This window comes from Hippoglossus hippoglossus, chromosome 24 (genome assembly GCF_009819705.1).
Source record: "Hippoglossus hippoglossus isolate fHipHip1 chromosome 24, fHipHip1.pri, whole genome shotgun sequence".
Taxonomy (NCBI): domain Eukaryota; kingdom Metazoa; phylum Chordata; class Actinopteri; order Pleuronectiformes; family Pleuronectidae; genus Hippoglossus; species Hippoglossus hippoglossus.
In genome coordinates this window covers 8247058-8808271 of record NC_047174.1, presented here as the reverse complement: position 1 = coordinate 8808271, position 561214 = coordinate 8247058, and the positions used below count along the sequence as shown (strand labels likewise).

At 42.9% G+C, this 561214-nt stretch overlaps 18 protein-coding genes and 2 long non-coding RNA genes across 39 annotated transcripts; 8 read left to right on the top strand and 12 right to left on the bottom strand.

Moving 5' to 3' along the window:
* Positions 1-7089: 7089 nt before the first annotated feature.
* acp1 (acid phosphatase 1) lies at positions 7090-17473 on the top strand. Of its 3 annotated transcripts, XM_034580156.1 has the most exons (7): positions 7090-7242; positions 8147-8220; positions 9037-9150; positions 9211-9324; positions 13422-13483; positions 14269-14374; positions 17214-17473. In XM_034580156.1, exons 1-7 carry the CDS (start codon positions 7200-7202, stop codon positions 17289-17291), a joined length of 591 nt encoding a protein of 196 aa, XP_034436047.1. In that variant the 5' UTR covers positions 7090-7199; the 3' UTR covers positions 17292-17473. The 3 variants fall into 3 exon arrangements, with proteins under 3 accessions (XP_034436047.1, XP_034436049.1, XP_034436048.1); XM_034580158.1 differs by lacking the exon at positions 9037-9150 and having other exon boundaries at positions 7091-7242; XM_034580157.1 differs by lacking the exon at positions 9211-9324 and having other exon boundaries at positions 7091-7242.
* Positions 17474-19220: 1747 nt separating this feature from the next.
* Positions 19221-25748, bottom strand: LOC117758251 (ALK and LTK ligand 2-like). The gene is made up of 6 exons (XM_034579779.1): positions 24945-25748; positions 23988-24368; positions 23495-23548; positions 23295-23375; positions 21289-21363; positions 19221-20194 (listed from the first exon to the last, which is right to left on the bottom strand). Exons 2-5 carry the CDS (start codon positions 24277-24279, stop codon positions 21299-21301), a joined length of 492 nt encoding a protein of 163 aa, XP_034435670.1. The 5' UTR covers positions 24280-24368; positions 24945-25748; the 3' UTR covers positions 19221-20194; positions 21289-21298.
* Positions 25749-63420: 37672 nt separating this feature from the next.
* On the bottom strand, positions 63421-67152 carry tmem18 (transmembrane protein 18). Its single transcript, XM_034579964.1, has 5 exons — positions 66974-67152; positions 66714-66831; positions 65488-65542; positions 65265-65358; positions 63421-65161 (listed from the first exon to the last, which is right to left on the bottom strand). The coding sequence occupies exons 1-5, from the start codon at positions 67067-67069 to the stop codon at positions 65063-65065; spliced, it is 462 nt and encodes a 153-aa protein (XP_034435855.1). The 5' UTR covers positions 67070-67152; the 3' UTR covers positions 63421-65062.
* Positions 67153-68456: 1304 nt separating this feature from the next.
* LOC117758357 (uncharacterized protein C1orf115-like) lies at positions 68457-71639 on the bottom strand. 5 transcript variants are annotated; one of them, XM_034579967.1, is made up of 5 exons: positions 71142-71629; positions 70996-71006; positions 70163-70223; positions 69955-69965; positions 68457-68887 (listed from the first exon to the last, which is right to left on the bottom strand). In XM_034579967.1, exons 1-5 carry the CDS (start codon positions 71430-71432, stop codon positions 68848-68850), a joined length of 414 nt encoding a protein of 137 aa, XP_034435858.1. In that variant the 5' UTR covers positions 71433-71629; the 3' UTR covers positions 68457-68847. The 5 variants fall into 5 exon arrangements, with proteins under 5 accessions (XP_034435858.1, XP_034435856.1, XP_034435857.1 ...); XM_034579966.1 differs by lacking the exon at positions 70163-70223 and having other exon boundaries at positions 68755-68887; positions 71142-71639; XM_034579968.1 differs by lacking the exons at positions 70163-70223; positions 70996-71006 and having other exon boundaries at positions 68755-68887; positions 71142-71604.
* A 265-nt stretch (positions 71640-71904) lies between these two features.
* si:dkey-119f1.1 (uncharacterized protein LOC557127 homolog) lies at positions 71905-81458 on the bottom strand. Its single transcript, XM_034579963.1, has 26 exons — positions 81297-81458; positions 80963-81098; positions 80240-80345; positions 79874-80010; positions 79561-79622; positions 79356-79436; positions 79026-79127; positions 78728-78847; positions 78473-78571; positions 78094-78240; positions 77821-77909; positions 77549-77713; positions 77165-77343; positions 76822-77023; positions 76469-76583; positions 75956-76116; positions 75232-75367; positions 75061-75141; positions 74804-74974; positions 74342-74479; positions 74018-74163; positions 73747-73872; positions 73511-73616; positions 72878-73030; positions 72617-72714; positions 71905-72358 (listed from the first exon to the last, which is right to left on the bottom strand). Exons 1-26 carry the CDS (start codon positions 81450-81452, stop codon positions 72262-72264), a joined length of 3309 nt encoding a protein of 1102 aa, XP_034435854.1. The 5' UTR covers positions 81453-81458; the 3' UTR covers positions 71905-72261.
* Positions 81459-83187: 1729 nt separating this feature from the next.
* On the bottom strand, positions 83188-93620 carry LOC117758823 (adenylate kinase 9-like). The gene is made up of 32 exons (XM_034580789.1): positions 93531-93620; positions 92755-92818; positions 92611-92663; positions 92404-92500; positions 92202-92314; positions 91923-92075; positions 91640-91762; positions 91275-91349; positions 91078-91176; positions 90799-90938; positions 90363-90718; positions 90202-90270; positions 90003-90038; positions 89524-89718; positions 89142-89278; positions 88826-89029; positions 88425-88709; positions 88182-88300; positions 87261-87480; positions 87107-87169; positions 86798-87010; positions 86410-86628; positions 86098-86314; positions 85801-86002; positions 85439-85585; positions 85118-85335; positions 84687-84883; positions 84405-84574; positions 84113-84211; positions 83825-83927; positions 83623-83737; positions 83188-83469 (listed from the first exon to the last, which is right to left on the bottom strand). Exons 1-32 carry the CDS (start codon positions 93618-93620, stop codon positions 83285-83287), a joined length of 4776 nt encoding a protein of 1591 aa, XP_034436680.1. The 3' UTR covers positions 83188-83284.
* A 671-nt stretch (positions 93621-94291) lies between these two features.
* LOC117758557 (adenylate kinase 9-like) lies at positions 94292-104979 on the bottom strand. The gene is made up of 37 exons (XM_034580331.1): positions 104773-104979; positions 104550-104644; positions 104040-104103; positions 103899-103951; positions 103695-103791; positions 103493-103605; positions 103191-103343; positions 102951-103073; positions 102665-102739; positions 102468-102566; positions 102193-102332; positions 101792-102111; positions 101557-101577; positions 101277-101395; positions 101028-101175; positions 100858-100954; positions 100684-100748; positions 100525-100584; positions 100199-100393; positions 99798-99928; positions 99493-99696; positions 99133-99405; positions 98879-98997; positions 98285-98504; positions 98087-98149; positions 97802-97993; positions 97462-97680; positions 97133-97349; positions 96836-97037; positions 96578-96724; positions 96263-96480; positions 95788-95984; positions 95512-95681; positions 95193-95291; positions 94878-94980; positions 94646-94760; positions 94292-94555 (listed from the first exon to the last, which is right to left on the bottom strand). The coding sequence occupies exons 1-37, from the start codon at positions 104825-104827 to the stop codon at positions 94371-94373; spliced, it is 5166 nt and encodes a 1721-aa protein (XP_034436222.1). The 5' UTR covers positions 104828-104979; the 3' UTR covers positions 94292-94370.
* A 173-nt stretch (positions 104980-105152) lies between these two features.
* Positions 105153-141743, top strand: fig4a (FIG4 phosphoinositide 5-phosphatase a). 3 transcript variants are annotated; one of them, XM_034580138.1, is made up of 25 exons: positions 105153-105379; positions 105525-105648; positions 107697-107795; positions 108795-108918; positions 110936-111092; positions 111539-111589; positions 111826-111989; positions 112342-112470; positions 114108-114208; positions 115628-115790; positions 117717-117814; positions 120299-120432; positions 120982-121098; positions 123346-123391; positions 123851-123999; positions 124152-124318; positions 126379-126517; positions 127539-127597; positions 127707-127854; positions 128082-128165; positions 129289-129487; positions 134176-134258; positions 136564-136638; positions 140764-140981; positions 141024-141743. In XM_034580138.1, exons 2-24 carry the CDS (start codon positions 105586-105588, stop codon positions 140939-140941), a joined length of 2727 nt encoding a protein of 908 aa, XP_034436029.1. In that variant the 5' UTR covers positions 105153-105379; positions 105525-105585; the 3' UTR covers positions 140942-140981; positions 141024-141743. The 3 variants fall into 3 exon arrangements, with proteins under 3 accessions (XP_034436029.1, XP_034436027.1, XP_034436028.1); XM_034580136.1 differs by having other exon boundaries at positions 140764-141743; XM_034580137.1 differs by having other exon boundaries at positions 105517-105648; positions 140764-141743.
* A 3449-nt stretch (positions 141744-145192) lies between these two features.
* Positions 145193-147558, top strand: LOC117758286 (G-protein coupled receptor 6). Its single transcript, XM_034579838.1, has 2 exons — positions 145193-145519; positions 146107-147558. Exon 2 carries the CDS (start codon positions 146132-146134, stop codon positions 147137-147139), a length of 1008 nt encoding a protein of 335 aa, XP_034435729.1. The 5' UTR covers positions 145193-145519; positions 146107-146131; the 3' UTR covers positions 147140-147558.
* Positions 147559-157509: 9951 nt separating this feature from the next.
* Positions 157510-159339, bottom strand: ccdc167 (coiled-coil domain containing 167). Its single transcript, XM_034579839.1, has 4 exons — positions 159195-159339; positions 158912-159006; positions 158413-158465; positions 157510-158066 (listed from the first exon to the last, which is right to left on the bottom strand). The coding sequence occupies exons 1-4, from the start codon at positions 159243-159245 to the stop codon at positions 157948-157950; spliced, it is 318 nt and encodes a 105-aa protein (XP_034435730.1). The 5' UTR covers positions 159246-159339; the 3' UTR covers positions 157510-157947.
* Positions 159340-159432: 93 nt separating this feature from the next.
* kif25 (kinesin family member 25) lies at positions 159433-167734 on the top strand. Of its 2 annotated transcripts, XM_034579833.1 has the most exons (16): positions 159433-159588; positions 159740-159821; positions 159922-159987; positions 160945-161070; positions 161177-161318; positions 163250-163353; positions 163455-163540; positions 163618-163657; positions 163749-163816; positions 164179-164253; positions 164404-164550; positions 164741-164917; positions 165319-165473; positions 165583-165828; positions 166225-166380; positions 166580-167734. In XM_034579833.1, the coding sequence occupies exons 2-16, from the start codon at positions 159753-159755 to the stop codon at positions 166729-166731; spliced, it is 1809 nt and encodes a 602-aa protein (XP_034435724.1). In that variant the 5' UTR covers positions 159433-159588; positions 159740-159752; the 3' UTR covers positions 166732-167734. The 2 variants fall into 2 exon arrangements, with proteins under 2 accessions (XP_034435724.1, XP_034435725.1); XM_034579834.1 differs by having other exon boundaries at positions 159433-159821.
* Positions 167735-170461: 2727 nt separating this feature from the next.
* On the bottom strand, positions 170462-220267 carry wasf1 (WASP family member 1). Of its 3 annotated transcripts, XM_034579837.1 has the most exons (11): positions 219840-220267; positions 199048-199202; positions 197792-197926; positions 189306-189459; positions 184842-184959; positions 179563-179646; positions 175873-175929; positions 175097-175260; positions 173375-173551; positions 171569-172131; positions 170462-171192 (listed from the first exon to the last, which is right to left on the bottom strand). In XM_034579837.1, exons 2-11 carry the CDS (start codon positions 199178-199180, stop codon positions 171035-171037), a joined length of 1743 nt encoding a protein of 580 aa, XP_034435728.1. In that variant the 5' UTR covers positions 199181-199202; positions 219840-220267; the 3' UTR covers positions 170462-171034. The 3 variants fall into 3 exon arrangements, with proteins under 3 accessions (XP_034435728.1, XP_034435726.1, XP_034435727.1); XM_034579835.1 differs by lacking the exon at positions 179563-179646 and having other exon boundaries at positions 219840-220265; XM_034579836.1 differs by lacking the exons at positions 173375-173551; positions 179563-179646.
* A 1035-nt stretch (positions 220268-221302) lies between these two features.
* Positions 221303-235405, top strand: cdc40 (cell division cycle 40 homolog (S. cerevisiae)). The gene is made up of 15 exons (XM_034580369.1): positions 221303-221534; positions 221914-222000; positions 222541-222670; positions 222775-222861; positions 222973-223112; positions 223296-223392; positions 223516-223655; positions 224881-224955; positions 225279-225324; positions 227100-227201; positions 228427-228542; positions 228892-229025; positions 232112-232188; positions 234199-234343; positions 234825-235405. Exons 1-15 carry the CDS (start codon positions 221343-221345, stop codon positions 235000-235002), a joined length of 1746 nt encoding a protein of 581 aa, XP_034436260.1. The 5' UTR covers positions 221303-221342; the 3' UTR covers positions 235003-235405.
* mettl24 (methyltransferase like 24) lies at positions 229836-266987 on the bottom strand. 2 transcript variants are annotated; one of them, XR_004613312.1, is made up of 7 exons: positions 266333-266987; positions 250708-250806; positions 246909-247042; positions 240747-240972; positions 235959-236898; positions 233907-233913; positions 229836-229848 (listed from the first exon to the last, which is right to left on the bottom strand). XR_004613312.1 is itself a non-coding variant. In XM_034580371.1 (5 exons), the coding sequence occupies exons 1-5, from the start codon at positions 266669-266671 to the stop codon at positions 236581-236583; spliced, it is 1116 nt and encodes a 371-aa protein (XP_034436262.1). In that variant the 5' UTR covers positions 266672-266987; the 3' UTR covers positions 235265-236580. The 2 variants fall into 2 exon arrangements, 1 of the variants encoding a protein (XP_034436262.1); XM_034580371.1 differs by lacking the exons at positions 229836-229848; positions 233907-233913 and having other exon boundaries at positions 235265-236898.
* LOC117758576 (E3 ubiquitin/ISG15 ligase TRIM25-like) lies at positions 263276-264423 on the top strand. Its single transcript, XM_034580370.1, has one exon. The coding sequence runs from the start codon at positions 263296-263298 to the stop codon at positions 264421-264423; it is 1128 nt and encodes a 375-aa protein (XP_034436261.1). The 5' UTR covers positions 263276-263295.
* A 6418-nt stretch (positions 266988-273405) lies between the features above and the next one.
* On the top strand, positions 273406-273772 carry LOC117758578. The gene is made up of 2 exons (XR_004613314.1): positions 273406-273437; positions 273631-273772. It is a non-coding gene; the product is annotated as an uncharacterized LOC117758578 (long non-coding RNA).
* Positions 273773-277657: 3885 nt separating this feature from the next.
* On the top strand, positions 277658-285189 carry slc22a16 (solute carrier family 22 member 16). 2 transcript variants are annotated; one of them, XM_034580367.1, is made up of 9 exons: positions 277658-277790; positions 278680-279156; positions 279868-279985; positions 281513-282074; positions 282706-282833; positions 283738-283847; positions 283950-284049; positions 284201-284367; positions 284407-285189. In XM_034580367.1, the coding sequence occupies exons 1-8, from the start codon at positions 277747-277749 to the stop codon at positions 284357-284359; spliced, it is 1698 nt and encodes a 565-aa protein (XP_034436258.1). In that variant the 5' UTR covers positions 277658-277746; the 3' UTR covers positions 284360-284367; positions 284407-285189. The 2 variants fall into 2 exon arrangements, with proteins under 2 accessions (XP_034436258.1, XP_034436257.1); XM_034580366.1 differs by having other exon boundaries at positions 284201-285189.
* Positions 285190-289119: 3930 nt separating this feature from the next.
* On the bottom strand, positions 289120-341900 carry usta (uronyl 2-sulfotransferase a). Its single transcript, XM_034580368.1, has 8 exons — positions 341323-341900; positions 310598-310641; positions 304147-304302; positions 298428-298507; positions 298178-298331; positions 291352-291449; positions 291037-291194; positions 289120-290912 (listed from the first exon to the last, which is right to left on the bottom strand). Exons 1-8 carry the CDS (start codon positions 341555-341557, stop codon positions 290620-290622), a joined length of 1218 nt encoding a protein of 405 aa, XP_034436259.1. The 5' UTR covers positions 341558-341900; the 3' UTR covers positions 289120-290619.
* Positions 341901-346784: 4884 nt separating this feature from the next.
* Positions 346785-503565, bottom strand: sash1a (SAM and SH3 domain containing 1a). 7 transcript variants are annotated; one of them, XM_034580358.1, is made up of 20 exons: positions 502069-503565; positions 385154-385282; positions 375470-375520; positions 375333-375382; positions 369367-369407; positions 368997-369086; positions 368795-368907; positions 367399-367497; positions 363175-363310; positions 361777-362753; positions 359673-359747; positions 359324-359467; positions 357330-357462; positions 356303-356472; positions 355892-356101; positions 353886-354036; positions 353352-353480; positions 349755-350788; positions 348304-348435; positions 346785-347892 (listed from the first exon to the last, which is right to left on the bottom strand). In XM_034580358.1, exons 1-20 carry the CDS (start codon positions 502570-502572, stop codon positions 347632-347634), a joined length of 4629 nt encoding a protein of 1542 aa, XP_034436249.1. In that variant the 5' UTR covers positions 502573-503565; the 3' UTR covers positions 346785-347631. The 7 variants fall into 7 exon arrangements, with proteins under 7 accessions (XP_034436249.1, XP_034436253.1, XP_034436256.1 ...); XM_034580362.1 differs by having other exon boundaries at positions 362332-362753; positions 502069-503559; XM_034580365.1 differs by lacking the exon at positions 502069-503565 and adding an exon at positions 405778-405845.
* On the bottom strand, positions 365766-367384 carry LOC117758573. Its single transcript, XR_004613311.1, has 2 exons — positions 366873-367384; positions 365766-366813 (listed from the first exon to the last, which is right to left on the bottom strand). It is a non-coding gene; the product is annotated as an uncharacterized LOC117758573 (long non-coding RNA).
* Positions 503566-561214: the final 57649 nt, after the last annotated feature.

Here is a 561214-nt window from a genome sequence, read left to right as displayed (position 1 = left end):
TAATAATTGGTAATTATGCATTCAGCGCTAAATTCCAGGAATATAAGGTCACTATCACCTCCCACTTAGTTAGTCGGGGGCTATTTATCAGAGGCTCATCTTACTGTATTTTTCAACACAACTGTTTCATTTCATTAAACATGAAATATTTTAATTTCACTTTTCTTTTTATTTCATTTCGTTGTTGTTTTTTTGTCTCAGGACAGAAACCAACATGAAGAGAATATGTTAACACGGTGCAGACATTCAAAGCTACTTAGATCACCATTTTCATTCTCGCAACGGATCAAACAATAATGTTGAGCCAAATGTGAAGACGTCATCCATGGTGATAAACCAACGGAGAATTATCACCTGATTCTGCAGTGTTCTTTAGCTCCACTAAGCTTTGTCTCGCAGCTCATTTTTTCATTATTACACACATTAGCTTAACTGTTTTGTTTTCCTCTCCCTGCTATCATCATCGTTTGTTTTCAACCACAGCAGGCAGCTGGTTTTGGTTTAGAAGCTCTTAATAACCCATTGTGCGCTACCAGGCCAGCACCAAACAGCAGACAAAGTCAGTGACTACATGGTGAAGATACAGATATTTGCCTCATGAGTTCAAGGTAATTTAAAACAGAGCTACGATGGAGAACCATAGACTATGTATAAAGATCGACAACTCGTCTCCACTTGCTCCCACTATCTAGAAATCTTGCACATTTGGAGCCAGAGATTGTGCAGTGGCGATTGGGGGATAAGCTGCAATTGCAGGGTCCTGTCAAAACACGTGCTCGACCAACCACAGCTGTCAATCATGTCGCTTGACCACGTTTTATAGCATCAAATAAATATTTACAACCAATTTGACTGGATAATTAGATTTGTATTTATACATTATTTTCCCCACAATGACCAAGGCCTAGATCTAATGTTAAAAAAGTTTTGGGATATTCTGTAAATTATTACATATTTTACACCAGAGAATGTGTTTATATGCACTCTATAAACCTGCTTATTGTAAATCTGCATTAACGCACTTTGTTTTTCTCAAAGTTTGTAACCTCACTAAACAGTGATGTCATAGGGAAATGAAACACTTGTGCATCACTGCTGCATAAAACGAACTGTTATAGCAGTTTAATTCAATATAAAATCTTGCTAATGAAGCACAACACAAGCTGACATTTGTTTGAATGGAGTTGGATAGTCTCGTGTAAACAATAGTTAAACTAATTAAAACAGGCCCATTATTTACATCTCAGTTTATTTTGTATATAAATACGACAATCCCAATTTAATAGATGGATAAATTCTGCAGCTTAATGAGCATAAAAACAAGTGCAGTTTCTTTGAAAATACAGCTGCTCTGCTTATTTTTCCCTGATCATATTGAAGTGATTCAAATCTTTCACTGTGCTGAGGAATTGCAACACACCGGGATACAATCAATTATTACTTTAGCAGAAATTAACTTTGAAAGTAATTAGAGTCATACTTGAAGGAACAAAGAAGTATCTGAAGTCTTGAGTTATTATACATCCTAATGAAATCCTACTTGTTAAACCATAGTAGGCCTGGATTTCATAACAGTTAGTGCTACATTTGTACTTGTCTTAGCTAATATATATCTATGTCCCGGACAAATATCTTGTTGCTTGTTGCTCTTGTTGTTGCTAACAACCTCCTCTATTCACATCCGTAACTATGAGCACACTCAAAACATCCTATTTTCTTTGCATCTATGAACTAATATTGCCCAGATTGTAGTAACGTTTACGTTTAAAACAAATCCAAATAAAAGGCTTAGAGTGAAATCTAAAGCCAATGTAATTAAATGGAAGCATACCCTGTAGTCAATTGGATTTTCTGTAGAAGGAACATCTGTAACATCCATCGCTCAAATGCCTCATAATGTGGGGAAGATGAAAAGCAAACTGTGGGACGTCAGAAAAGGGGAATGGTTGTAATTTACTACATATCAAAGCAGCAAACAAGGGGCCAAAAGTCATGAGCTGATGTGGTTTTCACTAATCAAGACAAGTAAAGATTTTCTGCAAACTCTTAATGCTTGATTTATTAGGATCTCCATCCATTCATCCATCCATTATCCATACAGCTTATCCTTTGAGGGTCACGACGGGGGGGCAGTTCAGCACAGTTTTGGTTGCCAGTTCAGCACAGTTTTGGTTGCCAGTTCAGCACATGTGTCCACTTTATTGCATGAGACCCTCTTCTGGCAACCGTTGGTCCTCCCAATTTTATTAAAGCAGTGATGTAAACATAACACCTGAGAAGGTGTCTTTTGCCCCCGGACACCAAAGCTACACCTATGGGCTACCCACACAGCTATGCTAACGATGGTTGGCAGCTACTCGCCAGCCACCATGCAAGCCCGCTGAGAGTGTGCTGTAATTCCTACAATACGTTTCAAAAAAACACATTTAGTGATTAAAGCTCAGACACTGACAAGAGCAGCCGCCAAATGAAATACGACAGATCCATTTTCTTTAGGGGGCACTGGTCTTTGCAACACCTGTGGACTGTACACTGTAAAATCTGATAATTGTATCATTCTTTATAAAATCGAAGAAACTTATTGCATTAAAAAACGTGAGTAGATATAACTATTAATCTTAAGTTATGTTTACTTTGTATCTGTGCCAAGTTGTTCCAACTTCAAATAGCAAGTGCAGGCGCAAGTGAGAGTACGAAAAATACATTGTTGATGTCTCTGAGGGTTGTGTTCACTTATTCCATGTAGTTTTATTTTGAGGAAACATTTTCACTGTTTGGGCCAGATGATGGTGCTGAGCTCAGTGCATAAAAGGCTTAGAGAACATAAACTTAGTAATGGGTGTAGGTTATGACGGGGATGAAAACTCTCTCATTCACTGGCTGTCTCACTTGATTTGTAAGATTTTTCCAAGATTAAGTAAATGCCCTCAGAACAGTTAAGACAGCCATTAAAAACATGGAACCATTCCCCCCAAAGCAGCCCAGCTTCCTTGATTTTAATGAAACTCAAATTTATTTTTAGACAAGTTCATAGAAAACCAAAGACAGGTTTTTACAGTTTTGAGACGCAAGGGGTAATATTTTTTTTCTTTCCTGTGTTAATTTTTCGCCAAAAAGCATTTTACAAGTATGATGCAACATGCAGGATGTTTGGTTAACATAATACCGCATATATCCTCAACACTGTCTGGCCAAGTTGGGACAAATCCATCTGTTTTAAGAAATATGCAGACAGATGGAGGTAAATACAAACCTTGAAAGAGATACTACAAATCGTAAAGCTGTCTTTCAGGATCCAAGGGGGAAATAAAATTCAGCACTTTCTAAATGTACACCTTAATCCTAAATCATAAAATATTCAATATCTCCCATGCCCATCAGACGCAGCCATGTCTGGCCTTTCTGTCGGGGTTCAGCTATTTCTTGTCGTTCATCCAGTAGAATTACTCATTCAAATCTGTTTGTTTTATTAGTATGAACTGAGAAAGATGTTTCCATTCACGTCAGTCTGTGCCGACTGTGCCGAATATCGTTACTTTCTCTGTATCTTCTGCATCTGTATCTCATTGTCAAATGTAAGATATTTTCCCTCTCTCAGCCCCCCTCCACATAATTAAACAGAAACCAACATCCTCAGACATTCCTCAGAGGCACATCACAGGCCTCTCTCAATGAAACAGTGATGCTAATTTCAAAAACTAATATTTTCTTACAAACACACACTCAAACTTTTTTAAACTTTAGAGTTTACTGGTGGTTTACTGGTTAAACCCTTTTTCTGCTCTCGAGAGATGCCCTTCATGCACCATCACTTTACGATCCTTCTTTTTAAATGATCTGTATTCATGTGCCACCCTTTTTCTATCACTCACACACTGCCGGCAAAGTCGACAATTTGTGGTTTAGTATCTTGCCCAAGGACATTTAGTCACGCCAAACGAGGGAGACTGGGATTGTACGGCCCACGCTCTGGTTAGGGGGCGACCAGCTCTACCACTTGGGCACACAAGTTGCAAATTTTGTGCATTTTGAGCATCTTTGCACAGTCTTCTAGTTTCTTCCAGTGAAACAGAGGACCCAGAACCATGACCCTGTTCAGATTAAGATCTGGTTTGATCTTCTCTCAGTGCATTGCACCTGGTGATTGACTGTTTTTCCAAATTCAGGAGGTGTATTTCTTTGGCCTGTTCTTCTCTGGTGCTTCTCTTCAGTCTTTCTGTGCTGTGTGTCTTTCTTTAAGGTTTGAGGGCTGCAGTTAAGGACATCTGGAATAATAATCCTCTTGAATTTTATTCAGTCGCCAGAACTTGTACTTGGTCATTACAGGTCTAACTATTTCCGTTATGGCTCCCAGTAACCTCCAGATGTGTGGCTGTGCAGGATGCTGTGGTTGCGTATCCCTCTGATGGACCTCAAGGGTGGTGACACTAAAGCTACACTTCATTGCTATTCACATTTCCTTTTTATATTTATTTATTTATTTATTTAGGCATTGTAAACACTAACCTATACTTAAAAGGTGAGAACATGGAAGACTGAAAGTAAACAACGCACTTGTGTAAACAGCTGAGTCGTGTAAGGCGTTTGTTTAGGCCACACTTTCTTCCCACACTCGTGTTTCGTAAAAATAACATCACAGTTTCTCCCAGTCTGTCCTTCTGACACTGCCACAGATTCAGAGTTGTAGACGTCAAAACAACATAACTGTGAAAAAAAAGCCTGATCGAGGCCATGAGCCAACATGCCTTGGCCTCACAACTGTGCTGTTACCTTCGCCAAGAAGGTTATGTTTTCATCTGTGTTTGCCTTTTATGAGGTATTCCTTCGGAGGATCTCCAGAGAATGCCGACTTCTTTGTCTGCACCCAACACTTCTTTCACATCAACACCGGCATTGGCTCATATCACCACAAACTCTCTTGACACCTTCGTCGGTGACCTCTACGTGAGTGTCGTCGCTTTTTCACCTTGTTCCCGCAGATAATCCAGAGGCCCTCACTCGGACCTGTGCGCTCACACAAACGCCTCCGCCAGAGAACCTGTGGAGGATCTCCAGAGTTCAGTGCATGTCTGAAAGCAGCTTTAGTTAGCAGGATTACACAAAAGGTTACTGGACAAATTTCCATAAAAATTGGTGGAAGGATGAGGTATGGGTCATGGAGCAGATTTTTTTTTTTCACTTTGTGTAATACTGCGAGATAAAAGGTTCTTCAGCTATTTCATTTCATTTCTCAGTGAATAATTCATGGATCCTGAGAAAAAAATGAAAAATGTTATGAATTTGTGCATTTGGTGCAGATCCAAATAAAAATGTGGATCTAGTTAGTTTAAATTTGGTTTCATAAGAAGACTTTTGGGCCTTGGCGTAAGTATGTGCTTCCATTCTACTTCTTTAAATCACTGACATAAGTCTGACTCTATGGACCGGCTAAACACATGAATTTAAAATTCATTAAACCTATTTTTCAGTTGGCAATTGGGATTTTTCCATGTCACAGTAAAAGAAAAATCTATGTCTTACAACACCTTGTAATCTGTTGTTAAAAATATCTCCCTCTCTCCGGGTCCAGTGTTTTTTCTCATGACCTGTGAATTTCACACCAGGAATTAGCGAAGCATTATAAGGAATCTATACGTCTGGAACATTGCGTCTTAACGTCCATTGGGCTCTTACAGTCTCAAGCACGTACTTGCCAGTGTTGCACTATGACATCATAAAAAGTGTGGAGTTGGTTAGCCCTGACGGTTGATTTACACTTGTTAATGGTTCGACTGTAGCCAGGTTGTGTCTCTAATTTACATTGCGGAGGGATCAGAGATGCTCTTTCATGAGAGGATAAAGGTTTATTTTTCTCCCTCTAACTTTAACATTTATTATCAACGCTTCAAAGCAGGGGTTGACTAATCTAGCAATAAAATAAAAGTGATTGTTTCAGGCTGGTGAGCCAGATTTGCATATGTTTCTAATCATCACAAATTTGTTCTTTCCTGTCTTGCGAACACATGACTTTTTTTATTGACTAGATACCGATGGACTGGTTTGTAAGAGCAAGTCATTGTAACAACAACAATGAACCTGTGCTGTCTACAAATTCATACTTTATTAAGCCGAATAGGTTCACTCTAAATGCTTCTTTTTATTACTACATTTATCACTACATTACTATTACTGATTAAGTTATTTGTACTGCTTTCTTGCTTTATTTAATGTTGTTAAAATGTAATTTCTTGCTCCTTTGATCTCTTATCCTTGTAAAGCACTTTGAGTAGTTATCAAGACTAGAAAAGCACTTTACAAATACAGACTATTTACCATAAATTTTAATAACAAATATTTTAAATAACATCTCATAATCACACTTTAAAATAAAAAAATATGAATTAATGTAATACACACAATCCTGAAGAGGTGGGGTTTAAGTAATGATTTGAAGGTGGACAGTTGCAGGTGGTAAATCTTTGTAACATTTGTCTCAACAATACCATTTTGCTGGTGAATGAGCGCAGGATCATTTTAAGGAACATTGCATTTTTGAAATTTCAGTGCCAGTTTAAACAGTGAGCAAAAACTAAATCTTGGTTTATTTCGTTTGTTTTATTATTTTATTATTGTTTTATTATGTGTCTATGCATTGGTTGGACGTCACTCTCGGTGGGGGTAAAAGGGACTGATGTAGCTGAGGCGAGTGCTATATTCTCCAAACAGAGAAATAGATGAGACTGGTAACATGGGGCACACAGTCTGAGTACAGATCCATTATCAAGAGAACGTGTGGCAGAAAGAATGGGTGTCACTAATCCACTAAACAAAACAGTATAGTACAAACAAAAGAAGCATATGTGCTGCATACAGTTATTTGAGGGAGGAGAGAGGGACATAAGTGTTATGACGAGACTGGGGCACTGTGGAGACTTGCAGACAAAACATCAACAACTGTGAAACATCATGGAGAGCACATGTCTGGTAGACCACAGAGAGGGTCAACATGCTGCTGCATCACTTCTGATCACAATGAAGTCTCTGCTGAGTCCATTTACTCAACAACTGCGAAAGAACTCCCATGGATTACACGAGTCACTGCGAACTGTAATTCAATCCCAACCTGACGGGGGCAGCAACGTGCCGCAGGGCAGTCGGTCTGTCAGAAATTTACAAGAAGGCGGCGAAGAAGAAAAAGGAGGAAGAGGAACATCAGGAAAATGGCAGAATCTAGCACGAAGTCGGTTTTATTCGTTTGCCTCGGTAAGAGACGTCTTTTCAATATAACAGAAGCTCGTGTTTAAACTGTAAACACATACTTCCCTATTCACAAATGAATAATGTCGTAGTAATGTGTTAGCGCGCTAACAGCGCTAGCGCAAGTGTTTCAGCTAGCTACATCGCTCTGCTATTAATTAGCGTCAACACGGAAGTAATAAAGTTTATTACTGTAACTGATTAAAGTTATTTTGAAACGGCTGCTGTTTGTCTGCGTGCGGCAGGGACATTACACAGCTCGTTGAGCAGAAACGCTGAGTAACGCAAAAAAAAGTTTTGGTCACGTTTTCCCGTAAATTGCGTCATTTTACGGCAGGTCAGAGTCCAACCAGGGAGCTGCTCGGAGGTTTTAATTCTCTCTGATCCCGGAAGTGGCTTGTTACTTTAAGGAAACGTGCAAAAATACGTACGAAATTAAAGCTTCCGTCCGTATCAGTAATGTGTATTTAACGTAGAGTATAAATGAGTCACTGTTGCAGGGAGTCTGTGTTTATCAAGTGACCAGGCTGCTGAAGCAAGTGTAAACAAGGCTGCAGAGATTTCCCGGATGTAAGCTTCTATAAGACACATTGAGATTTGTGAATGAGCTTTACAAATATATTGTGAATGATTGACATGGAATGACATCACTTTAAATGACCACTGACTGCCAGCTCTTCTACGTTTTTTTTATGTTGCATGAATAATGTGTCTCATGCTGTTTTTAAATGTGACCTGCTCACTGATCTCTGGAGTTAAATATGTCTATATCACTGAAACCTGTATGATGGAAGTGACTAATAAACGTGAATCTGGATGGACAAAAAAAGTTTCTGAGGTTAATATCCAATGGGACTCATTTAAATTTATACAAACATAACATTTTGGTTTTGGTTTTGGTTTTGAACAGGCAATATTTGCAGATCCCCCATGGCTGAAGGAGTCTTCAGAAAGATGGCAACAGATGCTGGTGTTGTTGATAAGGTAATGTCATCATTACTTTGTTATTGCATAGTCGAATCCTTGCATGCATATTTTCTAGACGTTAGCAACAGGAATAATATAAAGTGTTAGGAATGCACAACCAAAAAAGTTGCTTCATTTATCATAAAACGCCAGAGGTAGAGACAAACACAATGTGCTGAAGCTAATACTTTAAAAGTTATAGCTCTAACTTAAACCTTCAATCTTGCTTTATTGATTGACTTTGAGATTGGTTAACTCCGTACTCCAATTAGCTTTTCTTGATGTCATTAGCTGATGGGTTTCACATACTTTTTAAAATCTCCACTGTGAAAGTTTGAATTATATATTCAATATAGACATGGCCAATAAAAGGATTTGTTATTAGTTAGAAAACTTAGTTCACTATTGTAACTTGAAGATGAATAGCTGACCATACTCTAGACAAATGCATTACTCAAATGTTGATAAGCTTATTTGGCTCTCATTCTTTCTTTTTCCACTGTATTACATTTACAGCTAAATTATTAATACATCACTGCCAACCAGCAGCTTCACTGTTAACTGATATTGATGTGAATTCAGTGGTTATTGGTGGCATATTTAAAAGAACCATATCTAAAGTGTTGGGTGATAATATTTATACAATGAAATTTAAAGAGTTTTATTCAGCACCTGGTTCTTTAAAATATACTCTGTATTTATCATTGAAATTATGGTGAAGTTGTGATCTAAGTGGTTAATACAGTACATTGACACAGTATGTTTTAAACTATAGTTAAATAGTTCATCATCATCAGACTTGTGTTATTGTTCCCCATGCTCTGTGCTGCCTAGTGGAGGATAGACAGTGCTGCCACCTCCACCTATGAGATAGGAAACCCACCAGACCAGCAAGGCCAAGCCTGCATGAAGAGGCATAGTGTGCCAATGGGGCATGTGGCCAGGCAGGTATGAATACCCTTTCCTATACATGTTTTAGCAGTAGTCTTTTGCTTTCTATTGTTGCAGTGGGTCATAGACAGTGGTGCCACATCCGACTGGAATGTAGGCAGCTCACCGGATCCCCGTGGTCTGGCCTGCCTCAGGAATCACGGCACTGAGACAAGCCACAGGGCCCGACAGGTACAAACAGAAGTCCCGTGGCTCTTCTCACCTCATTGACGCTTGTGTGTATGAGTGAAGTTGGTAGGATAATGGCTTCTAGACATTTAGCTGCTGTTGACACTTAGCACATAACTAGCACCCTTTCAATTTCCTTTAAAACAGGATCCCTTAGATTGTGGTTTTACTGAGTTTAACAAGTTGGTGATTGCTCTATTAAAACAAGTTAGGCTGAACTGCGGGTAAACTGAATAGAATGAAGTTACCTGAAGTCCAGACACGGGAGATTCAATGTCACGAGCCGGCCTTTGTTTTGAACTTGAGCTTAGACTCTGTGTTTCCCATTATATTTTAAAAGGACTCCTTATGTGTTTGAGATAGTTTTTCCTTTTTGGAACCCTTCCAAAACAGTGTCACCTTTATTTACACTCCTCACAATGATAAAAAAATGACCACTAACTTAGTGTTGTCTGCTGTCACCCTCAGAATAATTCTCACAACTTTTGTGGCCTGGTCAGCCATCAAAAACAGTGTTAAACTGTTTAACTGATTATATTAATCATTCAAAATTGTGTCGGTTAACGGTGAAATGGTTAATGTCGAACATCCTAAGCCATAACAGTTTATTTGCTGCAAGCTTCTGTTTTGTGATTTCTGTGTTTTGCCTTCTTTCCCTGTCCTTCAAGATTTTGACAGTTTTATTTGGATCTTGGATTTATGCCTGCTCTCCTCTATATTTGTTTGCCTGTTTCGACTGCTCTTTGTTTTTTCAGTATTTTCTGCCTCATTTCTCCGCAGGCCTTGTCCCTTTTTTGTTTTCTATTAAATCAATAAGCTCTGTCTGGATGTCTGAATTAGGCCCCTTCCCTGTTTCGGAGAAAAAACAAATACCATCGATACATTGTTGATTTGTGCACCAGAGAGAATGTGCTGACATGAGCCTTTCTCAGATTTCTCCTTGTTTTTGCTGATATGAATCAATACTCTACAAAATAAACGATGCAAAAAATGTATTTTTTCATTTCTAGTTATTTATGATAAAGTTCATGGTCAAACTGAAATATCAAGCCTCTGTTACATTTACAAGGGTTTGATAACGACGGCTTGGGAATGTTTGCATATTTAATGTTTAATATATCGGTCGATACATTAAATCCATATTGGTCAAGCTCTAGTAAAAACAATACCCTGCTTACACAGTTATGCTGGTATGCAGGGTGATTAGAGAGGCAACCTTCATTATTAAATGTTTGCTTTGGTAAAGTAGTTGGTGTTTACATGCAACTTTAACTGCCAAGACCAAAAAAAATGTGTGAATATTGGTGGGAACTGTGATGTTGTTTTTTTCCGTACTAGCTTCCAGGTTAATCTGGTCTTCACGTCTGTACCCCAGCTTGAGACGTGTGATGTTGACTTTTTTCCCCTCTGATTTGTCACCCATCTGTATCTGGTGTTGTTCGTGTGTTTGATTGTCTGTGAAAATGATTAAGAGCCTCTTGCTCAGGCTTGTTTTTTATACTGCTGTGCAAAATGATGGCACCCGTGGCGTGTATGAATTACTGATGAAGCCAATCAATCACTGTATCACATTGCAGCATGTGTTTTAAATCGTGGAAAAAGGCCTGAAATTACACCAAGATGTTTGTCCATGTAGGGCCTTCAGCCCGTATGGTGTGCTGGTTTATCCTCAGTGCAACTCCTACTCCCTTTGCACTTAAAACACTCTTTTTATGTTTCCCTGAGAGAACTTGGAGGTTTCGCCCTATGCTTGAGATCTCATCTAATCTCCTCAAAGCAAGGGAGAGGCTCAACCCTTGGCTTAAACCCAGCCAAATCCACACAATGAGCTTTGACAAGCCTTTTCTCTTTTCCCTTTTCCTCTATCAACCTTTTTCATTTCTATCACTGGCTTTTGCTCCCACCCTCCATTTCCCCCCCGTTTCTGTCCCCCAATTTTTTACTTGGTGAACTTAATTTAACTTCTGCCCCTGCCAGTATCCGAGCAAACTTGACAAACGGGAGATCACTTATTTATAACTTATTTATTTAATATACCAGTGGTATTCAGAAATAAACAAACTTGTTTGTTTATCAAAGCAAACATGCCTTATTAAAGAACAGTTAATGTTGATTGTTTAGTGCATCTCAGAAAGTCTCAACCATTAGATTGGGACATTAGATTTAAGAGAGTTGACATTTTTATTGCATACTTCAACATGTTATTGTTGAGTCAACATTTGAGGAATGAGCATCACCTTTAGCCAAAATGTAATTATACTGTTGTAACCACATTCATTTCACCTTTCGTCATTGTGGTTTGGATGTTAGAAGTGAAAATTCACCGACTTCGAAAGCGTCTTTTAATCTATAAAAATGAGGTCCTCTCTTAGCGCAATGATGTAGGTGCAAGATACAAGTATTTAATAATGTAGATGTTGTAAGTTACAATACAATATGGCTGGTGGATGAACAGATAATGAATGATAGTATAAGAATATGATAACACTACATTATATTATAAACCATTAATTTAATGTTAAATGTCCAACGGATATAGATTTTTCGTGGCCGATGTTGATACCGATATATCGGCTGATAGGTTTATATTAAATAAAAATTGGCAATTATTCCAAAGATGTTTTTATCAACCCCTTATGGCAAAGAAATGTAATTGAGGCTTAAATATATATTTTCTACATTCCAAACGTCTGTCCACATTATATTGATAATTGTAAACAGCAAATGATAATAACAAACTTCCAACAGCCAAAGTGTTTTTCTGCATCGTTTATTCTGTAAAATAAAAGGTTTCTTTATCGGTCAACCGGGTTGTGATTAAAAAGGATCTTCTTTAAAATCATTCTTATTGAAAGACTTGTTTGGTTTTGTTATTGTTGTAGTTGTCAGCCTTGTGAGGGAGGTCTGGTTGGGGGGCTCGCATTAGGCTTCTTCAACAGCCTTATACAGTTCGTGTGAGAGCGTGATGTAGACAGAAGCTCAGAGATTAGCACCGTCTGTAATTATACATGCCAGAGATTACCACTGTGTGTGAGAGAAAGGGTGTGAGAGTGTTCAAATGGAAAATACAATGATCAGACTCGATTGGCTACAGTCAGATGTTGTAGACCTTGTACGACTTCACAGACTCACCAAACATCTGTTTATTCCTCTGCTGTTAAATGAATGTCAATCTTTGTGATTCAATATGTCTATAACTCAACATCTGGAATATTGCAGGAGGTCTATTCATGTCTTTTTTTCTTTTGTTCCCCTCTTCTCTCAGTTGTCCCTTGTTTGTCCCCATCCTCTTTGAAGCATTCCTATAAATTGACTCTCAAAACCCCCTTAAAACAGTTCCGGGTACTGTGTGTTGTTCTTATTCATTTCTTTTCAATTGCTGCTTGTTCCATTAAATCATCCACCGAGCACAGTGAGGACTTTGCACAGCTCCCCTCCACATGTTTACAGATGTGCAGCTTAGATCCCTTTCATAAGCAGTTTGCTGGCGAATCCGCAATCGTATCAAAGCTGTTATCGTTGAGATTTCAGCCCTGGTTGAATTGGCCACACCCGTTGGTTACTGCGGTAACAGCGAATATGGGTTTTTTTTCTCCCAGAAAACAAAAACAAAGCAATCACTGCTGTGTCTGTTCACTACACAGCCCAACAAGATTTTTTTAACAAGTAGTTCAGACGGCATTAATTGCAACCGCGATCTGATTTCCTGCTGTGCACAGCTCGAGTAGTTTTTCCTCACAACAGCAGAGCAAAGTTTAAGTTTGCTACCTTGCTGAGAAGGATCAACTATGCATGTTCTGCAGCTCACTGTGGCTGCTTCTCATTGTTTTAAAGCTTGAAAGCTTCAATGTGAAGCAGCTGCAGGAAATCATCGGTTCGCATTGGCGGCCACTTTAAAGCTACCTTGTGTAATATTTTTGTAAACAAATTATATTTACTATCCAAACTCTATTGCGTGTATCCTAGAGGTCTAACAAAAATTGTTGAATACATTTGCACCTGCAGATCTTCCCGTGGGAGTGATTGGTTTTCACTGAGTAAGACTGAATGCGTTTCCTCTGAGCCAAAAGTAATATTTGCCTTGTCCTCCCCGCTTCCAGGTGACCAAGGAAGATTTCATGAGCTTCGACTACCTTCTCTGCATGGACGAGAGCAACTTGAGGTACGATATTTCAGCCTGCTGCAGAAAGTGTTTGTTTTCTCTGCGTGTGTGCATCGCTGGTGGACGCGCAGTCGCCGGAAACACTGGTGTCATGTGTTAAGTGTCCCGTCCTACTAATAAATGGTTCCCTTGGTTTAAAAAAACACATTTGTCCCGAAAAGAGGTCAGAGCAGGTTGGCCCGCTAACGCTGTTGACAGTGGTGTGTGTGTGCTACTTCACACACTCGTGAAAGTGTTGGTAACATTGAACTAGAGCTAACTCGTAGGTGAATGCCTCCTTTTAATGAGCAATATCCTTTCTTAAGCTCTTTCCAAAGGTCAAGGGGGAGGGATATTTTTTGCTACTTTGAACGTTTAGGGATCATTTTGAGATCACATGCCTATGGCAGATCTGATCTGTAAGCAGCTTACTGAGTTCCTTGGGTGCCTCGTCTTTGCTCCTTGGGCAGTTTTTTCCCCTTTCTCTCCCACATATTTCTTTCCTCCACAAATGCTAAGCTGACCAGACTGAGAAAATTAGACTTTGTCCAAGACAAAAGGCTGATCAGTCTGTGTTTAGTTTGCTTTACCAGAACTGTTGTTTTGAGTGACTGTGTTTTACTGCTGTGGGAGGAAGTCTATCCTACATGCTTAGATATTGTATATTTAATAATATTATTTATCTATTATTTAAAGTCTTTTGATATATATTTGTTCTCTAGTCCTGACATCACATGTTAGATCCCTATGTGTTTCCCTTGCTCCCTTGTCTTGTGGAGTTAACATGCTTTCTCTTGTCTTCACAGTGAGTTGAATAGGAAAGCAAAGTCTGTGAAGAACTACAGTGCAAAGATCGAGCTTCTTGGTTCATACGATCCTCAGAATCAGCTGATCATCAAGGACCCTTATTATGTAAGTATTCAAGTAAAATTGGAGACTCAAGTTTCAAGCTTCTTTTTTTTTTTTTTTCTCCATACAGTGTTTATGACAATGCTGATGTGAAGCAGTTAATCTCAGAACACGCTGACATGTTCTTTTATTACCATGAACCACTGTCAGTCCCTCAATCACGGTCCCACCGCTGTAAAAACTGACAAGTTCACCAAATGTGAAAAATGTGTGTGGCTGTAAATGTTCCCCGACGATGCACGACTTCTAAAGAGTATGGAGCGAGACTGTATTCTAAGAAAATGTGTTTTTTTTCTTTTATTTCTCTTTGGAGAAGAAGTGGTATTTTCAGTATGAACCCATGGACATGTTGGTTTTAGAGTTTTTTTTTAAAGATTTGTTGACAATAAGTATAAGACAAATAAATACTTAATTAACCAACCTGATAACACACGTTCAAATGGTTGCTACTTAAAATCGATGCTTACAGTTATGACTCAGAGCTTCCTGTACTCTTTTTCTTTTTTGCTTCAAAGAAATGTTTTGAAATCGAATGCATTTCTTTAAAAATATTAAATACTCTTGACTGCACAACAAACCAGAGTGGAACTTTATCATGAAGTATTTTTAATTAAGTGGACGAGTAACAGAGTTTAAAGTCAAAGTTTAAACACTCCTAAACGTTGTTGTTCTACTTCATCAGGACTGGAAAAATGGGGTTTGATCTGATGTTTTGATTGATAGTGAACTGGCAACCAGAGCAAACAACAACCCCTCAAGTGTGTCATCACATTTCATTTAAATGTTGTCAAATTCTTATTGGAGCATGGAGGTATTTACCATGTTGTCTGAGTGTTGCCCACCTCAAAACAGTGACATCAGAGCACAGGAAATAAATGGGATGGCGCTCCCCTCTACCATTACATACCTCTACCAAACAGTCCCCTTAAATTCAGTCAAGCTGCACCAGATTACACACACTCATAGATATCAGTCCCTTAAACATGCCTGATTTCTTTTGTCAACATACATGAAATATTTACAGAGAGATTGGTAAAGATGTCAAAAAGGCATCAAATGTTCAAGAAAGTGGGGGAAAAACAGTTTGATGGTGAATGTGAATCGTCATGTTATCCTTCAGCACCTGTTTACATATCAGGTTTAAAGGAAGAGGAAAAGAGCAGGATATGTTTTTACAGTGGACGATGGAGTCAGTTGCAGTTGATTTAAAGATCTGCACAGATTCAGTGTTCGGGTGCATGTGGTCGCTGCATGGAGACACATACACAGGGAGCGATTGGATCACGTCCACTGGCCTTTTATGAAATAAACCACACCACAACAAAACAGTAGAGTGGACTGCAGTAGTAAAAATGGCAGCAGGCGGTTCCTTGCTCACTTGATCCAGAATAAATGCCAAAATTTAAACCATGAAAGATGTGTTCTGCAGCCCTCCGAGCCCACTAAACACTACAATAAATCAATTAACTATTATTTTATTTGTGTGGACATGATTGCACAAAGTGTTTTTAACTATTATTTTATTTGTGTGGACATGATTGCACAAAGTGTTTTTTGGTTTCAGATCGGTTTTCCTTTTCACTCTTCATGGCTCAGTCAGGCCTTTTTGGTCCTTGCGTGCTGTCTCTGCAGTGACAGTCGTGCCAAATGATTTGGACGTGGCTCCATGGCTGAGACTTATCATCTCAGTTTATGACTGAGAAGAGGCGACATGGGGAAAAGTAGACGGAGTAAATGTTGGACGATTTTAATGTTTGATTTGTAATGATAAGTTTTCAATACACACTTCATTTGAAAAAATGGTGTAACTTCCTAGGGGCATGCAAACTTTTTCTATTTTAGTAGTTTATATAAATAAATGGTAATGATGCTTGAAAAGTTAATTTCCTGTGTGGTCTTGAAGGAGAATGTGTGTGACTCGAGCTCTGTTTATAATACTGTTATTTGTGGCTCTGTTGTGGAACCAGAATCCCAAGATGAAACAGTCATCAGATTAGTGATGTGGTTTGGAGATCGGCCGTGGTCGACCACAATGTGTGACTGTAGTCAGTTGTATTAATTTGTATCATATTTGAAAAGCACGTTTCTCTCTGTTGAGATCAGCAGACGTTTGTCTATGTGTCGCTCTTTCTGCCAACGGTCAGTGCGGTTCGGACACTTGGAAGATTATTGGTTTGTGGTCTCCTGCCAGCAACCACATGCCATGACAGAAGAGTGTACGGCCAACGGAGTGCGAGTGAAACCTCTCAATTAGTTTTGAATGGATCGCGTGAAAAGAAAACATTGGAAATAACAGAAAATGACTCAACTTCTGATAATCGATTCATCATTGGAGTCATTTTTCAAGCAGAAAAGCAAAATAAATCACTGACCACAGCGTTTTGAATATGAATGTTTGCTGCATTTTGTTGTCTTAACTGAGTATCATTGATTCCTGGACTGCTGGTCGGTCAAAACAAGTGAAAATGTCATTTATGTCACTCTGGACAATTGCGATGGGCTTTTTGACTATTTCCTGAGATTTTATAGTATCAACAATAACTATATTGAAAGAAATAGGAAATGGAAATAATATTTAGCTGCAGACTTAGTTGTGGTGCTGTTTTGAGTGGAAGAATATTTTTCAAGTTTGTGAAGATGACTCCTCAATATGCCAAAGAAAACAGGTAGAATCACAAATCTATGAGTTTGGCAAATAATCTAAGAACCGTCATCGACTCATCTTGTCCGAGCATCAAATCCCCCAAATATGATATTTCTGACAACACTAATGATTCATCTATAACATTTTATCCTGAAATCTGTCTTGATTTCCCTCTTTCCTTTTTGTTTTGTCTCTTAGGGAAGTGACGACGACTTTGAGAAGGTGTATGAACAGTGTGTACGCTGCTGCAAAGCGTTTCTGGCGGCAAACTCCTAACGTCTGAGGAACCATCATCCAAATAATGTTAAGGTTGTCACTCACGCACTTAGGAAGACGCTTAAAGGCCTTTATCTCATTGTTGTATGTGTTACACAAACCACACGTTGTGTATGTAGCAATTCTGCGTGGACGAGAGTGTAGACTCGTCTATTAAAAAAATAAAATAAGTTTAATCTTTATCCTTTTGAACGAGTCTTTTTTTTTTTCACATTATTTCCTGCAGATCCTGGATATTCTGTTGGATGCCCGATCGATATTTAAAAAAAAACACGAGTCATCGGCATCGTTGTTCTTCCTCCTCAGACACAAACGTCGTTCTTCTGTGCCCCAAGCACCACTTACTATCTAAATGGCGGTAATTACACGAAGGAGGACTCATCAGTGGCAACACAAATTGCCATTCTTTGTGATTCCTTTCACAGTAGTTAGTCACAGAGTTGTAGTTCCACCATAGGGCTGTAAAACATTAAAGAAGGGTGAAATTAAAGGGGAGATGAATCAAATGATGACTGGAGGGTTTGCTGAAGAATTTAGTTTTAGGGGGGGGGGGGGGGGGGGGGGGGGGTTCCATGTCTGTGTATCCGTGCCAGAATTAAAGCCATAACTGGAAAGGATGTGTGAGACGGAGCTTAACTTTCCTTTTAAAAACCTGAGATATACGAGTATTTTGGAAACATTGTGGTCATGAGGCTTTGTAGTTTCCTAATACCAGGCAGCAGCAACCTGTATTTCATCCAGATATACTGTTTAATTAAGTGTCCATTAAAAACAGTGGCGTCTAACTGAAAGAAATCAATTTAACACAGTTGTGAAAATGCCAAACTAGCCTGTAAAGTTCACCCAGCACTTTGTATGTTTTCTTGTTCTTTAACCCAAACAAATGAGTGTTTCTAACGAAATACCCGCTCCGTAAAATATTCATTTTGCAGCTGTTGGCATCCTGGGGTCTGAAGCTGGAACAGAATTTAGTTTGATGAACTTACAGACTAAAAACAGAAGAGACATATCAAGAAAAATATATTTAATAAGGAATTGTGTCTGAATCAGGCTGCTGAGTTTGCTAACTTTTTTGAAGGAAGTGCATAGAAAAAAGTAGTCTCTACGTTTGAGTGGAGAAAAAGAATGAAGCAGTTCACTTAATTTTCATAAGTACATGTTAAGTAAATGTCCGAGTCCCTTTTTACATCTGTTGTTGTGGTTCGAACTAAACAAACTGAAAGGTCTGAAGGTCCGGACCAAACAAAGTCGGTGTAAAAGCGCTCTAACTGGATTTGATGGAGTTTTTGACTTCACAAAGTAGAATTTCCAGGTTATTTCAGTCATTTCAATGTCATTTTCAAAATGTAAAAGGAAAATCTTGCTGTGAATAAGTTCAACTTTACTCTCAACATTTAGACTTTATGCCTGGACCTAGGAAGAGCCACAGATTGAATCCAACTCAAGACCTTTCTTACATCTCATCCCTTTTCTTCGTCCTCTCATCTCTGCTGTCTCTATCACATGAAGATAAAAGCATCCTCCTCAAATGGAAGATATATTAATGATCCTCACTCAAACTCATTTAAACCCAAATCTTTCCATTTTTCAGTTCTGGGTGAATCCACTGTGCTGTCAACAGTGTCTGCTGAGCGGATCCTTTTTAAAACAAACTTCTTTCCCAGTGTGAAGATTTATGTGCCTGAAATATGCTGACTGACATTCTTGTGAGTTTTCACATAAAAAAAATGGTTTCGCAACTGCCTCTATTTTGAAGAAAGCACACTCCACTCTCTCTCTTGACCTTTTTTTTTTTTTTACTGTGCATCTATGAAAGCAGAGGGAAGTTCAATAAATCTGCCGTCTCCAGTCATGTGGTCACTTGGAATTCCTCATTTTGAGACTGGATTGTGGAAGAAAGCGCTGCACAAGACAACAAAGACCATTCACTGTTGTACCAATCTTATAATTTATTTAAATATATTTAATTCTTAAATATACAGTGTACACTGTATATACGTATTCAACACCCATTCGATAAATGCCAGTCACTTTAATTTATGGTAGACAGGTGGAGTCCTCTTATGATTTGTTTTATACAGTATGTACATGTATCTGTGGTCGTGGCCTACGTGATGTGCAGTGCAACCTTGTGACGCTCTTATAAATATACACCGTACCACGATTCTTCCGAGATCCACGGGAGGGCTGTGGCTTACAACCGCCACATCGTCGCAAAACATGTCTCACAAAGATGCGGAGAAATGTTCATGCAATTAATAATTTAATCACAGCTCTTTCTCAGTGTGAGCACAAGTGGGTGAAACTAAGGCGTGAGTGCCAGCGCGGGGGTCTGTGAGAACGTTTAGTCAGTGTAATAGGTAGTACAGTAGTACGTCTGGGCTCAACCCGAAACACTCACACAGAGCAAACCAATCGCAGAAGGCGAATCATACTGAAAATAGTACATTTGGAATTTGCTCTTTCCGTCAAAGAAACGAACAAAATAAAAAAATATGCAATCCCTTTTTTTTTTTTTTTTTTTTGATTTGACATCTTTTTGTTTTTTGGGATGGCAGCAGGAAAAAAAGTCCCCACGATTGTTTCCGGCTCCTCCAGTTGTTCTTTTTTTCCTTCAGTTTCACCGTCTTTGTCTTTAAATCTTCATCTGGTTTAGTTGCTTGGTCGCTCCCTCGTGGAGGCAGCGAACCATCGAGGCCCAGTCCGAGCGGTGGGTGGCAGTAATCCACGCGTCAACAGAACAGACCTCACTGAATGTCAATACTGTGCATAATATCAGTCGGGGATGGTCAAGGGTATTTTAAGCTTCCCTCTTAGTGTCCAAGGCACTTTTTTTTTCTCCTTCGCTTTTTTTTTTTCTTCCTTCTTCTTCTTCTTCTGGAGAACACATGTTTGGCTTCAACCTGCAACGACAAGCAAGAGAAATTCAGCGCTGTCTCCAACTTGGCAACACCTGACAAAATCTTTCCTCCAAGAGCAATTGTGAACAACAAACCACTGATCTGCTACTCTCACTGTGCGGCGGCTTGGGGCTCTGTGTATTGATACATGACGCAAATCTCCCCTGTGAGCGGTTGTCTAACTGTCTCAGGAAAAAACTTGATATTTACTCTGTGAGCTTATCCAATTATTTGCACGGGATTCTGCCTCAATCTTGGAAACAGTATTTGGATCCAGTGCTTCAGAAACAACTGCAACACAACACTGTAAAACTACAGAATTACAAGTTTGAATCTCAAAAGATTGAATGTAGATAATGTCCAAGTGAGAACCTGACTGATGAATCAGTTGGCCGATCAATACTGTAATACTATATGCATATTTTTCTTCACTGTGTACTCGGTAAGATAAACATTTTTATATCAGCGCATATCAGCAAACATAAACACAGATACCAATATGAGCCTATCACAGACATATCTGCGTTTATGTTTGCGGATACAAAAACTTTAATTAAACTTTGGGTTAGAGTTTATATTTGTATTTGTTTTATTTTTAATAGTTATTTATAATAAGGTTTAAAGTTAAACTGTAAAATATCAAAACTCAATTATATTTCTTTGTCATAATGACACCCCAGATATCTGTATCGGTCAAGCTTACTAATTGTGTAGAATGGCCTCTTTTGGAGTATTTTGTTATCATATATAAAAATGTATTATCATTAGTGCATTACAATTAATTCGTAAGCAGCATTTTTGTGCAATAGCTGGTCCAACTATTTTTTAATATCGATTTCAAAACCCCTGAGAACCTTAAGCATGTCTTCTTATTAAGTCATCTATTTGTCACTGTTCAGTATCTCCATCAGTATTTATACAACCTGAAATTGTTACTTTTATTTAAGTTATAATCTGAATCCTTCTTCTGTTGCTGCTGCTTCATCACCTGAACTTGAATCACTTGACAGTTTATCATGTATCACACACAACCCGGCACTTTGACATCCACAACAGCGTAAACAGCATAAATGTTTGAGGGGAACATATCGTGGTACCTTGTGTGTGCTACCCCTCCGTGCACCGCAGGCTGCCAGCTAGCCGTGTGAGAAGCCGCGCACATCTTTTCAAGTCTGAGAAGAGAAGAGGACACGGAGAGTTTAGCGAGCGGCCCCTCATTTCACACAGTGGTTTGACCCTATATAAACAAAGTCAATTTTTATAGTCTGAGGGTGATTTGTTACTTCTTTAATAGGGCGGGTGTGAGAACCCCCCCTGCTGCCGTACCACCCACACATCCACGTACACCTCCCAGAGGAGGCAGACTAGACTCACATTTTCAACTTATGTTGCACACAGGGTTTGGAAGGACCAGAAGTATCGGGGTCCCACAAGGAACCCCACCACACACACACACACACACACACACACACACACACACACACACACACACTTTTGAGCACATACATTGGCCAATACTAGCTTAAAATCCATGTCAGCCATAACCCATCAAGCAGGAATGTCAATGTTATATCGGCTAAATGTTGCTATTAAATCAAACACATGGGTTTTACAGTGATAACAATTAATTAGCAATTAGTTGTACGTTGTGTGAATGTGATCAGGGATCACATGACGTCTTTCCAGCCAATCATGCTTGAGGATGTAGGAGACGCAGACAGCCAATCAGAGGTGAAGCTTGAACTTTCCCACGGAGGTAAGACCAGCTTATGTCAACATATTCTTTTCATGTGACTTGTTTTGTACTCGTTCGTCTAAACGTTGGCGATGTGTTTTACGAAAATATGACAATTTGAAGCCTCTGGTACGAGATTTCTACATTTCCCATGTGGCAACGCTGCTCAGTTGTGTGTCTGATGGTGTGTTTAATTGCGGCTTTCACTGGATTCGACGGGCAACACCTTGCTGAGAACGTGACGGGAGGAGGGAGCTGTGGCTGTCCTAGCATTTGTCTTTTGGTCCGAGATGCTGTTGCTATAGTGCGCCAGCTAGTGGCAGTAGATATTGAAGAAGAGACAATTTTTACCTGCCAAGATTCCCCTTTTTGCATTTTACCTTCTTTCTCTCTCTCGTGTCTCTTTCTTTTTCTCTCTGCCTCCTCATCTCTTGCTTTCCGACTGCTGAGCTCTGCTTGAGGCAGTCTTTTAATTTGTGTCAGTAAAGAAAGTTAACAAAACGTCAACTGATATTTATATTAAATGTTAATAGCTTCCTCTGGGATAATCATGCAATGAAAATGAAAATATCTGTACTTAATTTTGATGTGCATTTGAACCCTCCATCCGTTATGAAGATTTAAGACTCTGATGGATGGAATTAACGTTGGCCAACTAGCTCTGTAATTCACTTAGGCCTAAGTGAAGCTGGCTGGATCGCATCATGATTGACGGGCGCTGTTTGGTGTGGTGCGACTGCACAGGAGCCATTTGTCAGACGTGTGGGAGTGAATCGTATTGAACAAGCAGCCTGCTTGTAAAAATGTCTCTTTCAAATCAGAAGTTTTGACATGTCACAGCAGGAATCGCACAGGTGTAAATCACAAAATGACACATGGCTGAATTCCATTAGTACAGTTTCAGGGGTCCTGGTGTCGTGCACGCCGGCTCACAGTCACGTGTCTCACTGGGACACTTGATGGGAAACACGGCCGGTGCTAATGTTTTCTGCAACACCTGTGGTTTCCCCACTGCGACATGTCAAAATGTGTGCCGCGGGAAAAGGCCTGTTCTCCAGTTACCTGGTCGCGGATTCAGCTGCCTGATGTTTGGTTTGTTGACAAAACATTTTGTACGATTATTCACTCGACAAACACGCAATGACGCTAGTGATCAGATATGAGAACGTACGTTATCTTGTCGTTGAGCAACATCTTTGCATCAACGTTTACTGAGTAGACGTTGGAGAAAAAACAACCAAGAAGCAGACTTTGGTGACCTTTGGTGATGGGCATGGCCATGAAGAGGCAGGTTAACATTTGGCTAACATCCTTCCTCACATTCATTACTGCTCATAGTGTAAGAGGACCAGTGTAATTGCAGCTTACATGCAGGCGTCGTGCATTCTCTGGTGTGGTGGTAGACTCTGTACACTTGCTGCCTGCACTTAGGATGGAAGTAGAGAGGACCTGAAACGAGAACAGGCTTTTTTAGGACATTTCCAGCTCTGCATGTGGCCACCTGCATTAACATGTGTTTTATAGACTTCCTCACATTTGACACACAGTCGTTTTCAGTGACGTCTTACCTGTTATATGTTTTAGGAATTTCTCCTTCTTTCTGACATCCCTAGGGAACACAACTGTGGAAAGAGAACAGACGAGGAAGCAGTGTCAGGTTTGCAACAATGCAGCACCACTGTTTGAATCTCATGCATTTTAAAGTTTAGAAGACATGCATTTCATTAGAAGGCTTATAAGCATTGACTTTCTCATAAAACAGCCACCGCATCAACCTCAACTTCCGATGAAGAGGAATTCTGCCAGAAAATCATTAAAGGGTCATTCCACCTAAATTACAAAAGAAAATCTCAACTCCAATCACATATAATCATAGGGATACCACCGGAGGCAAGTGAGGAGATGGTATTGGTTATTCTGGGTGCACCAACCCTTTAACTCTATCCCCTGTGACTTCCAGTGTCTTTGCAACATGACCATGACACATATTCTCATCCATCATTACGCAGCATCCTCCTGAGATCCAACATAAGGGTCCCACCCAGACGACGAGCCACTCACCGACAGCCTGAGCGCCTCTGTCTGTTTTCAAGTTGCGTAAATCCTTTGGCCCCACCGGGGACGTGTGCGCCCGCGACGTTAGCGGGGATTCCGTTTTGGCGCTGTGTCGACTCCGGCTATCCTCCACGTGTTTCATGATCTCCACCATCCGCCTCAAGTCCACATGCGCCGCGCCGCCGCCGGCTGCGGCCGACCCCGCGGCCACCGAGGGCGCGCTCCGGCCGCAGTGGCCGGTAAGCGTGCACATAACTAGCACCAGTCCCATAGTGAAGTGCTTGCGCAGTCCGTTCATAGCTCCCGTGGAGTTGAGAAAACGAGAAGAGGAAAAAATAAAGTCCTTATCCAGCGCCTCTGGGGAGAATACAAAGTCAAACCGGACACCTGCGGGAGAGATGGAGGAGACCTGTCAAACCTCATATAAAGTTTCTCATATAATGTACATTTATATGACCCATTAAACCCACTGAGACCACTGCGAGGAGGGAGTTTAATTGCCCACTCATATTGTTTGACATCATAAAAACTAAGATCCGACTTTGACTGTGGACCACCACGATTTACAAACACATTTCTTAGTTTAACTTCATGTTGGCAACATACAAAACACTCAATTGGACCAGTTTGTGCACTTTTACGCAACAACTCTGAAGTTAACGATTCCCTGAAGGAGCCTCTATTCACACATCAAACATCCCACATCATGTTCTTGGTAATGCAAAAGTTTGGCACGTTGTGGTTAAGCCATGGCTACTCCAAGGTTTTGGCCACAACATCATGTTTGGTAGTTGTTGTGGTGCCTTGTAAACCTAAATTTCTTTTGCGAGACACATGAAGATAATTTACTCTAGATCCTCTCTCAGAGAATCAGCAGCAAGATATTTGTAAAAGCAAATTGTTTAAAAAAAAAAATGATATAAGTGAAATAGATGAAAGCTTCATAAAAGTGTAGACTATTACCTTCACAACTATAGAACCTCCTCAAATGCGGCTCCAAAGTCCCGTGCGTCCAGCAAGGATGAAAATGGAGATAAAGAACTGTGCGTAACTTTCGCGTGTAGGTTCCTGCTTCTGTCCGGTCCGAAATACGTCCTCTTGAATTCTGCTCTTATGTTGGAAATAAATATATCAAAGCATCTGAAGTCGTACGAGCAGTCGCTGAGCATCCGTGGCCATCCTCTAAACACCGGTGGACTGTGGAGGGGAAGAGCGAGGAAGAACAAGAGGAACGATCCACTGGAGCCCGTGCGTCCCGTGTGCGTCCTCGCCGGAGCTGTAGATCGGTTCTCCCTGAAGGAACGCTCACTTTTTATTCTGTCTCGCAGCCGCGGTGACCTTTCCCTCGCGGGTTACTCCGCCGTATCTGCAAAAAGAATATGACGCACCACTGGCACTCCACAAAGTCCACTGGAGTTGACTGACCATCACTTGAGCGCTGCGCGTACTTCTCTGCGTCCCCCTCCTTTTCGCGTCTCCATTTATCTGTGCGATACGCGGTTACAGGAAGCCTCCCTTTCCAACTAATACTTCCACTGAAATTTCCAACGAGCCAAGCAGATACAGACATCTTAGCGGAAGTACTGCCCGAACCCGTTTGTGATTCTCTTTACCCCATTTAGAGCCATTGCGCGTTTTACGGCCCTCGGGGGAGTTGAAACCCAACTCCGCAGCGTTTAATGAAGATTCTTTGAAAAATGTTAAAGAATCAGCAGTATAATTATTGCTCCACAGTTTTCTGGTCAGAGCCTCCGACTGCACAACATAGTTGAGGTTTTTTCTTCTCACTGGAGATTAGTCCTGCACTAGTCGACTGTGGTTGGTACAGCTTTCTTTAAGTCAGGTCGTGCAATTGGATCCCCTGCCCCCTGGCCCCCTCCCTCAAATGATGCAGACTTGTGGGGCTTGAGTTGACTATACTGCGAAACTAGAAGCAACCCTGTGTTTCAGATTTCTGAGCGTTAAAAACTAAGGCAGCCTAACAACTCCAAAATCACCAACTTATAACTGAATTGCAGCAAAGACCCCCCCAAAAAGTTTCGTTTCTTTATCATAGATTTTCTTCTCACATTTTTTTTTTCACCTTCATCTGATCATTTCAGATTATTTCTTACAATGACTTGGATTTTCACTTCATGGCTGAACTTCCTGACTCTTGTGACCGAGCATGAATTGAGAACCTTGGTGCTGAAAGGACAGCGCGCACTGTCACCCCCCCCCCCCCCCCCCCCCCCCCCCCCCCTCACGCGCCAGATCACTGATGCGCTCGAGGGAATTTCAGCCTGTACAACGTCTTCCAGTACATTGGTGGACAGATTGACTTTACTGATGAATTCTATCGATCACCATGATGACAAACAAAAAGTAACGGATAATTTGGTTTTTCTGGTGATTCACAGCAGGATGAGTTATTTCTCTGTGTCTAACTTTTATTTGTTGTTCCGGTGACACTGTAAAAAACGTGTTTAGAAAAACTAATTTTATAGGTTTGGAATATATATATATATTTTTTGAGGTTGCACGGGTTTTTACGCACGGCCAAACGGATTGGTCAGTTTGCAGAGCAGGTATGTGGAGAGAGAGAGAGAGAGAGAGAGAGATAGAGAGAGAGGAGGGGTGGGATGGGAAGAGGGGAGACAAGCCCTTGACAATCAATTTTTACGACAGTTGTCCACACTAATAAAGTTGTTAACAGGGTGAGACATCTGGAGCATGAACTTTGACGCGCCTGTGGCAGAAGTAAGTGAATTAAATTTTTCCAAAATGAAACGACTAAGGTCATCATCATCAACAATATTGGAGCTGTACGCATGAACCCTAATATCATTTAACAGTTGTAAAACATTTTAATGCATAATTAGAAATGCATGTAACCCTTATAGACTTTGGTATACAAAATTTCCCTCTGAAAAGAGACTTTTTTTGTATTTTTTGCTGAATCCAAACATGCATTCACTATAATATAAGAGTGAATAGACACTACTTTGACTCTGTATTTAAAAGCAGTTTCAGCAGGGGGCGTCATTCTGCAGTGGCTGCACATTTAAAAGCATGTTAAAATGATGCTCTTTGCGGTCGTAAAACAGGGCTCCTGTCTGTCCACAAAGTTTGAAAATACAATAAAAAGACTTCACCCTGTCATGCCCGCTTTCTCTGGAACAACCTCTCTGCTCACATCAGCCTGTCTCACTTCATTAATTCAAACGTAAAACTCCTCTTTATGCCTTAACTTCTCAGTAACTTTCTTTGTTCCCTCAAGCACATAAGTGTCCTCCTCGTCTCTCCCCCTCTCTCATCTTTGTATTTGTTTCCTTCTCCTCGACATGTGAATGATGGTTTTACTTCTTCTTTGTTGGCGTTTGTCTGTCCTCCGTCACGGGGCCCACAGTGGAGAGGTGGCCATGTGGCTCAGGTCCTCTCTGTTGGCGGCACGTTGAAGCTGCTCGCCGTACGCCCAGACTGAATTCTTCTTTCCTGTTTCCTGAATTCTTCTTTCCTGTAAGCTATAATGTTTTATCCCGATTTTGCATACCGTAAATCTACTTCAGCATCGATTGCATGTCTGCCTGCTCTGGAAGAGGGACCCCTCCTCTGGTTTCTCTTCCATTTAAGTGTTTCTTTGAAGGAGCTTTGCATCGACCGATTCAGGGGTCAAGGACAAGAGGAGGTCACAATGTCTCACAGATTTTTAATCACCCTGAGGCTTATTTGTGACGGCCTATATAAATAAAATTGGACTTGACTGGATTTTGGTCCAAAATGATAAATACCATTTTGATTTGATTTCACTCTTGAAATGTTTCCATATAGATAGAAAAAGAAAGTTCCAAAAGGAACCAACATCGATTTGGATCACAAAATGTAGTGAAGGGGTCACGTCGGGTCTTTGAACTCATTCTATAGCAGAGGTTGAATGTTAAAGGTGAAAGAAAAATGGATGATTATGCAGCATTGTTTTTGTTAAATAGCTATTATGGCAGAAATTATGACATTACGAGCATATAACCCTGTTTAACCCAGCTCCTATTCTCATGTAGTTGTATTACCTAAGTCAATGAGTCATGTTCATATGATTTCAAACGAACCACATGTGGTAAACCTCAGATGCGGTGCGGTGGCCTCTTCTTTCGACACACCGATTGTCTCATTCTTCCTTTCCTCCTGAAATCTTGCTGATAATTTCCTTCTTAGGGACACTTTGATTAATTAATAAGAGGATGTTGTGGTCGCCTACCAGTGAACGTGCCTCTCTTTCCTGAGCTTCTTGTCTAAAGTGGAAAATGTCACTTCCCCAAGGTCTTACACAAGTGTGTGTGGTCATCTGATTTTGGCCAGAGAGAAAAAAAACCCAATTTCACATCTTTAATCGTTGATATTGAAAATAACTTAATTTGTGACGTCAGATAAACTGACCCCACTGTTGAAAATAGAACTGATAAAACCCTGGAGTGTACAAAGCACTGAGAGGACCTGGGTCTGATTTAAAGGGATAGTTCACAGAAAAATTAAATCTCACTCATAATCTACTCAAAGCAAAGCTTAGAAAGTATTCTCTTCCTTTTCTTTCTATTTTTTAACAGACGGGCATAAAATGTATTCCCAACCACCTTTACTGTAACTCCTACACAAAACATCAGTGTCCTGCTGCCGATATCTAAGCAAGACTTTGCATCCATGTGTTTCTGGTTAAAGAAAATCCGAGCAGGGGTTGTAGCCAATTCAAAGGTCTGTCCACGGACCTGTGTTTGACTTGTGTTTTGGGAAATGTCCTCATAGCACTTGAAATGTTGCTTTCTATGCAATATTATTGTGCTTTGTCAAACTAGTACTAAAGTTGTCCACCTGTTCCAAATGCGCCTTTTGCTGTTTGCCATTGTTACAAAAAGAAAATGGGGGTATTGGGTTCACAGCAGCTTATCCATATATCTTCTCAGTCGACACAATTCCCACGGTCCTCAGAAACACACCCGCCAAGTTTGAAGTCAATCAGATGAGCGGTTCCTGGTAATCGAAGACCTTGATTTATTAGGAAGATGTTGAGTTTTGTGAAATGCCGTCTTATGAAACGCGGCCGTGTTTTGTCCCTCAGTGCCGTATAAAATACATCGTGACTTATTAGATTCCTATTCCCTTCATCTCTCTCTCTCTCTCTCTCTCTCACTCTCTCTCTCTCACGCGCTCTCGCTCTCCTCTCAGCCGGTCAGTGGTTGGACGGCTGTTACCTCACTATATCTTGAACACAGTGCGGCCTGTACATTGCCCCGCAGTTGTTGAGTAAGTTAGAACATCTGGACGTTTTTAGCCACACGTCAAAACGCTCAGCTTATAGCTGGATACAGCTGTGTTGGAGGGCTACGATGTGTTAGCACGCTGCTGCAGCAGTAAAAGAGTTTGACAGCTTAATAAATCCCCCTTGTTGTTGAGATTACGCATTGCCGTCACCAATTAGGTGGTGCGATGGTTTTCTCTCCCACAGTGATAATTAGAGGAGCAACACATGTCCAGCATCACCAGGTTCTCTCTGACAGAGCTATGTGTTGTATATGTGGTAGGATTGTGGCCAAGTCAAATCTGCAGGTCAGGTCAATGTAGTAATGCACTTCTGTAACACTTTGGACTCATCGTGGATGATTTAACAAGTGTTATAACTGATGCAACAAAACCAAATGTGTCCCATTTTGTTAAATTCCTCACATATACCGTATATGAAGATGGCAAACGTGTCGCCACTTCCTCCCATTATTCAGAAATGAAGCCAAAATGCATCAACGCTACAATTTTGCGCATTTGGGGCCAGAGTCTGCCAAGTAGCGATCAGGGATGGAGCCACGGCAAGGTCCCGCCAATAAAGACGTTTGACCAATTGGCCGTCTCGGCAGACAGTCTTGATGTTTGATCGCAAATAACTAATTAAAACCAAACTTACTTAAACATATATTGGTATGATGAGCACTACCTCAAATGACAGAAACCATCTTTGAGGGAAACGTATTTGACATGCACTTTGACTTTTGTTTTTCGTCCATGTCCCATCCACAAACATAGAGGAGGCGAGGACCTATACTGTAGCCAGCCACCAGGGGGTGCCATACACATACAAGACGCCAACGTAGATGTCAAATTAGAAAGACAAGTTTCGAGAAGTTTTGGTGATAAGGGCCAACACTGGTGTCAACAAAACCATGTGAGCGGAATTTGTACCTCATGTCCTGCCTCCAGTGACTCTACACGCATAGCTCTGACCTTTAATGTGTCTGGTCGCAGAAATCGTGTTTAATTTAATGAGATTTAATGCAACATGGAACAAATTATTAAAAGGCTCATTCTTCCAAACAAGTGTTTTCAGTTACTTGTGGCTGATCAGCCCTTTATCCCTGTCTGTGCTGGAATGTACATGCTGTGCTTGACTGACAGCTCCCAGAGAGATGTGTGGGATGGAAATACGAGCTCCACTACTTTTGACAATCTTTAAAGTTGACCTCTTTTCCTTATCATCTGCCATGTTACAATGGCTGATGCCCACATTAAACCAAAGTTTTCAAATAATAGGGCAAATGAGTGTAAAAGCTCAGGTGTCAGACTGCTTGAAACATGAGTTTATGTGGTTGGGTTTCTTACCTCCTTCTGTGCTGAGCTGATGGATTTCCTTATACAGGCGTCTCCCAGCACAACTCATTCTACCAAAACAGTTTACTTCAGTATTACTGTCCTCCAGAATACTAAAAGAGAACGTGTGTAACCTTTTTCCGGCATAAACACCGACATTATCAGGACCAGACCTCACAAAGAGCAAAGCCCGGTCCAACTGAGGAAAAACATCATTATTGAGGTCCTGGTTAAGGTTAGGGATGTGACTTGTGGTGAGGTTAAGCATGAATTGGTCATGGTTAAGTGTAAGGTTTTGGTTAGGCAGTCCACAATGAATGGTACTAAAACTCGTAATGAGGGTAGTTGCACAAACGTGTGTTTGTGTGTGTGTGTGTGCGCCTGTGTGTGTGTGTACAAAATATCTCACCAAACTTGGCAGTAATAATACTTACTTTGATAGATCAAAGTTGAAGTCCAAGGGCAACAAAATAAAACACATTTCCCACGGTACCTCCACAAATATTTGGACTAGAGGGATTCTAAAGCTAATATTAGTAAATCATTCTCTATCATATGATATCATATATGTAATGAAACGAAGAAGTCATGAATAAGTAAGAAAATAATGTTATGTTCAAGTTATCTCTGCATCCTATTGAACTACAAACAACATTTTCTATAGATAAAAAATAAGTCATAAACATATGAATGAAATCATCATGACTCTGATATGAAGTAACACAATGACATCATATTGTGTGGTAAAACATTAACTTCTGCAGCCAATAGAAAGAGACACAATGTACACAATGTATTTAGATTAACCAGTCATTTGTCATTATATGGTACAAATGATGTCATGATGATGTCCTCACGAAATGGCATTATTACAATATATAAATGTTAGTGTTGCCCGACTGGAATTTATCCTGCGTGCACAGGATATCGCCGCTCTGATACTTTTCATTTTTAAATGCAAACAGGTTTTTATGAGCAAAACTTTTTCCAGTTTTCATGTGAGACAACAATAGAATCAAGCCTCACATACTTGAGGGAGAACAAGTGGAACGCTGCTTGCTAACATGGTGGGGAACCCCTGGTCATGGTCTTGTCACGCGACTGTATATTGTTTACAGGGAATCTGAAAGTACCCATACAAATAATGTGAACCCAAAAAATGGAACATGCCTACATTTTCTGATTGCATTGTAATAGGAAATCAATATAGCATACTCCTCCTCATTCCCTCCTGATTGGAAAAAATGCATGGATGAAGAGGAATTTCCTCTTTGTGAGATACACATGTTTGTTATTAGAGTCTAGGAAGCTGAAATGAGAGTAAACTGTTCCCTGACACTCGTGTCGGGAGATCAGGCTTCTCTGTTGTGTTTCTGGGGTCGATTGTTGACGGTGACTGATCAGCACCACCGGTGAAATCTCTGTCTGCCTGCCAACCTTGCACTCCTTACTTTCTGCAAGTATGAGAACACGCTCCATGCTGTCTGCAGGGTATTTTAGGTCAAGTCCTACATAATCACGGATGGAGACATGCAAGTCATGTTAAAGCACACACAGTAGGATCCACAGGGTTGACCGTAACATGGGCCGAGCATGGCCGATGGATTTCTAAGTGCATCGCGGGAACTATTACTCCCTCTGCATCATAATGAACTAGCTCAGGAAGGACACATTAGCAGTGAGTGTAACACAGACATGTGCACGGTGCAGAAGCTGCAGAGACCTTTGACTTGTCACTAGTTGTTTGAAGACCACCCTTTTGATTCAACATTTTTATTGGCTGTTGACAAGGAGGGGGAGGGCGGGGGTGCTCCTGCTGGCGGCGGTGGTCAGTGCAACCTGCTGTGAGGACAATACAGTTCTGTTGCAGCCATGCGTCATGGTACAGAAACAGGGCCGATGGTCGTGTTCGTCAATGTGATTCATATTTGAAGTAATATCACCGGTTGACTTCTGTACAATTTCAGCATTTCATTGTTACAAACTAAAGGAAAAGAACCTGAATAAATGAGTTACGAGACATAAACGAAAATGACGAAACGTTACGTTGCGAAGCGCAAAAGATTCAAGTGGCTTCATGCGCCTTTTTCGCAGCAGACATTTTGACTTGTGAGGCCAGGAGAAGAACAGGTGTGAATAATAACATTGATGACGGTTTCATTCCATTGCAGTGGCTCATTAAATGCCATTAAGCCCTGCCGCCCCTTGAGTTCAGTTAAATGCAGCTTAATACCACTAATGTTATTAAGTACGCCGGTGGTCTTCCGGAGACTGCAGGCTTATTAATGGGGCATTGATAGCAGGGGTTTCCGTCGCAGTCGGCTCATCTGGTCAGCGTTAGAAGAAGTCACGCTAATATTACAAATATAACAACATTCTCAAATGGATATGGGTCATGTTCACTCATTCATACAGGTAAGGTCATTTAATGCTAGCTCGCTTTTTAAGAAAGGTCTGATTACAATACAAATATACAAATATAGAATAAATATAAAAGTATCTAGATTTGAGATAATGGTTGGACTCTAATTGCAGAACACAGGAGCGGAGACCAAAGTAGGTTGCATGTAAAAAGAAAGATTCTTTTAAAAGCTTTTTATAAGAATCTGATGGTTGACATTTGGTTGGCATCACAGCTGTGTGCCTAGTTATAGCACAGCTCCCAGGACACGTTTTGTATGAGAAGGGGAACAGGGACAATGAGGGCCTACTCCACCGACCAGGAGTGGTCAGTTGTAGCAAGCCAGAAACTGGGTAATCACACATTGTCACCACCCCCCTAAGACCAGACATGGCACTCTGGTCCAACACCCAGCACATCGTCTACTTCATAGAATTAACAGTACCCTGGGAGGATGCTGCTGATAAAGCGAATGAGAGGAAGAGGCTGCGGTACGCTGAGGTGGCATTTGAGGCAGAACAACATGGCTGAGGAGGCAATAGTTTCCCCCACGTTGAGTTTGCTGCCGGGGTTTTATTTCAACATTCACCATCGGGTTGCACAGAGATCTGGGAATCCACGGACAAGTCGTGCGTCAGAGCATAAAGAAAACATGCCGGACTGCAAATTGCTGCAGCCAATGTCTCTAGATAAAGAGAAAAACATCCCAACTGGGATGTTAGGGACATACACCCAGGTCTGATCAGCCTCTGGTGGGCCTACCCGAGATAAACAAGAACATTCCTTGTTTGAATCCTGGCTTTTCCAGGGTCTTTCTTTGTGGAGTTTGCATGGTGACCGCATGGTTTTTCTCCAGGTACTCCGGCTTCCTCACACAGTCCAAAGACATTTATAGGTTGGGTTGATTGAGACTCTGAATTGCCCAATGTCAACTGAGATGGGCTCCAATCAAACCCCCATGACAGATAATGGATGAAATACTTTACCTCAATAATTCTGTAACTCATTGGACCCTCCCCTTATTTGTAAAGATAGGACGTGAGATTTCCTCCAAATGTATGAGCTGCTTCCTGTTACCAAAGTCAGATTAGAAATAGGAATTAATATTTCAACTTAAAAGGAAGTTGCAAATAATAAAAGTCTAACTGATCATCCCCTGTGGACTCTTTGGGTCAACGGAACAGAGAGAGATCATTAAGCGCCTCGTGTTTTTTATTCAGTGAAAAGTGTTTCCAATTTGTTTGTCCTATGATTAATAGCAGAAGGAGGAAATCCAGCATTTAATCAGACAGTCTTGTTGAGACTTATTTTTCGAACCAAGATACTGGGAGAACCTTGGATTATGTCACTGGGTGGCTGCAGTGAATCATGTGATAATGATATAACTGCTGAACTGATTTCATTTACTTTCAGATAGTTCAGAGACATAAAATGATGATTGAATTGTGTCAAATCCCTCATTTGAATCCCAAAACATGTTCATTTGATGTGAAGCAAACAGTCTGAATCAAGATGTTAGAATTGACATTCTTTCGAATAGTGCAGTGGTTGTCAGACCAACAATCGTTAGAGTATCGTTAAAATAAATTGAACTGCGCACCCCTGGGCAGCAGAGGGAGCTAGTGATAAAAAACAGGAGGCACAGAGGTCACGGGAGGCCAACAGGAGTCATCGCTGACTGGTGTGTGGTCCAGAGCGGAAAAAGGTCAGTAAGTAGCAGGAGGCTGTAGAAAGGGCATGGAAACTGTTTGTGGATGCCAGGGTGGATTAATATTGTCAATAAGAGCCAAACGGTGTGATGGATAGACTGCCTGTGGACATATGTGTAAAGCGATCAGCCGACTAAAATGTCTGATGACCCAGCCTAATGAGGAAGAATTGGGTTTTAGGGTTAGTGCTCTGAGATAAAGATAAACTTTCCATAGTTTTTGAGTTAGCTTTGAAACCAACCAGACTGCTGCTTGTTCGGGTTATTGGTGGCCACATGGATAATACGATTGTGGACATGTGGGTAGAGATGGGACCTTTTCATTATTTCCACAACCTTTAGTATGACTGAAGACAATTAGCAATGGATTTGGACTGTGCAATGGAGGCTTGCAGCGAGCAGACGGGGCCACTGCCCGAGGAGGTATCACTCCCAATGACTTGATTTGGCTACTGCTAGGAGAAGGGTGCCGGTATATTCTGCAGTCAGAAAAGGGAAGTCCTGCAGGAGTAGGATGTCATACCTGCTGTCCAGCTGAGCGGGGGTGCCCAAGGAGCGTCAATGAACTTCTCGTCTTCGTGGATCTGGTAGAGAATATAGAGAACAGGAAAGCAGCTGACATGTATGGGACGATGAGAGCAGCCATGAATTGTAGATTGGGTTGCGAACTGGGTCCAACAAGTGCGAAGATTGGACTTCCATTTATTGACAACCCGCTATCTGCAGTCAGTGTTACTAGGTTAACGCTAGTTTGAAAAGCTAAATATGCTACAAACAACCTGGACTGTTTAAACAGGCAAACTTTAAATCTGCACCTTATAGCTTAAACCTTTTTGCTTTACCAAAACGTGTACAGTAGATAAACACAGCTGACTGAACTGAATATTATCATGTGGATATTCTGAGCTTTGGAATATGTTTCTCAATTTTTTATGAGTTTGTGACACATGGCATCTTTCCTGTTTATGTCAGCTGTACAGTAGTGCTGAGTTTGAATTAGTGGAATGCCACTTGTGATTCAGAATCATATGCTGATCCCGTCAGCCAACAGTTGGCAAGGGTAGAAATGCATGCCTGGAATAAAAGCCCTACATTTATACAATATGAAACACGTGGATATCAACGTTTGATATGCACAAATATCAATATGTGCAGTTAAAAAGGCTGTTGCCATAGCACGCACGTCATGGGGTATTTTATATTAATAGGAGTATGCAGAGCTGCATATAAATGGAAACATTAGTGAGAATATTCATTTTCATTAGCCATGGAAACAGCTCAGTAAGAATATTGTCATTTTGGAATGAGGGCAAAATCCAGAAGTGCATGAAAACATAGGGAGTTATATCATCGGCCTTTAGATAAAAATGACAAGTGGATATAGGGTTTGACGATTCAGTCGTGCACTGAGATCAATGAGATCAGAAAAAAAAATGATGTCAAATGTGGTCTGGTGAATTTAAATGTGAATCCAGATCAAGCTCAGACTATTGACTTGATGTAACTCCAAGCAAGAAAATTACCCCCATTTGAAATACACCTATGTGACAAATTGTTTTAGGAAGTATCATGAACAGGGAACTGAAAAGTGTCAACTTTCCTCTAGTGCGCTCTCTCTCTCTCTCTCTCTCTCTCTCTCTCTCTCTCTCTCTCTCTCTCTCTCTCAAATCTGAAATCTCAAATCCAAATAAGCTTTATTGGTATGAGTGTTCAGGTTACGGTATTACCAAAGCTACATTACATATCAATTAGTTTTACACACACACACACACACACACACACACACACACACACACACACACACACACACACACACACACACACACACACACACACACACACACACCCTTTCAGTTTCCCCACACTAATAGTATTAAAGGATGTTGAGTCATTTGGGTCCGGTCATGTGTGTGAGCTTAATGACTCACTAGAATTCAAAGCTCGCTCTTCTGCATTAGTTACATGGAGGCGATGATTCTGCTCTTCCCACATAAAAGGATGAATGCTGGCGATGTCTTCAGATCTGCTGCATTAAGGATGAATGACAAATGTAAATATACAGTACGTGCCCAATTACATCTATCTTCCTACCTAACTACCCACCCGCCCACCCATCCATTACATTACAGAATTGTTTGTGCATATATATAGCTATGCAAGAACTATCATATTTATCATGACACTTAAATACACCATGTCATTCTATTATTGTTTTATTCATTTCGTTCATTTATTTGTATTCATATCATTTATATTATACTCATCACACTTCAATACTATCAATCTACATCAGTCATTTTAAACTGCTATGCTCTTTGCACCCTTGTTACCTCAACTTGTGTTTACTTGTTTTTTATGAAGAAGTTTACTCTATGCTTCTTCTTCTTATTATTTTTTAATATGTTATTATATAGCTATTTATTTTTTATATATTTTCCCTATTACATTTTTACGACTGGCATGATCTGCTTCTATATGAGATTGCTTCAGATTTTGTTTCTCCTTTTTGTCTGCAACAACTTTAAGCTCAGCTGAACATGTGTTTTTCTGGAAGTTGATGTCTTTTTGTCACAGTCTTTCATCCCTGTGTCTTTGTTCTAGTCAGTGTCCTGTTCGCTTGCAGATTGAAGTTTTCTCAACAGTTGTCTGCAGATGCTTTCTGTTTCTCCTATACAGCCTCCCATCTGGTGTGTGAACCACACGAGATTGAAATTGCTCATGTTTGTGGAGGACCATGGTTGGCTGCCATGTCTCCTCTTTGTTTCTGAACACGACTTCAGACGACGTCCTTGTTTGCAGTTGTCCCCAACTGGAAAATCGAATGTCCTATGCTGCCAGTAGGGAATTGCCATACTCAGTGAATTGTGGGGGGTCATATTATTGCACTCTGCTGTCTGTAATGTTCTTTCTGCTTGACCCTTCCATTAGGATTTATCAGGACTAAGGAATTCCCGGCTTTCCGTCTTTGAACTCAGCACTCGCATACTGTGGACCATTATTCGAGATGACAACATCAGGAATGCTATGCCGTGGAAGCATTCATCTGAACTGTGACAATGCTGCTTGTGGTGTCTCTTAACTCTCTTGGAACCTTGAGAAAGCTCCACACATTGTAAAAACAGATTACTCCCCACTTTCTCCCACGATCTATCTAGTATTGGGTGTGAGAGTAATGTCTCTCTTGGATTGCTCTCCCAGTTTGACAAATGCCATGCGAGATACCATTTTGTTATGGTGTGAAGACATGTGTGGCCTCTTCAGAATGTCTCTAGTTTTTCTTTGCACTAAACATTTCCTGAGTGGGACTCATGGATTTTGTTAAGCATGTCTTGTCTCCGCTGATGTGGAACAATGAGATTTGCTACTTTGAACATCAGCCCAGAAGTGTCCGTGTTTTTATCCCTAAATGTTCAATAGGGCTGAATATCCTTTGGCACTACATTTCTTTCATTCGGCCATCCCCTTAATGTAATGTCTTTCAGTAGCTGCATTTGAGGATCCCTATCTGCTGTTGCTTTCCTGAACATGTGCAGTCCCCCCCCCCCCCCCCCCCCCCCCGGAATGGGAAGCTGAGGTGTAATCATGCAGCTGATCTTCCTCCTGCTCTTTGAAGAATGCTTGACTTAAAGCATCTGCAGTCCGTAGGGCCTTGCTTGGCCAATAGGGGACTTAAAGGCTGTATGTTTGCAGCCTAAGCAGCATCCTCTGGAGGCTTAAATGAGCTTGACGTAAAAGCTTTTTAAAGATGCCCTCCAGTGGCCTATGGTCACTCTCCCTGTGCTGTGTAACAACAGTAGGGAAAGCTGTAGTTTTTTACTATTTAGTAGCACTACCCTCACAATATTTGTCATACACATAGTACTGTCTGTGGACTTGTTACTACGACGTTGGTACGCGTGAATTGCAGCAAAATGCGTTGTTGTGAACTGATTTAGCTAACAATGGCTTGCGGGACAAGGTAAACGTTGTTCCTGCACAACTGGAATGCTTTCAACTCGGGTTATTTGGGTGTGATGTCATTCGTGTGTCCAATGCATTGGTCTCTCCAACAACAATCTTCAGCTAACAATCGTGCCAGTATCCTTCCCAGCAGCATGCACGGCAGGTGTAAGCATGTGTTCATCTGTATCTGGTGCTGACCAGATAAGCAACCGAGTCCAATGTAGAGATCCTCATCCTTCAAGGATGTCGATCTCCTTCCAAACATCAGGCATTCGCTTGATTAAGTGTTGTTTCAAACATGTGTCTCCAGTCAGTATAGCCTGGACATTTTGTTCTAAGATTCAAACCTCAATGTTTTTGGCTCTTATACTCATATATTAGGCTATGATGCCGGATTTTAAGGCCAAAGAAAGCAACAAGTTTGCTTGTACTTGCCCTGAGTCTGCTTCTTAACAGCAAGCGCCTGAGATGTTTAACTGACATTGCTCTGCAGTCTGCAACTGTGTCCAGTTTAGAAGTCACATCTTTCTTTCTCAGATTCTGGTTCTGCAGATTCCGTCACCATGATGTGTTCTTCATGCTCCACTTTGACTATGGTGATCATCAGGTCCTCCTCCTTTTTGCTCAATTGCATGTTTGTGCATATTGGTGTTGCTGGTCCTGACATTTTCGACATCTTGACAATTGGATTTTTGTGGCATGATTTGGAAAAGATATGTTTGGCCAAGCAAATGAAATTAGTATTAAATGTTTTTGTTCAAGATTTCTGGTTTTGGCTTTGACTTAATTGTTTCTTGGCCCAGACGTTCTAATTCTTTCTCCACCTGTTCTTTCTCTGTCAGTGCTTTGACTTGATTGGTCGTAATCTCACCAGCACTGAAGATATCAACTTCTTTTTTCTAATGTCTGATCTCCTTCTTTTAACAGTGTGCCTTTCACTTGGTCAATAGTTAGACCACTGGCTATTCTGTCACGTACCAGGGAGTCGTGCAACTTTCCAGATTCACAGTATTTAGCTTCATCTTTTAAATTTGTTTTCATATGCATCAGTGGACTGTTCCAACTATTTCTGGACTGGTGTGAAAAATGTGCCGGATGTATGGTTAGATTTTCTTTCGTTCTCCCACAGAAACAAGAGAACAATTTCCTTTTCGGCGATTGATGGGTCAGATCTGAAATAAGTGATAGAATAAGTTTTGCACGTATAACCATAATGAGTGAGGTCTGTGTTGAAGCACTCATTGTTCCTGAAGGTTTAATCTGTATTTCATCATGTGACCTGACTGTGTGGCTTGAACCTATTGGACCAATGAAGCTGAAATGAATGGTTTGCACACATGAAGCTGAAAATAACCTTGGTCAAATTATATATATCACACAGATTATAGATATATGGAGGATGTAATAGAACTATTCATGTTCTGGTTTGCTCCTAAGGTCTGTTTCTCTTGGCAACAGCGGAGAAGCTCTTGATTATAATTTACATCAGACTCCAGATCATCCAATCATGTCTTTTAGTCCAAATTTTATGACTAAGACATTATCTAGTGCCAACAATTTGAAGTTCATTGAAAAGCTCTCTATTGCTTGGTCCAACAAATGTCAAACAGGTGTCTTGATGTCTTCAGTCCAAGCAAAATGTTTGTGATTGATTTCCATTCTTGTTGCTAACATGAACAGGATATGTCAGCAGAGTTGCAGTGATGGTGACGAGAGGTCCCATTAGCGCGGCTTGAATAACACAAGACAACACAAAAATGCTACATTTGAAGACTTCCCGGTCCAACCTATCCCAGAATTGATTGCACAACAGTTTTTAAAGGGGTAACTCATATCGATCATGGAAATTCTGATCAAAAACACAGCTTCTATTCTCACATTGGACACATGGGGTGACACATTAGAGCAAGTGCAGACAATCACAGGAGCAGAAAACCGGACAAAGACAGGAAGTAAATCATGCAGAGACACACAAGTAAATCATTTCAAAGTAAAACATGAACTAATAAACTTGATCCAAACAACTGGAAAAAAAAAAACAAGTCCAAAGGCTATAAATTCAATACAAGGTTTCACAATGCAAATAAAAAATCCATAACTGATGAATCCCAAAAGTCCACAGAGATAGATTACAAGTCAGGTGCAGAATCATGAGACACACTGGCTTGGAAAAATGACTTGCAAGCGTAATTATGATAAATTCTGTATATATGGAAAAACACATTCCAAAAAACCTATTGTTTGCGCCCTTGAAAATGATTTGTGGCCATTGGGCTGTCCTCCTGTCGAGCCAGCAATGCAATAAAATAAAACCACACAAACCCCATCTGAGAGTATCAAATATTTATTCTGGCAACTGCAGATTGGCCTGTTTTTGTATCTCACAAGAAGCTCTGTTATTAATTCTTTTGACAAAGCCAAGTTGCATATACAGTTGTTTCCTTTAAAGCAGCTGCCTTCAGACATGGGCTGACAATCGGATTGTCATTGTGTAGAGGGAATATTATAAAGAAGATAAGAATAATCCAATAACAAAAATAAAATAAAGTAAAGTGCATTCAAATAAACCATAACTGAAATTAGATGTATATAATTTGGGCACTTTTACACAGCAATTGCACTTCATTTCATTTATTTTGGTTCAGGATGCGGCTGTAAATGCTGGTTTGGCCACATCTCAATGTCAAACCAAACAACAAGTGCTGCACTATGTTATCAATCACCCTTGTTGTTCTAGCTTGTTTGTTTTATATGACTGAAGTATTGCATTCATTCTTTTCCTTTTAAACATCAAGTGAATGCGTCGATTCGAACCCACATTGTTATTTTTTTGCACACAGGCCTAGTTGACCCAATAATTACAGCAATAATTCTGTGAAGTTCCTTTTGTAAACCGCTTTACGCGTAAAGGCCTGAATCTCATGTTCTCTCATCAGGATCGAAAACAAAAACATGACGAAAAAGGAAATAATATCTTCCTGGGCCAGTTCTGTTCTGTCTCTCCACTCCGCCGGCTGCCTTTTTCTCTTTTGATCATCCAGCACTTTTTTTTTCTTGTGTGTGCCTGTCTATGCATAATAATTCCTAATGTGTGTTTGCTATTATCAGATTATTATCCCGCTTAGTGGCTGTGTGCGATGCTTGGGCTGAACATCAGGCACCGGAGCTCTCCCCGAGCCTGCAGACATGACTGGTACGCTGCGGTTGGCTGACACACAGAGAGAGAGAGAGAATATTTTGCGGCATGCTATTAACACGATTGGCTGATTACTTTTTGCGCCCTGTATTCAGCAAACATTGAAGGGCCTCCACTCCAAAGACAGTGAGCGAGCGATGAGTGGGAGCTGCGGTGGATTGTTCGTTTTGGGTTTGTTGCGGAGTCTCACAAAACAAATGAGGCAACACTTTGGAATTTGTTTGTTTAGGCAGGATGCACCGGGGTCTCCCGATTTCTAATTTCCGGGGAGTGCAGACTTACCATGTTTACTTGTTTTAGAGAGTTGAGGAGATGACAGAAGTACAATAAAACCGTGCTGAGGTAATACCCAGTACTCTAGAAGTGAAATTGATCCAGAGCACCCTGACAGTAGCTCCTGATCCATCCCTCTCTTCTTTGGTATACACTCATGATTAGTCATGCTGCATCCGATCCAATACGTCCCGAAGGTCATAATAACTAACTGCTGCTGCAACTTGCCTGAAAAAGCTACACTGCTGCACGTCGGCCTTGCGTCCAGGATCCGGTTGCTGTTGTTGCCTCAGGGAGCAGTTGATACTAACACACTTCTTTTTTTTATCAACAACGCTGACAGGGGGATCTGAGAGCTGGAGAGCAAAAGACACCAAGAGGACAATGAGGAAAGAGAGAGAGAGAGCAAGGGAGAGAGAGAGATGAGGTTGTGTCAGCTCAGTGTTTGTAAATGTTTGAGAGATTGAGAGCCTTGTAAATGGAATTTCCCGGCGGGGGATAAATGGTATGGTTTTGTATTGGATTACAAAGTGTGCTTTCCAGAGTCAGCATGTGTCCATATGTGGAGCACGGAAAATGACAATGCATACAGAACAGCAATCCAGAAAAAAATGAAAAATTACCCTCTGAGGAATACACTTACATTTGGTTTTGTATCTCCCATAATAATTAATTCCTAAAGGACCTTGACAGCGATGTTTTCTCAAGAAAAGGCCTCACCATGGCTGTGCGGTAAATGCACTCAGGGGCGGATCGGTTACTGTAGCTGCAGCTGTCAACAAGGAGCCAGTTCCTTGGAAGAACTGTGCTGATAATATCATTACCTTTGACAGCCCGATTCCTAGTTAAAAAATATTCCACACAAGTCCAGATTTACGTTTTATCTACAAATTCAATCATGAAAGCTAAAACTCAACTCATGATGTGAAGATGGTGTCAGTGCTGAAATTAACTTTGCAGTAATTACCTAAGAAATACACCAACAGACTTTATTTACCACATCACAGTGATGTAATAATCCTCTGACACTCTATACTGCGGGCCCCCATGTGATGCTGACGCAACGATTACAGAAAGCAGCCAGTTTGTTCCAGCCAAGCACTTACAGAGAGAGAAAAGAACATAAACATGGTCAGCCTACTTTCATTTGACCACTTCATTAACTATTTTTTTTATGCATCCAGATCAATACCGTTCTTTGTTACACATAGCTGTGAAAATCTTAAAGCGGAATAAGGTTCTCAACTGATATTGGAAGTTGTTCACCTCAAACTTGTGTTAACCTGTATGTGATTTTGTTTTTCACTTGTGGTCACCAGGAACAAACGGAAACAAAACACAGACCTATTAGCACATTTTTAAATTGGTATGGTGAACTTGTTATTATTCACACATCGAGCATATCTGCAGCAACATTAGTAATCAGTTGGTCACCATGATGGTCGACTGTTTGATAGCATATAGTTGGTTTTATGGACTTTTGATCGAAAACCTCAACCTGTGGCATCTGGAAACAACATTGATGAGAGACTGAACCAGAGCAGTAAAGTTGTAAGGCCGCAAAAAGCAACAAATTAAAGGTATTTTTCATCCTGGGCCCTATGTTTATAAATGTGGGTGTGTAAATGAATGGTTCTTTCAAACATTTTTGGAATTGGTTCAGTAGAAAGCCTCTGCCAGCAACTGTGACACCGCAGCAGTGGCTATAATGTAATCTTATGGGGCAACTGCGACAGGCCACAAAATATCCAATAAAAGTTGTTTTTTTTCACCAATAAAATGGTTTAATTGTTTTTCTGGGTCTTTGTTAAGAGTCTGGCCACAGATTAACACATATTTGATTTATTTGAAATGCGTGTGAAACAACTACCATGATTCTTGTAGGTTTAAATTAGAATTTTGGAGGAAAAAATACATTTTAATAAGAAGCTGATCAAGTTGAATACCGGACAAATTAACACTTGGACATGAATCAGTGTGATAAGAACGACCTAAAATGACAGAAACCATCTTTTAACAAGTTTGATATGTGGCGTCACTTTTCAGTTTGGCCCTTGTTCCATTTACTCACATGGAGGAGGAGGTTTGTGACTTTTATTGCAACCAGTCATCTCGGGGGCGATCAAGTTATTTGGCTCAACTTTTGGGGAGCATTCATGGCGTCCATCTTTATATACAGTCATTGCACATGCATCACTCTCTACATTCCTCTATCATACACACCCTTCCATTTTTGCTGCCTGTTTGAGCTGCAAACATTTCCCATCCCTCCCTTCACTTGTTGGCCTGTATCAGTATTGCTGCCTGCTGCTTAAGCATCATTACATTAAGATATTTGCTCATCACTCCCCGTGATCTATATGTAATATTATCTGGTGAGGTTGGTGCCGAGACGAAAATCTCTGACATGGTGTTGTAATAAACATTTAATACACAAGTTATCTCACTGAACTGACTTTACAGTGAGCCCTCATTCCATAGAAGTAACCATTCCTCATTTCAAAGTCCTGTGGTGTACCGGTTACACTCTAAATACACTAAGTATATTATCTTGTTATGGTATGTGTCATGGAAAGACCCACAAGATTCCCACCATCCTCCTTTTTCATGGGTACCATCCTCCCTAGTCACATGGCCGGGGTGTGTTGAGCTCCCGTTACGTCTGCTCGCCCTGAGCGAGAGCTGAGCAGAGAGAACCTGATCCGACATGAAACAGGAGATCATCTGTGGCATAATAGATACTCACATATACAGTATCTCCACAGAAATACACAAAGCCATCACTCTCCCCTTTGCAGTAACAGCATCCTGCCAACAAGTTTGAACATAAGTGCAACATGTTTCAACATATTTCTCATATTCCCCTGTTTTTCACCGAGGTCCTCTTGCTGCTGAGCCTGCCTCTGACTCCATTTAATGAATCCAGGGGAAAACAGAGAGACAGAGAAATGGCCAAGTTAAATGAACACAAATCTGAAGAGAGACCATAAAACAACAAATGGGAGAAGGGGAAAATGCTGAGAGAGAAAGCAAAAATAAGGAGCATTTGATAGAAAACAAGATAAGGGAAGAGAGAATTGAGGGCATGTGGTTAAAGTGCATCAGTGTCCAAATTGTGTGTGTTTACAGGAGCCAGGAACGTCTATCTGGAGACTCATCAGTGGGAAAAGATCCTGGCTGAGGGGAAAAGCTAATATGAACCAGAAAATAGAATAATTTAGAAAATGTTACCTTGTTTAGCGATATTGGTGGGAAAAACATTTTTGACAGAGTTACACAATTAATGTACTATATTTACTATGTTTCACTACTACTAGTTTAGACATCCACTTATTCAACGTTACTGCTAAACCTCACAACTCTGCAGTCACTGTAGCTAGACTCACGCTTTCCACCCAAACACCTCACATCCGTCCAAAAACCACTGTGCACTCAATTATATTTGATCTCATCTTTATCTGATTAATAATTTCTATGATGAAATTTGTTGTCCAGTGCCAACTATCGTCCTTTATTTGAGTTTATCCTCTCGCGTAATAAGAGCAGATGGATACTTAACTGTGATTCTTTTATCTCTGGTGCTGCTACAATAACAGTAAAAAAAGTTGACGTGGTTTTTAGGTAAAAAAAAAAGAGCTGATGTTATTCAGGGATCAGATCTCCTCGTGTGAACCGTGAGGCCATGAGCTTTTCTGTCATGATCTTTTTCAAACATGTTATACGAGGCGTTTTATGAGGTGTGAGCAACATGTACTTTCAAACACAGCGTAACAGAGAGGAACAGAAACAGTCGTAAAGGAGGCAGGAGGTGGAGGCTGGAGAGAATCTACACAACTGATGTGTAAAATAGAAGTGTGGTGGGTCACACATATTGTACAACCACATGAAACTGACCAGGGAAGAAATGATTACAAACCACAAAGGCATGCCAAAACAAACACATTATTTTCTGAGAAAGCTTTCGCGCATGTTTGTTTTTTGCATAGTCTGCTGTCATTGTACTGACAGCTTCTCTTTCAATTCAGGGCTCATAGCCATCACAGCAACTCCTTATCCATTCCTCTTAGATTACACACTCCAGCATATTTTCCTGTTGAATAAAGTGTTCACAGTTTTTAATAAGGTCAGGTATGATAAGCTTTGATACTTTGGTACGATACATTGACTTTTGAGCGTACTTTCTTAATATCAGTGATTTCCTCCAGCTGGTCTCCATTTAATTATCAGGATTAGTGCTCTGATTTTAGGGCAGGTAATTCTGGAAGACATTCATAGTGTTGCAGTTGTTTTTGCACAATAAAAGTGACAGAAATAAGATGGAAAAAAGAAGTGAAACGAAAGAAAATCAATCCTCTACCGAAAAGACCCTGTCTCCTAACACCTGACACGTCTAACTTCCTTTCTGTGCGGGTTCGCTGCACTTATTTCTCTTCTTCACTTTGCCTAATTGAATAGATTTACCCCTCAGTCCTTACTTCACGGTCTCCTGCTGCCCTGACGCTTCAGTATTGTTCCTTGCAGAGTAAATCCCGGCCTCTCATGATTGTTTTAGTCTTTTTCATTTTATTTTTTATCCAAGTCAAAGAAAAAAAGATTTTATTCTAGCTTTAGTTGATGAAAACATGAGATATTTTTTGTCAAACTTGAGTAAATAGCTTTTCAATAAGATTTCCTCCAACTAAAGATAAATCTGGAAAGATGAATCTAGTCTTATTGAACACTTGCAATAGGAGTCAATCCGAAAGTACCCAGAAAAAATATAACCTTTCACAATCTAAAAGAACCTTGTACAATTTCCCTGCAGTAAATCCTCCACTTGTAATGTTCAGTTTTGTCTGTGCCAGAAAAGTGTGTTATTCTTTAGTTTTGTTGACCTTAGTGTTAGATTGTGTTGTACAATAATAATCTATAATAGTTAATACCATCTAAATAGATTTGTAAGGAAAACATTTGAACATCGATGGACACAAAGTTCCCATGTTATGCTTTTTAGATTTTGCCCTTTCATATTTGTTCTGCGTATAAAGGTCCAGCTGAGTTCCAAAGGCCAAAGTCCAGATTAGAGAGGGGAGTCCTCTCCCACAGAAAACTCTGCTCCTGAAATGCTTGAAATTCCTTGATAGCATTCCTGGGTGTTTTTTTTTCATTAAAGCATTTATGTCCCCAAGAAACATGTAAAAAGTCTGTCAACAGGCTCGTTGGGCTCAAACTGGTGCAGCGGAACCAAACGCATTTTGACTGTAGCTATATCAGGAGGCCTCTGGGTAACGGGTAGGATATTTCCCACAGCACAGTCTTATCGGTTGACCAATCACAAAGAAGTGGGACAGCTGACCAATCAGAGGAGAGGGCATTTTGGGAGAATCTCAGACAGGTGGGGAAAAGAGTCTGTTCTGGTAGATCCATCTATCCATCCATCCACTCATCCATCCATCCATCTATCCATCCACTCACTCACCTATCCATCGATTTATCCATCCACTCATCCACTCATCCATCCATTCATCCACTCATCCATCCATTCATCCACTCACCCATCCATCCTCCTCCCAGCTGGGCCGTTCCCAGTCTATGGCCGTTCCCCATTAACCTCAAACAGAAGGCATCTGGGAGGCATCCTGGTGTTGATTGGTGATAGGTTGATTGGAGACTCTAAATTGCCAACAGGTATGAATTTGAGTGTGAATGGTTGTGTGTCTCTGTGTGTTGTCCCTGTGATACGCTGTCCAGGGTGTATCCCAGCTCTCGCCCTCTCTCAGCTGGGATTGGCTCAAGCTCTCCTGGCGGCCCTCAAAGGATAAGCGGTATAAATGATGGATGGATGGATGGATAAGTGAGCCTAAATGTCAACCTAATTTGTTGCCATCAGGTTCACGGTATGTTTACCAATGACTACAGCCATTGCCTTCCAGTGGATATACAGGTCCAGTCCTTCGAGCACACAAGAGGAAAAAGAACAATTAGATAATGTAACTATTAGAAATATTGCTCTGTCCTATTCCGTCTAGACACAACTTTGTATCTACAACACACTGAAAGAAGCTGCTATGAGGGCTGTGAGCAAGTAAATGTGATTTACGATTCCACCTATTAGGAGATACATGCATATCTATAATTCACTGTGGCTGGTGGAAACCTTATAAAGGGTTGTGATTACAATCTGGACAAATTTTGACCTCAACTCAAAGAAATATGGTTGAAATCGTACGCATCTACAGTAAATGTATAAACACAGTGTTTCTTTCTTTCTGTAAAGACAAAGATAAAAGCAATACAAAAAAAGTCATAAGTCATTTTAGACATACAGTATATTCAAATTAGAGTTAACATTCAACTATTCAACTTGCAAAACATTGTATTCCAACATATAACTTCCTTTTATGATCAAGAGCCTTTTATCCTTTGCACTTCACATTTTGAGAAAGATATAAATTACAATAAAAGCTTTGAACTGAAGGATGAACGTGAAAAAAACCCGGTAGATACGTTTAAAATCTGTTCTGCGTTGTTCTTGCCAAGTTAATGACCATTCTCTTAACATTTTACTCCAGTTCATGAGCCCTGCAGGTGGGAATTTAAATGTCTTCTGTTCTCCAGGAAAGGGGGAAGGGGGGCATGGAGAATGGTAGATCATTATCAGGCACTAAAATGCACAGCCTCCTCTGATCTATCCTATTCCACTTCATTCAAAAGCTACAAAGTGCACACACGCACGGACACACACACACAAACACACAGTTAAGTGGAAATAAATGTTGTCTCAGAGGGTGCACATGGGTGTAGCATGTGGGAGGTTTCCCCCCCTCCCTTTCAAGAAGATTCATAGGTACAGATACAAGTTATCTCATAAATTTCCACTGTCTCCCAAACCCTGACTCCCCTGTATCACAGGACAGCGATGTGGCGTAGGTGTTCCGCATTGTATTCGATAGGCTGATTCGAGACAAACAATCATATGAGGGAGTCGACCGAAGACGTGGAAGGACTTGCAGGAATTTTAGGGAGTAACAAGAATCTTTGTCTTGATTTACTTAAAATGCAGAGGAAGTGATTTGAACTTGCGTTGAAATTGAGTATTATTATATTACCAGAAACTAGAATGGCACTCAGAAGAGCAAATACCTCCACTTTCTGATACCACAGTTAAATTCAACCGAAAATGTTGAAAATAATCCTGCTGACTAACAGACAAACCAACACCACATAAGCTCCTTCACAAAGGTAATCATTTAGACTTACATAACGGTTAAGCTGTTTTCAAACACGCACAGAACCGGAGGGGCCATATGTGAGAATGCTAATGTTTGAGTTAGTTGCTCAAGACATTTTCCTGCCAGTAAAATGTCCAAGTGAGCCCATGTGACAATACAGCAGAAAAATGCAATGCACAGCGAGCGAGTGGGGGTTATTAGGGGATATACAAATGTAGCATCAAAAATGATAAATTGATCAAGCCTGTCATCACATTCTAATGAAATCTAAGAGACAGGAAGTGGAACAGCTACAGACTACCTGGTCCTTGTAGATGGTCGTCGCCACTCATCGCCATTATGGGATACAGATGTTACACATGAATTCACATGTGTTCGGGGGGATCTCTATAAATAATCCAAATCTATTCAGCCTAGAAATTACATTTATGTGCCACTGTCTTGTTGTTTCTTGATAAACTATGAAACCTTTGGAATTGATATATTTTAAATTTTTCATATATTTGAGAAACTTGTACTAAAGTATAAGTTAACAAGATTCTCCACATTCCTCGTTATAATGACAGGTTGATATCTGATATTCCCCCTCTGCAGTGTAATATTACGACTTAATTCTTGTAATAATCCATTTTTCCCCCTAATACTCCATCATGAATTAAACTTTTTACCAACATGACGAAGAAATATTTTTAAATAACTTATCTGTTGAGTCACAATATGCTGATAACTAATCTTTGATTTCCAGTTTATCAACACAATACCCTTATAACAGTAACAACTAAAGCCTAGTCAATGATTTTTAATGATTTTGATCATAGTAAATTATAGTTTTGTTTTATTTAATGCACTAAAAGTGTTTTGTTTATCTTGTGGAAGGATTATGTTCTTGGTGGAATAAAACATTTTTGTGTTTATTTGTCTGAAACCACAATCTTTCCCTAATCTTAACCATAGGGTTTTTATTGTCTGAACATAACCACAAACAGGACGGAGCTGTTTCCCTACACTAATTGGAGGTATGTACATTTTTTACAGACAGGTTTGTTTTGAGGCTTTTACCCTTTCAGACATTTTACTGCAATTAAATCTACCTGCTGGGGCTTTAAGGTGTCATTAAATTAACGACCTGGACCATGTTAGATCCCTGAATCATATCCAAATGTCTCTTTATGGCTCATGCACGGTGTGGGGGGGGGGGATCTGAGACCGTTTTCCAATTCCGGACCCGACCGTAGCTGGTTTGAAATATGTCTTAGTAACACAATTGGGCATTTATGTGAAGAATTTAAACAGTTAATTACCCAACATTACTGTGTCATGCACATTCATTATGAGCAGTTAACAGCCTTGTAACTTTTTATGTCAGGTCAATTGACTCCTCTCTTGATGCTAAGATGACAGGGGGAGGATAAAGGGAGTATTACTATCAGAGTCTTGAGCTCCTCTGACACCGACCAACCACTATCACTCTCTGTCCGAACTAAAGTAACCTTTGAGCAACTCTTAGGGTATTAACCTCCAGCTAAACTAAGCCATGGGAACCACCAGGGAACTGGAAAGACAGCAAAAACAGTCTGGGGTTTTTCTTACCTGGAAGTCCCAACTTTTGGTTTTGGTTTTACGTTGCAATTTAGGTATAGGGCACTAAAGTCTTTTGTATGACATACATACGTCCTGTTGTCATCACCTACGTAGACGGGTGTCGTATAGTACAGTAGGTAGTAGTCTTTCTGTATGAACAGATTTCTTTGCCCCTGCATGATCATTATGGTATAAGTACTCAAAGCTAGTTTGAATGCACCAAATCAATGATATTAATATTATAATATAATATTGTTGCAGACCAAGCAATCCTGCCTGCCTGAGCAACTCTGTTTCTGGAGAAGACCAGTAAGGCTTCCTCTTTCTTTTTCTTCTTTTGTTGTTTAATGTTGTCTCATCTTCCTGCAATTGTCTGGAAGTCTGGATTATCAAAAGTAATGTCTTCTCACACTGAACCAAACCACTGTTTAGTTTGATCCAGACTGAGACCACCTACTTTCGGAGGTATATATTTTGGTCTGTTGGTCCAGGCCGTGGTCCGAGGCACCTTCCACACCTGATTTTTGGATTTGGACCAAACTGATAAGTTAGAAGATCTGGAACAAACTAGTTAGATGTGAAAATGTACTTAAACTGGCACTGTTTTGATAAACAAAGCAAAAGTAGATCTCTTTGAAACCTTTTCGATGCTGACAGATTTCATTTCAACATTGGCCGACGAAACAAACAACAGTGACACAGAGACACACAATGACTCAAAATATCTTCAGCACTTCTGCTCGTCAAACTTTGTAAGGCATCAATTTAAAAGAACTGAAGGCCGTTGACACACGGAGACAAAACATTCATGCCCTCCCCACAAACAAACAAGACAAAATGGTCAAAATCCTTTCGCAATAAAACTTTTTCTTACCCTTAACTTGCCATATACTGTCTAATCCATGTGGAGTTTCCCTGTGTTATTACATTTACAGCAAACTGAGTCCGACAATTGATCTGCCCTGGCATCATAAATCAGTGCGTAATGAAGGAGCACACATGCATTAATGTTTTCTCTCAGATGGAGCTGCAGTGAGCTCTGAAGCATCTGCAAATAAAACGACTTTCAGGACAGGTGAAGATCCACAGAGGTGAAATAACCGAAGCCTCCCAATGGTCAGTTAGAACTGAAGAAGCCTCTTGGATGAGAACTGTCTCCAGTTGCCTATGTGCACATGTACAACTCCCGAAGATACCATGACCTGGATCACTCAGAATCGTCACAGATACATTGCACTTTATTGTTTTGGCTGTTTTTAGTGAGATTCTGGAGAAAACCCAGACAGACATGTAAAGCCAGACAGAAAGAAAAATCCTGACCACAGCCCCACCATGCCGCCCTTGTCATTTTAGGTTGTCTCTCTGTCGTTATCTGTGGTTTTACTGGTCGACATTAGAGAAGTTATAAAAAAACACTGCACTGTGCGATGGAATCCCCACCAGTGTACGCACAATGAAAAGCCTCATTGTTTATTGATGGACAGGTCGAGAGGGAGGGAGGACATAAACAGCTGACTTCAGGAAGTCAGGTAAATGGCGGCTGTTGTGAGGAGATGAATAATGGAATGCAACAAGAACGGACTAAAACCTGCAGTTTGTGAAGCACAAATATAAACCTGAGTGTCATTTATACAGTTGTCTATGCAAGTTGTGTTTGGGTGTAATTGCTGCGCTACAAAGTTGTAATACTTGACAAAAGTGAATAGTTTGTATTGTATTTCCTGGTTTCTAGAGGTGCTGGGAGGTCAACTTTGCTATCAAAGCTGCCAGGCCTCCCCGTTTCAAGATGCGCTCAGTTCTGTGTTTTTGAGAATCCGTTTAGTGCAAATCTATGGCAAAGATATATAACATTAGACTTTCAAGACAGGACAATTTAGATACGATCAAAGATCTCCCTCATCCTGTCTGTCATGTTTCTGTGTATGTTCCACTACACAAATACCCGTCATCCTCCACAGTGCTGCCTCAGTTCTCCTACAGAAAAAAAAAAAACACACCCTCTGGTTTGTTTACATTTCTTTAAAACAATCACAATCATTCTCGGGCAGCAATAAGATAAGCAAGACCAGGCTCCCTATCTAAATGAATAGGGGCAAAGCCATAACTGCTTTATCAATGGGCGCTATCAATGAAACTACACGTACAGAATCACCAGCCAAATCTGATTAAAAAGTTACTTTAAAAGTTTTTTCTCTGCGGGTTATAGTCTGAATGTACAAGGTTTCGTGACACCAGCCTGTTTTATACATCAGTCCAGAGAGACGTGACCTGATGAAGTTTATGTATGAAACATACGTTTATGTGTTGATATCCTCCTCTACATTCAAAGTCCATCTGCACTTGCTGCCACTACCATTTTGAAACCGTTAGGAACCTTCTCTGTGCTCTTGGCTTGCAATGATTCTCAGTTCGGCAGACAATTGATATTTCAGGGAAACAAATTTCAACAACAAATGTTTCATACAACTGCCATCTTGGACGTTTAGTCCTTCACCCGGGTTGCAGCAGCGATGCCTCTGCAGCATCAGGGAAGGACCTAGAGAGGCAAGCCCTGTCGTTAAAATGGATAATGCCATCAAAGAAAAGGCCATAAAAACAACTTACAATTTATGATACAACTTTTAACTGATAAAAACAGATTGAATAATTGAATAATCAGTGCCCTGGAGGTGGAGCCTGCTTTGCTTTAGCTCACGAGGAGATTACTGGACTTTTCTAAAGATGCAGTATGTGGCTCTTGCAGAAATGTATTAAAATCGACTTCACAGACAGTTTGGGTGAAGTGGAACGAATCGGTACATCGGCCAAGTCAGTGTTGGTGGTTCCCTCTGTAAAGGATTTGGTAAATCAACTATAACAATGGTTACGTACTTTGCTTGATTGGAGGTTGTTGTTTGTTATTCCATTTTGCACCAAAAACAGTGAGTGGCCAAAGGTTTTGTGATTTCGGCTTGTCCGTCCATCTGTCTCATTCTTCAAAAGCTGTGAAAACCAATGAAAACAAATTGTTGCAAAACTCTTGTTTGGGCTTCGTGGTTCAATGTGACCCAGCTTTAGCTTTTTCCTGTGGATGGTTTCACTCAGGCCGAGGCTCCTCTGAGATATGGAGAGGAAAGTCGTAATATTACAAAAATGAAGTTGTAATTGAGAAGAAAGTCACAATATTATGAGAAGAAAGTTGTAATTTAATGAGAAAAATTATATAATAATATTTTGAGACTAAAGTCATAATATATGACTATGTGTCACTTTAGAGGGGGAGAGAAGATCAGCCTGTTGCCTGACAGATTTTAGACTTTCTTTTGTAAGATTACAACTTTATTTTCGTAACATTACAACTGGATAACTGCATATTGTTCTATTTCAGGGGGTTTACGTCACTATGGACATATTTGAAGTTTAATCTGCATTAGTTTAGCAAGCTGATGTATGCCTCATTTTCTTTTCCCCTTTAAATTATGTTTTGTTCAGGTAGATGACAGCACACTTTACACCTTCTTACTGTTTAATAGAACATGTGGTCATGTGAACTGTGACCAGCACAATGTTGAGTCCTCTGTGACTTGAACCCAACACAAGAGAGAATATATACTGTTTGTCAATATCAATAAATCATAGAGGTTTAAGTGAAGGTTAACAAATTGCACATATACTGTGAAGGCTGTGGTTTGGAGAACTGTCAAATGAAACTTAACGTGTTGTGAGATCTTAAATCTTGTTTACTCACGAACTAGAAGAGAGCTCGGAGAACGTATAACTCCAACATTTTGTGGGTTCTTCTATAGGTCATGCTCCATCCATCCGCAAAAGTTAATGGGAATCAATACAGTAGTTTATGCGTAATCCTGTTTAACATCAATCCAACACAGATGAAAACTTAACCTCCATGACATTCAAAATCTAAGCCAGCAGGTAAATCACCAGCAGTGCCACTGCTTACGCACAATTTGACGTATTTGAGACATTCATCACATCTTTTTGTTGTAGTCACTCTGAGTCATCATGTGCCGTCACAGGTTTCGCGGCATCAAGACAGACGCTTTGGCTTATCATATTATCGATGACATCATTCCTGCTGCATTCATTCGTTTGAATTTTGGGCGAAAGTTAAGGTCTCCGTTTTCCCCAGAAATTGCATTATCTCGGAAAATTCTATTATAGTGTCAGGGTGGGTAAGAACACACACACTTATTGTTTTTCTTTGACTCTATGACAAAGAACAGAAGGGTGCAACGCATGAAGCCCCGGGCTGGGGGCAGCTTACGTGCCATTCACCCGCCTTGCATGTGTTTTCTATGTGTGTGCACGGCTGATAAATGGATCAGTACATCTTTTTGGGGGAGGCAGATAAAATCTCGCAGTTACTCATACGCTGAGGGTAAACTTTGCAAGTAAAAAGGTTGCTGTGTTTTTTCTATCTGGCCTTTGAGGTCTTATTGCTATCTCATCACTTCTTTCATCTCTGTCTCCAGTGGGTGCAAACCCTCCGTGCTTTCAGGAGGTGCTGGAGGTTTTGGGTGTTTGCAGTGAGGCTTGTAATGGGAAATTACCCCCGGAGACAGAAATGTCTTTTCAGGAGAGGCATCAAGAAGAGAAATCCCCTGACGGAAACCTCAGCAAACACGACTGGTGGCACAGAGGGGACATCAGCTGAGGGAACGGCAGGATATCACGACTATTTTTAAACGTTGTCTGAGCATGTGATGCTGCTTTATTTGGTATCTGAGGTTCAAACTGAGGAGATTGGAACGATTACAAATTCATGACGAAGAGGGAAACACTAGGTCCCCGGTTGCTGTCACCTCTCAAAGGCCTAAATTGAATCTCTTATTGGTGGTCCCCTCTCTGCCCAGACATCCCACAGACGTGTGGGTGTAGTTGTTTCCATAAGTGAGCAACATTCATCTCCGCGTCGGTGATGGACCGGCAAACTGGCCAAAGTGTAAAGCCAATGTAATCTTGAGGGGTATTACCAGGGTTAACCTGCAGAGCAAAGATAATAAACAGAAGAAGTGATGGAGAGAGACGGAGAGGAAGAACAACAATCAAAGATGGGAAACTGAGTTTTATTGATTTTAGTCCAGCTACTTGGAAAAACTACTTTAAGATATAGTTTGACGTTTTGGGAAATTCAATTATTTGGGTTTTTGCAGAGTTTAGGAGATTGATATCACTCTCAACCAGATTTTACATGTCATTAAGATGCTTCCAGACGTGCACTGAAGCCTGGACATTTTCCTGAAATCTTCCAGTGGGACTGTGAGAACGGAAATGACAAAGATTGTATCTCTATGGGCATTTTTTTGGAACATGAAAACTGAAAAAAACTGAAAAAACAAAAAGGATGCAAATTTCTCAGGATGAAGAAGAGGTGTCATACATGCACAACATGCCGACGAAGATGTCAATTCAGAAAGACAACAAGATTCGAGAGGTTTTGCTGATAAGGGCCCGCGCAGATTTAAAGGTGCTAGCAGGCGGATTTGGTTACAGAGCCAGGCTTGCTGTTCCCTCCCATTTCCTTTATTTATGCTAAGCTAAGCTAATTAGCTGCAGGCTACAGCTTCATATTTTCTGTAATCTCAAACATCGTTGAATAAATCTTCTAATCAAACTTCGCTGTGAAGCAAATATAAGTTCCAGGGTAAATCTGGTGATTGCTTCTGTTCTTAACGGACAATATTTATTTGGATTTTATGTTTCATTTTGCTTTTCATGAGGTTTTCTGTTTTGGTCAGTATTTGCTTGTATATTTATTCATTTATTAAGGATGTTTTAATTGCATTATTATCATTCAAGGAAGAATCCACACAATTTTGGAGCTGATCTGGATAAAGTGAGGATCCAGGTCCAGATCTATCTTTTCCCACTCTCTTTAACATTGTGAGATAAGGGCACAGCGTTGGGTAAATCTCTCTGAGTGACCTTCTACCTCTATTTGAAATTACTCTGTACAATATATTCTTTCTTATATTGCATATCCTGGACTGAAAGCAAACTTCAATGACTAAGGTTGGTAGAGACAAGTAGAGACAGACTCAATTATCGCTGCCCTGAAACCCAGCTTTAGAGTGTTTTACTCAGTGGAACACGGTAGATCAGGAAACAGCAGATTTCCATTCATGCTTGAAACGTGCTGCCTCTGCCTGCTCTGAGTGGGTCGTCCTCATCTGTGTGTGAAGATCAAACATTGAGACAAGTTCCTGTCGACCGTCCCCAGTGATCAGCGGGACGCGTTCAGCTTTAATTCAGCTGATTCCGGACAACAGTGACAGGACTCAATGGAAAAGCACTGTGCATTACTCTTTTATAGGGATAAGAGCAGGCATCCAGCAGTCCACCTGTGGTGAGGAAGAGAGGCCCTGCCGAGAGAGAGCATCCGGCCATGTTTTCTCAAATCAGCCAATCGCAGTGAGGGTACACAATGTGAAATAAGGAAGTCAAACAGAAACAGTGATAACATGCTGGTCGACACAGAGCAGGGCAGAGTTGCAGGCAACTGTCCTACGCTCACATGTGCGTAGAATGAGTGCGTCACACATTTTCCATCTTTATTTCATCACGGCACTGTGTCTGTTTTCAGACCCTTTAATTGTTGTGCGTTTGGAGACATCCTGTCTGCCCCAAAGTGGCCTGAGCATGACTGAAAATCCCCTCTACTGCGTAGATTTTCCATGTGCACAGAGATACTAGATTTAATATGATACAGACAATTAACTTATTGTTTTTTTTAATGCAAAATAAAACATAAAGCATATTGCTACTGCTCAACTAAATGAAGTGGCTGCAGGCACCGGCCCTATTGCGCAGCTGGATTAACCACTCTGGGGGCCCCGGGAGCAAGAACTTGATGCAGGGCCCGCTTTGCTTTCAAGTTCCCCACAAGTGGAGTTGACAGATTCAAGATAAACGAACATGATGGAGGTCACAGGGCGCCTCTGCAAGACAGGGTGGTATGATTATGTTAAGATAAGGCGCAAGGAAAAACAAAGTGACACAATTAGGGAAGCAACTGTTTTCTCTAAGTGTGTCACAAAGTTAACTCTTTTATTTCATCATGCCACCACTGTGTATGTTGTATGGGATTAAATAAGTGGTAAGATCAATCTGTCAACATTTTTAAAACCCTTTGATTCTTGCGCCTTTGTAGATTTCCTGTCAAAATCCATTTTTTAAAGCTGTTTTCCTCACAGTAGTCAGGACATTTTTCTGAAATTTTCCAGAGGGGCCAGAATACAGAATACAGTGGGAGGATGAAGAAAACACAAAGAAAACAAATATCTCATACACTTAGAAGATGCCGAAAAGATGCCGAAAAAGATGTTAAGATGTCGAAACAACGAGATCCGAGAGCTTTTTGCCACTGGCCCCGCCCCTCACCTGAATGCTCCGGACATTTTCCTGTTGTTGTAATTGCGTCTCACTTCGGAATGCATCCCACCGATCCCACCCTGTATATAGATCAGGTCTGTCAAGTCTTAAACGTTGCCTCTGTCTCCGAGGTCCAGGAAGGTTGGATTCAGTAAATGATGAATATGGCCTGAAAAGCATCAGTCAAATTCGGGGGGGCTGCTTTGGGACATTTGGTTGACATTTGTTTGATTGCTGTTAAAAGTGGTTCTCTGTGCAGTGGAAGGACCAGATTCGTCTCTGACTCGGCCCTTTGCTTCATGTCTTTCCTGCTCTCTCTCCTTATTTCACATTTGCTGTCCTGTCAATAAAGAAAAGAAATCCCCCAAAAATATCTTCATATTCATATTACCCGTCACTGTGTCATTACAGTCATCTAGAATGATTTCATTAGAAAGAATTTTTAATCCATAAGTGTTTACTTCACCTTTTAAACCTGGGTTCTTCCCTCCAAGAGAAGGTTCTAGCATATAAAAGTTTACAAGTTAAGTTGCCAAAGTCCCTGTATCTGTCCCTGTATCTCTACAGTGGGGTAGAGAGTCCATGCATCAATGTGACGTGATGGTTGGATTCGCAGAGATTAATTTGATGCTGATCACACTGATGTGACACACTGGGATCCTGGACATGCGATAGAGACGCAGATGATGACTCATGGGTCTGGACAGACCAGTGGGATATTTTACAGCGATGACGACAAAGAACAAAGGCCCTGAGATGATAAAAAATCTACTTTTCAATAGAAAAGCAGACGCGTTATCACCCGCCATCATCCTCCACACCACCCTCACTCTCTTCATCTCCCATCTTCCTCAGCCAGATGTTCTTCTTTACAGAATGATCGGCAGCACTGAGTGTTTCTTTTCATCTCGCACAGGCTTCAATATGTCAGGGAGAGCTGGTGTGTTCTTTGGCGTGTGCTTTAGATAATTTGTAATTTAAAGTTTGGAGAACACTTGGTGGTACACACAAACACACACACAGTGGCAATTTAAAATAAACAATGACATGACTATCTATCTATCTATCTATCTATCTATCTATCTATCTATCTATCTATCTATCTATCTAAAGAAGATATTTATTTAAGATAAAACAGAGTGCAGAAAATACCAGAAACTTCATGGTGACAAGAAAAGTTTCCTTTGCCGAGTCAAGCAATAACCAATTTGAAACTTTAACAATTTTTGATTGTCATCTTCGGTTGTAAAGTGATTGATTCAACTTGTTTTTCGACCTGAAGCCTCTCGCAGGAAGTCGTCTGCCTCTGAATGAAAAAGTTCTATAATTCATCATAATAATGGGCTATGATTCATGCATTTCAGATAGGAGCACCAAATTGGCATAAGTGACAATGGAGACACTGTCCCTGGGGTGTACACGTTGTCCAGACAGACGGGTGTGTGTGAGAATGGACATTAATAAGCTTATTTCATTCAGCAGATCCTCCATCCGTGGCTCCATTTTCATGCATTCGGCTTATTAATCCTCCTTGGAGACCTGGGGGGACTGCGTGTAAAGTTGACTGTCTTCAATTTCCCTTTGATAAATACTGTACAGTCAATGACCTCAGATATAGCCTGTTTATAAATCCACCCTTGGATTTTTGACATCACATCGGGAGTCGAATGCACTTGGCAGAATCTCATCGGAAAGGCATTCATCTTAACTGCAATCTGCTCTGGTACAAAACCGACCTGTGTTATCAAAATAGAGATTAACATGTTCTCTGAATTTCAACATGTCAAACATCGCGTTTCTTCCTCCAGTTCTCTGCATCACTCCATCTCCATCACCTCAGCTCCTCTGGTTCTTTTCCTGTCCGGGTCATACTTCCCTCCCCGGTGCCTCTTCCACTTGGGCCTGTTTTGGCACAGCGTCGGGTGCACAGGCCATTAAAGTCTTCAAGTCAAGCATGTGCAGCCCTGCTCGATAACTTTAATGTAAGACAGAGAGAGAAAGAGATCACATAACACCCAGACTGTAGACAACGTCTTTATTTTGTGGCTCCATAACTGCAGACAAATCTACTAATCAATTTCAGGAAATTGCAGGAAAATTGGAAACTTTGTTGAATTACATGCCTATTCCAATTAAATTGCTCACACAACCAAACGGGTATTTCTGTCACGGCACAGCAGGGTAGCTAAACATGCGAAACATTTTAATTTATATATATCTTTGTAACCACATGGAGGGGAGTTCCCGATAAATCTCCATTTTCCTGTTCATTGATTACCCAGAAAGATAAAACACTATGCGGCAGCTTCTCAAACGGACTTTTACATACTTTATTTGGACTGTTGAAAACACTGAATGGTTAAAACAAAGCTCACGCATGTGGCTGAGACTGCACGCAGTATGTTTCTGTACAATCGGTGTAAGAATTTCAAGAATTAGTCTATCGCTGATCTTTTTATCCCCGTATGACCCTGCAATGCTCCGGCCTTCTATCTGTTCCAGACTCTCAGCTGAGGACTCAAACGGGACAGAGCTTTTTTTGATGTAACAGCCGCGAGACTGTGGAACACCCTGCTCGGGGCGAAGTTGAAATCTAAACTGAAAACATATTTTTATCTCACCACCTTACCCAACTTTATCTGATTCTAAAAAAAAATTCCGGTTCATTCTGGGTTTTGCCATTTTGAGCTTTTCATGTGGTTTGTTAAAAAAAAGTGCTGCTTTATTCGTTTCTGTGTCCAAATCAGTTCAAGTCAATTTTTATTTGTATAACGTCAAATCACAGCACACGTGCCACCCAATCGCTGCAAATCTTCGTGCTGTATTCTCACATGTGCTCTCTGACATTTTCCAGACATTTTACTGGGGGGCTGGCAGGGAAAGTTGTGAAAATGTCCAGAGCAACTGACTCGGACATTTGTGTTTTAATTTACAGCCACTCTGTCAAGTTTCAGGAAAATATCCGCAGTTCAGTTCACATCTAAAATCAGCCCATTGTACTTTTTTGGGGGGGGAAAACCTTAAAAATGTATGGAGGACCAAAACTGCAAAATAAAACTAAATACATAAACAACTCAATAGTAGGTAAATAAATGAAATGCCAAAATAGATTCAGTGTCTTCATGAAATAGGTGATTTATCTATTTATGTATTTACTTATTTGGCAATGGAAATCTCTTATCTTTATTATATCACAGATCATGCATTTCTACATCTACACATACGTCTGTGTGTTAACTCGATGGGCGGGGGTTAATTCTGTCAACTTCAGTCAACTGATCTTTATACTGAAACTCATCTTTGAGTCTGTATCCTGCAGACATGTTCTATTTGATAAAGCATAAACTGCATTAATAAAAGTTACATTGATATCATTTGTTTATTATATATGTCACATAAAATTTTTTCATGAATGAAACTGGAAATTCCTGGAAGTTTTACTGCCGTCTTTATCAGACAGTTGCAGGATTTATACCTCACAAATATGCAGAATGTGTCTAATAATATATATCTTTATAATCATGTATATCACTGTGACTCATTCATAAGGACACACTGAGTGAGTCATATATCACTCTATTACTCCACTTTCCCTCTCTCTCTCTCTCTCTCTCTCTCTGTCTCTGTCTCTCTCTCTCTCTCTCTGTCTCTCTCTCTCTCTCTCTCTCTCTCTCTCTCTCTCTCTCTCTCTCTCTCCCTCTCTCTCTCTCTCTCTCTCTGCACGTCTCTTCTCTTTATTACATTAGAGAGCGTGCCCTGTCACAGTGTGGCTCAACCAGCTGCTTCTACAGGACTCTAAGATCCCAGTGAGCCGCCCTCAGTCTCCACAGGTACCGAGAGTTATTTCATCTCCTCCGCCACTTTAGCATTGAGCAAATAATCTGTCAGGAGTGACTCACAGAGAGACAAATGAACAAGAGGAAAATAGAATGAAATTAGATTTATTGTGACTTTGGCAGGGAGCAGTCCGATGAATTAAGTGGTTCAGCTGTGAAGGAGACTGGTGATGATGAGGAATGGAGCACGAAGATGTGACATCTGATAAACGGCTTCTGATTGGATGGTCGAAGGGAGATGAGAGTTGAGCTGGTGCGGGGGGTGGAGGTGGTTACTCATTAATTGCGGTACTGAAAGCCATATAAATATAGCTTTCTATTATAAGTAGTAGTATTAGTAGTAGAAGTAGTAGTACTATGAGTCATATTTTATTATTATCATAGGAACATCTGGGATTTGTTACAAATCAGAAAGTCATTTGATATTTGATATTTAGATATATCAATAGCAATTACTGGTGTCATCCTAAAAGTGTTTAGAGGGGAAATGAATGAATGATTGAATCTGGGAACCATGAATGTCTCCCTTAACTTTTATGGCGATCCATCCAATCGTTATTTCAGTTTGACTGTGTGAACATTACAACTCTGTAACATTTCCAACCATCCATTGTTTGTTATTGTGCCAGTTCTGGAGGCTTCATATGAGCAGTTGTTTACATATAAACTACATCACAGCGTGCTGCAGTGTATAACCGATCATTTATTTAAGTCCATACACCCGCTGATGTCACATTCCTACTGTTAGAAAATGTTTGGAATATTTTCTCCCTCAACAGCCTCTTTGTCTTTATCAATTAAGTTTTATTGATTAAAAACCCATCTTGAGTTTTCAATGACTCGATTTAACGTTCTGCGTGGTTCTAGAAGTGTTTAACAAAGGTCAAAGGGTCGTTAACATGAGTCACTGCCTCCGACACAAGACAAGATGATCAACAGAAATCAGGGATATTTATTAGGATTTGGAATATGAGGAAAAATCATTTCATTCTTCATTTGGCCGATTTGGTGATGAAATACCCACTGAAACTTGAAAAATCGACTTCATGTGCTGTGTGTTCCAGGATGAGCTTGTCCGAGTTGTCTCATTATCTTTGTCACGCACGCTGTTCCCCTGAAAACAACATGGACCTCTGTCTTACAGGTGGTGTTTCTTATATCTAAAGTGTTTTCACCCACAGCAGTGCAGCTGACTGGGTGTTGTGCAATGCATGACAAACCCGAGGAAATCAGCCATAACTGAGATACACACGAGGAGGAGAATTTGGCTGCAGCGTTTTTGCACCAATCAGACCCGAAGATTTAAACTGCGGATAGTGTCCACTCAAATCTTTATTTGAATTTGAAGAGAACCAAGACCGTCTTAAACTTTGATACAAGACATGACTCATGTTTCTGGAGACGGGGAGCTGGTTGCAATCGATGGGGATGTGTGTGTGTGTGTGTGCGTGTGTGTGTGCGCACCAGAGAGAGGTCAGAGTGCAACCTCTAATGTTATTGCCCTTTCAGAGATGATCAGTTCCTCTAGCTGTCACAGACAAGCCTCCAACCCCAGAGAGGGAGCTCTGTCCAATCACACCCCCCCACCCCCTCACTCGCCGACATGCACGTACGTTCACTTCACCACCTCCATCCCTAAAACACACCCATTTCTCTTCCCCCCCATATTCTGAGATAACTTCCAGTCGATCACTCACGTCCGCACTTAATGGATCGTGACAGATGAAAGCAGGCAAAGCATACCAACATGAAATTAGATGCATCTGGGAAAACAAATGAGTGAAAAAAAGAAAAATAATGGTAATTTTTAGGTAAAACATCTTGTCAACCTTCTACAGAGATAAAAAAAAAGTTTTAAAATGGAGTGTGAAATGAGGGATAAGTCTCCAAAGACACACGTCCTGTGGTGGGCAGCACCTGTCTCGTGTCATTTAGTTCGGACTGCCCCCTAGTGGTACATTAACATTTATGATGTGAACCAAAGAGAAATGTCATGAATAAACATCTCAGGGTGACGACCTGTGTGTTTCACCTCAGCATTCTTACTTTGAAAAGGACACTTTAATGTGTATACTCCCAGAGCAGCGTCTGCATGTTTTCACTCTTCTCAGTGTGTAAAAAGCCTCCTGGGAGACGTGAAGGGGTCAAACTGCACAAAGAGTCGCACCCAGTATCACAGGCCCTGTAAACCCCCACCACACCCCCTGGGAAGCTGTTAAACCAGTTCAGCTGATCCCGGCATTCAAATCCAGTTAGGCTCGCATGACGCTGTTTTACTGTGGAGTGGGTTCCAGTCCTCAGACGCCTGCTTATTCAAATAAACACATCATTTCCATATTATTTTGTGGCTGTGACTTGATGTAGTTGCTGCAGGATTGAAGATCAAACTACTTTATGCTCTCTCACTCTCTCCAAGCCTTATAAATACCATACTACACACTAGGGGGCCAAGCCTTTGCTCCGATCACACATCCTTTCTCAAAAATACTCTTAAATGTGTTATGTTATGTGTGCGTGACTTCATTTCTGTTTTATGAACTAATTCGTTCTCTGGTTTTGATTTTCGCTTCAGATTTTTTTCTGTTTGCGAAGCACTTTTAAACTTAAAGAAAAGTGCTTTATAAATAAAGTTGATCGTATCATAGAGAAAAACAATCTCATTTATCTCCCCACAAATCAAACAGTCACGTAAAAGTAATTCAAGTAAAGTTTAAACACACTTTAAAACAACATTACATACAAAACAGTTAGTGTCCTTTGGTCCTGGTGTATCTCATTATGTACAACATATTCAGCAGCACTGGTATCAGACACAGGCATCCAGTCCGGTTGTCAGCGAACAATCCTTTTTATAGTCACGATGAAGGAATCTGCCAACCGCCTCCAAATTTCAGGATTAGAGGAGAGCTTGTAAGCTCCTCTCGGTGAAGCCCATTTACAGACATAGGGAGAGAGATCAGTCAGTCTTGTCTCTCTTCTCTCTGCGCGCCTTTCGCTTCAGCTGGAGTATCTTGAGTTCAGTCATAGTGGAAAAGGTCCTGTACACCCACAGCATCTGAAGTTAGGAAACACACACACACACACACACATGTTGTCTGTGGCATACCTGATGCTCATCTGTGCTCTCAGCCTTTGATCTGATGTGACAGGTTACTTACCACAATGAGGACTGTGTTGAGCAGCAGAGGAATCGAGTAAACCAACGATATGAACATGCCCTTTGAATCGAAGTACTGGAAATTAGAAAAAGACCTGCAAACAGAAATAAAGCAGAATGAGCATGTGTTGCTGGTTACGGTTAGTTTCCCCATTTGTGATCAAAGCCAACAGAGCTTCTAGACACACTGTTTCACTCAATGTACATTGAAATACTGCTCGTACCTCCAGTTCATAGCTGCCAGCTCATTCAGTTGTTCAGCGCTGTACACCAGGCCCACTGTGGAGAGAAGTCAGGTCAGTCTGGGAACACTGATAAGTCACCTCTCTCACTCTCACACTCACACACACACACACACACACACACACACACACACACACACACACACAATAACAACACAGTGTGTTTACAAGCCTCTTCACACTGGGTCTCATTTAGCTTTAATTATGATTTGCTGTTGTGGAGACAAATCCAAACAAGATTTATGGGATCTACCGATACTCGGCTGCTGATTGAAGTATATTATTACGTATTGCTTGCTGGTGCTGTGGAATTGAATGAATTTCTGGATGTTGAATATAATGTGAATATTAAAAAACATGTCAATACTATTTGAATGCTGTAAAAAAAATCTACATTGAGTTTAACAACAGGGTTTTCACCTTGTTTCACACACACAGAGAGAGAGAGAGAGAGAGAGAGAGAGAGAGAGAGAGCGAGAGAGAGAGAGAGAGAGAGAGAGAGACAGAACCATAAAAAAGTTGCTCATCACCTGCTGTTTTCACGTCTTTGTGACATAATCTACAGATGTAAACATTGCAAATCTCTTGGAAGACGCTGGTATAATGTCCAAATGATACTTTTCACTGTATCGCTGTGAGCCACGTGTGGCTTGTGGAGAAAATAGACCCCAAATCGAGGAGCAGCATTTTACGTGCCTGAGACCCTTTGCTGTTTACATCGTAATAATTGTCTCTTTGGCTTTTCCACTTCTCACAACCTCACACTCTTATACTATGGTTGATTCATTATTTGTAATCGGGGGGCAGTCATAGTTCCTCAGTGTTTCGTTATCCAGCGTGCAGCAGGGTATTGTTTTCCACCTGAGTCTATATACAGTATCTCAACAATGAATGGATGATCGGATTTTAACCAAATGTTGTGTGAATATTACTCAACACAACAAAGTCCTGCAGCTGATCGGTCGGGGCAGGGGTCGAAACCCCTAAAGTAGAAAACTGTGTACTTGTTGCGTGACTTGCACACAAAATACTCCATCTGCACACAAAGCTCTCTCTGTCATAGAGCATGGGGGTGGGGGGGGCTGCATTTTTCTATTGTTGTTTAGATTTACATCGAGCCCTGTTCAGTTTTGGCACATGACAGACACAAGTTAAACTGGAACAGTGAGGATAAGAACTGACTGCGGGTCTGTTTGTTCTCCACGTACCCATGAGCAGAAAGTGACAGATCTGAGCTCTGTAGAATCTGCAGGTCACCACCGTCACACACAGACACACAGCGTGAAACAACAGGAGCCCGACGAGCCAGGGCTCCGACCACTGCACCTACAGACAGCCACAGAGAGAAGACAGACAACAGACAGTCAGTGGATGTTAAACTCTCATCTGTTTAGCAGCAGAGCTCTGTGTGCTAGCTGCGAGAGCTAACGCTAGCTGCCTCGACTCAAGTACGAAACTTCCGCCTTACAGACATGAGGAACGTCCATATCGATGTGATTCTTAAATGGCTGAAGCCGTCGATAGGGATGGAGCTGATGTTCTTCTCCGATTTCAGCTCCGCCATCTTCACAAAACCCCGGAGCAGCCGCTAAATGTCCCTCAGCTTGTGTAAACAGGACCCGAATGCGGAAGTAGCGTCTCTGTCGCGGTCGAAACACGTCATCAAGGAGCCGGATCTGTCACATCTTTTGTGTTTTCACTTTGTTCAGCAGGATTACACAAAAACCACAAAACAGATTCACTTGTAAATTTATGTATAGGTCGGACATGACCCAATGACGAAGACATTGAATTTTGGTGTTGATCTGAAATAAGGAGCGGATGCTTAGTTAGTATATTAGTTACCACAAAGTAACTACAGAGGTTTAGAATAGCATAGGTGCGTGAAGTGTTTAAAGCGATAGTTACAATAGATAGATACAATTGTGTTTTGGTAATACTCGAATAAATGACCTCACACCTTTTTTTTGTATTTGGTGTCTAAAATGATGTCACACAACAATATACCTTTGCCCAGTTGTTGTGTTTCTGGGATCCACACATGGCCAAAATATTTTATTACACATCCACAATCTTTAATATGTTATTTGTGACATTCAGATACATGAATGCAAATATGTTTTTACGAGTATATAAAAGGTGATATAACTGCAGGCTGTGAGATGATTTGTGAATATTATTTTAACTTAAAAGCTTCAGCTTGTGCATATGCTAGTAATACCAATGAAAAAAATTGTTTCCTCTTGTTAGTCTGTTGTTCATCTCACAGCAATTCACAGCAGTTTGAGAAATGAGATATTCCCTTTGGATCAGTGGTCCCTGTGTGAAGAAGTGGTCCCCAGTTACTTCAATTCTATTGGATTTGGCTGCAAAGCTGTTCACCCCTGAAACTTCAAAAGTGTTTTGTGGACTCAAACTTTTCAACCATCCCTTTTCTGTGAACCATCTCTTTAAGGGCACATTATCAAAATTCTAAATGCACTTACATGGGAAAGTGCAAAACGCATGTTACACAGATCAATTTAATGTCTCATCAATTTCTTTGACTGACTTGACTTGTTTCTTGTGCTTCATCATTGCAGATCACGGCTGCGGCCACATTGTGGATAATGGTGGCAGCTATCGTGGATTAGGATTAAAACTAGACTGCTTAGATATACAATATGTCTGCTCACATATATACTATTACTGACAATACCGCCATAATACAGTCGTTATTGCTACTCCTTCCATCTCTGTCAGACATTTTCTTTTGTGTAAATGATCTAACGATTGATAAATTTAATTTGTTGAGACACTGTTCTTCTTGAGATATCGCATTCACGGGAATTGGACAGACGGAAAACCCGAAAACACGTGCAATTTTTTTAATCGGGGTATATAAAGAGCATTAGGTCTATGCAGAGAGAAATTTACACCTTTGTCTCTAAAATGTATGATCTCAAAATGTCACAGATATGGTTAAAAAGTGTAGCTGTACTATACCAGATATCATGACAACACATTATGACCAACAACAGGTTTTTCAGTAAAAAAAATTAGCAAGATCACCCACGTTTTAATATATCACAAGAAATAACTTCAGAAAATTTATAATTCTTTGATTAAAACTTGTAAAAAAAAAATTATAATTTCAAATACACAAATATTATCAACATCAAAAGTCTTTGCTCGGTGACATTGCTGTTATATACACAATAGCTTGTAAAAATACAAAAAATAAAACTGGACGAGATTCAGGGGCATCAGCTCAGATTCTCCCTCGGTGAAAGTCAGGGACAAAAGTAGCAGCCACGGTGATCGGAGTGGAGTAACCCAGAGCAAAGTTGTAGAGACCAAGCATCATACATTTCCAGGTGGAGCGCAGAGCTTTGCCAACGTTCTGCAAAACAAAGACAGAAACAGCCTCAGATTAATGATTCATTCTGTGGATTCCCATCGTCATTGTTAGAAAATCTGTTCAGCCAATCAGAGGAGGAGGCCCAGGTGAACTGACACAGACGGAGGCTGAGTCACTAACCTGGGATTATGTCGCCATTCATTTTAATCACAGAATATTCAAATGACAACCAGTGATTTTCACACAACTAGGTCAAATCAACATTTTCATGATTTGTCAGGATCTGAAGTAGGATCAGTTCATATCAGTTCAGACTAATCGTGCACACGCGTTAGGTTAAGAACAATAGCACAGCAGGGAGAGTGTTTTTAGTCGTAACATATAAATAAGGCGTCCCATGAACACCATTGTCTCGTCAATGAGCAGGAAAGGGCTGTCCGGCTGGGGCGGATACAGGAAGTCAAATGTTTCAGGAAAATAAAGCAAAAACAATCCTAGTCCCTCAATGTGGTTTGTAAAAAGGACTCTGCTCCCTGTCTCAACTGAAAAACTAAATTAATAAGTCAATAAAAGGTGATAAAAAACTAATTCCCAAGGTTGAGAATAAACCTTCAGACTCAAGTATTAACAACAGCTCTTTTATTTATGATTTGTTTACCTGACGTTCATGTTTTCACAGATTTATATGAGCCAGGACTGATAAGATTCTGGTGAAGTTCAGCATAAACACAAAGTGCCAGGTCACTGATAAACCAACTGTAGTAGTTTGAAGTTACATTTTATGAACCATTTCCTTCTTCATATCTCACGTAAGTCGGGGGGTATAAAGTCATCTGTTGAGTAAACATGTTTTCAAGGGACGCATGGCAATAATTAACCAATGTTGATTATCAACTTGATCACGTTTATAAAAACAATTAATGAGATAAAAACTCATGATTTGATTCATAAGCCCAAAAACCTTTCCCAATAATCAACAGTTTATCTGAATAATTACAATGACAATTGTTGGCATATTAAAAAAAAAAATCACTAGAAAATATATATTAATTTATTATTATATTTATTAATATATATATATATTTTAAAAAAAACTGCTTTCAACTTACCGACAGTGAAACTGCAAGAGAGGACAACACATTTAATTAATTTAAGGTTTGTCTTTAAAAGTGTCTTAATTGCAGAAGCATATTATAAAAAGTGCATTTTAGTTATGTTTACTGACTAAACATAAAACTAAATGAATATTAAACAGTCACGAGGAATTTTAATTAAAAATGTCCTACTTCCTTAATCTCCTCTTTAAATCTGACTCACCAGGGGAATTGAATATGTTACTGCACACCCAAGTAGACAAGCATCGGGTTGGATGTCGACTCTAATAAAGGTGTGATATAAAATAGATTAAATATAGTTAAAGATTAACAGCAGACTACGATTATTTTATTGGTTTGTTTACTTGACATTTTACAGCTCTTATTCCCAGCAAAGCCGACTACTAAGATTTCCTCATCATTCACGTGTGTGATGGTTGTAAAGCAAACAAACAAAACAAGAATTTCCCTTTTCCTTTCAATCACAAGAAGAATCGATGCACCAGGAACACTGTCAAGTGATCCTGGCAGGAAAGAGTGAGGACAGACAGGAAACTGAACAACCCTGATTTGAACAAAGCATTTACCAGCATGAACATTGATTGTCAGTACTTTTTTCTGCCACGCAGCAGCAATCAGAAGCTTCAAGTCCTCTCTGGCTTAGTCTGGCTGCGTCCATGTGAGCCCAGAAGTTATAGGTCAATAGATGAATGAGAACAAAGCTGTAATGTGTATGTGATGATTCATATGGTCTGGGGGTAATTTCTGATCAAGCATGTATATTTTTTCAGATTATAACATTTATGTGATCTCTGTTTTAGGATATTCAGCAATTGCCTCAATAATCAGAAACCTCAGCCTTATTTGTATTTGGTCATTTGGGATGATGATGCAGTTGCAGCACAGGACACAAGGAACCCAAAGAGCCCACATGTTGAGCAAATTAAAGATTTCAGGTTAATTTACAGTAATTCACAATAATTCGGATTCTATTAGAACAAATTGAGGCTGATTGATGCCATATTGAGAAAATCTGTGATTCACATGTGGACTTACCCGCTCTGAGGCTACAGAGGAAAGACAAAAGAGCAAGAGGATAAGAATCTCTATAAAAGTGCCACCAAACCATCAGAACACACACACACTGCATTTGCAGTACATTATTCAACATTGTAAGAAAAATGTGAAATTAGAATACCAACCTTCTTTACTTTTTTGTACTTCTCCTTCTTTCTCTTCTTCTTCTCTTCCTTCGCCTCATCATCCGTCAGCGGCTCGTACCTCTCCGGCAGAAAAGCAAAGTGTATTTCTCTGTGGCACCGCTCATGTTGTCTGCTGTTGTCTGCCACCGACTCGCTGTCCGTGGAGGAAGAGTCCTCCGCGCAGTCCACATGTCGCTGGTACTTGCGTGCGGCTCCTACGCTCAGAGCCTCACCTGATGCTACAGCTGAGTTTCTGTTAAACAACCGTGATGGGAGAGATTTAGGCTTCATGCTATCTCCTCTTAGCCAGCTCTCAGGGATATAAAGGGAAGAAAGCACCACTGTTCCTGCAGGAGGTCAGGTATGTTGTCAACAGACGTTATGTGCATGAGTGGAAGTGCATTCCAGTGGACCGCCTTGTGTGGGAGATCTGGCACAGAGCCCTTAAAGGGGCAAATCCTTCCTCACATGACTGACCTCGATAGGTCTCAGGGTTTCTGCTTGAATGTTCAAATGCAGATCTAAAACAAAATGACTTTTATCCAGTGAATAGGAAGAGCTGAGGAGAAATATTAAGGATTGTGTGTTCACTCAGTCCTGAAACCTAATCGACAAAAAAAGGAAAATCGAGTCTGATCTATTGAACAATTCACAAACTGAAATCCAAATTATCTCACCAGTGGAAAAAGTCCACTACAATCTTGCCTGAATCCTGAAATATGTTTCCATGCATAAAAAAAAAAACACAGACGTTGAATTGGTCTATTAACATGTTTGCTTTAATCAATAACATGAAGAACACCTTAAAATGTTTCAAGCCATTTAAGTTATTCTGACAAAGGAGATTAAAATGCCCCCCCACCCCACCCCCCCTGCAAACCCCTGAACAGAAGTCGCCGTCTTTGTGCAAAACATTCAATACACTGATTCGAAAAGACAACTTGAGACAATTATTCTTGAATATTTACAGCAGGAGCTAAACCTAAAAACTGAAGCCAACTTTGATGAATAACGTGTGGCTGCACTTACTAACAACTGTTCCCTGAAAACTGGAATGCACAACTGTCAGGCTCATGGAGGATCTCGGAGCCTGATCTCATGTTAAACTGAGCCAGGAGCACTACTGGTCCGCGTCTTGATCTGCTGGTGCATTGTTTTGGCCACGGTCTGGGTCTTTCATTCGCAGGATGCGGATGATTTTGCTCACAGGAAGAGTACTGAAAAAACAAAAATAGGGGAAAAGCAAAGATGACTATTTGTTCGTACCTTTGGAGGTTTACGCTTCAGAGGCAAATTCCCTTTCCCAGGCAAACCCTCCAGTGCACTAAAAATCACATGACCTTTGTTCCTGAACGGATTAGTCTTATCATAGCTCATTTACTAAGTTAATATACAGTAACTAAGCCAATAAATTAGTATCTGGGTGGTCAGACTGCTTTGATATACAAATAGAAGGATGTTGTATCAGTGGTTACCCCATGCTCTGTGGAGTGAGGAATATGAACTGTCTGTATCGCTGACCACTCGCCACCTTCAGCATCATGTCCATTGATATCCTCCTGTTCACCATGTCCTAATTGATCAAAAAATAACAACAGAGATTCATGTTATTGTGTGATAAATGAGGCCAAACACCAGCAACTTCCCCTCTATTGTATTTGCTACTATACTTCACAGTTGAGAGATTTAAAATCCACACAGATGTAACAATGCCAGTAAAAACAGTCTCTCGTTACCATGTAAACATCAAACTCGTCGAGGCAGCGGAAAGGCGCCTCTGTGATGGCCCAAAGAGAGAGCACGAAGCAAACAGTGGAGAAGGAGCGCTCGCCTCCGGACAGAGAGCGCATGTCTCTCAGGTCCGCCTTGTTTCCCTGGCCGGGCTGCACCTACACAGCACGAGATGAGAAATCAGTTTTGAGTCCTTGAGTAAAATAGAATGGCTGCCTCAAACAGTCACAAGCTATTTTGAATTGAACTCTGGAATATGCATGTAGAGCTGTGTTCAGACGTGAACTCTGGCAAGTGTCTCGAAAATGGTGGAAAGCACAAGGTTTTTGTTTACAGCACACCGACACCGGCGTCTGTCCTCATCACCTTAAGCTCTCGAAACTCTGTCTTTCCAAGTGGACATCTTCGTTGGCATCTTCTCTGTGTTTGGCATCCTGACATAACTGTATTCTCTATTCCAGTTTTGGTTTGGTGAAGTGTTAGAACCTGGATCAACACGGCATCTCACTCGATGAGAATTTTTACCCTGTCTGAAAACAGCTTATGTAACCGACAGTTCACTGGTTTACATAATGCAAATCCAAGCTAAAAGAGGCACAAAGTGTTTCCCCCCCCGATGAATAAAATGTTCCTCTTACCGAGATGGAGAGGGTTTCGTTCTTGTGGTCAAAGCTCATGCTTCCAGTGTATCCTCTCTGGGACAGCATGCTGTCAAAGTAGTATTTACATCGGGCTGAGAGGAACCTGAGACAAGAGATGCAGAGAAAAGAGATCAGATGGATGAAGGGGGGAGGAAGAAAGCATGTCAATAAACAAGGGGGAAGTCCAGGGTCACAGTCGGGAGGTTTATTATCTTTTTGATTTGACAACTTGCCTCCTAAGCTCATTGTAAACCTGGAGTCTGTGGTTCATGACGCTGTCGAGGCTTTTGATGAAGCTGTTGAGGTTCTTCATTTGCTGTGTGAGGTTCTTGTAGTTCTCCAGAGCCTCATGGTACTGTCTGCATGTGGAATAAAGCCAAGAGAGAGGAAGCTTTACATGTTGACATGAATCAACTGATGTTTGGTGCGATGGCAGCACTGCAGTTTGCTGACAAGAAAGCCTGTTGCAGGATTTTGTTTACCACAGGGCCCGAGGTAACTTACCTCACAACCTCCTCGCGGTCTCCTTGTTGTTCCTGCTGGGTGGAGATCTTAACTTTAAGACGGTTGATCTCACTATCCAGACTCCTGGCTGTCCGACGCACTTCCAAGCGCTCTGGACAGATCTCTGAAGCCTTGGATACAGATCCCTGAACCACAGAGGGAAGTAATCACTCAAAATGCATGCTAAACTAGAAAGACACTCAGTAACGCTTCCCTCTACTCAAGCCACATAGGATATCTAAAAAACGATATAGTGCTTTTGCTTTAAGTCCTTTTATGAACTCATCTGTCTCTTATCACCCCTCAAATCTCTGTACGTCATACCTGAACTTCCTGCTCCTTGCTTTGCAGGTTGGCTTCGAGGGTCTGGATGTTGCGGAGGTGGGTGCTGCGCTTCTCGTCGTAATGTTTCTTGTGGTGCTTGCACTTCATCACCTCCTGATCAGCCTTACTCAGCTCCTCCTGTAGTAGAAAAAACATGCTTAACACCCATTTAAAAACTCAAGTAATCAAATGTGAGTTCAGAATAAAAAAACATGGAGGCGGACTGCTGGTGCGGTCGGTTGGCTGCGCTTGTTTGCACTGGAAAATGTAATAAAAGAGAAAAGCAATTCCACAAAATCGGTCTGTCTATCATCTCGTGTGCAGCGAGCGTTAAATATATTAAAAATATGTGACAGGTGATTTGGGAATTCACCAATAAGCATTACAATGTTTTTATCCAAGGATGCTAATCTAAATCTTTTTAGAGATCGAAGTGAACTGGTGCCTGCAGTATGACTGTACCTTGATCGGGTCGGCGTCCTCTGCGATGGTGTTGATCTTCTCTTTGTGCTGCTTGTACTCCCGCTCTGCCTTCTCGTAGGACGCCTTGAGGTCAGTCATCTGAGTTCGGGCCTGGTCGTACTCTGCACGCTTGCTCGAGATCTTAGTAACGATCTCCTGAAGTTCCTCCTCCTGGTGGGGACAGCGACATTTTAACAGCAGCACATGGTGTGAATCACATCTATGTATTGCACTGTATCGATGTGTTCTGAACAAACCAGAGGGTTTAGGTCCTCTGACTGAGGCTCCTCCATGTTCTGTAGGTCCGTCAGCTCCAGCTCTAGTTTTGTGGCCTTAGCCTAAGTGATTAAAATAAATTTCATGAACAAATCCATCATCTCAATATTCTTAATCAGGCATACTGATTTGTCAGAGGTAAAAATAGTTACTTTCGTCATCTTCTGGTCTGCTTGAGCTCTTCTCATCAGCCCTTCATTCTTTTTGATGTCATCATCTAAGTTTCTAATCTGTTGCTGGATGCGAGTCGCTAGAGCTGTTTGGTTCTCCATCTCTCTCTGCAAATGCCTGAGAGGAAAGATAACAGATAAGAGAGGTAAGATAGAACACAAGAGCACAGGTTTGTACAACCACTGTGTTGCGATATACACTATATGGACAAAAGTATTGGTTAGTTCCCGTGAAGGGAAATCTTAATGCTTCAGCTTACTAAGACATTTAGAAACAATCATATGCTTCCAACTGTGTGGGAACAGTTTGGGGAAGGACCTTTTCTGTTCCAGCAGGACTGTGCACACTATTGTAGAAAGAGTGGAAGCTGTTATAGCTGCAAAGGGGGGACCAACTCCATATTAATGTCTATGGATTTAGAATGGGATGTCATAAAAGCTCCTGTAAGTGTAATGTGACCTTTGTCCATATAGTGTATTTTCATCCTGTATCTTAATAACTGAAGCTCATTAATCCAGTTTCTATATGTAAATCCGGAGAATTAGCTACAGGTTAGAGTAGATCTCCTGCTGTGTTCACACATCAACTACCCCTGGATTTCTACGGATTTCATACTTGGAGGCCAGGCGGAAAAAGTCAGCAGAAACTACAGAGTGTCCCACTCAGACATATGCGTTCACACATGCGCCTCACACAGGCACACACCTGATCTCATCCTCAACATCTCCTGAGAGGCGGTTGGCTCTGGTCTGCTCTGCAGTGTAGCTACGGTTATTGTAGATCTGATCTCCTTCCTTAGAGAAGGCCATGTTACAGTTGCGCGGAGGGTTTTTGCCCTGCATCACTCGCCGAGCCTCTGTGCGATTCTACACAGGCAGACAGACAGACAGACAGACAGACACACATCAAAATCCATGATAATGCAATACACCTTTCAGAATACAAAAAATTCAAAATGAAGAGATGTTCCAATATCAATACCAGCATCTGAAATGACTCTAACACTGTCACAAATGCCGGGTCAGGCATTGGCGAGGATGCAAAACTGACCCCAAACCAAGCCTTTTAAGTATATTAGTTTCACCAACTGCAGTTTTCTTTTATCAGAATTCACGTCAGCTTCAAATACAAACAACAAAGGATGCAAACATGCAACAAAGGATTTTATTCATTATCTTATTAAACTGGGACTTTTCTTGTTAAGAAATAATTTGTTACCTTGATGAGTAGAATGCTTTCTATTCCTGATTGATCAATCAGGCAGTTGGCCACAACTGGGTCCTCGATCTCTAGAGCTTGGAGCACGGACGGGTATTCAGGGTGATTCACAGCCCTGAAAACAAAAGATACAAACAGAACAATTGAAGTGATAGTTTACACAAAATGTATAGCTCGATTATTATATACTCGATTGCACCAGTCTACAGCTTGAGTGAATGTGTTGAGAGGAAGATGTGTACATTTAAAAATAGTAGAGTACCATTCTGTGTGTGGGAGGAAAACCTCAAGGCTAACGCTTTCATTTCAGGCAACTAAAACTTAAGACACTTTAATGTGAACGATGTCCTCACCTGGTCCTTGTATCGTGGACATGTTGGAGGAATTGGCTGGTAACGATGGCAGGTCTGCGGCCTCTCTGGCATACTTTGGCCATGAGGTCCTGCAGCACCTTCTCGTCTGCATAATTGTCACAGGTGAAGGCCAGCATCTGCCCTTTAAGACACACTTCTACAGCCAGGGCCAGCTCTGGGTCTTTCAGGCTAATGAGGTAACCTGTAGAGGGAAAGAAAGTACAAATTGAAAAGGCAAGACAGACAAATCAGAAAGGTAGAGCGACCATTTATTTATACATCATAGCTGAGAATGAGTCAAAGCCTGACTGCTTATCACATAACATGACTTTTTACATCTTACCAAGAGGTCCTCTGGGTTTGTACTTGAACTGGCCCCTATTGTGGGCGTCCTGGATGCCATTAAGGAGTGCAGGCATCTGCTCTCCAAAACGCTGCAGCCGATTGGAGCGGCTGCTTTCCAGAGTGTGCGAGTTACGTCTGTTGGCTTCAATGGACCTCTGGAGCACGTCGTGTTCTCTCCTGAAGATGTTTAGATTCTGTTAGAGGCCAATTCTGTTTTAATGATTCTACTGCTGAGTGGAGTTTTGTAGACCAGTGAGAACAACGAGAATGTATCTGGAGAAATGGCACAATAAACGGACTGAAAGAGGGTTTCACAAAGTTATCTATGAATAACTATTTGCACATAATTCATATCTTTTGGTGAACGTATCTGTTTCCCTACTTTATCTTTGATTGTTCTTCCCTGGCACGGCTGCAGGCATTCTGATACTGGTCAATCTGCTGGCCCAAAGTGGAAATCTGGTGTCTATGGTTCTCCAGTTCTGACTGGATCTGCTCCATGTGCTCCATCCTGGCCTGACTCTCTGCTCCCGATGTTTGACTGATGCTAGAGACACAAAAAAAACGTGATAATGAAAATTAGATGCAAAGCAGAGGGGAGGAAAGAAAGGATGAAATAGTACAGATGGCAAAGAAAACAAAGTGATGTTGTACCTCAGCTTGAGATCATTTATCCTCGAGGACAACTGAACCTTGTCCCTTTCCAGGTCTCTCAGGTTAGTCTTGCATGTGTTGACAGGGACCTGCGCAACGAGTATCACAACGATAACAGGGACTTTAAACAGCTGTGCCCTGCATTATATCTGACAACCACTGACTTCTTCATGAGAAAAAAAACGTTAATTACATGTTAACGGTGACACACTCAAACTAAAAAACATGTTGGCAATAATATAAAATGTTATAGATAGGACATAAAAACCTGACCTCGCTGGACTTGAGAAGAGTGTTATGTTTCTGGGCCTCAGCCTTAAGGTCAGCACATTTGGGCTGAAGCTCCTGGACTTGCTGGGTGATTCCCTCCAACTGCTCCTGGATCTGCTTGTACTTCTTCTCTGCCTCCTCAATCTTGTGCTGCATGATTATATAAAAACAGATCAATAATATAGGGAGGTTAGAGGATAAAAGAGAGCTGTGTGCAAAAGTTGTAGTGTTAAGCATCAAACAGAGGTAGAAGTTATTTAATAAATAGTAATCATAGATTGTATAGACTTAATGATTTTGGTGAAGATGTGTTTCTGTTGATGAGAAACAGTTGCAATCAGTTTTAAGTCTTGGTTTTATTATTAATAATACACTATTGTACCTTCCATTCTTCAACCTTCTCATCATATTTCTCTGTAGATTGTCTGTCTGAGCGTAGCTTCTCCTTCATCGGGTCCAACTCCTTCTCCATCTCGGTCACCTGTTAGATTTAAGACATGCGTTGACGGCAATTAATATTCATATGAATCGTCTATTCAGTAACTAATGCCCTCATCCGGTGTCTCGGGGGCAGAGGAGTGGGTAAAGAAGGTTGAAAATCCATAAGTGAGGGGAAAAAAAGAGAAAATGATCTCACCAAGGCCCACGCCATCTGCTTCTGTAACTCCTCTAGTTTAGTGTGCATTTCGTCAAGAGATGCCAGACTCTTGTAACGATCCTCTTTCTCTCTGTATTTCTGCTTCAGGTCTTTTAAGCACTGCAATGGTCACATAACCAGACATGGTCTTATAAATCTGGCTCAGCTGTCTAGTTATCCCACTAAAGTAATAATTACAGGATGACAAATTCTATCCACAAGGAAGCCTAAAAACAGCAACCACATATTATAGTGCAGTATCAATACAATTAATAATGAACATGTGACTAATTCTTACTTCGTTTTGTTGATCCACCTTATCCTCTGTGACTTGCTTGGTGGTTTTGATGTAGACAAAGTCCTCTCTCATCTGCTCCAGCTGTGTAGCTTTCATAAAAAACTGAGCAATGGTCATGAAAATTAAAAGAAGAAGAAGAAAAGCTCTACGTCAAAACATGAAAAGCTGCAAAATTCACATCAACAACAGGGCTTCTGATTTTCCACATTTTGCCCCTTCCCAACACCAATTCTGATATCATATTTTGACAGCTGTATGTACTATCATCTCTATAGACATATATAGATTTTCATTAAAAAATATTTGTCTATATGTTTACTTGAGACTAACCTTATACTTGTCCCCCTCTCCTTTAGAGTGTAGGAAGTGTTTGCTCATCTCTTGGGTGAGGACGGACACAGGATTGTTGACCTTTGAAAGAAAACAAGTTAACAAGTTCACCAACACTGCAAAACTCATTTGTCGCTCAGGATTTGAATTTGTCAAATGAAAGTATAAGCAACATTGCACTGTGTAAGACTTGATTTGTTCATACCTGAATATTGAAATTATCCAGGACGGACATGAGCTCTTCCTTCTTGGTTGAGACAAGTTGACCTACAAGAGGAGGAGAAAAAAGATCACGAAATCCTTAACGTGTAATGAGAATTAGTCAGGCAGCTACAGGAAGTGTTACAGTTGGACACTAATATTACAAGACTTTGACAATTTGTACTCTTAATCTTCACCAGTGTTTAGTAATTGTGAATAAATGAAATAAATGAAAAATCTTATTGGTGAAACTATCTTGCTATACCTCGTCCCAAAATGCTGAAAATCTGAAATCCATGAGCATCCATGGTTTTTACCTGACTTGCTCCTCAGTTTATAGGTTCTCATCCCCTCTCGTGTTATTTTGAGGTCTACGGTGATGGCTGGACCATACACCTCAGGTTTGTAAGCGTCCCTTCCTTTGTTACGTAGGGTAATTGATACATCGGCTGAGCTGAGAAACAGAGAGTGACGTGATGCAACCTTTAAAAAGACAAGTGTGTCACACTACATGGAATTTCACAGGTATGATGGGCTATGACAGTCATATTTTCTCTCTAATAAAAGACAACAGAAAATTTATGAATTCCAAAATAACTGTTTTAACAAGAGGAGCTACAAGTTAACATTCATACAATGTTTCCCTTCACAGATAATCTATTACAGTGTGGGAAAAGATTTACCTTTCACCCTCTTTCACAAAACCTTTGAGGGATGATCCTCTGTTTGTGGCCTGTGCATTCCCACCTAAAGCAACTATGAGAGCAGTCAGGACGGCACTTTTTCCACCTGTCAGAGGCAAATTGTACACAGACAAAAATGTTAACACTGAAATCAACAGTTTATTGTAAAATGACTGGGTCAAGTTTAAATAATCTCACGATTAAGTTGATAATTTATGGGGATGCCACAATGTGGACATTTTCCTACAAAGTAATTATCTTGTGACAACACTGGTGTTACCTATTACACTGGACATTTAACAGGAAAAAACATGTGTTGGCTCAGTGTTTACTGAGTGAGATCTGTAACATTAGATTGTACTGTGAGCAGCATCAATCTTCTGCTGCGCTTGAAGTTGTGTGATGAAATTGACTGTGGGGGGTCGACTTTTTATAATAACATAAAAGATTCATAAGACGTTGCGGCTTCATTGTAGAGTACCCTACATCTACACTTTTGACCACTCCATATTTATATACTCATACTTAAAGTATGCAGTATGCTATTCAAACAAGATTTCAGCACACCAACGTTCTTTAAGCTGTGTGCCGGTGCTGTGTGATGATTTGAGATGGAATGACTCCAAAGTCACAGAAAGTCTTTGAGTAAACTATGTTTCTAGAGAGGGGAACACCTTCTTCCCCCCCCCCGGAATGCTGCACTAGTCAAACAGCTTTACTCACTTCCATTGTTGCCGACGACAAAGTTGACATTGGAACCGAATGTGAACGGGCCGAGGAGCGAGTGGCACATGAAGTTCTTCAGCGTGATGCTCTCCACGATCCCTGCATCACTCACCACCTCCGCGGCACCTGGCACCTAAACACAAGATTTAAATTTTCCTGTCACTTCAGTCTAAGTCAGGCCACATCTAGATATGCACACATGCTATACAGCTACCATGTGTAATCATTGATTCTCTCCAGAGCAACAGATTTGCAAAGAAATAGTAAAACAGAAAGGAATTATTTGCAGTAAGTAATAAATGTGTCCTAACAAGACAGTGAGTGTACATACGTGCTTCAGTAGAGGATCATCATGGTCATCTCCAACATTTTCATCAGTCTCTTCTTCTTCTTCTTCTTCCTCCTCCTCCTCCTCCTCTTCTCCGTGCACAGGTCGGACCCGTTTGTTGACATTTTCACTGACAGAGCTGCTCTTCCTCTTCGACATCTTCTTTAACCTACTCCAGAGAAGGGAAAGTGAAAGTGAAAGTAAACACACACACACACACAGTAATAGTTTTAGTCGCCTCTCTCATTTTCCGTGTCACGTTTCCTTGGTTTTCGCTGCGTCTTCCGCCACTAGATAAAAGCTAATGCCTCGCTTTCTGGACTAGCTTAGCTGGCTAGCTGACTGCCGCTACATGCTAAACAGGGAGTTACAGTCGCTGTGCCTGGCTTCTAATCTTTAGTAAGATATTGAGAAGACGGACATAGCTTGAGGAGGAGCTGCTCACCTTGTTGACACGACACGGATGAAAACATGGAGAAGACCCGCTCCTATTGATGGCTCATAGGGTTCGCGCTCACCGGTTCTTCTTCTTCTCCTCCTCTTGGTTTACTGGAGGATCGCATACAACTTAAGGTGCATACCGCCACCTACTGTACAAGGGTGTGTAACATCATGTCATTTAACACACTTGAGTACAGTGTTGGGCAGAGTTCAAAGTTCAGTTCATACAGATGAAAGTAAACTAGTTCATAGTTCATTTATTTTTTTATTTTTAACTAAGTTCACGGTTCCCCAACATTTACTAGATTACGTTCATTTGTTCCGTTTGTTATTTGGATGATGTAGGTGACAAACTAACGATGATGCATTTAGTTATTAATCGATGGTGTCGGATCATCACTTTAACACTGAGTCCTGACTGTGAGCGTCACGTCTCGTGTCTCTGTACTGGGCGCACCAAATGACCGGTGCTCGGTGCATTCTTCATCAGACTGTTCTGATAGTGTCAGAGTGAGACTCTCGGGAGACGAACTGTCATTACGAAGTGAAATAAGTCTGAGGAAACAAGGAGTATATTTTTAATATCAATCTGGATTTAGAAGAAAAACTGTGACAATATGATATTTCCCAGGGCTTTTACTTTGAACTTCTTCATCAGACTGTCATTATGAGGTGAAACAACGAAAACAGATGACATTTAAAAAAGTAAACTGCTGATGTAACAAAGAACCGGGATAGCAATGATTCTACGCTGGATTTGGACTTTGCATTGCACGAGTTAAAAAAGGCCTGAGAGGGAAGTGGGTGTACAGCTCCAGAACAAGATAAATTGTGTTATGCTGTTTAGGCAGCTACCATGAGGTCCTGGAAATTATATTAAACCCCTTTAATAAGATGAAGAGAAGGTGTCATGCTTGTCAGTTGGAAAAGTGCTCCAGAGCTCCCCTTTGCTGAGCCTGGTAAAGACCCTGCTAATGCAGTAAACTACAAACCTATAGTGTTAACATCTCACTTGTGTTAATGGATGGAAAAGATTATCGTTTGTAGATTGTCGTACTATTTAGAATAGAGACGACTGTTGAGTACATGTCAAAGTGGAGGTCCTCTGACCATTCACTGCTGGTCGTCCCTGAGGCTCGGCGGAAACTCAGGGACCACCTTTCACTGAGACATTCAAAACAAAGCTCAAGACCCACCTCTTCTCCTTGGCATTCGGCTGTTAATGGCTCCTACATATTAGCTACTACATTAGTTATTTTGAATTGTTTTCATATTCCTCACTGTTTTTGTCTTGATCTCTGCCTGTATATACAGTATTTGTGTGTGTGTGTGTTTTCGTAAACACACTGTGGCCAGCTTTTGTTGTTTTAAATGTGCTATCTAAATAAATTGACGGTGTCGGGTAAGAAGTATAATATTGTTTAGACTCTCTTAATAGTTTTAAATTATTTATTGCCACACACATCATTGCACAAAATGAATACAGTGAGCATCAAAAGTGAAAAAAAAACAACATAAAAACAGGCTCAGCTACGGTAAGCAGTTGGCTCTTAGTCTTTCAAAGCAAGGAACTCGTTCATTTTGGAGTCAAAGTCAATGGGACGTTCACTGGGCTGCTTGTAGCGCCCTCTCATAGTTGAGCTCAGGTAGGGGAGTAGGGCGCAGCTCTTTTCAAACACGGTCAGGGTGTCTTTGTGCAGCCGGCGAATGTATTCATCGCTCTTCTCGTTGGTAGCTGTATAAATATGAGAGTTATTAGCAACAGCAATTTGGCTTTATTTGCCCAGTGTTAATTCCAAAGAAGGGAAACAAAATATTATAGTAGAAGTATAAAAGTATCGTCTTTACTATTTTTCTAATTCAGTGACAACCCTTGAATCCTGTTTACCTTTGAGATAGAAGGCCACATAGAGGATTGCTGATCTTTGTGTGCTGACGAAGGGATACTTTGGTTTGAGGCACCCCGCAGCTGTCATGGCCTTAATGACTGCTACGGCCACAGCCTAAAAAACACAGACTTCATTCAAATCCACCTTGAACAAATTTTGACATAAATTCTCTGCATATTTTTAAGTATAAGTGTGTTTGACCTGTTCCAGGTAACCCAATGTTGGAAGGGCGGTGAGGGGTACAGGGTCACAAAGAGGAGGGACTTTAACGGGCAGCCTCTGGTTCCAGTATGTTTCAGGACTCCTTGATAGAAAATATGTGAATCAAGTTTTGGTTAATTTACCAAACTTTCCAAATGCAAAATTATGTTGCACTGTCATCTTTGTTTTAAAGGCAGGATAAGGAAAACTCATCTGAAGCACCATTGTAAGAATAAAACATAGGTGACTGACACGTTTCTGAAATCTGCAAAGAGAATAGTGCCACACCTCAAAAACATGTTCTGTTCCTGGTTCGACCTGAAAAAATAGAACCGTTCTCTGTATTCCACTGCGTACTCCATCTTTCCTTGAACCAGGGCTTCATATCTGAGAACACATAAGACTTCCATGAATAGAAAATATCAAACATACTAAAGACATAATGCACTGATTAAGTCTAGTGTGAATCTCTGTGGGCTGCAGACATTGTTGAATTGAATTGATTGTTAAAACAGTGAATAATCATGTGTACATATTAGAATTAACTTTTCTGAGACAGATTTGAACTTTAATACTGTACCTTTGCTTTCCACACAGGTAAGTGACAGGACAAAAGCCCATCATCTCAACTTGCTGTGGGAACTTGCTCTTCACCTGAATCTCAGTTAGTTTACTTGGCAGCATGTGGGGTTCTGGGAGAGGGTATGGGCACCTCGGAGTCACAAATTTTTCTGGAGTGGACAGGAATTTCTGTGGTCGAGAGATTATATTATATAAACCTCATATTTATATTTCGGTTACATTTTATATTTGATTTACTTCATATCTGTGTGTAGGTTTCCTAAAGCTCCACCACACTGACCTCTAAATGCTCTTTGCCACACATCTTGTAAAGCTTTCCTCTGTACTCAGCCGCATGAGTCAAAGTTACAGTTTCTGAGCAGTCCACCAGGTGATAATTTATAGCCAAGCAGTCTGGGCAGTAATGGCCAAACTCTTCAAGCCGATTCTGCAGCTCCTCTGGTGTGATGCACATCCTGTCGATGCTGGCAGCTTGACCTGCAAAATTTGTCAAATGCGATCAAGATTTACTTTTATTATTCATTCACTTTTTATTTATCTTTTTAAATTAATCTCTTTTTTTTTGCTTGTATTTTATTTATTAAATAAATAAAATAATATTAAAATAGAGTAAATGCATCCTCTTGCTTCGAAAGAAACAGTGTTTTAAATGTCATTTTACTTCAGGTGGAACAAAACCTCTGTAGATCTGGTTAAGCTAGTAGTACGTACCGCTGAGTGTCCTCTCCAGGAAGTTGTCGATGTATGCCATGCTGATACTGACTTCCTTTACAATCTTGCTCCAGATCCACCATTTGCTCTTAAAGCCATCAAGCACATTCCAGTTCCGATATTGATACTGGAAATATTTCTTCACCTGCTCCACATGTTGCTTGTAATGGGAGGTACGAATGTGAAGTAACTCAGAGCTGTCATGCATCAGGTGAGGCCTAAAATGAGAGGGAAGAGGGGAGATAGGATACATTTTATGATGTTCATTTAAAGCTTGTGATTTTTGCATATCATTCCTATTGTGTGTGTATGTTTTCATACTTGTTGGGTTTTATCTGGTCCACGTGGCCTCTTCTTAGCACCTCCACTGTGTCCATCTCAAGCTCAATTACTATCATGGGGATGATGCTCCGAGAAGCCATGAGCTCCGCCTGCTTAAGTGTCATCGGAAAGCCGTCCAAAACATACCTGGAGTTCCAAATAGGTAAATAATAAATAAATAAAAACAAATAAACATAAAAATAACAAAGTCTTCAAAAACATTAAAGCCTGTTCCAGTTTGTAGTCATAACTAAGATTCTAGTGTTCACCTTCAAACACAAAAATCACAAAGCAGTGATTTTATTAAGGCAAATGTTAAAATTTGAGTTTGAATAAATATATAAATGGAACCACCCTCTTACCCTCGGGTGCTGCACACTGAGCTCAGGAGAACCACCTCCAGACACTGAATGGCCAGTTCATCAGGCACAACAAGGCCCTGGGAGAGAAGCTGTTTCAACTGGACAGCCAGATCTGTGTGCTCCTGAGTTTCAAGCACCATACGCATAGTTCTGCCAATGGACAGCCGCGCCAGGCCATACTTCTGAGCAAAGCTCTGCGCCACTGGAGAGAAATAAGAGAGGAATGAAGACCAAAAATATAAGAGAAAAGGGAAAGATAAGCATTTTCGATTATTTTGCAGCTGTTGTGAGTCTTACCAGTGGTTTTTCCAGATTTGGGTGGTCCAACAACAGCCAGTTTAACAGGGAGGGATGGGGTGGGCTTGGGCTGCCTAAGGTACTTCAGAGGGTTGAGCATGAATGTGTTACGGTTCTCCTCAGATTCAAAGAAGTAGATATACTGATTGAAGATTACGGGATGTGTGGTATTCAGAGGCCACTGCAGAGGCTGGATCAAGTCCCTCTCTTTGTATTGCTGTAGAAGAGAAGAAAACAATGTTGGACACCTCCTAGAACTTTTATTAATGACAAAAATCAATGTCTCATCTCATAGATGTTAATGAAAATGACCTTTATGGGATCCAAGCAGCCAAAGGCACTGTGGAGCTTGTATGAAAAGAGCAGCAGCCTCTGTGCCAGGGTGAATGAGATGGATTGACATGTTTGGAAAAGTGACTGCCTGTTAGCCAGCAGAGGCTGTAACTTCTGCAGCAGCTGATTCCTCACAAAGCGCGGCTTGCGAGATGCACTGATAGAGATACTGGGAATGTTTTGCTCACTCAGCAGCTCCTGAGTATAGAAAAGCACAAAGCAGAATATATGAGAGCAATTGAAATGCATTTACAGTGAAGAGCTTGTCCTGAACATGAAATAACAGCAGAAAGTGTAAGGGTGTGGCAACAAAATTATTGTTTCGACAGCAAAGTGCCTTCATTGGTTTGTGTGTCTGTCATTGTACCATGACAGTTGCAAGGTCTTCTTCATCTATCGCAAAACGCTGCTTGATCTCCATCTCCAGCCGCTCGATAGCTGCCTCCTCATTCTCCTCGTTCTCTGAGTCTCCAGAGTCTTCCAAAGGAAACTCCACTTCCAGTATGGCCTCTATCTCATCCGCCAAGCTGTCTGCTGCTTCCTCCTTTTCATCGACTTCTTCATCCTCCTCGTCATCCTCCTGAAACATAAACTACAGGGTTATATGATGCAGAGTAAGAGGATATGGTTAACCAGTCATGGAGAGGAGATGACTGCGGTTGTGATGATTAAATACCTTGAATCTGGCAGTCAGTAACTCTGCGGTGAGTTCAGCCCGTCTCCAGACCATTTTCTCATCCTGTACCAAAAAGATAGAAGTTATTGTGTTAGATATTCACACATCTAAGTTGGCCGATTAAGTAATTGCAATATATTACCAACTTCCTTACCCTGATTTTCTTGCGCAGATCCTGAAGAATGTTCATCTGTGCTACGCGGTGGTCGCGGCGCTTACGCCACTTCTCCAGGTATGTCGGCAACAGACGTTTCTGAACATCTGTGACATTCACCTCCATGGTTACTACGACGTCAGGGAAAAGCTGTCCATCCAGCATGTACTGCACCTCTTCGGAATGATGTGGGAAGCCCTCCAAGATAAAACCTGTGGATCTGCAAGAGAGAACGTTATGGCCAGAAAATACCTCGTATTGTCAGTTGTGCACAAAAATAAAAAACACACAACAGAACAGCAATGCACATAAATACACAAAATGCATATGTAATGAATTTAGGCCAATAAATCCATCAGACAAACATTCATTGATTTGCTCAAGTAAAGGCAGAGAGAAAATGAATGTTGGTCAGTAAAGAGTACTGTATATTTGAAAGTGTTTGTGTCTATATGTGACGATGGGGTTTTTAGATAAAAGAAGCTGAAAGATATATAACATATACTATTTTTTGTAAAGGAAATGTTCAACATTTCAAGGAATATGCTACTGTGATTTGCTTTCTTGCCAAGTTAGAAGAGAATGTTGATGCCAAACTCTGTATGCTAAATATACCGCTATCCCTGGTAGAAACAGGGGGGATTGTTGTTTTTGCACCTTATTGTGTATATTAAATAAACACCTGAGGTGGTTACAGGTAAGTTTAGGTGGTTTTTGTTACTCTTAGAAGAGGCAAGCTTTGGTCATCTGTTTCCAGTCTGTATGCGAAGATAAGTAAGTTTTATGCTCAGCTAATTTAGCTTTTTTTAACTTCATTTGTAGTGTACAGATACTAGAGTAGTAGCAACCTTGTCATCTAGTTCAGTTTGGGAGGATCAATGGAGGGAAAGGATGCATGTGCGTGTGTTTGTGTGCAAGTACATGTATGGTTCTTGATCCCAGAATGGTGCAATAACCCTTTCCAGGATCTGTGGAGACAGTGAATCTCCATCAGACAGGTAGGCTTTGATGGCGTCTTCCTCATCAGTCAGTTTCACTTCCTGTTGTAGACGCACAAAAGCAAATGCAGAATAACTCAGTGACAGAAAATATCACTATTGCATCTAATCAGAAACTAGTTTGATGGTCGAAATCTTGCAATAGAAAATGTTTGTTGATGCTGACCTCTATCTCATCGTCAGTGGTATCCTCCACCTCCTTCTCCTCCTCCTCCTCTCCAGCCTCCTCCCTGGCTTCCTCTATCAGGTTTACCAGGTCCTCCAGAGACTCGTCAAAGGGCTCTACCTCATCTGCATAAGGCACCCGTATCTTTGTCTTGGCGATGAGGAGCATTTGGAGCTGCTCCCTGAACCGAACATGGAAGAGGCCAAGCTGCCGGGCGAGCCACTCACCATGAGAGGTCTTTCCTGACCCTCGGGTACCGAGGGAAAGGATCCGAAGGGCAGGAGGCTTGGATAGAAGACAGAAATATGTCATTATTAATTATAATAATCATAATAATAATATATAATAATAATATGTGTTTATTTTACACATTATCTTTCTTGTTTCATATTGGATTGTACCTTGAGAGGCTCAGTCTTTGCGACAAATCTTATTGGGTTTTGAAGGAAGGTGTCTCTTGCTTCTGTGTTGGAGAAGTAGAAGATCTTCTCCCGGTATTTGGCTGCAATCTCGTCCATACAGGGCCACAGGATGTTTTGGTTTTTAAAGGCCACAGGACAGAAATGAAGAGTATCACCTAATAATCTCTTAGGTGTTGTGTCCCCCTGGTTTCATTGAGAGGGATGAGATGCAGTTGAAGGTTTGTTTATATTATTAAAACAGCATTACAACACTTAACTGTGGGTTTAAAGATAGAAGCCTCCTCAGTTTACTGACCTTATCCTCATCATCTGGCGCTTTATTGTCACTGCTGTTTTCATCAGGTCTCTCCAACTCAGCTAAGGCCTCTGTATCCTCTTCCTCCTCAAACAGGTCCAGCTGTGACAGCTCCCAGGGAACATACTTGAAGGGCTCTGAAGACGAGGAAACCAGAGAAAAAAAATGTTGTGCTGAAAATTGTCTTGGAGATCAGTCGTTTTCTATTATCATTGAATTTCCCTTGGTATTTGTGCTTTTTAATGTCAAGGAGATTGTAGAAATATACAGGAAATATTAGTGTGGAATATATAACAGAAATCTTCAGTAGCTCTTAAAGGACAAACATTAAATACCCATTTTTACTGTATGTAATTGATGCGTTGAGAATGAACACACTTACTCTCCATGTGAAGGACTATCTCTTGAAGCAGGTCCTCTGGGCTTTTTCCATCAACCTCCAGTACTAAGATGGCAGTAGTTAGAGCCGTCTCCATTTCTTCCCATTCAGACACAAACTGCCGGAGTTGCAGTTTGTAGTCCTTCATCTCTGGGCAGTCTGGATAACCCAGCTCCCAGTGATCAGGTAGTGTCACAGCTTGAGCAACAGAGGGAGACGGAGTGGGGGGGAGTAGAAGTTTGTAAATACTGAGAGATAAGTCACATTTAGTTTCCCTCTCCTATGAGTGATCTAGAAAAACAAGAGCATTTCATAAAATGTCTCACCTTCCTGTTTGATCACGTTAAGGTGGGCAGGGCTGAGGGCGTCAGATTGCTCAGGATTCTCTGCAAAGAAAAGCAATTCAACAACAACAAAAATGATTTTACTTGACAGGCTTCATATAGAGTATTGAAATAGATTCATAGGCAGATTTTCCATACCATCATTTTCTTCAACGATTGTCTCTAGATTTGATTGCATCTCTGTGTCTTTTTCTTTTTTCTTTCTAAAATGGAGAGAATTGAAGCACAAAACACAGCAAATGCACAATTAGTCCTGCTCAGCTTATAACAAACCTCACAATGTCACAGCATCATTTTCTATATACTTACAAGGCCTGCTCCACTTTTGCAGACTGTTCGCCTCGCAGCCTCTTCCTCACTGCCTTGTCCACGCTCTCCTTGTTCTTCTTATACATTCTCTCCAAAACTGTTGAAGTGCAATGACGCATGAACCCTGACAGAAGTCTACATATTTAATGCAACTATTTGTTTGTGGTGCTTGGTTTCTGTGTGTCATACCTTTATGTCCACCACTGTCATTGAGACAAAAGATGATGTGTGGCAGGATTTCACCTTGATTTAAAAAATTCAACTGGGAGAGGTTGCTGGGAAAGTTGTCAAGCACCCATCCAGTGTGCGTCTCCTGTTCAATCTTGGCCAGAATTGGCTGCCCCAGGTCCTCCTTGTCAAGCACCAATGCATTGTAGTGCTGCGCTAGAAGCTTACATAAGGTGCTCTTTCCTGACTGAGGGGGTCCAACGATAGAAACCTTGCAAGGGGGCCTGGGCATTGGAGGGAGTAAGTAACGTCTGGGGTTTGTGACAAAGTTCTGGTAGGCCTCCGCAGATGAGAGGATGTACAGTTTGTCCTGGAAGCTAAACAGGGGTTAACATGAGAGTCAGTCGGCTGTTTTTCACAATCTCACTGTAAAATACTGGATATATTCTTGACTCACCTGACAGATAGCTCAGGTTGGCCAGGAACAACCCGGCCCTCCTTCAGAGCAACAGGGCAGGTTTGGCCCCAGCGGCTCCTTCTCCACCTGAAGCCAGGGGCCACCGGCTTGGAGGAGGACATATGTCTCAATAGGTCCCCCTGGAAAAGAGATGAACTCTGGTTTAAACTACTTCTAGTTGAATCAGAATTGGATTCAGAGGAAGAAAAACATCATTAAAAAAACTCAAGCCTAAGTATGACCTAAGTATCAACTAAAATAGGTTCATTAATGTCTGACCGTATCAGCCTCTTCTGGCAAGTCTTCATCAGCTTGGTGGAGGAGGATGGGAATGGAGACACGTTTAATACCCAATGATCCAAGACGGGACATTACATACTACAGACAAAACAATAAACAAACAAATGTCAGCCCACAGAACACAGGTGGTTTAACAGGTACAGTTATACTTATTTTTGCATAGAATATGTCTTTACAGAGTGAAGCTCTTCAGGTGTGTTGTTTCCATCCAGCTCCATCCGGTAGAGGGGGTTGTGGGCTGCCATGTAGTCCTGAAAGAATGTTTTTACTCTTGTAAGTAGTTTTAAAACCATCATCTAATTTGATTTAGAACACAACATCACAGTAAACTGGGTTTGAGGCTCCCGGGCTGTATTGTTTTGCTGCTCCATCTGTGCATTATTAGTGCAATCCACTAATTATCATATGACTTCCCAGAGAGTCCAAATACAAACGTCATACTTCATATTGTTCTAGAAATTGACATCGATGACTTCACTTCAAACAATTAGCTCAAATAGTAGTAGTAAATAATAGTTAACTTCAGCCCCTGGTAACTCACCTCCAGTGGTTTAAGCACTGTATCTTTGTACATGTTGATTCTTATTAAAGCGTTTCGGGTTAAATTCTCTGGCAACCACACCATCTGGTAAATAACATCCCTTTGGAGTCCCTTTCCAGCAGCCTGCAGACAAAATTAACCCTTTTAGATAGAGAAATAGAGACAATTTACTGGGTCCAAATAAATAAAAACGGGGGATTGCAGAAAATACCAATTGTAATGGTATACAATTACAGCTAAATTAGACCAACAGTGGTCAAGGTGTTTGGCCTTGGATCTATACCTGCTCCTTTTCATTCTCCATTGCCTCATCCATGCTGTCTTTCTTCTTGATGTACACATCTTCACGCTGCCACTGGTCCCTGGTGAATAGCTGCCCTGTCTCTGAGTACTGCTTCAGACCTGAGAGCCTCTGGGCCAGGTCCTTGTCTGCACACTGGTACAGGACGGGTGTAGCATTCATAATTAATCCAATGACACATACTGATACAGATACTTCTCACTTGAAGAAATTAATCAGTTGCTGTGTTAAGTCCGCATATGCAGAGGATGTGATGCTAACCTTGATATTAATGATGAAATCAGGTGTCAGCTTGAGGTTCTTGATCAGTGCAACCTGCTCAGGAATCGTCATACACTCCTCAGACATGAACGGCAGGCAGCTCAGCACATATCCTGCATCACAACACATTGAGCCGTATTCATATGCATGATCACTGTACTGTACTGGACCTGATTAAATAAACTCCAAATAAGTTATTTACCATAGTGCTCCACATCTGGTGAGTCGAGCCTGTTAAGAATCAGCTGCAGCACCTTGTCTTGTGGTAAAATCCCCCCCTCAGATAAGATATCTAAGAGCTAAAACAGCAGACAAGGCAACTTTAACCATTAATGGTGATGCAAACACATTTAACACAATTAAGGAAAGGTTAACTGTCCTGTGCGATGATGGATAATTTATTACTCACCTCTAAACCTTCCTTTGTTCTATTTTGTATGTGTGTGTTGAGCACATCTGTATCTGAAATATTGTACAAGCAGATGAGAAATGCCATTAATGATGTGCATAGACATTGTTGGTAAAAAATACATAAATAAATAAAAGTATTTACCATCGATCAAGATACACTTCCAAGAATCTGCAATGTTCTTGGCCAAAGTGGATTTGCCAATACCCTGCAACATAAAATGACAACATATTTATATACTTTCATATATATTTTTTTACATTTATATATTATTATTTTTATTATAAAGGATAGCCAGCATTTTTATATTGTTATGGAAATGTGTATAGTTTATGTAAATTTGATTAATTTTGTATGTATTGTCAAATTTTTGGCCTCTCTAACTCTGGATTACATCCAATAATAATACATGGTCCCCTTTCTCTATTGCAGTATTCGTAGGAGCCGAGGTTAAGTTAGGAAGCCAGATAGATAACACCTGGAGGAAGGTTAATAATATAGCTGAGGGCACTGACATTCTTGGAGGCAGAATAGACACAACAATGGTTTAGATACGTATTGTCCAATAGACTAGCTCCACGTCAAGATTAATGTCATGTTTCACTGTGACTTTGTGAGATTATAATACTCCTTCTTTTCCAATGACAGCTCCGATTTTGTGTTGGCAATACAACTGTTTAATTGTTAACTTTCTGTATGACTCATCTGCCTGGTCCCCTTTTTGCATCTGCTACTAAGAATAAATATCATTTGTCTCCAGGAGAGACTTCATTCCATCACCCTGCAAGATTTCCCTCACAGATTAGATTTAATTTATTACGAAGTCTCCGATATATATATTTTGATATGAAGTGTTTATGTGTGTACATCCTTTTGGAAACCATTTCTAATGTTGTATGTGTGCAAAAGAGAGAAATTACCGGTTTTCCAACTATGATGAAGCAGGTGGGTTTGGCAAGAAGCGTCTCTATCTCAATTTCATCTTCCATCAAGTTGTCAACGAAATCCATTTGTGCTGATTAAACAGGGGGGAAATTAAAGTCATAAACATTGAATTAAATGACCATATCAATGTCAGTTTTTATTTATATTTTAAAAGATGTTTATTTACCGTAGCTTTCAATCGTTCCTTTATCCATTTTTAGCTAGTTTAAACTTCTAGAATAATAGTTCTTCTTTTTTGTTCAGTTCATTAGCAGGTGGCAAATTGTCTTCTTCTGCTTCTTCTTATTAGTTCGGTTTATTGGCGGGTGCAAAAAACATGGTTGTGAAGTCCTTCACAAAACAATCAGACATAAAGATAAAAGGCACAATGAAATACAAAGGGACATAAAGGACACAAATCAAATCAATCAGATCAAACACAAAGATAAAAGGCAGTGAAGACAATTTAGTTTTTTTCCGCTGAGAATTTGAAGCCCCATGATTATGACCATTTTTCGACCACATTAATTGCCTTTTCCACAAGGCTCCATCATCAGCAAAGACCGACCACCAAATATCACCCTGATTTTGAGATAAAACATCATTAATCATAATGGAAAACAATATTGGACTAATGACACTGCCCTGAGGAGTACCATTTTCCAACATATACCTTCCTGATAAAGCTGTCCCAACTCTCACTTGAATTAACCAATCAAATAAAAAGTCTCTGATTGTTAAAACAAACTCCAAAAAATGTGTTTCAAATTATTTATTGCCACACACATCAAAAGGGAAAAAAACAAACAGGCACAGCTACAGTAAGCAGTGCCCTCTTAGTCTTCCAAAGCCAGGAACCTGTTCAGTTTGAACTCAAAGTCAATGGGACGTTCACTGGGTGGCCTGTAGTTCCCTCTCATTGTTGAGCTCAGGTAGGGGATGAGGGCGCAGCTCTCTTCAAACATCGCCAGCTTCTTTTTGTACTTCTGGCAAATGTAGTCTGCGTTCTTTTGGTTGAAAGCTGTATAAATATGAGAATTATTAGCAACAGCAGTTTCAATATCATCTTTACTAATTTTCTAATTCAGTGTCAACCTTGAATCTCGTTTACCTTTCAGATAGAAGGCCAGATAGAGTAGTGCTGATCTTTCTATACTGATGAAGGGATACTTTGGTTTGAGACAACCAACAGCTGTCATGGCCTTAATGACTGCTACTGCCACACCCTAAAAAATACAGATTTTAATCAAAACAATGCAGATATCTCTAAGAAACACTTCAGAAATGCATCTTTAACAAATTTGGACATTGAATCTCTGCATATTTATTTAAGTGTGTTTGACCTGTTCCAGGTAACCCAACGTTGGAATGGCAGTGAGGGGTACAGGCTCACAAAGAGGAGGGACTTTAACGGGCAGCCTCTGGTCCCAGTATGTTTCAGGACTCCTTGATAGAAAATATGTGAATCAAGTTTTGGTTAATTAACCAAACTTTCCAAATGCAAAATTATGTTTCACTGTCATCTTTGTTTTAAAGGCAGTAGAAGGAAGACCCATCGGAAGTCTTATGCATTGATTTGTACAGTTGAACAACATTGTAAGAAGAAAACATAGGTGACTGACACGTTTCTGAAATCTGCAAAGAGAATAGTGCCACACCTCAAAAACATGTCCTGTTCCTGGTTCGACCTGAAAACATAGAGCCGTTCTCTGTATTCCACTGCGTACTCCATCTTTCCTTGAACCAGGGCTTCATACCTGAGAACACATAAGACTTCCATGAATAGAAAATATCAAACATACTAAAGAGGGCAGAAAGAAGACACATGACATTGATTAAGTCTTCTTGAGATATTTGTTTAGTTCGTGTTGACATGTATTGTGAATCTCTGTAGGTTGCAGACACTGCTGACCCAACAGATTTCTGAATGTGTTCTCAGATAGACGGATTTGAACTTCATGAAAGTGAATACTGTACCTTTGCTTTCCACACAGGTAAGTGACAGGACAAAAGCCCCTCATCTCAACTTGCTGTGGGAACCTGTTCTTCACCTGAATCCCACTTAGTTTTCTTGGCAGCAGGCTGGGTTGTGGGAGAGCGTGTGGGCAGCTCGGAGTCACAAATTGATCTGGAGTGGACAGGAACTTCTGTGGTCGAGAGATTATATTACATAAACTTCATATTTATATTTCAGTTACATTTTATTTTTGATTTACTTCATATCTGTGTGTAGGTTTCCTAAACCACACTGACCTCTAAATGCTCTTTGCCACACATCCTGTAAAACTGTCCTCTGTACTCAGCCGCATGAGTCAAACATACAAATTCTGAGCAGTCCACCAGGTGTTTATATAGAGCCAAGCAGACGGGGCAGTAACGGCCAAACTCTCCAAGGCGATGTTGCAGCTCCTGGGGTGTGATGCACATCCTGTTGATGCAGGCAGCTTTACCTGCAAAATTTGTCATCGTATGTGTGATTTAGATTTAATTGAATCGTTTATTCACTTTTTATTCATATTTTTTAATCAATTCCTCTCTTTTTTAAAACATGTTTCCCCTTTATTTGCTTGTGTTTGTCATGAGTTGGTATTTGAAGCAACATTTTTTACAAGTTTTTATTTGCAAGAGTAAAATGCATCCCCTTGACAAACAATGTTTTCAATTTGAATTAACTTCAGGTGCAAACAATCCTGTAGGGCTGATGTCTGGTTAAGCTAGTAGTACGTACCGCTGAGTGTCCTCTCCAGGAAGCTGTGGATGTATGCCATGCTGATACAGACTTCCTTTACAATCCTGCACCAGATCCACCATTTGCTCTTAAAGCCATCAAGCACAATCCAGTTCTGATATTGTTGATGGAAATATTTCTTCACCTGCTCCACCTCTTGCTTGTAATGGGAGGTACGAATGTGAAGTATCTCAGAGCTGTCATGCATCAGGTGAGGCCTAAAATGAGAGGGAAGAGGGGAGATAGGATACATTTTATGACAACTTTGAAAGCTTATGATTTCTGCATATCATTCCTATGTTAAGGTTTTCTCACTTGTTGAGTTTTATCTTGTCCACGTGACCTCTTCTTAGCACCTCCACTGTGTCCAGCTTAAGCTCAATTACTATCATGGGGATGATGCTCCGAGAACCCATGAGCTCCGCCTGTTTAAGTGTCATCGGAAAGCCGTCCAAAACATACCTGGAGTTCCAAATAAGTAAATATAGTATTCAAACACATCCTCAAGCCTGTTCAGGGTAATTTTTATAACCAAGATTTTAGTGTTCACCTTCAAACACAAAAACCTCTTACCCTCGGGTGCTGCATACTGAGCTCAGGAGAACCACCTCCAGACACTGAATGGCCAGTTCATCAGGCACAACAAGGCCCTGGGAGAGAAGCTGTTTCAACTGGACAGCCAGATCTGTGTGCTCCTGAGTTTCAAGCACCATACGCATAGTTCTGCCAATGGACAGCCGCGCCAGGCCGTACTTCTGAGCAAAGCTCTGCGCTACTGGAAAGATATAAGAGAAGAATGAAGACCAAAAATATAAGAGAAAAGGGAAAGATAAGCATTTTCGATTATTTTGCAGTTGTTGTGAGTCTTACCAGTGGTTTTTCCAGATTTGGGTGGTCCAACAACAGCCAGTTTAACAGGGAGGGATGGGGTGTGCTTGGGCTGCCTAAGGTACTTCAGAGGGTTGAGCATGAATGTGTTACGGTTCTCCTTAGATTCAAAGAAGTAGATATACTGATTCAAGATTAGGGGATGTGTGGTATTCAGAGGCCACTGCAGAGGCTGGATCAAGTCTATCTCCTTGTATTTCTGTGGAAGAGGGAAGAGTGGATAGACAATATGTTACACAACTCCTACAACTTTTATCAATGAAAAGAAGGTCTCCTCTCACAAATGATGAGACTGTTTTAGGAAAAATGACCTTTATGGGATCCCAGCAGCCAAAGGCACTGTGGAGCTTGTATGAAAAGAGCAGCAGCCTCTGTGCCAGGGTGGATGAGATGGGTTGACATGTTTGGAAAAGTGACTCCCTGTTAGCCAGCAGAGGCTGTAACTTCTTGAGCAGCTGATTCCTCACTATGAATGGTTTGCGAGATGCACTGATAGAGATACTGGGAATGTTTTGCTCACTCAGTAGCTCCTGATTATAGAAAAGCACAAAGCAGAATATATGAGAGCAATTGAAATACATTTACAGTGAAGAGCTTGTCCTGAACGTGAAATAACAGCGACTTCATTGGTTTGTGTGTCTGTCTTTGTACCGTTACAGTTGCAAGGTCTCTTTCATCTGTCACAAAACGCTGCTCGATCTCCATCTCCAGCCGCACGGTAGCTGTCTCCTCATTCTCCTCGTTCTCTGAGTCTTCGTTGTCTTCTTCCAAAGGAAACTCCTCCTTTAGCATTGTCTCTATGTTGTCTGCTGCTTCCTCCTCTTCATCGTCTTCTTCATCCTCCTGAAACATAAACTACAGGGTTAAATGATGCAGAGTAAGGAGATATGGTTAACCAGTGATGGAGAGGAGATGACTGCGGCTATGATTAAATACCTTTGATTCGGCCGTCAGTGTCTCTGCCATGAGTTCAGCCCTTCTCCTGGCAATTTTCTCCTCCTGTACCAAAGAAATTCCCACAATCAACACTACCTCTTAGGGCAGATGACACTTCATAATAAAGTCAGCAGACTAAATTACTGCCATCTACTGCTGTGCTTGTCTTTTCCTTTTCTATATTACCAACTTGCTTACCCTGTTTTTCTTGCGCAGATCATGAAGAATGTTCAGCTGTGCTTCACGATGGTCGTGGCGCTCACGCCACTTCTCCAGGTATGTCGGCAACAGACGTTTCTGAACATCTGTGACATTCACCTCCATGGTTACTACGACGTCAGGGAAAAGCTGTCGATCCAGCATGTACTGCACCTCTTCGGAATGATGTGGGAAGCCCTCCAAGATAAAACCTGTGGACCTGCAAGAGAGAACGTTATGGTCACAAAATACTTTGCATGTTACTTTGCTTCTTGCCAAATTAGATGAGAAGATTGATGCTTGAACGCTATTCCTGGTAGAAACAGGGCGATTGTGTATATTAAATAAACACCTGAGGTGGTTACAGGTAAGTTTAGGTGAATTTTGTTACCTGAAGAGGCTAGCTTTAGTCATCTGTTTGCAGTCTGTATGCTAACATAAGTAAGTTTCATGTTAAGCTAATTGAGCTTTATGGTAAGTTGTTTGCTGAACTTCATTTTTAGTGTGCAGATATTACAGTGGTTCCAGTCTTCTCATCTAATTCAGTTAAAAAGGATACTCGGGTTAGAATTATGTGTGTCTCTGTCTGTGTACATGTATGGTTCTTGTTTCCAGAATGGTGCAATAACCATGTCCAGGATCTGTGGAGTCAGTGGATCGCCATCAGATAAGTAGGCTTTGACGGATATTTCCTCAGCAGTCAGTTCCACTTCCTGTTGTAGACGCACAAAAGCAAATGCAGAATAATTCTGTGGCAGAAAAGATTTGTATTCATCAACTGTTGCATCTAATCAGAAACTAGTTTGATGGTTGAAAGCTTGCAACAGAAAAGGTTTGTTGATGCTGACCTCCATGTCATCGTCAGTGGTATCCTCCACCTCCTGTTCTCCAGCCTCCCCCCTGGCTTCCTTTATCAGGGTGACCAGGTCCTCCAGAGACTCGTCAGAGGACTCTACTTCATCTGCATAAGGCACCCGCTTCTTTGTCTTGGCCATGATGAGCATTTGGAGCTGCTCCCTGAACTGAATATGGAAGAGGCCAAGCTGCCGGGCGAGCCACTCACCATGAGAGGTCTTTCCTGACCCTCGGGTACCGAGGGAAAGGATCCGAAGGGCAGGAGGCTTGGATAGAAATATGTCATTATTAATTATAATCATAATGTTTGTTTATTATACACATTATCTTTCTCGTTTCATATTGGATTGTACCTTGAGAGGCTCAGTTTTTGCAACAAATTGGGTTGGGTTTTGAAGGAAGGTGTCTCTCGCTTCTGTGTTGGAGAAGTAGAAGATCTTTTCCCGGTATTTGGCTGCAATCTCGTCCATACAGGGCCACAGGATGTTTTGGTTTTTAAAGGCCACAGGACAGAAATGAAGAGTATCACCTAATAATCTCTTAGGTGTTGTGTCCCCCTGGTTTCATTGAGAAGGATGAGATGCAGTTTAAGGTTTGTTTATATTGTAAATATTAAATCAGCATTAAAATAGCTGATTATGGGTTTAAAGTTAGAAACCTCATCATCTGCCACGCCATTGTCACTGCTGTCTAAATCAACTCTCTCCAGCTCAGCTAAGGCCTCGATATCATCTTCCTCCTCATCCAGGTCCAGCTGTGACAGCTCCCAGGGAACATACTTGAAGGGCTCTAAAGATGAGGAAAACACAGACTGAGGGTATTTTTTTACTTTCTTTTTTTGGGCTGAAAGTTGTCTTGGAGATCATTCTTTTTCTATTATCATTTTTAAAAAAAAATCTTTTGGTATTTGTGCTTTTGAATGTCATAGAGATTGTAGAAATAATCAGGAAATGTTAGTGTGGAATATATAACAGAAATCTTCAGTAGCTCTTAAAGGACAAACATTAAATACCCATTTTTACTGTATGTAATTGATGCGTTGAGAATGAACACACTTACTCTCCATGTGAAGGACTATCTCTTGAAGCAGGTCCTCTGGGCTTTTTCCATCAATCTCCAGTACGGAGTGGGCAGCAGTTAGAGCCGTCTCCATTTGCTCCCATTCAGACACAAACTGCCGGAGTTGCAGTTTGTAGTCCTTCATCTCTGGGCCGTCTGGATAACCCAGCTCCCAGTGATCAGGTAGTGTCACAGCTTGAGCAACAGAGGGAGAAGGAGGGGGGGGGGGGAGTAGAAGTTTGTAAATACTGAGAGATAAGTCACATTTAGTTTCCCTCTCCTATGAGTGATCTAGAAAAACAAGAGCATTTCATAAAATGTCTCACCTTCCTGTTTGATCACGTCAAGGTGTGCAGGGCTGAGGGCGTCAGATTGCTCAGGATTCTCTGCAAAGAAAAGCAATTCAACAACAACAATGCTATCATAACTTAACAGGCTTCTGAACAATATGTGAATTCAGTTATACACTGACAGATTTTACATACCATCCTTTTCTTCAATGACTGCCTCTAGATTTGAATGCATCTCTGAGTCGATTTCCTTTTTGTTCCTAAAATGGAGAAAATGAAAGCACCATAAACAGCATAATCAGTCCTGCGGCGATATATAACAAATGAAAAAGTGACGAAATGTCACAGCATCATTTTATATAAACTTACAAGAGCTGTTCATCCTTTGCAGACTGTTCGTCTTGCAGCCTCTTCCTCACTGCCTCGTCCACGCTCTCCTTGTTCCTCTCATACATTCTCTCCAAAACTGTTGAATTGCAACGATGCATGAACCCTGACAGAAGTCTACATATTTAATGCAACAATTTGTTTTTGTTTACCTTTGTGTCCAACGCTGTCTTTGAGACAAAAGATGATGTCTGGCAGGATTTCACCTTGATGTAACAAATCCATCTGGGAGAGGTTGCTGGGAAAGTTGTCAAGCACCCATCCGGTTTTGACCTCCGCATCTTCATCTGCCTCCTCAATCTGTAACATCAACCTCATTAGCATATAATTTCTGTAAAATACAGCCAATGTTCTCTAACAAATATAAAAAGAAAGTGTCATGTTTTAGATCTTAGACTTACCTCTTTTATACGCTTCTCCAATACCTCAGCTTGCAGAGCAACAGGGGATACGCTATGTTGTTTGGCTTCCTCCATTACACCAAGCACCATGGCTTTAACTTGTGGATGATCCTCTGTAACTAAGAATAACAGAAAACATAAGCACACAAATATTAAATAGTAAATACCTGTCATAGTATCAGCACAAGACTGAAAAAAGGACAATTTATCCACGTCTCTTTGTCTGTATGCATGTGTGTGTTTGTGTAAGAGAGAATACAGCAGTATATTAAAATCTTACCTTCTACAGAACTGCTGTCATCTGATGAAATAAAATATCATAAGATTAATTCAAATCTGACAGAACAATCCACATATCCACAGTATAAAATGCTAATATATGTAGTATATAAGTAGAAAAGTTACTCAGCTACAATTATTTACAAAAATCTATCAGGTTGCATCTGTTTTTGTTCCAGACAAAACAATATAACTAACCAGGTGAATATAATAATCATATACAAAGCTCAACTTGCCTGAGTTCTCTCTGCCATCCTCCTCCATCTTCTTGATTCGCTCTATAGCGAGCTGTGTAGTCTCCTCTTTGATTTTGTCAAGCCTCTCCTGTTCAATCTTGGCCAGAATTGGCTGCACCAGTTCCTCCTTGTCAAGCACCAATGCATTGTAGTGCTGCGCTAGAAGCTTACATAAGGTGCTCTTTCCTGACTGAGGGGGTCCAACGATAGAAACCTTGCAAGGGGGCCTGGGCATTGGAGGGAGTAAGTAACGTCTGGGGTTTGTGACAAACTTCTGGTAGGCCTCCTGAGATGAGAGGATGTACAGTTTGTCCTGGAAGCTGAACAGGGGTTTAACATTAGAGTCAGTCGGCTGTTTTTCACAATCTCACTGTAAAATACTGGATATATTCTTGACTCACCTGACAGATAGCTCAGGTTGGCCAGGAACAACCCGGCCCTCCTTCAGAGCGACAGGGCAGGTTTGGCCCCAGCGGCTCCTTCTCCACCTGAAGCCAGGGGCCACCGGCTTGGAGGAGGACATATGTCTCAGAAGTTCTTCCTGGAAAAGAGATGAACTCTGGTTTAAACTACTTCTAGTTGAATCAGAAGTGGATTCAGAAGAAGACATCATTTAAAAAACTCAAGCCTAAGTATGACCTAAGTATCAAGTAAAATAGGTTCATTAATGTCTGACCGTATCAGCCTCTTCTGGCAAGTCTTCATCAGCTTGGTGGAGGAGGATGGGAATGGAGACACGTTTTATTGCCAATGATCCAAGACGGGATATTACATACTACAGACAAAACAATAAACAAGCAAATGTCAGCCAACAGAACACAGGTGGTTTAACAGGTACAGTTATACTTATTTTTGCATAGAATATGTCTTTACAGAGTGAAGCTCTTCAGGTGTGTTGTTTCCATCCAGTTCCATCCGGTAGAGGGGGTTGTGGGCTGCCATGTAGTCCTGAAAGAATGTTTTTACTCTTGTAAGTAGTTTTAAACGATCATATAAATTGATTTAAAACACAACATCACAGTAAACTGGGTTTGAGGCTAATGGGCTGTATTGTTTTGCTGCTCCATCTGTGCATTATTAGTGCAATCCACTAATTATCATATGACTGCCCAAAGAGTCCAAATACAACTGTAGTTAGCTTCAGCCCCTGGTAACTCACCTCCAGTGGTTTAAGCACTGCATCCTTGTACATGTTGATTCTAATTAAAGCATTTCGGGTTAAATTCTCTGGCGCCCACACCATCTGGTCAATAACATCCCTTTGGAGTCTCTCTCCAGCAGCCTGCAGACAAAATTAACCCTTTTAGATAGAGAAATAGAGACAATTTACTGGGTCCAAATACATAAAAACGGGGGATTGCAGTAAAGGTGTTCAAGGTGTTTGGCCTTGGATCTATACCTGCTCCTCTTCATCCTCCATTTCCTCATCCATGCTCTCTCTCTTCTTGATGTACACATCTTCACGCTGCCACTGGTCCCTGGTGAATAGCTGCCCTGTCTCTGAGTACTGCTTCAGACCTGAGAGCCTCTGGGCCAGGTCCTTGTCTGCACACTGGTACAGGACGGGTGTAGCATTCATAATTAATCCAATGACACATACTGATACAGATACTTCTCACTTGAAGAAATTAATAAGTTGCTGTGTGAATTCATAAAAACTGAAAAAAGATGCAATGCATATGCAGAGGATGTGATGCTAACCTTGATATTAATGATGAAATCAGGTGTCAGCTTGAGGTTCTTGATCAGTGCAACCTGCTCAGGAATCGTCAGACACTCCTCAGACATGAACGGCAGGCAGCTCAGCACATATCCTGCATCACAACACATTGAGCCGTATTCACGTGCATTATCACTGTACTGTACTGGACCTGATTAAATAAACTCCAAATAAGTTATTTACCATAGTGCTCCACATCTGGTGAGTCGAGCCTGTTAAGAATCAGCTGCAGCACCTTGTCTTGTGGTAAAATCCTCCCCTCAGATAAGATATCTAAGAGCTAAAACAGCAGACAAGGCAACTTTAACCCTTAATGGTGATGCAAACATATGTGAAATTAAGGAAAGGTTAACTGTCCTGTACGATGATGGAGAATGTACTACTCACCTCTAAACCTTCCTTTGTTCTATTTTGTATGTGTGTGTTGAGCACATCTGTATCTGAAATATTGTACAAGCAGATGAGAAATGCCATTAATGACGTGCATAGACATTGTTGGTAAAAAAAAAAAAAAAAGAAGGTATTTACCATCAATCAAGATACACTTCCAGGACTCTGCAATGTTTTTGGCCAAAGTGGATTTGCCAATACCCTGCAACATAAAATGACATCAACATATGAGTAGAGAGAAAATATAACCAGCGCTTGGTTGATGTTGTAGAAAGCTTAATGGTTTATGTCTTTTTGTTAATTTAGTTAGATAATTATTTATCACTTGATTTGCATTATATTAGTGGACTCTCAAAGACATTACAATACTTGTAAAGACAGATAGAGAAGACACTACATGGTGAGATGATAGATTGTTGGATTTACTGATGTTATTGTTAATATCTGTAAATTAAAATAGCTCCACATGAAGAGTATATGTGGTCACTGTGACTTGGTGAGATTGTAATAAAGACTTTATTGATTATATTAAATCTCCTGTATCTTATTTCAAAAAACGACATCACCATGTTTGAGACTCTTTGAATGAAGCATGCATGTTGGAAAACAATGTCTAATGTTGAGAGTGTGTTAAAAATATCCAGTTACCGGTTTTCCAACTACGATGAAGCAGGCGGGCTTGGAACGAAGCGTCTCTCTCTCCGCTTCATCTTCTATCAAGTTGTCCACGAAATCCACGCGAGCTGATTAAACAGTGAGGAAATGAAAAGTCATAAACAGTGAAGTAAATATGGAGCAGGACAGCTCTGACACATCTAACTCTGCCAAGTACCTAGCTGCAGTTGATATATCTCAATGGGACATTATTCACCGTTGCTTTGAGTTGTTCCTTTATCCATTTTCTGCGAGTTTAAACTTTTTATCATCGTTTCTTTAGCCCGTGCTCACCACGCTAACCTTTCAGCTAGCTGTCACCGGATACGGTTTCCATAGCAACTGGCAAACTAAAGCGAGAGGGGGGGGGGGGGGGGGGGGCGTTCCAGGTTGTAGCCTGTGTCTGTGGCTAGTTCGAGCTAGCATCTCTATGGGTTAAGAGTAAGTTTACAAGTTTATTCTTAGCAGAACGAATGTTGTTGTTAACTTGTTGTTAACTCCGTGTGAAAGTTTTGACTGCGTCCGATTCCTCAATCGCATTTTACGTCCATCGTTTTGACTCTGCGAGGCACCGTATCAGCTGACGGGATTCATGACAGTCACCTGACAACAACAAGTTCCCACTGCATGCTCCCGTATGCTCGGTGAAGTCCCATAGAAGGCTTACTCACGTATATATAAATTCGGATATAGACATATATTACACATAAGTGAGTATTCAGTGCACGTTCAATGTTGGTGTTCGGACGGAGGAAATGATCACTGTCATCACTGGAGGCGATTTGTGGCTAACGCAGCTAGTCAGCTAGCTAGCTAAGTGTATGGTGAGTGCTGGGGGGAATGCTGAAAGTAAATAAAGTTTCATGCACAGTAGCTTCAAGTATCAGGGGTGAGCTGGTGTGTCTATTGTTTTCTGATGTGGTGATTAACACGTTGTGTCTTCATTCGCTCTGCAGCCCCCCCCCCCCCCCCCCCCCCCTGTTGTCTGTGCTGGATTCTCTGTGACTGTTTGGGGTAAACAGGAATAAAAATGCCTCCGTCGGCGGCGTTCATCAGTGGGATCCAGAGGATGGTCCTGTATGAAACCAGAGCTGTACGTGTCACACGATATTCATTCTGTTATTGTCACTGCATATCATCACGACTGCCTACAGCGGTGGTCAGTCTGTGCATGGGTTACACTGTCGTAATGTTATCATCATAACATCCGTTGATACCAATGATTATCAAAATAACTTTCAGATAATGATTTTCTTCAAGTTTATAGTTCAAGACACCATTTTGATTTAAACAGTGAAACATGTCTCAAATCCCAGAGTAGAACATTCAAAACAATTGCATGTGTAATACATCTTAAAGTGCTTATGCATAAGAATTACATCAACGTACTGTGTGGTGAACCTTTGTTATAGTACTATTGAAGATCATGAAGACCATCAATTGGATCACGTTTTCACCCTTGTCCGTTTCATTGTAGGTTTTTATGTTCGTTAAACAGATTACGCAAAAACTACTTTATGAATTTCCACGAAACTTGTGACGTGGTATGGGTCAGGGAAGAACCCATTCGATTTTGGTGCAATCGACACTTCACTGTTTTCCCAGGGAATGATTAATGGATGTTGATGAAAAGAATCTTGCACATTTTGGTAACTGATATCTATGACAGCTTGATCAAATTTATGAGAAGGTTGTCCTGATGCTTTTCCTAGTACACAAGTTAAAGTACTGATTAGGTTTAGATACAGTTGAAATTAGTCACTGGTTTTATTTTTCACACGTCTTTGAACTAAAGGAAAGCTAATTGAAGATGCTAACTGTTTTATATTCCTACAGTTCCCTATATTTGCAACCTGTATCTACAAACTAGGGCTGGAAACTGCACCTTATTAAGGACACTGTGGCAGAAAAATCTGCTCAGGACATACAACAATGAAAATAATATTCACAGCCAGCCTGGGTTTTCAAACTGTTGCAATTTATGAGCCCATCTCCCTGCGGGATAGTAATAAAATCTATGTGAGCATGAGGATGGAAAGCTCCTTTATGATTTCGTGTGCTTGTTAGCAAACACTAGATGGCAGCAAAAGCGTTTGTGATGACTTGCTGCTCCAAGTACAGTGTGCATTATTCTGCTTGGATTTACCATGACCACCTCAGTTATATGTATTTCCATCACAGCTCTCTAGACAGTCAGAATATTACTTCTCACTAGACATTACTTAAATATTTGTTTAGGTTTTATAAGGCTTGTTCTCTTTTGGTAAATTTCGCACTAGGAGGACAAGTTGCTATGAATCAAATATTTTTTTTTTTTGCCAATGTATTTATGTTTTTACTACTTACTTAAATAACTAATTTTATGGCCGTGTTGAATTGGGATTAATGGCTGACATCACAAGTAACAAACATAGAAAATATGAGCATTGAGCATCTGTCAGCCCATTAGACTGAACAGTGGATAAATACTCTCTATAACTATTGTGGACAAAGAGAGCTCCATTGGACACTGGGAACAGGACAAAATGGCTTTAACAGACTGTACTGATACACAATGTTCCAATTTAACACTCTTTTGGCCATCTTAAAAAATAATGACTTGAAAGGAACATATGAAAAGTGAAGACACAATCTTAACAGGGAACATTAGAATATAGCCTTGCGATCAATTCTGTGCTGTTCCCTCATGCACCCCAAACCGTATCTACTCTAATTCCACTTCTAATTCATATAATACTGCCTATATGATGTGAATCTGGCCTGAATTCCTTTTATGTATCATTTCACAGGTTTCTGATACATTCAGTTGGAGTTGGGCGACTTAGTATGAAGAGAACATGTTGCACATTATGAGAAAAAAAGGCCCATCGAAAGTGGGAGTGGGGGGGGGACTTTAAAATGGCTATAGACTTTTAGAATTTTTCTGTAAATTCTACAGTATTTTGTTTTGTCAAAGTTTGAGAATAAGACTGAGGTGTATGTACTATATGAGAAAGTATTAAGTAAAATATTATCACACATGTAATTTTTTAAAATCTTCATCCGCACTGCTGTGTAGTATTCATTGCAAATGCCCTCGTGATAATCTGTACCAAATGCATTACAGCCTTTAACCATTAATGACTTTATTTTTCTTTCCAGAGGTACTTTTTGGTGGGGAGCAATCAGGCACAGACCAAACACCGAGTCCTGAAGATCGACCGCACAGAACCCAAGGATCTGGCCATAATAGACGATAAGGTGAGCAGAGTCTCTGGTACAGTGCAAATATATATGCTTATGTAATACAGTACAGTACGCCCGCGGGGAAATTGTACAATCACTCAGCTTGTCCCAAGTGTATTGTGGATGACAGCTTAGCTGATGAGTGCTGAGTGTAACTCTTTTCCTTCACCGCTGCTCATTTCCAGGATCTATGAGCTGGAAGTTGATTTGTTTGTTTGTGTTGCTGGTGATTATGATTATGATGTGTTTATGTGTTATTAAGAAGCATCCATGAGTAAATATTCATCACCCCACGCTCCCATTCCTTCAGATATTGCACTGACCTCTGTAAACCATGTTAATCTGATTGGCGTCGCGTAGTAATTTATAAGATGACACAAGCTTAAAGAAATATAATGCCATTGAATCTCTTATTATTTCTGAGATGAGTGGGGATCTTTTACATTTATGTATTTTACAGTTGGAAGCATGTAATTCCACAAATAAATGGTAAATGTCCACACAAATACGTTGTTATATATTGCAGAGGACATGAAATCTATAATATGAATTCAGAAATTGCCCGTGCAGGTAACTAGTTTGCATTTGCATTGTTTTTTGTCTGTATGTATTTGCTCTTTCAAACGCAATGATAAAAACCACTGTCGGAGTTTTTTCATTCCAACATTGCTGAGCTAATGTGAACAGCAGCTAATCAATTTTTGGCTTAATCGCCTTATTGAGGATTAATCCAAACCCCTTTGCAGGAAACTTAGAGCAATCTATTAAACAATGCCTTTTAGCCATTTGTTTATGATTGCACAGTGTACAAGTCTCCCTGGCTTTGGGTAAAGTTATTAGTGGAAATTAGCTTTGACAGAAAAAAACATCATAACCACTGTTCTCCTGTTGCTCTGAAAGGTAAAATGAACAATGTGGAAACTGTGCACATAAATGAATAAGGCGACCCTGCTGACAGCTGTATGCATGCACAGTATAAATATACTAGATCTGTGTGTGTGTATTTGTTCGCAGCATGTGTACAACCAGCAAGAGCTTCGGGAACTGCTGGGCCGCCTGGACCTTGGAAACCGCACCAAAATTGGCCAAAAGGGTTCCTCGGGTCTGTCCAGGGCTGTTTCAGCTTTTGGGATTGTGGGTGAGTACAGGCCCTCCACTCTCTTCCTCATCGTCAAAAAATCATTAGTTTTAAAGTTTTCATTGTCTCTTTATTGGCCTTTTGTTAACATTAGTTATGGAACACAGGCCACTCTCATTTTCTATGATCAGTCTTGTCTTGTTGCCCCAGAAACAAAATACAAGGTTTCCATTACATGAGAATTGTGTAACTGATCACATTTGTACGTCTTACGATATGTAGACGATATATATAGTGTTTTCACCACAGTGACATTTACTCTAATATACAGAAGAAATAACGAGAAGGCTTTTGTTAAGTCCCGAGGAACCTGTGTTTGAATCAGGACCCATCATCATTAATCTTACATACTTCTTCTGTATTTTCTCTGGACATTTTATCAGTCAAATAATGACACTGACCTAGATCCCCCAGTAATGAGAGAAGCTTTTGCCAATATGCAGTTCTTCTAAAAAAATGGTGAAATCAGTCGGATGATTTCATATTTTTATTTATTCTCAAAAATAATTCAATCCAATGAGCCAGAACCAAATGAGACCAAACATTAAAGAATGACGGTGATTAAAATGCAGACTTGAAGGGCTTGTGCAAAGTGGTTTCTAAAGGTCTACTTCTACATTTCTACATGTCACAGTCCAACCACCGACATTCCATTTTCCAGTAAGAGGATATCAGCAACTCTTAACTAATACTGACGCATCTCTTTCAGAGCGAAAGAGTAACACAAATAATCAATGATCAATAATCAATCAAAGATGAAATTCAGCCCTGCCCCATAGTAAATAAGTGCTGGAATAGTATAGTTTTAAGATTAAATCTAGTGTCATTGTTGAGGCTGTCTATTGGTCGGTCACACTTGGAGACAAATTCCGACTTTGACATCTGCTTAAATAAATTAGATACTTTTCCTCCACAGTACCTAATGCCATCTTTGTTCACATGCTGCTTTTTGTCAAAGTCCCTGTCATATGGAATAAAAGAGTGACGGGGATAGTGTATCCTGAGAGCCCCCTTCAGCCAAGAACATTTCTTATTACAGTATGAAATGAAAAATCTTTATTGTCAGTATATCTTTATTCACTTTCATCTACCATTTTTGTCAGTCTGACCCATCTCTGACAGCAAGAGACACAATGTACTGATATGGGTCTTGTAAATCAGCAAAGCCTCAAGGGTCCTGTGGAAGCGCACATGCTTCATCAACCGTCATTACACTGGTAAACATACGTAAAAAGATGGTTAAGAGGGTAAAGTCAGTGCAGTGGAGATCAAGATATTCTCTGGGCAAAATCTGGATGATATTTTAGGACTTTACTCCTGACAACAAAATATTTCTGTCTTTTTTTCTCGTCTGACAAACCAAAATATCTCACAGATACTGCGACTTAAAGTTATTTTCTGCGATTTTAGACACAAGCTCCATAACACACTATACATCTCTTTTCAAAGGTCGAATATTACTTCAAGTGTCTTAATTCACCCTAACACTTTCTGTGGAGAGCATACAATCATACATACAGTAATTCATATTAGTATTTGAATATGAAATCAATGTGAATCTCATCATCCTCACTTGTCATCTTACAGCACAAAGGCTCTGGGGCTTCTTCGATTGTATACAGTCCAGTTGTATGCACAATTAAGTTGTCCACCAATCACTCATAATGGAAATATAATGAAGGTGCACCCCCACATTACCCACTGGCCTTGATGAGGCAAACATTACCAATAATATTTATACCAAATAATAAAAACACATAGACATCATTCACATCCATCTATTATCTGTTGAATGTCACAGACGACAAAATAGCTCATCAAGCTGAGAGCAAATAATTGACCATGTTGCACGATCTGGGTCAGACTGTCATTATGTAATACTAAATGGTCTGGATGGAGTGAATAGGTGATATAATGAAATATGAGACGCAAAAACTCATGGTGAACAACCAATTACTTGTAATTGAAAAAATAGTTTGTCCTGAAAGATTTCAACTTTTTTTTTGTTTCTTAACAGGGTTCGTTCGTTTCCTGGAGGGCTACTACATTGTGTTGATCACCAAGCTAAGAAAGATGGCCGACATCGGTGGCCACTCCATCTACAAGATCGAGGACACCAGCATGATCTACATCCCCAATGACTCGGTCAGGGTCGCACACCCCGATGAAGCGAGGTATGGTTCTTGTTCTCTGCCTTAGATTTGTAATGGTGCCATACACTAAACACACACACATACTGATGATGCCTTTTAAGGACGAGGGATTTGATGCTGAGGCTGACCTGAAACTGTGACTCCTTTTTCGCTGAACGTTGATTCTGCTGTCCGAAAATTAATAAATTAAATGTTTAAGAGTCTGTACAGAACAGGGAAAATTAAATGTGCATGGTCTTAAATTATGAAAGCTTGAAAAATATTGATTTATTCCTTGTACACATTATAATGAGATACTGATGTTGTCTATTGCGTTATCTAAGTGCGTTAATGACATTGACTCCTGTTTTTTGTTGGTGCAAGTAGCATCATGTGTCGGCATTTTGCTGACATTGAAATCATCCCCATATTTTTGTACCGCGTAGCTCATGACTTTAAGCTTGACTGACACAGTTTTGCTTTTATAGATATGTGCGGATCTTTCAGAATGTGGACCTGTCCAGTAACTTCTACTTCAGGTGAGACAAAGGCATCTTTGCTGGTTAATAAAGATTTTAATTGAATTATGGCAGACAATTAGGTGACATGCCAAGAAACAAATGACTCGACAACTCCCGATCTCGTCTCTCATTAAATTTGCTTCAATGTGGTAAAATGAATTGTACCTATGTCTGTAGTTTAGCCAAATTAAATTCATGAAGCAACTGTACAGACGCGACGTGTTTGAAATGACTTTGCTGTCGTACCCTTGCAGCTACAGCTACGACCTGAGCCACTCGCTGCAGTACAACCTGACTCTGCTGCAGAGGCCTTTTGAACAGTGGCTGTCGGCAGCTTCTTCCACTGAGGAAGAGGTTCACACCCAGAATAAGCAGGACAGCTTCGACATCTTTGAAGATGAAGGTTTGCCAACACAAGGTGAGCAGAAGTCTATCAACGGACCTTTATTTGAATACATTGACTCTAGAAGAGCTGGGTTCAAAGCTAACAGGCTGGCAAATTGTTTTTTGAAAAAAAGTTTTAAATATATATTTAACCTTCTTTAAGTTACCGAAATGTTTTGAAAGAATAACTCATGTTTTCTGTTCTTTTATGTATTTTAATAAATTATTATCACCTTAATCCTAGTTTTAAGCAATTTCCTAATGTTTCTAAATATCTTAGCTCTTGTTTCACGGCCTCCGTTACCTGAGCTGCTGTTATCTGAATGTGATCTTAGGTCAGTAACAATAATCCAGAGGATGTTTTTGCTTTCCTCTTTCGGCCACAGTTGTTTACGGCCTCCAGAACGAGCCGTACTACAAGTACGTGTGGAACGGGAAGCTGCTGGAACGAGTCAAGGACATAGTGCATCATGACTGGCTCATGTATATAATCCATGGCTTCTGTGGCCAGTCCAGTATCCTTTCAGCAGCCCTGTGGAGTCCATTTCATCTGTGACTTACAGAACTGTTTGGCTGTTTTCATGCGTATTTATGTGTGTATGTGTGCTTTGTTTTAAATTGTCATCAACTTGTAGCTTTGGGCTTCAAAACAAAATATATAAATGCAAAAAAATATAAATGCTACTACTTTAACAATATATTCGAACGATATAAAATGCCTGGAAAGCATCTGTCTGCGTTAATGTGCACACAACTCTAACAATGTGTCCTTTGGCCACACACCCCCTTCATCCCTCAGCATCACCTGTTGAACTGCATCTGAGCACGTGTGTGACACTGTGAGCGACAGCATGTGATTAACCACCAAACTGCACAATCAACTTGTGTTTGTTTTTAGGGCTTTAAGCAAACAAATGTGATGCCAATTAAGCAATGGTTATCAAGTATATAAACACTGGCGCTTGCATAATCTCTCCATCTGTCATCCGCGGGGGGAAAAGCAGAACCGAACACTGTGCATATCTAATCAGATGAGATTTTGAGATGGCTTCTGTTTTTGGATGGAAGACAAGATTTTGTTTTGTAACACACACACACACATTCATTTCAGTGCCACAGTAGCTTTTGCTCTGAAGTCCTACCAGACACAGGTTGTGTGTGTGTACCAGGGATTTGTATTAGTCTCTACATTAATAATTTCCTCTGCCTTTTAAAAAAAAAAGAAAAAAAAAAGCCTTTGTAGTATTGATGCATGAGTTACTGCTGCAGAGGAGCTTTGGGCAAGTATAGAGCTGAATAAACAGTCTGATTTATTATGGTAAAAGTCTGCCTTAGGGTTACTGATACTAACGTTTTAATTTCATCATTAATTCATGAATCAAGTTTTTAATGTTTTAATGCAGTATTTACTGCATATTCCCTGCCTGTGTGTTGTGGAGTAAAACGCAGCAGATACTACAGACAAGGTAAACTGCACTTTAAAGTCAGTGCTGCTGGTAGCTGTTTGGCCTTCAGTGCTGTTTCTCTCTGTCAGAATAAGAAGGCCAGTAGATGCAATAACAGACGACTGGGCGAAATGGGAAAATGCAGAAATTTATAGCCGATGAGGAGACATTTGATAAGATGCAACAAGGCAGTATGGGTGAACAAACGTGGGAAACATGGCCTCTCTAAAATATTCCTAAGAATGCTTGTAGAAATGGTTTAAGAACTCTTGTAAGATAAATTATTATTGTTATTTCCAAGATATTTGTATTGTGAATAAGAACAAAATGTATATGTTGTCATCTCATTATGAACACACCCTTTTCAGGTTTTAAGTTAATTTTACAGCTAATGACAAAACATACAGAGCTAAACTGATCAAAATGGAAAAAATAGCAATTTATTTATTTATTGTAGACATTCCCTGTTTTAAATACAACATTAAAGACTATTTAAATGTATCATATATAGTCCAATAATGCTCTATCTAACAAGTGTGTGTGTGTGTGTGTGTGTGTGTGTGTGTGTGTGTGTGTGTGTGTGTGTGTGTGTGTGTGTGTGTGTGTGTGTGTGTGTGTGTGTGTGTGTGTGTGTGTGTTCACCAGCAGGTCATTGTGTAATGCTGTCATTGTTGCATTATTATTCCTCCTTTACTCACCGACCACAGAGCTTCTTATCTACGGTCGACCGGTTCACATCACCCTCTTTGCCAGGCGATCCAGCAAGTTTGCCGGGACCCGCTTCCTCAAAAGAGGAGCCAACTGTGAGGTACAGCTGTTGCCGTGGCAACAGGGAAGAGTACATAGGGGAGGCAGGGCCGAGGGCCACCGGGAGGATTGAGATGACTCAGGATGATCACAGGGGGTTAATTTGACCTGCTGCCTCTTCCTTGAGTATATGCATGTGTGTCTGTGTGGGTGAGCGGCGGTGGGAGGGACAACTTTTAGAAAAAACACAGATTGTATGTGTGTATCTGACGGCTACACTGAGAGAAGGCTGAACTCAGTTTTCACAGTTTCCTACTCTTGAGTGCATTGCCAAATAAAGTAGTCTTTTAATATAAATCTGTAAGGGTTTTCTCATAGCACACAACTGACATTTTGAATCATTATTTTATATTATATTAGTGTCGGTAAGTCAAGTTGTGCCACTTAATGTAGTTCAGCCCTTATTATTATCAATCCAAAAGAAAGTCTGCCATGACAGTGGCCAGGGAGCCGAAAGCGTGGATTTACCCAGTGAGACACTTTGTTCATGCTGAAGTGTGACATTCCTTCTTGACCTTAGAAATGTCAACTGTGAAACCAGTTTCACTAAAAGGTTCATTTAGTCGATGCTTTCACCTGAACAGCGCAGAGACATAGAGCAGTTTCTATTATGCCTTCATGCTGGAGTGGCCGGGGGCATTGTTTTTGTGTTGTCCATCGCTCCATTCATCTCCATTCTGGTGAACGCAATATCTCAAGAACACCTTCAGAGAATCTTTTCAAATTTTGTAAATATGTTCACTTAGACTCAAGGATGAATTCAATAGATTTTGTTGGCCAAAGGTAAAAGGTTAATTCCACTCAAAGCACATTTTTTGCCTTGTGAAGACAATATCTCAAAAATGTTTTGAGGGAATTTTATCAAATTTGACACAAACATTCACTTGGACTCAGAGATGAACTGATTATATTTCAGTGGTCAAAAGTCAAGGTGCTTTGTTGGTGGAGGCATACAACTGTGGGGCTGTAATTTTGGTTGGATTGGAGATTTGGAATTTTATTGAGCTGGTTAAGAAATCCTTCTTGTGTTGATCTTGATAATGTCTATATCTCACCTAAGATAATGTGATGCATCAAAAGCTCCACAACAGTGACTAAACTCATTAATTTCCATTATCTATTTTTTATGATTCTTTTCCACGTTGGAAAAAAAATCTGAAGTTCAAAGTTCATTCTTGACCTTGGAAACAGCAGTTTAGCTGTTGTGGAGCTTTCAGTTGCATCACATGGTCATAATCTGCAGAGGTCCACGATCAATAATCAGATCACTGATTCAACATGGACCAGAAGTGCTCAAAACTAGGCAGATTTGCACGTATACATTTCTGTGATATGATGCAAAGCTCCAGACCAAGAAGCAATATTAATACCACAAGGTCAATTTAGTTAAGGTTTCTTTATGCTCTTATTTTGTTTCTAGGGGGATGTGGCTAACGAGGTGGAGACGGAGCAGATTGTCCATGACGCCTCGGTTATGTCTTTCACAGCAGGAAGTTACTCTTCATACGTCCAGGTGCGAGGTTCAGTCCCGCTCTACTGGTCTCAGGACATTTCCACCATGATGCCCAAACCCCCCATACGATGTAAGACCACTGTTTACACCTAATATATCTGTCCTGTTCATCAGCAGCCTCTATTTTGTTGAGTACCAGAGTAATATGCATCATGTTTTATATTACCATGGGAACAACTGGCTCTATAATGGAAATGAGTTATCAAAGCAGCTCAGGCTTTGATGCAGGGTTAGGGTTAGGACCAGAAATAACCCTGTAGGCTCAGAGGACTAATGCAATCAGGACAAATGCATTCAAATAATATAGTGTCTTTCTACCAGGGTCATTCTTCTCAAACTGACACTAAGATAAAAAAATAAATAATAATAAACAGGTGAATCCAGGACACCACTACTCTTTTGGTTCTCATCTTTGTATCCATTCTCCTGTCTCATTACGAGAGGGATAAAAACACAAAACCAGGGCCAGAGGGAAGGGATCAGGTCCTTGAGACAGACGACACTGGAGACAGCTGTTTGTCCTTCTATGTGTGTGTAGACTGGAAGACATCTGTGCTTGCATGTGTACAATATCAGTATTAAATCATAATCCCCCCCCCCCCCCCCAGTATGCCCTTTAATTCATCCTTAGATGACATTTACCTGCGTAAGATGCACCGAGCGTGTCCCTAAGACCCCTCTGTGTATCAACTTACCTCATCGTCCTGGTCCCACTGTGATGCTGAAAGACTGTCCTCATCTGACAAACGCTGCCCAATTCAAAATCTGTCAAACTGCAAATCTGCTTTCCTGGCAACACTCGTATGAGGAGATTAAAATCACTCTCACACCCTATTCCTGCCCTTTGTACTGAATTCTTAAGCCGGTTTGCTGATTTGTTTTCACTTACCTTCAGACAGGCAACACAATGAGGGGGGACTTGTGTCAAACTTACAAACATGTGTGCGCACATTTTGTTCGACTCGCAAACCAAATCAACATCCACACATGTACCACTATGAGTTTACAGGCTTGACAGCAGATTAGCTTCTCAGCTGCAGCACATAAAAAGCTTCAAGAGGTTGTTGCCATTCTACCACAACCGTGACTATGGTGAAACCTCAGCCATGCAGAACTAGGTGCAGCTCAGATCCGACTGATGATCAGCCCATGTTCATTCCAACTGTACTATTTATTTGATTTTGAAATGGGCTGTATAGAATGATATCAGACAAATCTAGGTCAGCGACGTGGCCAAGAGACAATTAGAGCTCTGTGTCTCTGCATGTTGAGTACATTGTGCCTATCCCAGGATGCATTGCTCATTGGCCGTGTTTGTGATAACTGGTGAGAGTAATTGTTACGTAACCAGTCTTTATGACTGACCTGGAGTGGGCAGATGACTTGGTTGTGATGAAGATGACCTTAATGGGCGACTCTTGTTCACCGTTGCCATCCTTATCAACACTCTCCTCCCAGGTGTAATAAGAATTTAAAGCTTGCGCTCTCTTTGTTTTCACAAATTCTTGTCTCCCTGGAGGACTAAGCAGCAAAATAAGGATGCTGAAAGAGTAGTGGAGTGAATCTGAAGAGCGTGTGCCAGAGCGTGTGCGTTATTGTCAGTTTTCAAATACCTGTGAGAGACTGCGTGGGATAAACTGTGGAGTGAGCTGACCTATTTCTTCTAATCTTTCTTTTGGCTGCTTCACTGGTCCAATCCGACAGCCCACTGCAGGTGTGGGACTCGGCGTGACTGGCAAATGGAGGCATTAAACATGATTAAAGAATAAATAGAAGAATGAAAATGGAAGTGAATGAATGAAACAGTGGAGCAAAGATTGACGTCACAAGTAACTTTTTCGCGCAGTATGCCACTTCACCAGTATCACACTTTTATTTGTCCATTTTTATTGGCTCAACAGACCACTATATTGTTATATTATTTTTAGCTTTGTGGTGACGTGTTGATCTTCGTACCTTGAATGTTAATCAACCGATTTTTTTCCCTCCCTTTCAGTGGACCAAGCTGATCCATACGCGCATGTAGCTGCCCTCCATTTTGACCAGATGCTGCAGCGGTTTGGCTCTCCCATTATCATCCTCAACCTGGTCAAGGTAGCGCGCGCACACACACGTTTTTAAGGTCCTCTCCTTGGCTGTGGGAAAAATCATAATTATGACTCCTGAACACTAGGAATACCAGGAACAAAACTGACGTCCCATCAAAATGAACAAAATAATTGACAGATGTTGAAAAAATGATGAACTGGCATTTTAAATACCTTCATCGAGGGCATCATTCATGGGCATCTTATTTTTAGAAAAAGTGTTCACATTTACCGGCGGTTTCTGTCATTTTAGGTAGTTCATTTTTCCGATCCAGTTTTTATTAGTTATTTGATGCTATAACAACAGGTAATCATAATTGACAGATTCATGAATAAGATTGACTCACAATTGATTGATCACGTGGGAAAATGGCATCGCAATCCCCCATTTGTTACTGCGCAGACTCTGGCTGCAAGATGGCGAAGATCAGGATAATTTAGCTTAATTTCTGGACAGTGTGAGGAAGTGGAGACGTGTTACATCCAATTTCCTGCATATATTGTTTAAACTACATCACAACATGTCAGTTGTCTTTACGACTACCATGACATGATTTTATTCTCCCAAAGATTATGGGGAGTATAACTTTTATTGATTTTATTTAGTATAATTATATATTTCATTTAATCTCCAGATGTGGATCCTTGTGAATTGTTGATGTGGATTTAAAGTGGAAATGTGTCTTTCAAACCTGTTGAATTACTCAACAGGTCCGTATCTTATAAGGACGTGATTGTGTAATTGCCCAAGCACTCGATGTGATGTTCAGGGGTTAGTTGCTGCTCGTGGCTGCTGATTAGCAGCAGTTGAAATGCTCCCTTGAATATTGATCTCTCTGTGCATTGCACTGAAAACACACAGACAGCACGGGTGAAAGGACACACACTATTACACAAACACAGCTTGCTGTCACCACCACACATTCGGGCATTCATCTCTGTGCCGTAGCTGGGGTTGCAAGCTCACGTTGTCGCACACAAGGGAAGCTGCGAGACAAGGGACCAATCACAAACCTCAGTTGTCCGCACAAGCCGCAGCCATGTGATATTTGCAGACTGTGGGGAGTAGGGGAGGGGACCCCCCGCTTTTGCTACACCCTCTCTCATACCCCAGTGTGATAGGGAAGGAAAGGAAGTGGGTTGGACAATAAGATCATGACTGTCCATCTCTATATGGTGGCGACTGGGGTCGGCGTAGCCATGTCAACTCTGGGATGGGTGCATAATTTTCCTCATGGGTTAGTGTGTGCTCCCCCCTGTGTGTATGTTAAGAAACACAGGGAGGCAGAGTGAGGGCGCACATGGCCAAGCATGTGAATCACTTTTTCAAGTGGATAACTTAAAGTCCATTTGCCCTGACTTCGGGAGACAGCTTTTACTCTCATCACATGGGCAATTTGAAAAATATATTTTAATCCGTTAACTTGAATTTAATTATCGCGAATATCAAAATCTCTCTTGTCTTTGAGAGTCCCATGCAAATATCCACCCTGAATTGTAGCAGGACACAAAGGAAGACAAATAAAGAAGAGGGAAGCATAAAACGAGCCATTTGATGCACCCTATTAATGTGTAAAACTGTACTTTGAAATAATTTGTGCTAATTTCCATCCATTAAGATTACCTTGATCAAGCCCCTCCACATGTGCAAGTGTGCATGTGTTGTGGTTTCTTTTGTGATCAAGGACCTTAGTACACCTACAGCCAGATTTAATAGTTCGATATGTGAACAATACACGTGTGCTTTTTGAAGTGTATGTACACGTGTGCTTTTTGAAGTGTATGTACGTGTGTATAATGTATTCTAATCTTGTGGGTGTGTTTGCATTGGTAATCCGGTCACTGTGTTCCTTTGCCAAGGCAGAGTGTGCACGAAGATCTGAGCTGCTAAATGATGCATCCAAGTCAATTATCACCCAGGGTGATTAGTCAAAAGACTCAATGAGGGGTGGAGGAGGACATTGAGAGAGAACTTTCATGGACAGTGTGCATTCATTTTCATTCACAAAAAAAGCATTAGTTTAATTTTATTAATGATTATTATTCCCTTCTGACTCTTAACTAAGAAGTGTTTGGACCTCGGATACAAGAGAGATTTAAGAAGTCTTTAATGACACTGTACAAGTTCAACAAAATATTGTGTGGAGCAAGCCTGTCATTAATTGGTGACACTCAGGAGTTAAGACTATAAAGTAGAGGAAACATACGGAATAACCAGTAAAAGCTTAGTCGTAGAAAACACAGTGAAATAGGATAGAAACAATAAATATGTACATACAATGAATTTGATGTAGGGAGACATGAATCCAAATAGAGAGATAGTAGACAGTACTAAAATACACAGGTCATCGTGACATGATATCTATCGGTGTACTCATGGGATCTCCGAGCAGTGTACGATGACCTATAACCACCTGTAAAGAGGTTTTATTTTTGGAGAAAGAAACAACGTCATACGTGTGACAAAGTTTATGTCTCTCTTGTGCTACAGAAACGGGAAAAGAGGAAACACGAGAAGATTCTGAGTGAGGAGCTTTATCCAGCTGTGACCAACCTAAACCAATTCCTCCCTCCAGAACACTGCATCGACTACATTGCCTGGGACATGGCCCGCTACACCAAGAGGTTGGAATGACAAATGTGCCTATGTTGACAGCTAGAATTTATTATGTAGTATTTTCATCATTCTCGTGTTTTGTATAGAAGCGATATTAGGTGTGATGAAAAGTTGAAAGAAAAACACAAAATTAACATTACGAAAGAAATGAACAATTCTTTTCTATATCTCTTCTCTGCTGGGAAACTGTTGCAGTCATAATATCCACCTTACAGGAATCGGATGTTTTTTCACGTATTTTTTTTTTCTTTTTTCATTTTAAAATGAAGTTTAAAGAACCTGGGGGGAAATTAGAGCAGTCTGCACAGCTGCGCTCTCCACTTGAAATAATGGCTTAGTTTCCTGAAATGACACGCATCTGCTTTTTGTGCAAAAGACCCTTTAGGGCAACTATTCCGAGAATTCGGCCTTGTTTGGCTTATGTTGAGAAATGAAATAAGCGTATTACAAAAGTCAGAGGTATTTTATATCAGCTGTGCAACTCGGGGACAGGAATTGGCTTGTTTTATTCAGCAAATAATAATTTGACCGCCCCTTTGCTCTCTCCGTTTTTTCAGTAAGCTGTGCAACGTCCTGGACCGTCTGAGTATGATAGCGGAGAATGTGGTCAAGAGAACAGGTTTCTTCATTAACCAATCCAGCTTCTACTGTCATACCCTTAGACCAGACGACAGGTGAGTCATTTCGAATTCCATGCTACCCCTGTTGTGTCTCTTATAAACGGGGGAAACACACACACACAATCAAACACACAAAGACTTTCAAAACCCCATTTCGATCTTTGTTCAAAGCTGTTGTACACAAATCTCAACACAAATTATTTCTCATATGAAGCTGTTCTAAAACTGACGTGAAAAACATCCGAGCACTTGATAGTTTTCAATTCCTTTTTAGCGAGAGAACTGTTTAAAGGCTTATTTTTGCTCAACGTTAGCTTAGCTTACGGAAACGGACGGAACCTTCTGTCTGCATCCTGAGTTTGTTTTCGTCTATACTATTGCCCGACTTCTTAAAGCTCACTGATAGAGACAGATCAGACGAAAAGGAGCAGTACCATCTGAAATCGTAGGGGGCAGTGTAGAATAGTTCAAACCAGATGTTTGTCGGACAAAATAAATTATTTTCAGAAATTCTCTACTCTAGTGCCCTCTCGTGGATTTATTGCTTAACGACCATGCCGAAGTAAAGGACACATGGAAGTATGTGTCTTTTTGTGCGTAAAGGCAGCATAAAGGAGCCCTGAGTAGTAAAAGGTTACATAGGGTCTCAGATTATGCATAATGGATTTGAATAAAATGTGAGAAAAACAACTATTTTACCAGAAACCATGTGCTCGACCACATCGCCATCATCTCTGCATTTGCATATCAGTCATACTTTTTATCCAACCTTGTGTGAATTCCTTTTTGTGCTCACACCAATCCGGATACATTCACCGACACTGGTTAATTTAGAAACTCTCCACATATGAATTCTTAATGGGAATTATGCCTGATGGCAGTTGTGTCGCAGATATTTCTTTTTCTGCTAATGAGCTGAATAGATTGCCGTCCATGTGCTTCGTGCATTGTCTGCATGTCTTAATCACTCCAACCCAACATTACCATTCTGTTACGTAATCCAACGACCACGCCGCGGTCAGTATTTATTACCCCTTCTTTTGCATTACCCAGCGTCGTCTCTGTTTCTCTGTTATACGCGCTCACTTCACACTCATGCACACAGTCCCCTGCTGCCATTTACACACAAAGAAAAGCCTCAAAGGCATTGAGATGCACTAATGATTATGGCACCTTTAGCCTTCACCACATTGTTAGTTAGCATGTGAATAATAAAGAGGATTTGTTAACGTTGTCTCGTCCTTATCAAGCTCTCTTTGACTTTTCTCTCCACCTTGTTACATTCACACGGACGTTTTCTCATGCTTTACATTACTGGAACTACATTTGCTAATTGCTCTCAGTTCATTAAGTTCATGCCCTGTTGAGACACACTTTGCCTTTAAAAACACACATCACCAGCTATCGAATTTTATCTTCAGAGATTCCCCTTTCAGCAGTTTTCAGAGAGGCAGCTTTTTCTCGCAGGTTGATTCTTCCTTCCCTATTGCTGTTTTTTGCAGGACACTTTAAAAAGAAAGTGATGAACAGTGAGTAGTGTATTGAATTGGGTGGAAAAGGGCTAATAAAGAGCCAGCAGTGGATCTTATTCAGTGTCCGACTTTAAAATCTAAAAGCTAAAATGCATCCCATTCTTATTTCTAAAACGTGGTTTGATCTTTTATACTTTTGTTTTTGCCAAGATAATAAGATTGATAACACTCATATCTGTCCATTAAATATGAAGCTGTAGTCAATTAGCTTACTGGAGGCAGAGGGAAACAGTTAACAAAGTCCATCTCCCAGCATCTCTAAATATCACAACTTAAAACACTTTACATCCTCATTCCTAAAAGTAAAAAGTTTAAACATTTTTGGTTTTCCAAGAAGTTATTTGATGGACAAACTTATCATTTAAAGTGAGCTTACTGGACAGCAGCTGTAGCTTTCTGTTAACAATACAGACACCGGAGTGGTATTTACAGCCATATTTAAATATATATTTCCACATCCTTGGATTTTTTATTATAAGAATTAATGTCGAAAAAGGAAGGAAACAAACAATTGTTCGATATTTACAAGTACAAGCAACAAAATAACTTTAAACTAAAAACTAGGACAACTGGGATGTAAACAAGATCCATTATATTTTCTCCTTGAAGCAAACCTGTCATACTGGTGGTATTTTGTCTAAAAATATATTTGCTCAAACCGCCAGCGGTAATGTCAACAACACATGTCTATAAATACTTCGCTATGTTCTGCATGAAAATGGTGATTATATAAATTATCTTTTGTCTGTTTCCACTGTCTGTTTTTCAGATGGGGAGATGTGGGTGGACACATCACAGCCAATGGACGAGTGCAGGTATGCCACAGAGAAAACTTGTTGAAAAAACCTAACCTATTTCTCAATCCTATTTGCACACCTAATAAGATTAAGAAATACACCTTTTACATTTATCAATTGAATTGTAGATGGTAACACTTATTAATTCATAGCGCTGAGATATCTGGGCCAAGGAAACAACTATTATCTATTATGTGTATTCAAGAAATGCCCAGTATTCATTACTACAGCTGCAAAATTGGGCCAATGCATCAACAGTTGGTGCACAATGAATGGTTTTATCAGTTTATATGGAAACGTTGGTCACATAAACAGTGACCTATAGAAGTAAAATACATGGAGATGTGTTTGCAGTTGATGCTATGATTCTACTTATTGTCTTTTCATGTAGTTTGTGTCTGACTCTCAGAAAATACATGAACATCTTGAAGTGAATGAAGTGGTGTCATTGGGCTTCATGAGTCTCTGTCATCGTAGACCGGTGTGTTGCGGACCAACTGTGTGGACTGTCTGGACCGGACCAACACTGCTCAGTTCATGGTGGGGAAGTGCGCATTGGCCTATCAGCTATACGCACTAGGAATGATTGACAAGCCCAAGCTGCAGTTTGATACAGACTGTGTCAGGTAAAGCTCTTGTTTTCACCCTGTGTTTTTTTATTTGTTTATGGGTTTCATGCTTTATTTTGCACAACTAGATCCCTCTGTGTTTGTCTATTGCTTGAGTATTTTCTGTTTGTGTGTATGCATACATGTGTGTGTGTGTGTGTGTACTTCAGGTTGTTTGAGGAGCTATACGAAGACCATGGAGACACACTGTCTCTGCAGTACGGCGGCTCCCAGTTGGTCCACAGAGTCAAGACCTACCGCAAGATCGCCCCCTGGACTCAACACTCCAAAGACATCATGCAGACTCTGTCGCGCTACTACAGCAACGCTTTCTCAGGTGTGTGAAACAGAGACACGTCAAATCTTTAATCTGCATAAAATCCTCTTATATACTTATACACAAATCATATTCAAGATACCATAGCAACTAATACTTTAATACTTTTCATACATATGAAAAGGAAACATATCGATGAATAAAAACACTGAAAACATCAGCTCCAGGAGCCTGGTGCATCCTCCAGCTCTTAATGGAGCTTGTTTCCTGCTGCGCATGAGTTCTCATTGAGAAACCCATGAAGAATAATTTCGGCTTGAAGATTTCGGAAGTAATATTTAGGTTACTGAAACTACGAAAAGTTAAGTAATGTAGATATCCAATTAGAAACTGTGTGTCTAAGAAAATGTGCGTGAATGTACACAAGTGGTCTGACCCACTAGTGACTGTTCCACATCAAAAGGTGGAAATTGTGTGCCCAGAAATGAAGAGGTGAGATTATCCTGTGTTTTGTATTAAGGCAGCACTGATGGAGCTGTACTACTTGACCTACTATGTCGACCTCAGCTATGTTTTTTTCAAAATGGGATGACTGGCTGGTTGCAGTGCAGAGCCTGTAAAGTAGCTAATTGTTTTATTTCTGGCTGAAATGTCAAGGCCGAGAGGCTCATATGATGCAGACCTCTTAGGTTGTATTTTCTTCTATTAATTGCGAATACGCTTTCTTTTCCCTTTACTCCCTGCATAGTTTTTCCCCCCGTTCATTTAATGTAGGTCCTTTGAAGTGTATTGCTCTCTACACTCTCTGACATTTTAGGTTATCATTTTCATAGTATACCACCCAAAAAATCACATCATACACCTTGGACAACTCAGCCCGTAAACATGAATGTAACCAAGCCTATTAATTTTATTGACTGTGTTTTATTTCATGCATCTGGAAACATAAATGTACAGTACACACAAAGGTATGTTTTGCTGGAATTGAACAAACCTGTCGACAGATTATTTTACTGCGTGCATTTCATTCAAAATACATTTAACGAGACAAGGTTTTCTTGACAATGTCTTCTGGTGCATGTGCATATTTTGTTCGCTTCTGTTACCTTGTGATTTATCGAATGCACCTATGGAGATTAAAATTACAAAGAGTAAAGGCTTTACAGCAGGCTTTAAAGGTTCAGTGTGTTGAATTTAGTGACATCTAGTGGTCAAGTTGCATGTTGCGGCTGAATACCCCTCACCTCACAATCCCTTCCAAACATGAAAGAGAACCTGTGGAAGCCTTCAGTTGTCATAAAAACTCAAAAGGTGTTTAGTTTGTCCAGTCTGGGCTACTGTAAAAAAAACATGGCGGCCTCCATATAGAGGACCTGCTCCCAATGTAAATTTGTATTAAAATAAAAAAGGGCACATTCTAGGGTAAAGAAAACAATAATTCGTACAATTTAGATGAAACACACTAGTGAAAACATCACTAGGATAGATCCCTTCCACCTGGATCTCACACACTGGACCTTTAATAGAACCCAATTTAGTTTCTATTCTTCTGACATGACTGTTGGAACAACCAGCACGTGGCATCACAGTTGGGGGATGTATTAAATGGCACCAAACTGGGCAACATGCAGAACACGCACCACATACTGAACACACAAACCCTTGCAGAGATTATCTCTGCACGCGCTCGTAGCCAAACATGATGTTAGGGAGGTGCTCAGCAGCAGAGTCTTTACTTTTCGATTCGGATGACTGAGTTCAGCTTTACCCTTTGTTTCCTTAATTGGCACCTTTGCAGTCTCCTTTCCCGTCGTCTTAAAATTTATTTCACCTCTTATAATTGGCAAACTGCTAAGCTGACAAAACCGGATAAAGCTCACATACTGCACGCTGAGAACATGCAGCAGAAAAACAGAACTGAGCCCGTGAGGTCATTTTTGACATTGAAAACGAATTCCCACAACTCCACTTGATTGATTTTTTTTAGGCTATAACAAAACCGAAGAACCAGAAACTTGACAAATTTGAGTCCGACCAAAACATGTGTGTTATATCAGCAGAGGACTGTGCACAGTGGCCGCTGTTTCTTTGTCGTTATCGTGTCCATCTTGCTCCTCCAGACGCCGACAGACAGGATGCCATCAACCTGTTTCTCCAAGTCTACCAGCCGTCGGAGACCAAACCGCACCTGTGGGAGCTGCCCACTGACTTCTACCTGCATCAGAAGAACACCATGGCCCTTCTCCAGGACAGACGCAGGTACACACACAAACACGTATACACACGTACATGTCTGCCATGAGTGTTGAAGATGTTCACAAGAGAGTGTGGCAGGTTTTCATGAGACTGCTTCTGTGATCAGTCCGACTGGTTGTTATCGAGCCTCCTCATTTGAGCTTTGAGGTCTAATTATGTGAGCAGCAGCCCTGAGGCTTCATGATTTACCAACTCGGCACATTGTAGACATTACACTGCAGCACAGCATCTAAGTCAATATGATAATTCATTTTACTCTTAGTCAAGGGTGTGAACTGGTTTAAACTTGTGATGTCTGCGATGGACAACAGTTGTGTTTTCTTTGTATTATATGTTTGTGCTTATGAGGTCCTTCAAGGAGGTTATGTTTTCACCCACGTCTGTTGTGCGTTCTTCAGCAGGATTATGCAAAAAGTACTGCAGGCTCCAGTATTGAGACACATCTCATATACTGTATATTGAACTTTTAGTTGATACATGAAGCAGTTTTCTCTTCAAACTGATGTTTTTGTGAACCTGTGAAGTGCAAATTGTTGGTCCGTCCTTATCACACTGACTTTTGTATTGCATTATAAGTTGTGACCCACAGCGATGCTCTTGTCATTGTGTGCGGCAGCGTACTAGTATGCATGTTGTTTGCTTCCCATGCTAGCATAAAGGCAGACCCACTTTTCTGATACAGGCCACTCGTTTATGGCGCCACAAAGGGCCAAGGTAGCACAACCATTATTTGTAGAAATTAGCATGGGCAGAACTGAAGTTTGGCAGCCACACACTTTGCTTCTGCTCTCAAACTCGCCTAAGTAGCACATCACACACTAAATCATAATCAGTGCATTCAGACAAATTGCTCATATTGAATAAAAGGATGATGTATTCAGCAGTTTTACAGTATTTGGCCCAGCCAAGTCAATTTCTATATCTAGGTTATGTGAGGTCCCAGAAGATTCAGATGCAGAATATACATTAGTCAGTGGAAAGTTCTCTGGAAGATTTTAATGATTTGTTTTTTTCTTATTTCCAGTTACACATTGTGGTGGTCAGAGGGAATCCTGGCCTATCTCCCTGTTCCCTATGATGAAGGTATCTCTTTATTATATAATATCTGCAATAACATCAACAATATGTATCCGTTAAATGAATGATGAGTGATTTTCTATAAAGCTTGTTTTCTTCCCCTGTGTGGATGCAGTCCCCTGTGAGAACAACATGAAGAAAGTCAAAGTGAAGAGAGTGAACCACTACGACGAGAGCACTGACATCTACACCGAGTTCTTCAAACCTTATGAGCTCACCTCCTTCGATGACACCTTCTGCATCGCCATGACAAACTCTGCAAGGTGAATACAGAGATTCTTGCAATCAAAGATTTCATGGGTTAAACTACAAGCTGAGACGTGTTTTTACAGCCTATTAAAAGGACGTTATTGCTTTAACATTGCTAAAATGTTTGTGTCAAGTTGCCCTTCATCTCATCTAAATAAGGCAGTTCACATTTCTTAGCTTTTATTGCAATGTATGACAAGATGGCAGCTAATGGGTTTCCCTGTATTTTGTTTTCTTAAAGGGAATTTATGCCCAAAACAGTTGGAGTGGATCCAAGCCCATTCACAGTTCGCAAGCCAGAGGAAACAGGGAAATCAGTGCTGGGGTGAGTAGATCTAAGCCCTGTCCACATTTGTGATGTTTTTTTTTGGGGTGTGTATGTTCTTTTTTTATGTAATAAATCCTGTGTCACTGTGCCCTCATGCACACGTCATCATTTGTGCTCCCAGGTAACCAAAAACCACTCCAGTCCATTTCCCTGTCTTTGTTTAGAACACAAAGTGCTGAGTTCACCATCATCAAGTGTGTGTGTGTGTGTGTGTGTGTGTGTGTGTGTGTGTGTGTGTGTGTGTGTGTGTGTGTGTGTGTGTGTGTGTGTGTGTGTGTGTGTGTGTGTGTGTGTGTGTGTGTGTGTGTGTGTGTGTGTGTGTGTGTGTGTGTGTGTTTTAAATACTTCCTCCTGCACACACATATTATAATATGAGCTATTGCTGAACTCGTGCCAGGTTATAACCCCCATGTGGCAGCTACTGCTCAACACCCGACCCACTCTGTGCTCTATGCTGCTTTGATGTTTCCCTTTAATGCATACATCTTTAGGGATCCTTCTGCTATTATACTGGTCTGTTTGCTTGTATGGAAATACAGTGCAGAGCATTTACCACTGATATGACTCACTGGCTTTGAACTTCACCTCATCACGTGTGCTTACACACAAAGAGCCATCTATTCATCCATTTTCTTAAAGCCAACTATCTCGGTCAAGTTACTGTGGCAACATGGTGAGGAGAGAAAACCAAAGTTCGGTTTCCCTTTTAACATTTTCAATCTCCTTCTGGACGATCACCAGGTCCCTTAAAGTTCGTTCTTATAGGTTTCCTTCTCACTGGTTATGCCTGGGCATTTACATTTGAAAAACTTCTTGGCCTGTGGTGATGCTGGTTTGAGCTTTCTTTCTGAAAAGTTTATGTTAATTCAAAGGTTTTTAATATTTAATGTAGCATGTGTCCAAAAACAGTTCTTGAGCTATGTGAGCCACACACAGACAGACAGAGATTTCTGATATATTCAGAGTTGTAGGAATACATTGTGCCATTGCTGCTATGGTGTATTATTTCTCTCAGGAGAAATGCAGTCATTCTCCAAATTTACATGTGAATTTGTGATACGAGCTCAATCAAGGAGCTAATTGTGTGTTTGATTATCTGTTCATCTCTGGATATTGGCAGCAACAAGAGCAGTAAAGAGGAGACGCTGCTCCAGAGGAAGACCGCAGCTAGCGCACCTCCGCCCCCGAGTGAGGAGGCCATCTCCAGCACATCGGAGGACGACTCCGAGGAGGACCGCGACGATGACGGATCCGTATCCCAGCGCTCGACCCCGATCAAACTGCTAACGGAGTCTGGAGAGAGCACACGCACGCAGGAGGTATGAAAATACAAACTGTCTAAATAAATACAAAAATACAGAAAAAGGATATAATAAAGAGAGAAGTAAAACAAAATGTGTATCCCTTAATAGCCTTATTGTTTAATGTGGATGGAAAATTGCAGGCTGTTAAATGAGATCCTCTAATTAGTCATGGATAGGCAATCTCTTCCAAGGACCTCAGGGAGATGTCATCAAAGTTCAGGCTGAGATTTTGCCACCTGGATGTATTTTTGGCCTCCAAAGCATTTTGCATTGTGATTGGAGCATGTCACCCTGATTGTATTATATCCACTTCCTCATCCCCCTGTGTCTTGCTCTAGAAATTAACTCTGTATTTCTACGTCAAATAGAGGAGAAGATGTCAATTTAATCAGCCACAGTAATGGGGGTTCAATAGCCGAGGTGGTATTGTTTATTATCCCTTCCTGTCTCTAGTTCCTCTCCTTCTACATACCTGTCGGTGCTCCAATCTTATTAGGTACCATCACAGCCTGTTCATAGGGCAGCGTGTGTGCAGAGGGATTGTGTCTACTTTTAGGACATCAGCGGATGTGCAGCCTGCATCTTTTTATTACTTATTTTGTCTCCTCTTTTGGTGCCAAGATTGATTTTGAGGTCAAAGTCTGTCTCTTAAGCACAAATACATATTGGATGGGATTTAAAACATTAGTTGTTTTTGCAGTTTATTGTTTCCTAAAGTTGCATCCTGACAATGAGGATTGCAGTTCTTGGACCAGCTTTAAACCATCTTTGCAGCTGGTGATCTATCCATTCTTGCATTCTTGCTAATTTCTGTCAGTGTTAACTCCCTTTCACGTGCTGGAAAGGTTAGGGTTAGATATTAAATGTATCGTCTCTTTAAAATGAATGCATGGCAGGCCAAAAGTGCTTCAAGGATCATTCCATACCTCATCACCAGGAGTGTTTCGGACCACATGGCCACTGGTGCATCATATAGAGCACAGCATACGTGTGAAAAATTCCCAGGCTCTATCTATCTGTTTCCCGCCCCAGGTGGACCGGTCACACATTTTTATTTCCTATTGACCCAGATTCGACGCAACCGCGAGGAGAAGTGGCACATTAATCAGCACAGGTAGTGGGTCAGTGTGTCAACGGGATGATTCAGAAGCCCCAGGAAACAGCCTCCAATTGGAATTTGTCGGGTTATAACAATGGTCTCGGAAGCTTGTATAAGGAAGCCCCCTGTGGAGTGTAAGCTGTTGATTGCAGCAGCCACACTGTTACAATGAGACAGCCATAATTATGACATAAGCAGGATTGAGGTGACTCCCTCTGGCTGTACTTTGCCCTTGTGTCCTAATTTACATGCAAAATGACTGTGATTCGCTCTCAGTCAGTGACATTTTCAAATGTGACTGTTCGAGGCCACAGCCCCAACTGCCTGATTGTTAGTCATCACAGGTTTAACCACCATCTACAAAAATATAGTGTTTTTATTCAAGAGTGCAGGTTTTCATTTTGTGAGCGTTATTTCTTTATTTCATATCCATAATCATCAAACCCCTCTCAGTTCTGTCGCTGCTGGACAGAGCTTCAGTAGGAACAGTGGCAAAAATGTCATCTGCTTTTGGACATGTTGGAAAGATAAATAAAAAAAAGAAATAGGTTCAGAAATGCTGGTCAACAGTGCTTGTGTAGTAGTGATTGATTTGTATACGGGGAAACAAAAGAGCAACTCTGCCTCAGATAACTGGGAATGCAATTCATAGACCATGAGCGGTGAAGGATTGGTTTGAAAATGATTTGAATCATATGCTGTCGCCTTCACCAGTCACCAGATCTCAACCTGACAAAAAAAAAAAGGGATTTCGGACCAACGTGTTGGCAAACGCTCTCGACCACCATCACCAAACCACTGAACGAGGAAATACGTTTTGGAAGTATTGCGCTCATGCCTCCGGTAGAGATCACAGACTTGTAGGATTTATTCAAAACTGCATTGAAGCTGTTGTAGATGCCCTAGTTTCCCCTTGGTACAATAACGTCTACCTCTTCTGACCTCACCTTATCTTACACCTTATGAAGACACTTGTTTGGAAAGAAGATAAAAACATGTTTATACGAGCAGGATTGTGTCCACGGTGTATTTCTTCAAAAGCCCACTTCAGCCAGACGTAAACTGAGAAAAGTGTCTGGACTGAATAAATTTCAATTGTTGATTCCTTCTGGCTCCATCCATCTCTCCCACCTGCTGATTTATGATGGATTTTCCCATATTTTTTTCTCTTTGTCTCTCCTTTCGGGGCCTTGAGCAATGAGCTGGTCATGAATATTGTGGGCTGAACAGTGAGCGCACGTGTCGCCTGCACACACTCGCTCTCATGTGTCTCGTGTTGCTGCCCCTGAGCCTGTCCCTGAGAATGAATTGCCTGGGTGCCAGCACAACACTAAACTGTTGAAATATTTAAACCTCGGACCATTACCGCGTTTGCCCATGTAATTACACATGCTCATATTATATTCCTACCCAGTTTGGACATGCGTGTGCATGAAGAGATTTGTGTGGGTGCATTTGTGTTTTTTCTCACTCTTCTGTGTCGGGTGCATGTGTGTTCACGCTCGCAGCTGCTGTTTCTTGGATAGAAAGAAATGCAGTCAGATCAATACAAATATATAGAAAATTGAATGCATTATGTTGAGCTTATTTCTGCCCTGTCAGAAAACAGCCAAGAGAAGAAAGGGCCGGCTGCTTTAAGACCAGACATCGTAGGTTTTTGGGCTTTTTTCATCAAATGTTTAAGGATATGTTCTGAGGTTGTTTTTTGTTTCCTTACATACAGTAAATACAATAAATTACCATAGATACCAAAAATGCAAAACATCACCATTGTTGTTAAGCAAATTGTTGATTTACTGCATGAGCCCAAAACAGACACAATTTTTGTCTCACATACATTTCGTTATGAAAATGTTCCTTCTTTAGGTCTGTAGATCTAAATGCATTGTGTCCATGGGTGGCTCACTGACAGCCGAGTTCACTGTCTGTAGCCGTCTGGTAGAATTCACAAACATTATCGTCATCATTATAGCCCCGAACCTACACACGTAGTAGAGCGTATCATAATCTAAGACAAATCTCAACAGCCCAAGTGTCTCAGGGTCAATAAGTTCCACAAGTCGAAATGAAAGTGCCGACCAGATCTGCTCCAAAACTTCTCGCTTCATGTCCCTACCCTCCACAAAACGTCATGGAAATTGGTTCAATATTTGATGGGTCTGTCAGGGTAACAGCAAAGAAGACATTGCCTCCTTGGCAGAGGTAATAACCTCATTTAGATGTGTAGTGATGAATGTGTATGAATGAGTGAAGGGTTAAATATGATCTGGATCTAGGAAAACTTCAGAATTGTGTTGTAATTCAAGCTCCTGTCCTGTTCTCGTGGACCGAGCTTGGATAAATGCCTTCGCCTCAGCCATCTGGGTCTGCCATCATTACTTCCATCCGGTCACGTCATTTCCACCGCATTATTACGACATCACAATCTGAAATGGCCGATGAACAATCGTAATGTAGATCTCATTTCATCAGATTTATTTATTTATTCAGAATAATGCCCGGCTGTCGTGAACGGGTCCCATGTCTGCCAAGAAAACACTTACAGCACCACCCCCACATGGATCTGAGCTGTTTGCAGGAGATTCCCGTCCTACCGTCAGCATCCGATTACAGAAACTCAGATTCAATATTTACCTGCGAATCCAGTCGCACTTGTTCCCCTGTGAAACCTCATTGTCGTGTAGTTCTCCATCAGCTGCCGTCGACCATCTGCTTCAAGGTTCAACATGTTGTTGAACCTTCTGAGAAGGCTTCCTATCGCACTGAGCTATTTTTATGGGCCATCATCAGCCGGAACAGAATATAAATAAGGACGTCGCAGTGGGCAAACATTTTAAATACGAATAAGCACTGATATTATCTTTATGGACTCGTCTTATTGCGGCTGTTTTTTTTTTAAAGGGAATAACTTAGATTTTTTGTTTTTCTTTTAATGTAATGTTGTACTTATAGTGTGACCTCATGACTATTTATACTCGATAATATTTTTGTTGATCGTTGTTAGGCGGCATTAGTCTAATCTGTTGATTGCATTTTCTTTGAAGGTTTCCCATATTGTGCATTTACTCTAATGAGAGAATGCTCTTGGTTACAATTTCATCAACCGGCTTGATTTACTTTTTTGTTATTTTAGACAGTTGATTAATTTATAATCAGATTTACAGATTTAAAGGTGCATATCCTTCAATAGCTGTTTTTTGGTCTTCATCCATATCAAATGGTTGTTTTCAGTTTTCAGCGTGACACTGAACCCTTCTCAGGTTAAGTCTTTTTTCGAATCTGTGAGGATGAACCGGTCTGACCTTTTTAATCTGATGTATTTATTATGACCATTATATCTCCCCAGTCCCCTGGACACTGTGTGCAGAAACCCCAGGAGGGCACTATCCCTGAGCATGAAACCACCTCATCAGACACCAATGATCCTAATTTGTGAATCAGTGGTGGGGAGGCGACTGAACCTGATGACTTCGTGTGACTTTTGAGATTCTCAGTAAAGGAGGAGCTGGCTGGGAACAAGAAGCTTTACCTGCTGAAGTCTGTCACTTTGTATTAATCGTGATCATCCTGTCTCGCTCTCATCTTTCCCCTCTGACCTCTGCAGGAGCAGCAGCAGACTGCTAAGGAGCCATATGGACTCAGCCTGGCCAAGTTTCCTACCGAAAAAGATGTCTTCATTTACGAAAGGTAAACACTTTCGAATGGTTGATTGGTGTTTATAGGGGTTGGTATGGTCCTTTTTAAGTTAGGACGAGTTTCAACAACCAATAATGAAGTAGTAATTGAATTTGACTCTAGAATACAGTTCTAAAGAATGTCAAGAGTTTCTGTGATAACATAAAGTACATCTGACATATTCAATGACATGTAATGAGTCGTTACGACCGGCCTTCACAATGTCAGACAGAGTAATAATAATAAACTTTATTTAAAGAGCAATTTTCAATGTTACAACACCAGACAGGTAATATAAAGTAAGAATAAAACAGTGGAACATGAGCATAGAGAATAAAATCCTTCAAATAATATGATAACATTATTTATTTTATTATTATTATTAATTATTGAAGCTTTCACTGAGAGAAAAGTTTTAAGAAGGGTTTTAAAAGAGACTTTGTCCGAGTTTATTGAGCAGTGAATTCCATAATGTGGCGGCTCTCATAGCAAAGGCTTGGTGGCCCTTTGTCGTGAGCTGAACCCTGAGAATAAACAGCAGGGCTCCATCTACTGATCTCAGCGGTCGACAGGGCACGTACCAGGTCGATAAATCTGAAAGACATTTTGGTGCAACGATTAAATGTCTTTGGATTTGGAGGTTTATCAAAAGCATTGGACAAATTTGGACTTTGGTGATGGAGCTCGATGAAAAGTTGATGAGTCACTGCCGTCGTTACAATTCATTCTTCAGGGAACTTGAATGCTGTCTAGGTGTCTCACACCTGTCGACTGGAGCTGGTTTGTTTGGCCTTCAGCTCTCAGGACTCAGGACACTGTTAGTCTGTTTTGATTGTGTCACGTGTGAAGCGAACGCCTCCAAACTGCAAGAGCTCCAGTCTCATTTTCAGGCTGCCTCTGCCGATTTAACTGGTCCCGAGGAAGTTCGTTCTTTTTTGATTGTTATTGACGATGCACCCGGAGCCCAGGACCGAAACGGGGAGGAACAAGCAGTCGGTGTCAACAGCCCCCTCAGGGGAGTATGACGGGGACATTGTCAACTCTACCCTGCTGTGTGCGTCGCACTTCTGACCTCACTGCTCTCCGTCCACTCCTTCCCTTCCCTCGACCCCTGAATTTCATTTTATCTCCATCTCTTCTGTTCCGACCTGTCCTTTCTCCCTGAACGCTCCCGACCATGATGATGAGCCGCAGTGAATGGCCCCCATCAGGCTCTGAAACCGAACACTACTGTCTGTTCTCTGAATGTGAACTGCACATTTGATACAGCATGATGCCTTTGATGATACTTTAATAGATGATAACTGTTCCACTCTGTTATTTCAGTCGTGTCTGTAAAGCAATTGTTTCCATTTGTAGAATAACGAGAACAAACATGTCATGATTCATTGTCTGGTCCATTTATTTGAAACTGCCACTACCACTGTATGTTCTGTGAAGGAAACGTTTTAGTTGATGAGTGTTTCCAAACCGTTTCCTGTCAAACAGTGAATTTTTGTTCTTGGATTCTTAATTTGAACGACTGTTGTCTGAAGAGTTGAAGATTGCAAGAAAAAATATTTAACTTAAGCAAAAAAGCCAGACAAAGTAAACATAATTATGTGATTTTCAAAATGTTCTTTTTCCTTTTTTTTATGCCTTTACATGATCTTGATAGCCCTCAGACCCGAGTCAGATTTTTACTTTCCAGAAATATCAATTTTTTTCTCCTTCTTAAGTGTCTTTAAAGTAAAATAGTGAGTAGAAGCTGTTTGGATAAAAACTTGCATTAATCTGAAATCCTGAATTATTTTTCCCAGCAACTTATATTTCTTATATCCGTGTCACATGTGCCTTTAATAACAGGCACGGCTTTGAGGTGTGATTGAAGCAGGGGGAGATGATGAAAAAAAACAAATCCAAATTGCAGTGAAGAATGTTGTTCACGTACTCATGCACATAATGGAAATGAAACGGCATTCATTATTGAGGCCGGACTCTGGAGCGGCTCCAGAGATGCTGGCTGCAGCCATAGCTCCTCTAATCAATGCATTAATATTAAAAATCATAAGCAAGAGCCAGAGGGGAACTCTTAACTCTCGCATGTTATTGTTTCATTGCAGAAAAAAAAAAACGACAGACGGGGAAGTTTGAGATTTGAAATGATGTGTTTTGGGTTCTCAGCGGACAGGTGAAGCTCACCTCCGAGTGTTAGAATCAAAGATGATGATCATATTTAAATGGTGCCTCCGAGAGAAGTGACACTGTTAATCCACCATTTACCTTTTGTTAATTTCTCGCAGTAATGTTTTCTTCTTCTTTTTTTTTTTTGTTGCAGTTTTGCACGTCTGGGCGAGAGCCAGCACAAAGTGGAGAGAGCTGAACAAATAAACCTGGCGAACATCGTCTGCTTGTGAGTAAAACACGTTCACCCAAACACACACTCAGAAGATAAAAAAACGAAAACATATGCACCCAAACTCTTGGTTGCGCTAATAATCCGACCCTTTTTAAATACCACTCAATGTTTCCAGCAGCCTTGGGACAAGTGAGCACAGTTGCTGGGACTAAGTGGTCTCCAGGGAGGCTTCTCGCTGTGCACAATTTAATCTTCATGCCTCACAAACAGCCACTCTTGTTATCCGTATTTCCTCGTCAGTCCACTCATCGCCCTGCTGCTCGCTGCAGCCGTGACCCAGCGATCACAGACTTTCTCCTCGGCCAAATCAAAAATCCAGCCACACGTTGGAAGGCAATGTGCAGCCATAACGACGCCCGAGCAGTTTCCCCTCCTTCTCTCCAGCTCCAACTTGCACTCGAGCAGAACATTTCAGTGACGAGATGCCTCACCGGGATTTCTATTAATGTGCGTTGTTTTGAATTCTTTATTTCTCCTCTGTGCACGTCCACAGCTCCGCGGGGACTCAAATTAATATCACATCAAACATATCAAAGAGAATAGATGATGGGTAATAAACGGCAATAAGACACTGACTAATATGGCAGTTTTTACACATTGTAGAAAAATATTTCTAAAGGCCAGAGCAGAGTCCTGCACGGATCCATTTTTGCAAACTTGCACCTGCTGCAAACCTTCGTACCTGTGAATAAACACATCTGCTACATACTCAGTCACTCACATCAAATGGGTTTTGGTTGTTGAGTTGTGTTTTTTGCAAAGTATCTGTCAAATTGTTACACAACTGTTTCTGCGGATCCCCGACGTTGTGCAGGACTCAAGGCCAAAGTGCGAACAAACGAAAGAAGTAAAATCAGTCTGAATTACTTGTGGTACACCTTGTGGTGTTTCCCTCTTTGTGGATCCTTCAACAAGGACATTCTGTTCCACAGTAGAGTACCAGTCACTCCGCACTTGCTCCTCCATAAAAATATAACCATCCCATTAAAGGAAATTTGCCAACTGAACATCACTCTGAACAGATGAAAGATTCTTCAGAGATGGCTTTTGATGCAGAAAGAGTCGAGAGGCTGCAGCAGCACAACGGGAAACAAAAAGTGGTTGTTTCATTGTTTTTCCCTCAAAATGGATCCAGGTCACTTGTCAGTGTTTTCAGTTCATCTGTGGTCAACAGAACTGGACGGTGATGGCAGGTGAATAAAAGAAATTCACTCTTAACCAGGATTGTTAGTGGACCGGGATCAAATTTTTTAGAAAGGTGCCAAAACTAAGTGTTCAGAGGACGAAGGTTTGAATGTTGAAATGAGTTGGTAAAAAGGTAGGAGAAGGTTCAAATCAATGAAAACATGATTGCAGTCAGGTAGAGTAAGAGTGTGTGTGTGTGGGGGGGCAGTTAAATAAGAACAGCTGAGATTAAGAACTTGGATGTAAAAGGTGGAAGAAAAATTATCGATTAGAAACACTTAAGAAACTGAGTGTACGAATATATATATTTCTCTTTTTAATCAAGAAATATGTTCAGGCCTTTAGTCTTTTATTGAGAGGACAGTGCAAGTGTGAAATTGGGAGAGAGACTAGGAGACATGCTGCAGAGGGGCCGGCTCGGAATCAAACCTGTGACCCCTGCAGGAGAACTCAAGCCTCTGTATGCGACATATAAAAATTGCACGAAAAAAGCACTTCTGATTCAAGATGGCTTTTCAAATGTCACAGAAAAGGTGACGGACAAATTGATATTGGCTTTTGTGTGCGAGTGAGCCCTCAGCCAGCCGGGAATCACAACATCCTTTTCATCCCTGCTCAGTTTGCATCTCCCCTCGTCCGCCTGTGTCTTCACCTCACATCACTCTGCGCTGGATGAATGGACTAATGAATGGCCAATCAGGGTGCAGGAGGGGCGACTGGTGTTGCGCAACAGTGCCATTGTGTGTGCGTGTGTGTGTTGGGGGGGGGGGGGGTTACAGAACCTCAAACACGTTTTCCCTATCAGGAGCTTCTTGGCTTCTCACCTCCCTCTGCCGTGTGGCAGTAATTCTCTTTGAATTATCATTAGCTTTAAAGTAGCAGATCCACATTTATGGTTTTAATTCGTTTTAAGTATTTCCCCTACTTTTTTTTAAATTGTGCATAAAATTATGAGCCATTTTATACATTCTAACCTCGTAATACCTTCAGAATAAATATAAGAGTTTTAAGTTATTGCATTTTAAAAAATGTCATTAGAATGTCTTAAAACAACAAGACCACTATTTTTTGGATACACATTATCCAAAATGTTTCCAACCATGTTAAAACCCAGAGGAATCCATCATTTTATTCAAGGTAACAGGACGTTTTATTTTGGTCGTCTTTTAGTAACGTCATATCAGCTTTACTCATAGCTTTGTCCATCGGTTACTCATAATGGATCACGATTATGTTTTTTGCTCGTAACATGAATACAACTTTAATACATCGCGTCAGGTAGATTTTCATCAGCAATATTAGTGAAGATCCAACACTGCTTCACGACGTCTTCTAACTCGCTCTTTTATTATTGTCTTGACTTTGAGACCCCTTTCGACCAAAGTCACACATTGTAAATTTCACGTTTTAACAAAATATTCTCCCTGGTACCCAGCTAATATGCACATGACGCCATTTTCTCCAAATCTGAAAAGCTTCACATCATATTTCTGTTATCGTGACGCTGTAGGAAAACATGTTGGGAGCTGTGGGATCTCCCCGCTCCACTCCAGCATGGCTCACATCACTTGACATGTCGACAGGGTGTAATGATACTCTGTGAGAGCTGCTGAGATCTCAGCTGTGTGTGAAGAGCCACCTCAAGTCTACACACAGACACACACACAGCGAGACTTGGGTGTTTAACAGACATCGTAGCATCACCCACTGAACGTTTGAAACACAGGAGATGATTATAAAGAGAGTTAATACTTTCAGTTAATATTCTTTCTTTAGTTTATTTAATTTACTTCTTTTTCAAGCATTTGAAACAAAATTTAGAATTGAACACATTCTAATTCCTCAACTATCTCTGATATATCTTCTTTTCAGGGTTTTGTTGAAACCATTTCATGAAAAAACACCATTTTTAAATTATCATAATGTTTATTTTATTTTCTATCATCTGAATGTCATGTTTTGTTTTTTCATTTTCGTTTCCATATAAATGTAATTACATTGAATATTTAGTTGAGCACTTCAATATGACTCAATGAAATAAACAACTATAGTTAAATGATTAACAGCAACCCTGTAGGTTTGAAATGTACTGCAGAGTTAAGTCCAGACTGTAAATCAACATAATTTGTTCCTGGGTGTGAGTGACGTGCAAATTGTGAAATGTTTTGGCACAGAAACGCGGCTCCTCTCTACTGCCCTGCTGCTGTAAGACTGGAGCAGAACTTGGAAGCGTCAAAGTTGGCTTCAATCCACTTGATTTTATTCACATTTTAAATTTGTGCTTAAAAAAACCTGAGTGGAAACATGGAAAATTCCCCCCAAATCCTCATCCTGCATCATATCTGAAGCTTTATTTGCTGCTGCTCTCAGCCTCTTGGTTGTCACTGCCCCTTGGGTTCACATCAGGTGCTTGGACCCCAATAAATACCGGCTTTAATACACATTCAAACCCTTATTCAAAGACTGCATGAGGACGCTTGCTGAGTTCATAACAATCCTAAAGGCTCCTTGGTCCAGCACAGCCTCCGTTGTGCCGATCATCAAGGGGGAGCATTTGTAATGCAGCCATGTGTGTGAGCAGCGTCTCACTGGGGCCTCAGCTGCTGTTGAACTGGTCGACTGATGCATTACCAGACAAGATGATGCACCCTGAAGATGATGAGACATTTACAGTGTAGCTCCGGCCAAAATATGAGTAATTCTGCTGTAAAAGCCTCGTCACTGCCGTCCTCGCATTGTTTCCATCACCAGCCCTCTTAGTGACCCGCCCTCTCCCGCTCAGGTTCACAAGATGTTGGTCAGATAAAAGGGTTATGGTGGAGTTTCTATGTGAAAATTAAACTTTCTCTACCACCGCCCGAGTTTTCTAAAATTAATTCACCACTTTATCCATCATTTGAAACGTGCCCGTCTCCCTCTCCCTTTTCTCACCAGAGAGCCGGTGTCCTGCTTCGCGGAGGACAGCATCTACGGCGTTTCCCCCCCGCAGGTCGACCGAGACAGCCGAGATGTGTTCGACAGCCACGTGCTGACGGGTCAGGGTCAGGTGAGGGCGCTGTGCAGGGACGACATGTTGATGTACAGGGAGTACGTCAAGAACAGATACATGTGAGACGTGGATCTCCGTCGCCAACACGTGGTTCTGGGCTGTTATCCCGCACAACGTTCAGACTTTAAGACGTTTTGGTTTCAAGATTTTTGTTTCAAGGAACAGCAATAGATGTTTTCTTTTTGCTTAATTTACCCATGTCTTTTTTTTTTCTTCTCCTGTTGAGAAAGGCTCAAATTCAGTCATGAACAAGCCATAACAAACCGCCTCTAAGGTGTTTTTTATTTGTTTATTTGTTCTTGTAAATGCATTTTTAATTCCAAATCTTTTATGAAACTTGATTCAACTATATGTGCCGTATATTTCAATAATGTTAATTGTTTTGTTTCAGTATTTTTGAATCCTACGTGGTTTTCTCCGACTAATAAGATGCTTCTTTAAAATCAATCCTTTTTCATTTTGTCACTTGAGCGTTTGAAATGTATTTTTAAAAAGTCCTGACAGGAATGTACCTTTCTTTGTTTAGTTTTTTTAAGTGGTCAGAAACTGTCTTAGAAGTCACACATGTACTGTAAATCTACAATCTGCTCATTTTACTTTGTAAGGTCACTCCCGTCTTATTTTGAACGTTTGATTCAACCTGACTTGTTTGTTCATCATCAGACAAAACTCTGCCTTACGAATATATATATATATATATATATATATATATATATATATATTCTGGGTTTTATTATAAAATACTCATTCACATACATTCTCGGTTTACAGAACTGCTCACTGATTTTTTTTTTTTGTGTCAATGCATTTCCAAGATGTCAGCCTCTTATTGTGTGTACATCTAAATTAAACATTTATTTATTAACATGGTGTGACGGATTTGAATGCTGTTGCCTCTACATGGTCATTCTTTCCTCTTTTCCTTATATCTGAGGACGTGTTGTTCTTTTGCTCTTTTGCACGTGCACACATTGAATATTGTTCGTCTCTCACACATTGAATATTGTTCGTCTCTCACACATTGAATATTGTTCCTGTCGTGCAGCGTCTGTGATCGTTGCTCGTCGCTCTGCAGTTCCTCTTTATTGCCTCTCTCTGTCACACGTTCTCTTCTCTCTCTCACACTCCTTCAATAAGCAGCTGGATGGAGACAGTCTTTCCTGCACGTTCCCTTTCACCCGGGCGCTCTCACTGACCCCTGCTCTCCTTCTTTGCCTCGTGAGCCTGTAGGGGGGGTGGGCGGTCGGGTCAGATGAGAGCTGCTTCAGCATGTGATGTTTTGGAGAGTGGCAGAAAGAAAACTACAAATATTTTTTCTTATTTCCTTATGCAGCACTTTCGTTGTACAGTTACAGATGTGAGGATGAGAGAGCGCTGCAGATACAGTGTCCAGTAGCGACACGTCACAGATGCTTGTGTGTGTATTGATGCCTGGTCAGGCCACAAGAGAGAAATATGGATCCACGCACGTGCTTTCCCTTATCATTCATCTCCGGATGCTTTCATTGGATTCTGTGGCTCAGGAGGGAGAGAGGGTCGTCCACCACGTAAGCAGAATGTTGATGGTTTGATCCCTGGCACCTTCAGTCTGCAAGTGTCCTTGGGCAAAATAGCAAGATTAAATTTCTTATGTATGATCCACAGTGATGTGAAGATTCTTCTTTATCCCAAACACGTAGTTTTTTCAAGCTTGTAAATTAATTCCAGTCATGATTAAGTCCTTTTCTTGGAGTTGGTTTCCTCAGGAGTGAATGATGAATCTCTAATGTATCGGGACCTCAAGGCCCATTAAGGATAAGCAGGTGATTCCCTGAAGAAACTTTGTTTTTTCTGGCAAAAAAAACAACTATTGTTTCCACTGGGTTCTATCACCATAACATATTGCCTATTCTTTTCCAACTCCTCACCGCGTCATATGTAATGAGTAAAATCAGGATTAAAAAACAATTTTACCAGGCTCATATTTTACGTAACTAAATGTATAGAAGGACGTCAGTTACACAAAGTTTTGGCTTGAAATGTCAGAAATACAAATTCCCCCAGGGCAGCCCCAACCTGCTGTACCAGTTGTCTCACTACAATATCTTCAAATTTAAAAGAGTTAAACCCACTGTTCTATTCACTCATAGTATCCAATGTAAATTTGATCTAAACACACGGTGACTTCTTGGTAGAGCGTGACCTGATTTTCTCGGTTGTTTCATCTCCAGATTCCCAGAAATGGCACCAAGGACCTAACCAGTGTTTTCACTAGAGTCTTTTAAATCCAGCTCCAGTGGGACGAGAGAATCCCCTTCAGAAAACAAGTCGCTGGGTTTTCCAAACAATGAGGGTTATTTTTAAAGAAATGTTTGAATCCATCACCTGTGGTTCATTACTTGACTCATTCGATTCAGGCCTTTTGACACTAGCAGGTTCTTGGCTGTTGTAATTATCATAAAATGGAGGTCATGCTGACAGTGAGGCGGTAGCAGGTACAGTGGGTCAGACACATTAATCAGATTATGTGACCGTTTCTTCTGTGACTCATGCTCAAGGGATCGTATCATTTTGTGTTCCAGGAGTGTGTGTAAAGTATCAAAGTGTAGCTGAGTGATTTCAACTACTTCTCTTATAAGAAGTAGGTGAACTTTGTGAGTAAACTGAGGCTGTACATCTTAGATCAGACGTTTCTCTCCTATACCACCACTTGATTCATCATTTTTTTGTAATTCATCATCTATCATCCCCCATACTAAGGTTGTCTGTGTCTCACCATTTCTTGGTTTAACTATTAGAGATTTTCATGCCTACATATCTTTATACGGGTATTTTCACATCCAGGGGTGAGTCACGCAGCTCGAGTGTTTGTGTACGAGCATTTGTGCACCTTAAAAAAAAAAAGAGAGCTGTTTTGAAGGGAAAGCAGGTCTTTTATATAAGGTTATGTTTTTCTCATGTTTTTATGTTCCTGGTGGCAGGTGTCTCATTACACCGAGCCTTCCCGGCACACATGGACAAAGATGAATAAATGCATCCAGTCACTGATATATTTTTGGCGGCATGTGTTCTCGTTATAGCCCTCGTATAAAGGAAACCAGTTCTGTGTGGTGCCAGCAGTGCAGCACTTCGGTTAAAATATAATGAGAAGAAGAAAAAAAAAATCAGTGTGTTTAGTTTATTCCATCGTAGAAAATTATGTATTTTTGGTCCTGTGTGTTGTCTCGTATCCGCCCAGGTCTTTGACATCGGCCACTCGGCACTTCATGTGACCACTTCGCTTATGTATGAAGACAATTCTCCGTCCAGCCCCCGGTCTGCTGACAATAGATGTTCAAGCAGCTGTTGCCAGGAAACCAAAACTGGTTACCATATTGCTATTGCTGCTTTGAATCTCCCACTGCATGTCAGCCGCTGTCGCATGACGTTCAAGTGTAACACATGAATACAACAGTTCATCACAAAGATTGAAAAGACAAAAGGATTTTGTGTTTCTTTTGTGTTTCTTTTGTGTTTCTTTTGTTAAACACTGAGCTTTTAAATATGTCTCAGTGATTTGTGCTCCAGCTTCATATTCACTGTGTTATTACACGTTAGTTATCACAGCTCAGTGTAAAAGTTTCAATAGACGACTGAAGCACGTTATATTAATTTATGTATCATTTTATCTGCTGTCTTTGATTTCAGATTTTTATTCTATATCATTTACAGTCTCTGATTTTAAATTACGATATATAAGTTTGCTTCTTGTCTTTGATGTTTCTTCGACAGCTGTTCGACACAAGGTGATGGACCCAGGTGGGTTCTCCACCATCCCACCTGTCGGATCAGGGGTTTTTTGCGTGATGCATTTGATTCGTTAGGCAAAAACGTCACTTTGTTTGTTAAAGCCCTTTGTTTTTTTTGTATTACACGTGAAGCCCTGTGTAATACAGTTCTATACAGGCCAATATTCCAAAGTTGGCCACAAAGAGAGACAGGGCTACAACAAAAACACACAAACTGAAATCTGTAAATAATGATATTAATGATTATGATGATAAAAATATGTAAATAATATATTGTGCCAACATCAACTTGTTCCTGAGTTTGACCACTGACACTGTATTTTATTTCCATTATTTCATAAAATAAATGTATTTACATTGTAATGTTTAATATGATTCTTCCATTGTTTTCAATATTGTATTTGTGCTGCACATGTAAATATGAGGGCAATAAAGCTTACTGAGAGAGAGAGAGAGAGGGTGGGGGGGAGGGAGAGAGAGGGAGGGAGAGAGGGAGGGAGAGAGAGAGAGGGAGGGAGGGAGAGAGACAGAGAGAGAAAGAGAGAGAGATAGAGAGAGAAAGAGAGAGAGACCCCCGTGACGTCACTCGGGTTTATAGCTCTCCTCTCGTGTCTTCGCCCGGTTCCCTCTCTTCTCCTTCATCATCCTCCACCTCCTCCTCACATTCACCCTCCTCATCGAGCTGAACACCGGCCAATGCTTCACACCAGCGCTGCCCTGGGTGTCTGTCCCATGCGTGGGGAGCACATGCACAGTGAGGGCTTCACCGCAGAGGAAGAGTGGAACCGTTGCTTCGTCTTTATTTGGTTCTTTCACACTTCGGCCGAGTGGCTCTGATTTCAGCTAAGATCCCAGCTCGCATCGTTTTGTCACGGAGGTAAGTTCATATATATAGAAAAAAATATATATATCTGAACTCAAAAGAAACTGTCTTCTACAGTCTTTTTGTATTCATATTTTATTTAAAAAGATGAATTCCTTCTTTTAACTTCGATTTAATTTCGAGGAATCCAATGCACTGTTGTTTTCCTTAGTTTTGTCGTTTTAAAATTATAAAATTATTTTTACAATATAAAGTTTGTGATTTCAGCACCACGGACAGCTCCTACGCTTTTCTCTGCTGCTAAACTGCTGTGATTACTTTGAACAGGAAGATCCACCCTAAGAATAAAATATATTTTTTTAATAATTCACTATAGAGCAGCAGTAGGAAATACAGATCTGTTTTATGGTGGATTTTCTTTCTAACTTTTGCATGACTTATGCAACAGATATAAAAAAAAAGATCCTGTTTATGCTTTGTTCTCACCTTATAATACAGAAAAGTGTAAATAATTCGCTTTTGATTCACTGGTCGACAATGACTATATATTACCAGCTCCCCCAGTGATGTCATGACTTCTGAGAAGAGACGTTATTATTATTAACAAACCAATCTATTTGTCCCTCTTCTTCCTACAGAACTAAGAGGCAACAGAGTGGAGATATGAACGAGTCGCTGGTGGTGAATGACTCCTCTGCGACTCCAGGGGCCGGGGAATCTCTCTCCTGGATGGAGGCTGACTCTCCAGAGCACAACGGCAGCCTGGAGTTCTCCACCGCCCCTTTTGATTTCCCCATCAACCCATGGGACATCATGCTCTGCTTGTCAGGCACCGTCATCGCCTGCGAGAACGCCATAGTTGTAGCCATCATCTTCTACACGCCGACGTTGAGGACTCCCATGTTTGTTCTGATCGGGAGCCTGGCCACAGCAGACCTCTTGGCTGGCATGGGATTAATCCTGAACTTTGTGTTTCAGTACGTGATCTCCTCTGAGACTATCAGCCTTATCACTGTAGGCTTCCTGGTGGCCTCCTTCACGGCCTCCATCAGCAGCCTATTGGCCATAACAGTGGACCGTTACTTCTCCCTCTACAACGCCCTGACATACTTCTCAGAAAAGACGCTACAGTACGTGCACCTGATGCTGCTGGGGACCTGGGGGGTGTCCCTGTTCCTGGGCCTGCTGCCGGTGCTCGGCTGGAACTGCCTGGATGAGCCGGACTCCTGCAGCATCGTCCGCCCTCTGACCCGGAGCAACCTCACCCTCCTGGCCACTTCCTTTTTCGTAATATTCGTACTCATGCTCACGCTCTACTTCAAGATCTGCAAGATCGTGTGCCACCACGCCCACCAGATCGCCCTTCAGCAGCACTTTTTCGCCACGTCACATTATGTCGCCACTAAGAAGGGAGTCTCCACTCTGGCTATCATCTTGGGGACTTTTGGCGCCAGCTGGCTTCCCTTCGCCATCTACTGCCTGGTGGGCGAGAAGGAGTATCCCTCAGTGTACACCTACGCTACACTGCTGCCGGCCACCTACAACTCCATGATCAACCCCATCATTTATGCTTACAGAAATGCAGAGATCCAGCGCTCCATCTATATGCTCCTCTGTGGCTGCTTTCAGGCCAAAGGATCCTACCGGTCCAGGTCACCTAGTGAGGTCTGAGTAGGTGTTAGGGCTCTGTGTGTGTGTGTGTGTGTGTGTGTGTGTGTGTGTGTGTGTGTGTGTGTGTGTGTGTGTGTGTGTGTGAGAGAGAGAGAGACAGAGAGAGCAAAAAGACAAACCACCCCTGCTTCAAGTTGACAGTGAATGCTTTACAAACACAAGGGGGGGGATTCTCGAAACGTGGCTCTGTGCATACTGTACTTTGCATCTGCACTTTACTATGTCTCAACACAAGTTAGAGTGAGATTTTTGGGGAAAACGCTGTGAACAAGAAACACCTGTGAAAAAAAAACAAAAACCTGTGAATGTAAATGAGAAAAAGGAATGAGAAATCTTGCACTTTATTCAATGTTTTTTTTTTTTGGAAATGCCAAAGCAGTATTGTATAGCCCATATTGTGTTTCAATGGTTGGACGTGTGAGTATTCTGTGCCATTTTTCTATTTTGTATTGTATTGTATCTGATGTACATTTTCTACAAGAGAAATAAAGAGATGAAAAAACAGCTGTGGCTGAATTGTGTCTTTACTCCAGCATGTTTCTGTGGTGAAGGATCTTTATGTCACACCTGACTTGTTTTTGTTTTACATCCTCTTCATCCTCTCTCTCTCTCTCTCTCTCTCTCTCTCTCTCTCTCTCTCTCTCTCTCTCTCTCTCTCTCTCTCTCTCACACACACACACACACACGTGTGCACACACGCACATGCACAACTGCTAAATTGCACATGTCACAATCCTGGTTGGAGCCAGGTTACTAACTAGCACGAACACAATAACCAACCACAGCACACAGTGGGGGGCTATTGTCCCCTCTCTCTCTCTCTCTCTCTCTCTCTCTCTCTCTCAAGTGTGTTTAGCCTTTGTTTTTAAACCACTTTGCAATTTTACTATCATAGTGCTAGTACATGGTTGCATTGATAAGATACGACGCACTCCACTGTGCGAGTGCAGGAAATGAAAAAGGTCTGTGTGGACCGCTGCCTTATCTCCCCTCATCTCATCAACATCGACGATTATGATTCAGGAGGAGAGCGGCCCACAGGCACGTGTATTCGTTTGTGAGCGAGACGTGCTGAGGTGATAATGAGTCCGCCTGCGCCCCGTCAGCTGGCAGCCACAAACACAGCAGTTTATCCGGCAGGCTGTTTAAACAGGTTCTGGTTGAGGGAGTCAGAGTTCCACACAGGACACAGGGGGCTGATGGGGAAAAAGTGACATAGTTCCATTGCCAGGATGTTACTGCTGCTACACAAGTGACATAAGTCAAGTGACAGAAGCACCACTCCACCTTTAGTGGTAAATAAATGTCGTACTTTGTTATCTGCACCAAGGAGGTCATGTTTTCATCTGCTCTTGATTGTTAGTTTGCAGGATTACGCACAAACCACTCAACGAATTGCATGGAGAGGTGGTGCATGTTCCGAAGGAGAATTTCGGTGCAGATCTTTAACTTTACGAGATTTTTCAACATTTTCGTGGATTTCTCTATGAATAATAAATGCGTGTGTGCAATTTGCTGCAGATTGAAATGGTGAATTTAACTGTGGTTTCGTAAGAGTAATGTTGGGCCTTGGTGGAGATATGTGCTCCACTGAGAGTCATAGTTCAAGAATAATGGCAATAAATGAAAATTGTAACATCTGGACATGTCATGTTGCCTAAAATGTGGCAACATTTGAATGGTAGATGTTCTTTTCTAGTCTTGATGACCACTCAAAGCAGCTTTTATAGTTTTGCCATTCACACACACACACACACAGATCCATATTGTGCTTTTGTGTGCAGCACTTTCTATATATCTCATGGGCTCTGTGTCTTGCCCATGGACACTTCGGCACAGGGAATGGGGAAGAGGGGGATCAAACCGCCAACCTTCTGGTTAGTGTACAGTCCTTTTTGTTTCGGTTTAAGAGTCGTCACGACTTTTAATTTGTTGCGATATGGAAAATATTCGCCACAGTCGTGCATGCAACAGCTTCAACTCCCTCGCAAACTGTTTTGCATCCAGCTTCCACGTAGGTTCCCACACAACACTTTATATTCCCTCTTACTCATAGTACAATTTAAATATGTGTATCAACCAGCTTTCACCTCCTGCATATATTAACTCGGTGATTCCCACTTTGAACATGGCCTGCGACACCCATGCCTCATGAGCACGGTTACGTAATTTCTGAACATTAAATTAAATATAAATGAGTTATTGGATTGAGTGCTCAAGATGAATTGTAGAAAAGTTTGTAAATGGAAAGACTTGATAAGATAAAATAAGATATTCACACGTCTGAAGCGGTAGGAAAAGAATAAGGAGCTATAGAGCTGTTTAAAATAACGGCAGAATAAGATCATTAAATCAAAGACATTCAAAAGCTTTATTAACAGTTTATGAAACTACTTGGTCATATGCAAAGATACTAGTAGACCTCTGCAGGTCTTGTTAAGGTAGAATTGAACAGACGAGGCTGCTTCGCTTTAGACTCAACATTCAGTTCTAGTCATGGATGAATTTCAGTGCAGATTCAAACCTTTATCTTTACTATAACCTCAGTCCAGATGTTGTGAGTTTGACATTTCTTGATAAAAAACGAATGTTGTTAAACAATCCACCTTCCACATACGGAGAATCAGCTTCTTTGCAATGACAGTTTCGAGCCAAATGGCCATTTTGTCATATTTACTGACAGAAGATGGAGAGTTGGTTTGTCCTGAAATCGTCATCAGCAGGTTTTGGGTTCCCAAAACGTCCCCATCAGCCCCAGCAAATTAATATAAGATACTTTCCCAGTATGTGTATAAATCAACATGTGACAAAAAAACATGTGCTAAGTTACTAATCCCACACAAGAAATAGATTTGTTCATGATAGGTACCTGAATATAGATCATGTTTTATTAATAAGAAACTGTTTCTTTTGGAGTCAAATTAAATTGCTTAACTAAAAATGTCTTTATTTCACCATGAACCTTTAGATTTGAGTCCATGAGACGCCGATGCTGTAGCCACCCTGTCATTTTCAGCCGGTGTGTCCTTACCTGGGCTCTTTTCACAACACACATTACCAAACAGGACTGCATCTCTTTTCCTGTTTGTTCCTTTGACCCTGTTATAAAGCTCAGCCCCACTCAACGTGTCCACCACAGCTCTCACACAACAACACTTCCTCTTCACGTGGCCTATCAGCCGTAATGATGTCCAGTTGGAGATCGGCGAAGCCTTCAGTCATTTTAAGGCCGACCACAAACTGGGGGAAAGGTGAAGGATGGCGAGGACCACTAATGGACCCGATCACCGTGAGAGCAGAACATGTTTGTTCACTCAGGGTTTGTTTTCTCCAGCTTAACAGATGTTGCTCTCGGCCGCTCTCTGTGGCAGCCAGCCACCTGTTTGTACACATGGCACAGGACGCCATATATAGTGCTTAACGATTCATTCTATTAGATGTCACGTAACTCATTCGTAGATATAAAAGTGACAATTAATTCAATACAACAATATTTATGAAAGTTATTGCTATTTTATATTTTTTTGTAAAGGTAGTAATATATATTATTCTTTTACATCAGCAATCCACTTAACCCAGTGAACAGAAACATACAAACTCAGCCACTATAGAAGAAAAAGGTTCTTACAGTTGTGAGTGTAGATTTGTCAAACACAGTTATAAAAGCCAGATGGGTAGAATTTACGTTTGGTTTCCATTCATCACTATGTATAATACACCAAGGACTGCAAATATAGATGGACGCTGCATCTCTACTTCCTGCCACTTTCCAGGAATGAAGCTAAAATAACCCTGGTTCGAAAGCTGCCATCTTACCCAAGCGGTGCCAGTCTGTGCTGTAGCGATCGGGGGGGTTGGAGCTTTTTTTTTAGCCTCTACACTTATACAGTAGGAATTTACTTATTCACATTTGACACTATAGACATTGATTTTAAAGGTATGATTTAAATTCTAGCAGTGCCAGTAACGCACGTGGGACTTTTGTTAATTCAAACAATGACAAGCTCTTATTTAATCGATGTCATGTCTTCTCAGCGGCGAGGTTAATATTAACAACTATGAAATTCACCTGTAGACCTTTATTTATATGACATCCATTAGACTAAACAGCGGCCAGTAGCAGTGTTTGAATTATGTAATGCTTAATCAGAGCAGACCTGAGCAGCTCTCCAGGCAATTACCAAAGTACACAGTCGAAAGATTCCCTCATTAATAACATTAATTACAGTTGTGTAGCAACATCACTATTACTGAGTTAGACATTAGCTCGATGGAAAAGGCTTTGGCGTTACCGATTGTGTAATCACACTAATTGATGTTTTATGCTTCTCTGCCGGGTCGTTGTCTTATATTCATATGGACGTGATGTCGCAGGAATGTTTGAGATACAGATGGCAGAAGAAGAGACAGACTAAAAAAATCAATAGAGGCGTTCGTCTCTGATCGGACTTCATGTGAAGAGCAAAGTGGAGTCCAGGAAAAATCATTGAAATCTCCTACATGGTGATTATTAGACACTGGGATTTACCACGATGAACACACACACACACACACACACACACACACACACACACACACACACACACATTTTATCTCTTGAAAAAGCACAGAAAAGCCGACATCAGCTGCATAAAATCTGCTTTGCAATAATAGCTATAATCATTTGCCTTTGTCCCTCTGCCTGTGGTCTGTTCAAACACTGGTGTGTGTGTGTGTGTGTGTGTGTGTGTGTGTGTGTGTGTGTGTGTGTGTGTGTGTGTGTGTGTGTGTGTGTGTGTGTGTATGTGTGTGTGTTTGTGTGTAGTCCAGATGTTACTCATGTTGTAGAGACCTAAATCTCATTATGCGGACTTGTCTTCCTTGTGTGAACAAAAAGAAAATCCCCATCATAAATCATAAAATTAGACTTGTAGTTAAAATAGTGTGTGTGTGTGTGTGTGTGTGTGTGTGTGTGTGTGTGTGTGTGTGTGTGTGTGTGTGTGTGTGTGCGCGTGCACGTGTTGACACAGGACTGTACTGTATGAGTGTGCTTGTTAGTAGCCTGGCTCCGACCAGGATTGTGTCATGTGCAATTTACCAGATTGTGGGTGGTTGTGCATGTGCTGCCTTTATGTCTGTATTGAGTGTGTGTGTGTGTGTCTGTGAGAGAGAGGGGGGGGGGGGACAATAACCCCCCACTGTGTGCTGTGGTGGGTTATTGTGTTGGTGGGGGACATTTCAAGGTACATTGAGTTTAATAAGCACTTGAATACATGACGTAAATATAGAAAATAGGAAAATTTTTTAAGGGCAGATACAAATTATACCTAATATTATTATTTACAGCAAGTTTGAATCCCAGTTTGGCTGTGGTGTTTCTGTGCGGAGTTTGCATGTCTGCATTTGTTTTCTCCGGTTACTCTGGCTTCCTCTCACAGTCCAAAGGTTACTTGGACACTAAGTTGACCAAATGTGTGATTTTGTTTGTCTCCTTACACTTTGACACACTGGGTGAACCCCCCCCCCCCCCCCCCCCCCCCCCCCCCCCCCCCCCCCTCATCCAATGTCAGCTAGGATAGGCTGCAGCCCCCCCCCCGCCAGCCTCAAAGGATAAGCGGTATAGATAATGGATGGATGTAATTCACGATGGTCTGGCATAGATACCGAAACAGCTTGCTAAAACCCCACAGACCAAATGATAATGTATTAAAACAGTAGAACACCTGGGTTATGTGGATTTGGAACTCCTCTGAAATATCTTTTAAATTAAAAAGACCTACCAGCTGCCACATTAGGTTATTACTTGGTGGGGAAGCAGTTTACATACACGAAAAAGAACCCGACCTCTGATTACGAGACAGGGTTTTATCACGTAACTGGCACCGCAATGAGGTCCGACAACCTACAACTGTCTCTGGATCCCACTGACACACTAATGACCCCCACCTTCTACACTCAGAACAGTGCAGAGGTGTGTAACGTTCGTAACCTGACAACCACCTTTGTGTCTATCTTCTCTACCTCTCTACACCCCTCACTTTCCTGTCTCACCCCTCTACTTGACTCTGGCCTCAGCTTCTCTTCTGGAGGAACTCCTCATTAAAAGATTCATCAGCGCTCTGACTGTAGCCATGATGACGAATATGGAAATTAGATAAATTCATGTGTGATCAGCCCAGAGCCTCAGGAATATGACTTGCATTAGTATCTGGGCATGAGGACTTAAAACTCTGTTCTATTATCTGATTTAAATGCCGGCTGTTACAGAGAAATGAGTCAAAGACACTTTTGAAATCATGATAAGTGCAGAAGGAACATGACAGCGAGGTTGATTTACATCCAATGTGAGTGAAAACGATGTGTCATGGTTTTAAATATTTATGGACTCTACTGCACATGGCAGACTTTGGGCAAAACTCAGACGTCATTAGAAACAATACAACTTTTCAAATTAAAAAAGTAAAAGAAATCCATCTCAGGCACGACCCAGAAAAGTTGGGAAAGGACTGTGAGACGACAAAAAGGTGCCAAAGGCTTACAAAGATGAAATCAACTACATGTACTTATCCAAACATTGTACCTAAGTGCAACTGTGGGGTTTCTTTACTATCTTTTTTCTATTTTACAGTATCTTACTTTATACCTCTACCCCTCTTCATATAGAAAATATTGCACTTTTACGTATTTATATGTTGTTGCGAATACTTTTCAAAGGTTTTATGCATAAATCAGCTTATAACACATCTGTTTTAAATCTAACCACCAAACTACCTCTGCCTTGAAAGAGTAAAATGCTGCTTACACATTAAATTATAAATTAAGGCAATAACATCATACAACTCTTACAAGGTGGATTCTAATTCAAGTACTTTTTTGGTGATGAATCTCAGTGTAAGTTCAATCAGGAAGACTTTCTCTTTCTCCCGTTCATTCTAATATACTTGAGGCCAAATAGACTCGGAATCACATCACTTTTATCTATTATTGTGCAGTTTAATAAATTTAGTTTTAGTTCGAAGTTACTTAATAATTACTGATTGCTGGTAATACTTTTGCTACACATTTTTATTGTGGTATTGCTATTTTTATATGCATTTAGGCCGGTACCACGTCTGTGATGACACTAAAATGAAATGTTACTGACATGTGAGCTGACGTCTGTTATAAACACTTCATCGTGTCATTTGCTTCAAGTGAACCGAACCACAAAGGGCAACAAGAAAGGTTCAGACCCTGCAGACGTCACCGAACAGCAGCAGAAGAGTTACGTCACGAAGTCTGACCCGAGTGCAGACCGCGAACCTCCACCTGCTGCGGCCGAGCTCAAACATCGCTCTGCTCAAGAACTAAAAGTATTCAAAGTGACATCTGGCATTTTGGTGCTCAGAAGAAGTGCTCTTCTTCTTTTCTTTTTATTTGAGTCATAGCAAAACCTGAGGCCGTGTGACAGTGTCATGAAAAGCAAAACAGCAAACACGGTCACCATCTGACTGTGCAGGAGTATATAGTCAAACAGAGGGACTTCTTACATGGAAGAATAATGAACACAGAAAACTTTAAAAGCCAAATCTATAATCAAAAATCACTGAACAACAGTGTAACCTGAAAATATTCAGACCTGACTGTGAATTTCCCCTTTGACTGGCTTATTTTTAAAACAGTTTTAACTGAGCAATAGTATCAAAGACCACATGAAAACAAATATTCAAACTAGTCTGAGGCACGTCCACAACAATCGGCCTTTAAATCCCACAGCGGCGTTGCATAATGGGCTTGTTTACACTCGCTTTATCTGGGGATGAGAGGATGAGTGTGTGTAGGCGTGACGTGGACTGTGCTGGTGATAATAGTGTGTGTGGGAGGGAGGGCACACAAACAACTATTTGCTGAGCTGTCCAGAGTTTTCCCACCACAACTAAAAGAACCTGCCAAAGAAAAGAAGGGATACGTGTTTTTTTAATTGGCAACAAATCCTGTAAATAGACAATTATCAATAACTGCAGTATTTCTGAATTGCTTAAACTCATTTTCTGAAACGTAGGGTTAAGTTAACCACCACATTCAAGCTACACTCACAAAACCTTTGTCTTGCAAAATCAAACAATTGATCCAAGAACTATTTTATCTTTAACCAACACCAAACACTAGCCACCAGATAACACCAGCTAAACACTCCTCAGCAATCATTCCACACTAGACACAGAACTGCAAAACACTGCACTCTGAGCAGTGCAGGAAAAAATATCTTTACTGAAGAATCACTGAAAATATTTATTTGCACATTCCTGCACGTGAATTGTTCATTCACATCACATGCTACATCCATTGAGATTATCCTGGGTTTGGGGGTTTTTGGTAAAACACTTTCCATCGCCGTGCTGGGAATAATTCTTCTTTCGGGTTTGGGCAGGGAGAGGCTGGTGGAAGACAAACATAAACGCTGGTTATTAAGAAACGACTCACGTATTCTCTCGCCACAGGGAGAGATCACGTTGTCCCAAACGACAACATAAACAGGATGATCTGCCTGATCATGACCTCTCTGCTCATCCTGTGGAGCAGATCATCCCGCGGAGCTTCAGAAATATGGATGACATTTACTGTTGCATGGTCCTCAAGTAAGATGACTGGACCCGTGCATGTTGAGTGGTGGTGTGTCATCGATGACAACAGGGTGGTAGTCGTGTTTAACCTTTGGTGCCTGTGTTTGTTTTGTTTAGAGAATGGAGTTTAACTTTATGCAATAGCACTTCAAAGACATCATTGTTGATCCAAAGTAGTTTTAAAAAATAAAAAAATAAAAATGTGATAACAAATAGGCAGTGATAATAAAAATAACGATAACAAGAGCAGTCATATTACTACACAGCACAAGACTTTAGGCACATTGAAAGGCTGAAGAATAAAAACGTGTTTTCAGATTACTTTAGGGACGATGAGAGGGAGAGAGTTCCAGAGTAATTGATTCCAATAACAAGTACTGTCTGACTTACTTATTCCTCTGTGGCATTGATGTTATTAATTTCAGTTAATTCTTCACCATCTTGCAACAGGATTGTTACACGCTGTTTTAATCCACAGCTAAGAATATGATGATGAGTGATTTAGCTTTCTTTTTTAACCCAGGTATGTATCTGTGATTGTTTTTTAAAGATTTGCAGTTGAAACCAAGAGGCTTGTCGCGGAGTATCACAGACAGTCTGTGGGAAAGTTGGAAAAATTATCAGGAGGCGGACTAACGCGGTGTTGTGATCGATTTTTGGGAATTTGATGATTTGCTGACTAAGGAAACTTTAATCGTGACAAATAAACCGAAGCCAGAATCAGTGGATGGGCAAATCCACGGAAATAAAACTACTGCGTTATAACATTTTTGCAACTTTTAAATGCAGGACTGAAAACTGTATAGGTTTTAAACTATAGGTAGAAAAGGTTAAACCTCAGAGTGGGGATATGAACGTCTGAAGAACTGAATATGTTCTTTTGTTTGAGTCTCAGAAAAGAAAACGGTTCTAAGGCTACAATAGTGACAGATGATGGGAGACAAGGCTGTAATTGTATGATACAGTTACAGTAGGGGAATTTGAATGCAACATAGCAATTATTTCACATATTTAGTCTATTTAGTCCATAAAATGGGAACATGGGTAATGAAGTGTCTTAAAAAGATTCTGTCTTGTCTCATCTTTTTGAAAGAGATGAGGATCAATATCAGGAATGCTGTTTGATATTCTTCTTCTCTCAGAATAGAGAGGAAGGCTGAAAGACTCACAAACAGCCTTGTCCTCAGACCATCCTCTGGTGCCACACTGATCCCAGCATGGGTGACAAAACCCTCCTCCTCTAAATCTGTCTCCAGCGTCAAACGTCCTCATGAGGACACATTTGTTGGACTAGTTTGAACCACAAGTTTCATTTCTAAATTTAAAGCTGATAGTTATCTAATAAGTGATCCAAATTTGATTTTCTAAATAATATCAAATGTGTTTTTTAAAAGCGCTGCAGATAATGAACACAATGTGCTTCCAAACTGAATGTAAAGCGTTTAATATGTATTCATGACCAAGTAACTGGTGAAACAACATTCACAAACATCTTTGGCATCTTTGAGTTCTTCTTATCTGTGAATGGTTTGCATTGGGGTGTCATGAAAACAATACATTCTTCAGGTCCTGTGTGAATCCCCTAACAACCTGATCACATTTACAAAGAAAAACAATTGCAGCATCTCCATCCATCGAACTGTCTGACATGTATCACTGCATCATGTGGCTCATACACTATTATCTATATATGTCATTAAAAGGCAGTTATAAACACATTTTATAAAATACAGCAAAAATGCTTATTTAGTTCCCCTCAAGTTTGGGTTGGGGATATCATCGGATGATGAACGGGCAAGTCTGATGTTGATTAACTATTCATTTTGTTACAAGATAAATAGAGAAATAGCCTCTTCATTATTTTCTGTTCACATAAACTGAGTAATACCAATAGCACCACCAGGTTCCAGCTTGCAATGAGATTTGAAAAATAGATGTAATTTCAAAAGTTTAAGAAAAGAAATAGTGAGATGTGAAACATATTCAGCTGCACTGACAGAGAAATCCACACAGATGAGTATTCAGTGTTTAAACATCCCCAGCGTCCCTGCTGAGAAAGCTGTGGCCTGACCATGAAACCAGTTTGATGTCCAGATGAAAAAAGGGACAATTAAATGATGCCACCTGCAGGCAGAACTGAGGTATTGCATCCATGCACTTTTTCCCTCTTTTTTCACATCATTGCTCTAGAAAGAGCAGTGGGTCCCTCGGAGAAGCTGTTTGATATCACGAGTCCTCTTCGTTGTAGAAAAACATATAGTAGAATAGAGCACTGATGGCGAGCAGAGCGACCGACAGCACCATGTTCTTCCGATTCTCTCCTCGTAATGTCTCCAGCTCCTTGTCTGGAAAAGAAACACAAGATGGGTGCGCAGGCGTTAATGTGTGGTACTGGCAGGCTTCCTCTTGGTATGGCAGAACACATTTAGACGTGGCAACAGATTTATTTCTGGTAAAATCTTAAATGTTCCTTATTTTAACAGTGTGAGTCACCACGTAGAACATAGTGCATGCCATCTGTAAAATGTATATTCTTATATATAGACACAACAGTTTGTGAAATCAAATAAGGATGTGGTGGGTGGGTGTAATCCTTCATGTGAACGAGTATTTAACAGATGTTTATCTAAAAAATAGTCTGGTTTGAGTAAACAGGTGAAATCGTGCTCTGAACAAAGCGTTCAGTCTCACCCAGTTTCTGCACCCTTTCATTCATGAGCCCCATTTCATCTTCCAGCTCCTGTCTGTGGAGGAGAAAAGACGAGACGGAGACAAACGCCTCAATCAGGAGCCTTCAACTCAAAGTCATTCATGAGGTTTCAGGAGGTATAGATTAAAAAAAACATTTTTCAAGTAAAACAGCACCAGACATCAGATTTTTAAAGTCAAATGCTGGTTTCAACAACTTCTTAATTTCAGACTTTTATGACCATAATGAATGAAATGTAAGACCCATGTCAAAGCATGAATGATTTACACGAATAAGGTCAGATAGTCCATTAGAGAATAACCCTGGAGCTGCCAGGTTATTGATTGATGATGATGTTTTCTTAATTCACAGCGCGTTGAGCTCACTCGGCCACCGTACACATGTATGTCTGGCATTGTTCTGTTCCTCACTTGAAAAATAAACAACACACCATCCTTGAGCACCATGTAATAACCACCTCCTCCTCCTCCTCCTCCTCACCTCTCCCTGTCAGAGAGCTGCTCCTTCCTGCTCTTGAACTCCGCCCTCTCCAGGTTGTCGTGGCAACGCGTTCGCCTCTCCTCCAATCGATCAATCTGCGATCAAGACATGAAGTTAATCGATTAAATACATTGATTAAATAAACACAATAATCACAAAAAAAAGGGCAGCGGATGAATGAGCGACATTTCCACAGGCTGAACGTGGGACACAGTTCTTAGCAAGCGTTGGCTAAAGAGCTGCTAGCTGGCTAGAGGCAAATAAACCACTTCCGACGTCTCACCTCAGTGGCGACGCTGGTTTTCTCTCGTCTTTTGTCTTTAAGTTTAGCCATTTTGTGTCAGGAAGCACCGCTGCTGAGCTACTTGAGGTAAACTGTGACAACGCGGAAGTGCTGCGTCTTCTTCTTCGCAATGTTTACCGCTTCCGCGAGGGCTCTGCTGCCCCCTGCCGGCCACCAGTCGCCTGCTGGTTCTGCTGGTGCTGCTGCAGCCGTTTCCTCCTGCTCTAAAGTTAAAAAAAGACCGTGAATCACGTGAATTATTGCGTCCTCAAGACCTAAACAATGTCGGTTTTCTGCAGCAGCAGCCGAAAATGAAACACACAGTGAATCCTGGGTAGTTTCAGGCTGTGGTTCGGCTGCAGTGCCTCTGCTGGAGGCCTCCTCACACAGACAGGTGAGCACAGTTGAGTTACTGTTGACCGGCTCTAATCGGATTACTTGACCTGAGAGGACACGACATGTTCAGATGAGAAGGAAAGAGGTGAGGAGGAAGATCTTTCTCACCTCCTCTACCTCCTTACCACCGTCTTCTTTTTTTATTGCAGGGAAGTAAAAAAAATGCCTCTCTTTATCAACCGGGACCAGATATTTGCCCACCAGGTTCATCTGCTGGAGCACAAACTGAGGGTAAGTGACTAATGTCAAGTGTGTGGCAGCTTCATCCAGCAACTGAGCACATACACACGAGTTGCGATGTGCATTTACTTTCATGTATTTGTGTTTTCAGAGTAAAGAAGAGCTGATACTGGAGCTGGAGACGGAGAATGCTATTCTTCATCTGAGACTTGCAGACGTAAGAAGATTTATTCTGTCCCTCATCACCCACAGCACAGGCTTAACCGTCTATTCTACTCTGCATTAGCTGTGTCTATCGTCATTAATTCTGTCTTCCTGAATGGCTCAAGGTTTTTTATGAATGACTCACATGCTTTGTTAATTGCATTTCATATGTGTAAGAGTGTATTTAATATCAATTAACAATGACTTGTTGGACCTGGGGCTTGAGGACAGTTTTCATATCGGTCCACACCGATAATAATCACGATAAGTGTCACATTATTTCTGTTATGGTGAGAAAAGTTATACTTCCACACTGTGCATGTTCCACCTGTACTTTTCACACTGTGGCCTGTCAAACTACCTGCTGGAAAGATCTTGTATGTAGTTTTAAAGATGTGTTTTATTTCATGCACCAAATATCCACATCAACATAGCCAGGCCAAGTCAGAGTTTTGTAAGAATTGACCAGGTTTCTTTTCGCTACATCGATAAGTAACAAGTATTTAATTGTTAGAATAATCAAACCCAGATGAAGAGACAAATACTGGAGTTACAATCAAGCAACAGCACTCTGATTTTTTAACGTCTTTGTCTCATGCATTAATCTAAGTTGCTGAAACCATGCAAATAAAATAATAGAGGTTCACACATCCAGTTAATCTTCTTAAGGCTTTGAAGATGCAATATCCAAGATATCTGTGGGTTTTTTGGGGGGGTTATGACAAAACAGGATTCTGTGATGCTGAATGACATTATTATCATTGCCTACTATCTTGTGTGTCTATAAGAGAAACCATCTATTTGTATTCTTCCATGTTCTTAACCACTCAGCAGTTGAGGATCAAACCAGACAATATTATTTCAGAAAATAAGAAGTTAAGAAAGAATGAAAAGTAAAAGTATCCAACCCAACTGCCTCACATACTGTACTTTGCTTAAATGATCATGTTGATGTTATATCCTTTTCCAGTGTCTGGGGAAACTACGTCACGACCATGAAGAGGAGACCAGAGCGCTGCACCATCATCATCAGCACCAGAGAGAGGCACAGAATGAAACCCGGGCCGGCCTCACCAAACTCCTGTCGGGAATCCAGGTACAGATTCACCGAGCAGGTCGTGTGGAAACAGAAACACACACCAAAGAGTACAGTCACACACCCCATCTCCACACTTCACTAGTCCTCTGTGTGTTTGTGGCAGGAGGTGAAGCAGGACCTGAGTGAGGTGTTTGGAGTGTATGTGAGTTTTGCCTCCGAGCTGGAGGAGCAGAGCAAGCAGCTGCTGGAGAAAGTGGAGCAAGCCAGCTCCTCCATGAAAGGTCACCGTGGAGACGAGGTGCAGGGTAAGTATCTGAGTGGGTGGAGCCATGAATGTAGCGTCTTTGACATCATGCACAAGTTTGGTTTCAGGGGGAATGTTTTCCTTGTGGCACAAGCTCTCTGGTTTGGGCTTCACAGGGCGGAGCCTGTGTGCAGTGAGTTGAGAGCGGCCATTAGAGTAAGTGCCCTTAATACTGACCTGTAGTTATTTCCAATTTAAAGGAGCCAAATACTGGATCAGTGCTTTAACAGGACACTGAGTTTGACTGTGGGCAGTCGACTGCACAGTGGAGTTCAACTGCACATAAGAGTTCAACTCTATGAACAATAATGTAGCAGACAATTGTATTTGAGTCTTTCACATCTATAGTACATGTTAAAGATTGATCAAAACAGAGTTATGTCATTTTGGATAATATTTAATAACACCCATGCCCACAAAATATGATGACCTACTAAAATCTATACAAAAATAAGTCACTTTAAACCTTACAACGAATCTGCATAGAGAATTTAAGGAGACAATATCTGAATTTATTTTATTCAGTCTGGAAAGAACCCATTCAATTTTGGTGTTGATCCACAAATTCATTTTTAACTTTCGAGATGAGGCATCGTTTTAACATTTTCATTGATTTCTCGGAGAATAATTCATGGATCTTGATGGGGGGGGGGGGGATGGTGTGCAATGTGATGCAGATCCAAATAGAAATCCCCATCTTGTGAATGTAAATGTGGTTTCCTAACAGACAGAGATATGAGCTCCACTGAGTTCCATTCTAGTGGTCTAGACATTTTTTAAATTCCCACCTCCTGGTCTTACACTTTCTACCTTTTACTACCTACAACACTTCCACTTGTCCCTGCTGAAGTGGGTTACAGGTTATGCACTGCCTGTGTGTGTGTGCCAGTAATCCTCTCTCACCTCTCACCCCCCCCCCCCCCCCCCCCCCCCCCCCCCCCTCCTCCTCCCCTCGAGCCAGTCCAAGGTTGACTGTTCTGTCGCGCACCGTCCCGCAAAGTCAGCTGGTCTCCACGGCTCTGTCGATAGGCTGATCTCGTCGGGCGCTGTGGCAGACATAAGCCTGAGCTCATGCTGTCCAGGCCATAATACTCCAAGCCGCTCCGAACAAAGTGGCTTTTCTTGACCTTTTTACTGTTGATGTCTGGTGAAGGAGGAATTTAGAGATTTACCCTCAGTAATCACAGCACAATGACACTATTATATTCTGTGCTGCTACAAACCCCACCGGGTTGTGACTTTAACTACTCGCTGGTTTTTCTCATATTACGTTGTTGTTGAACTATATTTGCCTCTTTGCTTTGAACATTTCGAAAATTTACTTTTCAAAATGTAAAGATTGGTCGACCCTCCGTTATAGGTTTAAGATCTTTGGGGGGCATCTCACCCAGTGGGACCCCTGGTAGCTCACCTAGTTTGCAATCTGTTCTAAATTGGATTCCACATGCACCATTCCAAAATGTTTGACACATCATTCAATTTTTGTTTGAATTGGCCATTTTGCTTTCTTTTTTTGATACATGGACAAGTAATATTCGATTGGTAGAATAATTCTGTCGAACCCAGATGAAGAGAAACATCCTGGAACTGTTTTTAATCACATGATTGCAAAACTATGGTCTAGCAACAGCGGATCATGTTTCTGACCTTGTCTCGCACATTTAATTCAATTTATTGAGAACATACCAAAATAAGGAATAATAAACAGACTGATTCACTCAGTCAGTTAATGCTCTGGAGAAGAAGATATTTAACCTGTTTATCTACTGTTATGTCATTTGTGTGTGTGTGAGAATGAGCATGTTTGGTGCCAGGTGTGTATTCACGTGTGATGGAGCCATGTCTAATGCATCTGAGAAGCCAGTGGAGGCTTTTTCAGTGTTGGTGTCTTCTTGTTTGTCTAAAAATAAACTTTCTACCTCCCCTACTCAGACCTGCAGGCCCGTGTTGCAGCTCTGGAGCGCTCTCTGGAGGAGGAGAAGGAGAGGTGCAGGGCAGAGAGGCAGAGGAGGAAAGAACTTCACAACACAGTGGTGGTGAGGAGAGAAGATTTACTGCCACATTGGCCAGAAGTAAAGGGTTGTGTGTACAAGAAGAACTGCAGCAGATCAACAGTTTCTTCTTTGTGTTGCTACAGGAGCTGAGAGGTAACATCAGAGTTCACTGCAGGGTGCGACCTGTTCTATCCTTTGACCACGTCCAGTCCTCGACCTCTGGATCAGGGTGGGTCAGCACCATAAAATACAGAATGATAAATGAAGGTAATCCAATGTTAACACTGTGCTTCTTTTCACTTTTAGTCCTGCCTCATCTGAGGAAGTGGTCTACGCGATCAGTGATGTGAGTTACAGACTTGAACATTTGATTTGGTTGCTGTTAACTCAAGTCAACGTTCCTAATTAGTTGTTTTTCCTTATTTTTGTGTTTTCAGGACACGGTGATGGTGAATTGCTTGAAGACCGGGATGCCAGTGCAAAACAAGATGTTTGAGTTTGAGAGGTAAAATAATCACACTTTATTTTTATGGCAATTTTCATACAAAAAATGTGTCAAAGTGCTTTAAAGAATAAAATAAATAGAAACAATATCCCCACCCATCAAAGCTAAGAGCTAAAATGATGAAGATAAAATAATAATACTCAAATAGATTAAAAGAGATATGAAAAGGATACAAACTGTAAAGCAGTCTAAGACGTCTAAAGGTTAATTAATAAAATTCGATTAAAAGCCTCAAAGTAAAAAGGTAGCTCTCGAGTTTTCTTTTAAAAACTTCCACGTTCTGCACAGTGCACATTACTGTAAGATGTTTTTTTTAATGATATGATATTTAGCGGTCACTGTGGTAACGTTGTTTCCTCCAGGGTTCATGGACCAGAGGATTCCCAGGACACGGTGTTTGAGGAAGTCAAGCCCCTGATTACATCCCTGCTGGACGGGTAAGTGTTAAACAATACAAATACCACCACCCTGTGTGAGCTGAGGGATTCCAGGTGAAGAACAAAGGGAACGAAATAAATGTCAAACAACATAATGTGATTTAATGGCTTCGGCATTAATCGAATGCCGCCTCTGTCCCGGCCCTGCAGCTATAATGTGTGTATCATGGCGTACGGACAGACAGGAAGTGGGAAGACTCACACCATGATGGGATCGCACTCGTCAGAAGTGTCCTCAACGGCGCAGCAGGAGGCACAGCAGGGTATCATCCCCCAGGCTGCTGCTGAGCTCTTTAGGTGAGAGACACTGGACTAATTTATTGTTCAATTTACAGAGTGAAATGAGTGAATTCAAGAGGCTTTTGTGGCTTTTGTTGTTTATTTCCAGAGTGTCTTATTTTTCTAATTTGCACAGAGAGCTGAGTAGACTGTACTTGTTTGACCTGTCCGATGTTTATCTGTGTATTTCTTCCTGTGTGTGACCCAGGTTGATCTCTGAGAAGCCTGCGGAGAGCCACACAGTGGAGGTGTCAGTGATGGAAGTGTACAACAACGACGTGTTTGACCTGCTGGCTAAAGACGGGCAGGGGAACGCCGGCAGCCAGCGCAGGGACGTCATCACCACCTCCTCTGGTACCAGCCAGGTGCCCTCCCTTACATACGAGTGAGTACTTCCTGTTTGTGATCATAGACTGTGTGTCGCACTAGTTCAGGAGGTGCAGTCATTTTATCATTTCGTTCCCATGTAAATTGCGTCACATCCGCTTTGCCCATCTCTGTTATAACTTATAAGACGTATGACGAAGAAAAAATATAAAATTTATAAAACACATTCACAATATGAATAAAACTTAGATACATCACCTCATCTGTGAACATGAGACATCGGCTCCCATCAACTCCCATGATCCCATGCGGATTCACACCGTCTTTTTTTTTCAAATTTTGATTGAGGGATGTCGAGCAGCCAATTCTACATACTGTATGTTTAAGGTCAGTGTGTGCTTCCTGCCCAAATGCCAGGTGATGGTGTGTGTGTGTTTCCTTTCTCTGCATGGTTTACAGACCTGTGTCCAGCGCCTCCGAGGTGATGCAGATCATCAGCAGCATTCTGAAACTCAGGGCTCACTGTCCCACACTGGTTCACACCGAATCTTCACGCTCTCACCTCATTGTTACTCTCACCATTTCCTCCAAGAGCCCCAATGCACTGGCCCTGGGTGAGACACACACACACACACACACACACAGACTCACCCATTTTAGCATATAAGTGACAGCTGATGGCCACGTATTCCTGTATTGTAACTTTCTATCTCTCCCATTCAGCCCGCAGGCTGCAGAGCGCCAAGAAGGACATGCAGCGCTCCACTCAGAAGGAGTGGTGGAGCCCGCGCTGTCGCCGTTCCGACCTCGCTGCCCGCTACCCATCTGACGAGCTCCTGGCAAGCCCCGCCTCCTCTCCCTGCCCCTCACCTTCCCTTTCGCCTTGTCCCTCCCCCAGACCCAGTATCTCGCAGGCTCCATTCAGGACCAAGCTGCAGCTGGTGGATCTGGCAGGGAGTGAATGTGTCGGTGAGTGTCGGGCCTCAGTGCTCGGGGATGTTCTCTGAATTCTTTCTCCAGGAAAATACAGATTCTTAAACAATACAGTGTGCTCCGTTTAAAGCCAGATGGACTAAGGTGTTTCATACAAGGCCTCATCAATCCAATAGGCAGTATTGACAAAAAAGGGATTGATGACAGGACATGTTTAAATGTGAACAGGTTTCAGTTATTGTGATCTCAATATGTTTTTAGTTGAGATTTTAAACACCAAAATCATTCACAGGTTCACTGTGCAAACAAATCTGAAGATGGAAAAGAGTCGATTGAAACTGGTACAACCGCTTCATGTTCCCTTAGCAGAAATATATATATATGTGTGTGTGTGTGTGTGTGTGTGTGTGTGTGTGTGTGTGTGTGTGTCAGGTATGTCTGGAGTGACGGGCGCTGCTCTGTGGGAGGTGTCCTGTATAAACCGCAGCCTCTCCGCTCTGTCTGACGTCCTGGGAGCTCTGGCCGAACAGAGACCACACATCCCTTACAGGAACAGCAAACTGACCCATCTACTTCAGGATGCCATAGGTGACACACACACACACACACACACACACACACACACACACACACACACACACACACACACACACACACACACACACACACCTTTTCCCACCCAACAGTGATGTCCCATCCATCTTAAAGATTCCGCACATCAGTATTTTATTCCTAAACACTATATACTGTATATTGACTTCATGTCACTCTCCATCTTGTCCTTTAGGTGGCGATGCCAAGCTGTTGGTGATGCTGTGCGTCTCTCCCACGCAGCGCTTCATCACCGAGTCGCTGCAGTCCCTGGGATTGGGCACGCGCGCACGCCAGGTCCAGAAGGAGCTGCCTCGACGGAAGAGTAACACCCTCAAAGTTAAGTGACGACAGCAGGAAATATTTCATCCTTTGCAACTGCCCCCCCGGCAACGTGAGTCCTGCAACATGTCGTATCAACAGGGCAGACTGGAGGGTTTTAAGATGCAAAATGAGTTTCATTGATTTTACAGAGTATTTAGTGCATAACTGTGCCTGTGGGGAAGAAATCAAAGTGCACAGCCTTAAACAATATGACTTAATGCAGTTATTAGAGATATTTCCTAATCACTGGGTTACACGGTGCTGCGTACTCATTGGTATTAACATCCTATACTGTACAACAATAAAACCAACATTAGTCTAATATACTTTTCCTTACTTCCTCTTACAGATTTGAATACATTGGTTGGTAGCGTAAATAGGAAATATGTTGTAAATGTGTGGGTTTTATTTCTGTTTTTAAATAGATCTGGGTGGAGCCACCTATGTTTTTAACAGACTTTCTCAAACAGAGGCGTCGCCACAAATAGATTAATTCAAATAGATCTTGGTTTTAAGCCTATTTCAGGAAGAATAGGCCTCATGAAACTGCTGGAACTTTATAATACACATGCTGAGCCTGGTTGAGCCCAGTTGCTGAGTCTGCTGGTTAGCGGTAAATGACAGTACAATTATACACAGGTAGGACTTTAATAACTTAATTGACCTTTAAACCTTTGTTTTTAGTACTATGTTTTCCATAGTATTACGATGTAGCTCATGCCAATAGTGAATAGTGCTGTATTGTAAAGCTTTTTGACTCGGGTAGTCTTATTTATTATTTATGCTGTAAATAATTGAAATACACGCGGCTCATGCTATGCCTTCTATTTTTTAGTATTTTGATGCATCTATGTTTATACAGTGTTTATATAACATTCTCATGTATTCTGTCTGTAACCATAAACCCTTTTTTGTAACACATCACAAATCCTTCAACCACATTGATTGAACAGTCTCAGTAGAAAATAGAATAATAGAATCATTGATACTTTATAATAAACAGCTGATGCGCAGATATGTTTTCCTGTTTGTATCCGTCTGTTTCATAAATGCAATGTGTAGATTACAGCAAAGAGGAACACGTGTTACATCATTGCTCTATATTATTAAGAAGGGAAATTCTGCACGAGCACAAGTCAAGTGAAAACCTGCAAAACTGGTCGTCCAGCGTGGCAGCGCCGATCAGATTGATGATTATTTAAGATAAGTTATTTCTGGTCTGTTGTTAGGGAGACATTCCTCCAAGGTGAAACCACTGGACACGTCCCAGCATGAGTAGAACAACACACCGTAGCTGGTAATTAAATCTTCTTCATCATCTCCCCTGAGACAAACACACACACTCACATTTTAATGAGCGTCCTCGCATCAGCATACTGTAAACTGCAATGAGAGCTCTGTACAGTGTATTCAAGTTCTATTTCACACAGTCCCAAAGCTGCCATGTGTCTGAAACACAGATGTCACGTGCCGTGTCAAGTGTCTTTTTAAAAATGCAGATTTAAGATAAAGAGTGAGGATGTGATTATAACAAGAATGACAACTCCTGGAGCATCTTCTGTTTTCGAGAGATGAGGAGCGGGAAGGTGAGAAGACGAGAAAAAGGGAGGGGAGGTGGAAAGAAAATGAGACGAGAGAGAAACGGGAAACAAAAGGAGGTGAGAATGAAGTGTGACAGCACATGACACTGAACATGCGATTGTCATTCTGCATCTGACAAGATAATGTCGAACAGGAGGATCCAGACGTGGATTATTTGTGGAAAATCCCACAGATAAACTGGATGAGCAGATTTAGCTGTTGATTGTCGATGATCAGACTCAAGTCAATTAATTAGAGATTTTGTTTAGGTAATAATCCTCATCTGTTGGTAAGATTATAACAGTTTAAGGAACAGTAGATAAATGTGTCTCCCTGATGGAATACATCAAACTGCTTGTAATGCAAAAACTCATCTTAGTGTTCAAATATTAAATCCACGTCATTTCAAATCATTTACTTTTGGTTTCATTCATCTAATAACAACAACTTTTATTTATTTATTATTATTCAACATAATAATGTGAATATTTCTAATCGTCACTGTAAGAACTGGAGTCATTAGGGTCAACAGAAGATTGTCAGGGTCCGATCAGAACAAGGAAACGTCTGGAACATTCAGAAATGGGCAAAGCATTATGGAGGTAGGACATGATGACCAACCATTTCACCAAAAGCTCTTAAAACTCACCGTCTCTCCCAGTTGACACCAACCTTTACACCCTCTTCCTGTATGGCTCCTCTTTTTCATCATCAGATATTTGTATCTTTGTATTTGTGTCCGATCGTGTGTTAGAATGTTAACACACCCACTCGCTCGCTGTGAATTTTTCCAGAAACATCCCTGCTTTATCATCACATGGGCTCACTCTGATATATTTAACTGGCAGGAAAGGTTTCCGTTAAAAAATCTGCAGCAGCTGACTCTGACATTTACGTTCTCACATGCAGCCCCTCTGGATCATTTCAGGACAATATGTGGACATCAGTGCATGTCTGACAGCAGCTTGTGTAAAATTCCGTCGAGTTTAACAAGTCAGGAGCCAGATAACTGTTTATGAAGCTGCACTCTTCCAGCTACAGACACATTTTAAGCTTTGAAGAGCAAAATCCAGGCTGGTGTCAAATCAAATCAAACTTATTTAGATGAACTCAGCTCCACGACAAACCCCAAACGTGTAGAGCTGAAACATAACATTAGATTTTTATTAATTCAAGCAAACTGTTACAGTCAACAGTTACATAAGTTACATGGTTTACAGTATTGATCTAATCTTTTTCTTTTTTTTAAACCAGGGTTACTGTCCACCCCCGTCCCTTTGCCCTCCCCCCATCCACCCTCCCCACTCCCAAACATAGAAACAGCAAATCCATACAAGCGCAGGCAAGTAAGTAGTAACAGCACAATACATTCATCAACTCAACGATACGTTTTGTACGAACAATAAGGCAAGTAGAAGAAAGAACGAACGAACGAACGGAAAAAGATGGCAGACATTTGCTTTGAAATGAGCCACAACAAGGCATGACGTGTCCTCCTCCTTTTAGGCCTGAAGGGGGAGCGATCGTGCCCTAATTTCTTCTTCTGAACAACAGTTGCTGCTGTGGGACTGAACGAGGTAAGGCTTCTCGATAGTGGGCGGGTCCACAGTAAAGGGGGGATCTGAGGAAAGAGCTGCCTTTGGTGGTATCGAGTGGTTGGTGGGTACCTTTCTCAAAGTGTTTCCTCTGCACACTGAATATTCACCTGGAACAATAAGAGAGGCAGGAACTCTGATGTACAACTACAGCGTCTCATCACTTCCAGTGTCCATATCTGTGGCTAATAACGCAAGAGAAGGATTTGAGGCTCCTTTTCCTACAAACTGATGGCTCAGTGTTTGTCATAGACATTGCTTTTTGTCAACATGAGCATACATGGCTCCTCAGAACCTGGACAGAAAAAAAAAAAAAGAAAAGCTCAATCTCTTGGCATTTATTTCCCTGGGGTAATGTTTTCGATGTAAGTGGATGGAAATGCACACACGTTGCCGAAGACGTCTATTTACTTCCCCTTCATTTTCAACCGTAAAACAATCCTTCTATGACCTTTGACATACCAGCACAATCTTTTGCTTGTTCTTTGTAGTAAAACCAGTCCTGATAACAAGAGAAAACGAAAGACAACCCAGCTTGTGTTCACACTGAGCGACCACTGGTGTAGCGGTCAGTGTCTGCAAACTACTGGCCTATTAAAACTGCAAACGTTTCAGCAGGAAAAGGTAAATAAAAGAAGCTAAAACAGAAGTCATTCAATGCCGTGTTCAGCCACCAGGCGACAAAACTGTACCGGAGAACTTGCCTTCATTTTTTTTTTTCATCTTTTTTTATGTCGATGTACAGATAAGAAATAAAAACAAGTGGTTCTTCAAAATAAAAGTCATTTTCATGTATAACAATAGTAAACATGGGGGATTTCATCAGGAGAAATCCAGCTGAAAAAAGGTCCTGTAGTGCAGAAAAGAATGAATGCAAAAGAATCTCTCTTGGAACACGAGAAGACGGACGAGGGCGATGTGGAGACTGTCCTCCAAACACAATCCACAACGAGACGAGAGATATGACGAGATAAAAAACTTCGACAGGGGATAAATGGGGCAACAACGACGTTCCTCTTCTTTCCGGAGTGGTAAGGACTCTGATGGCGAGGTGTGGGGTGCAGGGTTTTTGGAGGTGGGTGCACCTGAACAATTTTGTCCTCTCCTGCCACCGCTGCTTTTAATTTTTTCCCCCATCTCTCTGACGGCCATCACTCCATCCAGTCTCCTTCGTCAAACTCGGACTCGTCCTCGGAGTCGGAGTACTCCACAGCAATGCGCCGGGACAGGATGGTGGCCACGTCGTTGCCGACTCGCTCGTGTTTAGCCTCTTGCTCTCGCTGCTCCTCCACTTTTCGCAGCTGTATGCCTGCAGCAAAGATAATAAGAGAGATACTGGATGTTCTTATTTCGTGGATTACGTAAGTGTATAAACTTGTTCTGAAAGAGTCTCAATATGTAAAAACAGCCATTTTATCAGCGGAAAACCTTAAGTAGGACTAAACAAGTTCTGTCTTTCTCATTTCTCAAAGCTCTCGCAGCCACATGTGACATTTATTCAATTCACTATCGTACACGAAGTTAAGAAAATCAGTTGGCATTCAAATTTGAGTCGCTGAGCCATTTGAGATTTTTGACATTCTAAAAGATCTGTCAATCAATTGATGCTTTTAATACTTGTTTCAAGTGTAATTTTATAGATTTGATGCATTTCTCCAACTTATGAACTGCAGCTCGTGACCCACCTTTTCTGATGGCCTCCAACAGGACACTGCGAGCATCGCTGATGGGCGGTAGACTGGCTGAATGGTGCCTCTTGGACCCCAAATCGTGGAGGTTGTGGGGTGAGGCCATGGCTCCTGCTGAGGGGAAGGCCGGCACCGGTGGCGGGCCTGACAGACAGGGCGAGGAGCTCCGCGCTCCGGGGAGAGGCAGAGGAGGAGGCGGTGGGGGAGGAGGCAGGATGTTGCCATCCGCATGGGTACCAAAGCTCATGGGTGGGCCCTTGTCCAGGACCTGCTGGAGACGAGCCGGGGAGGAGGAGTGGAGTGGAGGCGCCACGGGCGGAGGTGCCGGGTGGAGCACCCCCGGAGCAATCTGGAGGGGAGCAGGGGCAGGTGGGATCGCCATGGGCTGCTGGACTGGTAGAGGAGGAATGGGAGGAGGAGGGGTGCCCCGCATGCCTGAGGAGGGTAAGGGCGGAGGCGGAGGGGGAAGAGGTGGAGGCGGAGGAGGAGGAGTGTTGGAGTTGAATCCTCCTGTTCGTGCCGGAGACTGAGGTCTGCTGTCGGAAAAACCCGAACTGGAGCTGGAGAGAGAGAGACGGACATAATGATAACAAGAGTCAAAAGGTTCAGGTCAGCGTATCTTAACTTCCTTAAGATAAGATGAGATAATCCCTCATTAGTCCCACAATGGGGAAATTTGCAACAACATTTTCTGCAACATCTTCATAACAATGAGAGCTGTTGCTTTATTTCCACAGATTCTAAACAGGTCCTCAGTGGGTGAGTGTTGTGTCTTTCAGCCCGATATCTCCTCTGTCGCCGCCAAGTGTGTCTTCCTCTTTACACTAAGGACCGAATGTTATCAGTTATGGCCGCTCACTGACGCTGAAGCTGTGTGGGTGGATCGAGCTACTAACCGAGGACACTGCAACACAAAGCACAGCGAGCGAAAGAGAAGAAGAGGAAAAAATACGCGTCGAGTATTTCCTCCGAGCACACTTGATGCTGCAGTGAGAAAACGAGATACAGGGCATGATGATGGTGAAATAAAGAAGAGACACTAGAATGTAACATCGGAAAAGGAGTGAAAACTAAGAACAGGGGATGAAGAGTTTTTAAGAAAAGGAGATGGCACGCTGCAAGGACTTCAGCAAGGAAAATCGATGATGTTTCTGTGGTGCCGTAGCCGCAGCCTTAATCATACCCTCTGATCTCTCCATTCCTTCAAACGGTGACATATGCAGCAGAAAAACAACCTTTAATACGCTCAGTGGCCTTAACACTTTATTGATCCTGCCCCTCTCTGAGCCTTTTCCCTTTTCTGTTGTCTTCAATCGACAAAACTCCCTCCATCTATCCATCCATCCATCCATCCATCCATCCATCCATCCATCCATCCATCCATCGTTCCCTTCTTCCCTTCTTCACTTCTTCCCTTCTTCACTGTGTTTTTCTGTTCAGTTCTAACAGCAAAAAATCCTCAAACAAAAACTTGGCAATAAGAAACGTGATAGAATGCCACTCAGTATTGATCCGTACGAGAAAGAAATAAATAGACCAGCTAAATTGATTATGAGCAGGATCGCAAGTGTGCGCCGGTGAGTCGGAGACGAGGTGAAATGGTATTTACAGATAATTCTTCACATTTGAATCTGCTTGGAAAACCACACGAGCAGGATTTTGTGTCGCAGCTGCAGCATCTTTCTGGTTTGTAGATGCGAGTGAACACATAGTGCATTTAACTAAGCTCCCTAAGATTACATTAGACTGATGTTACGCGTGTGTGTGTGTGTGTGTGTGTGTGTAGAGGGTTTCTAGTCCCACCTGATCACAGAGGGTGGCTTGATCTCTCCCAGTGGGTGCATGGGAGGAGGTGGTGGAGGGTCGTGGGGCCGCGAATACATTCTGTCCCCGGTGCGGTTCAGCAGCTCGTTCATCTGGGTGTAGGGCAGCGCCGCCAGCGAAAAGGGCCCGTCCATTTGCTCCATGTACAGAGGAGCCCTGAGCAGAGAAGTACGCTTTCATTTTCTCACTTGTCTTTGAGACCTATGAAGTTTTGTCCTTCTGAATCTTGTTGTCACTGTTTCCCAACTGTTTATAACTTATTAATACTTTTTGGGGCTTGTGCACACGATCGCATGTGCACGATTTATTTCAGTCCTCATCATTTTCAGATCAAATCTATCTATATCTTGGAAACAGCGTGCAGCAATTTTTGGTTCTTACAGAGCCAGAATTTCTAATTTCCCCAAAATGACTTTTCCTCTCATGTTTGCCTTGAATTGTTTCATTAGAATAATACTTAGAGGACTGAAGAGAAGGCCTCCAGTTAAAATCAGAGGAAAAGAGTCCCAATTAATAATTTTGCAGAGCAGAACTGCATTTTATCCTCTTATCTTTATCCTTTTATCTGAACTCTGTGATGTTTGAAATCACCTCACTGCCTCTTTGAGAGGTCCAGGTCCCAACAGTACTGACAATATATAAAGAATCTCATTGGTGTATTTGTTCCTAGCCAGTGAAACCTATTAAATCGAGAAAGACGTGTTTTTCTTAGATGTGTAGTCAACCTCTAATAAAGATATTTTATTTCAAAAGCTTCCAGCTTCTTTCTATTATTACCTTCGCCAAGGAGGTTATGTTTTCATCAGTGTTTGATTGTTTGTTTGCAAGATAAAAAACTAGGTGGAAGTTATGTGGTATGGGTTCAGGGAAGAACTCATTTCATTCTGGTGCAGATCCAGGAATTTTGAATCACGTTCTTTGACATTTTTTTTTACATTTTTGTTGATTTCTCCAAAGAATTATCTGTAAATATTGATGAAAAAGTCTGACATACTTGGGATGTTGGTATCGATGAGTGTGGAAATGAAAATCCGGACTTTTTAAATGAGTTTGATGTGGTGCTGTGTTTTGCACCAATTCTTCATACTTTTTTTATTTATGACAATGAATTCAAATGTGCTACAAAAAATCCCCGGGGTGATGCTGCTGGTATCGTCCGTCACGCACACCGTGGCTATTTGAACATCACATACTGGGGGATTCATTCTATATTGAGATCCGTCGTCGCCTATGCTCGGAGAAAAGATTTCAACTTTCACGACACTGAAACCGTTGCTCATTAATCACATTGACTGGCAGAGAAATGATTGCGAATGAGTGGCGTCCGAGCTTTGAGGCACAATAAACGCAATCACAGCTACGAGGGACCTTAATCATTAGTTTGCTGTGGCTGCATTTCCCCTGTGCCAGCCAAGTGTAAATTGGTGTAAGATGGAGTGGGCACAATTTATTATTTTTGCAGATCGAGTGATTGCGTCTTGCTGATAAATATGTGTTTCACCAATCAGTGCTGTTGAGGCTCATTGTTATTTTAGATGAAGTTATATCATGTATCTCTGTGGCTTCCATGTGCACATTACTCACATCCTTTGACGCCTGTATGTTTTGGACCTAAATGTATGTTTGAGTATTTCTGATGGTTCAGGGCTAAGTTCCTACTATGAGATATGCGATACATACTGGACATCCACCTCCACATACCTGTTGTTATGGTAACCTGCAGATCCGTTGGCCTCTCTGTGCTTGTCTTCAGGGATGTCCTGCGCCAGCTCCGCACCCAGAGCCAGTTTCTGCCACTCCTTTTTACGGTCGTGCGGCGCCCGCGGTATCTTCTCCGAATCCGGCGGACGCTCTATTGCCTTCATCTTTGGTGGAGGTGAGTTGACGGGGATTGGTGGAGGCAAGAATGAGACGATGGTGACGATGGAGAGGAAGAACAGAGTGACGGGGGAGAGGAGGAGAGAGAAAAGAACAGATTAGGTTACATACTATCAAAAGGAAAATGTGAGTCAGATCAGGTAAAAAAAAAAGCAAAAAACACAATTCAACTAAAATTTTAATGTCTCTGTTTTTTTTTTACACTCTTTTCTGATGCTGCTTCATCCATGTAAACACCAAACAGTTTCATTTTACATGGCAGCCATATCCATCTAAAACTAATTCATAAGTGTGCTGAACCAGCTCTGATGACACAGTTCACAAAATCTGTTATTTAAAAGCAAAAGCACTTCACAGAAAATAATATTATGTCATACAAGCTTGGGAACAGTATGACATAATAGTGCTCAGTGACTGGCCAAATCAAATCATTAATCGTGTGTATAAACGTCAATAATGTGACAATTTTTTAAAACAACAACAGCACTCTCCACCTCCCACACTTCATTATGACTGACTTTTAGCACACAGGCCTGTAAAAGACAGAAATCACACACATCAACAGTCTTTTTAAAAATAATCGCTGTATTGTCACATACCTGCCCTGGAAGGTCTAAGTACCTATAGACCTGATCATACATGCGGGGATCCTGCAACTACAAGAAAAAAAACAAAAACCACAAGAGAAGCACCGGGGGTGAGGGGAGGCGGGACTCCAACAAATCAACACAGCACAGGATTGAGTGCAACGCGGCTGCACACGTCAACAGGGACGAAATAACAGAGAGTGAGTGGGACAAAAGGGAAAGAGGGGAACAGAAAAGTGCTGTTAAACAGAAAATGACAGCGTGCACAGCTCCGGGGGACGTCACAATACAGGTGGGACACAGCTGTGCACACACACAAACACACGCACACAAACACACACACATCCAAAAACATACACACGGGGAAAGAACAGAGCTGAGCGCAAACAGAAGATGCAGGTAGAAAGAGAGAGATCTCACTGGAATGGAAGGACAAACTACAAAGGTGCGTATTTCTCTGTGTGCATCCAACAACAACAACAACATACTGAAGAGTGACATACAAAACAAACACACACATGAGCGAGTCAACTCAGAATAATAAAAAAGCAGATTTTAACTCAGGAAAGAGAATAAATCCTGAACCTCCTTTATTATGCATTCACATGAGAAAATAATCAGCAGTACCGACACAAACAGTTCAGTTGAAAACAACAAACATTATCTGCCTGTATTGGTGAATATTTTAGGAATAAGGATGGTGTTGTTCTGTTTTCCCTCATGTCAAGTTTGTCAACAAATCCACGATAAGACTCAAAAACAGCAACGAATTAGTGACGCTGCCGACCTGTGGTACTCAGCTTTCAGCCCACTGAAAAGTCAATAAATCACCAATTATGGAGGAAAAACTACTGAAACATTTCCTGAACCAGTTAGATTTCAAAAAGTAGTAAAAAACTACATTTTTGGGGCTATTTTGAGAGGTGGATTAACACATTTAGTGCTGAAGTGAGTCTGGTCTTCTCGTGGTATTTGTTGACATGAAGAAAAATGGAGAATATTGTCAGACATGTAGTTGAGAGAGAGACAGACTTGAGGCAGTCAAACAGTTATTATGGTTCTAGCAGTAGACACATCATGCAGATTGTGTGTTTGCGTGGAGACCACATTTGTTGTGTATCATTTCCCCCTAAAATGCGTCTAGGCAAGGAAAAGTTAAATAGAATTACCAACCTGACATCTATCTCTTTCATGTCACATAGACCCTGCAGGGTGGTCTACCCTTTACGTGTGTGTGTGTGTGTGTGTGTGTGTGTGTGTGTGTGTGTGTGTGTGTGTGTGTGTGTGTGTGTGTGTGTGTGTGTGTGTGTGTGTGTGTGTGTGTGTGTGTGTGTGTGTGTGTGTGTGTGTGTGTGCGCGCACCAGACTCTAAATTAAACAAGCTGGCTGACAGGTGGCTGATTCAACACAACATGGGTTGTGGACAGCATCTCATCTGGTTTGACTATATGATGTTGTGGCCGGGCAGCTGAGATTGAGTGGGGGAATAAATCCTAATGGTAATGTACATTGATTAGGTTCTTATTCATTATGGACCATTACCCCTGATGAGCATTGGCTGAGGGGAAGCCTCTGTGCTCACTCTCTCTCTCTCTCTCTCACACACACCCTCACAGATCCTGATGAATGACCTTATCCCCTGCTACCCCAACACATACATATATCTGAACTGACAAACCTGAGGCAGCTCTGCCTCCTGATGCCTGCTGAGGCTGAAGAAGCTGCGTCCCAATCTTTACTTATTGTCTTCTGCTATTTTCTAAACATTAGAGCCTCTAAGATCCAGCTACATGTCTGCTGTATCATTTGGAAGATTAGTTTCACTTCTATTAACCTCTGACTTCCTGAAAGGTTTGTGGGCATCGTGCCTCAGCAATATTTAATATTAGTATTAAAGAGGACAATCAGCAGTAAAATAAGTGAGCATGTGCTACTCAGAGAGATTTATAGCTTTTATTACCTCCGCCAACGAGGTAATGTTTTCATCTGTGTTTCTCTATTAGTTAGCAGGATTACACAAAAACTGCTCAATGTATTATTCAGAAACTTGATGGAGGGTTGATGTACGGGTCAAGGAAGAACCCATTACATTTTTATATGGATCAGGATCACAGGGGGGCGTCCCCAAATTAGATTTCTACTCTTTAACATTTTAAGAAAGAGCATTTTTCGTTGTTGAAGAGAATTATGTGTTAATTTAAATGAAAAAGTTCAGACATATTTAGGGGTTGGTATCGATGGGTGTGTGTAATTTCGTGCCGATCCAAATAAAATTCTGGATTATGTGGATTTTGGTCGAAAAAAGGGCAAAGAATCACAGGTAAAGAGCCTGACACATTCATGCGGCCAGCAGGCAAACATGTGTTTCAGAGTGAAGGCTTCACTGTAGCAATGTGAGGGTGAAAACTGTCCGCGTTGAAGGTAAATAGCAAAGTGTAAACAAGTGCGGGAGGTGCACTGTTTGTATATGAGAGAAAATGAGAGACGGTGCATCTGCGTGTGTGTTAGTGTGCATGTGTTTGTCACAGCCGTTATAAATGTAGTTAATTTTTCGAGGTTGTGCCTCTGCTAGGTCGTCATCCTTCATCTGAACGGCCAAGGCAAGAGGAGGAGTTGCTGTGTAAGCACTGTGTAATACAGCAGTTATAGATTTATGTTATATACAGAATGTATTCTCATGTGCAGGTCTGAGCCCATACTCGTACCCAGTTGTACAGTATGAGTGTACCTGTAAGTGTGTGCTCTTGTTAGCGTCTGTATTTTTTGAGTGCATGTTCAATGTGACACACTCAGCAGAACTGTTTCTGTGTGAGCGGGTAAATGACCCCCGCAGGGAGGCCCGCAGAGGCCAACGACCACTGGACCACCACACTGCTGACCACAACACTAACCCCTCACACCACACACACACCTCTACTGCTGCAGGTCCATTCTGTACGCACCTGTGCTGTACTTAACTTGAGCTCGAGATTAAATTTATTTAAAAAACAAATGAATTTAGAGAATGTTGCACAAGCTACTTGATTATAATATTGAAAGTAAACATTCCACTTTTTTAAAGCCAAAAGTGATTTGAAATCTTTGTTAGCAGAGAAGCAGATCTTCTTACGTCTTAAAGATGATATGTAACTTGTTTTTGTAATGACAATTCAGTTGACATATTAAGAAAACATCTATTCGCAAACATGTCAGAATGTGATGTTAGTTCAAAAATCCAAACCCAACCAATGCCAGTGAAGCAAACAGGGCATCCGAAGAGGGATCGCATTCCAAAGCAATGTGCACTTATCTCATAACCAATGCTCAAAACAGTTATTAGTTAAAATGTGACACGTTAGTTTTCTTGTTGTTAGTGAAGCATCTACTCCATGGCTGTGTCCCAAATTTATTATTCTACTGTATCCTGTAGTAACTGTTATTCACAGGTAGGAGGTTTTAAAAATGCAGACAGGTGCGGCTTAGACACCGTGACTGACCGAAATGAATGAAAATAGCAATTAGCAAAGTTTCCAGGGATGTAGCCAAGACACAGAGTGAAATACTGGAGGGTTTGTTAGTATCGGGAAGGAAGCTCACTCGTCCAGAGCAAACCAGAAGCGGTTAAGGGTGGAGGGTGGAGGGCTGCAGGCTGCCACGTTGGGAGCAGATGCTCCGACAGATGTGGTGGATTGGGGGTGGGTGGGGGCAGGGGGGGGGTCTTACCTCTGGGGTACCGAGGAGGGGAGGAGGGGTTTCAGAGAGGACTCTTATAAGGCCCTTGGGACACACAAGATAAGGCATTTCCAGCTGCATCGAGTTAGGCCAGGATCGAGAAAAGGTTGAGAGGAGCAAAGTCAGAGGAGGAGAGATACTGAGGGCAGTCTTTATTTATACAAACGTGAAACTCCATGACATTGGCAAGGCACTATTTACCACGGAAGCTATATGATAGAATATCACACATGATCACATTGTCTTAACATTGGTGACATTATATTTTATTTGTGTTTGATTGACATATAAATTGTGTCGAAGCTGTAAACGCGTGTACAGGGAGCTCTCTGTCGTTCTCATTTTTTCTTCTGTTGACAAGTTCATGTACTCGTGATAGAATATTCTTGTAAATGCACTGTTTTCAATTGGTTTCATATCAATTTGTAAATTTTAATCTAAATCAGTCATTAATTGTTATTTCCAAACCATGGTCCTCCATCGCGTTCATTCTTGAACGTGAACTAACGAGTTCTAACGAGCATTTGAACGTTATTCTACGTAAGTATATTCTTTTGAAAAGAGTCTAGTATCAGAATCAGTATCAGGAAGGGAAAATGGTACTGGAACATCTCTACTTCAAAAGAAACTATCTGACACACTGCACCATCTAAATCTGATGATCTGTTTCATACTCGTCTCTTTGAGAAAAGCATCCAGATCACTCAGGCCCTTTAGCACAGATGCCACAATGACTTCAAAGTCGTGGCACGGCACGTCCTCCCATTGTGTCCACGCACAATTCAGATTATCACACTCAGAATCTTTGCCTTTGTTGTGCAGCTGGTTTATGTTCGGCCCTTTCGCAAGACAAGCATAGAGCCCAGGAAGATCGTTTGTAAATGCTTTACTTTGCTAACATGCAAATTGCTGCTTTAATGAGGTGTTTGCATGTGTAATCTCAGTGGCATCCAGGATATTCCTCAGTCCTCGTGTGTAAAAATCTGCTGTTTAAGTAAAACAAAAATCTGCTGTTCCAGCCACAGTCATTAACAAGCTTCTCTTAGGTCAGAAACAGCCATTAAGGATTCTTGGTACATACTGTAGCTGTGCTGTGGACTAGGCTAATATGCCTGCATGCATATTCAGCTGCTGGATGATGGTAATCTTTGTAAACAAGATGTACTTAGTGTAATATTCAGCCAGAGCATCATGTCAGCATGTCGACATTTAACATGAAATCCATTTCTCTGTTTATTTGCATAGAGATATATTATGTATACTCTGAATGTCCACAAATACAAGTCATTCAAGTTGTTGCTACTGGAGTTCATGGATCCCTTACACTAATATATACAGTATATATATAAGAATAATATAATAATATTCTATTGATGAGCAGAAAGAACTCAAACAACATAATCAATCAACTAACTAACTTTAAACACGCAATCAATCTTTCTACAGATAATTTGCTACTATATAAAATCTAACTGCAATCATGACCATCATCACAGCTAAATTCAACAGTCTGAGGAAAGTCGGGAAAATTCTGTAATTATTTTCACAGGGTTTTTTAGGCTCAGGAGACATTTTGGCTTCCTTAATTCTAGGAACAAAACCTGAGCATGTTCACAAGAAGTTTCCCTCTCAGCAGTTTATAAATTAACAAAGAGGCTTTTTGTCTTTGTTGGTTTGTGAACTTTAATTATCTCGTCCTTTTATTATCATTTGGAATGAAGTCAGGAACGTTTCTTCACCTGTCACAATGCAGGATTGAGTTTTTAAACAGCCTTGTCACCTGAACAAGCTGTCCTATTATCCTTTCACGTTGGACGCCTGCAGATTTTAATGAGGACTGGCAGTGATGCGTACTAGCTAGGGACAAATTTACAAAGCTTTTATTCCTGCTTTGGTATATATATATAATAAACTGCCCGAGACTTTAATGTCAGTATTAAGATGCCTGTGAGCGCTGTAATGAGAGAGGAGGAGCCAAAGGGAATTCTCCACAGGGGACTCAAAACGCTGGAGACGAACCTTGATGTCGTGTTGACTGATCTCAAAGAGAGGCAGTGATGTTCTGTTCCTCTAAACGACTTCCTCGCTTTCGCTCTCTCTCCTTTTTTGTCCTTCATGTATCTCTGGGACTCTCACTCTCTCTCCGCCTGTCTCCCTCTGACCGGCTCAGCACATATAGTCTACTGCTAATCCACTGAGGCCGAAGCTAAAACAGGAGCTAATGAGATTAAGACGCTGCAGGTTTCTTTTCCCCGACTCTCTCTACCCTGGGCTGCTCTTCGTTTATCAGCTAACCGATGTGTGCCGCTTTGGAAACCTCCCACTTGTAAATGTGGCTTCTGACTAACTTTTGACTTTTGACTAATTGGATAAGATGACGCGAAGGCACGAGTGCTGAAATTCCTCCTCTTCAGACAAACAATGGTGATCTCACTAGTCTGAGCTTTTTTAATGTCGGGTGCCAATTTCCAGGTCTCTAATTTTGCAATGGAGAAATAAATTGCAGTGCGGTCTCTCTTCACTGCCAACATTTGAGTAGCTTCTTCGATACTTTTAAATTTTAACTTCCAACTCAGACCAGACTTTTAATCATGCAACTTTGATCACTTTGGGTTTTCTCCCCATCACAGCATATATTATACACAATTAAGAAATTTGATCTTAAACATAGATTTTTCTATTTGCTGTAAAATATATAGATGGACGTAAAGATACAAGACGAAATGTTAAGGTCGCTTAAAGGCTGGATTTATTTGAGGTGAATAAATCTGTTGAAAGAATTATTACCCATCCAACTATATGAGTAATAACTCGCTATAATAAATATCCTCATTGCCACTTAATTTATTGAGTCATTCAAGCTGCTCCTTCAACACCCAAAGCTTAAATATTTGATTTGCTGCAGTGTAAGAAGAAACTTGGACCTGAATTGCTGCCACAATGAATAGCATCTAAACCTCCTTTACTTTTTCAATAGCCTCAATGGGTGAAGTAATTTGAGAAACATTTAAAAGTCAGTTATGTGAAGCTTTTCTCTTTATTAAATATATTAAATATGTCAGACTCTTCATGAGCATGTTTACCAGTTGTTTGTGTACCTTTGTATTTATTTATTAATAACTTAAAATCTTCTAATTAGGATTAGGAATTAGGATGTTCACAGCCATAACTCTAATATAATATAAAGTTGCAAAAAAAGCAGGGAGTGACAGAGTTAGAGTGGAGACTGAACAACCGGCAATAGGGAGGAGAAAAAGTCAGAGATAGCTGGAAAATTGTCAGGCACAAAATGTTTTGGCAGCCAATCTCAGACAGCTTTACACTGACTGACTGGCCTGTCAGGTCCTCAACGCTGCAGCGGCATCTCAGATCATGGTGGATTTGGATCATTGTCAATGCGTATGTTGGAAAGGTTTAAGCTGAAAATATGATGTCTATAATCAACTGGTGAAATAATAAGGTGGAGCACAAAGGTAATTACAGCAACACACAGGCATGTACACACACACACACACAAACACACACACACACAGGTTTGCACAGCTATACTTTTAAGGACATTTATTTTCATTCATTGTGTACAGCCTAATCAAAACCGTATCCCTAACCTTAACCATGAGCAATTCATTCCTTACCTTAAACTTAACCAGGACCCCAGAAATTACATTTAGCATCATTAGGACTGAGCTTTTGTCCCCATGAGGCCCACTGGTCCTGACTAGGTCAGTGTTTACACTGGGAAAGGTCCCAAAGAGGTAACAAATACGAGTACAAACACACACACACACACACACACACACACACACACACAGACTGTGACTCTGGCACATAACGATGATGTGGTAGAAACAGACGATGAGCTGATTAAGTGAAAATCTATCAATGCTCGACACACTAAATTTCACCCATTTGAGTGTGTATGTGTAAGAATTCTTATTTTCCACCTCTCGCCCTGTTAGTGACTGATTCTGCATGCTCCCCACACACACACAAACAAACACACACAACGTCTCCACACTGTATTTACCCCAATCCTCATTCAGACCATTTATCCACCGTGATGGTTACACAAACCAAGAAATATGTGTGCGTAATCCCTCTAATCCATCCCACTCTCCCTGCGAATGTCTTCTAGGTCTGTCCATGGGGCCCGTCTGACTGCCAGTGTGGTGAGGAGGGAAATGAACAAGGCTTTACGAGCCGAGCCCACCCGGGGCTTTAATTAGAACGAAATGAGTGGACTGAGCTCGGGCTACAACCGGCCATATCAAGCTAACCCTCTGCTGCAAGTAAAGTCTGTCTATCGTTACAAATGAGCTTTGTGTTTCGTTTTACGTTTCTAAAAAAAATCCATATGTGTTTATTTTCCTGTTATGAAGCTGGCAAATACAAAAACCACAACATATAAACATCATTAGCTCCTCACCAACTAATTCATGGCTGAACTCGCCCTTTTGTTCTCTCTGCACCATTCCCACAATCATTAAAAACCTCATAACCAGCAAATTATATCCTCCTCATTTACATGAACCCTCCGCGGGAAAAAAATCACTCTCCTTATTCCTCATTGACATGACTGTAATAAGCTTTGATTGACTGCGCGGGAGCCGAGAGTGTGGAGCACGTCCTGCTTCCCACGCAAGGAAATGCAAGCTGGTGCTGATTAGAGCTCCTGGTACCGAGGGTGGGAAACCCCTCTCTTTTGAGTAAGAGGGGTGGCTCGGAGCTTTGCATCTGATGAGTTCGAGCAGCGGCGTATGGATGCAAAAGAGCTCTTTCATTTAATTGGAGTGTGTCTGCGTTAATCAAAATTAAACATACACAAGCTCATCAGACTACGCGCATGTGTACAGATCTTCCTCTCGAGGCTGTGTGTGTGCGTGTGTGTGTGTTTGTGTTTGTGCAGAGGCAGAGAGATGACGCACATTGAACAGCAGATGCTCCCATTAATTAGATGTAATGATCACACAAGTAATAACTAGGAGGGCTGACTCGAGGAAGACTTGATTAATCTGTGAGTGGTGGCTAATTAATGCATTAGTCAACATGGTGTGAAGCCAGGCCTGTAGATCTACCAGTGACTCAGTTTGTTCGAGCAGGATACACCAGTGGGTGTTTGGGTATCTGCCCACTACCCACCATAACCCACATAAACACCTCTTTTTATTTTTTTTCAGATAAAGGAGTCGACGACAGCCTGGACTGATGCCGATCAGAGAAAGTCAGATGTTCGCTGCCGGGTCCCTGTGCTCGTAATTTTCGAGACTTACCTTCTGTTTCCTCCTCTCCTTCCTCTTGTCCTCTGTGTCCTGCAGCATCTTTTCTCTCCACAGGTCGAAGAAGTAGGATGGATTGGTGTAGAACTTCAGGCCCTCCTTCCCATCGTCCCTGTGGATGAGAAAAAGGGAACACGTCACATTTTGGTTGATGTTCTATTACTCTTTGCTTGAACAACAGCTAAAAATAACATCAAGTTAGAATTATAGGGGTATAGGACTACAAATATGAATACGGTTATAAATATGAATATTTGCTGCATTTCTTTACATTGTAGTAAACTGACCAGCTAATTTGAACTATTGTGAACAGTCAATCTGTTAATTGACAAAGTTATTAATTGGTTATAGATAATAACCCATATGGAAAATAATTGCTAGCTACAGCTAAAGATAATACAAACTTTGATTTCAGTTTTATTTTATTACAGTTTTAGTAATACAGCATATTTTACTATTCAACTTAATGTTGCTGACTAACTAATGTATTAATCAACTAATTGTTTTAATCGCTCAAAAAGGACAATAGGAAACTTACAAATAGGCATTTCCTTCTTAACAAAAATAAATATTTTACTTTGTCTCTTAAAATGCACAAGGCAGATACTGCAGGTTCAACAGAAAAACAGAGGGCAAGAGACGTGTTTAAAAATCCTCACGTTTCTCCTGCCCTTGCTTTTCTTTCAACAAATCACATCTAGCTAATGTCCTGCATTATCGCTCATTCTCTCTCATTTGTCTTCCTCACTCTCATTACAGAGGTCTTTGTGGATGGTGATCAGTGGAGGGAGCGGCGCGGTGATGATAGGGAGGCAAACGATAAAAACAAGCAGGTAGTTATCACATCCAAAGGTCCCCCTCGACAAGGAAATGATCGTACACAAACGCCCATACACGCTGCCTGGAAATGTCATTTCCTATCAACAGGGGGATGAGCCTTGTAAATTGCCCTGCTGATGTTCTCGTCCTTCTCAGTATAAATGTCTTCATTTCCACATTATTACATTACATTACAACTCCCCCTTTAAGCTTCAAAACAACACAAAGGAGTATGTTGTGCGTCCTGACTAAGGATATAGCTAATGAAACTGAAACTGGGATTCAAACATTCACAATCTGGTCTTTGCTCATGTTCCAAAACTCATTTAGTGATAGGGAAAAGGAGATTTTGAGCATAAAATAGCGAGACTTAAGTCACAATATTATAAGAATAAAGTTGTGATATTATGAAAAATTTGTCATAACTTTAGGCTACGTGCCATTTTAGGGGGGGATATCATAAAATCAGCCAGTCAGCTATGTTAAAACCAGGTAAGTGGAGCATCTTGTTAAGTTTTACTTTTAGTGTAGGTTTCACAAATAATAAAATACAAAATGTTGGCTCATCAGGACCACATTATCATAAGTACCGGAAATATTGTGCAACAAACTGTATCTGATCCATAGAAAGAACCACACAGGCGTGGAGGAAATGTTTGGTAGTCATCGAGTGAGAGGTTATCATTGGTTACATCTGCATGATATTCAACAGGGATCGTAGTTCCTCACAAAACGATGAGATTGATAATTGAGGTTTTGGATCAAGGAGGAGTGGATCTCCGACGAGCAAGCTTATTTCCTAGCGAATGTTCCTTTATTCTTGTAATGTTACAACATTATTCACATTAAATTTCATTAATCTTGTAATATTATGACTTTATTCTCGCACACATGTTAGCTATTTTATTGTCTTCCATCTGCATGTGTTACGTGACTTTTTGGGTCCAATCATGATCAAGTGATCCCGGCTGCAGCAAAAGTTAGGCTACCTTAATTAGCCAAGGATGTTTAACAACCCCCGAGATAAACATGTTTAAACAAAAGTTATGCATTAACCAAAAACTGTCTTAAAAGCTGAGCTCTGAACCGAACCGAATTTCTAGCCTCCTAATCCTGGTCTAAATTTCACTGTGAGCCCAAACTTGAACTCATGGTGCAGCTGCCAAGCTACGGGAGGCAATTATTTGATGATGACAGCGATAGGAGCAAGAACACAAGAGCATGAAAAGGAAAAGCTTCAAACAGCAAGAGTGGAAAGTTTAATGATATGCCACACAACAAAGGGAAAGAAAACAGAATCAAACAATTGGATAAGGCAAGGGAGGAGATACAGTCGCTGTAGTGTGTGTATGTGCGCACACTGCGGGTAGTATTTGAGGGTTGGTGCATATAATTATGCATGGTAGTCGCTCTGTGTGTGTTTGAGGTGTGTGTTGGTGTGTGTGTGTGTGTGTGTGTGTGTGTGTGTGTGTGTGTGTGTGTGTGTGTGTGAGAGAGTGAGGGAGAGAACACAGAAGCTAAGTGTGGAAGTCGGAGCCTGAGGAGAGGAGAGAGACGAATGGGGAGAATAAAATGAGAAGAAAAGAATCATGAGGCTGCACGACAGGGAGAGAATGAATGGAGAAGCAACTGAAAAGATCAAAGAGCGGTATTTTATAAATTATGAATCATAAGGATGTAATGGTCGTCCGTGATAATCCTAATCAGCCATTCAGTGCAGAGGAACAAATCAGCTCTGCAGTCGGTACCGAATGAAGAGGAAACTGAAATTCATTACTTCCTCATAGAAACACCAAACGAGCAGAATATGTCACGTCACGACATTTTGTTTATCTGGTGATGATTTGCTGTGTATGAATGTTCTGCGTCTGGCAAATTACTAATTACAGCAGATATGTTAATCAATTAATTAGCCGACAGAAGATTTGCTGCAACAATTATGATCGATTCATTGTTTCTAAACTGTCAAAATTAGATTTGTCCATGTTCCATGTTACATGTTTAATATGCAAGTGACTGTTTTGGGGATGTGGATAGTTTGTCTGACAAATTAATTGTGACAGCCAACTATTGTGGAATTATATTATTATAGGTCATTAACCAAAGATAACTTAATAAAATATTGCCAGATTAACTAATTCAATTCATTATGTATTCATTATTATTTGGTTTCCTTACAACAAATGTATGAGATTTGCGATAGCATTTACCTCAGTTCTTGTTAATATTGTTTTAATCTGTGCATGGATGGGGGAGATGTTTTTATTGCTTTTATTATGTAAAGAACTTTGTGTTACATTGAATATAGTTCTAGTGCTTAATCCACGAGCAGCTGTGGTTCAGGAGGTAGAACGGGTCGTCTGCTAACAAGAAAATATCCTTGAACACCAGTGGTGTGGTGGAATGGTAGATGATCTGTATTGCTTTTATCATCTCTGTAGTTTGATCCCCAACTTCTCCTCTCCCCGTGATGAAGTGTCCTTGGGCAAGACACTGACCCCCAAATTGCCCCTGATGGCTGTGTGATGTGTGATAGACAAAGTGCTGCTAATATGATATATAAATGAGAAATTCAAGCCGGCTTAAGATGTACATTTTTTATATCTAATTCAAATTCAACAAGCATTGCACCAAACATTTAGAAGATGGTTGGGAGATACATTCAGTGAGAAAAACAACCCCACTTGCTTTTTGTTTGGTTGAGGCCGTGTCGAGGTTAAAAACACAACAGAATAAAACAGCCTACACCTGCACCTGTCTCCTTACAGTGCCTGTGTAACACACACAGAAAATAAAGAGACTGCTTTGGGCTGAAACCTTCTTTAACAGGCTTGGTCAGGGCGACAGTATTAAGGGTCACGTAAGACGCTTGGGGTGGAAAAAGAATAATTGAAGTGAGAGTGTAAAAAAGGAGTGAGGTGAGAAAACAGCAGGGTGAGAAAGCAGAGGGATAAAAAAGGGAGGGAGTGCTGGTCTCAGTGGGCAGCAGAGCTTTTTATGGATTATTCATCTTCACATGTATCACTCTGCCTGCCCGGCTCAACCTCAGGAGCCAAGAGAGAAAGTCGGCCTGTTCTATATCAAGTCAAATTTCCTCAAAGTAGAGTTTTAAAAACCTAACAGATTTTGAAATCTGGTTGCATCCTAAACATAAGAAGAATCTTCACAGTTGTTCTCTATCATCTTAAACACGCCCACGCTACTTCAGGTTATTATCAACATAATCGTTCCAGAGGCAGCGACCCAAGTTGGGTTAAATCGGCCCCAAATTCCTGTGGTCTGAGCCCATCTTAAGTTTGTCTTTATCATCCGTGTGTGGTCCATCATTGTCACCATCGAGGCTGTGCTTAATAAAAAGCTTTTAAAGTTGCTGTCAGAAATATAACACTAAAGCTCGGTTAAAAAATAATTCAAGGCCGTTTAGCTGAACACTGGGGAGTAATCATTCTGTCTTTGTGCCAATCCATTAAATACTAATTTAGTATTTCCATTTGAAAGACGGTGTGGAAACGTACTAATTCGCCTAACGATCAGTTACTATCATGCTGGGCTCCATCATCACCATCCACCATCTTCTATAATAAGTTAAATGTACGTTCTGATGTAATTTGAGCATATAGTAGAGAAGTGAATCCAGACCTGTAGGGCGAGAGGATGTTGAGGGGCGGCGGCTGCTCGCAGGTCTCGAAGGTCTCCTGCAGAGGGATGGGCAGCGACGTGCGGTCGAAAAGCTGCTGGTCCTGAATAGTGGAACTCCTGAACGCCTTTCTCATGGTGATGTCCTGGAGAGACACTGTGGGGAAAAGAGGGGAAGATGACAAGTTATTGCCGTTTTGTCAGGTTCCCTGTGGAACAGGTCGTAGATATACAATATGTTTACAAAGTGTGTGATGATAGAGAGAAAGACAATGAGCACATTATACATATTTTCCTGACCTGTTTAAAGTCAGTGCAAGATTTCACAAGCGATACATGACAAATCCATTTCGGTCATATGAGGTGAAAAGATATCAAAAGTAAAAGGACATTTCAAATAAATAACAATTAAAAATGTAAAAGTAATAAAGTAGAATTAAACAATAAGATAAAAAGACGATAAAAAGTAAAAACAAATAACACATGAAACACTTAAGTAAATAATGGAGAACAATACAAATATTATATAGCTATTTAATAGGAAAGTAACAATAATATAAATTCAGCAATAAATAAAATAAAATAAACAATGTTTCCTGGATACACACACACACACACGCACACGCACACGCACACAAATCCACATCCACCAACTTTGCGTTTCTCTCATGAACACAATAATTACCATGCGACACCAACTCATTATCTCAATCAAAATCGACGTTGAGACAATCAACCAGTTAACAGTACGCAGAACCAAACCTATTAGACACCACTAAGCACCATCCCACGGGCTAACTCTTCATTGTTGTCCTAATTAGATGATTTTAATTCCCCCTCAAAGCAAACCTACACACGACAGCTGAGCGAAGCAAAGCTAAACTAAGTCAGATGAGACTGAGGTCATCTGTCAGAGGCATTGGGAATAACTGCCCTTCTTTCATGCAGGAACAGCTGACATTTTGTGAGGGCAGGAGAATAACAGAGGGAAATCGATGCTGCGCGGCTGAAGCTTTTCAGAAAAAAACAGGTTGCAGAAATTGCTGAAGGCGAAGAGGAAAGAAAAAAAAACAACAGAGTAATGCTAACCCTCGATCGGGTCGGGCCGAGTAAAAAAAAAAAAACCCGACTTGGAAATAAATCTAGAGCGTTGCAACCAGATCTGAATTATACATGAAGGAGGGACAAATGGATACACTTTGCTGCTGCCCTGGGGAAGACTGAAAAAAGCCATGTGGCATTTAGAAAAAGCATTGTTATAGTTCGCTGTACCACATACAAAACTAAATCCAATACTTACCTTTAACCTACATAACACACTGTAGAGTTATTTAAAACTGAGCCAAGAAGACAACATTTGCCTTAATGGAAAAAGACAAACAAAGGTACTTTAGAAAAGGCAAAGAAAGGATCAGCTACAGAAATCTGATCCTCTTCAGTGCAGCGGTGCAGCTGGATAATGACTTCCACAGCCACCTGAGGCACTGAAGTATCACTTTTAACAAACACTATCAGGGAGCCAAGGTAAGTTACACTCCAGGACAGGGAAAAAAGGCCGGAGAATGCAAGAGGGAGATAATAACTGCATGGACACAGAAGGTAAAGTAATCGAAACAGGGGAGTGAAACACGGAGAAAACAGCGAGGGAGGAGTAATGTAAAATAGTGCAAGACAGTGAAAATGCATGAAAACACGCAGTATCTATGATAGACACATACGGTAACCTGAGCAGAGCCGGGGGGGGGGGGGGGGATTGGACTTCACAGAAAAACAGACACGGACCGAAAGCGCACAGACAAACACTGTAAACAGCATTCTGTGTTAAACAGACATGACCACAGGAGAAAACTAAGGGTGGTCGCTCCGTTCTCTTTTATCCTGCTGCCTCCATGATTCATGAAAATCTACAGGTCAAATTTCAAAAAGGTGCTATATAGGTTTTTTAAACATTGACATATTTGATTAATTACTCGGCCAAGGAGGTTGTGTTCTCACCCTTGTCTGTTTGTTTGGACATAAACACAATTACACAAAAACAACTGAATGGATTTCTAGGAAAGTTTGTGGAAGGACACAATATAGGTCGGTGAATAATTGATTGCTTTGATTGCATTATCAAAATTGACTCTTTGTGCATTTATCGGTTGTTAGAGATAAAATGGAAATAATAGCACATCTGAATTGTATGGTTGCACAGTAACAGTGTGTGTAACAATGGTAAGAATGGTAATTATTTGGACAAGTATGTTTCCTTATCCAAATAAGTTTGACTAATCCATCAGTTTGTTTAAAACTTGTCCAACCTGTTTAACTGCAGCTGTTTCTTCACCCATCTTATTTCTTATTGATGCTGCAGCATTCCCACACCCCAGCAGTTAATTTGTGAGTAACATAGCATAAACTAAAAAGATATCACTCAAGTGGTAATGAGGTGGAATTATCCTTTAATACCTACATCATGCTTCATTCTAGATCAGCAGCATAAGAGGTAGGTGACTAATGATGACAAGGGCAAAAATCAAAGCCACAGCCGCATGAGAATGAGACTGTCCACAGTAATCACAGAGGAGAGAAATAATAGGGGTAAGATGGTGAGATCAAAAAAGGTTTAGGTCAATTTAGCTCCCAAGCTGAGGAGGTGAGAAGGAAGATATGAACTTTGAAGTGATGCCTGTTTTGGATGGTTTAGTAATACTGTAGAGCATGTCACTTATTTTTGCCTATGCAAGGTCAGAGTCAAGGTCGGGATGAGCAACAGGAAATTACTTATAAACTGACAGAATACAGTATAGAGAACTATAACACCCCGTCGGAGGGCCAGAAGTACCCGGTGACCAAATGGTGCGTGTCTATCTGGTGTTACTCTGTGCTGAATGTCAAACAAGAGCACAGGATCCTGCCGCCCCGGTGCGTTTAGAGGGAGCGAAGGGCTGTCACATGGTGTGACAAGTAAGTGCAAAAGTGAGAAACAAGATTGGGCCACTGCAGAGGTGTGTGTGTCAGGATGTGTTTGATGCAGAGCGAGGCGACTGTAAAACCCTGCCAAGCAACACTCAGCGCCGAGAGAGGCACACTGCACTAATCAATGCAGGCAGAAACACACACACACACACACTCGCAGTGTATCAGTCAAACACAGATGGATATCTTAACATGATGTTCTACATGCTAATTACAAAATGTGTTTGCGACAGGATGAGTCAGTTAGTGTGTGTGGTTCTGTGTGTGTGTGTGTGTGTACTCGTTTGTTTTCAAGCATAAACACTGAACTTGTCAGGACCAGTTGACCTCATGGGGACCAAAATCCAAAGCATTAGTTCTGAGGTCCTGGTTAAGGGTTAGAGGTACGGTGTGAATTGTGGTTAGCGTCAGGTTAGAATTGGATATAAATTGGTCATGGTTGAAGTTAGGGTAAAGATTAGGTTTACACAAGTAATTACTATGGTTAAGGTTAAAGTAAGTCTCCAGGAAATCTGCGTAAGTCAGTGTCCTCTGAAGTGTGTGTGTGTGTGCGTGCATGTGTGTGTCGGGTGGAGCTGCACCAGGTTTGGCAGCAGCCTCTGATCTCAGCCTGTGAAACTCCTTATCGGGGAGCGAGGGCTGTATAGTTTATCTCTCTCTCTCGCTCATATCTTTCTCCTGGACAGATAGCATCTCGCTAAAAACACCCTCAATCAAAGCGAGGCGAGGAAGTTCTTGTGACACATGCACGCACACACTCCCATCTCCTCAAGCCTCGCTATGAGTTTCAGCGGAAATGTATCACGTCTTCCCTCTTTTCATCCCCTCGCTCATACAGATGCAGTCCTGCACAGAGCCAGTAGAGATAAGAAGAAGGCAAAGGCCAAGCTGTCTTTTAGCATGCAGGCACACCTCTCTCTCTCCTGTTGTACTTCAATGCAAATGTTGCCCTATATTTCCCCCCTCTGCGTACTTCTGCCTGCAGCGCTGAATCGCTGTTACCTCTCTGCAAGGTTGAAGAGCAGAGCAGGAGATAGGTAAATAGACGTGGAAACATGCAAATGAAGAGGAGGGAGAGGAGAGAGCACAACAGAGACTTTGCTCCAACTCAGTTTTTGCTCCTTTCTGAATCCTCCTTTCTTTTGCTTATTATTTGTCCTCTGTGCAAAATGAATAAGTTTATGCCGACCATCTGCTGTCAGCGCTGGGACATCGCATAAGGGCAAATGTGTTCTGAATTATTGTGTACAAAGTGTGCGGATGCCTTTGAGCCATCATGACCACAAATTATACTTTGAATCTCTGAGGCATGAATTTAGCTATTTTCCCAAGTCCCTTTGCCAAATGGTGAGGAAGAGACCAAAGAGACACATCTGATCGTGTGTGTGGATATGAGTGGAATAAAGTCCTCTGCAGCTGTATATGTAGATCTGTATTCTATAGTTTATAACTCTATTCTGTGGTATCAAAATCAAATGTTGTTAAATATTATGATCTTAAAATAAACCTAATTCTTGATTGGCTTGTAGATTGACGAGGTATTATCTGCAGTATTTTTGATTTCAGAGAATATTATTAAGCTATTAAAACTAGACAATCATGTGAAGGAATGTTTGGCCTTTGTGTAGGTATTTGCTCGCCTCAGTGCCATTGTAGTTTACAATTTATCTTTATATAAACTGTTTGCATATTCCTTTGTTAAGCCTTTTTAACAGTTGTGTAAGTAAAGTTTAATTGAATAGATTAGAGCGCGACAGAAAGACAAAGAGCCAGATGAAGAGGGTGGATAAAGAAAAGTGACGTGCCAGAGGTAATAAGACTCAAGGAGAGTTAACAAGCACCAAAAGAGAAAAAACTAAAGAGAAAAATAAACAGTTTGCCAATAGAAGAATAAGAAGGAACCTCTTACATCAGCAAGGACTTAAAGAAAAAGGATGCAGATGGAGAGACTATGAAGTACATAAAGAAGTGGTTAGAGCCCAGAGGGACTCATGGTGGCTTTGTGGCCTTCCATAATGGCCTGCAATGCAATGATATAACGGAGCCATTACATAGGGGATACAGGCCATTAGTTTGGCTGGCTGGAGTGATAGGGGGAAGACACGCTGACAGCACACAAATAGCATCCACACAAGATGGAGGGGGCACGGAGATCAATCAGAAAGATGAGAGAGAGCTGGGGAGGACAACACAGATAGGAGAGGTGTGTTCGGAGGGGGGGGCGAACAATACCCTTTAACGGCTTATGGGTCAGCGGGGTGTGGGCAAGGTGTGTGTGTGCGTTTATGTGCAGAAATCCACGTGATAAAGCACTTTTGACCTCGACCACTGCGCCACTGGTGACACCGCATACATCACTCCGGCCATCTCTCTATCCCACATCTCTCTGACCTTCAGCTAAGCATCCTTCACGTCGTCCGGCGTCTGTGCCCTTTTAGGCTTTAGACTACAGTAAAAGCACGATTCACTTCAGACGAACAGTGGTCACAAGTTGACATTCATTCAAAATGCATGAAAGACACTTCGATGTCTGTTAAAGCTTCAGTGAGACACTGCGGCTTTCATCATGAGTGCTGCAGGGAAGTTTTATATCATATAAGAGCCTGTCGCTGAGTCGGTCAATATGAGCCTTTCGCAGACATATTGGTCTTCACATTTTTGTTTGCCAATATGTAAACTTATATTTTACAGATTTTACCAAGAAAAGATGTGCATTTATATTCCCATTCTTTTAAATATTATTTTTTCTGGCCATTTCTTTTGCTTACTTACAGTACTAGATTTGCTCTTAATCATTCAGTAACAATGTCATTTAACTGCTCTCTTCCTGGTTCACATTTTTGTATGTCTGTTAGTTTGTAGAATTACACAAAAACTATTTGACGGATTACCATGAAACTTGGTGGAAGGATGCTGTAAGGGTCAGGGAAGAATCCATTAACCTGTGGTGCAGATCCAGATCAGGGGGCAGATCTTTACCTTCCTGTCTGCAATTTGGTGCAGATCCAAATAAAACTCCAGATTTACTAATTTAAATGTGGTTTCCTAAGACGACTGTTGGGAGGAATGTGTCACCTGGAAGACTGAGAATCTCCACAGAACTGTTGGGCCTCGATAGAGATACTCTCTCTGAGTGCTCTTCTAGTTTAATATCAAATCCAATAAATTGCAATACAACACATACTAAAATTTTAATGGATGCAACAGCATGAATAAATAACAAAATATCAGCAATTACATAAAAATAATGCTGTGATAATTACTGCAAGATTAAATTTACAAATTAAAAAGTTACCATTAGATAGAAACCAGCTGTGAATGCGAAACCATATGTACAGCAATTTGCTTCCAGGATGAAATGTTTTGTTCCAAATCTTCAGGGAAGTTCATAGCTGGTCTCCAAATTTTAAAGGCCCATTAAAGGTTTTAAAGGCCTACAAAGAAGCTTGTGAGGTGTTCTGAGGACAGTATCTTCAAACTTCTTATTGTGTCCTTGTCCTTTGTCCTCTCTCCCTGCCCCCATCCTCCAATCTTCATCCCTCCACAGCCCTGATTTATGGTCCCACTCCTGCCTGCACTCATTCCCCTCTCTTTCACTCCTCCTCTCGTGCAGACCACAGATGCACACAGACAATTACAAGGCAAGTTGGCCGCTTGTGCTAAAAGCATACACTTTGTACAACATGTGTGCAAAGTGATGTGTGTTTGAGAGTGTGAGGGTTTACAGAAAAGGCCTGGGCGGGGATGAAAGGGGGCATTTACAGGAATGGTTCTCGAACCCGTCCCCACAGCCGTCCGTCTTTCTGTCACGTCCATCTGACTTTTTCTCTCTTTAGCAGGCGACACGACACACTGCGCTGCAACACCGCCTCGCTATTATAGTCGCTTGATGTTTCGAATCTTTATGGATAATGGGCGAGAGAGGAAACTGGAGTGGAGTGCAGGTTTTTTCCCATTTACAAGACAACTTCATTTGGTTATAAATGAATGCAGAGGCGTTGAACTGAGTGGAAGATCTGTGTAACCTGCAGAGAAGGCCGTTTCCACCTGGCCCAGAAAATTCTGCGGTACAATCCTTTTACACTCCACTGCTTTTTTGCTGCAGTGCCCTTATGCACCCATCCCTCTTTCCTTCCATCTTTCTTACTGTCCTCCTCCCCTCCAACTCTCCCCCCTCAACCCCTTCCGCACTCTCAAACTGCAACTGAGCTGATCCTTATCCACCGCCTCTCTAGCCAATGATTCAGCTGCGAAAGTCAGGCTTATTTATGGAGGGAGATGAAGCTCACAATCTGTGTGCAAAGACATGAATATGCGAGGAAAGCATTTATGCCAAAAACAATACAAAGGTGCTGTTGATACCTGGGTGTTTCCAAAAGTCTGCTGATGTCTATCCAATGAAAGGAATGTTATCCTCTGCAGGGTTTAGGTGCATGAGTTATAAAACTAGATCACACGCAATTATTCAATCGGCACAGCGAGAGCACTGGGACAAGTTGTGGAGGGGAGGGTGGGGAGAGGAGGGGAGGGGAGGGTAGCGGAGAGGTGATGAGGAGGGAGAAGAAGCATGTAGGAGAATGACAGGCGGAGAAGATGAGAGGCAATATGAAAAAAAAGAAGGTGTAAACCAATTCAGAGGATGAATGTAGAGGAGATTATAATCACAGGCGGAGGTGAAAACAATGGAACACCGAGCGAAAAAGGAAGATTAGGATGAACCGACTGTGATTAAGAGTCTGTTTCAGACTATAAAACAAAAACGTATTATTCAGCAAAAAAACTAAACAATTCACTGCCGTGTAAAAAGTTACAAGCCTGTGCTTATGTACACAGAAATAAAATAAGCAGCGTCTCCAGCCCAGTGAGGATTTTACTGTCTGTGTGTCAGTGACAGGGAAGCAGTTAGAGTAGCGTTGTGCAAAACCGTAAACACATTGCTGCCCCACAGAAAAAATCGATTCTGCGCCTTGGAGCATGTTATTACATTGCTGTGATTCTCCCTCTTCTTACTTTACACCCACTGCACTCTCCTTTTGCTGCGCTATCCTGTCATCCCGCCTTCCCTCTCTCAGGATAACCTGGCTTACCCGACAGTCCCCGCCGTTTATCATCTTCCTTTAACTCGTTGCTCACCTGAGTCTGAGTGTAAACGAGTGTTAAAGCAAAATTATATTCTGAATGTCTATAATAGAGGATGTGGTTTGTGTTTTTGAGATTAAGAATGTCGACCATCTCTCTGCCTGTTTTTCCTGATAACAGACATTAACACTGAGGGGTGAGAGAGAGGTGAGCTCCAACACACACACACACACACACACACACACACACACACACACACACACACACACACACACACACACAGACACACACACACACACACACACACACACACACACACACACACACACACACACACACACACACAATGCACATATGAAACTGGTTCAGGTTAAAAGGAAAGAAAGGAAGTGGGGCTGGTTTGTGTGTGCTTGCGATTGTGTGTGTGTTTGTGTGTTTGCAGTACTCACATTCCTCCTCTTTGGGGTCAAGCTGTGTGACACTGATGGAAAGGCGGTCCACGCGCTCTTGCAGGGAGTTGACCCGGAAAGAGAAGGAGTGGGCCTCATTGAACAGCTCTCCGAACAGGTCTTCTGCATATTTACCTGCACACACACACATGCACACACATTTAAAAATATATTTTTTTAACAGTCATTAACAATTCTATATGCAGCAATAATGAGACAAATTGTTACTTGTTTAAAATATAAATCTAATGTTTACTCAAATATTCAAAGCTCTTAGTTCCACAGTTTTTACATCACGTGACTCTAGAGACTTTATAGTCCATAATACTTACATCCCTTTTGTTTTGAAGAGCTAGTGGCACAGCCGTTTTCCAGCCGTGTCAAGCATCATAGTTTATAAATGTGCAATTACTGATATTGAGAGATGGAGAAACGCTGCGTCAGTTGTGACTGTAAATCCCTCGGGAAGTGACTGTTGCAGGCTAACTGCTCTGAGGGAGATGGTGTTTGTGAGACCAGGATTAGAAGAAAAAGAAAGCGATATTTTGTGAGCATCCTAACTTCAGTCCTGCTGAATGATTTCAATTGTCAGCCACCATTTCCTCCAGGAACTGAATAAAACTTCTCATTCTCTAATGAACGATTCATGTCACAGCACATTCGTCATGACCATGTTTCTCCCAGCACAAAGCTTTACGTTACTATGGCAACCAAATATCCTTCAAAGCAAGTGATTGACTATGAAGCACATTTATAGATTTGCTTTGCAAATTGATAATATACTGCTTTCCATTTGAGTGCAGATTTAAGAAATCTGTAAACTGCAAATATGTCTAAATCCTTAATTTTCAGGATGTCTTCCTTTACCAAAATAAATATTACCATATGTTGTATCTTTGATTATTTTAGATTTCATATCTTTTCAATCCCAATATCCCAATATATGTAAACAATTATAGTTGCTATTAAACCACAATAATTTAAGTGTATTTCTAGCTCCTATTAATCAGTTCATGACTAAATAAACACAAGCTTTATTGTCCATTGGCAGGAGTAAAAACTGATCATGAGTACCAAGGACAACCGAGAGTGTCAACAAAAAAAGTTTTTTCTAATGTTCAGATGCCTGAAATGTACTTAACATTTCCAGATTTCCAGTTGTGTGGATGTGGAGTACATGTGCTCTATGTTTTTAAATGAATAATCACAGGATATGTGTGTGTCTGTGTGTGTGTCAGTGTCCTTGTGCTACTGACTCAGGCTGCTGAGCTGGCGGATGACATTGGCCAAGGAGATGTTAGTCACACACTCCAGCTCATTCTTGATGTTCCTTGGCAGCACCGTGTGGCACAGGTGCCTGGGCTCGATGGTGCGCTTCACCAGCGGCATCCTTCTGCTGCAACACCACTAACTACAGGAGTCAGAGGAAGAGGAAGGAGACAGAGGAAGGGATGGGAAGGAGAAGGAGAAGATAAAAGAAATAAAAGTAATTAGTGCACAGATTCTTATAACAGATCTTGTGATTCTGCTGCTTCAAACAACACCAAAACCAATAGAGAGACAGCTACTTTACTTACTGTTTTGCTAATAGCATGAGAATTATCAGAGCAGAGGGAGGCTGCAGGAGCCATTAGTATACAGGGGAGAGAGAAGACAGAACATGATGTGGGTTGAAGGGTAACAAAGCAAAGAGGGAATACAGTGAGAGGACGATGATTAAACAGGATCTCGGAGAAGTATAAATGCAAGTAAACCACCGGGAAGAAATGTTTTAACATTGCTAACAGCCATGTTGCCTCATCTGTTTCCCCGGCATACCTCAGCACTTGGCCTGCCCACTCAGCCATGCTAATGGCATTAAGGCTGCAGTGTTCTGAGGCCCAATTCTCTTACATCCAACCCCAACAGCAAAAACAAGAATGGCACCGGGGTGGGGTGGGGGGGTCAATGGACTATGGCATCATCCATCATCTAACCCTATCTAGTGTTGAGCATAAATGACCCTCAATGGGGGAAAAAGGTCAGAACTATGGGCACAGAAATCCTGAAGGGAAACTACCTCTCCCACCATGTTTCTCTGGTGTCAACTTTGGTTTTCGTTATGGGAAGGGATGTGCAGTGATGTGGAGATCAGCTGCTGGGATGGATCTGATTGACTGGGCATGACAATGATGAGGCCTCGTTAAAGCACTAATTAGGCTTTAATTGACATCTGCTTCTTTTAATATCTCCCTGTGTTCTTTGCAGCGTTGCCGTTACAGAAGAATAAAAATGATATTGACCGTATCCATAAAAAATGTAGGGCATGGAAGGCTATTCTCGGAAGTGGCCCAGCTATGGATGCATATAAGAGAGAGAGAGAGGAGAGTCCACTAGAAAGCTTTGTTCTGGTGATTCATCTTGAGGCGGCTTAAATCGGGGGCATCAATTGCCTTAAAAGGAAAGAATGAGAACACGCACCTCTTTCTAAGTCATACTTTAAGTGTTCTAAACGAGGTGTGGGTGTGATGCTAATGTGACACAAACCCAAACAGAGTGCCAAGTCTCTGCCTAGATTTTTGTATTTCCTCCCAGTCTCTCCATCACCCACACATGTGCATATCTTCTCCATTCCTTCCTGATTGGGATCATCTATTGACCCAGTGGGTGCTGATATTTTTCACATCGGACAGAGCCAAGCCATTTCCTCATTTCCTGTATATGTATTAAACTAAGTTAGCTGCAGCAACAAAGGAAATAATCATATTTTCCCAAAATGTCAAACTTTTCCTTTGACAATAATTATTCTAACTTAAACACAATCAACTCTTATTCGATTTGATCCTCATTAAAACATTCCCTCCTTTGGGATTAACATGGATTTTATATCAGAAATCCTAACGCACTTTATTTACCTGCATTCACCTCATGAGTTTACTTCATGAGAACAGTAAGTGTACCTTCAGTACGTCTCTGGGTTGCAGGTGTACAGAGAGAAAGAGAGAAGATAAACAGGGAGGCAAAGAAAAATTAAATCAGTCAATCATAGCTCTGTCTGTCTCCCTGCCAAGCATGTACACTAGCTTATTCAACACAAAGCACAGACACACTCGCGGATGATGACAAGTGTATCTACAAGGCGAGCTCACACTGTTTTCATTCCCCTCCCCCACTGTGCTCATCCAGCCCTTTTTCCAAGGATTTTTCAAGGCTTCTCTCCTCCCTAATCTTCTCAATAAAGGAATGTGTTTTCTTTAAAAAAAAAAAAAAAAAAAACTTTCATCCTACCTAGAGGGTCATGAGTTATTTCTATGGATGACGGAGAACAGATTTGTCTCAACAGTGGGTAAAAGAAACAATGTGTGAAACTAGGCTTCCAGGGGGTATTGGAAGAAAGATGACAGAGAGAGAGAGAGAAACAACCCGTTTTAACAGTAAAGGTCGAATATTTGAAAGAATTTTTATATGACTTTTCAGAAGACGAATGATTCATGGACAACAGAGAAACAGCCATAAGAGGGAAACATTATGGATTCAAATACAATCCAGCAGGAGATGAAAGAGAATGATCCGTCAACCCAACCCTCAAAGCAACACAACATAAAAGCACACAGAAATAGGTGTTAAGTGATGATATTGATTCTGCCAGCCTGGGTTCCTCTGGGTGGGCTTTCAAAATTCCAGGGATGCTCACAGTTTCCTCTATTAGTCTCAAATAGAGATTTATGAATCATGTAAAAATAGGATGCTCGGAGGTTAGGCTCAAAGTTAAGCAATTAGAGGTTCCATCAAAAGCTCCGGAATGATCGACTTTTATTCGCGTCTTATGAGCTTTAAACGTGACTTTGCCTGTCTCTGCTATAACTTCCGAGGTAAATGGCGTTAAAGGAAAAACAAACCGCTCGCCAGTTGGCCAGTAGTGTTTTTTCCTTGCACTGTTTGTATTGGTCACTGGATGGATCACGATTATTCACTGCTGTTTGCTCTGTAATGTGAATAAAACATAAATACATTCTCTCATCCATGAACAGGATTTTCCCTAGAGTCGCGTCGGGTTGATTTTCACCGGCAATGGTGGTGGAGACAACAACTCCCATGATCCAACGTTGCTTCATGGTGGCATCAATCTAGGTCAGTGAACGGCACGTATACAACATGGAGTGTGTTGCTTATCTTTTAGGCTCCCATGTTATCAGGTTAGAGCGTCCACACCTCCTGTGTGAGCAGCACATCTCAGGCACGTGAGCTGCACTGTTCTCCCAGGGTCGAGTTCTCACCTATTTTCTCAGCCTGCCACACACGGCTCACAGCAAAATAGACAGTGAAGGTTACCTTTCCCCACAGTTTGAATGTTTAACACTTCCTGTAAGTAGAAGCGCTCCAGCCTTTCTGTTGACTGAATCCATTCATTTGTTTGAACAAGGTTTTTATTGTTATTGCAGGACCAGAAGATGCACAGAATTCATACCAGAACCCTCCTCCACTGCAGACAAGCAACAGACTGTGAGCCACAGACAAGTGTGACCCAGGCGGTATGATGACATCTCTTTCCCTTACATTATATAACAAGCTCACTTAGATTCCCTAGATTAGTAAGTAAACAGTGTCAAAAATCCTCCGAGTGTCTCACTGTGATTAATGACTGCAGCAAACGTTTGCCTCTTTGCCAATTGGACATAGGTTGAAAGATTTTCTCTACACACAGGCAAACACATGCACCCACATAATGTATGCACACACACACTCACCCACACATACATACATACATATGCTGCATTTGTCAACTGGGACATGGTGACATATGACGTGTTCTCACGAGTTCCCGTGAGAAAACGCTTGCACGTCATCTTCGTTCTGACAGGGAGAGAAAATTTCAAAACAAAAGAGACCGAGAAAGAAAGAGAGAGCGAGAGGGATTAAACTAGAGAACAAGATGGAATCACCAGCAGTTTACTGCATGGGCGAACAGGCTTAATGAGCAACACTTGCACTTCTCTAGCAACACAAAACACATAATGAGAAATCACTTTAAAAAGGTTTACCCCACAAAGAGTGCGCCACCGCCAGACAAATGTGGGATGTTCATCACACCTAGTTAACGTCATGGCCTTTTTTTCTAAATGGAGGATAAAAGGGTTTTCACTAATGCTGGAGTTTAGATGTTCGCACAAATTCAAGCTCATCAGCTCTAGAGAAATATTTAATTTTTAAAGCCACAGACAAAGAAAATAAGTAAAAAAAAAAGGTTGTTGTGTCATGAGACAGGGAATGATAAAGAAATGTGTCAGGACTTTTCCCAGACTGTAGAAATGTAAGTGTAGCAGAGGGATAACGTTCCCGTAGCTAATCGAACTGACAGTCAATTACATATAAAAGCCATCCACTACACCTACCACTGTGATATTGATGCGGGTAACGTTGAGTAGCAGCCTATACTCAGAGCTAATAAAAGTAGCCATCTGGCAAGCTCATACCCTTTGACTTAAGCTATGTGAATTATCTTTTATGCGTCTGTCAAACCAAAGGCCTTTCACATTATCCCTGATTAAGAGCTTTGCTTATAAAGTGATCCACGCTTCAAACACAACATAGATTGCACCGTGCAAACTGGATCAGACGATGGAAGTCCAGACTGAACAATTAATCAAAACCCAGCACATGTGGGATATCAATCACTTTGTCTAACCACAGTTGAACAGCAATGTTTCCTCCCAATATCTCTGGATGAAAAAGACAGACGCCGGTGTTGATATGCTGTAAACAAAAACATGTGATTTCTGCCCCTTTATGCAGACATTTTCCTATGATTGTGAAAACGTCTGACTCACAAAATCCCCTGCTGCGTCCTTCATATGTGAAAGGCAAAATCTTAAAATGGCTTCAGAGGTCACTGACCTCTGCGTTCCTCTACTGATATTCCACAGTGGTTTATTGGGAAAGAAGCATAGAACTCGTAGTGCCTTGAATTATACAAGGCATAGATAGAATTGACAGAGCTAATGCCAAGAAAATTACACATTTCATTCTCAGGTTGATCCTGATTCAATCAGTGACTGTGCTTTACCAGTAAAAAAAGAAGAAGGCCTTCATTGCAGCCCAGAGCGGTATAGAATGATCGGGGATGGTCACTGCACAAGGAAATTAGTCACATACCTGCTACTTCCTTTCCTTTTCTTTCTTTTATTTATTCCATCCAGACTAGCCAGCCTCTTCCCCCCGCCACACCCTTTACCACTGTCCCTCTACTTTTACGGTCCATTCATCTTGGGTGGTGCATCCCGCTGTCGCCTATCACCATGGCAGCAGCTGCACTGGGATCTCATTGGTCACTTTATACAATCCCAAGAGAGGCAGGGGAAAAGAGGGTGGAGGGGGAAAAAAGAGACGAACGTGTAAAGGGAGGAATGAATGAGTTAAAGAAACCAGGGTGATGTGTGAAAACGGGGATGGCAACTGATGAATGACAGCAATAAGAGAGAGAGAGAATAAGACGGAGATAGGGGACTCCTCTTCAGTTGTGTAAGAGCACAGAGCAGGATATGGGATGGCACGTGCCAGAGGAACGCAAGGGGCCTCCACTGGTGCGGCTCATTGCACTTTGGACAATATGTCCAACGAGAGGCACTAATGAATCCTAATGGAGCATTTACACACTCATAGTGCCCCACAATATGGCTGCAGACCCCTCAATGTGGAGGAGGTCAAGAGCCCTTAATTTAGAGGGCTTGGAGGACACGCCCTTGATACACCATCAGCAGGGATTACACACACACACACACACACACACACACACACACACACACACACACACACACACACACACACACACACACACACACACACACACACACACACACACACATTTTACAGAGTAAAGGAAGGAATTATTACACTTGAGAGGTAAAAAAATTGCCGTCTGAGAGGCCTGAATAAGCACAACATGTCCAGAAAGCACTAACATCCAGCAGCGATGCAATTCTTTTTAGCCCCAGTTAGTCATCACAGAGACTGGTTCTGGAAAACTGGAAAATCACCAGTATGAGAGGGGCGATAGAGCAAGAAACTAGCAGTTAACCAGCAAGGGAGCCGACTGGAGCTGAAATAAAATGGCTTCTGCCTTCTCAAACAGATCTCATCATTAAGTGATGTCAAATTCATGGTCTGAACAGGAAGTCATGCTGATCCTCTCATTTCATCACTATGGAACAGAAGCCAACATAAAACACAGAGTAATAGTTACTGCAAGGTAGAAAAAGTTTAATTTAAGACTTTAATATTATTCAAAACCAGTTAGCACTCTATAGTAATAATTCCAAATAGTATAATTAAAAGCTAGCAGTAATGGCAGTGTTCACTTTAAGCCTGGGATGAAACTCTACAGTTTACAGGTGTATAATATCTCCCAACAGCTCACATTCATAAACAAAACTACAATTACATTTAACGTAAAGACAAGCCAAATATTTTGTTTACAATACACATTACAACTATTTTGTAGTCTTGCAACATCATGTGTCCAATCATGATTAAGTGATCATGCCTGCAGTAAGTTGTACGATGTATTAAAAGTCTGAGGCCGCACACCCCCTGGGCAGAATTCAAAGTCTGAGCTGAACCGTGGATTTGGAGAACCATTACACCCCTAAACAAAGAACATTTGCAAAAACATGCTGTTCTCTCTTTAAAAACTTCCCCCAGATCCAACTTACAGCTTGTGGTTTCATTCTCTTTGCCAAATTAGCCTGAACGTTTTGTCCTTTGTCCAGCGACTCTGGGAACGAGGGTTTTACGACCGCAGACTTTTCATTCTACACTTTGAGCAGCTGCAAACACAAAAACACAGACATCTAATCAAGGGAGCTGGCAGAGCCACGGCAGCCAATGGCAGAGAGAGCAGAGATCAAACTGGCAAAGCTTACCAGCAGCTGGTTTGAATCAGTCATGCAGATATGCAGAGCAATGGAAAAGAACCACTGCTCATTTTCCACAGAAAACAAAGACAGACGAGTAAAGAAATGTAGATTGTCAAACTCAAAAATGATCAAGCCGAGTGCTGTTCCCTTCAGCTGGATAAAATACTGTTGCTTTGTCACTGCAGAGGCTCAAAAGGAAAAATAATATGTCCAGCTCATCTTCATTGTAATGAGGCATCTATACATTTTAAATGCCATTTGTTCTTTCTCTCTCATTAGCACATAAGGCGAGGATTACATCTGTATTCATTTTAAAACGGCTCAAATACCCAGACACTTTTTTCGCAAGCTATTAAAATCCCAAATTTTCTGTCTCCCTGAGGTTATATGACTAAATCAGATGTTGGCAAGTAGGAGTTGTGGTACTTTTTGATTCGAGGACAGATTGAGGACATTTCAAGTGTGCAAGATAACAGCACCTGTAGGTTTTAGCTTGTCCATCTTATTTATATGCAGTCTAAGCCTATGGTCCAAATCTGTCCACTGTTCTCCACATTTGATTATTGTACCTCACATCTCTCTCGAGGACGGATGGATTTTTCCTCCCACCCCTGGTAGTGGCAAATCAGGACAGCTATAAACACTTGCTTTCAGACCTGGTTGTACAACCTAGTTAATGTCAAGCGTACCCTCGTCTTAATGCTGTGCTGGGGGTGGTGGGAAAAGAAGAGGAAAGCTGACACATCTGCATAGTCCCCGCTGCACATGTGCAAAACAAATCAAAATGCACAAATACACTGATAATGTTGCAGTTCCCAGGCAGTAGCCATCAAAGCAAATTGCAATTGTTGGTCGATATTGATTAAATAATCCGACACACACACATCAACCGTTTACGTCTGAGACTACAATCTCCCTCCTCCCTCCCCATCACATTGGGAGAACAAACTCCTGTTTTACTGCCAATTAAAATTCGGTAGCAGTCAGTGCCCCTTCAGCGGTGAGATGACACCTTGCAGCCCCTCACAGATGAGATGCTATAACATAACCATGCAGAGTCCGCTTGTTGTGCTAAAAATACACCTGCAGCAGCAGCCCTGTCAGGTTGGGTGCAGACAGCTATGCTAACTAGGTTTCCGGGTGGGAGGAAACTTTACATATTGCTGCCGGCAAGGGATACAGGTACATAATAAACTGGTTTCCTCGCCTCAATGACTCCGAATTTTTTTTACTGCATTGTGTCTCATGATATTTATTTTGACACATGCGTAAAAAAGGCTGTGTTGTGCTGCAAGCCTTTTTTCAAGCTGAACCTTTTTTTTTATGTTTCCCCACCTGAGCTTGAGCTGGTCCATGGCCATTTTTTATGCACGTGTTAAACAGTAAGCTGTCCCAGTCGGGCAGGGGTGTGAAGCAAGGCAGTCATTTCGCACTGCACCATGCCTACTGTCTTGACTCTGCCTGCAGTGATGAAAATGAGCATCCTGGCATGCTGGCACCGAGATGGTACTCAGGTAGTCAGATGGCACAGATCCTCTGGCTGGATATTATAATCTTGCCTAGCAGCTATAACCAAGTTCCAGGAGTCACTTCAGAAAACAAGAAAAACTGAAAATAATTACCAACTGCAGTGTTGACTGAAAATGCAAAATCAAGTTTATTCAAATTAACAATAAAACAAAAACTGTGCCCATATTACTTATCACATTTTATATTGCAATTGCATTACTCTTTATGTATGGACTTAAACAGCTATATAAATATTTGCCTTTGTGCAGCTGTAATAAACACACTGCTTTTGTCTACTTTTCCATCAAACATCACACAAAGAATCAAACTCTTCATCAGATATTTTTAGTGTATGAATAGAAATTACTGTGACTCAACTGTGGATTTCCATTCACCATGATTTACATTCAGGGCATGATCGATGGTGAACCTTGCACTGAATGAGTGGTTGTCAACAAGAGATTACATTTCTTTAAACCTTCATTAAGCCAACGTGTTTAATTCTGCAATTAAATGTTCATGGCCTGTGAATGTGTGCTAACATCAATGAGTGGAGTGTCTGAAGAACAAACAGGCTCAAAGAAGTTTATCTGCTGGGTGCACAGAAACCCACTGGTATGAATAATGAAAGGCGGCTGCTCAATAATAAATGTCTGCATGCTCGCGCTGTGCAGCTGCACTTGTTTGGCCTGTGAGGGAAATTTCATTGTACCAACTCCCTCACTGTTCATACAGACGTGAAGGACAAGCACACAAACTAACCACTGCAGCAACCCCTGTCAGTTCGAACTTAACATCACCAAACACAGGCACACAGGCGTGCTCACGAACCCCAGGCACCGGAGCGCTGCACGAGCCAGTCAACAAGCCTGTTGGAAAGCAAAACACCTAAACAAAGTGGGCACGCCTGCCAAATGAAACAGGAGCCGTTCCATTCATCGAATCCCTTCATTTGCTAGTCAATACATCTCGGAAGGGTGTTGTCCCTTACCAACACACAACTGCTTTGTCAAAGAAGATGGTTTCACCCCCTCGAGCTACATAGAGTGGTACCAAATGTGACTGAAGCACCTTTTCCAGTGGTCAAAAACCCCCAAAACACCCACTAACATCTGGCTTTTGTCTGCAATGGGAATGGATACAATCGGCATTCACTCGAATTACTCTGCAATAGACTCAGGTTTTTATCGGCTCTGATCAGTAGTGATGGAAACATGGCGCATGGGTAAAGGCTATGACGCACATTGAACTTCCAGGCGTTTCCGCATTAATAGCTATGAACTTTTGTGTACTTGTTTTTTTTTACATCTTGTGAACAATGAGTAAAAACTATTTTTTGTTTTTTGTGAAATCCAACACTGGGAAGACAGCAATGCTTTCTGATGCGTTGGTCCACATTTTTAAAAACCTGCTTATTTTTGGTGCAAAAGATGAGTGTATATCCATGAGAACTATTTAACCTGTTTTTCTGCATGACAAAGGAGAGTTTAAGTCTGAAGACCTTCAGGTTCTGTTGCAAGTTTTAAAAAATACTTCCAAAGCTCATGTGGAGAGATGGAAGTTGTCCAGAGCATTACTGAGGAGGGAGGGAGAGGGAGAGAGAGAAAGAGATCATCTTCTCTCAATGAAATCAATGCCCACAGCAGGGATCTGTGTTTCAGCGCAGAGAGGCAGTATAATGAATGGATGAGAGAGGCTTTCTGTTGGGGAGCAGCAGTTAATATCTCATTGATACGCCAATTTTTGTTCACTATATTGCAGGTATAGTATGATTCAATCATGTTCGATGTACTGTGCTGTACTGTTTCACATTCGTCTGACTGTAGTAAATTTCCCAGAGGGGGGAAGATGTCAAAAGAAATTACTCTCTGAGTGTAAAGAGACATGAATCACAAAGATATGGCACCCTGCTTTTTCACATCTGAAGTGCCCTTTAAACGCTCACCTTTGCATTTCCATCACTTCATCGTGCCTCGCTCTACCTATTGTTCTATCAATTTCCCTTTGATCTGCATCTCAGAATATGTCCTGACAAGAGAATTAATAGAGGAATGTGTTTAAAGCTTGGAGGCTAAATGTATTTCCGCCTCTCGTGCACCACTGCCTCTTGGATGGAGGGAATGTGTAAACATATGCAAAAAAAACAACTGTTAAATCGTTCACTTCAAAGGTGCTGACCAAGGCCTTGCCACTTTTAATGGTAGGGCTGCAGATACACTTGCTTTTAACAGCGTGTTGGCATCACAGAATGAATATAAAGATGGACGATATTCCTGCTCCCCAAAAGTGAAGCTGGCTGCAGAATAGGGTTATATATCCAGCCTCCGCTATGTTAAAGGCTGGGACATGGACCACGCTATTAAGTCAAAGTAGGGCAGGGTGGTGATGGTTGCTGTGGGGTGGTCTGAGGCGGTGCCAGTGGGTCCAGAACAGCAGTCCTGACCACTAAGACGCCAACGACCATGTCAACTTAGAGAGAAAACAAGATTTTTAAATGACTTCAGAAATATATTTGGCACCTTTTCACCATAACTCCTTGTTATTACTCCCCAACTATCCCTGTACCATACCTGTAATAAGCTGAAGCTAAAACACACAACCACAACGTTTCATCAAAACCATAATTATTACGTCAAATACAATATGAATTGAGAAGAAACTACTGCATTATTGACAAAAATCTGCTGACACACACACAGACCCACGTTGAAGGCGAGCAGGCGGCGGTTGGTCACTGTCCTCGGGACCTCTTTCCATCTATAGAACGAGCATGCTCATTAGGGGTCAAAAAGATCAGCTGCAGGCATCATGTGATCTGTGTCTTATGACATCCCGACATCCCAGCAGCCCCCCCCACCCCCCCCACCCCCCCCACCACCACCACCACCACCACCACCACCACCACCACGCATCCACACATATTCCTGACAGCTAAAAATGCCTATGCAAGGCCTAAATGGTGGGTGAACATTCTCTGTATGAAAAGGGAACTGCGGTGGGAGGAAAGAATGAATCTTCACGGAGTAAACCCTGGCTGCAGAAGACAAAATGTGGTCTAACAGGCTTGTATTAACAGCGCCGTAGAAGATTGACTCCATTAGGGCCTCGCTCATCCACTTACTCCGGCATTATATTGAACAGTGATAAAGACACTGATTCGCAGAGCCAGCCAGACGTTTTTTCCAAAGAGCGAGATGAGATTTTTAGATTGTGGCAGACTTTTACTTAAAGTGTCTGCATGATTCAGCCCGCTAAATTTAGAGAGTACTGTGCATGTGAATACAGAGGATCACGACAGAGACAGGAGACACAATACGGTCTTCAACACACAGATGTACTCTGCTCGTCCGTATAGATTTGATCTTTGGATCAAGCCCGTTGTCGTGTCCTGTCCCCAGCAAAGGCGGTGTGGACGACAATGGGACAGAGAGGAGGGACAAAAGCACCTCTCGTTCCCTTTTCTCCCTCCTGCTTTTGGCCCTCACCCGGCATTGTGTGGCTCTCTGCTCGTCTCCTAACGACATGTCTTGGAAGGGAGGCAAATCAAATTCTTTCCGCAGGTACAGAAGCCTCTCGCTCCCCTATTCCCTCATCTTGGTTTCCTTTTCTTCTCTGCTTATCAGTGGGTATATTTCAAGCCCCGAGCATTTCCTTAAGTATTTTTGTGAGGCTGGTATTTTGTGTGTGTGTTTACTGTCTTTGTTTGCTCGTCAATTAAAGTTGACGAGCAGGGAAGGTTTTGAGTCAATTTTTGACACAAAGACACAACACAAGGACGAACAGACTTAAAAGTGAAAATCATTTGTAGCTTTGTTACCTATCACCATTCTTTCAATAGCATTTTAAAATGTAATTACTTCCACCAAGGAGGTTATAGTTTCATCTGCATTTGTTTTTTCCACAAAAACTACTCAACCAATTTTCCAAGGCCTTTTTGTGGAGACATGACACAATGCAGCATTAAAACGGTGGATCCCGGAAAAAAATATGTTTTTAATTTCTGTAACATTGATATGTAGGGCATTTTTCAACATTTTCAATGATTTCCCAGAGAATAATTTATGGATTTTGAAAAGTCAGATCTTATCTCTCTTATCTTATAAGAAATATGTGCTTTACTGAGTGCCCTTTTAGTTCCACGTGTGGAATCCATTCAATTGAAATATTCTTGTTACTTTCTTTTTGCCAAATTACCTGTATTAGCCAGGACATCATACAGGCAGTTGGCAAACAGAGGAGAAAGAGAGGAGGTATTGCATGAAGGACGGGTCCCCGGATGGAATCAAAACGGGGACATTGCACTTATGATGACCTCAATTTCATGTGGACATCCAAGCCAAAGTTGGCTAACAACAGCATTATGATAAACCTGAAACAAAACAGGGTCTCCCATTAAGTCTGTGGCGACCCGCCAAAGTTTCATAACGAACCAAAAAACGTTTCCACATCTCCTAATAACAAAGACAAAGTTTTTCAGACTGTCACAGTCAGGCTGGCTGGGGGAAAAGGGGATGATTTACTGAAATGAACCTGCAAAGATTTCCTCTATTCTTATGCCTGATCCAAGCTGCATTTGGAAATTTTAATTTGAAGCTCAAGGCAACATCTGCTTCCTCTCATGTTACCTTTGTTTGAACTCCCAGTAGATCTGCATTACAAAGTCTGGTCAAGCCCCAGACGCTGCTGATGCCCAACTCAGACATAATACTGACGACAAAACTGGCAGTCAGCATTAGCCTCACGGGAAGCAGCTCTGGCTTATAGAAAGAGGGACGTAGGAAGGAGAGGAATATAACATATAGACACGTGAGAAACAGATGAAGGGAGACGGGAGAGGAGCGACACAGAGAAGAAAAGACACAGACAGAGAGTATAAACACACAGGGAGCTAGTAAAGAATAGCGGAGAGTGAGACAGATGAAAAAAGAGGAGCCTCGGCAGCCGCGGAGGCAGAAGCCCCAGCGGTGAGGCCAGGCCTGTCTGTCAGCACCTATCTGTCCTCCTGAGGCAAAGCAACACAGACCAGGCTCCTGCCTCGAGTCGCCTCTAACATTTATACAACCGCATATAAGAGTGAAATGACCTTTGACCTTATCCTCCACCGCAGGATGGACCTATGTGGGCCGCGACTTTACTGTTTAACTGGAGGAGGATAGTTTCACTCCAGGCCGCTCACGCCGAGCTCATTTATTTCTAAACACTGGGATGGCATTTAACCAAGTAGAGCTGACTAAGACACACACACACAAATGGGAGATAGAGTAGCTCAGAGCATACCCTCGATGACATTTTACTTTAAGTCTCATAAACGAACAGTGTCGGGATCAATCGAAACTGTTCACCTGAATTAAAGAGCAGACAAAGTCCCGTCATCCTGCCCTGTTTTCCTCTTGGCATCTTGGTTTAACATGTAAACAAGTCCCAAATAGCATTACCTGCCAAATAAGAGCCTTGTTATTACTGCAGTCCATCTGGTGCAGTTCACAGGATTCACAGCTCTCCATGGTGTGTTTGTGTTTCTGTGTTCCTTACACACTTCTAAATAATTGATCACTGTTTGTTTTTTTTAATATACAAAATATATATCCATAATAGATAACTAAGAAGGCTGGAAAACCTTTAGCATTTTTGTGGGTATAACTTCTGGTCGCAACAAAAACAACATCACAAACTACAAAGCGTCCTCTGTGAGATGTATGCTGGATGTATCTTATCAGATGTGTTCATTAGCCACTTCATCTGATGCACACCCTGCATGTTAGCTTGTGAAGTAAAGCTCCCTCCTTACGCAGCGATGGAGGGACTTTGCAAAAATACATGAAAGTCCATGTGATTAATTAGAAATTCTGCAGCTCCAGCTATGTAGAAAAAAAACATCAGCATGTAACAGCCCCTTGATTCTGAATACATCCTTGAATGGTAAATTCACACAAGTTCAACCTATAGTGAAGATGACACATGTTCTAGTTCCACACTTGTTTATTATACTCAGCGAGGGAGGTGTGTGTGTTTTCATCTGAGTTTGTTTGTGAGTTAGCAGGATTACACGATACTGGACGGATTACACTTGGTAGAAAGATGCGATATGGGTCATGGAAGAACCCATTAAACCCATTAAATTGGATCCAGGAATTTTCTTACACTTTCTTTAACATTATGAGATTGGGCGTTTTCCATAGCTGTGAATTTATAAAGAAGTAAAACAGAGATCTTCATTGACTTTAAGGGGACTGTAAGGCCAATGCAAAGGTATGTGCTGTACTGGGTACCATTCTAGTTTCATGTATGTCCTTGACAGATCGAGCAAATGTGAATGCAGATACATGGTCTATTGAAGGGATCGGGATAGAAAGCAATCAGTGTTACAATGTGGCACATAACAATCGTAATAATAACAACTTGGATGTATATAGCACCTTTCAAGGTACTACCCACAGCCACTTTACAAATGAAAAGAAAGGTAATAAAATTTACATTTCTAAGTAGCATAGAATATAGAACGATAATAAAGACTATTATTATTGAATTATTCGATTATATCACCAGAATAAAGGTTTCAGATACCTACTTAATTAATTGCTAACACTACATGCTCTCTGCCACTCTCTAACTTTGTGTTGAGCTGGTCACCAGCCCTTAGTTCACAAGAACAGCGCAGTGGCGAGTGGCGATGTCAAAAGGATGATGGTTCACGGTAACAGCTCACTGGCTGGCCGCATGGCTACACTCGGACCTCGGAGGCACTGAATCGCATTCAGACATCCGCCATCTTACCATCAACGAGCACTAGCACAAAAAAAAATGCAGAGGCCTACACATGTGATCTAATGCATACACACACACACACAAGCACATACTGCTACACCATTACTCCAGAGCAAGGACAAAGAGATGACACCTGTGGACCCTGGCAACATCAAGACAGATTATTGTTATCTATAGGTTGTCAGCATCACCGATGTAAAGGAGAGCAAAAACACAAGATGCTTTCACTCTTACATAATAGTAGCGCTGACACACACCGAGCTGTGGGCATGTGTCTATAAATGAAAGAGTTATGTAAGGGTCTGCTGTTCATTGCTCGACGTGGTGAGACTGGCTCTGATTTCAATGTCATGTAGTTGAAATTATACTAAAGCGTAGATAAGCACAAACAACTACCACCTCCGTGTCTTTACATTTTCTCTGGCACGGCACTGAATGGAGGAGGAAGACTTTATTATGTAGTCATCCTATGAAGCAGAACATCCATCCACTGACTGTCTATCTTTAGCAGATGTGTCCTTCACCGGTAAGACTTCCCTAACCTCTATCTGACCCCTACTCTGCAGCAATTATCTGTCCGAGTGAACTGACAGCTTTGCAGTAAGATAAGCAAACAAAGATGAAATGGTTTCTGAGTAAGACTATAAAGAGCGGGCTTTTATTTCTTGCAGAGGGTTTAAGCGAATTTGGCGTTTCCTGCTAATCATCAAAGACAAAAAAAAGGAGAGGCGGGCTTGCCTCCGCTTCCGAGAGGAGAGGCGGACACTCACGGTCCCTGCTGGGCATCTTTCCAGCACAAATCAGGCGAGCCTTGTTTTCGGGCCTCGTTGAAATCCAAAGCGGAGCTGGATCCTTGCTGTGAGCCGTAAATGAACAACCAAATATTGGCTCCTAATTGAGAGCAGCAGTTGTCTGTGTGCACAGGCACCCCCGCTGTGAAATTGTGGACAAACACACAGGGACACTAAGAGGCTACTTCCCCTGCTCTCCCTCTCTTTTCTTAGTGCTTTCTGTTGTTCCCTCCAGCATCCTTTTATATCACAAGCCAAGGCCTTGCTCTTTTACTCTTTTTATTTCTAGCATTTTAGACAGTTTATAGTAAATAAACATGAAGGAGAAGATAGGAGTGAGTTTGTTAACTGCAACATGCCTAGATATGAATTATGTGCTCGGAGCAAAAGCATTCTGTAGCTCATATTTATTTCTATCCCTTCACAATCTTTCCACGTCCTTCTTGCAATTCCTTGTGCTGCTACCTAGAAGGACTGAGAAGAAAAAACGGGTGCTTATGAAAATCCTAATGAAAATTCACCGTGTCGGTAATTGAATACTAACACCCGAGTCCTGACGAGAGGGATTCAAGCTGCGGCCGGGATAAACGTGCCTCGCCTCCCATTTCTCCGGCTTCCATCAATCATCACAAATCGCCTCGACAACCAGGGCATCGGCCGTTCCAGCTCAATAAGAACCCATCACAGCACACAGATACTCAAAGAGAGAGAGAGACAGGGAAAAACATAAAGAGAATATACTATATGTCATGTCACCAATTACGCTGTAGTTTTGCGTAACTTTGCATATTCAAGTCTATTCCAATACACAAATTCTCTGAGGTTGAGTTCTGTTGGCAGCATATAGAGCCTGAACAGAAAAAAAGCGACCTGAGAGGGCATCAACATTGCTTTTGCTAAAATAAACAATAAAAATACCCTACCATGTATACACACACAAATATACCTGTAGTGACCTGTTCAGGGTGTAAAGCGCCTCACGCCCAATATCAGCCGGAATTAGCTCTGGCTCCCCCATGTCCCTCAAAGGACAAGTGGTAAAGATAATGGTCAGATGGTTGAGTTCTTCATTCAGTTTGTAGTAAACAGTCAAGATTCAAGGAAATTAGTAAGCTGTTACACCAATTTCTCTGGTTTCATTTTGTTTTGGCAGTGTATTATTGGTTCTGTGCCACATTTATTTACAGCCAAAACAAGTAAAATTATTTTTACACCTGGCTGACACTGGGCATATATGAAATAAAGCTAGCAAGACAAATCTTGTCTAAAGCTCATTAGAGCCTAAAGTGACAGAACATTTGTATGTACTCAAACACAGCAGCTGTGGTCTAAAAGGTTGGCAGACGAGGGGTTGCGTCACAGATAAACTACAAATAAGGAGACTGGAGAGAACTGCAGGTGGTACGTTCGACTTGAGAAAGACTGAGGAGACAGAGATGAGGCTCAGTTCCTACAGTTGAGTCAGAGCAGCTCCTAGCTCAGACAGACTATTGAGGTTTTGCCCTGTTTGCATTGGCAGCGAACACAGTCAGACAAGTCGATATCAGAGATATCCTGTCAACTCATTGAGAGACCCCGACATCGCCCTCTGCTCCCCTGAGTGAAAGTGAGACAATGAAAGACTCAGAATGGCAACAAAAAAAACAAAGGAAAAAGAATGAAAAGATAAAAGGTGATGAGGCACTGCAAGAAAAAGTGCAATACAAAGCTTTTATAAATCGGATTGTGGGGTTATACAGACGAGCTGGTAAATGTTGACTTTTTAAGTGAAAGCTCAAATTACGATGTGTTGTGTTTATCATAGGAAAATAAAGGGAATTTCAAATGTGCTTTGTATAATAATATATATATTATATATATTATTATATAATATATATAATATATAATAACCGACGAAACAGGTTTTAACAAATAATATCTGCTGTCCCATCCCTGGAATTGTAAAGCAGAATTAGCAATGTATCTCGGATTGAAAAATTAGTTTAGAGAAACAAACAAGGATGGATAGATATATGGACAAAGAGGGGGAAGGGGGCGGGGAGGCAGTGGCAGAAAGAAACAAGGAACACTGTTGTCAAACCCAGTAACTAAGCCCTGGTGTCCCTCTGTCAGGCCAGTTCAGACCTCGGACAGAAGCCGTATTATAGAGCAGTGGCTCTGGCCAAGTGGAAGAACAATAGTTTCTGTGTGCTGGAGCCTCTGGAGCATCTTAACAGCTGGGAGATAGGAGGTCTGTCTGCGGCTGCACTTAATGGCATGTAAAGGGGCGTTGCAATTTTACACACATAAATTTCAGCTCCCTGCCTTTCCCAAAATCCCTGACCCATCTCCTTGCCACCACCTCCTCCCGCCAAGCAGCCATCACTCTCTATCTTACTCTCATCCCTTATTTTCTTCCTGTGCTCATTATTGACTGTTATTCTGTTTCCTGCTATCATCCCTCGCCACCTCTGTGGAGAAAGGCAAAAGAGAGCTACTGACAGGGAGATATTCTTCTTGTTAGCATGAGAAAGCCAGAGACTGGCAGAAGATCAGAGCAATGTCAACAAATAAGAGAGGTCCAAAAGCCTCCGCAGGAGGCATGCCAAAGCTCTTCTGTCACGAGGGCCTCTGAAACACAGGGAAAAAAAAGGAACTGAAAAACTGTGCAGGAATGTCATCCCTCGCAGCAAAGAGTTCACAAACAGCAACACATAAAACCATGGGGATACGGTTTGTTCTATTCTGGCACTACACCTGTAGATGAGACCCTTCAGTGAGAACTGAAATCCATGCATCAAAGAGCAGGTTATGTAGCTAGACCCTTCAACTTTCCTACTTTCCACCTGTGCTTTTATGTTTTTCTGCAAGCTCAAAGAAACACCACATATTCTAAGAAAAGCTCAGGAGCAAACACGCCTGCAAAAGAACTTGCCTGACACACAACAACAAGGACTGGAGGCCACAACAGACAAACTTCAGCACATGTACTCTCCGAACTGGAGCATGGCTTCAATCACTGGTTCAGTAAGTGTCATTTTAAGGGAAGAGACACAGCAGTACGTCTTGAAGCCATCTTTAAAATCTGTGCTGTTGTGAAACTTATCCTATAGCTCCCACTCAGTCATGTGATAGTGTGGATGCCTCTGCTGCAGAGTGATAATTTTAACAGCTGCAAGGGGTCAAAGCCGCTTTCACATGCAGTAAGTACCCTGAATGTATTTTCTGAGAGATGTTCCAATGCTATTTTCCCTTAATGAAACCTGGACTTTGCATATCTGCCGATACCAAGTACCAATCCGATACCAGTGCATTTAAGAAAGTAACAATTTGTATAATGTATTTTAACAGCTGTATGCTGCGAACCCTGTATGGAAGTGATGAGTGCTATCATTGTTGTATTGCCTGGCACACCTTGCTCTTTTACCGGTGGGACTTTCCGGTGTGGAATATTGCCAAATTGCAGACATTTTAGCTAGCTCTGGCTAATGCTACACTGCCGGATAGTGCAACAGCTGTCTTGGAGCGGAGAGGAAGACGAAGTAGTGATTTATGGGAGAAGAAAATTGCAGTTTTATCTGGGTTGAACTAATGTACTTTAAAGACGTGGTATTGGATTGGTGAATAGATTTGTAATTCAGATGCTAATCAAATCTATGGACATCTCCTCAATGTATTTCATTGTATATGGACAGTGTAGGTGCACAGAGCTGCTTTGCTGAGATTCAACACTTATTCTTTGTTGACACCAGCGTGGTATTTAGATTAAAGCGACCTCCTCTTCAGCAACAGCAAAGGTCTGATCTGAGCTGACCTGAGGAAGGGGAACTTTAAATGTCTTTAAATACCAGAATAAATATGTAATAACTAGGAGATGTAAATCCTACTCAGCCCATTTTTACGTCTGTTGTGCACTATCACTACATTTGAAAGTAATTTTAATACATCACAAGGAAAAACTGGCCCCACTAATCTGCTGTCAAACGCAGCGTACGCAGACTTTTATCAATGGCTCTGCAGCTGCTGTTTCCAAAGGTAATTCATTCATCACCGACCACTGATGGGAACACACGTCTTCAGCACAGACTGCTGCTTAGCCGCCGCTGTATTTCAAACAGAGCAGCATCCCGTGACTCCCTCTGATTTCTTTTAAATGGACAGGACGCAGGAAATATGGCTTGTCTAATGTGAGCCACACAGCACCACATGAGTGGGCATCATGTAAGGACATCTTGAAGCTGTCCCCCACTATAAAAGCATGATCCCGGCCACTGAAGGACACCGCTCCTCGTGCCCACTTCTTCCTTTGCTGCTGCACTGGAAGTAGTACAAAGAAGGTTTCAAATTTCGCAAAGCATGATTTTGACTGGGCTGAGAGGGCTACCATCCCCCCATGACTGCAAACCCAGGCTGGCTGAAATAGACCCCAGCCCCTATATCCTCCTCTCTCTCTCTCTCTCTTCTGAAGCAAGTCAATGCATCCTTAGTGGGTGGAAAAATAAAACCATGCATTGCCTATGTCAGCACAACTACGACCTCAAACTCTTCAATTCACTTACGAATTAATGCATTATAGGTAATATACGACATGTGGCTTTATTTTAATGCAATTTCAGGGGGCATTGCAAATATTTGCTCTACGGTTTCTCACCAACACGATGCCCCCCCTCCTCTCAGTCTGCATATGTCAAGACGCTGCTGCAGCTGCAGCTCATGCAGATGTGCAGCTCTGCAGTTCATCGACACTTCAAAGCAGCCACATTACACATGTACACATTTCATCCACTCGTTAATGAACCTATTAGTGGTGCTCACATGGTTTGGGCTACTTCAGGCTCCTGTAACAACAACGCTGCCACATTAGTCACCTGTGCACTGGGTTAGTCACAGTCAGGCAGCGATGGCCAGGCAGGGTTGAATTACCAGCGGCGTTTATATCGGTCGAGTCAAAGGCTACAAACATGGTGACTCCGGTTGAATGAGGCTGTTCTAGCTGATGCTGTGGTGAGATGCGGTGAGGTTAAGAGCTAACGTTGCCAAAGTCACATTTCAAGTTGATATCAAATGTGACCCAGGAACAAAATGTCCCTTTTCATTTCTTTGGTTTTTTACCTGATATGTTTGTTAAAAAAATTATTCCTCTTTACTGTCCGTCCATCCTCACTGAGCCGCAGCGCATGCCCCCGTATCCAAGGCTTTAAATCCCCGGCTCGGCTCCATGTTTGTTCGGGTCTCTGACATCAAATGTAGTCCTGCTGCTGGAAGAGGAGAGCGACCCGGGGACTCTGTGTTTCCGAGGGGACGCGCCGGAGGAACGCGGGTGGAATCCGGCGTTAAATCCGCTCCGAGGAAGCAAAGAGCGGGCTCGGAAGGAAAAAAGACACCGCGTGAAATTCACACACGGGCGACGTGCACGCTCTTTACGACGTGAAGAACGCGAAGCGATGTAAATTCGTGGGGAAATGTCCCCATTGTGCGCTGTGATAATGGTACGTACCACTCTATTGTTGGGGGCGCGAGAGGAGAGGAGCGTCCCGTGCAACTGACACGCGCTCGTGGGTTCCTCGTGGGGACGTGCGCGCTCGCTGTATTGGCTCGTTATCTGAAACCGATGTCCAATCGATCCCAGGGAAGGACCTTCGATTCGATCATGTCGATCAAGAGGAATCGATCTGGTTACAGCGCATTTACTACACAACACATCCCTGTATCCCTGCCACAAACAAGGGGAAATAATAAAAAAAAACATGACATAATGCAGTGCTGTTTGGTAAAATCATTAAAGTACGATATTTTACTTTTCTCTATTACGTTATATATTTCTTATTTTATTTTATTATGTATGTCTGCAAATCATAATGATCAAACTACTACTGGAACCTTGTCCATAGTTTGTCATCTCTTGTCTTAAGTCTCTTATTTATAGGCTTTATTCTTTGTTGTATTATATGTAGTGCTTTACTCTGTATTCTAGTACTTTGTTTTTGTTGCTATTGTGTATCCTTTACTTAGGGAGTGTGTATAGTTTTTAGTACATTGTATGTTTATTACATAAAATTTTGAGTTATTTTAATTCTTGTTATCTGTTTCATTACTACTTCGCTCTATGTTCAATGCCCTTGACCTGCTGCTGTAACACAATAATCTATCTATCTATCTATCTATCTATCTATCTATCTATCTATCTATCTATCTATCTATCATATATCTATCTATCATCTATCTATCATATATCTATCATATATCTGTAACCCAAATGATGCTGTTTTAAGGTCAACAAAATACCAGTAAAATGTGTAAATAAAAAATAATCTTTAACGTATAATATATGTCTTTTCTTTATTATATTATATATGTCTAATTTTATTTTATTTTATTATGTACGTCTGCCAATCATAACACAATTATGCTGTTGTAAGGTTAACAAAAATACCACTAAATTGAAATAGAAACAAAAAAAATAGAACAAATATTTTTTAATATGTAATTTGGGAATAGTACGGTTCTGTTTGGCAACATCGTTTAAGTTCGGTATTTTTCTTTTCTTCATTTTATTTTTTTAACCTATAACGGAAGTCCCGCCCTCCCGCTTCCGTCGAATTCACAACATCCAACATGTCTGCCGCCATAAGTTCCCTCGTTTCGTACGGCAGCGATTCGGACTCGGACAATGAGTCGGAATCGAAAACCGCTGCGGGGAAAGTGGACCCAGTGGATCCGGACGCCATGGCCCATCTCAAGCCTCTTAAGTCTGAACCCACCATGACTCTGGCTCTTCTTAATTCCGCTCCCGAGGTCGCCGTGAAGGTAAGCTAACGTAGCTAGCTAGCTAGCGTTAGCTAACATTACAGTGAAATAGTTAACTGCTGGTCGCATTGTGCTTAAATATTGTTAACCTACTGTTTCAGCAAATAAGATAAACACTTGACGAGTATTTGTTTATTTGAGTTGCGATAACAGTTGTGAACCAAGTATAAGTTGTAGCGGGAAACTTTGAGGTTGGAGCTAGAGAGGATGTTGTGTGTTAGCCTGTGAATCTACATCAAACAATAACTTGCTTATCGTTTAGAAAGAATAACAGTGTATCATCAACATTGCCTCCGTGTTGAGTTTTTACTTTTACGTTCATCATCTGATCCTGCTTGTAAAACACAAAGTTATAACGGATTGTCTATCTTCTTGTCAGGAGGGTGTGGAGACTGGCATACATCTGGACCCTGCGCTGAAAGAAGTCACCTACAACCCGACATTTGAAACCCTGTTTGCACCAGAGGTAATCACTGAGCTCAACCCAATATCAAATATATTAGCTACTGTATTAAGATACTGGATGTAATGAGCACACAGCCTACATGTTGTATCTTACTGGATTTGGATGTGTTTACATGAATAGAGATGTTCAGGTGCAATTTCTTTCCTTCAAGATACTGATTCCGACATCGGACATTTCAATATCAGCTAATACTGAGTTCTGATCTGATACCTCTGTATTTAAAAGAGTAACAACTACCATCCCTGTATGGAAGTGATGATTCAGCATCATTGTTGTATAACTTGGCTCAGGTTAAACCATTTTAAAAGCAAATGCATCCAGACAATGAATTGCTAGTGTTGAGATTAGCAACACAAGAGCCAAGTCTCGACACTGAAGTCCTGCATATGGTATACGTTGTCGTTTTGCTCGTGGGACTTTACAGCGGGATCTATCTAAACAGTACATTTTAAATATGAATCAAACAGAAGGACCCTGTCAGTTATGGTTCCATAAAAGGTTACCATAATATTGATTTTGTTTTTCTATTATTCCCCATAGTTTGGGCCAATGAATCCGTTCAAAAGTCAGCAGATGTCTGCCCCAAGGAACATGTTGTCTGGCTTCGCAGAACCTGCTCACGTCAACGACTTCATGTTTGAGCAGCAAAGGAGGACATTCTCCACCTTTGGTAAGGAGCCCATTTCTGACCTCTGTCATTGGTTCGTCAGATGTGATTGATTTACTCTTTGAATTTGAATGACCTTTTTATAACTCTCTCCCCTTTGCTAATAGGTTATGCTCTAGATCCCTCTGTTGACACACACGATGTATCCACAAGTAGCTACATTGGTGCAGTAGAAGACGCTGAGAAAAATAAAGGTAATGATTAAAAGCAATTGGTCTACATCTGGCCACATACTTACAACTATATTTTGAATTAAGTATTTAATGGAAGATCGTAATTGTAATCTCTTGTTGCTCCTCCTGAAGGGTTAACTGTGTTTGAGAGTGGACATACAAAATCTGAGAAAAGGAAAAAGGTCAAAGGCGGAGAAGCAGGAGAGATTGACAACTTCCTTGGACCCTGGGCAAAATATGCCGATGAGAAGGATTTGGCCAAACCAACAGAGGTATTTTTTATTCCTATATATTGTTACTAAGACTGCTACTTTTCACTCAATCAAGTAATTCCCTTTAGCTGAAAGGCATGAACTTGCACTTTAAATTGCTCATCTTTTGCATTTGTGACTGTATCCAAGAACATAAATGATTGTTGTTTGTAACCTTGGTTGTGATACATTTTTATTTTACAGGAAGAGAAGAAAGAGCTGGATGAAATCTTGGCCAAGAGACAGAAGAGGGGAAAGAATGAGGAAGAATCTCCAGCAGAGGAGAAGACTATTCTCCATGGTACTGTTGCCCTCTCTAATTTAGACATTTGAACAGCTATGGCACTATGTGCTTTTAAAAACACATCCAGATGCTGCAGGATTTTTTTCACACATTTTGTCTTTTTTTTTGTTCTTCCTACAGTTAAAGACATGTATGATTACCAGGGCAGGTCCTACCTCCACGTTCCACAGGATGTGGGCATCAACCTGCGTTCTGCAGAAGTTCCAGACAAGTGTTATCTGCCTAAGAAACAGATTCATGTCTGGTCCGGACACACCAAGGTCAGGCACAATCATTTGTTTGTCTTTGTGAATGGTCCATTATCTATCAGTTATAAAACCTTGCAGCTGTAAATATTCTCTACCCAAACTTTGCTGATAAGTTCTAATACTGCAATGGTGGATACTAATGATTTTGACATGCAAAATATGAATTGTGTGTCTATGAGAGGAAATTGTATTATGCATTTGATTTTCCAAGACTAACAAGATAACAGCCTTATACGCACAGCCTTATACGCACAGATTGTCCCGGCCATATCAGATTGTATTCATTCATTCAAAACACCGTCTTTATAATTTAAATATTAAGGCAAACACTGGGTTATTCCAAGAAAGATCTGATTCATGCCTCAGATCTGCCAGTGTGCTTGAGGGAGAGAAAAATCACTCAAGTTTTAAATTGGCTCCTATCAGCTTTGTGCAGGAAGCTACACCCCTCAGAGTCTAATTTAAAATAAGAAGAGTTTGAAAAGCGTGTGGAAGCACTGATGTTGAGATACTATTGAGCCGGCCGATGCGTGGTCGCCTAAGTTTTTAGAAAGTTTTGAAGAGTCGTCATCATTTTTGAGACTGTTACAGAGGCAGAGTGGAAGGTGAACACACTTTATATACCCTTGTTTCATCATGACTCAATTGATGTCTCTTCTGAAAACTGCTTTAATACCAGTTGTCTGGGCCATGTCCAATTAAGGTCAATAGCGTTAACATGCACAGTATTTTGTGTGGACAATTGAGATCTAGTGCAGCTTTTCCATAACAGTAAGCAATGATTTTAACACTTTTAGCGTAGAACAATTATAACACTACCGCAAAAGAAAAGATAATGACTTAAGAAATGTCCCACAAATCCAAAAATGCACATAAACCATTTTATAAGCCTGGTCAGAATTTGTGTGATCTAAGCAGTCATGAATACCTTAAATGTCAAATGTCAAAATCATCAAGTACAGTGCCATTCTTTACTATAAGATTGAGAATATCTGTCTGAATATTATGGCAAGTGTTTGCCCAATAGTTTTGCTTGTAAATGTTTAGGGATTGAGCCTCATTTCTGCTCTGTGTGTAGTTCAAGTCATACCAAATATATTTTGTGCTAAATTCACGTCTGAAAATGTACAGAAATGTGGTTTCAGTGCTGTTGGGGCCAGTGGCTGCAGTTGTGACTAGCATACTCAAGATAAAGAGACTAATGTGATTAAATCTCTAAATATAATCTATTTCCCAGGGTGTCAGTGCGATCCGACTATTTCCTAGCTCTGGCCATCTACTGCTCTCCTCCTCCATGGACTGTAAGATCAAGGTAAATTCTCACAGAAGCTCATGAATGATTATGTAATACTTGTGTTTTGATATGGCTGATTACCATGTCACTATATGATCTGTAATGTTTTCTCATATTGTGCTTCTTTTGAAAAAGGTTAAAAGCTAATATCTACAATCACCATGATCTATTGTACTCTACAAACTGCATTGTAGAAAACAGCTTTTTCTTTTTATATTTAATGTGATGCTTTGTAGAGTCTACAAATGATCAAATTTAATATAAATTATGTAGTGTATTAATGTAGTGATGGGCTCAGTGATGTCAAATCTATTTTCAGTTTTACCTCCTTCTCTCCACAGCTGTGGGAAGTGTACGGCGAGAGGAGGTGCATACGGACGTTTATTGGTGAGTAAGCCTAGATCTGCGCTCATAATTCTATTTTTGGTGAATATTGACTATCCACTGTATAAAATGGTGACATAATATTGTATTATTATTATTTTATATAAAACAGCATATGATTAGCAAACATGAAATCTGCTGGAGGTCTTGAAGGCAAACTGCATTTTGGGAAATGCAAACCAGGAACAGACTGAGCTCAGCATTACTTTAACACTAATGACACGTCTGCTGACCGTTGACAGAAAGTGTAGGATTTTTTTTCTTGTTGGGGTCTGGGGTGTTTAGGCTAATGCATGCAGGTCACTCTTACACTCTTCCAGAGACAGCACGCTGTCAGAATAGAGATTGTTTGCAGCCCCGGTTCTGCTTGTCAGCTCCTTCACAGAATATGCATAATTCAGCAGCCCCGGGGCCGAGGGAAACGAGGGGCAGGGGAGAGCACTAGACACAGAGAGGAGCCGGTGCACGGGAAGAGAGAACACAATTTAGGCGTGAATAGCCTGAATTAAGGTGTGTGTGTGTGTGTGTGTGTGTGTGTGTGTGTGTGTGTGTGTGTGTGTGTGTGTGTGTGTGTGTGTGTGTGTGTGTGTGTGTGTGTGTGTGTGTGTGTGTGTGTGTGTGTGTGTGTGTGTGTGTGTGTGTAAAAAGCAGCAGAGATGCAGCTGATGATGTTCATTGTTTTTCCATCAGAGCGGCATTAGAAGTGCAAAGATACATTGTGGAGAATATACTACTTACTATGTTTATTGACTTCTCAGAGTATAATTCATGGATCTCGATGAAAAAAGATCTGACATGTTTAGGGGACTGATATTTTTGCGTGGGTGAAATTTGGTGTGGGTACAAATAGAAAATCCAGATCCAGTTAATTTAAACATGGTTTTTTTTAAGGGGACTGTTGGTCTTTGGCTGAGCTATTCACTCTGCTGGGTGCTGTTCTAGTTTTATTTCATGTATTTGGAGGATTTGGAGATTTTTTTCAGAAAGCATTCTAATAAATTTTCTTTATTTCATTTACTTCTACTAAATTTATTGCAATGCCCATTATCTTCGAATGCTTGTAAGTATCACCAAGCAGTGGAAACAGTCAATATATTCGGATGCAGGGCATTAATGAGTATGCATTTCATTATGTGTGTATTTTCATATAGTCAGAGACAAACCGTATATTTGGTAATGTCTGCCCTGCTTTCAGTACTTTGTGTATCTGTGTATTCCTGCATATACACACACGCCATCAAAGTTGTCTGTGGTGGCAGCGTTGGCTTTGGTCTGTCAGCGAGCAGGGTTTAGAGCCAGCTCACAGGCAGACACTTAGCCTCAGTGGGCCCTGTTATCGCTGGGGAAACGGCGCGATCCTGATAAAAAGCCAGCTTTAACAAGGGGGAGCATCTGTGAGCACCGAGCCCACTGGGACCTCACGTCTCCCTCCCTGAGAAAAAGCCAAAAGGCTACGTACGTATACTGGGATTAGGAAGAGAATAAAAGAAGGTGGAGAGCAGTTGAAAAGACTGAAGGAGGATGTGTTATTTTGTTCTCACTCTCTCCAAGCTCATTTAATGATTCTATTCCCCTCGTCTCCCACAGCCCTCTTCATCTGTCTCCCTCAACATCCTTTCTTTCCCATAACCAGATTTCACGTCCCCCTCAAATGAATTGTGTATCAAAGGAAGGCTCCTGGAGGAGACTTTGGAAATAAGACATATGAAGTGAATTTTCTCTGGAAAATGTGTATGTATTTGTTTGTAAAATGTGTGTGAATTTCCTCTGTGTGTTAGGCCACAGCAAAGCAGTACGAGACATTTGCTTCAACAACAGTGGGACCAAGTTCCTCAGCGCTGGCTATGACCGCTACCTGAAACTGTGGGACACTGAAACAGGTACGCTGATTTGCCCTTTATATGGACTGTTTAACCACACACGTACTTTTCAAATCAAAGCCACAGACTGTGTGTACCTGAATCCCGTCACTAGAGCTTCTCAGATTTGCTGGGTGTTTTTTATTTTAGTGATAATGAACAGATTTAATTTTTGGATTGGATTGTTGGTCAGATAAAAGAAGTAAATTGCAGATGGCTGAAGGAAATTGGGATGGCCGTTCATCATATTTCATGGAATAGCCAATTCATACTTCAAAGACAATCTGCAGATTAATTATTATTAATTATTAATATAAATATTCTGATGACATAGAGGTCAATGCAACATTAGCCCCAAAAGACATACTCTCATAAGAACATCTTATATTGTTTCACACATATCTTATAATCCCACAAATACCATAAACTATGTACTCCAAAATATAATAAACATATTAGACCTTTACAAAATTCTGAAAAAGACATTGAGAAGAAACACGAATAAATAAATAAAAGCATATTACGACTGTAACAGGCCAACATTTAATTTGAGTATTTGATGATTATGAATTTTTCAACTTTAAGTTCTATAAATGAAACCAAATTACATGTGATCTCGATGTGTGTGTATGTGAACCGTACAGGTCCCTGTCGTCCCCTCTGATCATCTGTCTCTATCCACCCCTCTCAACCCAAGACTGCCTGTCCAGCAGAGGGCAGAAAAGAGTTATATCCCCCATTTGTTAATAACAGGATCCCTTGTGTCGACATGTTTTCCAAGTACTTGAGTTAAGAGTTAATTATTTCCTGCAGCTACACATAAAAATAGATACAGAGGTGGATGAGCAGAGGGAAAAGTTAACAGGGGGACCTTTAGCATCGGGGAGAGCAGGAACCCCTGAAGTTCACATACACACGCAGGGATCTTTTCTTGTTCCAGATTTGTCCCAATTTCAGTTAAATCCCTGACGACACTATAGAACTGAAGTTGGTGAAAAGCTTTCATTCAAAATTGAAGGGTTTCCGAGTGTAGTCATTGTAATTTCCTGTTCTCTCAGCTCCAACAGTGGTGGTAGCATCAGCCCCATGGGGATTCATCTCTGCTGAATGAACACATTGTGTTACGCCTGAGCTGTTTCTGTCTGCGGGGACGGCCGCAGACTTTTAAACAACTTGAGTTTACGTTTCTGAAAAGCCACCGTGGATTATTCTGGAACTTTGACTTTCAATTTGCTTCCCTCCACAGGCCAGTGCATCTCCCCCTTCACCAACAAAAAGGTCCCGTACTGCGTTAAGTTCAACCCGGACGAGGAGAAGCAGAGCCTTTTTGTGGCCGGCATGTCGGACAAGAAAATTGTTCAGGTAGAGTTGGTATTTTCTGCAGCTATCACCATCTCCCCATGTATTCCCCAGTTGTACAAGTGTACACAGGAATTTCTGTGTATACCCCCAGTGCTCATAGTAGCATGTAATACACACCTTAACTTCCAGTGCTCATGTGCGTAGTTGTGTGTGTGCATGCTTCGCTAGAGGTTCACTGGCTGTGACTAGAGCAGGTCATCAGCATCTGGGTGGTCGAAAATATGTAATGCTCAAGAATGAGTGAACAGCGTTGCACAAAAAAAAAACAGCTGATCATCATCAAGTTGCAGTTTCTTCACTTGTCAGAGATGAATGTATTAACCTGTGCTCTGTCTCTGATCTTTGACAGTGGGACATCAGAACGAAGGAGGTGGTTCAGGAGTACGACCGTCACCTGGGAGCCGTCAACACCATCACCTTTGTTGATGAGAATCGTCGGTTTGTCAGCACATCAGACGATAAAAGTCTTAGAGTGTGGGAGTGGTAAGTACAGACTACTTTAAAAATATGATGTAGTATTTGGAATTTAACTCTGCTGTTTCATAGTGTTTGCTGCAATAATTCTAAGCAAGGCGTATAATCCCACTCCCCAAAACAGAGTGGTTAATAAGGGAAGACTGTGTTTTCATTATGAACAGGAAGGGAAAACATATCTTTTGCTTTATCATGCAACAAAAGTTAAATTGGTCTTTTCTGTGCAACAAGAAAACCAAGGACAAACTATTAACACACAAAACAGTATATTCTGTCCTGAACCTCTCATTAGACATTAATAAGAAGAGCAGACATCAACAAACCTCCAGACGACCCTGCACTGTACTGTTCACCCAGCTGTGCTGCTAATGTGCCCTGAGTCACAGCCTCTGCCGCAGTTTGCCTGCTTCACATGCATCTGTTACTTGTCTTCTTCCCCCCCTGGAGTTAAACATTGTCCAGTGACAATGCTCCAACAATAACCCCAGTTATTGGAATGAAAAGATGCGCTTGGATGACTGGCAGGTCAGATACATGGAATTCTCCTTCCTATCCTGAAATTACAGAAACAAGACACATACATGTTTTAAATGAGCTCATTTATTTATTGAAATTGTCCTTGCATGGAGCCAATCAGGAGAGACCACGAGGGCCGCCTGCGGATTGGTCCTGTGGTGATAAACAAATGTCTGTATTCTTTGCCCTGAGGTGATAAATATTTAAAGAGCAGCTGATAAAGGAAGCTTCCTGTGGATTTGGGAGGCATTGTATGGATAAGAAACTTCCTAGCTCTCTTATTTTTTTACTCCGTAATAAGAAAAATGGGGATTAGCTGCTAAAACGGTTTAGTTTCTCACACAAGCTTTAAGTCAGAAAGTTGAAGGGCATATTAAAATATCAACAAAAATGTGGAGCAATTTGAAACATATCCCATGACTCTACTTTCTATACTTGTCTGAGAGGGGGGGTGGTCCCATGGGCCTTTTGTTGTGCAGCGTGGGAGCGAGCATGCGAGTGGTATGTCGGGCTAAAGAGTGGCTTTACTGTGCTTCTTTCTCCCACGGATGCCACCTGGCTCTGAGCTCCTCCTTTGCCTCCTTCGCCTCCTTCCTCTTGGAGCCATTCCCCTCTTTTGAGAGCGGTTACATACCAGCATTAGACTGAATTGCCCCAGAACAGTCTCACATCAGGGGAGTCGAAGCCAAGGCTGGCAGAGACGGGCAGGGTGAGAGCAAAATGCCAGATGGTTAGAAAACCTTGTGAGGCAGCAAATTTACAAGTCATTGGAATCACAGTGCGAAATGCCCACATGTAATTCAAATTCTATCCTTGTTCTTACACACATATTCATGAGGATTCTGGGGAGGCTACTTTATCTGCAGCAGAGGTTTGTCACAAGGGAGCGAAGCGTCCGCAGTACCCACTGGAGGAGGATTAGATGTCATTTAGAGAACAATGAAACTGGGTTGGACACAGAATGAAGGACATTGTTGGAATTACATACGATGAAAAGTGAACTGCTGAGACAGCCAAGAAAATGGCATTTTCTGTCCCACACCATTCACACACTTGACAGAGCAATCAGGGACATTTAGGGATTCAGTATCTTGCCCAAGGACACTTCAGAGTGCTGAATGGAGGAGCGGGGCATCAAACCAACGGCCTTCTGGTTAGTGAACGCTCCAGATCCACAGCTGCCCGTAAGAGTACACAGAAGTTTAGTCAAACCAGATTATGAATATTTGACAATTTAACCCGAACCCTGACTATTGAGCTGCAAGATTTTGAGTTGGGTTCAGTGGGACATTTAGGGCAACAGTGACATTTACATGAAGTAATAACAAAGAAGTTCTCCCTCTGATGTGTGGTAACTACGCTGAGAACGTATTAAGTTGCTGCTAAATGTAAATCCACCATTTCTAACCGGAAGGCAGAATTAACATTTTCTCAGAGCCTGATCAGGCAGCTGCCTCCATCTCACTCAGCCTTACCCTGGGTCAGGGTCCGCAGCTGTTCTGCCTGACAAACTGGACTTTATAAGTTAAAAAGATACAAAAATCCTGTTTCTGTTTGCGCCGTTGTCCCTGAGCTTGATCGACGTGAAACAGCAAACAACAGTACCATCATCTATGATTCATGAATATCTCTTGTGTGTAGATTGTTTGTCATATGTTTCTTCCCTTTTATCCCCTCACGTTTTCCAGTTCAGAACAGGAGATCTGGTGGCTTTGTTATCTCGTCAGAGTTTAGCTTGTCTGCAGACATTAGCTCTGACAAACCCGAGGGGCCCCTTTTAATGTCTGACTGTGTACGCACACATGAATCCGGGTTTGTTTTATCTGTCTGAGGGACTGCATTTCTCATTTGTCTGTAGTCCTTGGGAGTCCATTTTTGGTCTTACTCCCATCACTTGACTCCAGCTGTTACTTCTCAGTGAAAGAAACAGACGTGGCTTTAGTTTAAGCGGGGAGCAAGATGTGTTGACGGCTGTTGCTCTTTAGCTCTTACTTGAAAGGATCCCACACACACTGAAGACAGAAAGACACATTTTGTTTGCAGCATGTTCTAGAAGGTCAGCAGAAAAGAAAACACAACTTGCCACGCTGTCATCCTGGCAAACACACACACACACACACACACACACACACACACACACACACACACACACACACACACACACACACACACACACACACACACACACACACACACACACACACACACACACACATGCTGAACTCTAAATTTGAATAATCTTCTGCAGACAATTTAAGATTAAATAGCCAAGTTCCCTCTCTCTCCCAAAGCAGGGAGACAAAACGGATTAATGAATAATTGGTTGCCGGCACAGTCGGTGGTGCAGCATCAAACACTTACTGACATGCAGTAGCTGTAAAAGCGACACCACCTGATCCTTCGCTTTAGCCGTCCTCTCTTCAGAAGCAAGCGTGTAAGCAGCTGCAGTGTGAAACAAGCTACAGCTCTTTGAATGTTGTTTTTTTTTTTTTCTTCTTCAGGGTCCTGCTCGGCGTGTTCTCTCATCCAGTGTTTAACCCGTTTTCTAAAGTAATCACTGTGCTTTGTGCCTTTTTCAGGGACATCCCTGTGGACTTCAAGTACATTGCTGAGCCCAGTATGCACTCCATGCCAGCTGTGACACTCTCTCCCAATGGTGAGTAGACAAACCGTGGCAAAACACACACATACACACACAGTGCCGATACCTCTAGGGAGAATAAACCTATATTGCCAGATTGAAGCTGCTGGCCATTGCTCAGCAGAACTAAAATAAGGGGCGGACTGAGTTCAGCTAATTAAAGGTATGAGAAGGAAACATTCAGAGCCTGTCACTGGATCAGGATTGGGCCCAATTAGGAACTATAGACAGACAGGCATACTCAAATACATGCATGCATACATACATACATACATACATACATACATACATACATACATACATACATACATACATACATACATACATACATACATACATGCATGCATATAGTTCATACATGACCTGATCTATCCAATCCTCTGTTTGCTCCGGGTGCACCAGCTGTCACAGAGCGCTGTTCAAACACTCAAACACTCCTGTGAACTGCAGAGCACACAGCAGCCTGCCGTTTCAATTAATGACATGTCGGTGTGCATCAAAGAGGGATGATTCCAGAAAGGTGGATTCCAGAAAGGTATGAAATCTGAAGGGGGGGGGGGGGCTCTGGAAATCCTGTTACCAGTTGATTCAGGTGAGCTGGCATGAAGGAGCTTTTACTGAAAGAAGTCTCTGATCCTTTTTAAATAATAACAGTTGCTTGACACAATGCTTTGAGGTTCGTTGGTTATATTCCTGAGAGTTAGTATTTTATTTTCACAATGCAGACGAGGAGAGGGACTACTGCCTTTACAGATATCACTTGTAGGTACAAGGAAAAATGTGAGGCAGCGGACAATAATTTGATAATGTAAGAGTTTGATGTTGGAATTACACTTGAATGAGAAAATCAATACAACTGTCATGAAGCCTGGATGCAGGGGGAAAAGGCAAGATGCATGAAATCCTGCATCCTGTAGAAACAAAGAAATGTGTCCACAAGTATCATCAAACTCAACCCTTGCTTATTTGTTCCTTCTCGCTCTACCTAATTTGATTCTTTCTTTCATGCACTCTCTCTCTCTCTCTTCCTTTGGGCAACGTTCTTATCTGTCCGTAAATGGTTTGCTCCTCTTCAGCATCTGAACAATCCATGTTTTTTCAGTGGGAAACCGTTGAGTTTTCTCTAATGCCTTAATGGCACCCGGCCCACAAAGCACCACATTCACAATCGCTCTCCTCTTGCCATCTTCATCATCAAACCGACGGAGCCTTAGTGCGCCGGTGACATTGGTGAAGTTGTTTTTGTTCTGCACTAATCGCAGCTGATGTTTTTGTGAGAGGGGATGTAAGAGGACAGACACACACACACACACTGCCCACCAACACCAGAGCGCTTTCTCATAACACATTAATAATTTCCAGCATGTTTCCTTTTAAGAAGTGCACTGAGTCATGTAATGCTTTGACACTGGAGCGCTGCCTCTTATCACTGTGTGGTGACTTGGAGACCGCAGCGTTGTCAGGAGCTGAAACGCTCTGTAAAGTAGATCTCAACTGAGCAGTCACTGATGGAAAACCTCTTTTCATTTTTCACTACAACGCCCTAAACTTCCCAATTTAACAATGGCAGAATGATGAGTTCATAACCCTTCTTCAGAGGGCCGTCCACTCAAAAGCAAATGTCCACATTTTGATGCCTTTGCCCCAGGGTACAGCCAGTGGCCGGAGGCATTTTAAGTTTGTGCTTCTGTTCCATTCTTGTGAGTTATATGTTCCAAGAACTTCAAATTTACAGTTGGACTCGTGGATGAACTGAATCGACTTTGGTTGTGAAAGGTCAAGGTCACCGTGACCTTTAAAAACATATTTTTCTCTTGTGAGCGCATCTCGGGAATCCCATGAGGAAATGGATTCAAACTTGGTTCAAACATTCACTCGGAATTAAAGACTGGAGGTGTTACCCTGCCAGGTTTAGCACATACTAACACATCATGCATCTTATTACCACATCAGTGCTTGTGCAACGTTAACAGGGGTTTTGTGTAGCAGTGTGATGACATGTTTTTTGTCTGTTTTTCTCCGCAGGTAAATGGCTAGCATGCCAGTCCATGGACAACCAGATTCTTATCTTCGGAGCCCAGAACCGCTTCAGACTGAACAAGAAAAAGGTCTTCAAGGGCCACATGGTGGCCGGCTATGCCTGCCAAGTCGACTTCTCCCCAGACATGAGGTAAACATTTTGTCCTTCAATATTTTTTAAATATCATTATGAGGAAATGAAAACAAACTGCAGGAAGCATTTTATTCCAGTTAATGAAAGGGAAAAAAAACAACATTACGGCTTCAAAAACAGCTTCATACAGATGCTTCTGCTCGCCTCTAAAAACCCTTCACATGTTGAAGAGCTGTGGAGAACAGTCTCTTCACGTTATCTAGTGTATAAGTTCCACAAGGAGAGATGAGTAGGACAGTTCAGCTCCCTAATTTTAGCCAAAATACCCATTAAGACCTGTTTTCTCCCCCGCCTCTCACCCACCACCACCCACATGTGTGAACTGGTGTCCTCACTTCCTCTCAGTAGCCATGGCAACACGGCAACTCTTGGCCAGACTAAATACCAAAAATTCAAAAACTCCCACCTTTTGGCAGGTGAAGTGGAGAGAGAAGTCCTTTTTTTAGAGAAGCACTCATGTTCCTTTCCTTTCTACCAGCTACGTGGTCTCGGGAGATGCGGACGGAAAGCTGAACATCTGGGATTGGAAGACCACCAAGCTTTACCACAGGATCAAGGCTCACGACAAGGTTTGCATCAGCGCCCTGTGGCATCCACACGAAACCTCCAAGGTCATCACCTGCGGCTGGGACGGACAAATCAAACTCTGGGACTAGAAACTGCTCTGGGTGGGATATGAGGGGCAAAACTGAACTGGTTTACTTAAGACACAGAACGGGTTTGTTTGTCCCATGGGGTTTGTTAACATTTTTCGAGGTGAATGCCACAGGACTGGTATCCAGTCTAATTGTCGCACTGTTTATTGTATCCCAAGAGCTCAAATTTGTAAACTCCTGTAATGTATCTGTACAAAGATGAACACAAACATACTTTTAAAGGTTGTTTCTGCTACAACAAACACATTTGAGGGCTACTTTGGCTTTTTTTTTTTTCTTCAGTAAATGTTTTCATTTTAATCGGCAGTGTTCTGTTTAGTATACATTTGTAATCCTTCATAAAATCATTTGTTTTTAATTGTCTGACCATCCCTTTGTGGAAATAAACATTCTGTGAAATATTCTTCTTAAAACTACATGTATTTTTTGTCATTGGATCATGGGAGGTGGAGTCCCCACCACCACCGCAGACCAATATCTAACTGACGCATCTCGGGTGCAAATCCAATTCACAGATGAGTTCATGTATTTAAGTTTTATTCACGTCGTAAAGCAGGTGGCAATAAATAATCAAGATCATATATGACACAGTAAAAAGGCAAAAAATGATACGTCCAGTTACCTTGATTAAATTGAGGATTTCTCTGGGTTTTGACATTGGAGCATTTTGGATAATGAATTGCACAAGTCATCTAAATATATAACGTAGGTCTCGTTGTTTTTAGACATTTTAATGAAGAATTCTTGCATATCAAAATTTTTTAAACACAATATAGGTTAACACAAAATCATGAAAAAGAAAAAAACAATTCTTTGTTTCCTTGTTTAATTAAGTTATATCAAAGTATTTGGCAAGTTGTGTAAGTTTATGATTTTTGTTTAGTGTTACATTTTTTTACTAAATTTGTTGATTTTGTGGTAAAGGCCAATTCAACTTCAGAAGAAGATATATACACCTGAATCTTTTCTCTGTCACACATCCTCATTCAAATATCCAATACACACACTGCGTACATGAGACTTTAATAATGCAGTTATTCATAAAATTGTCTTGTTCTGTGATCCAGACATAGTCTAACAAGTTCATCTGCAGGGAAGTGTCCAGACACTTATCTTCTGCCTCCAGAGCAGATCCCATCTTCCTTCCTCCTTTAACATAAAGTGTCTGAATTAATCCACTGTTCTGCCGGCTGCTGTCTCTTGGGTCTGTGAATCCAAAAAGGTTGTCTAATATCAGGCAGGACCGTCTGGCCATGAGCCATACCCACCCGGGTGGGTGTGACTCAGAGGCTGACCTGCAGCCAACAACACAGCCACTATGAGGTAGAACACAGAGACGCCTCTGCAGGCAATTACTCTGCCCCTCTACACGACTGAGGTCATTACAGGCCAGGAGCGGGAGGAGGGGGGGGGGTGTAAGTGGGAGCAGGGATTTTAGCTTTACGAAAAGGTCAAGCCAGATAAGAGCAGGTGTGCTGCAGCAGGAATTCGTGCTCACACTGAAAAATGTACACAAACTCGCGAATTTTAATCCAGTTGCCGTTCCTGCAGTTTATTTTATTTTTTTGTCAATCTGGCTCAAGGCTTCCACTGCGTGTTCACCCAGCTCAGTGTGTAAACACTGCTGGCATTGAGAATATTCTTGTGCAGGAAGAGGTGTGGCTTTGCCGGGTCACTGTGCACATGGAAGAGCCGGAAGTCGGCGCGTTCCAGCTCTTTGAGCAGGCTGAACCAGTACCGCACCACTGACGGGTCGTCGCCGCCCACCTCGAAACCAGCCCAGTGCAGGTGAACCTCCAGCAGCATCTGACCCACCGAGTCCAGAACTCCCTCCAGGATCAGGTTCTCCAAGATCTTCCACTCTGCGCTCTCCATGTCCGCCTTAAGCACGTCCACCTAGAACACGCAGAAATGGTAATAAATGAGCTTCTGTTATTGCTGTGGAATGACACTAAACTGTGGAGTTATCGAACACAAAAGCTATTAGAAGATGAACATGGACGAGTGAAGCTTGGCCTTTGTTCTTGCTGTAGCAGCGTTAGTGATGGATTGGGCGAGAGAGCAGCTTGCTGTGTTGGAGCCGAGTGGGAATGTTTCATAAGATGAATGTTAATAGCAGCCGTAGGTCACATTCATTAAACTGACTCATGCAGGCCCAAGGTTTAACCTCAGGATCCCGGGATTTATCTGAATTGCTAAAGATGTTCATTGTCTGACCTTTACATGTTTAAAAAAAAAAAAAGCACTGCTTTTATTCCATTATTTTCTCAGCTGGTTTATTATGTAGCCACTATATTAGTAGTGACACAACCTGGGGAGAGATTTAGATTACAGGATTTATTGGAAAACAAGGCCCACGGTATTGTCAAGTATTATCACGTTAATCCTTTGAGATACCAGCCAAAGGAAAAACTTGTAGTTCTGCCTTTGTGGGAAGCGCTCACATTTCCACAGCTCAACGGAGAACATCGTCTGGCACCGTGACAGCACAGATATTAAAGTAGCCAAGAAATTCCTCTCCTACTGATGCCTTTGGTGGGGCTCCAGAATTCCCAGGCCTCATTAGTGGAACAGAGCGAGTCTCAGAAACTCCGAAATGTCTTATCTGAGAAGGACCAGTCCAAATGTTGTCCTGTGTCCTCCCCACGGGCCCCCAGAACTCCCACAAGCAGAGATATGTTTCTTAATTGGACAGAACCCTTGTGATGGAAAAAATAATGTGGCATCATCAGGAGGTGATGTATCCGCTCGTCTCCGAGGGAAGTGTCTCCGCCTGTGAGTGAGTGCGTGTGCGGCGGGTTGCGTTTGAGTGCCTCTGCCAGGATTGGATGTCGTTTAGAGGCTGTTTTTCTGAGTAGGCAGTTCACGGAGCTTCTCTCTGTCTGATTGATGTGAACACACTTTTTTTTTCCCAATGTATTTGATATAAATTGCCTTCCTGTCTCTATGGTCCCTGATCCAACGCTGCCAATATCAGCTCTCTCTGCAGGGAACTTGCAAACTCTGGCAAGACTCCTGTCTGCGCTCAGCGAGGTCCGTATGGTGTCGGAGAGTCGGAAACATGACTCTCGCTGCGCCCCTGTGAAGAGTCAGCCATGCTCAGTCATTCTCAACTACTGTGATGAGCTGCTTTCCCTTTGGCTGGAGAGCAAAAGTACATCCATGGATATTTCATGTAACAAAAACTAAACTAATGTGCTTGAATTCATGCAGCGCTGTACAACTGATTTAGGCACTTGCACATGATTTTTCTCCCTTTGCAGTAGGTGAATTGATAAATACAAAAACTATAAATACTGTAGTTTATTTTGTAAGAATCCCGACTTAAGTTTTAGTCTCTTAAAGTTTTGAATGGTGCCAAGTGTCATTTTCAAGGAATTTGTTGAAACAGCAGCTGCTTATCTTAGTATAAATATTGGAAAACCTGTCTGCCGGCACCTCTGAAGCATCTCATTTGCTTAATCTGTACTAAAACTGTGTAGAACTCTTAGAAATGACAAGTTGTTGTTTTTCCTTTCCTTCCAGCAACTTTATGGTGATCATAAGTTCATCCACCCATCAATTATCTACACCGCTTATACTTAAAGGGTCGAAGGGGGAGCTGGAGCCTTCCCAGCTGGCTTTGGGATCTGAACCAAGAACCTTCCGCCCGTGTTTCTACTTGACAGGAGGTTGCGTGTCGGACCACCTCTTGGCCAGTAGCAGTTGTTATGTAACCAGAAATAGAGAAAACACTTTTTTACAGATTTAAACACACACGATTTAACGTTGTAATTGGAAAGACCCCTGCCAGGCTAGCTCTCTCCTCCTCTTTCAGTCTTTATGCTAAGCTAAGCTAAAGGGCGGCTGGAATGTCTAATTGCTGGGCAAAAAAAAACATGCATCAGTTTCCCAGTGCGTGGAACGTTTTCTTTAATTGCAGCAACAAACCCTTTCAACCTTTCTGAGCAACTTCCAGCACCTTTTCCATCATCCAAACTTTAACCGCCTTAATTGTCCGATTCAAATTCCAGAACATAACTTCACAAACCAAGCTGCACTCTACAATTAAGGAGTTGATCGACCTCATCGACCTAAAATGACGTCGTGCTCCACAGGAACTCCCGACCACCGCTGAGAAATTAATGTGAGACTGCAGCAAAACACTTTTCACACCCGGTGGACAAATATTTCCTCCCGGTGACTCATGCAGAAAGTGATCAAAATACACTCTGTAATTATTTCTGTACTGCAGTCCTGGGATTAGGCGGACGCTGCACATGGGGACACATTTTTAATTTAGAGAACAACTTTACATGGAAGTTTCCACTTTGGACTGTTGATTAGGCCACAATGGCACATTCAGCAAACAGATATCTAAGAGTGTGTTAAATTTGGTGCAGCTTAATTGTTTTCAAGGGAACTGTTGGACCTTGGCTAAGGCATAAGCTCGACTGTCATTCTAGTTTATTGCTGCAATGCACTTGCTCACCTATTCACATCAAACTGGCAACAGTCAGGCCAGACTGGGAAAAAGAAAATGTCGGATGACCACTGTGACATGTTATGTCCGACTGCAGGACCTCTACTGGAGAAAGGAAAGTTTGTTGTGCTTGTTTTTCTAATGATTTCTATTGGCTGAGCGGTGCTGATCCTGTTGCACGATCCAATTACTGACACGATCGATGGTCCAACGCTCCGTCCCTTTCAATAAATGAGATGTGACACGCTGCCGCTGACGTTTGTCCCTGTTGTGAGAGAGTCCGCCGTCTCAGCTGGTCACCACAGCTCCGCTCAGTCGGTGAGTCATCGGTCTGAGTTAATAAACCAAACCCAGATAAGAAAGGCTGTGCAAATGCATATTTCGACCTTTCCATCACTCCTGTTTCCTGCTTCTCCCGTCACAGAGGCTGCAGAGGCTTTAAGGTGAAGCTGTGTCTGCTGCTGCTGCTCGCTCCTCCAGCACAATATGTACTCACATTAAAACCTCACCATGGGGATGTATGTGTGGGGCTCTGCATTTAAAGCAGGTGAGTGCTGTCATCCATCAAACAACATTATGTAAAAGCCCACCACACAGTTTATTTGTCACACACTGAAAACTGCTTTTTATAAGACATTTAATAGGTAAATATATAGAAGTGGCTTAGACTAATATGTAATCTATAGGATACATTTTAAATCAGAAGGACAAAGGTCAACATGCAGCCTCACAGCTAAAAAGGGGCCATTTGAAAATACCGATACCAAACCGTAAATGATCTGTCATCAATCCATATGCATCTGTATCTAATAAAGCTGAGTTTCCTTCTCATAAGGAAGAGATAATCATTCGATTACCTGTGTAAGAGAAGCTGTGGCTTCTTTGACCTTGAATTATTATTCAGTCCGGTCCTCGACGGGGATGTTTACCGGATCTATAAGTGAGCGTGTGTTTATTAGTATGCATTCATTCAGGGCGCTGTGTGTATGATTGATCTTATATGCAGATTCTTATCTGATGAGCTAGACCCTGTGGGGGGAAGGGGGGGGGGGGGGGGGGGGGGGGTCTTTAAGGAGCATTGAGGAGGACAAACAAAATTATATATGTAGGTTTATTCACCTTGAGACGGACAACGGACAAGAGAGGAATAAAACACGATGAACTGGATTATGTTGGGATGCACAGGAGGGTGCTTGTGTTTGCATGCAGAGAATGAGTCAAGCTGACTCAGCAACAAACAGAAATCTGTTCTGTGGTTTTACAATCTGGGATTAACTCTTACCTGTCTGTGTCCGAAGTCATTCAGGATGGTGGCCAGTTTCTTCGTGTTGGCGTACTGACGTTGGGCCACGACGGCCGGGTTGGGATCCCTCCAGTCCACCGAGAGCCGATGGAGCCACATGTCGGCCTCCTGCAGGTGAGGCTGCTTCAGGCCGGGATCGAAGCAGTGGACCTCGCAGCCTGAGCTGGCGAGGGAGCGCTCCAGGGTCCGGTCATCCTCCCCCAACCTGCAGACGGCACAGGAGAGGAAAATCAAGCTGAGTGTCCAAGAGTCAGAGATTGAACTGCAACACTTTATTGGTACAAGCCAAAATGTGCTCTTGGTATGAGCGCTGAAAGCTGTGGAAAGCAATGAATGTCCACATTATTATTGTTTGATCACTTATGAGATCAGTCATTTAAATGATTATCATATTTTTACTGCTCAGTTGTCCGTTGGAAGGACGGGAAATGGGCCAAGAAAGAACCCATTCAATTTTGACATGGATCCGGACAAAGAGCAGGATCCAGGTTTTTTTCTAACATAGTGAGATGGGTCGTTTATTTTCTACATTTTCATGGATTTCCTAGAGAATAATGAATGGATCTTGATGAAAACAAATTGGTCGTTATTTGGGGAATCGTTTGGAACGAGTGGTCCAGATCTTCAGATATCGTACCGTCATGTATGTCTGTATATCTTTTCAAACAATACCCAGCCTTGGACAGTATGAAATGTGGCTTTGTATCTTTAACACATTACATTATTCACAAAGGAGAAAATGAGATCTGCTGCATTTTACTGAATAAAAGTGGATTCTCAACTCGAAATAAAATCATCCACATTCGCAGCACAGGCCAGAGCGCAAAACAAGATGAGGCTAAATGCATTTTAAAGCTGGAACGTTATTTACCAAAGAAAACATTTGATCAAAGACCCAAAAGATCTTCTCTGTGACGGGAAGCGACACAAGCTCCACTTGTCACAAAACCTTAAATGCACCAAAGTAAATTCTTAGAATATAATGTTCCTGACACGCTACATAACAAACTGTGTGATCTTGACATGACCGTCACACTTAAAAGCCACAAAAGATCAATCATCCAAAAAAGAAAGATCAGAAGCTTTTAGCTGAGGGGATGCGTCTTGTTTCTCTTTCTCCCTTATGTCTTTTTTCTTTGTTTGATGTTCCTCTCGTTTGTTCTGCTCCTCTACCTTTCCCTTATTCCAGTGGTCTGCTTCTCCATTTGGAAATATGACGTGTGTAGATGAAAGGAGACGGGCACATTACCACGTCTTTCTTTTTCGTCTCCCTCACTTTCCCCACTCCCTCTGCCACTGCTATGTTTTCTCTATCCTCCCTCCTCCAATTCTTTTTCTCCTTCTTCCTCCTTTCTCGGTCGCCGTCTTCGCATATTCCCCTGCGTCTTATTTGTGCTGCGGCAGTATTCTGTAATTGTGGCAGAGGGAGTACATTTCACAGTCTGTGTCTTTTACAGATGGGTCCCTGAATGCCTCCCCCCACTAGCTGTAACGGAGAGATGGAGATGCAGCTAGATGTCTCTTTTTTACCGTGCTAAATAGTTCTTCCATTCTCTGGTGAGGTGGGATTTAGATGACAGGGATCAGGGGATTACTCATGTATAGGGGGCTGAGGCGGGGGGGGGGGAGTCGGTGCATCAGAGGCTCTCCTGGATGACTATGCTGATAAAGGAGGGTCTCTACTTGCTGTAATATCCTCTCTCATGACACCACAGAGTGCACGAGCGGTGACGCTGGATGAATGGATATGAAGATGTGTGTGTGGTGGAGGAAAATCATCTTCAGACACAGGGGTCATAAGGGATATATGAAGAGATCTTGACTGGATGCCATGGCAACGAGGTCTATGTGTGTTTGCGTGTGTGTGATATGTAAATGTGATAAGCAGAGCCCCGAACCCGCCTGTCCTCGTACTGAACTGTTATGTCAACAGTCTGTCTGGATGTTGTGAACGTTAGAGACGAGTCTGGTTAACAAACGTTGGGTGGGCTGACAAGCTGTTCGCCGACTGTCCCGCCACATTTTCCTTTTTTCGCCCTCACTCCTCTGTCTTCTTATTTTTTATCCACCTTTGTTTCTGACACTGTGCTGTTGTAAAAATACTTCTGCCTCCACAGATACTTTCAGACGTGCAGTGAACATTTCCTGCAGTCTTCCACATGGGCTGTGTGTGAGAATGTCGAACTCAGTTGCTCCCTCCATTTCCCGGAAGTCTCTTGCCAGCTTCCTCGTAAAGTGTTTCGTAAAATTTCAGAGTGAGCCCATGTGAGAATCTTATCTTAATCCTCCTTGACCTTGTTTGCGTTCCCCATGTGGCGTCCATTCCTAGTACGATCTCTGGTTTGCTGTTCTGGTTCATTCTGAGGACATACCCCTCCCATTGTATCTGCCGACGCCTGATCTCTATTACCACACTCCAGTGTTCCAGGCCAGGAGATGTAGCATATTTTCCTGAGGCATACACCTGATGACAAAGTTGTTAACCTGGAAAGGCAACAACAATCGAGAGCTTTTGGTGATGAGGGCCGACGATGGTGTCGATGTTCCTGCAGGCTCTGCCCAGACGCCCCTTTAGCCTGAATGAGATTTTCCTTTTGTTGTGACAACACTGTCCTGAACAATGTCCTGAACAATGTCCTCCTGCGTTCTTCATATGTGAAAGACCAAAAAATGTTCTGGACATTCTCCTGAGTTCATGTCTAAAAATGGCTCACTCCTCTCTGTCCTTCTACTCTGCGCCTATTCCCCATCCGTCACCACACATTGCCTCACATTAGCATAGTGTGATCAGTGAGTGATGAGGTGCAGGTACTTTTTAATTCCCTGGCTGTGCTCTAGCCTACATTACTGCTCCACATTTTCACTACTGCCACACGGCTTTCAGTCTGCGAGGAAAGTCGTCGTGAATGGACCTTTTTCAAACTCAACGAACAAAACTCTTTTCAGCGCTTGTTGGGTTTAGTCCAGAGATGACGCACATAAGAAAAATGAAAAAGAGACAACTGACTTTGCGAGAGATCCGTCTGTTACCGTTTCCTTCAGGGCAAATAAAGAGACAGTGATTAGCTGAAGGAGTCTTACTTCATATCTGAGAGAATAGTAAAGCGGAGAAGATGCCAATTCGACCCCGACAGGCTTTTATCACGTCAGACGTTTTATCTTTTGAAACCGGAGAGGCATCAGGGTTGGTAATATTATTCATTACTCCTCACTTGCATGAAGTGTCTCAGTAAACCATCCCAATGAGCTACACTAGCATCAACAACATGGTAAATGGTAAATGGACTGTATTTACGTAGCGCTTTCCCAGTATCCTCGAGCACTCAAGTTTTACAGTACAAGTCAAATTAGCCCATTCACGCAGCACTTTTTCTATCACAACATTCATGCACTATCGCCACCACAGCCGTCAGGAGGAATTAGGGGGTTCAGCATCTTGCCCAAAGACACTTCAGAATGCAGACAGGAGGAGCAGGATCAAACCACCAGCCTCCTGGTTAGCAGACGACCCTCTCTACCACCTGAGCCGCAGCCTCCCATTTACGCCGCTCACATGATACTTGTTCAGGGTATTCTTATCATAAGTATTGTACAACTTTAAGGACACAGACTGAGGTAAAATCAGATGGAACTCCTGAATAACTGTTGATTTAAGCTAAACTTAACTACAAGACCGAGATAAAACTACACTTTTTCCTGATTGTTATCACTCTGGAGGTTATTTCAGGGGAATGGAAATCAGCCTTCCAAGTAATATGTTTTTTTTTTCTGTTCTTTTAAAAAGGATTGGGTTTTTCCTAATCTGACTCTTCCTGTGCTTCAGCATGTGGGCTGCTTGATGGCAATGGATGACTCATCCTCAACATCCTCATAAGGTCGAGTGAATGAAGAGAAAACAGCGACGATGATCAAAAAGACGCAGTGAAACAGTGCGAAGAGGAAGATGACAGAGGGACGTTGGAGAGGCAAACGGTGAATAATTGGGTTTTTTTTACGTGAAAAAAAAAATACTGAGGCACTCCACTCCCCCTCCAACCCTGCACCATGCGACAGACCAATCACAGAACAGCTGCTCCGCCTGCCCGGGTACATCCGTCCGCGGCTCATCTAACAGCATGCAAATGAGACGCATCTAACATACACACACTTATGAAAACGCACAAAACTAGGCACACAAATGTACACACTGCATTCGACAGTGGACACACATTCATACTTAATTGTATTTGGCATTTCTATAATTAAAGCCAGTCTTCTGTGAGGCAGTGGACTATATAGAGTTCAGGGTTTCGTAAGTCTCTTGTTCGGCAAAGCAGAATCCTCCTGAGAAAAAGATACTCTGCACACTGGAATAGATTCAATGGTGGGACAGAGAAGTGTGTGTGTGTGTGTTTGACTGTGTGTGTGTGTGTGTGTGTGTGTGTGTGTGTGTGCGTGCGTGTGTGTGTGTGTCTACCATGAATCTAGGTCAGACAGGGGACACGGGGAGGAGAGAATCACTTGCCGTATCTAGAGGAGTGGAAACTTCAGAGAGAAGTTTGACTTGATTAAACTGTTACGCTCGGCTCTCTGGGTGTTTCTTTTGTTACTGTTAAAGTTTTTCATCGGGCTTAGTTTTTTTCTTGTCAGTGCATAAGCCAGAGTTTAGGGGCGACAATAGAATTTGACTCCGGAGGTCTCAAGGGATCAGTTAGATAGGAGGGGAAATGGTACTGCAGCTTTCATTGACTGTGCACTTCATCACATTTTTACTCAGGTCAAAAGTTAAAACGTTTGCATAAATCACAGACAGGACTCACAATAGAGTTCCTTTTATTTTTCGGTGCGCTGCCATGTGTGCACGAGCGAGTTTCCATCCATCAGTCAGCCAGAGGATATCAGAAACCTTTTCCTCCGATCTCTCCGTTTGACCCCTGACACCTTCTCCTTATGGCGGCACAAAGCCAGAAGCAGCTGTAACCCTGTGCCCCCCCCTCACAATACATTCCCACATCAGTATCCGAGCCCTGCCTGCCCTGCTGCCAGTGCACCTGTCCCGTCTCTCAACAGCCAAATTAATAAGCTCCTCGCTCCTGCAGCTAAATCGCCCTCAGACCTTTGCAGCACTTCAGCACAGCGGAGGCCCAGCACGACGGGACGGAGCTGATCTGTGACACAAAGTTCTGTAAAACAACTCTTCGAGATTTCTTACCGCTCACTGAGAGGAAGCAGATTCTCTTTACTCTCATTACACAACAATTTAAAAAGACTTGTCGGCGACATGGCCCTGAAAGTTCAGCTCCATACCTGAACAAATAAAGGAGCAATTAGTCACTGAAAAGAAAAGACGAAGAGGGAATGAAGAGGCAGATACTCTTCCTCCTCTATTGTGTGGAAAATAGACAAAAGTTATCATCTGTGATGTGACTGCATCAGCAGTTGTGAGAAGATAAACTGTTTCACAGCCATCAACAAAAGCAGATGCTCCGAATAACTGTGGCATCTGCAGATAACTCACTGACGCACATCGCAGCCTGTCTCAAAGCTAAAGTACAGACTGTAGCATCAGATTCATATTCAAGATTAAATGGTGACCTTGTTCATGTAGTGGTTAAGAGGACTGTCAAGATATCGAGTGTTATGACCCTAACTCATTTTTTCAAATTGTCAAATCTCTCTTTCCTCCCCTGTCTGCGACGTGATTGGTTGCTTTGCAGAGATAGTTGCCTCCTGATTGGACCATTCCACGATAGAGGATTTATAAACTCAGACTGACAGCAGCCTCTCTCTTGTTTCTTCCCACATCCCAACAAAGAACGCAGATGTCAGACAGTTCTGTGAATAGAGATAATGGATTAGTTAGATCTGCCTGGTTGAGGTGATAGCTTTGAAGTAGCAGCAGAGGTAGGAGGGGAGGGTGAGCTGAGGGGTATTCGGCTGCAACGTGCAACTTCACCACTAGATGTCACTAAATTCTACACACTGAACCTTTAAGGGAATATTAGAGATTCCATTTGACAGAGTGCTGCTGCCTTTCTGGGGCTTAGGAAGACTGGAGAGCCGAATACTTATTATGTCCAGGTTTCCTCTAAGGGACACGGGCAACTCATAAATCCAGTAAAATAAGAACATGTGTGAGTGTTTGCCTGTGTCTGTACACACCCAAAAGAGTAGATCCTGCAGTGTTTGCTTTGTATCCTGTGGGTCAGGCTGTACTTCGGGTCCAGGCACACAGCCCACGCGTCCTTTGACCCATCTGGAGCAGCTTCTTCACGAGCCAGCGATGAACAAACCACCTGGACACATAAGAACATTCAGATTTGAACCTTTTCAGATAACAAGGAGCAAAACTTTTCTCTAGGTTTGCATGTGTGTATTTGCTTAAACTGTGCACATACACGCAGTAAACATGTCAGTGTGCTGCTTTTATGTTGCACATCTGCAGTTTCACCAGTGACTAAGCTTTAGCACTGCTCAGATGTTCGCTGTCTGGTTTCTTTAAGCTCCAGCTGCTGCTGAGGGAGGAATAATATTTGCTCAGACATGATGATATGCAACATAAATCTGTCTGTGTCTCTACTGCACACTATTCAAATGTAAACTAAATAATGTGTGTGCATGCCTGTGTGTGTGTTACAGCTATATAAATCTAAAATATAAACAATGCAGAACCGAGAAACGATTAGCTCTTTCCCAAAATATCCTGTTGTCAGGGAACAATGAGCTCGCTATCCCGGCCTCTTATATAATCACATCTATTATTCACTTGAAATTGACGTTTCTTCCCATTTAAACCTTCATTATGCGTGTTTACATTTTGAGGCAAACACAAGAGTTGTTTTTTAAAGGGAGTTTGAGTTTTACAGTTTCAAATCTTCTCTCTCAGAATCAGTATTCTTTGCTGCAGCCGTTAGAATAAATGTCTCCCTCGAATCGGAACTTCCAGAGACTGGTCAGACAGGAAGTGACCGGCCGAGTCAAGAGCAATGACACCGTCAAACTGAGCATAAAAGTTAGTCAATATGTTTTTTGTGTAATTTAAAAGTCTGAACAGATACTGGATGTTGAAGAAAAATGAGTGGATGTAGGTTTTGAAGTGAAGATGTGTCTGATAGGCTGGTCTGAGGGAGGGGCAAAAGGATGAAGGGATGTGAGTAGGGATGAGGGAAGAAGGGGAGAAAATGAAGGAATGTGGGTAGGGACAACTGGAAGGTGCCACATTCTTCGTTCTTTACGCTCGACTAGGATGAGGAGAGAAGAAAGGATGAAGGGATGTGGGTAAGGATGTGGGCAGAAAAGATGTGGGTAGGGACAAGCAGAGGTAAGAATGAAGAAGAAGGTGATTGAATGAAAGGAAGGAAGAGGAAAGGTCCACCATCTCAGAGCCCATCTGTTATTATCTGATGCCATTTCAGCACAAAACATAAACAGGAAGACTGTCTATAGGAGTGTTGGGTTCAGAAGACATTTTGGCTAATCCCTATTAACGGCTATCTGCATTCACTAAAGATAAATTAAAAGGCTGATAGCCGATTCATTTTGGTAAATGTAAAACTTATTTACACGATTGTTCAAATTAGAAACAGTAACCAGAAGGCTTCAAAATCTTCTCCCCCTCCTGCAGATCCTGTATATTCCCATGCAGGATCCGTTTAAAGAGTTTTAATGTTGGTTTGACAGACGAACAGAGGTGTGGTTGAGACGTGGCCCTGCTCCCTGTCGTCTGCTGTAAAGAGCACAACCACTGTACTCTGTGCATGAGCGTGCTGCAGTAATTTATTTAAATGAATCTGAAACACGCTTCGTTATGCTCATCATTGTTAATTTGTTCCAGTAGAAGGAATTCAGCAGCACAAGCACGCACACGCACACACACACACACACACACACACACACACACACACACACACACACACACACACACACACACACACACACACACACACACACACACACACACACACACACACACACACACAGAGTGCACGGTGTCCAGTGAAATGCAAAATCACTCTGGATTATTTTTGCCACTTCTCATCCGCAGACATATCGGTGGCACCGAACGTCTGCACAGTTGCCCTGAATACTGAGCTGAAATAATGTTTGCGTTGACAATACATCAGAATAAATGAACTGTCATTACTGTTGTGAAGCTAATCAGAGACAATCAGCTACACTTTTTGTGATGTAATCTACTTTACTGTATGTTATTGCAATAATACCATGGACTGAATGTGGTATTTTCTTGATAAGTACCTTTCAGGCTGTTGAAATACGTTTGATAACACTTTCTCTTATCTGTGTGTGTGTGTGCCAGTGCATGCATGTAAGATACACGATTGCTATCGATTGGACAGTCGCGTCGTAAACCATCTCTCTGAGTAACAGCTCCACCAGCCACCGTGTCACTCAGCATTACAGCCCAGGACGCTGCTATGCCCCCACTAACTCCCTCCACCCTCGCCTGTCACTGTCTATGATGGACAGTTCCCTTCAACAGCCTCCCACACACACACACACACACACACACACACACACACACACACACACACACACACACACACACACACACACACACACACACACACACACACACACACACACACACACACACACACACACACACACACACACACACACACACACACACACACACAAGCGTACGCACACACTCAAAGACAATCTCTGTCTCTCTGTTCCTGTCCTTGTCCCTTTCTTTCACACACAAATATGCACAAGTGGCTGCATGTACATCTACACACACACACACACACACACACACACACACACACACACACACACACACACACACACACACACACACGCACACACACGTCCTGAGGCTAATTCATTGCTTGCTGAATGTCTGCTTTGTGGAAGATACAAAATGAGTGCTTAGTCATTTGGAGTAGAATACAGTGCCCTGCTGTGTGAGGGGGAAGAAGATAAGTTGCTGATTTATCCCCAAGTCAATTTCATTACAATAAAAAACCAGAGCACATGTAATCCCCCCCCCCCAAAAAAAATCTGTCTGTGTTTTTGCATTACCGTCACAATGTGGCACAGAAAATTAGGACTTTCTCAATCCCTCTGCAACGATCAGATTATGATCTCGAACTTCTTGATCTATTTGCAGTGATTTAATTTACTGCCATAGTCCGACAAACAAACCATAACATCCCGCTGATTGAGTATGAATAGAGGGAATGTGAGTTCCATCTGTATGGTAATCAATGGAGTAATGAATTATGTGTGTGCTGCCGAGCAAGACCAATAATCTTTGGCTGAGCAGAATGCGAACGAGGTGCCGGTGCGTGACAGAAACAAGCTCACTCTGGTTTTCTACACAGTACGACAACAAAGACCTGTCAAAAAAAATGCACTTCCTGCCCCACAAAGACCAACAACTTACCCCTTTTCTATTCGTGCATCTGTTTAGAATATTTTGGTTTATTTGAACTTGAAGCAGTGAATGTCAAATGCTAATTAAAGCTGTTATGTTCCTTGATGGGACAGAACAAAAAAATGAACCACATCAACAGCGGCACACGGCAGAAAGTGAGCAACCAGGGGATTTAAAGCCAAGAAAACCGTACTTTTAGTTCCCTGTCACATAAAGTCAAAAGAGACAGTGTAATGCCATTATACATAATAGAATTGTACTTTTTTCCCCCAGACTCATATGAGGCTTTCAGGATTTTTGACACCTCGACCACCATAGTCAGTTCATCCTTCAGTCCAACTAAACATTTGTACCAAATTTTAAGAATTTCCCTCAAGGCGTTCTTGAGATATCGTGTTCACAATACTTTTGCATGGACGGACAGACAACCCAAAAAACACAATACTGTACCTGCAGCCTCTGGCTATCACTGGTGTGGGGGCATAAACAAACCTTGGATAAAGATACAGCAAGCACTTAATTTAAGTGGCTGTGAGTGGTCGATTGATTATGACTCACTTGTGGTGTTGTGATGTAGCTGAGGAACCTTTTGGCCTCTTCCTCCAGAGAATGACTCTCACTGGCCCATGGCTCCAGCTCTATGTGCCACCGAGGAGTCTGCACACGCACACACACACACACCCACACAAACACAGGAAACAAGAAAGAAAATTGACAATTAACTCAAATCAAAGTAGGCCACTGGTAAAAGAAAATCAGTGCAAGGACAACAACAAAGGGAGCTTTATTCTTTCAGGTATTAGAAACCGCTTGTGCAAAGCCACTGATGGAACTAGGTCACAATGTGCTCAGAGCAGGATTTTCTTCTCCACCTGCGTATTAGTGACAAATAAACTGCTAAAGTTCATTGGGCCATTGTTGTCTCAGTAAAACGGGGGGCTGCTGTTTATTCCTATGCGTCCTGTACTGTGAGGTACGGATTATAAATAAAGTTCAGCTGTGGCTGACAGTGGAAAAATGAGACTTCACCATCTGCTGGCTGGAGCGGAGCCTGGTGAAGTGCTGCTGTGTGATCGCATTCCTGAAACCTGGCGGAGCTCGGCCTTATGCAGTCGTTTCTGCAGGAATGTGTCTGTTTGTGATCAGAGGAGAAGCAACGAGAGGCAGAGCTGTGACGATGCATTTGTTGATTGCACAATCATTTCTTGTATCAGATGCTACAAACCGGCGTTGATCAGCAGCCGCGGTGTAAATTATCCTGTGTGATTTCATGGTCGACGGCTTCCCAGCCACCGGGGCCCTCCCGCCTGTGTGAGTTATGAGCACCGCAGTTTGTGGTTGTTCACAGATCATCTCTGGCCTATCTGGGTCGTGTTTGGGTTTGTTTGATGCTGCGGGCACTTGTGGAAAGTAATCTGTAAAAGGTGCTATGGTGACGTCAGGTTTGTTTAGGAAAATAACCTAATGTTAGGATTAATTCCCATCTTGTGTTGGAACTCATTCCCATGTTTCCATGTGTTTTTTTCCTCTCTGTCTCTCCTCACAGTTACACCCTCCACTTCAGCTTTGTGATGGCACGCACTATCCAGCAGGTTTCATACTTCACATGGTTTCATATATAGTCACTGACAAATTGAGGTTGAGGTTGATTTGCCCTGAAACTGGAGGTTGGAGTCTTCGATTATCTTCTAGATCGTGTGTAGATCAAATCTGTCATTCATTCATATTCATTTTTGTAACACGACAGTGGATAGAATAGAGTTGTTCAAGTTCACACAAACACACATTAACACACCAAACCAAATAACCACACTGAGGAGAGCTCACATCAAATAAACGTATCGATATTAGATTTTATAAAAGCAGCACAGACCTTGTGCTTATTCAAAACTGGTTACTGTGGGATGTTTTTTACCTCAGCCTCCACATGGTGTGTTTGTTTTTCAGTTCCTCCATATAAATTTCATTCAGACCACATCTCTCTGTCAAAACCCACAATCTGACAACCATCCCCAACAAAAACAAGGGAAGCAGAAACACCTTTCCAAACAAACGCTGCTTTAAAAATACCCCGGTGTCGGTGGGATTTTATAGAGAGAGAAAAAAACTGTATGTCAGTCTGTTGTTTACACCTAAACAAGTAATATCTGCCTTTCTGCATCAGGAGGACACTGAAAACTCCCAGAGCTCCCTGTCTCCTCGCTGCCCTTTTCATCTCCTCGCCGAGTCCTGGCTGCAAAGCTCAGCTGTCAGGCCCCCGTACGTCAGCCCGGTGCAGGTTGAGACAGGGCTGCTGATCACAGGCCAGATATCTGGGACAATAGACTCACTGGGAGGTTGCAGTGTGTATAAAGTGGAGGTGAACTGGAGCAGTGGGGGAAAAGTGGAGAAGCAAAGGGACAGAGCGAGGGTCGAAAATCACGCACACACACACACACACATATATATCTGACCTTTAGAGGAGAGTAGAAAAGGAATGATTGAGCACACCTCCTCCCTTACACCTCCTCCATTGACTTGGCCGAGGGAGGAGGTGTGCTCGCAAGGTTTCTAATTTAAAGACTTGACTGGAGAGAAATATTGCCCTGGAGTTGTCGGACACATTTGTTATTCTTGTGGCTTGCAATTGATTTTTTCATGTGAACAAAAAACAAAATCTAAAATAAGTTTGGTGCACTTAAAGTGTGACATTGGGAATGTGTGTGTGTGTGTGTGTGTGTGTGTGTGTGTGTGTGTGTGTGTGTGTGTGTGTGTCACACATGTGCACATTCTGCCTCTGAGCTCTCGCTAAACTGCTGAATCATCACTGAGCGTTGATGAGGTTGGTGTTAAGCCCCATGTTCAGTCAAGTTACAACAAGCCGTCAGCACCTCAGGGACAGAGGAGGAAAGCAGTGTTAATAACAAACACACAGGAAATCATTCAGACAGACGAGGCTGTTCAGACCATGACATTAGATATAAATACACACCCAGCCTGAGCCTCTCACGCCAGCTGCCCGGACATGAATGGAGAGATGAACATCAGGAATTAATGCTAATGTGACGACTTTGATGAAGAGTTTTCAAAGAAATATTTACATACGTGAGCTGCCAAGAAAGTTAAACATTGGAACTAGTATCTATTCATTTTATTATTGTATTATATGAGGAGTATTAGAGCCATATTGAAACAAACAAATGCAGAGATTTCAAGAATAAAATCGTAACTGAGAAGAAAGTCGTAATATTATGAGAGTAAAGTTGTAATATTGCGAGATTTAAGCTGTAATATTATGAGAATTAAGTCGTAATATTATGAGAATAAAGAAAAAACATAGTTTTAAGAAATAACAGCAAGGAGTCCCTGTGCACACAATATTATGACTTTATTTTTTTTTCTCGTAATACTATACCAGAATAACTTTTATCTCAAAATCTCTGTCTTTTTTCCCCCTGTAAGTGTCTCTACATGAATACTGGACAACAACTGAAGAGCCAGCTGAACGACCATGAGTGACACAGATGTGGACGTGGCGGTTCAAGTGGAAGCACTGGAAGAAGGTAAAAAACTAAAGCTAAAATGCCAATTGAGGTGAAAGTGCTGAAAAAGAACTTGGAGCTGAAAAGCTGGTTAAAGTGTGCGAGATAAACTCAGCTGCAGTTGAAGGTCTTGATGGAAATTGGCGCAAATTGAAGAAGAAGAAAAGAAAAACATTTCCAAAGAAACTGCCGGTGCACTGCTGGGGATTTGCTTTCGAAACACTTAGAACTGTACGGGAACTGAAATAAACTGAGGTGGCAGCTGAAGTGCATTTTTAGGAGAATTTGAAATGGCAGCAAATAAAGGAAATGTTGGACAAGATGTCAGGAGTTGGCGAGACAGGTCAGTTGAAGTGGAAGTCCTGTGGGTAATAAATAGAAATGTATAATCTGAAAGGTGAAATCTACTGAAGTGGAAGTTATTTCAAGAGAAAGTTGATAGATTTGACTTAATTATATTTTCATTTCAACACATTACTGCCTTTCCTGCTCATTCTATTTCTCGGGGATATAAAAGTGATGGCTGCTTTTTTGATCTCTCTGTTGTGGGGCCTCTCTGCAGGGTCTGCATGTCTTCATGGAGCTGGGCGTGTTAGTGGATCTGTGCCTCTCAGCCTGGGTGTGAGTGAGGTGTGAGCAGCCAGGCCAAGCGTGAACAATCCCTGGGGGAGGACAGGATGGATGGGTGAACAAGAGATGACAGGATAAAAACACGCAAAGACTGTCTGCCAGAGCGATGAAGGCGAGAAGTGAGAAGAAGTGGGAGGTAGAGGGGAAGAGGGGGAGTTGAAAATGAAGGACAAACCCAGACGGAGGAGGAGGTGGAGTTCCACACCTGTGTATGGATTTATGCCGAGAATAAACCAAGTCGATACGTAGCAGTCGATGGCAGCGTGGTCAGAGCATCAGAGGAGACACAGCACAATCAGCGCTCAAGTAAACAAACAGAAGCGTATCAAATGTCACGGAGCAGCCGGCCACATGAGCCGTGTCTGCCCGTCTGGGATCCGTACGGCGATGGGGGGAGCGCTGCCAAGTCAGGAACTGTCTGTTAGCAAAGAGCCGGAGCACCTGCTGCTCATTTTTGTTTTATTTGCATTCCTCTCACTACCCTCAAAGGCCGCCAAGCTCCATGTTAGTGGATGGGACATGGAACAAACTAAAAAGTCAAAGTACAAGCCAAATATTTTTTTGTCAGAGATGATTTCTGTCCTTTTAGAGTAAATGTTTGCAGATGAGTTATCTGATGTTATAATATATAAATGTCATGATCGGCAGCTGAGACTGACTCATGATTGGCCGAGCACCTGTATTGATCCGTCCCCAGAGCTCTATACTGTGCAGACTCTGTCTCCAAATGGCAGTGTTCATATCCGAGATATATTAGCTTCATCCATCTCTAAATTCAATCTATGGTATAGATTTAGGTTTCTATTAAAAACTCAGTCATGTGCCAAATGAAGGTCAAGACATGATGGACCAGTGAAGTGGTGGTTTAATGAAACAGCAGGCGGCCCGTTTACAATGATCTTCCTCTGATTTCTTGTGGATGGCGAAGAGACTTGTGCTCCAGTGGTCTGTGCTAATGGGATTTAGGGAAAAATAGCAAAAAGAGGTTTAATGTTACCTCGGTGCAATGCAGCAAACAAAACTCTGCTGTTCCATTAAATTCAAAACTAAATGCTAGTCGTTGTTTGACTGAAAAATTGAAATCTAACAGTTAATCTTTGAGTCAAAGTGAAAACTGGTCAAAATCTGAATACACTAAAACCAAAAATATGTTTTTCTTTTTTCTTTTTTAATAGATTTGCAGTGTACTATAGATCTGCAAACGAGTATCTGATAAGTTTTATTTCATGGTCAGATCAAACCTGTTGATTCCAATAATGCATACTGGGTATATTTAGAACAGCAAAAGCAAAGGGTTTCATATTACTGTCTGATATTAAAAGTATAAAAAAGAGAGTGTAAAATAAAAGGATTTGTAAGCTCCCGGTGTAGCTCGACATTATGATACACACATGATAAACACAACAAATCAGCCGCTCTAAGCTCCATCATTCTGTCTAATCTGGGAGATGCGTGGAGACTGGCAGTCGGGCCCGACCCAGCTGTCTCCGCTTCCTGCAGTCGTCTCTTCTCCCTCGGCTCATCGGCCGATCCCAGCTCACTGCCAGAGCACTCTGAGACACAGAGAGGGTATAACAGAATTAAAGCGGGGGATTACGCTGATCTTTTTAATAAAGGCAGTAATCTCTGAAGAAGTTGAGCCTCAGTCTCCGAGGCAGAGCCATGTGGGAGAAGCCTGTGAAGGAGTGGAGGGTGGAGGGAATACGTGAGCCGGGTGCGGGGGTGGTGGTGGTGGTGAAGGTGGGGGGGGAGCGCAGATGGAGGATGAAGAGATGGTGTGTGTGAGAATAACAGCCGGAAAAGGTGTTGGTTGTACAGTGGTGCAGATGAACGCAACACACACATTCCACACACACCATCCTGCAGACTTCTTGACGATTTCCGCCCCATGTGACGTAAATGAAGGTGGATCGATGGCCGGTGCAGGTCTGTTCCCCCTGACCAGTTTCTGTCATCGCCTCCGTGGCATCAGCATTTTATGTCCGTGTTGCTTAAATCAAATCTGACCTCCCTCCACCGTCTTGCGATTGCAAAGCTGCATTTTTACTGTTTTTGCAGGTGCATCACAAACATCCTGAATAGACTGTATTCAACCCAAAGAACCGAGACAAGGAGCTTATCGATTACGACCTACGGTTCCGTTCAAGTGTTAAACGACATCTAGCAGTTGTTGGAGCATCTGGCTTTTCAGCAAACGCCATCAAAAATGCTCATGGCTCTCTACATTTTCCGAAACTTCCTGCCAGTCCATGTGAAAATATGGAGCGGAAATTCGAGCAGGTGGTCACGTTGAAGACGTTTCAATCATGGGACAGATGCCAAACTGAAAACCCCCTGAAAATAAAACAAATATCTCAAGATGAAACAGATGAGCCACACACATAGAAGACACAGACAAAGGCGTAAATTTGGAAAGACGGGGTCATTGTACATGTGGTGTAAACGAAGGCAAGTGATTTCCGCAGCCAAATGTGCACGCTTTACGCAGGTAGTCACTCAAAACAGCTGGTACACGGTTGCTGAGAGTATACCTCATGCACATAGAGTATATATCTGTATTTCTTTGCCATAGAACCTGACCACGGTGGGAAATCAGGGATGTTACTGGTCTGGAGCGTGTGCTTTTCAAGCAGCTGTTTGTTGCTGGGTTTTATAGATTCCTATAAAAGTCGTTTGTGGTTTCCAACTAACTCTGAGCATAAGAAACTGCAGCTCTCATCAGAAAACAGATAATCACTCTCCCTCTTTCACATGCATGCACACTCAAGCGTACATATTTGAACACACACACACACACACTTTATAGTCAATCATTTTGACTTGTCCTAGCTTGTGCCATCAACTTGAATATCTGTAGAACTGCTCTGTTGCCTTGGAAACACCGTCATCGTGAGAGCATCAATGCATGGAGGCACGTACAGATGCTCCTGTTCAGCACAGCGTGGATTGACATGGTTGTGGAGGTTGGATTGAAAAAAAAAGATTGACACTGCTGAGGACACGTTGTCGTCTGATTCGATCCCACTGTGTTGGAGTCGGGCCGAGACAGATGGGGTCTCGTGGCGGGCCTTCGGTTAAATGTGTACGTGTGTGTTGGAGTTTTTCCACGCGAGTATCTTTACTGGACAACATCCCAGATATGAGATCTGTGTTTGCCATCTAGTTGGCAGGAGCGGAGGACACACGCTGTGCACAATATGATGCTTATACTTCCAGAGATGTAGCTGCAGAAACAGAGTTAAACAGACGGAGGCGGTTACTTTCATTCTCAACTTTTGTTTTACCCGTTTGTCCACTTGTGTCTTACACATAAATAATTACTCTGTTTTGAAATCAATAGAGGAGGCAGGAGAAATGCGTATTTCAAGCCACGTCACATCATGATCGGCGACGCTCCTGGTTGTTTTGAGCGATTAGCGGCCTGTCATCATTATGGAGCTGTCTGCACCAGCCCTCAGCTCAGTGTTAATGCTTCTAATTTTGCATCCCCCGCTCTGTGCCGTCCTCTCTGTACATTCTGCGTCCTCATTATCACTCGGCATCATCTATCAAATTAATATCGCAGATTTAGAGCAGGAGACGGAGGCAGAGAGACGGAGGCAGAGAAATGTCCTTTCCAAGAAGTGGTAGAGTGTTTCAGGCCCGAGAGAACAGCAGGCTCTTTAAATGGTTGTTCTTCAGGTTCACTGGGCTTCTCTGTTGCTGCTGGGGCTAAGTGGTGGCAGCTGAGTGTCTCTGTTGTCTTTGCAAGGTAAGGTGAATGTCAAACGCAGCCGAAATGGGTTTCTGCAACACACACACACACACACACACAAACCTTGGGCATTTCATGCGACACACAAAGTGCCGTTTGACAGAGGCAGGTATTCTGTGTGAGTGCTCGTGCACGTGGATGCAGCGGTGTAGGTGAGGATGAGAGCACACGGGCGTCTTATTTCAGAGGTCAATGCACCCATTCATATCAGCCGGGAGGGAGGCCGCGAACTTTCTGGAATGTTCCAGACAAGGCCCCCGTGTCTGAGGGGGAGCATTGTTCGGTCAGGACGCTGGACTTGACAGTTTGACACTGACTTTTCCCCCCTTCCTGTGGGCGTCTTTGTCTGCTAGCACACAACAGACCCTCTGTTTATTCAGTCAATAACATGAAGTGCATTGAGTGTTTCTCCATGAGCAGCACACGGTTTTAATCATCTTGTCTTTGGAAGTGTGTTTATATAGAAATGCATTTAAAAGTCATGATTGGGGGAGTCGACTATTGACTATAGTGGGATCTGGTTTAGGGATTTACATTTTAAACCCTTGATATTAAAAGATGATTTTAAATTTCCTTAAATTTTGCAAAATGGGGAAGGTTTATTTGTGTTTTTTTTATCCTGATTCCAGGTCAGCTTGTTTTCTGTTGGCCTGACTTTGATACTAATGATTGATGAGGGAGAGAAATCATGTTCAAGAGGCCAAAAACATGTTTTGTGAGGCGGCCGGGACCGTGACATTTTACCGAACAAATCTGATCATTTAATCTGTGAGTGTAGTTGAGCATTTGTACCAAATTTGAAAGGATTCTCTGGAGGCAATCTTAAGAAAACTTGTTCATAAGGCAAAAAAGGGTTTCGTGGGGTCAAAGTTTTTTTTTGCTTAAACAAATATCGCCTCAAAAAGTTTTTTTGGAGTGCAACTGTAGAATCAGTCAACATTAAAGTATAATAACCAGAGTCAGGAACTGCACTGTTTGTAAAGGATGACATTCTTTAGCTCAAGAAGAAACAAGGAGCGGAGCATGACCCAGGTGACATCAGCCGCCCAGACGATGATGTCTTGTGACTGCCCGGTTCCCCACATGCCCCAGCCAGAGGTTAAAGATGCCTGAGAACTGACTCTGGTCACACCTTTGGGATTACAGAAGTCAAACCCTCTCATTCTTTTCAAACAGCCTCTCGCTTTCTCTCTCCCCTTCTCTCCCTCTTTCCGAGACACGACCAAGGTCACTGGGTTTCTGCATTAGAAATTCCAGCGGGGGCCTGATACTGGTCCGGCTGGCGTCGGCCGGCGCAGACCGGCGCAGACGGTACAGAAGTCGCCTTTTATCTGTTCTCACTATTGTTCTCATTACTTTTAGTATTAAAGTAATTAATACTTGCCAATAGGGTTAGGGTTCGCTAATTAAAAGAAATAATTTGAAATAAAACACAGGTTTGATTTTATCGATTAACTTAATCAAAAGTATTCTGCTTTACTGAAACAGAGAGAATAGTCAGAGAGCCACGGCCGTGTATCTAAACCCCCTCTTCACTTTTTCCGTGGCTGTTGCAGAACTAAAAGCAATAAATAGTTTGTACATCTGACAATCTGCCATTGCTGTCAACAGGATAACAAAGAAAACCGTTTCTACTAATAGATGCTATCGCCCGTAGCAAGGCCGTGTAAGACATGACAAGAAGATCAGTTACTGCACGGGGTAGGGTGGGGGGGTGGGGGCGCACAGATTGCCTTTTGTCATCTCGACATCGCTGGATGATCACTGCAGCGGGGGGGGGGTGTTCATGTTCATGTTTTAACAACTGCACGGCCAGTCTCAAAGCATCCACGGTGCCAGTCTTCTTCTCTGATATGATCCGCGCGCTGCCTGCCTGCCTGAGTGTGTGTGTGACATGTGAGTGACAGCCGACACATTTGAGAGAAATCTCCGAATCTGGAAAAAAGCCTGCCCGTGAAATGGTGCCGCTCTCCCACTGTGGGGCGAGGACATTAAGAATTGATAAGGTGGCAATGCAGTGGAAGGGCTACCCGTGTAACAGTTTAACATTAATAATTCATCCCTACGCTAATTTGGAGACATCTTTGTTTGGCTCCTTTCCAGTGGTAAGGTATATGTGAGGGGGGGGCTGGAGGAGAAAAGTTAAGAATAAATCACTTCCAAGCTGCAAACTGATGATACTGTTTTCAGAGATGTGAGGGAACGAAATTAGAGAGTGGCGCGAGGGAGTGAAAGCAGCAGTGACTACAATATTCTCTTTTTTTGACAAAATAAGTCTTATTTTTTAGAAGGTTTCTGCTCTAATAATTTAGTCTTTAACAGGATTGAATACAGTTGGAGTGTTGACAATACAATAAGAGAAATGAGACACTTGACACTGGAGTCGCTGCAGGTGATATTTGCTTCTTTTATCCAACCACCTCATACAAGCATGTCCTCTACTAGTGGCAGGAGGGGAGTGGGAAGCATACTCGTGCAAATAAGTGTGTGTGTGTGTGTGTGTGTCACTGTGACTTCAGGGCCTTGACGTCTGTTTATTACTGTGTTAAAGTCAGGGGGCTGAGTTATCAGTCTGCTCTATAGTCTCCGTCTTTCTCTCCTTCTGCCTCCATCTCTTTCCCTCCCTCCATCTCTTGCTGCTGTTGTTTTGGCCCCAAACATTTCATGTCTGTCTACGATTTTCCAACTCATCCCTCTTCTCTCCTCTCCTCCCAGCGGGGAGGCCTGAAAGAGGTAAATGATTAAAGGGCATGTGTGTGTGTGAGCGTATTTATGAGACTGTCAGACAGCTAAGAGATTAAATTCCCTTTAGATTGGTTATTACTAAAATAAACCCTCAGGGCTCTCTCTCTCGCTCTCTCCACACACACACAGTTTATAATGGGAGACAGAATTTGTCCGCAACAGTCTTCCACGTCACCTTTCTACTCTCCAGCTTCATGAATGCGTTTGGAAATGAGCTTTGCCTTTCTGAACGATTTTCTCGCTTCGTTTTGCAGAGAAGAAAAGAATTATAATCCTCAACTTTTGCCATTTTCAAAGTGCAGCAAGGATGACGAGGCAGCTGTGTCACCTTGTACTTGTCGGGAAAAGCCATCAATCACTCGGCGGGGGGGGGGGGGGATATTATTTGGGAAGATGAAGTGAGATGGAACTGGCATCGTTATTCAGACAGAGTTTTATATGTGTCTCAATCCTGACTGAGACTGAGACACTAATAAACCTCCATATACACAGGAACTGTTGACAGAGAAGCGAGAGAGTTTCCCCAGCAGCACAAGGGGTGAGTTTGGTGTTTGTTCCAATCAATAATATTGATTGATTATATTGAATTAAAAATGATTTCAAAGGAAACCTTGTGTCTTTAGCCGTGAGGTCAGTCGTACGGACAATACATGTTTCTCTCATTTGATACACTCATGAAATGCAGTAGATGCATCGTTCTTTACCCACTGATTCATATGCTCAGTCAGAAGAACTCACTTTGATAAACAAACGCCTGCACTTCCAGCTGCTGATGAAGATCATGTGATATGATCGACAGCTCCAGAACAGCTAATAGATATGACCACTCACAACCCACATTTAGTTTTCTATAATTTCCCTGTTCCCTCGACAAACCTGGGGACGCATTGATTTAATTTTGTGATATTTGCATGGGATTGTGCGATCGCCATTTCTAATGGTGGGTGACTGCAAACATTGTCCTTGTGTACATTTAATTGATTATCTAATCAGATGAGTTGTTTGCGTTTATGACTGTGTCTATAAACATAAGCCTTGTTAAGTTTTACTGTGCTTATCAAAAGACATTCGTACATTCTGTGCTTCACGTCTCACAATAGAAACAAATATGACAGGATATAAATGGTGAATGAAAGAGAACGTGACAGTGTGGCAGCACAAATATAAGTTAAGTGAGGATGAGCCAGGATAAGCCAGCCTGCATCAATATTACTGTCCATGGAGTCATTGTCAGTTAACTGAATTTATATAAAAACTCAAGACATGAGAGTAAAACTTGGTTAAAAAGTAGTAGGTCAGTAGCTGTTTGTTGTGTACAGCTTCGTTTGTCTAGTGTATGCACTGATGCTTTTACACCATAGAAGTTCATAACTCATACAAAATATTTTGAAGTTGAAGGAGTAACAATAAGTCTATTTTATTTTGTTCTTATGGATGTTAGTGTATTTAACGAAGAGTCCTTGGACAATTCCTATGAGATACCGTCATAAGGAAACATTTGGGCCAAAGTCAACTTATGATAGTCAATAAAACTGTAAATATGCAATTGGAAAGTAAAGTTTTGTGAGTCTCACTTTGCTGTCTTGTAACAACAATAAATTTATTCAGCCTAGAGAGAATAAATATAAATGGAGAGTGTGCCTGGTCCTACCGTTACTAAAACTTTGTTCCTTTTGTGGTATTTCCATCTACTTTGGTACAGTTGTAATCAATAAATTGCTTCGTGAGCAGTGACATCTCTGTGCATCATTGCTAGCATGGAGTTATTAAGCATCTTATGTATAATTCAAGGCAAGGATAAAAATGTACATTTGTCCTTTGGTTTATCACAGTTTATTCAGGCTCAGTATCAGTCACACTGTAACTGGGAATACAGTCTTTGAGTTTTTACCTATCCAAAGACACCAAAATCATGGATCCAAACCGTGTGGCAACAGAGGCAGATGCTTCTGAACAGTGTGGCAACAAAGGCAGCTGCCTCCAAACAGTGTGGCAGCGGAGGCAGATGCCTATAAACAGTGTGGCAGCAGAGGCAGCTGCCTATAAACAGTGTGGCATTAAAGGCAGATGCCTATAAACCGTGTGGCAACAGAGGCAGCTGCCTATAAACAGTGTGGCATTAAAGGCAGATGCCTATAAACCATGTGGCAACAGAGGCAGCTGCCTATAAACAGTGTGGCATTAAAGGCAGATGCCTATAAACCGTGTGGCAACAGAGGCAGCTGCCTATAAACAGTGTGGCATTAAAGGCAGATGCCTATAAACCGTGTGGCAACAGAGGCAGATGCCTCCAAACAGTGTGGCAACAGAGGCAGATGCCTATAAACCGTGTGGCAACAGAGGCAGCTGCCTATAAACGGTGTGGCATTAAAGACAGATGCTCTTTTCAATAGTGTCTTTAAACATGGTAAAAAGAGGAAGTGAACGAGAGCAGAAGGAGCAGAGATCCTAAGTGAAACGAGTGAAACTATTCTACAGTCACTGGCACCAGGTGAAATGGCGCAGCAAGAAATTCAACTGGACAGAGAAAGATTCTGCTGTAAGATCTGTAAGGATCTAATGAAGGATCCGGTGACTATGGGCTGTGCACACAACTACTGTATGAGCTGTGTTAAAACCCACTGGGACAATGAGGATGACAGAGGAATCTACAGCTGCCCCCAGTGTAGACAGACCTTCACACCGAGGCCTGTCCTGGGGATAAACACCATTTTAGCTTATTTAGTGGAGAAGCGGACAAAGAGTGGACTCCAAGCTGCTCCTGCTGATCACTGCTATGCTGGACCTGAAGATGTGGCCTGTGGTTTCTGCATAGGGAGAAAACTGAAAGCTCTCAAGTCCTGTTTGGTTTGCTTGGCCTCTTATTGTGAAAAACACCTCCAGCCTCATTTTCAATCACCTCTATTTAAGAAGCACAAGCTGGTGGAGCCCTCGGAGAAGCTCCAGGACACCATCTGCTCTCGTCACGATGAGGTGAAGGAGATTTTCTGCCACACTGATCAGCAGTGTATCTGTTATCTCTGCTATGTGGATGACCATAAAGACCACGACACAGTGTCAGCTGTAGCAGAAAGGACTGGGAGGCAGAGAGAGCTCGGGCAGATGAGACAAACAATCCAGCAGAGACTCCAGGACAGAGAGAAAGATGTGAAGCTGCATCAACAGGAGTTGGAGGCCATCCATGGCTCTGCCGATAAAGTAGTGGAGGACAGTGAGAAGAACATCACTGAGCTGATCTGTCTGCTGGAGAAAAGAAGCTCTGATGTGAAGCAGAAGATCAGATCCCAGCAGGAAGCTGAAGTGAGACGATTCAAAGAGCTTCAGGAGAGACTGGAGCAGGAGATCACTGAGCTGAAGAGGAAAGATGATGAACTGAAGGAGCTCTCAGACACAGAGGATCACAACCAAATTCTACACAACTACCCCTCAATGTCACCACTCAGTGAATCTACACACTCATCCAGCATCAGGAACGGTCCTCTGAGGAACTTTGAGGACGTGACAGCAGCTGTGTCACAGGTCAGAGATCGATTAGAGGACATTCTGAGTGGGACAGACACAAATAGTTTATTGAATATGTGTCAAGTGAATGTTTTACTGTTAAGATCAGAGTTGCCTTTTTAGTATATTCACAGGAAATCACACTGGATCCAAACACAACACACAAGCATCTGTTATTACCTGAGGGAAACAGAAAAGTAACACGAATGGGAGATCTATCAATCAGACAGATTCACAGTTTGACTCTTGTTGAGGGTTAAGGGAAGAGGATGTCACTCCTTGTCAACATCTATGAGAAAAATTTGGATTTTTTAATTTTTTACCGATAAAAATGATATCTCTGTGTTGGGCAAAGTCTTGGGATTCTCACCGTGTTTTTATATTAAATGATGCAATCGTAGCAGCAGAAGTTTGTCTTCTTCTGTCGGTTTATGCTGTTGATGTTGTATTCAGACTGCAGAGTTGCAAGATCCAGATCTGACATTACTCGACTAGTTGATTAGTTAGTTAGTTATATTATATTATACTGAACAGTGTAGAATGAACTGAAAAATCCCATTTTTACCACAGTACACTGCAACTCACTGAACACCAACGTGGACTACTCTAAAGAAACTAGAATTGTAGACAGCTTGATCACTGTGCAAAACTTTACTGCAAAGAAGCTTTTATAAACTAATGTTCACCTCTTGCACCTCGCCCACTAATAATTGAGCTTCTATAGGAATGTTCTCTGAAGTCCCTTCATTGCTTTGCATCGAGGTCACTGGATTGTCGTCTTCTTCTCGGAGCAGCAGTCCTGCTTTATTTCATCCGCTGTGCACGAATATGTGAAGTTGAAGAGAGAAACTAAGAAAGATGTGGGTTAGAAGTGGGAGGAGAAGTCTGACAGCAAGAGTAAAGATGAGATTATGGACAACAGGAACAAGGTGACATGACAGAGCAAAAGAGCGAGTGATCATTGAGATGAGAGGGAGAGAAAGCGAGAAGTATGAGGAGTATGCACGCAGACAAACTGAGAAAAGAGAGAGAGAGAGAGAGTTAAATGGCAGCAGCACACGACACAGGAATTTAGTTAAGGGCCCCTCCAGGGCGTCTTATGTGACAAATTTTGTGTTAGGAAGCACGGAGAGAGAGAGCATATGGTGAGATGCATTATTGATGGTGCAGGAGTGCTGATCTCTCAGTGTGACATAATAGCCCTGCAGTGATTTCCACGGCATTTAAAACTCGGTTGGTTTTAAATCATTTAAGACAAATGCGAACAAGTAAATCTCAAAGTAACAGAGGCAGGGGATGCAACAGGGAGGAAGCGAGAGGCTGAGGAGAGGCAGACTTGTTGTGCTGGGTGCGGGGGGGGGTTTGATGGAAATTGGCCGTGAAAGGGGACAAAAGGGAGACGGATGGACGCGGGGATCAAATGACAAAATAAAGGCGGCTGAGACGGAGAAAAGAGCAGCGATGAGGCAAAGAGAGGGAAAAATGAAAAGCACAAAAGAGAAGGAAGTGGGAGTTTGGTTAAGCTGGTGCTTTAACACGCCTTTCAAAGGTCAAGGGTCAAGCCCATGGAGTGTGTGTGTGTGTGAATAGCTGTGTTTGCTCCAGAGGACATTGCATCTGAATGGTCTTTTGTTACGGCCGACTTTGTGTATAGATTTGCAACTGATACAGCGCGGCCAATGTTTGTGTGGAAGTGACAACTGTTTAAATTGTGCCCATTAATCAAAGAAACTGTAGATGCAGCCTTCTCCGGCTGCAAACCCGCGCTGACAAACTCTATTTTTCAACTTCAAAAAGCGTCTCACAGGCGCTCATTGAACATGCATTGATTCTGGACGCCTGTTCTTCCCTCATCACCCTCCCGGGGATTACTGGGATTTGAGCTGGCGACTCGCAGACATGGAGTGAAAGCTCTTTATTGAGCCGCTCTGTCTCCTGCTGCACTGATTTAGGATCAGATAACCTTACAAGAATCTTAATCGCAGCAGTTTAGGGTTTAGAAGTTGATGTTCAATATCAAAGTTCAGCATACCTTTCTGTGCGGGCTGAGAGGAGCTGAGGGGGCCTCTCCGTCCTCGTCCCTCTTCTTACCTGGACTCTCCTTCTTCAGGGTCCGAACGTAAGAGATCCTCTTTTTGACGCTCCTGTCCTGCTCCTCTACTTCTGCAGACACCCGCTTAGTTCTGCTTTGTTGGCCCAGGTTCTGATCAGACAGGATGGGACGTCCCGCAGCTGAGGGACGTCCCGGGGGTTCAGATGTCCCAGACCAACCTGTCTCTAGGATAACATGAACGCACACGCACACGGCAGTGAGCAGAACACCCACACGCAGCAGCAGTCCCAGGGATGGTCGCTCTCTGCCCATGTCCATTCAGGGTATTTGTCCTCTCTGCCTCTCTGACTCACTTCAGTCCATCTCCTCAACTAGAAGTGTTGGTTTGTCCATTGCTTTTTCTATCCCATTCTTCATATCCTCTTTCCTTCTGTTCTTTCCTGTTCTCTTCTCTTCTTCTCGTGCTGCCTCTCCTTCCCTCCAGGTCCAACGTCCACCATCAGACCAACACAGTTAAGTTAATGAGTCAGAAACACATGAAGAATCACCCCTGCTCACAAACCAGCACACGTGTGCCTGCTCTGCATCTCAACCTGAGCGATTGTGTGCATGTTGGTGTGTGTGTGTACTTGTGTGTCATGAGGCTCTGCATTAAATTACACTGAGAAGACGGGTTGTGTGCCGCCTTCTTTGAAAACTTTGGGAACTCCCTCCTCACACACTCCCATGTCCCCCTTTCCCCCAAACACACACACGCCCCTTTAATTTGCCGTCTTTTTCTCTCCAGCTCCACCAACACACACACTCACACACACATACAAACACACACTCCTCTGTTGCTTTCCCCCCTCCCCTCCGACTCTCGGGTTACCGTGTAACTCTAGATGTGGGCAGGACCTGCTGCTCCGCTAAGGGCCCAGCTTGCACTTCTCTCATCTGCATACACTCTACCCTCTCATACTGCAGGACTACTCATACTGAATACTAGTACTATAACTTACAAGTATAAAAACCTTTCAGTGCACCAATAAAAAGTGAGATATAAGTTTTTCACCTCTCTGAAATTGAGTTATTACTTTTGGTGCATGTTCAGAAATCCAAATCAACTTTTGCCAGTACAAGGTATTATTCCACCTGCCCTTGAAATTATGGGCCAGTCGCTGAAACTAACATCTCTGATTTTAATTTTGCTGCGTGTATTGGCAAGCCAACATCACCCTAATAGTCTTCTCCGGTCACTTAATTAATGTTGTCATTGATTTTCCTTCCTTCCGACCACCAAATCTGCTGTTGTGTGTGAACAAATTAATAACCACAGCCCCTTCTTGTGCATCCACTGCATAAATAAGTTATTGACACTTTAAAACAAAACAGGACACGTCTTTCCTCGAGGCTGCCAAGGAGGAATGTCTTGAACAGTGGATGGAAGTCAGGGGTTTGCCAGACTTCCACAGAACATTGTCACATCAGCTCAATCTAAGAAAATGCAGGACAATGATAAAGCTGCAAATTCTCTCATCTGTTTGGAATCAATGACTCACTTACGTGTCTGGATATTGGCTTACAAGTAGCTCTCTACTGCCCCCTTTGGAGTAAAAAAAAAAAAAACTCTTTTCCAGCCAAACTATTGATGAGAGCAAGCAGATGTATGCAAATGATTTTCCGTTGCTTGATGCTTGTGTTGTATTTCTCTACAACACAATTAATTAGCTTTCTGAGGACAATGACCATACACACCAACATACATTTTTTGAGAGTAAGACGGCAATAACACGGTCTAATAGATTAATTATAACAAAATACCTCATTCTTACTTACCTGCTCAATACATCTGTCAGTCATTTGAGCAAATTATAAGTCTGAGTCGCTTTTTATGGTTATGTTAATGATCTTACACATATATGAAAAATATATGAGAGACGTTTGCAACAGAACTACCTACTTATTCATGTATTTATGTATTTATTCAGTTTATCAGTTCGCTTGTCAGAAGCTGGATTTGTGCAGGTTCCCTCACACTAACAATCTCTACTGCCGCCAAGTGGTGGTCATGAATACTTAGGACCACATGGATTTGATTAGAACTCATTCTGGGTCTGCGAGAGAATGAAGTGATGTAGGTCATATGGTAACTTCACTGATAATTGATGCAGGATGTGATGAGAGAACATGAAAAGAATGCACCGAGATAAAGTGTAGCGTAGATTCCTGCAGGAAAGTCACACAAACTGTTGTACTGTTCCTATGTATTTGTACATGTGTGTGTGCGACCGTGTGTTCTCTTGGGTGAGTACACAACCCTAACACCTGAAAAAACAGCTACGAATGAAAGGTTGCACATTTCAGTACAAAGTTTCAGAGACAAGTTCTTCTCGCCGAACAAAGGAAAAGTATTTTCTTTGTTGTTGAAGTTACACATATTGCAATGATTTGTTAGGATCTGACCAAAATCTGCTGCCACGTGGAACGTATTTGTTTGCCCCTTTTTGCCTTTTCTCCTTTCTCCTCTCCTCTCTTCTCCTATTCCTCTCCTGCAGAAATAAGGTCGAGGCAGCAGAGGTCACGTGAACTTGATCCACTGGATCCTCCTTATTTGGCGGTCCACAGCAGCCAGTGCAAAGGCCAAACATGTGGTCATGAAGAGGTCCAACTTGTGAACTCAGCAGATAAAAATAATCGAGGGCGGCGGGAGTTAGCTACTGACTGAATTATTAATTGTGCGGGCAGAGAAATCTTTACTGTGACACAACATATCTGAAATCATTCATCCCAACAGCTATGTGACACAAAAGGTGTGAAATAAGCACTGTCTCAGATTGGATGCAGTATTTTTGAGTAGTGTTTACAGTCCGTAGATGGATGGCCTGTTGATTTCCAATGCTTAGTACACAATTAAGCTGTTGGATGCTTGAACAGAAATGATAAGATGAGCCTCCTGTGAATAAGGAGCAGAGGACAGAGGAACAAGACAATTATCACCCCAGCTACAAGAAGAGATGTGTAAAACCAGCATCAGCTCAAAACACATACTTGCTCATAGGCTATAAAAAGATCTGAGTTCAGGTTCGTGGCAGGTGGGATTAAAATGTGCAGGTTGTACAACCCAGCAGGTAAAACCAGATTCTACTGGATTGAGGGGAAAAAAAAGCATTTCTTTCTGGGGTGGAAATAAACTTGTGAACTTGTGTAAACTTATCGACCCATCGCTCGGTAGGAAGCGGCCAGTTGTGACAGGAGCAGGTGAGAGTTGGCAAACCGTTAAAACCCTGTCGCTGCAGTTAGATCTCAAAAGGGCCAAACCTAAAAACTTCGAATACACCAGGTAACGAGGAAGTTTAACAACGGAATTGAAACGCAGCAGTGATCCCAGGGATAGTCGCCCCCCCTGCCCAGAGTATACATGTCCCAGAACAGGATATGCAAACAAACAACCATCTACTACTGCTCTATACGAGGATACGCTCTTTTTATCCTGAATGGTAGTACAAAGTTTCATCAGCAGCCTGCCACTCAATATCTCTGAAAACAAGAAAGGAGGTGGACGGCAAATAAAAGCGGGGGGGAGCGACACAGCTCTTCAAACAAACTGGATCGAACTCCAGCCAGTGGTCATGAACCCCAATGTCAGTAACATTACTTCCCTTATGTTCTAAAGGAAAGCTTCCACTGTGGGATCTGAACGAGGTCAAACACGAAATGCACTTTTTTAGTTTTATTGTCCATTACATCATAACCCTAGAAACAGGCTTTTCTCCCAAGCAGGCTTTGCACATTTTGGTGCATGACACGTATAATAGCTTAAATTCCTGATATAGCCTGCAGATCACAATGAGTAGCTCCACTTGCATCCTCTGATTTATGGCACCAGCATCTGTTTTTGACATAAACCGCCGACTGCTACTACTTTCGTGAAGCCATTGAATAAGTCTTTTGTGAAATGCAGCCTTGTGGCCCAACATGGAAATTGCGATGCACTCAGTTGTAGTTTTTTTTCACAGTTATCAAACCAGGGTCTCCTTAATAATATGTTTTGTTGGCGTTTGAATGACGATACCGCGAGGCACACAGTCCTGCAGTTCATTTCAAGGTTGCACACCGTTTGTGAAATTGTCGTTGTCAATTTGTGGGTCTGATTCCAGGTCAATTCTCCTGTTCTCATTATTTCCCATCTGAGGGAGTGATGCAGACGGCAAGTCAGCCTGGCAGCAAAAGCAAACAGTGTCTTAGTTTGTAGTGGACGTCCTGCTGAATCTGGCCAAGGCAAGGTGCAGTATGTCAACACGGCCACAGCCTCTACACAAAATCAATTATTAATCAAAGGGTCCAGTGGAAGCGCTCACTGACACAGAGAATCTGGATTCCCTGTTATGTATTTTGCATAGAAGAAAGAAGATGGTTATTATACATGTCAGCTAAACTCTCTCTCTCTCCCTCATTCTGCAGGTATCTGTGACTCCAGAGATGCAGAATCCAGATCTGACACAATTCAACTATTATTTATTTATTTGTTATTTATATATTTGATGTTTGTTTCTGTTTTTTCTCTCTACACTCTCCGTGTGTTTGCTGGCTGTGGGTAGATTCATATTTAATCTGTGCTCATCAGGCCCCACATACATGCAAACACATAGACACCAGCAAGTTTGAGAAGAGTTCAAACATTCATCGATTTAATTTGTTGATATTACTTTTGGTCATTTAACTTTATTTTAGAGAAAAGTTGTTGCAAATGGAATATTTTTGCGATTTATTCTATACTAGGGCATCAAGTTATTCCTTTTATCAAGAAAATAGATAACAGAACTAGCTAGTAATAACAGAATAAGTATAATACCCACAACACACGTAGATATAAGGCTATTGTTGGACTGTAGATTCTATTATTTACATCGATAATGAAAAGAATAACTAGTTGCATCTCTGGTTTTGGGAGAAGAGAACTAAGCGGACGATGTGAGGATGCAGCGTGTTGCTGGTTCGGAGATGAACCGTGACCTTGTGACGCTTGTGAACTCAGCAGCTCATTGACACTATGCTCCGGTTGTAAACACCAGGCCTATTTACAGCAGCTTTTTGTTTCACCGGCTTTTGAAAAGGCCGATGCTGCAATGACGACTCCTGAATATTTCCTGAATGTTGTGATGATTTCTTTACAACCATGTGCTCATTTGTAGGGAACTCCAGGAGTGTGTTGTGCAATAATGCATTAAACGTGATACCATAAAATGGTGTGCCTTTCGGCATTCAATACATTTGGTTGTCAAAATAAAATATTGAATATTAATATTTAAAATATGAATATTAAATAATAACTTGAATTGATTAAAGTTACTGTGGTGGCAATTTCTGTTTAATAATGATACTCTATTGTATAATAATACACACATAACATTGTCTCTCGGAAAGTTCAATTCTAAGCATAGGAGAATCACTTCACTTATACAATCAGAAGCCCCTCCCTGCGAGGAGCAAATGGTATTCTTCAGCCTCCTGATGTCTGACCAGGGTGGGCAGCCATCCTGTCTCAGATCTCCGTCCCAGACCCCTGGTGCGACTTCTGGTGTGAGACAATCTGTCTCCGAGATGCTCTATCTTAATTTACAACATCAAAAGACCCCAGTCCTGTATACAATGCAGAGTTCCCCTCACCCATCTATAACAGACACACTAAGTAAACCCCTGCTGTGAAGCAATTGCTCAGTCACACATGTGGGGGCCATAAACACTTCCTTCTGCAACTTTCGTAGTTAAGTCACAGAAAACATTTGTTCATACTTTCTTCTACATACACATTACACAAATGCAAATTCTGCCATTACAGTTCCCTCGGGGCACCACCCTTCAAAGGAAGGGAAAAGATAGCCAATTTATTGATTAAGTCTCATAAAAGTACTAACTACAAATTTGGAACACTGATTAACAATTAAATGAATAACTATAACCAAAATTACCATAGAGATAGTTAGCTAAGTTGAAGGATATAGAGTTCTTGACAGTGTAGAGGTTCTGCTGTGCGATACAGCTCAGTTGCTGATATTCGGCAGGCCCTCGCGTCGCTGCTTGAAGGTTGGTAGAGCTTGGTTGAAGAGATGAGTCGAAAAGAGCTGGACACCCTTCTCCTCTCGGAGGGTGGCGTAGAAAGAGATATCGAGGAAGACCTGGCCTTATATTGGCTTGGTGACCTCATAGGTCATGGGGCCCAGAGTGGCCGATAGTAGTTGAAACTTGTGTCCCCGGTCGGTTTCACACCTCTGTGTGACGTTGAGGCACCCTGGGAGACTGAGTTCTGGAGGCTCCGGTTTTCTCCAGAACAAAGGACATGCGGCCTTAGGCTTTTGACTACACATGTAGGCCGAAACTGTAGTTCCCAAATACCAGGTCCCAACAAGTGTGATTGCACGAAGAGTTAAGTTCTCAAGCTTTTTATGTCCTCTGGGAGAATGAAGGAGTGTTTTGTTTAGCCTCAAAAGAAACTCTGATGTACTAAAAAGTGCCATCAATTTACCAGTTTATCAGGAAATGGGGTTTTTTTTGTGGCTGAACGTCTGTTTGCTTGGTTTACACACATTGGTACACAGATGCACCACAGAAGGCCACAAACCTGCCCAGATCTGGGGTTGTGTTTATTATGGCTTCTTTTCCAGTTGAACTCAAATGGCACCGACACTCCCTGTGTATTTTTTCCTCTAGTTATTGATAGCCCGGCAGAGAATTTCACAGCAACCCTGACAGAGGTACCACCTCAGAGGAAACACAGCTCTGTGATGCCAGGCTAGAGTTACAGAGACAATTAATTCGACGACAGTCTTCAGGCCTGACTCCACAATGATCCTGGCTACAATACACCACACTCGTATTATCTCTGCTTATTCATACTATTTCTCCGTGTGAAACTCAGAGCCACATATCTCCAGAGTGCTTGTCTCCCCCACCAAGACCTTGAGGAGGCCTTCAGCAGGTATTTGTGTCTTATCTCCTGGGATTTCACTATTCACTCAGTTCGCACACATAGTTCACATAGGCACACACACACACACACACACACACACACACACACACACACACACACACACACACACACACAGTTCAACTTTTCACACACACACATTTCTTCATTGTATCTGCATAAAAAGCATACGCCTGCAACTGTTTCGTTGTCATTCCCTCTGCAGAATGCTCATCGCACACTGTATGACTGTCTGACCTTCCTTGCAAGGAATAAAATCCTCTTAAAAGACTATTGTTCTCGAATCTCTTTATTTCAGAAGTCTCACCAGGTCAAATTTCCATCACAAACTTGGTGTCAGAAGTGGGATCCCTTGTGTGATTCGTCCGGAGCCACAGACGGACGGCGACTGGTCAGCCTGAGAGAAAAAGTATTTCAGCCCCTACCTCAGTGAAACACAGAGAAGAGAGGGCTGACCGTCGGGGGCCCCGGACGGTCACCACTGGGATCTCCACACAAACGGACCGCCGTTGTCCTTACGGTGAGATTCTGAAATAATTCTCAAATAATTTTATGAACCCGATTTAGTAAGCAAACTATTCAAATAAATGGGTCCTTTGATTCCTGTCTGATGTAAGGCTGCTGATTACCAACGTCATACCAGGGTAGGCTTTTACTCGCATTGTAGCGTTAAACAATCTGAATTCGTGGTGACGATCGCGTCTTAAAGGGTAATACGTGTATACGTGTCAAACGTCCGGGACTGTTTGACAGAATAAGGTCTGGGACATACGGAATCGGGGATTACTACGAGATGGGAAACAAAGGAGCTAAATTGAATCCTGATAGTTTGCTCGATTCTGAGGCTAAAAATGTGAAACTAATGCAAACTAAATATGGTGAGGTTGCCACCAGACCCTTATCAATATGGGTAAAAGAGTTCGGTTTCCCCAGTGGGGGAACATTTAGTCCAAGACAATTACTAAGGTTGGAAGAGAAAATAGAATTGGGAATTAAAAAGAAAAAGTCAAAAAGAAGAGTGTCAAAGAAGGATCTCAATGAAATTGAAACACATTTGAAAGCACTGAGTGTGTGGAAGAATGAATGTGAATGTAGGGAAAGAAGAAAGAATGCAAACCAAATGCCGTGTGTTACCCTAGAGAATGAGTGTGATAAAATGGCAGATGAATGTGAACGAACAGATAAATCTGCTCAGAAAAAGTTTTCTTTGTCAGTGCCTCAGTGTGTCAGAGTGGACTACGATCTCGACTGTGCCCCTCCTCAAAGACCTGAAGAGACTCCAGGCCCAGCCGGCTTACCTCCGCCCTATATTCCTCCACCAACAACTGCCCATCTACCAGGCTCCATGACCGGAACAGCAGACGGCAGCAACGGACCTCCTGTAACCCGCAGCAAGGGCTGGGCACAGACACAGATTCAGCCGACATCCACCTGTTACACTGGTGGTGGTGCCACACCAACTCTGCCAATGTTCGAGGTGGCCGGACCCGAAGGTCCGATGATGAATTTCCATCCTTGGTCGGAATCTGACATTAAAGAAGCCATGAGTCATCTGCCATCACCAGAAGATTCAGGTTCACGTTTTGCTAACGAACTTTTAACCTTCTGCAGAGAGTTCAGCCCCACCTTAGTTGAACTAAAACGACTCCTGATATTAAAGATGGGTCCAGGAGGTTGGACAAAGCTGTCTAGTCGTTTTCCTACTGATGAGCTCCGTAGACGACATTATATTTGGGAAAGTGGTGCCAACCACGGATACAGAGATGCCATCGAAGCTCTGTGTGACCTCATTAGAGTGACTTTTCCCCCACGAATGGACACTGCAAAAATTACAGCATGTAAACAAAGAGATGAAGAACCAGTCCAAGAATATTATGCTCGTCTTCTTGAAGTCTTCTCCATCCACAGTGGGCTCATTCGCCCTGATCCCATGGGCGAGGAAATCTCTGTCTGGGAGGCCCATCTGCGAAACAACTTCGTCAATGGCCTCCGTCCTGATATAGAACAGGCTGTCAGACGCAGCTGCATTGTCTGGTCCGAAGCAAAACTGACTGAAGTTCGGCGACATGCTCTGCATGTTGAAGAAAAGCTCAAGACTCTACAAAGACGCAAGAAAGATAAGACTGAAAAAGACCTCCACATGGCTGCACTTACCATGTATCAGACACTTCAAGAGTCACAGACATCCTTTACGATGTACAATAACCAAACATGCGGAAGTAGCCGCCAGTTCAACCGAGGACGTGGTGGCTTCAGAGGACGAGGACGAGGCCGAGGCGGTCCCCGCATGGATGCAGACACCTGCTACAAGTGTGGAAAGAGGGGGCATTGGGCTCGGGAGTGTCCGGAGGAACGAGGTGCGGCTGCTTATGCAAATGCAAATTCTGCCAGTACAGAGCGGTGAAAACTCTGACACACTCGACGCCTGAGATTCACGGTATCGCACCCACACCACACATATATGAAAGTGGCACACCAAATGTCACTGACACACACACACACTGATATCAGAAGCAATCACATGCTTAGAAATGAAAAATGACTATACAAGCACATATGCTAAATATGACAAAAGCGTTTTTTGAGAAACTACCACAGTATGGTTTAAAAATCAATGGTATGCAAATTATGTTTTTGGTTGATTCTGGTGCAACACAATCTGTGATAAGGAGAGAGGATTTTCCTGTTCCACCCAAAGAAAGTGGTCGATTCACACACTCCATTGGCACTTCTGGCAAAATTGTTAAAGAATCATATTCTGTTCCTCTAACATGTTATGATAATCAAACTCATGAAAATTTCAAACACTCTTTTCTCATATCAGGGTGTTGTCCTATCAATGTATTAGGACGAGACCTAGTGTGTCGTCTAGGGATAGGATTCATTTCCAATCCTGATGGCCTGCAGGTTGTTACAAATTGTGATCAACAACAATCAGCCTTTGTTAAATATGATTTTGACCTTCTGTTACATACGTATCAGTGGGAACTGTCATCTGGAGGAGTGGGTGAGGCCCTTTTGGAAGAGTGCATGAAGTACATCTCCCCTTCGCGCACACACACACACACACACACACACACACACACACACACACACACACACACACACACACACACACACACACACACACACACACACACACAGTACATATTTTTTTAAATGGTTTTGAGATAATGCAAAAATGATAAGCTTTTGATAACACATTTATGCTGGGACAATGATCAGTGTGTGGGTTTAATTAGCTTATCAGAGAAACAGTATGAAATGTTTCAAGTCTCAGACTCCAGCCCACACATCTCACTTGCTAAAGGAGAAAAACTAAAAAGGAAAGACCTAGGTCTCTTTACTTAAAAATGTAAAAATGTCACTGATTGGGAAAATACTAAGGATGCATCCGTACTATATTCCCCCCAACTGCATGCATATAAAAAGTTTGTTTCTGTTACAGCGCACGCGCAGAGAACTGTTCATCTGTTACCTTTAATGTCGTTGTCTCATAATTTTTTATCTCAAACGGATGTTGCGAACATCCCCGCCTTACAGGAAATCCCGAAGACCCTGTGGGCTCAAGGCAAACATGAAGTTGGCTTAATTAAAAATGCGGAACCTGTAGTTATAACGCCTAAATCTGACTACAGCTCCTGCCAATAGCAATATCCATTGAAAACTGAAGCCATTACAGGCATTACTCCAGTTTTTGAAGCGTTGCGAAAAGCAGGAGTAATCATTCCATGCAACAACTCACCAGTACGCACACCTATTTTTCCTGGTAAGAAAATACGGGATTAAAAATCAACCCAAGCAGTGAACGTAGCTGTTCAACCAAGAGCTCCAACTGTTCCTAATCCATGTACTATCTTGTCACAGGTTCCTCCTGAAGCCTGTTGGTTTTCTGTTATTGATCTGGCTAATGCATTTTTCAGCGTTCCTGTTCACCCAGACAGCAAATACTGGTTCAGTTTCCAGTTTAAAGGAGAGGGTTGGACATTCACTGGCCTGTGTCAAGGCCATTGTTAATCTCCCACCATCTTTAATGAGGCGCTAAGGAAGAGTCTTGAACCATTGTCATTTCCGGAAGGTTCTGCCTTGCTGCAGTATGTGGATGATTTGCATCACAACACGTGTAAATGTGAGAGAGATAAAGTTACTTTGCCTAAACATTTGGCTGCAGAAGTTCACAAAGCAAGGTCACAAAGCCAGCTTTTCTGGGTCATGTGATCACAGCTGAAGGCAAATCCCTCTCACCCAAACGTATTGAGGCTATTGATACAAAAATATTCCAAAGCCACTTCTCATCGTGCGGCTAGGATTGTGAGGGAGCGTGTGTGCGCGCTCCTCCTCCTCAGTGCGCTGCGCAAACGCCGCAGTCACTCGCCCGCCGGTCACCGGAGAGAGAGGGAGACGCACCGGGAGCCACAGGGAGAAAATGACCGTGGAGAGAATATTCGACGAGCTCGGACATTTCAACAGGTACAAAACATTTCTACTCGTCTGCAGAGTCGTGACGTTTCCCACGTTTCCCTTGATCCGTGCGCGAGTTGAGTTTTTTTTAATTATTTTGTGGCACCATCAACAAACCGTTAACTTCTCAAAGTCTGAACTTGCTAAAGCACGTTACAGCTGCGATTGGGGAAACGAACTCCTCTGGTTTATGAGTTCCTGTCCCCATTTACACTTCATTTACACTTCATTTACACTTCATTTCACTGTGACTGTTTTGATCGCTTAGAATCATCTCCTCGTGTTTAAAGTCCGATGAAAAGTTTTTACAAACATGACCAGAATGCAATGGTTTGGGGTTTTCTCCCGAATCTTTTAAAACGTTAAATTCTTTTAATGTCATTATATGTTTTTTCACAAACGTTAAATGAATGTGTTTCATGTGCAGTCAGTTCTCTATAAAAATTGTGGTGCAGGATGTACTCAAACATTTCACTCGAGCAAAAGTACAAGTAAAGAGATCAAATTGTACTGAAGTAAAATAAAAACTACTCAAGTGAAGTACAGATATATGAAGAATGTATGACCACTGAACGATATATCAAAGTTAACAACCACTAGAGGCAGTTTTACAACCTTTATGTGGTTAATTAAAAGTTGCATTTTACTCTTCTTTGCAAGTTAAATTCTCCCTGCCTCTCTCTCTCTCTCTCTCTCTCTCTCTCTCTCTCTCTCTCTCTCTCTCTTTTCTCCCCTCTTTCCACCCACCTCTCTTATCTCCTTCTCTCCTCTCACCCCAGCTGGTTGAGGCAGGTTGTGGCCTCCCACTTTTTGAGTTATCTGTTATATAATATAACACCACGATCGTCTCTCTCTGAATTTTATGTCAGCATATTTTAAATGTATTTTTCCCCTCCAGATTTCAGGCATGTCTGTATTTTGCAGCAGTCTTCCAGGCCACATCCTGTGGGATCCACTACCTGTCGTCAGTTTTCCTGGTGGAAACCCCAAACTTTGTGTGCAGTGGGCCCAGCAACATCACTGAAGTCCTGTACGGTAACCTGTCAGGATCTAGTCTGGAGGATTTCCTGCCGGACTTTAAATCGGGGACCGGGCCCATGGTGGTGAGGACGGCGGAAGGGGAACAGTGGGAGCTCAGCCGATGCCACTTTGCCCAGCGCATCAACCCAACAGACTTCACATATGACTTTGACGGAATCAAAACAGTGAGAGCCTGTAATGGAAAACTTGTTTACGACCACACTGAAGTTGAACAAAGTGTTGTGACGGAGTGGGACTTGGTATGTGATAAAGAATGGCTGGCCAAGCTGTGCCAGCCCACCTTCATGCTGGGGGTGCTGATCGGAGCGTTGGTGTTTGGGGACCTCGCTGACAGGTAAGCCAGGGCGGCAGGATGAAGAACGAGGGGGTGGAGGAGGAGAAGGGGGGGCTTCTTGTTGAGTAAGAATTAATGCATGATGAATGATATCATGTGGGACACATCCAGAGAGTTTTTCCGTACAGCAAAGTTATTTTCACATGTGCATGAAAACAAAAGCACATGTTCTCTGACGGGCTGAGATACTTTGTTCATATCCACATGGAGGCTTCAGGAGACATGTTGGCACTTCTGCCTCAACATCAAGTGAGACGCGCCTCTCTCAGATTCTTAGTGGTCGGTGTGTGAGTGCAAGACTTGAGTGCACGCTCAAAGTGACCTCACAGGCATGGAGGTGTGGGAAAGGCACGATGAGAGTTGTAGGAAGGATGAATGGCTGCTGTGGATGATGGGTTATTATTGATGATTATTTCATTATTCACTGCTTGTTTTGGTCATACAGTATTTTTATATTGTTTTCTGTCAGTTGGGGAAGCAAAAAATAAAAGATCACAATCGTCTTTTTCACCGTTTTCTGACATTTTGTAGATAAAAAAATGTATCATCTAATTGAGAAAATAATTGGTAGATTGATTTTAAACGTGAACTTTGTTGTCTGAGAACTTTTAAGTACAGAGTGGAACTGCAGCTGCAACTCGATGTACGAGTTTTCCTCTGTTTCTCTCTTTCACCCTGTTTTTTCTCCCTGAACGTGTCTCTCTCCTCCAGAGTTGGCCGTGTGAAGATTCTGATGTGCACCAGCATCTGTCAGTTTGGGTTCGGAGTGGCTGTTGCGTTCTCTGGAAACTACTATTTCTTCATGGTCCTCCGTTTCCTCCTTGCTATGGTGAGTTTGGCACGTCTACCTGAGAAGGTGCATTTCTTTTTTCTTTTGTATGCCATGGATGGGAAATCCATCAAGGTGTCACTCATATGGAAACTTATATGAAAACTAATGCAGTTCCATGCAGGGACTTAAAGGTTCAGTGTGTAGAATTTAGTGACACCTAGTGGTTAGGTATCATGTTGCAGTTGTGTTTAGTTTGTCCAGTCTGGGCTACTGTTAAAAAACATGGCGGCCTCCTTATACAGTATTTAACTATAAAGGCCCATTCTAGGGTAAAGAAAACAACAATTTGTACAATTTAGATGAAACCCACCAGTGAAAACACCACTAGGATGATATTATATATAATAGATTAGCCAATAGCCAATAGATTCCTTTCACCTAAAGCTCACACACGGGACCTTTAAGCCGACAGAGGGAATCCAATGTGAAAGTGCACTTTGCTAGGATTTCTAGTGACAGTCTATTAATGTTTCCATGTTGAAAGAAGTCTTTAAAAGCTCACAGGGAGTTATAGTTATTTTCCACTTTGGGCTTGTAAACAAAAATTCTTCTTCATGATCTCTATGTCCCCAGTGTGTGGATGTTTCACTGCGAAATAGTTTCTCAGCCAGTTGCTAATGTTCTCTGAATATATTAGGAGCCTCCCCCTCTTAGTCATATTACAGTGAAGCCAACATCCAAACCAAAGCAACATGTTTGCTCCAGCTGGGTATAAAAAGAATATGAGTACAACTCTGCAGCTCTAACTTTATATATATACTGAATTTCCTTTCCTCCTCTGTACTTGACAGAGTAGTGACTGTCTGATAATTTCGTATCAGAGACACCATTCATGTCTAACAAGGAAATGTCCAAAAGCAACAGCTTGCTCATGTTTTTCAGGCCTTAAAATATATTAAAAAATGAAGCATCAAAACTTGAAAGCAAAACAACCGTCAGGAATAGAGCGAGTAAAGCAAGCAGTGCCTTCGAAATGTGTGTCTTTGAGTAGTTTAGTGTGTCTTTGAGTAGTTTAGTGTGTTTTTTGTTGTTGTTGTTGTTTTATTCACTGGGTACATGAGATATGTGCTCAAGAGACCATGTTACTAACTGAGGGAGTCATTACAAGGCTGCGTGGCAGTGGAGTTGAGCCCACAGAGACCCTAGAGTCCGTCCTCTGTTTCACTTCCCGCTCCGTCTTCTACCACCCCCCCAGTCCTCCTCGGCTACAGCTGTTGTTTGTCACACAGAGTCAGACGCTCAGATGGTGGAGGCTCGTACTGCGCAGCCACACTCAACACAGTGGAAAATTCTGTTTTAAAATCACGGTCACTAAGTGTTAATCGTTAACATAAACATTACACTTGGATTCAAAGTTTTCTCTTTTTAGGAAGCACTGAAGCTGTTTACTTTTAAGTTGCAGATATATCAACATATAACTGCTGTAAATATACGTCTCTGTTTTATTTGCTATTCCGACTGTATACTGTGTGTTAGCTCGATATCACAAGCATATATATTCCTTTCCATCTTTGCTCTCGGCAGGTGTCCAGTGGCTACCTCGTGGTGGTGTTCGTCTACGTCACCGAATTCACCGGCATCAAGGTACGCACATGGACCTCCATGCACGTGCACGCGGCCTTTGCAGTTGGGATCATGGTGGTGGCTCTGACTGGTTACCTGGTGCGGGTCTGGTGGATCTACCAGATCATCCTCTCCATCTGCACCTCGCCCTTCCTGCTCTTCTGCTGGAAGTTCCCCGAGACGCCCTTCTACCTGATGGCCAAGGGCCGTTACAGGGACACCCAGACGCTGCTGGACAAGATAGCCCGCTTCAACGGCCTGGAGTGCAGCCTGAAGGCAGAGGATCTGCTGGAGCCGAAGGAGAGGGAGAATGGCTCAGCTCTGCTGGAGCAGGAGAAAGGGGAGCGGCCGGCGAAAGCGGAAAAGAAGATGTCCATCCTGGATCTGTTTAGAAGCTGGAGGATGGCGGGCCGTACGTGCACAGTGTGGGCGATCTGGTTCATCGGCAGTTTGGGCTACTACGTTTTCTCTTTAGGTTCCGTCAACTTAGGAGGAAACCAATACATGAACCTCTTCCTTGCTGGTAAGTGACAGAATCCTGCTTAAGACAAGTAATTGTGGAATATATTTAGAGACTGTAGACAACCTTTGACCTAGAGCCTGACCAATATGCATATTGGTGGGCCTATGCCGATACCAAGATCAGAGAGTAAAAATAAATTCCGATGCCATTTTTAACTGGAAAAAAGTAGTTTCTTGTCTATTTTCTCATAATTTTCTCATAATGGTACTATTCAATTCTTTAAATCTTGTTTTTTTCTCCTTTGATTGGCCCTAATATTCAGTTGTAAAAACACATGTACTGCTCATATATTGGTATTTGAAATATATTATATATAATATTTGTACACCATAAACACTACATTTGGTAATACATTTGTTAATATGTAATGTGTGAGGATTTCATGTTGTATGTCCAGCAGTTGAATTCCTTATTGAAGCATTTACATTAATCATATAATTTAGTGTGCTTCCTTTAACACCCACCCAGTAGGGACATTTATAATCCCCACCCTTTTTCCTCGAAAGATACAGCTGAGCTCAGAGATTTATTATCTAGTTATTTAAATCCCACTGTATTGAATATCACCGTGTCAGTGTACCAGGGCCACGATAAACTCTGACTGGGAGCTGCTCTGATTGGCTGTTTTCAGGTGCAGTGGAGCTCCCCTCTTATCTGGTTGGTTGTTTTGCAATGGACCGGATCGGAAGGAAGAAGACTTGTGCCCCAGCCCTGCTCCTCGCGGGGGTCGCGTGTATGCTCATCATTGTGGTGCCCCCTGTATGTACAAAGAGCAAGTGTGTCTCTGTGTGTGTGTGTGTCCACATTTTTTTTCCTCCTAAGAAGCATATTTCACCACTTTTTGTCTTCTGGGGTTACAAAACTAGTAAATTCAACATTTTTTATTGACCCTATTTAAAAAATCATACATTTGAGTTACAAGAGAAACGTTTTTTAACAATAATTAAAATAAGAGGAACTCGCCAGACTCAAATTGGTGTGTCAAAACTAATGCATCTTTCAGATTTATCACTGTAAACTGATAAATCGTGTATAAAGCGATAAATATTGATTTTCCACTGTAAACGTATAACTCCATCACATATGTGACAGTGACTTTGCTGTCGACAGAAACAGAACATTTTCTGCACTGACCCAATCCGCCTTGATTGAGCTCTTAAATTTATTGCCCATGACTTTGCCCCAGGCCACTGGGCCACTTTTACAGTTGAGTTCTGATACATGAAACACGTACAATCCAGTGTGTGTGTTTGTGTGTTTTGAGCTGTGACCCAAATTAGCTCTGCTCATAGTCGGGTTGAATAACAGTAGGTACTTAGCGTCCAAGTAAATATGACCTTTGACTTCGAGAGCCTTTTCTGAACAGAGCGGTCAACAAGCGTGCTCTGAAAACTCAAGGCATGTAGACAGTGAAAACAGCGGAGGCAGCGTCTGAGTGTAGTAACCCCTCTGGGACGCTACAGGAAGACACACAATCTAATCTAACCCCCTGTACATAATTTACACATGAGCGCATATGACACTCTTTTCTATATTTTAAAGTCAGCAACTTGTTAGCACAGCATATCAAAACCACTGAAAATATTGGCTCTGCCCAGAGGAAACTAAATCCACCTACCTTCACATCTATCAACGTGCTATTTGCACTTTGTTTTTTCCGCAGGACATCAAGGTGCTGGCCATCGTTCTCAGTATGACGGGGAAGTTTGCCATCGCCATCGCCTTTGGTCTCATCTATCTGTACACGTGTGAGCTTTATCCAACCACTATCAGGTAAGAAAGAACACAATCAAAACACATACATAGAATATGTCTGTAAAAGTGTTTTGTCTTTATGGATGTTTTAACAAACAGTTGTTGACCTTCTCCCTCCAGGTCTCTGGCCGTGGGTAGTGGCAGTATGATGTGCCGCGTCGGCAGTGTGATAGCCCCCTTCTGTGTGTACCTGGCTGACGTCTGGGTCTACCTACCTCAGGTATACATGTTCTCTTGTGGCTGGTATTATTTAATTACCGGATTTCCCCATTCTGTCGGCTTAGTGCCCTGATCCTATTACTCATATTTGATCTACAAAGGTATCCTGGCAAACAAATGAATTTTAATCTTTCTCCATGACCCCTCTGTAGCTCATCGTGGGAATCCTGGCATTTATTATCGGAGTGCTCACATTGCTGTTGCCTGAGACCTTGGGCAAACCTCTAACAACCACCTTGGAGGAGGCAGAAGCTCTGGGGTCTAAGAAAAAGGATGGGATGGAGATGAACCAATGTGAGGCCAAGGCCTGAGCTGCACACTGCTGGAGTCAGACGCACGGAGAGAAGCTTCAGGGAAACAGAATGAAAGGAAGAGAGACAAAAAGATGGCTGCAAAAGGTGAAACAGTAACACCGCTGACATTTTGGATTATTAGAAGAAAAATTTAAGAAGAGCAAGCGTTTATCAGAACTCTCGAAATGATGCTTCACCGAAACTGTCAATCAAAGAAGTCGTCCAGATTATACGAAACGTTGCATTGTGAGTTGTTTACCTTTATATTGCAACACATCCTGTATATTGTATTATCACCATTAAAGCAATAGCATGTTTTGCTCTCTTGTGCCTTACTGTTTATTTTAAAGTCACTTGTTCATTTTGTCAACTTGTATTTGAATCTCAGGGCTTCCATTTCCAGATATCACTGTGAAACACTCAATATGAAGGTGTTTTAACTTTACACTCTGTTTGATATGTGTGTCAGTCAGTGTTCTAGTTTCCAGGAAATGGAGATGCTGGGCATATGGAAGGAAAAAGTATCTGAAGTAATATTGTGTTACTGTATGAGTCAAGGTGTGATCTCCAAATGTTTGGACCAAAGACCACAACAGTTGGGAGACGTATCCACCTGCTCTGTAATATTATAGTACAGTACAAGGATGTTTTTCTTTCATATCAGACCATTGTGTTGTGATTTAAACTCAAGGAGAACTAAAAAGGTTCTGTGAAAAGGTGAAAAGTCACGTGAAAGTTGAATCTAGTGTTTAAGCATTCAGTTCAACATTTTTACAATCAATACTATGATTTTTGTTTGTATGTTTAGTCAGTATTATTATTTCTAAATAAATACGGTGGCTGAAACTGACGTTGTCGAGTCTCTTTCTCCTAAAGTGGAAAATGGAGGGGTTACCCTGATGCTTGAAAAGTATGGACTCTATTTAGAACAACCCACCATTACGAAAAGCTTCCTATTCACCAGCGGAGTAATAATAGCTTCTTCTGCACCAGCCAGCACATGAACAAGCAATTTCGACTCAACCCCCTAAACCTGAACCCGATTCCAACCCTAACCCTAAACATAGCCTAAACTCGAGCCCTAATCATAGCCTAACTGTAACCCAGACCCAAACCTGATCTGACCCTATAGCATTCACTCATCACTGATTATTTCTGGTTATAACTTGTGTTTTAGAGCTGCAAAAACACTGCACTCAGTTTCAAGTTCAACAGAACTCGACAGTCTATTGACTGCAACCTCAGTATTTTTTTTTTTCACTTAAGCTTTCCTGCATAAGTGGGAAAAGGACGCCGCTTGCTGGTCATCTTCAGGAATAACATGGACAAACTAGGGCTACGTTGTAGCACTAACGGGCCCGAGCACAGGCATTTTGAAGCCTGTTGCGGTTAGTGGAGAGAGCGATCAATAGGGCCTCCCACCGTTCGGTGCTCGGGCCCTAATTAGTTGCTTTTAATTGATAAGTGGTTTTATATCATTATAGACAGTAAGATAGATGAAATATTGCTGCCAATTCAGATGTAAAGTAAACCCTCTATAATTACGATAATTGCTCCTATATATATGTTGATATGTATGTATATATGTGCTTTCAAAGTTATAGATCGTCTGTGTGTGTTTTTGTGTTATAGATTCTGTCAGTACATTTCCATAGATATGTTCCCTGCACTAATAGTTTGTTTTAATGGTGTAGTTCATTTGTGCATCGCTCCAGAGAACGAAGTTGCCCTGTGAACTTCAGGAAGCCATAATGAAATGGGAGAAGTTAAAGCCTCCGGAGCCAGATGATCCCATGTGCTGCTGCGAGTGTGATATCTACCAGTACGGATGCTGCTGTGACTGTGAAGATCTGGACGAGGCCTTTAACAGGTTAGCAGAAGTATGACCTTTAATGAGACACAAAAGGGTCACAAGGTGATTTACAGACATCAGATCCAATTTAGATGCAATTCTCAATATCATATTTTAGCCATAATTGTTCCAAAAGCTAAAAAAAGTACTGGTTAGAATAAAACCATGTAAATAACCATGCATGGTGATTATGACAGATGAGTGACAGCATCAGTTGCAGCAGGTCAGTTTACAGCACCACAGGAAACATTGCACATGGGAGATTTTTTGTGAACAAGCTCAGCTAAAATATCCTTTGGGATAATGGGGGTCACATATCTCTGACTCGGTTATTTTGGGCATCAAGGACTAAAAGGTTTTGGAATCCCTGCTTTAGTACACTAAACTTCAGGCCGAGTGAAGAAATGTCCCAGGGCCCCAGATCCTTCTGAGACTTCATGACTTCATGTTGCAATGTATTTAATCATAAATTCATTTTATTTTATCCATTTATTTATCTTTTTACAGTTTATTTAAAAGCAAACACGTGTGACATCACACCAAAGCACAATATTAAAATTACAGGGTCTGACCCTTCTAATAAGAAAACAACATGTGATTTTTCCTCATAGCATCTTATTAGTTTGATCAATGAAAGTGTATTAGCATCATTCCTAATTAAGTTTTTTTATTTTCAAGTGTTTGTAACTCTGCCTGAATGTGTGCGCTGCAGGTGGCTGAGACACAAACCCCCTCACAGCGGATGTCACTCTCCTGTTCTCAGGGCCCTGATTGACAACCTGGAGATCTCCCTGATCCCGGCCCTGGTGCTGCTGCCTCTGCTGCTCCGGGCCGCAGCGCTGCACCACCTGCTGGGCATCATCATCCTGACAGCTCTGCCCAGCCTGGTCCTCTGGTACTACGACGCCACGCACCGCAAGAGGAGACGCACCCTCTTCTTCCTTACTCTGGCGCTGTTCTCTCTGGCCTACATCTAAAAGTACGTTACGTTACTTTACTTTACTTTTAGTTACTTTGTTACTCTTCGTTACTTTGTTACTTTTAGTTCTTTTTAGTTACTTTTCGTTACTTTGTTACTTGTCGTTACTTTTCGTTACTTTTAGTTACTTTACGTTACTTTATGTTACGTTACTTTATGTTACGTTACTTTACTTCAGATATAGATAGATAGATAGATAGATAGATAGATAGATGGATAGATAGATAGAAGGATAGATAGAAGGATAGATAGATAGATAAAAGGATAGATAGATAGATAAAAGGATAGATAGATATATAGAAGGATAGATAGATAGATAAAAGGATAGATAGATAGATAGAAGGATAGATAGAAGGATAGATAGATAAAAGGATAGATAGATAGATAGAAGCATAGATAGAAGGATAGATAGATAGATAAAAACGTTACGTTACTTTTCGTTACTTTTAGTTACTTTGTTACTTTTCGTTACTTTGTTACTTTTAGTTCTTTTTAGTTACTTTTAGTTACTTTGTTACTTGTCGTTACTTTTCGTTACTTTTAGTTACTTTACGTTACTTTACTTCACGTTACGTTACTTTACGTTACTTTGTTACTTTTCGTTACTTTGTTACTTTTCGTTACTTTGTTACTTTTCGTTACTTTTTCGTTACTTCTTCGTTACTTTTTGTTACTTTTCGTTACTTTTTGTTACTTGAAAAGCACGTTATAAAAGAGGAGGGAGGAAAGATTGATAATGAATTTATAATGAAAACAAGTCTTAGTGGTGCAAGTTATAAATATCAGCTTCAGCGTGACGGAGCGGGAGGCTCAGCTGGCTCTGAGGAACAAAACGGGCCAGAGCCGCCTGTGGGGACTCGTCATCGACACAGGAGAGTATTCTCGTGGCTTCTGTCAGAACTGGGTTGAGTTCCTCACCATGACAGATGCTTCAGTCTCTCCTCACTCCAGCTTCACTGACTTGGTCTAGTTTCACTTTATACTTTATCCTGATCACAGACTATTAATGCAGCATGTCTGAAGAACTTCATCTCTAGTATTTCCTTGGATTTATCAGCTGATGACTTCCAATGCTCACTGCATTCCACCCTCTTTAATATCAAACATCACAAACTGTCTTTAACTCTGAAATAAGTTGCAGGGGAATTATCAAGTGTTGGTAAGTGTTAACTGTTTAAAAAAGTACACACTACATGTTTGTTGAATTGTCTCTTTATGAAATGAAGCTGCAGGCATGTTATTTTACATATCATCTGCTGTCTGACTGATTTCTATTTTGACAACTTGTCTGTTTGAAAATGAAATAGGAAAATAATAAAAAAACTAGGGCTACGTTGAGCACAGGCATTTTCAAGCCTGTTGCGGTTAGTGGAGAGAGCGATCAATGACCAAGCGCACGTCTCCGCGTTACATGCGTTTTGCGCACTGCGGCAAGGACAAACGCTTCACTTCCTGCGTCCGTCACGTGTTGTCAATCCTTGCCTGCTAATTGCTCATTACGGTCCACGCTATCAATTGCACATCACACTGTGAAAATTTTATGTAAATCGAATGATAGTTGTAAAACAAAGCGTACTTCCTGTTGCCAGTAGGTGGCGCCAGCACTATTATTACATACAGACTAATAGATCTGTTCAAGTAGGGGCTCTGATGTAGCGTGAGCAATTTTGTGTCAATTGGACAATGTTACAACAACTTAATTATCACACTGATCAGTAGGTGGCGCTATGACCCTGAACTAATATTAATATATGGAGCTGTTCAGGTCAGGATTGTGATCATAGGTCAGTAGTTCGGAGCCGGTTGGATAATGCAGAGTGGATTTACAAAGTACTGCATCATGGTCTGCGAGTAGTGACACATGTGTAACTTTAAGATGAGGCTGCAGGCACAAATGGCAAAACACCCATTCATCAAACAACAAATCATGTTCACAGGGACATTAGCTGCAATGGTTAAAGGACATTTATTTTGAAGGCTGTAAAATGATCGACTGCATTAGTTGTTAACCAGTTTTCAGCTGTTGATATAAACCCATTAAAATGCCAATAATCGGTTCATAGTCGGTTCAGAAACCAAAGATACAGTTCATAAAGTTATTGAACTTTTTTTTTCTTTCCTTCCTGAGAATCTTATCTGGAATGCAAATGAATACAAAATAATAAATTAAACTGGCAAAAAAAAAAAGGAAACACTGAACACACACCAGGACAATGAAAAAGGTACAGACAATGGAGGATTAGGATGGTATTGTGAAATACGACTATCACATACTAGCTTATGGTTACTGTTCCTCTGCATGTGATGAAAAAACATGCACTCTGACTAGCTGCTAGCTGGGACTGGTGACACAGACAGAGAGACGTAATCCCATTTGAAATTAAAGACGATTTAGAATCCAGTTTTGTGACCAAATCCCTCGTTTTGCTGCAGAATCCCAGGAAAAGTCATCTCAGAGAAAGAAAAGTGCAGTCTTTGTAATGCATCGCAGTAGGAACACTGCTATTTGGCAAGCTCAATCTTTTAAACTTTGGATTAAAACTATTTGCACTCCATAAATGCCTTTTTTGTGTTATATTAGCCTATATTTTCAACTAATGACCCAAGTAACAGATCTATGTTAAAATACGCTGCTGGTTTGGTCAAACTCAATCATTCATGCACACATTGTTGGAATTCTTTGAATTCATAATCAAGTGCTCGCTGTTTAACCCTCTTAATATTTAAAAAATGTTATAAACCAATACTGTAACAACTGACACGGAGCTTCCTCTCACACCGTTGCTGTAACTCTTTACAAGGTTTGGCACTTTCAACAGTCCTGGACGACTAATATACATACAAGACATTTGGCACTTTTTTTTGTATTCATGGACACAATTTCCAGCTCTTAGGACGTGAATCCGTTGGTTGAGTATGATCCTCTTTCTTGGGCGATGTCTCTGAAGTCCGCTCGTACAGTAAACACCCCAGCGACCGACATGTAGAATATCTCCCAACACATTTATCCGTCTACATCTTGCGCTAATCTCTCCTGGAGATCACAGCAATGATAGGTTTTTTGTTTAATTTCATGTAAACACACCCAAAGAAACTTTTAAAACAAAATTTGAGTCAAGCAGAATGAGCTTAACGTTATTTCCCCATTGTCCTTGGTCAATTTTTAAATAGAGCATTTTGTCCTTCCAATAACTCGACCCCACAGTCCTCAGTGCTGAGCCTGCCGTGATAGGAGCCCGTTGCAGATGGAAAACACATCGTCAAAAAAAACCACGAGCGTCAGGATCCGCACACCCCTAAACACCACCTCACTTCATCATGGGATTGCTCAAAGACGGGGGAACGCTCCCCTTCGCTTTCAGGCTGCCTCCAGCTGTCTCCAGCCAATTCTAGCCAATCAGCTTTATTTATTTATCTTGGCTACGACCACCGATCATCGAACAGCCCTTAGGGATGGACCAGCCAACTGTTGGCATCCTCGAGGTCCGTGTCCAGCTCCTCATCTTCATCCAGAGGCTCTGGGGTCCGGAGGGCCAGCTCCCGTAGGAAAGCGGGTGAGTAGGCGGCGGGCTGGGAGACGGACTTGAGGCCAATTTTTTTCTTCGTGAGGTGGAATTGATCACGGATGAAGTTGTAGAACTCGTACTCGTAGCGCATGCGATGGTACAGGACCTGCAGGGCCTCCAGAGTGGGCGTGTGTTTACGCACCGTGCCTGTCATGTTCCCCATCTTCTTGTAGTCTGCACGATGAAGATAGAGGAAGTCAGAGACGTACATTCATATTTTTAAGTAAAATACAGTTGACAAAACTTTAAATTTCATAGCGATACTTTGAAAAAAAGGTATTTTTGAATGCAAGTGTACCTGGGCTCTTGTAAATGTTGAGCACTCCAGTAAAGTAATGAGGTAAGAGCCTCTCCAGCATGAGCAGAACATCCTCCAGCTCCTCCAGGATCCCCACCAGGAGGTAGTTCTCCAGAACGTTCTGTTTGGCCCTTTCCAGAGCCCACACCCCCGGCTCCCTGGTGGAAGAAGACGAGAAGAGAGTGAGAGGCAGAAAAGCAAAGACGTCTAGACAGACGACAGAATGGAAACCTTTATAGAGGAGACATCAAATCTTTGGTTATCACCAAATTACCCCGACGTCTCAGGGAGCAAAATCAAAGATTGGAACCGTACCTGCATTGCGGATGCTGTCCACAGAAGTAGGGGATGATGTAGAAAACTCTGGGGTTGGAGCACTCCGGGTAATTCTCTAGAATGCACACGTTGATGTCCTGAAAGCAGAAGAATACATCAAAATAATTTAATTAAATGCTTTATGCCTTCCTTTCAGTGTTTTCCATATTCATTTGTTCTTGTGACATTTTACTGAGTGGTCTTATTTCATTATTGTATGTTTTATTTTGTAAATACACATTTGATTTTGTCACTCTAAACTTAACTCAGCATCCATTTTAGTTTTTTCTGTCTTTTACTCAGCAGGCTTTCGCAAAACTACTAAACGCATTACCAGGAAACTTGGAAGGATGCGGTATAAGTCAGGACAGAAACCATCACATTTTGGTGCTGATCTGGTTAATGGGTGGATTAAGGAATTCTTTTAGTTTCACTTTCTTTTCATTGGGTAATAGGTAATTTCCCCTGGAAAATCAGGCAATTTGGTGCAGATCCAAATAAAAGGCCAGATCTGGTGAATTTAAAAGTGGTTTCATACGACTCAGTGTCATTCTAGTTCGTCTTTTTAATATTATTCTGTTTTCTAACTACGTATTTACTGAATGGAACTTCCATTTTCCCCGATGATTGTATTAGTATAGCCATTAAACTTTTTCTCTCAAGGAAGATTGCAATGATTTGCCTCGGCCACTAGAGCGAGCTCTTCACTAGCTCCTCTGTGAACTCAAATTCCTCATTGGTATCATCAGAGGAACCACAGTCCTGAACAACATCAGAGGCTGATTCCAAACAAGAAAACACAAATTAGTGTTTGGGTTCAACTGGAGGATTTAATGAGTCAAAATGAAGGCCACGAGTTCGGGGCTGCGAACCCTTCTCTGAATGTGGTAGCCATTAAATAATGAAAGGGGAAAATAACACAGAGGAAAGATTAAAAACACACTTGCAGGGGTGAAGCAGGCCAGGCACCGAGTGCTGTGGAACCAGCAGTCAAATCCATGTCAGGTGACGTAAGCTTTATGGATGGCAACAAGTCCTGAGCAACAAAACACTGCGAGAAAGCATGACTCACACACAGGGGCACACGCAGATACACTAAATGTTTGGGTTAGATACAGTACCCTCGCACAGTAGCAGCACGTTACAACCATGAGGCGAAAGGTGTTGACAGGCCGGGGTATGTGAAAGTGAAGTGAATCTTAAAGTGGAAGTGAAGTGAAAGTGAAATGATTACATCAGAGCGTGCCCTTTAGATTTATGCGCCGATAAGTCTGTAACGACAGAGCGATTTGTCAAAGGCGGCTCTGGCCAGCGTTGTCCATCACAGAGATTAAGTCGAGTCAGACAGGACCAGGGGCCCAGACTTTCCTGGGGGACACAGACTGGGGTGAGACGTGAGGGGCCTGCGGGGCCAACACTGGGAACCAGGTGACGGAGCTGTTAAAAAGGCCTCACTGACAGGAGCGTAAACACGGCTTAAACGGCAAGAAACCACGTGTATACGAGAATGCATTCGCTTGGATTGTGTAACGTAAAGACGGCTACCATCATCTGATGTTAACAAAAGCATTGGATGATGATAAAGAATATTTTGATGCTTTGTTTGTTTTCAGACAAAAAACTACACAGAAACTGTGAATGACATTAATCAGTTATTTTTTCCTTGCAGCTGAACAATGTGGAACAATTGTGTCTCTGATTCAGCGGCTGTGGGGTTTGTTTGAACTTTACATCTGAGCTGCAGGATGCACGGGGAGCCGGACTTATTGGTGATCAGTGGAGCAAACCACTGGAAAGCTCTTCAAAAGAAACCACAACAAAACCCCAGAGGAACCTTTAGAAAACTGTGCAGAACTGCGCTTTTGTTCGCGTGTACGGGTCGTGTCCGGACTCGCGATGCGTTTGCCACGGCTTTTCTCGGATTCATAATTTCGAGAGCACTTTGTTGTACTCCTTGTCTTTCGTTAACCAAAGAATGGTGGTGTTGGTAGATCCAGCATTGTAAATTAGCATCTTCTTGCCCTGCAGTCTGCAGTGTTCTCTTTGTGACGACTGCTGGATTTCTTTAAAATATACAAGAAACTTTTGCAGCCGTGTGAGAAAAGATAAAATACTTGCAGAGATTTCAAAAGAAACTCGAGTTACAGTTGTTGAAGTGTTGTGCGTTTGAAGTCCTTTCCTACATTCAACTCTACACTCACTAAAAGTCTAGTCGGCTACAAACAGACACAGTGAATGGACTCCGAAAAGCCCTTTTCTACCCAATGAAGCACAACACAAAAAGCTCCAAAGAAAATCATTACGAGCCAAATTGGAAACAGAAAAAAAAAAAAAGGCTGAGGAAACTCAGAAAAGGGACCAGGAAGTGACACGTGTGACGCCGCTCCCCTTCACACCTGGCTCGCAGCCAGGACGTCCCTCCTCCGTCTCGCCGCGACACTTGATACGGGGCCCTTCTGCCTTGACGTTTAGGGGACCTCTGGGAAACCGGCCACAACTCATTTATATACATCTACGTCCCAATCGGAAAAAAACGCAAAGACAATTGGCAGTTTCTTTAGAAAAGGCCCATTAGTATTTAGAGGAGAGCTCCTGTGTGCACACTCAGGCTCATTGTTCCTATTCTCACTGTGGATTACTGAGCAGTCACAGAGACTGAGGCAAAATAATCTCTGCAGCGGCCTCCTGGTCCACTCAATGGATTGTGTGCATGAATTAAATCAGGAGTAATTGATGATGTGAACCTTTCCCATGGGACACTCTGACTCGGTTTCCATCAGGGAGCATGGGAGTAGCAGACCTCGGTCAAATCCCATTCAAACCTGCAATAAATGTTTTCTTTTTGCCACTTGGGGACGGCGGAAAATGAGCTGTAAACACATCACTGGCACATTTTCACCTTTTAAATGAATCTTTCCATCAAGTGAGCAAACTGTTACAACATCCAGCAGTCACAGATGATTCGTTTGGAGTGTGTGTTTCTGGCCACTAGAGGAGTTGAAGCCCAGTATTCACTCTCCCTTCAGCTGCTGGGTGATAGATAACTTTCTCCGCCTGCAGTTTGGAACTTGACAGGTAGAAAGTTTAACTTGATTTATATGTTTAGTTTAACTTTTGTTCTTTTTGGGGTTTTAGGTGGACGGCAATGTTACAATGTTATTTAGTAAAGAATGTATACGATGGGGTTGTGATATTATGATTATGTATGATGTAGATGTGTTTATTTAGATTTTGCACATGAAAATGATTAGGCCAGGGTGGAGTTTGCATGTTTTCCTTGTGTCTGCGTGGGTTTTTTTTCAGTTTCCTACCACAGTCCAAGGACGTGCAGATCGTGGGTTAGGTTCATTGGAGACAGCAGGTGTGAATGACAGTTGTTTGTCTCTGTTGAACCTGTGATGGACCAGCGACCCTGCCTCTAGCTCAATGTCAGCTGGGGATCGGCTCCAGCTCCCTCCTAAACCCTAAAGAGGGTAAGCTGTGTAGATCATGGGTGGATTTTAGGATGGATGGATATTGTATTCAAGTTGATCTGATATAAAGATGCTGAGGTTGAGCTTGTTTGTTGGAGGTGTGGACTAAATATGTGTTTTTGCTCTTTGCCGTGTTGTTTAATATATAGTTGTGGGTGTGTCGTGTCTATGTGGGTAATGTTGAGAAATTTTTATAAAATATTATATATAATAAAAAAGCTTTGTGGAGCTGCAGGCATGAGTCAGGCGACCTTTCCGTCATATCGTCAACACCTGATTATATGCAACCGTGTTGTGTCGGTTGCACCTCAGGCGATTCCCATTGTGACAGATTCCCCTCCTTATGGTTTCTAAAGTGGAGGCATGCAGGGACACGGCCGATGCCAGTAAAGCCTCTATTCTTTTTGTGTGAGTGTGTGAGTATGTGAGTGTGTCATTGTAAATGTCAGATTAACGGAGAGCAGATGATTTTCACCTGCCGTGGGAATCTCACCTGATCGGACCTGTGTTGTTTTTTTAACCGTGAGAACTAATCTTCAGTCGAGTCACTGGATTCATTTGTAGATATTGTGCGTGCACATTCATGATCACACACACATGCACACATTGTACTTGCCAAGGGGAAGTAAATACACACTTAAACCCGCTGCATGCCCGGGAATAAAACAATTCAAGTCTTTAAGTGACACTCCATGCATGTGTTCAGTTACATGTGAGAGTATACTTAGTACACTCTGCATCCAAGTGTCCAGTGCATGCCTCTGTGTAGCGTAGTGTACGTGTGTGTGTGTGTGTAAAAAGGGGTGTGGGGACAGATGGAAAAATCCAAGCTGACCACAGGAATGTCTCAGCAACACGTGCATCAGGTTCCCTCGGCCCCGGCTGGAGAACTGACAGTGTTCTTTCATTGACACCTCACATATTCACCCATTGCAGGGCAGGAAGGGCTAATGCACACCAGGCAGGGGATATATCCGAGACCAGCCTGAGCTCTGTTCACACACCAGGACCCTCCTGCTGCTGCACACACACATAGTAGAAAGGCTATACTTGTGAGGACATTCACTCTTGGCTGAAAAATCTTGACCTAGACACAAGACACTGAAACTCTCAGATATTAAATATTAAACCTGAATGAAATAACTTGCTGCCTTCTCATTGGTTGCGTCCAGTGGAGCAAGTCCCACTAACTCTCTCCAACCCATGGATGCATGTGGCCAGCGGACTCCAGTACTCCACACTCTTTCTATTGAAAGCTTAATTTTACATTTTTAGACCTAATCTGTATTTATGTTATGTTATTTATATGAAAGGAGCAAGTTAGTCTATCATTTTCCTTCTTCCTGCCTCATTTGATCGTGGAATGGGTGTAAGTATATTGTTTTGTTTTGTAAAATTGTTTTGGCTGAAACTGAACTAAACTCGCTACTTTTTAAAAATGTACAGTAAAGAGGTTCCCAACGTCTGTGTTAATTTTGGTCCGGATCCATGAATTCTTTCCCCCTTTTGTTTAGAATGGCAATTAATGGCTCTTTTCTGACATTTTGAGTAAATAAATCTGGCATATTTAGTCGACTGATACGAGTGTGTGCAATTTGGTGCAACTTGATTAAATTTAAGTGGACTGTTGGGCCTTTGCAGAAGAATGCTTGTTATTCACACATTATATTACATATAAAATCCTGAATAGGCTGTTTACACTAAAATGAGTTATTATGTCAGTGATGTTTTCTACAGTTTTGGGTGTATATATATTTCTAAGTAGCTGTATACCTATACAGATGCTACGCTGGCACATTCTTGCAGCCACTGTTTACATATGATTTAGCACATAACTGGAGCTGTTCAGCTGATTAGGTTGTTGCCGATGTTGCTATTAGCGAGTTAATTTAAATAAAAGTGACGGAGAACAAGTCGAAACACTTGAGGGACTCAAGGGGGAAAAACATCACATCCTGTTTTCTAACTATCTAAACTAAACCAAGCAAATACGTCATTGGTTTGGAAAGCTTTTGGTTTTTAACCCTGTCCAGAGCATGTGGTCCTCATAAGTACAGGAGACACACACACACACACACACACACACACACACACACACACACACACACACACACACACACACACACACACACACACACACACACACACACACACGCACGCACACACACAGGTAAGCCAGTCTACAGCCACATGGCCCTCCCTCTCCCCCTTTAACTGTAGCGAGGGGCCCCCGTGGTCTGCATACTTTAATAACTCAACTCACATGGTCCAAAAGTCCAAAGGAAAGCAGTGCAATACTTAATTACACCCAGTCAGACTCAAGCCAGTATGACATTCTGGCCGTGGCTGCCGACATGGCCTCCTGAGCTCTCAGGGTCTCTGGACTGTGGGAGGAATGCTGAGGAGTGGGCTCGTGTTTGTGCCTGGATATTGATTCACCATAAAAATCTGGACCAGGTATTGATAGAATCATCTTTTTGGTGCCGTAGTATTTTCTAGAAAGTGTGTGTTTTCATCCACTGTCTTCTAATCCAAACTGTAGCTGTTTGTCTTAAATTCATTTGATTATAGGAAATTACAAAGAGACATTTCACTTCATGTCCCAGCTGAGGCTCAGTTTATGAAACCAGCTGGACCGGAGCCAAAGCAGATACGTATTCAAAGCACTGTTATTGGCTCAGTCATAAAGTAACTGCAGCTCTGTCAAACACTGCAAACGCATTAGTGTTTCCAACCATAAACATCTGTGACATTGATTTTATTAATGTCCATATGAGAGTACATTTGCTCGTGGGCACTGGGACTGAGATGAAAAAGCAGATAAAGGCTAAAGGATATAATGTAAGTTTGACTCTTTAGAAAGCATTGCTAAAAAGTTTATTATTTTTCTCTTGGCATCACAACATGGTGACCACATGTGGGGCTGTATCAAAAGCCACAGTTTCCAGCGGTAGTTTCATTGTAACTGTTATGGTTTTGCATATAGTTAGGAACCATTGAGTGTAGATAAAGATGGACGACAGGACAGTTTACTTAATTTCTGGATAGTGAGGGGAAGTGGAGACATGTCATCCATCTTTATATACTATCTATCTTAAGGCCTCACTGTTCCAACATTTATCAGTGATGAAAATAATTTAAAAAAGTATTTAATCTGTTTAAATTACAAGACTAGACAAGACTTGTCATCTATATCTCCATATCTCATTCTCTGAAACTGTGTATTAAATATTTTGTGCTGAATCTCTACATGATTTTGTCAAATGAAAAATACATCTTCTCTGCAAAATAAAACCAGATCGATCAAAAGACGGAGACAATAATGAAGTGTCGCTTGAAAACAAAGGTCTCACCAGGTATCTCTCATCATCTTTCATCCCGGGCGTGCGGATGAGGTGGTTCTGCTCGCCCCTCCAGTCACCAAAGCGACGGAAGAAGTAGTTGGAGAGGAACCGGTTGATGGGATCCCTGATTATGTTGATATAGACGGGCTGCTCTATCCTGAACCTGACGGAGGCCAATGAAAATGTACGTTAGCACCGTCTGCCCGTATGAACTTACATATAAGATGAATCACGCTGGGAGTTCGCGTGTTTACTGCACCTGGTGAAGTTGAGGAAGTGAACATGCCGTGTGTAGAGGAACGGCTGAGGGATATTGCTGATGTTCTTCATGAGATCCACCTGAAAGTACACACAAACACACAGGAATCACGTGATGAGAGAGATAAAAAAACAATGGTGGTATTGTGTAATAAAGGGGTAGAATCCTGAAAGTATAAAGTAGCAGCTCACACCTCTGCCAAGGCCTCACATTCCCTTAAATTCAATCAAAATGCAAAAGATCTCACACACTCATGACAAATTTTCTCATCAAGCTCCATGAATTAATCCTTGGGATATCAGTGAAATGTCCCAAAAAATTTAATAAAAAGCCCTATTTTGAAATGTTAAAGTAGGAGATAAAGAAAATCAAGGATCCGCCCCCTGATCCTGATCCACACCAAAATTATTTCCTGACCCAAAACACATCCTGCCACCAAATTTTGTAGTAATCTGTCCAGTAGTTTTTGTGTAATCTTTCTTACGAACGAACAAACATACAATCCCACCAACAAACAAACTGACAAAGAGCTGCTTTAGGTGTCGTCCAAGCGTTTGATTGTTTGAAATGAGCACGTGGATAGAAAGTGCTTTGGCTGTAGATTAACCTGGCGCCTTGATTTGATTTGCATAATAATCCCACATCGCAGACTGGCCTCACCACAATTTCCATCTTTGCCTTGAGTGCAAAGACTTCGTAAAGTAATATTATTGTTCTGCTCATCTGGCAATACTCATCACCACAGCTCGTTTCCCCTCAGTCATGTCACACACAGGAAAGCCAACATTTAAAATTCCGTTATTCCAACGCTGTTCCCAAAAAACTTCCTAAAGGCTTTCCAGGTCTGCGTGGAGAGACGGGCTTGACAGCGGCCAAAACAAACGTGAGATATCACAGCAGTGCCACATACAGATTCAACAGAGCATCAGCTGGATGTATGGGTGGTGAAAGCGAGTGAGAGAGTCTGTACGAGCACCAAGCGAGAAAAAGTCTGGTTATTTCAGGGGAAACAACTAAATGTGACAAAACAAAGGGATTCATTGATGTAATCTGTCTTTTGGTAAAGTGGCCGTTCTTTACACAAACAAACAGACAACAAGTCTTCCTCTCTTTCTTTCTTTCCTTCTTTTTAATTTGACGTCAAGAGTAAATCATGAAAATGAGGTAAAAACGTTAAAGATTGGGGTGTCACCTACAGACAGCATCTTTAAAATACCAGGACTTTCACTATATGGTTTATTATTGTCATCGCTCAAAGATTCCACCTCTGTGGCACCGTAAACTCTTCCTGAACGCTGTCCAACGTTCTTTCATTTCCCTTCGTACCTGATTCTGAGGCTCGTATTCTGCGCTATCCCGTTGAATCACTCTTTGTGTAGCCTAGAGACCTCTCTGGCAAAAGCCATTGATCCGCAGAGGAACCTCTTTGAATGCGCTGCTCTTAGAAACTATGCACAGGCACCTGTTACGTCAGAGCCGGGCTATTTGGACAGCAGCAGTAATATGTACTGTATACTTGTTTATGTACACAGTTAATCTGAGGCCCCAGTCAGATTCGGGCTTCACACCACCCTCCTCTCCTCTATAAACTCAGTAGATTTCCACTCGCCGAGCTTCCACTTTCTATGGATGTCTCCTGCTGTACAGTATCAATTCTAAAACTTTCATTAGCGCCTACCCAATTCATTCCACCACTGCGGGTCCCACAGTATATACACGCTCTGTCTGTATCAATCCAGTTTAAAGACGTTTATATTGAGAATAAACTCTCACCCTTGACCATTAGTCAAGACCAATTAGCCAAGAGCTAACCCCCTCCCCCCCCCCCCAGGTTCACGTCCAGACGCTGAGCACACTGGGTACATTTGATGCATGTGTGTGTGTGTGTGTCTGTATGTGTGTGCATGTGTGTGTTTTCTAACCCACCCCTCTGCTCTGGTCTGTCTGGCCAGCCCCCCCCTCTCATTGACCAAGCAGAGCTGCAGGGAGACAGAGGGAAAGTGGTGCAGGACAGTCTGAGATTCCAGGCATACCTGCCACCTCCCCGACCCCCCCCGCTTCCTGAGCCCCCGCGGTGTCCTCACAGGGTTCATAAAGGGAACCGGAGGAAGAGCCGCGACCGCAGAACACCATGACCCTGCATTCAACTTTGTTTCTGGGACTTGCATTGAGAAACGAAATGAGAGCCTGAACAATCAGGACCTGTAGAGACAAACATGGCGGTCAGACCTCAGGACTGTGTCACGGGGTCTGGCGGCGGCGACAGTAAACATTTGATTTATCGCTAAAGACAATGACGATGAATTGTTTGTCCTGTTTCCTCTCTGCCGCACGTGCGCTCCGCTGTTAAACCCGGAACTGCCCAACCTGTGCTGGAGGGTACCACCGGATTATGAACTGGGGTTCCCGGGGGAAGGCACCAAATATGGTAGAGATGAAGGGGGGTGCTGAGTGTCATTGGAAAAATTAGGTTTTGATTGGTTTTGAGAACTAATATGGACTCACGAGGGCGTTTGGTATGTTTGTGATATAGTACAGAATATTACGATTTTTGTTTGTACCAAGTGTAATCTCCCTCTTTGAAGATGGATTATTATTTATCAATCCATGTTCTTGGTAGGACCCATCCAGTATAAAGGAGGAGGCTGGAGGTTCTGATGGGGAGAAGTGGTCTTACCTTGAATAGAGTCAAGTCAGGAAGACTGCAAGAGCCCAACTGTTAAGGGGGCATTGCCTATAATGAGTTGTTGTTTTTTTTGTGTGTGTGTTTCACCAAAGTTTTACTTTTACTTTTTATTTTTGTAGTTTTGTTACCAGTATCATTTTTAATTTTTCCATCTGTCTATATTTTAGTCCAAAATCAGGCCTGCATTGTACATATTGCTGCACGGGGAATTAAGTTGCAACCGTAAAATAAATACACTTGGACTGAATAAGTGGGTTTGTCTCAGTGTTTGTGCCGTAACCGCTTGTGCCAACCCTGCAGACTCCAAGAGGATCATTCCAGATATTACAGATAACTGATAAACTTCCTCTAGCACCCAATCGAATACTTGGTAAGTGACCAAAAGCAGACACCCTTATAAGGCCATTTTCTGACTCCGGAAAGAAAAGTTCCAGAAAATGTCTCGAGTAACTGACGTGGACTTTTGCGTTCTCACATCATTTCTGGAAAATGTCCAGACCTCAGTGCGTGTCTATTTTAGTGAAGCTGCTGAGATGCTTTTGGGTAGGAACTAATTCCAGTATTTGCTTGGGCCCAGACACTTTTTGGTGTTTGGTGTTTGTGTATCTGTGGCTGAGTGATGCAGATGTACACATGGTCCATGGCTGCAGTGCATCTGTCTGCTGGTTCATATTTTTGGAGGCCACAGAATCCCACATCAACACGGACATACCAACAATGAAGATGCTGTCTTTCTGTCTCTGAGGGTCTTTCAGGAAACGTCTTAAACTTCTCTATCCCACTAAGCTCGTTCCCCCGGGGCTGAAAGGTACAGATGGGTCACTATACTATATGTCTCCCATTTGCAGGAGTTCTGCAAAGTTCCAAGAAGTTCCAGTGGGGCACCTCCTCTCTTTGGCAAACCACAAACAAGACATCAACCCCGGGCAAAACCCATTAGCGGGACAACTGGGAGAGCTTGCAGGAAGATGGTCCGCTAACTGTACCCCTGAGCCATAACCACGGCTGATGAGAACAGAATTTCTAAACTTAGGTGACGCACATCTGGATCTGCATAAGTCAACAGGCAGAGAACTACACGAAGACAGAATACAGAATCACTCACAGGCACAGACGTACACTCTTTAAACCGAGCCCCCTTGCACAGACACTGGAATGCACAATGTTTCTGAGGAGCTCTGCTTGGGACCATTCACAGAGATGTTTTATGTCCAGAAAATGAATGAGTCTAATGGTGTCCTGCGACTGTGTGTGCAGCCAGCGATTCAGGGTTTTGATGAATGGGCAAACAAGTAGCTGTTTCAATATTGACTCTTAACATTTACATCAAATCGGTCGGTAATGGCCTGCACATATTTAGCTCCTGCTGACCGTTCACAAACTGTTAGAAGCAGCGGCAGCTTATCCCACAAGGATCCTGTCAATATAGCGCGATGTGAGGATGTGAGTCATCGCTGCAGTGCTCCCACACAAACACACAGTTAGTCACTTTCTCACCCCGGTGATACAGATGCCGTTGCGTTAATGGGAAATGTCACTGATGGACAGTTTAGACTAATTTGTGCAGATAATAAAAGACAATAAGTTGGAACATTATTGGTCTAAAAGTTGCACATTATGAGAATGTTTAATATTTGCCTTGAACTGATTATACTGTATTTCAAGAGGCCATGGTTCTCGAGGTCTTGTTTATGAATAAGGGGAAGATGGAGATGGACAAGCGGGTCGGTGCCGCATCAGCAATAATGCTGCACTGTTGTACCAGACCATGGTGAAGATGGAACTGGGAGGCGACCAAGAGCCTGCTGGAAAGATTGGCTGGGTAGAGGGATGTCTGGAATACCCTACTTGACTGACTACCTCTGTGACCCTATCTTGGATAAGTGGAAGACAATCGATGGATGATTACACTTCCAAACCTCTACCTCCTCGCAGGTAAAGTTTGAATGGACAACATTTAGTATTCCTTATTGTGGTGTTTACTCTAATGTCAGCAAAAGGCCTGAATACACCTCAGCACAGCTCAGAGTTGCTCCCAAAGGGCCTGAACCCGAATCATCTGGTCATGTTTGCATCAACACACACACACACACACACACACACACACACACACACACACACACACACACACACACACACACACACACACACACACACACACACAGAATCCTCTCCCAATGCAGTCGGAAAATCCTTCACTTCCGTTTTCTATGTTTATTTAATGAATATAAAAAATAAATTCTTTGGGGTTTGTGGGAAGAGTCAGAAGAGAAAGATTAAGAGTCAGTCGCTAAAATGAGGAGTGCCGTTTAGATATGCTTTATGCACATTAGCATTTGCGTTGGCACTCCCACCGGCAATTCCTCGTCTCTCAAAAAGCTGTTTTTTCTTTTTTTAACTAAAGCAGTTTTCCATCTGTGAAGCCAACGCTCATGTCCTCTAGATATTCCAGGAAATAATAAAGGAAGTTCCTCATCCTTTAGCCTTTTTTTCAACCTGAATGAAAGACAAACAGTTACGAGTGGCTGCTGCTGTCGTGTTCACTGCAACCACAGAGTTAAGAGCACAATAGAAATCGAATGTGCTAAGTGTTACCTTCAGTTGTCATCTGCTTTAAATCTGAGTGTTAAAAGCCCAGCTGTGCGTTATTATATGTTTTATAGAGATGATGAATGTCAACTCGGAGAGACAACGAGATTCCAGAGCTTTTGGCGATAAAGGCCGACGGAGGTGTAGATGTGCTGTAAACAAAAAACACGTGATTTCCACAGCAGACTTTAAACGTCACGTCCTCTTGTTGTGAACACGTCTGACCCAGACTATCTCCTGCTGCGCTCTTCATATGTGAGAGGCAATCAATTTTCGGCATTCATGTCTGAAAACGGTTTATCAGTGACAAGATTTCCTCATTTTCATGTCCATCAAACCACAGATTAAACACTAAATGTCATAAAAGGCCACACCCTCACAGTTCAATGACTAATCATTGAACTGTTACATCCAACAATCGCACCATCATCTCGTGGACTGTACCTGTTCATGTTTCGTGAGGCGCGTTTTATTGTGGATGTCGGAGGAGACCAGGTTGAACTGGTGTTTCTCAGCCAGTAGCCTCAGTAAGATGACCACCGTCCGGCTGCCGCACTTCCCCACGCGGTTGTAGACCACCTGGCTGGGGAACGGGAGGACCTGCGAACACACACACACACACGCAAACATGTTACATACATTTTACTGAAGTGCGTTGTTATCATTCTGCATATTTTAACACATGAGTCACAGTGGAGTCACAAAGTGTTGGAAGGGAAACCAAGATGAAAAAAACGAGGTTAAAAACTCAGTTATCCGACTAATGCCTCTTTCTTTAGCCTTTGACCTCTATAAAAAGTTTCTGTAGGGCTGCACTCTGTTGACCTGACTACATACACCCCCCCAACACACACACACACACACACACACACACACACACACACACACACACACACACACACACACACACACACACAGACACACACAGACACACAAGGCATGCATGCTTTCATCTTCTCCGCTCCTATCAGCTCCATGAGTCAGAGACTGCGATGACTTCAGCAAAGTGATGATGCAACTTTTTAGTGCACACACGCACGCACACACGCACACACACACACACACACACACACACGCACACACACACACACACACACACACACACACACACACGCACACACCATGAGTCACCAGTTAAACAAGTAGCATGATTCAGACCCTCAAATGAAGTGGATGCGATTGTGTAAACACTGATTTGTTACGGTACATCTCATGTTCGTAGGAAAGAAGAAGTCGGGGGCGGCATCCAAATTAAATGGAACTAATTTTTAGAACAAGGGCAGCAAGAATGCACTAATTTGGCAATCACCCCAAAGGGCCCATGGGGTTGGCAGAAGTGGCCCCTCATAAGAATGAACTCTATCCGAGGGAATTTACCGAGAGAGCGAGAGTGACAATAAATAAAGGGAAGTTAAAGGAATTAATGGGAGAGAAGAAGACTTTAAGATCTCTGAAATTACATTTGGAAGATTGTTTCACCCACACAAAGCAAAGACAGATCCTTTCTGTTGCTGCCATGAAAACCGTTCCCCTTTTTCAAATTAACCCTTCCAGTAAATCAGATTGGGGGGGGGGGGGGTGAATGCAGCAGTGATGAATTCTTGTTGGTATTCTCCGCCTGGAAGAGTCATTGAACTTTTTCCCGGGGGGGGGGGGGGGAGAGAGAGACAGTGTGTGTGTTTGGAAGAAAAGACTGGGTGACTGAACTAACCGGTTAATTGGCTCATGGGGGGGGCGACGGCGAGTTTATGAACAATTTGGATAGTTTTCTAGGTGACTGGCTCACTGACTTTTACAGGATGAATTTGACCTCCGACCTGCTTGCTTCTCCCTCCACCGTGATTTAAAATCCCCTCACATTTAGTTAACGTCAGGGCTCACACACACACACACACACACACACACACACACACACACACACACACACACACACACACACACACACACACACACACACACACACTGTCTCACCCAGGTACAGGCTCAAAAACAGAAAGGGATTCTTGATTTTAGCTACGATCCAGTATAAAAAGAGAAAAAGCAAGAAAGGCAAAAGGGGGATGAAGAAGAGGAGCTATTTGGAAGACAAACAGCAGGGAAGAGGGGTATGACTATATATCCCATGACAGGTCATCACTGTCTACTTTTCCACTTAATCCCATTTCCGGTTTGTTTTTCCCAGAATCACTGCGTCTACCTGGACATCATTAGAGGCTGAGGCATGTGGGCACTATTTCCCTTGAAGGAAGCAGCTTGGAACTTGGAAAAACAATTCCCAGGTGAAATATGTGCTTATACAAGCTTTGACAAGTCTTGTTGACAGACGTGCTTCAGCTTGTGTCACGCGCTGGGACGTCATCATTGGCCAAACATTTCTTATTAAGAAAAAAAATGTTCCCCCTTTTCCTTTTTCACATTCTAATCGATAAAAGTACTTTTGTAGATTAGACTCTAATGGCGTCCAAAAAGAAACGAATAAATAAACTAATGGTCAGTGTTTGTAATTTCAGTCAGTTTTGGGAAAAGATTTGGATCAGATGATGCAACATTCCTCAGCGTTTTTCAAAGTAAATACAGACTTCTTAACTTTCCACAATGAGGTGGCGGATGAGTATTTTGCTTAGTTTACTTAGTTAGTACATTTTTCATGGATCTGTACTTTACCTAAGTAGATTTATTTTTCGAGAACTTTTCACTTTTACTCCACTACATCAGCAAATATCTTTTTTCTTCTACTCAACAAAAGTATAACTCAAAAGTTATCAATTACTGGAGTGGAATTAGTTCATTTAGCCAATCAGAGCGGGCAGGTAACATTAGACCCCGCCTCCTGCAGCAGCATCACTGGTGAAGAGGAAACGCCAAAAATGGAGACTCAGCTATAATATGAAGATTCAAGTGTTTTCGGTAGAATTTTTTATTAATATGAAACTCTTGTTCTCTTGTATTAAACGGAGGCCTCATTGCATTAGGGAACAGGCTACACCCTGCAAGTTCACTTTTAATACTTTAAAATATATTTTAAAGCAAATACTTTACTTTACTCAAGTTGAAAGGTTATTGTGGTACTTTTACTTGAGTACATTTTTGTCTATCTAGTACTGCCGCCACCACTGTTTAATAGTCTGGTGTTGTATAATACAAGATAAACATCAGAGATGCCATCAAAAGTCCAGCCAGCTCTGACATCACTGACAGGACAACCTCTCAGTCTGGTTGTTCCCGACAGATCTTAGGTTTCTGATGCACGCTGTGAGAAATGTTTGCAGTGTCGGCACGTGATTGTGTCAATAGTTGATCCACAGCGTTTTAAAAAAACAATTATGTAACAGTGCTGTTTTCCACCGTGTCTGATCTGGGCACTCCCACTCCCGAGAGTCAGGCTGTTGTTGTGGTATTTACAGATACGCGAGCTAAAATCCAGCCGACTCTGAGGACATGAGTCGTCCTGCACCTTTACTCTCTCTCACGCTCTCCTCCACTTCTAGCTTCAAGTCTATTTTTGCATCCTGCACCAAAACCTTCATGCTGCTTTGGGACATTTTCAGATGTGACATTAGTTCAACAAACATGCGCAAATTATTGCCTCTGTCTCGTGGCCTGACCACCCATCTCTGCAGAGAGTGAGCTGAATACTACTTTCACTCATCTAACAGCAAGTTTCAGGGCATGTCCTGGTTTGCCACACATCGCGACCACCACGCACCCACTCATCCATCTTCCTCCTGCAGGTCCTGGAAAACCGCACCAGCAGCGCTAACCTGGGAAAGGGCGCTCGCCTGGTTTGAGTTAAACCCTGCTCCGGGTTCGTTGCTCTCGACTGTGAACTGCTCATCCCACGCTGAGTGGAGAACAGCATGTTAAGGTTTCGGTCGGGGCAGACTGCAGATTCGCAGCGTTTCCTGTTATTAATTTTCTATCAGTTTGTCTCCACTATCACTCCGGAGACGGAGGGAGAGTCTGTAGTTTCCATGCGAATGCATTTTTTGTCAATTAGGATGAATTCATTTTCAGTGCTGAGGGAAACTCACGAAAATTACAGAAATGTAATGTGTGCAGCAAATGGAGACTGAAAAGTAAAAAAAATTGTTTGTCCTGCTTGTTTGTGCGTTTGAATATTTCTGTGCAATTGTTTCTGTCTTTTGATTTCTCTGAATATGGAAAAAAAAAACTCACAACAGCATCAGAACCAAGTTAAATCTACTTGCTTCTTTATAGAGGAAAATGTACATGATTTATCTTAAACATCTTAAAACAATTTCAGATATAGATATCAGTTTCCTTAATGTGCCTGGTTTTTTGCATCAAGATCCATGAATTATTCACTGGGAAAACAGTAAAATTGTTGATAAACGCCATATCTTGCGATGTTAAAGAAAGTGAGACAGGACCACCCCCCTGATCTAGCAAAATTAAAATAAAAATAAAAAGCCCTGATCTGGATCCACACTAAAGTTTAAAGGGTTCTCCTTTTAGAGATCCTGCATCTTTCCACCAATTTTTTTAACAAACAAAATTAAAATGACAACATAACCTCCTTAATGAAAAAGAAAATCTCCTGACATTGCCTCAAGAATGTTAGTGCATGAATAAAAATAAATCTATTGTGGCTATAAACAGTTTCTCTGTTTAGTGCAATTAAAAAATCAACAAAAACATGTTGGAAAATGTGCCCTTTTAAAAGATATATTTAAAAACATATACAGTATATAAAAATGCAGACATTCTTGCCATTGCTTCCATAAAGACTCTCAAAACGTTATTCTGAGAGCTGTGTGGTTTTTCCATTCGCTTTCATTTACGTTGAGCTTTCAACTCACTTTCTAATCTTTCCCTGCATTTACCAGAACCCCAGGCCTCTGTGTGCACATGCTGTAACGCCACCACCCCTCTGCAGAGACATTCTCAAACAAAATGATAATGAGAGATGTGGCTGGTGAAGCGTTTGACGCTGACGAGGCACCGGCATCTTCTGTCTGGATGAGATGAGACGGGATGGGAACAGCTGATGTATCATCAATGTCTCTGCCTATAGTCTGTGTGAATGGAGGCTGTGTGTAGTTAGTAAAGTCTGTAAAGATAATGTGGCTGCAGAAGACAGCCGCAGTCAAATGATACGTGAAAGAGCCAGAGTGACAGGACGGAGAAGACAGAAGAGTTTATTGATTTCAAACTTGGGAACTTGACGGGGTGGCCATGAAACCTGAGGTAAAAAAGAATATCAAACTAGAATATAATAGAAGAGCCTATAGCTCTGCCAAGGCCAAATCCCCTTAAATTCAATCAAGCTGCACCGAATTTCAGTTACCAAAACAAATCGGATGAATTATTTCCGAGGAAAATGGTGAAAATGTCAAAAAACACATCTTGTAACGTTAAATAAAGTGAGAGAAAAAATCCAGATCCGCAGCAAAATTGAATGGATTCTTCGCCGACTCATACAGCATCCTTCCACCAAGTTTAATGGAAACCGGTTCATAGTTTTTGCATACTGCTGTTCACAACCTCACAAACACTGATGAAAACAAAACCTCCTCTGTGAAGGAAACACAACTTGCTGCTACTCGTGAAGCTTATTGCGGTGAGACTCTGGTATTTACCTGAATGCAATCCAGTTTAACAACTCAGTTTTACACTGAGTACATCTCTGCACAGCACTATTCTTTAATTATGAAACAACATTTTCAGAGGAACATGTTTTATTCAAATGCTAAAAAAAACTCCTGCAAGTCAATTAATCTTTATCACTCCCTTGTGCTTCTTGGAGACTTTTCCTCCTCCATTAAAATCCCACTTTTCTGAGTCAAAATTAATTCCAGAGCTTCTGTGTTTGTATAACAATGTAAATATTCAGAAGTCAGTCGCCTCAGGACACAGTCAAGCTGCTGCACTCCCAACTCTATCTGCAACGGGGAATGGAAATAAATTTGGATTTATTGAACTTAATTTCCATTAAATCTTTATAGTGTTATAGAAAAAGTTTGGCAACCTACAGAATACGGTTTAGAGACTGAGAAGTAAACTGGGACATGTTAAGTTAAAAATAAAGCTTTGTATGAGATGGTGCTTTTCCCTGAAAGATAATGGTGGTATCAAATTCCAGCAATGTCCAGCATGGTTTGGTTCATCGAAATAACACTTCACTGTTATCTGTGTGAAACAAGCACTGAGGTTACTTGGTTTGGCCTGGTGGCCAGAACAGGCTTTTCAAAGTAAACACATAACTCTGCAACAAAGCCGCCATGTGACCCACTGCAGCTGAATCCAAACAGCTGCTCACGACAGCCACAAACAAAAACCTGCAACCAAACTATTAAGTCTAAGGTTAGGTATGTGCTAAATGCTACGGCCAATAACTCCTTTAGACAAAACTGAAAAGTTAAAAAAAATGATGAAGTGGATTAAATAGGTTGGAAATGAGGTGAAAATGAGGCGGTGATTGATTAAAGAACGAGATAATGAACAAGGGTCGGACGGGGGAAGAAAGCAGCTGGCAGAGCAGAGAGGAGAGATAGTCGTGCAGCTGGATGAATACAAGGCTCCTGTGTGTGTGTGTGTGTGTGTGTGTGTGTGTGTGTGTGTGTGTGTGTGTGTGTGTGTGTGTGTGTGTGTGTGTGTGTGTGTGCGTGTGTGTGTGTTCGAGAAACTGTTCAGAACATTACTGTAGCACTAAAGCCGAGTCTAGTTGCTATTTAGAGTGGGTTTGCAAGCAGCCCCTTCACACAGACCTAACCCTTATCCTGACTGGACTGGACTGGCTAAGGAAACATGGGGCAGCACATCAGAGACAGGGAGTGGGAGAGAGGGGGAGAGAGAGAGAGAGAGAGAGAGAGAGAGAGAGAGAGAGAGAGAGAGAGAGAGAGAGAGAGATTTGGATGAAAAAGGAAATACTTACTCTTGGAACAGGGGGTCCGTGTTCATCCAGGTATGTGGATTCACCTGCAACAGGAGTATATGCATTAGGGTAATGAAATACACCCCATAATCAACTACTTAGAAAGAAAGTGACTGAAAGAGTCACTAATGACATTAATGAGTTGTGTTCAAAACCAATTAGGTCAGAGTATCACAATAAAGTAGGTGTGTTGCCAAAATCCGACGTTGAGAAGTGTAAAGATGGTTGAAGCAGGACAGACAAACATTTAAGTTCACATGAGAGAGACGGTGATGTAGCAGCAATTCCCAGAAACTAACATACGAAAAAGAACATATTCATTTGCAATGTAGATGCCCAGCAGTTGTACGCCCCCCCTAACCAATGCAGTTTCAGTCTGCACACATTTTTTTTACGGACTCATGAAGTCCCAGTGACCTTTGACCACTGAAATCTGATCAGTTGAGTCCAAGTGAAAACTGGTCAACAAAGGCAGACTTAAAATGTCATGTTCAAGAGGCCTGAAAACGTGTTTTATGGGGCCACTGTGACCTTGACCTTTGACCTTCAACTACCAAAATCTATATTGTTCATCTTTGAGTCCAAGTTAACATTTGTACCACATTCTAAGACATATGCTCAAGGTGTTCCTGAGATTTGGCCAAATGTGTGTTTTGGGAGGTCACAGCGATGATCAGTTCATCCACGAGTCCAAATTAACGATTGCGCCAAATTTGAAAGGATTTCCTGGAAATGTTGCTGCGATATTGTGTTCGCAAGGCAACAAACGTATTTCGTGAGGTCACAGCGTCGTCGACCTTTGACCACCACTTCATCGTTTGTACCAAATTTGAAGTAAATTCCCTCGCTGCGTTCTTGAGATATCCTGTTCACAACAATGGGACGTTTAGACAGACAACAGGATCCAACATAAATCCTCCAGCCACTGGCGATAGCGAAATCCCCTTGTATCACATCACAGGTGGCTCTTCACCTCGAGACCTCCACCCTCCATCTTCTGCCACCCAGAGAAAACAGTGGTAGCTCTTTTCCACTTGTCATTAGGTGTGTCGCAGCCCATTTATACAATATATATCCAACCCTGCATGTGAAGCTGTTTTATGTGGAAATAATGGAGGTCATTCAACGCCACTCCACACTGAGGGCGCCTGTGCCCCCGCTTCCCTAAATCCAAGCTCGGGCCTTCACACAGCGGCCTTTTCTTTGGCTGCCTGGTCCAGACACACAGAGACGCATCACTTCCCATCACATTTACAACCTTCAGGTGGTGCGCCCAGGGAGAGAGAGAGAGGGAGACAAATTGGACAGCGTAGGGGGAATAACACTATAAAGAGAGGAAATACTACATAACAGAACAGACTCTCTTTGTGTGTCTGAAGCGTGAGCCAACACTTTGATGAGAAATGCAAGATATGTTGCATGGACACACACACACACACACACACACACACACACACACACTAGTGTCCCACATGGCACACACGTATAGATGTTATTATATCCTTTGAGCTGGAAGTGTGTTGTACAACTTTGAAAGTAGTGTTTATACTTTAGATAGTGGTGTGTACTCTTTGAGTAATTAGTCTAACACTGAGATCCAATCTGCCTCGGCTTGGCTCTGTTGCTCTATCACACACACGCACACACAGTTACTGTATATAGCTTCATATTGTGGCTTATTAATTCATCAGGCGCTGGATGTATAAATACTGACACAGCTGCACTTTGCCCAACCCCAGGAGGAGCTTTTTTTTTTCCACACTCTCTTTTTCTGAGCATCTGTCTCAGTCTCTCTTTCATGACTTCACACAGTTTTCCCGAGGAATGAGCGAGTGGAGGGCATGTGTTTGCAGCTCCTCTCCGAGGCATTCGAGGTCACGGCGGGGCGAGGATGCAGAGAGGCAAACATCTCTGTGCCTTCCTCCGTCATCCATCACGGACAAACCGCTCCCCACCAACCCACTCCGACCTCCAGCCCCTCCCCACCTCCCGTGTGTGCTTCTCATTAGCGTGAATAGAGGATTGGAACTAATTTTTTCCAGGGCACAGGGCTCGTAAAGGCTGACAGCTGCCCTCCACCCCCGCCACCGACAGAGAGAGGAAAATGAACTCAGCCACTGTACATTACACTGTACTCTTCTACCTCGATGTCCCCCTGATGTCCTGTTAGAGGTCGATGAGGTGGACCAGGCTCTCATGGGACTTTGGCTCGACTAAGAAATATCTTCAGACGTCCTCCGTTTAGGACCCAGGCGCCAATGAGTACCCTGACCAGTGTCACAACAACACTGCTTTCCAGACACCTGTCACAGTATAACACAAAGTAGAGAAACCCTATTTGAAACACTAAAAGCCAAGCGTTATCTGTCCCTAAACAGAGATTTTAAATTGGCAGAAGATCTCTAACCTGTCAGAGAGACAAAGCACAGGCAGATCCCAATCAAGCGTTGGCTCAGTGACCACAAGCTGGCAATCGAACGAGGAAGACAGAAAAAAATCATGGCAACCGGGAGAAAACAGCACACGAGGAAGTCACACAATATATCAACCTGACACAACAAGTTAGGACACTGCATTGACTGTCATTCATTTTGGGCAGCCTCATCCAAAACCTCACTTAACCATGATCTCAGAAATGACGTTTGGTCTCATTAGGACCAGGCTTTGGTCACTGTTTATGATGGAAAAGGTCTATATATGTATATAATGTATATAATGTATATGGTAAAAACATAGTTATCCAACTTGATGGTGTTTTATTGTTCTTTCATTCTTAATTCTGAAGCTGCTCTGTGGGCTTATGACGCCTATTCACACAACTTTGCCACTTCATGTTGACTTTTATTGTTTCCTCACCCGTGTGTATGCATCCTGTACAGAAAAAAACACGGGTCATGAAAGGTCAAGTGGAGAAATGGTTGAGGGCTCACTTGAGAGGTTTAGGAAGAATTCACAAATTAAATGAAGGTCAGTGCTCCCTTTGAACACAACCTCAAGTTGTATTGTATGGTGTGTGTGTGGGGGGGGGGACTGAGGTAGAAACTAACTGGAGTGTGAGTGTATATGCATCGGCATGTCGCTGATTGGTTAATTGGATTACCGAGTCACAAGATCCATGAACTTGCCTCTCGTGACCAGCGCCTGCGTGACCATCCTGATGCACAATTATCTAATCAATACTGGAAAATGAACGACATGTATCAGTAATGTGTTTACTCTTTGACCAGTGAATTCTAAAACTGTCTGTATAGTAATGAGAGAAAAACTAAAACCAGACCGATTAAAAGGCCACACGAAAAGGACTGTGGTGTTGTTATATACGATCCAATGCCGTGTACTGACGACACCAATTTGTAAGTGGACGTCACTTTTACCACCAACACATATTTGTCTTCCCCGAATTAAGAAAATTGTGTAACAGAGCAGCTTTGATCTGCATCATAAGAGGTCTTTAAAATCATGGAGTTAATACTGTACGTCTTCAGGGTGAGATCTTAAGCCGAGTGATTTATTCAGCAGAACAAACTGTAAAATTGTGAGAAGTTGTTTATTGCCATGATGGGTTTTTTTCTCTGCATGGTTCAAAAATAAAACAGGAACTGATTAGTCACAATCTGTCGAAGAGGCACAAACAGTTATTTTCCCACAAGTTTTGGGGCAATAAAATACACCACAATAAATCATGCACAACATTAATATGTGGACACAATGATGTCTGTGAACCCTGCATTTACATAAGCTTACGTATTTAATTATACACTGTAGTCAAACCTAATTTAACACACACACACACACACACACACACACACACACACACACACACACACACACACACACACACACACACACAAGGCCATCCGCTGTCCCTGTCCAGGATCTTGTTAAAGCAAATTACCACCCACATCAATTAGTCACCTCATTAGTTCACTCAATTTCTTTTTCTCTAGTGAAAAAACGCAGTCATTTGATGTTGCTGACTTACGCCTGCTGCACACTGGAGGGTTTTCAAATTAGATTTTAAAGATGTGGGAGACCGTTCACATAACGGACAGATGTAAAAGATTTTTAATCTTTTATTCATTCACGCAGGACCACACACACTTGGTGTTTAAACACATGATTTCTGATTGGTGATTCCTGACACTCAAAAACTTGTGTGATCAAACCTGACTTCAGAATAAAAGTTTGGAGGTGGAGTCAACTCGTTGCACTTGTTCGTGTACTATTTTGAACTGGAAAACGTAATAAAAGAAAAAATCAAGCACTCTTGACGCTTCCCTGCAGCTCGCTCTCATTGGCTATGGCTCACACGCTCAATCTGATTTCCTTTACTTTTCCATTTTGTAAATATGAAACATACTGGATATTTATGATTAGAAATTGCGAAGGCTTCGATCTAGTCGGTGACATTGAGGCTAGGTCTGTGAGCACCAGATATTTATCTATTTATCACATGGGAAGTTTCACTGGGAGTTGTTTTGTGTCCTGATGGTTTTTCTAGCTACTCTTTACCATTGTTCATGTTCATGTTAAATACTCTGATGATCATCGGAAGGAAGCTAACGGAAATGTCATCTTGCAAAGGATACAGCTGTGTGTTTTTGAATAATTTGATAATATACCGTAAAGATAGATTCTCTGGCAGTGAGAAAACATAGATATGTAAGTTATGTAAATATCAATATGACATAGACACCTATCTTCATTTCCAGACCAGATTTTGACCATCCCAGAATAATTCCTCCTTGTGGAATTCTCCCCTTGGTGTTGGCCTGCTTCAGGAATGCTACAGTAAGTTCAGAAGCTTCATAAACATGCATTTAGAGTGTAGACCGTTTCATTTGCTTTGTGAAATTGGCGACCGAGCTAAGTAGAGCTTAGGAAAGAACACATCCCAGAATAGGCCGAGGTGGGAGCGGAAAACCACACAGGAATGGCTGTTGAGCCGAGCGCCAAGAGGACGGGAGCAGGGCTGAAGTTAGAGGGGCCTTCGCTTTGCTGTGGGACACGACTCCCGAGGCAAAAGATGGAAGGTTTGCAGAGCCGCTGCCATGGAATGTTCTGCAAGTATGTGAGAGCAGATTGCAGGTTTCTCAGAATGTGAAAACGAAAATTTCTCATCCTTAACCACATCCTGTTTCTCTATGGAGGGAAATGAGAAAATCAAAGGTTGGTGTTTGCTTCATGTCTTCATGCAGGAATATAGAGCGAAGTATGATGGAGAGGGTAGAGGAAGGAAAGAGTGTGGAAGAGTTTGAATAGAGAGATATGAGTGTTCGCTGCAGTCGACAATTACGTAACTGTGTAAAACACACCCATGTCTGTTGTTACGCTCTTTACTAAACATATGAGCCATGATAGAGAGCATATGCAAACAGAGTCAGTGTGAATGGGTTACATACATGCTTTTCTGTGTGTTTGTCTGTGAAGTGTGTGTGTGTGCGTGTGTGTGGTCACCCAACCCTTTGATTAGGAGTGTAGGAGTGGCCCTCCATTACGACCCCTTGCTCCACCCATCTACATAATTACAGAAGGGAGTTAAACTAAAGGGTCAGGGTCTCCACCCTCTTACGCCCAACTCCACATCACCCCTGAGACACTCGAGAGTCAACAATGATTAGACAGGTTTCTGTTCCTCCTGCTGTGTTATTGGAGGTGCCACATGACCGAAGCCTGGCAGGGGGGGAGGCTAATTTGTGGACTTTTTGCTGCCCTGAAGTTTTGGGCTGCTGTATCTGTAAGAACATACATGCGTACAGATCGTTTGTACAGGGGACTGCAGGGTGACTGTCAGAGTGGTATTTGTGGACACTAGTCGTTGCTACCGTGTGTACTGCTTGGGATGTACCACTGAACTGTTGACTCAAGTGGCTGCAACCACCAAATGCCCAATTAAGCCCAAAATAAAAGACAGACTTTGCAGAAAACGAAAGATCTTAATCATTTCAAATGCTTCAGTGAAGAACTGAGGAAACAGGGTGACTCATCCGATTGGTGAGGAAACCATCCATGTGAATTTTCAACCAGTCATGGGCTAAACTAGTGCTGCGGCTGATGAAGATGCCACATGACAACCCAGAACATCTGAGACAGACATTCATGGACAGACACACTTTGAAGTAAAGAACTGACTTGAGTCAAATCTAGGATGTTTTGTCAGATGACGGATGATCGGTCATGTATTTAGCCACTGGTGCGTTTCTCTGAACAGTCACTTTCCAACCCTCAGTAGATTTCACACTTGATGAAGTAAATCAGTGTACGGGACCCCAGCGGAGTCGTTTTGATGTCTCAAAACTTGAAGGGGAATCAATGAGACCGAACGAGGACAGTGCATAAAATCAAATGAGGGCCGTTCATGCATGCGAGGCAACGACGAGAGGAGCGGGAGAACATCACCTTCGTCGAGCCGCGTGGCCCGTTCGCTGCAGGAATCGATCTCGGTGCGACTCAAACGCCGCAGCACAGAGCAGGGACAGCTCTTTAGGTGCATGTTACACAAAGCAACACATTTAATTTCGATGAGTGAAGTACATTGGGACCTGCTCTTAGGGCCACAGGAACTTTCCCACTTTCTGTCCACTGATTTCGACACAAACTTATCTTAATCTTGAGCTTGCATGACCCCACTCAATCCAGCATGCGGTCACTGACTCTGGAAATCAGGTTCAGCTTTGAAATGAAGAAATGAGCCATGAAGAACTAAATTGTGGAAACGGTTGAAACCCTAATAGACGTCTGACGCCATGAAGTCGAAGTAGAAGTAATCACTCGTCCGCTAGAGAGGAAGTGATGCGATGAACCCTGCTCTTCCTTTAACGGTGCATCCTGAGGGCGACAGTGTCAGCACTGCTACAATACATGTGAAGCAGAGAATATGGCTCGTCACAGGGATTTCTGGTGAGCCGAATGCTCCGTCAGCTTTCTGCACTTCCGTTTTTTTTGAAACAGCACCAAAGTGCTTGTACAGTTATTTGTTTTACATACCTCGTCTCTGCTTGTGGACATGTGGACTCGACACCAGTTCTCTCGCTAGCCTGTCCTTATGGATAAAGAGCCTGCCGCTGGGCATAGTGACTGACCAGAGACTTTTCCCACTCACTCCTATAAAAGAAGTCAAATGGAGGGGACCTTTTAAGTCTTAGTTTTTATCTGATGAAGACAATTAGGTAAAAATAGCAGTTTCCATGGGGGAGGGTTTCACAGACACACATACAATAATTAAAGATGCTAACCTATAAACAAAAGAAGCTTCACAACAAGTATACAACATTCAATGAAAGGACATTATTGTGGTGAACCTATGTTTTGGCTAAAATTGCAAATTAACATGAAAAATATGTTTTGACTCAAAGTCTGAAAAACCCAAATCCATGTTATTTCAGAGTATTTCAAGATGTAAATAATGGTGGACGTGTGAGCGACAACAACAACAAAAACAAACAACAGCAGCAAACCCATGAAAAACCAACCGCAGCTGGGCAACTACTCTGCCTCTGTTGTTTAACACCAGATCACAAAACATGCCAGATGTGGGAAACACATAAATAGAAAATGCACACACACACACGCGCGCACACACACACACACACACACACACACACACACACACACACACACACACACACACACACACACACACACAGGTTCAATCTGTGCCATACACAACTGGAAATACATGGTTTTAGAGAAAAAATAAAGTTGTGTGTGAGATGTTATACCAGCAAGATGTTGTCGCTCCATTAAAATACATTTTTAAATTAAAGATAAATGGATTTTAATTAACTTTAAAAACATACAGAGGCTGTTAATTGAAACTGTAAAATGGGCGAGAGACTCTCGTCACCCTCGGACAAACCGAACTTTTGTACACTTACTAGTATGGCATATAAATCTAAAGTAATACACGACAGCGATTGGTCTTGGCATTTGAAATAAAGATAAATTAAAATACCAGCTCTTGAAAAAACTGTTGTTGTTTACACCAGTGTTTCTTCGCAGCATCTTGACAGACTGCTCTTAGTGCAATACACTTTGGCTTCGACTACAGTGGGAACAGAAGGCTCTGCCCGAGTGAAAGCTGGAAAAAAAACACCCTGCTTCAGTCGCTTGTTTACAATCCCAGTCCCCTGGCACAGAGTCTCAACCAATCTAAATCAGTTTTTGACAGAGTTTTCTTGCAGCTAACAATGATTTAGTGCTCTGAAGCCTGTTCCTGTTTTCTCCCATTATATCCTCCATTATAGCTCCCTTCTTATCCTCGTGGCGTCTCCACCAGTCATCGCAGGTCAGCGAGGTGCCTTCCCTTGTGAGACATCACAAGTATCTAACGTGAACTTTCACCTTTTTCAGCAGCGACAGAAGGAAGGAACATTTCCCCAAAAAAGCACCTCCAGCATGTGTTGAGCTCTTGCTGGTAATCATCAGTAAAGACAAGGCCAGAGGAGTTGGAAAGACAAAAATAAATACAAAAAACAATGTGTCATTACGAACCCTTTCATCGTGAAACAGACAACAGCTGCTCGTGAAAACCGTAAGCATCTGCCACCCTTGTTTTGAGGACAGCCGTGATTCTGCCGAGTCACAAATTAAGCTATAGATAAACTCGAAGGGCTGGGTGTGTGTGCGCCACGCCTCCCTGCACAATCATCACCAAACCAGATATTGTGTTGGTGAACCCAATCTTCACATGTATTTGGATTTTCTGCTGCTCTGTCATGATGGTGAGGTTTTTCGTTTCCCCTCCTCCTCCACACAAAAAAGCTGCCCTTGGGAACAGTGAGGGTGAAAAACTGCTGCTCTCACCGGCCAAAATAACCTTTCAATCTTCCAAATGGAGGCAAGCATACTTCATAAGACTTTTCCCCGACTTCACAGTGAGCGTCTGCTATCTGCTTGCTTTAGGTTTCATGCTTGGATGTGCATGTAGCCACTGAGAGAGCCTGCGCTGCACTCTGGTCCGTCACTGCAGCACAGAGCAGCAGTCTTTAACCCCACCGCCAACACACGCACATGAAACACACATAAAAACAAATCACATGTGTGAGGAGCCTGAATGAGGCTACAGACTACAGCGAGCTCAAAGAAATAAATTTGACAGTTTGGGAAATGCACTTGGCTTTTTTTTTTGTTGAGTTAGATGAGAAAATCAATACCACTTTCATGTCTGTGCGATGGAGACAGAAAGCTGAGCGCCCGGACCTTAAACACGGGTAGAGAGCCTGTCAGAAAATGTGCCTCTGAAGCTCGTTTATTAGATTTAGATGTGCTTATAGCTCAGGCTAAGCTACGTGGTTTCTACCTGCAACTTCCATAGACTTTATACAAAGATTGACGACGTGTCTTCACTTCCTCCCGCTATCTAGAAATGACGCCAAAATATCCTGGATACGAACGCCACCGCCTTGAGCATCTGGAGACGGTGCCTGCACAACAGAAGTGTCATGTTCCCGTTCATACACGAGCTCGACCAATCATGAGTCAGTCAATCATGATGTTTCATCCCATTTTAATAGTGTCAAATAACCCATGAAAACCAAACTTCCATCAGTGTCAAACATCAGTGTGATGAGAACTACCTAAAATGCAAACATCTATCTTTGAGGAATATATTATTTAAGGGTGCTCCGACTGATATTCCCTCTATTTAGTTTGATCGGCGATCTGCCCCAAAAATCCTAATTGGAACACCCTTAATATTATTTAACAGCTTTGACTTTTTAATCAAGCAAATTTTTAAGCTGCATTTCAAGCAGAGTTGAACTTTTACCTTATTCCGCTCTCTCAGATGTCTTCTTGTGGTTTCGTATACTCATACATGTGGAGAGACAAATGACAAATGGCCGTGCACACTCGTCTGTGGTGTGCTTTGTAAATCAACTGCTCCCCCCAGACACCCGGTGGGAGTCTGTGGGGGTGAGCTCTAGACGGACAAGAGGAAAGAGGCAGAATGGGGGCAACAGAGGGAAGTTTGAAAAAAAAAAGTAGCATTTGAAGGAGGGATCAGAAAGAAACCAGGGAATTCCTACAGAGCACCAGAATTCCTCTGGGTCCGTCATGTGACACAAGAATTAGATTCAGGAAAAGCATCTGCTGCAGTGCAGTGCACAGTGAGGAAATGAAAAGAAGTAAAGACAGGGGCGGAGAGACAGAGCGGGTGAGAGCGGAGGACAGCGAGAGTGAAACAGGAACAAATAGGTATCAAATGAGTTTGTGAAGAAGAAAAAGAAGAAGAAGAAGAAGAAGAAGAAGAAGAAGAAGAAGAAGACGAATGGCACCGTTTGGCTCCTGGAGCTTCCTCAATGTCCTGAAATCCCTTCAACAGAGACTAATGATGATTCCACCAGGAAGCACCGATTTATGTGCGCACAGACGCAAAGAGAGTATAGCTTACTATAGTAGAGTACATGAACACACACACATGAAATAAATACTGAAAAATGACATATAGCTAGAACTGGTGTTCATCTGTGTCGTGATAACAGCTGGTTCCTGAGGTAAACATTTTAGGTAAGAGATTTTTATGACAGGCGATAATATTGCAACCATCCAATGAAGATTTACCACAAGCTACGTGATGTAGAAGCCCAGAGTCCAACTGCTTTTTAAGAAAATACTGTTTCATTCCCAATGTCAGGGAGAAGGTCTAATTGTGACATCTCTGATTGGTTGAGCTCGTGTTACCATGGAAATGTTAGCTACGATCACATGGTTCAGCGTTACACTACTTTTATCACAGAGAAACCGCTGTTGTTTTTTTAGAGATGAGGACAACAAGGTTTAATTCAAGAAGAATCGCACTGGAAGTCATTGCTAAGGGATCATTTGCAATGGTTTATGGGATGCATAGTTTTTTCACTCTACTCTATAACAGTAATTATTATGTACACAGTCTTGTTCCTTCAACTTTTTTTTCCATTTTCCAATATTGGTTTTGCTTGGAATCAAATGTTTTAGGGTCATGACTCATCTCGTAGCTCGGCAACTCTTTTTTATAAGGATTTTCTGAAACATCAGTGGAGAATATGATTTTGAGTTTTACTTCCGGAGCCGTTCCTAAAGTGGGCGGTTACTGTTACATTCTACATCTAATGTGCCAATGTCATGACGAAGAGGAACCATAACTCATGACAAAGATGATGAAGAAGTGTACTGGCTATGGCGTATGATGGAATGTTATTGCTTCCTGACAGGGAGTGTTGGCTCAGGGGGACTCAAAGACCCATGTGGAAGGGACTTAATCGTCAAAATGTGTGTCCATGTGTGTATGTGTCGACCATGTGTGTGTCAAACACTGAGATTCAGCAGAGCTATCGATTATAGATCCTTCAGTCTACAATCTAACAGATAATCTCTGTCCCTGTAGCAGCAGCGGCAGCAGCAGCAGCAGCAGTCCTCGTCAGACTTTGCTCAACAGCGAGGGCGGCGCTGCAGAACAAACAGACTGCATAAAGAGAGCCTGTGTGGTGCTAGGTCTCACACTAGAGTGAGGGACAGATGAGAGAAGGAAGAGGGAAGATGGGCCGATGGAGAGAGAGAGAGAGAAGGAGATGGCAGGAAACAGACAGTAAAAAGCGAGATAATGAAGGACAGAAGGAGACAGAGGAGCGACGCACAGTGGGATGATGGAATGGAACCGGAGAGTCACAGTCCAACTTGGGTTGTAATAGCTTTATGGATGACCCTGACAGAACTGAGGCCATGTCGTAAAATATTTCCGCGGAGGGGAGAAATGCAAGAGCTCCACACAATGTGTGACTGTGGTCCACTGTGTGCTACTTTTCTCATGGGTCTCAACAATAGACCTTTATAAGGCTGCATGTCGGTGTGATTTCAGCACAGAGACGATCCATTCCAGACATGAGGTATATTACTGCCACACATAAAGGTCAGGTGGTGTCACAGGCTGTCAATTAGAAAAGCCATAGGAGCAAGGCATTGGATTATTATGGTATTAATACCTATATTATGCAATGGTACTAAAATATATAAAAACGCTTAAGGTAAATCATTGTTTTTATGCAAAAGTCACATTTTCTTCCAAGCTACGAAAGGAACCCATTCATGGATTTACTGTGGTATTAGAAACTAATAAGAAGAAATAATAAATGGTAAATTATCTGATCCAGAATTGATAAATAGTCATGGAAATAGTAGGGTAGATGAGGTATAATTTGTGCCTCTGTGGTATTAAAATTAAATATGCAAAGGTGCAAAAACTGGAGAAAACACACATAAAATAAAGTAGGAAAGTTGCCTCTGCAGTAAATCCCAAACATAACTGCAGCGATGGAAATTTCATAAATAGCCACATTCACCGTGAACTGACAGAAGAGTCAGGTGCCAGCGTCTGAAACAAAATGCTCCTAACCATCGCTGACAGGAAATCAGAGCTGAAGTCGGGCCAACACTAGCTAAAGATAGATCGTGCCCAAATGCCAGAGTGAGTTTTCCACAAATTTTCAATAGCTGATTTACTTTAATCAGGTAATTGCTTCGCTTAATTTGACTTATACATCATCATCATAATCATATTTTCTTACCTAATTACTACTTGGGAGGAATTATAGTGGGCCAAACCATGACGCTCCCTCTCCACCTTCAGCTGTTTTCCATGCAGAGCAAGTGGTGTGCAGATGCAGCGTATGTGCCAGAGTGCTGCTGCTGGTACATAACCGCATGTGTGTTTCTGAAATCTTCACAATTTGGGGAATTTAAAAAGCTTTAGCGGGTAAAGCATTTTAAAAACGCTGTGTGTGCATGCACCAAATGCTTGCAAATTACATGTATGTGCTTTATCTTTGTGCACATGTGTGCTTTCACATGTAAAAGTAGAATCTGCAAAACCCCAAAACTTTCACTAATTACACAGCAGATGGTGGCAGAGCCCTGGCCTCCATGTCTGCTACATAAATACTCATCTGACGGAAACGGCTGTCAGGCTCCATCTTGGACTGCAGCTCTGGTCAGTGCCAGGTTGAACCACCGCTGGACCGGACCCTGCCACTCCCTTGTTTTGCGCTCAGTTATTCCAGCATATGTGAGTATATGTGAACATGTGTGACGTGTGAAAGACGGAACAAAAACAGATAGAAAGTGGTTGTGTGTCGATATGTGCACATTTGATCGCATATGAGGGAGAAAACAAGGAAAAGGGAGAGATTTGGATTTGTTTACGTTCGATGGCGTGTGTGCACGTGAGGAAAAGCATGGAAGAGAGAAGTGCATGCATGTGTGTGTGCAAGGACATTTTACAGTGCCCATTACCAGAAGCCACAGGATGTGCGTCTGTAGCAGACCACCTTGTACCCCATGACATCATCACTGCGCCCTCTTAAACTCCACAAACACGTGCGCGCACACACACACACACACACACACACACACACACACACACACACACACACACACACACACACACACACACACACACACACACACACACACACACACACACACACACACACACACACACACACAAAACATGCTGCTTTTCCCCTAACCTCATCAGGTGCCAAAGGAAGTGCATTTGCCATGTGTTGAGCACATGTTGTTGAAAAAGAGGAGAAATTCAGTGTGTGGGATTTCAGGGGATCTATAAGAATAAATAGAAAATAACATTCATAATTATATTTGATTGTGACGTTACGTAAAAGCCACTGTAGGTTCTCATACAGGGAGGAAAAGGGTGAGGGGACGGGGCCTTCTGTTGGTTGCAATCTGCACCCTGACCCCTAGATGCCACTAAATCCTACACACTTGCATAATCAAAAACATATTTACTGTCTACATTACAAAGCGTTTCTCTCAAATGGAGACAGAAGGGATTTATTAAACTAAGGTGAGCCAATTTAAATGGAGTGACGGTGCTTGAACAGTTTGGTGATAATGCCGTGACAGGAGTTTGGCGTCTGGCTGTCCAACAGTGGCCAAAAAAGAGAGCAAAGAGCAACAACCGAGCAATAAACAACAGATGGCAGCTCGCACTTCCAAGAACAGCAAAGACGTATTTATAGACGAAGCCTTTGGAACAGGCTGCGTATACTGCAGTAACAATTAGGGCTGTTAAAAATCAATCCACCACCACCATGAATCAGATTCATAGCCGCAATATGAAAGCAAATCATAATCTGTGTGTAAATACTGCAGAATGTGGTCAACAATAATAAACACGTGCAAGAATAACACGGGTTTGCGTTTTACAATTAGTTGTGATGCAAGATCTGAAGATGTGGAAGTCGAGTCAGCTGTACCACAGTTAGTTAGTTGCAGTTTAAAAAAAGCCTGGACACTTTGAAGCTGCCACCCACTGGAACACATGACGCAGGTGTTGACATCAAAGGCGTCTTATCAAGGAGATAGTGCGCAAGATAAAAGCTGATGCATCAGTTCAGCTTCCTGTTCAGTCAAATGATTCATACAATCTGTGGCACAATCTGACTGTGTGATTTCACAGTGCGGAGAGGCATGATCTATGATCCAGCTTGAGTAACACAGGAAGTTGCGTCACCACAGTGTTTCTGAGAGTCCACAAGCAAATGTCAGGAATGTGTCATGTGTTTCAAACGGGTCAGTGAACAGACGAGCATCTTCCGAGTGGAGCGGCTGATTAGTTTCAATTTGAAAATACCGATGATTTTTTTTCCGATGAATTGCTTGATTGTTTGGGAAACAAGACCTGAGCAAACAGTGAAAAAGACCTTATCACAATATCCTAGAGCCCATTGTGACGTCTTTAAATGTCTTGTTATGTCCGACCACCAATCCAAAACCCAAAAATAACCAATCCACTAAACTGATTAATAGATAGGCCTAATCAGAATTTCTGATGATTGACTAATCAGTTAACAGTCACTTCAACCCTACATGTAAGTCAGTCATTGGTTGGAAGATGTTTTATAATTTTACCGATGGAAATGAAAGTAAAATCAGGTAAGAGAACCACTGCAGAGTGTCATCCATACGTTCCTTCATCCGTACATCCATCCATTATCTATACTGCTTATCCTTTAAGGGTTTAGCTGGAGCCAAACCCAGCTGACAATGGGTGAGAGGCAGGGTACACCCCGGACAGGTCCCCAGCATACGCAGGGCTGACAAACAGACACAAACAACTAACTCCGGACAAATTAAAGACTCCATGCCTGTGGACTGTGGGAGGAAGCCCGAGTGCCTGGAGAAAACCCACACAGACATGGGGAGAACATGCAAACACAGGAAGATGGGATTCAACCCAGTAACCTTCTTGCTGTGAGGCGACAGTGCAAAGCCCTGCACCATTATTCAAAGAAAGACAGAAAAAAAGAAAGAGAGAAATACCAGTGTTGTTGAACTTTTCCGACCTCTGTGGCTTCTCTTGCTTCATTTGCAATCATCGTTTCTTATCTCCAAACAGACGCCAGCACAACAACAGCTTCTGGGAAATCTCTCTTTCTCACCCTGCTGCCTCTTTCAATAACAACTTTATAATTAGAGCAGAAATACGATACCATTGACGGTTTTAAACGATCGCCTCTTAAGCTGCCATAAATCTAACTGGTTATGAAACAGACACTTAATTAAGCTAATAAACATGCAAATGAGAAAATTCCTCTATGCTGACACATGCACCGTAAGCTTCTGAGAAACGGCCGCGTTTTTGCTGTCCCGTCTCTAGCAACAAAACCCAAACCACAAGCTCTCAAGGAGAAGCAATAAAGAAATATACACCTATTAAAGGTCATTAGGAGGCTAATTTTCTTCATAAAGTGGGTTTCCTTACAGGACCAGCAGAGTGCCAAGTGTATTCCTCCTCTGTTTCTGTCATCAGGGGCACGGAGAAGGCATGTGGGAGGGTTGAAAGTACTAAATCGGCCTCTCTTGCTGTGTTAGGGTAAGGTCACATAGTACATCACATCTCGGTTAGAGGCAGCACACTGAAACCCTGTGCTGTGCAGCCACCCTGCTGAGACCGACACACACACACACACACACACACCACTTCTATCTCTCTCTCTCTCACACGCACACACACAGCCATTCTACACATGCATGCAAGTGAGCGGCAAACAAACACGGCATCCACACGCCGACGCTGTTGACTCATGCTAATGCTGGCCGGTGGAGCTGCGCGGCGTCGAGGTGAGGGAAACTCTCTCACCCTTGACTGGCCCCTCGGAAACATGGGCACGGCTTCAAACTCGGGCCAAACACTGGCTCATACAGCGAGAGCAATAAGTAGCTTTCATTCATAAACACCGTCTGACGGTCAGCTCATTGTCATTTGAGGGCAGCCGGGATAATTAGCTCCCAATTGTGGTCAGGACTTTGAATGGTGACAGACAAAAATACTGTAAGGCCAAACCCTTAAATTCAATCAAGCTGCACCAAATTTCACATACTCATAGATATCAGTTCCCTAAATGTACCAGATTTTGTATATATTCAACAAGATCCACTTGTTGGGAAAACAATGAAAATGTTGAACAATGCCCTGTCTTGGCTGAGGGGGGTAAAGCGTGTATTCTTGCATACAAACTAACTGACAGGGGTGAAAACATAATCTTCTTGGCGTATATAACTCTCCTGTATCTACACCCAGTTCTAAACTCATTGGTATATGAGGACTGGACCGAAGTTATATTTCAACCTCAGTGTGTTGCTGACATCCTAGTGACGTCAGCACGGAACCACACAAGAGCTCCGCTCACACATTGGTCCAAATGTATTTGTGCTCAGTCATCGTGGTCATCTTCTGTCCATATGCTGCTGGTCACAGTTCACAGACGCAGACAGTCTGCACTGGCCTATAATCAATGTGTCATGTTGGAGATTCGGTGTGGGCACATGCTTTTAGCTGCGTCTTTAAATATACAACCAGGAATCTATCCACCTCCTTAAGGCTCCGGTCTGGGAGATGACATTGTCAGAGGGAATAAAAGAAGAAGACAAAGATAAAGAGAAAGAGGAGAGATAAAGGGAGACGCTGAGTAAAGGACATCTGGTTGACGACAAGCAAGTGCCGAACAGGATACTTTATTTTTCCACCTGTTTCCCTAACAGCACTTAATATTCCAAAGAACAGATGTTAACCAGAACACACAAACTCCTCGAAAGCCCAGTTTGAGTGGTGTGGCTTTTCCATCTCTGTGGAGAATAACCCACATGGGCCCAGTTTCTGCTGCTGCTTCTGCCCCTTTATTTAGACCAACCACACAGGGATCCTTTACTCTTATAAATAGACGCAAAGCAGCTTGTACACCACAGTCCATCTGAGCATATGTGACTCACACACATGTGACTGAGCAATGTGTGCATTAATGAATGAATGAGCACGTTGATGCTTGTTGGAGGTGTGGGAAGAATCAGAGTGACTGATCATTTTGAGTTACTTGAGTATTTTCCATAATTAGTTAGTTCCCTACTCTCTTCTGTCAAAGGGCAGTACTGTAGGATTTTACTTACACAACCTGTGACCATCTTTTGAATGATGATAAACTGTTATACATAAAGAGATGAATAGAAAAGTTTAAATTCAGAAGTAAAATGCAGCTTACAGTAGTCTACACATAATATTATATACATAATTAAAAAGGCAGGACCCTCAGTGACTAAAATTATACATGATACAAAGGTAGGCCTACATTTTGCTGATACGATTTACAGAATGTTCTTTTGCATAAACACAATTTTTGCTATGTTATTTGAATATTTGAAATAATATTTGAAACATAACTTGACTTAACAGGGACAGACTACCAGGAAACTTGGTGGAAGGAAGCAGTATGGGTCAGTAAAGGGGCGCATCGAATATTTATATGGGTCCGGATCAGGGGGGGGCGGATCAAGGCATTTGTTTACACTTTCTTTAACATTGGAAGATATTCAATGTTTTTCAAAAAATAATTCCTGAATCTTGACGAAAAGAAAATTCGGGAACTGAATAGTTTAGGGAACTGATATTTATGAGTGTGAGCAATTTGGTGCAGATGAAAATAAAAGTCTGGATCTGGTGAATTTCAATGTGGTTTCATAAGTTGGCCTTGGCGGCGGTGTGCACTCCACTGAGTACCGTACTAGATCAGTTGTTAAATCAAAGCTTTATTCGTCAGCAAATATAACCTGTAGTAGAAATAGCAATGACTCACAATCTCACTGCTTTACACTCTGTCGACCTGTCCAGGCTGAACTCCCCCCCCCACTCATCTGTGATTGGCTCCAGCCTCCCCCGCGTCCCTCAAAGAATAAGCAGCATAGATAATGGATGGATGGATGCTGCTATACATGGCATTGTGGTAATTGCAGTTCACTGGGGTTTTTTCATCGCGGGATTCCTTTATTAAACGACACCAACAGGAAACGCCCCCAAAAAAATTCAAACATGTCGCATCACAACAACAGAAAAATAACTAAATGTACTTGTTCCCCTTTATTTTATATGAATGTTTTGTTTGTTTACTACGCGCTGAAGTGCTGCTGTCGGTGAGCGCAGGCTGCAGCTAAGCGTGGCCTTGAAGATGGAGCTTGTCTTTAATTTAGCCATGTGGGCTATCGGCTACACTAGCTGGTGGTCAGCGGTTCGCTTCAGGCCTCCAAGAACAGCTCATTAGAACAGAGCGGCTTATTATAGACAAACCAACACTGAGCTACAAACTACAGACCCACAGTCCGGCCTGTTATGAAACATACGAGAAACAGAGCGAGAGAATTTGTCCACTCGCGTAAGGAAGACGGACGGTTTCTAGTTTTGGGTCCAGCTCCACCTTGAGAGACTTTGTTTTATTTTTGTTTCTGGAGAGACAATAAAGAACAGGCACGAGTAAAAAGGAAACTGAGGATAAACAGCCGGATGATGGAAGTGGTAGTAATGTTTGCTGATAATCCCCGAAGGCTGCGATCTCTTTGTGACAACATCTTTTATCCCTTTCTGTTCAATTTTCATCTACTGTTTATAGTCTTTTCTTCCCGCACTGGATTGAACACAATTATGCGTTCCCTGAAGCAAATTTCATGAACAGACGTAAAGACGTTTCGTTTTCTCTCTCTCAGACGGTGAAACAGGCACCTTGGCCGATAATCGGTAGACATACTTTTCATACCGACAGGTCTACAAGCACAGCAGCACCAAGACACAAAAACATAAGACTGTGAACTCGCGAAAGAACGAACACTTAAGAGTCAGCAAACTTAAACACACACACACACACGGATAAAACATGCATAAACAGTAACACGTATACACAAATGGGTGGAGAGGGTACAGGAGAGCTCAGAGAGACAGCGGTTTTCAAATCATGTGGTCGGGTGGGTAATGGAACTGCATGTAGTGATTAGAGACACAAACGTCCCAGCTGGCAGTTCCACGCTGCCAACACACCCAGTGGCACAATTGTGTGTGTCTGTGTCATACATGTCCACTCCAGAGCGGAGGACAACACGGAGGCCGCATCTGCTCGCCAAGTGTTTGCCGCCCAGGAAAGAATTTACGTGGAAGTTTCTCGCACAGACGTCCCAGAGAGGAAACAGGGGGGGGAGGAGAGAGAGAGGAGATACATGGCATGAGGACGAGGAGAGAGAGAGACAGCGGCAAAGGGACCGGATTGAAATGGAAAAAGAGGGGGAAAGATGGAGAGCGAAAAGGAAGGCTGGATAAACAGTGGAAGAAAAGCACGGTAATCCTCGGAGTGAGAATTTGTGGGGAAGTAGGAGAGCAACCTTCTGCAGTGATGGATGGATTTGCAGTACAGGCAGGTCCAACTGGCAGGGATTCAGACCCGTCCAGACTGGTGCAGCGGAGAGAGGTGGTTCTGGGCCAGGCCAGTGGAAACGCTACACAACCAGGATCTGGGCCAGTGAACCAGGCCAGGCCACTGATGGCTTTTCAAGAGGTGCAGCAACACTGTGTGTGTAAGAAGTAGCACTAAATTCTCGGGTTACTAACGTCAAGCGGGGTTTATCCAACATCCCAACATGACCTTTGACCTCTTGTTAAACGTCGGAAGCGTTACTAGTTTAGCAGATTACATTCCTGAACTTCTCTGGATGCTAGAGGTGAACCTTTGACTCACTTTCTTTTTCAGTAAAAATCACAAACACAATGTAATTAACACCACTACCCACTGCTCTGGGCTTCTCCGCTGAGAATGAGGGCCGCAACCTCAGAGTTGACCAAACAGGAAAAAGAACAAACTTCTTGGAAGCTGCATGTTTGTGTGTCTTTGGATATAAAAAAAAAAAAAAAACCTTTGGACTGTGTCGCTCACTCACACTGTCTCTTCAAAACATCTGGAAAATGTGGTTTCTCCTGCAGACCGGAACATTTGTACAGGGTCAGGGCTGCAGCAGCTCACCACTACAGTACAGTAACGCTCCCTCGGCTGCGGCTTCAGCAGCTGAGGCATCTGTTGTTTGCAGGGTAAACACGAAAGAAGACGGGGGAAAAAAAGATCTCGATATTGAGTTCATAAGTGTGACAGGTGATGGCAGCATGTGGATTTTCGCACTGGCCCTCACTTTTTTCCCTCGGTTTTTTGGCGCGTACGACGTTCTCTCAGTAGTTTGCACTCCTGTCTTCACATAAGAGGCAGGTATTGAGAGAAAAGAGGGAGACGGGGAGAGAGAGAGAGAGAGAGAGAGAGAGAGAGAGAGAAGTGGTGGGAGACAACGGCGGGTCTCAGGGACAGGGAGCACATTTTGAGACGGAGGTGCGAGATCTGGCCCAGGTGAGGTTTCGCTTTCCACGGGGGACGACCACATTCCAACTGACCGTTTCAAAAATGCTCTTCAGACCGTCCACCCTCTCCTCTTTGCCGCCAATGCATTAATCTGTCTCAGCGCAGCCAAGCTCTGGAGCAATAAATAGTTTTATTCTCTGCAGGGCGGTTTCGGTGGTGTTCCTTCCGACTGCTGCAAACAGGGGCAGGGGGGGTCACTGATGATGATAGGATTAAGTTAGAACAACTGCTGTGCAAGATGCTGTAGGGATGTAATAAAAGTTGTGAGTTGCTTCATATCTATTAATCTATATATATATATATAAAGTGATAGAGTGAGATCATGGGTCACAATGTGGAAATACTGGCAGCAGAGCACACGGCTCCACATCCAGCAATGTCACCGTTAAAAATATTGAGCTGTCTCTGGTGTCAGCAGACGATAAAACGATAATAATAACTTTAAGTCAGCTTTATCTCCCCTCAAGGGTGTGGAAGCCTGCGGTGATCCTTTTTAAGTGTATACCAGTCGACTCCGGGCTGTCATCTAACTTACTGAGTTATGGCTCTCTGAGTGACGGGCAGAAATTACATAAGAGTTTGTTTGGATGGGAGCTGAGAGGTGTTACTTGGCATCTTTCTACAGCGTTCCTCTCCGTCTAGCTCGGCCCTTCGGATATGTGCAGCGGCTCTGTGAAAAAACTGTGTGTAAACAAAAGCAAATGCCGGGTGTGTTTCAAAAGCTGAAGTGTAGAGCAGAGGACACCTTTTAAATTAAACTGAGGAAAAAAGTTTCCAATGTATTTAAAGTTATTTCTTGCAAAACAGCAGCGTATTACCGATGGAACAATTAGGATCTTTCATGTAAGCTAAGCAGCAGAGGAAAGAGAGCGTGTGTTCGTTTCCAAGTCTTCCAGTGCTCCTGCCTTCATGGAAACATTGCTTTATCATTATGTAATGGTCTTTCCTTAATCTAATCCCCATTTGGTTTCATCTGGGACCAACTAGGATCTTTTAAAAGGCGTCTTAATGGTGCATACATGCGTGCACTTGCACCCAAATGAAATGAAAGTGAAATCAAACAAATTCATGTAGCCCATAAGCTTTCATGTTCAGAGCCAACAGGCCCCTGCAGAGCTAATGAGAGACCAGTATAATAATAATAATAAAGGTTGACGGCTTCAGAAAGTGATGATCTGTGTTTTGGTATCGTTTTCTAAAAAAGGGGAACTTCTGACAAACCACACACCTGACTCTGCCCTCGGGTTTCACTCTTGCTATCTGGCAGGAAACAACATTTAACATCTGTTTGGATTACGTGTGCATGTAGTGAAGTGATTTCTGCCACTGACAGGTAGATAGAAGGGCTGATAACAAATGGATTAAAACAGCCGAGCAAGGAAAACAGGATGGTTAGTTCACCCCCTACACTAGAGATGCACACAGAGTTTGATTTGGTCATTTGTAAGAGGCCCATTTGCACGGCCGGTACCTACCGGACCGAATCACAAGGCACATTTCGGTGCCTGAGCTCTCTACTGAAATGGTCGCCCTGCTTACAGGCACGTAGCGTTAGCCTGCAGTTAGCTGGTAGCTACCTCAAACTCGAGTCGACACGACGCCAAAATGCCGAAAGCTAATCAGTCGAAGGTGAGGCTGTATTTCACTTGAAAGGATTCCGACATCAAGACGTGCAGCAGAAAACGATTCTGTAAAGAGAGAACCACGTCAAACCTAACGAAGCACCAGGCAACCCGTGTTTTGCTGCTTGCGTGACCCCATGCCGAGCACAACAGCCGACAGCGTGGGCGTCCTTGGCTCCAGCGGTGGGGAGACAACTGATGAAGAGTTTGGAGCTGGAGTATTTTGCCGTGTTAGACACTGAAATTGTTATTTAGTGTTAAATTATTGTAGTTGGCTTAGGTTTTATGCTTTTTAAAACAGTTCTGCCACCGTTTGGGCACCAGTCCCACTTTAAAAGGATTGATTTAGAAACCAGTATCTGAAAAAACCCAAACGTCACCCTCACCCTAATCCTCACCCGCAGATTTCAGATCCAGAAAACTCAGCTGAACCCAGAACGGGCGCGTAAAACTTAAAAGTGCAGAGCAATACGATTCCCCAAACCAGCACATCGTGGTTTTAACAACATGGGCTGGGCATTGCTGGTCTATCTGCCTCGCTGTATATTTAAAGCTGCTATTTTAAAACACTATATACTTTTTTCATTGCCATGAAATGAGGCTAGCAGACAGCTGTGGTGAACGCACTCAGAATAAAGATAGGCAGAGTTCCTTGAACAAGGTATGTCGCTGACCACCGGGCAACATGTTTCCTTTTAACAAGTCCCATAACAACCAATTACTTGGCCTCAGGCTGTGTGTTTGTTCCTGAGCTGCGATGGGAAGAAAGAAAAAAGGGACAAAAATCCAGTTGTAGAATTAAATTGGAAAATAATTGCCCGACTTCGGTGACCACAAAAACCTGCCGATTGACGACAAGTGTATATGTGGCCGCTTGAATGGAAACAGGCGCTCGACATGTTGGGTGTTCCGTGGCAATAAACAGAGGAATGTGGAGAACCTTCAACACTCGCCAAAGTAAACAAAGAAACTTCCCAAATAAGCTGAGCACACCAGGGCATGGAGATACGAGGAAGGGTTGAGCTGATCCAAAAATCAACAGCTCGCACAGCACACTGGATTTATTCTGCTTCCAATTCAGGCAGGAAAAAGACCTCGATTCAGATTAGAGGTCCTGTCCCTCCGTATGAGCGGAGAGGAGCTGATTAAAGCACAACTTTTAGTTTACATGTTATAAGCAAATACCTCATTTTCTCACAGGACCTCTATTTATCCTGGCGCTGATCTTTTAAATTATGGGATATACGTCTCACAAGCATTAGCCAAGGTACCACCCAGTGGCTGCGGGCCCTGAGCCGCCCACCCATTTATGCACCACCACAGGCGATGACATAAAAGCCACCGCAACCAGCCGTCATCAGTGTCTTGGCAACCGCTTAGAAACAGCACACAGTTCCTAAAAACCACCCCCTTCTGAGCCGGTGTAAAAATGTGTATGATGTTGACGACATGAAGCACAAAAGGCTGAAATAAATACACCCGTTCACATTAGGTTAGTCGGGTGTGCAAGTTTTGAAGGGATAATTGGCCATTTTGGGAAATACACTTTATCGCTTTCTTGCCAAACGTTGATAAAAATATGTAGCACGCTCACGTCTTGGTATTAAAGGAACGGTTTGACAGTTTGGGAAATGTGCCTTTTGTAGAGTTAAAGAAGAATACTGGGATCCTGTTCAGACCCAGTATTATCATCCTTCCTAAGTGATCACGCTAAGTACAGGTGTGAACGCACCCAAATACGTCCTCAATGCGTTTTGAGATCCAATCCGTCCGGCCACATGTGTCCAGAGGTGGTCTGCGTAAAATCTTTCTTCATAGCGGATCTGCACGCTTCTTATTGATTCATTCAGACCCCCCCACCCTGCTCATTTCCCTCGCTCATGCCGAACACACACATCGTCAGACACATCTGTAAACTGGCTTAAAACAACATCATTTGATCTCCGTGAACACAAATGACCCAAGTGTTTATTTGCATGTTAAGCAGGGAAGTGAGATAAGCTCACAAGTGATCACAACAGACGCATTTTAATGCCTGATGGGAACAGGCGAGTTTAGAGTTGTCCACTTGTGAGGGGATCTCTCAGGACGGATGTTAATATCTGGTGTGAACGAGGCCTGATTTGCATCCCATGTCTTCCGGTTAAATATAATCCGCCAGCAGACAAGTAGCTTAGTTTAGCAAAAAAGACTGAAAACAGGGGGTTTCCTGTTCCCTCGCTCCATCAAATGGTAACAAAGTCTGTCCTCCAGCTTGTGTAAAGCCCAGCATGTGAAAAAACACAAATTCGAACTGTTTATGTGCAGCAGACAGTTTGCTTAGCTTATCATAGCCTTGCTCTCTCCAGTACAAAAGAAAAATGCAAGTGAAAAAATAATCCCACAAAGCTCGAATATAAACAGAATGTAAATTATAACGTTTTTTAACGGGAGAGCTGCTTCATAGAACTGAGGATATTATTTCCATAAAAACACATTGATGTTGCCACGCTGTTAAAATAAGTATTTTATCCTGTGTTTATTTCAATGTGCAGCGACTCAACGAAACATGTCATTTAAAAGTGAATTATTGTGCATCAATCTGAACGGTTAACACACCAACAACTTCTTTTGCCACTATTTGTATTATAGTATTATTTGAATCAGTCGTTTGTGTACTGTATATATATATACAAACAGCTCATTCACAAACCACTGCCGACTCATTTCTCTGGGTTTTCTCTTGGGTTAATAAGCATCATTGTTCAGTAATCCTTGAGCAGCAGTCACAGCGTACAGCACCCGTGTGTCTGTGTTTTTTTTTTTACATCTTTCTTTCTTTTTCTGTGGTGAAAACAAATGCACTAATGGAGGATAATTACCCCGTGTTGTTTTAGCGGTTGCTCGTCTCTCTGGAGAGAGGGCAGCGGCAGCCTCTCAGGCAAGGAGATGCTAATTGGTAATGCTAATTGCATCTGTTATGTAATCATGGCGTGACATGAAGCCAATCTCTCAAATTATTTCATTTTCTAATAACCCCAGAAATAAGGAATGCAACAGATCATCATTTGTCACGACTAATGGAAAAAAGAAAATATATGCGAATCCACCTGTGTTTGGACCAAACAAGAAATATTAATTTGTGCTTTTGTTTTCTTCAGAATCCTCCAATTAAAATCAAATCACTGTTGGTTTTTCTGTCTTTGGTTTCACCCCTTTTCTCCTTATTGACCCTTACACCCAATTAACAGGCTGGCACGCATGTTAGAGAGCAGGTAAACAAACGGAGAAATGTATGTTTTTGCTTTGGTTGATCACCTGTTTTAACTTTGCACGACTAAACAATCAAAAAATGTACAGTTTGACCATTTTTTCCTCAACGTCTGGGACCATTAAAAAAAACTTGAGTGGCAGCACTGGTCATGATTTTTATTTTATTTGACACTTAAAAACACGGACTGTCACTTCGCTCAAAGACTCAGTGCAACTAAATCTGTCAGCCTGAAGAACAAAATATGACCCGATGAAGTAAAGACCTTGTTTTTAATTTCCTCCAACAGGAAGCGCGGGCGCACTGGTGTGTGAGCGGAGCCGCGACTCTGCTCCAGAAATCACACGTACACGTCTGGCTCGCTCAACAAAGCTCCTCTGCATAATGTGGAGTTTGTTTGTCCGTTTCCTCGCCGCGGCATGCAGGTCTCAGCGGGCACGTTTTAAATACCTGTGTGAACGCTCTCGTGCATTTTAATGACGTTTGAGCAATCGGGGGGGGGCAGCAGGTCAGACGTGAGGTCGGTGGCACAGGTTGGGGAGTTGAGTGTCTCCCGTTCAAAAACACTGAGCAAATTCGAGGAACGAGAATAGGTGCGGGATTCCATCTGTGATTATTATTGTGATGAATAGAATTGTGTGTAATGAAGCAAAACACAACACGTACAAGTGTAACTATATCTCCATTAGTGGGTCCAGCAGCGTTGAGCAGTTTGAGCTCACCACTGTAAGTGTTAATCTATATTTGTAATCAGCAGAGTGTGTGTTTGTGTCATGGTACACCATCAGCTAAGTGTTTGCATGAACATTGCAGATTTTCAAGCTGATTTCTATCGTTACAATATCAATAGTATATGAAGATGAACTGTTCAATTTCCCATCGTGTTGCCTGGACCAAGATATCCTCGATATTTGGTTGCCGAAGAATTAAGAATTACATCGTGAATTTTCAGTTTGCCCGCCCCCCCCCAACAGTCTGATGGAGAGAGAGCAGTGGCACCAGAATCAAGTCATACCAGTCAAAATGAACCGGTTAGCACAACAAGTGTATTTCCGGACTCAAGACATTCCGGGCTACTTACTGTCTATGAGCTTCAATACGCAGCGAGGGAACTACAGCATATGGAGGAGGAAGAGGACGCAAAAGGGAATACCACAGTCCTTTCTCTCTGTCATTTTGCACCATTTTCTTCCCGCCTCTCTACTGCATGCATATATACTTAAGTTTTATTAGAAGGCCATCCTCCCAGCAGTGGATTAATCCTTAAACTCTCCCTTCCTCCATTACTTCTGTTCCCATTCTCACTCCCTTCTTCTTTATACACGAGTAAAATTGTATTGCCGCACTGCTCACACTGGCCAAACTAAACTTCATTAGAATTAATTTTAAAAAATGTGCGTTCACCCACTTCCTGTTGAGCTTTGCTGTAAATAGGACAGCGGCCGGAGGGAGGAGAGGGATCCTGAACCTCCTCCTGCGTGTACCTGTGTAATCCCTTAACACCGCCCTGCAGTTTACGGCTCGCACACTCTTACCCGCCACTTTCTGGGAAATTTATGCGTGCGACTGTTCCGGGGTTACAGAGTTCTTTTCAGAAGCGGAGACTGACAGTTGCACAGGGTTCCTTCGGCGTTTATGATTTATGGTCAGGGAGAGCGGGGACAAACACAGAGGAAGACCTGTCCTTAAAAATCTATTCCATCCATTCACATGGCGGGGAATTCAGCGCTCGGCGTTTGCTGACTAATCCTGAAGGGGTCCAGCTCAGCAAGTGGAAGATTTGAGAGAACAGAAACAAACTTTTTCTACTTCTGTTTCTCTTTCGTGGCTCCAAAGAGCTACAAGAGGACGGCATGAAATATAAGGTCATTATCCCATCGTGACATTAAAACTCCCTGAAATCATGTCACTGCAGAGATATAAGGTGTGTGGTGCCTGTGAATAGTGAGTAAAACCCAAACACAGGCTTCATGGTTTCAAACTCTGGTCAGGTCCAGTCTTTACTTTATTTTTATCTTATATAATATGTTATATACGTTGAGTTTTAAGCAGGAATGGAGGCAGCTGCTTCGATATAAAGATTCCTGACTAATAACAGCTCATTCGTCAAATAAGATCCACACTGGTGTTTATGAACAGTCAGGTTCCCCTAAATGTATATGTTTATATAAATTGAACTTAATTATGTTTCAGTCAGAGACGTTCCAAGTCAAAAATCCAGAGGAATCACTGCCGCACAGTCAGGTGTGATTGTGCATTCACACACGGAGACACACACCTTTGCTACAAGAGAAACATCACTGAAATGGAGGTTTAGAATATATGTGTGTGTGTGTGTGTGTGTGTGTGTGTGTCTGTGTGTGAGTCAGTGAACACACAGCGGTGGGCAGGCTGTAATTCCAGGTCTAAAGGTCTACACGCCGTTTTAGTCGCTGCAGCTATACGTTGAGTGACACCCTCAAACACCAAACCCGCGGCCCGGCCCAAAAACAAAAAAGGCTCTGTTCCCTGTACGCCGTGTGTGACCGAGAGAAGCACACACACACACACACACACACACACTTAAGACACACTTGCACAAAATCAACCTAGTATTCTCTTCCACGTAGACTCCCACATTCACTCACCCCACCAGGAATCCTCACCTTCATCTTGGCACGGTGCAGCCAAAAGTAACACAACTCAGCTGAAGGTAAATAATCTACTAATCACTGGTTGCTCCTAAGAGGCTGCTCGGCCGTCCGTCACACATACTACGTACAGTGTGTATGAGGAGGAGGAGGTGCACTGATGCTGAATTCCCTCTTTATTTCCTCATGTATTCCTGTTTTTTGGGGGGAAAGCAAACCTCCTGTAAGCAAACGTTTGTCAGGGTTTGCATTTTCCTTAAATATCTGGAGAATATCCGGAATTCGGTGCACGTCTGGAAAAAACCCGGACGCACAAAGTTCTCTTGCGAAAATAACTTTCTTCCAAAATCTCTTTCATAGCACCATGGAGGCAATTTTTGACGCCTAAGCACCAAAGGATTCTGCCCAGCGAGCTCTCCGCCTCCCTCCCAGGTTTCTCTCTCCTCTCCCTCCACTATAAAGACCACATGTGTGTTCAGAATGAAGACAACTAGAAGACCATCTGAAGCCCATTTCTCTGCTTTCTTCATCTGTCCCGACCGACATCCAGCCTTCACCGTCACTTGCCTATAAAGCTCAGGAACCAGAATACGACCCGAATATAAATTAACTTTAACTGCTGCTTGTAACCTCATATTGCCACTTCAATGGTGTCACTGCTCTCAGTCAAAAAAACAACACAAAGGCTTTTCTCCTCCAGCATCGTAACGAGCGGAGACGATTACTCATGCAGAACCCAGTGGAGGTTCTACACTGTAGTTGTGTCACTGTTACATAAGGAACACCCCCTCCTCTCGCTCCTGAAGTCGGCGGAGTATAGAGGAGTCAGTGTTTGACAGGACTCGGGCCCCCGGGGGTCTCTGTGCAGAGCTGCAGCGAAGCTCACGTCACGCAGGTGGGCCCAGACACTCATTCATCTTCTCGCAGAGGAATCCCTCGCCCTCATGGTTCCCACATGGCGTTTCTCAGAGCAACGCGCCAGCTCTGTGTGTAATGGCACTCAGACCCTCCTCCATCCTGTACGATAAAGTATCTAAGATCCAGCTGATAACTGTAACTTCCGTGTGTGCAGGTTGCAGAGCACTTCTCAGAATCCGGATTCCCAGTACGGCCCATCCGATCCGCCTGTTTGTGCATTAGCTCTGTGCAATCACTCTAAAACTGAACGAGCATCGACTGCTGCAATTTCTAAATCACATTAGGCTGCAAAGTTCCATCAGAGCGAATGTGTGCAGTGGGTATAGAGTCTGCTTCGAAAATCAAATTGTGTTTCAGAGGAAAGTATCTATACTCTCCTTGATACCCAAATAGAATGATGAACAATGAATTTCCACGCACTGCAAAAACTTAACACAGTGAAGAAAAACTTTCTGTGTTGACGTTTCGCAACACTGGACCACATTACAATGATTTCTTTCTTATTGTGTAGCGTTGGTGTGCAGGTATTTGAACAAGTGCAAGAGTGTGTCTGTGTGTGTGTGTGTGTGTGTGTGTGTGTGTGTGTGTGTGTGTGTGTGTGTGTGTGTGTGTGTCCACAGGAAACCAATCTGACCCAGGGGATTAGTGGCTGACTTGGTGAGTAACTCTCATGCTGTTCCAGATGTTTATCACGTCATAAAGGCCTCCAGCCCTCCAGTAGAATTAGGTACACACACGTTTCGCTGCTGCACCCCCCATCGGTAACTGATTTTCAACACACACGCATGAACACACACTTCCTTTCCTGACCCTTGATACATCTCATCCTTGCAAGTCAACACAGACACTCAGACAGATAGAGCCACTCCACTTTCTCCTTGTAATCACACAGTGTGTTGATGACAGTCATCAAGCAGCGCTATCAGAAGTAAAAACACTTTCAAGTCTTCCCCTCGGGACATCATGGTTTAAACTGGAAACCTCCCCACTGTATCATTTACAGAAACACGCGTGGCTGTGGCCGCGTCCAGCCTCGAGGACACCGGTGCGCCCCGCTCCGCCGGTGCCAGCCGTGCGTAATGGGCGCGTGTGTGAGGCTGGAGCGCCGCAGCTTCTGGCTGCACGAGCAAGGAGGTGTCAGTCCCCATCCACGCACAGTACCGAGTCTTTTACAGTTGCTACGGTCTGGCTGTTACCATAACAGTAATCTCTCAATCATGCTCCGACAAGTCAGAGCCGAGATTCGAAGCGCGCAGAGGAGCGCGCATTCCTCAGGGTTCTGGTCAGAAATGCATTTTTTTTAGAAAACTTGGGGATGTCTATAATGTTTAAATGAGAGGTGTGCGTATGCGGATGGAATTACGCACGCGCTGGTTAGGATGCGTGACAGCATACAGTAACTCCACAAGTCCAGGTGGAAGGTTAGAGGAGAGGAGAACTCATCCGAGGTGAACAGAAACCATGGTGCACAGGAGGTGAAAGTCTTATTCATTCTCTAACTTCCCCAGTGCACCTCCCAGGGAAAGACGGGACCGAGAGGAATCGGACTGGTGACGCGTCTCGGAGCAGAGGAAGGAGAAAAAAAAGTTCTTACCGAGATACTGTCGGATGTCCAGCAGGATTTTCGGGGGTCCTCCGTTCAGCTGGTAGAAGAGGGAGGCGAAACAGAAGAGGAAGAGCGTAGCCATGCAGAAACCATAACCTCGCAGGGAGAACCGCAGCGGGAGAATCGCGGAGAGTGCGCTGTACTTTCGGTTGTTTCGCTCTCGGACGTGGTTGGGAGTCGGGCTGTTGCTGTGAAGGGGACTGCCGCTGAAATTCTTCATCATCTCCTCCTCACAAAGCGCCGCGGAAAGTCTCCCATCCGCCCGTGGGAAGCGTAACTTGTCGCCTTGAGATCATCGGAGGTCGGACGGTGAGTTGTTCTGGAAGACGCGCGGGGGGAACCCAGCTCTCTGTGGCTCTCCTCCTCCTCCGCCTCCTCCTCCTCCTCCGCTGCCGCACAGCCACGGAGCTTGTTTTGTTGCGCACGAGCGTTCGGCCTCCTGCTCGGTGCCTCTCGTCCTGCGCTCGTTGGGTGACTGCTCCTTCCTTCCGTCCTCCGGGCAGAGTTAAGGGTCCATCCTTCTGCTCCGTCTCTTTCCTTTTTGGGGAGGTGTCAGATTACTGAACGTGGAAAGAGGAAAAACTTCCACCTCATGCAAAGGAGGACTTGCGTCCGGGGTGCCTGCGCGTAAAACAGCGCCGCCCGGTGTCCAGGAAGAGAGGGCGCATGCAGCCTGTGGTCATCCATTGGAACGAGCCTCCACACAGAAAGTCAGGCTGGAGCTCTGTGGCATTTACAGTTTCAATTTCCACAGGAGTGAAGCCTTCTCATTTGCCCAAACTCTGACAGTTTGATGACAGTGTGGGTCTAATATGGTTTATTTATAATTTTGCAAAAAAAACCTAAGACGCAGACAGACACAACGTGGAACAAGTTGTATCATCACCACTTGGGAAAAGGTTTGGTGATCGGCTGTGTGCTGAAAAGAAGCCGGTGCGATGAGTCTTCATTACGAGTTTGGAGCTCAATCTTGTGTTTTGTTCCCATCATGCACCAGGTGTCCAGAGGGCGGAGTCTTGTTGATGACCCTGGTTAGAAGCCTTTGGCCTTGATGGTCCCATCCAATAAGAAATTGTATTTTCATGGCCATGACTCTACAATACAACAAGATAATATTTACAACAGTCATGATAAAACACAGTGTCTAACACTAATGAAGAGGTGTATCAATGTTTCAAGTGTTTATACAAAAGAAAGAGTCTGACGCAGATCAAAGGAGCTGCCAGGACGGTTGTAATGATAGAGGTGTTGCCAGTAAAGTGTTCATTCATCCAACATCTTTCATTTAACACACGTCACACATGCAAACACACACCCTTACTACCGACTTTACTGGTGAACACATCCCATAGAATCTCTGGTTAGCTTTTGGTGACTATTTGGTTTTAAATAAAAAACTTAGAATGTGCCTTCATCTTCCTCACATTCTGTCTGGTGGGTCGGCCTCAGCGGAGGGTGTCTTGTGATTTAAAGGCCGAAAACACCCGATGACCCTGAGGTACAATACATGCCTGATATCTGCTGGTGGTTGGCAACTTAACATCAGACCAGTGTGAAGGACCTTCAATCATTCAAGGGATAATGGCTCCGGAGGCAGCGAATCCATTTGGACAAAAACTGAGGTCTCCATGGGTCGAGATCCCTTTGTGAGGCTTTTCACTTAGTTTCAGGGTTAGAATAGGAATAAGTATTTGGGTTGGGTACTAACTTGTGATGCTTAAGGTTTGGGGTAAGGGTCTGTCAATGAGTTGCCACGTGTGTCTTTGACTGTCTCTTTCCCCTGGGGGCCGGCTGTTAGGAAACTGAGTCATATATCTTTCCTAAGCACGGCCACAACCCACCATTAGACTACACCTGCACTTAAGAGGCGAAAAGAAGCCGTTCAGCTCAGCGGGCGCACTTTCACTGGTGACAGCTACAGTGGTCGAGGGAGCGACTGCGGCTGTGAAGAACAATTTGGCTTCCAAGACCAGAAGTAATAAAGAAGACGGGCATCATTCAGTTGAGGGCCATTGCCTTGGCTTTTCCACAGGTAAATGGATTGTAAATAGAACAGCACAGAGCGCTGCATAATGCAAACTAGGCACAATAAGGCTGAATTCATTATAGGTTTATAGCCCGGCCAGCCCACTGTGCCATGGAGCACGGGAGTCCTATAGATGTCAGTGAGGTCACCGCAGTCTATCAGGTTTCATCTAATCATAACACGTGGCCATGGGATTTAAACCCAATCATATCTGCTCATATCCTTTTATTGCACATCATCCATCAGTCCAGCCGGGAGGGAGGACAATTAAAACAGTAGCACCAACTCTGGACCTCAGAGGAGAAGTGGAGCGCCTGGATGAAACTCACTCTAACTTCTCACAGCCAGATGTTTAAAATGTAATAAGTCCAGATGTGTGATGCAGGTTTGAGCTGTTAAATCAGTCAGTCGGTGCCTCAGGATGTGTCAGGTCTGTGGACTATAGTCGGACGGACGTTCCTCTGAATTTGCTGTTTGTAAAATCTCACCCAGGTTCAGTAAACAGTGTCTGTGATTCTGACAAAGCACTGGAACAAGGTCCATGTTCCTGCAGGTTTGTAATCAGCAGTTTGTATCCGTGCATGCTGCAGGGATATATACTGTGATTCTACTACTTGTTTTGGGGGGGAATTATCATACACTGAAACAAATGCACTGTAAACAAGCTTAAGTCTTTTAACCTTTTTATTTTAAATTGGATGAGCAATTATATCTGTTGTGGACGGAGTAGAGAGGTGGAGGCGAACTGCTCATTACTGCTGCGTAAAAAAGGAAAATAAATACAATACTAGCAGCTACTAGCCAATAGCAAATTAGGACAGAGCATAGACTTCCTCCCACTCTCCAGAAATAAAGTTACAATATCTGGGATGCAAACTCCATCTTGCACATGTGGAGCCAGAGTCTGCACAATAGCCATCGGGGGAAAGAGGCTACATTAACAAGGCCTCATGTTGAGTACATGTTGGCTGTCAATCATGAAGTTTTACCCTGTATTTATAGCATCAATAAAAATAAAAATAAAACTTATTGGAAAATGAACATTTGGCAAACAGTGTGATAAAAATACCATCTTTGAAAATGTTTTATTTGACTTTTTAATTTGGTCCATGTCGCATCCAGTAACATGGATCAGGCAGGATTCATGACCCACACTGCAGCCAAGTATCCAAGTAAAAACTTCTGTTCTGATTCTGTATTTCATCAATTCGGGGTCTTTGGTCTGATGAGTGCCTATTTGGAACAAACCAAAAAAAGTGTTTTCATTGACGACAGCTGCACTGCGACAAGGGCCAGTCGACCTGAGGACCAGAGCCACAGAGCAACTGTCTGTGTTGCTCCAGAGCACGTGCAGTTCACTAAATGAGGAATTACACGATAGACAAAACAAGGAAACGTTTTTAAGCTCTGTGATTTCAGAGGTTTATACATATACTGAACTTTACACTGTCCAGCACAGTAAGAGAAGCATATTGGTTATAATTTTCCCTTTTGACCACACTCAGGAAAATGTATATTGTCTGCAATCATAGGAGCCAAGAATAAAATAATAACATGTTTGACAGACCAGTTGGAATCAAATCAAGTCTGGTGTTATTAGTCTTTTTGTTGTGTATAGATACTTTTTCATTTTTAATTCTAAACTCTATAATTAAGATTGTATTAACAGGCCAGTGTTAGTTTACCACAATGACCATAAGAGGCAGGAGGTCAGGCCCACGTCTCCCCATTTCTGTATCTGTGCATGTGTATTTGTTACCTCTTTCGGAGAATGTGTGTGTGTCTGTGTGTGTGTGTGTGTGTGTGTGTGTGTGTGTGTGTGTGTGTGTGTGTGGCGACAAACTGGAGCAAAACAGTGGATGGCAAGAAACAGTTTTTTATTATATTTAAGAATGACAAATAGTTATGGACATTACTTTTGTTGTTTCAATACACAAGCAAATCTGTATGGACAATCATTAGGTAGATGAAAACCAAATAAAATAATTTGTACACATATTTTACATTACATACTGCAGCTCCTCACTGGCTAAAGCAATATGCATTATGCAGGAAGGTATTGCTATTCATATAGTACAGCTAATTACAGTTGATGTGGAAAAAAAAAAAGAGCAAAAAAATAAGTTATTAATTAAATATCAATTACATATACAGAATGTGCAACTTCTACTAAGCATTTCATATATGTAATCAAGAATTTGTATTTTCTGTAAGACTGCAAAAACAAACTGGAAGTAAGTCACTGGAACTGGTTAACTCGTGAATGGTTATTAAAACTTGGCATCGGGAACTCAACACTAAATTAAAAAATACCAGCGTTACCCACTGAAACCCTTTTATAATACCTGACAACGAATGTCCATTAAATGAAGCCAATTTCACCTATAAAAACAGCTAGATTTACCCTCTAAAGTGCATTTACAGTGTCAGTATTTTCATTCATTACAAAACACTTGTTTTTTGTTTTTTTAATAGTGACCCCCCGACCCCCCCCCCCGTCCTCACTCTCCCAGAGCACCACTTTGATTGAAGAAGAAGAAAAAGGCATCAAACATCTACCTATCAAGTGCCCACTGCAAAAAAAAAAAAACACATTAACAATAACACTTGGTCAATTTTTTTTAAAATATGAAATCCGTGGAATAACCACTTCAGTTCTGGTTGTGAAAGATAGAACTTTACTGGGAGAAAAAAAAACTACACAAAGAAAGATTATTTGTTAGATCAATTGTGTGCAAATGAAAGAGATTCTGGTTGTTTTCAGTTTTTAGTTTTTTGGCCCAAAGTTGTTGTTTTTCTGCAACAGACCGACCTGACTCAGTGTTTCCCTGTACAGTCTGTGTTTCCCTGATTTCTCAAGACCATAGAGTGTGAAACCGTGTGCAGACCTCGGAGGTCACCTGATACGACTGCTCCCACCTTCCACCCGCAGCGCCCAATGAAGAGTTTCCCACTGGCAACAATTACAGCTACAGTATAATGTGTTAAAAAAAGAAAAAGTCCCAAAACAGCTTGTTATCCAGCTGTGAAGCAAATTTTTCATGTGTCTGTAAAAATCCCCAAAATCCAGTTATCAGCTGTGTCTTTGGAACATTTTTCACTCTCTCCTCCCTCCCTGTGAACATGTGCTCGAGCAGTGAGGACGCTTTCGCACTTTTGTCGCGTCGTCCCCGTAGTTTTGTGATTTATCGTCTGAGCTTCGCGAGAAAATAAAAACCACAATCGCCATCTATCTGGCGCGTGTTGATAAAATCCGCGCCTCGGTTACTTCTCAGACTCGGACACATTCAGCACAGTTCAGTCTCGGTCAAAGTAGCGTCAACTCTACTGTACGTTCCATCTCTTCCAGCCATTCGTTCATATTGCTAAGACAACTTAAAAAACGTCCATGGATACGCAGGGGGTGTATTTGTTGCTGTGAAACGCTGATTGTGGAGAAAAAACCTGGAGCGAGAAACAGAGCTTTCTGTTTGTGCTCGTATTCAGACTGGAGGTGCATCCGAGATATGCAGGAAAACTGGATATAATGTGAAATATAAGGGTGCGATGTGATGTCAGCTGTTTCAGCTTAGAAATGACTGAGAGCTGCAACATTCAAAAGGCAAACACAAATGTTCTTTTAACATAGAAATCGTTTTTTTTAAATGAAGATATTCATTATGCTATAATACAGAGACATAATACAAAATAGGCCATCTCAAAACCACCTCTTACTCCTTGTTTGTCTTCAGTGGATTAGAAGTCCAGGGTGAGTTCTGGCGTCGTCTTTAGGAAACCCTCGGATAATGCTGCTTTGCCACGAGAAGAGATGAAAATGAAGCACTTATGAAATAGGCAGGAGATAAACCGTCTCTCTGTATTTAAAAAAAAGGAAAGAAATCATCCATCCTACAAAAGAGTGTGCTATCCTCCTTAAAGGCAGATCCAAGTCTTTATTTTAAGACTTTGAGGGCGTCTGCAGAATGGGAGCCATCCCACAGCGCGAGTCTACAGTCTTATCTTCAAAAAGGCATCTGATAGCTTGTCTTGGCTGTTGAGGGGAAATTCCTCAGTGGCGTAAACATTTCAAAAGTTAGAGTGATGGGGACAAAAATCATCGGAGAGCACGGCGGCCCGCTTTGAGTCTTCAGACACGAGACAGGAAGTACTGTAGTCGCCTGGGTTTTTAGTTCAGTCCCGTGGCCAATTTGCCTTCAGCCGCCATCTTTAAATGAGGCGGTACTGACCAGTGAGTCGACACCTGTTATCCAACCCGGACTCCGCCAACGTGGTTAGGACTTCACCTCTCTGGGCGCGCTGACCGATCTCGCCTCGCTGACCAGCCGGCGGACGTGTCTCTGGTCCCGGACCCCGGCTTCCCACACGCTGCTCTCCGTTAACAAGGCCACGCGACCCAGCGTGTCGATTCCCGCCGCCGCCAGGGAGGCGGCGTACATGGGCAGGCCGATGGAGACGAGCCAATCGGGGACTGTGCTGATGTTACCCGAGGGCAGGGGCTTTCGGCACATCTCGGTCAAACCTCCAGACGGGATCTGAGGGACACAGTTGGACAAGACGACATCAGTTACAGGACTGAAGATACAGAATTTTGTAGTTTTCTTTTTTCAGATGACTTTAATGAAGAAATGTTTGCCAAATTGTGTTAAGTCACTTTATAAAGTCTTCAGTAAATTTTAGGATACTTTAGGATACTAATTTTAGGATAAAAACTTTAACTTCACATGTAGCCAGGTTTTTAAATATTAAAATCACAATTTGCTTTGTTCCTCAATAATGGCGCCAGTGTTGGATACGGGGGAAATTCATTTTCTATTTTCACGCCTGCATTGTTAGATTTCCTCATCTAAGAAACCCTCACTAAGCATTAATCTAAAGCTCTATAACTCAAACAATAGTGGTCATTGATTTGAAGCACTGAAGGAAAATCAGTGTTGTTTCCTTACAGCCATGCGGTGTTGTTTACGCAGCTCTTTGACTCGGAGCTGGTCCATGGTGGAGGCCACGTCCTTCACGGGCTGCTCCAGGTCTTCAGAGTAACGCTGCACCAGCGGCTGGGGGATCCCACAGCGGCCATGCTGAGGGAGCGAAATGTAAAGAGAGGGTGAGAATATGGAAATAAGAATAAATCCAAACCACATAAATCCATGTTTTATAGAAGAAATTCTGATGCATTAAAACACTCACACCGTTAAAGAAAACCTTTACCTCGGGCAATTTTTTCTTTCCTGTTTGTTTGCTTGTCTGTTTGCAGGATTACACAAAAATCTGATTTCCATGAAATGTTGTAGAGGGGTGGAGCGTGACCGAAGGATGAACCCATTCAAATTTTGGAGCGAATCCGAATAATCAGGCGTATCCAGCATTTTTTTCCTCTCTTTCTAAATACATGTCATTTGGTGCTGAAGTGGCCAATCAGCCCCTGGCAGAAGTTTGAGCTCTCAGAAAACCGTCTTGTTGATAACTACAGGATTTGATAAGCAAATGGGAGGAATCAGTTTGAAATCATTTGTGTTACCTTCATGACCTTTGACCCCCACGACTGCATTACCCCTCATAACCTACATGTTGCCTCTACAGCCGCAGTTTGCCTGACGTCTCTGTGGATCCACGTCTGACTGACTTTGTTGTGAGACGCTACTTCTCACCTCGTCCGTTATACGTGTTGTTTGTGTCGGGGGCTCTGCCGTGTTAAAGGGGCCCAGCCTGGGGTTTGGCGAGTGGCAAGAGGGTTTTATAACCCCTGTCTGCCTTCTGTAAGATCCAGCCCATAAACTTAACAGTCTCAACCGCATCATAGTAAGACTCAACCCACAGTCTCTCCCCCCTCAGCTCCAGGCAGTGTATTTATTATTGTGCAAACACACTCACACCGCCTCACTCAAAAATACATGCCACTACACACACAAAGGCATCTGCACACAGAAAGTAACAAACTCTGTTAGGGTCTATTTTTAAATTAAATGAGCTCCAAAGCAAACCACTGATACTGTTGGTCTGAACACGGAGTAATTTGGATCTAAGCTGCAGTCAAATTATGACAAAGTTAAGTCAGGCATGTTACGATGTTAAACCGAAACAAGTCTGACGCATGACACGAAGCCCCGAGGTGTCTTTGATCCACATTTTTTAAATAACCATGGAAATGTGACTTTGTAGACTTTTCAAAAGATGAAAAGAATTCCTAAATGTGTCTGTACACCTTAGTACCTATTGCAAAATTATTGAAGAAATCAGGTTATTATTTTTTCTGTAGTTTTCCAGCATCTGCTTGAATTGTACGAGGAAGTATGAACCCAATAGCTATTGCGACGTTATCAAACTGCAACACAACCAGAGGTCACCCCCTGTGTAATGTTGTTGTTTTCTCAGTTTCCTCTAGATGATTGATACTAACCTTGTCAGAGTAGGGTTCCTCCGTCAGGTCGATTCCCTCGGCCTCCAGCCGCTGCTCCAGCAGGGTGAACAGGTCAGAGCTCATTTTGTTATGGGAGAGTTTTCTCGAAACAGCCACTTTGCCCCCAAGGTCCGAGAGCCACGGAGGCTGGACCGCCGGGGGGGTGCCCGACTCCTCGCCGAACGACGAGGCCGATGAGGTGGCGCAGGGGCTGGCCGGGGTGCTCGGGGACTTGGCGGGCAGAGCAGGGGGGCAGGGGCTGCTGCTGCTACTTCGGATTTGGGGGCTGCTGGGGTGAGAGCGGGTGAGGGAGTGGGTCGGGGAGGCGGTGGGAGACGGCGAGGAGGGCAGGGAGAGAGGGGCGTGACGGAGGCCATTGGCAAGTCTTTCCCTAGACTTTTTGGCGGGAACGGGAGGTGGGACAGGGGGCTTTTTGGAGTGAGTCCGGATCACCCTCTCCCCACTGGAGTATGGGGGACTGGGAGTAGGACTGGAGAAGGGCTCTGGGTGAGTAGGGGACTGGGGTGTGGGACAAGGGGGTCGGAGAGGCAGCTGGGAAGGTATGGGTGGTCTCTCAGCCCTTCCTTTAGGGCTCACTGGTGGAGTCCCATTCTGAGCTGGGGACCCCTCCCCTCTGCAGACCTTGGTTGAGTTACTGCTGTCTGATTTGGGCCTTTCCATGGGGGGTTTAACCTCCAGGCCCAGATCTTTCTTCTGCTCATAAGTCTGCTCCCATTGCAGGTCTCCCAGAGAGTGGGAACGTTTCCAGGGTCCAGTGGGCTGCGGGGGTCCGTCCAGGTCCTCGCAGCTGCGGCTTGCTGGGATCGGGGACCGTCTGGGGGCTTTGCGCAGCCCCAGCAGGTTGAAGGCCTTGAGGGAGGGTTTGATGAACAAGCTCTTCGGGAACTTTGTGCGCTGGTTCTTGCCGTTCTGCTGCAGGGCCTCAGTTGAAAGGGTCATGGGCAGGGTGGGGTAGTCTGGAGACTGGAGACCCGCCGAGGAGCGACTGGAACGGGACGTTTTCCTGCTCTTGCCTGCAAAAATAAAAATACTTATTCTTAACCTGCTGTAAACAAGTTTCCTCAAAGTGAAACAAGCTCAAAGTGTTTCCACCAGAAAAACAGATCCCTCAGTCTTCAGTTTGTGATGTCTGTTCAAGTCATTAGAACGAATGTTAAAAATAATAAATTATTGTTTTCCCTCATTGTCACAGTTTGTATTTCTCTAAAATAATATAACGTCTCAAACTTTCTCTGTAAAGTGCCTCGGGATAAAGTTTGATTAAATTGAAAAAGTCAGACAGAGGGAAGTCATTTGAAAATTAAAAAACCCACTCATATAAACTTTACATTCTTATTCTCCAGTCTTATCTATAAACCACAAGCAGACACAACTGGCTGATTGGTCGTTGTCATAGCAGCGATCCCAAATAAAAATCCCAAAGATGTGAATATTTCTGAAACATTGGAACAAAAAGGCTGAAGCAACTTACCATCTCTCCTTTGGCTTACAGAGCGAAATGGATGGAAGAGATGTGCGGCTGCCACATAGTGTGGTTTACCAGAGACGTTGAAATGGTTTAATGATAGAAAAGTAATTCAAGACGAACATCATGAAGTGTTTCACCGGCTCCCAGAAACGCCAAAATAAAGTTCCATCATATTGAGGGGATTATAATGAATTATGTGTCAGAGATACTTTACTATATTAAAATCAATTTATAGTCTTTAAAATGAGAGAATGATTTCTGCAGCTTGTCCAAACTAAACATCCTTCAAGATGAACAATGCACGACAAGCTGAGGACGTGTTGACGTTTATGAGTGAAAGTGCACTGATTTAAGATTAAAGTCCGAGCACCAAGTATTTTTCATTTCATCGACCGACACATCACCACATTACGTTTGCATATGAAAATGACACGCGACAGCAGATAGATTACAGAGGAGGTCATGTAATGATATGAGGAAGAATTACGACATAGTCACAGGAAAATATGTGGAAGAAAGTCGTTTGATTAAAAGAGCGAGACATTCAGGGCTCGACAGTGCCATCGTTCTCCCGAAGGAAACTAAAACTGTTAGTATGTATCCTAATTACCTTCATAATCAGAATTCAAATAGATTTCTTGTAACTTTTATTTATTTTCCCCACTAATAAACACTGTGAATGTGTGTTTCAGCACCGTGGAACCCTGAACGAGCAGGAAGAAATGCAGTAGGTTTACTACATGTTATGTAGTTTGTGAAAAGTGTTTAGTGGCATGGAAGGAAAAGAAGAAAGAAACAGAAAAAACAAGCAAGCAGCACCAGTCTTTTTTTTTTCTCTCTTTTGTGGTTTTTATTCCACAACTGAAATCTCTACCGTGGCAGATTGCACACTTTAATGTTGAACCTGAATGACACATACACACTCACACACACACACACACACACACACACACACACACACACACACACACACACACACACACACACACACACACACACACACACACACACACACACACACACACACACACACACACACACACAAACAACGGGGGCAATCCAGCCGTTACGCTGGAGCCCGACAGATATAGAAAGAAAGAAAGGTTTGACAAAGCAGTGATTTATGAGTTATGGAGCTGTTAAAATAAAAAGAATGCTCCTTTAGAGGAGGAGAAAGCTTACAGTCGTCTTCAAAAAATAAACAGGAAACAAATCTCACAAATAATCACCTCGACCTAGGATCAGAACTCTCTTACAATCTATGCACTACAGTTTTTAAAAATATTTTCATCCACATCTCTTTTAGGCACATACTGTTTGATTGTTTGTGCAATATGGTCACTATAAACACAAGGAGAGTGACGTCTTCTGAGATTCAAAGCAGCTGTGAATCATTTACCTGACTTAGACATTTCTTTTTTTAAAACCTAAAGCACCACCACTGCAAATAAACAGTTCTCGTTGACATGCTGCTCCTCGAGCTCTTTTCCTAAATTAAAAACATTTAACAGAAATACTCTCGGAGGCCGTCAGCGTCCTCCTGGTGTCCGTGTGTCGGCCTCCAGCCCACAGGCGGGGGAGCCGGGAATCTGAGTCCGTGACTGGGCAGTGAGTTTGTTCTCAGCGGGACAGTTCTGTGCATTGGGGAGGGTCTCTCCCTCTGCTCCCCCAGCAATGTGGGGCGGACTAGGCTTAGCGGTCTGGGGCCTGGCTCCCTTTCAGTTACAAGCAGACTGTGGCGCTGATGATACAGAATGCCTACAGGATGGAAAGAGCAGCGAAGAAAGCGGAGTGAAGAAATAGCAAGAATAGAAAAGGTAAGAAGGTTTGAAATGGCAAAGGGTCTCCTCCTCCGCAGAAGCACCCCCACTAGAGGGGGGTGGCAGAGGGAGGAGCGGTTTGACTGGCGGATGCTGGTCCAGAGGCGTGTGATGGGCGGATTGTTAGAATGCAGAAGTTTAGCAAGTGATGGAGCGGAGGTGGGAGCCCGGAAAGGATGAAAAAAAAAAAAAAAAAGGAGGCGAAGGAGTCACTGCTAGACTCAGCTGAGCTAATTCCCAGTGGTCCTTCAGGTAATGCTGGTCTAGACTAAGCAAAGCTATCATTACCATTCTCCAGGTTCTCATTGCTCTCGTAGCAGCCGGAGTCCCGCGGGGAGTCTCCCACCAGGCCCCGTCCCTCAGAGAGCAGCTTCTCCTGGGAGCCCGACAGGCCGCTGCGCTCCGGATCACTGCTGCCTGAACACACGGAGACACACAGAGGACAGCGTCATTCTCTACTGTGCTGAGGGTCGAATGGTTACGATTTTCATGCCGAAACTAAATCCCTCAGGTTTTTGATTTGATTTTGAAGTTTGGCTTTGATTTTCTTTCACACTTTTGGCTGCCATTTAAGCATAAAAAGTAACTGGAACAATTGATTCGGTTATATTACCGCAAAACTGTTGAGGTTTCAAGATGACGTCTTTGTTCCAGTTTGAAACGCTCATACTCTAAATGTATTTTTCTCAGCTTTAGTGAGAATTCTCAAAAAATACTTTGTATAACCGAACTCAAAAGATCAAAATACACACATTTTTAAACAGCCAGAGGGGTTTGACGTGTTCCAAACATCCACAATACGTGCGTGTTCAGTGTACTTACTGTCGTACTCTTGCAGCAGCTCTACAGCAGTGAGCAGTACGGCTCTGTGCTGAGGGTCTTTAATGTTCAGCTCGTCCAGGTCCTCCTCCTCAAGCAGCTTGAACGTGTCCAGGTCCTCGTAGCCGTTGAACAGGAACGTGGGCATGTGCTCCTGAGGTGACACAAACACAGAGTGTGAGCTTGAAGTGGACGCTGTCTGAAGACTGAAGCAAGAATTCACCAGAGTAAAGAAAAAGACAGTTTGGATCAGAGTCGTGGGACGAGTGACAGAAACTTTAGGGTTTAGGGCATAAATATGAAACATCAAGTACAAACTTGATTTCCCTTTCACACTGGGAATTTTGAAAAACCACTGGTGAGGCAAATCCAAACTGCTGATTTACAAATAGCATGTAATCAGGTTAAACCGGGGCTAACTCAGTTATGGCTGCCTCAAATGTCATCAACCTCAAATACAACATGGCACAAACTTTGTCGAGTTGAGGCCGGGCACAGAAAACGGACTCAGTGAGTTAGCATGTAAAGTAATGACAGAGTGAGTGGCTCCAATCCCAAGCTCTTCTATAGATGTGACCGGAATCTGCAGACGAGGTTTTTTTCGAAACCAAGCAAAGAAATGAAGAAGAACTGAAGGTGGGGACCATCGCATCGAAATAACCCTTCCACCACAGAGGACACGGCTTCACACACAAACGCGATCACACAGGAACCACGGTGCGATCTAAACGTGGAGACGCCCTGTGTGAGTGCTGACGCCGTCATTCCCTCACAACTGCTTCCACTTTGAATATTACTGGGCTCCGCACTCGGCTTTGTTGGACGAGCACATAGATAGACTGTGTGTCACCAGCGAGACCACCAATTACAACCGTGGAGTCCAGGAGCAGGAAAGTCTTCTATTCCCGCTGGATGACGCAAGACTAAACAAAGGACCACCAACTAACACAAACACCGGCAGCCGGCTCCTCTCACTCGCAGCATCTTTTGTCCTCTCAGACACTGGAAAAGCTAAACACGTTCTAAATCCAGAGGTTACTTGGCAGACGGTCCCCTGGGCCAAACGTTACAGGGGTGTGGAGATTTACACTTTGGTGGTTTTTGGATGAGCACCGATGACGTGCGCTTCAAAAAATCCAGGCCCGCCAGTTTAACCGAAAGTTCTTTGACATTTATAACCAGAATGGGACTCAGTCGAGAGCTAAGTCAAGACCCAACAGTCCCACGTTTAAATTCACTAGATCTGGATTTTTAATTAATGAATTATATTACTAGGAAAAACCATATCTCTTCATTTTAAACAAAGTGAAAAACAATTCCTGGATCATCCCCCCTGAACCAGAATTTAATGGGTTCTTCTTCGTGGTAATCCATCCAGCGGTTTTTGCGTAATCCTGCTAACTAACCAACAAACACAGATGAAAACAAAAGGAATATTGTTTCTTCGTTGATCTACGACAACTGAATCATAACTCTTAATTTTTTCCGAAAGGTCTGTGAAGCCAAAGACAGAAACATGAGAAAAAGAGAAAACAAATGACACCTTTGATTTATCTCTAGTTTCCCCTCGACAACAATTAGAATATTGACTCATAATATTCTTTGAGCCAAGCAATAAATTCAGCTACTGTGAAAACCTATTGCACCATAACCATAAAAAATACTTTAAGAAATGAAGCTTCAGAAAATCAAGATAACGACTATTAAATCATTTATGTTTGTTTCTACAGCTCATGACTGGACTTGTTTGTGAGACATTTAGTTTCATCTTTAGATGCAAAAATGGAACATAAGATTTGGCCTCTTCTTTTTTAAATTTGATTTGTCCTGCTGAGGTGTCAGATGGGCGAGGGGGTTGGAAACTTCACAGATTTCTGCCAAGTTTAAACAGAATCGATGTAAATCCTCACTTTACTACCATTAAAAACTCGTGAACTGACCCGAAACTATAAATCCGACCCTGCTTTATTCGGGATTCATAACGCAACCGAACACATCTGGTGTTTTACCTTGAGGTTGATGCGCTCCAGCAGGTCCTCCACCGAGGTGGGCTTGGGTGGTCGGCCCTTCCTCCTCCTCCTCACGGGCCTCTTGGGTTTCTCCTCCTCTTCGCTCAGCACGTCCACGTAGATGAACTTGAAGGTGCCCACTTTGTTGTTGAGCAGGCCCATCCACGTTCCCATGGGCGGCTTGCTGATGATGTCGATCACGTCGCCGCGCTGGAGGAAGAATTCAGAATCAGGGGATGAGCCAATCGTTTGGCTTTTACTGTTTGTGCAAAAATACAGGAACTAGCTTGGAAAATTATAGAATAGCAAATAGATATTGAGAGGTAGAGAGACTGTGGCTACTGACTTTAAACACAAGTGATCATAAACTAGCTGTGCACATTCATATCCATGTCCCAGAGTGTGTTCTACCTTTAGTTTGAGGGAGTCTGTGTCATAGGGGCTGGGGGTGAAGTCAGTGTGGACCCTGGCCCGACCACAGAACGGTCCCCTGTACGGCGGCTCCTCGTCATCGCCATCTTCCGACTTCACGCTCTCTCTGTTGCTGGCCGATGAGTCGGTGGTGCTCACCGTCTGACCACCTGAACACAGACACGTTTAGAGAAGCTGGAAAATGTCGAACACAGTCGATCCAGACTGAAACTGTCATCAGAACATCTCCTCATCGTCACGGTTTAATGTTTAATGGTTTTCTCAAGTAGATTCGAGACTCGAGATTGAGTTTCTGTGTCAGTCAAGAGTTTAACTGGGTCTTGAACACGTGTGTCGCACATCCTGGGAGAAGCTGAGTATTTGCTGCATATTTAAGCGTCCGAGCAAACGGTGCAGGAATCACGTCGACGTGCGGGAATCAAAGAGACAAGACTTCCGACCTAATCATTGCCGCCTGTTTGTGCGGCTGTTCCGCGGCTTTGAATCGCCTGTAGTGGGCCAAGTGTTCAATTCGCTCTGAACTTAAAACAGCGGTAGGGAAATGTATCCGCAAAGACGTGACGCAAACAACAGGCTGAAGTAATCAGAGGATGTAATTGAATGAGATGACCCGAGAGGACGAAAACAGGCTTGGAAAACTCTCCGGGATCAGGAAACATGTTGAGGCAGCTGCGGGAGCTGGGTGTTATCAACAGAGAGAATCGCTCTTCATGGAATTCCCACCAGAAATGTGCTCGACATGTCATGCCAGACGCAGCGTGGAGGTTGCGTCACCTGTCTGGATTTGAAACATGCAACCGCTACAAATCACAGGTGTTTTGCATTGAGAGGATGTTTAATACTTACGGTTGTCTTTTCATTCAGACATTTACAAGAGCTACGTGATGCCAAAATATGCAGCAAAAAAATAGTCCTGATAACGTTTCTCTTATTCACAATATTAAAAATAATCGTATCTGAAAAAAAACCCTGCATGCCTTTTCTAGAATAACGAATCTCGACTTACTCATTGAGCTCTGTCCGCTGAGTGAACTGCGCAGACTTTCCACTGAGCCTCCGGCCTTGAGCTTCGGCTTCTCCAGAGAGTCGGTGTCGGGCTGGGGGGACTGAGGGGAACCGGGGGCCCCGTCCAGACTGGACTGAAAGACAAAAAGAGAGAGAGAGAGAGAGAGAGAGAGAGAGAGAGAGAGAGATGAGCATGGGTGATGAATGGATACGGGGAACAGACGAAGAAAGAAATGTTGTGCAGTTACGAGACGGGAAAGTTTAAGAAGTTGACATGTGGGGGAAGATAAGAAAGTGAGAGGCAATTTTTTTTTAATTGTTAATTGTGTCTTAAAGAGATAGACACATATACAACTGAGTTTTCACACTGAATGTGATAATGCAATTGTATTGATTATGTAAAATATACAAATTCTGGAGGCCTTCTTAATATGTTGGGGTTCCTGGGTTTTCTTTAGTCTTATTGTATGTGAACGTGAGTGTGAGTGGCTATTTGTCTCTGTAGATTGGCCCTGTGATATTCTAGTGACCTGTCCAGGGTGGACCTGCCCCGATGTGAGCTGGGATTGGCTCCAGCCGCCCCTGTGACCCTCAGACGATAAAATTAAAAGAAATCTAAAAAGTCTGTGTTAAACCAATTCTCAAGACCTCATATACCACAATGAAACTCTTCTGGGTTACAGTGCTGTATAGACATTCCTTCATAAAGCGATTAATTCTACACAGACGACCACTGTGGGTTTTTTGTTCCTCGTCCGTTACGCTGGAGTCGCTTCGGGCGACGGAGTTTTCTTCCGCAGCCAGAAATTACTACAGTGGACGATAAAACTTTCACTGGTAATCCGGACATGTGAGTTCTGCATTAAGACACTTAAAAAAGTGACCATATCCCTCATGTGGTGAAGGCGGCACTAGAGGAGGCAACGAAAACATCCAGCCAATAAAAGTCCTTCAGAATAAAAGGAGGTTTTGAACTGATTTCCCTGCGGTTGACTCACTGTCTAATTTCCTGTTGGAACAACTTACTTCAAGAGGAACTACATCAAATTATGGAGGCAATGACACTATTCAATCTGCCTGTTAAAGTAATTTATTACCTCACAAGGGCCAATGGGTTGTTTTGCATTAATTAAATAACTAAACACTGGATTAAAATGTTTTCTTTTCAATGATTTAACTCTAATAACGAAGCAGCAACATCCATAAACATGTGGACATCTACTGTACATGTTTTATTGGCTCCAGTATTCCACTAGGTGGCATTGTGGTCTATAAAATGGCCGTGCTCGAGACATTATGAGATGACAATATATTTTTCTTTGCTCTCCCCTGCCCGACGGCTCCGTGACTCGTGCCAGGAAATGTGGGTCACAGTGTTGAGACCACCGCGACGGACAGATGTTCAACTGTCCCTCAGTGACATATTCTTTAGGGTGACATCAAGAGGCCGCTGCTGGAGCCACTGGATGCCCAGAAATAGGAAGGCCAGCCATTTAACACACTCGCACTTATAGTCTTCGTTTGCTGAGAACGAGCCCGGGGGGGACACTTCTGCTGCATGAGCTCAGCGTGAAGCGTCGGCCGCGCCCCGTCCACACCGGGCCCGGCGAGAGCGCGGCAGAGGGTGGAATCCAAATGTATGTTTTTAGTGCTCCGTGTTTATTCTGTAACCAACACAAACACCCCCGCCCACTCGCAGCCCGTGGACAGAGTGTGTGGCCGCCGCTGCAAAACTTCCTCTAAATGTTTGCAGAACACTGGGGAGCCTTTTTTGTCTCTTTACAGCTGTGCTCGGCTCACTTCTCCAACAGATTCAACACAATGTGTAGATTCTGTTTGCCGCCGGGTTTTAAACAACGTTAAGGTCTGACTTTGGTTATACATACTCAACGTACCCTATCCCGATATCAAGGGAAAGTATTAAATGTTCAAAGTTACCTGCACTTCCTACAAATACAGTGCGTTTGTGTGCAGCCAAGTGTGTTTATGTCTAACCTGCTCGGACAAGGAGCTGCTGTACTTCTTCGACATGCGCTTCCTCATCGTCTCCTTCACAGACTTCACCTTCTTGCCCAGCGAGATCCGGGACGTCGTGGGGGACTTGACCACTTCTCTGTATATCGCTTCTTGTTCTTTATTCTGTTTCGAGAAGAAAGAGTAAAAAGCAAGGATGAACAAAGAGTGAATCGGGGGGAGATTGAACGGGAGAAAACAAAGGGCAAAGGGGGGAGGAATCACAAAAACAAGGCAGTAAACAGGAGATATGGTGATTTAGCGGGACAGGCCGACTTCGGCTTGTGTTCCCCCGCAGCCTCTGCTCATTTTAAAAGCCGCCGGCACTTACGTTGGCCTCTGAGCCCGCGTTGAGCACGTGGAGTGAGCGGTTGGTCAGGTCGAAGCCTCCGAAGCTGCACGTTCTCTGCGAGAGGTGGGGGGGGGGGGGGGGCAAAACACAGTCAAAATGAGTCACGCTCAAAAAGGTCACGTTAGAGAAGCCCCCCCAATCCACACCCAACGAGGGTCAACACACGATGATTCATGCTTGGCGGGACACGGGCAGCGGTTTGATTAATGGACGTGGGGATATGGCTTGTACATATGTGGGGGCATGATGTCATATGGGACTGTGGACAGCCAACAGACATGATGTAACACAAACCGTTATATGAGCTCCTCTTTAAAACTGCCTGAGAGGCCTTCAGGAAAAGGAGCGGTAACATTGACCATGCAGAGCTCGCCGTCGGACTACGACGCAAATCCCTGGAGAAAATATCAGACGAAATCAACGTCTACTCGATGTGGTCGAGCCAAAAATATATAGTTGTGGTTTTACAAGTGAAAATGCAGTGTGTTCATTACAGTTCAGCCCTTAATGGGATTCGTTGTGTGGTTAATCGTGAGAAATGCAAACATGCACAACATATAGGGCGACAATGTGTTATTCTCATCAGGAATCTTTTCAAAGGGAGCGTGTTGTTTCTGGAGAGGACAGGGGTGGGGTGCGGAGATTTTCTTTTTCCGGACTTCAGAGGTCACAATAAGGGGGAGACACAAAGTGACATGAGAAGGGGGTGGGGGGGGGGACACAAATAAAATAGGATTTTATCGCTAATCTACTTTAAAAATCTGCCCCAAGCTCTGCATCAGGTCATTCACAAAGATGTAGACACACATATGCACATAGAATTTCGGCCCAAAAAACCTCCATGGCATTTCTCCTCCGCTTCACAAACAAATAAACTGCTGGACTAAACTCCCACGATTCCCCTGGATGAGCAGCGTCCGCGTGAGAAGAATTCGCACATTCAGTGTCTCTGTATTAGATGTCCACAGCTGCAGTCCACATCACAACTTCCCAGGAGATATAAAAAAAAAAAAGCACAGTTCGGAGAAGAGAGAGACGTCCAATGTGATGGTGATGTTTGATGGAATGGACATGCACCCAGAAAAAAAAAGCCTTTCGACGATAAATATAAGGAAAAGAAAAACAACCGAAAAAATTTAAAAATTCACATCTGCAAATATAGAGGCACGGGCCAAAAAAAGAAGAACACGAAAAGCAACAACAGAAAAAAGTGGATTCGGAGAGTTTTGGGATGAGAGCGGCCTCCAGTGATTTCACTACGACACGATCGGATCCAGGTACCCTCAAAGCTGCAGGATAGCTCCTCTACATCGCCACCTAGAGTGTGTGTCGCTACATGTACCGATAAGTGGGGAACAAGTAAGATATTTAAAGTTGAAGCAGACCTTTGTTCGTGCTTTTTAACATTTATATATTCTTATAGTCACTTTGGTATGAATATTTATCAGTAGATGTAGTTGACCTGTTTTTCTGTTTCCACTCTTTCACGGCGCAGCCTTGTGATATCAATTTGAAAGTTGATGAGTGTAAAGACACATCAGTCACTGCGGTTGACTTAATAAGGCCATTCATCGAGTCTCCGAGGCTACGTGCCGTGCAGTTCTGAGGACGAGCGGCTCCGAGCTCGTGCAACATCTCCTCCGCCCACAGGGATCAGTGTGACTGCGCGGGTGCATGTGTTCTTCGGGGATCTGACATTTATAAAAAGGCACTTATGAAACCTCCGCCGTAACTTAATATCTCAAGTGGGGCACTGCACGTCCTGTAATCATTTCATTTTCAGCCAGAGTAAAAAGGTTTGAAGCCAAAAGGCATTAACTGAAAGGTCAAGGAAGAAGACTTCCCTCTCAGGGCTGTGATGGATATGTGGCTCCTCTGGGTTTTCAGTTCATGAGCACGGCTGCACTACTTAGCTGTGGAACTTTCTAAACGGATGAGTTGAAGACCTGCCCTGTGTGTTTTTGTTGTGTTTTGCGTTTGCTGCACCTTCAACTCGAACCTCTGAGCTATTCTGCAACTTTGAAGTACACCGAGTCCTGCTCACACGAGGCGGCCGATTTACACCTCACGGTCCCAAACTCACAGACTTCTGCTGGATGCGCAAGAGCACCCGCTTGGTGCAGCGGTCCACGCTGGCCGCCCACTTCCTGTCCGCCTCACGGTCCTCCTCCAATAGGCAGCAGCGCTCGGCGCGGCTGAGGGTAACCGGGCGGACCAGCTGGGCCCAGTTGAGGTGACCGTACAGGCTCCGCTCTACCACATAGGTGATGTTCAGCTCACTGACCGCTGTACGCCCACGCAGCCTGCGAGAGGGGAACACCCAGCCCCCTCCCCCGCTTCCAAAACCCTTTGATTTGGCTACATCACAGCGGGCGGGGGAGGAGGGGGTGACAGACAGGGGGGAGACAGGGGTCTTGGGATTGCGTGAGCGCTGGTAGAGTAGGTGCTTGGTGGAGTACGCGTAGTTGGGGTCAGGTTTCCGGTGCGTCCAGCTGCCATGGTGCCGGTTGGCAGTTTGGTTTTTGGGGCTGCCTTTTGTGCCGTCATCCAGGGAGATCAGGAGGCGAGACTGGGAGTGGGGTTTGGGACGGGGTTTGGTGAGCCCATAGTAGGCATAGAGGGCCTCGTTGTTACTTACCCCATGGGAGATGGAGCTCAGGGCCTTCCGCATCTCGCTGTCGGTCGTGGAGCGTGACAGTTTCCCCTCGTCGTCCAATCCACAGCCATCCAACTCCGAGAAGGAAGAGCCGCTACCTCCGACGCCGGAGATGGAACCTCCCTGCACGCCAGAGCCAACCGGGGTCCTCCTGGGGGGCCGGATGAGACCGTGGTTGCTGGAAGACTTACTGAAGGTTTTGACCAGCTTGTGTCCGGACCAGGTGTCCAAGCTGCTGGAGGAAGGGGAGGTGGTCAGACTGTCCGTGTCTCCATCCAGAGACAGCTGATCCTGGGTGAGGGAGGGCAGAGAGGCCTCCTGGGGCAGAGGAGGCTTCTTCAGGACCCCCGTGTACAGAGCTGTGTTGTCCTCACAGGTGGGAGGTGAGTCCAGATTCAGAAAATCTAAAACCAGACAGAAACATCCGCGAGTTTGTTACTCGGTAGGATTTAAACATCAGATTCTCTGCAGTCTCATGACAATTCTGTGGTTTTCACACACCACAGCTAAGCAGCAAAAATGTCAAAACACATTCTTAAAGTCTGAGTATCAAGCAAAACCTACAAGAATATAAAAACAAATCCTTCAAGCCCTGTCATCAATTTCCAAAAACACATTTTACAATTGTTTAACTTTATTAATTAAGAGCTTAACACTTATTTTAAGCAAGAAGTGATATTTACAGTAGAAGCACGATGCTTAACACTGTAACCTTCATGGAGAAATACAATACAAGAACATCAATTGACTGATTATACTATCAGAATTAAACTATGTTGACCTGTAAGACAGATACAAGGAATTGATTATTCAATGGTTACAAACCTTCAGAGCCATGTTTCTTGCCCTCTTCCACCTTGATGAGTTTTTTCCTGACCCGGCGTGTCGAGTTCACCAGCTTGTGAAGCCGCTTGAACTTCACAGAGTCCTCCGATTGCTCATCATCTGACTGTTCACGAGACTAGATGGGAGAGAGAAAGAGGGAGGGATGATATAATAAAAAAGGGACAGACAGTCAAACATGTGTATGTAACACAAAAAATAAACAGGGTTAACAATCTGCTTTGGAGTTCAGAGCAACGTTTCACAAAAGCAGGGACGACAGAACAGAAATGTATGATTTTGTTTTGTTCATTTCACATGAGAAGACACAAACTTTTGACAAATCCAACAATTTCAGAGACGCTGTTATGATGCGACAGATGGGAGCGTTGTTTAGAATGGAGTCAAAGTTAGTGGGGTGAGAAATGGAGGATCGGAGGGATGGTGGCGCTCTGCGATGTGTGCAGGTCGTATTCATGATGAACGCAGAAATATAAATGCAGCTGACATAATGAACCACACGACACTTTAATGTGAAGAAATGGGTATTACTGGGTGACACAGTGAATCAGGATCACAGTGAATGATCTCTCTGGTGTGATGTTTCCTCCAGAGACGGTTTGCTCCAGAGTAAATGAGAGGACAGTGATCGTATGTTATGGGTGTCAACAGCGTCTTTCCTGACTTGACGGCCACTGCATTTAAACTCTCTCTGCAGCGGAAGTGGAGTGGAAACAAGAATGATTAATGAGTTTCATCAATCTCTCACTCACACACACACACACACACGCACGCACAGAAACTCCTCTCCACGTATGTGTGCACGTTCCGGCCGTGGCCTCGATGTGAAAATGGCGAGGAGCTGAGCATTGGCGAGAAGATTGTCTGGCAGAAACCACCGTCATTATAATGGCGCTCAAACAACTTAATTTGTCCCTATTTGCTATCGGTTTCCACGGCAACGCAGCCTCTCCGGTCACACGCCGCCAGCTCCACGGTCGAGGTTGACTGCGTCGCTCGCGGAGGGACACACGCGCACACATACACAACAACCCCGAGACGGATCAGGTCTTCGGGGGGCTTAGCGCTCCGAATGATGAAACCCAGTCTTCTCCTGCAGCTCTGACGCTAACGAGCAAGAAACCACTTTCTAGCTGCTGCCCAGTTCAGACCACAGTTCTGGCTCGGCTGCTGCAAACAAATATGACATTGTCCGCAAATCCTTGATGGCACCCATGACCTTTTGGTTGCTGCAGGCGTGTGAGTGTTGGAAAACCTGACTAATCATCGCAAAGCCGGAAGAGGAAACGACACATTAAATCCGAGCGGCATCGTGCAAAGTCTGTTCTACAAAACCCACCACACTTTCAGGTCGTCTGTCATAACGGCCCTGCACACAGGCTTCTGACGAAAAGTTCTGCAAACCAGAATGTAGTTTCTGTGTTAATTCTTTTATATAAGTATATCAACTTCAAAGAGAGTAGTGTAATAACAAGATTGGGTCCTAAAAGGTTCATAAAAGAGACAGTAAAAAGAAAATGTGAGGCCACCAATGGTTGGATTCACACCGACTTCTGATCTCCGTTCCGCTAACAACTGCTTTTGAGAACTATAAAGAAACCGTGTCTCGTACATCACTTTGTCATGACTCGGATACATGGGGACAACAACTGTCCTCGTGGTTTCTTTCTATTCCGTGTGTGGCGGAGGGAGAAAAGCAACAGGAGACGGTAAAGAGGTGACAATGACTTACACGTTCTAACCCAGCCCTCGGGAACAACATCCGAGGAAGCAACCACATAAACACGGAAAAAGAGACACAGGAAGAAACCCAAACACGTGAGGTCATGAATCAAACGGGGCTGAACGGCTACAATCTAAAACAAGGTCAACGCAACAATTCCAACGCCATATTTACCATTTGACTACACAAATCACTTTCAGGACGGTTCCCACAACTTGGGAGATGCACTCAAAGTTTGACAACAAGAAACCAACTAAATTAAACGCACAACTAACTTTTCCTGCACATCAACAAGAGAAAATCGAAACTTACCACCTCAGTTAAAACCTGTGTTCAAACGCGACAGGTCCCAGCAGATCCACAGTGTCTCCAATCACATTCTCACGCATGCTCTATCCAAAATAATGCCCGTGGCCCCGTGCACAAGCTGGCAGGCCGAGCTGCAGCCCGTTACTGAATTCAGCTCAGAGGAATGAGGGGCAGCTTTGGACGAGCCGTGCCGCGCAGCCAGCAGAGAAAAGGCGTGTTGTGCGCGGAGAACAATCCGAGCGTTTGAGCCCCTCTGACCCTGCCTTGGCCCCCACATCGCTAATGGCCTGTCCTGGAATGTGGGCTCCGGGTCGACAGGCTGAAGAAAGACGGCACGAGAACAAGGGCACAGAGCAGCCAAAGAATTGTATATTGCAAACATGTCAGCTGCACATGTGTACTGTATATTCACATGTCTGCTTATAGACTACAGACAGTTACTATTTGAATTTGGGAATGACCTAATTCTATTCATCAGAGGGGAGAGGGGGCCATGTGCGACACCAATAGAGGCCCCTGCAGAGAAAAAATATTTCCTGTAGTGGCCAATTTTGGAACTCGGGGCAACAGGGAGACACAGATCTCCCCCCCCCCTCTCTTCTGGCCCTGGGGGTGAGAGCAAAGTCTTTATCCTCACTCTCTCTCTCCCTTGTTTCCTTTCTGCCTCCAGCACTAGCGTTTGTTCACAGCCTCCAGAGCCAAGCTGTGTGTTCCTCTGCACAATACTCCTTCAGTGACTCTTCATCCTCTCCCCCCGTCTGCAAACCTCCCAATGTTAATCAATCTTCCTCCCACAGGAAGTGAGCAGCTGACAGTAGAGGGGGGGGGACGCGGGGGTTAAGAGATTGACAGAATGATCATAAGCCGTTTTCAGACGTGACCTCTTCTGATTTCCTTGTGTTTATCAGTGCAGATTATTATCAGGGCAGGTAAAAACGTGTTAAAAGTCCTGAATCATAGCACGTGTCTGAAGGCCTCAAGGTCAAACCTCCACTTACTTAAACATGCATTCTGATGAAAACAGTGTATAAGAGTAAATGCAATTTTCTTTGAGAAAATACCAGCGCTTTTAAAGCTGGAAATTAGTAGCACATTTCAAAGTGTGCAGCGATACACATGTGCAGTGCTTCATTTTCAGAGAACGTGGAATTTTTTGTGTTTGGATAAACTCATTTCCTGTAAAAGTGGGTCAGCGTTTGAGCCTGTGTGACAGAACGCTTATTCCCACACGATGCCCGTACAATGCAGAACTAATCAAAAGCCCTTATGACCACTATCGAGTCCTGAATCTGCATCGGGGCTGGCCTACATTTAAAAAGGGAAAAACAAACGGCGTCAACATATATGCTCTCTCACACTCACACTCACACACACACACACACACACACACACACACGCGATCCAACAGGACGTGATTGTCTGAGCTCCAGCCCCACATCTCACAGCATCTGTTACAGGACCAGCTTCAAAATAAAAGAAAAACACTTTCTCATGTAATGGTGACCGTGGAGATTTTCTCTCCAAGGACCACAGCTGACAAAATCAACACTCACAAACTAACAACTGGACTTTTTTTCTGACTGTCTCCACTTGGCTTTGAAAATGTACCTGAGCTCAAACTCCAAAATTCACTCCAGCAGCCAATTACATTTCAGATGACATGTTCACGACAGGACTGACCTGAGAAATAAAATATTGAAGCGGCTCACGACAAATTGTGCCAATATTAGTCAGGATTCACCGAGGTAACACCCACAGTACGAGGACATATACGACATGGTGGAGAGAATGTATATTTAAAGGTGGATATATTGTAGATTGGCCAGTGAATGAAGAGAAGCGAGAGAAGAGGAGATAAAGGGAAGGAAGAAGAGAGGGAGGCAAGATTAAAGTAGAGTCACAGTGGTTTCTGCAATGTCATGACATCGAGGTAGGAAACGGTTCTTGATATTTGAATTAACACACACATACACACACACTTATGCACACACACACACACGTCAAAACAACAATGGCTGTTCTCCACAACCTCCTCGGCTGAAAGATCGAACTGACATGTGAGACTGCTCGAGGTGAGAGTGTTCACGAGAGGTAGAGTAGAGGGGACAGGTGTTGGGGGTTTCAGGGTGTCAGGGAGGGTAATTGGGTGGGAGGGTAGGGGGGGGTGTACTTACGTTGCAGTTTGAGGACTGGTTTAGATTGGGTGCAGGTCCGTCAGTGCACTCTGCAGCGTCAGTACTGCAGGACTGTTTGCTGCGCTCATACTCCTTCAGCTACGTGGAGAAGAAGAGTTTAGAGAGGCAGAGGAACAGGTCGGGGGGGAAGGGGGACCACCCACTCTCACCCTGCGTGCGACATGTGTGCACGTACCAACACAGTGCTGCGTGTACACAGACAGGCACGCACACAACACAGGAGCCTCAACCAGTGATGTATTGGTAAATAAAAGGTCTCAAGTGGGGACAGGATTTGTTTACAAAGCAGTTACTGTAAGAAAAAAGTATTTTTTTATGTGTTGTATTCAATTCAATTTTATTTCTATAGCACCAACTATCATATAGGATTTTCTCAAGGCACTTTCTATAGACTTTTGTCTCAAAGACTTATGTGTGCCCTACCGAGCAGACATAAATCCTACTTGATCTGAAAGGAGAAGTGAATATTATTGGGTTTGTACTCCACCACATGGACACATACTACATATCACTGTATTGACTATGAAAAGAAACTCAATATGATGATATTGATCAGTGATACAGACAAGCACAACAAATATCTGTCCATCGGTGATTGATTGATTGGTTGGTTTGATTGAGTGTCAATCACTAGAGAGAGAAGCTGAGATCAAATCCCATCGTTTGAGAGAAAATCATAATTCTGGAAAAGAAAAATAAATTAAGATCCGCCTTGTGGAGAATCATCCAGTGCCGAGATGCTGCTGGACGGTCACACTACCCATGAGCAAGGCATTAGAAAAGCTGATTGACAGGAAGGAAGGAGGGGAGATGAAGGAAGAAATAAGGAAGGAAAAGATCAACAGAAATTGATTGAGGGTCAGAAAGATAAGAAAGAAAAATTTAAAGAAAGGCCAAATAATTATCCACCACGTCAACCTAGAGAGAAAAACCACAATGCACCAGTTCGTCACCCCAACAGATGGAGCTATGGAGTTACTACAACCATCAACCCCACCAGTAAGAACTGATCAACACACCCACACACACTCTGAGAGCCCACACCCCATAATCCCCAGTGTGTGTGAGTGTGTGTGTGTGTGTGTGTGTGTGTGTGTGTGTGTGTGTGTGTGTGTGTGTGTGTGTATATATGTGTAAAAATGACGATTCAGGATTAAAATGCAGGGCGGTGTAGGGGTTAGTAAAAGTGAGTCATTTTAGTAAGCCAGTGCTAAATGGTGGGAGAATGGAGCAGAAGGAGGGAAAAGGCAGGAGAGTAATCCAGGAGGAGGTGAAAGGATCTGGGAGGTGTTGAGGGAAGGAGGAGGAGTAGGGGGCCCGGCATGTGGGAGGAAGGTGCAACAGATGAGGCGGGAGGTCGGTGGCGTCTTCCTACCCGAGCTAGGGCCTCTTCTACGGTGATCATCTTCTCTTTCACCATCATCATCAGCTGGATCCGCTCCTCATCGCTCATGGTGATCTCGCTCGCCACGTAGCCGATGTCCTCTCCTGATGGAGGCGGAGAGCAAAGAGCGGAAGGTCAAATATGAGGCGAAATCTATTCGTGGAGGGGAGCTGTAAAACTGTGCCACACAAACCTTTGGCCGTCTGTCGCATGGCGGCTTTATGCGGAGACTTGCGGAAGTTCTGCCAAAAAGATTTGTTCTTCTTCTTGTTGTCCCATTTGCCTAAAGGGAGGGAAGCATCGGTCACATGGAGAAAACACACAACGACACACTAAGATTCACATAGTAAAGCCACAGGACTGTTGTGATAAGCAAGATCAATACATTTATATTTAGCAGGTTATATTTTCTATGTAAGTGCATCTGCATAGATCACATATCTTGCAAATATGAAGTAAGACCATCACAAACATGTATCATCTCTCCCCAAGAACCAATAAATGATAATTCACATTTTATAGTGAGCATAATAAGACAGCAGGAAATATAAAAGTCAGTTTACCTGCAGATCCATCTTCAGAGCTGGACTTGTGCAGCGACATTCTGTAACAAAAAGAGATAAAGAAAGGATTGAGAAAAATGCAAATATACATTCATGTGCTCACATCTTATTACAAAGCCCAGTGTCTCTGTTTTATTATCTATGTATGGTATAAGCAAAAATTAATTGTACAGTCTGTCTGTTCACCACTGGGGGTCAGTGGTGGTACTTTAGTGAGAGCGAACCAGGCTCCTGAGGCTTGAGAGGGAGAGGAGGAGGAGAGGAGAGGATAGGGGAGGAAGGAGAGGAGAGGAAAGGGGGGGGGGGAGCAGAGGGGAGAGGAGAGGAAACAAGAGGAACGAGAGGAGATGAAGAGAGGAGATAAGGACTGTGGTAATACATAGTGTTTAAGGATCTGTGAAGAAAGGAGTAAGGTCAACATGATGAAGACAAAGAGCGGTCAGTCAAGTGAAAGTGAACAGGGCAACACAGCGAGGATGGAAAGTATGGAACTGAGGATGAGAAGAACAGAGAGAGAGAGAGAGAGAGAGAGAGAGAGAGAGAGAGAGAGAGAGAGAGAGAGAGAGAGAGAGAGAGAGAGAGCAGGGAGAGGAAAAAAACCACAGTGCAGACTCAGCCTGTTTGTGTTTCCACTTCCCTCCACAGGATAGACAGTCACGAGGAAGACGGAGAGAGAAGAGGGAGAGCGGGAATCAGAGAGAGAGAGAGAGAGAGAGAGAGAGAGAGAGAGAGAGAGAGAGATGGAAAATAACTGAGTGGAATGAAATCTCTGACATGTCCATGCACCTTCTTAAATAACCAGAACAAACGAGGGGGACAGGAACAATTCGAAAAAGCTCCTTGTGCCACATGAGCCGCGCTCGGCCTCCGATCAGAGACTCATATCAGCACCAGCAGCCTCACCCAATTTTGACTCTGACTCTGCTTTGATCTGCTGCCGATGATGAGAAACCACATCATCTAAAAGTGGTCTTCTTCATGCATTAAAAAAAGAAGAGCGGGGGGGGGGGGGGGGGATCGGCCCTGTGGTTCATGTTCAGACGAAGCTGCTGAAAAGTTCACAGAGGAGACTTTGTTTTCAGATTGGGTTTAAATGGGCTGAGTGAGTGGGTGAAGGGGAAGTGAAGCTTCAGGACGGATTAGGTCTGCGGATGACGCCCCACAGGTGTGTTTTTGTGTGCGTGTGACAGCGAGCGGCGGCGGCGGCACGCTAATCTTTTTTCATCTTTTCAATTAAAAGGAGAATACATCATGGGGGGAAAGGGGAGAGATCAGAGGAGCAAATTTGCCCGGATGAAACCTTCAGAGACGTGTTGAGTAAATCTCGATATAACTGTGCCGTCTCTTACTTGCACTTGTGATTTGAACGATTATTATGGGAGTGTAAAGCTGCAACGGGAGAGTGTGTGATGGGTTCTGAACAAGATGAACAGCTCACGGCCCTCTCCAGTGGCTGCGTGTGAGTGTGTGTGTGTGTGTGTGTGTGTGTGTGTGTGTGTGTGTGTGTGTGTGTGTGTGTGTGTGTGTGTGTGTGTGTGTGTGTACTGTACGTGTGCACATGTGCTCATATGGTCGTTCAAACACGGCGGCCGCCTCTCGGTGCAATGGGAAATCTTCGCGCGGCTTAAAGCCCGGCTGCCATGGCAACATAATGAGATGCTAATTGAATGGAGGCCTGTATGGTTTGTCCCTCTGCTCACCCCCCCTTCTCTCTTAGATAGGCTAGGGCCAAAGCTAATGCTAACAGAACCCACTCAATAGAAGCTTTTCAGTGGCAGCGCTGCTTCCCCCCCCTCCCTCCTCCTCCACGCTCTATAAATTAACCTCCCACATGCTCGCTCTCTCTCTCTCTCTCTCTGACACACACACATCTGCACGCTCGCACATTTTTAAAGAGTCTGAATGCGTTTCAAAGAGCGGGTCGGTCCAGGCATTGTGCGGCGAGGCATCTTAATTGGTTTAACCTTAAATCTTTGGCATGCCTTTCAATTTCGATTCCGCTCCTTGCATTGAGCGCGCGGCATTTAACTGCTCTTATCTCATTAGCATAAGCTAGCTTCTCTATTCAAAGCCTATTATAACATACAGTGTCTTAACGCTGGCCGACCCTATGCAGTGTAGGTGAAAGTTTGCCCCCCCGTGATTCCTCTGCACTTTGAAAATTAACATGGAAGTGTGAGTGAGAATGATATGTCTGACAGTGTTTTTTTACGTGAGTGGGATGTAAAGCATTAGTCATTTTCAAAATGATTAAGCTGGGAGTAGCGTTTACGCTTTAGAATGATGATTCACAACCGCAGACATGTAATTCTGAGAGTAATCATTTGGAAAATATGCAGAAGTTGCACAAGTATAAAGAAACACAGAATAAAGAAAAGGAATGACAATAAATAACTGACAACTAAGAGGAATTCACTCGTTCACATTCGTTTCCCAGTCCGCTGTGGTCTTCTGTGGTCATCATGATGTACATGTTGCCATCAGCACATCCAGTACGCACAGACCCATATGCGGTTGCAGCCCAAAGTGCGTGACCGCTCTGAATGTACGTGTCGCCTGCACATGCTCCAAGTTCAATACATCCACCTACTGTAATGGAATGGTACGTAGGATCGGTTGCGCGTGCATGGAATGACGGGGACCCTCATTTTAGTATGAACGGAACCATGGGTATGTACTGTACGTGTGACCAGAACGAGTACGCAGCTCTCAGCGGACACGGAGGGCGGATAGTACGGTTAACCCTCGACGTAGACACTTATCTTATGAATCACATGTTTGAGACAACTCCTATCCTGTGCGACCAGGAAAGCTGATAAACCAGCACGTAGCATGTTGGGACACACAGCTGTGCGTCTGCTGGCAGTTTTTACCGTGCTCAGCATAAATCACAACAACGTACACACGTACGGTGACTGGGTGTTTTCGCGTGGGTGCGAGGCCGGGCCACCTGGAGCGAGGGGATCTCCGGTGCCCTCGTCCAGACAATGAGAGGCGGCGACCCTGTGCGACAGTGCCGGTTGTCGCAGGAAGAGCAGAGGGACGACCTTTTCGGGGGGGGGGGGGTCATGGAAGAGGTTGGAGGTCGCAGGGAAGGGGAAGACAGAAGGTCATGTTGCAGGAAAATAGAAAATCAAACCCACAGAATGCACAAAGTGAAAAAATTAAAGAGAACTTGAGTGCATTGTAAGTGTGGGAATATTTAGACTGCTGAGCAACTGTCTCTTTAGCAAATAGCGGCTCCATGAATGTGTCGCAATCCTCAACCACAAGTGAATAAATATGCTGACAAGCTACTTTAGTTTCCCAGCATGCTAATGTTGTTCTATTCTTCACATGGCACGGCTTACGTTTCCATCTGATTATTAGTTACATAAGCTTGGATTCTACATGCAGTTGCACAAATGCCTCTCGTTCAGACCCCGTCAGAGTCGGGAACAACTGTGTCTCGCTTCTGTGCACACGTACGCTTTTCATCGAGTTCCATTTACCTCTGCCGTTAACGTCACTGATAAGCATGAGGTCCCCTCTCTGCAACAATGCCCACCAATCAATCACCTTCCAAAAACAGGAAGTCTCCGGCCTAAAGCCCCCAGCCCTCTGGGAGTGCTCCGTCATCATCGCTTGCATACCGGGGATTGTGGGAGCTGTGCCCGCCTCCCTCCGACAAACCCGACGAGAGGGTGGCACAGCCCCGAGCTGAAGTCTGGGTAATCTCCTCTGGGTGCTTTTGTCCCGCGGAGAGGTGATGATGGGGGTATCCGTGTCTGTGCGTGTGAGGGTTTATGCATTGTGCTGCCGCGAGGAATATGTCTGAGGAATGGGAAGGGAGGTGTGTGTGTGTGTGTGTGTGTGTGGGCGGTGGGCTTGTCCATCAGTCTGCCTGTGCATGATAAATCATTCTACCTGGAACCCATTCACCACAGTGGAAAGTGCACAATAGGCTGTGTAATAGAGTGCAGAACATGGGGTGAATGCGAGGACTGGCAGTGAAGGATGGATTACGAAAAAAAGAATGAAAGGTTCTGAGGGGCGGGACGGAGGAGACTTTGTCCTCGAGCATTAGAACTTTAAAAATGAGGTTAATTCGATAAAGATGATACAGAGCGCCTCCTACCCGACTTTCACACCAGAGATGGGGCTTGGGGCTTTGTAAGAAGAGAGACAGAAACGCGAGAGGGAAGAGTTAAAGTGGCAGAGGTGAAGAGAGGGGTGAATGTCGAGTTAGATTAAAGACTAGCTGAAGACTCGTGGCAGAAAAAGTCTGTATACTTTTGAGGAAGGGGAGAAAAAAAAGAAAAGAGAAGAGTACAGTCGCGGGCTGTTTCTGGGCCTCTCTCGAACAGCAGAGAGACGTCATTCCCAAAAATTTGGACATCTGGTTCCCATCATCCTCAGCATCTGTCTGCGCGACATATACAGCCATAGGAGAAGAGATCACGTCTGTGGTATGCGCTTCCTCTGCCGCACGTGGTCGTCACATGAACATGACAATTCCACTGCGGGGGTCACGCGTAGGTGACGGAGCCGAACAAATTCAGAAAATGAAGAAAGATTGAGATAAGATTTATTTCGACTCTGGCCCTGGCGAACATGTGATTGGGGTTCCACCAGGGCTACCATTTCCACTAATCACCGCCAAGGAACTGGTTCCGTCTTAAAATCTCCAGTCGTCATCTGGCTGTGAGAAAACAAATGTCCTTTCCCAACACAAACCAAGCAAATCCAGCTACTAAAAAGCGGCCAAACGTGTGCCACTGCAATGAATATGGACCGTTTCAAATGTGCTGAACAGCTTATAAGGGTGATCTCATTGCGGGCAAATGATGGGAGAAGTTCTGCATGCACACTAAATACAAAATGTGCAGAAAAGTGAGCTCGCACACACTTTGTGTTCCAGGAACCAGTGAAAAGGAACCCCACCCTTGCCCAGCTCCATCCTGCTCTTTCATTCATGATTCTTTGCTGTAATCATCTGACGATCACCCTCTCTCCGACTCCCCCTCTCCCCCGACTGGACACAAAGGCAGGAAGGAAGCGTGGACGGCCAGAGGACGGCTGCTGGACTGAGCAGGTCGGCCGGAGGAAGCAGTCGGTGGTTTTTCTTCAACCGCAGCAGGGATGTGACTGAGGGACCAACTGCTGCTCATATGTGTAATATCTCTAAATGTTGGCAGTTCATTTCCAGCAAACTTTCATCTTAACATTCATTAGATGCCGTTTCATCCATTTCATCATTACCGCCATTGCAATTTCTCTTACAAATGATTGCAGCAGTGCATAAATGAAAAGGATCGAGGGTGGAAGTGTGCAATGCATTACTAAGTAGCCGTTTTGGGATGTTACCTTAAAGCATAATTTCTAGATAATGAAGCTAACTGGTGAATGATTTTAACATCATATCTTCATACATGAATAATTTAAAAAAGCTTGGAAATCATGTTTATTTGTACAGTGAGTGTATACCGTTAATTTTATGTATTTTTAATTTAAATTCCCTCTTATTGTTTATATATTAAGTTTCCCAGCGTATTAACTGTAACGATATATTAAAACAAAACGCTCTGTCTGAGAAAATCTGCATTTTCATTTGTGTTTCAGGTCGGTAAAACCTGTGCCGATCACCACACTCATCTATGAGCTCAGAGGTTTCCACTTGGGGAGGCGACCTCTGCACCCACTGGGCGACCTTTTGTACAAGCTGTCAGGTACGAGATCTATCAGTCTCATGAGCTGCATCTGGATGTGCGTGCGGTTCCATTTCCATCTATAGGTGCAGACATACAGACAGGCGAAGTGCGATGCATGAGGCGTGTAAACGGTTTGATGAGATCCAGACACCGGCCTGTGTTGCACATTGTGTTGACATGGAACAGACACACGTTTCAATCCGCGCACATTTCATGCTTCCACACTGGCTACGATCATGTGTAACAGTAATGAACTGGGGGGGGGGGGGGACTTACTTTCTGTCTGTTTCAGGAGTCGACACCTCACTGCTGAAGCCTAATGATTCCTGAGGACGAGAGAAGAAGACAGATGTTGGACTGAAGTTTTTAGCCAAAGCATGTGTACAACTCCAGAACTTAATGTCTCTGCCTACCTGGATTTCATTACGGAGCTGCAGAGACGTGCTGCTCGAGTCCTGTTTCTCCTGAAAAAAAATGTCGGGGAGAGAAGAAAGAAGGAGAGAAGAAAGAAGGTCGGGTGTCAGAGTCACATAATAACACAGGGACATGAAAAGCAAGGACAAAACAGAGAGGACTAGAAAGGTTAAACAAGTAGAAACAAGTGCATGTGGAGAGGAAAGGTCAGTTGACTATAGAAACAGTGGACGCTGTGTTTGACAAAGCCCTCATGTGGGAAAGACATTTGTCGGTCAAGTTCATGCAGACACCCGTGTGTCATGACAACAAACACTGGCACGTGTGTGTGTGTGCGCCCTTCCATCGACAAGTCAAGTCTTGCTCCAGGTATCGGAACCTGCAAGACTCGTTTTAACTGTTATAGAATGCAGATGGGCGGGGGTGCAGCCCGAGTGAAGCACGACAAAAGCACCCACGTAACCAAGAATTCCACAGCGTGATCACAATGGCGCTTGGTGTGCACCTCCCTCAACACGAGGTAACACCAGCTGGTTGACATAACATCTTCAAAACACAACACACCTCATCTGACTGAAGTAAATGGCAGGGGAAAGTGGTGTGCCCCGAACTGTCCTGTACAAAACCAGTGGAAAATAACACCAATTCAGCCTCGCTCACGAGTCGTGGCGTCTGCATGACGGCTGTTTTCACCGTTACACGGCGCTGGGGCTCGGCGACAGTATGTCTAAAGCAGGTGTCCACATCATGACATATCCAGATACAAGATGTACCTGAAACCACAGGCTTCTGCAGACGGACGAGAGGAGAATCACAACTAGTCTGCAATTTAGATTTCGACCTGCAGCATGTGATCATTAAAAGCCAATGAGGCGCTCCGAGGGACTGCTCGACCGCATAGCTGCTTGGTGGCGTGCTTTTGATCGCTGGTGGAGGAGGTTACCTAACTCCTTGTGCCTGTGTCTCATACAGTGGGCTTTTAAAGCGCCATGGAAACAGATGGGTTCAGCACATTGCTTCAGGGAAGAGACCAGATTTTCATGTTTCCATGACTTTCAGATTGCCATTATGTCAGCGTTGTTCATTTCTTTTCTCCTCACTACACAATGAGAAATGTGTGTCTCTACTCTCTGTATCCACGGCATGGGAATGAGCTAAGATGAAGTTCACCAACAAAGGCTTTTAGTTAAAGTTATACTCTTTGTTATGACCTATTTGTTTTCCAATATTTAAGGGTCACTGCTATGGTGTTGTTGAGATTCACAAAAGAGAAGAGAAAACAACTGAACACAAGTTCCTTATTTCACTTTCGGTCTGACTTTAAAATGTTATCATGGAAAGAGAAGAATTACTGGAAACATCTTATGATGCATTGTCTGTGATTATATCTACATTGGTAAATGTGCGTCATCATGTGTCTTATGTATTCAAAGAAGGATTGGAATGACTCTTGTTCTTTGTTTCTCTTGCAGACTCTTTGTGAGCAACGAGATTAAGACAAAACCGGCCCTGGTATGAGGCTGACAAAGGGTTTAGAGGTCTCATATGACAAAGAGCCGACCAGAGACGTCTTTCTATCAGACTTGAAGATGGTCAAAGCTAAAGCTGTGGTGAACTTCTTCCTCTGATACAGATTATACAGCTTCAGGAGCATTTAAAGTAGTTATTTTAATAAAAGATAAGAATGCTTGGATAAAAGATTTGACATTAGCGAGGTGAAGATGGCTACAAGACCCAGAGGAAGCGAGTCGACGAATGCTACATTCCTAAAAACAGTCGATGAGACTTTTTGCTGCTGTCACAAAGCAAAAGACAAATGGAATCTGGAGTTTCCCCAAATGAAAAGCAGGAATAGGAAACTTAAATATGCATCATCCTCTTGCTCTGCACACCCAGATAATAGATCGTAAGACGACAGTCACAGGAAGCTGAATGCATGATGCCTCCATCACATCACGCTTCCTTCTAATCAGAGCGACCTCCAGTTTGACCTTATTTTTCTTCTGTGGCAGAGCTTTGGGGAAGGGAGCACGATGCTTCCACGCCCTCGCACACCAAGCATGAGTAATACTTTAAGGACTTGGTCAGGAGTGACATACCCTCCTTTAAGAGCTCTTGAAGAGCCTGGAGCCTGCGGGTCAAATGAGCAGAGAAGTGCTGAGGTGGATAAAAGCCTCAAAATTTGCCTGAGCCCTCCACTTATCACAGCTGTAATCACCTGAAGACAGAGTGCGGAGGTGTTAGCGAGACAGACTGGCGGACTTTAATGTTAACGTCAGCACTGCATGTCGCCCTAGTTCATTTGTCTGTTCATCTATTTGTCTGTTACAGCGATCAAGCAGGCAGACGCACAGGTCCGGAAGTTTTTCTTTGGGTGGGGGAGTAAATCAGGCCACGCAGGAAGAGCCCAATAGAATTCATCCATCCCCGGGAATACAGGGATTCCCATAAGTCAGAGAGCAGGTACCTGTCTAGGGTCATAAAAGCTTAAACCAACAGGCGTGCAGCAGTGCGGTGTTTGTTCTCATCACATTGCACAGGCTGTGCACGAGGAAAATCTGGGACAGGCCGGTGTGCCTTTTGTTTTGCAGAGGCAGAGCTTATGCAAGACAAATATATATCCTTTAGAGAGGCACAGCTTTGGCAGTCGTCAGACAACTGCATTGTGCCGAATAATGTGGGCGTGCTGGAAAAAACATAAAGAAGGAGACAAACAATGAGCAACATGTGTGCTCGCATGCTCGTGCACAGTCCTGGATACTTCCACAGAGGTAGTGGCAGTTCTGCTATCACATCCTCTTTGATACAGTCAGTATGTCAGACCTGCTGGTAGTCAACGACAGGCACAATGTCAGCTGGTTGTAATTAATTTTAAAAACACACAGCAACACTGTCAAATCAACATCTGGAAAAACACACCACCCATACACACACGGACCCTGACATGGGCACAAACATGCCACCAAAGACAGGTACCCATACTAAGGAGCACCGACACACACACACACACACACACACACACACACACACACACACACACACACACACACACACACACACACACACACACACACACACACACACACACACACACACACACACACACACACACACACACACACACACACACACGATACAAAGCAGCTCTCTGTTCCTCCCACTCCTCCTCAGCTTCCCCTTACCCACCGTGTGAGCGAGTCATCTCCGACATGGTAAGAGGCAGCGAGATGGCGAAAAAAGACAAGGAGAGGATCAGTGAAAAACAAACAGGCCCTACATCCCGTTTGCCTTACACTGCAGATATGCGGGGTGAACTTGTCACGGAGAGGGAATTTGTGTACAAGTTTCCCAAGGTAAACACGGGAACATTCTGTCAGAGTTGTGCACCGCTAATCGGGAAGCAGACGAAAATGGTGGAGAACTTGCCACATTTCCTGAAAGAGAATATCTGATCAATGCACATTTTTGGGGGAGGGGGTAGTGTGTGTGAAAACCTCAGTTCTCACACTCCCACAGGGACTTTGCTATCCTTTACATGAACTTGCAAGCATCAACTTGAGATACTGCCCCAGTTACCCTGAATTGGCATGTACGCGTGTGCATGTGCTTTTCCTCCAGATGTCCAAAGGGTTTGTTTGTGCACAATCTTCTCAGTGTGTAGATATGCGTGCGAGTGCGATGCAAACGCACAACTCTTGATGATTGTTTAAGCGTGACTGAATTGAGTTAAAATAAAAGAAGTCAGTAAGGGAGCATAAAAGAGAGCGAGATCCGGCTAATGAGGATCACGATGTGGGCCGACAGGGAAACTGAAACGGCCCAACACACACACACACACCCACCCACAAACACACACCCCCACACACACCCACACACACACAGACACACGGGAAAGTGACTGTAAGTCTAATCACTGCATTGCTCTCCATCATTAACCCAGAAACTACAGCTAAATTCTGTTTTGCTGCTGCAGGAGCAGATTCTGTTAATGAGAGGGAAAGGATGGAAATACACAGGAGTGCTGAATAGCAGCATTTGGTCCAAACACGACTGCAGGGCCCACCACAGACATGAGCTCCCACAGCAAAGCTACTGCCAACCTCAGAGCAAAACGTAGGCATGTATGCGGCAGAACTGGAGTCCAGGTGGCTTAGTGGATTTATGCCAACTGGAATGGTTGAATAAAACTGGGTGGGCGAGTTTCGCTAGGTGGGACTGCACATGGTGAGGGACAGGCACCAACTGGAAGGCACGAAAAAGACGTTAGCTGTGGGACCGGTAGGGCCCGGGGCAATCCTGCAGAACTGGATCATTTGGAGGATCTTCTGGCAAGATCGGAATGCATTCGCTTATGATGACACGCGCACGCAAACACGGTATATTCATTATCTCAGCGTAAACCAGTCTGTGTGTGTCACGTCTGAGCTGCTCCATGTTTAAATTCATTTACGAGAGACAGAAAACCATCAGTCACACCTCTATCCACCTCCTTTCCAGAAGTTTAGATAGTGTGTGCGTGTGTGTGTGTTTGTATTCTTGCAGCACAGCGGGCCTGCGGGCCTGCGGGCCTGCGTGCCTACAGTGCGGAGCATTCCTGGGCCTCGTGGATCATTATTGTTTTGGTATTTCAAGACAAATACCAAACTTATTACAAATTCCAATGACCGCCGGGATTCAAATAGAGACTAATAAATCATACAGTACAATTACAAATATACCACTTGCTTTCCACAAGGGTTATGCCAATAATGGGGCTATGCACACATCACTTGAAAGTAATCTTTTAGCAACACGCCCTGCTCTCTGAGCATGTTGACTTGCGACATTTCTAAGCAAAGCCCCGAAGAATGGGAAGAATAAATAATCAGCAGAATTCACAACTTCGCTTGTCTTTCTTCTGCACTGTAGTTTTAACCCAGCTGAACTGGCCCACTTTGACGGGAGAGCTTTCATGCAGGCGTCAGCACATCAGCCACACACTGGTCCTCACCTCGTGGCAAAACAAAACACGAGTCTGTGCTTGCGTCTTGACCCCGACTGTCGAGCCACTCAGCTAGAAAACCATAACATGGCATTCCGGAGGGGAGCGCGTCGACGTGACACCAGCTGAGGCCGTTCGCTCTCACAAGTATTTCAATTATGAAGTCAACAGTGACTGAGGGATTTGGGTAAATTTGGGTTTAATCTCCACCGCCTGTTTATTGCCCACAATCTTAAAATGGCCCTTAAGGACATTAACAGCGATTAATGTTGCAATGTCTCATTATGATTCACAGCATGTAGAAATGTGTTAAATTGATCCTCTTACAAGCACAAATTCCAAAATGATGCATATCTATATTGCAATGTACTTCATTTGTTTAACCACAGCGGTTTGAAAGAGACGAGAACATCTAGTTTGATGTTTTCCTCCCTCGGCAATGCACAATTATCCACCAACCAGTCACTGCATGTCTGCAGATCACTGCAGATCCTTCCTCTGGCTTCTGAGTCCATGTGGACGCTCAGCAGCAAAGACAGTCACACCAGCAGTAAAAATACATGATGGTTACAGTAAGTTAACGCAGATCTTATAAAGTGTTTTAGTCACTTCAGCTTCAAATTACTCAGTGTACAAAGTAACACATGATAACAGAGGGTTAAATTGCGGTTGAGCCTTTATTACCTTCACCAAGGAGGTTATTGTGTTCAGAGGATTACATAAAAACTACAATTTTTTCACTTTCTTAAATATCTTTGTTGATTTCTCAGATAATTGTTCATGGATCTTGATGAAAAAAAAACCTGCATGTTTATGGGAATGATCATAAGTGTGTGCAAATTAGTGCGGGTCCAGATAAAAATCCGGATGTAGTGAAATTAAAATGTGCTTTCATAAGGGAACGTTTGAGCCTGGCAGAGGAGTCGTCTTTATAGATCAAATAGAAAAGCTTAAAAGTTTTGCCTGAACTGATGCACCTATTCCAAATTAAAGGATTTAATAAAGGATTTAATAAAGGATTTAATAAAGGATTTAATAGCACGACGAGCACAGATAGCACAAAGTATTTTCTTTAAAAGCATCTTCTGAAAGTTTCTGAAAGGCTGAAAAGGACATTGAGAGGAACTTGGAATTCATTTATAAACTCTGTAATTATGTGTGGAAATTAAATGATATGCTTGTAAACAGACTCACGTCATGCTTGATGTCTTCGTAATTTGTTAAATAGGTAGAAGAAACAAGGATTATACACTTATTTATACAAATTATATTGACAGCAATCACACCATCAATTGTCCAGAAGATAAACCTGCTCAAAGGATGAATCGGAAATTTCATAGCTGGGGCTTAACGGTAATCTTTACTCTTTGGAGTGACCCTTCACTGACCCGTCACTTGAATCAACACGTTCTGTTGAAGTTGCTGAACTCGTTGCTCCTTTTCAATACTTCCTGTCACTTCCAACAATACGCCGTGTGCATCACCAAACCAGCATGCCAGCGAGAGCCATCCCAACGCTTGTTGTCCGTAGAGGCGCTGGGAAACTGCGCATGGCAGCGCTAACCCATAGGTCACATTCCCAAAAAAGGAGGATGTTGCTTTAACCCCTTGTTTCCCTGCTACTCATAAAACCAACACGAAGATGTATAGATATAACCGAGAGGAGACCAAACAGGAAGCGGGTACGTCGATGGTCATCTCTCAGAGAGCCTCTATCATCAGCTACTGATTGGGAGAGCTTCACATTTAACCACAACAGAGACCGAGAGGAGAGACGTCGACCGAGAGCTGGCAGATATGTCGTGCAGGGGGAAAACAATAAACAACAACACAATTTTGATCAGTGCACTTGCTGAGTCTGAGAAAGTTTAATAAGAGCTCTTCTCCTTTCTCTCTGGTGCCACCACTCTGACCAAAGCTAGACTATGGACACTAAACTGCCTAATTTTATTGTCAGCATGCAAAGTTAAGTCCCAAAAGTCATCAAACGTGAACCTTGCACTCCTCTCGTATGTGTTTGACCTTGCCCTGTGACCTACTTTTTTCTCAACCTCTGCCTCTTCTTAACGTCTGAGTGCGAAGCCAGGAAAGGTCAAAGTTAGGCTGAACTTTGCTCTCAGACTCGTAAGACTATGCTGACCAGGGCTGATCCGGATTAACTGGGAATGACAAATTCACCTCAAAATAAAGTTGAGAGCTGTGAAAGTATTTAACAACAGAAAAGAAGTGACCTATCATTTTTTATAGAGACCAAAAAAAAAAGAAGCTACAATGACCGGAGAGGGAGTTGTTCTTGCGGAGGCCTGATTGCTTCGGCACCATCCTGTACCCTTTAAAAGTGGCAGGTCTCTCCCTAAAGGCCACGTCCCTCAGGAGGGCCACTTGCTTCGCGTCTCCCCGTTAACGTGGCTCTCAGACATTGTGACTTTCTCGTACCATTTTTCTATTGGCCCTCGGAGAGACGGCTGCATGACGTTGGCTTGCAGCCACAGATTTCTGGACACACTTCACAAGCTGCAATCGTCATTCGCTGCTCTTTCTGACTGGGGTGTTCATTCCGCTGTCAGCTCGTCTCAGCCTCTGCCTGTCTCTCTCCCCGTCTCCTCCAGTGTATAAACTTCTAATTGTTTTAATTTAGTTTTACAGATACTGTGCCACAGCCTTTGAGACTATGACGGCGTCGAGTCTGGTGGAAAAATAAAGCTAAATGAACGATGCTGCCCAGGTGAAGGGATCTGGTAGAGAAAAAGGCTGCAGTAGACTTGAATGTTCCCCAAACCTAAATTTAGAGAAGGTACTGAACCAAAATCTGAGGCAAAGTTCGCTCCATACAGCGTGGGTTGATGCTGCGCTTCTGAGAGCTCACAATAAGGTGTTGTCTGACCTATATTCCTTCCTTCGTGTCTTTTTCCACCTCTCCTTCTTTCTGTTGGTGCCAAACCTTGCAGAGTGGCGGGACAGCTGCAGGCTCTCACACATTTCCCCCCCCCCACCACCACTTCTCCTCTTCATTCCCCTCATCCTCCTCCCTCCGTCTTCCTCTGTTCACATCCTTATCCTCCTCCTATGTGCCGGGCTTCAGGCTCAGGGCCCACTCAGCTCTTTTGCTCTCTTCTTCTACGCAGTACAATCTGTCCTTATTGCTTCCTCTTCCTCTGTTTTATCTCCTCAGGACGAGACCTTCCCAAACTATAAAACATCCAGAGATATTCCTTATTGTTACTGGAAAACTCAAGTGATGGGAAAAAGAAAAGATCGAAGTCTGCAGCCACGCAGAAAAAATGTTTAACCTATGATTGGACGTAGAAATGCGTCTATACCCATCTACAGCTACGACGTTTTATGCTTTCCTGGCCCTCTCCCTGCGAGCTGTGAGAACAGGATGTCTGTCGTCTGCAGTCATTAAAGGAAAGGGCAAAATAAATCAGCTATCGACCCGAGCTGTACCTGTCAGCCCAACCAAAACCATATGGCCCGTCCTCAAGCGGAGGAGGCCTCCAGCTAAACTGGAAAACCAGTAATGACAGACAGAAATAAAGGAACTATTTGAACTGAGGCTAAAATAAGAAGAGCTGCGGTAACATGATATCAATGTGAGCAAAATCTGTGGAGGAAGAGTCGTGATTGCGTCAGGCGTCTGTGTTATATTTGTAACTTCCTTATTTTATTCACGGCCAACGTTTTATTTTTAAGATGACCTAAGCTGTAGCCTCAATGGGAAAAGGGTTGCGAGGAGGTTAATTATTTGTATTTATTTGTTTTCTAAGGCTTCAAACGACTTCAATTCACCATGAATAAATCATATGAAGTTAGCATCGCACTCAGCACTCGCTCTGGTTTTGTATGTGGGCCTTCAGTGGCAGCACCAGCAGCATTCCTTCAAACGTTTGCCTGCAGCTTGGCAACCAGAGGGGGTGCCCCACTACCCTACATCCTTATGAAAAGGACCCCCGAAACTCCCCCAGGAGCCTCCACAACAACCCTGCGTTCACATCCGGAGAATGTGTTCTGCCTTTGGTGAAAGTCTTAAAAAGGTCCAGTGTGTAGGATTCAGGGAGATCTACTGGGAGGAATGGGATACAATGTTGATAACTATGTTTTTATTCACGTATAATCACCTGACACTGAGAACTGTTGTGTTTTCGTAAGCTTAAAAAAAAAGACCTTTACATTAAATTGAGAGTGGGTCCTCTTCCTCTCAGTCTGACATGTCGTACTCATATTTCCCAGAACTGAAACACCGGCTGCAAACAGAAGACCTTTCCCGTTTTTATGTTACCAGAAGACAATCATGGGTTCTCCTGCACACGATGAAGGGGAGGGTGAGGTGAGGGGGGTTTGCAGTTGGCGCCCGCACCACTGCATGCAACCGAAATCCTTCACACTGAACCTTTAAACCTTAGCACACATTCATATTCCTTCTGTTGCTATTTTTTCTGTGCCAGGTTGTTGGTTAAGACTGTGGAAATTACACGGTGCTCGAAAAGAGGGGTTTTAGGGTCATTATTAACGGATTTGCAAAAAAATGCTTGAAGCAATCTGTGGGCCTGTGGGCTGAGGAGAGAGGGAGAAAGGCTGTTGTTGTTGTTGTAGTGTGTGTGTGTGTGTGTGTGTGTGTGTGTGTGTGTGTGTGTGTGTGTGTGTGTGTGTGTGTGTGTGTGTGTGTGTGTGTGTGTGTGTGTGTGTGTTAGCATGCATTTACCATGTCGAGCTCTTGGGAAACTCGTCGTTTGCGCAGCTCCTCCACACGATCGCTGACGTCACCGAAGCAGGTGTTGTAGTACTCAGAGTACTCCTGTGCAAGGTCATCTATGTTGCCCAGAGAACCATCCTGGAGGGAGAAAGAGAGGGGAAAAAGTTCAGCCAGAGACCGACAACATCCTGAGAAAGTAGATAAAAGATGTTGATGCAAAATCTCCATTTGGACTTGTTTTTCGAAACAAGTGAATCGTGACTATATAAACGAAATCTGTGCCACAGAGACGGAAAAAGCCGGATCAAGTTAGTCACCTTATAGTGACAAACACGTGTATCTTCATCTTTGTGCTCACTCACAAATCATTTTCCAAATACATTTTTTTTTAATTTAGTTAACCTTCAACGAATGCAAAACACACACATTTGGAGGCATGTTGTTCCCACTCCCCGATCTGCTCACATGTTCAACACAAATACAAAAACCTCAAAATACCCCTCAATAAAAGGTCTGTGTATTTTGAACATAAATCGATTGTTATCAGGTCCCTCATTCAGCGAGTGTCTTTGGCGAACCGTGGTTTGTTCTGTGGTTTTGTCTACGCCGAGGCTCATATCTGAGATGCCCTTTACCTCCTCAGACGTTCCACCGGACTCCAAACCAAACACACTCTTCCGGGTTGCTGCAGTTTAGATCAGCACAGTTCCTGTCTTTGTCTGAAGATTTGTGTTTAGGATTCAGGGAGGAAACTGTGCGACAAACAGTAGTGGGTCACCTATCAGAGTACCCTTTGAGTATAATGCTCAGGGATCGACCTCTGGGTTACCTCTGGAGACATTAATAGTGTCATGACTTCAGACCCGGCTTCTATGGAAACGAGTCAGCAAACACTCAGGCCCCGTTTCATGGAGCAGGATTATTGTAAGTTAGTTGGGATCAGATCCTTTTACATCAGACTTTGTTCAACTTCAAAAATTAATCTTTGATTTGATTTTTTCACCACTGCACAGAAATGGAAAAATGAATTGAATCTTTGAGACTTTCTGAAGGCTGTCTAGTCGAGTCTTATGTGTGAAGTGACAGAAGACAGACCCCGATGTCTTGCCTCCGTCGAAATGTAGGCCATTCTGGCAGTGACGGCCGACCGCTGAATATTCATCAGTGTTGATCTAATCTGTGCCAGGCAGACAGCTAGCATTGAGTCACTGTGCAGGGTCCGAACAGTCTCTCTCAGTCTCTATCTTCCTCAACCGGACCCCCTATCTGGGTGCCAGGCTGCAGATGAATGGATCACTGTGTGTGTTAGTGAGTGCCCCACACACACACACACACACACACACACACACACACACACACACACACACACACACACACACACACACACACACACACACACACACACACACACACACACACACACACACACACACACACACACACACACACACACACACACACAGGGGCATAGGGCCTTCTTCAGAGATCTGTGTCTAGTCCGGGACAACACGCATTAGCATGCGCACGCATGCGTGCATGCAGGGGATTTCAAAAGCATCGGACCAAAACAAACTGAAGCAAGCCAGGCCTATACACCCCAGCTCAGTGGACTTATGAAACTGTGATTATTAACTGTGGGATGAATATCACCAACAAACACACATGCTCTGTCTCAGAAGTCCAGATCGGCTGGCGGAGATCCGTCCTCCCACTGATTTCTTGAGAAATCTTGCTCAGGCCAGACATATGGTTTGAGATGACCGGGATTCCCAGTGGGAACACTTTGTGAGCAGACTCATACTTTCTCCTACATTCCTCACATTGACTGAGAAACCGCTCTCATTACAAAAATCCAAGATGTGTTAATCACCACAAACATGCCACGATCCTGCTGACATCCAGGAGATAAGATTGAACCCTGTCCTGGGATCACACCAACTCTCATGTGTGTTAACAGTGACAGATATGTCGGGATGTATCAGCAGAAGTAATAAATCAACCTTCCTGCCCAAGCTCCCAGAGGGAACATTCGATATAAACCTCAGCTGTCGACAGGTAAAGCCACAAGTGCTTTCAGATGGATGTCGTGTCTGTGACTGCATCCGTGCACGTGAGCACAAAGCTTCATGTGTGTGCGTAGATAACTGAGATTCCTCCAATTCTCCAGTGACATTAGCTCATGGGGGAGAACAACACAGCTGAACCTCCAACCCCACCTCCACCACCACCATGTAAAGTGATCCTGCACATGCTCAGGGTATGTACATCCACTGTGAGACAGCACATGAAATACACAGTGCAAATGCCTCCGACTGACAGCAGGGAAAGGGTTAAAAAAAACAAAAAAGGAAAAGTGAAAGTTTGCTGAGGATGCTGGATTGACCGTGAATGTCAACAGCGGCTTTTAGTCCACATTTTCGAGGGATTCTGTCAACGTGGGAGTGAAGGTGGAAGAGTGTGCAGGGATCTGACAGAGGTCCACACATCCAGTTCAGAAATGTGGGCAGGGGTGGGAGAGTGGGGGCGGGGGGGTGGGGGGTGGGGGGGGAGGCTGGACAAGGGATGATTTGTGGGCTAGAGACTGCAGCAGCTGTGAGGTGAGAGAAGGACAAAACATCTGGAGGCTGAGAAGAGATAACATTGGGAGGAGTGATTCAATGCACCAGTATTAAATCCACCACAGCTTTAATTGACCTAAAATCCATATAGGCTGGTGTGTGTAAGCACTAACCAATAGCCTTTAAATACATTATCGCTCTATAAATACCCCTTTAAATCCACTTTACCAAGAAAAAGAAGCAGCATTACAAAGCATCTGGTTGCATGGAGGTCTGCAATGGAAACTAACACTGGTGCAGCTGATGTAACAGTTACTCCACCCTGGATGTGAGCGAGGCCAACTCCCCATTTGGACTGGAACAATAGCAACAATGGTGATTCGAATACACAACACCCATGCAAGAATGTGCAACGGTGTGTGTGTGTATTTACGATAAAGAGTGCACATGAAGATGGCTACTCCCAATGTGCAGCGGAAATGTGTCAGGGAAGAAAACGTCAGCAATTCTGTACGACTAATACTGATTTATACAACGCTGATCCTAGATTAACTCAGAGGAGTGGAGATGGTTCGCAGCCATGCCAGAATGAAAATAAAGTGAATCCTCCATCTCCTCTGAAAAAATATTATCCTCTTTAGTAATGTAATATAAATGTACATGCTTGCAAAAGGCAGTATAGCTGCCCGCGTGAGGATGGAAACAGCATCAAGTCCAAGCAGCCTTTCCTCACTTAATCAATTAGCATGACATTCCTGGCATTCTTAATACTGTGGTTTCTCTCAATTTATCTAAGAGGAAATGCTGTGCAACGAGTTAAAACGTCTATATCTTATGCTTCCAAAGTAAATGTATAAGTGAATAATCAACATATCGACTGTCATATACTTTATCTTAACCAGTTTGACAGATTATTAAATGTGTTCAAACTATTTTTAGCCATTCAAAGCAGAGGAAAAGAGTCCTGCCCATCCCAGGGTGCTGCTCATTGATCTGAACGTGGTTATGTATTCGTTAATGTACTGGATTTATAAGCTGTGACAATACGTTCTTTGTTTTAGTGAAGCTAGTCAAGACAATCTGTTGGACGTATATATTCTAAGGTTTATCATCTTGACAAAAATAAAGATTTTAATAAATACTAAAGTCTTATTTGATATACTTTGAATTATGAAGTCTCTGAGTTTCCCACTACTTAAGCGATGTCTTGTTAAGTTATTAAAATATTCCACTGCCAGCATGCACGGCCCTGATAAATTGGGTCTGCTTGCATACTTCACTGAATCACTGCCAAGGCGCAGAAGCTAATCTCTTAATCAAATTACACTCAATTCATGTGTTCCACGTCATGTTTGAAAGAAAAGGTCTGTTTATTAAAAAACGTACAGAAATACATTATAAAAGGGCTGAACGCCATTAGCTCTGGGCCTAATAGGTTTGTTCTGATCTTACTTCTAGGTTCACATTCCTGACTGCGCTGTTCATCACACTGGGGCTCAGTTACATACGGGATGAATAGCGTTAACTATTGTTACAGGGCCGGCCTTGTGACTACTCATTCTCTAGGGGAAAGAACAATGACAACATTTTACAATAGAGCCATGCATCTGATGTAATGCTAGAGTGTCTGTAGTATGATCACTTTCATTTGCTGCGAAACCTCAGGACGGGAGCGGCAGGTTGAAATTGCCACCGACTGGCTCGTATTATGTTGCGCTGGACTAGTGTTTCGGCAAGAAGGAAATTACCTGGAGACACCAGATTAAATCCAACCCACTGGAGATCGCCTCATCATAAAAGTAAAACATAAATGCAAGTAATTGACCCTTCACTCCACCCAGGTCCAGTTCCTTAAAGATTTTCCTGGAATGGTAAGGTAGTGCAGCTTTTATGCCCGGCAGGTATTTACACAGACCAGAGGAGAAAGGTGAAAGAACTCAGATATGAGATATATGGCTGCACATGGATCATGTTGTGTTACCCAGCTGCGGTAGTTCTCAAAAATACTGAAGGTACTACAATGGAAAATTCCACGAAGCATAGAGCCAACAGAAGTCTGACTAAAAGATGGAGTGTCGGCCAAGAGAGCCAAAGGGGGAAGACTGGGACCAGGGGCCACAGCCCAACCCTTTTAGAGCGCTTCCTGAGGATATCCACGGCTTGAACAGAACAGTGCTCTGCCACCCCAGCAGAGGAAACCTGCCAGGTCTCTGTGTGACCTCAACGATGAGACCAGCCAGGGCATGGAAGCAAAGAAGAGAGATGAGTAAGACCTGGCAACAATAGACAAAATTAGGCTATGATCCACCGAACATTATCTGGCAAAGATATGAAGTGGCCTAGCTAACCATGGTTTGGCAGAGAAGGACTGAAGCATATGCAGCCACTCTGTATGAAGTGTTATGTTGGAGGCAGCACATCATCTAACCATATGTTTCCCAGACACAATCAACCATCCAGTCTTGAGAACAGGATCCAACTCTTGGGTTGAGAGACGAAGCACCGTCTAGTACATAATCAGTGTTTTCCAAAATGGACAAACTCCCACCCACGCTGTGTGAAACAAAACTCTTCAAACAGAGGCGGATTCCCCGCAGGCGAATAAAATATAATTCCATTTAGACTTGGCTCAAGATGGACTTTCAAGCAAAAAAAAACAAGATGAGACGTTTCCTTCAGAGGAACACAGGGGGAATAATGGATGATTGTCAGCTGTCCAGGTCTGCGATCAGATCATCTACGCTGGGAGAAGGCGCGATAAGAAGCTCGCCCTGGTTGAAGGGACGTCGGGAGAACTGTGCTGCGTTTGTCCTCTACATTACACTGAGAAATAAATCAGTTATTCCATATATGAGGACAAGAAGTGCAGTGAAGATGAATTGGAATGGATTTTTTCAGGGACCTTTACAGATGCATGCCTCAAAAATATTGTACACTATAGGCTGATATTGAATTTTGAGTTTCCATTGAGGCAGTCTTATTGTAGCTCGTCTAACATTCAGTAAAAGTTCAGATCTGAGAGAAAAAAGCCTCAGTAATGGAGTGGAATTGAAGGCAAATCCCCATTCAGACATCTGTAAATCCAACCACTTTGAACAGCTACCGCTCCTGTGCCATAGAGTTCTAAAACTACCTTTGACTCTTAATTAGCTGAGAGGCTATTTACTTTGCTTCCACCACAAATAAATGACTGGCTTACTTAGGCATTCTTATTAAACACATTCCACAACAGGGCTGCTGTGTATGGTTAACCTCAAAGACAGGGGCCCCCTCTGAAAAATACTGCAGACTGCAGGGAACTTTCATTTACAGTCAAAACACGGCGAAAACGAATTTTCAAGGTGAAAATGCCGACGCTATTATGCGATCGCTTTAGTCCCCATCTACGATGTCACTTGACCTTTAAGAGTGCGGCTGCTGAAACATATAGGTTGGAGACCGAGTATAGTAAACATGATGACCAGATCCTTATCAGGAGGGATGAGGTCCATCTGTGCAAGTATGTAGGCCTGTTCTCACATGTGGGGAGCCAAGACAAAACACATTTGCAACAGTGAATTCAGTTGCGTCAGAGGGCTTGGGGCAAACGGAGATTTAAAGGGCATTCGGTCCCAAATGGACTCACAAGCAAAAACAAAAGCCATTGAAAGTCAGAGACCATTGGTTATATATAGCAGATCCAGTTTGCTTTCGGGGAGATATGGTGGTCATTGTGCTAAGAACAATTGTCTCACATGGCGCTTAACGATAGGGGCACTTTGTCACTTTAAACCATTTCAAGATAACCAGACAAAATTACCCTTTATAAAGGAGGATGGGCATTACAATGTGTGACTCTTGATAACAAAAGCAAAGAAACTGAAAGAGACTAATGTTTGACGAGTTGCCATAAACTGTAACATTTACATGAAGTCACTGCATTATCTTCACAAGAGACAACTGACCTATTGAACTTTTTAAGGACGCTGGCTCCGAGCAGCCAAGAAAACCAATTTAAGGTCTTTACATTCCCACCTCGAGTGTATCTGTATGGTTTGGATGGTGGTCACAGTTAAGCCTTCCCACGAATTGAAGGCAAAAACGTGTAAAGTGATACTGCACGAGGAGCAAGCTTCCAACAAAAGCTGAGGTCACGGATTTCTAAATAATGCGAGAGAGCGCCATGTCTGCTGGCACGACAGATAAGGATTTTAAAAACAACTTCAGAGGATGATCCACGATGTTTTTAGGCTGGGTTGGTTATAGCTTCTTGATCAGTTTACTATTTAGACAAAGAATTTTGATGTCAACAACAACAGGTGACTTCAGGAAAGATTTTTGGGTGACACATGCCTGTTCAGACGGTTGGTTGCGTTTGTGATTCAGCTCAAGAGGAGAGGCTTTATTGATGAGCACAGACTTTGCAGACATTTGCCTACAGAGCAATAAATCCAGGTAAATTACCAGGCTGGGAGCCAGATCACCCACCCAGTGTCAGAGGGCAGCATCCCCCCACCCCTCCCACACACACACACACACACACACATTTACAAACCATTCACATCTTCAGTGCCAGACCAAACCAAATTAACACCTCCGTCTTTTTAGCAGACTGGAAGTGACTGCAACACATTTGGTCAGCAGATCAATCAGATCCAATGGCCTGTTAAAGAAAAAAACCCAAGGCTGCTTTTGTCTGCCAAACAAAAGAGCAGTGTTGCAAAACTAATGTGTGGAGTTCCAAAACACAGCATCTCCAAAGTCACACAAACATTTAAAGGATCAAACACGTGAGGCCAAATCTGACTCTGTAGACTGAAATAACAGCAGTTTACAAAGAAAACCGAGCATTCAAAATGTCAGATTATGAAGAGGACCAATAAAACTAATATAATAACTTACAGTATTAAAATCCTGATTAACTAAATGTTAAATATTTACCCTAACTGATCCAAGAACCCTTGATGTGGACTTCAGGAAATCCAAATGTGCACCATTGGCATTTGGCACCTCAATTTTTGAAGTTCTTTAAAGTGCATTTACAAAAGATCATACTTGAAACTAGAGGAACAATCTGAACCTCTGGCTGAGTGAAGCCCAGGTGACCTCATCCAAAGGAAACAAAGCAGTATGGATGTGCACCGAATGCTCAGCAGCTGCAGAAAACGTGGGAACAAACCAAAATATATGCACAAAAAAGTGCACAAGGTTAATCTTTCGGTGCATTACATACCAACTTCTCATTCGATCCCCCTGTTTTGTTTGTTTTTGCATCAAGGTCCCACCGGCTCACAAGCAGCACAAACCCTGATCACATGAATCCCCAGAACACATGTCAAGTGCTGCAGCCGGAGGAGCGCGAGTCTATAAGGACGCGCTCCGGGTGTTGTTTAGAGGCGTGATTTCCATGCGCCCACTGGTCCACTACACAACCACTCAACAGACAAATCGGTGTCAACTTTGAGGATGAGGGTGCAAACTCTCGGTTAGTTGTGAGTCTATCACCGTGTCACCCCTCCCCTCCCCCCAAAACTTACCAGCATCCCCATAACATCCGTCCACATTTGGGAAAAGCTGTCCGACGCAGCGGCGCACTCCGCCCGCGGCTCATCTGGAGGCGAACCGGTCCCCTGATCACCCTCCATACTGCCGCGAACAATTTGCGTTCCGAGTCACACACAATCTGCAGGGAAGGTTTGAATCCGATCCCACAGGCAGGGGCCCCGATCACCGGCGGTAAATAAGTGCCAAGGCTGCTCCTACACAAAGTTGCCCTTGACGCACCGGAGAAACGCTCCAACATGGCTTGGCACGATGCGGAGTTCGGTGCGTAAATCTCGCCCCGACATGTTTACGAAGCTCCCACGACAGGTTCGTGCGTTGAATTCAGATTCTAAACACCGCCCAGATGACAGGAGGAGAGAAAGAGGGGCCTCCTTGAGTTGTGTGTTGGACCCGCAACAGGTCATTCGTCTGAGGACTTCCTACAGCGGGGTGCTCCCTGCTCAACAGTCCGCTCAGCACAGATCCCAGGGCCGGGCACAAAGCAAAGGGCCCTCCCCCCCTTTTCCTCACTCACACCAGGGTTGTTGAAATGGACGGGGGGGAAAGTTCCTGGAAAGTTGTCGGAATCCCTCGATGAGTGACCGAAGAGCTTGTGAACTGGTGGAGCGAGCGCTGCTTATTTCCATGAAATATTTGGAGTGAGAGGGCGCCCGGAGCACAGAGCAAATCCTCCAAACACTGCGCCTCCCCCTCCTTCCACCCGCCGCCTCTCTCTCTCTCTCTCTCCCTCTCACACACACCAAACACACTCTCACAAACACTCACACACACCCCACTCATGAATTCATAATATTCCACTTAGGAATTATTCCTTGTACCCGATTTCCATATCTCTTGTGCCTTTTATCAACTTTAAATTATGTTTTTATACTTTTTATAATGTCATATATCCTTTAAAATTATTTAGTGGAGCACATGAAGTTCATTTAAGTGAAAGTAAACTTTTTGGTATCTACTGCTGACAAGGCTTTCCACCAATACGTCTCTGCAGCCACGCAGCCGATGAATGGGGATTGTGAACAAAGCACATTCTCCACACAATTGTATGGAAAACAAACAAAAAAAGCGCATTGGGAAATTTTTTTTTACTGGGGTGACGCACACTGGTCTCCACTTCTGGACAAAATGCTGGACAGTAACACGCACAAAATACACAAATCTCTGATTGGCCCCCATTTGATTTGAGTGGGTTTATAGTTTTTAAGGTTTGCCACTTTGCCAGAGAAGACAAACAGATGGTTTATGATGCAACAGCTCTCCGGGCCCTGCAGATCTCATTTGAATACAAGCAGGATAAAGTGAACCGGGTTATGTACAAGCATGAAATTGCACAGCTATCTTGTCTGATCAGCCGTTTGTTATGCTCCGCCAGCAGGCTACTCTATTGTGATGAGGAAGTCCAGACACTGTCTCTCTCTCTCTCTGTTATTGTCAGGAGCACATTTTCTCAGCAGCTGCCAGGTCTCGTGATTGATGCCAGAAGGAGCAGAGATATATGGAGAAGGGGGGTGGGGGGGGCTTAAATTGAACATGTTGAATCACAGACTCTCCTCCCGGTGGTTTCAAAGCCCCAGATCTGAAACGCTGCTTCACCTGCTGTTTGCAAAACCGGCCGATCGCACCACGTGCACACATGTCGGAACACAAGAGTAACATAACCACAGAGGAGGGGGGGGAAAGGGCCGGAGCAGAAAAAATCATGTTAACTCCACATTCCTATCTGTAACCATGCAAAAGGTGATCAGTTACACAATAATCCCCAAAGCTACAGTTTCACCTGTAGCGTAAGCAGATATGTGAGAGGAGGCCTCCAGTGGATTAGGCAGGGTGCTGAAGAACTCCCACACAGGAAATATTTGCATTTTTATTTAATTGTATTGGTAATTTACATGATTGATGTATGATTCTATCTTATTATTATGAATAAATCTATTCCTAAAGACCTGAAGTAAGAAGCTACAGGCAAAAAACTTCATAAGAAGTAAGACTTCATGGTTTGCATGTTGACATTAGCAAATTTGCACTAAATATTCATTGTTATAAGCAAGATTATATAAAAACGGCTGGATGGATTACCACAAAACTTTATGGTAGGATGTGGTATGGCTCAGGGAAGAAGCAATTACATTTTGGTGTGGCTCTGGATCAGGGGGCAGATCCAGGATTTTTTCCCCCAACTTTCTTTAACTTTGCGATATAGTTCTGCAACATTTTCCTTGATTTCTTAGAGAATAATTAGCAGATATTGACGAAAAAAGGAACCGAGCAAATAAAAATGTGAAGTGAATTCTAATGTGGTTTGACTGTCTGGCCTTGCTGGACGTTTTTGCTCCACTAAGAGCCCGTCTAGTTTTGCAGGTATTTGGTCATAAACGTATGTATTGGACAAGTAGAAATTTTGACCAAATGATGGCTCAACAGAAAAACGTCATGGGATCATGGTTTTCAATTTCCAATAATCTAATACTTCAATGAATCAGGGGATCACCAGCGTCACTAGGATTCACTCTCTGAGGACCATGAAGGTCTGTACAAAACGTCATGGTAATGCATATATTTATTATTACTACATTCATTTTGTTATTGATATGTTTCAGTTCTGTTACATTATAAACAATATCACGGTTCAAAGTATGTGTAGGTGCACAGTGACTTATACAGGCCTCGGATGAGCGGCAGCTGTTCAACAGGGTCCTGCTTACAGTCTAAACACACAGAACACACGCGCTCGCACAAGGGCGGCCTTGTCGTCCGGCGAGTCGACAGCTTCGGGGGGGGGGGGGGGCTGACCTCGAGCTGTAACCTCAGGATGACGAGAGGAGCAAGTGGGAGGTGTGTGTCTGTACTGTAACATAACATCAGAGTTCTGTCCATCTACAGTACGGTGACCACGTGGGTCTCGACCCTCCCGTAGCTCAAACAGGGGATTTTAGAAGTCGTCCCATTCACACTCATACACACACACACACACACACACACACACACACACACACACACACACACACACACACACACACACACACACACACACTCCCACTACGCTATAAGCACAAACACCCTTCCTGCCAGCCAACCCCCCTCCCCTTTACCCAAATACAAGACAGTGTGACCCCACCTGGAGGGGTTAAACTGTTAATGAGCAGAGGAGGAAGCCTGTTGACTCAGTGCACACTCTTCAAACACTGCTGGAGTGTGCGTGTGTGTGTGTGTGTGTGTGTGGACACCAACTTTCCCCTTCTCTCTTCACACTAACCACTAATCAAGGTGTCATGTTGCCAGACAAGAGGAAACAAAAGTCGCTCACCAGTTAATTCGCCGGGTGCTAACTGCCAAATTATTACATAGACGGTCGTCCCATTTGATCTTTTTCCTTTTTTCCCCCCCACAGGAACATTTGGAGAAACGAGGACGAAACATGTTGCATCTGAACATGTAGACTGGAGGACAAGTCTGCAACCAATTCACGCTGCACATAAATTTGTCCCGAACGTGGAATGTGAGAGCTAAACTTATTTCATGGTTCTGAGAACATATAGAAGAGGATGATGTCATGAATATAAATCGCTCCCATAGGTTACTTTGAACACGGTCTTGAAAGCCTTGGACTTGGACTCAGTCCTGACTGATGTCAAGTATGTTATTTTGACACTTCCACCGTCTTTTATCCATCTTCTTTCATCTATTCCCCTTATCTATTATTTCATCTATTATTGATCGGCTCATTGTCTTATCATACATTCTTCTCCTGTGCTGATCCTGCTGGATTCCTCTGGGTTGGGGGGGGGGAATTACACCGTGTCATCAGGTTTGGGATGAAGCAGGAAAAACTTATAGGAATAATTTATATCAGACATGTCGAAGCTGTATGAGCTAAATCCTGAAATAAATCCTATTTTCACCAATTGGATGCAGGAAAGATGCTTCCAGGTTTTTGCTTTCCTCGTTAGAAATTATCATCTTTAAAAGATCTATAAAAGCCAAAATTGACCTGGATTGAAAACAGGATTAGGATTAAAGGGACAGTATAAAAATTGATGGGCAATGATAAACTTTGCATAATCAGGGGAGAGGGAGAAGAATCGACACCATCGACAGTGCCAAAACATCCTGAATCTTATAATCAATCCAAGTTGACTTCTTCTATGTGTATGGCTCCTCTTTTTCAACCTGAGATATTTGTATATTTCTAGTTTTGTGTCATTTTCCTGCTGTATTCTCACATGTGGTCATGGACATTTTACTAGGGGGGGCTGGCAGGAAGAGTTACGGAAAAACATCTGGGGCAAAAGGCTCGGATATTTGTGTTTTCAGCCCCTCCGGAAAAATTTCAGGAGAATGTCTGAGAGCCGCGTTAAGTCTGTAGTGGGATTTACTCTTCTAGATGACTTACAAATATATAAATGCTAATCTAAAAACTGGTTCTTGTGACTCTTTGAGCTTCTTCTATCTCCCACTGAATAACAAACTGGAGGTCAATTTATTTTAGCCCTGTGGCCATGAATGGTCAGGCCTCGAGTGGCCACAGGAAAGATGGATGAGCTGGAGAGGCAGCTCGAGTCTGAGGAGAAAATGGAGATAGAGACGGAAAAAGAATGCAGATGGTGTCAAAGTAAAGCCGAGCAGGACCTCCCCTGATAGTGAGAGTGACCCTTCCTGGAGGTCACTGACCCCAGGCCTTGAAAATAGCCTCTGGGGGAGTCATGAACTACGCTGGCGGGGGCTGATTAACATGGTGGACAGGCATCATGAGCACCACCAGCGCAGTTAAGGAATGCTGTGTATAATAAACATTTTAAGCATAAGCTATTTTGTGTCACGTAATACACAGAGACACATGTATTCAATAGTCTAATGTTTAAAAAGAATAAAAGATAATATAAAGGCATGGTAGGCTTTTGCTTTCATTACCATACCTTTATCTATCATCTCTCTTTTACACTTTCTACACGTCCTCCTCCTCTTTTCAAGTGAACATGCACAGATTCACCCGCAAACCTTAATTGGATCGAATGTCCTGAACCCGTCGAAGGGTGCTACCTCTTAGCGATTAATTGGGATCGAGATTCTCACATCATTAATTCCTCTTAGTCGATGGGTCAAAGGCCTGACAGTCCCCAGGCGTTTTCTTTGAACCAATCTGGATGTGAGCATTTGTTGTCCTTTTTTATTTGCCGTGTGTGCATGTAAGTATTTGTTAGTAAGAGCATGTGTGTGTGTGTGTGTGTGTGTGTGTGTGTGTGTGTGTGTGTGTGTGTGTGTGTGTGTGAGATGAGTAGGCAGTCAGGCCGGCCCCACTGAGCCTCACACGCCGCTGAGTCTTGTGTGGGAGTTATCACACAAGCCCAATTAGCATGACAACTAATTACTGTTTCCTCGGCCCCCCCCCCCCCCCCCCTCCCCCTCCCCCAGCTAAGCAAGTCATTAAATTAAATCAACACACTGGTCTTTCCACTGAAAACAATGCTTCGAGCAGTAATAAAGAATGCCTGCCGCTTGCTGTTTGTGTACTTTGGGTATTGCTTTTCATGGGGTGGTCAACCATAACACTGCAGTCTTTTGAAAGCAGGAGACATGTTAACTGCAAATATCAACACAGGAATTAACCGTGGGCTGGACGGAGAGCGAGAGAGGAAGGGAAATAAGGAGGAGGACAATCGAGAAGAATGTGAAATAAACACGGAAAAGTGATCAACATGGGCATACGGGCGCAGGAGATGAGCTGCATGGCTTTACCAGCTGTTAGTAGCCTTAAGTATGTCAGTAAAAACTGTATGTGGGGAAAAGCAAGAAAAGCATGCAGACTTTCAGTGCAGAGATCGTCGTCATTAAGTATAACGGAAGATTCAGGAGGTTTGCAGCGTCATGACCTGCTGGTTCCAACTTTATCGCTTTTGTTTTCAGCAAGATTTGACATTTAGTTGTTTAAGTTTTAAATGTGTTGGCTCGCTTTCATTTGATTCAACCCAATGTGCTGGACAGTACGTGCACGCTGTCCACGGCCGATCATATCACGCCTCCCACAGATTCAAAGCATTTCTGAGAAGTGTTTAAAAGGGGTAACGCATGCTTTCATTAATGGAGCGGCCCCTCTCATGAACTCTGTCCAGGAAAAAAAACACGCTAATAGACAAACAAAGCATATTTCTGCTGAGCCCTGGATTCCCAGATTCTCCATGCAATGTACGCCTCCATGGCCATGTGGTAGGTGATTGTGTTACATGGTTGTGTGTGTGTGTGTGTGTGAGAGAGATTCCAGGGTGTTTTAATCAGGCGCGACTGAAAGGACAGATGCTGCTTTGGATGTGAGCGAGTTTCCAAAGAGGTGAGAGCTGCTTTGTTTTGACTGAGCACCCTGGATTTTGGTGTTTTCGAGTTCAGTGAATATTTGCAGGGGTGTGTGTCTATGGAAAGTGTGTCTGTGTTTGTTATTTGTTTGTGTGACTGAGTCCACAGAGACGGACAATGGGGATATGTTGGTCACATCGAAACGGCGGTCATGACATTGGGCCGGCAGCTGTGTTGGTGTCAGGGTGGCAGTGCCAGGCTGACGGCCGTGTTACGACATGGATGGAGCATGAGAGTGCTCCACAATACACTGCTTTTCAATGCTGGACTGAATACTACACAGCGTCCTACACAAGAAAAACTACTTTCCTGAAATTTTCATTATAGACATATACAAGTAGGACTTGGAAAATTTACTTTTTTTCATTAAATATCTTAACCTAACTTTTCAGAAATAAGAATGTTTGTAATAGGTCCTTTGATTGATTTATATTATTGTGTCATGCACATTAAGTGCCCAGCCAGAAACACACCTGCAAGTCTTTTGAGTCGGTGCATAATCACTCCAGTAAGTAATTAAGTAATTTTACAGTCTTATCGACCACTCAAAGCCCTTTACGAGTCACATTCACCCATTCACGGACACATTCATACAGCGCTTCTACATCACACACAGTTCTCACACTGTCAAAGCAGATCTCAGGAGCAACTTGGCTTCAGTATCACGCCCTTCACTTGGGAATGCAGACTGAAGGAGTCTGGGATCGAACCGATGAACTTCTGATTAGTGGATGACCCTCTCCACCCACCCAGGTAAGCTTTGTGCAGTGGGACCCTTTCTCAAACCGACCCACAAATACTATCCTCTCACCCTGATTACATAAAGTGTTTTATATTCGATTTTTGCAGCAGAAATATTATTTTCTCATTGGTCCTTTGCTCCTCTGCCGCTTCCAAAAATGTTGCTTCCTGTGTGTTTTCCTCGGTCTGAGAGTGGGGGCAGTGAAATGGCACACAGTGGCGCCCCCTGTTGACGTCAAATACACAGCACTTGCAGGCCAAAGAGTCCTGCCGCCCCTTGCACGTGCAGGACGCAGGACACAGGACTGTCTATTAAACCCTCTAGCACATCCTGTTGTGTCAAGTCAGCCGTCCGCCTCGCCATATGTTAGCCTCGGAGCTAGAAACAGAAAAAATAGGTCGAGCCCTCGCTGTTATTAATGACCACGTGTGCTGTGAACACGCCACGTAATTATCCCTTGCAGTTTCATACCAGGCTCACTTTTATAGGACTCATTTCAGGTTTATATGACACACACACACACACACACACACACACACACACACACACACACACACACACACACACACACACACACACACACACACACACACACACACACACACACACACACATAGGGTAGCTTTGCATTTACCGTACAGTTCCAGTGCTAACAAGACAGTAGCCACTGGGGTATATAAAACTTTTACAGCCCTGTCTGGGCTTTGTTAGTCAATTCTCTCTAAACACTCTCACCTGTTGTACCAGCTAATATCCAGAGACACCACAGAAGGAAGCATAACAAAGGTTGGTCACGAAGATTTTGGCACCGTCAATGTTTGTCGTGCATGAGTTGTGTTTTTGGAATGAGGATGATTGTAATTAAAAGCAAGGGGGTGTACGTCTTAGGGAGCCACCTTGATTTGTGGCATAACATTTTAGGGAGCAAACAACATGTAGTTCCTGCAGAAGCCGTGAAAGACAGAGCGTCTCTTGTGGAGTGTGGTGGGAGAGGGAATCCAGGAGTCCAGGTCTGGAGATGCCACATTATCCCTGGCACACACACACACACATAAACAGACGGAGATATACAGCACACACTCGCCGTGCACTCACTGACACAGAATCCTGAACCTAAACTGCAAATCAAATCTGGAAAAAACAAACCCACATTTTTTATCTTTTCTGCACGGCGAGTAACGTTTCATGAGCATTTACAGCTTCACTCACCCCAGGAGATTTATATCAGATTGCTAGCAGCAAAAAAAAAAATCTACACTTTTGGCTGACATTTGGTTATGTATTAGATGTTATAATAAATTATTCCTAAGCCAGCCCCGGGCCTCTCTGTGGTACGGCCTTCTATAATTACTGTCAGCATTCACGCAGCCGCCGTATATCTCACACACAACCCGCGACGCACGATGTGTCCCACACACGGCCGAGTCACAACAGTGGGGGAATATCAAAACCTCAATGCTAACGCTAACATATCATTCAACTGAATCCCAGCGCTCGGTGCTATCGGGACTCACCCGCGTCTGTTGTTAAAGATATTGGAGCGTATTGAACCGGCACCAGAGTTAAATAGTTTCCCCATACTATAATTCACTTTCAAGAGCCAAAGAAGGAAACTTAAGTGCTCCAAGTGAGGATAATCAGCCCACCAGTAACCCCAGTTGTTTGCAATTCAAGAAATGACATCAATTTCCTGTCAAACTGAATAATGTGAAAAATATATACAATCTCCTTTAACATGTGGAAGAGTCTTAGTTTCCAAATTCCTTGGCAAAGGGCTTATCTGTCCGACGAACTGTCGACAAATTTAACTATTACACTTCGTTCCAAGACCACAAAAATGACATGTTCGTTGGTTAAGCTCAAGAGTCAGCAGAAGCTTGAACACAAGTCTTTTTAATTAGTTGTGAAACTCCAGTATTGATTCACGACTGCTCTTCAGGTACCACAGAATAAATTGCTGACTCGCTATGTGACAACTGGCTCCGCACTCCGGATTCAACTGTGGTCTGACAGCATGTACTGTACAATATGTGGTTTTGGCAGCGCCTCCCTACTGACATCATTGACCGGTTTGGTCCAAAGTTTAACCTTGACCACAGCGCATTTGGCTCCTTTCACGTTTACGTCCCAAATCATTTATTCCACTCGTGCTTTGTCTCACAACTATCTGTGTCGCTTTCTGAGATCACATTGAGAGAAAATAATTTTCCGTATTATAATTTTTACGTATGTAAATGCTCATCATTTCAAGTTGAGCTTTATGCATTTAGTAAGTTCCCACAGAAAAACTGCATAAATGGAACTTATTAGTAAGTAGCACAGGGAAAACCAATTAGCTATGATGCCAATATGTGTGTGTGTGTGAGTGTGTGCTCATTTTTATGCCTCTTTAGGTCCTTTCCCAGCATAAACAATGACCTAGTCAGGACCAGTAGACCTGGTGGAGACCAAAGCACAGTTCAGATGAGGCAAAGCTTAATTTAGTTTAAGGTTAGGCATGAAATGGTTATGGTTAAGGTTTGGATTAGGCTGTCCACAATGAATGGAAGTCAAAGGAAAGTCCTAATAAGGACAGCTGTGTGAAAATGTGAGTGTGTGTGTGTGTAGTGCAGCCTCAATCCGTCTGTGTCCGTCCGTCTGGCCGTCTACACGAAGCTCAACCACACAACACACAAACATAGTGCAAGCTCAGCTCAACCACCAGCCCTCCACTTTCACAGGAATTCCCCCCACATTTCATCCCAGTGGATCCTGCATACACTGGTAAAATATGAACCCGGTGGCAACGTGGAGCCACAGAAACACGAAACAAAACAAAACTTGTGTACTTTCCTAATTACTTAAACAGGTTCACATGGCGACGTACGAGGCTCCGGTTAAACTCGTGGATGGATGGTGATACTGAATGCACCAAAACCGCTGCTCATATAAAGAGAAGGGAGAAGAGAAACCTCAACCTCCTAGAGTCCATTGCAGTGTTTGGGTCTTTAAATTAAAACAAATAAAGTGAAGTACTTTCTTTATTTTTTATATTCACACCGCAAGCAATGGAGATTAAAGTACTGTGGCTCCTCATGTATTCAACCAAACTCAAGTTCCAATACAGATCCCAGACCTAGAAAAATGAAACAAACATTTGGTTTCTGGCCTATCAGAACACGTGAGGTGGTAAAAGGGCTTAGCGGTTACCATGGCAATGCCCTGATGCTTGGCACGAGATGTGGCGACGGCTGCTCCGGCCTGACAGGAGACCTCATTACGAGCCGATGGGGAGTCCCGTCTGTCTGTCTGTCTGTCTGTCTGTCTCACGACAAACCAACACACCTTCCTGACACGCTCTCCGCAACTCTGTCCCCCCGTCGCCCTCTGTAACCCGTCTGCCCACAGATTGTATCAGTGTGTGTAACCCAAACCATCATGAGATCACACACAACAAACTCCACATCCATGCTGATAGATGGAACGAGCGGAGCGGTCATTAGCTCTGAGTGTTTAATGGCTGCCCTTCAAGTGCAGGTTAGAGGCCAGCCAATGCACGAATAATGAACTTGCTCCGCCGCCCGCTCGCCCTTCTGGAAGAGTGGAGCGTCCCTGGAACCGGGATGACTCAGCGGGACCAGAGGCTGTATAAAGGTTAACGTGCCCTCTGAGATCAAATGCAGGCTGAGTAAAAGTGAGGTTGGGTTACAGATGTTTCTGCCTGACGGAAAGACACAGTCGGAAAGAGTGGATTCCAACTCATGGTTTCACAAGGGGACTGTTTCATGAATTCACTACATCCAGATTCTTATTTGGATCTGCACCAAATTGCACACACTCATAAATATCAGTTGGCTAAAAAATTTTTTTATCAAGATCCATGAATCACTCATTGAGAAATCAATGAAAATGCCCTGTCTCACAATAAAGACCCCTGATCCAGACCCACACTTAAATTTAATTCATTCTTCCTTGGGTCATGACCTCTGCCTCCACAAAATTCCATGGAAATCGTTTCCTTTTTTTTTGCATAATCCTGCTCACAATCAAATAAACCAACAAACATACGGACAGGGGTGAAAACATAACCACGTCCACGGTGACGCGTTTAATTGGTCTGTCGAATAGTACGAAGCCCAAAGAGAACACATTCAAGAAGCTGGAACATGCACATTTATATCTACTTTGCCTAATAAATTGCTTTAATCATCTATTACAACCTTCCTTTTATGTATCTGTGTCATTGGACCAGTGCTCAGTAGCAGACTAGTGTTTGAGGACAACTATAGAGGCAGCGTTGGATCGATCTGACAGGCTGCAAAAACCTGGTGAAATACAGACGGAGGAAATGATCAGGCAGGGCAGGGATGGTGAGAGGGATTGAAGAGAGGCCCCAGGAGGACAAACAAACACACACACACACTCACAGGAGGCCTGTGTTGGTACAGTTTTGTGCTGCGGGGCTTGGTGCCGAGCCCATGCTGGCTGAGAAGAGATCCATATTCTGTGGTGCAGAGCTGGCAGGTAGCCCACAACCCGATTTACCTTTCTGCCTTCTCTCCGATTATCACTCTTACTCTTATGCACCGTCTCTCCGTCTTAAACATCAACATCGAACTGGCACCGCTCCCCAAAAACATAATCTTTAGGAAAATACAGTAATGAACTAAGAAGGTAATCGAACTGGGGATACTGCAGCTCCGTGGTCACTGCTTCAGTTCGCCACAGAAACGCCCCAGTTTCAATAACTTTTTCCTCTCTTCTCTCGACACACACACATTTTTTTTAATCCCCCAGTCAAAGTCTGGAATATATTGAGGGACAGCTGCGAGATGATCTGGTCATGATGATCTCAGAGCAGAGGGAAAAAAAGAGCCCATATGGCTTGTAAAGGACAGACCTGAGGTTTCAAGCACAACTATTTAAAGCTCTCCATATCATACGTGAAGGAGGATTAAAAAACGAATTCTGCGTTGGAGGCGGGTGTTTTCAAGGGAGTGTGTTTGTGTGTGTGTGTGTGTGTATTTTGAAGAAATGTATCTTACCTCTCTGGCTCTGTTCCCAGAGTCTGGGAGGGGGATTGTGGAGCTGAGGGAACGTAGGAGGTGGGTTGGTGTAACCACAACGGAAATGCCAACATCTCACGAACAGCATAGTCCAATTTATTACATTTAATATAGTCTATTCATTTTCAATATGAACACATTTTAAGTCGGGTTTCTTTCAGTAGATCAAACGCCTCCAATAAAGCCACAATTATTGGTTTAAAAACAAATCCAAACTTAAAAGATGCACCAGATGATATAAAGGAGCCACCGTGAAATATGATTGAAGCACATGGGCATAACCAGGCTGCTCTTTCAAAACCTCTGATCCTCAAACAACTGCCCTGCAGTCACACACACAGACACTGACACTACTCCTGACATGAATATCAAAATCCCCAGAAACAAGGCTTTACTCACCGTACACTGCAGCACAACAACATCCACAGGGATAGAGTAGCTGTGGAGCTCAGACACGACGATGCAGCTTCGCTTTGCCCTGAGTCACACTGAGCTTTTGCTGCAGCCGGAGTAAAAGTCGGCCCGGCTTCGACACCCCGTCTAGTTTCCAGGGTTTTAGCTCAGTCATAACCTCAACCAGTCTGTGTTTATGTGCACAAATGACTGGCATCAAGACGGCAGGACATGTGGCGGAAACATGTTTACAGCTGTGGCCTGGGTTTCTGTTGTCATGGCAAAATGAAAGGTGGGAAATCTATTGTCACTGTCGGGGAATCAAAAGTGGGGTAAAGGTTAAGAAACTGTAAATTCTGTTGGCTAGATTATAACATAATGAGACAAAGGCAGGAAGGAGAAAAGGGTAAAAGAAGACAGAGGTGGGGGGGGGTATTTGATGGGTTCCCAGGGGCAGGACAGGACGGAGGATTCAGAGTTCACATCTAGAGCAATAGCTCCCCCTGGGGCAAATCAGTGATAACATAAGAGTTAACTAGAAGTGACTCACAACTGCCACCAAGCACCAGGATTTATAGATATTTATCAAATGAGCAATGTCGACGTCATGCTCTGTCATCTGATGTGCACAGAGAAACATCTGTTCAAATAAAAGTCAAGGTGCTAATTTCACTGTGACTGTTATGGGTTTGAAGAACTGTATTATACACGCTTGCCTAGCAGAAACTCACAGATTAATGTCTCCCCCGCCTTCCCACCTCAACCTCTCCCACACTCAGAGCATGCTCTGTTTTCACTTCTGCACTTTTATGTGTTTACCATCCTTTACTTTTACGGCAGCCGTTAAACACTGACCTCAGAGTGAGATGTTAATGCGGGGCAAACCCGGAGAAGAAAAATAATTCACCCTGTGATTCATTACTGGCTCTTGATCCCGTAACACCTCATAAGAGTTCACGACGTTTTCACACACCAACAGGTTCACGCACACGAGGGCCTGTGATGAGAGCACAGCAGCAGCAGCAGCACACATTCCTGATGTGTATGGATGTGGTTGGTGCCTCCGTGATTATTTTCCCATGCATGGCTGGTACGAGGAAGAGGCAGCCCTTCTGGCCGAGGAAGAGGCAGCCCTTCATTTATGGATCATTTATGGACTGGACAGCGCACGGCCAGCCTGGACCGAGGCCACAAACCCGGGGGGGGAAATGGATGCTCATCCTGCCTATAACACTGCGACTAGTGTGTCAAAGAGCAGGATCTAATGGGTTTGAATACCAGCGAAAATACACTGATGCCAACAACAAGACCATAACACGAACACGGATGCCTACGTTGCCCACTGGAGAAAAGCCACAGGACAGATGTGCCACAAGCCAGAGCCCTAAAACCAAGACTGATGAGAATAACCACTGGCTTTACTGACAGGAAATGCCATAACTACACCCTATTTAAATTACAGCACGCAAAAATGACCTTTTCAAGTTGTTAAATAACAATAACACTCACTGTTTGTCACCAGAATGAATTCTGTCTCACAAACACAGGCCTAATAAAGAATTTATGAAGCAATTTTTCAGTGTCTGTAAATCTACATTGCTTACATTGGCGGGCGGTTTTATCCTCCTCCAGTTTTTTTATTGGTACATTTACTGGAAATGAGTGAAACCAAGAGACATCTATTTCCATAATTCTAGTTTCAAAGACACGGACAAATGTTTTCAGGTTCTCGTAAAAAAATCCATGCAGGAGCTAAATTAGCCTTAGTAGCTATCTGATGAATATTTTAAAATCAAAATGTATATGAAATAATGTCATCATGAATGCTGGCTTAGTTGCATGCTTGAATTTAAGCAATTAACTCAAAAATTCTTATAGCAGAATGACCTTTAACTTGAATCTACTACTATTATTCTATTCTCATAGACATTACGCCGCACATTTGCATTTATATTAGTCTTTTTATGCCATGTAAATGTGTGGTTCATCACCTCTTCTCCAAACAAAACACTGCTCTGCAGCGCCCCAAAGGCTCCGCTGAGTTTTTTATAATTTCATCTCGAACCACCCCTCTAAATACCCTTTGTTCCGACTATGTGCGGCATGTTGGGTCTGTGCATGTGTGTGTTGTCGCGCTGTGCGCTGCTGACTTGTGATGCCACTGAGGGATCGGTGAATGTGAGGTTTCACGGGGCCGGGGCAGCGTTAGTTGTTAGTACAGACGCTGAGTGTGAGAAAAGTCGCGATGGAGACCACTGGCTGCAGCTGATGTGAGTCCTGTGGGACTTTCCCTCTGCTGAGGTCATCCCCTCACAGTCCCAACACTCGTACATCACATCTGACATCAACGGCCACGCTCGGCCAAGCCGTTGCCGCGGGCAACACAAACAGGGAAAAAGCATGAGTGTGCGTGCGCGCCTGATGTTAACTTTATTAGTGTTTTATTGAGTTTGGAGTTTGGTTTGTGCCATACAGTATTACATTTAAGTATTATCATTATGTTTGAATACTCGCTCATGTGCCAACAAGCTCTCTGTGCTCTGTTTATTCAAGAGGAACTCCATTAAAGAAATGTGCAGTTCTAAAAAAGTAGGAAAAGTGAAAGTAAAATGAAAATGTGGGCTGACAGTAAAGCATGAGATTAACCTACAAAGAGCTAATCACTGTGTTTGATGTGCGCCTGCATGTGCGCCTGCATGTTGATCTGTGTAAGTGTGTGTGTGCCTATAGCTCTTCCTGTCTCCTTGCTGTGTCAGTCAATGCCTGGTGTCCTGGGAAGTGGGTCGGCAGTGCCAGCAGTAATCAGAGCTCTTTGTATCTCCCCCTCACTACACACACACACACACACACAGTCGGGCTATAATCAGGAAGCGTTCCCTCTTTTCCACCAATAATCACTGTAATCCTCTCATCTCAATATGATGTGTAACCTGTGTCACGCTCACAAACTCAGATTTGTACCTGGCCTCTGACTTGTTCCAAAATAGATCTAATGGGTTTTTAAAGGTGTTTTTTTACAGGAAGCACAGAGAATTGCACCACAGTCAGAGCAAGTAGAGGAAGACAAAAATATTATGAGACGGGGGAATGATAATCTTCAGGAAGACAATGATGTGGGAGTAACTGAACAGTGCAAAGTGCAAAGACTCAGACATACAAGGAAATGCAGCAGTTTGTGTGTTAATGTCTGCAGCTCTACACAAGTTGTTACTGATCCATACTGAATTAATTAAATCATTTACTTAAACACAAACAATTTTAGAAATATTGGGCTGGAAATTGAAAAATGAAGAGAGACATATTGCGGGTGGCTGTAGCTCAGGAGGTAGAGGGGGTCGTCCACTAACAAGAAAGTCGGTGGTTCGACTCCCGCTCCTCCAAAGTGTCCTTGGGCAAGATACTAAACACCAAATTGCTGGCAGGTGTACTTGTACTTGTACTGTGAAGAAATTTGAGTGGTCAGGAAGGAAAGCACTATATTAATATAGTATAATTAACATGATTTAAGACAGATGTGATTTTTTTTTTTACAAAGTCTGATGAAAGAGTTGCAGATCAGGTTTGAATAGGTTTTGAGGAAACTGCTGATGACAAAGATATTTTCGGTGCCAATGACACACCCATGCAATCGACAACATCTCAATAACAACAACATCTCAATTGTGAAATAATTTGCCTACGTGCAACATCATTGATGAGATACACACACACATGCTTCATTCTGCATGACCCGACTTGACCTGATTTTAAAACCAACATTGCATGATAGTCAGGGAGCAGATTTCTTTTGCATTTGCATCCAACCCACAACTATTTGTGAAGCTATATGTTTCTTTCTAAGTCTCAGATCCCAAATCAGACTCAGATGCTTTTGTCATATGTAAAAAAAAAAAATGCCTGGACCCCATATATGAATAATAACAATAAATAAAAATAAAACATGCCTTTGCAACATCTAATAAGAACATGCCTCTCGGTGATTGGAACCAAATGTGGTGATGAAAAGTGATCATGGTGCGACCTTCAGCAGGAATACAAGTGATGCTGCAGATGTGGAGCCGTGCAACAAAGACGCCGCAAAACTTTAAAACACGCAAAATGTGATTTCGATGTGTGCGGCAACAGATAATGAAACACATACACTACATTTCTTTGTGTGTAGGCCCGACGCAGGCCCAGACCCCCGTGTCTCGAGTGCTTTAATCTGTGTTGCCGTGTGTGAACTGAGTTTGAGAGTGCACAGTGTTAAGATAAGAGGAGATATATAGGGAGTGCAGGAGGGTGGTAAAGAAAGAGAGTTGGATAAGACAGAAGAGAAACTCTATCCGTGGTCCGGCTCAGAAGACTGAGAGAACCTCTTCATACATAAATCATATCAAATTATAAACTAAATACCACAGATTGTTGCTACGAATGCTAATGTGAACCTTTGTCTTTCCGCTTTTTCCCCATTTGCCGATTTTCATTTTTGATTCTTTAGGTTTGTGCACGATGCTTTGTCCCCCCCCCCCCTCAGATTTATTCCTTTTCATTCATACATTCATGTCGTCCCACTCTGGGGGTTTCTGTCGTCAGTTGGGGTCTTTGTCTCGCTCCCTCTCCCTCTCGGTCAGATTCTGTCATTGTTGGCGTATTGACATCACTGCTGAGTAAATGCTATGACTGTGACCAAAACAACCCCCAGCTTTGTGACCCAGCTCCACACATTTCACTCTGATTTGTTTACGAGCACACTGTACTGTACATCGCCAAATGACAGCGCCCCATTGGCTGCAGTCTGCCTGGTGACACGACTGATGTAATGTAGGACACACGAACATGGCTGATGTCAGGGCAGTAAACACGATCTCAAACAGGACCATTGTGTGAATATCATATTACTTTACTATCTATATTAGATCGAAAGACACATGCGCAAAAGCTAAAAGCGATTATATACGACTTTAACAGATGCATTGTAAGTTTTATAAGTGTTAACGCTTGATGTCGAGTTACAATGACACCATTCATGCTGTAGTGACCTCCGTCACACTCGCGCCACCTGCATTGTAACGTCAGCGCTTTTTCGCCTATAAATCACGCACAGATGCAGGCTGAGCTCGTAACTGCCCGAAATAAACGGAGAAGTAGAAGACACGGAACAGCTGCCCTGACAGAGGGAGATGACTGAATTACACTGGCACATATGGCACAAACTGCACAGTCAAACAATTCCTGGGAGGAGATGAAGGCTGGTGTTTTATCACTGTCCCAATCACTGCAACCCCCCTGAAACTCCACGGATCACGTGTCCCACAAGAGAGCCGCAGAGACAGATGTGAGGGGAGACTTTCACCCCTGCGCTGCCACGACTTTTGCTTAACGCTAATGATGTCAACACACACCTGTTGGCGCTGCCACCCGGGCCTGCCCTGGATAAACAGAAGCAGGAGTGGTTGCCCAGCTCTGGCAGAGCAGCGCAAAACAACAGCTGGCATGTACGGTTTCATCTGGCAGGGAAAATGAGAAGCAACAGCAAAAGCAAATCCAACCCGGGCCGAGTGAGTGATTCTCTTTAAAGTAGAGCTTTGCACTTTTCCATTTTCACGGTTTTTTGAACGTCGGGGGAGCTCATCAGAGTCCAGCTACTGACAGACGCACACGCTCACGAGCGGAAAGGCAGCAGAGTTTGGAGACTGACACAGAGCAGGACTGGATTTGACAGCTAAAGCCTTCGGGCACAAATTCCCATTGAAAATTTGACACTCAGCAAAGACCAGGCTTTCCAAAGAAGCATCAAGGCTCTGCTCTCTGAGCTAAATACGACAGGAGCACGAGAATCTGTTCCTAATGATGGATTTACTAACACTGGCATCTGTATCAGTGTGTGTTTTGAATACAAGTACGTTTATGTACGCCAAATCATTCACACGCTTATTATACGCATACAAATGTGTCCTTGAATTTGTGTAAAAATGTTTCCTCTCATACAACGGACACACAATGACATTGTGAGGTAGGCTCTTCCTGCATGGGTGGGGGGGAAGTCTACCAGGGCAACTTTGGCCTGAGCAAACTCCCCTCTCTCTCCTCTGGTCCCTGCATACACGCCCCCCTTCCCCCCTCCATCCGCTCCCTTGTTTCTTGTCAGCTGGTGGAGAGGGGGGGGGGGGACTGATCCAGATGTGAAGGGGAGACTTGGACAGGAAAGGGGGGGTGGGAGAAAGAGACGTAGAGGGAGATAGAAATCCACATCCCCTGCTGACAGACTTCATTGTGCAAAAACCCTTTTGGACAAGGCTCTGGACACATACACACAAACAATTATGCTGGACAAACAATGGAGTCCCTCTAGACAACTGGGCCTCGACTGTGTTACATGTGCATCGCTCTGTGTGTGTGTGTCTGTGTGTGTGTGTGCATCTGGCTACAAAGAAAAATCAATGGACAACATCTTGCATGAGATTTGCTGTTGATATTGGGCTGGCTTGTTTACTGGGGGTCTTGGGCCGGAGCGTGAGGCTTTTTGTTCTCGGGGATGAGGAAATCAATGAGGACCTGAGAGGGTGATGACAAACGGTGAGGCAGGAGGGGGGGTCTTTTCCCCACATCTGCACAGTCGAGCGGACAAACACACACACACACACAAGTAAATAATTCAAAGTGAATGACACACACATGCGCGCTGAGGCGGGAGAGAACGAGACATGTAATCACGCAGAATTACTCCAGAAACACTGATGGCAACGCATGTACGCTACACACACACACACACACACACACACACACACACACACACACACACACACACACACACACACACACACACACACACACACAGCACGGAGCCATGTGTATTAAGTTAAAAGAGTGAGTCAGCTGAAAGGGGAGAAAGAGTCACGAAGGCTTCCACTACTCGAGCGGTCGTCTCGCCAACTCTGTACAGAAAGTTTCAGATTCCACAGCCAACTTCTCTGTCTTGTTTAGAAGATCACATATCTCACATATCCCCCTCAGCATTTGTCCAAACTCAGAAACATCAGACAAAAAAATTGAATGTCACAGCAAATAAAATGAATGACACGACTCCCCCCCCCCCCTGTCCCCAAAAACCCCAACAAATCTAATCGTCAGTACTCACCACGAGGCAGCCAAAAGCCTTTTTGATCCCCCCCCCCCCCCAAAAGTCAATCTTCCTGCGGAGCTAAGACAGACCCAGCCTTTGAGAATGGGGGCAACAAGTAGTGTACAGTGGAGAACAATGCATGTCTGCCGGAGCGCAGCGAGAGCGGAGCGGAGACACAGAGAGGTCCAGTCATCAGGCTGCAGCTCACATGGGACCGGCAGAGGAGGAGGAGGAGATGGGAGGGGAGGGGAGGGGAGGGGAGGGGAGGAGAGGGTTGGCTACAGGATAGACTACAGTAACTTAGATCTGTCAATGGGGGGGAGGGATCTCTCCAAATCTCGCTCCTTTTCTTTTTCCCCCCACTTCCCTCAAAAAAAAAAAAAAAAATGTTTCAACAAGTATCGTCTTTCTTGTCTTGTTTCAAAATTGAGTCGGTCTGGCCCCCCCCCCCCCCTCGTCCGTCCACTCCCCTTTCCTTTCTGCTATCTCACTCCTCGTCCCCCTTTTGTTCTCTGCTGTCTTTCCCACACACACACGTAGCGTCTCTTTGTCGTCCCTGTTATTCGGTTCTGAAGAAAGGGTGGCGCGCTCACTCAAAAGGTGTCTTCCAGTAAAGGTGAAGAATGTCGGGCTGCACCTCGACACACCTCAGGTTCTGCTAAAAAGAAGACGCACATGCTAGAGACATGATTGCTCATACGTGCGCACACACGCACACAGGGACCTGGCTGGCTGCAGGAACGAGGACAGTCGCTCATTGATTGTCTGGAATCGTCACATATTCAGGCACAGAAACAGAGCAGACAATTACAGGAGGACACAGGCTTTGGATCTCTCTCTTTCTCTCTATCTCTCTCTCTCTCCCTCTCTCTCTCTCTCTGATGTCACTCGTCTCTTTCAGCCTTTTCACTCAAAGGCCCTAATTCACAAGTGGCCCAGATACCACACTGTACTGGGGGGAAGGAAGAAAAGCAAAAAAGAGAGTCAGAGAAAAGAGAAACCTGATACAGCCAAGAGCAACAATTATTTGAATGAGTCACTCAGCAGTGAGGTTTGGTGTTTTTTTTTCTGTGTTAATTCAGGAGAGGGAGAGAGAGAGAGAGAGAGAGAGCAGCCACAGATGAAGAAGGGGGGAAAATTCATCCCATTTTGGAACAGTGAACCTCCCGAGCGCTCCCTGAGGTCATGGGAGAGGAGGAAGGAGAAATGTGGGGTGAGGGTGGGAAGGGTAAGAGGGGGGGAATGGAGGGGCAAGGGAGGACAAACATGGGTTTGGATAGGAACTTCTTCTCCTCTTCATCCCAAATCCATCCTCCAGGACACGGCTCACCGCGTCAAGTCTTGCTGACAGAACCGGATAACCCAGGGTGCACCGCGCTCCCAGACGTGGGGGTGAGATGACACTGACACACTGGTAAATAGGAAACAGATCAGGCCCAGAAATGAAAGCAGTGGAAAGTCAAAATGCTATGTGGCCACGACCGGAGCTGATGCGCAACCCCAAAAAAAAAAAACACATGTCCAGGCTAAACAGATACCATGCAGTGACCACAAGAACCCAAACTGGTCAGCTTGTGTTTTCTTCTCTGTTTCTGAAGAATGCCAGAGACTAGATAGCAAAAAGCAAGTTGAAGAACTACCCTGCCACATCCTTATTTTCACCATATTTTGGGATGTACTGTGTATTCACGTGGTCCTCGGAAGGTCCAATTTTCAAAACTTGTGAGGAGGTTTTTCCGACTTTGATGTGCTTTGAAGTCGGAATTTGGGAAAAACAAGGACGACGTCAACAAAATGTGGTGTATTCATGTGCTAAGAATTAAGAGCATTTAAAAAACATGCTGACACGTCTTTCCATTATTTGCATTATAAGGAAGAACAAAAGAAAAAAATCATAAATAATTTTAAACTTATGTACGTTAATCATAAAAACATCTACTTTGGCTAAAAAGTGGTTTTAGGTGCTTGTGAGAGTTGGACATGCAGTGTGCAAGTGACAAAGGTGTAACATCTGGTAAATTGATATTAGAAGCAACTTTTTAAACCTGGTAAATGTTAATTAGCTAATAAGTGATGACTTCAGCAACTGGGCAAATTACATACCAACATTTTCAATGACTTTCCGAGTTGCTGGAGCGACAACATTTTCCCAGTCTGGAACCAATTCTTCAGATTATTCCGACACCACATGAACGTATTGGTATTTAGCAAACTAGCAAAGCCCCATAACAGAGTAACGTTTCCTTCCTTTGTTTCACAAAATGAATCTATGAGTGGAAATGGGAGTGTAGCAGTGGGAAACACTCAATTGAAACAGAAAGACAAATAGCATGAATGCAGTCATATCAGTCCACTGGCAGTCCGGCCATTTTGTTTAACTGCTGTATAAACCAAAATTACAGCTGACCTGCATCCTGTTTAGAGCTGCCGTCACAACATTTAGAGAAGGAAACACAGAGCGAAGGTTCATGTAAACACGAACCAAAGGAATTTACAAAAAAGTGCCGAAAGAGACTGTTTAAGGGTGCGCGGCGTGACCCAACTATCTAAACAGGGTGCAAGTGTGTGCGCACACAGATGAGGCAGCACTGAGAGAATGTGGTCAAGATTCTTTGTTCAAGTGGCTGGACAAGCACATTTCCTGTGTATGAGGTCAAAGGTTTTTAATGTTCCTCTCAGCTACAGATGCCTTGTATTAAACACTGTGCGGGGATCATTCAATTAGAGCATTACCATGTTTGACTCTTTCAGAATTACACCAATGGTTTCAGTTAATGAAGCCCTCCAGCATTTCCATGAGTGTGTATAAACAGGAGGCAATGGATTTTTCTTTTAATCCAGGACACACACACACACACACACAGAGGCAGACATATAAAACATTTATTACAGCCATGTATGCAGTCAGGCGGTTTCTGCCTCTTGCAGGTGGAGAAACATCAAAGAGTCCATATACATTCCTCTGCTGCTGTAGGCTGAGCTACTACACTGCTACTACACTACTACACAACTACACTACACAACCACACTACTGCTGAGCTGGCTGCGTCTGCATCTGTGTGCAGGTCAACCTTGTTAACAGTCAAGATAGTAAACCTGCCAGCAGCACTTTGTATTTTATATTATTGTTTATGACTTTCCAGTTAATAATGCAAGAGCATTACCCTCAGAGACAGTAATTTAAAGCATTTATAACAATTGCAGTTTTGCTCCCCCATAGAAAAACACAGATGAATATTGTAGCGTTACAAATTCAGAATGTTGTTCCCGGCCATTGCATCATTTCAGTAGATATGGTTTCTTATGCTGAAAACGATATGGTCAGTAAATCTATTTGTCAGTCTGCATCCGAGCCTCGTGTTCTATTTCTTTTACACACACACACACACACACACACACACACACACACACACAGACACACACACACACACACAGAGACGTTTGCGCAGCCATTCTTATGAAGACTTTCCATTAACTTCCATTCATTGTGGACAGCTAAACCAAAACCTTATCCGTAACCATTCATCAATACACGATTAACCCAAACCTTAACTCATCCACAGTTCACATCTTACCCCTAACCTTAACCAGGACCTCAGAAACTATGTTTTGCCTCATGGGGACCAGGCTTTGGTCCCCATGAGGTCTACTGGTCCTGATCAGGTTAGTGTTTGCAATGGTAAAAAGGTCCTAAAGAGGTAACAAAAACAAGTACACACACACACACAGAGTGAGAGAAAAAAAAACCTAATCAAAACGTTCAGATTCAATTAGCGAAGTGTAAAAGGGCCATTCAGTTACTTTTAGCACTAAGCGCCGTCCTTGTTCCTCCCGAGGCAAACAATCAACCAGCAGACACAAATTAACACTGAACAAGAGTGCTTGTCGAGGGAGAGAGAGTGCGTGTGTGTGTGTGTGTGTGTGTGTGTGTGTGTGTGTGTGTGTGAGGGGGGGGGGGTTCATACTACTGTAAGTTCCTATGGAAACAGGCTGAAAAATTCTTTAATATTTCCTGCACAATCCAACGAGCCTTGCTGGTGACCACAGACCGATACCGATCAATGTGACATACAGTGCGAGTATACAGACATTATATTATATACATGCTGTATAGAACCGAAGCAATTCTCTTACGTATAGACACAGGCACAAGTCTCCATCCACCATCTGTGAGCCAGGACTGTGTAATGAGTTTAAAAACAGGGATAGAAGACGACGGGAAGCTTTGTCAGGGACAAGGTTTTCACAAAATTTAACCAAAATCCCTGCACAGACACACACACACACACACACACACACACCTGCCAGAGTTTTGAAATGTATCAAAGGGTTTTTGTGACGACCCAACCATGCCTGACAAAATTCAAAAGCACTCATGAATTTTAAACAAGCAGCAGGTTGAGGAATTTAGCGGCGACATCACATTTAAAGTCATTTATATGCAAATGTGTAACAAGTGGCAATGCACAGAGGGACTGGAGGGTAATTAGCACACGCTCATTGACTTCACTGACCTGCTCCACCAATATGGACTCTCTGTAATGAGCTACAAACACACACCGACTGCATATGCACAGTAGTTTCAAAACACTGTTGTTTAATATATTTCTTTTTTACTCTTGAACTCAGAGGTAATCTGCACTGGAGGTGTCGCAGGGTTCTGCCACTAGATGGCAGTAAAGATCTGGTCTCTCTCTCTCACACAATCTCACACACACATACAGACACACACACACACACACACTATGCTGGTAGGCATGCCAGAATGGGGAGTGAACGTGATGAAAGACCACAGTAGAGAGCAGACAACCAGACTCACCCACAGTCACTACACACCACAAGAGTAAGAGTCAACAGCTCCAGAGAAAGAGCCGACATGCACATAACCATAAAGGCAGAGGTTATTTTTTGCCCATCAAGGCCAGTCGATCGCACTGGTGGTTGTGAGGAAGTGCTCTTTATGTTCTATATGAGTGGCACGAGCAAACTTTACTTCTGTAAAATGAAATTGACAACCATTCTGTATTTCATATTAGTATCAGTGCTGCAGGCTACGAAGAGGCTTGCTGAGCGCTGATGAAGAGAGACAGGCGAGCTGGAGGAAGCAGAGTGCCGTCAGTTTGAGCCTGGAGGGTCGGAGTTCACGGCGGCTCGGCTCACAACGTCAAGCTGCATGGAACTTTCTTTTTCCTCTCGCGCTGAGAAGACTTCCTCCGTCACCCACAGGGTCAAGACAAGTGTGGGCTCAGTGTAAAGTCCACTAGTGTAGACTGATATCATTGTCCACCCACCTAACTATCTATCTATCTATCACCGCCATCAGATTAAAACCTCTTTAATGGCACAACTTAAACTCAGCCATGTACCGCATCCCATTATACCTCGGAGCTCGGCCCTCGGAACGACGTCACATCCGGAAAAAACACGTTGATGGCGTTCCAATTGCACATTTGATCGGAAGTGTACAGAACATTGCGAACGTACGGAACAGTTGCAACTTCCGACTCGGTATAATGGAAAGCGGCAATGCTCACGTTCAACATTTATTTAGCATGTCAGCATGGGTTTTTAGGTACGTTGGCATGCTAACTCTCTAGCATTGCATAAGCTAACCTAGCATGTTTGTAGACTCTCGCAACAGTGTGGAGGTGAAACTGGACTGTGTGAACATGCAAATCACAAGATGTAGTTGCGTTGCAGTGGTCTTCTCTCTTTGGAAACATTTGAGCTGCACTTGGCTGATCAGTCAATTGTTGGCTAAGAAATAAAATTAAATCCGAGCTGAGGGTTTGCTCTGACAAATTCGGAGCCTGGCTCCAATTTTTTGCTGTGGACCCAGTGGGTTTGGATCAACCTTCAACCTTCAAATTCTTTTTCCTCCATAATCCAAGCCAGGTCTCTGACAACTAAACCTCATTTTTTAATATCACAGGAATTGTATATGCTGCATTGACGATAGGACATCCCCACAATAGCAGGGGCATTCTCACCTACAGTAAATCACTAGAATCTTTCATTTGTGTGTACTCCGTGTTATAAATCTTCATCGTCACCCTCATCCACACCCATTTTCCTTTGTCTCACTCCACCTTGCAGCTCAAATCACAGGTTCGTGGGGCCAAGCAGTTCAGCCCAGAGTAGCATAGATCCACCGAGAGAGCTGATGATTGCCTGTGATTACAGTCTGTATCCTCCCCTCCCTCCAACACCATCTCCTGTGGGTCATCTGGCCAGGCCCCGGCAGAGGTAACGCTCTCCACGCTCGAGTCATTAACTGGAGAGAGCTGGAGCGAAGCGAAGCTCACCGGGGAGGCGCTGACACGTTTCCTTCACCTTGACATTGCCTGGAGGTTACACCATTTCGCGGCAGTAAAGTACGGTTCTGCGAGATGAGAGTCATGTGAATCAAGAGTTTGTGATAACATAAAAGCTCTCTCTGTGTGAGGGAGCCTCATTCCCTCGGCTCTCGCTGCTCGATGTGCTCTGAGCTGTTGGAATGCATGTCGATGAAAGACGTGCGAGTGTGTGCGCGAGACAGAGGCTGTGAGGCCATGCGGGTTCATGTGTGTTTGTCAATATGTGCGCATGAGTAAGCGCGACCAGTCTGGAGGAAAGGTGCAGTGTGGGGCAGCAAACACTGGAACACACACTCGTCCGAGCCCTAATCCCATGTCGTGACACAGCTGACTGTTGTCTGTCTGATCAATCAGTCATAGCAGATATGTCCGAGCACCATGTCTGTCTTCTCACATTACCCGGTGACACGGACTGCCTGTCCGTCAGCCGATCGCCAAAATGAAAAGCCGACAGGTTAAAGTCAGGAGGTGAAATGTCAATAGCAGTCGGCATATGTCACTTTCCATGGATTGACACGGCAATGTTGCCAAGCTGCTCTTTAAACTTTTCCTTTTGGGGAAATTTACATGTACGTTATGACACGTGCAAACGTTTTCGTGCGAGGTTGTGGAATAAATATGTGAGCCTGCCGGGTGCGATTTGGCTTAGCAACCCGACAGTTGTTTTCACTGCACGTCAGTCAAAAATACTGAGGAATGATTGACAGCCGCCTATGGCACTTGTAAATGTGTCTGCTGGATTAACCCTTCGCCGCCCTCAGAGGTGCCTCGTGATCCCCCCCCTCCTCTTCCCCTGAGGGTTATTTAGGTGGGGTAATACTGACCTGCCAGCAGAGCGGCGGCTGGTCCTGACGTGTGCTTTACACCCTGCCTCTCTGGGGTATTGGAGCCCAGCCAGCCGTGTGTAATTAAAAGCGCATAAAGACAGATCAAGCTCTCTGCCGCTCTTTACTATGAAAGATTGCCTCGAGGCCGAATCCACTCCTGCTCTGTCAAGCTCCGGCGAACTCATTTATTAAATGTTCACGACCTTTATCTGTGGTTTTTATGAGAATGACGGAGGGAAAACCATCTACAGGATTCACACAGTTATTTTTGGGGTTGATTTATGACCAAACTTGTTTTTTAGAAGAGCAGCACGATGTTGAATGTTCAGTGAAACGGTGTGTATGTATGTTTTTATGTTACGAAGAGCATTGGGAAGCCCTGACCTGCCACAAGTGTGCTGAGCAGTTGTAGATAGAAGTCATTCAGGTCAGTATACTGTATATATATATTTTTTTGCCAGTTTCTACTTCCAATCCATGCTTTTCATCATGTTGAACTATTGTGTCTGTGTAGGCTGCACAAAATCGAGTCTGTCAGGACACTGTCCACAAATCATCACTCAATTTCCCACCTCGCCCACTATTTCCTCTCACCTCTGCCGGTTTCCAGTATCTTGGACAACCAAAAGGCTCAAAATCATAAGGCTGCGATCTATCAAATGTGGATAAATGCTTTTTTTAAAACTCATTTGTGCCAAAAAAGTCCCTTTAATTGTAATTCATCTTTGTTTTAATTAATATTGGAATATTGTGACGATTCAATCTTAAAACTGCCTTGCAAATATAAATCAAAATCTTGCTACAGGTTGATATATTTTTTTATTCCCTCAGGCAGCCAAGTTTAAACATTACTATTTCACTGTGAAAGTCTGTGCAGTATTCAGATGAATAGAAGATGCCTTCACTCTGCATAAAGGATGAGCACAAAATCTGGCAAAGATGCGATCCATGCGTCTTGGCACACCGCACGAGTCCCTTTGCCAGTCATTGAATCTGTTTTAATCTTCGCTCGCCTCTGTCTCAAATTAGAGATTCAGTTTCTGTTCGCGAGCGGAGGCATGCTGTTTCATCTGCTGAGTATTCATATCAGACCAATGAAACGAGGGTTCAGAAATTCAATTCGCACCTCCTCTGACTGGCTGCTTTCTTGTCACAAATCTGATTATTTACACCCACGGTGAGCGAGGCGCACGCACGTCAAAGTGATCAACGATTCCACGCGCCGGCTGCGGGGAAATAAGGAAGAGGTAGAAGCCCAGACTGCTGAGGAGCGAATGGGGTGAACTGCAGTTCATCTGACACTAGTTGTAAAATTCTTCTTCAGTGTTGGCAGTGGTAAACATGAGCTATCAACTGCATCTCTCCCAGTGAGGGGAGTTTATATACACACAGAAAAAAAACGGTGTATTAAATTACCAGAGGTGGACCGCAGTTGATGATGTGTTATATAATTGATAGACACTGAGGTTGTACACTGCTTGAGTCTTGGATCTGGAAGTTATGGTGGTTTCTGCTCCTGTGGATCGAGGAGATGATGGTTGTTGGGGTCTATTCTGGGGGTAGCTAACATTTTGTTTTCGCTCAATGGACTGTAACACAACTGATGGATAGAACTACCAGGGAATTACTCCTGAATGCTGTTGGGAAACAAAAGGTCCTTTGTTTTGTAAAAAATACAGTTGGAATACATTTGGGTAAAACTGGTTCTGAAAGGACCCTTCAGTAGATAAAGAAGAATTTATAAATAACTGTTTCATGAGCTGCTAATGGTTTTGCATTTTTCAAGAGCAAATCGAAGGATATCTACTCAAAGATGTGTAATCAATGTATATTTATGAGCGTAACGTGATAACCGTTTAAAATAATCAATATTTGCCGCCTTACTGATAACCAATGCTGCATGTTTGTGGCAGTTCAGCCATACCCTGGAGGCTCTATTGGAGGGTTTGTGTCCTCGTACATCACTGCACACACACACACAGACACACACATACACACTCACAGACACACACAGACTCACGGTGTATATGCACCCTTTCCCACCCACACACACATTTGCTGTGATAGCCACACCGGGTCACAGACCCCATTACCACGACAGGTTCCAATCTTGTCCAATTCTAGCCAGCGTGGGTCCACAGACAAAGCCCTGGCATGGGGTTACACTCACAAAACACTGGCCTTAAAAATTTCAGGACTTTTTGCAGAGGGGAGATGGGAAAAAAAAACCCGGGAGAGATTGGAGATTTATGAGCTTGAACAGGGTGTGCGCTCAGTGTGCGATATGACAGTCGAAGCCTGTGCTGGCAGGATGGAATTATTGAGTATCATCTTTATTTACACACAGATACACACACACACAAAGACTCAGATGCAGGTTCCTGCCCTTATTGGAGGAAAGCGCACATTCCTGCTCTCCGCCAAAAAAAAAAGGGACATTTATTGTTTGTTCAGACAGACCAGTGCTACTTCCTACGTTCTGAGACAAAACAGTGTGACAAATTAAAGGAAAAACCTGAGACGAGAAACACAGCGAATGGGATGACGCACAAGGGGTCACACAGTGGTTTGATGGGTTTGAAAAAGACGTGAACCATGTGGCCTTCGCAGTCACCAGATCTCAACCCAATCAAACACCTCTGGGAGGTTTCGAACTCCCCCACCAGTGCCATCGAAACACCAGATGAGGGAATATTCTTCGGAGGAACAAAGCTATTCTGGCTGCACATGGGGAACCAACATCTTTCTATGACACTTTATGTTGGGTTTTCTGTTTCTGCCGTTTGCTGTGTCACGTGAATAAAACGTTAATACATTACCCCCTGCAATGAACTTGATTTGTCATCAATTTCACAACGTCATCAAACTAGATCTTTTCATATTGTATTTGTGTTGTTTTTCAGAGCATAACCACAAGGTTGTGGTAACCAGTTAGAGCAGAAAATGTTCATGAGCCTTCTTTTCGAAAAAGCACTTCCCATTGACCTACTTTGTCATTGAGGAATGGGGACTTGTTGGTCAAACTGCATTGTAATAGTCTAATTACACAAAGCCTTCAGGCCATGAAAGGGCCTGCATCTCGGCTGTCAGCCCTCCTCCACGTGAAATATGGACACCTATCCCGAGCTCTTCTGCTGCCTCGCTCCATCTCAGTTCCCCTTGGCTGCCTTTAATTACAGATAGAGGGATAATGGAAGAGCGCAGGGCCAACCTGCCGGGGAAGGGGAAATAATATGGACCTGTGTTGGTCACGGGAGCCGGCAGATTACTGGGATTATATTAGGAATCACCTTTTCCTGGTGAGCCAGTATGGGCAGTGGGGGCTCAGTCCCGATTCCCCCCCACACACACAGACACTCGTCAAAAAATGATTGATTGCTGTGTCTGTACACAAGATGGAAGCCGGCTGGAGGCCCAGGGGCTGAGCACATCGCCTGAGCCGGAGATGCCTCACCGACAGGGTGAACAATGGGATCCTGGCAGCGATGAGACCCTTGCTCGACATTATTCAAAGACAATGAGACATAACAGGTGAGGGGTTTAAATAGTTATTAGACAGTGGTAATCCCTCCAGTTGGTGCTATGCCCGGCATTATTTCAGTGAGGTCTTTTTCCTGCGGTATCTCAAGGTTAATTGATGAGGAATAATGGATTGCGGCGCCGGGGCTGCGTGGTGTTTGTTGGCGGGGTGTTTCGTAACCAGCCCTGAAGTCACCCAGTGGCCCAGAAATTCCATTTAATAAAGATTAGCTCTCTTTCTCGCAGACCTCATTTTCCTTCTTAATTAAAAGATGAAGATAAAAAATTGGTGGGCTGCAAGTATCAGAAAATATCCCGAGGACTTCTCACACAAAACACAGCTCGGTGCCCACATGAAAGGCTGAGACTAATGCATATTTAATGCAAATGGAAAACGGCTGAGATCGGTTCCTTTTCGAGAGCATTGGGAAAACTGAAAATACTGTTACTATAACCCTCTGCTCCTCGGGCTGTATGGATGTGTGCATATATAGGCATATACCACACCTTTGTGTGTGTGTTCATAAAACGTGAGTGTGTGTTCTTGTGTCTGCAGGGGGTTGGGTAGGCTTCACTAAGCAGGCAGCACGGCAGGACTTAGTTCCTGAGCAAAGGGGAGAAGCCTGGCAGGGAAACGCACAGAACAGTGTTGGCCCCGCTTCATGGTATAGATTTCTTCATCCAGGAGAGAAACACATGGAGTGATCTCCGATAGCTGCCATCATTATTCTTCACGGTTATTATTGAAAGGTTATTAAACTTTTAATACAATAAAAACCAGAGGGGATTTTTCAATTTTTCCTTTCGGGTGAATTAAAGCTGAAACTAACATGAATGTTGATTTATTCACTGGGTTTAGATGAATTCAGTTAGGACTGTCAAAAGACACACACAAAACTGAAATAAAAAATTGTAAGCGAGTTTAAAGGGCCTATCATGTAAAACTTTTATGATGCCCATAGAAACCCAAGACTCCATGAATACAATCTAAATGAGATTAAAACTCTGTATGAATATATTTGAAATGTTCATTCTAACATGTTTCATATTCAACCTGTGACCCAGCAGAGGGCGCTCACTATCAGTTTTGACCTATTGCATATCCTCTTGACCTATTAGTAAGGTAGGCCACTAATGTTACAAGGGGGCATTCGGACACATTCTAATAAGCTACATGTCATATTAAATTCATTCAAACTTGATTTGGGGAAACACTGACAACCCTAACATACACACACAACTGTGATGTCACAACTGCTCTGCTGAGTGCTTTTAATTTGAAACGACAGACACAGGAAGTGGAGTCCCACACAGTACGTGCCGCCGAAAAAAGGTAAAATGCAAAATGTACCCACTGAACTGTGCCGTCTTATTTGTCACATCAGCATTTCACACAATATGCTTCAACGATACATGAACATATCAACACTAATAGCAGTCCTCACTCTTCTGGCCTCTATAAGAGCAACACACGAGCAGCAATCCTTCGCCCTTCGGCTGCATTTCGTAATGACACGTGGTCGCGTCCGATTGACAACGGCCTCGGGGTTGAGTATCGTTTTCAAGTCAAAGTTATTCATGCATTGCAGCTTTATCTGACATTTTGCAATTTAGTGCCGGAATAAGAAGCCTACAGAAAAAGAAACATGTATATATCCCTCTCTCTCTCTCCCCCCTGCTCTTGATCTTTCGGCTCCTTCTCAGATTTTTTTATTCAGTCTCTGTTCTTCTAAACCGGTCCAGCCTCTATTTCTCTGTCCCTTAATCCCTCCTCTCTGACTCTGTTCAGACAGGTTGCTATGACACCCGGGTATGGCAATCCTCTGCAAGATATGAAGGCCGGGTATACGAGGGAGTTGGATGACCGGAGCTTAAATATGTGATGTGCATCTCATTTCGTTTGATAATACGAGATAAGACACTTGGGTTTATCTTCATCCATGCATCTTTAATCAGCTTGGGTCTGAATATGTTCCTCATTCGTTATAATAATGCAATAAAAGTTTTGAATGGTAAACAGGGGGCTGGAGGAGCAAAGAAGTAAAGATAAGTACAGTGTTGTGAAGACGAGAAATGTCCGGACCCCTTCAGTCTGAAGAAGGGAGGTAAAATAAAAGTTTGGTGTGTGGACATTTCTCATCTTCTAGTCTTGGTCACTTCTGTTCTAGTGTTAATATCAATTTTGGATGCGTGCGCTTTTGCAGGCTAAACTTTATGAAAGATAAATACTGTAAGGTTCAGAGATACGCCTGAACGCAGCATCCACACTGCACAAAACTGATGACTGTAACAGGTTCTCCCTGGATTCAAGACTTCAAACTTTTCATTTGACTCACATACTTTATTATTATTTGTCAGCGTCACCATCATAAGGCTTTCATCGGTTAAATTTACTCCCTTCCACTTCACACGCAGCAGGAAACCCTCATGAAAACCCCCTTTCTGTGGATTTTGAATCATCTTGTAGTAACAATAGTCATCACCGAGCCACTTATAGTCCACGTAATGTAGGTTTAATGCAACAGCAGGATGGTGTGTACGGGAAGCAGATGGATGCTTGTATAGATATTCAAGGTCATGGTGCACCGGCAGCAGAGCAGGGCACCTCCTGCAGCAGGTGGCTCTCCTCTCTCCTGGGGCAGCCCGCTATAAAACATGGAAGAACATCTGGTGCTTGGGTTGTCGGCGCGCGTGTGAGGAAATGACACAAAACACGCAGACACACAGCTGTATTTTTACTGGATCAGATTTCCACTCTCCCAGAGTGACTGTCGAGCCACTTCCAGCTCCCCGAGAGGTTCACTGATTTCATTTTAAAAGCATAAAGTGTCACGCAGAGAGAATAAAGACGACGAAGCTCTACTGCAAACAGCCTGACCTTCATTTGATGAAGAGCGACAAAACAACTGCACCTCTGCATCACTTTTCAGCCGCAGGCTTGTGGAACTTAACTGTGAATACAAATCCGGTCTGAAGGTCTCTGTGAGCTGAAGAGCTGTTGGGAAAACTCCACAGAGGGCAGACATGCACGACTACGGTACACGTCTTTATGTGAATATATTATAGGCTGTAAATAAAGATGGATGACATGTCTCTACTTCCTCCCACTGTACAAAAAGAAAGCCAAAATGTCCTGGATACGGGTGCCGCCATCTTGGACTGGTGGAGTCGTGGTATCCAAGTCCCGCTAATCGAGCGTTCAACTAATCATGGATCAGTCTAGACTATCAATCTTAACATTTCACCCCATGTTCATAGCATCAAATAACGAATCAAAACCAACCATGAGGAAAACAGATTAGAACACTTAGATACATGAATCCGTTTGATAAGATCAAATTAAAATGACAGAAACCATCTGAACAATTTCATGACGCGTCCTTTGACTCCATGTCTCATGCACTCAGATTAAAGGGAGTAGGGTTTACACAAGATGACCGTCACAGTATAAAAGGCCCTCAAAACCTAAAACAGCTTTCTTAAAAGAGCCAAACCTCAGACTAATCCATCTTCCATACAGCCAGTCCAGAATAGAGATAAACCAGTCTGCCATGCAATACTTTTCCATTCACCGGAGACATGGAGGATTATATTGAGACTCAATTCCCTCCTCAAATCCCACTAACTCCATGTTAATTATTCAAAAATAGAAACTCGTTAACACAGTAAATATTATGACCTAATTTCACCGAGATTGGGATTTGGAATGATTGGAAGAATGGTATTGTGTGTGTGTGTGTGTGTGTGTGTGTGTGTGTGTGTGTGTGTGTGTGTGTGTGTGTGTGTGTGTGTGTGTGTGTGTGTGTGTGTGTGTGTGTGTAGTGGGAAGGTCTGACATGTTAAATAAAAAAAAAACTGATTCAAGCTTTACTCTACAAACCTAATTTAAAGACAACCACCTAAATCTTGGCAGCGTGTAGCTCTAGCACCGACCTGCAACAAAACATGTCACAGCTTTGAAACTGCTCAAACGCTTTAAACACACTTTGAGCAGTGTTATTATTTAAAAAAAAGAAATAAATAAACCTAATAACACCTCAAATAGGCAAATGTTTGTTTGGATGTGTAAGGTGTGGGGCTACATGCACTGACACATAGCGTGTACATAGGCCTGGCTTCCAGAGTGAGCAGTGAGTGTGTGTGTGTGTTGTAATGAGAGTGCAGGCAGTAATGAGAGGCTGTGTGAAGCTGGTTCCACTGCAGAGCCATGCTGGGTACACCATATTGATCTGCTGCACCACAGGGAGAACTGGAGCTACATAATGATGACTAAATGTGATCTTTCATTCTTGCCCTCTGTGTCTCTCTTCTTTTCTTTCCTCTACCTCTAAAGTAAAAAAATAAAAAACAGATAAGAATCCTATTAAATAGCAGAGCTGCCTTTGTCGCCCATATTCTCAGCCTCTCTGCACCAGATGTGCCACTGGACTTTTTACACATGTGGACACATGTATCTACAGAGAAACCTGCAGTTTGGGACACATTTCAATGATGGGAATTCTGATAAATAATTATGTCTTTCAGGACATTTTTCAATGTACACGATTGTATCCCCCCCCCAAATATTGTCTTGTATTGGGTCCTCATGCAGCAGCAGCAGCAGCAGCAGCAGCAGCAGCAGCAGCAGCAGCAGCAGTGCAGTTGTTGCTGCTCTGACAAAATGCTGATGCGTGACGTCAGTTCTCAAAAGGCTCGTGCCTTCAAAGCAGCAGACAGCTTTTATGTCAGCAGCCAGGCTTGTGAAAAGTCCTTTTATGTCCCATAAGCAGTGGGCAATTTCGGAAACAGCGCTGAAACACTTTTCTTCTCCCCATTTCCCCTCAAACGCATTCATGAACATTCATGTATTACACTCATAAACACCTTCAACTCAAACCAGGAACATGGTTAAGAAAGCCAAGGGGAAATCTCTGACACACTTTCAGATTAGAAACAAATGTGTCCAGGGGAAGAAAACGCCAGCTGCACACTATGGGGGAAGGCCGGGCCGATTCGGGTGTGATGTCACCCTCCTGATGATCGTGTGGGTGTGGCCGATAATCTTAAGGTCGCCAATTGAATAAAGGATTTTTTAGTATGTATGCGCTTTTTAAAAAAGTGTTAAGTAAAAGAGGTAACATATTAAAACTGCAGTCTGTGGTTTCCCACGTTTTTTAAGATCAGTTAAGATTTGAAAATGCTCTGGTGTGCAAAACTTCAGACGATCTATCTTAAAATGTAAAGGATTCAAGTTAGATATATTACTTTATGGTAGAAGTATAGTAGTATAATAGAGATAGTACTACATAGCCACAGGAAAATACTGAACTTTTTCTGCTCGACTGCAAAGACACATACGGAAGCAGAGACAAAAAAAAAGCCTTGAGCCACGTACAAGGATGAAAGCAATCACAGCTCGAGACAGCTGAAGGTGAGAAATCCATCCATGGATTGATCCATCGACCAGCGATCGATAAGCCTACTCAGGGTGAAAACTTCAGCACTACTGGATCCAAAGGTGTTTTAAATCTATGGGGGAAAAAAGCCCCATAAGTCCACTTGAAAGGTGCCTGTAATCCCGCCGCTTCCCTTTGAAACACTCAGACATCAGACACGTGAATAACACGCACATCGGCGTGATGAGAAACCAGCGCCGCTTCATTTGTCATCCACATCTCAGGCCTGTTGACAACATGCTCAAACAGGATGCGCATTATTTCACCACATCGCCGCCCCCCCATCGCTGTCCTAATGCCCCCATCATGTCCGCTTCATGGTTGGCTGCAGCCGTCATTAATTGCCGGCCTCGGATGGTGATTGGGCGAATTATGCAGTGAATTATTATTTGCTGGTAGCTGACAACTGGGTGTTTGACGTGTCATTAAAGTTGATCGCAGCTGAATGCGCGGCTGTGCACTGGTGAGTGTCAGCATCCATGCTTTTTAAATCAGCGGCAGAGACGCAGATATTAGGAGACATCATCGGCAGGGTAATGAAAACGGGGAAGAGGAGAAAGATGATGACTACTAAGTGAAGCTGAGTGGACGACAAACCCCAAAACCTGCTCCCTCCATCCTGAAATAACATCCCCTTCCTTCATTTCCTCCCTCGCAGTTCTTTCCACCGTTCCATTTCATAAACACATCATCTAGAAACACAGGCAGTGGTCGAGGGCTCTGAGTGACTTGTTAGTCTTTAGTGTGTGGTGATGTAAAAACTCATTTTTTCGCCAAAACATCCAAAATTCAAACTGTAAAACTGAGAGTAAGTGATGATGACTAATCCAGATGCCCAGTAGTAAGTCAGCACTGCTAATGTCTTCAGGCCAAGACACACAACCACACTCCCATATGCTGCCGATATATTGGAGGCTTATATTACACCATCTAGTAGAAAATAAACATAAAGTGGTGCAATCAAATTCCACTATATTTCATAGAGAGGCACGCTCGTCCTTCATGCAGTAATTTGACGTACTGTGGAAGCCAATGTTAAAGGGTTAGCTCGCCCAAAGTTTTGAGGTATCCATCGCTGAGTTTATGTTTTGTGCTCAAAGAGAGAACACAGTGTTTGTGATAGACACTAGACAGTTTGCTCAGTAGTTCAGAGGAGAAAAGACAGAGAGGTCTGTTAACAATCTAGAGTAACTGAGACTATTCAGAAGTGGACTCACCACCACTCTGTGCTTAAGGCAGTAATCTCAGAGATCCAGATCACATTCACTGATCCAATAAAACCAAAAGTCTCTCTAGTTACACAGCCTCTAGATCCAAATTTATGATTTTCATTTGGAGGGGTGGCGTTTCAAAGTAAAAGCTCTCAATACTTGCTTGAGTGAAGATTGTGTCTGTGCAGTAAAACATAAGAGAAACTGGTGGGAACAAAGGGAAACGACTTGCAGGGTAAAAAGTTCGGGATTTACTACCAATGTGTAGTTACCTTTATGTCTCTTCACTACACATTGATGGAAAGACTCTAGTAAGTTGTTGCCTCATTCATAGAGATAGGTAAACTGCTGCTTGTGCTAACAAAGGCTAACCAGCTACTTCATATTTACTGTACAGATGTGAGAGTGCTCTCAGCTCAATCTTAGCAAAAAAGCAGACTGTTTCTTAAAGAGTAGCGGTGGAAAATTGAAGCCTAACTGATAAATAATGATGGGATTGGACCTTATGGGCTCAGCACAGCCAAAAGACTCTACCCACTTTACCCAGGGCCATTATTCTCATTCCCACCACACAATTAAAAGCTTATCCTCTGACTTAACCATGCAGGGAGTATAGTATCTGAGAGCACTTGGGCAGAAAATGGCAAATTAGAAGTGAACATTCTTATGCAAATATATAAATAATCTACCTGGTGTGTGCGAGTGTGTGTGTGTATGTGTGTTTGTGTGTGTGTGTGTGTGCGTGTGCTTGAAGCAGCGTGTGCGGCGTCTATAGTAGTGTGTCCTCAGGGAACAGGGCCATGTTATTACAGGAAGTAATATCACGAGGAAATGGAATATTCATGAGTGCCGTGTCGCCCTTAAAACAAAGCTCGATGCCTCTCAAACAGTCTCAAACGGCCATCCATACAGATAGAGAAGTGGATTGGCATTTAATAAAATGAAACATTCCACATGAATAAATATTAAGCGCTGTATGAATGTCAGTGAAGAGTTCCATTTCAAAATGAGACATAAGCCATTCGGAGGAAAAAAACATCTGTCTTAGTGCAGCAACTGCCGGGATAAAAAGTAAAACCCCTTCCTGAATATCATTTATTTACCGTCCTCGGACAAATTAAATATATCCCCAAAATAACTGCATGCAATTTTCAAATGAAAACCCTCCCGGATAGACTTCTGCTGGACAAATTAATAAAATAAAAGTCTTGCCCTCAATGCGGGTCTGTGTATAAAATCCCAAAATACGAAGATCCGGACTAACAACCGTTATTGTGAGGAGCAGAGAGGAATCGGCGTCTCAGCCTTGGAGGGACACAGAAAACCAGGGATGAGTACGAAGGCTATTCTGCGGTGATGAATGACGGATTCTCAAGACCATTCACGTCTTCTTTCCAAATTGAATCTTTCTCCGTCCCTCTCTCTCTCTCTCTCTCTCTCTCACTGTCATTCTGTGTCTCTCTCCCGCTCTCACACACAAACACAAACCAAAGGACCTCGGCAATTACCCCTGAAATAACCTCCTTGATTGATATCTCAATTACGCGCCGCCATTGTTGTGTGTTATCTTGTCTCGCACACACACTCCCCCCGTCCCCATTCTCAACCGCTCGGCGGCGGAACGAGGAGGAATGAGGTGACCTTGTCGTCTTTTTTTGTTTCTTTTTCTATCTTCTTGCAGAGCTTCTTTCCGTAAGCCTTTGTCTATCCGATTACTTTGTGTCGCCGCAACAGCTTATCGATTTACCCTTTCGTCTTTATTTGCCTAAATGTGTGACGAATCAGAGAAGTGGAGCGCTAATGCAATTTAGCGAGAGGAAAAAAAAACTTGCGGGGAGTAATTTTGTTTCACGGTTCACAGAAGCATTGAGATTCGGCGGCAAACAAACCTCTTGTTTCTTTCGCCCGTGCTCCCAAAGGCACCGAGGCGAAGCAACGTGCAGGAAAATCAAGTTCACCGAATCAGGTTAGTTGTGACAGAGTCGGCAGACAAGGACACAATCACTCAGCGTTGGAGTGCACGAACAAAGGAATAACAAAAGACGCCCCCCACGTTTGCCGTCGCACATCTGAGACATGATAGAGATTTCGGAAATTTGTTCTTACCTGAACACAAAGGAGGCGACGAGTCATCACAGACGAAACATGGAAGAAACAGAGGAGAAAAAGAAGAACGTTAATGTTTCGGCACAAACACTGAAACTCACCATCCTTAAAGTCACTTGATCGAGAGCCTGCTATATCATTAGGACAATTAACCAATCATTACTCAGGCATTAACAATTAACGCTGTGTTTTTTGAATTAGCGGTGGTGGCGGCTGCAAAGTATAAGCAGCTAATGATGCTTGGAAATGCTAATTGATCTAAGTTAACTGCAGCGATTACTCAGAAGTCTGTTGTGTCAATAGTCCGGAGCAGGATCTGCATTTTTGAGCAGGAGTTCAGCAGCAGTTCAAAATGTAACAGAACTATTAAAGAATAAAACAATTACTGGACATCTGGTTCTGGTCCCGTCTCGAGCCCCAGAACAGCTGACAAGCAAAAGGAAAAAAATACTCCCCACATTCTCTAAGTGGCTGGAACAGATTTAGATGGAAGGCAGAAGCGGTGTGAGCCGTAACGTCAAATATTTAATGAGGTATCGCTGTTTTTAGTTCTACCGACATGTAGATGTCGCTTAATCTACTCAGACAGCCACATCACAAGCCACTGTGAACCTTTCACCAGAGAGGATGAAAATACATTCTCATACACTCAGAGTCTGAGAAGGTAAATTGCTGGAGGCATTTTCTCAGTTACGGCTTACGATATCATGCTGTCAGTGCGGGTAGGCACACACTCAAGAAAAAACCTCTCACTTAATCGCCTCACTCTCTTTGTGCGACTCTTTATAGGAGCCGTCCTCGGGAAGACTGATCACCAGGAGAAATATGACGACCTGTTTGCAATAACATATTAAGTTATTACTCCCTGTCCACGGAAACCATCTCTGCAGGCTGCCGGGCGGGAGGAGGTATGGTGGTCCACACTCACTTGGCTCGGTTTGTATGGTCGTGGTTTTCTTTTCTTTACATATTTGTGCAAATAAATATATATAATATATATACCACAAATCATTTTATGGAGGGTTCTTCAATGGCATGACAATCTATTTTGGTTTTGAGGCTATGTTGGGAAGAATGCACAAGTCAAAATAAGGATCTGATGGGCCTTGGCGGAGGTACAGACTTTACTGATGCTGTTATTGTTGCAAGAATGAATTTTAATTTCATATTTGTGCGCCGTCAAATCCGCTTCATTGTACAGTGTGTTTAATTCAACTGCAGCTGAGCCATTGTGCATTATTAATGTTAGTAAATTTAATCAAACAGTAATTTGTGTGTTTGTTTGGTAAATCAATGTCTGAGTTTGTCCCACATTCGTGCAGGGATGTGGAACAAACTGGATCACAGCTCTCATGTGAAATGGCAGCACTCACAGAGCCCACACTCACACACCCACAGAACACCACCTACACAAATTTCTCTTTAGGAGACAGCCAGTCCTGCTCAGTGACTAATCATCGGCTGCCTTTTTGCTGATGGAAACAGAACAGAGAAGAACATCAACCCTCTCGCTCCGTCATTAAACTCAGTCTCACATAAAATTCCTTCAGTGCCGACGCCTCCGAGGCTCAAACCAGCTGATAATAAATTCTCTGGCATTAATATAAAGATCAAGCCGTGAGGTCAACTGTTCAGGCTTGTCTCTCCAGCGTGACTCTCGAAGCTGTCAGAGTGTAGCTACGCTTTGTGGTCTACAACCCCTCCCCTCTCCGAAACCACAGCGTGACACACACACACACACACACACACACACACACACACACTGTGACCGTCTGTCATTATAATAATATTCCTATTTAAATGCATGGACTGCTATTTTGCTAAAGGCCCTTGTGTGAAGTGGGGCTTCACTGTGGACAGATGTGTAGATATAAATATATTTTTTTCTCCGTGGACTCTATAGGTCACAATGTGATGGTCTAGGAGGCTTTTCAGTAGCAATTCAACACAACACACTGACTGCATGAAGTCAGGCGCTGAAAAAGACACACATGAGGAAAGGCTAATATAGTTGCATTGGCACAGTATGTTTTTTACTATTATTTAAAATAATGCTTATATATATACTGTATACATATATTTGTTCCCAAGCTTATTAAATAAAGAGGGAGTAACTGAAATACAAGATATAGCATCTCTATACAAAAAAAAAATCCTCCAATTCCTACATCAAAGCCCAACAGTCTCCAGCCCCACCGAATTATACATGGCTCACAGTTATCAGTGCCCTAAATATCTTTTAGAACCATGAATTATTCTTTGAGAAATCAAGGAAAATGTTGAAAAACGCCTTTTCTCACAATTCCTGGATCCGGCCCCCTGATACGGATCCACACCAAAATGTAATAGGTTCCTACCCTCAACCAAATTTCATGGAATTTGGTTCAGTAGTTTTGTGTAATGCTAACTAACGAACAAGCAAAGATAACCCCCTTGGCAGAGGTAAAGAAAAAGCCTTTAAGATGTGCGTCACATAAAAACAACACTGTTTCTGCATTAAGTCACTGTCATGCTTGTTACATGCTGTTCATTCTAACAACACACTCCGACATACCATTCAAGGCAACTGTTAAAATGGCTGATATTGGCAGAACACCACAGGGAAAAAGGCTCAGAGGTCAAAGGGTCATAGACACCCATCAGCAAGTATATTTACCTTCACAATGCTTGAAATAATGGAGCCATAAACTAGTGTTTGTGCCCGCGAGTGCAATATTGTCAGTGTTGTGTCGAACAATAGAGAGGGCGCCCCTTCTCCACAAGTTTCCACTGAGTTTCTCTGTTTTCTCTCCACACGACGCCACAGCACTGTCCTATTTTCTCCCAGAGACAGGAAGCAGGAGGCTGAAGCACCGAATGGAGTTCGTTCAGCAGGAAGTATCCCCTCCATATCTGTGGCCGCACTCTGTCACTCCTGACTGTGTGAGGTTGTTTAATCGCCGGATTAATGCGCGGGTACGGGGAGGGGAACGACAAAAAAAAAAGCTGAGGTCAATCACAGCGTGCTCTGACGGGCATTCGAGCAAATCTGCTGGAAAAAGGCTCTTTTCATGTAGAGCACGTGGAAAAAGCCCAAATAAGAAAACGATTAAAGGATTTGTTTTATCTACTTAACAAGACAGATAACTCTTACACGGAGCTAAACAAAAATGATGTTCCTGCTGTGAATCCGCATTTCCAGAGAAAAAGTCTTAAACACGGCCCAACTGTCGAAATAGAACAACCCACTGGGAAATGTGTCACAGCGGGTGCGATTCCCTGATGGGGTGGAGCACTCTGCCAGGATGGTACCGCTGGGCATCTCTCACCTTTGCCCTCCATGTATGACAGTCAACAGTTAAACATATGGCAGCGCCGGGAGAAGCCGCGTCTGTGTTAGGTGGGAAGAGGGCAGCGCCAAGCCGCGTCTGACCACCGCCTCGCCCGAGGTCGTGACGGTGGCTGGCTGGCACCTGCAGGGGATTGCTGTGGGCTACACTGGCAAGGTAAGAGGCACTGTTGTCCCTGGCACAGAGGGAGGGGGGGGCACTGTCAGAGTGACCTTCACACCTCAACACCCTCAGACTACTGCTGCACCTCATGGCACAGAAATGAAAACAGGTGAAACAAGTTAAAAGTGAAATCTCTTTTTCTTTTATGATTTTAAATCAGGTCTAGTTGCTTTATAAATACTGTGAAAGTATCAAAGCGATTCAATCCACAGAGAAATACTTGTGATCAGTATTCAAAACCTGTGCCTTTAGATCATCAGTCCCATTCAAAACTCCACATGGTCTGTCATGGTCCGCTAATCCATTCACCATATTCCACTCATGCAGCCCCGGGTGATTGATGCCCCCAGTGGGCTTTTATTCTGGAGCCTCAAACGCTCCCTGGAACAGGCTCGACACATGGATCTGCCTGAAGGGTTCACCAGCCCAGGTGAGTGAGCTAGAGGCAACTGCAATGGTTCTCCACCACTCAGTCGCTGGATCCTGCAACACTGAAGGTGGTCACCCTGATGCTGTCAGATGATCCTTTGGTTTGCCCCGTGCAGCCATGTCTAAAGCTCTACACCAAAGCCAGCGGAGGTATTTTGACTTGGTATCTGAACTTGACCTGAATCTTTTGTTTGGCTCAGTTCGGCGCTGAGTGACCATCGCCAGCTGCATTTACCTCTGACTTTTAGATCCAGAAGCAGGTGCAATCCGTTCCCTGTGGAAGGCCTGACTGTGCATCACTCAGACAAGTGAGAAGGGAGATGTGAAACTACTTCGATTTTTGTATTTGGCACTTAAAACCTCAAACATAGCTCTGTATGAGTCTCGAAACTTCAGTAAGTCTGAAACACGAGACCTTTAAAACTAACATTGGACATTTTTCCTCCAAGAGAAAACTTGAGACAGCAACAAACAAAAGAAAACACCCATTTCTCAGAGAGGTCTTTCCAGGCGTCATGGCTCGCCTCCACTTTCACATATGGCAAGAAACCCATGAAATTACAAATCTGGATCTCCTGTTTGTCCAATGGCAGCAGATGAGGGGGTGAAAAGGTTCAGTCATGCTCATGGCCCCCGCATTCCCCCTGAAACAAAGTTCACTTGGGGACACAGTTCAGCTTCACCCTCAAACCTCACTTATCTCCGTCTGTGTAACGAGACGTTCTGGACATCAGGACTTAAGTTACCAGCAGGGTAAATCCACATCACTTACAGGAGAGCAGGTAAGAGAATATCTCTGCTGGAGTCACATTGTCGGAGCGGTGTCATTTTACAGAAAAATACTCGTAAAGCTGAGCTGCCGTATATAACTGCAGGTTTACACAGCTGACGATTACTTTACTTCTTCATGACTGACAATTAACCTCCGAGTTGGAAATAACACCTGAGGCAAAACGTTAGCAAAGCCCTGTACACACACACACACACAGACACACACACACACACACACACACACACACACTTCCTCCGGTTTGCACTGTGGAAACATCTCACCATCCATCATCATCACCTCGCACTCACTCTGTTCTGACAAGTGATGGATGTATGTGGAACTTTGCAGGGGCAACAAGGTGTGACGGCCAGTGTTCCTGGATGTTCCCGAGTGTCAGAGGGAATGCAAATGAAACTTTGGTGCGTGTGTGTGCTTGTATGTGTGTGTTTGTGTTGGCTCTCTATGAAAGAGAATGTTGTCTGGATGCTGGTTTATCCCGTTACGGCTTTAACACAGCTTTTTGTCCTTCAAGCTCTCCCAGCTCAGATTTTAAATGCCATCCACGTAAACAAACAATTACATTTATCCCAAGGTTACATCTCCGCTGTCATAACAACCGCGACACGTTCTCCAAAAAGCACTACCTCGTTCTTAAAGCCCCCGAAAATCAGTCGGTAATCCCTTTCATGACTGCAGCGCATCTGCATCCCGACAAAAACAACATCACAGACGGACTCCTCCGACTGCCTCTCTCGTTACCTCTTTGTTTCAACAGCAGCGGCGGGATAATTAGTTGTTTTTTCAGCCATTCCCGGCGCGGGGCCTGTGTGATACAGAAGAGTGGTTGGAGACGAGGTGCAGTAAGACAAGGCCCATCATGTTCAGCCAGAAACGGTGACACATCTAAGAGGAGGGAGCCGGGCCCAAAAAAACTGAGACACTGTCAGATGGTATCTGCGCTGATCTGCGACCCCAGTCAGGCTGCGGCACTTTCAGCCGGCTGCCTGCGCATACACACACCGCTGACTTCAGCATGAGCACACACATGTTTTAATGGCAGCATTTGATAGCAGGATCAATTACTGTCAACACATCTTGGATCAGTGAGTTTCCATCCGACTTAACGTTGGAAAAAAAGCCTCCGCGCGATTCGCACTTTGATTAAAGCGAAAACAAAAGGGCATCGTGTGCAACACTTTCAAACTGCAGACTATTTTAAAAACTGAAAAGATCAACCAAAAAATGTCAGGATGAGCGATGAGTCCTGGAGAAACAAACAAATAATAGTGGGTGTTTGTCTACTTTTTTTTCTCCACCACACTAAAACAACATCTTTGCTGCCACACGAGAACCAGTGAAAATGAAATGTGCTTTTTTTTGGGGTCTTTTATTCCCGAGTTACATCAGTGTACTGGTGAGAAACAGACAAAAGAAGCGCGCGATAACATGTTTGACAAGTCAAGGACCAACTGCCTGTCCATCACTCTCCTGCCGGCCAAGAACGTTGGACAAGTGACAGACAAGCTGACGGCTCCGAGCGCCCGCAGCCCTTTTTCAGAATCCCGACCGACTGGAATCAGATCAGTCATGTAGCGAGCGCCGTGATCAATGATGCGTCTCGTGGGAACGCTTGTTACCCACCGCACTCGTGTGAGAAATAACATTTCATCGCATCACCTTATCAAAGGTGCTGAACAATCACGCACCCAGAGGTAACACCACCGCCAAACACAGGGATGATATTAAGAAAACAGTTTCTAATTAAACTGCCCGGCACATTCATCAAGCTGTCACGGGGTAATGGATGAACTCCGAGCGGTCGGAGGCCTTTTTCTTTATTTTTTTAAAGCGTCTGCTGGAAGAAGCGCGGAGTCATCTGTTCTGAAAGCGGCCCCGGCCTCCACAACAGCCCCGGGACCCTTTCAGGTCATGTTTGCCTTCGATGGCCACAGCGGAGGATGGGAACGCGAGGAGGGGGTTGCAGTTGACAGGAGAGTTGAGACAAGTCCTCAGAGCCAAAACTTCTCATCGTTCACCAAAAAAATCCACTTTGTTCAAATCAAATTCCATGTCGAGCTCAAGCAGAAAACCTCATCCCAAAAATTAGGAGACAGGGATTTCAGATAGGAAACAAACACATTTTCTACCCCCTCAGACCACGCCATGTGTTTGCGTCCCAGTCCCAGCTCAATATTCTTTTGTGAGGGCTCTGAGGTTTACAATTCATACAGAGGACCTCAGACGAGGGGCAGCCATCAAAACAGTTTTTAGTCAAGTCATGAAATGAGACGTCCACTTAGTTTCATGGGTCGATACGATGCCGCTCCATTAGGAGAGCAATTATACACAGACGTTTGATTTATGTGACACGGCTAATGTTTGTGTGCGAGAACACAAGCTACATGTGGATGAACATGCTGAAACTGTACTCAGGGACAAAAAAAATAGATCAATACTTGGGAGCAGTTTAGACGGACTCGGCTGAGTAATTAATTGGCATGTGTGTGGACTGTATGGGCCTGTTTGTGTGTGTGTGTGTGTGTGTGTGTGTGTGTGTGTGTGTGTGTGTGTGTGTGTGTGTGTGTGTGTGTGTGTTGGTCTTGATTCGGGAACAGATTGGTGGCTGTGGTTTGTGATTCACCTCGACGCTGGAGGTCTGCATGACTCTGCCTGACACTCTCTCTCAGAGTCAGAACCCTTCAGACACAGTTCAAAGCTATGTTCAGGATCACAGGAAAAAAAATTGTGTGTTTCGCATTATATTCGCAATACGACCAGTCCAAAGTGTAACTTTAGTGTAATTACGATTTGGCTGAAGTGACTCTCCCTGGAAAATTCTAAACATGCTTCGAGAACGCATTGAACACACACACACACAGACATCGGAAACACACACACACAAACGGCATACAGATTATCTTGCTTATACTACGTTATCTAGGTAGCTATGAGACACGACTCCAGTAGCAGTACAAACCCTTGTTGTATGAAGTAGAGCGCTTCAGAGTTCACTTTCTTTTCCAAGACCACGGTCATCCTGAACCGTTTGAACCCCTGGTACAGGCCGTTCTCTCTCTCTATCCTCCCTTTCAAAACTTACTCTGTCTTAGGCATTAAAAGGCGATAAAAAAAACCCAAAAAACATTTAAAAATAAAATATATATATATCTGACAGATTACAGGATGAAACTGACACGTAAACAGAGCTGATACAAGAGTTTACAGAGCTTTTGACCAAGTTTGTGTGTGTGTGTGTGTGTGTGTGTGTGAGTGTGATAGAGAGAGAGAGAGAGAGAGAGAGAGAGAGAGAGAGAGAGAGAGAGAGAGAGAGAGAGAGAGAGAGAGAGAGAGAGCTGAAATACCAATAACCCTTGGATATCATTATTACAGAGGGCAACAAAAGACCTTTTACTTCTAGAGAAAGGCTGCTGCTTGTTGACATACTATCCTGCAGCTATTAGATTGGACTGCTATAAAACCTCTTCGTGGCAGGAGGAGGAGAAGTGCATTGTGGGACAATATGAGCCGACTGAATGGGAAAGAGGAAGAAATTAAAACCATGCAGAACTTTGAAGGCTTATTTATGAACTCTCTGTCTGGCTTGTATTTTTTTCCTCGGCTGTAAAAGCATTTATTACCTTGACCAGATCACACTGTAAATACAGACTGGTTCTGGATACCGCACTTAAAACATCAAGTAAAGAAACTGCTGCAAGCAAAACTAAGATTCATATATTTTGGTCATGATGCCCAAACATCCTTTCTGCAGTCACGCTTTCTGCTTGTTAATATTTCACTGACGTTCCTTTTACAGATCATTTTGCTCCCAGTTCAAAGCTCTGATGTTTGGTGCAGATGTTGATGACTAAACAGTCTCCGCTACAGAGGAAGGATTACACATTAAAGAGGCCAAAACACGGAACAAGCAGCATTTCTGATCACAAAGAATGAGAAATTCATTAAAATTATGATGAACTTCGATAGATTAGAATATTCAGCTCAATTAAGGAGGTTATGTTTTCACCCCCGTCCGTTTGTTGGTTGGTTGGTTGTTTTTTTAAGAAAGATTACGCAAAAACTTCTGGACGGAGAACCCATTAAATGTTGGTGCGAATCCAGGCATCTGAGACATCTCCCACTTGAGCATTGACAGCAAACATTCACATCTACATTACGAATGCGAAGGTGACAACACAACCACACAAGCCACAACACAACCTACAAAAGCCACACAACGTAAACACAACCACAACGGAAGGGAACGACAACGGACAAGATCTGCTGTTGCTCACCTCCAACATGGCTGTGTTTCCATTGTGTGGCTTTTGTGGTTGTGTTGTCACTTTTGCAACGGTTTTTCCGTTAATGCCCATTTGCGAGACGTCTCTTACACAGCGAGAGTTTCAACATATTCACCCTTTTCCCAGGGAAAGATTCAGGGATCTTTTTGGAAAACAATCAGGCGTGATTAGGGAACTGACACTTATGAGTGTGTGAAATCTGCTGCAGCTTGATTGGATTTAAGTGAACTGTGGGGCCTTGGTGGAGGGATGCGCCAGTGTAGTTTTGTTATATTTTCAACTAAATTATACCAAAAAATCTTAATTGAATCCCAAACACGGTGTTGAACTATGAACACGAGAGTAATTCAGCAAGATAAGTTCATTTCGACGACCATTGTTTGCCTTGCGTGACCACAAATAGAAAATTCCTACAAAACAATGTAATTACATGATTATTAAATATACAATAAACGAAGCAGTAAAAAAACGCAGTGATTCATGAGGAACAATAAGACACGCAGCGCCACATCCATTAAATGATTAATGCTATCAAAGGCAATAATACAGCCAAGTACAATGTTTTTCTTCTTTCCTTCACTTCTTTGATGTGAGACTGGATTGGGACCAACGAGGTGCATTCCAGAGGCATTCGAAGGATTAATCACGCATTCCTCGCCGCATCCAGCCTTTCACTCCCAGGAGTGCCGCTCACTTCATTAAAATCCTGAAGGGGATTTCCATGGAAAATTATTTTGGCTGTGCAGTAATTACAATGAGACATAATAACCATAGAGATACAAGCGGTATATTTAATAGTGAAATGATAGGTGTCTGTAGAAATGGATTGCTAAGCTATGCCATTATCTTAACATCGCCTCCAGATAATACAAACTCAATGGGGCTAAACAGGCGGCAAACTACGACTGTATCTTGTTCGCGTCTGTGTGAACAGTCTTGGACAAATCCATTTAAGCACGAGTAACATCCAACATGATGCAACAACTCCTCTAACCTAGATTCCAACTGATCCGTGCACGGAGAGCAGAACGACTTGATTCTGATGCTCGGTTGTGATGTCTGGGAAAACAGGACTCAGAACCCATCAGCAAAAACAAACCTGGTTAATGTAATGTGCAGCCCATACAAGCCGTGTACAGTAAATCTGGCTATGGATAAAACAGGGCTTCTGAGAAAATTACATCTCGCAGCCAGGTGAACTGAAATGAACTTGACATGGCCCCGTAATTGAACAAAAGTCTGCAGTCTAATGAAAAGAGGCGGCGGACGGACCCCGTCGTGTGTTAACTGCTCTTTGTGGGTGGCTGGCTGGTGGAGGAGGAGCCGGGTTGGACGCCGTCTCCTTTCGCCAGCGGGGTGCCATCCGCCGGGAGGCCCGCGGGGGCTTACAGCGGTGCGAGAGAGTCATCCCGAGTCCCGCTGCGCTCCACGGGCCGACGGTGCTCAGCCATCCACAGCTAGCCGGAGAGATAATGGATGGCAATGGATGACAGCTCTCCGAGGAGCAACCCCTCTTTACTAGCGCGAGACAATAAAGGGAGGCTGGAAGGAGAGCAGGATATATGATCTGCAGTTTCTTTTGTCGGAGCGGGCGAGCTTAGAGGAGAGTGGATGGGATCTTTTGAGCAGATGGGCTATCTGTTGTATTTTAAGCAGAAGCGCAGACGCTACCACACATGTTACAATCAACACGTTAGACCGGGAGTTTTGATTCGAGTTGTCAAAACAGAAAACCGTCGACCACATATCAGAACGAGTCCATCTCATTTGTCTGAGAAGAGACTTGTGCATCACTATCAGTCACTTTCAATTATCATGTCAGTATATCGCTGCGGGGTAACCCATACTTTGCTTCACAGGGGAAATAACATTTAAAGCAAATTATAGGGACTTTTTTTTTTAACTATGCTAATATCTTCCCGAGGCTGCCAACAGCATCAGCCTCGCAGAGCTACCGAGCATATGTCAGAGGGAGAAGACCTCTCATATTAAATTAATGAGAGAAGCTATTGGCCTATCATTTGTCAAGTCCCCCTCACTATTCCACGCCACTGCCACAATTTATTTTGAATCCTGAATCAAGCTCCAACAAGTGTGCATAATGAGATGTTGAGGTTCAGGCCTGTCCCAACATCTCTAACGACGTCTGGGCAGGTTCTCAGGTTGTTTTGCCTGAAGCTGAAGACAACTGAAACCTGCTGTACGCTTTCTCTAGCTGGTTCATTTGTTCACCACAGATTACTAATGGTGATGCTCCCACAATATCTATAAAAGATAAGCACTGACTTCTGCTCTGCGGCTTCTGTGGAATTGATGTGGAAGCTTCCGGACCGTAGGCAATGTGTGTGTGCAGAATCGTGTGTGTGTGTGTGTGTGTGTAGCACTTTACGGGGATTATCACTCGCTGCTCAGATTAAAGTTATTTTTAAGAATGTGCATTTCTTCACAACGGCCACGTTTGATCAACGGCTCGACTAGATTTTGCTCCGTAATCTCCTTAGCGAGTAGAAAGAGCACATCGGAGCGGCTTTAGCCAAGTTCCAATATGTATCACGTAATACAAAGCCCCAAACTTGTTTTGTGAAGCGAGCAGCGCAGGTGGCCGTCTATCATTGCACATGCACCCCAGGTGACAGGACCATCTGCTGCTCCTTCCTCCCTGCCAGAGTCTTCCTTACATATGTAGATGAAGAGGATTGGACAGTTGACAAAGGAAAGATGTGAAAAAAACCAACTTATTTTTCCTTCACTGCTCCTTATGTGATGTTATTATCATGTTCTGATTTGCTGCCGAGCTTCTTGCGACGCTAAATCCCAACACCGTCAATCTGCATCATCCCCTTCGCATGGTATGCTGTACTTGTTACATCATAATAATGACAAGCTATTTCCTTCAGCAGAATTCACTCAGGCGTCCTCGCCCTTCTCCCCTGAGGCCAGCGCGGCTGCGTCCCCCCCCCCCGCCTCAGACAACATGGCAGTGACAGAGAGAATAAATAAACAAGCGGATAAATAAATAACCCTTTCCATTTTATGATGCTCTCTCGCTTTTGCCCTCCAGCCGCTTCTACAGACATCTGTGCTCCTGTAACAATGTGCTGGTGGCAGTTAAGTAGCCGAGCTACAAGGACAAGGTCGGCCCGGGTGAAAGGCGCTTTGTCAAGGCTGGGGGAGAGTAAAGTGATATCGGAAAGAGGCAGGTGTAATGGTCGCTCGGCGAGGATCCAGCTTCGCTCGAGGCAGAAAAAGTTCATTGAACAAAGGTTTCCATTTTATACATCCAAGTTGTGTGGGTTTGATTTCGTTGTTTCGTAGAGTTGGATGATAGCAGTATGAAATTTGCGCAGTAACAAAGCATAATCACAATTACCAAGAACTCATGAATAATAAATAGGTTCAAATCACCGAGATACGCCACGGATGACTGCTAAACTCATTAAAATCCTAATGCATGCATTCACATTCTCACGAGACCTACTGTACAATAGTGTAAAATGAATTCTGTTTCAGAGTTCTGGTCTCTTACAAATGTTAAAAATAAAAAAATAGATAAAGGCGAAGACTTGTGTTCTGTCCTAGATTTTTTTTTGCACCCCCTTGGCATTAAGACTTCTATCTCCTCTTGTGCTTCCAAAAAGTTTCATCATCACTTAGAACAATGCATGTTTCAGAATACAGGGCTGGCTGAGCGAAAACAGAAGAGACGAAGAGAGAGAGCGAGAGTGAGAGTAAGAAAGACAGACGTAGAGGGAGAGATGGAAGAGTGGAGCCAAACAAAGGTTCAACTTTTGTATCTGGGAGGCAGATTTTGTCCCAGTTGTCTTTAGTGATGAGAGAAAAGAAGGAGGAGGAGGAGGAGGAGGAAGAGGAGAAGTGAAGATGAAGGGAACGGGAAGGCCGCTGCTAGGTGGTGACGTCAGTGCACCGGTTTAACTGGTTGTCCACCATCATGCACACACTGACGCAGTGTCACGCAGAGTGGCGGTAATTGGTAGTCAGAGGAGCCACGTGAGGCCAATCAAGGAGCTGCTCAAGTACATGTTAGTGTGTGTGTGTGTGTGTGTGTGTGTGTGTGTGTGTGTGTGTGTGTGTGTGTGTGTGTGTGTGTGTGTGTGCGTGTGTGTGTGTGTGTGTGTTTGTGTTCCCCTGAAACCCCATGAGGACATTTATCTGAGGAACCACTATTAAAGCTGTTTTAATGAATATATTGGTATTAGGTTGCTTGTAAACTCAACTGTGGTAATAAACACGTATAATGGTGCATTAAACACAAAGTGCTTCATATAATTGAAACATTTGGTCATAGGCAACAATTAGAAGCATATAAGCAATTCATTATTTTAGTTGTTTATCCAGGGAAAATAAAATCTGAACATTTATTCAGTGTAGTTTGTCAGATGTGAGGATTTAGTCTGTTTTTAATACCTTTTTAATTCGCACCAAAAACAATTTAAAGATGTCACCCTGGGTTCTGGGAAACGAGACGCTGTTTTTTTATATTTCGTGGTCACATTTTACAGGCTTAAACAATTAATCAGTTAATCAGAAAAAAAGAATCTGCAGATTATTATTTCTGTTTTTCAGTCAATCAGTGGTGTTTTTGCAGCGTAATTACAAAATATCTCCGTGAAACAAATCCACAGAGCCGAGAACACGTAATCCATTAATGACTGAACATGCTGAAATATCCGCAGCATTAGTTGTTGGTATGAAAAGGTTGCTTAGGGTATAAAGTTATTACCTAACACAGAATGTTTACACATAAAGTAAAATATTGCCATATGATACTCTGTGAATGTAGGTGAGATAAGGGACGTCATGAGAACCAATACGTGGTTAACAGGTGGATTTTTTTATTTCTTTGTAGCCTAATGACAAACACAAAATTTAAGGAGAAGGAGTAAAAAGGTAGGTAAGTACTGAGAATTGTAAATTTTTAGTGGTATTGGTACCAACCACTAAATCTGGATATATGGTGACATGAAGCGTATCCCCACTGGAGCATTGAGATGTTGAACTGTTCCCATTTGTCTGCTTTGTCTCTCATCTCTGATTCAACACACACACAACAGTAATTCAGACAAAGAAAGTAAACCAAATCAAACCTCAATCCCCATTTAAACAGCCGGGGAAAATATGAACAACCACACTGACGCAGATAAATCCTTACATTGATTTCCGAGACAACTTTATATTTCAGTTAACACACAACAATCAATCGTTGCCGTCCGCCCTCTGAGAGTATTAATTGCGCCGAGGGGTGAAAATTACCCGACGTGTGAAAGTGGGGTTCACACTGGACGGCTGCAGTGCGACTTATTGACCGGCTCATCTGTTTCCAAGTGCTGCCATTTTAGATTTCAGTGTAATTACAGGCTCGCTGGGCAATCTGGGCCATTGACCGCCTCCTTCAAGCAAACAACTCCCTCCAGGCTGGGGATTGCTGCTGCTGGCTGCTACAAGCAGAACGACAGGGACATGACACTGTGAAAGGTTGGAGACAGAGATGCCTCTTTGCAACAACAAAAACATTCATGTGCTCACCTCCAGTCAAGGCAAGAGGTGAAAGGAATTAGAAAGTCTAAGTGTCCGCAGAGGATTGAGGGATTTGCTGCACGTGACAATTTGATTGGCGGAGTTGTCTCGTTTGGACATTTACTGCTCTTTGCATCAGTTGGTAGGACGTGGAGCACCTTTGATCAGCTGTCGGTGATGAAACAGTCGTGGAAGAATGGGTGTGCACAAGCCGTCAATGTCACAGGCAAACAACAAAGGTTTTCAGTGGCCGATCCACATTTGTACTGTGAAAAACAGACATTGGAATCAATTTAAAAAAGAGGGATTTACAGCAGTATTATACAATAATCAGATTATGTTGTATGGTTGTAAAATGTAATCTCATCATAATTAAGTGAAATCCCTAAATTCGTTCTGCAACAAAGTAATGCATTGTGTTTGATTTTAAAAACCTAATACTAATAATAAAAGTAAAAGAATACAATTAAGTTTTTAAAAGATTTACGTACATGACTGTATAAACTGGCAGATTTGAGACGTTAAATACTTCATATTTAAATGCATATTGTATAAAACTATGGGTTATATTTATTGTGCAATATAAATAAGTTGCTTATTATCATGCTGTTGTTTGTTTGTTTGTTCCGACTGTATTACACAATACTGGAGTGTGACATGTACCATGTATTTATATATCCTGTTTGTATAGAGTAGGTTGTTGTGCATGTAGTAAATAAAAAGAGCATTTCCATGTTCATTTCTGTATGTGGGGCATCCGGTGGAGTTTTATCATCTATAATTCATTTGTTTGAAAACTTCTGTGTATTGTCTTATTTATATTTAAATCCATTACAAATCGCTGTATAATCTCAATGGACTGAGGATATAATTTAGCCAGTGGGCCTTCGGTAAACCAGTGTCACTAGATTAAAGCTTGGGTTGGTGATACTGGAAAAACTAGCAAGAGCAGGCCACACTTTGAAAATATGCAACCAACACATCCCACCCCCCCATCGGCCCAGATAAAAATCCTCCATCATAGGAGCATATTCCACATTATTGCTGCCACTATGTCATTCTGTGTGCCATGTAACACAACAGCATCAGCGCTGTGGAAGCTATCCCTTCTTACACAAACATCGATTTGGCCGTGTGATGGAATCCACTGCCGGTGAAAAGGCTGAAAAATATTTCCCATTCCGTGTTCGTACCTTTTATATAGATCGTGTTATATCGAGAGCAGGATCTAAAGGTGGGATAAAGGTGTAGCATTCCTCCCTTGGACAGGCTGTACAGAAAGGGGTAGAGATTGCTCCTTTTTATTTCAATGTTCTCATCAGGAAGGAGCCAGCCAGTGGGAAAAAAAGACCATGTTGTGAGGGTAACTAATGGGACCACCGGAGGACTTGAAATGCAATATCGCAGCAGCGCAACAGCATCTTTCTGCTCGTGTAGATGCTTTAGGAAGGTCATAAACAACACACATAAACGTACGCCATAAACGACTTCCACTTTCCCCCCCCCAATTCAATTCATTTTGAATTGAAAAAACCCACAAAGAATAATGTCCTGTTACCTCGGTGACTTGCAGGGTCCTCCACTAATCTTTGCTTTAATCAATAAAGTATGTGAGGCTGGAGCAGGAGCAGAATACATCTACATGGAAAATGTCAGTAGGGTCAGCTCCCATCTATGTGCTTTAATAGGTGCCAAGGGGGGGGTCTGCGACAGCTAATGGCCCTGTTGGTCTTTTATTCCTTTCTGTCACCCGGCCGAAATGCATGGCCGTGAATGTAAAGTCACATGAAGATACCCTTGATAGGCGACAGGTGTGGTACAGATCATTCATTTCACTGTTTTGCTGTGGTGATGCATGGTTTGTGTGTTGGAGAACATAACAGTGGAGAAATATTAGAAATTCGTGCAATCGGCAAATGTGGGGCATTGTGGGGGGGCACATGACATCGCAATTACCTGGAACTATTGGTCGGACTACTGACTACAGTAAAAGGAAAAACTGAAAAAAGCCTCGTATTTCTCCTTTAAAACATATACTCGTGTTATTTTATTCATTACCTATATGGGAACTCACATTCCTTACAGGTCAGAGGAGAATGTTAGCTGAACAACAGCAACTCTAAAACTGTACAGACCAACTTCTCTTTTCTTTAATGATACCTGAACTTAGTTCTCCAGCTGAATAATGATGCCACCGCTCACATTCTGCAAAATCATCCTTTATTGCGGATATGTTTTTATAGCCGAGCTGCGGTTACCTTCTCTATATCTGGAAGCCACATTAACAGACAAAATACTACCCCCGGACTTCCGTGCTGTCTCTTCCTTTCCCCGAGCAGCCGGACGTCTTACCTTGGCAGAATGAGCCTGACAGGGCACAACACACAGCTCCCCTAATGAGCTGAGCTCAGGGCTGTTTGGCTCCTCTCCCTGTCAGCATGTGCACTGGGGGAGAATACACATGGCAGCACAAAGATGCACTTGACCTGTTTGTTACGGCCACTACATTCAACTTATAGCAAACAGCATGACCCTGTTTGAGTCTGGGGTAAAGTGCCCCAAGTGAAAGTATCATGGATCGCACTTGCAGAAGTAAAATAAAGTTAAACTTCACGTATGTCACACAGTATCCAGGTCAATAGAAATTCAAGCTGTAGTTGCAGCCACTTTTTATTATTTGCAGGATTATTTCTCGATCATTTCAACAAGGTAGAACATAAAACAAGTCATACTTGTTAGAATATGACATTCAACTTTTATAACTTCTCCATTAAATTCATGGGCCTTAAAAAGTTAAAGCTGAAATTGTGGGTTTTATAGCAGAGAATCCACTTTATGATGTGGGAACTGCATCAGACAAGAAGTGGTCCAACACACACAAAACATTCAACCAATCAATCAAAAACGTAAAAACCTCAGAGAGAGCCACATGTGAGGGATCCCTCTCCCAGGATGGACAGGAGAGCAACAGATGCCGTGTGTAGCTGAACACATCAACAAAATTACAATATTCTCAAATGTATTCCTCCATCTAATCAAATCAACCAGAAAGCCTCGACTCTGAATAGATTCACTCGACAAAACCTACTTTGCTTTTATGCCAGGGACATTTCAACAGCCTGACAACAGACTAAATTCTCAAATAATCATCGTATGAAATACTGATATAACCTTGACTGTGATTTACTACAGTTTTTGTACAAATCTGGGCCAAAATCAAAGAATTAATTAATTCTACAATTGAACCGGGGGATGAAATGGAAATCCCAATGTGTCTTCTCCATTATACCCCATTGTTGTGAAATAAATGGATTTGACGAGCCTTCCCAAAGGCTTTTCATTGTGCTCACCAGTGGAAACGCTCACATTATTGGGAGCTGTGATAACTGCTTCTGTCAGCAGATCGTGGCAGAGAAAGAAATAGAGTTCTCCAGATGACAAAAAAACTTGTTTCTGAGAAAATTGAAGGCCGAGGCTTTAGGAAAACAAACCAAAAAAACAATCCTCGGTTTGCTTTGTTGCATTTTCTCTAAGTCGAGCGATCACTGTCCTGTGCGCCGGGCTGGAAAAGTTAGATTTCCACACCTCGGGTGAATTGAATCTCTTTTTCTGCTGCAAATGGTTTTAAGAGAGACAGAGGAGTCCTGCAGAGAACCACATAATAACATGGTGGCCTGCTCGTCAGAGGGATGCCCATGTCTGTCTGGACCGCTGCGGATGATGTCACCGGTGAAACCTTCCCAAAAGCCTCTGTGCAGCACATCTGGGACATGTTAGTGCGGTGAAAAATGCAGGATATTAGGACTTGATACCTCATCTTACCCCTCAAACCTTTCAGTAACCATGTACAGAATACTGGACATCTATACAAAAAAAATCATTGTGGTATCAATGACTTCATTTCCCTTGTGAAAAAGACATAAACGCACGTCACCATCATTGTGGCAGGCATAAAATTGGACTGCTTAGTCTGTAGAAGTGGCCGCTAACTCCCTGCACACGTGCACATATTCTGCAAATAGGAATGCTGGTTTATGACAGACGAGGTGGCGAGGGACAGAGGGGGTTTGTGTGACAGTGGGGATCTGAGCGATGCGGATCTCTGGCTGGGAGAGACATGACTTCAAAGCAGTCGGGATCAATGATGCTGTTTGCTATTGATCCCCTCCACCTCGCAAGAGAGTACAATCCATCAATAGGGCTCAGCTATGGGCTGGAGACGGATTAGGCACTCAGCTTTAATCTAAGTCCATTTACTACATTTGAGCTAAATCCCCTTTGTAATGAGATGTATAGTATTCATTTAGGTGTTGGACAGAATTCCTGCATTGTCTACGTGTGAAAGGTAGAAAGAGGGATGAACACAAAAGGACTGTGGGAGTCTGCTCGATGGGATGAAAAGATAAAAAGTTAAATCTGAACTATTATCTTAGGATGTGCAGTTCAGCCTCGACTAAAGAGGAAGGACAGGATGGACTGTGAAAGACAGCAATGCTAGAATCCTCTCTTTTCCACAACTTCAGGGTTTAGGACACTTTAACAAACACCTAAGAGGCAATGTTCAAAATTCAAGCCAAGACTGATCAGAAAAGGCTTTAAAATCCAACCCAAGAAAAAAAAAAACGTCTATATTTGCTAATAACCTCATCCACTGCCTCTCCTCCCCAGGCATGTTTAAGCAGCAGAGCCTTTGTGTTGGTTTAATTCCATTTCTAAGGTGCAGAAAGAGGGCACTGCGTCTCACGGTGATGGGTTCAACACTCAAGCCATTAAGAGGTCACATCGGCATATGTGAGGTTACCCAGCTATATTATTCTCTGCCCCGGGCATAAAAACAAAAATCCACCCTCCACTGTTTGATGACTTGCTCTCGCGGTATAAAAATGGATACTAGCCAATTACTGCCCCCTATTCACCACAGATAACTTTCACAGCATTCTGGCTAAACCATACATGTGTTACGTAACGGAGGTTAAAAGAAATGCTTGGCAAGCAAGCCCTCCGATAAAAGCTACTTTTGTTATATGTGGTAAGACTTTATTGTGCGATCTATCCTTTTTTCCCCCCACGAGGAAGCACTTCCAGTTGGCGCTCCATCTGTTTACCACTGGGTTTCCGTTAGCAAAGCTTTCTCTTTAAATGACTGGACTCTGCTAGCCTCGGAGACTACGCATATGTTATAGATTACAATGGAAATGGCAGCTGCCGCTACACTGTGGGCAGCAGCAGGAGCGAGCACTCTGGATGTTTTGTTCATAATCCGAGCATTCGAGTAAACTGGCACGAAAACAAGCGGCCCGGAAAATATAAAATTTCATGGGAAAACTTCAGTGATTGATTATAAACAACCCACCGAACCTTGAATCTCTCCGGAGAAACAAACAAACTTCAATTTGAGGCTCATAATCAGGGTTCTATTAGTCATCCGTCAGCGGTATGTGGGAGGAAGAGACCACAGAGGGTAGTATGTGGCTCTGGTGTTAGTGGCCACGGGGACTCTTAATAGCAGCTATCAGGGCTGGGCTGGATGGCAGCCGGCTGCCTCTGTCTCTCCTATTGATCAGACTTTGGGTCTATGATTGCCAGGAATAGCAGTTGATTCCAGAAGTTATTAGCGATGCCGGCCTCCCACTGAATCCAAATGGAAACACCTCCTGTCTCCGGGGAAGAGGGAGAGAACTACTCGCTCAGAAAAGGCAGATGACAATGAAAATGGGGCTATTGTAAATGCAGCAATTTAACATTAAATATAGTGGTGACGCTCTTCAGTTTGCATTATGTGTGAATAGCAGGGCTGCATGACTAGAAAAGATGTTCTTCAGAAAAAGGTTTGCAGCGTAAATCTATAGGCCGACTATAATGTATTTGTAGGTACATTATAGTACTGCTGGTTTAATTTGAGTCACAAGTCTCCGGCACCTTTATTTTGGAGGTCTAAGATTGAAACCCCTGCTGTAGGTCAAACCAGCAGGTGCAGACAAAACACCTATAGGGTCATTCGAGTCAGAGGATGTGTTGCAACACAAACACACAAAAGCACACATCCATAAACAAAAACCCAACTAGAAACACGAAATGCTCTCTGCAAGTCACTGGGGTAAAGAGTGCCAAACAAGCTCGGAATGCTTTGTGGGCAGCAGCTGTGCAAAGGTGATAGTTAATGCATTTAGCCGACAGAGATAATGAAGTAAATATAAACAGCAGTGAAGTGACACGGCGCTTACTTACATTTGAGAAATGAATAAACACAGTGATAAGCCCGTCAAATCCCCCCAGAGATTTACCAGTTGACATTCAACGAGAAGAGGCTCTAAATATAACAAAGCCCCATTACTTCGTCCACTCCTTTAATACTCAACATATTAACGGCGCTAAACTCTGAAATCCAGGAGCTTAGAATAACAGTTAAAAACGGATGATTTCACTCTAGTGACGACTCCTGTTTCAGGAAATTTAGAGGAGCTCTTGAGTCCATTTCGCAAACAACCACGTCTCTCTCTCTCCTCTTTCACTCCGGCAGGCAAAAAATCAGTCCCACATAAAATCTGTTTCAGGGCCCAGTGCCTCTTGTAGGCGTCTATTTCTTTGTGGGTTTTCCAGCTGCCAGCCACTGATAACAAAAGCCATTGGTTCCTGAAGAGCGCTCTTCACCGCCGCAGCCAATGGCTGTCATCCACCGCGTCATCTCATTACCATGACAAAGGGTGTTTATCTGCAAGATTGTCATCGGGGCGCAAATACCTCTTTCTCTGTCATCCTCTTCACTTGGAGAAGGCCTCAGGGTCCTCCTTCATTTAATATTTACATTCCAACATCCCTGTACTTCATTTGATCTCCACAGTTTTGTCAGTTTGGACAGGTGTTAGATATGCAAATGCTACTGGCGTTGTTATTGTGGTTTCACTTAAGTCACATCAAATGTTTTCATTCTTCAGATCTTCCTCCACTGTGGATGCTGAAGTTATTTTTAGTGCTGCATGCCAAGTAGCCCACATTCAGTGGCTGCTTGTGCATGAAGCCCTCCGTCTCTGTGACTAACGGCATGACAGGGACTGCAGGGAAAAGAGTTTGAGTTGAGAAGTTAAAAAAAACCAGACTGTCGATAAGCAACACAGCAAGACAAACCGAATTGATTGACCGCAGGACTGCGGTGAAAAGGTAGTGCCAACCCAGCCTCACCGCCACTGCGAAGATTTGACAAATATGCCAAACCATGACGAAGAGAACGCTGCATTATCGTCCAGTCAACAGCTATCGTGGTTTTCTGCAGTTTGTGGTCTCCCTGCATGAGGTTTAACCAAATTCCACATTTTAAGGCAAAACTGTCGAGACAGTCCCGTGTGCCAGAGAAACATCCAAACCATCTGTGACTCAGCTGAAGGGGTTTTTGGTCTCGTCGCGGGCCAGTGGATCAGTGGAAGTGGGCGTCACTCGCAGAGAGATACACACAGACACACCTGTGCCTTTGAAATGATGTGAAGCCAGGAGAGAATGCAGAGCAGGCTGATGAAGCGTCTGGGAAACTGCACAATGTGAATCACTTATCATGTTCTCTGAGCGGGAGCCACAGTGAGTAATGATGGCAGATGAAAACGTGGCACATTTACAGAAACACCTCCAATCCACCATGAATCATTAGGATATCTGTATTTTGTTCTGGGCAGTGGTGAGAGAGCTTTTTTTTTTTACCAATTTCCTTGGGAATAATTCATGGATTGTGATACATTTTTTTTTTTTATCTTGTATTTATTGAGCGTAACTAGAATGTTGGGCCTTGGCGGGGGTATGTGGTCTATTGAGTGCCATTCTAGATCAGAAAAGGAAATGCGACGTATATTATACGATAGAGCTATCATTTTTTATTTGAATTTCCAACATTCATTCAAATGTGGGGTGAAAAGTTCATATTCGAACTGTAATGACCAGTTCACATTCTAAATAAAAAGTCTAGAATCGCAACTGACCGTCTGAAGTAGTTTGACAAGTGATCCAGCAGAGGGTGCTCACTAGCGGCTTGACCCATTGCAGGCATTGAAAGTTTGTCAATTATCCTAACGTTGTTTTGGAATATATTTGAACAAATTGTGTGTCATGTCAAATTCATTCTAACTTGATGGAAAAAGTAAAAGCTCTATTACACACGCAACCAAAACGTTGCTGCTACTGAACGAGAGTAATGTTACTGTGATTGAACAATGTAGTGAATGGACACGATAGCGCTGCAGTGTCGCCTCGTGCCACAGATAATGTCAACACAGCCCAGATGCTGGTGGAGGCTCCGCTTAAAAGGCTTAGTGAACTGTCATGTCAGCTACGGGCCGTCTGAACATGATACACACGCACCAGCGACACACATTCCTCCCTTCATTCATTCCTCACACGATTTTGTGTCAAACACGGGATTTGTCTCTTCTCTGAATCCAGATTAGTTTTTTCTTCACGACGGCCTTTGCACACTACACGCGAATTTGTACCGAAATAGTTTTTCTGAGAAAAGGAGCCGCCGCAGCAGGTCAAGGCAAAAAGAATCTGTTTTTAAACGGCATGAAAAACACATTTCATCTGAGGGAAACTGATCTCTAATAAGGTTAAAGTTTGTGCCGCAGATGTTTTTTTGACATTTGATATGTTGCATACATGCTCATAACATCCGAGTGTTTCCTGTTGAGTCGTCAGCGACTCTAACTTGGGACACATGGGCTCTCAGTCGTGTGTTTGTGTTCTGCTCACTGAACTAACTGACTCCCAATCCACTCACTGTGTACGTTTCATGTGGGAAAGTGTGTTTACACCTAACAAGATTACTGAAAGGGGATCTGTGACAAGTGATTAAAAATGTGGATTGGCTGGGAGGAAATGTTGTGAGAAGGAAACACAAGAGACACTGTTGTGCGGATGTTTCTGGCCGGGGCTTTGAATTGCACAAACCGATTATGAACTGTCCCAGATCTTAGTTGACTTTTATCTGTGCCACAAATACATTTCATAACCAGCGTTCTGTAATTATTTATGAGACGTTTTGATGGAAAACACAATTAAATCAAATACTTAAATATGTTTTCGAGACAGATTAATAAGCAAACAAACAACTTTCAAACAGAAATTAAAACTTGATCTTAAAACATTTCCGCTTGTGATTAATATGTTTTTTAGTTTTTTTTCAATCGATCAGGCAGATTCAAATATGTAAATCACTTTGCATGAAGGTTAATTGTTTCCCCTGAACATCTTGATATTTACGACACCTGCGCAACCGGAGGGAAAAAATCAATTGAAAAAGGTCAATGTGTAAAATGAGATGATTCTCCCTGTGTGCTAAAACGGAAAATGCTAAATTAGCTGCATTCTCAATGTGGAGAAAACACATTACCTGCTTGTAGTTGAGATCCTGACCTTCATATGCTGGGGATCATTTGTTCAAAACAACATCAAGCTGTTTTGATTGTTTTTTTCTACAAGACATCAAAACCTATTGGATAATTAATGACTTTGTGTTTCCATCCGTGAAGATGGTTCAAATATTTAACAAAACAAAAGAAAAAACAGTCAATACTGAAATTTGACCGCTGGACTTTCTCCTCAAAAACCTGTGTGTCTCTTCATTTTCCTTTTTTAACTGTAAATTTACGAGAGACCCCCCCCCCGGTCTTTCCTTGCCTATCTTTCCTATCACCTCATTGCCTGCATGTGAGTTGGCTGAAGACCAGGAATCAATTCATGCACATGCAGTAACACCCACCCCATGTGGAAAAACAATCCAAGATGCAGTCATGGTAAGCCACAGGAATCGAGTGTATTGAACTAAGAGGCTCAAATAAAGTCCCGGAAATCTCCTCTCTTAGCATCCTGCACCACATAATCAATTCCATACAGCTCTGCAGTCCCCTGCTGTCTGTGATCAAATATGTATTGGAGCATTTAAACATTTAGGTGTTTTGTTCTCATCTTCCCGTGAGTGTGTGTGTGTGTGTGTGTGTGTGTGTGTGTGTGTGTGTGTGTGTGTGTGTGTGTGGAGGCAAGCTGAGCCTGTAGCAGATGCAGGGCCACGCACATGCCGAGGTGTCCACAGTGTGACCTTTTCAAATTTGCAGGACATGTGTGTTTTTCATTCCCTCCCTCCCCGAGTCTGCCTTCACCTGCAGCGCTTGACTGTTTGGTGCTGTAAAGTCTCTGTAGAGGACGGCAGCGGATCTGAAGAAACAACTTGGCTTTGTTCTTGGACTCCACGTGTCCTCACCCGCAGATTTGATATTGTTCTCAAAGATGTTCTGTTAAGCCCTTTGCATTTCACTGTAATCTCCTCATTACTGGAGGCGTCTGATTCACACTACGGCTGCACAGACGTCCTACAAATTGCTAATGACGCATACACATAATAATATCTGTAGTTACATAACTGCGGATCAGAAGCAGCCACTTCTCTCATAGTGCTACACAGTGTTTGGGCAAATTGTCAAAAGCACAATGTCTGAGCCAGTCGTCCGGCTATCGTCTGACAATGAAGATGCTTCTGGAGGCAACAGCCAATATTTTGGGGCTTCTGGTTTAATACAGCGGAAATCCAGGCCAAGACTGATGTCCTATGGAATCATCAGAATGTAAACGGTGTATGGCCAACAGAAGTAAAACAGCAATACTTTTTGTATGTGTTTTAGTTCCAGGCAACATTTTGTTCTCCATCAACAGCTACCTGCATATGGACAGCCAAAGTTGGTCCCTTCTCAAACCTGATTGGTCGAACTAGAAATGGAAACCAGAAGGCCTGAAAGTCTTGTCCCTCGCCTATAGATCCTGCACATTCAGATGCAGAGTGTGTGTATATAGAGATTAAAAAGTCTATATCGAGACATCTGGACTGAGTATAATCATGTGTTGCATGTGGATAAAGTAAATGGAGCCGTACAGCTGCAGCTGTCAGCGCCATACTGTACAAACACGCTCCTGTTACCTTTGCTGGCACGGATAACCACATGCTGATTGCTGAATGGACAAATCCAATCACACAGAGGCTTATGTCTAGCCAATCACTGAGACCGATCTAATGACTGTACCCACAATGCACTGAGAAACGGATGGAGGACGGAACTGCTTTTCATAATCAAATGGAGGAGGTCGCGTTTTCGCCCACTCCTGCCTTTGTCCTGCTTGTCAGGTTGTCTGTTAGACAATTACTTCACTTTCACTTTGTGGTTTGCTTCATCTCCGTGTCACTCACAGGACGAGAGATGCCGGCTGCACAGTCATTAGCTTTGTTCAGCTTCCCCGGTTCGGGCTTTAATAGTGTTTTCCAGTGGACAGAGGTTAATCCCGAGAGAGAAAGCGTTAGAGCAGAGACGGAGTAATTGCAGTCTTTTAAGTGTTGCGAGGGGGACCAGTGAAGCCATTTTATTGAATATAAAATGTCAGTTTTTAATGCGCGTGAATCATTGTTCTTTAAAGAAGATGCTTCCTAAATGAGGCCAAGGGGAGTTTTTTAAATGACGCAGGGGCTTTGTTATTGACTATAAACAGGAAATAAGTCAGGATTGTCTTTTCCTCCGGCAACAGAAACAGCACAACCTCAGAGTAACTCCATAAACTGCTCCATTAGTGGTAAATCATTTTAAACAACAGGAAGATGAACATTGACGGACCCTATTGACAAAAAGGTAAATCCAGTAGCTGCTGATATACGCCACCTTTTCACCCGCAGCTTATCTGTTGTTGTGTTACGCTCCAAAAGGACAAGTGAAGTTATCCAGTGGAGAGAGTGCACGGCAAAACCAGTCTGTGGTTTTCTTGGCAAGCATCAGTCAATGTCTGGCTATAGCGAGGATTGGAACCGTGTCCGATGTTGAAAAATGACTCGATGTTCAAAATGATTCTGCACTTACCACCCCGCAGCCCCCCGGACCCCTTGCGGCAAAACACATCCACTTACCTGCAAGGAGAGGAGAGACAAGAAAATCAATGACCGCACACTCAATTATATCACAACATTCCACGCAAAGGGCTCCCCTTTGTTTCCTCTGGAGGAGATACTGCAGAGCACCACTTTATGTCTCCACAATGTATGTCGCGGCTTACAGAGATTTGCACTTTCAGACTTAATAAGCTGCTTTGTTACAGAAACAAACCAAATAAGATTCTTTAGAATATAGAGGGAAGCGTATTTGTCCTTTTGATCTGCTCCACCGATGAGCATTTATCAAGCGCTAATAAAAAGGGCCCTGTGCCTGTCATAGTAGAAAGGACAGGGATCTGTTGAAGGGAGCGTGTAACCTTGAGTCTGCTCCTTCAGAGATATGAACGACTATCCGTCAAATGTAGAATGACGACAATCCAGAGTATACACGGGGAACAAAAGGCAGAGAGGAAAGCCAAACAGCTGGATTGATAATTTACTCATGTTTTACATCTACCTGTCCCATTAACAGGGGGGGGGGGGGGGGGCTAATGTACTGAGAGACCCTGACCTGTTAACACTGCACCAACTGTACATCCACACATCTACAGGATCAGGTTTGAAACCAATCCACATCTACCTATTATTTCCACAAACGTCTGTCTACACGTGAAACACATATTTCAAGAAGCGTTCATTTGTATTGCTCGTGGCCCAAGGAAGTGCAGTTTGGTGCGATTTGGTCACACGATAATTCAGCATTAATAAAATTTGAATAAACAGGTGACCGGCGTTCAGTGGCGGTCAGTGTGCGGACAGAGTTTAACTTGTCTTCCTCTACGTCCTTGATCATCTGATTATTCTCATTTCACCGTATCGCACTGACACAGACGTACACGGGTGTTGCGGGTGCTGTCATGGCAACAACTTTCACAGAATAACTCTCTCTTTATCAATTTGCCATACAAAGTAAAAGTACAACATTTATTTTGTAGCAGCAAAGCTTTATATATTGAACTGAATCACAGAGAAAATGTGGGTCCGGGTTAGGGTTAGGGTTAACCCCTAACCCTTAGGACGACTCAATAATGCCAAGGAGTAATTCTTAAGTAGCTCCAGAGCATCAACACAGGACAAGAGAACAGCCCATTCCAAAGAGGCAGGTTCAGAACAGACACTGCACCAGTTAAATACACTTTCTCTTTCAGTGCCATTGATAAAATTAAGTGGTTGTGCCATCAGTTACAAAATCAGGATCTAATTTACAGCATAAAAGCGATGAGTCCCACGCCCTGAGCTTTGATGTTATACCATCATATAACACTGGGATATAAATGTGTTGACCCACAGGAGAGTTACACGCTGACAATTCCAGGACGTATAGGCAGTACACGTCTATTGTCTGCTGATATATGCTTAATGGGACCAGAAGATCAACAATAGGGTGAGAAGTTAAACAAAATATCAGAGAGAACAGGAAATGTTCTTTTCCCCTCTGATGCATTTTCCCATCTCCACTATTGTTTGTGAAGCAGTAGCAAAACATAATAAAATCCTTTTATTAAGGGGAAGCATCATTTTATTTGACATTAACAGCCATTTGTGTGCTAATAAACCACATGGTCTCTGGAGTTGTTTTGATCTAAACAGCAGCGAGGGAGGATCCACGAGCATGTGAAACACACAAACCCTAACACCAGTGTGTGTAAGGGTAAACAATGACTAAATGGTTTTATTTGCGTATGCGGCGCCGTGTGCATGAGTGTGTGTGTGTGTCCAGCAGGGAGAAGTGTTAGGCCTCTCAGCCCAGCATGAGGCCTGTGGTGAGTGACTTATCTCTGCATAGCTGATCAATAATTAACCATGGGACATGCTCTAATGAGGACGATAATACACCGTTAGCAAGATAACACCTCGGCGAGAGGTACTGGACCAGTTCTCTTCATTAAGATCCAATCATCGTCCTATTAGTATTTGTCACCTGGTTGATTAGCATACTTGTTCACTGCCTGGCTGAGTTTACCGACTGTCGCTCTACCTCTAGTGTTATTCAAATGCCTTTTAGGGTGGCTGAATGTTTGAATTCATCCTGCATCTTCCCTTCTTGACTTCGACACGTTGACTATCCTACTCCTCCTTTCTCCTCGCCGACTTCTTTCTCGCACCATGCTGGGACGGCGCTGGAAAAACCTCCCCTGTAGCACATCAATACGTCTCCAGATGCTGTATGACACATGCGGTAAGGACCATTTCTGAGGCCATCCATCAGAGGGAGGACGAGCCCTCGCCCGTCCCCGCTACTCGTCTCCTCCGCCTCCTCCCAGTCCACGTCCAACAGACAGGGTTTAATAGGGCCCATTAATCAGTGGCCTCGTCTCGAAAAGGCCAGACTGTAATTCAGCGAGGCCAAGCAGACCCTTTAAGGACATCTACATCTTTAGCATTACCTCATTGTAGCACGCGTTTGAACGTGGGGCATGGTTGGAGGGATCAAGACATCACTGAACAGGACAAGGAAGTTGTAAATGTAGGAAAAAAGCCATTTCTTTTGTGTCTCTGAATAAGCTGCCTAATCCAGACATTGATCATGTAAGTCCAGCAGTGGTCGGTGATAAATGATTGTGGCTGTGGCGGTGTTAATGAAGGCTAGCAGAAGGCAGGTACTGATAACTGCCTGAGACTGGTTTGTCTGTCTGGGTTCTTTGTCTGTCAATAGCAACTCTCTGAGGACCCATTAGAAGAATGCAGAGATACCTCTCATTCAGAGCAACCCTATCTATAAATACAGGGATGTGAGGGAGTAATATTTGTGGCAGGAACGAGAATGCATCACGTGCGCACATCCAGAAACACACACACACACACCGGAGTTCATCTTGAGTGAAAATAATCTTCCTCCGACTTGCAACCAAGCCAGGACCTCTGTTTTCTGAAGATACCTCGGGCTTTTCCAGTGCCATCTGCTACACCAATACCTTCTCACAATGGTGCTGACTGAGGGCCAGTTGGCAGCAAATCTGAGTACAGCGAGAATCTGGGAGATGACTGGCAAGAGGAAGACGCAGAAACCCGAGCCGGCCAAGTTTCGGCGAACATAAAATCTGCTCCCTTGAAAGATAAAGACTTTCTGTTTAAATCTAACTTAAGACATTCTTCTCTATGTGTGCAGGTGCACTGGTTCATTTTACGTGAGATTTATCCTTCGAGACAGTTTGCTATTTCCAGTTTTTGATGTCTGCCAATGGTCATATTTTACCGGTACAGTTAGAACCCCCTAAAACACTCAGCCTTCCATGCACGCTTCGGGCAGGAGACACAAAGGCACCGATGGCAGATAAGCTGATGTTGTTGTTGCTACATTTCATTTTACTTCCTTTCCGTAATTTCTCACATAAAATGCTGAAGTGAACAGTAGGACAAAACAAGAAATTCATTCAGCGACTTCCAGCCCAGTATTATGAGCGTTAGTGCGCCACAGGCCGATCCACATGTGCTTCCGTATCATACATAAACAACAACAATAGAATACATCTGTCAGGCAGTTCAGGCCCCAGAGGAGATCCTCATAAAGACAGCCGGTTAGGCCATCAATAATTAAAACAGATGTAATTCCCATTAGCCATGGGAGAAGGCCCATGAATAGTTAATATGCTCCTTGTGTCCCGCCCCCCCTCTCCTCACGTCTCCTCTGTCCTCGTGGCTCTTCTCATCTTTCACATCCACAGCCTCCTCCTCTCCCTCCTCTGCTCCTCAAGGTTTCTCCTCAGCCTCCTCCACCCCCCCACCTCACTTTAGAGAATAGTGTGGAGGCACAGGCTCCAACACAGACACACACCATCACACACTGACTATAATGGTCCCACTGAGGTGGCTGGATAGGATGAGGGAGGAAAGAGAGGGCAACAAGGGCGGGGGGCGGGGGGGGGGGACCCTAAGGAAACGGAGGCCACAATTTATGAGCCGGCATCATGGGACTGGTTAGCTGGAGTGGGAGGCACTTGTGTCGGCTCACACTTCAACCTGACAATGATGAAAGACAGACAGCACCCGGGCAGTTTAACATATGAAGGGATTTCAAGGTAGTTAAGCTAAGAATTTAACCGCTGTGAGGTCAAGAGGTCATATGCGGAGAAAGACTCGTTCTTCATCAAGAAACCAGAGAAAATACGATGACTCCTTAGGAGCGGAGGAGTATCTGCACTTCTGCCTGATGAATAACATAGACAGGATGTAGAGTGGGAGGCAGAAATTGAAACATCCGTCTACTGATGTCGTCCCATCACTCACCAGACGGCCCTCATTAATCCAGCCCACCTCCCCTCCAACCCCCCCTGCATCCATCCTCCCCTGCTGAAAGAGCCGCCTGTGAAATTGCGGCGCTACCGGAGAGCCAAGCCGAACAGCCACTGTCCATCCATCTCCGCGCGATGACACGGGGCCTAATGTGCCTGTTCTACACCAGCCGCGCACAGACAGGCCTCGGGCAACGGCGGCGAAAGAGGAGGCTAAAAGATGGTCGCGGAGAACACAACAAACTCTCAGACGAAAAATGAGATTAGCGCCACCGGCAATGTGAGAAAAATCCTCTGACAGCTATTACAAATCTGGGAGGCACGTTATCTCAGAGGAAGATCAGAAGTGAATCCAAATAGCCAGATTGTGTGAGCGAATTAAGATTGAAGAACTAACTACTGTCAGTCATTTGTAACCCTGCACCAAACAGTCATAATCACATAATGGAGTCAGTCAAGAGTTCTTGACATGCACGTCACTGCTGACAAGCAACATGCTGTTAAAGCTGTGAGCAGCCGCTACCTATGTCTAAATGAAAAAAACTCCCGATTTAATTTGTCTGACCTACATAGCCAACAGCAGGAGCACATCAATCCACGCCATTAATCAACCTCACATCACAGGGTTCCACGGCCCCTGTCTGAGGAGAGGTCCCTTGAATTATAATCCGCTCTCCGGTAGCTTTCATGTGATGTTTGCATATTTAAAACGGCTGCGTGGACAATCAAAACCCCCCCCACTGAGTTTGGGTCCCAGGTTTCTCAAAACATATAGGAGGAAGATGTGAAGAGAGCAAACAGAATGCTGCGTGGTTGAATTTGACCACTAACAAATACAGTGAAGGAATAACAGATAAAAGTACTATCTCTAAAATAACTGGTCGGACTAAAACATAAAAAGACTAGATCAGCACAGTGCATACTTCCACCAAGACCCATCATATCCTTACTTCAATCAAGCCTCACCAAAGTGATACCACACAGTACATATCAGTCCAGATTTATTCATCAGGATCCATGCATTATTCCCAGGCAACTCAAAAATGTCAGAAAAAAGTTACAGAATTTAACCATGCCAGAATTTAACGGGTTCTTTCGTGCCGCGTGTCCCATCTTTTCATGGTAATCTGTTCAGCAATATTTGCATAATTATTTTAACCAGCCGACCAATTATATGGCACCTGCACTTTCGTTGCTTCAGGTGTTGTGTCTGTAGACAGTTTATTTATCGACGCTTGCTGAACTATTCACACCATATTTGTGGGTGTGTCCATCATCAATCAACATGAGTGAGCTGGTGTGTTGTGTGATTTCCGTTTGGTTCAACAGAGGAGTTGGTACAGGTTGACTCAACACTCCTGGGAATCACGAAACAGTAAATACATGACTCACACAAAACAGGGAACGTTTCCTCAAATTCTCTCAGATGAGTTTCCACTCTTATGTTGAGTCGGGTGTTTCATAACTTCCTGGTGCGTCCTGAACCACATTCAAGAGCCAGCTTGTACTGCACAGCTGCTCTTCCTCTTGTGCCACCAGAAGTCAGATCCCTGTTTCACTCGCTGGGGCCCAAATTTCTCCTGCTGGAGAAATTGGCAACACCCTAAACAACACAGAAAGTCATTCATCATCCCTCACAGGAGCGAGCACTGCATCAATCTGTCTGTCAGCAGCCTTCCAGACCAGTACGCCTCTGCCTGCCTCTGTACATTCCACGCCAGATCTCAGAGCTCCCCGGATTTTACTTTCAGCGTATTGCTATTCTCATTATATCGCCAAAAAGGGTTTTGAAACATAAGTGCGGCAATAACCAGCATTCCCTTGGTTCTAGTACGCAGTAAAAAATATGAGTACAGGTCAGTTGCACATACAGGCACATAGTTAGCCTCTGGATCGAGTTCTTGTGTTCAGCGTGGGGAGCTTGTACTCATGCGTTTCTTAATTTGAAAAACGGTGTGAATTTGCAGTGTTGCCATCTTCATTCAATTAAATGCCAACAGGGATCGTGTTTGACTTTACAGTTCTCCGATGTTCCATTCAGACTGAATAAGAAAATTATAGCAAGACGGATAGAGGGTAAAAAAATGACTGCAAAGCAAAAAGTCGCAGCACGTCTCGCTACAGTGCAACTGCTGATTTCTGTGTTTTCTGCTGGTATTTCTGCAGGACAGTTAGCACAGAGGCCACAGATTAGGAGCTCAATGAACCAGTAAAACCAGTGGAGAGACTGAGAGCTCTGAGGATTGGCCGTCCCAGGGGTATCGGATCTGTGTAAGAGAGATGGAGGGTTTAGGGGCAGGGGGGGGAAGGAGCATCAACGACATGTCCGCTTCCAGAGGATCTGCAATTTGCCGACTCAGCCTCCTCGTCTGACTGGGGAGTATATTGGGGTCTTTATCCCATCTCACATGCCCCCACCCTGCGGTGCGATGGACAGGAGTTATGGAAGGATGGTTAGGCTGGAGAGGAAAGCAGTTGACACACATGTATTTGCTGTCAGGAAGGTGAAGGCTCAACACAGCGCTCCCGTCTATTTGACAGATGCCGACAGAGAAAGACGTCTGTTCTGAACAGGATGTCGCGACGGATTAGCTTTATGTTGTCTGTAAAGTAGAGAAAGGCTAACCCACTGAGAAAGAGGGACAACCAGGGGCCCAGATCCGAAAAATAACATACATTCCATGTTTTGGCTAACTAGTGTTGACTCTCTGGTGGAAATTTCAATAACTTTGGCAAACTAGCACATCACTGGAGCAAGTTAAACCACTGGCGGACATCAAATTGTGAAATATTAATAGTTTTTCTTTGCTATTTAACATTATAAAATAGAAAAACACAAATAAGGACACATGCCTCCACCAAGGCCAAACAATTCCCTTAAATGTAATCAAATCACACAGATATCAGTTCCCTAAAGGTGCCTGATTTATTCATCAAGATCTATGTATTATTTTTATGAAACTGGATCTGACCCCTGATCAATATCCACTCACCCATTTAATGGATTCTTCCCTGACCCACACCACATCCTTTCATCAAGTTTTGTGGAAATCTGTTAAATTATTTGTTGTGTAACCTTGCTTACAAACAAACCAACCAACAACCAAATGGACAGGGGTGAAAATATAACCTCCTTGGTGGAGGCAATTAGTTTTCCATGTGCTTTAACCATGTATATTACCCTGAATGCTTTCAGTTAGCTTTGATTTGAGTTATTGCTCTTCCAGAAAGAGTAAAGTAGCAAGAGCTCAAGAACTTAATCATTAGGATTCAGGATTGATCTACACAGCCACTAAAACAATGCAAAACAACATGGTGCACATTAGTTACTGGGTTGGAGTGTGTGGCCATGTCGCCTCACAAACTCAACAACCCCCTGCCTTCTGTTCACTACTCCTTGTCACGCAGAGAGGGCAGTAAATCTCACTTTGCCTTGTGTAGCTGCGCACCGGCAATCAGATCAATGACAGCTTTGCATTCAAATGGCAAAATTAAGGGAACAGGGCAGCCGCAGACCTCCTATCTCCTCCCCATCGTTCACTTTCTCATTCCCTCGCTTCGACCGTGTGACAGAGTGCCAGCGACAGCCGCCGCCCTCCAGCGACAGACGATGTGTGCAGGGACTTGATTCAGGCCTCCGCTCCCCTCACTTTCTTTTTTTTTTAAATCCCCTGTCAGAGCCGTGAGAGCTTTATGTTTTCGAGGCGACGATAAGCCACGGGTTTATCACATGAGGCCGCTCTGAGCAGGGAGGAGGCATGAATGGGACTTTTATAGGTATTAGCTGTAATGACTCCCTGCTCTAAACCCCCGATTAACACACACATGATGGCAGGCGTGCAAAAGTGCAGATGGGCATGTATACACGTGTAGTGTCGCCCACATACAAAACTGTGTCTTTCCTTGTTGCTCCATCCCGCATAGCATCAGTTCCCTTACTCAGCAGCCTCCTGCTCTTACACGCTCCTGTCAAAAGTTCCGTTCTTTCACCACGATTAGCCAAGTTAATAGGCCATTAAAATCCTGCACCATCAAAGTGAGACTTTCATTCCCTACCCAGTCTGGCCTTTCATTCTGCAGGAAAAAAAGAATGTAGCAGGGAGGGTATAACAGGGGACTAATCCAATGGGATACTCCCAACAATAAAAATACCTCACCGGCAGAGCCTGGTGGAATGACCCATTTTAATTGTGCGTACACTAATCTATCCCGCAGCAAAAAGTGCTGCGCTTATATACAGCGCTCTTCCTCTGTGGCTCAGTGGTGCATTGTGTGGGTGTGAGGAGTTCTGGAGGATCAGCAGTATTGTTTTTTGTGGGACTCAGAAGGGCTTACGGAGACGTTTGTGCCCAAAGGATAATGGATGGATTTGATTCATTTGAATCCGCCGCCGTCATATTAGACTGCGAGAACACGATCGGATTCGTAATGCGAACCCTGTTTGGATGCATGAAAGATGCCGGACTTGACAACCCTCTCAGTTGCAGACTGATGGGTCATGTTATTCTTGGCTAATCTCTGAAGCTGGCTGGCCAGAGCTGAAAGCATGTTTCCTTTTTGCAGGCATCTGATTCAGCTATTAACCTGAAGCAATGGGTTAGGGCAGGACAGATATTAGCCTATGGAGCTTCCTTAATATACTGACAGGCAATAAAGAAAGATAATTTCTGGGTAGTAAAGACATTGATAAGTGGATAAGAGAGGTTGAAATACAACGCCTGAAATACCAGGACATTCTGTTGCATCTGAGAAAAAAGACAGGCCCCTATGATTTAGAGGAATGCGTGACCTGTTATTAATCTCACCTATTAAACTTCGTCAGTCATGAAGGAGATGTGTTCTGTGTGAGAGGAGGCGTGGCTCAGTTAATGATGATTCAACCTTGAAAGATCGTATTTCCCGAAACTGGGGGTCGTAAATTCACTGTTAGAGATGTTTCGCAAACTCACGGGGGAGTTTCTTAATGTTGAAGCTCTACAGCAGCCCCTTGTAAACTGGAGCTGCGGCATGTGACATGACCTCTGATTCAATCTGACTCACTGTTACCATGCAGAACGGACTGGGTGCACGAAGCCTGCACAATGCGTTCAATGCAACACAGGAGAAAATCAGCATTAGCCTTGTTAAATCGGGTGGATGTGACCTTTGCCCTTTGCTCATAGAAATCTCACAGTCTATACACAACATTGCCGTAGGTTGGTACTGACATTTGGCGCCTCCCATTTGTCTCGCTAAAGGTCATGAATTGTAGCGGATTCTCTAATGAGTCATGTTCGGATCAAAGTTCGCACCAATACCGGGAAAAGGTCAACTGCCGGAGCACGCGCGCCCTCGAGCTCTCTCCCACCAGTCACCCATCAATAAATGAACTGCTGGACTTGTACCGAGGGCGCGTTTAGGCACACCCGGTTGGTGGCTCCCGATAAACGTCCCACTGCACGCGATCACACAGCCCGGCTATCTGCACTTTTTTCCATTTCCATTCCTCTAAGACAAATAAATCACAGTGCAATCGGTGAGAGCGATGCCACAGAGACAGCAATATGGTACTGTTTTTTTTTTTTCCTCACATGCCAAAGGCAAGAAGAGGCAAGATGGTGTTGAAACATGCAACCCAGTTCAGCGGAAACGCGGGATGAGTCCCTCTCTTCCCCTGTAGCAGCCTGACTTGCCCCTGAGTTAGTTTGAATCCCTGGCATGGGCTTCACTCGCTGACACGCGTTAGTCATGCTTGTCATAACAAACACATTTAGCGGTCAACATTTTTGCAAAGCCCATGAAGGGGGTTTGACAGTGACAACTTGTAGAGCTGCTGGGATTAGGAGCACTTTAAAAAATGGAACTCAGCACATGGAGCATGTGATAATTCATAGAGTAAGTCAGACATATGGTCATAAACATAAACATATGATGTGCTGAAGGAATAACTTGTAATATCACAGAACGGGGTGTTTGTTAAGATCCTATTTCAAGCCAACCTTTTCCTACATACTTTAGATAATAGGTTAGATTATCTTTCCTTTTGTTGCACAACCTAGTTGGATGAACAGTTTTTTAAAAGTATCACAATCCATCTTGCTCACTTCTTTCTTGCTCCATCCCCAAAGAACATTTTTCATGTTTCATGTCGCTTGAAGACGTTTATCGTATTTTGCGCAGCTCACCCTGGAGTCACACCTTTTCCCACAGATGCCGTATGGTCCTAAACACGTTTTCGTGTGTGAAATATGCACATTTCCCCTCTGCCCTCCAGTTTTCCCCCCCAAACTGTCTGATTCTGTTGAGGACTTTAATTTATTTAGCTATGGAGCTATTTCACTGAACAGCTTTTTATACCCAAAGGTCCCTGGAAGCAGCACATGTTCACAAAAGAAAACAGAAATCAGAGTAGCAGAACCGTCTAGGTGTCATTTTCTCCGCTGCATTGAAAATACATTTTCTATTCCAAAATACAGGCTCTGTAAAGTAGTATTAATGACTTTTTGGATTTGGCTGCTGGAGATGTCGTCGACCAGCTGAGTGAGCCGCGCTCTGCCACCCGGAGGAAGGTAAACCTTGACAGGGTTTTGGGCACAATTATCAGTAACACCTGTGCAACCTAATCCAATCCAACCACCCTGCAGCGGATACAGACCACGAGAAGCTCCTATTATTATTATTACTTCTTGGTCGGGAGTGTGTCACACATACTGGTTCTCTTTCAGGAAGTAGTTTGCAGTGTTGACATATTGGCTGTGCTGTTGTTGTAAGCCGAGCAGCTTATTGTAAGACGCTATAACGTGACAATGACAACCAACTGACACGATGCCAGGAACCTGCATGTGCTAGAATAAAAACAACTGACGTCATCTTACATAAACATCTGCACAGAATTCGCTTTCAACCAACACCAGCATACACAGGCAGCCGTAGATCAGTGGAACACGGTTTATAATCACACTGGTATCTGTTTCAGAGTACGCTAGCTGGTAAGCCGTGCTCCTGATATCCTGCTTAGTGCCGTTGAGCCAGCGTCTGTGTTGCTCGACATCCTGCGCTACAGATAAGAGCTGAAGAGCAGTCCAGGTTGGTGCTACCGCTGCAGGGCTGATAAGCAGCGCTGCAGGCCCGTGGGTCTGTTGGCAGACCACTGTCCGCCCCAGACTCCAGCAACTGATAACAGCTCACGTCCTTGTGAGACTTTGGTGTGAAACAGATGGGAGCAATGATAAACCACAGAGGAGGGAGGAAAAAAGCAAAGTCATGGATGGAAATTATTTTTCACCCTAATTAATTATAGGATGAAACCTTGTTGCCATTGAGGTTTTAAACCAGGAGCTGACTCATCTACTTACAATGTTCTTGAGCTCAGGGTCATAGAAAAACGCAGTTTCGACCAAACACGAGCGGTGACAGAACAAGACAAGACTGCATGAGTTCCTTCTGTCAGGCAGCGCTGTGCTGTAACCGGATCCCTGCTGAATGGATGTCAGAGTCGTGTGTGTGTGTGTGTGTGTGTGTGTGTGTGTGTGTGTGTGTGTGTGTGTGTGTGTGCAGCAGCTTGCTGAACAAGTGTGGCTCTGATACCTGCGCTATGTGTATTTTTAGTGGCGTCTTCAGGGAGCTGCTTCCTGAAACTCCCTGAGATTCTCTTACAACAGGCATCTGAGGAACCTCTGACACCAAAGTCAAATACTTTCTGCTTGAACTCGCGGGCCCTCCTCCTGAGATACAGCATGTCCCAAAACTACAGACAGGACAGGACCCCGGAGACAGACACGAGAGAGAGATATCCGGCAGATAAATGACGCATCTTCCACAGTTTTCCTCTTGTGATGAATATCTGCCTCTTTCATTTAATGTAATTCATGCACAATCTGCTTTCGTTATAAAGTCTGTTTATGGTTCTTTAATCAAACTCATGTGATTAATACAAATCCAGCAGGAACTGGAGCCAATCTTTATCTAACCACAACCCATTCCCCGGCAGCTGCAGCAGCTGTCCAGCGGTAAACCAATACACAGAACAATCATCAGGTGAATCTCATTGGAGGAGGAAAATTGGCTCATTGAGATTTAGCAGCAGGCTGTCAGAGGAGGTGTGCTGCCGCGTCGCAGATAGACTCCGGTTAGAGGGATTGAAAGAACGGGTGCACATTTGTGTGTGCTGTAAGTGTAAATATTAGGAGGGAAGGGTGTGAAGGATACCGGGCAGGCGATACAGCAGATGGTGTGCGGAGCCATTCAAAAGCCAATCTGAGGTAACATGGCATCAAATAATTGGTATTCTATTCTAATCTATCACGCGTAATGACAGGCCCATTTGACAAGTTACAGTTCTCAGCCTGTTACAGACGATTTACGGAAATCTGATTGGAACTGCATGAGCCACAAGTGCACACCCAGCGCTCTGTAATTACTAGGTGTGATTTTCTGCATTCCTACCTGCTCGGTGTGGTGAGCCTTTTCATCCATGCCTGTATTCCCAGGGTGGGACTGTTTACTTTTCATGTTCTGATTTAATCTGCCCTATGAGCTTTTTTAATAAAGCTGTGTGTATATGAGTAATGTTTTGTATTGTGATGGTCTGATCATAGATAACGCAGACAAAGCGATGGAGTAATATTTAAAATTCACGGAGGTGAGCTTACTGGCGGATGAGTCTCCACGCAGCAAACCTGGCAGGACACGTCCACTCCGTCGCCCTCCGTCTTTCCCTCTGTGCCTCTGCATCTGTTGCAGTCTCAGAGGCAGATGTTCCTATGAGGAGAGGCAGCAGGCAGATAGACCCCCCCCACCCCCACCCCCACCACCACCCTCCACATGATTACCTCTCTATCTATCCGACGGCAACAATAACCCTGCGCCCCGTCTCCCCAGCACCTCTCCGTGCAGCAGCCTCTTTGTATGAGCTTCAACGGCCCTCATCTCGAGACAATTAGGACGGATAACAAGAGGTTGGGGGCCCACTGCCTCCTCGCAGGTCCCACTGACGGCAAACACATAAAAGGGCACTTGACTGTCAAGCCGAGGTGATGGAGCGTATAAATGTGCGGATGGGGGGTCAGTTGTTTACATTAGCAACCATAACACTTTGTAGAAAACTACCCTGATGAATATCCATTTGAACTGTACCGCCGCACCGTCAGTCATTTATAATAAAGGCTGAACAAGCTCTAAAGTACTACGGGGGACTCTTGCCAGGTTGCTGCTAAGGAGTGAACATCACATATTTTACCTCAGTGGATTTTTGGTGCCAGATCTCTGGCCCAGGGCCACATCTGACTGCTGTTCAGGAGAATAATGATGAATATCCGAGGCGCCATTAATCATGGTCAGGTACGTGTGAGGCAGAGTGTGTGTGTCCGCTTTCATGCCACATTTCCCCTGGAGCCAGGTGGTGACCAGACAGCACAAGGTCAGGGGGGGGAAGGTCAAAGAGCAGGATGGGCGCCTCATCAAGGACATAGTGACAATAGGATACACATGCATACAGTCACGTAAAACTATTAGTGGTTTCAATCTAAAAGACCATGCATCATCATTATGGCATTATATGTCCTCGCTTCACTTCGCTTTCAGACGTGAACTGAACTTCAGATATTCAGAGTTTTTCCAGCCAGAATAGAATAGAACAGAATGTCACCGCGAGCAAGTGGGCGAGTTGATGACTTTTCTAACATGCAACAGAGTCAATACTGGGAAAAAATCAGAAAAGAGTATGAATATAAATATCTCTATATATGAGACATGCTCATAGAAGACGCAGAAGAAGATATCAACTTTTCAAGAGCTTTTGGTGATAGGGGCCGACGCTGTGTCGAGGTGCTGTAAATAAAAAGATGTGATTTCCTCAACTGAATTTTTACGTCCTGTCCTACCTCCTGCGTGCTCTGCCCAGACGCCACCCCTCTCCTGCTGCGTTCCTCATATGTGAAAGTCTGGAAAATGTCTGGACAATTGGGTCAGGACATTTATCTTTGCCTTTCATATTTGAAAACGGCTTTGATGTTAGTTACCTTTCTCAAACTGAATATGGCAGAATAATGGTTTTCATACAGAAAACAGTCGACAGTTAAAAAAAGAACTGCAAGGACATCAGCAACGACAGTGTCTGGAAAATGACTATTGGTGTGTGTGTGTGCAGGTTTTTGTGCAGACACACACACACACACACACACATAGCAAGACGACATGGACGGCGTACAACACTCCTGATCCAGCACGAACAATCGAGATAAGCTCTGGCCAGACTTAACCGGTGCTGGAAAATACAAAAATAAAAAAACATGGCTGTCGCGTGTGCCAGTAATCTGAGCTGGCTGGCTCATGTTAATCCTGTAAAAACTACAAAGCAAGATGTGATAACATGACTTGGACAGAGTTCATATTTTTGTATTGAGCGGACTCGAAGGGACTGAGGTGAGAAAAACAGAATACACCTCCGTGCCAAAGCTGAAAATGTGCTTCGGTATCGATGCTGAATTCACAGCTGGACGTGTCTTGTATTGGGTGTCATTGTGAAAACCTTTCATTTCTTTCTGGTTTCTGGTGGCAACCTGCAGACAAATGTCAGAATGCACAACGACACAGAAACGGATAGGAACACATTCACACATATGCGTGAATACACACACACACACACACACGCGCTTAAACATCAACGGAGACAACGAGAGCAGCTTTGGTTGCGTTTTGGTTTGGGTTGCCGATTCGCAGGGTAGCTTGGTAGTGTTAACCCACCAGTCTGGATTTCAAAAGATTAATACTTTTCTTTTTGTTAACACCCGAGCGGTGCCACAGCCCCCGCAGCTAAGACGTAATCCTAAAATGAACTCTGCATCACCTCCAACACAGCCATAGGGAACAAAGTAACGCTGGAGGAAAAAGTCGAAGAAAGTATGCCAAGTGCCCACTCAGCCAATCATGCGTAGGCTTTCTGTGGAGAAGGACATCTTGTGGGATTGGAAGAGGAGCCCACGGGGGACTGATAACCCTGTTGGAGATACGCTATTGGCTTCCGAGACGCCAGCAATATGTGCCGGAGCATTGATAATGCATTGGAAACTGCAGTAGGAGAGAAGTGCTGCAGTTGGATTGAATTTATCTCAGAAAAAGACTCTTACAAGCCACATTATCAGTTTGATATTGAAAGTGTGAATTCTTCACAGGCGAAGGCAGTTTACTGTGTTTTACTGCTGTGAATCTTACGAAACATTCAAATACGACGAGGACCCGTGAATAAGCCTTAAAAACTATTCAATGTTATTAATCTCATAGAAAGCAAATAAATACAGGGGAAATACAGACGTCAGACATCTCAGCTCTCTTGTAAAGCTTCATGTTAGGCTACGTCCAAACCTTTTCATTTTAAAAAGGCATTTTAAACTAAAACCGTCTCCGTCCACATCAATAATAATCAATGTCCACACCAACACCCCTGAAAACGTATATCACAGGACCATTCACGTACCCTGGGCACGTATATATGGTGTGAACAGAAAGCCGATTGTCTACTTGGCAGTTGATTTCTTCATTACAGCGACTTCTATGAGTGAGAAAAAACAATTGCATAGGTCAGATGAGGGATTCATTTTCTCCGCCCGACAACAAGGTGGAGCTGTTACTGACAGTTAGCGTTTACAACGTTTTGCCTTCATCGCCTGTAGTGCAGTCATGACTGATAAGAACCAACAAGGAAGCGAATGCGTCATAGTTTCCAAACGTCTCAGTTTTTGTCCGTTCAGAATACAACAGCGCCGCAAGGTTTTAAAACTAAAACGAGGCCAACAGCGTTTACTTCTCAGTTCTAGGCGCTTGAAAACTCTGGAGTAGTGTGGATGGCAGGACTAAACGCAGCAGAAGCGATGCATTTTAAAACTAAAACGTTGTGTTGTGTATATAAAATTAATCCTGATGGAATTCAGCAACAACTTGAGCACAAAAAGGACACTGCACATTCATGTGCTACGCAACTATATGTGATGCAAACTGGCTTTTGTGGTGTAAATTAAAAAACATCCCTCCCTGTTGAAGGCACTTGCTTGTTTCCAGGCTCTTTTATTAAACCTGACTCCCAGCGAGAGAAATTACAGCTCTGTGCCCCAGAACCACCTGGTTCAATGTGCCCTGCAGGTTAACTAATCAGATACACAACTGGAATACACAATCTGTGCAGAGAGCAGGCACTGGGACATCAGACATCAGGATGAGAGAGTACGGGTGGAAGACACATGGATGCACACGAGAGCTGTGCTGCAGCCGGATTTGATCATCTGAAGTTTGAACTCAACTTTAGTGTTTTCTCTGTTACACACTCTCCTTCCTCTTCCTCTTCCTCGTCCGTCTGGTGGTGTAAAATCTGGCCATGGCCGTTCCTCTGTAATTGTCTTCATTAACAAATAGCCACATTAACTCCAGTACAAACCTTTGGCACGTGCACTTTCTTGTTAACAAAGCAGCTCCACTATATGGGACGAGGTGTGGACTCCTACAATCTTCACTGAATCTCGACTTAATATCCAGGCTATTTTCTGGTGCAATTTAGAGACTCGGCCCATTGTGTTGTTGAGCTCGATTTCACCAGGGTGTTCCCGACCACAGGTTCACCCAAACACACACTCAATTAAACACAAATACACTCGTATCAAGGGGAATCTAAGACCTTATTTCAGGAGCGATTTAGGGGAAGCCGGTGACATAGAGTTATTTTCGTTCCGTTTGATTTGATAAAGGCAGATTCAAATCGGAACTGGCAGCCATGTGCATTTCAGATACAAACACAAGGCTTTACGCTCGGCCTGGTAGCAGCTGTTCTTTCGCTGTCGCAATCAAACGCACATCTGGAGAAAGCATGAAGACGTAAATTGGAGTTTTACACCATCTACAGAACAGGGGCATTGTGACATGTCTTTCTAATGTAAATATATTTTGCTCAATTCGATATCCAAGGTTTTCTTTGCGTGAGACGACAGGTTCTGGATTGAGACTCTTTTTTTATGAAATGTGAGGAATCGTAACAACACTACTGGACACGAGCGCTTCAGAGGTGGTTTTGTTTTCAGGCGATTTCATCACCTCCGACCAGAGAGCGTCCTCGCTGTCTGTCCATCTTCTGAAAAGCCAGGGCCGTGCGTGTCAGTTTGTAGACGGGGGGGGGGCTGGGTCGGGGGGTTTGTCTGAAGGTGTGAGGCTGGAGTGATGGGTGTGAGGAAATTTGTCTCGCACTAAAAGAAAGAGCAGGAAACAAAAAGAGGGATAGAGAAACTGAAAATAAACGAGGGAGAGAAAAAGTAATGGAGGAAAGCAGACCAATTAGGAAAGTATAAATATATATATGTATATATGTGTGTGTGTGTGCAGTATGTTCCAACTGTCAGACAGGGCTGGTTACGGAACTTAAACAGAAAGGAGCAAAAATTGTCTGCTTGGGAGGGATTTATTCTCTATGTGCAACCAGCCTGTGAAATTACTCCCTTGGGTAAAAGAGTGCATGAAAAAGATAAAATAAAACCTCTCTCTGTCTGTCCGGGCTGTTAAATGTGACCTCTTCAGCTGTTTATAGGCAATCTAACTGAAGCGAAGGTAAAATCTGGATCTTCAATGTAAAAACGCTTTAGAAATGGAAAGTCTGATTATGTGACTGTCAAATGTAGTCTGTGAACAAACTATACCATCCTCTCGTTTAATCTAAGCACAAAACGCAAACACTAACGTATCCTAGAGGAGAACAAATTGGTTATTTACACTGTATTTTTGCAGAGTGCACACCGAGCAGCAGGGGAAAGGGAAGATTAAACCGCCCAGGCTCCAGCCAAATGCATCCGTAAGAGGAGAAGTGTGCCCAACAGGACTGACATGAATGAGTGCATAACAATTTGACTTGGTTGATATAGTGCAGGCTGCGTTCACAGCCAGTGGAGGTGCGTTCAAACACCGGCGTTAAGTGGCTCATTAATGGACACCAATGGCCTCATCCGTCAAGTCGGGCCTCTGTTTGTGCAATTTATGTGCGAGTGTGTGTGTGTAGTTATGATCCGGCCTTCCTAATAGTATCAATTTATCAATAATTCCTACGTTATCATTATTCGAACATACGCAACTATTAAAATGGAGTTAAATTAAAGCTTTAACATTGCTTACACTCAGCACCACACACACTCAGCACCACACACACTCAGCACCACACACACACACGGATGGTCCACAACCCGATCGATTGGGTTAGCACGTTAGCATTGCAGATGGCCGTCATGTGAAGGGTATCATGTGGGAATCAATCACCGCAGCAGCATTCCAGCTTTGGAGATTCCACAGGGATAAGTCCGCTCAAATCTGACGAGCTGGGGATTTGGCACTCCAGAGCTTTGCTTGTCACAATATTGATTTAGAAATAATTACCCCGACTGCTTAGTGATTCCTCCCGTGTTCGCCCGAATATCCTGCTTCTCCCTGCATGCCAATGCAGGAAGAAACCAGCCCTTATTTTCACCTCTGATTATATGTAGCAAACATAATCTGGGGGAGAGAGATCTGAGCGTCCTTTTTAAATACAGCTGGAGCAGACGCGGCCGATCCTGCAGGGACAGGAACAGCAATTTCCATCAAAGGCGGTAGGAAAGCGTGCAGAGTATGACTGACACCTGCACTCCCTCTAACCGATGATTGAATCGCCACAGATGAATATGAATGATCAAATCACACGATCAAGCCTGCTGATAGGTGATCGCCTCTAAAGTTTCTCTACCTCTCCTGACATGACATCCAATTAGGAAAGGAGGAATTTCCTGTTGCAAAGATCAAACCTGACGACTTCCCATTACAACTGCTGGGCAGCACTGCAACTGTGAAATTGCAACCTTGGTGAGAAATACGCTGCATCACGCTGTCGACAGAAGGATGTGGAGGCCCCGCGCTGTAAATCACTGGGGTTTACTGTGCTGTACTTTGCAACAGTTTTACGACACCGAGGGAGAATGTTGCAGAGGCTGCACCATCTGCAAGAGCGGCTCTGTGTCATTAAAGTTGGAGCAGCAGCTTCAACAAGTTTTTCACGACAGGAGAATGAAGCACGTGCAGCACGTCAGGACAAACACGCAGAGCGCATCTCTGCTGCCGCGGTCAGTGCGGTCTTTGGCACATCTGCTCTGCTGAGAGAATCTGATAAAGAGTCTGCGCGGCCCATCCAGCACGGCTGCTCAGCAGGGCTAAATGATTGGGAGACATGCTGACTTTAAGTGCTCTAATAGCACTAGATCATATAACCCATCGCTACTGCCCTGCTGTAATAGACTAATTATGGCTCTGTGCGATACAGAAGACAGCGGCAGAGCACAGCCCCCCCCCCCCCCCCCCCCCCCCCCCCCCCCCCCCCCCTCTGATGCAGCCTCCCAATCCATTTCTCATGCTTAAATTGGAGACGGAGCACACGGTAATCCCCTTCAAACATCTCGCTGGACGGGCAAAGGATGAATTCTGGATTTGTGCATGAAAGGTTCTTCCGGTTTTTAATAGAAACCATGTGGCACTCGGATAACAACCACTGCAACTAATGGGACAGAATTAAACCAACAGAATAATGGGTGCTCTTTCTTTTTTTGGGCCCTAAATCTGAAACATTATCATACAAATGGGCTCATAATTCCACTTAAACCCACCAGCGGTCCTTGAAGCTTAAAAATCACGTTTTATTGGACAGCTTTTTATATTTAATGCAAAATGTTGTAAAACATTTTCCAGCTGATTAAACTTAAGCACGAGGAAATGAGAAAGCGATATCCAAAATGACAGAAATTGGTCACTTAACAATCAGCATGAAATGTGTGTGTGTGTACTGCTGTAATCAACGCAGCGCTATATTTCAATGAAGCATGAACAAATCAAAAGCAACATGGAATCCAACCTAATACACATTCCCGTGGACTTTCTGACCCAGAGGCCGTGTTGGCTGCCTGAACAGAAATTATTGAGAACAAAATTAGAGTGAGAGCTCCTCCACCACACACTCTGCATGTCGTATTTCCCTCACACGCTCCTAATAATCACTGTGGAAGGGCCAAGGAATGTGTCTCGACCCTCTTGTATACTGTCCACGGCCTCGCCGAGCAGAAATGTCTCTGATCAGCACAACGTTCCTCTTTTAACCTCAACACGAGAAACCAGAGAAAGCCAGAGTTTTGAGATAAGTACAAAAGTAAAAAAAAAAATGAAACAACCATAGTCAAAATTTTCCAGATGAAATTTACAAGTCTCTTTGAACTCAACGCCGTGACCAAAGATTAGACGGTGACTCGCGGCTCTGCAAGGACACGGAGAATCGATTTCATGACTTATGCAAATTGTCATGCGGTATAGTTCGATGGTTGAGTCGCAAAATATATTCTGATACTTGAGCTGCAGTGTCTTTGTAAATCGTTTCATTTTTGCCTCATTGGTGAATAAGTTTGCTTTCAAAGTCACGAGAACAAAAAAAAACACTGGTTCTTAGTTAATGAAATAAGAATAAGTCTTTCATTCTCCCTGAGCACTGACAGGTTTTTCCCTTCACCTCCGTGTGACTCAACAGTTGTGGTTATTTAACTAACTGAATCCTTCCATCCCAGTCGTCATGGTTTCTGGAGGCGGCCTCTCGTCGCTCCTCGCCTCACAACCGGCGTCATTTACTGTATCTGACTAACAAGCCTCTGGCTGCACCACGTCTGCCGCCCCCGGAAACTTAATGACCACATCTGCACAAACTCACAGGAACTAAATGACCAACTCTGAGAAATCTTCCTCAACTGGGCTCATCTCTTTTAACGGGAGTCTCTATTACTCTGTGGTAATAAGACGTGGCAACGCTGGCAGATGGTTGCTTAGCCTGTGACAACCTGGAGTAAATCGCAGCTTTCCACTGTTTAGTTAATCACACAGACCTTCAAAATAAAATCCTGACTGGTCCAAAAACCTCCATTATCAAGGCAGGAGATTGATGCTGGTGTAGAAAGAGTCACGGGCTTCACAAGGTCTACACACACAAATACGAGGCCAATACAAGTCAGTCCTCAGCTGATTGATCACAATCAATGCTCAGTTATTGGCTATGGAAAACCATTTGAACATGTCATGGCCTTTGTGTGACCCGGGGGAGAAAACATTAACCTTTTTACACCACGGGCTCGTGACCCACCCGCTCCCGGGTCACATGGTCTGGACAAATTAAATGTGTTTTTGTCAAATGTAAATAACTGGAACAAGGCTGCAGCAAATGTTTGTTTACATTATTGATTGACTTCATTGTTATTTTATTTGAAAACAAGAGATATTTCCGACAGATTTTAATTGTTTCTGTTTCGCATCGGGTCATTCCCTGCTGTGTTTTTCTGGACTTTTCACTAAGTCCCAGAAAAACGTCAGGAGCATTTGACTCAGATGTTTGCGTTCTCACATTTAGCCCTTTATGAAATTTTCAGGAAAACGTCTGAAAACAGCTATTGACTGATCCCGGCTGGTGCAGCTCGATCTGCATCACGTCACTCAGCGGCGATGCAGATGCAGAGATGCTGTCGTCTGAGTTCAGGATCAGGGACGTCTTGCGTTTGGAAAATCAGGAGCAGACACGGAACACTGGAGTTGAAATACCAGAGGGCATTTTCACAGCTCTGTGACTTATTTACTCTCAGCAGGGTTTTCAATTCCTCACTATTAAAACACCATTCACTATTTATTTTTCAAACAGGAGCTGCTTTAATAAAGAGAACGAACTCCACTATGCAGAAAAATGTCAAATAGTAATACCTTTTGTGAGGCTAATAGAAAAGAGCAGTATGATTTTTACTGGCACTGTTATAGCCCCCAAACAAATCTTGGCAAAGTGAAGCGAGCTTGTCTTCTCACACTTACTTGAGAATCACCAGGAGCAGTTGCATGTCGTTGAAAATGGTTTGTGAAGTTTTTCAGTCTGCACAAAGTTAGAACTGTAGCCATGCATGGTTCCAAATGAAGAATTATTAAGGCATTATTAAAGGCAGCCCATTAAAGGGGCATTCATGCAAAACAGAGGCCGGGTTAGTGCTGCTCTCAGCAAACCTTGATGAATAGAGACAGGCGTACCGTGGGGAAGAGCGGCTACAACTGTATGTTCCACTGTAACTGTGTTCTCGGGGGGAAAATGGGTGAGGTGGTACAGACGAATGCGCCACGACGAGCATCTCTATTTTCACGCCTTGTGAGCAAAATGTTTAATGAACTTTAATCCGAAAACATTCATCATATCTTTCACCATGTATTTTCATTTGGAGAAGAAGGGAGGTCTGGTTGCATTTATTGATTAAGTGACTAAAGAGTGATGACAAATTGCAGCATGAGTAATGGAAATTCTTCTGTCTTCTGCGGCCCCGACAACGATGATCACAAAAACTAGTTGTAGCCATTATTGTATATAAAACCAGTGCTTTAGTCAGATCTACAATTTTCTATATGAAGTTAATATTTTATCTTTTAAATACAATTTTATAGTGACATGATAAAGCCTGGGAAACCATTTTTTGGAGACCGATGCCGATATTAGAGGGTAAATCAATACAGATAAATCAGCCGATTCGTATTTCTTTAAAAAAATCTGGCAATCATTCCTAAGATGTTGTTATCAAACCCTGATAAAGAAATGTAATTGAGGCTTGAATGTAAATATAGAGTCACATCTTTAAAAGTTTCCATATCGGTGCATGTGTCAGTGAGGAGCAGATTTTTCTCTAGTAACCAATAAATCGGTCGGGTTGTAGTTTCTGGGCAAAGTAGCTGAAACTGAACACACGTCTCTTCTCTCATGTGTTGGTACTGACACGCGTGCGAGCCGCCCTGGCCTCTGATCTCTGGGAGTGTTGACACCTCTGTCGTCACCTCCTCCACCGTGGACACTGTGTACAGGTGCTCCCTGCATACATTTGCATTAATGCACCTGATGCAAGCTATAGTAAATCAATACCGAGATGTGCAATGCTCTACACAACAAGAATCGCAGCGATAATTCCATGAGAGAGACGCCGCACCCTGCTGCTGATTTACAAGCAGGGACTGTTGTGCACTAATACAATTTCTGATTCATCATGGTGGAGGCAAACAGAATTAGACCAGACACCAGAGAAATGCTGCTGCTGTAGGAACTCTTTACTGTGACTGATATGAAACAGTGGAGATCTGTCACAGTGTGATGGGGACATGCCATGCAGGGCCGTCTCGTTTACAGCGCCCTGCTGCCGTGAGGGAGAGATTCCTCCAAGTCCAATCAGATTACGGTTGCCATCATGTTACGGAAAGGTGGGAAAAGCCAGAAGGAGATAATGCTGCACCTCACCAAATACATTCATACCGGGAGTGAATCTTGCCACCTAACAACAAATCTGACAATCCAGGAATAGTTTCTGTGAGTCTATGTGCTGCTTGTCATTACACGGTTCAGTTGGATTTCCAAGGATAAGGCACACGGATGTTAAGTCTGGGAAACATTTGTGCCAAAGGAAAACAAACAAAAAATGTGTGAAAGCGCATCTGCTTTCTCTCTTTTTTTGTGGTGCCCTCCAACTATGAGAAAACATGTTGAGCTGTATTTTCCTGAAAAGTGCAGACAGTGTCTGCCTATCAAGGATGTGGCCTGGTCCCCATTTACCCATTAAGGAGGAAACACAAAATAATGTACAATTAACACTTGCACATCAGCACAACATGCACAACAGTCGAAAGCGCGGTGAAGGCCAATATTTAGCGACGCACAAAGAGTTCTGATGAAGCGTCACGTGAAAGACACATCTGCAGCCACTTCAACAACAATGGTTGCCATGGTAAAGCTGAGGCGCTCGAGTCGCGGATTTTACTTTCTCCTTCGCTCTTTAGCTCCTCATGGGGCACTGACGCCTTAAAGAGCATCACATTACTGCCAGCTCTGGAAATGACTGATTTCCTGTGATATCTGTGAAGTTTAATTAATAAAAATACTTTATTATGAGATAATTTAGGGGTGAGTGTACATGAGGTGGATTATTTCTAATGTCTAGAAAAGCAGACAGTGGAATCCAGAGCAAATTAAAAATCAAAATGCAGCCATTTTTCTGTCTATGTTTAACTATTTCCTCGTGTTTGCAGCAGATAAGGAGCTTAGTTTTGTGCTTGTGCAACACTGGCCTAATCTGGTTTTGACTGCCCTCTTACATGCATGATAGGCAGTCCAGATGGATTGAATTGTTCCAATAAAACCTGCCAGCCAACGGTATTAGAGTAATCCAGTGTCATGTTTGAGTAATTTTATTTACTAGTTGAGTTCTCCAATAAGGGACGAGGGAGAAGACTGGATGTTTGTTATATAAAAAAAAAAACAAGATGATGCAGGGAAAGTTTCCCAAAGTCTCATCCCAATGGAATAAGTCATTTCCACATTCTCATTAAATGGCAAACAACAAACTCCTTTTTCTCTGTCTCAGCATTCTGAAGAACCCGATCCAAACTGAGCATTCACACGAAAAAAAAATGTGCACGGATCAGCCCAAAAAGGCAAAGTAAAACAAACCTCACAGGAAAGTGAAACTCGGTCACTGAGCTGCTTTCAGGTCAGCTGAGGGGGGGAAAATGGCCACTACACGCAGAGGGGGTCTGCCCCTCCGCGCCCTGTCGGCCGGACGTCCCGGCAGCAGAGGCGCGGAGAAAACAGGCTCCACGTTTGTTTACCAAACAGCGCCCGACGGGAGCGGAGGGTGTCAGGGTTGCGATCGGGTTCACGATCCAGGTCACAAGTGGATTTAAGCGGCACTATGTAAATGACCTTTCCTATAGGATTTCACTGAGCACTAATCTGTGTGTATGACCCAGTCTCACCCCCCCCACCCCCCTCCCAAATTAACAAAGAGCCTCTGTCAGCGAGTTTTCTGAGAGAAAGAGAGAGAGCAGACGGAGCAGCAGACACACACACACACACACACAATGGATGAAACTGCTTTGCTAGGAAACAGATGAATAAGCCTAGTTCTTTCTGCTCCTCCCTCACTGCAGAAGCCACGATTTCAAAGTAAATAAAGTAAATAAAATAAATACCCATACAAGAACGAAAAAGTACAGACGTGTAAGATTAATCCAAATTCTGCCGTAACAGGAAAATATCACTGACGCTGCTCCAACTGCTCGATCGGGGCTTGCAGCAGTGACTATGTTAAACTTTGCAAATAGTGCATGTGAGTGCACGCGTTCTTTCATTGTGACCCACATTGCATTTGGCAGCTCAAACCCATCACACCGTAGTTGTGTTTTAATTAAAGAGGGGAGACGAAAGAAGAAGAGGAGGGGGTCACATTGGACGTAAAGCTGGCACCCAGCCACGACACTGACCCCGTCTGGGTCTGATGCACTGGTCTGAAGCGGGTCCTGACCCTGATTCCAGCCGGAGCCGGGAATAAAACAAACTCCTAAAGCTGTTGTTTGAACACAGAAAGGAAAAATAATATATATAGTCGCTTACCTTTATGCGTGAATGTGTTTCCCATCACAGTGTGCAACCAAAGGAGAAAAGAAAGAAAAACATGATTAGTGAGTTGTTCGCATTGCAACACTTTTTTTTTATTGTGTGTACGTGCTTTGCGCTTCCATGACGCGAGTGTTCAACTCTCAAATGCAAACCAGTAAGGAAATCACACTTCCATTAACAGAAAACACAACAGTAGGTTGTTCCTTTCACGGAAAATACAGCTTTATCTTTGGCTTCGCGCAACACATTCGCACCTTCAATATTAATAAACGAAGAAACGACAACTGATTCTCAAGTTCTGGGTTCTGCTTCTCAGTCGAGCTTCACTGAAATTTGAACAAACAGGTGAACAGCTCTCTGTGCAGCAGCTTCAGGCTCCTGCAGCAGGTCTTCACTCGCCGCAGCTCAATTACTGCAGGTCACTTTTACAGTGTCAGACACAAAGCCGCAACCAGCGTCACCACAGGCCAAACAAACAGCCAAGTCCAAACAGGCAGGTTTATACTGGGCACTGCACTGGTGTAATGTAATTATAACTTCCTGCATGAGTGGAAACGGGGGCTCAGCGTGCCCCGGGGCCCGGTCGTGCTCTCGTCACCCGGCAGGAGCCACGCTTCCGCGGCCTTTCCCACCTCTGTGGAGACCAGATGAACGATTCCACTCGACCTCCGACCTTCAGCGGCGGATACGTGACACACAGTTAGAAGCACATTAGCAGCTGAGCGCCTGCGGGCATGCCGGGGTTCGGCTGAGTCAGGATATTCCTACAGGACATGCCTGTGTCCAACCCTTCAGGATTGAATGACTGAGGGTCTTCATCTATAGTAGTGCATTCCTCCGAGGGCTTGGTATTTAGCAGAAGAGCATTTTGAGGGCAGGGGCTTATAGAACGTGCTGCCACTCAGTTTCCACACACTCAATCACTCACTCTCTCTTTCAATGCATAGTGACCTACTTCCTGAGCTCTGGCTTGCACCCCCGGCTTTCCTGCCCTGTGGTGCGACAGGCAAGATGGAAAGCAAATGAAGCTTTTGGGGGAATCATAGCGTGGTTAATAAATATCGCACAGAAAGCCGAGCAGCGAGACCTGAACTCCGCCGTTGTGATTTCTGCAGCAGGCATGTCAGTGATGCCTGTCACAGGGCGTTTTGTCCACGGGATCACAAGAGAGCACGCCACCAAAAAAAAAGAAAAAACACAGCGGTGTGCCTACATGTTGCCTTGGTAACCTATTACAGTCACACACAAAAAAAATACCACACATGCACGGCAAAAGAGGAAGGAGGCCAGACTTGACATCCCATAATGAGCTGGATGTGAATGGGGTTCAGCGGGGGGGCTTCACTCGGGGGCTGCGGGGGCTGTCAACATAAATACCCGGGCTTCGTGCTCCCGTTCAACAAGGAAAGCATCCAAAAGAGGAAGTTGACACCGGGGGGGGGGGGGGTTGCGGCCAAATATCAGGGGGCTTTTCAGCATCAAAATATTGTGCTTGTTTGAAGCGGAGGTTAAGTGTAGGTGATGTGATGTCTGATAAAAGGCTCGGGGGGGTTCTGGGACAGATGACATCAAACACACACACACACACACACACACACTCATTGTCTTTGGTCAGTGACGGAAAGAAAAAGCTCTGTCATACTTCTGCTTGTGTTTTACATCCCAGGGCTGTATCTGTCTCCTGGGGGGGGGCTGGGGGGGGGGCAGACCGCTGACTCAACAGGAAGCGGTCTGCCCACGTAGCCTGATCAGCCTCTGGCCTATAAAGACGAAGAGGATGAGATGCTGAGAATGACCAGTATCTTAACACTGATCTCCTGTGTAGTCTCAGCTTTATTATGTACGCTACATTTTCTCTTTTCCTCCGGTTTTTAAAGTTTTCCCTCACCACTTAAGGGACTGGCAGAGACAACCAAACGAGTCGATGATGCCGCCTAATTTCCTATTCACTCATTCGCCTGCGAACAGCCCTCAAACTCCCAGAGAGAAATCGTCCGTCGTGCCACGCTCGTCTCAGACTCTTTTCTGACAGCCCCCGAGCATCGCAGACATCGAGCAGATTACGCAAGATGAATTCAGAACCCCCTGTGGCCTACTGGGATGCTAACTGGTACTGAGATGCATGTCTGCTTCCTCACGCAGCAGTCACGGTGATGTGCATCTAGTCGAAAGGCCTGTTTCGCAGCAGGCGTGACACGGAAGTGGTGAGACAGCCATTACAAAGCAGCAAGAAGAAGAAACGTGCCGCTACCCTCTGCAGGGAGGAGCGAACAAGCAGCAGTGTTCAGGAGGGAGCCCGTGTGTTTTCTCAAATTATGGGGGAAGTTTTGATTAAAAGACGGGTTTTTTTAAGCTGGTGCAGGAGGCAGCTCTGAATTTTTGATTTACAGCACATCAACACTAGCGGCAGCCCTTATTACCAAAAGCTCTCGAACCTCCACGTCTTTCCAAGATGACGTCTTTGTCTTCTACGTGTATAGATATATGCATTCTTCAAATTTCACAAGCCAAGTGCAGCTACTCTCCTCTACTCATTTCATCTCCTCTAGATGTTTATAGCATATGGATGAATGTGCTTATTTCTATTGCATTCGGTGCCGTTCACCTGAAAGCAAACGTGTGCTACTTTGCAGAGCATGAAGAAGTTATTTGTCATCCGACTGTGAGCATGGCTCCATCGTGTTGTGTTGACACTTTAACTTCCCGCGGCAAATAACGGACTAACTGTATACAATCCCTCCCTGGTGCTTATAGTATTTTTCATATTTATACTTTTATTACCTGCTTGGCAATAAAACCAGATTCTGAATCTAAAAGCAGGACATGATCTTGCATGGCACTCTAAACAATATAAACACTATTTATGAATATGCAGTCATTCTTGATGGGCCTTGCTGAAGCTAACATATCCATACGGAGTATAAAGCACATCAGTATTATTAAAACTATATTACTATAATTACTTAGTAAGAAAAAAATGTATACCTGTATTCCTACTGTGTTTCTGTTGCTGTTTATTGACTGTAGTTAATATGAGCAGCAATAGCAACCATGGCCTAACACAGATGATAAAAAAAGAGCAGCACCTAGAGAAAACATTGTCCACTTAAACACAACCGCTTTTACGGAGAGTGAAGCATTATGGGAAATCCTCTAAATCCGTCTCCTCTGCTTGTATAAACAGTGTCAGTCGTCCAACATCTGAGTCTCAGCCTCTGAAGACATAATGCCATTTCATAACAAAAGCCTCCTCAGCCTCTTAGCGAGTGAAGAGGGCTCATCATCAATATCCCGACGAGAGAAACCTTGTGCTAATCAACAATGAGAACACTCGAGCTGCGTCTACGCCGTTGTGATTTAGGTTAACGATCACGGAAACGAGGGTGAGAGGCTTTGATTTCCAGACAAACACATTAAAGAAATAAGATGTTAGTCTGCGTTGGTGAAAAGGAGGGATGAGACTCTTTTGTTCCATATAAATATACAGCTAAGGGTGGGGAAAGAGAGGAAGTGATGGGTTGTGTATGTGTTTCAGCGTTAAAAACAAAACAAGAGCAACACAATGATATATTTACAGTCTTTTCCTCTTCTCTGGATCATTTCAACATGATGCCAAAACCAGAACATCCATTCTTAGCAGACTGTACAATATGAATGACCACTTTACATAACAATTGATATAAGCCTGGCTGTGGGATTCCTGCATGACAATGAAGACCATCTCCACACATAATTGCCGCCCTCATCTTCCAGTGCTGCATTGTAGTCCATGTCCCAAACAAACCTAAATATGGATGCCACTGGAGTGGATAAAGATCTTGTGTCATCTTCAGCAGAGTATTGGTAATCTTGTTACTCGTTCCACTTACAGATCCCTGAGGATTAAAGTCGTCAGCTGGTGCAGTTTTTAGAAATGTGAACTTAAGTCTGGGTGAAGTGTGGTCACCGGTTGCTCCGAGGCGGGGGTGTGGGGGGTAGCTGAGGAGGGGTGCGAGGGGGCACTGGCGCTCAACTGTTCCATAAATGGGAGTGGACAGGGATCAGAGCTGCAGGGGCTGCTGGGGCTGCTGGGAAAAGAAGCTCAGTCCTGCAGCTCATTGTTCTGGACTGACAGTGTACTCTCATCCGCCGGGGGGGTGGGGGGGAAGAAAAAATTCTTCACCCGGCCACAGAAAAGGCTAAGTGACCATAACAAAGACTCGTATTACCATACAGGCGCTCCGAGAGACGCACGGTGCCGAGCATTCCCATGCTGCTGTCCTGCTCCTGGCATACATCTTGTTAGCAGTCCCACTCGCTGTTGTCTGGAGATTTAAATGAGAAGGATAAAGGCCAAACAGGAGCTGAAAATGACTTTAACTGAGCTACATTTCCTCTCCTGGCAAAAAAGGTTTTCAATTAGGTGATGCATCTTTAAATAGAGCAATCGAGGCGATCGATTTTTACAATAAAGTTCAGTCTGTCTCTCTATAAATGAGCACTTAGTCACTATGTCGTCTAACTACAGCAATCATCCGTTAACATGGTTTATGAACTGACTCCTGATCTAATGGTTCCTATATTAATTATTTAACTTTTAAATGATTTGGAGCATATGTAACGAGTGTAATCGCTTCACACTCAAGGCTGCAGACAAAACCTTTTACAAACAGGGGAATAGGTAGAGATGTTCCGACACCAGCATCGGAAAGGCTTCTGTTACTGCCCGAAAATGCCAGGTTGCATTAGGCCTCGCAAAAATGGAAACAATCATTACTTCCAAACAGGGTTGGAATGATACAACTTTTAAAATACCTCATATAAGTTGTTATTTTTTAAATACTCTGCATCGTACTGGGATTGGTATTGAAAAGGGGAAAATTCGATTGGAGCAGCTCTAAGTATAAGTGTATCAGAGTCAGCTCTTCCTTGAAAAGTTTAAAATGACAACTTTAAATGACTTTTACATCACTAAAATGTCATCCAGCAACTTTTTCTGTACCTTCTAGTTTTTCTAACTGTGTAAAAACTTTTTGTCTGCCTGTCTGACCGACTGTCCGTCTTTATCCCTTCCTGTACGTTGGCTTGACAGCTCTGCCAGTCTATTTGTATTTCAGCCCGTCTGCCCTGTCTGCAAGTAAGTGAGAATGAGGTGAAATTGGGTGAGGATGTTTGCTGGAGCGGAGAAAATTCCTGATGCATGACCCCTGCGCTCAGGCTTGGACGGCGAGCTGTCAGTCGGCCGGTCCATTGTTTGGCTTTTGTGTGTGACAGCAGCTCTGTACAGCATGGATTCATGGTGAGGAGGTGATTTACTGGATTAACGACACTTCCCCTGTCGCTAAAGGCCTTGACCACTGCATGTTAGGGGCAGATTATCAGCCTTGCTGTTATTATGCAGGAGGCTCAGGCCTGAGATCAAACAAGGAATATTCAAAAGGACAAGTGTTGACCCGCAGCGTGGGGAAATGTCCTGAGCTACTCTCTAGGCTGTAGGCCTCCCTCCCTAGTCCCAAATTTTCCCAGGATATTGACCTGAATATTCAAATTCTCTTAATGAACATTTCTTCAAAAACATTTCTTCAAAGCCCCCTGTGTCGAAATAAATATGAGCTTGACCTAATCCTCTTTAAACAAAGCTGAACATTGGGAATCTGTCATTTGACTGGTTACATAAACCTGTGCCTTTCAGCAAAAGTCACACCAGGCCACCAGCAATGAAGATAAGCAGTCAGATAGCTGCGTTTGAGAATGAGAGAATATTTTATCAGGGCAAATATTCTTACGACCCTGTTCACACATTTGACTCGAGCCACGGCTTCGGTTCAATGTGTAACGTGAACTAGAAGACTAAACTGAGGTTGGAATGATCTAAGATAGTTGAATGATGGCGCCAGGCCCTGAAGGCAAGAGGCATTGTGTGAAAAAAAACATGTGGTGGGACCAGAGAAAATGGGGAGAAAAGTGGGAACCAGTATGTATTTCCAGATTTGTCTGAGAGACTTAAAGAAGAATTCTCAGGGGCTATTAAAGTAAACAGGGGTTGGTTTGGCACGGCGGTGGATGAGAGATCTGCTGACATGAAAATTGTGGTTTTGGGGTTCACCAACAGCAGATGAAGCTGCACCAAGAGTGCACATCCCAGACGTTAACGGAGGGTGACCTCAGCTGGCTACAAGAGCATCCCAATATACAAAAATATCCATAAGAATGCATGGCTATACCCAGAGGACATCACACCCCTCAGAGCATATACTGTTCATTAGGTACATGTCTGTTTTGTGGCTCAAAACCTTCATCTATTGAAGGGAATGACGGATGAAGGCTTTTTCATGGGTGTATAAAGTATAAAAGTGTGTTTTGGGTAAGCCTAGAATGGGTGAGCTGAATGATGTGTTGCAAGGTTAACCCGAGCAAAAACAAACTTATTCAGACGTCTCCTCGCAGAGGCCACAGGACTCCAACACCTACTGAAGCTTTAATGATGTGGGATTCAGATTTGAAGCAGTCGCAGTGGAGCGACTATTCATCCCTGCATGAAGCAGTGTGGCAAGCGATTAACAGTTAATGAACAGAACAATTGACTGTAACATGTACGGAGGTCAGAAAACGGCAATTAAAGTGATGAACTCTAGCCCTCCATACTGAGCCTGTCGAGAGTGATCCGCTAATGATGAGCGTGACTTCGTTGACAGCTGCTCACATGGATAGAAATATTAAAGCCAGCTCAAGCTTATCTCATTGAAAAGTCAGTGAAGAATATGAAATTTGAACCTTTTCATACTTTGATATTAATTTCAAACTTTGTTCTGGTGGCATATATATGTTCTGGCTCTGTTATCAAAATGTGCAAACTGCAGGTATAAATACACTATCAGTAGTAGGACTTTTTGTTGAAATTTCTTCCTCTTGTCTTATGGTCATCTATCATTTTACTATTGGCTACACTGCCCCCAGAAACTTTCGGTGGTACTGCTCTGTTTTGTCTGTTTCGTTCATATCCGTAAGCTTTCAGAAGACATGCGCATTACTTGCTTCATTTCCACTTTCTGTCCACACTACTTTGAGTTTTCAATGGTGTAAAATGGAGAAGTTGGAAAACACTGCTGGTTGGGGAATGCTAGTGTGAAAACACGGGGGGGGTGGGGGGGGGGAGAGAAAAAAAAGGAGACGTTTGGAAATGATGAGTCACCTGCATTCACTTCCTGACTGGTCCTTATCAGTCACCACTCAACCACCAGCAGCGAAGGGAAAAGCGTTGTAAACACTTACAGTTTCAGATTTCTAGATTAGCGCACTAGCTGATGGCCGACCTGGCATTTTTACGGCACTAACAGAAGCATTTCCGATGCTGGTATCGGAACATCTCTGCCTACACCCCTGATCTATTTAGAATAACCTGTTTGAAAAAGGTTTTGCTCGCAGCCTTGAGTGTGAAGCGATTACACTTGTTACATATGCTCCAAATCATCTAAAAGTTAAATAATTAATATAGGAACCTACTCCTAGAGTTCTTATACTTGCAAAGAGACACAGTAGATGCACACAGAACACACAACACTCACGGGGAGATTAACATTTGTGTTGGAATGTGCTGGAACCCATAAATGTTTTGTAAATGCTTGGAATATTAAAAGCGGTAAACCACACAAGACAAAAGCGTATCTACAAAATGCCGCTGGTTCTTCTTTTATAAAAGAAGATGTGCAACACACAGTTCTTGTGCGAGTGTGTTTGCGTGGGCGTGTTTGAGGAATGTAGTAACTGCCAGGTAATTAGGGTTCGGATTCAGGTATGTGGAGCCGCAGGGAGGCCAGAGCATGAGACAGACAGGACAGACAGACACTCAGTGGGTTTGGTATATGGCTTAATCCCCTGCCAGGCACAACCACTACAAAAGCACTCAGGTAGGGACATATCGACACTGGTGTGGTCTCCATGATCAAAGCTTTCAGCGGAGCCCTGCCTTCATGCCTTCAAAATGGACCAATTAGGGATAAGGAGGGGTTGAGAGTCGGTTGCGCTGCGTTCCGTGCACCTAGCTGGCAAGGGCTTCAGACAAGGTAATTATACACACTCTCCCTCTGTCTGTGTGTAACACTCATACTCCGTGGTATCATGCCTCACTCATCTCTCTACACCCCTACATTATATCCCTTAAACACAGTCCAAGATATCACAGGCTGACATGAGCCAAACTGTAGCTACATGCAGAACAGTTGAACTCTGTTGTACGCCGCAGCACTCGAACCCTCCTAAAACTACTCCATGCCTTGAGAAATCCACCGCTAAGCTGCGACCAGCGTACGTCTCCTCCCTCATCATTCTGATTTATGGAGCTTGTCTGAGCCCCATGCATTACAGGGAACACTGTCATTGTTCATTTTTAACAGCATCTTCCTGGGAAAGAGGATTATTTCATCCAGTTGGGCCCGAATGTTGAAGCAAAAATGACTAGGAATGTGCTCCGTCACGTTTTTAGAGGAGCAGAGTTCAGCTCATAAAATGAGAGATTATGACTTTCTATTTTTTTCTCCTTATAAATCAGCTGTCAGCTTTCTTCTTTTCTCGTCGTTAACTGAATTTTTTTTTTTTTGAGTAGGGGACGAAACAAGCAATTAATAGAGAAAAAATGTGGTGAATTGATTATGAAAATCAATCATATTCATCCATCTTTGTTGATGAAATATGGCTCGACTTTCACCGACTGTGTCACGGCTGAGTTTCTGCACAGTTGGCAGACTTGGTATCACAACACTGAAAGAGAGAGCTGCTTAACCAAAGAGCTTGAGCAATATTTAAAACTCCTCGGAGCACATGTATCGCTGAAAGAATTACAGCATTATGCAATAATCCCAAACCCTGCGTCTGCCATTTAAGCCAGCAAATAATGTAAGTTAGAGATTACAGGAGCAACATATGGTTTGATGTTTAAAGGCCTTTAAACTTGTCTCTATGGTGACTTCTAACAAAGCCCCCTTTTCTTGTGCGTGACCTCCCCTCCTCACATGCGTGGGAGTCAAAAGTAATTAGCTTTCTTGGACTGTAGGTCACACATGACCTCCGAAGGAAACACAGCATTAAGAATGTGTGAGGTTACTGCACATCTGCATACAGTGCCTGTGCATTACACAACAATGTACAGAGCCATGACAAAGTTCAGGTCTGGTTTCTGCTACTGTGTAAAGGCTGAGCGAGAAAAAAGGGGAGCCGATTTCCGAAAGGCATAAAGGTAAAGTTAACACATTTCCTCAATATTTTAATTAAGATTACTTTAAAGCTTTAACAGATTCAAAATAATAAAGAAGGAAAAGGCCCCAAAGCTAAATTTGAGCACCCTGCATGGTCTGTAGTTAGTAGCAGCCTCTTCAGGAAGGATCACAGATTGTAGACGCTTGTTTTAGCCAGCTAAGTCTTTCACTTCTTGTTCTTGGGTTTGTGCCCATTTTTCCTCAGAAAAGGCTTCTAGTTCTGTAAGATTTTTTTGGCCGTCTTGCATGAGCTGCTCTTTTGAGGTCTATCCACAGATTTGCAATGATTTTTTTGGGGCTGTAGCAAAGCTTCAGCTTGAGGTGTAGTCCATTGTGGATTTTTAGGATGATTATCCTGTTGTAGAAGCCAAACAGACGGTGTTATGTTTGCTGGTATTTAATCAATTCCATCCTTCCCTCTACCAGGGAAATGTTCCCAATGCCACTGGCAGCAACACGAGCCCAAAGCATTATCGATGAATTATGTGGTGAGGATGCAAGAAAGGTTTTTCCTCTGATGACTCCTCCACGAAGGTCATGTTTGTGTAGGTGTTGCGCTGCTCAGTAAGACTAATGCATCACCACTCCAGAATCTGATGAATCTTCCTGAAGGTCTTTTGGAGACAAACAGACCTTTGGATTTGGCTTTCTGGCAAATCTTTGAATAGTCCTTCCAGAGTTTCATGGGCGCTTTCACACCAACTCCTTTATTCTGGACCTTAAGACGTTTTTAATTCAATCCAAACCAAAAGAAGAGGTGTGAAATGTGACTCGGACCACGATCTGGGCCAACACACCAAAACGACCCAAAAGAAGTGGTCCAGATGTTTGCAGTGAGAAAACACTTTCTTGACAGATTGGACCAATTATAGGAAGTTGAGAGAGGACAAGTACAACAGAAGTAGAAAAACCAGCATAAGCCTTACTGGTCTTTCTACAAATGGAGTTGCGTACTGCCAACTGATGAAATGGCTACCTGAAATCACTTTGTGTGTTAGGCAACCACTGAGATGAGCCCATGGCTAATTTAGATCTGAGACCTTGGTTAAAGTTATCTGAAAACTCAAACCTCTTGAGATGCCCGGGATTTTTTTTGGTAGTGCTCTTTTACCTGTTTTCACTCGAAAGCTGTACAAAACAAATATAATAAAAATGTCGAAAAGAAGGTTGAATCTTTAACTTTATGCCTTTTGGAGATCAGTTTGTCTTCCACACAGTTTTCCCAGGGACAGACATTTTGACGCGGGGTTTTCCAAAGATTTTCTAACCAATTCAGTTTCTTTTTTTTTTATGAGAAATTTTAATGATCCCCACCAGAGTAATCCCAGCGAGTGTAGCCATAACTGCAAACATGACAGAGCCGCAGAGAGGCAGAAAACGTGCGGTTGTGTGTTGATTTGCAGGTGTGTTTGCAATCTGGATCCTGTCACAGACAGATGCTCGGGCCTGCTCTCTTGTCACTCTCCATCCTGTTGCGGTGCTTGATGTCTTCATTTCCCTCCATCTCCACTGTTCAAAGAGGACCACAGGGTCATTACTGTGCACATGTGCCGCGACTATCATGGAGTTTCTTTCACGTGTCTAAGGGCGGTTTCTGCATGAAAGCGAGCTGCAGTTCGTGTGTTCTGCAGAGAGGCGGTGAAGAAGTGTGTGAAAAACAAACTTGTTTACAGCTGCAACTGAACATCTAGCTTCTCCGTTTGCTGTTGCTGACGAAAGGATCTGCCTTCTGTGCACTGGACTATAAAGTATAGCCTTGATTTTAAAGGCTTGGATTCAGAAATACAGAGGGGGGCATTTTACACATGTCAAACATAACTTAGAACCAAAATAACATTCGCTTCTCCCATTCAGCCTACACTCTCCCTACTGACGGGTTTTCTGTTGAGAACTGGCTGAAAACACAGACTCAACATATTACAGATTACAAAACAAATATAAGTATGAATTCTAATAACTTGCCTGTCCACCGAAGGGGAATATAAGTATTGATAATGGAGCCTGCAGCCACTCCTGATGCAGACATGCTGTCTGGAAGGTGCTAAAACCTTGGACCAGAATAGCTCTGATAATGTATCTGTCATGAATGTGTGTCATCAGGACCTGTTGCCCGGCACACTGTGGAGAAAGAAATGGCTCTGCAGTCTCCTGCCTTATTTAAAGCCGTTACCATGGCTGCATAACTTTAAGTGACACGCGTATACTGTAACTCGCATATGTTATTTAAATACAATACATCTCCAAAGGCTATAGAGGGAGTGACATTTATACTGCCACGGGCATACATTTTAAATTTTTCCACATGAGCTAAACATCTAAATGGTGAGATTGTTATGGCCTTACAATCGTCAGTTGATTAATTGGAGAGAAGGTTAGCACAAGTTTGAGTTCTGTGAAATGTCATCTTTCCAACACAGTTCGCATGTCCAGGGAATAAAAAGCAGCTCCAAAGCCAGTTGATCATGTGAGAAACAGAACAGTAGGAGTGAGACCCTCTCGCTCCCTTCCTGCTGAAATAAGAAAACCAGCTGCAAATACAGCGTAAAGGCCGCTTTCCCACATTTGCACATGCTCCCAGGAGATGGGTGGTCAAGTCTAACTGACAGAGGGACAGACAGAAACTCCCTGACTCACAGTGCCAGACGGTGAAATCCATCCAGTGAATGGGGATTTATCCGGAATGATTAAAGAAATATGTGAAGTGGCTTCTTCTGCAGTTATTGTTTTCCTGCCTCACAAAGGACCCCACACAGAACGTTCCACAGATGGGAAACTGATGCACTCACGACAATCTACAGCTGTTTAGAGACGTGAACTCTGGAAACATTTTCTGACTCATGGTTCATGTCCTAAATCTTCTAAAGTAAAATGAGAAAGATAAATTTGACATTGTATAAACAAGCACCCTCTGAGGAGCCATTAGTGTGCGCAGCCCATTTCATTGTCCGGGGGCGAGACCACCATCAAACCATAGTGTTTTAGTCCAGCAGGTCAGAAGCTGCAGGGGTCAAAGGTCATCGTGATAGCCATCAGTCCTCACCACTCACAGCTGCTCTCCGTAGAAACTAAAACCTGGTACTTGCAGTTTATGCTTAACAAAGATGGTTTTAAAAGCTCATAAACAAAGTGGCTGTTTGGAGAAAGAACCACGAAATGAGTGTATATGGGACTTTTTTCCATCTTAAGGGAACGTGATCCATCCCTTTTAGTGCCCTGCTTTTTTTTTATAACCCAAACAGCAGCTCACTCCGCTAATTGACTTTCTCAGTCCTCTCAGGACAATGGAGCTGGTCCTTGACTTCTTTATGACTTCCCCTTTATAAGTCCTTGGTTGATTGTGCCTTTAAGGAGCCTTTAATAAAGACTAAGCAAACAGGGGTTTTCAGCAGAATGCCTGGAAAACGCAGAGGCTGTAGTGAAAGGCTCCGTTATGGCAACACGCCAGCCCTTATAGCACGGGTCAAAATGAAGAGGATGTTAACCCGAAAGAAAATATAGGGGAAATGAAAAGCTCGTGAAAAGTGTTCTCTGCAGGGTTCCACTGAAGCCATGAAACAGCTCTTTCTTCAGGAAAAACAGCCAAGTTGAAATAATGGCTTTCTGTGAACGTATTTTTCATGTGACAGCAATAGCCTGTAATTCATGATAACGTGTAGTTGAAAACCGAATGCAGCTTATATTTATATAATACAACAGCTTGACTGGAAATCTTTGTCTAACCTGAGATATAACTTACTTGAATGGGAACCGCAGAGGAAAGAGATTCTATCACATTTGTTCCTACATTGATTTTTTTGGTTCTAAATGTAAAACTGCTGACATTATTTTTCACCTTCGCCAACTCTTGGCAGTCGTCCACAAGCCTGAAGGGCCTTCGACACCCCCAGTGGGCCAACACGGGGTCGTCTGAAACCAAAACCTAATTTCCTGCCAGGGCCAAAGTGCTGGGATATTAATCAAGATAAAAGGAGTGAAAGAGGAAGTGAGACGAGTGTTTGGCATGAATGGCGTCGAGCTTCTTTTTAGCTAAAGGAAGCTGGTAACAGTTAGTTAAGCGGCTGTCCTTCATTCTGAGTGTGACAATTCTCGATGTCCACTGCATTGCTCGCATTCTTAAGGCTGGTTAAGCTGCGGGCCTCTCACGACTCCCAGCCTACACATTTGATCAGCTGTTGAGTGGAGGTCAGAGGAAGGACTAACGTTCCTCCACCACCTGATGGTGCGTCCCCTTCACAAACACCCACCAGGTCTTCTCCGGCCGGCAAAAAATGTGCCCATCTATTTACAACCCTCTCCGCATGACACCTAGATTTTTATCAACCACCCATCGGCACAATGCTGGACACTTGCCTCCGCAGCCCGGTTCAATGGACGGAAATTGGGAACGCAAAACAGAGCAGTAGTGAAAGGATATGTGGTTCCATCAGCCTGCACACAAACAATGGAGAATCTCCCACTGTTTGGCTTCTACTTCCTCCTGACACACAACACTAACAATGAGGCGCTATTATGACTGAGTCCGTCCACTGTTTACAGCCCTGGATGAGACTAGGATGAGAACATATCTCTACATGGTTTGGTCCTGAGATGAATCAAAGAGTTATTTAAAGTAAAAGATATTTTTCTTATAGAATAAAAAAAAAAATCCATATAGATCAGTGGGGTGGGACATTAAAATAACATTAAATTTCAACTTAAACTGTACGCTGGAGAAATTGTGTCTCGTAACGAGTGAAAGACGGAACAGAGATCTGAAGATAAAACATAATAAACTAGAATAGAACTCAATAAAGCTGAGCCACGACCCAACAGTTCCATTAAATTCAATCAAGCTGCTACAAATTTCACACACTCTCATAGATATCAGTTCTCTAAATGTCTGATTTAAAAAAAATCAAGATTCATTGATTATTCTCTGAGAAATCATAGAACATCCTTCAACCAAGTTTTGTGGAAATCTATTCAGCAGTTTATTTAATGTGGCTTAAAAAAACAACAACCAACAAACAGTGAGGAAAAACTCAGCGACTTTGAGAGCTTTGAAAAGCGCTTTATAAATACGATGTATTATAAAAACATATACAACACAACTAACAGAGAACAAGGTATGACAAATGACTGATTTGGCCATTTAAAGCTACACAAATCTTAAATGAAGTCTTCAAATGTCATCTCATTAATCAAAGGACAGCTCGGATAATCTAATCTATAATGTATATGATCATGTGTCTTGTTTAAGGAAGCAACCTGCTCCCCATCAGCCATTCACACACACGGGTTCACTCAAATCAAACCAAAGCAGACATGGTGTCTGTGGAGTTGACAAATACTTAAAAAGCAGATTGATAGTTTCTCCAATAACATTTTTACTCGCATTGCAACAGAAATCCATAAGAAAGTTTCAAGCCGAAGATAAAGATTAAATTAACCCTACGCCTGCAGTGGATTGAACGAGAGGCAGACGAGCAGCTCCGTCTCCCAGTCTTATATTGTTCCCTTATGAGAGATCTAGAAATGCACAACCCATCGCACAAGTGTTTGTTTACATCAGTAGGAATAATACTCTCTCTCAGACGAGGGGTCTCTGCAGCTTTGATAAGGATCATGGGTATTTATTATACCCAGCAGAGCCCTTTCAGTGAATTGTTTGATAATGGGGGCTGTCGCACAGGATCCTCAGCAGGCGCGAGATAGGGCTTCTGAATATATTGTGCCTATATTGCGTATGTTTCTGGCACGATGACAAACGGCGGAGACAAAGCCGCTGACACGCAGACGAAGGGGGAGAGGGGCTGTCAGACGTTTGAGCGTGAAAATCCCTGTGCACGGCACAGAGGACAGTTTTAATGCGGGTGGAGAACTTGGTTATGCTATACACTGCACATCCCTGGAGATTGACATTGTGTGTCCTGTAATTGCCCCCGAGTCTCTCTGGTCTCGGCCTCCACTGGGGCTGACATCTCATCTCAAGGGCGGCGAGAAGGGGAGCTATCTACAGACCAATCACAGCCCAGTTAGTCAACCCTCCATCAGCTGGTCACAGCTCCATCTCTTAACTCCTCTCACTTCTCCTGGGGAGAAAAGCACTGGGCTGGAGCCAATTCAAAACTACAGGGTTAGACACACACACAAACACACACACACACACACACACACATATACACACACACGCACAAAGAGAGCGAGAGCGAGGCAGAAAGACCTTGACCTGCACATTCCCCTCCGCAGCCTCGACACCAAAGCTTTGGCTCTAAATAAACACAGCCTTCAAAGGGAAAGAGTTTAACCCTCTGGAACCAACACTTTGTTTCAGCCCTGGTTTGACAGATAATCCCTCACAAATCCTGCATCTCTGTGGGATTCACCATCGGCCAAAGTGGCTGAAATATGTAGACTGACAAGAAAGAGCTCATGCAACATGCAAAACTAGGATTCAGAGCTGGTTTCAGTTTGAGAAAGCTCATTTGGAAGCAAGCGCATACTGGACAGGGTTTATGGAATTAATGTTTGGGTTGTGTGCTGTTAGATAAATAGGAGTGTGGGTATGTGCCTGTGTTTGCATCACACCAGGATCTTTGTCGGTTGGAAAATAAAGTCAAACAGACAAGCCGTTACAAAGCACACCCATAAATAAATAATTATATGCAAATGCAGACACTCCAGCAGACAAACAGTCCCCTGCTCAGACCCGACACTGAAACATCTGTCCCCAGTGATCTGATCACAAGTGGACAGTCCTGACTACAGGTGTGAACACACCCAGGACAGAGGCATTTCAGATCCGATCACTCAGACCACATCCGGATGTGCGGTGGGACGCATGTGGCCACATTCTTTTAGCTGTGCGTACATTGGGTCTTTGGAAACAGACATGATGTTTGTGTTTATTTGCTTATGGAGCAGGGAGGTGAGATCTAATCACAAGTGGTCACTGGAGGTGCACGTGGGGACGCATTCTAATGCCCGGTGTGAAGCGACGTACTCGGAGCTGTCCACTTGTGATCGGATCGACCAAGACGCATGTTTTTTAACAGGTATGAACAGGGCCACATGTTTGATCCCACGCAGACACCGTACCTTTTCGGCTGACATCTAAAAGCCTTCATTACTCGCTCAGCTACTGAAAAGCAGCTAATCACCAGGCTCTCGATCCGCTGAATCAAGGGTTCCTGTTCCCGCCGACCACAAAAACCTTCCCTTCAGGAAAACCTGGATGACTTCATTTCTGAGGAAATAACACCCTTAAATATAACATCAATCAGAGAGATAAGTATTGCGTTGAATGAATGAGGGAAATTAAAGTGTCAGGATTCAAAAAACGGCCTCCAAACCACCTGCACATTCTCATAGCTGGGGGACTGGTTTCGCCTGTTCCACTCACCAACTGACAGGCAGTTACTCTCGATCGTTATTTTTCGCTGAAAGTTGCAAATGAAACGTCAGGTCAAATTCTCGGGTTGTTGAAAACCCTGCGTGTTGCTGTAGGTTTCCCGGGCTCAGGACATGACCTCTGTGTCCTCGCTGGCCTGCAGAGACGCCGGTCGAACGCTGTATGTAAACAGCAGACATTCGGCAGAGGCTTCTCAGCTGGTGCGGCATATGATTCGGACACTTCTGACCAAAAGGTCACCGTCAGTCCTGTGAGAACAAGAGGGCCCTCTCACAGTCTGGCTCCTCACAGGACCGCCACAGCCAAACCCGGCTCGCCACTCTTCATTCACCACAGCAATCAATAGCCCATTGCCCATTCATCAGGGCTCATGGGGGCCTGGTTGGTCCACCCTCAGTGGACAGGTGAGGTCAGACTAGATTTATAATCACCAGCGTAAATCTTCTTTTCTCCCCCCCTTACAGGAAATCAGAGACGCTCCTCAGGAAGCTCCTCTCCGCTCGCCGCTTATTGATCTGCAGCAACTTCATTCCCATCATTCACCATGACAGCAAACCACTCACACCTCTGTACTGAATAGTTTAGGCGGACTGGCATTTACCTACATGGTTCAAAATAGGCCCTTTGCACCAAAAAGCCCTCTTCTCTGACTGACAGTTTTCATCCTGCATGCGATGGATGATTGCTGAGCAGGTGACAGCAGCTTTTGTGGCTTATAAAAAAAACTTTGTGCACATTGAAAATACCTTTAAAACACATGGAAATCAAAAGCTTCACACAGGCTGAATGTTTTAAAGTGTATATCAAACCAAAAATATGAATTAGGGTGGGACATTTTATAGTGTGTGTGTGTGTGTGTGTGTGTGTATTGAACATGATTCACTGGTTACTGGTTACGCTGGTTACGCATGACCTTTGGCAGCTGATGTGTGTCAGTCCTCCTCTTACCTTATTAGAATAGGGCGGCTTGGCCAGGTTGATGCCATCTCTGATGAGTTTATCCCTGATCATGATCTTCAGCTTCAGCTTGGGGTAAATCACCAGCTCCCTCCTGTTGCCCAGCGTCAGGTTCCGCTGCGCACCCACGTAGCCACCGGTGCGCCCGACCCGGTCACTGTTGGGCTCGGTCCAGGACTTGGACCCGCGCAGTTTGGACTCGTACTGGTCCACCATGTGACTGGTATAAATCTCGGCCGCGGGTGGCATCGGCTCCAGGGTGAAGTAGAGCGCGCTCGCCGTGTCTTTGGCGTCCTCCTTCAGCCTCCTCACCGCGTCGTGGATCCTCTGCCGGTGGTGGGGGATGTAGACGCCGATGGCATCCAGGTCGGGGTCTCCTATCTGTTTGCAAACTTCCAGGTCGTCGTATCCGTTATCCACGAAAGCCTCGACGTACTGGGCGAGCTGGAGGGTCTTCAGCCACTCGAAGACGATGACAGGTCCGTTGCTTGTCATTTTGGCTGCTACAACTCGGGAGGGAAGAGGACACTGAAGTGATGGTTACTTTCCCATCCGGCGTTTCAAACGCATCCTAAGGTTGTTCCCATCAACGTGTGTTAAAACTGCAGGATTAAACAAGAACGTGGACGATCCATGGCGCAGCTTTGGTTACAAATGAGTCCGCGATGTGTTAGATACACGAACAGACCCGCTAGTGAATGAAAGGTTGATAACACCTGTCAATATTTACACATGGAGATCACCTCACTTTCACTTGCCGCAGCTTTCAAATCCCAAATGTCATTAAAACATCGATTTTACGCACGGACAGCAATTTACCATGCGCACTCACTTCCAGCAATTAGGCTTCCTTAAACAAAACTGAAAGCCAACTATTCTCATTCAAATAGCTGCGGCACGGAGCAGATTTGGTATGTTACGCACGGCAGCTGCTGCGTCTTAAACCCCGCTCCACGGCTCCGGCTCCTTCCTTCAAATCTCCTACAGCGCGTTGAAGAAATACATCCACGTAAAGAACTAAAAAAACACAAGCGGGCTTTAAAATGACAGAAAGCCGACGAATGCGTTCCGCGTCCAGCCGCTCAGTCCACGTCCTCTACGCGTCGCTCGGTTCCTCTTCCAGCCGGCACATCACTACACTGGAACCGCAGCCAAAAGCCAACATGTTCGCCGCCGCCGCCGCCGCTCCTCTCCGCCGTCCACGCCCCCTCCACCCCAAAATCTCACTGTACCAATTTTAGAAATAGTGATGCGACTTCTCCTCTTTCCTCCGCCACCTTCTCCCAACTTGTCACGCAGCCTTTGGGGGCAACACACCGGATCGCCGGGTCCGCTGCGACGGAAAGTTGGTGCGAAAACAAAAGCGCACGCACAACGTGGCGCACAGTCCAAATGGATATTGTTGCTGCTGGTGTGTGTCACATTATTATTTCCCCACGATGTAATTCCGTCCACCGCACCTCTCTCTCTCTCTCTCTCTCTCTTTCTCTCCCTCTCTCTCCGTGTCTCTCTCTCTCCTGTACACACTCGCACTCTCTCACTCATTCAGCATTTCCACGCTTTGGTTTTCTCCACACGCAGGAGCTCCCTCTATGTGGTGGCTGCGGAACTGAAGGTTTCACAGCACTGGGGGCTGATGTAATAGGAGAAGGAGAAGTTAGGCATTACTCATCCATCCTTGCGTCCATCCATCCATCCATCCATCGTGGGCTGTTTTCTCTCGACTTTACAGCCTCACAAGCAACTGGAGCGCAGGCGTCTGCATCAAATCGCAGCACCACCGGATGCCGTCATCATTAGTATCAGACAACAAGTCAAACTGTCCAGGAAAAGAGAGAGAGACAGAAAACGAGGGGAATTAGAGGGCTTGAATAAGACCTGTCCGCTCTGTCCAAACGGATGCCAGGCCGGTCGGTGCTGATGCATGCTTTATCAAATGTGAGCTGACAGCTTGTTAGGGGTCAGTTTGATACAATCACCATCTCGGCTCGGAGCTGGAAGTGATTTGCCGGGGCCCATTATGACAAGTGGCGGGGGCCGGAGAACAAACACAAACAGTCAGCGAGGGAGAGCGGAAAGCATAGCAAACAGTCTCCTTTTGGAGATGCCAAAGAATAAATAAAAATGCATGTCAGAATGTCAGTGCGGAGAGGTGCACGATGCCGGCACGCATCCTTCATCGCGTTCCCAGTCCAATCAGACTGGAGTTAGTTGACATTTCCTGTGATTTGCCCATCTGCTGCTGTCAATGCAATTACCCAGAAATGCTCTGTTGTCCCTCATCCTTTGTAAACACTTGTAGAAAGTGGTTTGACTGACAGGAGGGATGGGGGTTAAACCGGTGCCGAGTGTGATATGATACAGTAGAGCTCGTACTTGTACTGTAAACAATATAATGAGTTTTCAGCCACTTTTTTTTAAATATAAACCCAAAGTACAGAACTTGTTTTGGTCTGAGACACAGCGTTATCAGACATGAAAATAAGTTTTAATGTGTCTATTATTATGGTGACTGACTGAAGACTAACCAGGAGTGTACATGTGAACCTTGACGATTAGCAGAAGCTTAAAAAACACAGACCCTACCCTTTAACATTGACTCTGAACAGCAGCCTATTATATTTTGAGCTCTCGTATATTAGGATTACAAAACACAAAGCTCTGTCCTCTTCATTGTTTAAAGACACACCATTAGATCGGTAACAGGAGCAGGGGATTATGGGAGCAGAGTGACAGATGGAAGAGGGAGACTGGTGCGCTCTATACGGTGGCTGGACTCAGATTGTGCTCAGGCGGTGCCAGGATTGCTGTGTTTCCACTTTGCTGCCCCAGGCCATGGTGAGTGACCAGCAGGAGCTGAGGGAGGCGAGGGTGGCAAACACACTCACGTCTTACAAGCTGGAAGGAAATATACATAATGGTTTGTTTGATCGTAAACACCTTATAAATATTAACTGTATATGTTAGTACTGCACATCAGGGGTCATTGGGGAACCCTGAGGGACTCCCACGCTTTCAGAGAAGGTCCAAAACATTTCAGCCATTTCTATTCTTACTCTATTATAATAATCATTATTTTCTAGTCATTTTGATGTTAAGGTGGAGAAAAGGTCAGCTGGCTCACTCATGGTTTGGAACTTCATAACCAGGACAGAAGGCCTGAAACCCCCTGTGGCATGTGTGTGTTTAATTAGGAAGTAGCAGGAGAGTTAACCAATCAAACATAGATTTTTCGAGTGGGTGGAACCAAAGTTAATTGCCCCTTGTCTTCCTAAAGGTCAGATATATTTCACTGGGTTTACCTGTTTTTCCTGCACAGGGATCTGATGCAGGAGAGCTTGTGGCAGACTGGCTGTTGACGCTCAGAACAATACACAATGGTTTGGTTATGTTATGTTTATTTTTTGGCTAAATTAAAGTTTTCTATGTTGCCAAATGTGTTTGTTTGCCAGGAGAGGGTGATGGTGGTGGTGGTCGCTTGCCAAGAGGTTCAGCCAGTGTTGTGTTTACAAGACAAGAGGTTATATAGCTCCCTCTGAGCAGCGCCACTGGCACTACTGAGGACAGAATGGACACAACAGTGGCTCAACATCTGGTTATCATGCTAACGGCAATATAATCTAAGTGATAGAAATAGAAGTGCAAAAATAATTAAAGTTTGTTTGGTTTTACATGTCTATCAGAAAATTTGACCGTATTTTCAGAAAATCCACTTTATCAACACACCAATTGTTCCATTTGTAAACTTTCCACATAGGGTTTTTATGCACAAATTGAAATTTTGAAAACTGCTTTAAAAACAGCATGATGGACATATATCAGTTGGCAAACAAGGAAGAACCACTGGTTTGGCATACAAATTTGGTATTCAGTATTATGCTGTAAAAAAATAACTGATTAATCAATCTGACAGATGTTTTTGAATACCGAGATACTGCATTATGTATCTTTTACAGATATGATGGATTTTTAATTCAAGCTAACTGCACCACCATGTGTTGATATTGTGTAGTATTACATAAGAGTACGGTTTCATTGCTTTGCAGTGACATAAAAAAGGCCGTCTATGGCCAATTCAGGCGACAGCGCCATTGCTCTCCCCGCTGAGTGTGGCGGTGTCGCCCTGAAGCCACAGAACTGCTGCCACATCAATAACACCTCAATAACCAGCCCGTAATAAATTCTGAAACGGGGAGCCCAGAGCATTAGAGCTGGTGAATGTGAATACGTGGTGGTGACAGAGCACATTAGCATTGGTGCTGGTGAATATGTATAGGCTGCTTGGACTGTGCTGATTGAAAGAGCGTGAGTGTGGCAGGTTGAGGTAAGGAAAGCTCCAGCAGACACAGCTGGAGGGTGAGGGGACAGACAGGCGGACAGACAATAGCGGCTCCACTGACAGCCAAGGCCCTCTCTATGCTAATAGTCCACGGTGTGTGCTGCAGTTTTCTCCCTGAACAGAAACACCCAGGTATTAGAAGGTGGGGTTTTTCGTTGGGTGAAATTTCTAGGGCCTCTTTGGCTTCAGACGTCTGGGTTGCACCTTTCAAGACCTCAATTTTAGAAACCTTTGAAGCAGAGACTGGCTTCTGTCCACCTAGATGCAGAGGCACCATGAAGGTCATGGATGGCGGTTGCTAGGTCGAGGCTTTTGCGGGCGGCTATCAGTCAGTCTGCTGATAGATATGTAGGCTCATCTGCCGGCAACAGAAAGCACAAATCCCAGTTCATGCTTTGGAGTCAGAGTCTGTCTGTAGATAAGGTTAATGATGTCAGCTGTTTTTGATCACCAAACACTGTCTCCCTTCAAAAATGGGTCCTCTTTACTCGATTGACCATCAGCCCGAGATTAGCTTTTCTGGAATTTTGTTAATTGCACAATGAGAGATGTAACAATGGTTTGTGCCTCGTCAAAATCTGAAAACATTTCACCATCCGAGTCTCAGATTCGGTGGAGTTGGCTGGAGATGATTCTTGAGGAACAGCCAAGACGAGAGGAAAACAATCCTGGCGTGAGCTGATGATTGCCTGTGATTGCTGCACATCACGTTTGGCTTCATCGGGGGTTGCAGGTCTAGTTTTCCTGTGTTCCTACTTTCTCGTGACGGGAAAGGTTCACTGCGAAAATGTATTCCGCGAACATGGAAAAGAGCAAATTGGGGAGCGCGGGAGAAAAACTCAAACTTTGGGGGGAGGGTATAATGATGAGTAGCTCAGTGGTGAACGTGAATAAAAAATCAGTCCTTAATCCACATTGTTTATTGTCTTGGGATGCAATTAAGGGAGAGAAAAAAAAAACACTGAACGACTTATTTTTGCGGGATTAAAAATGAGGGAGCTCTCTCCCTGGAGGTCGGTGGTTCGGGGCATCCAGCGGATTCGTTTTCAGCCCTCTGGCATCTTCAAGGGGGAGAAGAAGGAAAGAGCTTGATCTGTCTTTACGCACTTTTAATTACAAACGGCTGGCTGGGCCCGGGAGCTCCAGAGACCAGAGGTGAGGCGAGCATGTCAGGACCAGCTGCCACTCGGCTGGCAGCTCAATATCAACCTAAACATCCCCGAACCCACGGAGGGAGAGGGAGGGTTGCAGCCCGGGGTTAACGCAAGGGTTGCACGTTTGAGCATATCAGCCACAGAGAAAACTGCCAATGGCCAGACAGCATGTGAAGGCAACAGGTCAGTTGTCTGTGTTAGTATTCCCACTGAAGCCATAGAAGTGACGCCATCAATCAAACCGCAACTTCTCCTGGGGACTGGCTCGATAAGAGCGACTGGTGGTGATGGACGGTTCTCTGATCAGACAGTTGTGGTGATTACCTTCAGTGGATCACGGGCTGATGGAGCGAAGACTAATTTTCTACTCGCACAACTCCTGCAACTGCATTTTCAGCTCCGGAACAAGACTGGAGGGAGCCTCGTAGCAATGAATACTTGAACCAGAAAAACAATCTGCAAACCTGCGATACAGATTTTAGTTTTAACTTACAGAGAGTCTTCAGCATCCTGATTATAAACTGGCGCTACACACAAATAGCTGAAAGCTTCTCCCAAGGACTAAAGCAGGAGGCACATAAAAGAGATGGTAGTTTGTTCAAGGCAAGTGCACGGACCCGGTAGAATAAAGACATTGCTAATTAAAATCACTCAGACACAAACCAGCAGTTAAAATTAATTGTATTTATTGTGCCAAGAATTCGAATCTTATAGCCGGCTAATGAGCTGAAAACATTTAGACGAACCCAGAGAGAAAACGCTTTCATAACAGGTAATAAATTCATTTTCTTTAAATGGGTCACACTGTCTCCAAATATCCCCAACTCTTTTTGTTTTTAGCCGTGTTAGAAAACTGAAGCACAACTCAGAAAATATCCCACGATTCCCTCAAACCGAGTAACCTAAGAAACCGAGCTCTGCTCCGACTTAAGCCGTTATCATGGAAACACAGGCTTTACACCAAAGGGAGAATTACCAGGCAATATGACGGCTGTTATTGCCTCCGGCGATACTTTAATAAGACCCAGCCAACCTGTGACCCGACTTCTCAGCGGCAGAGGTAGTCGAGGGAGAGATTTGGTGGCTCACGGGGCGCCGACATGCCCACAGGAACCGCCTCTTAATTCCCGGTCAACTGCGCTGGTGTGTCGTCGCGGTGAACCGGAGTTCATGTAATTAGTATGGACGGCCCTGCGCCATCCGAGCACAGCAGCATAAGTGGATTATGTATATATGCAAATATTTGACACACGGCCACAGGCAATTTGAGACATGCAACTGTGAGAAGTGATATGACGCAGAAATGTGTGGCGTGTGTTTTTCTTTCACAACTGGGTACTTGTGATAAAAAAAAACAACTTTGCACACTGACAGTTAAATGAACTTTTCGGTTGTTGCTAAATGTAAAAGCACAAAAACATCCGACTTGACGCCACCTCAGTCTTTCAAATTACCCAAACTCAGCAACCCTCAGAAACACCGAACACACCTGTTGATCTAAAGCTGGAGATACAAAGAGCTGTAAATGAGCGCCTCCTCTCTCCTCCTCCTCTCGGCTCCTCAGTTCCTCTTGGCCGCCTTTAATTACAGATGTGGGGATAATCTAGAGGGGTCAGGGTGTGGCTGAAGACGGGCTCGAGCATCTCTGACAGGAGATATTGACTAAAGCACAACCCGAGCTGCAGCCGCTTCAACTCGTGATCTACGACTACCCTCAGATCCACAATGGCACCTGGAGGTATAACTCTCAACTGACAAACCGGGCAGGCATCTGGGAGACGACTGCTCAACTGAACATTCAAGGAAATCTCTTTAAGATTGTTTCACTGCACCAGACTTGTAATAAAATCCTGAGAGATAATAAAATACAAGGTGATGGAGAGAGATAGGAAATCGCATCCCAACTAGGAGAGGATTTGAGAATTGATTTCAGCTCTAGCGTCTCTCGTGTGTGTTTGCGTGTGTGTGTGTGTGTGTGTGCGCGCGCGCAGCTCTCAGCGCTGAAGGGAAGGTTTCCAGCTGATGATAAATGAAGCGTCATGTGACTTCAGATAGTGTTTTATAACAATCCCCTCAGCAAAGCAGCGGCGCAGAAAGTCCAATTAATAAAGATTAGCTCGTCTTTTTTTTCCCACAGACCTCGTTTTCCTCCTTAATTAAAAGAAGGTGAATGAAAATGAATGAATCATTATGGTTACATTGTAAGTGAGGCTTACAGATGAAATAACTGAGGAACTTACCAAAAATTAAAGACTGTGTTGTAGCAAAACTTCTGTTTCTCTAGAGAAGATTATAGTTAACTTTGTTTCTTGGCTGACAGCACACTCTGTGGACTCAGTAGATAATTGAATCAATTTAAATTTTGACTGAAAAACTGAGACTGACGACTGGAATTGTTTAAATAAATGAGAAATTTAATTAATTTAGTTTCCACTTAGACGACAGGAGTGTAGAGTTGAGAGAAGACACAAAAGCATGAGGTGAAAAGGTTTTTAACTAAGCTGCACATCCGCCTTTCCCAATGAATGTACCTCAGGAGGACGAGAGACAAAAAGCAATTAGACACAGCGGCCACCGAGTCTCATCGCAATAAATCTGGACTCAAACTAGAGGTTCGGCGCTGGTGGCTGCAAGCCCAGGTTTGTTAGCATGTTATATTAATGAACAGGGCTCTGAGCTTTTGTTCCGTCCTGCACACCCCCAGGCTCTATGTTATCCTATGACGCATCGGCAGAAAGAAACCCAACATAGAGTTGAGGACAAAAGGTGAATGTTGGATGAAAGCAGCTGAAAATGTACATTGTTAAAATAATTACGTGTAATCACAGACGTCAGGATTTCCACCTTCCTTCACTGCACAGGTCCGTGATGTATGAAAAAGCGACGTGAAGGAAGAGGGAAAGTAAATGGGTTATCGAACACGAGGTTCGATGACTGTATTAATCTCCGCCGTGCGACAGAGAAGACGGATGGTTAGTGTAAAAGTCCATTATTCATTAGGGGTCATTATGGGCGACGAATAATGATGGCTATGGATGAGGGTCCCATCATAACTCAAAATGATTTCTCAACGAGGGAATGACAAATCAATTAGACTGGATGTCTGAGTACGATGAGGAGATCCTCCTCAGGACAAGCTCAGTTACAGTTCACCGCCAACACATTCTCCGATATAATCACAGACACTACACACTGGACCTCATATTTTATGGTTTTCTCTTATACAGGTTATTTGTTGGAGTCCAACCGATATGGATTTTCGAAGGATGATGCTGATACCAATATATAGTAATTCCTTATTGTTATCAAAACCTAATGGCAGATGAATGTAATTGCTGCTTTATATTTGACAGTTCAATATTAAACTTTATGATAAATAACTGAAATCCAAGAAAAGGAATAGAACTTGAATTTAGAAAAAAGAAACGTTTTCTTTTTCGCTGTAAGATAATTTAGTTTTGCGTGCGTATTGGCAAACATGTCTGTGAACCACTCATATTGGGCTCTAATATTTGTTTACAAGTATACTTACACATAAAGTTTGTTATATTCCATATAAATAAGATTTAAACATTTCATCTTTGCATGAAATTTACATATATACATATCGTAGTTGGATGATTTATAGGTTTTTATAAGATTGTACACTGTCGACGTTCTATGACACCATCTTTTCCAAACTGACTTCATTATTTCCAGTTTAGGTGACTTCTTCATTGCAGACGATATTTCCACATTTGTTTAAATACATAAATTCCCTCCCTAATTTCTCTGCCACTGCTTTTTTAAAGTAAAGTGCAAATGAGAGTTCACTAATGAGATCCATCCCACTGCACATTAGTTTACCTGAAAAAATGTCCCTTCTCAAATAATAATTCAGCGCGGGGGCTTCATTGAAATTGTAGATGAGCTCTATTGGAATACATTACTGGGAGAGAAGTTATGCTGAGGGAAGTTTGCTTTATGCTCCAGAGGAAGGGAAAAAAAATATTGAATTTACATGAAACTCTATCCAAGAAAAAGACCACTGGATTGAGATAAAGCTAAATATACAGAAAGTACACAGCACACAGGCTGTGTGATGTTATGATAATTCAAAACGGATTTCGGTTGGATGTTGGATGTTGGATGTAATTTAAATAGTGAATAGTCTGGTGGACGATTTTTCTCACACGAGAATGATTTAAAGTGGTAAACTGCTCTTTTCTGGTCAAGACACTATCCCATCCTTGAAAGAACCTCTTCTCTAATCGCTCATCTCTGCAGAAGCCACCCTATCACCAACCCCCCCCTTCCACTCTCAAAAGATAATGTACGAGTCCGATGACTCAAGTGTTTTCTATTCAATTTTCTGCTCAAGTAAGCTCCTTCAAAGATGCTGCGCAATTAAGCAAAGAAATGACTCGACTACGTTTGATGCGCTGCACAGAACCCCCGGGACCTGAAAGTCTCACCTTACAGCATGCACGAGTGAGAGCCTCATGCGTACCCACACATGCATGTGCACACGCGCATGTACACGACCAGGACTACAAGTCCAGTGAGGTTCAGTGTAAAGTCTGACGGACATCGTTTGATCTCATCCACAGCGACTTTATTTAACCGAGCACATTTTGGGTTTATAGGAAATTCGTTTTTTTACTAATTAGCCTACCAACTCACAAACTACTGGTTACACTTCCCTCCAGGATTTCCGGTGGTACTGCTCCATTTGGTCTGTTTGCGATCAGAACCAGAGGCTCCGTCTGTTTCCGTATATCTTTAACGTTGAAACACATGGGGCTTACTACAGCTTCTGGTCCCCATATGGACCCCTGCAGAAAACTGAACATTTGGTGTGGAGCGACGTTAAATCCCTAACGGGCAAAAGAGCAAAACCAAGCGGGCACTGACAGATCACTGGAATATCACCGAGATATGAAATACAGAATTTCAAGGGACTTGAGAGAGATAGGATTAGTAAGAAACCAGGCTAGAGGTGATATCAGGATATGACTGAGGGACGAATGAGGAGTTGACAGGAGAAACAGACTGACTTGTATGAATGTAACCAAGCTCTCCATCAAATGACAATTAGCTAGAGTGGTGTGCCTGACTTATTAGTCCACGATGAATCAATGTTAGTGTTGTGGCTATCGGGGTGAAATGTAGAACTGTGAGGCATAATATTGGTTTTATTAAAATATATATATATTCTGCCGGGAAAAATCCTAGTTCTTCTCATGAACAATGGATTGTTTCTTTATACACTGGGTTTTTTAGTTGTTCCAAAGCAACACTTCCAAAGCAAGAGTGAAAAGATGGTGGATACAATGCAGTGTTGTTAAAAAGCAGTGATAACTGGCCACACTCTGTGACACTCTCTCCTGGAAGGCGTTTGTGTTTCCTGCAGCTGAAAACAATGAAAGTGCCACAAAGGCTTTTATTAAAGATGACCAAAGAGCTTGGAAGACGAGTTTCAACACAACTACTCAGCTCTACACATCTGACCCATCACTGGGCAAAGCTGGTTGGTGTGAATGTCAGATTTTCTGTTTCTAAGCTTACAAAATTTACAGAAATTTACAGACACTATCAGGTAAACCCCCAGAAATTAGACATTAGAAAGTAAGTGTGTGTGTGTTCAATGCTATTTAACCAGCCATTAAGCAGTTCTGACTAAAGTCATTAGGGTTCATCCTCTGGGGACCGAGAATGTCTATACTAACTTGACAATCCATACAATAGAGACATTTCAGCTGGGGTCATAGACTTTATATAAAGATGGCCAACGCATCTCCACTTCCTCCTACTGTATGAAGCCAAAATATTCCAGATACAAGTTGGCATCTTGCGACAAAGAAATCATTTGAGGTTAGACTATGTTCAGAGGCGATCGGGGGATGGAGCTGCGGTAAAAAGGTCCCGCCAATACAAGCTCTCGATCAATGAGTCTAAGCTGTCAATCATAGCGTTTCTCCACATTTTTAAAGCGTCAAATAATGAAATAAAAATAAACACTTAAACATACATCAGTGCCATAGGAACTATCTAAAATTACAGAAACCATCTTTGAGAAAAAAAAATCATTTGGAATGTATTTGGAATTTTCTGCTAACATGGAGAAGGTGAGTTTTATGCATCAGCAACCTGGATATGACAGAGACGCTTTGGCTTCACTTTTGGGGAGACGTCACTGCGACCATCTTCATATGCAATGTATGGTCAAGACCAAAGCAGTAAATTAACAGATATCTCCAGCCCTATAGAGAAGATCTGTCATCGACTTATTTCTGATTTAAAACCATGAGAAGCATCGCAGAAGTCTAGGAATATATCGCTGTGGAGTCATTCGTACAACAGAGCAGCGAGGGGTCAGATGTTTGAGCTCATTTTCTCCACGCAGCCCTCGACACCCTCCAACCAATTACAGGCCTATGTTCAACGGCATGTGGAAGAGTTGTCGCGTTGGCAGAACAGCAGAATCTATCAGAAGAATGTATCCATCATTATAATAATATTCCTATTTAAATGCATGAACAAATGCTGTGCTGCAGGGGTGTCGCGTTGTTTTGAGTCCGGAGTTTGTGTTCCGATCGCTGCGCAGATATTCTTCATGGCTGCAGTCAAACGTCAGCTATTGTGTGGCGTTTTGTAGAGAGGGAAGGGTTGTTAATATTTCAAGGGATCCTCGGCTTAGAAATGGCTTCCACAATTTCCCCTCTCGACAAGACGACAACGTTGAAGAGCTCACAACTGAATTCGCTTCAATTCCAGACGCTGCGCTGAACATCGTGAGCACAGGCAAGGTCACTATAGCTGAAGGCAACATATATTTCCACATGCCAGATAAGAGAAACTAATTTAGTTTTTCTGAAATATTCTTCGCACAAACAATTTCATACTCCTCTGCCTTTTTCCCCACTGTTGTGTTTCTCCCTTTGCATTAACAACAAGTCAGAGCCCTGGTCCCATTAAAGATGCGGTAAGTCTGCCTCGAGCACGGCTCATCCCCTACAGTCTGTTTCATGTCTAAGCTGCCTACCTGCTGGGATTTGCTTCTAACGCCGCTGCAGCTGTGTTTGTGTGAAATGGCTGTTTTTAGTGAGGGGGCTGTTTAAACTTCAGGATTTGTGAGAGCAGCGTGTTGAGTGTTGGTGGCTTGTTATGCACCGATGCAAATCTGTGATCTTTGCTCCAGCAGATGTGTGGATGTGGGCAGAGCAGGATAAAATATTAGTCATGAAAAAGTCTGTATTTCCACACTCACACGCACACACACACACACCCAGGTGAGTCATGTATTTGCCTCAGGATGTGGGTTGCGAGTCACCTCTGCTTTGTGGTCATGTCGTGCCCTAAGCATTGTTTCTGTGTCATGCTTTATTTGTTGGGCTTATCATATAAAGTGGTAACAAAAAGTAGGTCAAACTTTGGACTCGTTGCGTTTGTCAATTGAATCAAATCCAAATATGGTCAGAAAGTCATGCGAGTTACAATTTGGAACAAACACAGCTACTCTCCAAACACTGAGCACCTGAGGTTTACAAAAGAGAAGCTCAACACTAAGAAAATGTTTTGTGGACTGATGAAGCTAAAGTCAAGTTGTTTCTGGAGAACTTGCACCATTTAGATAGAGATGTTTCAATACTATTTCCTAATACCTGGACTTTGCATATCAGCCTGATCAAAAACTGATCTGATACAAGTCCTTTAAAAAAATAACAACTTATATAATGTATTCTAACAACTGCTACTAACCCAGTATGGATGTGATGACTGCTTTCATTGCTGTATGGCCTGTTGCTAGTGTTGTAATTGGCGACACAAGTGCCGCCCCTCGAAACTAAAGTCTTGCATATGGTACACAACGCCATTGACTTTCCAACGTGAGATATTGCCAAATTGCTAACATTTAAGCTAGCTCTGGCATATTAAGCAGTGTTGTAGGCATTTCTGATACTGGTATAATTATATCTCTTTATTAGATATGGTGCAAGAAGGGCACTGCACATACTGACACGAAAGCATTATCCCAGAGGTGAAGTAAAGGGGAGGATGCATCATGATTTGAGGCTGCAGTGCTGCAGTGCTGCCTTTAGGCATTTTTGAGGGGAAAATGTATGATCAAGGTGTATTATTGTCACGGTTGCTGTCCACCAGCTGAAGCTCAGGACAAGTTGGACGATGCAGCAGATCAATTATATAAATCTGTTACAGAACGACTTCCAATTAAGAATCTACCATCCAGACGTTATTGCAGAGATTCTGTGGAATGAACTCAAGAAAACCGTTCGCACATCCCGCGGAAATGCTGGAGCTGAAGCAGGTCTGCAGGAAGAATGTTCCAAACGTCCTCCCGGACACTGAGCAGGTCGGTTCCATAATTACTGCAAGTGCCTGTTAGAGGTTAGTGCAGCCAGAGGATGTTATTAAACGTTATTAAATCCACTTATTTTTTTCCAACAGCACGGTTCAGTGGACGTGAGGCTGGGTCTCTAATTTAGACTTGGATGAAGATTAGATCACATTTTAGGGCCAATTAATGCAAAAGAAAGAAAAAACTATTGTCTTCACAGGGTCTATTAACTGTAATAACTGAGAAACAGAGTGAGGTTTTCAATGTGCACTTTTTTATTCACTGCTGCAAATAACAGCTTTGTGACAACTGATAAAATGGAAACAGAAATATTATTTAGAAAAGTAAAATATTCCTGTAAATGGAAAAAAAGGGTGATTTATATGATTGTCATGGAAATTATATTTATTTATGTTGGATAGGTTATTTTTGATCAGTACTTTGAAGGTAATTACAGTAATCACAGTAAATATAAGGCATATGTGTATTTTTAATGTTAAAATCTATATCTAATGTTAATCTATTATTCATATTTTATTTTGTATTTTCAGAAGCAGAACACAGAAGAACAAGCAAAGCTTTTTGTAGGAGCACGGATATAAAGGGGAGCCCAGTTGATTTAAGAGCAGATGACTAGTTGACTGTAAAGTACAGCAGCACTGTCACATGCCGTGAAGCCTTCCCCGGAGAGGGCCGACTATTTACAGCAAATAACTGGCTTTATGTGGAGGTGGCTAAGATATGCACAGTCACACGGGAGAAAATCCTCGTCTCTCGGGGGCAGATTAAAGAAAGAGATGTGGTCGACAGATTTAGAGGAATGTGTTTAATGCTGAATGCAAAGAAAGGCATTGGTTCTCCTGGAATACTAACATTGTCCAAGGCAAAGGGAATCTGTAAAAATATACATGATATACGAGATTTGAAGGTTTAGTTGAGGAGTAATATATATGTTACACTTGGTTATTTGCTGTTCTAATTTGTTAATTTTGTCCTTTCAGAGATTTGTTCAATGTTTCACACAAACACAGTAATGTGATAATAAAAGAGCAACAGCTGACAGAATCAAACATGTAACAACACACACAAGAGAGGACATATTAAAGAACATTTCAACAGCTCAGCCTAAAATAATAATGAAGTGCAACCTCCACACATCCAATCAGACTGTGCTAGATTTCACACTTCAGGTTTTGTTAGTGATGCCACGTGTGAAAGATTACAGACAATTCTTTTGAAGAACATCACCGTGTACCAGCAAAGAACTGCTTGTCCAGTATTTACAAAACTGAGGCTGAGCTACATCACTGGGCCTGGTCTGTCTGTTCCTTATCACTCTGCACTAGCTACAGCTGCTCTCAGACATGCACTGCACTCGGCAGACGTTTTCCTCAAATTCACAGCTGTATGTGAGAATGCAAACGTCTGAGTCACTTGCTCTGGACATTTTCCTGCCAGCCCCCCCCGAGTAAAATGTGTGGAATATGTCAGAGTGAGCCCATGTGTGAGAATGCAGCAGCAAAATGTCTGGGAAATTCACAGCAAACGTGGAGGAAAAAGAGGTTAGATACACATAGAAGACGCCGACAAAGATTAGAAAGACAACGAGATTCCAGAGCTTTTGGCGATAAAGGGCAGCAGTGGAATTTATACGTGCTGTCCTGGCTCCTGCATTCTCTACCCAGGCACCCCCTTGACTGCATGTTCTGGTAATGTACCTGCAGTTGTGGAAGCATCTGACCCACACAATCTACTGCTGCGTTCTTCACATGTGAAAGGCAAACCTGGCAAAATGTCTGGACCCAAATGTAAAGACATTTCCCGGTGTTTGAGTCTGAAAACGGCCACATCGTGAAAAGCCTTAATAAAAGGTTCGAAGTCTGTGAATACTGAATGTCCTTTGCAGACATTTCTAATAATTTCCACTGACGTCTCACTTTGATTTCCTTTTATAATCTTCTATTTATTATGCGATAATATAGATTCTCAGTGCATTACATTGTATTGCCTCTCAAGGCGAGTATATGTCTTCTTGTTGACAGTAATATGACAAAACTGACTATTTTTTGTCCTACAGAGGTGAAAACAGCATCGTCATGTATTATCCATAAACTTAGACTGGGTTCTCTCAGCTTCAGATTCCCTGCAGTCTGTGCACATTTTCAAAACAGTTTTTTCTGTCGATGATATGTCCTTCAAACTCATAATCCGCCATCATAAGACCCCAACTCATGATACTTTACTGCTGTAATATATGCCAGTGTTTAAAGTCTCAAAATAAGCAGCATATCAGTTGGTCCCACAGAGGCTCATTCTTACGAGCAGAAAACCAAACACAGAATTTCAGAGTTGGGGTTAGGTTCAAATTTGACCTTGAATAAATAAGAAAAAATGCAATTTACATGCAAATGATAGCTCTGGCATTTGCTGTAATTGGTATTTATGCGGCTCATCTTAAATGATACAATGGAAGCACCTTTAAACCGCAGGGATGAAGACAGAGAGAAGGGAAACATTGATGAGAGGGGGAAATATTTCTCAGCATCTTGAGTATTCAATATATTGCCTTATCAAACCTTGTTACTCGCTCTGTCCGTTTAGTGGTTTTTGAATTACCACATTAAACCCGCTCATCCTCAGGACCTGTTCGGGAGTCGGTCATATGGACACACTGAATGAAGGCTTTTTCCATTATTTGAAATATTTCGAGCACCCACTTCAGGTTCGCCACGGCCACTGATTGAAAAGGCTGCGAAAGACTCATCTGAATCCAAATGATTCTGATCGAGAGTAGCCCCCAAAACCCGCTAAAAATAACACACGCATAACTCAGCGAACGCATCAGGATTCCAGCAAGATGAAAGGTTTTTGATGTGGTGTAGGAAAGAGGCAAGAGAGCGTTTTCTTTCATCTGTGAAGTACGAGTAAAAGTAGAGATACAATACACACAAATACACAAACACAGGACAAGTGGGCAGAGATGGAAAAACAAAATCATTATTTCACACTCCCATGGAACTAATAATTCATGAAAATGAATGTAGTCTACAGTAGAAAAAATATATGTATATTTAGCATTTGGCTTTGAGTGCAGTATTCAGTTTAATCATTTGTAAATTTTAGACATGATTGTGTTGGGAGTTGTCGGAATCGAGGAAGAAGTCAACATTAGTGCTAATAATGGTGCAAAACTATTATTACAAAGGAAACAGAAAATCTGAGCGAATCTTACACTGTATTTGTGACCGTAAGCCACAAAAGTGAAAGCAGACTTGATTGCCCCCTGGTGGATGCCCACAATCTAGGTGTTAGATCCTATCTTCTCCATGTTAGTGGATGGGACTAAAAAGTCAAAATACACGTCAAATAAATGTCATTTACACAGTTCTTATCACACAGATGTTTGTTCAAGTGCTCATCTTTCCGGGGAGTTTGGTTCCAATCAGTTATTTGATGACTTAAAACCTGACTCACAACTAATGTATCAATGTCTCCAAATGACGTCAGCGGTGGAAGATGGCGGCGTAGGCATCCAGAGTATTTTGGCTTCGTCTCTGCGTAGTATGAGGAAGAGGAGATGTTTTGTTCATCTTAAGAACCATCAGGGTGTATTTGTATTGTGATATAATCACCTGTGCTGCTACACACAGGTCACATAATATAGATGTGTGTTATCGATTCCTCCAATGGTTTTCGCTCAGACTTTGTTGAGCCTCCTCATTATTTCATGTGCCGGCTCCTTTTGGTGGGAGTGGTGCTGCTGTGAGTGGCTCTCACTCGTCCCCGGTGGGATGGTTAGAGTGAGGGTAGCTCTGCTTGAGCAACACGGCAGCGGCGGGTTACCAGTGCTGGAAGACCGGTGGAGAGAAAGACTATTTCTAATGAGCAGCTCTGGGATTATTTTGTGGTAAAGACAAAACTGCAACAAAAAGAAGGGGGACAACAAACAGTAGATTGGCATCAGGAATTCATTGGTTGTTGCCTTTGGATTCATTATTAATGCTTTTATTTATTTTGCAGGAAACGTGTTCGACAACAGCATGTGGGTAAACTACAAGAACTCCGGTGCTGTGAAGGTGCAGTAACATATGCTTTTCCTGTATTACCATAACAAAGTTTACACTCCAAAGAACTGCTGACAGCTTGAAGGAGCTGCTCCATGTTTCTTTACATCTTCAGATTCCCACTCAGGTCCCTCAGCGGCTTCTTTTGGAAAGTGGGAGTTGGGCAAAGGAGGCATGTCTCCATGAATAATGTATCTGTTTAGACCACTTTGTTTGCTTACTTTGGATTTTTCGCTCTGTCGGTGACAAAGGCGAGTTTTTAGTCGAAGGAAACAAAGGATTTCTCTGTTTAACACCAACGTCTGCTGGATTTATTCAATAAAGTTAACTTGACTTTGGATTTGCGGGGGTTTTTTTGTGATAATAGCTAATATCAAAATATCAAACGAAATGATGAAGTAAAGGAGAGAAAGCGAGAACACAATCTCGTCGAGAAGTAACCTAGATTCCGCTACGGATATGGGACGAGACAGGAGAGGAGACGAGTGTGACACAAAGTGAACCTCCAGTGAGAAACACACCACAGTTACGGAGAGATAAGCTGATTTGTGTCATCTAATGTTGCTCCATATCTCGTGTACACACCAGTTTGCCTCAGCACTTCAAAGCACCCCGGCTCACAGACATGTATTTGTTATTGATAGACTTTGACAGCGAGATACAGTCTTTTTATCCTGTCGTCCTCTGCTACAGCTCCAGCTGAAACGTTCGCTCTAGTTTAGAAAAAGCTTGAGAAACAGAAATTTCTAGTGACTTGGCAGCAGATCAAATAAAAATCTATTAGTTATGACTGATTTCAAGTTTTAGAGGTAATGTGGTGGAAGCTATAGGAGGCGCTGACAGAGAATCTATTCATGCTCATGGGAACTACCTCAGGGGGATACATGGTTTCTGATCACAAGAGAGATACATGTGATCTGAACTGTAACACCAATACATGGCCCCACACACATATTGATATATGTATATGAAATATAACAGCAAAAAATGAAGAGGCCGATAAGTAACACTGGACTCACATGTACTGTATTGGAGGCATCAATGGAAACACTGCTCGTTGACTTTCAGTGGGGTGACGTCATGTGACTCTGAGCTGCACTGGGTTTAGTCGCGTCACGTTGCTCTAACTCCGTTTGCGGTGAAAGGTACCAGCCAATCAAATCCAGTTTAAACAAATACTCAAGCGCAGGCACTAGCCAATCACATTTATGTTTAATTTCCGCGTGCTTCTCTTTAGCATGGTATCCACAGCTATGGCACATTGGCACAAAGCCAGGCTTTATTATGTGTCCTGAGGATGAAGCTGATTGTTGTTGTTATGACGATGGTCGCTATGAGCATCGGGGGCAGACCCACCGTCGAGCATTAACGCACCGATTATGTGCGAGTCCTGCATAAGAGCTTTGTGTGTGGTATCGCCACTTTAGGTCAAGTTCACCACAGCTGTAGCGCTATAACCAGATAAACTGAATTAGTTTAATTATAAGGAAGATAAACTGATATATTAAGATCCATGTTATGAAGAGCAGTATAGTAGATGCACTGTGCTGGTAATTTTTGTGCCTTGGCTTCACTTTAGGGATTTACATGCCTCCACAGGTAGAGAAAATGTCTTCAACACTTGTAAGCCTATATGTGAACATTTCTCAGATAAGATCAACGGTACTTGGCAACAAGTCAGTTCTTGAAAAGCGAACGATTTAAAACTCTATGACTTTCTAGGATTTCTGTGTAAAAGCTTGTCATGGCTGAAATGCAAAACTCCCAGTGATATAAATGTTCAAGGATGCCAGTCGTACGTGCGCTCTCCGTCATTAGGGGAAATTGAGTGATAGTGCGAGGTGTTATCTTGCTAGAGGGGCTTTGCTGTCCTAATCACAGCATGTCTCATAGTTGATTATTGATTAACTTAGCAGAGATAAGTCATTCAGGGTGGGAAGATTGGCCTCACGCTGCGCAGGCTGGTCACGTGCCATCTCAATGAGCGTCTTCCAGGTTGATGTCCATGTAATTTGACGACTAAAGCAAAACGACCATGTCTCGCACAGAAAGAGCTCGGCCTATTCAAATGTCATCTGCTGCACCGTTTAAAGGGATAGTTCACAAAAAAAATTTTAAGTCACTCATTATCTACTCACCACTGTGCCGATGGAGGGGTGGGAGTTTGAGTCCACAAAACATTTTTGGAGTTTCTGGGTGTAAACAGCGTAATCAGCCTGGAGCCACGTTCACGTTCGTGCTCAGAAGTCAAACGTGATTAGTGGATTTTAACACTTCACCCACCCCTCCATTGGCATAGTGGTGAGCAGACAAGAGTGAATTTTCATTTTTCGGTGAACTATCCCTTTAAGGATGATGTTTTTAGACAGTTTGGGGCTTTATCTGTCACAAGTCAGAAATTATTTCTGATAACTGAGATGAGCTGGATTTGGAGAAAACTCTGTGCACAGTACATGATGAATTATCTATCAGCTAAAAGCAGCTGACAGCAAATGACATGATTCCCTGTCACAACCATAGACTAAGTAAAGATGGACGACATGACTGCTTCCAAAAAGTGAAGCTAAAATGTGGCTGCTGCTTTCAGTATAAATCATACATCTCACCCCCTCCATGTTAGTGGTTGGGACATGGACCATCCAAAAAAGTGCAATTCTTCTCAGATCATTCCTGTCATTTTAGGGAGTTCTTAACACACTGATGATGTGTTAATTTTACTGGTAAGTTTGAGACTGGGATGAAATGTCATGATTGACAGCTGAGACTGACTCATGATTGGCCCAGCATGTGTACGGCGGGACCACGATGCCTCGGCTCAATCCCCCGATCGCTACTGTGCAGACTCCGGCTCCAAATGCACAAGATGGCAGCCTTCGTACCCACGGCTTAATTTCTGAATAATGGGAAAAGGTGGAGATGCGTCGTCCATATTTGTATACAGTCTATGCTCACAACTAAAAACAAGCTTCCTGTCAGTAACATATTGAGCTGAGTATATTTTAGCTTTAAGACTAAGCTCGTGTGACATGTGCAAGCTGCTTTGTCAAAACAAACATAATTTGGCATAACTCCGGGTAAGACACCAAAGGAAACCGACCTGTTCCTGTAACTGGGACAGACTGTGGTAAAATCTGCTTTGTTGTTAACCTTACAGCCATGGGGGTTAAACTGAGATGGGATTAGAGTGTCTGAACTCTGCATGTACAAAAATAAACACCTCAGAGGTATTTCTAAAAATCCCAAACAGTAAAAAAAAATAGCAACTGCATAAAATAGAAAAGGAATCTCATCCACATCCAACATAGTGCTTGTGTTCAGCACAATACCAAGCTGTACTGGGAACCACTGAAGCGCTGTAAGCTTTCACTCAACAGACCTCCCATCGGGGCCGTATACAGCACAGTACATGGTTGTCTCAGCTGTTCACCTCCTCTCCTCTCTCCTCCCCTCCCATACTCCATTGTGTCTGGGCTGACTGCAGCTCAGACGGGCCTCTGGGTGGGAAGTTCGGCAGTCAAGTATCTCAGCGCACATCCTCTGACACCGAAGTCAAATGTCTTGCGTTTGGAATCTGCCGCCAGCTCTCTCCGGAGAGTCCGCCCGTCCTCCCACCACTGCCCACGCAACAGACCCCAGACGAGCGCAGCCGAGCTGAACAAGGGAAGGGATGACGGGGGGGGGGGGAAATGAAGGAGAGACACTGATTCTTAGCAACGGACAGGATGGACAGGATCTCTGCTCGTGCACAAAACGCTGGGGCCACATGAGTCAAGTTTATGAAAGGATGATCTGCATTTTGGATCAGAGATAGTGAAAATAAAACGGCAACAGAAACATCACACTCTGACGCCCCAGTCAGTATGACAACCATAAAGCGCTGCTGATAACCTCCTATGAGATAAAGCACATAGAAATGTCAGTCTGTATTTTTTATTAGACTGATTGAGACTAGAATAGGTTTAAGTCTCACAAGCCCCTGAAATCTCTGGATTACCCCAATGGTTCTAATTTAGATGTAGCCTCAAGCAGAGACCAGGCTAATTTCCTTACATGTCGAAATTAATGAAGAAGATAATTTGCTACAATGGGAAAAAGAAAAAAACGCACCTACGCTTCCATGACACACACAAACACACACTCGAGCGTGCACGCGGAGATACTCACACTATCCTTTACATGAACCCTGAATGGGGCCAGAAAGTGAAGCGAGCTTTCCGCAGCTGAAACCAAAAGTAGGTTACATACATCAGCAGTGAAACATGGGACCTGACACTCGTGTTGAAAAGAATCTGGATCTCAACACAACAGAGAGAGACAACAACCAGTTCATTAGAATTCTTGCAAACGGCTGATTCACATTTCATTTACCTTCTTCAAGCCAATTGTTAATAATATTTCTGTTAAGTTATTCAGTAAAAAAGAAAAAAGATGAATACTGTTGTATTCAGTGGACTGGAAAAAAATTCTACAAAAAATATGAGTGAATGATGCCAAAGGATCTGTTGTGTTGGAGGTTAATAAATAAAATATACAGAACAGCAGTATGAATGTTTATATTTCATTGTAAATAATCAATTACTGACTCTGTGTTGATGGGTTTTCTTAACATGTCGTCCTTAATGATGGGAAAAACTGGATACCACAGTTCCCATGATGCAATTTGCTCCTTCAATCTCTCTTTCTCACTCCACGACCACAGTTTGTAACCTTGATGTAACATTTTGTGTTCAAGCCCAAGCTGACAGAGCAAAGTGATGTAAGGCGAGTGAAACTAGAATGGCACTCGTCTACCAAGTTCAAACTGTCCCCTTGAATTCTGCACCAAATCCATCAAGACACATATAAACTGTTGAGCCTCTGCTTAATCCGTATTATCTCAGCTAAATCTCAGACCAAATTGCACAGATATTAATTCCCTAATTATTCCCTGGGAAATCTGTGAAAATGTACAACTCACCATGTCGCCATGTTTAAGAAAGTGATCAAAACTATCCTATAATAATAATAACTTTAGTTATAGAGCACTTTTCAAAATCTAAGTTACAAAGTGCTTTACAAGGGCACCAGATTAAAACAGTCAGGTCATAAAATCACGACCACAGCAAAAATAAAGGAATCAAAAATATTAAAAGACAATATTAAGTTGAAAAAACTCTTAAAGACATTGCATTCTTTTAAATGAATTAAAAAATATATAATTAAAATCCAGCTAAAATCTGGAAAGGCTCTCCGATAACAGTATGTTTTAACAAGAGATTTAAAACTCAGCTGACCTGATTTGCTCAGACAGATCTCCAGAGATTTGGAGCCCTCACAGTTTGTATCCACTCCTTTGTTCGGATCCATGCTGAAATGTAATAAGCTCTTCTTCACCCATGTCCCATCCTTCCACCATGTTTTGTAAAAAGCTGTTTTTCTGTAATCCTGCTGACAAAAAACAAACCAACCCACCCAGAGATGGACAGGGGTGGACACATAACCTCCTCTGCACAGGTGATTAGACTGTGTATTAAATCTGATACAAGCTGTGGTTATTTAAAGCACATTTACTCTGTTGCATTGTCATTCAGTTTAGAAAGGACACGTTTATTGCATCTGACTGGCTTAACACATTTAAGCATCATTTTTTTTATTAGTCGGTGCACAACTTTTGAGTGTCGTATTCTCTAGACCCAGACAATTGATTACATTCAGTTTCCTCCATATCCACTATTTAATCAAAACAAAATCAGGCAGCCAGACGATCTCTTACCAGCCAACTCCAATCTATTACCCATTAGAAGCCTTCGGGGGTTCAACAGAAACACGATAATTGAAAACATGTCTTTCCACAAGAAGGGCCTTGGACTGATCAAATTTAGACTGTTCATTACAGGACCCTCTAGTATCAGTACACAGTAGCGATTAACAATAAACTACGGCAGAGGGGCGGAGAGTGTTTTCCTGCGGCATCGACCACTGACGAGCGAAAGCCAGAAATACAAATATCAGAAATCGCGGCTGGGTGGGGAGCTGCTCAATATGTTTTCATGACACTGTGAAAAGAGTGTGAATAATTACTCCTGTGGTAAAAAAAACATTCTCACAACATGAAATTTAAGCAAAAGTGACACAGATATATGCTTTACTCAGCCGAGAGAGAGGAGTGGAAGAAAACCCGAAGGAGTTGTCAGACCCCCCCTGCGAATCTACATCTGTTGCAGTCTGAGAGACAGCTGTTCCCGCGGGGAGAGGCAGCAGGCAGATAGAGCCCCTCAGCTCTCCCTCCATGCCTCCCTACACACGTTCCTCATCCACCCATCAGCCATCATACTCACTCTCATCCTGCCTTTAACCTCCTCCCGTTCCTCAGCACCGACACCAGCCCTCTTTACCCTCAGCTTTTGTCTCCCACCTCATTACTTCCTGAAGTCTGCAGCAAAAGTAACCTCTGTAAGCGCTTGATGTTGATCTGCCATTTCATGAAGATTTTACAGCATCCTGAATATTAATAAAAAGGTAAATACATGGTGACAAAGCACGTGCTGCTGTCTGGAAACCCCCTCATAAATACGGGCAGTGACACAGACAGGGCAGTGGGATGCAAGGTCAGATGATCTCGCTGGTGGTCAATGTGGCTTACATGCATCATTGAGCAAAGCCAAGTCAAACTGTGTCTCGGCGTTCGGCCATCTGGAGGTGACCACGAGCATATAGCGGCGGACCTCCACTGCATAAGAAGTGACATCTCTTATCCTACAGCAATGCTGCCGGGCGCCATGTTGAACGTAACATATATTGATATTTATTTATGTCGAGCCGCAAACTCGCTCTTAACGCTGACGAATCACAGACGCCCACGAGCTGCACCCCCACTTCTTTTTTTTAACTCTTATCTCTGGCTCCTGCTACGCCACATAGGACAGTAGCATAAAGAGGATGATTCTCCACGGCCCTCAGATGATTATGAGGTTAAACTGGCGAGGGTGAGATTCAGCCTCGTCCCGTCGGCGCGAGGAAACCGCCGTTCATAATTCTGTCTTTGTTAACAAGCCAGCGCCGCCTCCATCCAGTGAACTCTGCATCACCTCGACCACTGAGGGGAGGAAGTGAGAAGAGCAAGGTTGACTACACCGAGTATCAGGTTCAGCAGTGTGTGTTGAAACTAGACATACACATACACACACACACACGCACACACTGTTAGCAGTCTCTTTGGGAGAGCCAAGAAAGAAAGAGCCTGAGAAAACACAAAGTGAGAATCTGGGTCGGTCAGAATCCGAGAGCTATGCTGTGCAAACACTACATTACGAGTATAAAAGGCGCTGTGGTACAAGGAAAATGAGTAAAAGCAACACGGGAGGTGATTCACACAATGCCGCGCTGCTCCTGTTTGTTTGAGCTGTGACAGAGGAAGGGTTGAAGCTGTGGACACATACCTGTCTGCTCTGAAAGACAGACACACGAGCCAGGGCGGCATTCGGCACATGACCCAAAGATGTGATTTGCATTCATTTGCTGTGACGTTACATTGAACGGCGTAAGATTCCATATACTTTAAGAGCCAATTAGGTGATATGAACCTGAGGCCTTATCCATACGTGCGAGCTGCAGATGAGGCGGTTAATAAGCCGCGCATTTATGAAGAGCAGTGGTGTCAGTGACATCTGCATAACCTATTCATCAGAGCCCTGATGGAATCTCAGTTACCCTCCACTCCAATCATACAGGTGAGGGCTGCGACTGAGGTGAGGGTGGCGAGAATGACAATGAAGATGACGATAGAGAAAAGGAAGCAGAAGAGGAAGGTAAAGGAGAAGCGAAGATGGGCGAATCGGTGCAGCGGAGGGAGAATGTGCTAAATAGTAGGAGACGGACGAGGAAGGGGAAAAGGAACGAGCAATGAGATAGAACAAATTGAGAGACGTACTGTCGGGAGACGGAGAGAAAGAAGGAAGCAGAAGAGAGGCGGCGAGAGCGAGAGCAATTACCGAGAGAATGAGAGGAGTGTTTCAATAAACCTGTGCATGTCGATTCCGCCGCCATATCCGCTACTTGTGCCGCGCGCTCTGAATATCAATGATTTCTCACGCGCTATAACTGGAATTCACAATCCATACAGACGGCAAGGGCAACAGCATTACATATTCCTCCAGAGCACAGCGGTGGGAGGGGGCAGGAGGGGGAACGGAGACTATAGCTACATGTGGCCTTGCGTAGAAATGAGGGACGGTGGAGAAAAACAGCGTCTCGCACGTTGGAAGTTATTTTCTTTTGTTTCCTTCTTGATTCATTGAGGGACGGCACACGGCCAAGAAAAAAAATATTTTTCACACCGCTTCAACTACGTCTTCCTAAATCTGTTCCTCCCTTTAAGTTTTGACTCATTAATTCCCACTAAGTGCTTTTATTTGTCATCATTGATCAACTCACATCAGACAACGTGCAAGATAAACACCGTACCTGTTGATCCCGGACCTGTGTTTTACCTACGCTGACTGATCATGGAGGCAAGGGACATGTTCTGGACCCCGGGGGTTGTTCCTGTCTCCACGACAACAACAGATGGTGTTCTACTCTGCCCAGGCATGGTGTCAGGAAGACACAAGGAGGAGCGCAGAAACGCCAAGAACACCGGGACCTCCTGGCCGAGGTTTACCGCAGGCAACTCAGACATCTTGAGCTTCATGCTCCTCTTGTGATTCTCAAGGGGGTGCGGAGCTCATGACATGATAATGACCGTCCTTGGTTTCGGGCACAAGATTTGGCAGATGCCCAAACACCAAAAACTATAATCCTCCGTGGTACCATCAGCATCCCAGAGGAACTGAGGTCATAGAGTTAAAAGCTGATTAAGGGTCACAAATAAAACAGATACTGTTGAAGGTACTGATTTGCTTCTCAAAGACATATTTATTGGGTATAATTTTTGGGGGGGAGAAAAAAGAGCATTTTACATTTTTCTGCAAAATGCCTAAGTTCATATCTTAAATCTTTAGCTTTTTTAAAACTTTCAAGTCTAAAGCCAGAAACCTTGCCATTTTCGAGACGACACCTTGCTATTTTCTCAGTCGTTAGAACGCTTTTCACAGACTGAGCAGAAGTACTCCATGTGACAATTAAACTGGAGTAACTTTAAGTATCAAATACTGTAAATCCAGCATTGAAAAGTCAGTAAATTGCTCTTTACTTGAAGCTGGATTCCACTGTTTCAATATAATCCAATGCTAACCCAGAGTCATGGCAAACATGACTGTCAAGGAATATAAAAAACATGCATAGAAACTTCAAAAATCCATCTCACCAACAATTATCAAACCATTTATTCATCCGTTATCTATACTGCTTATCCTTTTGAGGGTCACGGGGGAAGCTGGAGCCGATCCCTGCTGACACTGGGTGAGAGGCGGGGTATGAACAGGTCGCCAGTCCATCACAGGACCAGCATACAGAGGGAAACGACCATTCACTCTCACATTCACACCTACGGTCAATTTAGAGCCTCCAATGAACCCAACCCCTATCTGCATGTCTTTGGACTGTGGGAGAAAGCTCATGCCGACCTCCACTGGACATGCAAACTCCAGCAGAGCACAGCCATCAATGGAGCAGAGTTGCACCAGAAAAGGCTACAGGAGTAGTTTAAGACTTTCTTCACTATTTCAAAGCCCCCCCCTCAACCCTACTTTAATGCTAAGTGGACTTCCAGCTGCACTGTTTTCAGTATAGCTGACTTAGTGAAACATTACATTCGAATTTTATCCTCCACTACTCAGCACCATTTGTCCCTCCCATGCTTTCTAGCTCCATTGTGCACCCCCTGCTCTTCTGTTAAAGGCCTTACCCCGGGGCCTGTAATAAGTACATTAGCGCTAATAATGGATTATTGATCATAGTGAATCAACCACCTTTAGGCCGACGTCAGCACCTGTCCTGCTGAGCTGGAAGTTTGGCTGGGGGGGAAAAAAAGGTCGCTAGAATTCCTCGGCGCAGCAGACACAGGAAGGGCCCGGGGCATTAGTTAGTGTCAAATTGATAAATGGCCGGTAACAGGAAAGGACGCGGGACCTCTGTGGTTGGGTTGAGAACACCGACTCCAGACAAAGGCCACCGGGTTTCGTGGGCTGTGATTAAAGTGAGCCATGAGAGGTTAAGCAGATAAGTGTGCTCCAGCGAGGAGGACCCGCCAAGGAGAATTAGCCAGGTGGAGGAGATTACCAGGTAAGACATATTTTCCGCCCGCTGACCCTGAGAAAAGTTCAGAGCTTGCTTGGAGGAAGAGACATGGACTTAACATCAGGTGTCCAAGATACAGCCGGTCAGAGGGGAACCGTGGTGCTCCGTTTTAACAGAAAGGTCGAGCAGGACCGAAATAATGTATAGTACCGCAACGTTTCAGTTCAGTGACCCTCTACATTACCTATAGGTTCCATGTTTGAATGGTGTGGATGACACTGGATATTATGTACTAGTACGTGGTACTATATCCAGACATAATATGGTAAACCTGCTACTATCAATTCCAAATTACACAATTCGGTGGATATATTGATCTCCAATCACATTATAAAAACAATATTTAAAAACAAGGGAAAAACCATTTTCTAAACATAATGTGCAAAAAATATCACTATTCTCATAGACATGCATATGATGGGTCTCAAGTAAACAGAGACATGTTCACATGGACACGGATATTCCAATATTTACCCGATTAAGAAAAGATAAATAGTTTGAATGAGACACATTTAAACAGCATTTTCTGATCACCTTAAACCGAATAAGGTCACTCGCAGAATAAGAGAAGAACAAAGGAATTACCTGTGTAGCATTACGTAGATATGTGTGCGTCTTAGTTGCATTAAAACATTCTTGTGGAGTTTTCACAGCATTTTGCGACATCGACATGCAGCAGTTACGTGAAAATAACAGGGAGCTGAAGCTTTTGCAAAATTAGAAAGAAAACACTCTATGGTGGCATTGTGCATTAAAATATCTCAGGATAGGATGTATGACGTGATGGATGTAATGTTCACAGGAATCATAATCTGACTATGCTCTGCAACATATAAATGGGAATATGAACGGTATATTCTATTAGCAACTCATGTTAACATCATAATCGGCAGTAACGTCTTATTCAGAATCAATGTCCAAAGTCACTTATTTAATATTTAAGGTGCCACAAGCAAAAATTCTATGGAGGCTGAGAGGTCTCAATCCCAAAGACCATTTTGAAAGAAAAATAAACTGTGTGCTGTGGGAAGAGGTAATGGTCTCTCTCAACAACCATCAAAACGCACACTTACAAATGCCCTCTATGCTCAGTCCAAACAGTTTTTACAAAGATATCAGCAGCTCAGAGAAAGGTGCTATGAAATAATATGTAAAGGTGCCTGTTGTCTGACGAGGAATCGATCAGAAAGATGGAAGTGTCCTGCCCCATTTTCACCACGATTATAAAAAAAACATGTGACCTGGCAGGAAATTGACGATGTAATAACAGATTTTGCAGCATATTTTGTCATTTTGTGACAGCAGGCCTTGTCCCTTTGAATTGCACTGCTCCCGATGCAAAATAGCACTGAATTGAAGTGACAGGAATGAATTTTGCTTGACCAGGCCGGGGGAAATGAAAAATGGCAAGAGCTGTTTTCGTCTGGGAGTGCAACACAACTGCAGCACAAGTATTTCCTCCTTCATTCGGGCAGGAAGGGAAAATAATGGTGCAATTAACTGAATTATACCCAAGACCTGAATTCTATCGTAACATGCATGCATTTCCACCCATTTCCACGTGTGCGGTATGGAAAAGTGTGGCAAGAGAAACAATAGTAGCTCTGGGAGGGGGGGGCGACCAAACGACCTGGGATCAATAATGTGTCGTGAACGCTCCATTATATATTTTATTTGACTTTTATTTAACAGTATCAGGACTTTATCACATTATCGTGCAGACTGCAGTACTTCACATCTGACTCCCCTGCTCTTTCTGTACTGCTATTAGAAAACAAGGATTCATTTTGCATTGTGGTTTGGCCGTTATTGACAGAATCCTGGCCGCAGCCGAGCTGAATCCTCAAGCGGTGTCTGCTTCAGTCAGCGTTGCCTCCGGAGCACGTCTCCCAGTCACGCACCAACAACCCGACTGAAACGACGGGTGAATAAATAGGTGCAGCTCGCTGTCCCCCCCCCACCATCACCCATAAACATGGAAATACACAAACCCCCTGATTACACAAAAGGGTAGAAAATAGCAGGAGGGCAAATTAAAAGACTTTGGACGTCCGTTTCTGCCAAACCGGCGGTTGGATGTTTTTTGCTTGCCTGGACACATTCCTCAGGCGTCCCACCCTATTATTATTAGAAGTGTGTCTGTGTGTGTTAGAGTCCATGAGAGTGTGAGTGTGAGTGTGTGTGTGCGTGTGTGTGTGTGTGTGTGTGTGTGTGTGTGTGTGTGTGGTAAAAGGCATGCAGAGTATGTCTAGGAACAGTATCTCTTCGCCGTGACAAGCCACTGTACTTAAGCCGTGTCCTTCAGCTGTTATGCTCGACTTGGTCGGGAAATTTACCATCAGACATGTGGTGATGATTCGAAGAATTGATTTGAACCTCGGCTGCCCAAACTCTTGAGAGCTCCTTGGGAAAGAGAAGTCGAAATTTTTACCAGAACAAAACCTCCGAGATGATTGAAGGTTGCTGGCAGGGTTTCACAGTCATCAGTGTGTATGAACTGTGCATAAAGGGACTTTGGAAATTAAAGTGAACAAATCTTTAATTATTGGTTTGATTAATTATTGAATAAGTAAATTATTATTTATATTTATTCTAGCAGCACTAACATTATACAGACACATGGCACCAACACTGTATCTAATATAGTATAGTATCCCAAAAAACATAGATAAAACATATCTGTTCTGTACAATAAAGTTTGCAAAAATATTTCCCCAAAATACTGAACCATTCTTTGTTCCCCTGACAGAGGAGCATAGAAAACCTGACGTGAATTAAAGAGATAAAAAGCACTAAATTCGGAGTTGAGAGGCTTCCCTGCCTCTTGCAGAGAGCATGCAGCCGTGTTCACCACATTAAACCATGTCCATGCAGAATAGGCTACAGTCGGAAATCAATTTCACCCCCTTGAATCTGCATTCCTCTAATTCCACCTAATATTGACTGGGCTCCAGGTAGTTGAATCCATTTTGATAGAGGCAGTGTGACCTTGGATTCAAATGAAGCACATTATTCAGCGGAGAAAATTAGAAAAGGCGTGTGTGAGAGCATGAACACAGACACAGACACACACACACACCATGTAAAAACACCTCCCACCTCCTGCACTGCTTCCCCCAGCAGAGACTGAGACCACACAGCTCGCTCTGCCATCACTCCTCTGCCTCGGCTGTGTATTTACCACTCAGAGACAAATGCTCTCCTGGCACTGTAGCACTTTAATGAGCCTTGGGGGGTCTGAAGGAAGCACATTTATCAGCACAGGTTTATTTCAATTCGCCGCTGCTCGCCGGCGTACACACATGCACACACAAAGAGACACGGGGGCATAAAAAACACTTTGACTTCCTAATGAAATATTCCATTATGAGGCAGGGGCGAACTGCACCGTTCTCAAGCTGCGAGAGGGAAAAAAAAGGTACAAGGGGAGATGAACAATCACCAGAGCTGGAATAACAGAAGCTACGCGGAGAACGACTGCAGCAAACATGTTGTTGACATGTGGAGGAATGCGTGAAAGCTGAGATTAGTATGTTTATGAGTGCAATAAAATGATGGCTACGGCTGCATGCACTCCTTTTAGATGAGCGTGATGGAGCCAATTATGGATATTGTGTTGGATCAGGCTCTGAAATGTGAAGCCTGCTGGGTTTAAGAAGAGAAATCCCACAGCTCTATTACAGCCTCCATCACAGCAGCTATTTGGACATGATATAGCAGATGAACGCAGGTATTTCTTATGACAATAATAAATGTTCTAATAGTAACAAATGTGTCTCAATTCACACGTTTTACATTAATATAAAGGAGGTCTACAGGATACACAACACATTTCCACGAAACCTGATGAAAGAATGTGTTGTAGGTCAAAAAGAACCAAATTCATTTAGGAGTGGATCCAAACAAAAAGCAATTTTTTTTGGTCTTTGGCACAGAACAATGTTATCACCGACTTAAAGCTCACTTACTGTACAAAACAGTGATTGGCTCCACTGTTGTTTTTCCAGCCTGCAAAACGGCAAAATTGAGACATTGGAAAAAATATAATAAATCTGGCAAGTGGGAAACATTTCCAAATGTCTGGAACTGGGCTCGACACATTGAGGTCAGAAAATAAATTTGCCATACTCTCCCCTTGCTCAGATAGATTATTACTTATAGGACTGATGATTAAGTGTTTTTGACAGATTCAAGAAGAAGAACTGTAAACTAACTAACCTAGAGACCGAAATGTTCAGTCTATGAAAGGAAGTCAGGATGTTTTCAAACTGCTTGAACAGTCCCAAAGGTCAAAATCTTCAATTTACAGTATTCTGATTCTTATTTGAGAAGCTTGAAACAGCAAATATTTTGCATTTTTTTGCCTTATAATCAAACACTGCTGTTAATGGACTGATCAGTTATTTGAACACAACACCGCACGAGTGAGCTTGTGTACGTATGTGTGTGTGTGTGTGTGTGTGTGTGTGTGTGTGTGTGTGTGTGTGTGTGTGTGTGTGTGTGTGTGTGTGTGTGTGTGTGTGTGTGTACACTGCCTGATGCCTTGGTTAAAGATTCTGTCCAGAGTTGACAGATGAGGCCACAGCTGCCCATTAAAGAACCACTTACTGTAACTTCCCTCTGACTAATCCATCCCATCAGCCATCATACCTACATTTAGGCCAGTGGCTGAAATCCAAATGTGCATGGAAACACACCCACCCACACACACAAACAAACACACACACACACACACAAACAAACAAAAACACACACACGAATACATCTAATCAGATCAATTAATTAGTCATTGACCACTCATTTGTCCTCCTCTTCTTCAGCCATCGTTTCCTGCCTTGTAGTAAAGGCTCATCTGTAATTCCTGTTATATGACCCCAGCCATTCCATTTACCAGATCAATTAGCCTGAAACATTTGTTCCAGTTTGCCACTGGGGGGGAAATACCTGACACAAATGGAGAGGAAAGACGACCGTGCGGCTGAAATCTCCTCAATGTGAGTGGACAGCTGCAACCTGAACATATGGCACGTTGCTGCCTTTGAGCTTAATGCTGTTAGTTTAACCTGAAAGACTGTCCACCGGCGCACTGTAATACAATGAGATTACACAGGAGGTAATTAAGATCCCAGAGGAAGAGGTTTGTCTTCATTCAGATTACCTGTCCTGTGTGATTTCTTACAGTGGGAGGTTTGTAATAAAGATGGCCACCGCTTCACCTCCGTTATCTAATCAAGCTAATCAATTCTCTCCGTGTGTGTAAACCAATTTTGACTAAATCTCTTTCAGTTCTAATGTTACTGCCAGTGTCCTACAGGATCAAAGGCAAGATAAAACTTTGGAGTTTGCAGTTTCTGTTGGAACTCCTGTTATAACCAAATGATTATTTCATTACACCAAAAGATTTCAATGTTTAACTGAAACTTAAATCATCACAAAGTAGGTTATACACATTCTCTCCTGATAGTTTCATCACATACTTCTAATGCTGCGTTTACACCGAAAACAAAGTCAATGCAGAGACGCAAATTTCGTATCACTTGCACTGGGAAATGAAAATGACGCTTTCACTCAAGTTGAAATATTTGAGCTCAAGTTTTGCCTGACGTGACGTTGCGATATTCTTGCGAGTTTAGCCACTGGATCATTTCATCCTCATCAACCCTCCCAAATATTCACTTCAGGTTTGGTGTGAATGCAACATAAAATATTTCCCAGGTTTTGAAATGTTATTTTAGCCGCTCATGGCTGTATTTCCATAATATCTTCCTATGAGTGTCAGTGGGACGACATGTGCTAAACTGTGACAGATGAGGCTGTCAGGTTGGTTTATAATTGCTCCCTTCTTGGTTGCTGCCTTGCAGTGTATCCTGTAGATGTGTAGGTGTGAGAATAATTCTGTTTTGCCTCTCTGTGGTTCATTTGTATCTGTGTAGCAAAGCAGCTACAGTTAAACCTATTATGCTGATTGATTAGTTACTGGACTAAGAGCTCAGATACTAAACCTCTTCACTTCTTACAGAAAGATTAACATGATATTTGCATCAGCTGCATGATCCTCACCTGTGGATATTTCTTTGTGAAGAGTCATTTGCTGATAACTTGAATCGAGGTGATGCTCTTTGTTTCTTCAGGTACGGAAGCTATTATTTCTTGTATTAGGGATATTTTTCATGTACCAACAAAGTTAATGTCTGTTTTTTGACAGCTGATTTATGAATGAGGTAGAACACGCATCGTTTTGTTATATCTGGTGGTGATAGCATCAAAAATGGTCCTGGAGATGTTTTTGTGAATCATTAACACAAGGCTAGGATAATCAACAACAAACAAAATGACTCGACTGCAAAACATTCAAGCCATCACAGAGGCTCCGTGCCCGGTCTGACAAGTGCTGCGGTATAAGTTGACTGTTTACAACAGTCCTCCCACACTAATGTGTCAACCGAGTACCAGTGTTTTCACCACTTGTTAATGTACTGACACTCGGCCTGGCAGCAGCTCCCTGGCGCAGCAGGCTGAGCTTCGGCCAAACAGCCAAGCTGCCTTTGGAGAGTGTTGCTGCTGACCGCCAGCTGGATTAGGGGGTTAACCAATTAGCAGTAAGAGGATGGGTCAGAGTACTGAGTCAATCCCAATCCGTAGCCGAGCCGGCTGAGAAGCTGCTAATCCGCCATCGGGTCACAACCACTAACACTACGGGGTCAGCGATGTCGCAGGGAGAGCCGAGAGGCGGAAAGGTCAGTCACCAGCTTTATTTGGGCTTAGTTTTGATTGAAAAATTCTAATATTAGAATTTCCATATTACTTCACGTACAAATCAGAATGGCAGTCAGCGGAGCACACACCCTATCTTGCAATATTAATGAAAGTGAAAGATCCACTCATTTGTCCAGATCTGCACCAAAATGAAATGGCTTCCTTCTTTGCCGATGTCCCATCCTGCTACCAAGACTCATGGAAATCTGTCCAGTAGTTTTTGCATAAGCCTGCTGATAAACAACGAGCAGATAGGGGTGAAGACATATCTAAGACCCCAACAGTCTTATATATGTAAAACCACATTTAATATTATTTATTTTGCACACACTCATAAATATCAGTTCCCTAAACTGGATTTGTTTTCTCCCATTAAGATCCATGAATCATTTTCTGAGAAATCAACTGAAATGTAGAAAAATGCCCTTTGTCACAATGTTGAAAAAAGAGAAAATAATATCCCTGATCTGCCTCCTGATCCGAATCCACACCAACATAAAATGGATTTTTTCCTTGGGTCATTCTTCAGATGAAAACATAACCTCCTTGGCAGAGGTAGAAATAATGGCACCGATGAGAGCGACACGGTTTGAAAGCAAAAAGAACCATACAAATGAATAATGCCCTTTGTTTGTCTTACCCTGCCATATTTCAAAGGGAACTTTCCAGAGCAAAGCAAAGAATAACTCCGATTCATTACTTAGATATATCACATACAAAACAATAGATTACTGCTTTTCCATTTCATTTTTCACTTCTACCGACGTTCTGTGCCGTCTTCTGTGGCAGGGGACATTATGAACAGAATTAATGAAGGAGACCTGAGAAATGCAACACAACAGACGGACGCTAAAACAAACAACAAAGACATCAAAATGTTGTTTTCTTCTCTACATTTATTCCGAATCGTTATCTCACCTCGAATACAAAGCGTTTGTGACCATGGGGTTCGTGTGCACATGCATCATCACAAGCTACAGTGAAGAAGTGCATTGATAAAAACACACACACACACCCACACACAACAAATGGCATGAACGCAGACAAACACTGAGTTGTTAATCACAACGGGGGATTAGTGAAAGACATGTCACAGTTTCCTTACAGCTTCTGTTCCGTTGCCTTTTCCTCAACAGAGGCTGCTGCTCTCACACTCGCACACAATGTCTGGTAAACTGCAATATGCTGTCGCTCATTATGGTTTATTACCGCTGCCGCGGCTCGGCTTTGATGGGAGAACACACGGCTTGTTTTCTGCGCATTAGCAAAACAACGGTGGCATGCCAATGCCGGCTCTATGGTTAATTCTGAGGAAATCTCATCCATTCAGACAGGATGTGAACAGCAGGGGGCAAAATCGATGTGAAGGTTGTTGCCGTCGTCGATATATAAGCTTCCTCCGTGGATTTTGGTAATTCTCATCTGTAAGTGTGAACAGACTGTCACCCCCCCCCCCCCCCCCTCATATTGGGAAAAGGCTGAATCGCCATGGAGACCCTGACAATGTCACCTCCAGGTTCAGGAAATCCACCTTTATCTGATCGGTTCACTAGACTGGAGACATTGAACATGTGAGCAACAGCATTCAATAGTGTGTACCGGTATGACTTGATTGAACTGATGCAGAAGATAAGTGTGTTTATTACAATCAGCCCAGGTGGTTATGTAAATTTAGGGGCAGATAAAGGGGTAAAATCTACGAATTTATTTTCACTTTCTTTAACATTACAAGATTATGGCTTTTTCTGACATTAAAACCGATATCGCAGGCAATCATTTGTGGATCGTGATGAAAAATATCAGACATCTTTAGGGAACTGAAATCTGAAATTTCATGCAGTTGGGTTGAATCCAAGAGGACGGCCGCTCCAAATTCCAGTTTGTAGGTTGGATGCTTAGTTTCTGAGCAGGATTAAGCAAAAACCACTGAATGGATTTTTTCTTACTTGGAATAAGGAGGGCCCAAAAAAAAGACCCCTTTAAATAGTGGCGCATATCCAGACTAAGGGGTGTATCCAGAAATGCATTTTCAATATCTTTAACATTGCGAGATTATGGCATTTCTTGACATTATAACCAATTTCCCAGTGGATAAGTCGTGGATCTTAGAAAGAACCCATTCAGTTTTGGTATAGATCCGGACAAGAGAGCGTATCCTGGAATTTATTTTCACTTCTTTCTCTAATAATGCGAAATAGGGCAATTTTTACCATTATCATCATTTTCCCAAGTAATTGTTCATGCATCTTGATGGAAAATATCAGACATGTTTAGGGTAGTAATATGTGTGCAATTTGTGCAATTTTGTGTGGCTCCGAATAAATGTCAGGATCAAATCGTCTACAGTTTGCGCTCCGTTGATATTTGGCTGCAGCACCTGTTAACCTGGATGTTGTGGGTGCTGCTTTTATCTTCTAAAGTGGAAGTGTTGTTAGGAAACAGTGAAGATGACAGTTTTTTAGTTGTAAAGCTTTTAGCCCGACACAGGCAGTCATGTGGAAGGTGTAGAGACACTCACACAACTTCTACTACCGGAGGATAGGCACACATTTGCCTTGCCTGCCCCCCCCCCCCCCCACACACACACCTTATGACGTTTTGATCCCCGCAGGAAGGTAACTACAATGTGTGAACACTGAATATTATTAGCTGCATATTTGCTAAGGGTTCCCATAGAGGTATTTCCATTATGAGTTTCTGTATTTGTAAAGTACATTATTTTTGAATCTGTTCAAACAGCCACATTCCCAGACATGACAGGCTTATCTTCATTATAACCTTTTCAAAACGGGATGAAAATGAAATAAACATTGTTTGGAGAACTCTTATCTTTTAATTCAAACTTGCCCTCCATCTTTAGATTTGTTCTTTTTTTCTTCTTCAGGCCTGTTCTTCACCAGCCGAGGTACAGAAGAGAGAAATATAAATTCCGGGCTTATCAGTCAAATGGGAAGTAAGTCAGAAGGGTTTCACCTCAGACAGTGCACACACAAAAGGCAGATACGCCACAAACTCTGAATTGAAAATGTATTAGCTGTGTAACAAAGGAAAATAATTCTCAGCTGAGAGTAAAAGAGTAAAGTAACCAGGGGGATTTAAAATGATAAGTGATATGATCAACAATTAACTAAATGAACTGATGAAGACCACAGCAGAATGAAGTTAAAAGCATTAACCCACAAGCTTATCGGAGGTGGGTTTATCATAATGAAGATTCCCACAGGGGATTGTAATGGAAAATTCCACTGATCAATGTCTTATTACTGTTTTGACTATTTTCTGTGCACTTAGCTGATACAACATCAGTGTCTTCCACCTCCTGTTGACCTTTATTTGTGCAACTGTGTGCTGCATTTGATTCCTCTTTCTATAACAGTGCCAGACAGCAGACGGTTTGTGTCTGCTTTCTGTTCTGTATCCCATTCATCACGTTGTATAAAAACCCTCCTTTTTAATTCTCTTGTTGTTGCACTTTGAGCCATGTTGCTGACTCTAAAGACAACTCCGGTCTGAGAAGCTCATTATTTCAAATCTCGTGATAAGTTTCCACGGCAGGATGTACACGACTTAGACGTGGGACGACTCTCTCCAGCGCCGCAGCAGAGCCACAGAGCGTTCTAGAACTCCCGCTTCTATCCACGTCGTGCTCAATGTGCCATCCAAACGCCTAAGCCCCCGGTGCTAATGGTGCACACTCAGCGGTCAGATTAAGGCTCATTTACTCCCAGCAGGGTCTTCAATTACCAATGATTAAAACCCCCTTTGGTGTTGTGTCTTTAAGAGAAGCGGGATCTGTGTAGATTAGGGAGACCCAGAGAAGGAATGAGCAAGAAGACGGTGGAGGCTTCACTTTAGTTCATTTTAACACGGATGTTCAGGGATGCAGAGAGTTGTTTTTAAATATCAGCTTTTGAATGTGGATTTACAGTTGATTTTACCATTATAATACAATGTTTATATGTAATCTTATTGCTACAAAAGTAACATAAGGACGTTATAGGCTTAGGACAAATTTGTGGTTTTTGAACGATCGATTTACCACAAAAACTGTCACAAGGAAGTTTAATTTAAACTTCGGTCGTTTTCAGTGAGCCACCATTTGCTCTTCTCAAGCAACAGAATTAAGCTACTGTGACAAACCTTCTGTTAATTATTAAATACATTAAATGCAGGTTTGTCCAGTTTCCAATAAACTGGAAAACCCTTAGTATAATTCGATATTTAACAACACCACAAACTATTGAAAAGGTGCATAAACAGCTCGGACTGTGAAAAACTACAAATCGATGAAGGGGAGTGGGTTCAATACTGTTTATATCAGACATTGAACTAAACTTAAGTGGTTGAGGTCAGGGTAATGGTTTTATTCAGGTTTATTTAATCTTGACTCATGAGTCAGGCTCTAAGAATCCAGTATTGTCACTATTTAAATAGACCCATGTGTTCTTTGGCCACGTCAGGCTTTGCCCACACAGACAGCACTTGTCCGCCTCGTCCCTGAATGTGGGACTTTTAATATCGAGCAGTATGATCTGAACCAGCTGCGGCCGGTGCTGCTAAGTAGCTCTAATCTCCGCAGATAGTCACACAGAGGCAGATAGAGCAGCGGTAAACAGATGGAACAGGACACAGTGACTCTATTAGAGGAGGGTGCACGGCTGTGATTTAATATGTCATCCGGAGGAAACACAGAGACACGCATCATCCCAGGAGCCTGCTTCTGTTCCTCTGCGTTTACAGGTTTCAGTCTCACTCTGTAACAAGGTCATCGTTACAATATCCGCGGACCTCATCTAGTCTTGAAGTACTCAAAACTGTATTCCTGTGCAGTTACTTCTGCAGTAGCCTAAAAGAGGAGTAGTAAAAAAACATTAAATCCAATACAATTGAAGTAAATGGTGACCGATTCTCCAAAAGATGTGGATGACACCACAGGAGCAGTATGGAGGCATCTTTCTGTTGTTTTTATACATTTGAAGAAGTGGTCACTGTTTATTTTTAATCTGATTGGATTTGGCTGCAACGCTGTTTACCCCTGAAACTCCAAAAGCGTTAATTAGATAATGAGTGCATTTTCATTTTTGGGTGAACTATCCCTTTAAGCTGTGGTTGTGGGGGGGAGGCTGGCGTCGTTTGATGCTCCTGTTGAAGCACCAGCTCAACAGAGCTCCTGCACAGTGGTGCTACAAGATGTCACAGTGAAAAGGTAGAGCATGTCTCACTTGGAGGCAAAGAGAGTTAACAAGAACAACAGTGTCACTACAAATTGGGAGCAAATGGGGGAAGAGCATTGCTCATCAAGCTGGGACAGTCAGTTATAGGACAACACATCAGCCGCTTGGATAGAGTCCGTGTGCACACGGGGAACTGAGGTGCTCGTCTCACTTTTTTTTTTTTTTTTTTCAAAATGGCTTCATATGGTTTCGGAGTGACTGACATTCATAATTCATCTCTCTCCCTGCAGCTCGCTTCTTTCATCTGTCTTGGTCTGCTGTGTGTCATGCAGGAGCCGACGGAGAAGACAGTGAGGACAGTATCTGTACACCCCCCCCCCCCTCCCCACACACCTCATCTCATCTTCCCTTCCATCAGCTCATGTGCGACTGAGATGAACCAAAGAAAATGTGGCGACAAAGCTGGAGTTTGAAGGGAGTCAATCCTTTCGGGTGTTTCTCTGCTGTCACTCTGTCCAGTGCTGTACACAGACACTGCATGTATTTGCATTAACGAAACACACACACACTCATGTCATCCATGAAAGGTGTGTGTGTGTTTGCTCGGGTCTCACTAAGGAAACCACACAGGAGCTGCTGTCTACGTGTTGGTTTATCATGTTTGATTTTCCTCCTCAGTCTACCTCAGTCAAGCTTCACTGTTTAAGGAGAATAGAAGGTAGTCAGTTTCTCATTTCACAAACACGTGTGTAACACAGACACACAAAGGCGTACATACACAGAGGTATAGCACCAGCTTGCTGTTTATCTGTATGTGACTCTGTAGGGAGGGATTTAACTGGGCGCCAATGATCATGTTCATGGGAGCGTTAGAGAGTAAAATAGGATGTTGGTGCATCACAAACACACACAAACAACTCTCAGCCGTCCAAATCATTTTTGAAATAGGCCAACAAAGCTTGGCTCCCAGAGTAAAGCTCCTTTTTAAGTCTTGTCTGCACGACTGCAGATATTTTCCACAGTTTTTCCGTCGCCACGTCCTTCGCATATAAAGATGTTCGTCTAGACGAGAGGACAAAAAAACGACGTCAAACGCTTGAAGATGCATGCTGGGCCAGTAGGTGGCGATGGAGTCTACATCAACGATCCGTCAAATACCAGAGAAGAACGCTGGGCGAAGAAGACGGCTGTGAATTAGACCTGCTGACCAAACGTATAGAAATCAGTACATAGCCACCATTGTTGTTATTGTTGATTCTGGCGCAGTTTAACATGTACACATGGATACTCAGTGAATTGAAATGGAGTTTGCATGTGGATGAGAACGCAAAAGAAAAAGTTTATTTTGCTTAATATCCACATTAGTGTGGACATCAGTCTGAAATCCAGTAATCCAGTCGACGCCAAACATCTCCAACGTGATCTGAAAGCTGGAGCTCTCACTCATGAGCCTGCGATCGGGTTCCTGATCCTAAATATTGCCAGGTAAATAATCTGTAATTTGACTTGTAAATGAGACATCAAAGCCCTTTCAATGAAGATAGATGCGAGGTTTTAAAACGTAATCTGCAACATAAATCAACATTAAAGAGAGTTTACTCGTCTCTGCCTGAGTATTTGCATTTCTGTACTTCTGTGGCAGTATCTCAGTGTACCAGGGGTTATCCCCCCCCACCCCCCGCCTGTCAGGGCATGTGATGTTTTTCTAATTACTAAAAAATGAAAAAAATGACGGAGTGCGTCTCCATCGGAGTGTGTCGCCGACGACGACGCTACCACCGGCTGCCGAGACATACATCACTCTAATTGGCTCAAATGGCTCTAATATATGCCACCATGTTGCCTTCATGGATCAGCGGCGTCGCCCTTTGGAAATCAATACGGGAACAGCATGCTGGGACAGAGGAGCGTCACGTTCAATGAGCGGCCCGATGACTTCGGTATTTCACCGTTAATCTTTTCGCCATCCACCAGTGACGAGTGCGGTAATTGGCAGCAATTAGAGTAACATTACGGCCGGAGATAGAGACAGGAAGGGTTGAAATATGTGTGTTGGAGTCGTTGGACAGGTTTGCATGTGTCCGGTAAAATATTATTGTAATTATAGAGACTATATCCAGACTAATTATAAGGGGCTGGACAAACAGAGGGGGGGATGGGGTGGGGATGGATGCTGCAGGGACCTGATGCTGAATCATTAACGTAAAGGTCCTTTCAGATAGAAAAAACTACTCGAGTACAAACTAGCATTAACACATTAAGCTCTCCCCTCCAAAACCTGATCTTGGCACTGAACATGCGTGTTTGCTGTACGGAGGTGTGGAGTATTTTCTGTGTTATTTACCTGTCCTAGAAATCTAGTCTTCCTTTTTCTCTTTTGAATCCAGGATAACAGAGCAGCTCGGTGAGAGATGATACACACCCAGCACCACGTCCTTGATAGAGCACCACTGGGGGGGTTTCCTTATCACTCCCTGAACTGATGTGTCCTCTATCTATATAGTCGATCTGAGATTAAAAGACAGACGGAGGAAAAACAAACTATATTGCCCACCAGGAGACATATATCACTGACAGCACAGTGGGAAATGGGAAAGGGGACATTTTGCGAGGGAATATTCTCTCCATCTTTCCCGCTCTCCCTCTGTCTTATCCCGATGTCCTTTGATAAAGCAGCTGACCAGGAAACTTCAGCGTGTGTCATTGATCTTCATTTGGGGCCGAGATGATAAACATGGGTTCTCGGGAGCCATGAGCCCATTGTGGCGCAGAGACATCCACCGCACTGGGATTCTGACCGTGCCTAAAAAATAAAACCCCGGCCTTGGATTTTCGCTACCTTATCACACCATTACAGCTGTTGGTGCTTAAAGAGGCTCAGCTGACTTCCTCTGTATGTGTATGTGCGTGTGCGTGTGCGTGTGTGTGTGTGTGTGTGTGTGCGTGTGTGTGTGTGTGTGTGCATGGTGGGCTGAAGCCTTTCACGGACAGAAAGGGGGAATGAGGTAAGACAAATAGAGCGGGATGGAAAAGACAAAGCAGGATTCTGAAACTCAGTGGCTACGGTGTAACACTCTAGTTTGCTTTTTTTTGGATCAGTCCCTCATGTTATATTCATGTGTTTACTCGGGAATTATCTGCATAGTTGAATCACAAAAATTTGAATGTGTGCTCATTTATACAAATAAATGAGCACGATTACCAGTGATGGTGATTAAAAACTTGATCTGTTCCTTTTCATATATTCTATAACTGGAACTCTGCCATTCCTCCTTAAGATGTTCTCTCATTGGATGTTTTAAGGCACTTTTGGAAAGTGTTGTGAGCAACTTATCATTTAGAGAGTTAAACTAAATTTGTCACATTTCTGTATTGTCACCCGCGTCCGTATTTGTTGGTTTGTTAGTAAGTTTATGCAAAAAGTATTGGATGGATTACAATGAAACTTGGTTGACAGATGTGTAAGCGTCTGGGAATAACTTATAAAATGTAGGTGTGGATCAAGGAATTTTTCATCTCTCTCTTTTACATTGTGAGATAAGGCATTTTTTACCTTTTTGTATATTTTACCTTTTCGCTTATTTGCCAAGAATATCAATGAAATAAAAGATAACAAAAAAATTAGCCATATTTAGGGGATGGATTTCTTTGTTTGAATTAAAGGAGAATACTGGGCCTTAGCGGAGGTCTGAGCATCACTGAGCCACTCTAGTTTATTTTTGCTTTAATCCCCAAATTACCTCACACCTCACTGTGGAGGAACCTTTGTGCTGGTTTTGTAAAGGAAAGACAGAATTACTGCAAAGTCCAGAATGCGTCATGGCAACGGAGGGTCCAGCTGGCAGAGAGAAACTCGTAGTCTTTTCTCAGAGATGCCCGTCTGACATCTGTGTCCCCCTTCCCTCAACACCCCCCCCTCTATTTCTGGACCTCAGCATAAACACAGTTGTGTGTGGTGGACACTGGTCGTAAACAGTTGGGAGAGCAGAGCGATCCATGAAGTGCACAAGCCAAGTGACGGGGCATCAAGAAAAATGTTGAGATAAGAATACTAGTGTCTGTAGAGGAGAGTCCATTATAGTGCATTTAATCTCCACCTGTACTCAAGACGTCAAACACACATACCATGTCACACCTTTAAGTTATTACAAAGATATCCTCATGTAACTCTACACTGCATTAAATAAATATGCTCCTCTGTTTTGGCATTTAAATAAATACATACAAATAATCAGGAAGCAGCAGTGGGATGGGACTTTGCTTCAGTGGGCCACAGCCTATGTGAGCGTGATTTAATACTTTGACCTGATGACTGCCCAGTGGTGTGTGCCAGACCCAGCCAGGCACACTTAATACAAGGGCTGTGGTGGCAGCCATGTTATATTTGAAGTAAATAAACCGAGACCCAGGGGGGGGAAACAAATGGCTGAAGATATAAACATGCACATACAAAGGCTCAGATACCAATTTGCTCAAGGAATGAGCTCGGACACGTGCATGCAACAAACACACGGTATGCATGATTTATTAGATCAAATTCAACCATGCATGTTGTGCCGTGTATTATATAATATCTGCGACTACTTTCACTTTAGTCTGGTCGTATTTGAGCAGTTTTGGCAAGGAAAGACCTTCAGGAGTGACAATCACCGTCCCAGCAGGGAAAGTAACTCACTCTGACGGCCTGCAGTCACCTCCCACTAAAGCAGTCTAAACAGAGTCTGTGTGACCTTAAATATTTGGCCCCAATCCCTGTCCCATATTTAGAATCTCATAAAAACAGGCCACATACTTAGTGCCTCAACTTTCCAAGTGTTAAACGCTGCATGTATTAACTTCATTGTCTCCAATGGCCTTGACTTTGAGAAGATCTACATGCTCAAGTGCAGAAATCACTGTCTGAACTTGTATTAATTGACATTGTAAACACACTGAAGGTGATTCGTGCTGAAACTCGGGACAAAGCTGATGAATTCAACCTTGAACAGCTTGAAGATTTATTCCAGGATTAAAGTCCGACCAAAATAGAGGGGAATAAAAATGCTTAAAAATAAAGCAGCGGCTGATGTTGTGGAGAAGGTTTAACATTCCAGGCTGCGGCAGGATGCCCTCCAGAATGTGTGAGGCTGTAGCTGATTATCATCAAGTGTTTTCTTCCTTCAACAAACGCTCTCACAGTTAGAAGCAGAATGGCCCAGATGCTGACTGAACCTGGAAACAAGATGTCCTGCCATTAGATCCATCGATCACAGGGAACTGATGACATCAACGACCCATCCTGTGCATTTGACATTTCTACAAACCCATTTCCTCGTCCGTCCATTTATCTTTGACATAATTAACTCCTTTTCCCTTCAGCCTCATCTGAAAACTCTGCCCTGTGTCGCTTTTAGGATCCCCCTTGTATTCATTATTACATGACAGCTCTCCCTCTTTCAATAGACAGGTGTCATACTACAAGTTTTTTCAATTTTGGCCAAAGAAGAACAGAGCCATGTTTTGGGATCCACAGATTTTGTTTGTGAATAGGAATCATGACTTGCAGCCCTGACCCTTTGTTTGTATATTTACTCTGAATGTATGATACAGACTTTGATGTGAGTGTGCTCAGGTGTGCACTCCTGTATATGCCTCCATGTGCTTTCATGTAATGAACGTGATCAAAGCGGTTGATTGCTGGTGACGAATCCGTGTGCCCGTCTTTGAATGTCCCGACACACAAACAAGTAAACAAACATGAACCAATGGCAGAAACCAAAGGGTGAAGAGAGGGAGCCTCCAGGGAGCTCTGTGGGCTGCATAATGAGCTGGCAGCCCTGAAGCACCAATAGACAACAGAACCAATAAACAGGGTCCTCAAATTCTCTCTCTGAACCGTTACCCGGTGAAAACAAGGTCACCACACACACAAACACACACACACAGAGAGACACTTCCTGAGTGATCCGTGTTTACTTAGCTCTAAGAATGTGGAGAGCACTTCTCAGGGCCACATACTGTTTTAACTCCAAATGGACAAATGGACCGTTCACGGCTTATAAGGCTGCAATCTGAAACAAAACAGCGCCTCACTCCCATAAACTGGAGGTTAATTTGGGGCAAATATGTTCACTCACACTTCAATTCTTTCTGTTTGTTAAAGCTCACCGCTCCCGTCTCTGCAGTACGGTGCCGTGCACCAGAAATTACGCCATTTCCTGACGTGTGGTGGTGTGTGTCTAGCACGACATGAATTGAGGTGGATGCAAAAATCTGGAAACATGTCCATCTCTACAGACTATCTCTCTCTGACCTGTCAATAATGATTAAGCATAAGGTTTGTCAGATGGCTCCTGGTGGCATATTTCAAAGACCGTCGGTAAAGGAATCTATGGAAAAACGTCCACGACAGGTTTGTCTATACGCAGAGAAGCTCGTACAAGCCAAAAGCTTCCAGAAGAAACAAGACAGTGCCAAATCTCTTCTATTTGCATTTCTTCTTCGCCTTTTCCCAAGGGTCTTGATGAATTTGTTCTCAGTGGACACCTATCGCGTTGAGTCGCCGCTCCTCAAGTGCAGGTATCCAAGGGAGAGGCATGATGATGACGATGATAAATATTTTTAAAAAATAAATTTGTAACGGTTGTCAAAGACACCATGTTAAAATCCCGATGACATAGTGTTACAGATTCTGAACTCCACATGGCGGATTTCGACCAAAGTGCCTTCACACTCCAGTGAATCTCGCTGGAATGTAAATCAGCTGTCCAGCTTCCCTCTAAACACACAGGGAGAGAAACAGAGACGGCAACAACAGGGAAATCTGTTCTGGCTTGTTTCACTTACCCTGTCCACAACAATACACATGAGAACTTCACCGAAAACAGTGTTTTATAAACACAGAATCCGTGTTGTACATTCGCCCTCATCGTTAACAGATCGTTTTATACGCGAGGACAGAATCGTCGGCCCATTTTTGGTGATGTCATAGAGCTTTAGGCATTTTATCTGGTTATTGTTTGGCTCCTTCCCAGACTCCAACATAAAGCTATGCTCTGCTGCAGGTCCTTTAAACAATAACAGCGTTGTTGACAGCTGCGTCTTTAGATTTATTCCGAACTGAACTTTTCAACTTTAACATCTGTCTTGTCCTCAAATAGTCCCGTGCACGTCAGTAATCTCAGGCAGATTCAGGACGCTGTGGGGACGCGACACTAAAAGATTCGGACAAGAGGAGGTCAGGAGACGGGATTATCTGGATAATGTTTTTTTGGGGGATGGGAGTGGAGGGGCTGGGCCCACAACCCTGACCTCAAACATCTCCCAACGCCGTGCAGAACAAGCAAGCGTCATCCACACGTCTGGACAGTCACGCACAGTTCAAAGTGCTGCGGCAAATTGTGTGAATTCTGTGAAGTGAAGTGAAAGTTTCCAGAGAAATGTACAAAAAACGGGTTCACGCGTCAACGCCAACATTTAGTGACAGGTGAGAGAAAGAATAAAAACAACAAAGCCTGAGTGACGGCCGTGAAGGAAGTGTAGTCGTTGCACGAAGGGAGGTGAGAAACTGTGCGAACGTTTTCTTTTATCGGTGAGTTTAGAAAAAGAAAACCAAGAAACAACTCCAACTGGTTTTACTGGATTTCAATTGTGTATATATATAACCCATTGAGTCAGGTACAGTTTTCCCTGCTATTATAAAGCATCGCATCACATGACCGCTGAGCTCAGTTCAGCTGAGGATACGCATTTAAAAAAAACAAATCTCTGCTCGTACTGTCAACAAACGTTATTACAACCTGATGGTGGTTAATACAAGAAACCGAGCTCCTTCTGGAATCAAGTTCAGTGTCACAATCCATTCAATAAATAAATACATTTGAAAAAAGGACAGCTTTGAAAATCCCCAACTCTCTTCGTGTGTGGTCTGGAAGATTTATGCTCATGCTTTTTTCCTTTCTTCTTATTTATGGCCTCAAGTAAAGAGGGTGAGTTCCGTGACCCCCCGCGAGACCCATTCAAAACACATGGTGGTGATATAAGTATGAATTTACGCCTTCCGTTGTTTAGGTTTTTTCTTCTGACATCGCAAACGTGATTAGAAATCATTTGCTTAATAAACTCCAGACCGCAGGAAGAGTTAATTTGGCAAATTGCTCCTCCTCTCTTCTAGATGATCCAGTTACACAGACCGGCACCAGGAATGCCCCGACGATTAGAGCTTTACGGCGGCTGTAAAGAGCGGAGGATGGAGAGGAGGAGACCAACGGTGGCCGTCCTAACCCGAGCTCTGTTCTGTTCTAATTAAAACCTGCAATCCGTTCATTTGCTCCCAAAAGGGCTGGAAAGCAACAGACGGAGGAATTACACGCAGAAACAAAAAAAGGCCACAGCCGTGGATAATTGCAGAGGCAAAGGCAGCTCGATTGAAAGTGACATCACCAACATAAACAGCCTCCTCAGACGAGAGCACTTCCTGAACTGGACGCCTCGTATTCAGAGCGAGGAAGTGGGGGAAGTCGATGCGATTGCGGCGCAGTGGGCCGGCATAATGCGAACGCAGCTTGTTAGTAATTGTCGGAGTGAACTGGAGGGTAATTGTTGTTACTTGCTCATGCCATGCTAGCAGATGAGACTTGTCGAGGTCGCTGCATCAGTCGCTTCGGCTTATTTGACCTTAACAGTCCCTGGCAACTGCAGCGTCCTCAGGCTACAGGGACCGGTGCCGTGTGTGCATACGGGTGTGTGTGTGTGATTAGTGGTAAAGCACAGTGGACTATCTAGGCCATGAGTGTATAACAAACACACAAGCTTTGCTGGTGTGTGACCACTGACGGGTTAGTAAACAGGGCAAACTTAAAAAGAACTGAGGAGAAGAAGCACAAGCAACTTTTTGGGGATGTGCCGCGTGTTTGTTGCATCATGAAATTAGTTTATAGGAGTAACAACTGCTACATTTTGTGTTAAATGTATAAATATATTTAATTGAGTTAAATGTGTCAAGATATTTCATTCTTCTTTGATGAATAGTTTCCACTCATTAATTATCAATGTACAAAGTCCAACCCCAACTGAGCTACATGGCTCATGGAGAACATTTTGTGACCTGCAGAATCTTTAATGAACAACATTAACACAACAATAATAATATTAATAATAATGCTCTACATCACTTATTACTTTTATTAAAAACTTTAGAGAAGCTGTTCCACACAGTTTCACGTTGGAGTTGGAATGGCAGCAGTATTTTCCAGGTCCAGGCTGGTCTTTCTGGGCCACTTCACAGGAGCATCAGCGAGGTGCCGCCGTTTTGTCATCCGTCCTCTCAAGGTGACATGTGACAGCTGTCGTATCACTGCTCATCTGGTCGCCCCCCCCCGGCCCCGGAGAGCTTTCTGGATCCCCTCTCCCCGAACGCCACACATGACAAAATGCTTGTGAATAGCTTCGTGTCCTCCGAGTCACACCCACACCGTTTACCCTGGCGCCTCCCCAGCACTCAGCCGGCAATATGCCCTTTCTCCGGCTATCCCTCTGTTATCTCATTTGTCTCAGTCCCTTTCCTCTTTCCCCCGCTCTTCCCAACATCTCCTTGTATTCTCAAGCTTAAGCTCTTTATCCCTCATCCCGACATTCTCTCTCGTGTCCTTGAAGTCCCGGAGGCAGGGAAATATTAATCTTGAGAGCAGAAGTGCTGACTGGGTGGGACCTTGATGGCAATAGAAGTGGTGCCAGCCCGTGGAGGTGTGAGGATGACAGAGATGTAGAGGTGCGTCTCAGCTCAGCACTCGAGAGGAGCACAAGGCGACAGCCAGTTTGGACAAACACTGTGTGCAGAGGCAAGGTGATTTTCAATCAGCAGTGGCTGAGCGTGGTCGCTGCACAGTATTCATCTTCATTTTATCTCATTCATATTTGAGAAGACTAAGGACGTCCACTGTGCAGTACGGTTTTCTGTCAGTTAGTATTTTATTATGCTTGAAAAACAAAAGTCTATTCTGAGTTTAGATATCTGATTTTTATATAGATAGAGTATTTGGATGAACTCTTAAAACGATGGAGTGAAAGTTCAGCCCAACACAAAAGTCCCTCGTCGTTCATCTGAGAAATAATATTAGAAAATCTGAAATGGAAAGGAAATTATTTGACCTGCAGTTTATTAAAAAGGGTCAAATGTAAAGAAATAAAATCAAAACAAGTTTTCATTTCTTTTTTACACTGAATCATCTTCTGTCTTGACTAAAAATGACTCCTTGATATTTCTGGCATCACGAGGAAAATGTAACACCTACAGTGAGAAAAAAAAGGCATTAAAAAAACCCTGCATTAACACCAGTTACATAACTGTGCAGAACGTGCTGTTGCAGCTCTATTATAGCATCAGATGTGCACAAATCAGCGCATTAGGAGGTGCTCCTCTTCACACATCAGCTCTGATGTAACTCAATGGGTGCATGTTCACATGTCTACATGTGTTTCAGTGAACTCAGAAATGATTTTTTAATGCCGATTTTAAACCAGTCTGAGCAACGTTAATTCAGATTTTTTCTTTTGCAGTCAGGGCTTCTACTATTACACCAATAAATGGATAAATTATGATAATGGTTGGTCTTTTAATCTATTTAAATAACTATATATTTATTTTGTATTAAAATTTTAAAGTTATACATCGTAATATTAAAGTTTGTGTAAGTATTTAATTTAAAACCATCCTAAAACACACCAGTAATTGCATAGGCAGTTAAAACCCAAGAATAAAGGATATTGCTATAACCCATCATATCAACACTCCTCACTGACATTCTATTGTATGTGTATCTATTGTAAATTGGTTTTGCTGTATGCACCAGCTCTTGGACAGAATATTTGTTGTCAACATAAATTTGCATCTAAATGCATACGGTTTTGATCCACTCTCCATGCTGCTGTAAGACACGCCGAGCAAAACAATGCATAATTTGGCCCCGTGAAAAATGTTGACCCTCCATCCAGAAAGCATAATTGTATATTGTATGTATCCTGAGCCACAGACAAAAAGCTCAAGTAAATCACAACAGGCAGAAAAAGCAAATTGGGGATCAAACTGTAGGCGTATATAGCTTAGTCCACAGAGCAATTAATGCAGCGTCCAATATTTGCAAAGAAATGATGTCAACCTCGATGTAAACTTTACACAACTCTGTTTTTTAAGAGCACAAACCATAGATTCAGCATCTCTCCCAGCAGCCAAAACACAAATCACAACCAGATCCCGACTGTATCTGTAGTTGATTTCCAGCAGATCAATGTCAAGTATAAGTTTCTGGTCAACATGGGGTCCTGAAGTGTAAACTCCCTTCAGCTCCAAGAGGCCGCAGAGAGACGTCAGAGCAGGAGCATCAACATTCCCACCGATCCTGGCTCGTATTATGAAGGGCCCAGCTTGAGTGTGTTTGGGCATCAGACTTAAACCCGGTGTCTTGGATGGTTTCAAATCCCACCGAGAAGCAACAGCGGGTTTGGCAGCGTGACGCCGCCGGCATTTCTGCTGTCGGCACATCTCGCTTTTGTGGTCGCATCCTCGGCCCGTGAAGTTGCACCGAGACTCGGAGGCTGCGTCTCAATCGCTGATGTTAACATGGAGAGATGTGAGGCAGCCTGAGGACGTGTGACAATCAGTGAAATCTGGCTCCGCTCAGCTGTGATCGTGAATGAATGAAGCCACAAAGAAGAGTGTGTGTGGGTGGAGGTTACAAAAATGAAAAAGATGGGTATGAGAGGAAGGGTTCTCACATCTTGCATCAGCTTTGCCCTCTTTAACATTTTAAAGGGAGGTGCATGTTTGGCAAAGTTACCTGTAGACTTTACTCAAACAAGGGAAAGAGTTAAGAGTTTTGATGGGAAGAGAGGAAATTACTGTTGAAACTGTTGAGTTTTATATAAACACACACACACACACACAAACGTGTAACTGCTACCCTTCGGCTACCTGGCAGCTGTCTACTTTAAACAAAGCAGAGGAAACCCTTTACTTAAATCTGCTCCACTAATCCAATTAAAGTGGTTTATTTGGACTTTTATATTCCCAAGCCAAATATTTTAACAATTACTGGGGATATGCAGTGAGAGTTTATTTAAACTAGAGTATAAATTATTGCTTTATCTATAATTACCATCAAGTCTTATTATTCTGCCATATATCTGTAATCACCAATTATCAGTGGTGACGGCCTAATCCTTGTGTTGACAATATCTTGATAAACCCCATCTCTATGGATCTAAAACTAAATGTCGGAGGTGGCTCATGTTAACCTTTGGATGACTTGATCAGAGCTGCCCTACTTGCTGTGGTTCCTCAGCTCCTCATTAGCCCAGAAAGGCAACTACACAAGCTAATTGGATGACTTATAATCAATTGTTGTATTGGAACAAGGTTCAGCACGACCCCGCACGAAACCGCACGCCGCCCGTTACAAAACAGCACAATCTAAATTGCATTTTCCCTTATTTCACTCAATTATTTTAATCCTCGCTGGTTCACACTGAGAACCCATCTGCACAAATTACAGTAGGTATAAACAAGCGGCGAGAAGGAAAAATCCACCTCTAACTATCCATCCCACGTGCCTCCTCATCACTGACAGCAGCCATTTCCCTTTCTCATAAATGCTTCCTAAATGGATCATGCAAATCAGGACGATGAATTAGCGGGAGGGATCGCGGTGATGTGTGATCCGCCCGTGGCATCGCACGCCCCTGATACGTCTCTAATTGACCATCACTGTCATCGTATGGCATTTCAAAAGGAAGTCTCCAGCCGCATAAATTAAGGCGCGTGCTGTTAGTTAATGGCGCCGATTAGGGTGAGCTCTGTGGCAAAGCGATGACGCTAATCAGGGGAGAAACTCTGTACCGACTGGTCTCAGAGTTGAGTGTCAATAGTTAAACATCAGGCCTGGTGGGAAATTAGTCGTATTTTGGGCCAAAATTACGACTGTAAATGTGTTTATGTGCATGTAGATTTAACCCTGTTTAGAAAAAACAATCCAGTATCCTTTGAAATAACATCCACACGGATTGATTCCACAGCCAGCGACTTCCACCCGGTGCTCGTCCGTGTGCAGTGTCCCTGTGCCCAAGTAACGTCATATAGATGCCTGTAGTCTCTCCTCATAAAGTTCCACCATTCCACAAGTTTCTTCCGTGTCTTGTGATCGTCTCACTTGAATTATTAAGTACACTGCCCCCTCGTGATTTCCTGTGGTACTGCTATGTTTTGTGCATCCGAAGACACGTAGAAATGTGGTCGAAATGAAGTAAACGAGTACATAGAGCAGGCTTTGTCTATTTCCGTGTTTGTATCTAACACCGAGCATAAATTAAGGATGAGGAGGTCAGGGTGGTGAGGAGCATATCTGACATTAACACAAAGTTGAACATTGCATTTCATTACAGACCTGCAACTTTCACCTCATTAAAGTTGCTAAACCGTCTGTACCTTATCCATTGTTTATTTGCTTCGCCCAGAGTAGTTATTGTAAAATGTAAGCACAACACTGTTGACTTGTTAATAAGGGCCGCTGCTGCAGTCCGTCCAAAGGCTGCATTAATTGGACGGACTGCGCAGCTTTCTCCACGCGGATGGTGAAGTACGTGCACAGGCTTTTAATCACTACAATCGCTGACAAATCCATCGCTAATACAGTGACACCCATCATCTCAGAGACGGCCATGATTAGCATGAAGTCATGTGGCTGCAAAGTGCTCCTCTCTAATCCTGCACCTCAGAGCTGCTCATCCTGAAACCCACGAGAGATTCTGAGACACGCGAGTGATGTGCTGTGTCAGTGCAAACGAAAACAGACACTGAAGAATCGCAATTAAGGTTTTTACGACAGGTGGAGCTGCACTTTCATTTTCTGAGGTAAATAGGGCACCAGGGTGAGAGGGAGGAGGATAAGAGGTCTAATGAATTACATGTAAGGGTATTAAACATTAAGTTAATTATAAACCAGTGCTGTGATGTCTAAATAAGAATAAGGGCTGTTAACAATGGTTTTCATTTTTGATTACGTGAATTATTATTTAGTCCATAAAGGGAAAATCGTTATTATGGTATTTGTACTGTTTATAATATTAAATACATGCAATTTCTGTTAAATAAATTTCTGTTAATTAATCACATTCATGGGGGATTTTTATCTTCTTTTAGTTTTTGCTTGTAATTCTTGAAAATCATTTTATTGGCGGTTTTAAAAGTAACATGATGACAGAGTTTTTAATTCATTAATTAGGTGAGTTCCAAAAGGAGTAATGACTGCATGGGAAGAATAATTATCACATTATTTTACCAATCTTGAATAATGTAATGATGAGTTTGAAGCAGTTAATGGTGTTAATCTGGTTTTGATTATATTTTGGAAGGACATTGTCTTCATATTTTGCAGACAATGGAAGAATGATGAAAACCAGGGCTGGTGATTGGACAAAAAAAACTAATAATATTATAACCTTTAAAACTTGGCCTTACAGAAATTGCATTGCTTATATTAATGGGTGTTATTGCGACTGACAAATAATAAAGAATTGAATATTAAGAAGCTTTGACTTGACGATAAATCACAAATCTTTTTCGTTACTGAGACAAAGCCACCTGATAAAGATTCATGAATCACTCCCACCTTCTGGAATAAAGACATAGTGCATCAACCTGCGTTTAAACATGCAGTCTGGAAGGTGACTAACAGCATAATTGGTCATGTGAAAAGCAGACACAGCAGTATTAAGAGTGGCCTACAAGGCCGTCTCTCTATCTGAACCATTGTTAATGCACGACTCTCTTATAGATGGTGTGAATTCATGCGTTACGTTCAGTAATTGATTCAATGTCTCTCCTTTGGTGCAGAATAAAGACATCAGGAAGTGCTGATAAGACACTAAAACAGGCAGCCGTGTGAATCCTGGTAACAGTGCTACGCTAGGGAAGGGAAAGGACCAGCGTCTCCGTTCTGTAGAGCCTCAGATTGACGGATTGCCATCTTAACCACTTTTAACCGCTCAAGGCGGGACTGGGGGTTGGAGCCGTCCAGCTAGCATAGCAGGCTAATGAAGTGCAGAAGGAAGATTAAATGAGGGAGGATTGTGAAAATGCTGATGGTGGACGAGGAGTTCACTGCCAGGCCACTCCAAACCACGACAGGTTGCTCCATGCAGCAGGACCTCCACTGAGGATAATGCAGTATAATCCTAAGCCCTGTTTGGTTTTAACAGATAACCCATGACAGTACTGAAAATGAAGGTTTATGCCAAAAAGCGAGCACTGAACCAAGGGATAACCCATAACTACACTTAGTGGAGCCACTCAATTCAACTCAAAACCTCCATAAATGTGTCATTTGGAAAGGACATAACGCTCAGTTAAATCAGAACATCAGACCTAAAATGTTATTATGGTTAATGGGGATTGGAGGATAATATAAGTTGGCAACAGGCAGGTAATTGTGCATATAAAGGCTTTTTCAAACCTGAAAGTCCAAACTAAGAAATGAACCATATCTTTGTATCATTGTTTACATCTGATCCGGTTAGATTTGGTTTCACATTGTAATCTAGGGTGAGCACAAAAAGAAGAAGACACATGTACGTCCTTTTATCAACCTATGTCATTGATTGGTTTGTAGATGGGGTGCGTCTTGAATGCAGGGAGAAATCTTTCCATTTGGACTGAAAACTGAATTAAGCTGTTCATTGCATTGATTTCATTACTACCAGCATCACCAGCTTCAGGTGCAGTTCTCTGCACTAGTTCGATCAGAAAGTCAAAATTATCCAATATAGTTATCATACTATCACACTGCAAACAAACCAAATCCTGGTTCAGTTTGATGCGGACCAAGACCTGTTTTGATCGGACTAAATTTTGGTCCATGTTGTGATGCAAGGAACCTTTCACACCCATTATTTTTGGTTCAGATGGTCCATAGCTGTGAAAGCCCCCCTGACAAATCTGTACATTCACTGATTTATGTTAGTGTGCTAACAAACCATTGCAGAGAATCAATAGTGTGGCTTCCAGGCTTAAATGAGGCTTTGGCCAGTTCTTAGGATAACAGCATGCTGAATTATTTCGAGGACAATATCACAGTTTTGGGTAAAATTGATCTGTTTTGCTCATAATGGGATCATTACGATTCACTGCGATGTAACAATAAAAAACAGCTGGTGAGACATTTGTGCATCAAAGCCACCGTGAACGATTCCATTACACCACACAGTGTTATCAAGGAGGAACATGCCCCGGCTTCCTCTATCACAGCAAGACACCAAATCCAGCCTTTGTGCTTTGTTGAAGACGGACACCGATCAACACCCGAACCCATTGTGCGACGCCCGTCTGGACATGTGTGTGTGTGTGTGTGTGTGTGTGTGTTGTCGCATGTGTTGTCGCGGGAATGTTTTTCATTCTCGATTAAATTCACCTCGAGCCGTGACAGAACAGGAAGAATCCAGTGGCTGCAAACGTCAACGGGGCCAAACGGCTCATTCTGCTGACGGCAGGAAAGAGTCGACAAAGGGCCGCCGCCGCTCTGCTTCTGTACACGACCACACCGAGGCCCGACGTGATAAGACAACTGAAAGACGGGGAGAGAGAGACGGCAGCTGGCAGTTCTCTCTTTAAAAAAAACACTTCACAAATGGAGAATTCGTTTTGCTCCATGTGTGTCATGTGCACCGTGTCTATACAAAGGGAAACAGGGGGGTTTGTGAGGTCATGTGACAGAGGACCAATCCTGACAAGGTAGCTCTATGTTCTCGGAAGGGGTTGGAAGGACAAACTCTACAAATAACACAATCAATAGCAAAACAATAAATAACGATGAGAAAAATTAAGAAAATAATTCATCCTTGGGTCATATTTAGTGATGCCACATTTCTGAAGATGAATTTTGCTTCTAATCTCCTTTGTGCACTCGTCACTCTGGAGGTTATATGACATGTGTAGCTGTGCTCATTTATGTTTCGATGTGAGTGTGCCTCTCTTTTTAAAAAAGGCCTTCCTGTAGCTGCCTCATCCGTCACTGCTCTTTTCCCCGGAGAGGAGTCTGACATGCAGGCTGTCAAACGCTCAATACAAAAATGACAACCCACACTGTACCTTAGAGCTGGTGTGTAGATACTGTATGTGTGTGTGTGTGTGTGTGTGTGTGTGTGTGTGTGTGTGTGTGTGTCTGCTGAGCGCATGTTTCAGTATGTTTGAGTATTTTTAAACCAGACGCTTCTTTTCTTTGTCAAAGATTTTTCAGAGATTCAGATCTGTTTTCAGCAAAGGCTGCGGGAAACTGTCAGCTCCAGCAAAGAGCTTCAGCCCTTTGACTCCCTCATCTGAGAAAGGAGACTTTGCCTGACGAGTTTTAAAGCCTGATAAAGGAACGGCCTCATAAAATGATCACAACATGGTTTAAAACAGATTCGGAGTATATTGTGCGACTAGTGACTGATAATATTTATAATAATGAAGAATCAGAGCATATTATTGTATTAGTACTGTTACAGTTTCTCATGTTTTGGGGGATTTTTATATAAAGCGCACTTTACTTGATGAATGCAAGTAGGTGAACGTAGATTATAATAATAACAAAGTTAATCAACTGAGCAGTGGTCAAAACACAAAGATGGCAAGATGGACTGGGAGTTGCCACTGAAGGAAACCCGGAAATAGTCAAGGTTAAAATAAATGATGCCCAAACACGAGCTCTCAAAAGTTTCCATAAGATGTAAACATCACAAGGGACGTACTACTGTTTGGATTTGGTACAATATATATTTTAGCCTTTTAAATTACTGATGCTGAGCTGCATCATGGGTAAAAAGAGGAGGGCCTTACAGTACATTATAATCAGAATTATATTTAGCAAGGTAGTATTAAAAAAAAACATGTTTGGGATGTACCAAGCATACTAGACTAGTGACTCTCTCCCAGTTTTTTAGTATAGTTGAATATATATATATATAAAAATTAAATAAACTACTGCTCTGATCAGCATGCAGAGACAAATTCCAAGTAACAAGGTAAATCTTATTCCAGTCGCTGAAGAGCAACGACCTCTTCCTCACCCGACAGATACGTGTAACCCTCCCAACCTCACGAGTTCTTCAAGCTTTTCTTTCTAGCTCAAACTTACCGAGAACACCTGCTAGTTGGGTCGGACCGGGGTCGGATCACGTTTCCACCACAAACAAACTTCAGAGTTCATCTGGGACCTGACCGAGACCACGTCCTCCCAGAAGGTCTCCGTGCGGTTGTTTTGTTCCGCAGCCGAGCGTGATTACTGTGCTCACACCTGCCCAAACCAATCACTCAAAGAGGAAAATGAACCAGAGTCAGATTCAACTGAACTAAAAAAAAGGAAAACACACACACGTAGTCCTGAACACACTCTTCGATGTGAACAACCCTTTGATCAAATTAATGAACAAAAATGTGTAAAGACATTATGGGATTAGCTCGTCTCACAAACATGCAAGAAGAAGCAGCTCTCGGTAATGGATGAACAAAGAGCCCTGCAGGCCTAATGCAGACAGTAACACACCCTCAGACAAGAGGAAAAGTTTTAAATAAAAAAAACCTTATTTGACTTCATCATGAGGTCATATCTCCTGAGGCTGACGGATTACGTTTTTGACGTATTAACGAGATCGATTTCTGTCGGCTTGAATCTGTGTCACCGTTGAACACCGGATGAGAAGCTTTTTAAACTCATAATTGTTGCCACGTCAACCAGCCCACTGGATTCCCAACATCCCGCTGAGTTTGTGTTCAAACAGATTAACTAACTGAATGGTGCCTGAACACAATGCCGCCACAATAAACTGTGCGCAAATATTTTTCCTTGTGCATTTCTTAACAGAACTACAAGCGTTGGAGGAATCTCACTAATTTGTTAACAGTCAGTTCTGGTATCTACAGCCTGTCCTCTGGAATAGGAAGCAGTTTAATTAAAAAAGAGAGCCGAGGAGACAATATCCAATTTCAGGCCCAAATTGAACACAGCTGCAATCACAAAGTGAGACATGCTCGGTCTGAGTCTCACTCCCTGCAGGGGCGGCATCGTGTCAGCGTGTGTTCAACAAGGATTTGA

What these genes read in the sequence shown, in the direction of transcription:
- tmem18 (XM_034579964.1), bottom strand. Translation starts at nt 67,069, where the DNA reads ATGGCGGAGCTGAAATCGGAGAAGAACATCAGCTCCATCCCTATCGAC. An exon ending in TATGGACGTTCCTCATGTCT is followed by an intron (nt 66,832 to 66,973) that starts GTAAGGCGGAAG and finishes GGCTGTCTGTAG; the next exon opens with GTGCAGTGGTCGGAGCCCTG. An exon ending in CTGGCAGCTATGAACTGGAG is followed by an intron (nt 65,359 to 65,487) that starts GTACGAGCAGTA and finishes TTCTGTTTGCAG; the next exon opens with GTCTTTTTCTAATTTCCAGT.
- kif25 (XM_034579833.1), top strand. Translation starts at nt 159,753, where the DNA reads ATGCCTCTCTTTATCAACCGGGACCAGATATTTGCCCACCAGGTTCAT. An exon ending in GTGCCCTCCCTTACATACGA is followed by an intron (nt 164,918 to 165,318) that starts GTGAGTACTTCC and finishes CATGGTTTACAG; the next exon opens with ACCTGTGTCCAGCGCCTCCG. An exon ending in TCTACTTCAGGATGCCATAG is followed by an intron (nt 166,381 to 166,579) that starts GTGACACACACA and finishes CTTGTCCTTTAG; the next exon opens with GTGGCGATGCCAAGCTGTTG.
- usta (XM_034580368.1), bottom strand. Translation starts at nt 341,557, where the DNA reads ATGATGAAGAATTTCAGCGGCAGTCCCCTTCACAGCAACAGCCCGACT. An exon ending in GCCTCACGAAACATGAACAG is followed by an intron (nt 298,508 to 304,146) that starts GTACAGTCCACG and finishes GTGTACTTTCAG; the next exon opens with GTGGATCTCATGAAGAACAT. An exon ending in CACTTCCTCAACTTCACCAG is followed by an intron (nt 298,332 to 298,427) that starts GTGCAGTAAACA and finishes GGCCTCCGTCAG; the next exon opens with GTTCAGGATAGAGCAGCCCG.
- sash1a (XM_034580358.1), bottom strand. Translation starts at nt 502,572, where the DNA reads ATGACAAGCAACGGACCTGTCATCGTCTTCGAGTGGCTGAAGACCCTC. An exon ending in TTTCCCAAGAGCTCGACATG is followed by an intron (nt 375,521 to 385,153) that starts GTAAATGCATGC and finishes ATTTTTTTTCAG; the next exon opens with GAGAAACAGGACTCGAGCAG. An exon ending in CAATGAGAACCTGGAGAATG is followed by an intron (nt 350,789 to 353,351) that starts GTAATGATAGCT and finishes TTATTTTTGCAG; the next exon opens with GCAAGAGCAGGAAAACGTCC.
- LOC117758286 (XM_034579838.1), top strand. Translation starts at nt 146,132, where the DNA reads ATGAACGAGTCGCTGGTGGTGAATGACTCCTCTGCGACTCCAGGGGCC.
- mettl24 (XM_034580371.1), bottom strand. Translation starts at nt 266,671, where the DNA reads ATGGACATGGGCAGAGAGCGACCATCCCTGGGACTGCTGCTGCGTGTG. An exon ending in GCTACATCACAACACCACAA is followed by an intron (nt 247,043 to 250,707) that starts GTGAGTCATAAT and finishes TTATGTGTCCAG; the next exon opens with GTGGTTTGTTCATCGCTGGC. An exon ending in ATGACTTCGGACACAGACAG is followed by an intron (nt 236,899 to 240,746) that starts GTAAGAGTTAAT and finishes TGCGTGTTCTAG; the next exon opens with GTGGACGTGCTTAAGGCGGA.
- cdc40 (XM_034580369.1), top strand. Translation starts at nt 221,343, where the DNA reads ATGTCTGCCGCCATAAGTTCCCTCGTTTCGTACGGCAGCGATTCGGAC. An exon ending in ATTTGGCCAAACCAACAGAG is followed by an intron (nt 223,113 to 223,295) that starts GTATTTTTTATT and finishes TTTATTTTACAG; the next exon opens with GAAGAGAAGAAAGAGCTGGA. An exon ending in ACTGTGGGACACTGAAACAG is followed by an intron (nt 227,202 to 228,426) that starts GTACGCTGATTT and finishes TTCCCTCCACAG; the next exon opens with GCCAGTGCATCTCCCCCTTC.
- LOC117758557 (XM_034580331.1), bottom strand. Translation starts at nt 104,827, where the DNA reads ATGATAAAAAGTTTAAACTCGCAGAAAATGGATAAAGGAACAACTCAA. An exon ending in TGACGTGATCAAACAGGAAG is followed by an intron (nt 100,394 to 100,524) that starts GTGAGACATTTT and finishes CTGTTGCTCAAG; the next exon opens with CTGTGACACTACCTGATCAC. An exon ending in GACAAGATAAAACTCAACAA is followed by an intron (nt 96,481 to 96,577) that starts GTGAGAAAACCT and finishes CTCTCATTTTAG; the next exon opens with GCCTCACCTGATGCATGACA.
- fig4a (XM_034580138.1), top strand. Translation starts at nt 105,586, where the DNA reads ATGCCTCCGTCGGCGGCGTTCATCAGTGGGATCCAGAGGATGGTCCTG. An exon ending in TCCTGTATGAAACCAGAGCT is followed by an intron (nt 105,649 to 107,696) that starts GTACGTGTCACA and finishes TTTTCTTTCCAG; the next exon opens with AGGTACTTTTTGGTGGGGAG. An exon ending in ACAGGGAAATCAGTGCTGGG is followed by an intron (nt 128,166 to 129,288) that starts GTGAGTAGATCT and finishes GGATATTGGCAG; the next exon opens with CAACAAGAGCAGTAAAGAGG.
- acp1 (XM_034580156.1), top strand. Translation starts at nt 7,200, where the DNA reads ATGGCAGAATCTAGCACGAAGTCGGTTTTATTCGTTTGCCTCG. An exon ending in TGGGGCATGTGGCCAGGCAG is followed by an intron (nt 9,151 to 9,210) that starts GTATGAATACCC and finishes CTATTGTTGCAG; the next exon opens with TGGGTCATAGACAGTGGTGC. An exon ending in ATGGACGAGAGCAACTTGAG is followed by an intron (nt 13,484 to 14,268) that starts GTACGATATTTC and finishes TTGTCTTCACAG; the next exon opens with TGAGTTGAATAGGAAAGCAA.
- LOC117758251 (XM_034579779.1), bottom strand. Translation starts at nt 24,279, where the DNA reads ATGAACGGACTGCGCAAGCACTTCACTATGGGACTGGTGCTAGTTATG. An exon ending in ATTCCTAAAACATATAACAG is followed by an intron (nt 23,376 to 23,494) that starts GTAAGACGTCAC and finishes TTCTCGTTTCAG; the next exon opens with GTCCTCTCTACTTCCATCCT. An exon ending in AGAATGCACGACGCCTGCAT is followed by an intron (nt 21,364 to 23,294) that starts GTAAGCTGCAAT and finishes TTCTCTTCTCAG; the next exon opens with ACTTGAAAAGATGTGCGCGG.
- LOC117758576 (XM_034580370.1), top strand. Translation starts at nt 263,296, where the DNA reads ATGGCGCAGCAAGAAATTCAACTGGACAGAGAAAGATTCTGCTGTAAG.
- slc22a16 (XM_034580367.1), top strand. Translation starts at nt 277,747, where the DNA reads ATGACCGTGGAGAGAATATTCGACGAGCTCGGACATTTCAACAG. An exon ending in TCATCATTGTGGTGCCCCCT is followed by an intron (nt 282,834 to 283,737) that starts GTATGTACAAAG and finishes TTTTTTCCGCAG; the next exon opens with GACATCAAGGTGCTGGCCAT. An exon ending in TCTGGGTCTACCTACCTCAG is followed by an intron (nt 284,050 to 284,200) that starts GTATACATGTTC and finishes ACCCCTCTGTAG; the next exon opens with CTCATCGTGGGAATCCTGGC.
- LOC117758357 (XM_034579966.1), bottom strand. Translation starts at nt 71,432, where the DNA reads ATGAAGCCTAAATCTCTCCCATCACGGTTGTTTAACAGAAACTCAGCT.
- wasf1 (XM_034579837.1), bottom strand. Translation starts at nt 199,180, where the DNA reads ATGCCGCTGGTGAAGCGCACCATCGAGCCCAGGCACCTGTGCCACACG. An exon ending in TGACCCCAAAGAGGAGGAAT is followed by an intron (nt 189,460 to 197,791) that starts GTGAGTACTGCA and finishes TTTTCCCCACAG; the next exon opens with TGTCTCTCCAGGACATCACC. An exon ending in GCAGGTTACCATAACAACAG is followed by an intron (nt 173,552 to 175,096) that starts GTATGTGGAGGT and finishes TTCTCTGCTCAG; the next exon opens with GGCTCCTCTGTACATGGAGC.
- ccdc167 (XM_034579839.1), bottom strand. Translation starts at nt 159,245, where the DNA reads ATGGCTAAACTTAAAGACAAAAGACGAGAGAAAACCAGCGTCGCCACT. An exon ending in AAACCAGCGTCGCCACTGAG is followed by an intron (nt 159,007 to 159,194) that starts GTGAGACGTCGG and finishes TCTTGATCGCAG; the next exon opens with ATTGATCGATTGGAGGAGAG. An exon ending in TGAAAGGGTGCAGAAACTGG is followed by an intron (nt 158,067 to 158,412) that starts GTGAGACTGAAC and finishes TTTCTTTTCCAG; the next exon opens with ACAAGGAGCTGGAGACATTA.
- si:dkey-119f1.1 (XM_034579963.1), bottom strand. Translation starts at nt 81,452, where the DNA reads ATGTCGAAGAGGAAGAGCAGCTCTGTCAGTGAAAATGTCAACAAACGG. An exon ending in GAGAGGGGGACAAGTATAAG is followed by an intron (nt 79,128 to 79,355) that starts GTTAGTCTCAAG and finishes ACCATTGCTCAG; the next exon opens with TTTTTTATGAAAGCTACACA. An exon ending in CAGAGGACCTAAACCCTCTG is followed by an intron (nt 74,975 to 75,060) that starts GTTTGTTCAGAA and finishes TGTCCCCACCAG; the next exon opens with GAGGAGGAACTTCAGGAGAT.
- LOC117758823 (XM_034580789.1), bottom strand. Translation starts at nt 93,620, where the DNA reads ATGGATTTCGTTGACAACTTGATGGAAGATGAAATTGAGATAGAGACG. An exon ending in CCTGGAGAGGACACTCAGCG is followed by an intron (nt 84,884 to 85,117) that starts GTACGTACTACT and finishes CAAATTTTGCAG; the next exon opens with GTCAAGCTGCCAGCATCGAC. An exon ending in CATTGGGTTACCTGGAACAG is followed by an intron (nt 83,738 to 83,824) that starts GTCAAACACACT and finishes TGTGTTTTTTAG; the next exon opens with GCTGTGGCCGTAGCAGTCAT.